This window comes from Macaca nemestrina, chromosome 1 (assembly GCF_043159975.1).
Source record: "Macaca nemestrina isolate mMacNem1 chromosome 1, mMacNem.hap1, whole genome shotgun sequence".
Taxonomy (NCBI): domain Eukaryota; kingdom Metazoa; phylum Chordata; class Mammalia; order Primates; family Cercopithecidae; genus Macaca; species Macaca nemestrina.
In genome coordinates, this window is record NC_092125.1 from 166,633,313 (window position 1) to 167,085,573 (window position 452,261).

General features: G+C 37.3%; 5 protein-coding genes across 53 annotated transcripts; 2 read left to right on the forward strand and 3 right to left on the reverse strand.

Moving 5' to 3' along the window:
* Positions 1 to 10,297: 10,297 nt before the first annotated feature.
* On the reverse strand, positions 10,298 to 74,468 carry LOC105498448 (MIER1 transcriptional regulator). 17 transcript variants are annotated; one of them, XM_011770536.3, is made up of 16 exons: positions 74,339 to 74,468; positions 73,197 to 73,297; positions 70,176 to 70,249; positions 59,174 to 59,198; positions 59,004 to 59,040; positions 53,036 to 53,181; positions 40,823 to 40,984; positions 39,751 to 39,883; positions 38,989 to 39,053; positions 34,878 to 34,950; positions 27,406 to 27,557; positions 26,634 to 26,715; positions 25,412 to 25,506; positions 21,369 to 21,496; positions 16,362 to 16,501; positions 10,298 to 13,712 (listed from the first exon to the last, which is right to left on the reverse strand). In XM_011770536.3, exons 1-16 carry the CDS (start codon positions 74,403 to 74,405, stop codon positions 13,384 to 13,386), a joined length of 1,809 nt encoding a protein of 602 aa, XP_011768838.1. In that variant the 5' UTR covers positions 74,406 to 74,468; the 3' UTR covers positions 10,298 to 13,383. The 17 variants fall into 17 exon arrangements, with proteins under 17 accessions (XP_011768838.1, XP_011768836.1, XP_011768835.1 ...); XM_011770534.3 differs by lacking the exon at positions 74,339 to 74,468 and adding an exon at positions 74,053 to 74,071 and having other exon boundaries at positions 70,176 to 70,210; XM_011770533.3 differs by lacking the exon at positions 74,339 to 74,468 and adding an exon at positions 74,053 to 74,071.
* Positions 74,469 to 74,531: 63 nt separating this feature from the next.
* Positions 74,532 to 181,150, forward strand: DNAI4 (dynein axonemal intermediate chain 4). The gene is given in 18 exon segments (XM_011770531.3): positions 74,532 to 74,684; positions 74,687 to 74,771; positions 92,939 to 93,113; positions 105,153 to 105,337; positions 107,331 to 107,443; positions 122,148 to 122,304; positions 126,499 to 126,638; positions 134,911 to 135,066; positions 149,138 to 149,332; positions 156,087 to 156,289; positions 158,958 to 159,044; positions 160,845 to 160,996; positions 162,499 to 162,656; positions 162,940 to 163,061; positions 168,792 to 168,890; positions 169,655 to 169,881; positions 171,947 to 172,103; positions 179,765 to 181,150. Coding segments are annotated over 18 exon segments (2,544 nt in total). The 5' UTR covers positions 74,532 to 74,602; the 3' UTR covers positions 179,816 to 181,150.
* Positions 181,151 to 191,381: 10,231 nt separating this feature from the next.
* Positions 191,382 to 194,875, forward strand: LOC105498449 (insulin like 5). The gene is made up of 2 exons (XM_011770552.3): positions 191,382 to 191,615; positions 194,370 to 194,875. The coding sequence occupies exons 1-2, from the start codon at positions 191,441 to 191,443 to the stop codon at positions 194,600 to 194,602; spliced, it is 408 nt and encodes a 135-aa protein (XP_011768854.1). The 5' UTR covers positions 191,382 to 191,440; the 3' UTR covers positions 194,603 to 194,875.
* An 11,398-nt stretch (positions 194,876 to 206,273) lies between these two features.
* On the reverse strand, positions 206,274 to 233,040 carry DYNLT5 (dynein light chain Tctex-type family member 5). The gene is made up of 5 exons (XM_011770554.3): positions 232,756 to 233,040; positions 230,587 to 230,708; positions 214,861 to 214,952; positions 208,910 to 209,034; positions 206,274 to 208,070 (listed from the first exon to the last, which is right to left on the reverse strand). Exons 2-5 carry the CDS (start codon positions 230,703 to 230,705, stop codon positions 207,867 to 207,869), a joined length of 540 nt encoding a protein of 179 aa, XP_011768856.2. The 5' UTR covers positions 230,706 to 230,708; positions 232,756 to 233,040; the 3' UTR covers positions 206,274 to 207,866.
* Positions 233,041 to 234,196: 1,156 nt separating this feature from the next.
* Positions 234,197 to 450,617, reverse strand: LOC105498451 (SH3GL interacting endocytic adaptor 1). 33 transcript variants are annotated; one of them, XM_071091634.1, is made up of 27 exons: positions 450,535 to 450,606; positions 449,836 to 449,958; positions 359,620 to 359,683; positions 353,030 to 353,054; positions 351,958 to 352,041; positions 346,268 to 346,324; positions 343,201 to 343,255; positions 342,315 to 342,490; positions 325,017 to 325,028; positions 318,061 to 318,072; positions 314,564 to 314,588; positions 313,588 to 313,639; positions 312,237 to 312,322; positions 308,546 to 308,638; positions 305,868 to 305,942; positions 303,236 to 303,736; positions 296,325 to 296,452; positions 295,255 to 295,381; positions 291,075 to 291,140; positions 290,083 to 290,142; positions 265,694 to 265,805; positions 255,502 to 255,657; positions 250,693 to 250,825; positions 245,739 to 245,941; positions 244,243 to 244,307; positions 243,533 to 243,697; positions 234,197 to 242,271 (listed from the first exon to the last, which is right to left on the reverse strand). In XM_071091634.1, exons 2-27 carry the CDS (start codon positions 449,843 to 449,845, stop codon positions 242,249 to 242,251), a joined length of 2,565 nt encoding a protein of 854 aa, XP_070947735.1. In that variant the 5' UTR covers positions 449,846 to 449,958; positions 450,535 to 450,606; the 3' UTR covers positions 234,197 to 242,248. The 33 variants fall into 33 exon arrangements, with proteins under 33 accessions (XP_070947735.1, XP_070947727.1, XP_070947758.1 ...); XM_071091626.1 differs by lacking the exon at positions 450,535 to 450,606 and adding an exon at positions 450,267 to 450,415; XM_071091657.1 differs by lacking the exons at positions 291,075 to 291,140; positions 351,958 to 352,041 and adding an exon at positions 350,109 to 350,180 and having other exon boundaries at positions 450,535 to 450,617.
* Between the last annotated feature and the right edge of the window lie 1,644 nt (positions 450,618 to 452,261).

Consider the following 452,261-nt stretch of genomic DNA (forward strand, 5'->3'; position numbering starts at 1 on the left):
GATTATAGGCATGTACCACCATGCCCATCTCATTTTTGTATTTTTAGTGGAGATAGGGTTTCACCATGTTGGTCAGGCTGGTTTCGAATTCCTGACCTCAGGTGATCCACCCGCCTCGGCCTCCCAAAGTGTTGGAATTACAGGCGTGAGCCACTGTGCCCAGCCAAGATCCTGCTTACTTTTCTTTTGGGTATATACTCAGAAGTGAAATTGCTGTATCATATGGTAATTCTAATTTTTTTGAGAAACCACTCGACTGTTTTCCATTATGGCTGCACCATTTTAGAATCCCACCAAGAGTGCACAAGGGTTCCAGTTTCTCCACATCCTCATCAACACTTGTTATTTTCTGTTTTTCAGATTGTAACCATACTAATGGATGTGTTGTGATAATCTCATTCTGGTTTTGATTTGTATTTTCCATTTAATGATTAGTGATGTTGAGCATCTCATATGCTTGAGTTGGTGTTGAGTTGTAAGAATTCTTTATATTCTGCATTTTAACCCCCTTGGAAATATATATCTAAGGAGATATATATTTTTTTAACAGCTTTCCTCCTGTTTTCTAAGAATTTTGTAATTTTACATCTTAAATTTAGATCTTGAATATATTTTTGATTTCTGCATATGTTATAAATACATATTTAACCCTTTTAGATATAGGGTATCTGCATATATATACAGATACATCTTTATACATCTATATCTAAACGGGTTAAATATATATATAGATATAGATACATATCTAAAGGCGCTTAATTTTTTATATATATATATATATATATATTTTTTTTTAAACACAGGGTCTCAGGCTGGAATGCAGCGGCATGATCACAGCTCACTGCAGCCTCAGTTTCCTGGGCTCAAGGAATTCTCCTACCTTAGCCTCCTGAGTAGTGGAGTGGAGGCACATACCACCACACCGCGCTAATTTTTTTTGTAGAGACGGGGTTTTGCCATTGCTGCCCAGGCTGGTCTCAAACTCCTGGACTCAAGCAGTCTGCCTGCCTGGGCCTCCCAAAATGCTAGGATTCCAGGTGTAAGGTGCTATACCCAGCCCCCTTATCAGATATATTATTTGCAAATACTTTCTCTCATTCCACAGGTTACCTTTTCACTCCTTTGATTATATCCATTGACTTTGATGCACAGCAAAGTTCTAAATTTTTATGTAATCCAGTTATTTACTTTTACTTTTGTTGCCTGTGCTTTTGGTGGCATATCCAAGATACACTGCCAAATCCAATGTGAGTTTTATAATTTTACATCTTAAATTTAGGTCTTGAATGTGTTTTGAGTTAATTTCTGTATATGTTGTAAAGTAAGGGTCCAACTTCATTCTTTTGCATGTGGATATTTCATTTTCCCAACACCATTTGTTGAAGAGATTGTCCTTAACGCATGTGTTTTAATCAACTTTAAAAAATCCTCTTAAAGTCTGATTTTTTTCTAATTTGTTGAAATTAGAATTCATCTTTGTGACAGCTTATTGTCTCACTTGGCTTCCTTGAAGCATAGGCTGTCCAGTATTGGGCAACACTGTAGAGGATGCACTGCTAAGAGGAGAAAGCACAGAGCTGGTGCCATTGTGTACCCACAGCGGGTCAGCAGTTACCAGGTAACTTCAATTCTTCTTTCCTACTGTTCTCATCACTTGGGGCCTATGTATCCATTGGTTCATCCATCCATCAAGCCAGATTGTGTTCACTGGGGCCAGCACCCATCCTCTAGTAGAGCCCTGGCATCTACAGATGAAGCTCAGAGAGGCACACTTGCCCGGTGTGGTCAGGGAGCCCACATTCAAACCCCAGTCTGACTTCAGACACCCTTGCTCTTTGCCACCATGCTAGGTTCTCGTTTCTCTTAGTCTCTCTGTAATAGACTTGGCAATACCAAACTCATCACCACTCTATACTTGTCAAATGTTATTTTTCATTCAGTGTTCACCCACTGTGGATTTAAAGCTTAAGCATGAGCTGGTGGCTGGTTTAATCTGAGAAGGCACAGCAGCCATGCCTTTCCAGCTGTGCTAAAGGTGCCCTCTTGTGGCAACACCTGCTTTTGGCAGCTAAATGATGGAAAGCAGTTTAAGAGGAAGGAAAAGCAGTATTTACTGAGGGCTGACTATGTGCTTTCACCAGGTTAGGGCTAAAATGTGCCTTTGCATATTTGGTCCTTCCAGCACTTCTCTGATGCATAAATGGTGGCTTCAGCCAGGCTAAGGAATTTGTCCAACCTCACTCACATGAGAAATGTAAACCTGGACTTTGATTCCAAAACCCTTTTCTTTCTGAGGAATACATTTCATATACCATCCCTCGTTGTTAGAGAAAGCAACAGGACGGTTTCGTCAAGAGTGCTTTATCATATCTGCGTATTTATTTTCAGATAATTTTTTTCAGTGAATATTTTTGAGGACAATGTCCACAAACGATGACAGAATTATGAAAATATAGCGGAGATATGCGTATGAATGTGTGGGAGGAGGAGTTTCATTCCACCTGGGAATGGTAGGAAAGGTTTCCTTGGAGAAATGGCGTTTGAGCTGATTCCTGAAAAACAACTAAGATTTGACTGAGAAAATACTGGCGGGACAGCCCTCCCACCTTCTAGGGCCTCTGTCCCACTCCTTGACTGGAGTGCTTCTTTCCTTATAGTACGTGCCCTCATCTCTGTGGGTCTTCCTTGACCAGGCTGTCTGAAATAGGCTCCCCTGCTCTCACCACACCATGTTCTCTTCTCTCCCTTGCTTCATCTCCATAGCACTTCAAGCTCTATGAAGACAGAGGTTGGGTCTGGTTTTTTTTTTTTTTTTTTAGCATAGCAAGGCAGAAACATGGCCTCATTTGCATTTTAGAAAGATCACACCAGCTGCAGTATTTGTATTGTATACTGTAAGTCAGAGGTTGGCAAATTCAGATGTCGCACAGGGGCCAGGCGTGAATGCAAATGAATGCAGTTAATAAATACTATAGTGAGTGGTGGGGCTTGGGGTGCATACCTTCTCAAAGGCATTGAAATAAAACAAAAAATCTGCCAGCCAGACTTAGCCCTTTGGCTACCAGCATGACTAAGTTGAACTACTACAGATCAGATTTGCGCTGTAACAGGATCACTGGGATTTCTGCGTGGATGACTGTCAGGTGGGGGTCGTGGAAGGGCAGGACTGAAGGTGAGTGCATCAGATAGAGCAGGCTGTTCTTCTAGTGAGAATGATGAGGTCCTAAAGTACAGCTGTTCCTTTTTTCAGAGAAAAGAAAAGGGATGTGAGTTATTTTAGGAATTAGAATTAATAGGTGGTAAGTCTGTTTCTTTTTTTTTTAAGTAAAGTCTCTTCTTCTTTATTTTTTCCTTTTTTGCCGAAATGTGTCTTCAGGAGACCATTTTAACTTTGGGAAATTTTTTAAATTAAGCATTTTATTTCATCGTTTTCAAGAAACCACCTTAAATACTTAATTAAAACTTGAGGCCTATATTGAAAACGGGTTCCCTGATAGTTTCCAGAACATTATTTGAAACACCTATTTCCTCAACTAAGATTTAAAAATTTAATAATCCACTAGGATGCTAAATAGACTTCGCCCATTATCACTTTGGATTGTTTTTTTCTTTTTGAGACGGAGTCTTCCTCTGTCACCCAGGCTGGAGTGCAGTGGTGCGATCTTGGCGCACTGCAACCTCTGCCTCCCGAGTTCAAGTGATTCTCTTGCCTCAGCCTCCCGAGGAGCTGGGGCTACAGGCTTGCACCACCATGTCTGGCTAATTTTTGTATTTTTAGTAGAGACAGGGTTTCATCACATTGGCCAGGCTGGTCTCGAACTCCTGACCTTAAAGTGATCCACCCACCGTGGCCTTCCAAAGTGCTGGGATTACAGACATGAGCCACTGTGCCTGGCCTGGATTTCTTGGTATCTTATTGTTTTCATCATCCATCAGAATTACGAGTTCAGCTTCTCTCTGGATCAAACTGGCAGTTCTCAGGATGCTGTGGCGCTAATAGTGACAAAGTAGACTTAAGATGGCCACATGACACTGACAGGGAAACTAATCATCTTCACCGGAGTCGTCAGGTGAATGGAACCTTTCCCTAAGGGCTCATGGCCCACCTGTGCTAGGGCTGAGAGTTCAGTGCTGCACATGGCCATCCCATGACCTAATGAACACCTCAGCATGCATGCTTGCAAACCTAAATGTTTTTAAAGCTGATTTTGATCTCCCAATACAAGAATGCTGATTGTCCTGCATTTTAGGTAAGCCAGTAAGTTTTGACTCAATTATTTTAACTTACAAAACATACTGGTGTACTTTCACTTAACCTCGATGCTTTCTGAGTATAAAAACAGGAACATTTTTGAGGTGACTAACTTCTGTTTCCAAGAGTTTTCCAAAAAGGTAATATTTGAAGTGTAGCAATGAAACAGAGTGCGTGCTATCCCACAGTAAAAATACATTTATTGAGCCATTTTTACATGCTGCACAGACATTTTTTTTAGCACCTTGTGTATCGACACAGTTTAATCCTCTTAAACAGTCCTTTAAAGTTATCTTAGTGTTGTTTTAGGGGTGAAACAAGCATGGGAAAGTTTTGTTGTTAGACAGTGGTATTTGTGAGACAGTCTTTGCTTAGAATATACATTTGCCTTCCTGTAAAGCCTGTCTTTTTCTCTGAGGTCATGGAGCTTCCTAGAACAAGCAGTAAAGTAAATGATGTTTGAGGGTGAAAGAAATGTCACAGTACATATTATTTTAAATCAAAATATATCTGAGTCCCCATCTTGCCACCTACCAGGAAATTCAGTCCCAGTTCTTTGCTGAGGTTACACAAGATCCAGGAGAATTTCCTGTGCCCAGAAGATACAAGAGGGACTCTTGTCTTCAGTCCATCGTGGTCACTGCTGAACTCCTTAGTGACCAACTCTAAGGTGTCCTTTGAAGGCAGATGGTACAACAAATTGCAGACTTTGCCCTGGTAATAGTTTCTACTACTGGAAATTCCAGTGCCTAGAGTTCAACCTGTTTTGTACTCCATGTAGTCATTCCTCTGATGTCTTTCTGGAGAATGAAGCTCACATTTCTGCCATTCTCAGAGCCTACTAACATCTTTTTTCCAACTAGGGGAATTTCTCTTTTCTAGAGTTCAGAGTTGTGGGAAAAAGCAAGGAGAAAGATTGTTTGCAAGCAACATGTTTTCCATTCTACAACACACATCTTCCCTAAACACAAAGACCTGACTTAGAAAAAAATAGGTAAACAAAATCCAGATCATTGGAAAGAATAAGTCTTACAACTTCTCAAGGTATCTCAGTTTTATTTGTAAATTGGGGAAAATAACGTTGTGAAGATTGGTTGATAATTAGTGCAGTGCTTTTAACAGCAGTCACTTAACAATGGTAGATAGTATTTGCAATAGACTTGTTTTATCTGCCTAATCGTCTTTCTCTGTGACCAGCCTATTTTCCTTTTGAGGGAATGCATCTTCCCCAACTGTTGTAGCCAAATACACCCAAAGGGTGCTGCCATCTTATGATGAAGACCTACGTGCCTACCCGCAATGACAAGCTGAGTAAAGGGTAGCTAATAGTATCCTACCTCCCTGGCCATCAGGACTGACTGGATAAGGGTTAAGCCCGTGGCTCTAGCCATGAATATATGTAAGCCATTAAGTGCCATGAAGGAAAAGGATACAGGGATCCGACGTTGTCAAAGAAGCTGAGTCTAAAGTCGTTGAACCTTGGACAAGTCATTTTTCCATTTTCAGCCTTGAATTTTCCCTTCTGTAAGACAAGAGGATTGAGTGAGAGATTGCAGAAGGACCATATCTGGGCTTTGGCAGCCTATTCTCACTCACCTGCTTCATTTACAGGCTTCCAGTTGCTCTGCAGAAGGCTCAGAGTGTGCAAAGTTCTGTTGTTGCTGCTGTACAGGTTAGAGTGCACCTGCTAATTTGTCTCTTTGCCAGTTATGTAGAAAAAGTAAAGGCAGTTGGGACCAGCTGCCAAGTGAGCACCAGCGAAAATTTGAAAGCCACTACAAGTTTGCAATTCTGAAATCCACAGGGCTCTGAAAACCCAAGCTGCTGCTTGTCTAATTTGGCCACAAAATCTGACCTGAAATTCATGTCAAGACATTTTATTGTGGCCATACTTTCAGCCATAGGTTTGTTTGAGAATGTGCTGTGGATGTTTTTTGAAATACCGCTAGTCACAAGGGTTTTGGATAAGGGACTGTAGACCTGTACTATTACTTACCTGGCCATTAGCCAGCACTCTCTAGGGACAAAATATTTTCCCTATAAGGTATCTCATTTATAATCTCAACAGACCTACATTGTATCATCCTTATTTTACAAATGGCCAGTTTAGAGGTTTAGCTTACCACAGATTATACAGTAATGGCCAGATGAAGAGGAGAAATCTTGAAATGTGGCTGGATTTGGATGAGCGGGTATGGAAAAAGGTGGTATGGTATTTTAAAAAGCTGTAAATATTTTTAATGGGAGGATTCTGAATAAAATAAGATTTTAGGCTATCCCTTGGTTGAAATGGAGGAACATGAGGTATAGTTGGAGATAAGGAAATGCAGGGCCAGGCACTGTGGGCTTTCAGCTCTTTGTTCTGGAATATTTAGAAGGACTAATAAACAATGTGGCATCAGATGTGCAAGCATGAGATGATTCCACTGCTTTCCCCATTAAACTTATAGGATATACCTTGTGAAGACTAGCATGGATATAAATGACAGTGGTTCAGAAACACTTCCTGTCACATAGATGATGAGTTGACTTTTTGACAAACTTTATGGAAGGAAATAAAGTGATACTGCTAGCATTCATGCCACAAAAATGGGACTCTGACTCTCTATGGAACCCAGTGGGCAGCTGGGACTCACGCTAGCAATGTGGTCATTGACAATCATGTAATTGTTTCTTCTCTTCTCCCCAGCCTCCCCCAAAATCAACCTGTTTTAGAGAGTGGGAGAATGTGTAGGCAATGTGGTCATTGACATCCATGTAATTGTTTCTTCTTTTCTCCCTAGCCTCCCCCAAATCAACCGGTTTTGGAGAGTGGGAGAATGTGTAGGTATAGGATTACACAAGCAATGGGAGATGCTGTTTTCCATAATTTAACCAGGTAACCCTTTGAAGAAATAAAAGTTTTCAAAAATCCCAGAGTCAGAGCTCCCCCAAAAAGCAAGTAAAATGGTACCCTCTACCAGTGATGCAGTACCTGGATGAAAACACATTTATACTACTATTCAGTGGCATGAGGGGCAGTACAAAGGGCAACTCAGGATTTATCCCCAAAGGTAGAATAGAACAATCACTGGAAAGAGTTGCCAGAGTTAGGCCCTAAGCAGAAGAGACAAATGGTTATAGGCTATGCTATAACCTATATGCTAGTATGTTCAGTGAGTAAGGGAAGAGACACTGTGCTTGGATGTGGGTGTATGATGGGGAGGAAAACAACTCGGCCCTCCCCCTCAGGAGGCTTACTGTCAGAGGGGGAAATAGTCTTGCAAAACCAAATGGCACCTGGGACAACTGCTATGAGACTTCTTTAATAAGGGGGTCTGGTCACTTTAAGTCCACCACTCAAAAACTACCATTACTTTTGGTATATGGCCTTCATTAATTTTCCTAACTATACATATACACGAAAATAGATCCCTTTGCCAAAACTGGTATCATTCTGTTCAAAGGTATCTACTACGACTCCCATCTGCTGCAATTTTGAGTTGTTTTATTTTCTAAGCTACTAGCACTAGATACAAGAATTTTGTGGCCAGGTGTGGTCACATCTGTAATCCCAACACTTTGGGAGGCTGAGGCAGGCAGATCGCTTGAACCCAGGAGTTTGAGACTAGCCCGGGCAACACAGCAAGTCCCTGTCTCTACAAAAATAAAAAAAATTAGGGCGTGGTGGCCCACACCTGTGGTCCCAGCCACTTGGGAGGCTGAGGTGGGAGGATCCCTTGAGTCAGGAAGGTTGAGGCTGCAGTGAGCAGCAGTGATCATACCACTGCACTCCAGCATGGGCAACAGAGCAAGATGCTGTCTCCGAAAAACAAAAAAAATTGCAGATGTAGTCCACATACGGTCATAGTGTGTTTTTTAAATGCAAACACTTGTCTACTAACACTAGAGGCAAATGCGCAAGACAACAGAAGAGGCCACACAGCAAAGCAGTTCACAAAGCTTATAAATCAGGCTGTTCGAAAGCTCAAAACCACCAGCCACCCAAGTAAATTTCTGTCATGTACAAATAGATGCTTAGAGGGGATTGAGTACCTTTCAAAAATAAAAAAGGATATACTTAGAATGACTGGCACCACTATTATCTCCTAAGCAGAACTAGTTTCTCATGTTCACTAAGCTACAGCACAGCTGATGACAAGAGTAGACTAAGGGACTTGAAAAGTCCCTCTTGGGAACAAGTTCTTAACCTGAATCTAGATTTTCTGGTCAAGAATTTAAAGTGGCTCAGATCAATCTGTTCTGATGCAGTTCTCTACCTGATCTTATTTCTGGAAGAAACCACCCCCAATGCAAGGCCCATATGTTTCCTTTTTTAAAGAGTTTAAGCTCAGACATGGTGGCTCACGCCTGTAATCTCAACATTTGGGGAGGCTGAGGCAGGAGGATCACTTGAGCCCAGGATTTCCAGACTGGCCTGGGCAACATAGTGAGACCTCGCCTCTACAAATAACAACATAAATTAGCTGAGCATGGTGGTGCACACCTGTAAACCCAGCCACTCAGGAGGCTGAGGTGGGAGGATTACCTGTGCCCAAGGAAGTCAAGGCTGCAGTGAGCCATGATCTTGCCACTGCACTCCAGCCTAGGCAGCAGAGACCCTGTCTCAAATAATTTTTTAGAAGTTTATATATTCATCATATTAATACAAAGTCCATTTAATTTCAGGGATCATCTAATTTTGCTAATGAGTGAAACCATTTATTTTAGAACTACCTGAACTCTACAAATATAAACTCCAGTGTGCAGAAAAACACATTTAGCCAACTCTACATTCAATCATTCCTGTTAACAACGATGAGAATACCAAAAAGTGAAATGTTCTATAACCAGGCCAAATTTGCAATAGGCCTCCTCTCTTCCAAACTTCAGAAAATCAGGAGATTCTCCACCTAATAGTAGTGCTCATGGGACAGTAAATGACAAGAAAAAGGGGATGAGTCCTAAATAATCCACAGCTGTTATGGTAGAACCAGCTCTGCAGGAAATTTTTTTTTTAAAAGACAATTTCTTAGGGAAAGTCATGCATTTCATGTTGGTTAATTCCAGCAAAGTTTGACAAAAGAAAAATCTTTAGCTAGACCTATATGGCAAAGAGGAAGGTAAATTCATTCTCTTGAGATCATGCCTATTCCTTTTTGCTGTCTCTATACTCAGCATATACTTCTACCATTAACACTCACCTGCTGCCTTCTTGAAGAATAGGGCATGCCACATCTCTGAAGCCACAAGCCAAGCATAGTACCCGCTACAAGTATAGGCCCAAATGTTTGCTGGATATTAAGAGTATATGGAAACATAATGAAAGCTTGTCATCACTGACATTTAATTGTGAAACCATCACCATCAATTTGGACAATTAGAATCCATCTCCAGTTTACGATACTCTTCACAGAATAGCCTTTAAGTGTGTTCAAATTACTTATTACTCAAGAGCAAGCAAAATGACATTTTAAGTACGTTATACATTCTATAATTCTTTATACAAACTAGTATAAAGACAAACTGAAATTAAAAATAATCATATTCAGAAAAGGAAAAACACGTCCGTATAGTTGTCAAAAGATCAGCACAATACTAAGGGTACATAACGAGTTTATGGAAAACTGCTATTAGAAAAGAAAGAGGTTAATCAGATATGCAGATACATGAAAACAGTCTATAAGTGGATGGATGGATGGATGGGTGGAAAACCCTTTAAGATTTTGCAAAGGATGAACTTGATATTAAAGGAGTTAATTTTTATGGTAAAAAGTTTTATCAGTAGAATTATGTGATACAGAAAAAGTCATTTTGAGAGAAAGTCATTTTTAGAATAAAAGGTTAAAATTTGGAAATTCGTCCTCTTCTCTGTTACATGGTTTTCCACACTGGCATTTTTCATGAATATGGATTATAGTTGGGAAAACCTTGTATCTCTGATTTGGTGTTTAGTTACACACCCCTAGGGTCATCATCACACGTGTAAATATTGCCTATGGAAATTCACCAGCCCTCTGTTATTCCAAGTGCCCACTCCTAATTGTCCATTGATAGCAAAGCAAATATTGTGACAAAACAAGTTTTATTTTGCAAAACATAATGTGATACGAACTCCACTACAAAATAAGGGAACAAATTATTTTTAAATTATATAATCCAGCAGAAGAGAAACAGTGAATGGAGGTCTAGGGACTGAAAGGATCTCTTGTGGCAAAGGGAAAGAAGACAAAAATACATCACCCAAGATGAGGTAAAGGGGACCAAGAACCACTGAAAAAGTAGTGCAATATGTCCAGGAATAAAAGAAACAGACTATATATATATATTTGCATTGTCAATAACATGCATCATTCAAACAATCTCTTAATAAAAACTTAGTGAATTAATCTAATGAAAATATTCACACAATATTATGTAGGCAAGTATGTTTAAAAAAATATTTTAATAAGCATATTCAGAATGGCAGACGGGATGGGAGAAGGGAATTATTTTACAGTGCAAAATTACTATGCATAAATTTAACATCTAATTTGAAATTTTAAATGCCTATTTAAATATTCAAATACATTTTAAAGCTCAACAAACTTGTGTTGAACTGAATTGCCGATCCTGAACTCTATTTAAAAATACATCATGAAACAGAAAATACCCATTCCAAATGAAAATGATAGTGCTTTGTTGGGGGTGGGAATGAGGTGGGGAGACTAAATCACTATTAACAGATTTCTTTTCCCAATGCAGTTTGTCAAAAATTCAAGTTCTGAAATGTACTAAATCTTAAGCAAATTAAATTCATATTACTAAAAATTTTTAAATAGTGCAATGACTTATCAAGTTATAGTGGCTGCATTAAGAACAAATTATTGTGTGAAATGCCTGTATTAACACAAAATACAATTAAATACTTCCTTACAAAAAGCTGAGCATTACGCATTATAATAGTGGAATGTCTCATTAGGTATATTTTTAAAAGATTAAGAAAAGCAACATTTCCTAAAATGTATACATGTGCCATATTTGCCAACATGCCTGAGAATTTACTTAAAACGTTTCTGTAGTAAGAGTTTGCAAGAACTTCACAATCTGCAAATAAAATGCATCTTTTTAAAAAGGTGAAAATGGCATCTCCAACACTGCAACAATTCAAAAAGCACAGCATCACTAATCTTTAAAAACATTTCTATATACCATCTTTGACAAAGAGCTAGGATACTTTGGATTCATTTAATAAAAAATGATTTAGAAAACAGATTGTGACCATCTGCTTGCTAAAGCTACTGCCATTCTGGATAAATTAAAGTTTTAAGTAAAACAAAACAAAAACAACAAAAAACTCACACTTCTCAACACTTCCACCCAAAATTCTGATTTACTTAGATATGTATGTAACAACAGTGAATGTACATTAATATGAAGTCAAGTGTTGCAAAGTGGCTTTTAACACTGTTTGGGGGAAAAAACGTTGTTCACATTGGTGAAGGGAAGCGGTCTCAACATATGTTAACAGTAATACTTCATGGGGGTAAGGCCTAAATGATAATTTCTCAGTGCAAACCTTCACTCAATTGCATCAGACAGTTGAGCCATTAAAAACAAGACCACAAAAGCTTTATTTTAAAAAGGCATTGGCTCTTGAACTGATGGCTGAAAAGTGAACTGGAAGAAGCATTTGGAGTATGCCTGTGTGAGAAAAACAAGAATAATATTTTATAAAAGTTTGGATATAGGTTGGTCTATCAGCTATATAAAACTACATTTTTTAACAAGAATTTAGCACTAAAAATAAAATGGCACTCTTACAAGGCTATGCAGACGGATAATCCTATTTGTATTCACACAGAGCAATGATTATTGTGTATCTTATTTTCACTTTGGAAAAGCATTGTCAAATCTGAAAAACTGGATTGTAACTAGAAAGTCTGAGTAGTTTTCAAACTTCACTTTCTCTTCATAAAATCAATACTGCCTGCCCACAGTTGTTCCTTGTGTGCCAATATCTAAGTATCACTTGACCCCTCCTCTGTTTATTTAATGCAGAAATGGGAAATTTTATGATGCATATAAAAATAACAGGATTCTGGTCAGCATGATATATTTAAGCACTTAAGCTGACACTAAACTTTTGTCTTGCTTCAAAAATAATTTTGAAAATTATAGCAAATGCAAAACAAACTGCAATCTAAGCATCATGCTTAATTTCAGAATTCTCAAATTACTTGCCCTTAAGTAGAAATCTGAAAAAAAAAAAAAAACAAATTTTTATAATCCTTTATGAATGCTTTTACCACCTGGATAAGAAATATGACTTAATTACTACACAAACACTTAAAAATTCATTAGAAAAACCTTAGCAAAATAAAATGAAAGCTGACAGACTCAGAATAACAATTCCTCTCATAAAAGTTTACCAACTGTACAAGTTAAGAAAATTATACAAGCTTTTGTATTAAGAAAGGACAGCTCAGTCAAGACATATGTACTGTAAAAATCTTTCAAAGGCTACAAAGAATCTGGAAAAATACAGAATGTATTTCTTCAGCCCAGATAAGAATATGGAAAGACATCATTGATGTCAACAATTTTACATATACAAACCTGACCTGGTTTATTTTTAAACTTCTATATATAAAAAAATCATGCTAGCATAATTTTCAGGATTCATAAGGGTTTCCTTAATAAAGATATTCAAATTGGTGAGAAAAAATGTCTGTTTTAAAGACAACTCAAGAGAAACTGGTATTAATTGGACTTGAGTTTTTTCCCATTCCTCCATCAAACTAAGCAAAAATTACCTTGTAGTGAAATTTTATGATTAGCATCAAATGAGAAGGTAGATATCTTTAGTTCATTCAAATTTACCAAAATTAGTAAATTTGAATGAACTAAAGATATTCAAATGAGAAGGTAGAGATATATCTTTAGTTCATTCAAATTTACTAATTTTTAAAATACCCTTAAAAGAGTCTGACAGCTTTAAAGTAAAAAAATCTGCAAAAGGCAGAATTATGAAACTTCATTTCCTAAAGTTAAGACTCAATTCAAATTTTCAAATTGCTTCAAGGAAATCAACTTTTTAAGGTAACCCATCAACCCTGAAAATTTTAGTCACACCAGAATTTACTCCAAAGAAAGTAAAATAGGTCTAAAATTTAGTCATCTGTGTTTTCAAGTTCTTCAAATTTCCCATGTGAGATTGCTTCTTGGAAAAATTCAGAAGAACCTGGACTTTCTTTTCCATTGCTGTTTACCCTTCGCCTTTTGGCAGGTCTCTCACTTTTTTCATCAAAATCATTTTCATTTCTTGCAGTCATATGGGCAAGTTTTGGGTCAGTGGTAAGGTTATCTGTTTCATAACCATTAGTATCCATATCTGCATGAAGTGGTTTCTTATTTCCACCTGTTGGTCCATTAATGTGTAACCCTTCAACTTTTACTTCCTCTTTGTTTAATATTTCACCTGGTCCATTAGATGACACTCCTAAATTGAAAGAAATATAAATGAAACCACAATTAGAAAAAAGTTAAATTTGCAAACTATTATAAAACAGCTTATTGTAAAGTTGTTATTGTTACCAAGGAAGCAAGGTATCAAATCTATATATACACAGTCTAAATTCTTGCTCTATTATTTATTAGCTATGTGGCCTTAGGCAAATTATTTACTCTTTCTGTACCTCCATTTCATTACATATATACAATAAAGATCAAAACAGATATTCCTCACAGGGTTGTTGTGAAAATTAAATAAGTTAATAAATGTAAAGAACTAAGAACAGAATTTGGCATATGTTAAAAGCGTATTAGGTATATTTGACAGCAAATAAGCACTGGATCCAGCAGTCTAAATAAGCTGAATTAATGCAAAATGCAATAAATTACTCAGATTTAACAAAAGGTTTTCAACATTCTAAACCCACGTAAAAGCAAAATGAATGCTCTTTCTCATAAAAGCTTGAGAAACTGCCATATAAAGGCAAGATGTCATGGCTTTTTTATTCTTAATGTAAATCTATAGGAACTGTTTTAATCACACATGGCTGGGTGCAGTGGCTCACGCCTGTATTCCCACCACTTTGGGAGGCCAAGGCGGGTGGATCACAAGGTCAGGAGTTCGAGACCAGCCTGGCCAACAGGGTGAAAACTTGTCTCTATTAAAAGTACAAAAATTAGCCGGGTGTGGTGGCGTGCACCTGTAGGCCCAGCTACTTGGGAGGCTGAGGCAGAAGAATGGCTTGAACCCGGGAGGCAGAGGTTGCACTGAGCCGAGATTATGTCACTGCACTCCAGCCTGAGCGACAAAACGAGACTGTTTCGAAAAGAAAAAAAAGATGACCCACTATTTACCCTAAGTAGACCCTAAATAATCTGTCATAATGTTAAAAAACTAATGCTGCACTATTCAAGCATATACTTGAAAGTGCTGAATTATTTACTTAAGTAAAATACAAATTACTTAAAAATACAAAGTCTTCTATAATAGGTGAGAAAAGTAAAAGCAAAATTATTCTAATAAAAGAAAACAAAAGTTTATTTTAGAGTTGACTGTAAAATGGAATGCAAATGTTGGTGATAAGTAAAATACAGGATGCATCACTGAATTACAATTTAATTGCTTGAAAAATATTCGGCATAAAGGATGAGCCTCAAATACTGTATTTTGATTAAAGAAAATATTCTATTTTGAACAACTCAAAAATGCACTCAAATCATGAATGCACATGGGGATTATGCATCATAATATACTGAGGAGAACAATTCTGTAGGAACAAGTCCAAAAAGCCAGCTGAGACTGTGATTAGGTCAAAAATAACTGTAAGATTTCAAAGTACTAATTAAAGCCCCATATAAAAAAGTAATAAAATATTGGGATGAAAAGTTCCTTCCTTTCTTTGAAAAAGCTGGCGGTCTTGACTATACATAATGTGAGTGGTTTTTGAGCTACAAGTAATTTGTAAGTAACTTATGAACACTTTCCTAGCCTAACAGCATGTTCTCATCAAACAGATTTTTAAAAAGGAAAAGAAAATGATTTATTTGGTGTTAATATGTTAAGAACAAACAGGAAAAGCAGTAGTAGTGCCAAGTGTCTGCCTCCCTAAGCCTATACCGTTAGTCCCAAGGTCAGAGTCTCAGCATCTTACTCTGCTTCAGAATGGATGTGACAGACATTAGATATTAAGTCAATAAACCTTGGAACAGGACATAGTTACTGGGCCCTAAGTTCTGTTTGTATGGTTTATTCTTAGAAGTAGTGAGGGAACAGAGAGGGGTTATGAAATGAACTAAGCATATACACTCCAGCAGTACCAATGTGAGACCAAAGGTCAGAAGAGGATCAAGGCTTTCACAGTGTTTCTCTTCCAGTTTCGGTCAGGAAGAAGTCAGCTCTTCACTGGTACTCTCCTATCACTAGTTTCCTCAGAGGAGCTGGGGGTGCAGCTTATTACTTTCTTCTTGGAACTCTTTTATTTAACAAGACCATTTAATCAAAGAAGAAATCAAAATAATTCTCTGGCTCTTACTATTGATCAGCACAGTGATCTCTGGTCCACTGTATATTTTAAACAGAAACACTATCTGAACCTCAAACAATTGGTATGCCTTTTTCTCTTTTTCTTGGAGAGAAAAACAAATATTTCTGTAGAATATTAATGTACAGGTTGATACTGACTTTATCTTTTCTCATTCTTCAAGGTTATTATGCTATCAAAGAGAACTTAAATATTCAAAACAGTGCACTTGTTACCTTACATCAAGGTATTTCATAATTATCTGCAGATCTCATGTGAAACTGCGGGGTTTTGACCTAAGAGTTAACATAAATACTTGTATCTAGCCATCAACCCAACTGTATAGACAGGAAAAGAGATGCTACTGAAAAAGAACACATTTCTTAGAAGAAATAGTCACTGTTGGTAGTATGCTTTATTAAAATCACTTTTTAGTGATGTCCAATCACTTTGTATTGTTAGTATATATGTATGCTGATGTTATGTATGTTTCATGTGTTATCATTTTTTACTTTCTGCTCTGGAAGTTTAATAGAAACCCAAACTGAATTTCCCAAGTCACTGAAAGAAAGTGTCTCTTATTACGAAGAAAGAGAAATGTTTCTCTGGTTGCTTACCATTTTGATTAGTAGTGCTTACAGTGCCATCTTCTTTCTCAGACTGGCTGTTACTACTATTTGATGCAGTTGGGGGAGGGGATGGTGCTCGACTAGATGCAGCGCTTTCACTTTCATCTAGAAGACGATCCATGTAATCCCTTAAAATTAATAAAACATTTTTATATTAAAAAGCTGAAAATTAAAAATTAGTTGAGGTTAAATTTAGAATGCTTTATTAACAAATATATCCTAATATTCACTTAACATTCATTCCAGTGCTTTATCTATGACACGAGGATCTGAATATTTAAATGATAAGCTCCTTTTGGTTATAGGAAAAATGCATAAAGGCTTTAAAGTAACAAATTTGAGAGACCCATAGGAAATTTTAAAGCTTGTAAAGTTGTAGGCAAGTGCTCAGAGTGGCCCAACTAGAACTAGAAGATCTCTTAACTGAAGTGATAGGGGTGATGTCTAGCAAAAGTACAAAAGAATTTCTGTACAAATACAGATTGAATTTTAAAGCTCCTAAAAGCAATACCTAAAAGACAAATTTGAGCCTTTTAAAAGGACTGATTACCTCCTAAAACCTTCCTGGATATTTTTGGTATTATATTTCTGCCAGATCTGAGCTGTAAGATGCTAACTAAATTCCTGGGATTATCTGGTGGTTTTACCCTGTCACTTTCTCATTGTATGTGAGCTCATTTCTTCTCTAAGTCATTCCTGAACTACGTAACTGTGGTTAAGTGACACAGGTGAGAAGATCTGGGATAGAGCCTTTACTCTCTCAGGTTTAGTGTATTAGCTATAAAATGTAGATAAATCATACCTCTCCTATCTAACTCACATGGTGATTGTATTATATATGTACATAAAAATGTTTCATAATCCAAAAAGTGCTACTAAACCACTAGAATAAAAGTCAGCAAACTATAATATTTATTCTCTACCTCTTACAGAAAAAGTTTGCTGATACTAGATACTGCACTAGAATTCCCCAAGGACAGGGATTTTTAGTCTATTTTGTTTATACCTGCACCACTGGTACCTAAGGTGTGCAAGGCACAGAACAGAAAGATCAATAAAATTTTAATTGTGTTACTTATCTTAAAATTCCTTCAGCGTAAGCATGATAGAAATATTAAGACAAATCTCTTAGAATTTTGTGAGCAGGGTAAATAAAAAGCAAACAGTGGAAGCTCTGAGGAATTTCCTGAAAGTGTGTGTTAATAGTCTATAATATGCTATTAATTATATTTATCTCAACCTATATGGTCATCACTGTCTCCTAGGTTATAGGGATTTAACAAATATAGGGATGTGATACCTGACTTCAAGAAACTTCTAATAGTCTGAGGTATAAAACCAATACATACTTACAATTTACATTCTATGCCTTATTTTCCTCATCTATAAATGAAGGGAATTCAATTAGATGGTCTTGAAGACCTATAAATCTATATAGAATTAAATTATATGGTCTTGAAGACTTCTTGAGCTTTATGCTATTCATCATAATTATAGAAAAATTACATAAACAAATTTGAAGCACACAGACATAAGTGTGATGAGTCCCAAAAGGACTTCAGGTGCTAAGGATAACAGAAGATGCATGATGAGGAATTGCTGGAAATAAATATGTTATGGTGGGAATGGATAAGATGAAGGAAGTTAAAAGCCAAAGCAAGGCCTGGCATGGTGGCTCACACCTGTCATCCCAGCACTTTGGCAGGCCGAGGTGGGCGGATCACCTGAGGTTGGGAGTTTGAGACCAGCCTGACCAACATGGAGAAACCCTGTCTCTACTAAAAATACAAAATTAGCCGGGTGTGGTGGCACATGCCCGTCATCCCAGCTACTCGGGAGGCAGAGGCAGTAGAATCGCTTCAACCCGGGAGGTGGAGGTTGCAGTGAGCCGAGATCATGCCACTGCAGTCCAGTAGCCTAGGCAACAGGGTGAGACTCTATCTTAAAAAAAAAAAAAAAAAAAGCCAAAGCAAAGGAAACAAGAGTTGATACCAAAATTATTTTTAATTTCTGGATATAGTCCATAATTCTGTGGAAGGATAGTAATTATTATCAATATTTCCTAAAGATTAACAGCATCCAGAATGTTCAGGAAAGGGCAGAATCAGACAAACCATCCAGAAAGCTGGAGCAGCATTCGGGTAACCAAAGTTACGCTGAGTTAATTTTTAGTTTGTGGAAAAATTTGGAAAGCTGAATATTTTACAATGAAATCTCCAATAGGGCTCCCAATTCTTCCAGTAAATAGGGACAATGTGTAGCAGAATCTTTCAAAGGCTGTTTGTAGGCAGAAAAGGGGAAGATGTGTTTCATTCTGGTGAACAAATGGAAGGTCAACAATTTAATGAAAAAATGAACAAATGACTTTCAGGATAATGTGCTCTGAATTATGGATTTTGACCTAAAAAGGAGGATGAGATAATTCACTCTAATTTCTCTCTGAACACATCAGCTTAATGTTTTATGAAGTCACTTAAAGTGCAGCTATTAACAGGCAGAGATGGTTCTGGAAGCAAATCAGAAAAATTTATCCCCATCTGGAAAGAAATGTACTATTTGGTCACTGCTTCTTATAGAAGACATAACACAGCTAAAAGGGAAGAGTCTCAGCACAAAAGTATGATTCTTTCAGTTAAATAAACTTTATTAAAAAAACCCAGTGGGGCTACAACTGAAGCCTACAAAACCATGGTATTCCTGCCTGAGGGAAAAAACACATTAGTTCACTTCATACCATTATACCAGGTGACCACTATTAAGAGATTGTTTACTTTTAACTGTGGCCACTCTACCTACAGAATATTTAACCTTAAGAGTCATCAAAGTTACAGATAAAAGTATCTTCAAAAAGTTTTCAGAAGCTACAGGGAGATCATTAGAGAAATTAGAACATTTGGTGGCACATCCCTACCTAACCTGTTGAGCTTGATATCACAGAGGACAAACTAAGCCAGCCCACACTTTGGTGATGCTTTCTGAAAGAGAAAACTGGATGAACCATGGGTCTGACCCAGCATGGCCGTTCTTATGTGGTTACTGCTGATGATTACAGACTGACTGTAGCTCATGTGTGAACATTATTTCTGAAATGGTTGAAAAAAATGAAAGATGTTACTATTGCTTTTCCCTATATAACAGCTTGAAAACCATGACTATTTTAAGATATATCTGCAGACCAGATAGCTAGCTATATCTAATTCTACATTATTATGCTTGAATACTACTAATAAAAAAAATTAACTATAAATTTAATATTAAGCAATGAGATAAAATTTGGAATACTGCTATTTATGAAATTCCACCTTAGCAATCACCAGCTTTGAATAATGGGGAATGATGTACACAGTCCATTGTCCTGTGATTTCCAAGGGTGAATCATACCCATTTATTCCCTTTCAGATTATTTTACTGTGGGCTTTAGAGCATTTGACCTTCTAAGGAAGTGACCAGCAGAGATACCTACAAATGAACTTGACAAAGAAACAGTGCAATCTAGGACTCTGAAGGGCAAGATCAAATAAGCATACAAGCACATCTTTCTTTTCTTTTTTTTTTTGGAGACGGAGTTTCGCTCTGTTGCCCAGGCTGGAGTGCAGTGGTGTGATCTCGGCTCACTGCAACCTCCGTCTCCTGGGTTCAAGCAATTCTTCTGCCTCAGTCTCCCGAGTAGCTCAGATTACAGGCGTGCACCACCACGTCTGGCTAATTTTTGTATTTTTAGTAGAGACGGGGTTTCACCATGTTTGTCAAGCTAGTGTCGAACTCATGACCTTGTGATCCACCCGCCTTGGCCTCCCAAAGTGCTGGAATTACCACAGTGAGCCATTGCACCCAGCCCAAGCACATCTTTTAAAGGTAATTATTTGGTCAGCTTTAAGAACATCTTTACTGGAGAACCTTGACTAAGTCACAGCTTTGCATTACTTTTTAATTCTGTAAACATTAGGGAATAATTAAGAATAGTATGTAAAGTTAATTCCACCATAACAATCACCATTTTAAAGCAATTCATGAGAGAGAAGGGGTTCAATACTCTTTCTATTTAAGTAACAAATTGCCAGTGGTAGTGGAATGTTTCACTCCAAAGCTAGACTGAATGAGGTGGAAGACAATAAATTCTCTTAACATGGGAATAAATTAGGCATATCAGACATTTTACATAAAGAATGGATGTAACAACCCATATCTGTCACTGGGACTAAGCTAGAGTTGCATTACTAATTCTCAAATATTACTTGTTAGAGGAAAGATTCAGGAAAGCTAGGAAAAGGAAAGTCACCATATACATATTTTTTTTCCTCTATAAAAAACTGTATGCCAGGTGCAGTGGCTCACGCCTGTAATCTCAGCACTTTAGGAGGCCGAGACAGGTGCATCATTTGAGGTCAGGACTTCAAGACAGCCTGGTCCACACAGTGAAACCCTGTCTCTAATAAAAATTCAAAAATTTGCCAGGCATCATGGCAGGCACCTGTAATCCCAGCTACTCGGGAGGCTGAGGCAGGAGAACCGCCTGAAGCCAGCAGACGGAGGCTGCAGGGAGCCGAGATTGCACCATTGCATTCCAACCTGGGCAACAGATCAAGACTATGTCTCAAAAAAAAAAAAAAAAAAGATTAAATCTGTATGTGCTTATACTGAATGGAACTGAATTTAAGAAAAACATGGTTTCACAGCTGTTCTGATCCATTTCTTCTCAACGGTGTATTAAAAACATACATTCTAAACCTTGCTTTAATGATATGCTTGTCTCATAGTATGAACTGTAGTTTACAATATTTCATAAGACACTGAAAAGTCTAAATGCCTTATTTATGAAGATATAATAGATGGTAAAGCTTAATGTATATTATAAAAGCAAGATTGTATCGCTTCTCGGCCTTCTGGTTAAGATCAAGTATATAAAAGCAAGATTATCAAAATCATAACTCAAGAAAAATCTAGAAAAGCTTAGCAAAAATGTATACATAGCTCTTAAGGAAAAAATTAACTCACGTTACACCAGGATGAAGATTATATTTCTTTTTTCCAAATCGTGTTTGCTGAGCAAAGAAATCATAACGTTCAGATTTTTTCCACATGTAATAGAATGCTACACATTCACCAACTGACCTTGTTCGGACCTATAAGAAACAATTGCTTGTTTTTAAGAATCTCCTTTTTAACAAAGTTACCTCATGATAAACATCTGAAGTTCGAAAATAAATTTGGCTAGTCCTTAACTGATATATAATCCTATATATAAAATACAACACTGTAGCATCTATGTTGAAAGCTATTCTTTCTAAACGTCTATTAAGAGAAATAATATACTGGCAACAGGTCTTCAGATATATAGCACTGTGCTTTTTAAAAGGCTACCATTATCCTAATTTACTAGAAAAATATACTCCTGTATTAAAAATGCGTGGAAGTTGGCGAGGCGTGGTGGCTCACGCCTGTAATCCCGGCACTTTGGGAGGCTGAGGGGGGTGGATCACGAGGTCAGGTGTTTAAGACCAGCCTGGCCAAGACGGTGAAACCCTGACTCTACTAAAAATACAAAAATTAGCCCGGCGTGGTGGCAGGTGCCTGTAATCCCAGGTACTCGGGAGGCTGAGGCAGGAGAATCACTTGAACCCCGGGGGGCTGGGGGTGGGGACAGAGGTTGCATTAAGCTGAGATCACGGCACTGTACTCTCACCTGAGTGACAGAATGAGACTCCGTCTCAAAAAAAAAAAAAAAAAAAAAAAAAAGCCTAGAAGTGACATTCAGGTTAAAATAAATGTTATAAACAGTTTGCTAATACTTTTACTCACAGAGTACGAGTACCTAGAGAGTGTATCTTTAAATTCCCTTTTGACAGATTCTCTTACTAGTCCCAACAGCAATCCAGACTCAGTTAATTTACTCTCTAGAAAGTCTGGGAAGATGCCACAGTGAGTTAAAAGTATAATAACGCTAATGCTTTGCTTACTAAGTTAACTCTTGTGGCTTACTTTGCTGTACCTATTTGTGCAACTGAATGGTTCCCCTCACATAATGTTAAATGCCTGTGGAATTAAATGATGCTGACAGAATCCCTTTTTGCTACTTAGCCACCAGGAGAGCTGGTGGTAGGGGTGATGTACATACATAAAATGCTGAGAATTTAGGGCTGATGTATATAAATAAAATACTGATAACTTTTTTCCTTTTTTTTTTTCTTTTTTTTTTTTGAGACAAGAGTCATGCTCTGTTGCCCAGGCTGGAGTGCAGTGGCGCCAAACCAGTAACTGCAGCCTTGTCCTCCCAGGCTCAAGCAAAACCTCCTGCCTCAGCCCCTCAATAACTGGGACCACAGGTGCAAGGCACCACACTCTGGTAATTTTTCTATTTTTTGTAGAGATGGGGTTTTGCCATGTTGCCTAGCTGTTCTTGAACTCCTGGGTTCAAGCAATCTGCCTGCCTCAACCTCCCCAAGTACTGAAATAACAGGTATGAGCCACTGCACCAGCAATACTAACAATTTAAAAGGAAATCCTGTGTGTGTATGTGTTTTGGATGCAACATACTTCTTCATCCCATAAATTTCTACTCTTGAAGTAAATATTCTATAGCACTGATTGCACCTGAAGGACAAGTGTTGATGATACCCTCCATTACCCAACATATATTTTGCTGTCTTCCTGTTTGCACTTTACAGCTCTGATTCATATTGCTCTGAGATTGACAGCAATCAGGACTTTTAAAAAAACCATCCTCTCAAGCTCTTTTTTTGTCTCCTCTAGGATCTTATTTCTAGATAGATTCAAGCTAAGTCAACTGTACTTTACTGAAAGCAAAAAGATAAAGTCATTTTGGGGCATGCAAAGTTAAGATTACGAAAAATCTTCAACAAAAGCCCTCATAATAGAACTTATGATTAAGATCTGAACTTTAATTCCAGATATAAAAACAAACCTGATATTTTCACTAGAGTACTCTTTTCCCTTTTAAAGAATTACTGTCCTCTTTTTGTTCACAAATTTAGTATATTATGTAGAGTTTGGCTGACTTCTACCTTGTAACATTTAAATGCCACTGTCCCAAATATTTATAAGAAATCAAGGTTATACTTTTAATACTTATGTTATTTGGCTCTAAGTTTCAAGTCACCTAGTAATTTCTTAGCTCCTTTAAAAAAATCATATTGGTCAGGGTTGTTGCTGCTGCTTGTTACATCAGCTATCATTCCAGGAGTCCCTTCCTTAGGTAATTCAGCATGGTTTGGTTTAGAATGTTTTAATTCAAGCAGAAGTGCTAAACAACAACAACAACAACTACAACAAACCTCATCCAAAAATGTTGTCCCTTTCAATCATGAAACAATGAACTTTTTTCTTTTTTAATCAAAAACATACATGGCCAGTCACATAATGCACCCTTTTCTTGAATGTTAACTATATTTGAGGTTATCAGATGATATGAACACAACATTAAGGGTATACAATTTTGAAACTACATTGTCTTCTAAGTTATCCTAAATGCTAAAACTAAAAATTTATCTATCAGTGTTATCTGCGGTAAACTGCCAACATTCAACAAAATAATTAAGAAAGAACTAGTTGGGAGTGGGGCTCTTCACTGCCCAGTTCCTGCTTTTTTTTTTTTTTTTTTTTTTTGAGACAGAGTCTCACTGTGTCTCCCAGGCTGGAGTGCAGTGGTGTGATCTCGGCTCACTGCAAGCTCCGCCTCCTGGGTTCACGCCATTCTCCCGCCTCAGCCTCCCAAGTAGCTGAGACTACAGGCACCCGCCACCACGCCCGGCTAGTTTTTTGTATTTTTAGTAGAGACGGGGTTTCACCATGTTAGCCAGGATAGTCTCGATCTCCTGACCTCGTGATCCACCCGCCTCGGCCTCCCAAAGTGCTGGGATTACAGGCTTGAGCCACCGCGCCCGGCCTTTTTTTTTTTTTAAAAAAAAAAACAACAACAATAAACTAGTTAATGCATGACAAAATTTAAGAAATGAACCCACAGGGTTTGTAAATAACTTTTATTAATAACAAAAAATATTAAATATGTGTCAAAAAAATCAACTGGATACAATCCAATCACACCCAGATGTATAAAAAGACAGATGTGGTAGAAGACTATTCAGAGCCTCAGATACAAGCCCAGGTACTTTCAACAAGGTCGTGGACAAGCTACGACACAAAACTTAGAAGCTATCTTTAAGGAATTACATAAACCAATACCCTTGTCATTTCTACTAACTAAAAATAATGTGATAATCATAAGCCTAGGAATTTCCTACATTTAATCCCCAAGACTTTAATTCTGCCTGTCCTAATCTGTTGTCCTAATGTGTTACTCATGGAAACAACACATTTTTCTATTCCATATAATTATATAGTTACTATTAAAAATCATACCTAATTTCAGTTATAAGAATTAAGCCCTAAAACAAATTTGTAAGTAATTATAAAGTTATTTGGAGTATAAATTACATGACTGATATTATCAACATGAAATGATAAATGATTATGTTAAATAAAATCCTCAAATTATAACTATAAGAATATAAAGCTGATTTATTGACACAGAAGCTTCTACAAAATTAAATTAAATGTTGACTAAAACTAAGTTAAATATTAAGTATTTGATTTTAGACCACTTGGGATTTAAGCAAATGTAATAAATATTTTAATTGCAAATAATGTCATGTTGAAAGTGCCTTAAAGTTTCCAAATTATTTCAAAGGCCCTCCATAAAATATTTAGTCACAGACTGTGGACAACAGCTATAAAGAATTGCATTGCACATACACACCCCAACTAGAAGATGATTAACATGCTTGTAAATGAGTGCAATTCTTAAACACCTGCAATATGATGCACTGAAAACAGTCACCAACAGGTAATTATAGGTTAGGAAGTATAGGCAGCTTTACTGTAATTACTCACTAAATACCAAAATATTGTCATATTAATGCTGAAACCTTTAACACTAGACAACATTGCAAATTAAGACACATGACCATTTGAGTTGTTCAACTAAATTTCTTTTTGCAAAAAAAGAGATTATCATTACTTACTTTATTAGCCTGAATCAAATGAAAATCCTTTCCATAGGCCTTCAGACCTTGTTCAAAATTTCTACACTCTTCCTCTGTCCAAACAGATAATTCCTCTGACAAGATGGGAGGAACAAACTGTTAAGCAATATTTCCCCAAATATTGCATAAAACAAAACTACAAATGAAAACTTAACTTTCTGGTAAAAATGAGGGAAACATTTTACTCCTGAGCTCTATTACTAATTGTTGCAAAAGATAAAGTGACAACAATTCCTTATTTAATAAGATTTTGAATGATTTGGTCCCTACCTCTCAAGCTTCAACTTGGGCCACTGTCTTCTTAAAGCTTCATGATCAAACTATCTTAGTCACCTTTCAATTCTTTAAAATTGCCACGTTCTCTCTTACTTCAGACTTTGTGCATGGTGTCTCTCCTTTGCCTGTAATTATTTCTTGCCTCCACCTCATCCCCTTTCACTGAGATAATTCTTTCCCATCCCAACACAAATATCACTTCATTCTGAATGCTTTCCCTAAAAGCACTACCCTCTCCCCCAACTAGGTTAAGTCCCATTACTACAGGTTTCAATAGCACCCTCTAATTTTCCTTGAAGAATTCATCAGCTGTTTTCCAGTTTCCCTACCTAAGCTCTAAGCACCACAAGGGGAAGGGACTTTGCTTATAGTTGCATCCTCAGAACTCAGAAGGCACTCAAATTTTTGTTAAATAAATATCTCTCATTTGTTACTTAAATATATATAAGTAGTAATCTTAGTGAAGGGGGGTAGGAGCCAGATTTAGTATAAAAAAGAAAAATCCAAATTTTAGTCACGGCTTCATTACTGATGAATTATGTTTGCTTTAGCCAAGTTACTTCAGTTCAGAGATCTCAGGCTCATCAACTTTTACCTTTAAGTAAAGGTATTATCTGTCATACTACCTAGTTCACAGGGCAATTATCAAGATCAAATAAGAAAATATTTATAAATATGCCTTGAATGCATAAGACAGTATAAATTTTTACATTTTTACTTACGTGATCGTATTTTCCCACAAAGAAGGAAGGAACAGTCTTATACCCCCATAACGACTTGTATAATACTTGGTATTTTGTAAATATTTATCAAACTCAGAAAAATCAGTATTATTAAGTTTAGGCTATTATTTACCTAGGTAAACTGAAAAGCTTACTTTTAAAATTTCTGCCAAATCATGAAAATAAATAAAAATTATACTTACCTCTAGCTGCTTTTACATTAAATCTTAATCTTCTCAATGCTTCTTCTGTATCAAAATTGCATTTAACCAATTCATATAAAGCCTAGAAAAATAAAAGGCTTGAATATGTGACAAGGACTATAAACAGTTCAATGCTACAAGAGTAAAGGTTTTTCAAAAATCCAGTGTTCTCATTCTTTTTGAGGGCAAATAACTTTAGTGACTAGAACTTCAAAGAAAAACAAATATGAATTCGATCCTGATAAATTAACTACCTTTAAATATGTACAAAGTAGGATATGTAAAAACTTGGTGGCCATAGTATCCAAGGAACTAAAAGGAATTCATTTTATATCAATGAAAATCCCTTCTTTGTGGCTTCTTGAGATTCCTATAATTTTAAACAAATCAGAAAAGAAAAACAATGATTAAAAAGGTAAAAAAGATAGGTTCATGGCAGGCTCTGGTCTTACCATGTACATAACATTATCTGAGGTGAGAATTCCAACTTGATATCCACAGATTCTTAGGGATAGCCAAAGGAATTTTAAAAAGCCTAATGAAAAGTATATACAGGCAAAATAAAACATCAGGTTTTTGTTTCGGTTTTGAGCTTCACACCAATGAAGTCAGTGTGGTAACAAGGGGTATCTTACAGGGATTATAACCTCAGATTCCCTGTTGATAATGTTATAAAAAATAGGGTGGACAGAATAACAACAATGCAAGTGACAGCATTTACATGTATAAATGTGTATGGCAAAGTTCTAATAGTTGTTTCTTATTCACATACCTGTTCGTTGTCTTTTATGTGAGATCCTTCAGGAATTGCTTCTACACCCTTCTCATCACCTGTTCTTCTAGACGCATCTTTAAGAAATATAATCACTTTATCTTCTGGTAAGTACTCAGGGTCCCATAGGAGCTGATCATCATTTTCATATACTAAATTAGTAAAAGACAGTGTTAAAAAAATTTCTAAAAACTGACAGAGTCTGTGTTAAAACATATTACTAAATAAATAACTCAGAGCCAAATGTTGAGAACTGAAGTATAGTGTGGTTCTACTGCTTGCCTGACTTCTTTCTTGGGCAACAACTATAGTTTAAGTGAATTAAACAATTTAAACAAAGAGGAGGTACCACTTTATGCCCCCTGCAGATCCAGTCTGACTTTATCTTGAGTTTACCAAATTCCAAGCTCTCTTGGTCTGAATACCATCTCTACCACTTACTATGTGTATGATGACCTTGGGCAAATTACTTCCCTTCTGTCTCATCTGTGAAAGGAGGTGACAGTAACTCTACCACATAGTTTTAAGGATTTAAAGCACTTTACAATCATTCTGGCACGTATTAAAATCCTATAATTGTAACTGTAACTACTGTTTTTGAAAAAATGTCTAGAAGAATGCTCACCAAATGTTAACACTGCTTAATTCCTGGTGGTGGGATTTGAGGTAAATTTTACTTTATATTTTCTGTAATGCTTGAGTGTATAATGTGTATAAATCACTTTCACAAAAACAAAAGTCATTACTTTTTTAAAGGTATTTAAGTTTCATCATAATTTCCATTATAAGATTAAAGCCTAAATCTAATTAAAACTCAAAAAGTAAGGAAAGGAGGATGACCTAAGACAAATCCTGTGGAATTCTAAATGATAAGAAGAAAACATGGATAAAATTCGAAAGTCACAAATAGAAGAAATACCAAGAATGTAACCTCACAGACGCTAAGGGAAGAGAGTGTTTCAAAGAAAAGCTTCAAAGACTGGTTAAATTCTGTTGAGTGATGAGGATGAAAATTGAAAAGGTTATGCCAGCTTTACTAACAAGGAGGTGAATGCTGTGAGAACTTTCTGTAGAGAGACAGAAGCCACACTGGATAAGATTGAAAATGGAAAGTGAAGAAATAAGACTGTTGAAAAGTTTAGTTATGATAGAGATAGGGGAGTAGCTAGAGAGTAGAGTTGAAAAAAGTTTTTATGTTTTTTTGGTTTGTTTTCAAAGATGAGGCAAATGTGTAAATGCCAAAGGAAGGAGCCAGCCTGAGAAACATTTTGACTTTAAGAGACCAAGAATAACAGTGTCAAAGTTTCTTTTATAATGAAAAGAAATTAACAGCTAATTAAGCATATCCTATGTACCAGGCAATGAATTTTTTTTTTTAGATGAAGTCTCGCTCTGCTGCCCAGGCTGGAGAGCAGTGGTTCGATCTCGGCTCACTGCAACCTCCGCCTCCCAGAGTAGCTGGGACTACAGGCATGTGCCACCACACCCAGCTATTTTTTGATTTTTTAGTAGAGACAGAGTTTCACGTTAGCCAGGATGGTTCTTGATCTCCTGACCCCATGATCTGGTTCTCGATCCGACCCTGTCACCTGCTCACCTCGGCCTCCCAAAGTGCTGGGATTACTACAGGTGTGAGCCACCGCGCCCAGCCGTATTATTTTCACACAAATTATCATGTCTCCTCACCCACACACACTTCAAAACCTTCTTCTATCTTTCCTTGTTTCCCAAAACACTTTTGTTTAAAGTACAGCTCAAAGGAAAATATTTAGAAAATTTTCCTTAATAAACATCATTCCTTTTCTAATCTGCTGGTACAATCCTAGTTATACCCTAAATTATAAATACAATAAAACTACCATGATAAAATGAATCTGGATATACTGCTATTGATTTCTATTCTCTGCTCAGCCTCTGTTCTCTGCAGACTAAATTATATTCTTATATAATTTATATTCTTATATAATTTATATTCTTATATAATATACTTATATTCTTGGGATCTTTAGGGTAGACAAGGCCATACAAGGAAACCCTAACTCGGAAATAATTCAGCCACCTATTCACTTAGGCACCAAATGTTTACTAAGTGCCTATGGGGCAAGGATTGACCTACTTACTAGTAAGGCTACAAAGATGAGCAAACAAAAGGTTAAAATACACTGTTGTTAGTATAAATGATAACTTACATGAATTTAGGAAAAAGTTAAGTGTAGCTTAGGAGATTTTGTAACTAAAACAGACAAAAGTCCAAAGGAGCATGCCTGGAATGTTGTTATAACTAACGAATCATGTTTATTTAACTGTCTGAATTAGGAGTGCTAACCAATGAAGAATATATAATCTGCATGGAGAATAATTAAAAAAGTCGGATGGCAGAGAGAAAAAATTTGTGTCTCTCCAAGATACTAGGTAAGGAGGTTTCCATGTATCAATGAAAAGGAGAATTCTGATCCATTCGTTAAGTAATCCCTACAATAAAGGTATCAGGATATCTTAGTTTTGTGGCACTTAAAAAAAAAAAAGTCTGTGCTCACGAAACTCCTGAGAAACATCTTGTGAAATGTTTTCCACAAGAATGCACTCATCAGCACTGTCCCTTTGACAAGTTTTATTTCTAACAGCATAGTTTACCTAATAGTGTCACGAATTTGGTTTGTAGTATAGGGTATCCTAAGTGGAGACAAATTCCGGGTATCTTGACAAAAGTTTGAGTTTGAGGAGTGCCCCTTTACCACAGCAATCCCTCCAAAGCAATCTCATTCTGCTAAGTTTAATCTATCCTCCTTACACAAACTAATATACTTAAATTCTCAAAAAGAGAAAGCTTCATAAATCACTCATTCCTGAAAAAAATTACATATGTATACTTTCTAAAATCATGTTAAAATGGAAAATATTAAGTTAGAATTTAAACCATGAAAAAATCAGAACAATTAGACAAGAGAAAGATATAAAGGCAATCCAAATTAAAAAGGAAGAAGTCAAATTATCCCTGTTTACTGATGATAAGATCTTATATTTGGAAAAACCTAAACACTCCACAAAAAAACTATTAGAACTGACAAATTCAGTAAAGCTGCAGGATACAAAAATCAACATATAAAAATCAGTAATATTTCTATATGTCACCAAGTCAATATTCTGAAAAGGAAATCAAAAGACTAATCCCATTTTAAACAGCCACAAATAAAATCAAATACCTAGAAATTAACCAAACAAGCGAAAGATCTCTATAATGACAACTATAAAATATTGACAAAAGAAATTAAAGAGGACACACACACACACAAAAAAAGGAATGATATTCCACGTTCATGGATTCAAAGAATCAGTGTTGTTAAAATGTCCATACTACCAAAAGCAATCTACAGATTCAATGCAATCCTTATCAAAATACCAATGACATTCTTCACAGAAGCAGAAAAAAAGTTCCTAAAATTTATATGGAACCATAAAAGGCCCAGAATAGCCAAAGCTATCCTAAGCAGAAAGAATAAAACTGGAGGAATCACATTACCTGACTTCAAATGATACTACAGAGCTACAGTAACTAAAACGGCATGTACTGGCATAAAAATAAGACATACAGAACAGAACACAGGACCCAGAAACAAATCATATACCTACAGTGAACTCGTTTTTGACAAAGATGCCAAGAATGTACACTGGGAAAAGACAGTCTCTTCAATAAATGTTGCTGGGAAACTGGATATCCATATGCAGAAGAATGGAACTAGACCCCTATCTTTTGTCACATTCAAAAACCAAAATAGATTAAAGACTTACATCTAAGACCTCAAACTATGAAACTGCTACAATAAAATACCGAGGAAACTCTGCAGGACACTGGACTGAGGGCAAAGATTTCCTGAATAATACCCCACGAGCACAGGCAACCAAAGTAAAAATAGACAAATAGGATCACATTAACAAGCTTTTGCACAGCAAAGGAAACAACAAAGAAACAACCTACAGAATGGGAGAAAATATTTGCAAACTACCCATCTTAGAAGGCACTAATAAATAGAATATATAAGGAGCTCAAACAACTCTATTGAACAAAAGTCTAATAATCTGATTTAAAAATGGGCAAAAGTTCTGAATAGACGTTTCTCAAAACAATACACACAGATGGCAAACAAAGTGCCCATCAACAGATGAATGCATAAAGAAAATGTGGTACTTATACACAATGGAGTACTATTCAGCCATAAAAAAGAATAAGATCCAGTCATTTGCAACAACATGAATGGAACTGAAGGTCATTATGTTAAGCAAAGAGTCAGGCATGGAAAAGACAAACATCCCATGTTCTCACTTATGTGTGGGATCTAAAAGTTGAAACAATTGAACCCATGGAGATAGAGCAGAAGGATGGCTACTAGAGGCTGGGAAGGTCGGTGTGGGAAAGGGGTGAGAGAGAGGTAGGGATCATTAATGGGTACAAAAAAATAGAATAACGCCTAGTAGTTGACAGCACAACAGGGTGACCGTAATCAATAACTTAATTGTACATTTTTAAAGAACTAAAGGACTATAACTGAATTGTCTGTAACACAAAAGATAAATGCTTGAGAGGATGCATACACCATTTGCCATGATGTGGTTATTACACATTGCATGCCTGCATCAAGACATCTCATGCACTCCATAATTATATATACCTACTATGTACTCACAAAAATTAAAAATTAAAACTAAGCATAAATAATAAGAGAATGTGATCATTCACTGTTGATATATGATAATACAAACATTAAAATAAAAAAGTATACTGCAATAAAACTATTTTCAACTATAAATTTATAATATAAATACTAAAATATAAACATAAAATAGGTGCTATTATCTTTCATTGTCAAAACTGAAAAGAAATTTAATAAAAAGAAATGTCTGACTTTCAGTTCTTCATTTATTTGCAGAAAGAAAAACCTCAATGGAGAACACTGCTAACCACTATATAAGTAAAGCATAAAACTGACATTTCAATTACAAAAATAAATACAAAAGCCAACAGATCATTTATTTTGGTACACAATTATGTGTTCACAGAACGTATCATATGTACAGAATTTCCATATGTAATAAAGTCACTCCATACTGCTAGCTTCAATGTTCCTATATATTGCAGGAATTACCTTGAGAAATAAGTGGTAGCTATTAAACATTTAAATGATGTATTAAAATATATTGCTATCACAAAAACTGTACTGGCCTGTGATGTTCCCTTGACTGCCTCTGACCTGCTGCTTGCCCTGAGATAGGTGCATACTTAGAATATAAAGTAAGTTTTTGGAGAGAATGCTAAAAAGAAATAAACAACAAAAAACTTCTATTTATGTAACTCCAAAGGGTTTCGTGTATTGTTAAGTTGAAATGTGAAGAAAACTGAAATAAAATAAATATTTCTAGTGCTGAGTGATGTCACACTGCACATGAACTCATTAAACACACACACATGGCCAGGCGCAGTGGCTTCATGCCTATAATCCCAGCACTTTGGGAAGCCTAGGGCAAATGACCTGAGGTCGGGAGTTCAAGACCAGCCTGACCAACATGGAGAAACCCTGCCTGTACCACAAATACAAAATTAGCCAGGCATGGTGGTGCATGCCTGTAATCCTAGCTACTTGGGAGGATGAGGCAGGAGAACTGCTTGAACCCGGGAGGCAAAGGTTACGGTGAGCCAAGATCGCACCATGGCACTCCAGTCTGGGCAACAAGAGCTAAACTCTGTCTCAAAAAAAAAAAAAAAAAAGGACACATACACAGCATTCTTTCTGGAACTCACATGAAGTGAATAATCTGAAAGAGCCTCTTTAAAAAAAATCTTCGGCCAGGTGCAGTGGCTCACGCCTGTAATCCCAGCACTTTGGGAGGCCAAGGCAGGTGGATCACGAGGTCAGGAGATTGAGACTATCCCAGCACTTTGGGAGGCTGATGCAGGCATATCACTAGGTGAGGAGTTTGAGACCAGCCTGGCCAACACGGCGAAACCCCATCTCTACTAAAAAACACAAAAAAACTAGCTGGGCATGGTGGCAGACATCTGTAATCCCAGCTACTCAGGAGGTTGAGGCCGGAGAAACACTTGAACCCAGGAGGTGGAGGTTGCAGTGAGCTGAGATGATGCCATTGCACTCCAGTCTGGGCAACAAGAGCAAGACTCCATCTCACAAAAAAAAACAAAAACAAAAACAAAAAACCAAAAAAAAACCCTTCAAGTATTATGTTATTGTAAGTATGACTTACTTCAGGACTTTCAAATGAAATGAAAAAAAACCAAAAAAAAATGTAAAATTTAAGTATAGAAGTTGAGGCCGGGCGCGGTGTCTCAAGCCTGTAATCCCAGCACTTTGGGAGGCCGAGACGGGCGGATCACGAGGTCAGGAGATCGAGACCATCCTGGCTAACACTGTCAAACCCCGTCTCTAGTAAAAAAATACAAAAAACTAGCCGGGCGAGGTGGCGGGCGCCTGTAGTCCCAGCTACTCGGGAGGCTGAGGCAGGAGAATGGCGTAAACCCGGGAGGCGGAGCTTGCAGTGAGCCGAGGTCCGGCCACTGCACTCCAGGCTGGGCCACAGACCGAGACTCCGTCTCAAAAAAAAAAAAAAAAAAAAAAAAAAAAAAAAAAAAAAGTTGTTGTTTTCCCAAATTATTTTTAAAACACAAACATCAAAGTACTCCATTTTTGCTTTTTTTTTTTTTTTTTTTTTTTTAGACGGAGTCTTGCTCTGTCACCCAGGCTGGAGTGCAGTGGCACAATACTGGCTTACTGCAACCTCCGCCTCCCAGGTTCAAGTGATTCTACTGCCTCAGCCTCCTGAGTAGCTGGGATGACAGGCACGCGCCATGACGATGGGCTGATTTTTGTATTTTTAGTAGAGATGGAGTTTCACCATGTTGGTCAGGCTGGTCTCGAACTCCTGACTTTGTGATCTGCCTGCATAAGCCTCCCAAAGTGCTGGGATTACAGGCGTGAGCCACTGCACCTGGCCCAAAGTACTCCATTTTAATAAGCATTCCATTTTGCTTACTGAAAGTTTTAGGAGCAAATAAGCTTTTTATGTCAGTTACTCACTCTCGTTTGTTTTTATGCCTTTCACTGATATAAAATGGACGTTTAAAAACTGAATTATAAAGGTTAGAAAAGGGTTAAAATTTAGAGCACTGAAAATACGGGGAAAAAGGTAAAAAAAAAACTGTTGAGACATTGTAAGTCACTTTTAAAACGAAAAAAAGCATTTGCTTTTTCCTTTTCTGGCTAGGCTTCTATAGACCAAACTGAAAAAATTGAGTAAACATATTCTTCTCACAGGAATAATGAAGGGTTCTCTTTCACAAACCAATGGGGTTACAATGGGGTTACTTAGTAGGCTGTCATGTTCTTATCACATTTTACACATGAAGTAACAGTTCATTACACGGAAAGCATAAATTCAGCTATGTAACTTTACTAATAACCCACCTTTTTCATTTTCTTTGTATCTACAAATGCCAACTGGAATTTCTGCTTGAAACATGGAGCCCACCATAATCTCCTATTTTAAAAATAACATAAAACATTAGTAAGATCTAGTAACAGATTTTATATCCATTTTCTAGCCTTACCATCTTAGTAAACTGTTCCTGGTTTCTCTGTCATAAAATACAAAAACAATTAACTACCTCAGAGGTACCTTTGTGAAGATGAATGACAAATAATGACTGGATGAAAATATTAGTAATAATAATGAGGTGAAATGCAACATAAACAATAAATACAAACTTTACTTCAAAATATAGAGACAAAGAAGTGAATTCTGATAACTTCATTAGTAAGATAACTGCAAAACCCGTAAAAAACAAAGTCAAATTCAGATATTTTCACAGTATCTACACTTAAGACAGTGGTCTTAAAATATGATCCCTGTATGAGCAGCATAGCATCAGTGTCACCTATGAAATTTTTGTTTTTTTGAGACAAGGTTTTGCTCTGTCACCTAGGCTGGAGTGATCATGGCTCACTGCAGCCTCAACCTCCCAGGCTCAAGCAATTCTCTCACCTCGGTCTCTGAGTAGCTAGGACTACAGGCACATGCCACCACACACAGCTAATGGAAAACTGTTAGAAATGCAAATGCTAAGGTCCCACCCCAGACCTACAGACCTACTGGAACTCTGGGGACAGGACTCAGTCATTGGTATTTTAATAAGCTCTCTAGGTGATTCTGACATACACTGAAGTCTGAAAAACAGAGCTTCAAGTTAAGAAAAATAACAAAAAGGGTTTGTATAAAGCTCAGCAGGGGCCAAATGAAAGAAACTCTAAACAAAATAGATAAAGCAGGTTATGGTTTGACTTTCATTAAAACAATACAAAATGAAAAACCTCCTCCCACAAATATAATTAAATAGGAAATCTAGTAATCAAATCTATATAGTCAAATCACAGATTAGGTGAAACTGGCTGTTCTGAAAAGCAATTGGAAACTACCACTGGTGAAATTTCACAATGCAAGGAGACCAAGATTACAGTACCCTCTTTTGTCTGATGGCTAAATGTTAAGAACACACTGACATTTTCAAAATTGGGCATGGAAGGTACAAAATCATGGTCTAGAAGTTTTGATAACTCTTAGGATTTGGAAAATCTCTCTCCTGCTATTATTACCCCACTGATGTGAGGATCTCATTTTATCCAGTACAACTTCAAAGACATGCTTTATGTAATAAAGTTATTGCTATACCTAAAAGAAAACCAATCCTTCTCATGATCAGTTTTCTAAAAGAATCAAACTTACAACAAATTTTCTCTACTCTTACAATGGAATTCTCTTTATGTCTTCTACTATAAAAAGTCCTTTATTGTCACATCTTGGGCCTCTTTTAATTTAACTCACCTATGCCTACCAAAGAACACTGTCACATTACTAACCCTGGCTGGGGTGCTTCTAAACGATCAATGCCTGGATCAATCGCAGGACAATTAAATTAGAATCTATGAATGAAGGCCCTGATAGTCAGCACCTCTAAGTTACCCAAATGATTCTAACATAAAAACAGGGTTGAGAACATCTGGATTAGTATAAAGATAGGTACTTCCTTTTTCCTGTTCAGTTCTGAACATTTCTTTTCATCTGTTAATTTGTTGTATAGTACAGGGAAGAGAAGGGAAACAGCTTTGAAGATCATTATATGTAATGTTATCATATATGTAATTTTCCTTTAATCTTTCAAGCAAGCCCCATAAGGCTGACATTGTTATCCCTATACTACATGTAAGAAGAAGATGCTCAAAAATTTGATTTTCTCAGAAACACACAATTACTAAGTTCTAGAGCTATAACTAAAATTCAGATTTGACTTCAAAACTGTTTCCCCTACCTTGTTTCTATAAAAACTCAATTTCGTAAATCTTTTTTTTTTTTTTTTTTTTTGAGACGGAGTCTCGCTCTGTCACCCAGGCTGGAGTGCAGTGGCCAGATCTCAGCTCACTGCAAGCTCTGCCTCCCGGGTTTACACCATTCTCCTGTCTCAGCCTCCGGAGTAGCTGGGACTACAGGCGCCTGCCACCTCGCCCGGCTAGTTTTTTGTATTTCTTAGTAGAGACGGGGTTTGACAGTGTTAGCCAGGATGGTCTCGATCTCCTGACCTCGTGATCCGCCCGTCTCGGCCTCCCAAAGTACTGGGATTACAGGCTTGAGCCACCGCGCCCGGCCAATTTCGTCAATCTTTAAAAAAAAAAAAAATGAATCTCTGAACCTTGACAATTATTTACAACAACAAAATCACACTGAAAGAAAACAATCTGCATTTACTCTGGCCTGCTTTATTACATAATTTTTTTTCTGAGAAAGGTGTGGTTAATTAATACCCTTTCTGAGTAAGGTATGGGTAATTAATACCCTCCAGCAATGAAGGTGTTCTACCTCTTAGCTTTTGTTCTTGCATTTAAAAAAAAGCACTGAATGCTTAATCAAATACTCTACTGAACACTCCAGATTAAAAAAACAACATATGTTGAAGATACATAAACTTGAATATGTAGTGGGACAGCAATTTAAAAGGACTCCCATGGTTTCTAGCTTTTTTCATCTTAATTTCTGCTTACTGCAGGAATCAGATTAAAAACAGGATGAAAGAACCATTGCCCAAATGGGCCACACAAATAAACTTTTGTGATTCTTGTTTTCTGTCTTGAGTTCCATCATTTGCTCAAATTAACACATACCGCACACTGGGCTAATCTTGTCTCTCAACAAAAATAACATTATTTCTTTTATATAAATGATTTGTTTTAACCAGTTCTACATAAAAAATTTTTTTGAAGACACGGGGTCTCACTAGGTTGCCCAGCCTGGTCTCAAACTCCTGGGCTGAAGTGATTCCGCCTACCTCAGCCTCCCAAGCTGGGACAACAAAGGAAAACATCATTGCAACCAGCTAATTCTACATAACATTTTGACAGATTTTCCTAAGAGCTCAGTTCTTTTACAATAACTTAAAATTCTTTAACTTAACTGTATGATTAATTATATGCTATATATTTTATAATTAAAAACTAATCTCAATATATTATCTTTAAATTCATTTCAGAAATTAAGTTGTATATAGTTATGAAGAAGCCAAATCTGTTTCTTCACACAATAAGCTTACCAGTTATAAATGTCAACATTAAATCCAATCATTTGGAGAGTTTTCCTTTTATAAAGTAATACAGAATGAAAAACTTACAAACTACTAAACAAAATTTACTTAACAAATATCAAAGCCTCCACAATTGCTTTCCATAATATTGAAAAATATATATATGATACTTTTTACAGGGCAACAAATGCCTAATTCAGCACTACTTCAGGACTAAATCAGAAATGTGGATTTTTGTTTTATTTTTTGTTTTGTTTTATAAAATGAGACAGGGGGCCAGGCATGGTGGCTCAAGCCTGTAATCCCACCACTTTGGGAGGCTGAGACAAGCAGATCACGAGGGCAGGAGATGGAGGCCATCCTGGCTAACATGGTGAAACCCCGTCTCTACTAAAAAAACACAAAAAACTAGCCGGGAGTGGTGGCGGGCGCCCATAGTCCCAGCTACTCGGGAGGCTGAGGCAGAAGAATGGCATAAACCCGGGAGGCAGAGCTTGCAGTGAGCTGAGATCCGGCCACTGCACTTCAGCCTGGGTGACAGAGCGAGATTCCGTCTCAAAAAAAAAAAAAAGAGACAGGGTCCCGCAATGCTGCCCAGGCTGGTCTCAAACTCCTGGGCTCAAGCGATCTGCCTGCCTCAGCCTCCCAAAGTGCTGGGATTACAGGCGTGAGCCACCACACCCGGCCAGAAATGTAGATTTCTAATCTTATTTTGAGTGCCAACTTCCTCAACAAAATCCAATCCTTTAAATTCATTTTATTTTATAAAAAGATAAATATATCTCTAACCTAGATGTGTTAAGGAATCTGAACATTTACCAAACATTTAAATGTCATAAAAGGGCTTACATCGATTTTATCAATATACATAGTTAGTAAAAAATAATTACACTAGGCTTTTAAAAAAATATTAATTTATCTAAATTTTGGGAAAATATTGTTCTAACTACCTTTTTCCAGTCTTCTGATGGAATGTAATCTTCATCTTCTTCAGATTCTTCTTCTACTTCACTGTCTAGAATAAATAAGACACCAATACTATAAAATGACTGCTTAAGCTGTCTACATCTACAAATTATTTTTACATCTACCATCAAATATTTGGATATGCTCAAAAATATCTAATGAATTAAGCCAAGATATTTCTAACCAAATAATTAACACCCTATCACTTAAAAAAACAAAACCAAAAAATCCATTAACTTTCTACGTAACTGTATTCTCATGAAATGATTTCCTATAAAAACTTATGGGAAAAAACCGATTTAGAATAAAGATAATATTACCTTACTACATATTTCATGACAGTTTATTTTTCTTCAAGTGTTTTTCTTCTTTTTAAACTAGAGAAATTTAGGTGTATTTATCAATATACCTAAAAAAGGCTAAGAGGCAAAGAAAGTAAAAAATGGAAACTAAGGGAAAGCCTATGAGAAATAAAAAGATGACCATGAAACAAACATTTAAAAACAGGGCAAGGAAAAAACAAATACAACTGAAGTCAAGCAGTACATGACACAATTACCGTAGTATATTCACTAACAACAGGGACCGTGCATTACTAAACTAATAACTTACAATAAAAATCCATTTACTGTTGAAAAGAATTTCAGACTAAATGAATTTAAAGACCAGTTTAAAAAATGAGGATTTTAGGTAATACCTAAAATAGTAAAAATTATATTCAAATATTATCAACCAGTAACACTTACTTGTATCAAAATATTTACATCGACGTGGGCGGATAATTTCCTGGGCATCTTGAGAAGCAACAGATTGTGATGGATCATCATTGGAAGACTGAGTTTCATCCTCCTGACCTGATGAATCCTTTATATTCTCCTCCTGAGGAATAATAAATTTAATTTCTTTAAGATGTAAAGAAAATGGTTGCAGATGAAAGGCCATAGCATATAAATTTTGTTCTAATATAAGCAGAAGACTAAAATGAATATACTAGATGTAATATCGTATTCTGGGTTGGATCCTGCAACAGGAAAAAGTACATTAGCAGAAAAACTGGTATAATTCAATCTGCAGTTACTAGCACCGTACCAAGATGTTAACCTCAGCAGAAGCGGATCATATAGGAACTTTCTATACTAGCTTTAAAAGTTTTATAAATCTAAAATTATTTCAAAATAAAGAAAAATAAACACAAACTGCCAATTAGCCTTCATTATTTAAAAGCAATAGCATTTTTTTGAAAGTTGGTATAAATGGCCAGGTGTGGTGGCTCACGCCTGTAATCCCAGCACTTTGGGAGGCCAAGGCGGTTCATGAGGTCAGGAGATCGAGACCATCCTGGCTAACGTGGTGAAACCTTGTCTCTACTAAAAATACAAAAACTTAGCCAGGCGTAGTGGTGGGCGCCTGTAGTCCCAGCTACTTGGGAGGCTGAGGCAGGAGAATGGCGTGAACCTGGGAGGCAGAGCTTGCAGTGAGCCAAGATAGCGCCACTGCACTCCAGCCTGGGTGACAGAGCGAGACTCCATCTCCAAAAAAACCACACAAACAAAAAAAGAAAGTTGGTATAAATAAATTAGAATAAGCACTGGAAAAAAAAGAAACCTGAAACGAGAAGACCAAACTGTTACCTCTCAGGAGCAGATTACAGGGGATTTCCAATTTTTATGTTATGTATTTCTGTAATATCTTAATGTTTAACACTTTTAAAATCAGGAAAAGTAAAGATTATAAAAACAAGTAATCAAAATGTATTAAGAAATTTTAACTTCAACAAGAATAAAGACTACAATCTTAAATATATGTATGTACACTTACTTTATTTTCCCCACTACAGCCACTGTTGTCATCATTATCAGCATCTTCATCATCTTCACCTTCTTCTTCCTCTTCCTCCTCTTCCTCATCTTCTTCAGGTAGTCGAACAGTACTACCATAACCATAAAGGCTGAGAAGTTCATGAATTGGCATGTCACCTTCCTAAATAAATAAAAATAAAAGTTAATTTCTGAATCAGTGATATTTCTGATTCCCAGGCTATAATCCACAAATCTGTGGAGTATTCATTCTATACTGAAGAATAAAAGCTGTATCATGAATTCTCAGATCATAAAAAAGTAAAATTGAAAATATTTCTGAAACCCATGAATATCCCAATCTTTTTAGTATTTCTATAAAATTAACCAATTCCAATTGCTGACAAGATTTTTAAGTATAATTAAAAAGTAGCCTTGGTCTAACATGGACTATTCTTTTTGCAATCAATTCAATATATGCACAATGACAGTTAACGCTATGCATGGATGCCCACTCTTAATAAGAGTACCATACTTGAGGGTGGAGAAATAGAACAACGAGAATTAGACTATAAATTAAGTTAACAAACCCAGAAAGGCAGATGAAATTCAGAGCATCCAGAGCTCAGCCCGAACACATGAAAAAACAAAACAAAACAAAACAAAAACCAGTAGTAATATACAGAAATGATAATGGACTACATTAACCATATATTCTTTTCTATGGTTATCTCCATTTACACATAAAATTATCTCATGCAATCCTTACCATCTATCATACCGACTTGTTATATTATTTCCATTTCATAGATGAGAAAACAGAGGCTGACAGCTTAAGCATTTCTTCAGAAATCACACAAGTTACAAGGAGTAGAGCCAGATTTAAACAGTCTAACTCCAAAAGCCCATATTCATATCAATACACCACGGTGCCTTGGCCAGGGACTTCCCTCAATCCCCACAAAAATCAGACCCTCTGTGGATGCAAAAGAAATGTCCATATGCAATGAAATGAGATCAGCTTTCTATACAAACTACTCACTCTAACCAGTAAACAAGAAAACAAGAAATGCACAGCATCAGGGAAACGTTAACAGAATTCTGATTATAAAAAGAAAATTTAATCCAAATCATGTGAACACATTATACACTCATGCACACCCACATACAATGCACATGGTCTGAAGCAAAACAGTCAAAAAATCATCAGTTTAGAAGCTAGAAAAAAAGGGTAATCATGAATAAGACATGGTTCATATTTCTCCAGCAGTCATGGAAAGAAAGAAATAAGTCTAGCTAGTGTGTTAAACACATTGCTACAATGGGTATGGGTAAATCAGACTGGATTAGATGACACAATTAACCTCCATCACTCAAAATCCATGTGAGAAAAAATTAATGATTATAATTTGAAAAGATTTTCTTATGAAGAACTAGGAAGAAGGCATCATCCAAAACTTCTATCTCACATTACAAATGGATATTCTGGTTATGAATGTTTGTGAATCTATTTCTGAAAGATAAATCAATTCCAAGACCCCTAATGATTTGCAGAAGCTACAACCTGAAAAAGTGGTAACTTTATCAAGGCAAGGTATTGCCACTCTAGCTAAATAAGCCGCTGGCAAACAACTGATAGCTCTTATACTGTGTTTCTCAAAGTACAACACCAACAGTGCTTTAAGTGTTCAAGTATCTGGTCCATGTACCAAGGATCTGGTACAGGACATTGGTTATTTGGGAATGTGGGAAGTCAGTCCTTAGGAACTAAAAACTTCGAAATAAGAGACAGAAGTGTAATAAGAGAAATGTAATGAAAAGGCTAGATTTATTTTTTTGAGACAGAATCTTGCTCTGTCACCCAGGCTGGAGTGCAGTGGCATGATCATGGCTCACTGCAGCCTCAACCCACTGGGTTCAAATGATCCTCCCACCTCAGCCTCCCAAGTAGCTGGGACTATACATGTGCACCACCATGCCTGGTTAATTTTTGTATTTTTCATAGAGAAGGGTTTCACTATGTTGCCCAGGCTGGTCTCAAACACTTGGGTGCAAGCGATTTGCCCACCTTGGCTTCCCAAAATGTAGGATTGGAAACGTGAGCCACCGTGCCCAGCATAAAGCTAGTTTTATACACAAGAATAACAAATAGCTGCCATAAAGTGTCTTCTATGTGTCAGGCATTTGTGATAGGTGCTTTGATTTCATTGTCTTTTTTTCTTGCAACAATGAAAGCAGTGTCAAAACACACAATTCCATTAAATCTGCACTGATAGAGACTTTATTATAATACCCAGACCTCCTAATCTCAGGTCATTTAACTTTGCTTAGGCTCACACCCTGCACCCCCAAATCAGAAGCAAGTTTAGCAACTGATCACTATTGTGAAGAAAAGCCACTGAAGTCACTAGTATGAATAAGGGCCCCAAAAAGATAAAACATAAGCGTAACAGTTTGCAACTAAAATTTACATAGGCCTTAAGAGTTCATGAAAAACTTGTTTCATTATTTGATCCTCAAAACTATCCTGTTACTACTACCTTTAATTTTTATAACTGTGTTATAACTAATCCTTTGAAACCACACAGCTAATTACACAGCCGTGCTCTATTTTGAACTCATCTTCTGACAAGATCATGGTACTTGGTTCACTCCAAAAAAAAGAGGTGTATAATCAACCAAATAAATGCCCTCAGGCTCTCTACCATTGGTCTGTCTTAAGGGCATCCGAATTACCTTGAGGGTTTACTAAAACGGGCTGCTGAGCCTCACCCAAGTTTCTGACCTAGTAAGTCTCCAGTGACGCCTGAGAACCTACAATTAAAAAAAGAAAAAAAAAAAATCTCAGGTGATGCTAATGCTGCTGGTATAAGACCACCTTGGAAACCACTAATCTCACAGGTCTGGATGAGATACCTGCAAATCACCTTATCCAATGGGAGGTAATAAAGCTTGAACATTAACTTTAATAAAGCTTATCATATGACATATGATATCCAGCTCAAATATTTGTCGAAAGGATAGGTGACATACTAACTACATGGAGAAAAAATTTTTCTTTTTTAACCATTATCAAGAATGTAGAATGTCTGACAATCATAGTTAGATTAAGGTTTTTCCCTCTTGGATATACAGATGAGAAGTGTGACTCACTTTATAAAAATTCATTTCTCAGGCCAAGCGCAGTGGCACACGCCTGTAATCCCAGCACTTTGGGAGGCTGAGGTTGGCAGAACACTTAAGGTCAGGAGTTCAAGACCAGCCTGGTCAACAAGGCAAAACCCCAACTCCACTAAAAATACAAAACAATCAGCCATAGGCATGGTGGTGCACACCTGTACTCTCAGCTACTCAGGAGGCTGAGGCAGGATAATTGCTTGAACCCAGGAAGCAGAGGTTGCAGTGAGATGAGATCATGCCACTGCACTCCAGCCTGGGTGACAGAGTGAGACTGTCTCAAGAAAAAAAAAGGAAAAAGGAAAAAGAAAAAAATTCATTTCTCAAAGAAAAATTCTCCAACACCTCCAATATTGACTAAGCAGAGAACAGAGAGTCAAAAGTGGCCTGATCACAGTGCATTTAGAGGGGGAATGCTTGAATTACAATCGTAATAGAACTGGCACAGATGGAGAAAAATCATTCAAGTCACAGCAAATGACAAATGCACAGGTACAGAAACAAAAATGAATAATCCAGTCACCCTGATTAGAGCAGACATACCATTTATAGTAACTAAAAAAAAAAAAAGTATCATTTCAGAAGGCTACACATTACTGAAAAGATCAGTTACAGATTAATGAAAGTGAGGATTACTATTTTTAACTACTTTCTCTAGTTCTATGTAATTTTTAAAGGGATCTGTTATATTCCTGACTCAATTTGAGCATACTGAATGGTTACTAACACTATGGAAGTATTTAGGGGAAATTACACACACAATAAAACACTCAACATGAACTTAGGCAGGGGAAGATTTAGTTTGCTTGCCAAGCAGACTGAGCCAAGTGGGAATCCACTGCTATCATTCACTACACATTCACCTGTATTATGATCAGAAACTAAATGAAATTAGTGGTTGTGGAAAAGAAAAAATTTAAGAGACGCAACAGGATTCAACCAGGGATTAGGAGAGATGGAGGTCCTGGTGATGCTGAATCCCTGGTTCCATATATTCCTTGTACCCAACTACACATTCATATACCTTCTAATAGTTTATTTTTACACAAGGTTATTTTTAGATGGGTTTTATCAAATGTAAACAAAATATCCTTACTTAATCAACAAAATGCTTACTTATGCTGGGCGCAGTGGCTCACACCCGTAATCCCAGTACTTTGGGAGACTGAGGGGGCAGATCACTTGAGGTCAAGAGTTCAAGACTGGACTGGCCAACATGGTGGAACCCCATCTCTATTAAAAATACAAAAACTAGCCAGGCATGGTGGTGCTGGCATGTAATCCCAGCTACTCAGGAGGCTGAGGCAACTGCTTGAACCCAGGAGGCAGAGGCTGCAGTGAGCCGAGACTGTGTCACTGCACTCCAGCCTGGGCGACACAGTAAGACCCTGTCTCAAGAAAATTTAAAAAAAAAAGAAAAAAAAAAATGCTTACTTAATAGTATTAAACTTGTAACTCAGCTGTCACCCAATATCAGGTGAGTAATATCAGCTTAGTAAGCAACAAAGAAAAAATCATCACCACCAAAAATACAACTTGAAGCATGACAGCATAAAAAGTCTCTTATTTAATCTAAGGTAAAAGTGAAAATCTTGCATCAAACTCTGGGCTACACCTACGATAAAAACCAGAATCAATTTTGCTGAGGAATCCTGTTTCAAATTGCAATAGCATGTATTTGTGTTCCTGGTTTGTGCTAACTGAAGTACTTAAAGATTTAGCAAGCATAAACAAGCATCACATAAGGATTATTTATTTCCCCTGCAAGCCTCTCCTACTCTCTTCTATTTCTGTACTTTGAAATGTTCTTTCTTCCATTCCAAACATTTATTTTCCTTGAAAGTTCACCTCCTGGACCACAGCAGCTGACATAATTGGAATCACTGTATTCTCTGGCCATATATTTGGAGTGGGCACATGACCCACGCTTGTCCATACTTTGTTTCTGGATTTTTATCAACAGCAACTTAAGAAAGAAGCACAGACTATCTCAAGAAGTAAATGTGGGAGACCTACAAACTGACAGCATCATATGAAGAAAGTTGGTCTGAAAAGAGAAGTCAGGTGAGTCAGGTGGGACATGGTGGCTCACGCCTGTAATCTTAGCACTTTGGGAGGCCAAGGTAGGCAGATCACTTGAGCTCAGGAGTTCGAGACCAGACTGGGCAACATGGTGAAACACTGTCCCTACAAAAAATACAACAAGAATTAGCTGGGTGTGGTGGTGCATGCTCATAGTCCCAGCTACTAGGGGGGCTGAGGCAGGAGGATGGCTTCATCCAGGGAGGTCGAGGCTGCAGTGAGCCGAGGCTGCAGTGAGCCAAGACTGCACTGCTGCACTCCAGCCTGAGTGACAAAGTGAGACACTGTCTCAAAAACAAAAAGAGGTAAACCATGTAGACAAGCAGAAATAGAGAAAATAAATTCTGGTGGCACTTGAGTCCCTGGGGAGCAGATATATCCCTCCTTTAATGAAATTCCATGAGACTTACATGAAATTCTTCATTTTGTCTAACCTAGTTTGAGGTTAGACTGTGTGTAATCTAGTTACAGACAGATTTCTGTCTCTGCACCCCCAAATTCCGATGCTATAAACAGTAATTATATGGTGTAACACAAATATTCTGTTATTTCCCTCTGAAAAAAAGACTTAAGGATGAATAAAACTTGGCCAAAAGTAGTACACTATTATACCAGGGCCTGTCAGCCACCTGTTCCAGAGAATTTCTCATTAGTTTATATTACCAAAGGCTACATTCTACCAGTTACTCAAGGGCTTACTTCAATTTAAATTGAAACATCACAATAAAGTGGCACAGTGTTTTAATCCCATTCACGTAAGTGTTAAAAGAGTATAAAAAGGGGAGAACAGAGTGTAAGAGAAAATTATGTGTCAAGTTGTAAATTTTCAGTTATAGGTCAGGGACTTTTTTGAATCTTATGAATGACATTAACTACTAAGATTTATTTTGTGTTTATTATGTGCCAAATATTATGTTAAGTGCTTTAGATATATTATTCTTGTAATAACATCTGAAGTTTAACAATCTTAAGTAACCTATCCTAAGTCACAAACTGAAATAAGAAGTAGAGCTGGATTGCGAACCTGGGCAGTTTAACTCACTGCTTTACACTGCCCTTCTGTACATATGCGTATATACTGCCTTCTTCAAAATCTAACATCAGGTTAAGTATACAGCATCCTGTTATAATGTGAACTAAGAGGGCTGATAATCTGTGAGAAATAAAGAAAGTGAGCATAGTACATGATAAATAAAAATACTGGAATGTAGCCAGGCACAGTGGCATGCACTTGCAGTCCTAACTACTCAGGAGGCTGAAGCGAGAGGAAGGCATGAACCCAGGAGTTTGAGGGTGCTTGAGTTATGACTGCACCACTGCACTCCAGCCAGCATGACAGAACGACACCCTGTCTCTAAAAAATTAAATTAAAAAAAAAAACAAAAACAGGAATACACACTGTATTTGCAGATTGTACTTTAAGAAATGAGTTGTTTTACACTGTAACAAAAGGAGGGGCAATCATGTCTGCATAAGCTAAAGGAAGGCTGGCTGAAGGTGGGAGAAATTGAGTTTTTAAAAGATAAACTGACCAGGCTCGGTGGCTCACGCCTATAATCCCAGCACTTTGGGAGGCCAAAGTGGGAGGACTGCTTGCACACAGGAGTTCAAGACCAGCCTGGGCAACAGAGCAAGAACCCATCTCTACAAAAAATAAAAAATTAGCCGGGCATAGTAGTGTGCCTACAGTCTCAGCTATGCAGGTGGTGAGGCAGGTGGATCGCATGAGCCTGGGAGGGTGACAGAGTAAGACCCTGTATCAAAAAGGATAAACACCATATACTATATCTCAAGTTAAGTCTGCTCTAATTTCAAGACAATAGGGTAAAGTTATCAAACACCAACATATTATAAGGTTGGAGTGGCATCCAACTCCTAGCTGCAGAAGAGGTGCTAGTTCCTAGCTCCTTCTCCCTCACATCAGGAGGTTAGTCATTAAGAAATGGCAGATGCTGACCTTCAAGACAGGGCCATTTGATGGATGGAGATAGTACTCTTCTTACACCTGTTGTACCAAAACTGACTTACCAATAAAATGCTAATGAAGATAGGAAGAAGAGGCTGATTTCCAGCCAAAAAGGCCTAAGGGACCACATCCAGACTGAACTAGAGAGATGGTTCCTAAGGTAACCAACCTCTTGGGGCTGGGGCTTGACTAGAAGATACAACCATATAGGAATGAAGGCAGTGAACTCTTCTTTATAATCCTCACACTGAGATTTCTTTTCTATCTATATAATGTGTGTATACTTCAATCTCTCACATTTTAATCTCACATTTTAATTATTCTCTAGCTCTGGAGATTCACTGGATGGAACACATCTGGTACTTTAAAAGTATATATTAAGTACTGATACTGTTATAGTGTGATTTTTATAAAATATATCTAAATACATGAAGATACTGCAATCTAGATCTTTCTTTTCCCAAATGGACTGCCACAATTGTGCCCATTTAGAGTCTCTGATTTTAAAGAGTTCATTTGGAAAACAGAGTTAAACGCAAGTGTTTCTATTTGTAGCAAACTAAAGTCCATCTATGGCCAGGTGCAACAGCTCATGCCTGTAACCCCAGCACTTTGGGAGGCTGAGATGGGCAGATCACTTGAGGCCGGGAGTTCGAGACCAGCCTGGGCAACATGGTAAAACCTTGTCTCTACTAAAAATACCAAAATTAGCACACGCCTGTAATCCTAGCTACTCGAGAGACTGAGGCAGGAGAATTGCTTGAACCCAGGAGGCAGAGACTGCAGTAAGCTGAGATCGTGCCACTGCACTGCAGCCCAGGCAACAGAGTGAGACTCTGTCTCAAAAAAACAAAAGTCTATTTACTATGAGAATGATTCTGATATTCCCTTCAAGATCCCCACAATAAATAATAACCTATATACCCAATTTTATTAAAACATGTTATCTTTTATATTGCCATAATCCATGCATACAAATGTAACAATACACATCAAAACGTCTATCATTAGTTTTCACTGAAAATTCTAGAATTCAAATTCAATGAACTTAAAACCAAATGCTATATAGTTATTGATATTTCCTGAATGAATGTCAGAGTCCTGCCACAATACATCAAAAATTCATTTCATGCAACCGAAGTGTAAGGTGAAAAACACTTTATCAATCCCTGACATAACTAATGTTTTGCTTCTATAAAAGCAAATAAATAATCAACACAACAAAATCTTATTCACTTTTTAAATAAAAACAACAAGGATTTTGTTTGGTTTATATCTAAAGAGTTAGTAACTCTAGGAAATCCAACAAATTGGCTCCAAAATATTGCTTAGCTTCAGGTTATAGATGAAAAGCATTCTGTGCTACTTAAAACAAAGCTTTAATTGTTTCTGGGAGAAGTCAGAGAAGAATCTGAGAAGGTATAAGGTTGCCTAGTTGAAAGGATGATAAAGGATTGGTTCAACTGTCTTTTTTTCCCTATCTCTATAAATAATTCTATTTTAACTTCTATTTCCTAAGGCAGAGTCACTTGAAAGCAAGTTTTAAGGCACTATATGGGGCTGGGGAAAGGAATAGGAGACAGAAACAGGAAAAGGCAATGATATAACCAAAATTTTAGCACAGCCCATTAGTAATTTTCTACTAATTAAATGTAATAAATATTTCATTTTCTGAAATAGAAAAAAATCATTCTAACTCATAACCCATTATGAAAACTGTACTTATTTTCTCTTGCTAATTAGTATTTGAGCTAATACAGAATATAAGACAAAAAGTATAAGATTTTATTACTGTACCTTTTATCCCACAGATGGCTATTCAGAAGCAAAAAATATATCTAAAGTGATAGATGCTTCTCTGAATATAGGCAAACTGAAAATAATTGTCTTCTCACTTCAGAAATACATGAAGTGACTATGATTGTTAAATCAACTGTTTCCCTTGATTCAGAATCTAGATTCTGAATCATTCAATTATAACTGTTTTTGAATCGCTTCCCAGCCTACTTTTAAAGAATAGTTCTGACTCCAAGTTCTTCAAGTGCCCTGTTTTCAGAGACACAGTTAAAACAACAGGGTAAATAGTAGTAACATTTTTACTCTGTCACCTAGGCTGGGGAGCAGTGGTGCTATCATAGCTCACTGCAGCCTCAGATTCCTGGGCCCCAGCAATCCTCCCACCTGAGCCTCATGAATTGTTGGAACTACAGGTGCTTGCCACCATGCCTAATTCATCTTTTTAAAAATTTTTTGGTAGAGATGTGGGTCTCACTATGTTGCCCAGGCTGGTCTTGAATTCCAGGCCTCAAGTAATCCTCCTGCCTTGGCCTTCCAAAGTACTGAGATTACGGGCATAAACCACTATGCCCAGCCTTTCATATGCTTTTTTTTTTTTTTTTTTTTGAGGCGGAGTCTTCACTCTGTCGCCCAGGCTGGAGTGCAGTGGCACCATCTCGGCTCACTGCAAGCTCCGCCTCCCGGGTTCGCGCCATTCTCCTGCCTCAGCCTCCGGAGTAGCTGGGACTACAGGCGCCTGCCACCGCGCCCGGCTAATTTTTTGTATTTTAGTAGAGACGGGGTTTCACCGTGTTAGCCAGGATGGTCTCGATCTACTGACCTCGTGATCCGCCCGCCTCGGCCTCCCAAAGTGCAGGGATTACAGGCGTGAGCCACCGCGCCCGGCCCTTTCATATGCTTTTTAACCCATTCTTGAAAGACTTTTGTGATAGCCAATATATAACTTTGACACATTAAATTATTCACACATTGTGGATTAAGTCAGCTGTAATCACTAAATGATCTAATCCCAAAGCCAGCTCTAATCCCACAATGGGATCACCTAACAAGATTTGAATAAACAGTAATAGAACTCCTTTCTGAGCTCTTTGAATGTATCCTTTAAAAAGTTACAAACTAAAATCATGAGACATAAGTCTTTATTACCATAAAAGTATAAGCACATTTTCCATGACATTATGTATTCTAAATCCTTAAAGACTGAAACTATGTCTTATTTCTTATGTTCTTTTTATCATGGAGTACGGGAAATCATATGCATGATAAAATTTTATTAGAACATACCAGACTGATATCCATTCATTCATACAATACTTTTGAGTGAACACTCTTGCAAGGTACCATGAAATATACTGTTGAATAACACAGTCATTTTATTTCATTTTATCTTCTCAAAACCAGTGGCGGTACAGCCAATAAAGAAACAATTATAAATTGTGTCCTAACACTAAAGAAAGCATTGAATAGGATACAGTGGTAAAAATAAATAAATAAATAAATAAATAAATAAATAAATAAATAAATAAAACAAAACAAAACAAAACTAATTAAAAGTTAATTAGGGGACAGGAAAGGCTGCTATTCTGAGGAGGCAACACCGAACCCAGAGGATAAGTAGCCGGCCTTGGGCTTCAGCTTATTCAGTGAGAATAAGCTGAAAATCCTTGAGGCAGGAAGAAACTCGCTTATTTAACAACAAAAGCAGCTAGTGTGGCTATAACATAGGTAGTATGATACATGGATGAAAAGCCATTATCATAAAGGTGGCCTTGCTGGCCTGGTTGAGGAGTTTGGGTTTTCTTTGTTTATAATAGGAAGCCAGGAGGTTGATATAAATTGATTTACGTTTTGAAAAGAAGATTATGGCTGCTGGGTGGAAATGTATCAGGAGAAAGATGGTAAAAGAGGAAATGGGGAAACCAGTTAGGAAGTTACTGCAATAGTCTAGGCTAGAAATAATGGCAACCTAGGCAGCAATGGAGCTAAAGAGTCGGCTAAGGGATATTCTTGTGGATACCAATGATAGGTTTATTTAGAAGTAAGATACTGAAAGAGAAGGAAAATGACTCATTGGTTTCTGACTTAGGCTACAGGGTAAACAGTAGTGCCACTTTTTACTGATAGAACAGGGAAAAAACAAGTAGAGAAAAAAACAACAGTCAATAGTTCTGTTTTGGACATTTATAATTTAGAGATGGCCGTTGAGATAAGCAAGCAGAAATGTCAAGGTGGATAAACAAAACTGGAGACAGTAAATAGGTTAATGCTAGAAATAGAAACTAAAGAATACTAAGCATATAGACACCATGGGAATAAATTCAATCACACAGCTTAGTGACTTTCAAATTTGGTGTACATATAATGCCAACTTACTTAATGAAGATGTGGATCTGAACCCCACCTCCAGAGATTCTGATTCATGCCGGGGGAGAGGTCTAAAAATCTGCTTCTTAAAGTAAGTACATGGCTGATTCTAATGCAGCTGACCCTCATACTACATTTTGAGAAGCACTGATCCAGACAAAGACAGGAGAGAAAAAAAGAAGGTCCAAACTGAGAATTACAAACTGCCAAAATGTAAATCTTGAGTAAGGGAAGAAGAGTCTGCAAAAGATACTGAATAGGAACAAAAAGATAAAGAAAACCAGACTGTGGTGTACTCCAGAATTCAAGTAAAAGAAGGGAGTGTTAAACTACATTGAATACTGCTGAGAAAAAGTAAGGTAGCAAGAGAAAAGTGAACATAACAATAGATATAACAAGGAAAGTTCACTGGTCACCTTGATAGGAAGAGATGGAGATAATCTAGAGCACTTTATGTAGTGAATGGAAAATGATATTTCAAGACATTTTTGGCTCTGAAGGAGAATAAGTAAAAGATATGGTAACTGGGGAAGGACAAAGGGTATATAAGAGGCTGTGCAGAATCCTTTTATAGTCTATTTTTGACCAGACCTTTTGTAGTAGAATCCTTTAATAGTCTATGTTTTACCAAAGTAACTATGTGAATTCTGTTATTTCACATAATAAAGTCATTGTTTTTAAAAGCCTTTCTTTTCAAACTTTAAATATACCACCTATGATCACACAGAATTTTTCAGTCGTTAATATATAAAACAATTTCTCTCCTAAACAGAGAATCAAAATTTCAAATCTTCCCTTTCCACAAAAAAGTCACAACTAATTCATACCCTAGCTCTACATGTTATTTACCCTTGCAAGATCTTCTATTTCAGAACTGAAGTTTGTTTCTCCTTCCATCATTTCTTCCTCTTCTAATGTTCGTTCATCATCAAAATCGTGAACCAGCATGTCAGCTGATGGATCAAATTCATGGTCATCTGATGTTGCTGAACCTCCTGGTAAGGAATATTTCAAAAAGTTTGGTAAACCAAATTAAGTGGATCTTATTAATATTAATGTATTTATTTTTATTTGAAGCTGGATGTAAGTCAAAAGTACCAAGAAAAAGCTACGCACAGCAACTATTAGATATTGCTTTTTAACAGTTACAACGGCAAAATGGGAGGAAAATGTTTACAGTTTTAAAAGTGTTTATAATGTTATAAATATGAAACAAGTTGTAAATAATAAATGGTCATATCCAATAAGAACAGGTTTTTCCTGTGGAAAAAAGTCACAATTCTTTTTTGTCTTTTTCTTCTTTGAGACAGGGTCTCGCTCTGTCTCAGGCTAGCGTGCAGTGACACAATCACAGCTCACTGCAGCCTCGACCTCCTAGAGTCAAGCGATCCTTCTACCTTTACCTCCAAAGTAGTTGGGAATACAACCACCACACCCAGCTAATTTTTAAATATTTTTTTGGTAAAAGCAGGGTCTTGCTGTGTTGCCTGGCTGGTCTTGGACTCCCAGGCTCAAGCAATCAACCTGCCTTGGCTTCCCAAAGTGCTGGGATTACAGGTGTACCTGGCCCTAAAAAACACAATTCTTAACCATTTGATTGATGTTTGATAGACCCAAAGAGTTTGAACTCCTCTGGCCCATGAGGAGACTGTAAGTCAGCCCTCGGCTTCTGTGTCTGTGGATTCAACCAACAGCAGACTGAAAATATTAAGAGAAAAAACAAACAAAAAACCTCTGTCTGCCTTCAACATGTACAGGCTTTTTTCTTGTCATTATTCCCCAAACAACACAGTGTAACTATTTACACAGTGTTTACCTATATTAGGTATTTTTTATATATATATACATACACACACACACACACACACCAGAGATTATGTAAAGCATATAAGAGAATGTGCATAGGTTACACACAAATACTACGCATTTTGTATCAGGGATTTGAGCATCCACAATTTTGGTATCCGAGGGAGGTTCACAGATACCGAGGGATGACTGTATAGTCATGTGAAATATACAGTCATCTGAATACACAGTCTAGTGAAGACACAGCTGCACTCAAATATTATTATTCTGTAAGTACTTCCTTGAAAATACATTCTAGTGGCTGGATGTAGTTGCTCATGCTTTAATCCCAGCACTTCACGAGGCCAAGACGGGAGGATCACTTGAGCCCAGGAGTTTGAGACAAGCCTGGGCAATATAACGAGACCCCATCTCTAAAAAAAATTTAAAAATTAGCTGGGTGTGGTGCTGTGCGACTGTCATCCCAGTCAGTGAGGAGGCTGAGGCAGGAGAACTGCCTGAGCCTGGGAGGTCAAGGCCACAGTGAGTCATGATCACACTACTGCACTCCAGCCCGGGAAACAGAGCAAGGGCCTGACTTTAAAAAAAAAAAAATCTAATATTTGGGTAGCTGTCCTTAATTTAGTGGATTTTGATCAGAAATAACCCAAAAGACTGAGTAGAAGAGCAAAATTTATTAAAACTGCATACAGAACTCTTATCAAAGTCATTAAAATAATCTAGTAGGTAACTGACATGTGGTTGGGGAATACTGCTGGACCCTATAGGGTCAAGCTTTGTAAATAGCATAATGCAAAGGCTGGGCATACATAGTCTGTAAAATATCCCCATGTTTTACTACTGCCAATGTGGACCTAGATTTGCAAAAGCATTGTTTACTAATAAACAAATGAGTTACTGAACACTGAAAAATTAGCAATTTTTAAAGTTTTAACTGTTGATGGTTAGACATTAATAGATGTACCTATTCTTTCATTTCACTCCAGAAAGAGAACCAATAAGTAAAGCAAAGAGACAGAGCTGACTTCTTGAAAATCTGACTATTATGAATAAAGGAGTGCCCAAGGCTTAGGGTTTTTCAGTTACAACAATTTTCAAAAGAATCATTTTTTGAGTGCTTACTATGTGCCAGACAGTATGTTCAAGCACGTCATATACATTATCTCAATTAATCTTCAAATAATCCTACGAAGTAGGTATTATCACCCCATTTAAAGAGGAAAAAAACAAAATAAAAACTCAAGGCTTAGAGATTTTAAGTAGCAAGTCTAAACTTACAAAGCCAGTAAACGGCAAAGATGAATTTGAATTCTGGGTATACTAATCCCAACACCTATGCTTTTATTGCACTCCAAGCCTCCCGTAAATTAATTTAGTATACCGCCTCAAAGAATACTCAACGAGAGTCTATGTACTAAGACAAGTGAATGCCAGCCAGGTCACATGGCGAAGCACTTAACATCATTGTGCCCTTTCAGAAGCACAATACTGATACTAGACCAGGCGCAGTGGCTCATGTCTGTAATCCCAGTACTTTAGGAGGCCAAGGCAGGAGGATTGCTTGAGCTCAGGGGTTCAAGAAAAGCCTGGGCAACACAGTGAGACCTCATCTCAAAAAAGAAAGGAAGAAAGAGAAAGGAAAAAAGAAAGGAAGAAAGGAAGAAAGGAAGAAAGGGAAGGAAAGGGAGAAGGAAGGAGGGAGGGAGGAACTGATACTAAATAGAAAACTAAAAACATAATTATATGCCAAGTCAGATACCTTCTACCAGTGTATAGTAAAAATGAATTAACGCTTATCAAAGTTTTAGAATAATTTACAAAATAAAAACTTTTAGAAAAGCGTATTATCTTAATTTTCTTCCAGAAATTAAGAAAAGCTTAGCACAGTTTCAGCAGAGCATCTTAGTACTGCTTGAGGGAATGGACACAAGGGTTTCATAGGCGTACAATTTGAGAATATAGGTGTAGTTTTCTGTCCCAATCCTTTTCTCTTCTGAGTTTTCAAAAGAAAACTCTCCTCAAACTTTTCAGTTCACTCAGGAATCTTCTGGAACACTGAGTGGTCCAGTAAATATGTATCCCTACAAATGATGCTATACTTTTCTCCCTTGTGGACAGAAAGACCCTAAAAAGTCTTCACACCATCTCTTTGTATACTATTATCCCACTCAATATAAATGTAATTGGACACAGGTAATATCAAAAATAATTATGCTTAATTCCTTGTTATACTCTATTGACTTTTTAAAAAATTCAAGTTCACGGGTACACAGCATCAAATCATGTGTTATAACTCACCTGATGTCCATTTTTTGTTATTATTTGCAAAGCCAATTATGTATGAAGACTTGCCATTTCACTCCCTTATTACATCAAATAACAAAGTGTAGGTGAACTACTTCCTGTCTCACTCCAATTCCTTTCCCTACATGCACACTACGCTTTTTTCCATAAACTTTCCATTTTCAGTTTTTCTCTTTCCTTAATCTGATCTGTTTCATCTGACTTCTTTTTGCCTTGTTCCTTAGAACCAACTAACCATCTTATTCTTGTCAATAGCTAGGTCCACCATTAGGCTGTCTCCTAGGGAAAAAAAAATCCCAATGATAAATCATTAGGGGTAATGGGTCTGGTGCTTTGTATACATTAAGTATTTTGCATCAGAGTTAGGCAAATGTCACTGCTTTGTCATGAAATCCCATGCTACTGCTGAAAAGGTACCTTATATCTTTTCAAAGGTAAATTTAGTTTGTATCATGTCTACTCATTTAACCACTTTTTAAATTATCTTCACCTCCATAATTCCCTACCTCTAACGGCTACTAGTCTGACAGGTAAAAAGCCTTACATTGTGCCTCTACTTTGGCTTACACTGGAGACTACAAACAAAGCAATTAATGTGATCATGTGACTATTATTACTAGCACTGATTGCAAAGTACAGATGCTACAAAGGATACAGCCTTTTCCCCAGGGGACCGAAAAATTTTTTACATGACTATTGCTAATTTTCTCTACCAACTTTTATAACTGGTTGTAATTAGCATTATTTATAAGAACAATAAACACTGCCCTGGGCAGAAGCCTCATATAACAAATACTGTCTAACCCAAAAGATCTATCTCAGTCTGAAAACAAGCTAAAGAAAACCGGATTTTCTGAAAATTGAACTAAACTGAAAACTGAAAACATTCAATCTGTTAAGTATTCAACAAGTAGCAAAGCGATCAAAGACTTTTTTTTTTTTTTTGAGAGAAGGAGTCTCGCTCTATAGCTCAGGCTGGAGTGGCGTGATCTCAGTTCACTGCAACCTTCACCTCCTGGGTTAAAGGATTCTCCCACCTCAGCCTCCCAAGTAGCTGGCCTACAAGCATGTGCCACCGTGCCTGGCTAATTTTTGCATTTTTAGAAGAGACAGGATTTCACCATGTTGGCCAGGCTGGTCTCAAACTCCTGACCTCAAGTGATCCACCTGCCTTGGTCTCCCAAAGTGTTGGGATTACAGGCATAAGCCACTGCGCCTGGCCAACATTTGTATTCTTCAAACTCCATTATTCTTCCAGTTCAGCCTAGGCTGATTCAAATGTAATGGAAACTGAGAAAGCCACTTACTAATACCACTTTCTTAGTAATTATTTTATGTGTGTATGTACTATCGGATGAATGCCTCAAAAATTCATCAGAAATATCTCAGTTTTATTTGCAATATCACAATACTATAAAAAACAAGTAGGACCTATTTTTTCTATGAAAACAATTTCTGTGTTTGAAAAAAAAAAACAGAAATAATTCCATGTCCTAAAAATGAATATAGTGACCTAACACTTATGTAAGATCAGATTACTCCCAATCTTAACCATCCAAGATATACATATAAAACAGAAAGTTCAAAAAAAATGGTTGAGTTTCAGAAATGCACAAAGTCTAATGCACTTTACTCTCAAGCATATTAAAAAGAGTAAGATGCTTTCAGCTGAAATCAAAAGGACAAAATCAGCGTCAACTGAGTACACTAGTCATTTAAAAAGGACATGGATGTGATCTAGTCCAACCCTCAGAGTCCAATGATTCATGTTCACAGAAAGGACCTTGCACCATGAAAACAGGCGTATCTTATGTTAAGCATTGTTAAAAGCTTTCTTCCTAAAACTTAAAACACAGAAAGATGATTGCTTCAATAATCTGGAACATTTAGTAATACAGAATACATCATATCTAAGTACTCAATACATGTGAGATGTTTTCAAATAAAACATTACTATGCCTCACTTTCTCACTCTTCTGTATTGGACTACTCTTCAACCCACATATCCCATGCAGAAGGCAGTCCCATTTCTCTTGATAGTCACGGGACACTGAGGCTAAAAGACTAGTACTTGACTCTTTCCTCACTGCTTTAACTCCAATGAATTACTACCATGTAGAAATACTGTACCCAGTGGTGCCAGACCATGGGAACCCTAAATCCAGATTTCACATATAAAATATCCTTATTTTTAAAGATCACTACAGTGGCCAAACAAACCAAAAAAAAACCACATTTGTGGCACAGATCTGATTCAAAGATCACAGGTTTGCAATCTCTAAGGAAAAAATGAATATGTGCTATATTTGAGAAAGAATACAAAAATCCCAGGTGTGGTCAGAACATAAAACTTGATCCTACTCAAATCTAAGAATGATTTCCTTATTTAGAATATTCCTTATTTACATTACATATTCACTTGTTGAATCTTTTGCTTATTTTCCCCTCCCTCTGAAATACATTAACAATTTTTTCTCAAATAAAAATATTTTGAAATTCCACATAAGCAAATATTTCTAATGATTTCTATTTATCTATTCTATTAAATATTTCTAAGCTAACGATTCCTTTTTAAAAAGTACACTTTATATATATACTACAAGTCAAACAATAATGTACAACTGTGAGAAATACATATGGCAACTCACCAAAAAAAGGAAAACCCCCCAAAATAGTCATTTTTAGGATGAAATCACAGCAGCCTCACCTGTACTTTCATGGGTAGTCAAACATTTCATCCATTTCTTTTTCCCCAGAGAAAAGAAGCATTCAGAAGAAAAGCAAGTCAGATAATAGTCTAACTCCTCTAGTCTTTATGTAACTAATAGGACAAATGTTACTCAAACAGAGATTATAAAAAATATAGAAAATACTTACCTGGACTTGAAGATTCAACAGATGGCTGAGAAGAGGAGAAAAGAGGAAAAATTAGTATTTCTGCACAATGTATCTTCACAAACATTACCAAAATTATTCAATGACTACTATGATGCCAAAAACTATGGTAAGTTTTGATGTCTGCATTTTAGTTCTAATGTCTGCATTTTCTAAGACAAACTAAAACCTCCCATATAATCCTTTCCCTTTCATTACATTTAAGCATAAAGAAAAATTCCAAACACTCCTGAATCTAGAAATAAAGACAATAATATAGAGTTCAGATTTTAAAGGCACATGTGGACTTCATAACATATGTGGTGGTTTAAGTAGTATGATTTTAGATCTTGGAATTTTCTGAAATAGATTTTCTCCTATCAACACAGAACTATGCACAAAGTTTGCTATCAAGCTGGTCTCTGACTTAAAAAAAGTGAGTGTGAGATGGGAGACAGAAATAATTTAGGACATTATCTCTAATAAAAATTAAGTTGTAACAAAGCAAAATGAAAAATTAAAATTCTAAGCACTAAACACTATATTAGGTTAACTTTACTGATAAACAATGTATTTTTAAGTTATAACAGAATTAGCAAGCATTCAAGCAAAAGCCTACAGAGTTTAGGTTATTTGATGCAAGACTACACAGATTTCCAATTATAATGCTCCTTCTACTCTACCATTCTACCTATTATAAATTTAACCACAACTTGAAAATTTGAAAATAAAACTGGTAGCAACTTATTTCAGTAATGTTACTGCTTGACAATGCACAGTTGTGTTTTAGTTCAGTTAATTCACAATTATAAACAAATCATCTACAAACGTAAGACTCCTACAAAACAAATATTAAAAACTCAAAAGATGCTTCAAATAACATGAACTAAAGCTTCACCAATTCATTCAGAAGTATCTATTTCATGCCCATAAGAAAATACAGATGGTGGCAGGCCAAAAGCACTAGCAGAGGAAAGATAGGGATCTTGCAGTATTTTCTTTCTGCTAAGTAATGGGGAAGAGAGGCAAGAAGAAAACAGAAGAATGAAATTCTCTATTTTTCAACAACGATGTGTCTAAGACAAATTCCTATAGGGTATTAAAATTGTTTTTAAAACTGTACATATTATGTAATTGTAGTAAGCATGGGATTCTATATTCCATATGGTGACTCACATTCTTTTGCAGCACACTATTTCAAAGGTCCTACTTTTTCTGTTAAATTCTTATAAGAGAATAATTCCTTCCTATAGCATTGTCTAGCAAAAATCTGACAATAACCAGTATTGCGTATTTCCAATGATACACCACTATCATTATTTTAAAGTTACTCTGCCAGAACACAGTAAACACAGTGCTACTTTTAAATCTCTTTGCTCTAATGGGAAGCTGGAGAACAGGGTGACATAGCAAGAGTAATGTAACCACAAAAAGGGTTTCCAGCTTGCTTAACATCTTTTGGGCAAAGCTACACATTTCTGGTTCAAAACGGAGTTAACGACCACACAAATTATTACATAGTAAATCAATATTTTAAAATATTAATCCACTTGTGTTTCAAGTAGTTATACTTCCCAGCTGTAGGCAAAACCTTCTCTGTAAGGCTACAAGCAATGTTAATGACCATCTTCATCTAATCCTACGCTCACTACCCACATAAAATAAGACTTACAAACATTGGAATTATTCCATTTAACAGTTTTCCGATTTAAGAAAAAAGGCTTTTTAATTACAAGTTACTTTATTGAAGAATAAGTTACATTTTTATTGATGCTAGATATTAACAATAGAGATTTTGAATTGTAAATGGTGTTCATATACTTCAGTTTGTAAAAGGCCTCATGAGTCGTGAATGCCAAAAAATACCTTACTGATTGTTGCTCTGGTGGTAAATAAAGTTCTGAAAAAGGCTGCAAATACTTTCCTATGATTAAGATACCACATGCTTGAGGACAAGTAGCATTTGTAAGCATAGCTGATACAGAGTACAACACCCAGTGTTCAAAGGTAACATTAGTGATTATGTCAGACATACTAGAATGTTTCAATGACTATGATTTAAAGGCACATCTAGATTAGCACAGGGGGAGAACTAGAGTGGTCTGCCTACAGATACATTTAGTATCCATATATATTTTAGTATTTTACTTCCAAAATAAAATTCTGTTCTATATGTTTGGGGGTAGGATTGAGCTTAGATTCTTTAAAGTTAAATATATCCCATTAAATCAAAGATGAGTTTCTAAAAAATTGGTATTTGAAAACATTTCATACTGTAAACATTACTTTGTATAGCTAATTATCAAAAGTGATGATCTTTCAAAAAAACAAGTGAGTTTAGCATCTTAATATAGGAGATTTGGGTGTGGAATAAGGGTACTTTTTATTTAGATATGAAATAAAATAGCACATCCAGCTTATATTTATATAGTGCTACACATTTTCTTTTCTTTCTTTTTTTTTTTTTTTGAGATAGAGACTTGCTGTGTCGCCCAGGCGGAAGTGCAGTGGCATGATCTTGGCTCACTGCAGCCTCCGCCTCCCAGATTCAAGCGATTCTCCTGCCTTAGCCTACCAAGTAGCTGGGATTACAAGCGTGTGCCACCATGGCTGGCTAATTTTTGTATTTTTAACAGAGACAGGGTTTCACCATGCTGGCCAGGCTGGTCTCAAACTAACCTCAAGTGATCTCCCTGTCTCGGCCTCTTAATCCCAGTGCCACACATTTTCAAAAGCATCTAGTTAGCTGATCATAATCATAAATATCGGAATAATACCTGCCCCACCTACCTCATTTTATAAATTAGTAAACCCAAGGAGATACACTGACTAGATCAAGGTTCCATGGCAGGTGGTGAAGGCAGGCCTGATGTCTAGACCCTGACTCCTCCTTCTATACCTTCTATAGTGTTCTTTTGTACCTTCTAGAGACATAACTGCTCAAATTTTTCACTCTTCACTTCTCTCCTCCTTCACTCTCACTTTTTTCTTTTTTCTTTTTTTTGAGATGGAGTCTCGCTCTGTCGCCCAGGCTGGAGTGCAGTGGCGTGATCTTGGCTCGCTGCAATCTCGGCCTTGTGGGTGCAAGCGATTGCCCTGCCTCAGCCTCCTGAGTAGCTGGGACTACAGGTGCACAACACCACACCCAGTTAATTTTTTGTATTTTAGTAGAGATGGGGTTTCACCATGTTGGCTAGGATGGTCTCGATCTCCTGACCTCGTGATCCGCCCACCTCGGCCTCCCAAAGTGCTGAGATCACAGGTGTTAGCCACCGTGCCCGGCCTCTCTTTTCTTTTTGAAATGATTTTCATCAGTTCAAAGTATGTTTAAAATGTGACTGCAAGTAGTCATCTGTCACTTCAGACTGTTATCAGTCTTTAGAAACTGTTACTATAACAATACCTTCCAGGAAAACCCCCAACATCTACCATTAATTACTACCATAAACTAGAAGGGAGAAAGGAGAGAGAAAAACAAAACAAAGGAAGGTGGGACGGCTCACACTTGTAATCCTAGCACTTTGGGAGGCTGCGGCAAGCAAATCACCCTAGGTCAGGGGTTCGAGACCAGCCTGGTCAACATGGCAAAATGCTGTCTCCACTAAAATACAGGCGCCTGTAATCCCAGCTACTTGGGAGGCTGAAGCAGAATTGCTTGAACCCAGGAGGCAGAGGTTGCAGCGAGCCCAGATCGTGCCACGGCACTCCAGCCTGGGCAACAGAGACTCCGTCTCAAAAAAACAAAAACAAAACAAAACTAAAGCTAAGTGCGTGCTTATTTATAACAATACCTATTTTTAGAAAAAATACTTTTAGGAAGGATGATTTAAAATTGGGTTTTAAAAAATATTTAAAATGCACTCATAATGTTATCAGTAGAAATAAGTTATGTCAACCACACTGGATATCATTTTGCCAACATGAACTTATCCTACTGATAAATTTAAAAACAGACACCAAGACATAGATATATAACATTCACTACCACAAAGTTGTAGCAAAAAGTTAGAAAACATTTAAAGTCCATCACTTAGCTGATTAGAAATGATACACAGTTCTTCCATACATAGTTCTCCAAACAATAGAACACTATGACTCCATTAAAAATAATGAGATATCTGTTTGTGTTGACAGAGGAATAAATGCCAAAAAAAATTAGCAGTATAAAGAAAACTGTAGGACAGCGTGTAAACTGGGCTGGAATATGGAATAATATGGAATAAATTTTTTTTTCCTCAAAAGGACATACAAGAACCTGTTAACAATAGTTACGTCTAGGGAATGGGGTAAGGGAGAAGAGGTTTTTTCATTTAATACCGTTCTGTACTGTTGAAATTTTCTAACCACTTTCATGCACTATGCATTCTTTCTTAAAATGAAAGTCACTATGGACAGACTGTCTTGTGGAATTACGAGACATTTTCATTTTCTTCCTCTAAATTTTGATTTTTAAGAAAACCAGCACTTGCTACTATTTTTTAAGCCATAATTTTGAAAAATTCAGTGTTTTGGGGGTACGTATTTATCTTATCTGAGATAGAAAACAACACTAGAGAGACAAAGACTGTATACAGAGTATGCAGGGCTAAAACAAATTAAAAACAAACTCCAGTAACTTTTATAGCAAGTTGACCCTTACGCACATATTTGTATGATTTAGTTGATAAAATTGCTAATAGTTGTAACAAATATTCAATGCCTCAGGTTTGCTGAAATAATTCTTTTACATTTTTCTAGAACATGGTGGGAAATGGTCCCATACAACAGAAAACTATAATTTGAGAGTAAAGAAATAACTAACTACAACATTACCATTATTTTCACCAAAAAATACCCTAACAACAACATAATAGAAACATGAAGGAATTACTAGAATTTTTTTATTCCCGGCAATCAAAAGCTCACTTTGAATGAGTATTACTGTCTGAACAAATTTTTCTCCTCAAACCAATTCCACCACCATTTCTTTAAGTATTGCTATCACCTTCTTAGTTGCGTAGACTCTAAGTCAGAGATTCTCAGAGCAATGGAGATGGGGATTAGAAGCCTAGAAAGAGTTATCCTGGTCCTACTTTAGGGTGAAAGATGGTTACCATGTCAAGGGCCCAATTGAGGAGAGGGCTCAATCCTCTCCTCCAATAAAATTAAGTTACTTAACTTTGTTGTTACTCTCAGGAATTCAGGGTTATAAAAAGCTTAAGAAGGTACTTAACCTAAAATTAGCTTACTACAGTAGTAATAATTCAGAAGGTAAAATGATATCATAGAAAATAAGGACCAGGAACAGTGGCACACGCCTATAATCCCAGCACAAGACAGGCAGATCACTTAAGGCCAGAAGTTCGAGACCAGTCTGATCAACATAGCGAGACCCTGTCTCCACAAAAAATAAAAAGTTAGCCGGGCGTGATGGCACATGCCTATAGTCCCAGCTACTTGAGAGGATGCGAGGGAAGGATCGATCATCTGACCCAGGAGTTTGAGGTTGTAGTGAGCTATGTGATTCCTGCCACTGCACTCCAGCCTAGACAACAAAGACCGACCCTGTCTCAAAAAGAAAGAAAGAAAAAGAAAATAAGCACTAGGAATACAGAGGGCTGGGTTCCAGTCTAAATTGTGCCATAGATGAATTGCACGACCTAGGACAAACTACGTAAACTCTCTGCTCAGTTTCATTTTCTCTATGATCAAAAGATTTAGATTTTCTTCAAGACCTAACTTTACTTTTATTATAAATTGCTCTAGAAACCTAACACTACGAAGGAGTTTGTAGCTAAATGCATGGGATATGTTTAAATTTATTTTTTAAAATCTAGGACTGTTAAGAAAAAAATCTCAATTTGCAGAAACACTTTTTTGGGGTGCTACTTTATGAATTTCATACCTACATAGTAACAGTTATTGTTCTAAGCCACAGAAAAAGGCAAACAGAACGAGCCCCAAGCAATGACTGGTACTTGAACAATTTAATCACTGCAATGAATTCTGAATAAACGTCAAGCCAGGCAGGCATTTCTAGATAGCTGATTACTTTTCATAAAGACATGCTTAAGTTTCAATGGCAGTGTTTTATTTCTGAATTATTTAGAAAATTTGTTAGTCTCACTTACCAGAATTATCTTAAAATAATTCACTTATTTCTCCCACCAAACCTTTCCCACCTATTCAAGTACCCTGACTCTTACTGCCACTGAATTAAGCTTTTTAGGACTCTCACGCAGTGGTGATCTCGACTACTTTTAAAATATTAATAGCTCTGAAGTATAAACATGAAAAAAAAATTTCATTACTAGTGTGGAGAATTATTTGAGGCTTAAATTCACTGCAGTGAAACACATTTTGCTTAGAGTAGAAATTAACGTTTTCATGAGTAACATTTAACATAATCCTTCCTTAAAAAACAAAATCCAAACACACTCAAAAAATGCTAAGCAAGGAGTCCATTTTAAAGAGAAATAATAGATAAGTGTGAAAGTGAATAAAAAGATTATATACCATCTTTGAAAGTACTAAAATACTTAAATAGGAAAAAGCAAATCCATTAATTTTTTTCTCTTTATATCACAGAAACGTGGCCTACGTGAAAAGATAGGTCTTGAATTGTGCCATGGTTTTTCCTTGAGAAGAAAGTCCCTTACGTGATTACAAACGCTAAAATAAAAGACAAATTGTTCGCTCCCAAAGGTCCCTAGTACATTCCTTATAAAACCCAAAGGATCAACTATTTCTTCCTCTTATTTTTTCTCTCATTTTCCTCTTATTTTTGCAGTTAGTAAAACTGCAACTATCCTGTAATTTCCTTCCTTTAAGTGTGAGTAGAAGAGCGTCCTTTTAGAAGGTTGGTAAATAATTTTAAGGGATAATAAGCAATGAGAAATACTGCCAAAAGGTATTAAGCAAGGGAGCATATGCCATTCATTCTAAGTACATTAAATATGGCTTTAATGTTATAACTAAAGAACCAATATATACTTCCTATTATGGACTAAGATAATCAGATCAAATATAAAAAATCAGTATATCCTATTCACATATAAAGCACTTTGTATTCAAGAATTAAACGCTTTTCTGGAAAAACATGGTCAGGTTCATGCTCTTGTAGGAAGCAACAATTTTTTTTTTTTTTTTTTTAAAGCTCAGAACCGTAATACCTACATTTTTCTCTGGAGACATACTTCAATAACCTGTTTTCCCCCTCAGATTTAACAAATATATATATACTGTTGCTTTGCACTTACTGTTACTTCACAAGCTATCCTTAAATCCTCAGATTTATTTGATCAAAAGCACAATAATTCAGCATCTGGATTATTTCATCACATGCTTTTATATTGGCTTCATAAAGAATGAATCTACTGAGAGCTCAAAGTAGAAGCCAACCAAGCATTTCTCCTTCGTCTAATTTTTTTTAAAACCACTGATCTCAAAACTCATCGTAATTATTCAAGTATTGAGGCCAGGAAAATTATAAATCAATTGTACTTTTCAGTTCTTCACCCGTCTTAGACTTTTTTGTAAGACACAGATCACGAAAGTTCTCTAACTCTTCCCCAATTCACTATATATGAAACTATCTACAAGTAACTGAAGAATATAGAAGATAAATTGTTTAAAGATATTAGGTCATTAAATAAACACTAAAAACGAAATTCCAGTTATTTCCTTCTTGAAGTTGAACCATCCATGCGTTCCTACAAAACATTCCATTCTCAAACTGATAAAATATTTAAGAAAACTAAAACATACATTAGAAAATATTAGGAAATGACTGATTAGTGAATCAAAATATCTTTTTCCTTTAATTTACAATAATGCAACCATCTTTAATTTTTAAAACAAAAAAGTTAACATAATTTCTTTTACATACTAGATTTTTAGTTCCCTTAGCAGTAAAATTTGTTTTTTAAAAACACATAAATTTTAAATTTAAGTTTTTTTAACTTAAATTTCTCTCTATAAGCTATTTTCCTTCAGTAATACCTCGCCTTAGTATGACTACACACCTTAAAGCTCAAACCATCCTGAGCAACATCATGAGAGAAGAAACCACGTTACCTATGTAGCACACTGCTGCTTATGAGATATTCACTGAAAGGGGTCCACTGAAGACACTAACTGACAAAATGTATAAATTCAGCTACACACAACTCCTTAAACATGAAGGAAAGTAACACTTAAGAATAAGAACCTCACCAGGACTAAAATCCAGGTACCGACTGTCAGTCTACTGGAACAAACACAGCCACATTTTGGGGAAACGGAAAGTACTACGTTCTCCAATTCGTGTGCCTGGAAATACAATTCTTTAACCACCAAGAGCAAAAGAAATGAAAATAAATCTAAGATCTAAATTGAGTTGTAAATTAGAGATATTGAACGTTTTAAAAAGAATATTGGCAGCAAACAGCCCTGACTGCTACAGTAAAATCTCACCCTCCTTCCTAAATCTGTTTTGGGGTGCCTGTGAAACCATGAAAATGGCAATTCAAACAAGAGAAATGCCTTATCAATCAAAATTTACAGTGCCTTATTTCAAAAGAGACATAAAATCCAGATATATCATCTCAAACTCCCAGAGATAAAGAATACCGAAATTGTTCCACGGGTAAGGAAAAAAGGAAACAAAACAAATCCCCACAAAACTTCAGATATTTTAAAGGTTTAAACTTCCAGTTACTTAAAGTTCCAGCAGCATATACTTAGTTCCGATTAATGATAAATCAACAGCAGTTGTATGCCCGCCAAATGCGGCCCAAATATGTAAAATCAAAGAAAGGGGCTTTGGGAACTTGTTTTCTATAAAACAAGCAAAAAGAAACAAGAAAAAGCTTCTCCAATGAAAGAAAAATTAGAAGAGAAAGAATAGGTAGCCTTGATTTGGAAAGGGGGGGAAGCCTGGAAAGTGAAGGTGGTGGGGGAGGTGGAAAAGCAACTCAGAGGTTGTACCTTAGGGAGAGGGCGATGGAACTGTCTGGATAAATGGGCAGACTCCCCCCAACCTGGAGGGCTGGACCGCGGCTGGCCAGGTTAATTTCTCCACGCTCATTTTACCACAATCATGAAAATTACAGAGTTAATCAAAGGCCGTCAGCCTTACGTTTTCCCCACCAACACAGACTGGATGTCAGTCGTAAACGGATGGGGGTGACGCGGAAGGGCGCAACAGCATCTCGGTTAGGAAGGGAAAAAACTTCGCAAGAGGAAGCAGCAGCTTCTCTCCTGGCCCCTAGCACCGGCCGGCGAAGTTGCGCCACAGACCCCCCTTCCCCGACGGGCGCCCCCTTCCCCGGCGGGCGCCCCCTCCCCCTCGCCCCGCACTACTACGCTGCACTACCCTTCAAACTGCCCCCGAAGTCCAAGTACGCCTCCGCTTCCTCCTAACCCCGGACCCATCCCAACTAAGTTCCAGGCGAAGCTCCCGCCCAGAGCATGGCCTGTTCCAAACAACAGGTGGGCAGTGGCGCCAGCAGGGCCGGGCCTCTCCTGGCCAGGCCCACTCCACTCCTCCCCGGCCCAGGGCCGGGGGCGCCCGGCTCCGGGACAGGGAGGGGGAGCTCGCTCCCTTACCTCCGCCATATTTGCCGTACTGCCGGGTCACATCTCCGCGGCGGCCGCAGCTGGGTCACCGCCAGAACCCGGATGTGAGACTCAGCAACGGGACTCCGGCCGCTGCCGTCTCTGCCGCTCCCGCCGCCACTGCCTCGGCGGGAACGCGCAGGAGCCGCCCGAGCGCGCCCACCACACCCCACTCCGCCCCCTCGCGGCGCCCCGGCTGGGCTGGACTGGAGGGAAAAGGCCAGCGAGCGCGCGCCGGAGCAAGGGCGCGCGCGCGGCCCCGCGGCCGGCCCTCCCCGGGAAGAGCGGAGGGGGCGGAGTCAAGGTGGGTGTGGGAGGAGGTGGGCATCCGCGCGGGGCGCTTCTCTGGCTCCAGCTGATCCGCGACTCCAGGCGGAGGGGGTGGTCTACGGATCAGAGGGGTCAAGGAACAGTGCCAAAGGAGCCACATCCAGCATTGACACAGCAGGGGAAAAATACGTAATATTTTACATGTAGGTCGTTTTTGGAATGCATTTGCTGAAAAACGGATGTTGCTGTGATGCAACAGCGGCAAGAATTGTGCTTTGAAAGCGGTTATGCCTTGACAAATATTTCTCAATCAGTAGATTCCCGACAGGAAATGTAAAATTCTATATCCCCAAATCTCGAAAGAGGTCACAGCAAAAATTAATGGAAGGGGTTGTGATAGGCAGTCTGCCATCCTCATGTCATTTGCGTGTTCTCACACACTTCTGTCATGCCAGTAGCAACAGAGTTATGTACTGGTTGAATTTTGCACAACTAGACAAAATTTAAAACACTGAAAATTGACTATTTTATGGCTATCATCTACCATAGAGGGAGAACCTACTTATTTGCAACGCCTGAAATGCCGGTAACTTGAAAGTTTATTTTAATGTATTGGCCTACAGCTGCCAATTGGCCATGATGACAATGCTGATGATGGCCAGAGCCAATGATTTCAAAGTAACTAACATGTTTCACTTCCATTATACTAAGGCAGATACTGAATAACACAAAGGTGACATTAAAACAGTCACTAACATATTTTACTAAACCAGTTTTAAAGTCTTTATTTCGAAAGACTGAGTTTTTTTCCTAATCTTCAAGGGTTCCTCTTAATGCAGTTTCAAAAGTGGCTACCAAAATCAACCATGTAAATATGAGAATTATTCATTCCCTCCAAATAATGTGAACCAATGCTACAATATATTGCATAAATGTGTACATATACAATTTTTCTTAAAGTTTATACTTAACTTATAATGCAATATAGGGGAGGCTATTAAATTATTTATATTCCCTTAAAATTCTAGACTCTATCAAGCATTTTCCTATTTCCAAAGATTCAACGTTAATTTGAAACTGCTATGTCCAATAATAATCTGTGCATGAATAAACTGCATTTACAGATATATGAAGTAGCTGCTAAGTGAAAGGACATTACCTGGTAATTTGACAGGAAAAGAGTCCACAGACAGTCTGTAAACCAATTAAACATAAACATCTGATGCACATTTTCTACTGAAAGAAAAGCAAGGGAAAGAAGAGAAAGGAAAACTTTAAGGTTCCCAAATCTACAAACAATTTTTACCATTAACTGTACTGTACAGTATTTTCATTTTATTTTTTAGAAAACTTATGTAAAAGTGTTTTTCAGGATTCCTTGGGGGAATAAGTATTTTAGCAGAGGTATATAGTTTCTAAGAGTTACCCTGTTGAATTATGTCAGTGCTTTGGACTTGAAATAAAAATGACTTTTTAAAAGTGTCAGTTCATATCCGAATAGTTTTCAATCAATACACTTAATGAAAAGAGCTGAAGGCAAAGAACAATGGATGTACATGGACCTGAGGTGGATACAGACACAATTAGGGGCCTAGAGGTACAAACTCAGGCTTTATACCATGGAGATGAAGGAGGGTTTTCCATTAAAATATGAAAGCTAATTTATGAAATTTGCCTACCAAAGGAAAATTAAAAGTGTTAAAATACAAGGTACAGGAATAACTTGCTTGCTTAAGTACACTGAATCTTTGATTCTTCAGTTAAATTACCAACAGAAATCCCAACTGTGATAAAGAGCAGGGGATCACAGTCCAGTAACCTACTGAATGAATCGTAAAATTGTCAGGAAAATGAAGTCTGAAACATTTCTGAATGGGTATCTATCTTACTGTTAAATAATTTTTTTTTTTTTTTGAGACGGAGTCTGGCTCTGTCGCCCAGGCTGGAGTGCAGTGGCGCGATCTCGGCTCATTGCAAGCTCCGCCTCCCGGGTTCACGTCATTCTCCGGCCTCAGCCTCCTGAGTAGCTGGGACTACAGGCGCCCGCCACCACGCACGGCTAATTTTGGTTTTTTGTATTTTTAGTAGAGACGGGGTTTCACCGTGTTAGCCAGGATGGTCTCAGTCTCCTGACCTTGTGATCCGCCCACCTCAACCTCCCAAAGTGCTGGGATTACAGGCGTGAGCCAATGTGCCCGGCCTAAATAATTTTTTAAGTTTATTAATATTGTGTGTCAATATTACTAGATTTAAATGGTATTATTATTATTGAGGGAAGAAAATCTCTACATTTTTCTCCTTCCCCTTTTTATAAATGTGGATTCAGTGGGTCTTTTTAGGTTCAGATATTATAAAAAAGAAACAGCTCTAATACTGCAATTCATAGGTAACACATTACCACTGAACTCAGTATACTTCCACTATTATTTTATTTTAGTGATACACTTAACTGTAAAATTTTCAGGAGCCACCTTAGGGAATGAAAAGTCTTTCTCAAAATGCTTACTTACCCTCTTCAGTATTAAATATATAAAAATTAACTATTCACTAGTCACAGAATTTTAGTGTTGGATGGGACCTTAGAGATCTTTTAGTCAAGTCTCTACTCTGTCAAAATAGTAATCTCTCATCATGCTTCTACTACCAGGCTTTTTGCCTATGTTTAAACACCTCCAGTGACTCACTATATCTCATAAAAAGGCTCCTCTTTTCAAAAAAAGTTCAAATGTTTAAAACATTCTTTTATTATGCCAGAATCTACCTCCTTGTTGTTTCCATCCATTACCCTTAGTTCTTCAGCACTTTGGATTAATTCAACAGATATCTTCTTTGTATCCAAATGCAAACAGTTAATATTTATACTTGGGTTAACAAAAAAAATATTTTTAAAGCCTATTCATACTAGAAGAGTTGAAAATAGGACATGACAGAGCTAAAGGCATGAGAAAATGCACCATTAATTGTGTCTGCTTAATTACACCTTGTTATTTATTAATGTGATATCCAAAACAGTAGTTCTGTTGAAATTGTGTATAAAATCTTTAAACTAAAAAAGTGTGGTGAATTCCAATTTTATGTGAGGTTTGTGATTAATGTCCCAAAACAAAAAACCACTATAGAAAGCCTGAATAAATGCCTCTTCAGCTCCTATTGCCCACCTAAAAGCTGCCTTATTTTCGGGCAAACTAACATTAATTTTTATGACATTAAGCTACTCAAAACTGCTATTATATTGATAAATCATTTGTAAGCAATTTACTGAATCTTCTATTCAAAATTATTAAACAATTCTATAGAGGCTATAAGGCGCACGCACACACAAACCCCTCAGTTATTATTATGCTTTTAACAAAAGCATTTAGTATCACAATCTTACTTCAACCAGTACCTTAAACGAACCAATGAACAAACTTCTTCAGCAATTTACATATACCTAAGAAATATAACCTTTTATTCAGTACCAACACCTGATTCAAATACAAGTAACATATATATATATCATATATAAACCTGTTATGCAATCCAAAAAGGTACCTCTCAAAATGCACCAAGAAAATACTGTATTTATAACAGTTTAGACTCTGGGGTTAGCTGATTGAAATAGATTAATACAACACATCCAAAACTAAAAAATTCTGTATCTAACAATTTTCAGGGTCCATGAGTCTCTTTTGAGATTAGTTTATAAACTATTTCCTGAAATTTTTATTTAAAAGCAACAGCCTACACTATGCCTTTATGATGTGGTGGTAAAATTGTATGGATAATTACTAATTTGGTTGAAAATTCCTAAATCTAAAAAACTTAGCCTATTACATTTAGAAGCCCCACATCTATAGTGACAATCAGCATCATCTTTTCATTAGTCTCATTTTTTATTATTAATGCCACTCTAAAACACTTATGTAGGCTTTTGGTTCTTCAAATAACAGTTTTGGATTTTCTTTTCGTAAGTTTTACACAGTTCTATCCAGTGGCCCCATTTTATCAGTATATTACAAACTGTATGTTTATGGTTCTTACATTGATGACATGTTATTTTTATCTCACCCAAATTCTGGAAATTTTTGGCCCATCAATTCTCAAACACTGGAACATATAAGAAGAGTAATATAATCTCACATTACTTGAGGGAGTTTGGCTTTTCCCTCCCTTAATCTCCAAGCGTACCCCTGCCTACCAGCATCACATCCGTCTTGTCTGCATTGAACCTCAACCAGTTGGTTCTTAACCACGTCCGAAACTCAGCCAGGCACTGGGAGAATCGAGCGACCACACCATCTGGATCAAAGGAAAGAGAGCCTCAGTAGCAAGGAGACAGAAACGAGATACAAGCTCACCATTTACCGTTTCACATGTTTAAAAAGATGGTCGGGAATTAGGACAAGGATCCCATGACAATTTTAGAAAAACATTTAATGAGCCTTAAGTCATGCAATTTGCAACCAATGGTAAAGGAATAAAAGCGACCCAATAAATAGGTCGCCTCATTCCACCCATGAGTGAAGAAGATTCAGTCAACTCCGGGTCATCTCGGTGAAGCGGCCTCAATAGCCAAGTCAATCTTGTAATTACGTAAGTTCTTCTGCAGAAATACAGAATTCTAGCGTTGGAGGAAGCTTTAAATAGGGAAAACTGAAGCCCAGAGAGGGATAGTGACTCGCTCAAGGTCACACAGCATGCAGGGACCACACAGGCTCCAGGCCAGGGACCTAACCACTACAAGCTGAAACAACAAGACTAAAGAGCGGCAAGCATCTGTCCCAAGGGATCCTCCCACGCGCTAGGAGGACCTCATTTCCTCACAGTAATACCCTATTCGAGTCTCTCCTCCCTCCCTGACTCCATTCGAAAAGGGCAGGTTGGCCCAGGGCGCTGCTCACCATAAAGGCTGCAGTGCAAGCGGGAGCCTCCCGGGACTGGGACACAAGTGAGGGAAATACAGGAGAAAGAGGCGGAGCCACAGCTGGGTGGTCAGCTTAGCCCCACCCCGACTGGGATCAGGGACCGAAGCGAACGGGGCGAGGCGAACTCACTCCGCAGCGGATTCCCAGCGCGCCGCCGCCACCGCGAAGGCAAAAGGGCGGCGCTGGGAGGTAGTGGGCGGTGGCGGGGAGGGAGCTGCGCATGCGCCTTCGGCCGCCGGCGGCGAGCAAGCCAGGCGCGTTCTGAGGCAGCCCCTCCCCGGAAGTTAAGGGTCTTCCGGGCGGTACACTGCTGTGGGGGAGGGGAAGGAGAGAAAGGGGACTGAGGACACCTCAGGAGCCCCTCATCCCAAACTGGAACAGAAGGGGAAAGATGGCTTGTGGAGGCTGCACTTACAGCCGCTGCCGCTGCTGCCGCCGCCACCTTCGCTGCTGCCGCCACCGCCTGAAGAAGCCCCATCCATCCGCCTGCAGCCGGGAGACTCAGAGCCTGGGAGGGGCCTGAGGCCCGGGCCGCCCGCCTCCTTCTTCTAGTCGTCGTCCGGAGCTTCCTCCTGCTCCACCAACCCTCTGCCCTCCCCTCCGCCTCCGCCCTCCTCCTCGGCCTCGTGCCGCCAGCCAACCGCGCGGCCGCTTGTTGAGCCAGAGCTCCACCGTCGCCATGACGCCCGGCAAACATTCCGGATCCTCGGCCCGAACCGCCAACGCAGGGGCTTGGAGGTACAGAGACTTCAGAGGCGGCCAGAAAAGGGGTGGTGGACCACTCCCCAGCTGGTCGCCACCATGCCAGTCTCTCCGGCAGGCAGTCACAAGCAGCAGAACTTCAGGTTGTAAGTTCCGGGTTAAAACCGTAGTCCATCCCCCTGGGTCCCGGAGGGAGCCCTTCTATTAATAGATATTTCTGGATTTGGAAAGGGCCGTACCCCAACTGGGTTCAGTCTCTAGACCTCGAAGCGCCCAGGCCACAAATGGCTCCTTTATCGACCTACCACAGTCTTTAAAAAAAATCTCTACTGGGCCGGGCGCGGTGGCCCACGCCTGTAATTCCCAGCACTTTGGGAAGCTGAGGCGGTTGGATCATCTGAGGTCAGGAGTTCGAGTCCAGGCTGGCTAACATGGTGAAACCTGGTCTCTACTAAAAATACAAAAAGTTAGCCTGGTCTGGTGGCACATGCCTGTAATCCCAGCTACTTGGGAGACTGAGGCAATTGCTTGAACCCGGGAGACGGAGGTTGCAGTGAGCCGAGTTCGTGCCATTGCTGCCTGAGCAACAGAGCGAGACTCTGTCTAAAAAATAAAATAAAATAAAATCTCTACTGCTGTGCTTGCTCTGTGAGAAAAGACTTGGTTTGTTTAGAACCATCCTTCCTCCTAGCACTTCTAGTTTGTTAAGGCCTGCAATCTCTCAAGCTTGATGCCTTCATGCTGTGCCCAGACGTTCAAGAGCCTCAGCTTCTGTGAGCCACCAGGCCAAACATTGCTGTGCTCTGTAGTAGAGGTATTTTATTGTCCTCTACTCAATACCATCTTACCTTAAAACTAATTCCTGCTTCCAGCATTCTACTGTTATGCATCAGTTGAACAAGACTGGAGAAAAGCACACAGCTATGTGGACTTGTCTTTAAATGGTTCCTTAGTACTGCCCATAATACTGTCCACTAAGTTCCTCCAAAGTTCCTTAATTACTTGTTTTCTCTTCCCCTCTCCAATCTCCTCCACCTCAGCTAATCTTTCTTCAGCGGAACTTGTTGAGAGTTCTTGGGAGAGAACCTTGCATTCTCTCTCGAATATGGTACTCACGCTTTTGTCCATCCTACCACTCCACCAAAACAGCTTCTATGCAAGTCAACAATAGCCATGCAGCCAAATACAATGGCTGATCCACAGTTTCATTCTTTGTTCAATGAAGCAGCGTTGGTCTAGTTTGTTACTTCTTGAGCTTTGAAAAGCTGTATTTGGGTTCTGAGAAACCACTCTTCCTAGTTCTTGTCTTAGTTCGTGGTTTCTCCTTTTCCAGATCCTTTGCTGGTATCTGTTCCTCACTATCATAACTAAATACAATCATGCATCGATGGTGACCCTTCTGAGAAATACCTTGTTAGGCAATTTCAGCATTTTGCAAATATCTTCTAGTGTACTTACACAAACGTAGATGATGTATGGGCTACTATACACCTAGGCTACAAGTGTATAGTAGGCTGTACACCTAGGCTGTAGTAGGCTATACATCGAGATTTGTGTAAGTACACTAAATGGTGTTTGCATAATGATGAAAATACATTTGTTGCTTCTAGGCTACCAACCTGCAGCATGTTACTGTACTGAATACTGTAGGCAATTGTAACACAATGCTAAGTATTTGTGTATGTAAACATAGAAAAGGTAATGTCTTGTGCTTGAATGTTGTGACAGCTACAACATTGTTAGGCAATAGGAATTTTTCAGCTCTGCTACCAGATCACGATTGTATATGTGGTTCATAGCTGACGATCCAGGACTGTATTGGTGTTGCTGGGTCAGTCCATAAACCTCTTCACTCTGATGTCTTTATCATCACCTATAATGATGATTCACAAATGTTCATCTCTGGCTAAGACCTCTCCCAAGAAAACAGACTTTAAGAAAAAACACCTGCACTTGTAAGTTAATGAACATCTCAAAATTCACATCTACAACTAAGTGTATAATATTTTCTCTCTTTTCTAATTAACTGCCATCTTTCTCATTTTAGTAAATGGCAAATTCCACTCTTTAATTACTCAGGTGAAAAACCTTGGGATTACCCTTGACTTCCATCTTATACCTCACTCCATAAGCAAATTTTACCATTTCTACCTGCCAAATAAATCCAGACTACCACTCCCATGTAAATCACTGTGTTACATTGTGATACCCACCTAAATAGTCTCCTTGCCAACAACCTCCAGGTAGTAATGTGGTTCTGCCCGAAACATTTCTCAAGTTTTTTCCATTTCACTCAGTAAAACTCTTTACAGGACCCCAGAGGATCTCACTATGGACTCTTCCCTTTGCCTAATTACATTCCGTGGTGTTCCACAGCACATGAGGCACACTATGTTCCCCCTTTGGAGCCTGTGCTCCAAAGTAATATAAAGTAATAATACTTCACCCTTGGAACTCTTCAATCCCTCACCTTTGCTTGAATTTTTCCATAAAATGTATTCCTGCCAGGCGCAGTGGCTTATGCATGTAATTTCACAGCTTTATGAGGCTGAAGTGGGCAAATTGCTTGAGCTTGGGAGTTCACAATCAGCCTGGGCAACATGGCAAATCCCTGTCTCTACAAAAAATTGAGCCAGGTGTGGTGGCATGTGCCTGTAGTCCCAGCTACTTGGGAGGCTGAGGTGGGAAGTTTACTTGAGACTAGGAAGGTGATGCTGTAGTGATCCATGATCACTGCCATTGTATTCCAGCCTGGTTGACAGAGTGAGATTCCATCTCAAAAAAAAAAAGTTTTTCTGCAAGTTTATAGTATACCTGCTTATTAATCCGTCTTCACCTAAGGATAGTACTCCAAAAGGGCAGAGATTTCTGTTTTGTTCACTACGGTATCCATACCCTAGAATGAAGAAGGTGCTAAATAAATATTTGCTGAATGAATATTTACTTCAGTAACTTTGGTTACTGCTTATCTTGTATGGTTTTTGTTTTCACCTTCAGGTATGGAAATTTTAAGGTAAAATGAAATTGAATTTATTAAATTGAAAAATACAAAAACTGTCCAACTCATAGTATGAAGTGTAAGAAAAATTCCTTTGGGAGTTTCTTAAATGTTGACAATTTCATAACATTATTCAGGAAAGAATGGGGTGGGAGATGGGAAGTAGTATAACCTTTATTTTTTGCAGTAGCCATGTTATCTAATTAAAACGAAGTTTCACAGACAAGTTTACAACCTTTTGGTTTGGCCTAATTTGTTATTTCTCATCTTCCTCCTTTTAGGACTTAATCCTGACCTTGGAAAGGATCTCATGAAGCAAATATTTGTCAATTTTCCACTTTCTCTTTTCCTGTGTTAGATCCTTGCCTTTAGCTTTACAATATTGGACAAGTCTACCATGGCAATAAAAACAACTGCTGATTCTTCAACCCTTCATCCTATTTCTCTGTCCAGTGCCTTTATATTCCTTACATGTTCATGTTTCCTTTTGATTTTTATTTAATGTTTTTATCTCTGCTTACATTACTCACCTGTTCTTGAATATTATCCACTTTTTCCATTAGAACCCATACCATATTAATCGTAAGTATTTTAAATTCACAGTCTTACAGTTACAAAATATCTGTCACATCCGAGTGTGGTTCTGATACTTGCTTTGTCTCGTCACACTTTTTTTTACCTTTTGATATGCCTTACAATTTTTTGTTGAGAGCTGAACATATTGTATAGGTAATGTGAACTGAGATTAAATAGGCTGGTAGTGTTTTATGTTTGTGTGGCTAGGAATTAGGCTGTGTTTACTGTTTAGTTGTAAGTGTGTAAGGCATCATTTTCCTCTACTGTCCTTGTTTCTGTCTCTTAAAATTTCCCTAGGGACTTCTTAAATAAAGTCAGCCTTGCAGTTCTTTCCATTGTAATCCCATTATTATACAGGAGCCCTGTAGATGTGGTGGTGAAACAGGATAGTGACTCCTTCACAGGTGGGAACTGAGGTGCACAGGCACTGGCAGGGGCAAACTCCACTCACTCGCTGCTCCACCCCTCAAGGGAGGTGGAGCACAGGTGCGTGAATGGAGGAGCCAGAGTGAGTGCTTTTGGGCGCCTTCAAGAGTGAACTGCATACTCGCTCCCCAGCAGTATCTAGGGGAAGGTACCCACGACCTCTGAAACCCCAGAGGAGGTGTTACAGTGCCCTTTTAGCTTTGCTGTCTACAAGTGTTAACAGCTCAGTGGAGGATCAGCATGACAGCCTTTTGCACCCACACTCAATGGCACCTAAGTTCTTGTCCAGTGTCCAGGAGGAATGAGGTTGCGTGAGAGTTGAAGCTGGTAAATGCAAGGGATTTTATTGTGATAAAAGTGGTTCTCAGTGGGAAGAGGAGCTGGAAAAGGGACGGAACAGGAAGGTAATCTTCCCCTAAAGTTCAGCCATTCCCAGCAAGATTCCTCTTCAAAGATACACCGTCAAGCTGTCCCTCTGAAGTCAAGCCACTTCTCTCTGACGTCCAACCATAGTTTCCAACGTCCAGCTGCTTCTCTTTCTGCCGGCTGAGCCTAAGGTTTTTATGGGCACAGGATAGTGGGGCAGAGTGGGCCATGGGTGATTTTGGAAAAGGCAGCATTCAAGCAGGAAAACACAGATGTATGTTCTTACTTTGGGCCATGATTCCAGGCTTGAGGGTGGGGCCCTTGCCAAGGACCTGCCCTCTTCTGCCCTGAATTTCCCTGCTTCCTATTCCTATCAGTGGGAAGATGTAGGGGGAGGGGAAGGGTTTGACAATCCTATGATTAGCTCTTAGTGTTTTAATGGGCCTTTGTCCCTGAGATGAGACCTTGACAAGTGCTTTTCAGTACATTTTTTCTTTGAGGGGGAAAAGATGGCTAATGGGGGCCAGAGTTGGGTATTTCCTTTCCCCCATGTCAGTTAGACCCTGATAAAACTCTAGTTAGGCTCTGGTAAAGTAGTTGTCCTTGAGTGCAGGTGTTTGTTAAGGAGAACATAACATTGTAGGTGTATTTTAGAATGGTTACTTCCTATCCACCTGCTAGAACCATGAGGAAATTTTTCTTTAATCTTCATCCTGAGAACTTTGTGGCCACATAGAGGTAAAGCTCATGAAAGTGTAGGGGCCCCCCAGAATATTTTCTCTCTCAAGTTAGTCTATACTCAAGTCTTCAGTAGTTAGCTAGTTGCTTTTTAATTGCTGGCTTCAGTGGCATTTTCTGCCCCCAGTAACTTGTGATTCTCTGCTTTCAACTTGTCTCCAATTTTCAAGGTAGTTGTTTGTTCTTCTTAAATAGAGGAAGAACTGTTTTATGAGTTAATGTGAGATTATTTTATTGTCCATCTATTCACTTTGAGATGGCTGTTAGACTAGAGTTATCTAGTAGTCAGTTATTCATATGAGTATGTGAACCTCAGAATTTGAGACAGGTCTCAGTTAATTTAGAAAGTTTATTGTGCCAAGGTTCAGGATGTGTGCCCGTGATACAGCCCCAGGAAGTACTGGCAACATGTGCCTAAGGTGTTCAGGGCACAGCTTAGTTTTATACATTTTAGGGAGGCATGAGACATCAATCAATATATGTACGTTGGTTCCGTCCAGAAAGGCGGGGACAACTTGAAGCAGGGAGGGGGCTTCTAGGTCACAGATAGGTGAGAGACAAATGGTTGCATTCTTTTGAGTTTCTGATAAGCCTTTCCAAAGGAAGCAATCAGAATATGCATCTATATCAGCGAGCAGAGGATGACATTGAATAGAATGGGAGGTAGGTTTGTCTTGAGAAGTTCCCAGCTTGAATTCTCCCTTAGCTTAGTAATTTTGGGACCCAAGATATTTTCCTTTTACATTTCCCCCATTTCTTTTTAAAAAATCTTTGGAGAAAACATTTTAGAAGAAAATGAGTCTCTGGTCTCGCGTTTGATCTGATCTGTCATGGCTAGGACAGTTTATTCCTAGATGGGTTAGGTCCCAAAAGCTCATTTTTAGCATGCAGTCTCATGTCCTGTGAAGAAGAAATGGGGGAAGAAGGGAGAAAAACAACAACAAACAAAAGAACAAAAGAACAATCCTGGAAAAATTGATATAGGCTATATTACTCTGAAGTCCATATATCAGTAGGTAGGTATGAAAGTGGCTTAGGTATGTAAACAGGTTGCTGTTATTTTCTTCTGAAGTTTAAGTTGTCTGGCTTCAGTTCACAGGGCTTTAAGAAAGCACAAGTTAGTTTTCAGTGACTCCAAATTAGGAAAAATAAGGCAAAAGAGAAGGAAGAAAATTGAAAACATTATTTTGAAGACTTGTAGCCAAGAAAAATTAGAATTTGGTCCAAACTGTAGAAAATAATAAACATTGAGAAAACATTAGGAAAGACTAGAATCTAACAACAGGTCTACTATAGTTTTGAAATGTAATTTTTCTCTCCAGTTTCCCATTTTTACTAAAGACAAATCATGGTACATCTGGTTTGCTTTATTATACTTGGCCTAATTTTTCTATACAGTGCAACAAGAAATTTTTTACATAAGCTTTTAAACTGGCTCTGTTGGACTTTCATAGGAGGAATCTCAGATAAGACTTTTATAAGCCGAGCCCAGCCATGGGTTTATGCAATCAAATACCTATGAGTTGGGTGAATTTCCTCTCCTCTTGAGGTTCCAGGATAAACCTGAGGCTTCCGGGCCTGTCAGAAAGTGACATTCTTCACTTAGCACAGGTCAGAAACCCTGTACAGGCACTATGTACACAAAATATGAGGCCAGCTTTTCCAAGGGCTTTATTGGTTCCATAAATCACGTTTGATTCCTTAAAGGAAAGCACACAATTTCAGTCAAAGCCTTGGTAAAATAACCAACTTCTCCAATTGTGTCCTGTTACAAATTAAAACAGATTGTTATTGCACTTGTGCAAATAACTGTATTACCATAAGTTAAGAATACTCACAAATATTTCCAAATTCTGGAGAAATCAGGTAGTAAAAAACAAATATGCTCAAAATTTTGTTCATAGGAGTATACTAAACTCTTAAAAGCTGTCAGTACCTCAAAAGAAAAGTTTCAAGACTCTAGAAAACAAAGGATAAGCAACATTTAAAGCAAGAGTTAAAATGATTGCTTTAGTCTCCTGTCAGTTCAGTTTATGGAGTTAACTACTGTTCTTCTTGATAGTCATGAACATTTCAGCTCTCCATGAGAATCCTGAAAGTTTTTTTTCCCCCTGTGTTGTAATGTCACAATCTGCAAAGTTACCAGAAACCTGCATTTAAGAACACCTGTTAGAGTTCCGTAGTTGATTATAGAACCACCTAAAAAGGACCAAAACAAGAGAACAATTGTCCATGGATGACAAAAATTTTAGGGCAACCATAATCAGAGACACAACGGACAAAGAAATGTGTTACCTCTGTGGCACACAATAATTTAACAACAATTATAACTACTGATAATGTACATAAGTTATATCAGAATTATAGGAGTTTCCCATCATTTTGGAACACATACCAATAACATTTATACAAATACAGCCCAATGAAAACCAAACATCATTTCATATTTGGCAATGCTTCCTATCTAATTTTTATACCAAATAAGCCAAATTATGTCATTTTTGGACTTTAGGGGAGCTAATATCTTAAAAGATTAATTAGTTCAGGAAAAGACAGTTTATAAATTGATTTTGGAAAGCTTATAAAGTATCAAAGGTTTAAAAGACTTGATATCATGAAATAGGATCATAGGTCATTGTAAAATAAGTCATTCATTTAACCAAAGTGATCACTCAAGGATTTCAAAAAAAAAAGGCAAAAATCTTCATTCTTTGAGAAAGGAGACATAATTTTCCAAACAAGCCCTAATTAAAACAGCATGATGTCAATTATATTTATTTTTCAAAATTTTATAAACTATGAAATTCTAATTTTGACTGTAAGATATAGCTTCTAAATGTCTTTTATAACCTTTATTAAGGAGTTGGTTAATGCTTCAAGAAAACCTTGTTAATCTGACACAGGGGCCCATATACTGGTCTTACATCAGTGTGCCTTTGACATTGATTAATTTATAGAGAAACTGAACTTACTTTCTCTCTTAAAATCATCCCTTAAAATCCCACACACCAACCTCTTTCACAATAGTCCCTGGGCCTTGAAGAGTTGAATGGCTTTAATTTCTGGCCCTGTGTCTCAGGGATGCAGTTTATTTTGATTAGCATCTTCTATGGGGCCTGGAGATAAGGCTTTAATTGCTGTCAGTGTTAAGATTTAGCAGGACTTGTCCTTTTAGACCCAAGAATCAAAACCCTGTAACTTAATGTCACAAGTACTTCAGGAGCACATACAGAAAGATACATGGATGTGATAACCTTAATTTAAAAAAAAAACTTAATCTCAGTTTTTTATTCCTATGCAAAGCAAAACAATATGAGAACTTGATCATATACAAGTTTGTTTGTTTTTTTTTTAATCTCTTATTGTGATTTACACCAATTGTTCTTGATGTGCTTGGCTTTCTGGTTTGTCCTGAAAGTCCCTCCTTCTTAAACAACCAGTCATTTTGTTTTAGGACTAAATTTATCATATGAAATTCTTTTTTTTTTTTTTTTCAGAGTCTTGCTTTGTTGCCCAGGCTCCACTTCTGGGTTCAAGCGATTCTCCTGCCTCAGTCTCCTGAGTAGCTGGATTACAGGTGCACACCACCACGCCTGGCTAATTTTTGTATTTTTAGTAGAGATGGCTTTCGCCATGTTGGCCAGGCTGGTCTCCTGGGACCTAATATCCTGGGATCCACCCACCTCAGCCTCCCAAAGTTTTGGATTACAGACTTGAGCCGCTGTGCCTGACCAAAGATTTTTTTCTCTTATAAAATTATTCTCTTTAAGCTTTCTTAACACACAAAAACCTCTTTATTTTTATAACTTTCTTTACATTTCTGTTATTTCCTGGTTCCTTTTACCTTGTTTTATGTATAACCTTTAAACTGAATTAGACAAAACTTGTTCACTGTTTTTATAAAAGGACGCACTCTTTTGTTTTTACCAAGAATGTTTTTCTACAATATAAACTTATTGGAAAATACTCAAATAATGAAATATCAATTATTGAATTTAATATAACCTTAGACTCTAAATTATGACAAGCTTGTCTACAAGTATTTATCCCATTACATTTACCTAATTATTTTGTTTATGTGACATATGAAAACTGCGATAGTCATGATTTAAAGTTATGAAACTGCCATAGCAAAATTATAACTGAGACAGTGAAAAAGATATGACCTAACTGATTCCACCTTGCTTCTAACCTCCAAGCTGTCCTTGTTCATTCCTGGGCATAGGCAAAAGTAACTTTGGGAGGTACTTTGTTAATAGTTTAGCTTTGAAACAAAGAGGATAACAGTTCTTTCCCAAAACAAATCTCCTTACTGCCTGTGGACTAGACTGCTTAAAGCCACAGGATTAGAAGTTATGGTAATCTTTCTAAATAATTCAAGATGTAGGTATTATCATTAAACCAATATTAATGTCTTATTTGTTAAAGATTACAGAGCAAAGGTCATTCTGTCTTGGGCTGGGTTTATGGTTTTATAAACCCTTTGCCAAATTTTGACACCTTATAGTATTTGTCAGGGATAAGTATGAAATTACTTGATTAATAAATGCAAACAAAATGTATGCTGGCAATTCTTAGGACATTTCTAATGTTACTTTACCACTAATTTTAAAGCTAGCTTATTTATTAAAGATTTTGCTTAAGTTACATAAACTCGAAAAAGCATTTGACTAGTCTTTTCCTTTTTAATACCTGGTTTAAGCGCTTTTATTTTTAAAGCCAATTAGAGCTCTTTTACATATTTTTAGTAGTGAAACATTGTGTACACAGCATGTAAATACATAGACGTATTAGGCATGCAGATGGAAGTACATTTCATAGATTCATAAAAACCTTTTTTTTGTTTTTTCCTATCTCAGATTTTCTGATTCTTGATAACCTGTTTCACAACCCTGGGCAGTCGTCAGCTAAATAGCCTTAAATTTGCATGTTAAAGGAAACAACTTGGGTGAAAGTCAAATAGCAAAATTTATATTATAAGATGCAGAGAGAAAAAGTTTGATGTGCTAGAAGGAAATGAAAACAGATTTAATTGCCAATTAAACATAAAATTATAGAAATTATAAAGGTCTTTTAAATACACACACACACAGAGATTCTATAGCTTTTACTTCAGAGCTTTTAGCCACGAGGTAAATACAAATTCACTGGCTTGCTAAAAGAACTTGTTTTTATCTTAATAGAAAAGTAACAGCAGATTTAGAGCAGGCAGAAAAGGAAAAAAAAAAATAGAGAAAAAGAGGACTTAGGAACTCTATAGTTTGCAGGTTGACCTTGAAAGGTGCACAAAGACCATATTATTTCCATTTTACATAAACTTTGGCAAGTAGAAGTTGTCGTGCACGTCCGTGTGAAGAGACCACCAAACAGGCTTTGTGTGAGCAATAAAACTTTTTAATCACCTGGGTGCAGGCAGGGTGAGTCCGAAAAGAGAGTCAGCGAAGGGAGATAAGGGTGGGGCCGTTTTATAGCATTTGGGTACGTAAAGGAAAATTACAGAGTGGGGTTGTTCTGTGGCGGGCAGGAGTAGGGGGTCACAAGGTGCTCAGTGGGGGAGCTTTTGAGCCAGGATGAGCCAGGAAAAGGAATTTCACAAGATAATGTCATCACTTAAGGCAAGGACGGGCCATTTTCACTTCTTTTGTGGCGGAATGTCATCATTTAAGGCGGGGCAGGGCGTTTGCACTTCTTTTGTGATTCTTCAGTTACTTCAGGCCATCTGGGCATATACGTGCAAGTCACAGGGGATTCGATGGCTTGGCTTGGGCGCAGAGGCCTGACATTCCTGCCTTCTTATATTAATAAGAAAAATAAAATAGTGTTGAAGTGTTGGGGCAGCGAAAAATTTTTTTGGGAGGTGGTATGGAGAAAGAATGGGCGATGTTTCTCAGGGCTGCTTGAAGCGGGATTTGGGGCAGCGTGGGAACCTAGAGTGGGAGAGATTAAGCTGAAGGAAGATTTTGTGATAAGGGGTGATATTGTGGGGTTGTTAGAAGAAATATTTGTCGTATTGAATGACTGGTGATGACCTGGATGGGTTTTGTACGAATTGAAAAACTAAACGGAAAACACAAGGTAAGAGAAGGAGAAAAAACAGGTATTGAAGGACTAAGAATTGGGAGGACCTAGGACATCTAATTAGAGAGTGCCCAAGGAGGTTCAGCATAGCCTTGCCAGCAAAGATTATTTATTTACTTTAAGAGGGAATTTAGAGTGGCGGTTTGGGATAGCACTAGGAGATATCAGCTGTGATGGCTTGGAGAAGCGGTGTAAACTCGAGCAGGGCATTTATGAGTAGTTGAGAACGGTGAATAGGAGTATGACTAGACAGAAGACGGTAGGGATGAAAGTTTTTTGGGATGCAGTCTAAGTTGATCTGGTGTCTGGAAGGAGACTGGGACCTAATAAAAAGGAGTGTCCACACAGGAGCTCAAATGGGCTGTAACCTATAGCATTCCGAGGACAGGCCTGAATTCTGAGAAAGGAAAGTGGTAGAAGTATTGTCTAGTCCTTTTTAAGTTGGTGACTGAGCTTGGTGAGGTGTGTTTTTAGAAGACTATAAGTGTGTTCTATCTTTCCTGAAGATTGAGGACGGTAGAGGATATAAAGGTTTCACTGAATACTAAGAGCCTGAGAAACTGCTTGGGTGATTTGACTATTAAAGGCTGGTCTGTTATCAGACTATATAGAGGTAGGAAGGCCAAACCAGGAATTATGTCTGAAATGACAACGGTGGCCTTCTCAGACCCTATGGGAAAGGCCTCTACCCATCCAGTGAAAGTGTCTACCCAGACTAAGAGATATTTTAGTTTTCTGACTTGGGGCATGTGAGTAAAGTCAATTTGCCAGTCCTGGACAGGGGCAAATCCTCCAGCTTGATGTGTAGGAAAGGGAGGGGGCCTGAACAATCCCTGAGGGGCAGTAGAATAGCAGATGGAACTCTGAGAAGTGATCTCCTTTAGGATAGATTTCCATGATGGAAAGGAAATGAGAGGTTCTAAGAGACGGGCTAGCGGCTTGTAACTTACATGGAAGAGGTTATGAAATGATGACAGAATAGAATGGGCCTGTGAGGCTGGAAGGAGATATTTTCCTTGGTCTAAGAACCATTTGCCTTGTGTGGGAAGAGATTGATAGGTGGAACTTTCAGCAGGGGAGTAGGTGGGAGCGGCCGATGTGAAGGAGGAAAACTGCCGTGAGGGATAAAAGTTGGAACGCTAGTTGCTTTTTTAGCTAACTTGTCAGCATAAGCATTGTCCTGAGCGATGGTTGGGGGAAGAAAATAGATTTTGGAAGTTATGAGAACTGTAGAGTTGAGCATAGTTTGTGATTTTTAGGGCCTCTAACAGTATTAAAGCAGTGGCAGCCGCTGCACGCAGACATGAGGGCTAGGCTAAAACAGTAAGGTCAAGTTGTTTGGACAGAACCCTGATTTTATAGCAGGTCATTCAGAAACAGGCCACAACCTATTTTTTTCAACTGCCATTCAAAGTCAGAGGTAGTCTTATGGGACTGAGCTCTCTGCCTGTAGGATCTGAGACTATCTTCAGGTAGATAGTGCTGGAATTGAATTGGAGGACACCCAGATGGCGTGTGGGGAGAAACCCTACACATTTGGCCACAGAAATCTGTATTGATTGTTGTGGTATGAGAGCAGAGCAAAAACAGTTTATGTTTTTTCCACACTCAGGTACTGTTGTAAGCATTAGGGATACAACAGGGAATAAAAGAGCCTAAAGTTCCTACCCTCACGGAACTTAGATTCCAAGGGGAAGCAATAACTGATTCACAAGATACATAAGTTAAAGATACACTATGTTAGATAGTAAAAAGTTCTAAGGAGAAAAATAAGGCAAGAAGATAATGAGGTACTTGAGAGAGAACTTTGACACTTTAGAAAGGGAAGCCAGGGAAGGCCTGAGGCACAGGGGCTGCCCCTGTTGTTCTGGTATGTGGCCATGGGGTGATTAGGGCAGGTGAGGAGAGGGTAGTTTTTCATTAAAGACCTAAAGAAAGTGAGGATGCTAAGCATGTACGTGTATGAGAAAGAGCATTTCAGGCAAAGGAAACATAAATTCAAGTCTTTGATAGGAAAATGTGCCCAGCATGAATATAAAAGATGCCACTGTGGTTGAAGCAGGGTAAACAAGGAAGAGATCACTAAAGATGAAATCAGAGGCCTAGCTGTATGCATGTAAGACTTTTAAAGTCATAGTAAGGACTTAGGCTTTTATTCTGAATGGGATGGTAAATGAAGGATTTCGAGTAGTCATATTTTATTTTTATTTTATTTTATTTTATTTTATTTTATTTTATTTTATTTTATCTTATTCTTCTATATTTGTTAGAGACAGGGTCTCACCCTGTTGCCCAGGCTGGAGTACAGTGGCGTAATCATAGCTCACTATAACCCTGAACTCCAGACCTCGAGCAATCCTCCTGCCTCAATCTTCCAAAGTACTGGGATTACAGGCATGAGTCACTGTGCCCAACCCTTATATGTGTTTTAAAAAGGTCGTTGTGGTTGTTATGTGGAGGATAAACTTCAGGGGATCCAGGTTAAGTAGGAAGATGAAGCAAAAGGCTACTGCAGTAATCCAAGAGAGATAGGATAGTGTTTGGATCAGGATGGTAGCAACAAGAGTGGTGACAAATGAATGGATTCTAGATGTATTTTGAAATTTTTTTTCACCCAAGCAACTGGAAGAGTAAAGTTGCCTTTAACAAAAATAGGGAAGAGTTTTAGAGGAGTGGATTTGTTGGATGGGGTGAGGGTGATGTGGTGGTGGTGGTGGAGGTTAATGTCAGGAACTTAGTTTTGGACATGCTGAGTTTCAGTTAGTGGTGTCTAGTAGGCAAGCAGATGTATAGAGGAGAGGTCTAGTTAGAGATATACATGTATTTGGGAATAATTTTTGCATAGATTACGTTTAAATCATGGCATTAGATGAGTTCCCAGACTATGAATGTAAATAGAAAAGAGAAGTGCAAGGATGATTGCCACAGAAAAGGGAGGAGGAAAACCAAGCAAAGAGAATGGCCTGCGATCCAAGTTAAAAAAAAGAAAAAAAAAAAAAAAAAAAAAAGAAAAGAATGAACAGCTGGGTCAAATGCTGCAGGTAAGAAAGATGAAAACACTTGAAATGACCATTATTAGAGTTAGTATTGTGGAGGTGATTGGACCTTGGTAATAATCCTTTTGATGGAATGATAAGGGCAAAAGCCTGATCAGACTTTTCAAGAGAGACTCTGTGTGTGTGTGTGTGTGTGTGTGTGTGTGTGTGTGTGTGTGTGTGTGTGTAGAGAGAGAGAAGAGGAAACAATAAATAGGAAATTTTTCCCCAGGGGTTGCTATAATTAAAGGAAACATGAATGATTGATAGCTGGAGAGACAGATGAAGTAAAGAGAAGTGTTTTTTGTTTGTTTGTTTAAGATGGTAGAAATAACAGTTTGTTTACATGCTGAAGGTAATAATCTAATAGAGAGAGAAAAACTTATGATGCAGAGAGAGAGCTGCTAGAGCAATGTCCTTGAATAGGCAGAAAAGAAATGGAATCTAGTATGCATGTAGAGGGAGTGACCTAAACTGTAATAATAGAGAATTCATTCAGAGTAACAAGAAAGAAACAGAGAATATAGGCACAGATATAGGCAAGTGCATAGATGTGACAGTGCGAGCATGTAGAAGTTACCAGATTGTTTCAGTGTTCTCATTCAGATGGCTGAGAGTGAAATTGTGAGAGGAGGTTTTCATATTTGAAGAAAGAGAAGGTATAAGATAGCCTTAAAGAGTGTAGTAAAACATGGACCGAGAAAATACAGATTGCTGGCACATTAAGGACTCTGATTTAAATAATGATCCATAATTTAAAGTGAGTCCTGTCATCACAGTTGGGTATTTTTCTTCCAGTTTCATTTAGCTGCACAGGTTGAGTTAAAATATAGTGTATTATTACAAAATTTAGGTTATAGTTAGTCTAATAGATCAGGAAGTCATTGCCATTGAAAAAATAGTTTGTTATTCACAGTTCCAAGGAAGAGGGGGCCCACCACACCACAGGGGACTACCCAGAAGTAATGAGGCAGTGTAGACAACTTTAGGATTAGCTACTTTGAATAATTTCAATGGGTTCTGGAGCACAGGAGCTGCCCCTCTTGGTATGACATTTGGCCATGGGGTGATTAGGACAGGTATAATGGCACAGAGGGTGAAAGCCCCATAATGGTGTGGATTCTTGATTGTTTGGTTTGCATTTGACAAGTGCATTCCTGGGAGGAGGACTTCTCTTAGGAAAGAGGATGGAAGGCAAGAACAGAGGCTGGAGGCCAAGACAAGGTAACTTAGGCATAGCATCAGGTTTTCCAGAATAGGGCATGTGTTTGACCCATGCATGTAGGTCAGATGTTACAGCATCAAATTTACATACACTATAAACATGGTTAATATACAGGTATAGGCTCAAAGTAAGAGGATAATTGGAAATAACCACGATTTTGGTTTTGCCAGCAAGTATGCTGAAATGAAGGGAAAGGTATGGTGAGAATGTAAGTAAAGAATGATTATAATAATTAACTATCAATTAAAATAACTAATCATAACCTCAAGAGGGAAGAGATGGCATGAGAAAGATGGTACAGGAATAAAGCATGGTAGAATCAAGGGCCTGAAGGTCATAATAGGGTCGAAGGATTGTTGAAGGATTGGAGTTTGAGAGGGTGTGCTGGAAAAATAGGAAGTGCTGATTGACCTTACTAAAGAGAAAAACCACAAGTATGACTATGGGAGTAAGTGTCTGAAGTAGCAAGGCAGGTAAAATTATTTATGTGAGAAGATTTCAAGGAGCTAAGAGGCCAGGGTATTTGAAGGATTACCTTCATGGACATTGAAATGCTCAAGAATTATGCCAGAAGTAGCTATTAGAGATAGAGCCAGTGACTTAGGATATGAAGTCTTCAGAGGATGATAGAAGAGAAAAGTAAATGCCATAAGAAAGTAGAGTACATGTGGTCATTGAAACCATGGAATTTACTCAGGGATAGTGTATATAGTGAGAAATCACATAACTAAGATTTGAGCCTAAACATAATCTGTAAAAGGGGAGCTCAAAGGAAAAGGGAATGGGAGGACCAGATTTTGTAAGGATAGTAGGGCAAAATGTTAAGAAGGAAGAGAATGAGAGAGTTGAAGGTAATGGCAAAAGAGTGAGTCAATTGATAAATTGTGGATTCAAGATTAATAGAGAAAAGAGAAATCTAAAATGTTCTGATTATTTGGTAGAAATGGAAAGGTCAGGAAATTAGAGGTCTCAAGGAGGTTGAAGAATAGGCTAAGGTATGAGAGAAATGAATCTGAGAAGTCAATTTTAAGAAGGAATGGTCAGCTGAAGAAGAAACAGTGAAGCTAGATTGTAGTTACAGAGCAAAAAGAGGAGTCATGTAGTAGGCAGTATTACTGACTAACATTTTAAGAAGTTGGACTGTGAAAGGAAGGAGAGATATAGTAATAGGTAGAGGAAGACATAGTTAAAGGAAGGATTTTTAAGTTGAGGAGATGATTGGGGCATAATTTTGTGCTCACAGGGAAAAGACAGAAAAAAATAAGATAGGAGACGTGGAATTATGGATGGAGAAGTGTCCCTGAGACACCAGTGACAGGTTTCAGAGTTCACATAAAAGGTTAGTCTTAGATAAGAATGGCAACTCTTACTGAGAAAGGAAAAAAAGAGGTAAGTGAGTTTGTGGGAGGTGGGAAAAGAATTTAAAGGAGGTGGCAAAATAATTTGAAGGAGTTTTTACATGATTGTTACTTTTTTTTTTAGAGATGTTAGGGGTTAAGTTCTTATAGACAGAAGGAGAATAGGGTAGGATACTTAAATGTAAATTGAAATAGTGCACAAATGGAATTCATTCACTCATATATTTTTAAAATATTAAAATGTCCATGGTATACTAGGCATTGTGCTGGGTGCTAGGGATATAGCAGTGAACAAGACCAAGTTCCTGCCCTAAACATGCTTACATTCTCTAGAGGGGTGAACAACAAAATGTCAAGTAACGATAAATGCTATGAAGAAAAATAAAATATGAAAACTGGATTGATCGTTATTTAAACATATTTATTCTTGTCTGATTTTTTATGATTTAAAAAGTAAACATATTATTTAAAATGTTTGGCAGCATATTTCTTTTTTATAATGTCAGGGAGGATCATCCCCATTTTATAGAAATCCATATTACAGAGTACTAGAAGGGATAAAATGATAAGGTAAGTCCTTGTCTTAAGGAATTGACAGGGTAAATCCAAAAGTGAAAAAATATTTTTTCATGGATATAAATATTTTGATTGCAACTTCTCTTCTTATTAAAAAGGGCACGGTGGCTCATGCCTATAATCCTAGCACTTTGGGAGGCTGAGGCGGGCAGATCACGAGACCAGGAGTTTGAGACAAGCCTGGCCAACATGGTGAAACCCCATCTTTACTAAAAATACAAAAATTAGCCAGGCATGGTGCTGCATGCCTGTAGTCCCAGCTACTTGGGAGGCTAAGGCAGAAGAATCACTTGAACCCAGGAGGTGGAGGTTGCATTGAGCCGAGATCACGCCACTGCACTCCAGCCAGGGTGACAGAGCGAGACTCTGTCTCAAAAAAAAAGAGAAAAGAAAAGTAGTATATAATTCAGGAAGGAACACACTATTCTTTCTCAGGCTTTATTAATCACGTTTAAATCTGCCTATGTAACTGCACTACGCACTCATGTGTGCTTACTATGTGCCAGGAACTTCCTAACCACAATACAAAAATTAATTTTTTTAATCCTCATAATAACCTATAAGTTAAGTACTATTATTATCCTCATTTTGCAGACAAAGAAACTAAGACCCAGAGAAGTCAGCATGGACTTAGGATCTGACTACCTGGGTTCAAATCTCAACCATTGTAGGAATGTTTCCCCTTAAAGCCTCTGTGACTTTATATAAAATAACATTAATAGCAACCTCTTGGAATTGTGAGGAGAAAGTGATGTAATATGTGCCAACTCTTTAGAACTATGTTTATACATAATAAGATTTCAAGTAGCTATCATTATTTCTTGTTATATGTTTAGATTGTTCACATGTTTTTAAATGAAAGTCTACTTTTTATTGTTGGTTGATTTTTCTTTTCAATCTTGAATCCTTTGCATTATATTTTAATTTCCTTATACAGGAACATTGCCACACAACCAAAGAAGTCTATTAGCTTTTTTGCTACAATGAAAGCAACTTCAGGGAAAGGATATACTGGTGCAAATCAAAGCAGAATGGCTGTGTCCAAAACCGTGCTTATTCCACCTGAATTGAAAACTGCAGACAAAACAAATCTCAGTATAAAGACAATGCAGGTAATATTCTTAGAATTCTGAGTTTATCTGAAAATGGCACCATGAAAAACTCAATTGAAATGTTAAAGATAGAAAATATGCTGCTTTCAGATAATCACTCACTTGTAATTTGGAAACAGATTTTGTTAATTTCTACCACATATTATTCCATACAACATAATACTGACACTTGGCTCTATAACTAGTTGTTGATAAGAAGAATATTAGAGTGGAATGAGAAAAGTCTATTCATGCCCTTAAGAACTATTTGCTTATGGTATTAATTATATATGTTACAATATCTTTCATTGTTGTCAGCAATATAGTCTTGAAAATATAATAAAATTATTTGTCATAAAGTCAGTTATTGTGCCTCATTAGGAGATTTATAATTAAGAATTAACTCTTTTAAACTTTTAATCAAATGATAACATATATACAGAAAAGCAAATAATATATAACTTTGAATGGGTTCAGCATTTGTTTAGATGGGACATTAAAAGAAGAGTCCATAAAAGATAAAATTCGTAAGTTGGACTTCATCAAAATTAAAACTTTTTCTCTGTCAAAGACATTGATAACAGAATACAAAGAAATGTGACACACTGGGGAAAATTATTTACAAAGTATATTTTGATAAAGTACTTATAACTAAAACGTATAAACAACCTTCAAAGCAATATTAAGACAACCCAATTTTTAAAAATTAGCAAAATGTTTGAACTAACACTTCAGCAGAATAGATAAACAGATAGCATGGGAGCACATGAAAAGATGATCAGTATTAATTAAACACCATACAACACTGCTACGTAGCTATTAGAATGGCTAAAATTAAAAGACTGATCATATCAAGTATTGACAAGTATGTGGAGGAACTAAAACTCTCACATGGCTGGTAGACATGGAAAATAGAAAACAATTATTCGTCAACTTACTAAGTGTTAACATATACCTACTATATCATCCAGCTATTCCATGTCTAGGTATTTACCAAGAGAAAAGAAAGTATATGTTTGTATAAACACTACTACATGAATGTTTATAGTACCTTTATATATAATGGTGGAAAACTAAACCCTCATTTTATTAAACAAATACGATATATTTGCACATATGTATTTCACTTACTTATGTGTATATATATACATATACATATATATGAATACACGCATATAAATATATATGCATGTGTATACAAATAAAGTATATTTCATTTATTTATATATATAAAAAATTATTTTCTCCAATGGTGAAAATATTTATTATACATGTCTATTTTCTCCAATGGTGAAAATATTTATTATACATGTATATTTTCTCCAATGGTGAAAGACTGAAAGCATCTCTCCTAAGGTCCAAGAACAAAAGAAGGATGCCTGCTTTTACCACTTCTCTTCAACATAGTAGTGGCAGTCCTAGCCAGGGCAATTGGGCAAGAAAAAGAAATAAAAGGCATCCAGGTGGGCATGGTGGCTCACGCCTTTAATCCCAGCACTTTGGGAGGCCAAGGCAGGCGGATGACTTGAGATCAGGAGTTTGAGACCCTCCTGGCCAACATGGTGAAACCCTGTCTCTACTAAAAATACAAAAAAATCAGCCACCCGTCATGGCAGGTGCCTGTAATCCCAGCTACTTGGGAGGCTGAGGCAGGAGAATCACTTGAAACTGGCAGGCAGAGGTTGCAGTGAGCAGAGATAGCACCACACTCTGTCTCAAATTAAATAAATAAAAGGCACCCAAATCGGAAAGGAAGAAGTAAAGTTCTCTCTGATGTGATCTTATGTGTAGAAAACTAAAAATTACACAGACACACACACAACTAAAAAATGAATTCTGCAAAGTTGCAGGATAGAAAATCAACAACACAAATTAGTTGCATTCCTAACAATGAATTTCCAAAAAGGAAATTAAGAAAAAGATTGCATTTACAATAGCATCAACAATAATAAAATACTTAGGGATAAATTTAACCAAGAGGCCAAAGATTTGTATACTGAAAACTACAAAACACAAAAGAAAGCAAAGAATACACCAGTAAACGGAAAAAACATTTCTTGTTCGTAGATTGGAAGGCATAACAGTGTTAGGATGTCAATACTACCTAAGTGACTTATAGATTCAATACATTCCCTACCAAAATCCCAGTGATATTTTTTCAGAAGTAGAAAAACCTATCCTAAAACGTATATGAAATATCAAGAGATGCAAATAGCCCAAACAATCTTGAATAAGAAGAACAAAGTTGGAAGTCTCATACTTCCTGATTTTAAAACTTACTACAAATCTGTAGTAATCAAAACAGGGTGGTAGTAGAATAAAGACAAACATACAGTATAGACCAATGGAATGGAATGACCCAGAAATAAAATTTCACATATATGGTCAAATGGTTTTGACAAAGAAGCCAAGACTGTACAATGGAGAAAAGACAGTTTTGTCAACAAATCTTGTTGGGACAACTGGATATCCGCATGAAAAAGAATGAAGTTGGATCCTTACCTTATACCATCTACAAAAATAAACTCAGAATGGATCAAAGACCCCAAATAAGAGCTAACTCTATAAAACTCCTAGTGGAAAACAGGGAAAAGAAATTATTTGTCAACAATTTCTTGCATATGACACCAAAAGCATATGCAGCTAAAGAAAAAATATATATATTGGGCTACATTAAAATTAGAAACTTCTGTCTATCAAAAGACGTTAACAGAGTGAAAAAACCCACAGGATGGTAGAAAATATTTGCAAATTATATATTTGATAAGGTGCTAATAACCAGAATATGTAAATAACTACAAATTAACAACAAAGAAACAGCCCAATTAAAAGAATGGGCAAAGAATTTGATTAGATATTTTTACAAAGAAGATGCACAAATAACCAACAAACACAGGAAAAGATACTCAACATCACTAAGCATTAGGAAATGCAAATCAAAATCACAGTAAGACACTACTTCATACCCATTATGACGGCTACTATTAAAATAAAAAGTGTTGGTAAGACATGGAGAAATTGAAACCCTTGCATACTGTTGGTGGATTGTGAAATGGTGTGGCCACTGTGAAAAATGGTATTGTAGGGCCAGGCATGGTGGCTCACACCTGTAATCTCAGCACTTTGAGAAGCTGAGGCAGGAAGATTACTTGACGCCAGGCTCAGCACTTCGGGAGGCTGAGGCAGGAGGATTGCTTGAGGTCAGGAGTTTGAGGCCAGCCTGAACAACATAGCAAGACCCCATCTCTATAAGAAGATGAAAAAATAAATTAACCAGGTGTGGTGGCAAGAGCCTGTAGTCACAGATGCTCAGGAGAATCACTTGAACCCAGAATTTCAAGACTACAGTGAGCTATGATCATGCTACTGCACTCTAGCCTGAATGACAGAGCTATATCCTGTCTCAAAAGAAAAAAGGAAAGAAAAACAGTATTGTGGTTCCTCCAAACCTTAAAAGTAGAATTACTATATGATTCAGGAAGGAGTATATATCAAAAGACTTAAAAGCAGAGTTTCAAACAGATATTTGTACAACCATCTTCATATCAGCATTATGCACAATAGCTAAAAGGTGAAAGCAACTAAAGTCCTCATCAACAAATGACTGGATACACAAAATGTGGTATATACACACAATGAAATATTCAACCTTAAAATGTAATGAAACATCATTAATGAAATTACAATCTACATTAGAAAAATATTCACTAATAGAAATAATGTACTATTGTGATAGTGATATGTAAATAATCAATAAAAGAAGAAATTAAAAGGAAAATCAGAAAATACTCCGAGATGATAGATAATCAAGACACAACATACCAAAGCTTATGGGATACAGCTAAAGCACTGCTTAGAGGGAAATTTATAGATATACATTTGTATTAGAAAGAAGAAAGATCTCAAATAACTTACCCTTCCAACTGAAGAAACTCGAAAAAAAAAAGAGTGAATAACACAAAATAACATGAAATAAGCAGAAGGAAGGAAATAAAAAATATTTGGGTGGACATTAATGAAATCTTGAATAGAAAAACAATAGAGAAAATCAATGAAATCGAAAGCTGGTTCTTTAAAAAGATCAACAAAATTGACAGAAAAGACATTTTTTAAAAATCCAGCATCTTTTCATGACATAAACATGCAACAAACTAGGAATAGAAGGGAATTTCCTCAATCTGATAAAGGATTTGCAAAAACCCCACAGCTTACATTATATTTAATCACAGTTGATCTCCTTATGATCAGGAACAAGACAAGTCCTTGCATTGCTATTCAACATTATCGTGGAGGTTCTAGGCATGGAAATTAGACAAGAAAAAGAAAAGGCATCCAGGTTGGAAAGTAAGAGGTAAAAACATCTCTATTTGTAGATGACATGATGTTATATATACAGACTCATAAGGAATTCACTAAAAAACGATAAGGACTTGCAAATGAGTTTTGTAAGTTTGCCGGATACATGATCAATATACAAATAAATTGTATTTCTAGACGTGTGCATAGAACCATTTGAAAATTAAGAATAATTTATTTCTCAATAGCATCAAAAACAGTAAAATACTTACAAATAAATGTAATAGAAGAAGTGCAAAATGTATGCTCTGAAAACTGTAAAACATTATTGAAAGAAATTAAATAAGATCTAATTAAATGGGAAAGTATCCCATGGTCATGATCAAAAGACCTACTATTGTTAAGATTGTTATACTCCCCAAACTGATCTGTAAACTTAACACAATTGTTATCAGAATTCCAACTGACTTCTTTCTACAAACTGACAACTGATTCTAAAATTCATACGGGGCCAGGAGCAGTGGCTCATGCCTGTAATCCCAGCACTTTGGGAAGCCAAGGTGGGTGGATGACCTGAGACCAGGAGTTCGAGACCACCCTGAACAACATGGTGAAACCCCATCTCTACTAAAAATACCAAGTTAGCCGGGTGTGGTGGCGCATGCCTGTAATCCCAGGTACTCGGGAGGTAGAGGCAGGAGAATTGCTTGAACTTGGGAGGCAGAGACAGTAGAATCGCTTAAACTTGGGAGGCAGAAGTTGCAGTGAGCCAAGATTGCACCATTGCACTCCAGCCTGGGCAACAAGAGCAAAACTGTCTCAAAAATAAAATAAAATAAAATCCATATGGGATCATAGGGGACCCAGCAGAGCCAAAATCATCCTGAAAAAGAACAAAGTAGGACGATTCACACTTCGCTGTTTCAAAATTTACGAAGCAATAGTAATCAAAATAATTTGTTGTTGGCACAAAGATAGATACGTAGATCAATGGGATACAATTGAGAGTTCAGAAATAAACCCATTTACCTAAAGTCAACTGATTTTTTATGAGTGCCGAGATCATTCACTGGGGAAAGGATATTCTGTTGAACAAATTGTGCCAGGATAACTGGATTGACACCTGGAAAAGAATGAACTTAGACCCTTACCTCATATTTTCAAGCTAATTCAAAGAGCTAAAACTGTAACACTCTTAGAAGAAAACATAGGGGTAAATTTTTATGACCTTGGATTTGGCATAGGCTTCTTATATGTGACACTCAAAGCATACGTAACAAAAGAAAAAGTAGACAAATTTGACCTTACGAAAATTTTTAAATGTTTGTATCAAAAACATATACAGAGTGAAAAGATAACCCACAGAAATAGAAAATACTTGTGAAACATGTATCTGATAAGAGCTTGTATCATATATAAAGAACTCTTATAATTCATTAATAAAGACAAATAATTGAATATTGATCATACAATCTGAATGTTCGTTTCTTAAGAAAATACATACAAATGATCAAAAAACATATGAAAATATGGTGGACATAGTTAGAGAAATCGAAATCAAGCCCACAATGATATATTCACTTTATACCCACTAAGATGGCTAGAATCAAAGAGTAACATAACAAGTGTTAGAAGTGAAGAAAGCAGAACTCTCATACACTGCTTGTGGGAATATAAATTGGCCATGTTGTAAAATAGTTTGGAAGCTCCTCAAGAGGTTAAACAGTGATACCATATGAACCAGCAATCCTCCTCCTAGGTATATACACCCAAGAGAAATAAAATATATTTCTACACAAAAAGGTATACACAAATGTTTCTAGTAGCATTATTCGTAGTAGACAAAAGGTGGAAACAACTCAAATGTCTGTCAATGGAAAAGTGGCTAAAGAAAATGTTGTATAGCCATACAATAGAATATTATTCAACCATAAAAAGGAATGAAGCACTGATGCATGAATCTTGAAAATATGCTAAGTGAGACAAGCCAGTCACAAAATACTGCACAGTATATGATTCCATTCACTATCAAACTCCCAAATAGGGAAGTCTATAGAGACATGAAGATACTCGTGGTGGCCTGGGGCTGGGAGCAGAGATGTTAGGGGACTATCTTAATATGTTTTCTGTTGTTATGATGTAACTGAATGCTCAATACTGGGTAATTTATAAAGCAAAGAAATGTATTTCTGACATTTCTCAAGGCTGAGAAGTCCAGGGTCAAGTGGACACATCTGGTGAGGATCTCCTTGCTAGTGGAGGACTCTCTGCAGGGTCCTGGGGTAGAGCAGGATATTACATGGTGGGGAGTGCTCACAAGAGATGGAGAAACTGGCTTTTATAACAGACCCCTCTCATGATAACTAATCCACTCCCTTGGTAACCTCCTGACCCATTCATCCATGAATGGATTAATCCCTTGATCCAGTCACCTCCCAAAAGTCCCACCTCTCAATACTATTGCATTAAGGACCAAGTTTCCAGCATAACTTAGAGACACATTTAAACCATAACTTTCTGCCTTTGGCCCCCAAATTCACATCCTTCTCACATGTAAAACACATTAATTCCATCCCAATCGCCCCAATGCCTTAAATCATTCCAACATCAACTCAAAAGCCCAGAGTCTTACCTGTGAGCCTGTGAAATCAAAACAAGCTATTTACTTCCAAGATACAATGGTTGGACAGACATGGGGTATACATTCCCATTCTGAAAGGGAGAATAGGCCAGAAGTCATAGGTCCCAAAAAAGTCTGAACTCAGCAGAGCAGACATTAAACCTTAAAGCTGGAGAATAGTATCTTTTGACTCCACGTACTGCCTTCTGGACACACTGGTGCAGGGATTGGGCCCCCAAGGCCTTGGGCATCCCTGACTCTATGACTTTGCTGGGGTCAGTCTACACTACAGCTTTCCCAGGCTGGCTTTGCAGGCTGATAGCTCTGCAGTTCTGGGGTCCTGTGGCAATCCTGCTCCCATGTCTCCACTAGGCATTACCCTTTAGGGGCCTTCTGCAGTAGTTTTGCCCCTGTGATAATCTCTGCATAGACTCCCAGGCCATCTGATAAATCCATTGGAATTAAGATGGATCTTAATTCCTCCACAGCTTTTGCTTTCTGTAAGCCTGCAGAATTAATGCCATGTGGATGCTGCCAAGGCTTATGATTCACATCTTCTGGAGTAGTGGGTATAGCCCCAATGGGGGTCACTTGTGCCACAGCTGGGGTGGCTGACTCCTTGCCAAAATTTGGGGACCCAAGGTAGTCCTGGGTAGTGAGCTCTTGAAGGGCACTCAGGGCCTGTCCCCTGAAACCATTCTGCCCTCCTAGATCTCTGGGCCTGTGTTGGGATGAGCCACCTAGAAAATCGTTGAAACACTTTTGGAGTCTTCTTCCACTGTCTTAATGATTCTTTCCATCTGTACTAAACTCCTTTGCAAATGGTCTCTGGGCCACACCCTTGGTTCATTACATGGCCAGGCTAAGACTTTTCCAAATCTTTCTGCTTTGCTTCCCTTTTGATTATAATTTTTTTTTTTTAAATCTCATCCCTTTGTTCTCAAATCTCACTGTAAGTAAGCAAAAGCAACCATGCAGCATCTTGAACACTTTGCTTAGATATTAATATTTCTTTTGCCAGGTATCCTAGTTTGTCATGCTTAAATTTTGGCTTCCATAAATTCTGCCAAGTTCTTTACTACTTTATAACAAAGACAGCGTTTATTCCAGTTTCTAATAAGAATTTCTCATTTCTGTCTGAGACCCCATCAGAAGTCTTTACTGTTCCTAATTCTACCAGTATTCTGTTCACAACCACTGAAGCAATTAAAAAGATTCAGACTTTCTTTAGTCTGCTCTTCTGAGCCCTCACCAGAATCACCCTTAATGCTGTTTATGGCAATGCAGCCTTTTTCTAGACTGCTTCTCCAAGTTCTTCTAGCCTCTATCCATTACTCAGTTCCAAAGCCACTTCTACATTTTCAGGTGTTTGTTATTAGTCCCACTTCTTGGTATTAATTTTTTTAGTTTGTTTTCTGTTTCTGTAAATGAATACCTGATACTGGGTACTTTATAAACAAAAGAATATTGTTTCTTATAGTTCTGGAGGCTAGGATGTCCAGGGTCAAGGAACCACATCTGGTTAGGGCCTTGTTGCTAGTGGGGACTCTACAGAGAGCTAAGGTGGTGCAGGGTATCGCATGGTGAGGGGAGTTTATGAGAGAGGGAAACTGGCCTTCGTAACAGACTTCTCTTGTGATAACTAAACCACTCCCTTGATAACCCATTTATCCATTAATCCATGAATGGATTAATCCATTTGTGAGGACAACCTTTCATTACACAGTCACCTCCCAAAGTCGAAGCTCTCAACACTGCTGCATTGGGACCACATTTCCAACACATGAACTTTTGGTGCACACACTTAAACCATAGCAGGGATCATAATGGACACAGAGTATTTTCTTGAAGTGTAAAAAGTTTCCAAAATTGGCCGGGCGCGGTGGCTCAAGCCTGTAATCCCAGCACTTTGGGAGGCCGAGACGGGCGGATCACAAGGTCAGGAGATCGAGACCATCCTGGCTAACACGGTGAAACCCCATCTCTACTAAAAAATACAAAAAACTAGCCGGGCGAAGTGGCGGGCGCCTGTGGTCCCAGCTACTCGGGAGGCTGAGGCAGGAGAATGGCGTAAACCCGGGAGGCAGAGCTTGCAGTGAGCTGAGATCCGGCCACTGCACTTCAGCCTGGGCGACAGAGCCAGACTCAGTCTCAAAAAAAAAAAAAAAAAAAAGTTTCCAAAATTAATTTTAGTGCACATATATGTGAATATATTAAAAACTATTGAATTGTACATATTAAAAGCAATTTAAAGTCCCAGCTACTCGGGAGGCTGAGGCAGGAGAATGGCGTGAACCCGGGAGGCGGAGCTTGCAATGAGCCGAGATTGTGCCACTGCACTCCAACCTGGGCGAAAGAGTGAGACTCCGTCTCAGAAAAAAAAAAAAAAGATAATTCCAGATTCAGATGACTTCAATTGTGGTATGTGTCAAACACACATAGATGAAAACAGAACACTGAAAGTGGGTATATTCCAGAACTCATTTTATGAGGCTAGCATTACCTTGATATTAAAACCTGAATACAGTATGAGAAACAAATATTATATTCCAATTTCACTTGCAAGCATAGAGAAATCCTCAATAAAATATTATTCAATAAAGTTCAGTAACAACAACAACAACAAAATGCCTAATACATCATAAGGAAGCTTGGTCTATGTCAAGAAAAAGATTGGTTTAACATTTAAAAACCCTTAGTGTAATTTACCACATTAACAGCTTAATGTGGTAAAAAAGCATGTGATCATTTCAATATAGACAAAGTATCTGATAACATTTAATATTCATGATTTTAAAAATTCTTACGAAACTGAGAATCACAAGGAACTTTAAAAATCTTATTTAGGCTACCTATAAAATCCTACAGTAGTGATCATATCAAATGGTGAAGCATTTCAAAAAAGAGCCCCCTTTAATCCAACATTCTTGGAAGTCAGTTCAAATTGGTGAGAAAATGAAATGGGATGTATAAGAATTGGAAAGGAAGAAAGAAAACATTGAATATTTGTGGATTGAATATTTACTAGCAACAAATAGTTCAACAATTAGATTTCTTTTATTTGAAAAAAAAATTTTTTAGAGATGAGTCTTGCTCTGATTGTGCAGACTGAAAGTGTGGTGGCACAATCATAGCTCACTATATCCTCAAATTCCTGGACTTGAGCAATCCTCTTGCCTTAACCTCCCATGTGGCATGGGCTACAGGTGTGTGCCACCATTCCCAGCTAATTTTCTCAAATTTTTGGTAAAGACGAGATTCTGCTGTGTTGTCCAGGCTGGTCTTGAACTCCTAGCCTCAAGCAGTCCTTCTGCCTTGACCTCCCAGAGCGCTGGGATTACAGGGATTGAGCCATTGTGCCCATCCAGAAATTAGACATTTTAAAATGGTACAATTTATAATAGCACTAAGATTTATCAAGCACTTGTGGAAAAATATAACAAAAGATGCATATACCAATATTTCTAAACCATAGAAGTTTATTGGAAGACATTAAAGAGGACCAAAACAAAAGGAGATAGACATGTGTGCATAGAAAACAATATTTTAAGATCAATTATCCTAAATTTTGATTTATAGATTCTTTGCAATTTTAATCAAAATCTCAAGTTTTAAAGTTTTTTTTTTTTCCAGAAACTTTTCAAGATAATTCTAAAATTTATATGGAAATGCTAGAGGCTAAAAATAGCCAAGATACTTGCATAAAAACTCAGTGGAAGCACTTGCTTTCCTAGATACCAGGCTTAATAAAACACATAATATTAGCGAATTAGAGAGCCTTCGCATGACCTGAATACATATAAACACTTATTTTATAATAAATGTGAACTGCAGAGTAATGGGGAAAGGACAGGATTTTCAAAAACTCTTGTTGAGACAATTGGGTATTCTTATGAAACAAAAATATATTGGCTTTCTTTCTTATCCTATATATAAAATTAATTGTGGGTATATTATATACTTAAATATGAAAAGCAACATATAGGACTTCAGGGCTGGATATGTTTTTTTAAAGGAGACATCTAAAGCACAACCCATAATGGAAAACATGATACATTTGACTACGTTAAAAAAGCTCATATTCGTCAAATATACCATAAAGAAAATGAAGCCACAGAGTGAAAGAAGACATTCGCAGCTCATACAACTGAAAGGACTCATCCGTTACCAATAATAAAAAAGTCTCAATACAATGTGTGCAAAGGACTTGAATAGGAAATTCTCCCCCTCCAAACGGAAATCAAAATGGGAATAAATATATAAAAGGAGTTCGACTGTATCAATATCACTGTTTTCTGCCTCCACATTTTGTCCCACTGGAAGGTTTTTTTGGGGCAGTAATATGCATAGAGCTGTCATCTCTTTTAACAATGTCGTCTTCTAGAGTACCCACTGAAGGACCTGATCGAGGCTGTTTTACAGTTAACTATTTTTTTTAATAAATGAAAGGAGTACACTCTAAAATAATAAAAAGTTTAGTAAGCATATAAACCAGAAGCATAATTTATTATTATCAAATATTTACTGTGCATAATTGTATTGCTATACTTTTATATGACTGGCAGTGCAGTAGGTTTGTTTATATGAGCATCACTTACAGATTCGTGAGTAATGTGTTGTGCTATGACATTATGATGACTGTGATGTCACTAGGTGATATAGGAACTTTTCAGTTCTGTTATAATGTTATGGTACCACTGTCATATATGTGATCCATTGTTGACTGAATCATTTTGTGGTGCAGAACTATAAACCAAAAGCATATAATAACTAGGGAAATGCCTATTAATGAAATGTTAAGTGAAAAATAGTGAGTTTTCTTTAAAACGTGTACATAACAATTTACATGCACCAAAATATTAACAATCTGGATGAATTATCTTTCCACCTTTCTGATTTTCCAAAAGTTAATATATATTAATTATATGTAGATAAAACACAAATAATATTTTAAGAAAGTTTTTGCATAGTTAAGAAACTTTCTAAGCATGACATTTTAAAGCATCCAATTTTTCATGTTTATCCTATTGTAGGAACATTATGCTTATCTTTTTTCTACCATATTTGTTTCTATTTTCTAGCAGTTGTTGTTTAGAAGCCCTGTCTTTTTTAGTTACTTCATTTTAAATAACCATTTTTAACAGGTGTTTGACATAAATGGAACTGATGTTACTCCTCGACCTCTTTACCATCCAGATCCACTTACTGGTACAGCAAAGCCAAATAAACTCTTGACATCACAAGAAGGATCACTTGGACCAGAATTTATATCTTCCCATAGCCTTTATCAGAATACAATAAATCCTAGTATGTTAGGGCAGTTTACAAGGTAGAGTATACTATTATATAGTTCCTTTTTTCTATCATATATATTGCCTTTTCATTTAAATTGCACATATGTATCTTAGATATCAGTTGTCTCCAGTCTCCCAATCTTTCTCTCTCTCTTTCTTTCTTTCTCTTTCTTTCTTTCTTTCTTTCTTTCTTTCTTTCTTTCTTTCTTTCTTTCTTTCTTTCTTTCTTTCTTTCTTTCTTTCTTTTTCTTTCTTTCTTTCTTCTTTTTCTTTCTTTCTCTCTCTCTCTTTCTTTCTTTCTTTTCTTTTCTTTCCCTTCCTTCCTTCCTTCTTCCTTTCCTTTCCTTCCTTTTCCTTTTCCTCTTCTTTCCTTTTTTTTTTTTTTTTGACGAGTTTCACTCTTGTTACCCAAGCTGGAGTACAGTGGTGCCATCTGGGCTCACTGGAACCTCCACCTCCTGGGTTCAAGCTATTCTCCTGCCTCAGCCTCCTGAGTAGCTGGGATTACAGGTGTCCCCCCACCATGCCTGGCTAATTTTTTGTATTTTTAATAGAGACGGGGTGTCAGCATGTTAACCAGACCGGTCTCGAACTCCTGACCTCAGGTGATCCACCCGCCTAGGCCTCCCCAAATGCTGGGATTACAGGCATGAGCCACCAAAGTTTTAATTATCATCCTAATGTTCCATCTCTACATTCCTCTCATGTTTTAAATTAAATGCAGAGTTCTTAATGTCTTAAGAGTTCCCATATACTCACAACAAAACATTTGTGGAAAATACATGTATTTCACTCAAGACTTCCTGAGCAACCAAAAGATGGGATTAAAATCACATACAATTAATTTCAAATTCCCATTAGACATTTTTCTTCAGGTTTCTTTGGCTTCTTTTGAGCTGCATTTTATGGGAAGAGGTGGCTTCCCTTTTTTCCCCTCCTCTCCCATGCAAATCTCTGTTTTCCTAGAGTTTGATTTCTCTCTTATTTTATAATACACAGCAATTATATGCTTCTCTGGAGCTTGCCTCTGAATTTGCCTACAAAAATACAGCAGTACCTGGTAAAACAAGATATTCCAATAAACTTTACATCTTGTTTTGATGGGCAGTTGAGACTATAAATAGAAACAAAAAAGAAAGTATGTAATACCATGGAGTAGTGTTAAGTTCATATGTTTAAGGAAATTATTTTTGGATTCTTCCATTGATTTCCTTCTGAATACATATATTTTAGTTAAACCTTGAGAAAGCCTTTATAAAATGAAATAAATCACATTTTTAAGATGACATTTGAGTAGTGAACAGAAACCAAGTGAAAAACGAAAGGAAGAGTATTCCAGGCTGAGGCTCTGAAGTTAGAGAGCTCCTAAGATTGAGGAACTAAAAAAAAAAGTAAAGGAAGACTAATAATGAAGATGAATGTGCTGGGTAGGTAGACTGTATTTTGGATTTTTGTACTAAGTGTACTGATAATTCACTGAAGGACTTTAAGCATGTTTAACATGTCTTTCTTCTAAAATACATTTTTGCTGGGCACGGTGGCTCACGCCTGTAATCACAGCACTTTGGGAGGCCAAGGTGGGCAGAGCACCTGAGGTCAGGAGTTCAAGACCAGACTGGCTAACATGGTGAAAACCCGTCTCTACCAGAAATACAAAAAAAATTAGCTAGACGTGGTGGCTGGCACAAGCCTGTAATCCCAGCTATTCAGGAGGCTGAGGCAGGAGGATCACTTGAACTTGGGAGGCAGAGGTTGCAGTGAGCAGAGATTGTGCTATTACACTATAGCCTGGGTGACAGAGCGAGACTCCATTTCAAAAAATAAATAAAGATATAAATAAATTTTAAGTAACTTTTTATTTAAGAAATATTAGAAACCAACTCATTTTTGAAAAATTAATGTATCTATTTTACTTACATGATCCTAGTATATTTGATTTCTCCATCTGATAATGTGTTCTAATTTGTATACTTAGTTTCCCATAAGGACATCTAAATAAATGAGTAATTTTGTTATTCATTATTAAAGATCAGTTTTAGGAAGCAGTACAGTTTCTAAGTCAAGTGTATCAACAAGTGAATCAATAGCAGAAGACCTGGAAGAACCATCCTATAAACGAGAAAGATTGACTAGTTTCACAGGTAATGAAAATATGCTTGTTTATTTCAGTAACAGTCCATTATTTAGTCAGTATGCTTATTATTGGTTGGATACTTGAGACAAAAGAAATACGATAATGATTTCCAAATGCTGGCTTGTGAAGTCGCATCAAGAGAATTACCAGGGGAATATCTGTTTTTTTAAGTTCCCTGGGTGACTTTTTTGAATCATCATCCTGAGGAACCACTGGTGCTTTGTGTTAGAGCTCAGCTTCTCCTTCCTCCTCCTCCTCCTCCTCCTCTTCTTCTTCTTCCTCCCCTTCCTCTTATTCTTCCTTCTTCTTCTTCCTCCTCCTCTTCTTCTTCTTCTTCTTCTTCTTCCTCTTTTCCTCTTCTTCCTCTTCCTCTTCCTCTCTTCTTCCTCACTTCTTCTTCCTCCTCTTCCTCTTCTTTCTCTTATTCCTCCTCCTCTTCCTCCTCTCCCCCTTCCTCTCTCTTCTCCTCCTCTCCCTCCTTCTCTTCTTCTTCTTCCTCCTCTTCCTCCTCTGCTTCCTTCTCCTCTTCCTCTTCTTCTTTTTCTTCTTTCCCTTTTTTTTTTTTTTTGAGACAGAGTCTTGTTCTGTCACCCAGGCTGGCGTGCAGTGGCACAATCTCAGCTCACTGCAACCTCTGCCTCCTGAGTTCAAGCAATTCTCCTGTCTGAGCCTCCCAAGTAGCTGGGATTGCAGGTGTCTGCCACCATGCTCAGCTAATTTTTTTGTATTTTTAATAGATACGGGGTTTCATCATGTTGGCCAGGCTGGTTTCAAACTTCTGACCTCAAATGATTTGCCAGCCTCGGCTTCCCAAAGTGCTGGGATTGCAGGTGTGAGCCACTGTGCCTGGCCTCTTCTTTCTTCTTCTTCTCAGGGTCTCACTCTGTCACCCAGACTGGAGCGCAGTCTTGGCTCACTGCAACCTCTGCTTCTCAGGCTCTAGTGATCCTCCACCTCAGCCTCCCAAGTACCTGGGAGTACAGGCATGCACCACCGTGCCTGGCTAATTTTTTGTAATTATTGTAGAGACAGGTTTTCGCTATGTTAACCAGGCTGGTCTCGAACTCCTGGGCTCAAGTGATCTGCCTGCCTCGGCCTGCCAAAGTACTGGGATTATCAGTGTGAGCCACCAAGCTCAACTTCTAATCGGAGACAAATAATTCTGATACATTTGTGATCAGTTCCATAATGACATATGTGGAATGTCATGGGAACACTTAGAAAGAAGTGATTAAATCCTTTGAGGTAAAATAAAAAAGGCTTCACAGAGAACATTATTGACTTTTGAATTAGGTTTTTAAAGAGTATTAGTTACTTGTCCAGAGAAGTAGGGGAAGTCCAATCCAGGCAGAGGGTAAAACATGAGGTAATGGAAAGGATTATGAAAATGAAGATACAAGAATGAGGAAATAATAATGGATGATCAAAAGTGCTGGGAGAAATGGTTACATACTTGAGGGGTACTTGCTTTGCAGTGCAATAAGGAATTTTTTCCTTTAAAATGATAATGAGGGACTGGTGAAGATATAAGGCTGGAAAAATGGTGCTTTATGGACTTTTCTTTTTGATGTTGGGAGATGTAACAGGAATGACTGACAACAAGTAACAGAATACCCAACTAAAAAGAACTTGAACAAACATTTACTTTTCTCACATTAAAAGAAGAGATAGCTTTTGGCTTTGATTTTTTTGGCTTAATTTTGTCAGAATTTGGATTGGCCGTTCTGCTATTCTCTTTCCTAAAGCCTTTCTTCTTTTCTTATGGTCTCAAAATATCTTCTCCAGCTCGCTCTGGGCATATTATCCACATTAAAGACAGAAAGGAGAAGGGAAGTAGCATCATCATATCTATCTCATTTTTCAGGAAGATAAAAAATTTCCCAGAAGCCTTTCCCCTTCCTTTATATTTCTGCTTTCATCTTATTGGCCAGAAGTGTCACATGATCAGCCTTAGCGTTAAGAGAGGCTGGAAAATCAAGTATTTAGCTTCCTATTAATTATATTAATAGCTATTTAGCTTTCTATTAATTATATTATTTCTATTAAAAGAAAGAGACAAGGGAAGAGAGAAAGGGTTTGGAAAAAAAACCTAACCAATCAGCAATATCTGCTGCAGGAGAGACCCTCATTCTCTCAGTTGGAGGCCAGGAAAACTGGATTATTGTCATTACCTCCCCCAGCTTTCTCTATAGATATTCTTGCCACCTTCCAATCTATTTTTCCAAATTATATTCAGAATTTTTTTTTTAGAAACACAACTAATTGCATCCTCTTTTGCTTAGAAACTAACTCTTCAAAAGATTTGCATTGCTCTTAGCATAAAGACTAAATCTTTATGAAACAATTTCTCTTGAAGCCTTTTTTGCTTGTCTACATCAAAAACAAACAAAAACAAGTAACACAAATTTACCTCCAGAAGACCTGAAAAACAATGTACATATTTATATCATCTTGGTCAATTGCTGGTGAATTTTTTTTCTTTTTCTTTTTTCTTTTAGACAGAGTCTTGCTCTGTCACCCAGGCTGGAGTTCAGTGGTGTGATCTCAACTCACTGCAACCTCTGCCTCCCGGGTTCAAGTGACTCTTCTGCCTCAGCCTCCCGAATAGCTGGGAATACAGGCACTTACCACCACTTCTGGCTAATTTTTGTATTTTTAGTAGAGACGGGGTTTCACCATATTGCACAGGCTGGTCTTGAACTCCTGGCCTGGTGATCTGCCTGCCTCGGCTTCCCAAAATGCTGGGATTACAGGCGTGAGCCACCATGCCCGGCCGTTGCTGGTGAATTGTAACTATGAAGTCAGCCTCTAAAATGAGTGACACCTAAACAATTCGAGTTCTACCCCCTGGCTTCTTTTTTAGACTAGAACAGTGTTTCCTCACTCTAGAATGCATATTAAAGTCATCTGGTATGCCTTTAAAAAATTCCCATAGTTGTGTCTCAATTCAGGTCAATCGAATTGCAATATCTGGGACTAGGGTTTAGGCCTAAGCAGTAAGTATGCTGATAAATGTTTTACTAACTACACAGGTGGCAAGGAAATCCTTATTTGCTGCATTTGCCAATTTCCATGTTATAAATCCTCTCATCACAGCAGATTTCAAGCTCCCAACATAAATTTTCTGAATGGGAAGTTACAAACAGATACTTAGTAGCACACCACCATACAGATACAATAGATATTTTAAATAACTGCAAGAGATTAGGTAGTAGTAAATTTTTGTTGTTGTTGTTTTTTGTTTTTTGAGACAAAGTCTCGCTGTCACCCAGCCTGGAGCGCAGTGGTGCGATCTCGGCTCACTACAACCTCTGTTTCCTGGGTTCAGGCCATTCTCCTGCCTCAGACTCCCAAGTAGCTGGGATTACAGGCGCCTGCCACCACACCCAGCTAATTTTTGAATTTTTAGTAGAGACAGGATTTCACGTTTTTGCTAGGCTGGTCTCAAGTGATCTGCCTGCTTTGGCCTCCCAAAGTGCTGGGATTGCAAAGTGTGAGCCACTACTTCCGGAAGGCAGTAGTAAAATTTAGTAGCATAATTAGGAAGTGATGATCCTTGAGTAATTATTATCTTTGTTTTTAATATGATTTATTTAATAATAAATTTATATAATGTAATTTTGAGTAATGTCTATGTTTAACAACTGACTCACAAAATTCCTGAAATTAGCCTGTTCTAATATACTTCTAGATAAAAATATATTTAAAATATGTTCGTAACTTCCCCCCTCCCAGACCTACTGAATAAAAAATTCTGGGTGTGGACTTCCAGTTTCTGTTCTTGTATGTAGAGTTTAGAAGTCATTACTCCCGTCTTATAACAAGAAAAAGTTAGACAAATTGGAAATTAACAGCTTTTCTTGGACTCATCAGAGAACTGTGGTGACAAGGGCAAACTGCCACCTTGAGATCTAGAGACGCAGACAATCCAGAGAAATACAGTTCCCAAGAGTTACTTACCATAAGCTGGAGGAACACATGAATGATTATTTTCATGAATTGCTGGAGGCTGAGTATTTTGCTAGTATAAGAGTGAAAAATTCATGGGGGACCAAAGTCATGGGAAAGAGAGGGCCCACACGTACATGGGCTTTCATTCTAGGAATCCAGTGGATTCTTTCAGTGAGGATCTGAGCTAAGGATCTGAGCTGAAGATAAGCTAGTGGCCCTGGTAGGGGAGGGAAAGAATATCCACATTAAAACACTCCTAGCCTCTTTTTTCTAACAAAGACTTAATCTGGGGATGGGGAGTGGGGGAAATTTGCCAGAGGGTAATTTTGAAACTATAGCCCAGTTAGGGTAAGGGAATTCTACTCTAGCACCAGCCTTTATTTCTTAACTAAGGAGGAAAAATAACAGTGCTTAAGGAATTTGATTGGGAATGTTGCAGCCAGGGAAGGGAGTAGGGGCAGGGATAAGACAACTATACCCTTGAAGTAGGAATAGATATACTTGTGAACACCATGCCTCCAAGACACAGGTTAACTAAAAGTGTGAGAGTCAATCAGATTGTAGACTATTTCCCTTCTCCCCACTTACCACCAGTGAACCTCCAGAGTGACAATACTGGATTACAGATGAAAGAATTGCAAGACATAGGCTTTCTCTAAAGCAATACAGAGAAGCCTGAAAGCCAGGAAGGGAAACAAAAACAAGAAAGGTTTTGATACCTGTAGCTACAACAACATTAAGCACAACCAAACTGCTACCCTGAATACCATCAATTCTTCTGCTGAAGGCCTTATTACCTCAGTACCTGTTACAGGATACAGCATGTCTGACTTTTAACAAAAAGTCATTAGGAGTGCTAAAGGGCAAGAAAAAAATATTTTGAAGAGATCAAGCAAGCATCAAACCCAGACTGTTATGATAAAAATGTAAAAATTATTGGACAGGGCATTTTAAATAATTATGATTAATATGTTAAGAGATCTGATGGAAAAAGTATGCAATGTGCAAGGTACGTAATGTCAGCAGAGAGTTGAAAATTATATGAAAGACTCAAAATGACATGCTAGATATCAAAAACACAGCAACATGAATGAAGAATATCTTTGATAGCCCCATTGACTTCACAGGGTTAAGGAAAGAATCAGTTAATTTGAAGATTGGTCAATAAAAACTTCCCAAACTAAAATGCAAAGAGAAAAAAGAATGAAAATAGAACAGCCATCCAAGAACTCTGGGATAATATCAAAAGGTGTAACATATGCACAATTGGAATACCAGAAGAAGAGAGAATGGGATAGAAGAAACGCTTGTAGTAATACTTGTTGAGAACATTCCAAAATTAATGTCAGACACTAAACCACAGATACAAAAAGAATACCAATCAAGATAAATATCAAAGCGAAACAAAAACACAAAACCTAGGAATATTATATTCAAATTACAGACAACAAAAGACAAAGAGAACGTCTTGAAGGAAGCCAGTAGGAAAAAACATCTTACCTGTAGCAGAACAAGGATATATTTTTTATTGTTTTCTTTTTTTCTCTTTTATTTTGTACAGACAGGTTTTTGCCATGTTGCCCAGGCTGGTCTTGAACTCCTGGGCTCAAACGATTCTCCTGCCTCAAGCCTCCCTAAGTGCTGGGATTATTATAGGCATGAGTCATCACACCTGGCTAGAAGAACAAGGATATAAATTACAATTGACTTCTCATCAGAAACCAAATAAACAAGAAAAGAGTGGAACAAAAATCTTTAAAGTGTTGATATTAAAAACTGGCATTCTATAATTCTATATCCAGAAAAATTATTCTTCAAGGGTAAAGGAGAAATGAAGATTTTCCCAGATAAACAAAATTCTGAGGTAATTTATTGCCAGCAGACCAGCTCTGAAAGAAATGTGGAAAGAACTTCAGGCAAAAGAAAAATGACATGGGTCAGAAACTTGGATCTACATAAAGAAAGGATAGATGGCATTCTGTAGACCACATCCTGGGCCATAAAGCATACTTCAACAAACCCGAAAGAATAGAAATTATACAAGGTATGTGCTCAGTTGACAATAGCAATAAGCTAGAAATCATAACAGCAAGATAGCTGGACATTTTCCAAACATTTGTAAATTAAACTACAAAAATCTAAATAACCCATGGGCCAAAGAAGTCTCAAGAGAAATTTAAAAACAAATAATTTGAACTCAATGAAAATGAAAATACAATTTATCACAATTTGGGGATGCAGAAAAAGCAATTTTTAGAGGGAAATTTATAACACCAAATGCATATGTTAGAAAAGAAGAGAGATATACAATTAATAACTTAGGTTTCCACTGTCTCTTGAGACAACTGGCTGTTCTCTGCTATCAGGCAGAGCTGCTGACAGGGTACTTTGATGGCTTCTGGTCAATCTGGTCACAGGTTGTATTCCTTGGCTAGGCAATTACGCTATTTGGTATCTGCAGTTGGGCAGGGTTGCAGTTGGGGTCTGAAGGGGGAACATTTCCAAACTAATTTTACAAGGCCAATATCACCCTGATACCAAAGCCAGACAAAGACATTACAAGAAAAAAATCATGGGCCAATATCCTTGATGAACATGGATACAAAAATCCTCAACAGAATATTAGCAAACTGAATTCCAAAACACATTGGAAAAACTCATCCACCATGATCAAGTGGGATTTGTCCCTGAGATGCAAGCATGGTTCAACATATGCAAATTAATGAATATGATACATCACAATAGAATGAAGGACAAAAACTGTGTGATCATCTCATCAGATACAGAAAAAGAAGGGAGCTCTCATACACTGTTGATGGAAATATAAATTAGTATAGCCATTATGGAAAACTGTAGGTAACTTCCTCATACTAAAAATAGAATTACCATAAGATCCAGCAATCCTGCTTCTGGGTATTTACCCAAAAGATTTGAAATCAATTTCTCTGACTGCATCCCATGTTCGTTGCAGCACTATTCACAGTAGCCAAGTTATGGAATCAATCTATGTTCATCAACATGAATGAATAAAGGAAATGTGGTATATACACACAGGGGAAAACTATTCAGCCTTAAAAAGAAGGAAATTCTGTCATTTGTGACAACATGGATGTAATGAATTAGAGAACATTATGCTAAGGGAAATAAACCAGACACAGAAAGACAAATACTACATGTTCTCATTTATATGTGGAATCTAAGACAATTGATCTCATAGAGGTGGAATGTAGAATGGTAGTTGCAGAGGCTAGAGATTTGGGAGATTGGGGAGATGATGATCAAAGGGTGAAAAATCTTAGAAGTATGTTTTTTTTTAAAAAAAGTCTATTGCATAATGTGGTAAATATAGTTAATAATAGAATAATAGAATAGTCTATTTTTACAAAATTGCAAAGAGAAATTTCAAACGTTTCTACCACAAAAATGTTGAGTATTTGAGGTGATGGATATGTTAACTAGCTTGATTTATTCTACTTTTAAACCATCACTTCATAACCCATAAATGTACACAATTATAAATTGTCACTTTACAATTTAAAAATTGTATATTCCTGTAAAATACAATATATTTAAAAATATCTTCCTTAAAAAGATATTTAAAAAATTATGTCACAGGCAAAACGAAACTAGGTTTACTTTTTTAAAAAGGAATAAAGTTTATGCAGATTGGGCCAAGTGTGGTGACTCACACCTGTAATCCCAGCACTTTGGGAAGCCAAGATGGGCAGATCACCTGAGGTCAGGAGTTCAAGACCAGCTGGGCCAACATGGTGAAACCCCGTATATACTAAGAAAACAAAAATTAGCTGGGTGTGGTGGTGCACACCTGTAATCCCAGCTACTTGGGAAGCTGAAGCAGGAGAATCACTTGAACCTGGGAGGTGGAGGTTGCAGTGAACCCAGATCGCACCAGTGAACTCTAGCCTGTTGATAAGAGCGAAATTCTATCTCAAAAAAAAGTTTATACAGATTGGAAGGCAAGAAATAAAACTGTCTATACTTACAGATGACATCATTGTCTATATAGAAAATTCCTAAGAATCTACAAAAAAAAAAAAAAAACAAATAAGAAAACTTCCTGGCACCAATAGGCATGTATCCTGCAACATTGCAGGATACAAGGTCAATATATAAAAGCAAACTGCCTTTCTGTTTGCCATCAACGAACTACTAAACTTTGAAATTAAACTACAACAACAAAAAACATTTACAGTAGCATCAGAAAATAAGAAGTATAAATCTAACAAAATATTTACAGAATCTATACACAGAAAGCTTCAAAACAGGGATGAAAAAAGTAAAAAAAATAAATAAATGAATTTCATATGCATGCATTGGAACACTCAGTATTGTAAAGATATCAGTTCTTTGTAATTCGATGTATAGATTCAATCCAATCGTAATCAAAATCCCAGCAATCATTTTGTAGATATCAGCTAATTAAGTCTATAATTTATATTGAAGAGCAGAGGATTTAACAGCCAGCTCAACTCTGGAAAAAAAAACCAGAGGACTCACATTACCTGATTTCAAGCATATTTATGGTGCTATCATAATCAAGTACACTGATAAATAAAATGGAATACAGAACTCAGAAATAGACCCACACTAATATAATTAACTGATTTTTTTACAAAAACACAAAGGCAATTCAATGAAGAAAGAATTTTCAATAAATGTTGATGGAACAATTGAACATCCACATACAAAAAAAAAAAAAAAAAAAAGTGAGAGAGAGAGCAGAGACACAGACCTTACATCTTACTCAAAAATTAACTCAAAATGGATCATGGGCCTAAATTTAAAATGCAAAAGTATGAAACTTTTTGAAAAACATCAGGAAAAAATCTGTGTGATCTTGGCTTTGGTAATGGAATTTTAGATACACCCAAAGCACAATCCATAAAAGTAGAAATTGGTAGAATTGGACTTTTAAAAAATTTTTGCTTTGTGAAAGACAATGTTAAGTGAATGATAAGACAAATCACAGGCTGGGAGAAAAGTGTTTGCAAATCAAATAGGTCATAAAGGACTTTTATCCAAAGTACATAAACAATTCATAAATTTCACAATTAAAAAACCCCAACTGTGTTACTCTGTTTTCAAGCTGCTGATAAAGACATACCCAAGACTGGGAAGAAAAAGAGGTTTAATGGACTTACGTTCCACGTGGCTAGAGAGGACTCACAATCATGGTGGAAGGCAAGGATGAGCAAGTCATGTCTCACATGGATGGCAGCATGCAAACAAGAGAGAAGTTGTGCAGGGAAACTCCCATTTTTAAAACCATCAGATCTCTTGAGATTCATTCACTATCACAAGAACAGCACAGGAAAAACCTGCTACCATAAGTCAATCACCTCCCACTGGGTTCCTCTCATGACATGGAATTGTGGGAGTTACCCACCCCCTTAATTCAATCACCTCCCACTGGGTTCTTCCCATGACATGTGGGAATTGTGGGAGTTACAATTCAAGATGAGATTTGGGCGGGGACACAGCCAAACCATATCACCAACCCAGTGAAAAATGAACGAAATGTAGGAACAGACACTTCATCAAAAAAGATATACAGATGGCATATAAGCATGTGAAATGATGCTCAGTTTCATATGTCATTAGGAAAATGCAAATTAAATATGAGATACTACTACATATGCATTTAAATGGCTAAAAAACCTGATAATACCAATTGCTGGCAAATATGTGGAGAAATAGGAACTCTCATTCCTTTGCTGGTGGGGATGTACAATGGTAGGTACATCCAGTTTGGAATATAGTTTGGCAATTTCTCATAAAACTAAACATACTCTTACCATATCATCAAGCCGTTGTGTTCCTTGGCATTTACCCAAATGAGGTGAAAATTTATTTTCACACAAAAATTTGCACTCAAATGTTTCTAGCAGCTTAATCATAAATGCAAGACTAGAAGCAATCAAGATGACTTTTAAGTGGTGAATAAACAAACAAAAGTATATCCATATAATGGAATATTATTTAGCAATAAAAAAATGAGCTATGAATCCATGCAACAAGATTGATGAATCTTAAATACTAATTGCTAAGTTAAATAAACCAGTCTGGAAAGACTGTATCCTGTCTGATTCTATTTATATGACAGTCTAGAGAAAGGCAAAACTGTAGAAACAGAAAACAGATCAATCAATGGTTGCTAGGGCCTTGAAGAGAAGGGATAGTTGAATGGGTGAAGCACAAAGAATATTTTTTAAGATGGTAAAACTACTCTGTATAGATACTGTAATGGTGAATACATAGCACCATGCCTTTACTAAAACCCATAGAATATTACTGCACAAAAAGTGAGACTTAAAATTCGGGAATTATTTTTTTAAATCACAGTTAAGAAATAGGAGGATCCGGCCGGGCGCGGTGGCTCAAGCCTGTAATCCCAGCACTTTGGGAGGCCGAGACGGGCGGATCACGAGGTCAGGAGATCGAGACCATCCTGGCTAACACGGTGAAACCCCGTCTCTACTAAAAAATACAAAAAACTAGCCGGGCGAGGTGGCGGGCGCCTGTAGTCCCAGCTACTCGGGAGGCTGAGGCAGGAGAATGGCGTAAACCCGGGAGGCAGAGCTTGCAGTGAGCTGAGATCCGGCCACTGCACTCCAGCCTGGGCGACAGAGCGAGACTCTGTCTCAAAAAAAAAAAAAAAAAAAAAAAAAAAGAAATAGGAGGATCCTACAATGGAATACAGACTGTAACAGAAGAATCAAACTGCCTTACAAATGTATAATATAACCCCCCAGAAGGAGTGGGAGGAAAGGGTATACGCCTAAATAATATTGAAAATGAGTAGAGGCTGTGAGATTAAAGACACAAGGAACTGCAAATAAACACTCTAGATTGTAGTCATTTCCCATGGGGTATGGGGTTAATAATTCTGAATCATTGTACATGCATACTGGGATTGAACATGTAAGTAATTGGAGGGCAGATGGTAGGAACTCAACATTGTTGGAGTGGGAGATTACAGAAAGCAAGAAAGGAAGCTAGAATTATCCATGTGGTATCGAACAAGTGTCAAAAACATTAAACTCATGTTTAGCTTAATAGAGATATATAGGTGAACACAGATGTATAGATATGTTTATATATACAAGTTAGTATACATACAAATATTTCTTAGCTCTGTCCACTAAGAAGGCCTAGAAGCAATGACACCCCAGAAGCAGCAGGCACTCTCAGTGCTCAGATTTTGGTTTCTAATTCCATTGTCTAATAAAAGTAACCAGGGCTCTGAAGAAATGCCCGATTCTAGAGCTGAGGCAGGGATAAAAGATGAGCCAGAGAGTAAAGAAGTGCTCAAACAAAACAAAATAGAACAAGTCTCTACAATAAACAAACAACAAAAAGGAGTATTTGAGAGGAACCTAGCAGCCAACAGAAAGAGCTCACAATGGCAAAAGGTAGAACAATTTCAACAACAAAATAAATAGTATAGAATTGGATTATAACCCAAATTATAAAATAAATACCCATGAATTCATAGTAACACAAACAAATATTGAATAAATGAAGAAGAGAGAATAGACAAATCTTTTTATACAAGAATTCCAAATTATTATATAGATATTTTTCCCTCAAGAAGGTGGATCTTAACTTCCCATTCTATGAGTATGGGATTTGCATGTTGACTTTCTTCTAAACAGTACAATATGCAAAGGAGAGAGGAGGAAAAATCACTTTAAAGCAGAGGATATTGACAGGTGGTAAAGATTAACACCATCAATGATAAGTTAGGTTGTTATCATGTATCTTTGATATGACATGATGAGAATGACACCTTACCTCTGTAGTCTTCCTCCCAGAAACCCATAACACTTGTTTAACATCAGAAAATCACAAATTGAAGGACATTCTACAAAATATGCGACCACTACTCTTCAAAACTCTCAAAGTCATCAAAAACAAGGAAATTCTGAGAAACTGTCACAGTGTAGAGAACCCTAAGGAGGCATGATGACTAAATGTAATGTGGTGTCTTGGATGAGATCCTGGAAGAGAAAAATGACAGTTAAATTTAAGGAAATCAGAATAAAATATGGACTTTATATGATAATAAAATAGCAATATTGTAGTTGTACTAAATGTACCAAAGTAATGTTAACAATAGGGAAAACTGGATATAGGGTATATAGAAACTCTAATTATTCTTACAACTCTTCTGTATACCTAAAACTATTCTAAAACACAAAGTTTACCAAATGTTTAAAAAAAGTCTAGAGGTAAGCCCAAGCAATTATTGTTAAGCCCTTGGGTGATTCTGATGCATGGTAAAGTTTGAGAACCATTGCTTTACCATAAAACCAAAAGGAGTTTTGTGCTTAGAAAAGTTTGTGGTTTTAATTGCAAGGTAGGGGCCAAACAGCATCTCATGCACAGGTTGTCTCTGGATGCTCTCAGTTAATAATAACTCACTAATAGATACCTTTGACAAGTGAGGAGAAAGGAGGAAGAATAAACTGCTTTTGTGACTCAATTATACTGTAATGTATTGGGCCCATTGAAACTAAAGTAGAGGCCAAGGAAGGCTTCATAGGTTGTTCTCTACTGGGGTCTCTGAGAATAGCCAAACAATTGCATCCCTTTTCCCTACCCTGTTCTGAATTAATTGAAAAATATGGTAAGGGTAAATATGATGAATTGGAGCCAAAATATCACATTGTGGATAAAAGTACCCTGTTAAACCCTCAAATTTGACAGACTTACCCACCCATTCATGAAAGGTTCTAGACCACTTCAGGACTCCCCTAACCCTCTCCAGGGGCTTCATGAGTAAAGGTGTGGAGAGGAGCCATGATTGTCATACTAGGCTAGAGCTCCCTCTTCTGGGAAGAACCATCAGGAGTGTAGATGTTCCCTCCATCATTGGCAGTCAAGAGGAGCAGGCAAAACAGATTGATAGAACTGTGATACTTTTCTAGGTGGAGAGAGAGGTGTACTCAAAATCTGTGGTACAGCCAGTCTAGAGTTAGGGGATCTAACCCATGAAATAGACAGATTCTATGGGTAAAGAGTGTGGTTTGGGGGTAGTTTCTGAATATATATTAAATTCGAGCAACATTTAGGAAATGGGTGATACGGAACTCCAGGCAAAAATCCTACTTGCCATCCCAGGGCTTTGTCTATGAATGGTGGTTCCTCTGCCATCAAGAAGGTTGACTAGACTATTACTTTTCCCAACCATAATAACTGAGATGTTACTATATTAGGTTCTATATGTGTAATACATCTAATATAAGATCATTTATTTTTATAATTAGCATGTCTTTGCCACAATGCTACTTTGAAGTATATATAACTAAATCGCAAAGGAAGATCTGGTGGTCTAACAGTAAGAAACCTCGGAGAATCAAGAGCCTGAAACGCTAGTCTTAAAATTGCTAGTATTCCTGTGTGGACTTTTCACTTAACCTCTGTTTTTTATTTTCTTCATTGACAAAAAGTTTGGACTACATATACCTCAAATTTTGTTCTTGTGGATAACTCATTTACTTTTTTACTTATTTTGTCTGAGTCAGATTTACTTATATAAATAAAATCTTTTACTTATTTTTAAAATGTATTACACAAATAGTAAAAATTAAAGAATATTTAAAAAAGAAGAATCACCCAAAACTAAAGAAGATTTGCAACTTAAAATTTTCTGTTTCCTGACCTTGTTTATCTGCATAATATTTTACATTCTTATTACCATAGTGCAGATCATGTTCTGGGCTGCTCTGTCATTTAACATTTTAGAACATATTTTCAAAAATTTTTATTATTAAATTACTTAGTATTTAATAGTCATAGATGGGTATACCATAATTTATTTAGCCATTAAAAATGTTCATGATTGGTTTTTGGAATTAATAACTTGTATTTTTTTTTAGATTATGAGGAAGGTGTTTTTCTCAGCTCTGAACCTTTTAAAGAGAAGACTGAGACATTCTTAAGTTTTCCTAAAGCTGTCCAAGCTTTACCTATCCCAAAGGCTCATGAATGTCTGCTGTATACCCTGTTGTTGGTAGAAAACACTGAACTCTCACTTATATACTTTCTTGTGGCTGTTACCCACATAACCAATTCCAAACTCTCCTGGCTGTGAAACTCAATTCTCAATGGGATTTTCCAAGGACCTTGGATCCAGTTCTGACTGTCCTAAAGGTTTATGGCCAATTATTTTCACTCTATTATTTGCATGGACATTGGTTCCAATCTTACTTCTATAGTCAACCAGGACTAATATAGTAGAGTCTTTACCCCTGGTGAAGATGATTAGAGATGGAATGACATCTAAATTAAAAGACAGCTAATAAGGAGAGCAAATGAAGGATAAAAGTTTGCTAAAGCTACGAATTAGAAGTTAACTTCACGGCTGAAAGAAGTGTTGCTTATTATGCCCCCTAAATATACTTGCCTCCATATTCTTGAGTAGTACCGACAGTCACTAACCCCAGTTCCCAATTAATATTGTGGGATAGTAATAATGGAATACCCTTAGAGTTATGAGTACAGGTATTAGACTGGGGTAGGCTTTTTATGTCAGCAAGGAAGGCTGTTTATGGCCTACAGGATCCAATTTGGCTTCAGAAAGGTTGAATAGACTATATCTCACAACCTGGCCTGTTCCTTGACTATACTGACCACCTGCAATATATTACCCAGTGTGGTATTTTGGTGACTAGAAGGAAAAATGCAAATTAGAAATAGCAATTAGTAAATGATTTTAATTAAGTCATGTATTTTAGATTTGCAAGTTATAAGGGCAGCACCTGAAAAAATTGTAACAAAAGAAGACCTGGAGAAGAATATAGAGATAATACTCACAGAGACAGAAACACTGAGATTTTTTGACTTGCCCACAGTCATGGTCTCTGTAGAATCTGAAGAAGCTGAGAAAGTAACGTATGTATGGTTCAGTTGTCTACATTGTTTCTGTAATTCAAATGCTAAGCCAAGGGTTCTTATCCTTGTTTCTGTGAAGGGTTCTTGGGGATTCCAGGATATACACTGGGGGGTTTGGGGGGAAATTGTATATTCCCTACAAAATTATATACAAAGTTATATAAGTGCCATGTGAACTTATATGAAAGGTAAATGTTTATGTTGTATGTAAATTTTTCTAGAGGAAGAGCCCATAGCTTTGCCATATTTTTAAATAATTAAGCGAACTTCTAAGCCAAATAACAAAATAGGCTTCCAAGTCTCTATATAGGTTTTAATTATTTTTACTTTTATACATATATAAATCATTTTCAATTTAAAAAGAAAGAACTGACACTTTTATAGTAATAGCCAAAACCACAATTACTTTTGCACTAACCTAATATTTAAAACTTAGGAAGGGAAAATATGGGTAAATAAATGAATTTACTATATTAGAGAAGTTTTCCTTTTCTCTTTATTAATGAATATAAATAGAGTTTGTTTTGGTCTCAAGTATTTTGACAGTCTGTTGTTAGGCAGATACACATTTAAGGACTGTTATGTTTTCATGAAGAATTGACCCCTTTTTCATTTTGTACTATCCCTCTTTATCCCTGATAATTGTTCTTGTTCCACTCTCCTCTGTCTAAAATTAATATAGTTACTATAAGTAGATTATTAATAGTTATTCTGATTATTTTACCTAAAGTATTATTTGAATAGGATTTATAGTACTAAAAACTCCATCAGTAAAATAATTTTAGGGTATTATTCCTTCTCAAAATATAAAATATTATAATATGGTTTGAACTATAAAACATAGTACATATTAGATCATGAATAGCATACCTTTAAAAACTCGTAAGAAGGAAGGGAAAGTTCCTCAGACAAAAAAAAAAAAAAAAATAGGAAAGAGGGAAAAAAGAAAGGGACAGATAATTGCTTTGAAATCAGAAAGGGAGAAATGTTGGGAAGAAATGTTAATATTAACACATGGATCTGGAGACCAGTGATGACTCTTGGGTTCTCCCAACCCTTACATTGAAAGGGCTGAAAGATTCTTGTGTTAAGCCAAGACTCTCAAAAGGAGCTCAATTATCTCAACTGCTCCTAGGCCAGTAGAGTCAACTCCCTGTTGTCAGAAGCAAACACTAATCTCAGGAGGAAAGCATACTACCATTTTGGCTCCTAAGATTCCCTCAGATCAGCTGGGTGTGGTGGCTCATGCCTATAATCCCAGCACTCTGGGAGGCCAAGGCAGGAGGATGGCTTGAGCCCTGGAGTTCGAGACCAGCCTGCAACATGGCGAGAGCCCCATCTCTACAATTTTTTTTTTCTTTTTTGATTAGCCAGGCATGGTGGTACATACTTATAGTCCCAGCTGCTCAGGAGGCTGAGGTAGGAGAATCACTTGACTGATCACAGGAAGTCGTGGCTGCAGTGAGCCGTGTTCACGCCATTGCGTTCCAGCCTGGTCAACCGAGAGAGACCATGTGACCATGTCTGAAAAAAAAAAAAGGAAGAAGAAGATGAAGAAGAAGAGGAGGGAGAGGAGGGAGAAGAAGGAGAGAGAGGAGAAAGAGAGGGAGAAGGAGAAGGAGAAGAATTCCCTCAGGTTGAATTTGGTATAAATCCTGAAGACTATAGATAATTATATTATCAGATATAGAATATAAAATGTGTGAAATGTTTAAACAAATAAATGACAGAGTTAAAACGTGATTAACATTAAGAAACCGTCAGGCCGGGTGCAGTAGCTCACTCCTATAATCCCAGCACTTTGGGAGGCTGAGGCAGGTGGATCACTTGAGGTCAGGACTTTGAGACCAGCCTGGCCAACATGGTGAAACCCTGTCTCTATTAAAAATACAAAAATTAGCTGGGCATGGTGGCGGGCGCCTGTAATCCCAGCTACTCAGGAGGCTGAGGCACGAGAATTGGCTTTTCCGGGAGGCGAAGGTTGCAGTGAATGGAGATCACAACACTGCACTCCAGCCTGGGCAACAGGGCAGGACTCTGTCTCAAAATAAATAAATAAACTGTCAGAAATCATGACCTGTATTTGGAAAAATATCTAAAAAGAACTTTAAAGTGGTTTATGTAATTGTTGAAAATATGCAGTAAACTGATTTAAACATTAGACATAATTGAATAGAGATTTAATGAATTAGACAGGATCTGGATAAATTATACAAAATCAAGTTTGGAGATAAAATGGGATATAAAGTGTGAAAACGAAGTTAAAAAATATGTTAACAATAGGCCACACATGGTGGCTCATGCCTGCAATCCCAGCACTTTGGGAGGCCGAGGCAGGCGGATCCCCTGAGGTCAGGTGTTCGAGGCCAACCTGGCCAACATGGTGAAACCCCGTCTCTACAAACAATACAAAAATTAGCCCAGCATGGTGGCACCCACCTGTAATCCCAGCTACTCAGAGACTGAGGCAAGAGAATCGCTTGAACCCGGGAGTCAGAGGTTGCAGTGAGCCAAGATCACGCCACTGCACTGTAGCCTGGGGGACAGAGTGAGACTCTCTCTCAAAAAAAAAAAAAAAAAAAAAAAAAAAAAAGGTGACAATAAAATAATGGTCTAACATATATGTAATCAGAGGTTCAAAAAGGGCAGAATATAAAGAATGGAGGAGAGATACCATTCAGAGAGTGGGGAAGGATTTTCCCAAACTGTTGAAAGACACCATTCCACAGAAATAGGATTAAATAAAATTAAATATTCAAAAAGAAATGTTCTCAGTGCATTGTACTGGCATTCCAGAATACCAGATAAAAAGAGAAGATTTTAAAAGTAGAAGGAAGCCAGGCACAATGGCACATACCTGCAGTCCTGGCTACTTGGGAGACTGAAGCCGGAGAATAGCTTAAGCCCAGGAGTCCAAATTCATCCTGGGCAACACAGTGAGACCACATCTCTTATTATTATTATGTATAAATAAATAAATAGATAAATAAGAGCATTGGAATTTAAAAGTAATTTCATTAAAAAATAAAAAGAGAGAACTATTTTTAAAAAACATGTCACCTACAGAGGAACAATTAAACTGACAGCATTATTAGGGATAAAGTGTACTTCGTAATGATAGAAAGGTATAGTAATCCTGAACTTGAATATTCCTAATAAAATAACATGGGCCAGGCACGGTGGCTCATGCCTGTAATCCCAGCACTTTGGGAAGACGAGGCAGGTGGATCACCTGAGGTCAGGAGTTCCTGACCAGCCTGGTCAACATGGTAAAACCTCGTGTCTACTAAAAATACAAAAATTAGCTGGGTGTGGTGGCTTGTGCCAGTAGTACCAGCTTCTCAGGAGGCTGAGTCAGGAGAATCACTTGAACCTGAGAGGCGGAGGTTGCAGTAAGCTGAGTTTGCGCCACTGCACTCCAGCCGGGGTGACAGAGCAAGACTCCGTCTCAATAAATAAATAAATAAATAAATAAATAAATAAATAAATAAAATAACCTGAAAACATATGAAGCAAAAATTGGAAATTTGATACATATCCTGTTAAAGTAGGAGATTTAAACACACCTCTCTTAATTGTTGGTAGGTCAACCAGAGAACAAATTAGTATGGATATAGAAAATTTGAATAAAAGCTTAATGGTCAGATACAGACTTCTGCACTCAACAATTAGAGAACACACTCTCTTTCAGCACACATGCAGCATTTATAAAAAATTATCTATTCATAAAGCTACGAAGCAAGGTCTCAAAAATTTCACAATAGAATCATACAAATGAAATTTTCTGGGGACAAAGTAATAAAGTTAAAAATTAGTAACATGAATCTCAACTAAAACAGACACATTTACATACACATTTGGAAGTTTAAAAGCACATTTCTAAATTCCTCATGGGTCATCAAAGAAGTAATGGAAAATTTAAAAATATTCAGAACTAAAACCTACATGGAGTTAGTACTAGCATGTTATTGATAGGTACCGAAAGTAATAGGGATGTTGGGAAATAGAGTATAAAAGAGTCCTCTGGAGGTCATTTAGTGCAGTCTTTTCCTAAGACTTTTTCTGAAATCTCACTTCACTTTTTGGTGCAAGCCACATTAATGAAAGTAATTTTAAGGAAAAGAATAATATAAAGCGATAATTTGTGTGGTGATGATTCTTAATAATGAGTTGGATACATTTTATTTTTTACAGTCAGAGGAACAAGAATTATGAAGTCCTTTGTAGAAATAGATTAGGCAATGACCTATATGTTGAAAGGATGATGCAGACTTTCAATGGAGCACCAAAGAATAAAGATGTTCAGTGTGATAAAATCATAATGGAAGATAAAGGTAATTTGTTTCATTCTGCTTGATAAACTATAATGTTCTAATATACGTTCTTTGAGTCTGTCAATCAACAAATGAATATTGAAATATATAAAGCAAAAATAAAAAAAATTTGGCCAAACCACAACAATAGTTGGACACTGTGATCTATAACTTTCAGAATTTGACATGTTAAGTAATAAATATGTAGATTTGAATGATATAATTATTCATCTTGATTTTTATGCATGCTATGTCATAGAACTTTATACTCTTTAAAAGTTTATATAAACTGATTATTTACTATGTCACAAATAATATCAGCCATAACTATTAACATTTTAAATGTGTCAGACACTATTCTATGTCCTTCACATATATTAACTGATTTAATTTTTACAGCAACCCTATGAGGTACATACTATTATGCTTCCCCATTTTATAGATGAGGAAACAAGCAAAGAGAAGTTTGCTAACTGTTCTGGTTCTAGAGCTTGTGCACTTAACTACTATACTTACCACTTCTCAATGTGTACAAATTAACAACCCTGAGCACATTGCGTAGCCAAAATCTCTAGGATGTAGCCAAAGAAGTAATTACAAGCAAAGTTATAGTCCAATTTTTTTTTTTTTTTTTTTTTTTGAGGCAGAGTCTCACCCTGTCGCCCAGGCTGGAGTGCAATGGCACAATCTCGGCTCACTGCAACCTCCGCCTCCTGGGTTCAAGCGATTCTCCCCCTCAGCCTTCCAAGCAGCTGGGATTACAGGCACCCACCATCATGCTCGGTGAATTTTTGTATTTTTGTAGAGACAGGGTTTCACCATGTTGGCCAGGATGGTCTTGAACTCCTGAACTCAGGTGATCCACCCACCTTGGCCTTCCAAAGTGCTGGGATGGCAGGCACGAGTCACTGTGCCCGGCCGGTTATATTCTTTTTTTTTTTTTTTTTTTTTTTTGAGACAAAGTTTCGCTCTTGTCACCAAGGCTGGAGTGCAATGGCGCGATCTTGGTTTGCTGCAACCTCTGCCTCTCAGGTTCAAGCAATTCTCTTGCCTCAGCCTCCCGAGTAGCTGGGATTACAGGTGCCCGCCACCATGGCCAGCTAATTTTTGTATTTTTAGTAGAGACGGGTTTCACCATGTTGAAGGCTGGTTTCGAACGCCTGACCTCAGGTGATCCGCCCATCTTGGCCTCCCAAAGTGCTGGGATTACAGGCATGAACCACCGTGCCAGCCACGGCTGGTTTTATTCTTAATTGCCTTTATTATGCAGCAAAACTATAAGCTAGTTTTTACAAAAGATTAACAGAACAAACCCCTAGCAAAAAAATTAACCATTGCTTTTAATCAAAGAATATGCATACATCTTATTGGTGAGAGCATTTACTCCCTACTCCTAATGTTTTCTTTTACGTGGAAGAACATGAATTGATATCTTTATCTCCATCTCTTTCTATTATCTCACTCACTCCTACTTAGGAGTGGAGGTGTGACTTACTTGATTGGTAAATAACCATACATTGGGATGTATGGTTATTCCCCTGCTTTCCCTCTTCTGGTAGCCTGCTGGCAGAAAGGAGTACAAATTCTGATGGGTTTCTCCATGCTATACATTTTATAGCGGGAGGACTCAACATTGTTAGGCCTGTGGTTATCAGGCTCGTTGCTGCACATCTAAACTGTATCAGCCGATCTAAACATTATCAGTAATAAAGGTAATTTTGATCTCTGTTTTATTCCTTGTCAGTTTCTTAATTGGTGCAAACTTGGATGGACCCAGAAAAGTGAATTCCTAGATGATATTTAGTAACTTTTTCTTGTCCTTAACCAATTCATATTAAGAAACCTATTCATATTTTTTCCAAATATTAATATGTAGTAAAGGGTTTAAATATTTTTAAATGGATTACTGTATGTAACTTTAGATTTCCAATTCATATTAGGAAAACTATTCATATTTTTTTCAAAAGTGAAGGGTTTAAATGTTTTAAATGGATTACTGTATGTAAGTTTATGCTAAAATATTTGAAAATAAAAAAAAGAATGATTCTTTATGGAACTCAAAGTTATCAAAACTTCCCAAGAAATAATAGAATTATACATTAACTCAAAGAAATGGGAAAATTTTACCAAAATATACCCCTTTAAAATGGCCTAGATAATGGCCGGGCGTGGTGGCTCAAGCCTGTAATCCCAGCACTTTGGGAGGCCGAGGTGGGCGGATCACAAGGTCAGGAGATCGAGACCACAGTGAAACCCCGTCTCTACTAAAAATACAAAAAATTAGCCGGGCGCGGTGGCGGGCGCCTGTAGTCCTAGCTACTCAGGAGGCTGAGGCAGGAGAATGGCGTGAACCCAGGAGGCGGAGCTTGCAGTGAGCCGAGATCGCGCCACTGCACTCCAGCCTGGGCAACAGCGTGAGACTCCGTCTCAAAAAAAATAAATAAATAAAAATAAAATAAAATAAAATGGCCTAGATAAAGGTCAAATTACTTTAGAGGTTTATTCTGTAAATGCGAGAATACTTTATAATATTCATGTGTATTAGGGTTCTTCAGAAAAACAGAACCAATAGAATATGTATGTATATATTCATATCTAGGATTTATTTCTTTATTTTTGAGACGGAGTCTTGCTCTGTCGCCAGGCTGGAGTGCAGTGGTACAATCTCGGCTCACTGCAACCTCTGCCTCCTGGTTTCAAGCGATTCTCCTGCCTCAGCCTCCCAAGTATCTGGGACTACAGGCATGCCATCACACCCAGCTAATTTTTGTATTTTTAGTAGAGACGGGGTTTCACCGTGTTGGCCAGGATGGTCTTGATCTCCTGACCTCATGATCTGCCCGCCTCGGCCACCCAAAGTGCTGGGATTACAGGCATGAGCCACTGTGCCTGGCCGATTTATAATTTATATCTATAATTTATTTATAGAGATATTTATTACAGGGCATTGGCTTACGTAATTATGGAGGCTGAGAAGTACCATGATCTGCCATATGCAAACTGGGGACACAGGAAAGCTGATATGGTAGTTTGAAGCCCTGAGAGTTGAAGAGCCAATGGTATCAATTCCAGTCTACCTCTGAACACCTGAGAACCAGGAGTACTGAGGGCAGGGGATTGATGCCCCTACTGAAGTAATCAGGCAGAGAGTGAATTCAACCTTCCTCCACCTTTTAGTTCTATTCAGCCCTCAAAGTATTGGATGATGCCCACCACATTGGGGAGAACCATCTGCTTTACTCAGTCCACGAATTCAAATGCTAATTTCTTGTGAATACACCCTCAGAGATACACCCAGATACAATGTTTAACCAGCTAGCTAGGCATCCTGTGCCCAGTCAGGTTGACATATAAAGTTAACCATCACACCATGTTATTTAAATTGCTCCAAGTTATATAAATTATTAGGATATTTACTAGTTTTTAAAACAAGGTTAACAAAACATGACAAAGAAAATACAGACTAATCTCATAGATACGTGGAAAAATTAAAAATATAGTAGTACTAAATTTGAACCCTCAAGGCATTAGGAATCCATAGTAACAACTTATTCTAGAAGTATAAAGATTATTAAATATCAGGAAACCTATGATCCATCATTACAAAATCATATTTATAGGTTTAATGTGAAACAAGAATGGTAGATGCCAAAAAGAACAGTTGATACAGTTCAGCATTCATTCCTGATGAAATTATCTGTACAGGAATGGTATGGTTCTTCTTGATAAAATATGTAAAATAAAAAGCAAAATTTTTGCTTGCAGGTGAACCACTAGAGATAATAATTGCTGTGATCCATTAAATATAAGAACCAGAAAATAGTGTCATTTATCACAGTAACTCTTCAACTTTGTTTTGGTAGTTCCAACTATTGCAGTAAGACAGCAACAGAATTAATATTTATAAGGATTCAAAAACAAATAGTCACTATTTGTAGGTGACATCAGTGTCTACTTAGCTACCTCAGGAGCATTAACTAAAAAAAAATAGTTCTAGGATAATGCAGCAAAAATGACAGAGTAGGTAATTCTGACAATGTGTCCCTCCACAGAAATGCCCCCAAAACTGAGCAAACGCTGTCAGAATTTGTTGCATTCATGGAACAAGAACACAATGTTCTTTAAAAAAAAAAATTCAAAGAATAAAAGGATCTTGATAGCTTAATAAAATGTTTGGAAGATAACAACAACAACAAAAAATTCCAAGAAGTAGAGAAGAAAAACAAAGGATGGAAAATCCAAGAGAAACAATAAAATTAGAGGACCAATCCAGGAAGTTCAATAGTAAATAATGGTTCCTAAAATAGAAAATGGAGGGGAGGAGATAATTCAGTAAAACCTCTCAGACTTGAAAGTCAAAAGTTGGAAGATTGAAGGGGAACAACAAGTGCCAGCATATTACCAATTTTAAAATGTGGGGGACAGAAAATGTCCACAAACTACCAGAGAGAAAAATAAATAGGTCAGTGTAGAGAACAAGACATCAGACTGGTTGGAAACAAGAATGTAATGGAACACTGCTGATATGCTTGGCTGCATTCCCACCCAAATCTCATCTTGAATTTTAATCCCCATAATTCCTACATGTTGTGAGAGGGAAGAGGTGGAGATAATTGAATCATGGGGGTGGTTACCCTCATGTTGTTCTTGATAGTAGTGAGTTCTTATGAGATCTGATGGTTTTATAAGGGGCTGCCCCCTTTGCTCGTCATTCAGTTTTCTCACCTGCTGCCATGTAAGACATGCCTTCCACCATGACTGGAAGTTTCCTGAAGCCTCTCTTGCCATGTGGAACTGTGAGCCAATTAAAATTCTTTATAAATTACCCAGTCTTGAGTATGTCTTCATAGCCACATGAAAAGGGGCTAATACAACTGCCTTCAAAATTTAGAAGGTAAATAATTTCCAGTCTAGATACTACATCCAACCAAACATCAAGTATGATGATAGAATAAAGGTATTTTCATATATGCAAAGTATCAAAATAATTTACCTCTCCTGTATACTTTTTTAAGAAGTCAAGGATGTGCTCCACCAAAACCAACTGTGAAACAAAAATAGAAGAAGACAGTAAAATACATTGAACAGGAGATCTGACATAGGAGTGAGGTGATAGTAGTTCCCAGAAGGATAATGACTTGATAGGCTAGGATTTCAGCTGTTCACCAAACATAGAAGGCAACCAATTTACATTAAAACATGAGATTGACATATTGATCACTATCATAACTTAGATGCTTGCTGACATTATACAATCTCTTTAACCTGAGGACAGAATACTTAGGTATATTATCGGTCTGAATTCTTTTCTGCATCTAGGTTGCATTTACCATTCTTATTTACTCTTTTTTTTTTTTTTTTTTTTTTTTTTTTTTGAGACAGAGTCTCATTCTGTCACCCAGGCTGAAGTGCCGTGGCGCAATCTCAGTTCACTGTAACCATTGCCTCCTGGGTTCAAGTGATTCTCTGCCTCACCCTCCCAAGTAGCTGGGATTACAAGCGCCTGCCATCACACCCAGCTAATTTTTATATTTGTAGTAGAGACAGGGTTTCACTATTTTGGCCAGGCTGGTCTCAAACTCCTGACCTCAAGTGATCCACTGGCCTCAGCCTCCCAAAGTGCTGGGATGAGGCATGAGCCACCACATCCTGCCGTCTTTACCATTCTTAATCCAGTTCCTGCTTTCCTTTTCAATAGGCCTTCATAGTTAAGCTGAAGCTCAATTATGTGAAATGCCATCTTTATCATTAGTGACTATATGTATACTGTCAGGGAAAACTTACTCCTCCCTTTTTGTGAACCTTTACAGAAAGACCTTCTGCTACATTAACACTTTTGGCCTCTGTCTATACATTATTTCCTCATTCTCAGGAAAAGAGAAGTGACTAATTTGATAAGAGAATTTAGAAGAAGGAATGAAGCGCAGTCATTTCTGGCTGAGTCACTTTTTGTTAAGTCTGTTCACTTGCAGAAAGCATGCAATCTGGGGTGTTCTTACACCTATGGAGGAAGTCTGTGCTTTTCTAGCTGTGACAATTATTGGTTAGTAATTCTCCCCTATATTCTGGAAGGAAGAATTAAGAAGTCCATTTAGTTGCAGACTTAAGACTACACTTTTCAATTAGACTTATCAGTGATAAAGGTAATGTTTTGATCTCCATTTCTCTGATTTTTGCATCTCTTCCAGTTTCATCCAAAATCAGGCAAGGAAAAGGTACACTTTTATTTATCTGTAAAATCTTTCTGTTGTTGTTGTTTTGAGATGGAGTCTTGCTCTGACACCCAGGCTGAAGGGCAATGACACAATCTTGGCTCACTGCAACCTCTGCCTCCCAGGTTCAAGCGATTCTCGTGCCTCAGCCTCCTAAGTAGCTGGGATTACAGGCACGTGCCACCACACCGGGCTAATTTTTGTATTTTTATTAGATATGGGGTTTCACCATGTTGGCCAGGCTGGTCTCAAACTCCTGACCTCAAGTGATCTGCCCGCCTTGGTCTCCCAAAGTAAAGATGGGGTTTCACTATTTTGGCTAGGCTTGGGATTGCAAGTGTGAGCCACCACGCCCAGCATCCATAAAATCTTAATATTTAATTAATCTGCATCTCAATTCTTTAGTGTAAACTGTCTTTCATTATTTAAAAACTTTATTATGAAATGTATACTGCAAACAGAAGAGCATATAATACATACATGTGTAGTGTAAAGAAAAAATCAACACCATGTACTCACCAGCCAGTTTAAGAAATAGAACATCCCCCGTTGATTAGAAGCCCCCTGTACACTGTCCTATCACAACCTTCTTTCTTCTAGCCACCTTTAACAGAAGTATCCACTCTCCTAACTTTTGGGTTGATCATTTCCTTTCTCTTTTTTGAGACAGTCTCGCTTTGTTGCCCAGGCTGGAGTGCAGTGGCACGATCTCAGCTCACTGCAACCACTGCCTCCCGGGTTCAAGCGATTCTCCTGCCTCAGCCTCCGGAGTAGCTGGGACTACAGGTGCCTGCCACCATGCACAGCTATTTTTAGTAGAAACAGGGTTTCACCATGTTGGCCAGGATGGTCTCGATCTCTTGACCTTGTGATCTGCCCGCCTCGGCCTCCCAGAGTGCTGGGATTACAGGCGTGAGCCACCGCGCCTGGCATAGCTTGCTCTTTTAAATGTTTTTTTCTTTTATAGCAGATGCTGTAACTGAACTGCCCATATCACCTGTGCGTTACCTCTTGCTAGCAATCTCCATCTGTCGGCACCTGCATTTCTTTGCCTTTTAACAACTATTTAAACATGTATTACACTGAGAAATGCTTTTAAAAAAGGCACAGTTTGGAATGCTTTTTTTCTGATACCAGTTAAAATAAGCTTTCTTTAATAGTATGTAATTATAAAATCGGGAAGTTGCAATCATTCATTATTACCCATCTTTTACATAACATTAGGGCATGAATTTTGAGATTTTATTTTTAACATAAAACACAATATGTGTAGCCTTCTCAGACTGGCTCCTTTTACTAAACAATATGCACTTAAGCCTCCTCTATGTTTTTACATGGCTTGACAGCTCATTTATTTTTGTCACTGAATAATATTCCATTGGATGGGTGTACCACAGTTTGCTCATATATTCACTTATTGAAGGACATCTTGACTGCTTCAAATTTTTTATAATTTCGAATAAAACAGTTGACAATATATTATGTATTAAACATAAGTAAAGGAACATCAAAGTCTTGTTATAACATATTTGCCCAGATGCATATCACCAAGGCCGCCCTATAATGACAGACCAATGAGATTATGCTGTACAAGTGTGGGGTAGAGGGGAGGGAGGTGTGATGGTCAGAAGATATTGTGAAGATAATTTGGAGTTATCCTTAAAGCACTAAAGTGTTTGTAGATACTAATAGGGTGATGACTAAGGCTTGAGGTATCCTCATGATGTATTTCTTTGTCATTTCTATCCACTTCCTGTTATATTGTAAAACAATAGTATTTTAAAAAAATAAACAGTATATTCTTATTTAATTTTTAATTTCTTTAAAGAGAGGATCTCACTATGTTGTCTAGGCTAGAGTGCAGCGGCTATTCTCAGGTGTCATCATAGCACACTACTGCCTCTAACTCCTGACCTCAAGTGATCCTCCTGCCTCAGGTGGACCAAGTAGCTGGCACAGGCAACTGCATCAGGCAACAGTAGATATTCTTATCTTAGATTTTTCTGTGACTAGTTATCTATAAAGCTAAAATGTTGGAATTTGGTTTAAAATAATTTTTACCTTTCTGTCTCTTTATCTAGGCATAATGTCCACTGCCTGGGATTTGTATGATTCTTACAATGCTATGGAACTTTTATCTTTATCAGTAAAACCATCTGTGGTTGAGTCAAGTAGTGAAACAAATGTACTTCCTAAAGATCAGGACCAAAGATTGCCAGGGAGCACTACAGAAAAAAGTGAGATTTCATTTATTTTAGTTTTTTTGAATGACTTTAACATGGCATTTTTAATACATTCTTTTTTGGCAGTTACAATGTTTTCTTTCTGATGGACCATGAAAAGTACAACTTTTACTCAGAAATAGCACTATTACTCTATCACGTGGTCTTAGACTTAACTGAAAGATTTACATTTTTCTTGGATATCTGTCAAGAATTTTCAGTTTGTCTCTTTCTCTAGTGTACCTTTCCTTTTGCTCTTAAACCCTGTTTCATACGTGTGAGTTCCATTATTTTCTATCTCCCTTTCTTTCAATTAGATTACTTATGAGAAAAAGGTATACTAGCTCTATGACAACCTAAAATGGATTTATACATTAACAACAGTGGCTCTTAATTTAGGGCTCTTTTACTTCCCCTGGGAACATTTGGATGTCTGGAGACATTCTTGTTTTTCGTGACTGAGGGCATCTACCGGGGATACTGCAGAAAATCTTTCAGTACACAGGACAGTCCCTGCAACAAAGAATTTTCAACCTAAAATGTCAGTACATGTACTGCCATGGTTGAGAAACCCTACACTATAACTTTAGCTTCTAGTATTTTAATTTTTAAGACGAAATGTTATAATTAAAATCAATACAAAGTTGTAACTTTCCAAATAAATTTCGCAATGTGGAAGAAGCTTTACTAAGACTAGTTATAAGAAGTTTGCTCAATTCCACTTCTGAATAGTTTATAGTTATCTACTTTTACTTTTCCTATTCTGAAATGTTGTATCTTTTTCTTACAAAATTGTTTTACTGCATTTAGGTGATGGTCCTTATTTTAGAATAACTAAAACCTGATACATTTTTTGAAGCTTTGGCAAATTTTTTAAATTAAATGGAAATGTTTCTACTTTCACTAATTTTGACCCAAAAACAAATGGAATATTTTCAAGTTCAGTAAATCAGTAAGTATAAGTATTTTGAAATAACAAGTTTAAAGAGAATTAATAATTTCCAGAAAACAATTATCTTATTTATAATTGACTACATTTCCTTAGGAGATCCCAAAGACCTTTCAACTTGTTCCTTTTTAAAAATCTCATTTACTAGTCTCTTTGAATCTTAACTTTCAATAAGTGGCCTATATTCATTCCATAGTTCTTTAAGTATGTTTATGGTCATGTAGACTAGAGTTACGTTTTACTGAAAGTTGTTTATAATGAAGAACAGTTAATTTTCTAAGAGAATAATGAAGGGGAAGAATAAATTATTTAGTATTAGTTATCACTAAAGAAACACTGTTTTTGTTAAGCACGAATGTCTATACAATAGGTTTACTTGTAGAAGCTATCAAAAACTGCTCAGAAAAATCCAATCTTAGACTGGAAATTACATTGGGACTTTATATTAGATCTATTTCTTCCACACCATTAAGGCCATTGACCTACAAAAATGTACAAGTGCAAAATCCCCCACAAAAAATAAATCTCAATTTGTGAATCTTTCAGAGTATTTCATGTGTGTATGGGTGTGCTTTTAAAAACCAAAAGGGATAATAAAATCATATTCAATAACTACCATAGAAAATAAAGATATACTTTTTTTTAGTATTATAGCCAGTCAAGGGAGTAGGGGAAACTAGAATTAGGATAAGAAAGTTAAAAAATGGAAAGAAATAGGGAACAAAGCTGAATAATCAGATTTATTGAAAATGTGAAAGAAATCCAGATGAAAACTAGGACTAGTTACCTCTGAGGTCCTTTTGACACTGAGATTTTTATAGTAGAAACAGAAAGGAAAAAAAATTAAATATGGTCCATATTTGATTTAAGAAATATTTTTCATTTAAACTTTGAATGTATTATACAAGTTGCATTTAACCTTCTATTTATCATACTCAAGGGGAGAAAAAGTCCAATAATAGTTACCTTTGAATGTAAGACTGTATCTCAGTTGATAGAGAAAAATGATTTTTCTTCTGAAATAGTGCTGTAGGTTTAGAAGATTGGTTAATAGAATTTTCTAGTACAGTTTTAGATTTACAGAAAAATTAAGCACATAGTACCAAAAGATCCATAAAATCCCTTCATCTCTCTACTTTCTGTGCACAGTGGCCCCTATTATTAATATTTTGCATTAATGTGGTATATTTGTTACACTTGGTGAACCAATGATGATACATTATCATTAATTAAAATCCATAGCTTACATTAAGTTCCATGCTTTGTGTTGTATAGTTCTTTGTATTTTAACAAATGCATAATGGCATGTTTCTACCATTACAGTTTTATACAGCAAAAAATTAATAGTTTCACTGTCCTAAATATCCCCTGTGGACCACCTATTCATCATTTCTCCTTTCTCTTGTACCCTTGATAGTCACTGATATTTTTATTTTTATTGTCTTTATAGTTTCGTCTTTTCCAAATTGTCATATAGTTGAAGTCATACAATATGTGTAGCCTTCTCAGACTAGCTCCTTTTACTAAACAATATGCACTTAAGCCTCCTCTATGTTTTTTCATGGCTTGACAGCTCATTTATTTTTGTCACTGAATAATATTCCATTGGATGGGTATACCACAGTTTGCTTATATATTCACTTATTGAAGGACATCTTGGCTGCTTCAAATTTTTTGTAATTTCGAATAAAACCGTTACAAACATTCATGTGCAGGTTTTTGTGTGGACGTAAGTTTTCAACTCATTTGAGTAAATATCTAGGAGCACAATTGCTGGATCACACAGTGAGACTATCCCTAGCCTTTTACGAAACTACCAACTATCTTCCAAAGTGGTTGTACTATTTTGCATTACATTAGCAATGAGTGAGCATTCCTGTTTCTCATTCTTGCCAGCATTTGGTATTGTTAGTTTTTTTGGATTGTAGCCACTCAAATATGTATGTAGTGGTAGCTCATTATTGTTTTAATTTACAACCCCCTAATGTGATATTGAGCATCTTTATATCTTTTTTGGTGAGATATCTATGTGGATGTTTTGCCCTTTTAAAAATTTGGCTGTTTGTTTTCGTATTGAGTTTTAAGGGTCCTGTGTACAATTTAGTTCTTTATCAGATACATGTACATACTTTCTCCTAGTCTGTGACTTGTCTCTTCATTATTATTAGCAGGGTTTTTCATAGATGAGAAATTTTTAATTTAAATAAAGTCTAATTTATCAATTTTTTTCTTTTTTACATTGGGTTTTTGATGCTATATCTAAAAACTTATCACCATTTTTTCCTGTATGAGAAGGGATATCCTAATCTTCTTAGGGGGAAAGTTTTCAGTTTCTCACCATGATGTATGATGTTAATTGTAGGTTTTATATAGCTGTTCCTTAGCAAGTTCAGGAAGTTCCCTTCTCTTCCTAATTTGCTGGGAGTTTTTATCATGAATGTGCAATGGATTTTTTCTGTATCTATTGATATATATATTTTTTATATATCAATAGATTATATAAAAAGCTTGTCGATGTGATGGATTACATTAATTGGATCCTGAATGTTGAACTAGCTTTGCATACCTTGAAAAAACTCCATTTGATTATGTTGTATAATTCTTTTTATACATTAGTGGATTCTATTTGCTAATATTTTATTGAGGATTTTTGCATTATTTCCTTTCTTTTTTTTTTTTTTTTTTTGAGATGGAGCCTTTCTCTGTCTCCCAGGCTGGAGTGCTGTGGCCCCGTCTCTGCTCACTGCAAGCCCTGCCTCCTGGGTTCACGCCATTCTCCTGCCTCAACCTCCCGAGTAGCTGGGAGTACAGGCACCCGCCACCATGCCCAGCTAATTTTTTTGTATTTTTTTTTAGTAGAGACGGGGTTTCACCATGTTAGCCAGGATGGTCTCGATCTCCTGCCCTCATGATCCACCCGCCTCATCTTCCCAAAGTGCTGGAATTACAGGCGTGAGCCACTGTGCCCAGCCAATTTTTGCATTATTTTCATGTGAGACATTGTTCTGTAATTTTCCTTTCTTGTAATGTCTTCATCTGGTTTTGGAGTTAGGGTAATGCTAGCCTAATAAAAAGAATTGGAAAGTACTTTCTCTTCACCAATTTTCTGGAATAGATTGTATAAAAATGATAATTTTACCTTAAGTGTTTGGTAGGATTCACCAGTGAAAGCATGATGCTTTCTATTTTGGAAAGTTATTAATTATTGACTCAGCTTCTTTAATAGATATAGGCCTATTCAGATTATCCATTTTTCCTTGAGTGAGTTTTGGTAGTTTGTGCCTTTTAAGGAATTGTTCCATTTCAAGCTAAGTTATACATTTTGTGGGCAGAAGGTCGGGTGCGGTGGCTCACACCTGTAATCCCAGCACTTTGGGAAGCTGAGGTGGGCAGATCACCTGAGGTCAGGAGTTCGAGACCAGCCTGACCAACATGGAGAAACCCCGTCTGTACTAAAAATACAAAATTAGGTGGGCGTTGTGGTTCATGCCTGTAATCCCAGCTACTCAGGAGGCTGAGGCAGGAGAATCACTTGAACCTGGGAGGCAGAGGTTGCAGGGAGCCAAGATCGTGCCATTGTACTCCAGTCTGGGCAACAAGAGTGAAACTCCATCTCAAAAAAAAGAAAAATGTGTGGGCAGAGTCTTTAACATTATTTCTTTATTATTCTCTTAGGTCCATGGAATCAGTAGTGATGACACCTTCCATTTCTCATACTGACAATTTTAAATATTCTTTCTGTTTTTCTTGGTTAGCCTGGCTAAAAATTATGGATTTTACTGATATTTTCAAAGAACTAACTTTGGGTTTTATTAATTTTCTCTAATGATTTTTTGTTTTTGAAGTCATTGGTTTCAAACTTTTCTTTTTTTTTCTGCTTGCTTTAGGTTTATGTTTATTTTCTTTCTCTAGTGTCCTAAGGTGGAAGCTTATATTGCTGATTTTAGATCTGTCTTCTTTTCCAATACATGTATTCAATGTTAAAATTTTTCTCTAAGAACTGTTTTTGCTGTACCACACAAATTTTGATAAGTTGTATTTTCCTTTTCATTTAGTTCAAAATATTTTAAAATTTCATTTGAGACTTCTTCTTCGACCTATTTGTTATTTATAAATATTTTGTTTAATCTCCAAATATTTTGGGATTGTCCAACTATCTTTCTGTTATTTAATTCTAATTTAATTCCTTTGTATTCTGAGACTATATGTGATTTCTATTCTTTTAAATTTTTCAAAACATGTTTTATGATCCAGAATATAGTCTATCTTGGTAAATGCGCCATGTGAGCGTGAGGAAAATGTTTATTTGTTGATAATGGGTTAACTATTTTATAAATGTTATTTAGATTCAGTTGATTGCTGGTGATATTCAAGTATATCTGGCCAGGTGCAGTGGCTCCCCCTGTAATCCCAGCACTTTGGGAAGCTGAGATGGGCGGATCACCTGAGGTCAGGAGTTCAAGACTGGCCTGGTCAACATGGCAAAACCCCGTCTCTACTAAAAATACAAAAATTAGCTGGGTTTGGTGGTGGGCGTCCTTAGTCCCAGCTACTTGGGCGGGTGAGGCAGGAGAATTGCTTGAACGCCGAAGGTGGAGATAGCAATGAGCCCAGATCACGCCATTGCACTCCAGCTGGGGCAACCAAGAGTGAAACTCTCAAAACAACAACAGCAACAACAACAACAACAACTAACCTATATCTTTACTGATTTTCTGTCTGGTGATCTGTTAATTACTGATATAGAGGAGTAAGTCTCCAACTATAATAATGGACTTGTCCTTTCAGCTCTATCAGAGGGCTTTACATATTTTGTAGTCTTGTTTTTTGCACCATAGACATTTAAGATTATTATGTCTTCTTGGAGAATTCACCCATGTTTCATATGTAATGCCCCGCTTTATCTCTGATAATTTACTTTGTTCTGAAGTCTGCTTCATCTGTAATTAAATGTAGCTACTCCAACTTCTTTGATTAGTGTGTAGGTAGTATATCTTTCTCCATTTCTTTAATTTTATTCTATTTATATCTTTCTATTGAAAGCAGACAACATTGTTTTAAAGTGTAGGTTTTGTTCTTATTGAGGTATGGCAAAACCAACAGATCAGGAGATGATTGCCATTGCAAAGATAGCTTATTGTTATACTCACAGATCTCAAGAGAAGGAGACATTTCATGCCATGAACTACATATATAAGTACCAGAGTTGGTCAGAAGGCAGAGAGTGATGGGGAAAACATGGGCAAGAGCCTTTATTGTGGCTACTAGGGAAAGGAATGGTGAGGCAAAGTAGGCAAGTTTAGGATTGGCTAGTTTGAGTAATTTCAGTGGGCTCTGGGGTTTAGTGCATATTCCTAGTTGTCTTGTAGCTGGCCCTGGGAGAATTAGGGCAAGGGAATAGTGACTGAGTGGGAAAGCTCTGTTAAGGAGGCAGTTGGGTTATGGTCTCTGGTTGATTGGTTTGCATATGAAAGGTATGCTATCAGGTGAATCCTTCACTATCTTTAGGAATTGGCTAATGCTAGTGGGGGCAGTTCCTGCAGGGTTAGCAAGGCCCCAGGATATCAAAGCATTAAGTACAAAGAGAATTGATACCTTTACTGTATTAAGTCTTTCAATCTGTGAACATGGAGTGTGTCTCCATTTATTTAGATCTTTGAGCTTTTTTAATTTTCATTTTTATTTATGTACTTATTTTGAGACAGAGTCTTGCTCTGCCACCCAGGTTGGAGTACAGTGGCGTGATTTTGGCTCACTTCAATCTCTGCCTCCTCCTGGGTTCAAGCCATTCTCCTTCCTCGGCTCCCGAATAGCTGGGATTACAGGTGCACACCACCACACCTGGCTAATTTTTGTATTCTTAATAGTGACGGGGTTTCACCATGTTGGCCAGGCTGGTCTTGAACTCCTGATCTCAGGTGATCTGCCTGCCTCTGCCTCCCAAAGTGCTGGAATTACAGGCGTGAGCTACTGCACCCGGCCAAGATCTTCCTTAACCTTTTTTAAATCAGCATTTTGTAGTTTTCAGCATTCAAGCCCTGTGCATGTTTTGATAGATTTACACATAAGTATTTTTTTTTTAAGCAATTGCACATAGTATTCTGTTTGTTTTGTTTGAGATAGGGTCTTGGTATGTCACTCAGGCTGGAATGCGGCAGCACAATCATGGCTCACTGCAGCCTCAACCTCCCAGGCTCATGCAATTCTCCTACCTCAGCTTCCCAAGTACCTGGGACTACAGGTGTTTACCACCACACTCAGCTAATTTTTAAATTTTTGTAGACACGAGGTCTCACTATGTTGCCCAGGCTGTTCTCGAACTCCTGAGGTCAACTGATCCTCTTGCCTTGGCCTTTCAAAGTGCTGGGGTTATAGGCATGAGCCACTGCACCCAGACAGTATTGTGTTTTTAATTTGGTGTCTGCCTGTTTATTGGTAGTATTTAGAAATACAATAGATTCTTGTATGTTTTTCTTGTATGTGGTAACCTTGCTGAATATGCACATCAGTTCTAAGAGAATTTTTGTATTCCTTGGGATTTTCAGCATACACAATCATGTCAACTGCATTTAGGGACAGTATCATTTTTTTTTCTGTCTGATCTACATGCCTTTTATTTCCTTTTTTTTACTTTATTGCTCTGCTAGAACTTCTGTCACTATATTGAATAAGAGTGGTGACAGCAGACATTCTTGCCTTTGTTCTTGATTGTAAGAAACAATTCAGTCTTTCACCATTAAGTATAATGTTACCAGTAGTTTTTTGTAGATGGTCTTTTTCAAGTGGAGGGACATCCTTGTCTCAGTCAGTTTGGGCTGCTGCAACAAAGTACCCTAGCCTTGGAAGTTTATAAATAACAGAAATTTATTTTTCGTGGTTCTAGAGGCTAGAAGTTCGAGATCAGAATGCCAGAATGGTTGGGTTCTGGTGTGGGACACTTGTTGTAAATTTGTTTAATATAGTTGCTCCCTTGTCATTCATTTTTAGGTGTGACATAAGTTGTTTGAAACTGTGTTGTACCCCCATCACCTTTAGCCTAGTTAAAACATAAAACTTTGCTATGTGATTGTGTGCCATAGAGCCCACTTGTTCCTCATCTCACAGGCCTAAAACTCAATATACCCTACAGCTGCTGACCATGATAAAACATAATGGTCAACACTAGAATCATGTAAGTTCCCTGACTCAGGCATGTTTTCTTTAAGCTCGTCAATCCATAAACCTGTGGGAAAGCCTAAGGGGTAATGCCTATGAGGCATAGTTCCGCATGTCTTCTCTCTTTCTCACTCCCTTCCTGGTGATTGAATTCTTTGCTTCCTCTGTGCTTCTCATTAGCTTCTTGTTAGGAGAATAATAACCAGTAATGTCTCTGAGACCTGTGAGTAACACATTTTTGCTGTTTTGTGCATTTTGGTTTCACTTCCTCATGGTGTCTCACCTGACCAACACACCTGAATTTATCATTCCACCTGGTCAGGGCTCTTCTAGAGAGTAGCTATCTTGGCCTATAGCTACTTGACTGAGAGAACTCAAGACCAAATTAGAAAGAAGTTATAACAATAAAAATCACAACAACCCTCTTCCATGTTGCAGATTGCTAACTTCTTGTATCCTTACATGGCAGACACAGAGCAAAAGAGCTCTCTGGGGGTAACTTTTTCAGGACACTAATCTCATTCATGAGGGCTCCACTCTCATGACTTAACTATCTCCCAAAGGTCCTACCTCCTAATCACCATTACATTGGGGGTTAGAATTTCAACACATGAGTTTATAGGGACACAATCATTCTGTCCATAATACCCTGCTTGTTTCTATTTTTCTGAGAGATTTTTTTTTCATAAATGGTTGATTTGTCAAGTGATTTTTCTGAATTGATTGATATGATCATGTGATTTATTTTCATTGGCCTAAACGTAATGGATTACTTTGATTGATTTTTTAACATTGAAGAACTCTTTCATCCTAGAATAAACTTCAATTGGTCATCATGTATAATAATTCTTTTTATATATTGCTGAATTCTGTGTTGTAATATTTTGCTAAGGATTTTTATGTTGATGTTGATGAGAGATAATATAGCTTTCTTTTTTGTACTTTGTCTCACTTTGTTATAATAGTTTCATAAAATGAATAAGCAAGTATTCTTTCCTTTTCTATTTTTGGAAGAGGTTGGGTAGAATTAGTGATAATTCTTCTTTAAGTTTCTGGTCGAATTTTAGTGAAATCATCCATCCTTGGTGATTTTTTGTGGGTGAGTTTTTTAAACTACAAATTTAATTTTCTTAATATTCAAATTATATTATTAATATTATAATATAATTTATAATAGTTTTTTTAAATAATTGGTTTATTTTATCTAAGTTGTGAGATTTATCTGACGTAGAGTTGTTTGTTATTATCACTTTGATGTCTGTAGGATCTGTAGTACCTGCTATTTTACTCCTGATTTTGGTAATTTATTTCTTCTCTCTTTTTTTCTTTGTCAGTCTGATGGAACATTGTCAATTTTGTTAATCTTGTCAAGGAACCAATTCTTTATTTCACTGACTTGTTTCTAATTTCATTTACTTCTCTTCTATTTTCTTCCTTCTCATTGCTTTAAGTTTATTTTGCTCTTTTTTTTCTTCTTTTTTCTTGAATTGGGAACTTATTGACTTGACTTTCCTTCTTTTCTAATGTATACATTTAATGCTGTAAATTTTCCTATCAGTGCTGCTTTATCTGTATTCCACAAATTTTGACATGCTGTGTTTTATTTTCATTATTACATATATTTTTTATTTCCCTTGAGACCTCCTCTTTGACACAGATTATTTAGAGCATTTTTTTTTTTTAAGATTCTAAGTGTTTGGAGATCTTCCTGTTATCTTTCCATTATTGATTTCTAGCTTGATTCCACTGTGACTGGAGAAGACACTATGATTTCTCTTCTTTTAACACACTATGATTTCTCTTCTTTTAAATTTGTCAAGGTTTGTTATATGACCTAGAATGTGTATTCTGCTGTTATTAGGTGGAATATTATATAAATGTTAGTTACATCTTTTTAGTTGATGATGTTGAGTTCATATATACCCTTGCTGATTTTCTATCTCTTTATTCCATCAAAATTTTATGTGACCATTATTTCTCTTTTCAGTTCTAATAATTTTTACTTTACATATTTTATAGCCTTGTTTTTTTTTTTTTTTTGCATAAACACTAATTATTGCTATGTCTTCTCGGTACAATCATAACATAATGTTGCTATATATCCCTGGTAATTTTCTTTGCTCTGAAGTCAACTTTATACGATGTTGATATCGCCCCTCCTGCTTTCTTTTGGTTAATGTTTGCCTGCTATATCTTTTTTTATTTGTTTACTTTCAACCTATCTACATTGTATATTTGAAATAAATTTAATGTAGACATCATATGTTTGAGTCATGTTTTTAATCCAATTTTTTTTGCCAGTCTTTATCTCTAAATTGGTATAGGTAGACCATTTGTATTTAATGTTTTATTGGCATGTTAGCCCTTAAGTCTGCTGTTCTTTTCTGCTTATTCTATCTTATCTATCTTATGTTTCTCTCTTCTTCCTGCTTTCTTGCTGCTTTCTCAAACAATTTTTTAAATTCTGCTTTAATTTACCTGTAGTGTTTTGAGTTTATGTGCAATTTTTATTATTTACTCTATGTATTCCATTATGCATACACAATAGTCCATAGATGTTGACATTTTACCAGTTCAAGTATAGAAACCTTACCTCCCTTTAGATTCCACCCCCATTTATATTTGCCTTAAATATTTCTTCTAAGTATTTAGAAAGATATTTAGATATATAAACATTTAATATTTAGACATTTAAAACTATATCAGACAATGTAATAATTTTTGCTTCAACTGTCAAACATAATTAAGAAAACTCAAAAGAATAAGAAAAGTATATCCTATTTATCCTTATTTTCTCTCTTCCCACTGTTGGTTTTTCCTTTCAGATGTTCTAAACTTCCTTTCTTATTTTCTTCCTGTTTAGAGAATTGCCTTTAGCCATTCTTTAGGGAAGACTTTATTTGTTTATTTATTTATTTATTTGAGACAAATTCTTAGTATTCCTTCATCTGAGAATACAATATCTTAATTTCCTCTTTATTCCTACAGGATAATTCACTGGGTGTAGAATTATTCCCATAGGAAAATTCACTGGGTATAGAATTCTGCATTGACCATTCTTTCCACTCAGAACCCCAAGAATGTGTACCACTTTTTTCTGGCCTCCAGGGTTTCCAGTGAGAAATCTGCTGCTATTCAAATTATTTTCCACCTAAAAATAAGGTGTCATTTCTCTCTTGCTGCTTTCTAGAATTTTTTTTTTTTTTTTTTTTTGGTCTTCTGTTTTTAGAAATTTTAGTATGGTGCATCTTGGTGTGCATTTCTTTATCTTCATTGTGATTTATTCATTTCTTGAATATATTTGTTGTCCTTTGCCAAATTTTGGAAGTTTTCAGCTATTATTTCTTTAAGTACTTTTTCAGGCCCACCCCATTTCTCCAATCCTCGGATGATAATGATTTGAATGGTACATATGTTGTTATGGTTGCAGAGGTTCTTGAGACTCTTCATTTTTTTCAGACTTTTCTGTCTGTTTTAAAGATTGGGTTATTTCCATTGTTCTCTCTTACAGTTTACTGATTTATTTTTCTTCCATTCTGCTGTAGAGCCCATCCACTGAGTTTTAAATTTTAGTTATGTTTTTCACTCCTAAAATTTCCAGTTGATTCTTCTTTTCATTTGCTAAGACTTTCTATTCATTAGCTGAGACTTTCTATCCCTTTGATGATACTTTCTATTTTTTCATTTGTTTCAGGTGTGTTCATAAATAACTTGTTGAAGGATTTTTATGATGCTTGCTTTAAACTCTTTGTCAGATAATTGTAACATTGATGTTTGTGTATAGAGACTTTTTCCATTCAAGTTAAGATTTTCTTGGTTCTTGCTATGATGAGTGACTTTCAATTGAAACCTGGACATTTGGGGTATTGTAAGAGTCTGAATCTTTTCTAAACTTCCATTTAAACAGGCTTTGTTTGACACTGTTCTGGCAGGGGAAAGTGGGAGTCACTGCCTGATTATTTCCAGGTAGGGGTAGAAGTCTATATTTGCCACTTGACCTCCAGTGACATTAGGGGAAGTGGTGTCTTCATTACCATGGGGCAGTGATAGGAGCTCCAGTTTCCATTGACAACACCATGGCTAGGAGGTATAGGAATGCTTCATTAATGCCATACATGTGGCCTACACTGACACTACACAGTGGGGGTTGTTCTCATTGCTGCTGGGGAGTGTTAAAAGTTTTGACTCTTCACTAGTCCAACTATGACTACTCCAATGGGAAGAGGGAGGTATACTTTGTTACTACTAGATAGGCTGGAATTCCAGGCTCCCCAGCTGATCTCCACTGACACTGTAGGAAGGGGACCACTATCATTATGTTTGGTAGGGATGAAAGTCCTGCCTGCCTGCTGGGCCTTCTCTGACACCATACACAGTGAAAAGTCAGGGATTTGGGATGCCTTGTTACAGCCTAGTGAGGGTGGAAGACTAGGCTCCCACTTGGCCTTTGTCACATGGGTGGAGCTACAGTTTTTTCTATGCTTGGCTGGAGTAGAATGGCTGCCATCTAAAAGCTTTCTTTCTTTCAAGGCTACACTTTTCCTGGTCCTTTGGCTAAAGAGAGGAGGCTTCTTTCGGGGACTTTTTCTTGCTTGTGCCCATTGGTGTTCCCAGGTTGCTGACTTCTTCAGCTCCATATCTGGAATATATAAGGCAAAAAGAATACCCATTCCTTCTCTTCACCTTTCAAAGACTGCTTATGTTTGTTGTTTTCTAAAATTTCCAGTGTTTTTAGTTGAATTTAGCAGGAGGAATAAGGAGAAGTACGCTCCCTCTATCTATAAAGGTAAAGAAGCAAGAGTTTCCTTCATTCTTTTTTTAAAATAAGAGTTTACTAAGTAGTGTGGTAGGCAGAACAATAGTCCCGCAAATTTGTGCACACCCCAATCCCTGGAACCTGTGAATGTGTTACCTAACATGACAAAAGAGATTTTCCGGATGTGATTACAATGGGGATCTTCAGATGGAAAGATTATTCTGGATAATCTTATTGGGCCCAATCTAATCACATGGGGTACTACAAAGTAAAAGACCTTTTCCAGCTGTGATCTGGGAGAGAGATGTGATGACAGAAGAAGGTCAGCAGGAATGTAATCAATGTTGCTGTCTTTGAAGATGAAGGAAAGATTGTGGTGTCCCCCAGAAACTGAAAAAATCAAGGAAACAAATTATCCTTTAGAACCTTCAGAAAGGAACAAAGCCCTATCAACTTCTTGGTTTTAGCTCAGTGACATCTGTTAGGCCTCTAATCTACTGAACTATAAGATAAATTTGCATTGTTTTAAGCCACTGTGATTTGTTACAGCAGCAATAGAAAACTTAATACAATAGTATAGTATTTCTATATAGCAATAATCAAATCAGACCTTTTTCTGAAGACTGATCATCTTATTTCAACTTGAATTTTAAAAGAATAAGGATAAAAATTACCTCAGGAGGTTATCATTGCCTATGTTCTGAAAAATAGTACAGTTTTTGATGGTTAAGAATTTCAGGCTGGGCGCGGTGGCTCAAGCCTGTAATCCCAGCACTTTGGGAGGCCGAGACGGGTGGATCACGAGGTCAGGAGATTGAGACCATCCTGGCTAATGCGGTGAAACCCTGTCTCTACTAAAACATACGAAAAACTAGCTGGGTGAGGTGGCGGGCGCCTGTAGTCCCAGCTACTCGGGAGGCTGAGGTAGGAGAATGGCGTAAACCCGGGAGGCGGAGCTTGCAGTGAGCTGAGATCCGGCCACTGCACTCCAGCCTGGGCGACAGAGCGAGACTCCCTCTCAAAAAAAAAAAAAAAAAGAATTCCAAAATGAGGTATGTGCATCTTTCATGTGCTTGGTACATAAGATATTCAATAAATGTCTATTAAAGTTGTTGAAAACTGGAGGAAAATAAATACAAATGATGAAATGTCATTTAAAAAATCTTTAGAATGTATGAATCATCCATTTGAATATTTTATCATTGTATCATGTTTGTATTTTGTAGATAGTGAAACTAGTTCTCTAATGGACATAGAAAACGTAATTCTGGCAAAAATCCATGAAGATGAGGAAGACCACTCAGATGCAATATTAAAATCTGACAAATTTCATCAGGACTTATTTTTTATGGAACGAGTTCTAATGGAAAATATATTTCAGCCAAAACTTGCAGCTTATCGTCAGCTTCCTGTTTTAAAAGGTATTAAAAAAATAAACATGTTTAGGCTGGGTGCAGTTGCTTATGCTTATAATCCCAGTACTTAGGGAGGTTGAGGAAGAGGATTGCTTGGGCCCAGGAGTTCAAGGTTGTAGCAAGCTATGATCATACCACTGCACTCCCGCCTGGGTGACAGAGCAAGACCTTGTCTCTTAAAAAAAGAAAAAGAAGATATTATGTTTAGACAAACTCAAATAATTTTTAAAATGTAAGGGTTTTAGTATATATTTCTAAATGTGATCTCCAGGTTGAGTTATCATTATCAGAGGACATGTTTCTAAAGCTTTCAGCCCTAAATGTGTGAGTAACACTAGAGTCCAGACTAGGATGCCCACAGAAGCAGATTGTCTCAGATTCAAAACTTCCTAAGCATCTATAGCTCTTGGTTCTCCCTTATTCCTGCATTCAATTACTTATTCATTTTTACAGTATCTCTCATATTCAACCTCTTCTTTTCCATTATCGTTGTTACTTTCTAGATTCTTACTTTTGTTACTACTCCCAAATCTATTGCAGGGGCATTCTTCCTGTTCTCATTGCTACAAATCCCATCTCATATGATAACAGAATATTTTAAAGGATTTTAGAGATTATCTTAATCAACCTTTCATCATGTATTAAAAAATACATGATTGAAGAAAATGAAGGCTATAGAAACTTTGTGAGGTTAATAGTAAGTAGAAAAGCTAGACATTCAACCATCTCAAGTTCTAGTTCTCTTTCTGCTATATCAGCGCACTTTGCTTATGTATCCTAAACCACTCAAAAAACCTTCAATGTTTTCCCATTGCCTAGAATAAATTACAAAGCTCAAAGTGTATCATTCAAAAGATATCTGCAATATGGCCACAGATTACTTTGTATTATCATATTGCTTTGGAGACTCTAAAAGTTAGCTATATTTAGACTTATCTGGTAGTCCTCAAATAGAACCTACATTTTCCTGCCTTAGTACTTCTAGTTGGAATTTGCTTGACAGTCTATCCCCACCCCATGCTTGCCTATTGTATTCCCAGCTTTCAAATATGGATTAAGGAAACTTCCTTTATGAAATTTGTCTTGATTCTTCAAGTCAAAATTAATCTATATGGTTACATTTGAAAAGAAAAAGATTACAGAATAGTATGTGTGACAAATGGTTGTAAATCTTTTTGCCTGCATGCATCTAGAAGAATATTGAAAAACTGTGTTCCTTCTCTCACATTAGGTTGATATTTAAACATTTTAATCACTTATATATATGTATTTTTCATCCTATATTTAAAGAGTTGTAAGGTTGCAATTCACATAGTACTGTGTATATTGACATTTACAAAACAAAATGTAAATGTAACAATGTAAATGTTACTGTTGGCACATCACTTCTTTCAACACATCTAAGAAATAAAAATACTCTAGCAAATGTTTTAATGAGGTAAGATTTATATACAATGAAATATATATTTTAAATTATATATAAAAATACATTTTGAAAATGTATAAACTGGAGTTACCAATACCTTAATCAAGACAGAGGACCTGTCTATTAACCCTAAGAGTTACCTTGTGCAGTTTTCCAAGTAAACCTTAACCCCACTCCCCAACCCCCACCACACACACACACAGGCATTGCTCTGATTTCCATCAATATAGATTAACTTTCCCTATTCTGGTATGTCATATAATATAAGTGGGTTCATAAAGTAAGTATTCTTTTGAGTCTGGATTCTTGCATTCAATATCAATGTTTTTGAGATTTCCTAGGTTGATGCGTGTATAAGTAGTTCATTTTTTTCCCCAAGTAATGCTGTAGTATATGAATATACCATAATGATTCCATTCACATGTTGAGGGACACTTGCATATTTTCAGTCTGGAGATATTCAGAGTAAAGCTGATATGAACATTTTTGTGTGAGCCTTTTGGTAAATGGATGTTTTAATTTTTCCTGTGAAAATACCTACAAATGGGATTATTGGATTACTGAGTAGATGTTTAACATTTTAAGAAACAGTAAAATACTTTTCCAAAGTGGTTATACCATCTTATACTCGCACAGCAATGTGTAAGAGTCTCAGTTGCTCCACATTCTTTTTAACACCTGATGTTGGCAATCCTTTTAGTGTTGTTCTAAAAACTGAGTTCTTGTTTATGTGGTTTATTTTGGTCACTTGAATATCTTCTGTTTACTGTTTGGTCAAGTCTCTTACCAATTTTAAAGTTGAGTTGACTTTTTTTTTTTTTAATTATTTTAAAATTTTTCTTCTTTTTTTTTTGAGATGGAGTTTCACTCTGTCACCCAGGCTGGAGTGTGAAGGCACAATCTTGGCTCACTGCAACCTCCACCTCCTGGGTTCCAGTGATTCCTGCCTCAGCCTCCCAAGTAGCTGGGATTACAGGTACCCACCACCATGCCCGGCTAATTTTTGTAGTTTAGTAGAGACTGGGTTTCACCATGTTGGTCAGGCTGGTCTCAAACTCCTGACCTGAGGTGATCCATCCTCTTCAGCCTCCCAACGTGCTGGGATTACAGGGCATGAGCCACCGTGCCCAGCCTGAATTGTCTTTTAAAAACTCAAGTTGTAAGAGCTTATTTTTATATACTCTGGATACAAACCTTTTGTCAGTTACATATTTTGCAAATATTTAAGTCTATGGATTGCCAATTTATTTTCTTAAAAATTTTTTGATGAACAGAAGTTTATTTTTGTGAAATCTAATCTGTCAATTTTTTCTTTTGTAATTAATTCTTTCCATGAGCTCTCTAAAAAATCTTTGCCTGCCGCAAGTTTGCAAATTTGTACGTCCCAGTTTTCTTATAGAAGCTGTATAGATTTAGCTTTTATGTTTAGGTCTACTATCTATATTGGATTGTTTGTTTATTTATTTGTTTATTTTTTGAGACAGGGTCTCACTCTGTGGCCCAGACTGGAGTGCAATGGCCCTGTCTTAGTTCACCGCAACTCCCTCCTCCCAGGCTCAAGGGATTCTCCCACCTCAGCCTCCCTAGTAGCTGGGATTACAGGCGCACACCACTACTGCCCGGCTAATTTTTGTATTTTTAGTAGAGACGGGGTTTCACCATGTTGGCCAGGCTGATCTTGAACTCCTGACCTCAAATGATCCATCCACCTCGGCCTCCCAAAGTGCTGAGATTACAGGTGTGAGCCACTGCGTCTGGCCTATTTTTATTTTTAACAAATTTATTGTGTATATTTAAGGTATACAACATGATGTTACAAGATAAATATATAGTAAAAAGGTCATTATAGTGAAGCACATTAACATATCTATCATGTTATCTATTTTGAATTAATTTTTTTATTAAGGGACTAAGTTAAGGTTTAAAGTTTTTTTTTTTTTTGAATCTCCAGTTGTTTCAGCACCGTTTTAAATAAGAGTTGTTCCCATTCTGGGATTATAGACATGAGCTACTGTTCCTGACTCCTTTTCTAGTTTCTTAAAATGGAAAATTGGATCATTGATTTCACATTTTTTTCTTGTCTAATATAGATATTTAATATTTCAAGACTTAGCATAAAGCGATTGTGGTCAAGATAGCATGCTATTGGCAAGAGAATAAATAAGAATATAGAATAGAACAGAATAGAGAACCTAGTAATAGATCTGTCAAAATATAGTCAGCTGATCTTTGACAAAAGAAGAAAGGCAATACAATAGAAAAAAGATAGTCTTTCAACAAATGGTACTAAATACGAACCTAGACATAGACTTTACACCTTTCACAAATATTAACTCAAATGGATCGTAGACCTGAACGTAAAATGCAAAACTATAAAATTCCTAGAAGATAACATAGGAGAAACACTAGATGACCTTGGGTCTTAGAATGACTTTTAAGATACAACACCAAATGCATGATCCATTGAGAGACATAATTGATAAGCTGGGCCTGATTAAAATTAAACACTTCTGCTCTGCAAAAGACACTGTCAAGAGAATAAGACGACAAGTCACATACTGAAGATAATATTTTCAGAAGACATTTCTGATAAATTGCTATTATCCAAAATATACAAAGAACTCTTAAAACCCAACAATAAGAAAAATAAACAACATGATTAAAAATGGGTAAAAGACCTGAAGAGATATCTCACTGAAGAAAATATACACATGTCAAAGTAGCATACAAAAAGATACTCAACATCATATTATTTTCTCTTCTTCTTGTTCTTGTTCTTCATCCTCCTCCTCCTCCAACCCACCCCGCCTATTTTTGAGATAGGGTCTTGCTTTGTCACCCAGGCTGGAGTACAGTGGCACAATCATGGCTCATTGTAGCCTCAGCTTCCCTGGCTCAAGCGATCCTCCTGCCTCAGCTTCTGGCTTAGCTAAGACCACAGGCATGCACCACCGCACCCAGCTAATTTTTAAAAATTTTCTGTAGAGATGAGGTCTCACTTTGTTGCCCAGGCTGATCTTGAACTCCTGAACTCAAGCTCCCCTCCCACGCTGGCCTCCCAAAGTGCTGGGATTCCAGGTGTGAGCCACTACACCTGACCTTTCAATATCAGATTTCATTAGGGAATTGCAAATTAAAACAACAATGAGGTATCACTGCACACTTATTAGAATGGGCAAGTCCAAAACACTGACAGCACTCAAAGCTAGTGGAGATGTGGAGCAACAAGAAGTCTCATTCATGCTGATGGGAATGCACAATGGTATATCCACTTTGGAATATTGTTTGGCCGTTTCTTATAAAACTAAACATACTCTTGTCTGGGTGTGGTGACTCATGCCTGTAATCCCAGCGCTTTGGGAGGCTGAGGTGGGCAGGCCACTTGAGGACAGTAGTTCGAGACCAGCCTGGCCAAAATAGTGAAACCCTGGCTCTACTAAAACATACAAAAAATTAGCCGGGTATGGTGGCAGGTGCCTGTAGTCCCTGCTACTCATTAGGCTGAGGCATGAGAATTGCTTGAACCCAGGAGGTAGAGGTTAAAGTGAGTCGAGATGGTGCCACTGCACTCCAACCAGGACAATAGAGTGAGACGCTGTCTTCAAAAACAAAACAAAACAAACAAACAAACAAAAAACCTAAGCATACTCTTACCATACGATTTAGTAATCTGTTGATTAACTAAATGAGCTGAAAACTGTGTCCACACCAAACCTGCACATGGGTATTTATAGCAGTTTTACTCATAATTGCCCCAACTTAGAAGTAACCAAGATGCCCTTCAGTAGGTGAACGGATAAATGAACTATGATACATCCAGACAATGGAATATTATTCATCACTAAGTTATCAAGTCAGAAGCAGACCTGGAGGAAATTTGAATGCATATTACTCTGCAAATGAAGCCAATTTGAAAGACCACATACTATGTGATTCCAACTGTATGACATTTTGGGAAAAGGCAAAATATGAAGACAGTAAAATGATCAGTAGTTTCCAGGGATGAGGGACCAGAGAGGGATGAACAAGAAGAACACAGAAGATTTTTAGGGCAGTGAAATTACTCTATATGGTACTACAATGGCAGATACGTGTCATTATACATTTGTCAAAGCCTGTAGAATATACAGTACCATGAGTGAACCCTAAACTTTAAAATGTAAAACTATGGGCTTTGAGTGATAATGATAGTAAACCAGAAGCAGTAACACATTCTTGAGGGGACTTCAGAGATTACTACCACTGTCAAGGACTTGAAATATGAAATATGCAGGGATGTTGATACCCACCACATTTCTCATTCAACTCACATATGTGGCATGTGTAGAAAACAGATGGATCTTGGCCAAGTGCAGTGGCTCATGTCTGTCATCACAGCACTTTGGGAGGCTAAGACAGGAGGATTGCTTGAGGCCAGGCATTCAAGACCAGCCTAGGCAATATAGTAAGACCTCCCCAACCCCCGCATCTCTAAAAAATGAAAATAAATAAATTTAAAAACTGATGGATCTTGGAGAATGACAGTGGATTATTATTATAAACTTAACCAGGTGGTGACTCCAATTGCAACTGTTGTTCCATAAGAGGTTCATTAAGGAAATTAAGACACCTCCCTTGTACCTGATGCAAATGCTTTTTTTTCCTGCAATGTCTGTTGGTAAAAACAACCAGAAGTCATTTATTTTTAGCTGGTCAGGCCAGCAATATACCTTCACTGTCCTACTTCAGGGGTATATCAATTCTTCAACCCTGTACCATAATTTAGTCTGCAGGGCTCTTTCCCTTCAACAAGATAACACACTAGCACATTAAATGGATGATATGCTGATTGAACTTAGTAAACAGGAAGTAGACTTCAGTAAGACATTTAACTGTCAGAGGGTGGGAAGTAAAACTGACAAGATTTCGGGGGACTTCTACCTCAGTGAAGTTTCTAGGTGTCATGTGTGTGTGGTGTGGGATATGTTGAGCTGTATCTTCTAAGGTGAAGGATAAGTTGTTGTACCTGGCATCTTTTACAACCAAAAAGAAGCACAATGTCTAGTGAGTCTCTTTACATTTTAGAGACAACATATTTGTCATTTGGATGTGCTACACTGGCCCATTTATTAAGTAAACAGAAAAGCTGCTGGCTTTGAGTTGGAACCCAGAACAGCAGAAGACTCTGCCACAGGTCCAGGCTGCCCTTCACGGTGCTCTGCCACTTACGCTATATGATCCAGCAGATCTGATGGTGCTTGAAGTGTCAGCCATGAGTAGATAGGCTGTTTGGAGCCTTTGGCAGGTCCCTCTAGATGTAGAGGACAATGATCTTTTTATTGGATTAAACTTTAGAACCTGAACCTGAAGAGCCTGAAGATTTTTTAGAAAGTGCAACACATGAAGAAGTAGAGGAAGAATCTAAGAAGGAGGAGGAAGAAGAAATACATGCAGAAGAATCAACAATACCCGCCAACTTGGAACGACTTTGGTCTTTTTCCTGTGACTTAACCAAAGGCCTCAATGTGAGCAGCCTTGCCTGGAATAAAACAAATCCAGTAAGTTATGAAACATTTGAACAATTCTGTTTCTACCATTGAAGGGAAATTATCAAGTTCGAATAATGAAGAATTGCTTTCCTTAGATATGGGACAAGGAATTTAAATTGACCATAACTTTGAGTTTTAGAATGCCCCTAAAACAAGTTCCAGTTTAAAAAGGGGGAAATGCAAATAGTTACAAAATAATGTTTTTCTCCTTTAATGTAGTAAACATTTAATGTATAAAACATTACCATTTTTATTTTAGGGGATCTACTTGGGACATGGCATTCTCTGAATTCATGTTAGATATGGATAAGTAAACTAGAGGATTGGTAGATTTATTTAATGTATACCAAAACTCATGTGCCCAAATTTATATTAGTCTCAAAGTAGTCATATTTGGAAGTGTATACTTAATCTAGTGACCCTACAAGTGTGCAAAATAATTTTGAGATTCCTTAAAATACTGTTACCACTGATATTAGCAAGTACTTAAACAGCACTTAGTACGTAGCAGGCACCATTGTGTTTTAACTGTACTAACACAACAACCCTATGAATTAGATACTATTATTCTTCTCATTATGTTGAAAGGAAACTGAAGCACAAAAAGCATAAGTAATTTGCCCAAAGTCACACCGCTAGTAGGTGAAACAGCCAAAATTCAAATGCAAACGTCTGGCTCCATAGTTCTTGCTCTTAACTCCTACACTGACAAAAGTCATCTTGAGGCAAATAAGATGAATTGTCAAGTTGGAGAATTATATGTTTGGTTGTAAAAAAGAGAGAATTGCAGAGTAATTAGACTAATTTTCTTCTGGGATTTATAAACTGGTTCTGAAGGTATTTCCCAGTTAACAATTCCAACAGTTTTTCAGGTAATGGCAGTATCTTTGATATAAATATATTGTTGAAGCAGTCAAAACCAATTTATTTAAATTATATTATATTTTGTATGTTTAAGAATTAGCCTTATTATTTTATTGCCACACCTTATCAGGTGCTTTGTGCAGACATGACAGTTGTCATAGTTATTAAAAAACCAAAAGTCTATAATCATTTCCATTGAAATCTAAATAACACATTATTTTAATTATGTGTATTATTTTGTAATAAAGTAAAGTACTTTTATTATGAATTTATCTTTATAAAACTATATTTGGGACTGTCTTGTCAATTAGTGGAATTAATTTTAATTAATTAATTTTTTGGAGAGATGGGGGTCTTGTTTTGTTGCCAAGGCTGGTCTTGAACTCCTGGTTTCTAGTGATCCTCCTGCCTTGGCCTCCCGAAGTGCTGGTTTTACAGGTGTGAGCTACCATGTCTGTCCTGTAAATAGGATTTAATAAATCTGTAATAAAGATATATGAAACATTTTTAGAAACTGAATATACTAGCATTTTAAAAATTAATGCATTGCTATGGAGATTAAATTAAATAATTTTGAATGAGCCTAAATGCAAACATATTACAGATGGAATCTATAATATTTATTAATTCATTGTATAAATATTTAGTGAACATTAACTCTGTGCCTAGTACACTGTTAAGGCACTAGAGACACAGTAGTAATGAAGTTATACATAGACCCTACCTGTATAATAATTTTGAATGTGCTATGATGAGGAAATAAACAGTGCTGTGGGGACACATACAAGAACCTCTTGACTGTTTCTTAGAGAAAGTAATGCCTCTGCAGAGTCTAGAAGAGATAAATAGGGATTTGTCAATATCAGGGTGAAAGGGTATAGTAGTGAAGACTGTTTTTAAGACAGAGAGAATTGTGGAGAGATATGTTGTCCCGAAAGTAAGGTGGTGATAAGAAAATGTAATATTCTAAAATTAAAGGTATTCTGGTTACAGAGCAGAGGCTGGATTTGTTCAGTTATTAAGCTTTTGCCTATTTGTATTTACATATGCATTTCTAGAAATGACCTCCTGTATAGGCAGCTCATGCTGCCTTAGCAAAATATTATAGACTGGATGTCTTAAAGAACAGCAATTTATTTTCTCATAAATCTGGAGGCTGGAAAGTCTAAGATCCAAGGGCTGCTGATTCAGTTTCTGGTGAGAGCTCTCTTCCTGGCTTGCAGTGGCTGCCTTTTCACTGTGTCCTCGCATGGCAGAGAGAGATCTATGGTGTATTTTTCTCTTTTTATAAAGTCACCAGTCCTGTCTCATTAGGACCCCATCCTTTATAATCTCATTTAACCTTAGATTCCTCCTAAAACCCCTATCTCCACATACAATCATATTGGAGGTTAGGCCTTCAACATATGAATTTTAAGGGGACACAGTTCAGTCTATGGCACCTACCTTTAACTTGTGTCCTTTATTTTACATTTGAAATAATTAGGTAGTCCTCAAAAACTCAAAATATATTATAACCTATTAACACAATCTCAGAAGACTACCTTAATATGTAAAAGAACTTGTTAGCAATTGGTTATTTTTAGGTGCTTATCTTTCAGTCTGCAAATTAGAAGCGTTACACTGATTAATTTTTTTGCTTAGGAATATGGAGGTATAGAGTAAAAACAGATGGTGTACGGGCATTTTTTCCTCTCAGTAGAAATGTCTTACTACTATTTTTAACACAGCTCATTAATATATGTCTTTATATATTTACCAATATTTTAATGCTATCTTCTCTTATTTTTAAATGTATTTTTCTGGTTTTCAGGATCTTTTGGCTGTTGGCTATGGGCACTTTGGATTTAAAGAGCAAAAAAGAGGATTGGCTTGCTGCTGGTCAATAAAGAATCCCATGGTAACCCAAACAAGAATAAGAAGCATTTTTATCTGGCTGTTGACAAAATTCTCATAAAGTATATAATTACATGTAATAAATAAAGTCTAGAAAATTTTATCAGTTAAGACTATTTTCTTTGGTTTAACTCATAGCAATTAAAATTTGTTCTTGTTGACATAGGGTAAAGAGAATTCATTTATAAATTCATTCAGTAAATATTTATTGAACATGTACTATATGCTTATATATGATGATGCAGAGTTGAACCATTATTGATTTTCACAGCTAATTATAAAGAAAAATGAATCTGTAAATGAAAATCCTTTGAAAATTATGGGGTTTTTTTGTTTGTTTGTTTGTTTTTCTTTTGAGACAGAGTCTTGCATTGTCGCCCAGGCTGGAGTGCAGTGGCGTGATCTTGACTCACTGCAACTTCCACCTCCTGGGTTCAAGCGATTCACCTGCCTCAGCCTCTCAAGTAGCTGGGACTACAGGTGTGTGCCACCACACCCAGCTAATTTTTGTATTTTTAATAGAGATGGGATTTCACAATGTTGGCCAGGATGGTCTTGATCTCTTGACCTTGTGATCCTCCTGCCTCGGCCTCCCAAAGTGCTGGGATTACAGGCGTGAGCCACTGGAGCCCAGCTGAAAATTATGTTTTTAAAATACCTGGTGGTTTCTTAATATATGAATACCTCCTTATCACCTGACTGTTATTCTCAATAGAAATAAAATAAATTTATATGACCTTCTTACTGTCATACATTTTTCAGAGAGAATGAATATAAAGAATCATAGTAGTAATTTTGCTAAACAGCCCTAGTCAATCTGTTACTTTAAAGTTTTATATTTAGTTTTGATTCACAACTGAAATGCAAAGTGGAAAACTTACAGAAGGGCCAGAAGAGCATATAAAAATGACTAAAATTTTTATAAATACCTCTAGTCTGTAATATCTGTAACAGTGTTTGAATAAACTTAGCTATATGTCATGTAAATCTGGGTTTATATAGCGTAAAAGAAAGGAAGAAGCAATTTTAAATGTGGAGGGATTGACATTGGATTCATCATCAGTAGTCTGTCTTCTTTTTTATGTAGGTGGTTAAAAACAGGAAAGGATTTAAATTAGACATTCAAACAAAACAAACTCTTCATGGGGTTGTAGAACAGAGTAACTTGTAACTTGGGGAGTTTTAGAACTTTTTCTCTTCATTCTTTAGATAATCCAAGCATCTGAAACAAATACTAGAATACAGGAATATATGCTAGATGATTAGTTTTTTGTTCCCATAAGAAGGTAGACATGTGATGGTAATACTAATCCTGCTGAAAGATTACCAAAATATTATTGTAGAAGGCTGTGCTGTACTTCCCTTCCTTCTTTCCTCCCTCCCTCCCTCCCTCCCTCCCTCCCTCCCTCCCTTCCTTCCTTCCTTCTTTCCTTCCTTCCTTCTTTTCTTTCTTTCTGAGATGGGGGTCTCGTTATGTTGCCCAGGCTGGTCCCAAACTGCTGGTCTCAAGTGATCCTCCCACCTCAGCCTCCCTAGTAGCTAGGATTCCAGGAGTGAGCCCCCATGCCCAACACTCTATTTCTTAAAGTCATTGAGTGCTGAGGATTCATACTTGTATCAAAGGAAATGACCAAGTGAAGTTTTATTCTTTTCTGTACTGGAAATGAGGAGGACAGAAGTAACTGAATGTGGGCTAACTCTGCTCACATACCCACTGCCACCAAACTAAATCTCAGCCACCATTATATTCTGTCTTACTGTAGTCTACAAAAACAAGTTGAAAATGTAATTTTTTAAAATTTAGTGGCCAGAACGTATTTATCAGAGTCCATATGGAGTTACTGCTGTGGATTTTTCAATTGGAGCACCTAACCTTTTAGCAGTTGGCTACCACAATGGCACAATTGCAATTTACAATGTACGGAGCAACAGTAATGTTCCAGTTCTGGATAGTAGGTAAGAACCTGAGAATTAGATAAATGTATAATACATGCTTTTTCAGGAGGATTTACTCTAATGTTATTTAGTTTTGAGTAAATATTTATGTCGTTACTGAGAGTGATACCATTATTTTTGAAACATTTAATAATCCCTCATGTTGTCTCTGCAGCTTGAATGGTGTGTCCTAATAGCTCCTTCAACTTCTTCTCTGCCCATCTCACTAACCAACTTCCTCTGGCTTCACAGTTTATGCTTATTCTTAAACTACTGCTTTGGTTTCACTTCTTCCAGGAAATTTTCCCATTCCTTTCTTTTGTGCAACCTGTACATACCTTTATCATAGCACTTATCATATTATATATAAAATTATGTATGTGTATATATATGTAAATCTATCTAATCTATCTATCTATCTATCTATCTATCTATCTATCTATCTATCTATCTATCTATCTATCTTACTAAGAAGGGTATAAGTTCCTTGAGAGCAAGGATTGAATCTTACATACCTTTCTTTCATCAGCATGTCGTTGAAAATTGGACATATAACAGGAGTCTAGTAAGTGTTTGATGAATAATTAATGAATAAATGAGTTATATGAGGAAAGCCAAAAGGTTAGAGGTGAAAGATATTAAAAAGACTAGGTTTTTGTAATAGACAAGATACCAATGGGGCATGTTTGTAAAAGTGTTTGAATAAACTTAGCTAGAACTAGAAATAACCATTAAAGCAGAGGCTCCTGAACTTAACTTCAAATTATTTGCAGTTTTGTAAGCATGGGCCTTTGTGCTTGTTTCTGGGAAGAGGGTCCATAATTTTCACCAAAAAATCAAAGATATGTATGATTTTTCAAATGTTCAGAACTGATTGCATTGGAGGGTTTGTATTAAAAATCAAGGTAGTCAGTACCATGAAAAAAACATCACATTAATCTGATAGGAAAAGAGAGTAATCTGAGAAGTGAGTTTAATTTTTCAGAAAAATTTTAACTCTAATCCATAGAGAGAGTTAAACCAATGGGCAATCTTGAAACATAGGAAGAAGAGTGAAATATAGAAAGAAGAATTGTTTACCTGGATAAGATTTAAATGATTAACAACTTAATTCATAAAAACATTATAAAGATGAAAATACTTATATTCAATGTGTCTAAAATAAAGTAAAAGTCAGAATTTACACAACTAAACTAAGAAAGAATTAATGAATTGAGTAAGAAAAGTAGATTCTGAAAAGAAAGAACATTTTTGCTTTTGTATTGCAGTTATGATAGCTAATATAGTTAAAGACCAGTACAATTTTTCTTTTGTAAGAAGTAGAAAAAATAACAGTGACTGTTAAGTAGAAAAGAGGTTGTCTTTTCTATTTTTAAAAATATTTAAAAGTCTATTTTTGAACAATAAAAGGATTATATAAATAGGTCGTGATCTTCTAGAAAGCTGACACTATCATTTATACTCCAAGGCCTTTAAGAAATTATTATAATGATTATATGTTTAGTATTTTTTTACTGTTTTAGTGAATCACCTCAAAAACATTTGGGACCTGTCTGGCAACTACAGTGGATAGAACAAGATCGAGGAACAACAGGAGATGACAAAAGAGAAATACTAGTTTCTATATCAGCAGATGGAAGAATCGCCAAATGGGTTATACGAAAAGGACTAGATTGTTATGGTAAAAGAAAAATCAAGTTATCTTTTTCTTGTTACGTGCTGAATTAAAATTTTCTAGTTAACCATGTGTGAAAGGTGACAAATTTTGGTTTGGCCAGTAAGAAAAAAATTGGGCTTGGTCATTGTTTTTCTAAGCAGCTAGTTCTAGTGTGTGCTAATTTCAGCCTAATTATATGCAAATTTGGCAGAACTAATATTATATTTGCAGAAGAAATACACATGATATTTGCGGTAGTCTTTCATGTGGTAAATAACAAGTTATATATGTTTTTCTTTAAATACAGATTTGATGCGATTAAAGAGAACTACAACTACCAGTAACAGAAAAGGAGGGGAAAAGGAAAAGAAAGACGAAGCTTTGATATCTCGACAGGCTCCTGGAATGTGTTTTTCTTTTCATCCCAAGGTAAATTATTTCACTCTTATTTACCACTGGATATAACAGTTTCCAAAATTGAGGTGTATTAAGTCATAAAACAAGACCAAATATTAGCCTGTTAATGAATACTGTGCCTAATATATTAGAGACAGAAAGTAGATAAATGATTGTCTGGGCTAGGGGATGCAGGTGAAAGAATAGGTGACGAGGGAGGGAAAAGTAGGGAATGACTTACTAATGATGATAGAGTTTTTTTGGGAGTGATGAAACTAAAATTGATGGTGGTGATGGTTGCAGAACTCTGTGAACAAACTAGAAACTATTGGATTATATACTTGATACGTGTGAATTATATGATGTGTGAATTATGTGATATGTGAATTATATTCCAATAAAGATTTTTTTAAATTGTGCTTTGTAAGTGAAGAAATAAGCACAGATTTAACTGCTAACCTAAGGTGGAATGGTACATTCCAGTTGGCTATGCTATGATCTTTATCTGCTTTTGCAGCTAGATAGATGAGAGGTATATATTTCTGAGGAACTATGGAAAGATTCTCTTTACAACTCTGTGCTTAACTTGAGTGCCTCTCCTTGCCCCACTTGGCCACTCTGCTGCTCTATCATACTTACAGAAACTGAATCCACTTATATATAGTCTTCTACATTTCAATTCGCATGGTGACTCTCAGGATTTGGGGATTAGAAAGACCACTTAAATTCATGTTTACCGAGAATCAAATCAGAGCACAGTTAATGAAGTCCTCCTTTTTCTTTATCTGGAGATAGTTTGTTTTTTATTTTTAATTTATATGGGTACATAGTAGGTATATATATTTATGGGGTACATGTGATGCTTTGATACAGGCGTACAATGAATAATAATCACATCATAGACTATGGGGTATCCGTCCCTTCAAGCATTTATCCTTTGTGTTACAAACAATCCAATTATACTCTTTTAGTTCTTTTAAAGTGTACAATTAAATTATTATTGACTATAGTCACTCTGTTGTGCTATCAAATACTAGATCTTATTCATTCATTCTATTTCTTTGTACCCATTAACCATCCCCACCATCCCCCTACCCCCAACTACCTTTCCCAGCCTCTAGTAACCATCCTTGTACTCTCTATCAATCTGGAGATACTTTGTAATCAGAAAATTCAGCCACTGTGATAGGCTTTTTCAGAACATGTATTCCATGTTTTCTGTTACATGTAATATGATCATCTCTTTGGTGACACCATCATCTACGTCATTATGCAAACCAAGACTTGAACTCCTCTATTCTACCCTATCATCCAAATGATACTTAAATTTTATTGTCCCATCCCTTCGAGTCCAAGCCTGCTATTGCTAATGCAGTTCAGACCTTTCTTATTTTTTACTTTAATTACTACAGCCATCTTCTAACTTCCTTCATTATCAAATTCCTGTAATTCACCTTAACTTTGACTATAGAACAGTAGTTCTCAATGTGGGCAGGGAGGGGAGAATTTTCCCAGTAGGGAACATTTGGCAATGATTGGAGATATTTGTGGTTGTTGCAGCTGTCAGGAATTGAGGTGAGGGTGGGAAAGTGCTACCGGTATCTCTGGGAAGAGACCAGAGATGTTGCTAAACATCCTTCAGTGTACAGGCAGCCACCACCCTCCCAGTGCACATCAGTCCCCAACAGAGAATTATTTAGCCCAAAATGTCAATAACGCTTGGTTGAAAAAAACCTAGTCTAGTGTCCTGAAGTGTCCTTGGCATAAGGAATTCAAGATGATCATATGGTCTGTAAATAAAAACAGTTTTGCTTCTTTCTTTCTAACCTGGTTGCCTTTATTTCTCTTCCTTGTATGATTGTACTGGTTACAACCTCCAGTACAGGGATGAGTAAAGATGATGAAAGCATGCATATCTGTATTGTTCCTGATCTTAGAGGAAAAGCATTTAGTCTTTTACTATTAGGTATGGTGTCAGATGAAGGCTTTTTGTAGACGCAGTTAATTAGATTGAGGAAGTTCCATTACATTCCTAGTTTGCTGGGTGGTTCTTATTCAGAATGGATGTTGGATTTTGTTAAATGCTTTTCCGTATGTATAAAGATGATCATATAGTTTTTCTTTTCAAGGTTGTTAATATGGTGAATTAGATTGATTAATTTTTGAATGTTTATCCCTGAAATAAACTTTATTTCATTGTGGTTTATTACCCTTTTTAATATACTAGCAAATTTGATATAGTGAAATTTTGTTTAGAATCTTTGAATCTTTGGTTAGAAGAGAGGCTGATCTATAGTTTTCTTGTGACATCTTTGACTTTGCTATCAGGGTAATCATGTCTGCACAGAATTCCTTTTAGAAATAATTTTCATAAAATTAGTATGAGTTCTTCATTATATACTTAATAGAATTAACCATCTGGGCCTGGAGTTTTCTTTGTAGGGAGATTTTTAATTTTTAACTACAAATTCAAATTTTAATATATGTAGGGTTATTATGGTTATCTATTGGTTCTTGAGTGAGCTTTGGTAATTTGTGTCTTTTAAGGAATTTGTCTATTTTATCGAAGTTGTGGAATTTATTGACATAATATCCCCCTAGCATCCTTTAATAACTGTGGAATATATAGTAATCTCACCTCTAATTTTTTTTTTTTTTTTTTTTTGAGACAGAGTCTCACTCTGTCACCTAGGCTGGAGTGCAGTGGTATGATTATAACTCACTGTAACTTTGAACTCCTGGGCTCAAGCTATCCTCCCACATCAGCCTCCTAAACAGCTAAGATTACAGCCACACACCACCATGCCTGGCTAATTTATTATTCAATTTAATTTAATTTAATTTAATTTTTTTGAGACATGGTCTCACTCTGTAGTCCGGGTTGGAGTGCAGTGGAGTGATCTTGGCTCACTGCAACCTCCATCTCCTGGGTTCAAGCGATTCTCCCACGTCAGTCTCCTGAGTAGTTGGGATTACAGGTGTGCACCACCATGCCCAGCTAATTTTTTGTATTTTTTTTTAGTAGGGATGGAGTTTCACCACAGTGGCCAGGCTGGTCTTGAACTCCTGACCTCAAGTGATCCACCTGCCTTGGCCTCCCAAAATGCTGGGATTACAGGCGTGAGCCACCGCACCTGGCCTAATTTATTTTTATTTTTATTTTTGTAGTGGTGTAATCTTGCTATGGTGCCCAAGCTGGTGTCAAACTCCTAGGCTCAAGTGATCCTCCTGCCCTGGCCTCCCAAAGTGCTGGGGTTATAGGTATAAGCCATGACATTGCCCTGTGATTCCTAATATTAGTAATTTGTGTCTTCTCTCTTTTCCTGATTAGTCTGACTTATGTTTATCAATTTTGTTGAACTCCAAGAAATGGCTTTTGACTTAATTAGTTTTCACTATTTTGTTTGTATTCTTTATCATCGATTTCCACTTTGATCCTTATTTCTTTTCTTTACTTTGGTTTAAATTTGCTCTTGTTTTCCTAATTTTTTAGAATGAAAGCAGAGGTCATTGATTTATGACTGTTTTCTTTTCTAATGTAGTTATTTGTGCTATAATTTTTTCCTAAGTACTGCTTTAGCAGCATCCCCAAAATTCTGATATGTTACATTTTCATTTTCATTCTGTTCAAATGACCAATTTTCTCCCTTGATTTCTTCTTTGATGGATGGGTTATTTAGAAGCATGTTATTTAGTTTCCAGATATTATTTCCAGATATTAAGCATGTTATTTATTTTCCAGATTTCCAAAGGCTTTTCTGTTACCAATTTCTAATTCAATCCCACCATAATTACAGAAAACACTTTTTATAAACCGAACTCTTTGAATTTATTAAGATTTGTTATAAAGCCCAGTATGTGGTCTGTATTGGTAAATATTTCCTGTATACTTGAGAAAAATATGTATTATGCTTTTCTTAGTTAGAATATTCTATAAATGTCATTCAGGTTAAATTGGCTGATAATATTGTTCAAGATTACTTCTCTTTGCTGATTTTCTTCCTACTTCTTTCAATTATTGAGAAAGAGATATTAAAGTCTCCAACCATAATTGTAGATTTGTCTATTTTTCCTTGTAATTCTATCAGTTTTGCTTTGTGTATCTTGATGCTTTCTTATTAGGTACATACATATGTTTAGCATTATTATGTCCTATTGATCAATTAACTCCTTTATCACGATGAAATGACCCTATTTATAACTTGTGATTTTTTTTTTTTACTCTGAAATCTACTTAGTATGATATTAGTGTAGCCACTCCAGCTTACTTTTAACTGGTGTTAGCCTGGTTTATCATTTTTTATGCTTTTACTTTTTACCTTTTTATCTCTTTATACTTAAATTTTTTTGTAGGTAGCATATAATTGGGTCTTGCCTTTTTATACAATCTTAAAATCACTGCCTTTTAATTATGATGCCAAGATCATTTACACTTAGTTTGATTATTAGTATGGTTAGGTTTGAGTCTAACATCTTGCTTGAAGGGGGCATCTATAAAATATCTGGCTTCCTTATCTTGAGACAGGACTCTGAAGGGCCATCTTTTCTCCATAGCTTCTTATACTTGGGACTAAGCCCTTGATTGCAACTGCGTCACGGCTCAACTGAAATATCTGCCCATTCCTGTTTCCTACATAGAAGTTGTTCCTGAGAGCACTCCCTGACACTTCTGGCATGAAATGTCAGAGTTTATTTCCTGGGAAACCCAACTTTTAACAATGACGTTGAAGATCGCTAGTGAAAAATGACCACTTATAAATGGTGTTAGAATAATAAGTATCCATATTAAAAAAGGAATTAGATTTCTATCCTATCATACACAAAAACCTTTCAGAAGAAAATGTAGGAAAATATCTCTAGGACCTTAAGTTAGGGAAAGATTTCTTAAAGCACAAAAAAATGCTAAATATAACAGAAAATGAGAACTTATGTTTATCAAAGACGGTAAAAAGAAAATAAAAAGATAAGTCATACACTGGGAGAAGATATTTATAACATGTTATAGACAAAGCAATCGATTCTAGAAAATATGAAGAACTTGTACAAATGGAAAATAACAAGACATATTATTACTAAAATGATCGGGACACAAACAGAAGAGGAAACACAAGTGGCCAATGAACATAAAGTGCTCAACCTTATTAATATTCAAATAAATAGGAATTAAAAATGGTTGATATAATTTTACATCTAATAGAATGGCAACATTTAAGATTTCTGATGTAAGCAACTGTCAAACAGAATGTGAGTCAGATAACTTTTATACAGGACTGTCTGGGAATATGTATTGGTAATACCACTTTGGGAGAAATTATACTTTATCATATAGTTTAATTTTTTCTTTTTTTTAATATCATGTAGTTCAAAAGTGTGTATCTGTCTTTTCTTTGACAAGTTGTAATGAAAGAGCACTTACTGTTTCCCTGGACTGCTAGTTCCATTGTCAGGTACCACTAAATGTTAGAAAATTTCTTATTTATTTTAAGCCAGTGTTTTTCTATGTAATTTCCAGACAGGATATTAAATGCTACCCTAATTCCAGCAAAGGACCAATTTATATTTTCTTTTGCACAGTAGTCTTTCAGGTAGTTTGATTATTATAAAATCATGACAAAAGGAAAAGACAAGACTGGTATATTCAAGATAGCGCTTTTAGTTTGGGTTCTCGAATTGATTTTAATAGATCCAGAAATATCTAATCTTCTATTTATGACGCTTACTAATGTATCACAAGCCAATGCATTTCGATGTTCTGTGTTGTAGGACACAAATATCTATTTGGCTGGCACTGAAGAAGGTCATATTCACAAATGTTCTTGTTCATATAATGAACAATACCTAAATACCTACAGAGGACATAAGGTTAGTTTAATTATAGAAGATTGGAACATTTATTTTGTATTTCTGAAAAAATAGTACCATTATACAAAGAATATGTAATATGCAATAAATTTACAACTTCAGAGTTAAAAATACCATCTTGAATTAAGTGTTTTCTTCTATGGAAACCACCAATAATGTACAGGGCATTTTATTTGAGTTCTAGATATCCTTGATTTCTTCTTGAAAGTTTTGGAAGTCACAAGTTTTGTTTCTAAAAGACTTTGCTTATGATAACATGCTGATCCTAAAGTAAAATTGTCTTTCACCCATACCTAGTCTCTATAGCTTTTTTTTTTTTTAAGAGATGGGTCTCACTGTTACCCAGGCTGACCTTGAACTTCCACTTTATCTTCCACTTGATCTTCCCACTTTAGCCTCTAAAGAAGCTGGGACTACAGGCAAACACCACTGCACCTGGCTGTACATCTTGTCATGATTGTTTCAGACACTTTTTTTTTCATTTTCTCCGTCCTTTCTTTCTTTTCTTAATACTCTTTATTTTTTCAAAGTATGCATAATATGTATTAAATTTAGTGAATATTGTAGCAACTATATTTTTATGTTTCTAAATGTAATAATTTAGGGAAGATTCAATCTATGATCTTATTCTCAGCTAAAATACTGCCCACACAATAATGAGTTGTGTGAAAATCTAGAAATCTTAGCATTTTTAATTTGCTAGTCAAGTTTAAAATAAATGATGTTAAATATTGTTTACCTATGTATTTTTTTTTTATTTCTAGGGTCCAGTGTATAAAGTGACATGGAATCCATTTTGTCATGATGTATTTTTAAGCTGTTCTGCAGATTGGGGTGTTATTATATGGCAACAGGAGAATGTCAAGCCATTTTTGAGTTTTTATCCAACTACTTCTGTTGTTTACGATGTTGCCTGGTCTCCAAAATCATCCTATATATTTGCAGCTGCAAATGAGAACAGGGTGGAGATTTGGGACCTTCATATCAGCACGTAAGTGTTACTATTTTTCTTGGGTAAATTTACAGTAGAAGCAGTTCAAAGTAAATTATAGCTGATAGCTTTGACACCAGTTAGAGGGTACTGTAGTTACTTTAAAAGAAGTAATAGTTTATAAGAGTCCTTTATGAATAAAGATAATACCAGGATGCTATATTAATGTTAATTATTTATACCGTATGTGATTTTAAAAATATTTGAATGAAAGTAGTTTACTTTGTCTGGGCACAGTGGCTCACACCTGTAATCCCAGCACTTTGGGAGGCTGAGGCAGGTGGATCGCTTGAGGTCAAGAGTTCTATACCAGCCTGGCCAACATGCTGAAACCCCGTCTCTACCAAAATATACAAACTGGCCAGGTGTGGTGGCATGCACCTGTAGTCCCAGCTACTCAGGAGCGTGAAACAGGAGAATCACTTGAACCCAAGAGGTGGAGGTTGCAGTGAGCCAAGATTGAGCCAGTGTACTCCAACCTGGGCAACATAGTGAGACTATCTCAAAAAAAAAAAAAAAAAAAAAAAGAATAAAGAAAGTAGTTTACCTTACTCATCTCCTCAAACTTTTACAGGACGATATAGGATATAATAGCTATCTTGAGTTCTTATTCATTGCCTGATTTAGAGAAACATACAGAGGCATTTTTACATTTTTAATTAAAAATTTTCTATGATAGAAAAAAGGGACAAAATAATTATTTTTGCAACATTTACTTATGCTCTTACCTTGTTTCAAAACATATTCAAAGGGGTATGAACTTAATTAAAATTTTTGATTTAACATATTACATCAAAGTTATTAGAGGATTATCTAAATTAATTTATTCTTCCTAATATGGAAACTTAATACAATGTTGGAATAAAAAGGTTAATGGTTCTACTTTTTCAATTGGAAATTATACTATATCTTTATGTTAGTTTTTAGCAAAAACAGCAAGAAAATAAATTCTTGTTTGAAAGAAATGATGTCAAATTCAATGGGTTTATTCTTCATGAGAATTTTTTTTGCTAGGAATTATAATTCAGTAATTTTAAAATTTTGTCCTGGTTTGTTCTATAAAACAGTATGAACCAAAAATCAAGGATTACCAGTATGAGGTGACTAATATATACAGTGGCGGCTTAAATAATCCCACCTCTGATTTTAATTTTTCTGGAAAACCTGTAATTCCCAGGAGAACACATTTTTAAAAGAAGTATACAAACTTGCTACTTCTCTTCTTTTGAGGACCCTAGGTAGATTGCTTTAGATAATGAAGACTAGGAAAACTTCTTGTTCAAAATGTACTTTTATGTTCTAGAGGTTCATTTGGATAAAAACATTATTCTGTTAAAAGACAGTTATTATTTAAGAAGTTGTGTTAGAGGTCTCCAGAGAAACAGAACCAATAAGATGTATGTACTTACATCTATTGTTGTCTCTGTCTCTATATATCTCTATTTTTATATCTATCTCTTGAGAGAGAGAGAGAGACATTTATTTTAAGGAGTGGATCCTATCAAATATGAAATCTGCGGTGCAAGCTGGCAGGCTGGAATTTCCGGCAGGAGTCATGTTGCAGTCTTGAGAAGAAAGGCATTCTGCAGGTAGAATTTTATTCCACTTTGGGTGGATATCAGTCTTTTCTTTTGAGACCTTCAACTAATTGGATGAAGCCTACCCACATTATGGAGGGTAATAGGCTTTATTCAAATTCTAGTGAATTAAATATTAATTGTATTTGAAAAAAAAATACCTTTAAAATAGACTGATGTTTCACCAAACAACTGGGTACCATAGCCTAGCCAAGTGGACACACAAAATTAACCATCACAAAAGTTTAAATTTATGAGTTCCCATCTTAATTGTGAAGTACTTTAATTTACCTGGTTGAAATTAGTTCATTGAAGAAATGAAGGTTTTGATTAAGGAGTGAGGAACAGTTATTTTGAGTTTGGAAACACTTAAATAGGCTTATGGTTTTTGTTACATTTAATTTAAAAAATCTCAAATTTTTCTTTGTCTATTTAAAAGACCATATTAATATAACAATTGAATTTACAAATAAAATATTTCATTACAGTTTGGACCCTCTGATTGTGAATACTGCTAACCCTGGAATCAAGTTCACAACCATTCTCTTTGCCAAACAAACAGATTGCCTTTTGGTAGGAGACAGTGATGGACAGGTTTCTGTGTATGAACTGAGAAATATGCCTACTGCTTTGGAATCTGGCCGGGTGAGACTCAAGAGTAAAAAAATTTGTGTCATTTTATTATTCTATTCAGATATACTTTTGTAGCATGCAGAGGATTTACCTTTCCTAAGTATCTTAAGTGTAATATAATAAAAGAACATAAATTCCAACAGTTGCTATCTTCTAGACATGGTACCCATTAGGGTTATTTTTTTTTCAACCTCATCTTCTTTATCTGTAAAAGAGAATGAGAATAATAATCTTGGTGAGCAAAATAATTGTAAATATTATATGGGAGAACCTAAAATTGTGCCTAGTATGTAATTGGGACTTAATAATTTTGAAAGATGGTCAAAGAAGTTTACTTCATATATTAAAAGATTGTTACATAAAATAATTGTATTTTTAGATATTTTCCAATGTTCCTCAAATGGGCATTTATTTCTGTTGGTTTAGCGTTATCCTATTCTCTTATTCCACGTTCTTCAATACCCAAGTTCTGTGTCGAACTTTGACAAACAACTCGGTGTCATTAGATGCCTATTATTTTTAAAAAGTTTTCAATTTTCAATTAAAAATTTTCATTTTTTCTCTGTTTCTTGTGTTTACATTGTTATTATAAACAATAATCTGGTAAATATTAGCACAAATATGATAAATATGTTAAAAATATTTACAAATCAATATGAAAAAACAGCAAGACTTCAATAAAAAATGGGCAATGGTCAGGAACAGGTCATTCACAAAAAATGACTAGTAGATATGTTTTAAAATCCAACCTCACTAATAATTTAAAAGATAAAATATTAAATTCAAATAGCACTCTCACATATCAGATTTACAAAGTTTATTTAAAAATAATTTTTTAATAAGACTACTCTGTACTGGCAAACATTTGATAAGTCCTCTCATACTGGTGGTTGGAATAGAAATCGGTATAACTTTTTGGAAGCAATTTGACAATCTGAATCAAGACTGTTAGAAATGTTTAGAGAAGACCGGGCACAGTGGCTCATGCCTGTAATCCCAGCACTTTGGGAGACTGAGGCGGGTGGATCACTTGAGGTCAGGAGTTCAAGACCAGCCTGGCCAACATGGTGAAACTCTGTCTCTACTAAAAATACAAAAATTAGCTGGGTGTAGTGGCGGGTGCCTGTAGTCCCAGCTACTCAGGAGGCTGAGGCACGAGAATCGTTTGAATCTGGGAGACGGAGGTTGCAGTGAGCTGAGATGGCGCCACTGCACTCCAGGCTGGGCAGCAGAGCAAACTTCTGACTCAAAAAAAAAAAAAAAAAAAAAAAAGGGAATGTTTAGAGAATACTGATTCCTTTTAACTAGCACTTCTGAGACTATCCTATAGAAATGTTTATAAATGTAATAAAATAAATTATAGCATTATTCATGAGATAAGAAAAGAAAAGGAAAAGGAAAACAGAACAACATAAATATCCAACAAGAAGGAAATGTGGCCAGGGAAATCAGATGATTGATTAGATCTGGGTCACATGTAGGAGGTAGAGTTCTGTCCCAACCATATGGACTGCAAATGTTAAATAAGTAAATCAATAAAATGCTTGTCATTTCCCCAGCCTAACATTCACAGGGCTTATTTATTTACTTACTTCAAATCTTTGCTCAAGTGTCACTTTCTCAGTTAAGTCTTTCCTGATCGTCTTATTTAAAATTGCAACCTCTACTATCTTTCACACCCCCTATTCAATACTCTTTCATGACTTATTTTTTAAATAACATTTAACACCTTTGAATATACATAAACTTACTTCTGCATTTTATATCTATTTATATATAAATTTATGTATGCATTATAACATAATTTATTTATATATTTTGTTAATTGCCTGTGTCCCACACCTAGAATGTTAACTCTATGAAAACAGTGATTTTTGTCTCTTTTGTTCTGGGTTGTATTGCCATGGTCTAGTAGTGTCTGGCTTATAGTAGTTATTCAATAAATGCTTGTTGAATAAATATGCATTGAAAAACTAGAGAAAAAAATTAACATGCTTTGTATTACAACTATTAGTTTTAGGGGTGGAGTCTTGGATAAATTTTATGTTCCAGAGGTTCATTTGCATAAAAACATTATTCTGTTAAAAGACAGTTATTATTTAAGAAGTTGTGTTAGGGGTCTCCAGAGAAACAGAACCAATAAGATGTATATTTTTCCTTTTACTTACCTGTTTTCCATACCATCTGTATTTGTTTCACAAAACGCATTGGTTTTCTTACATAATAATTTTAGTCTACTCTGAGGAATGTAATCCTAATGGCTTTTTCGTGATATTAAACATTTTTTCATTTCTCACACATTCATTGAGTGTCAGATATTTTAACAGGTACTGGGATATTTATCTCCACACTGAAACTTGCCTAAGATGCACAGCTCAATGGCCAAAAGAAATTAAAAGAAAATTCCATTCTTATTCAAATCTCTTAAAATTTTTAAGTGAATCCAAATACATAGTTTATAGTAATCTTTTTTTCTTCTTTTGTCCATAAGCCTCCAATTCTAAATGTAGCCTCAAAGCCTAAATTCATCTTTAAAAAAAAAAAAAAAAACTCTATGTTTCTCTTAGTCCATCTCACAAGAGCTCTAAGAACTTGCCCATAAACTCTGAATTTGCGGTGGTTGGAAGCGGGAATTGAGTTGTTTGAGTTGTTTTAAAATTTTTGTTATTGTGTGTTGGAGATAGTGGTGGAAGAGAAATCTGTGAGTATTGGCATGTTGATTATTTTCTTTTCATCGAATGTATATATGTATTTGTGTGTATGTATTTTATAAATATTTATATATATGTGTGTGTGTGTGTGTGTGTATATATATCCTGTCAAGTGTGACAATAATCTATCAATATAAGTTGGAATATTTTGAATACTTATTTTTCTTACTAGTTTGAGCCCCTTGGAGACATATATGTAAGTGTCTAGCGCAGTACTAGCACACAATGGGCATTCAGTGAATGCTGAATGACTATCTGAATGAACAAACACACAAGCAAAAGACATGGTTTCTAAGAAAGGGACAATAGATATTCAAGAAAGTATAATCAAGTGGCATGATCTTGGCTCGCTGCAACCTCTGCCTCCAGGGTTCAAGTGATTCTACTGCCTCAGCCTCCTCAGTAGCTGGGATTACAGGCGCCTACTACCACACCTGGCTAATTTTTGTACTTTTAGTAGAGACAGGGTTTCGCCATGGCTGGTCTCCAACTCCTGACCTCAGGTGATCTGCCCACCTCGGCTTCCCAAAGTGCTGGGATTACAGGCGTGAGCCACCATGCCCAGCCAATTTATTTCTTATTTCTAATGTTCCCTAAGGTAGCCTTTCTATTTACAAAAGATTATTCAGTTTACTTTGATTTTAAAAACTCATATTCAAATGATATAAGATTTACAAAAAATGAACAGTTCATCTTAAGTTGTTACATTTAGATTATATATTTTCTTATTCTCTTTTTAAGTCTAGCAGATTTTAATACATGCTAAGTGAGTTTTTGCGACTTAATTAAATTTTCTTAAAGATTTTAATTCTCATTTATAAATTTAATATATTGGACTTTTAAGTACTTCAATTTTCTTATGGACAAACAAGTCTCAGATACTTAAGGAATTCTTATTAATTTTGTAAATTAAAAATGTGATGAATACTATATTTTCTTAAATGTTCCAATGCTGTTTACAAATTGGTAAGATTTCAATCCATGATTGTAAGTCTAAATCAATTACCCAAATTACACATTTATATAAGAAGCAAATGTTTCTGTTAGACACTCCAATATGGCAACTTCTCATATACATAATGAATATTTAAAATATTAAAATTATATAAATTCCTTAATGCAGAAAATACTAAAGTTACCTGTTTGATTTGCTGCATCATTTTTGTGCACAATGTTTATTCTTCTCAGGGTAAAAAAGAATAACATTATAAGTAGTTTTGAAGACTATTTTCACAGCTAGCCAAGATGCATCTTGACTTAAGATTTTAGCCAGGGAATGAGGCCTGACACTGTGAACATATAAGGGGATTTACCTAACTACCTTAGCTGCCAGCCTGAGCCCTGTTTTACTGTTGATTTGTCAATGCTCCAATGCATTTGTCTCCCAGCCCATGTCTCCTAAAGTCTAGTTACACATTACCTAAGTCCTCCGTCATCTCACGGAAGTCTGCAACCCTTCCCATGTTGCTGGATCACTTGATTGACTTCAATTCATTGATTTACTGTATCATTAAATTCTAAATTATTACAGTTTTCCTGTTCAGTAGGATTACAACTTTTGTAGATGTTTAAATGCCATCTGATTAGATTAGATTATATCCTTATTTTATTTATTTATTTTTTTAAAGAAAAGGTCTCGCTCTGTTGCCCAGGCTGGAGTGCAGTGGCCTGATCTTGGCTCACTGCAGCCTCAAACTCCTGGGATCAAGCAATTGTCCCACCTCGGCCTCCCAAGTAGCTGGGACTACAGGTGCACACCACAATGCCTGGCTAATTTTTGTATATTTTGTAGAGATGGGGTTTTGCCATGTTATTCAGACTCATCTCGAACTCCTGGACTCAAGTGATTTGCCCGCCTAAGCCTCCTCAAATGCTGGGATTACAGGTGTGAGCCACCAGGCCTAGCCCAGATTTTATACATCTTTAGGGCTTTGTTCAACTCATGGGCAATGGTGTGAAAAACATGCTAATGAGAAAACAATGTTTATAGCAGCCTTGTTTGTACACTGACAAATTGAAAACAACCCAAATGATTATCAGTGGAAAACTGGTTAGATAAAATATGACATTTTCACATGTGTAACTACAATACAGAGATTTAAATGACCTATATCTTAATGTGTTAATATGACAAATTTTGAATAAATTTAAAAAACAGTGTTGAGTGATAAAAGCAAATTTCAACAAGGTAAGTACAATATGTTATATGCAAGTATTATTTTAAACACAAAAATAAAAACATATTCTTAGTAGACACATTTATAGTTGGTAAAAGTATAAAATATAGACTGGAATATAGAAGAAAAATGCTTCATTTTTGTGTTTGGATTTGAATTAGTTATGCTATCTTTTAATTTGAACAGTATGCTCTACAAGCAGAAAGCTAAGCTTAGAGAATCTGAACATTTTTGGCAAATCTGTGTGTGTGTGTGTGTGTGTGTGTGTGCGCGCGCGCGCCCATGCTATTTCAAGGCTGGTAAGAATAATTTTCTTAACAAATCAATTCCATATGTTAGTAAATAAATATAATTTTTGGATACAAGTATGTTTTTCATGTTTTTGGTCACTATATTTGAAAGGCTTTGGGTTATAGTTTTTGGGAGATTAAACAGCAACAAAAAACCATTAATTAGATTTTTTTTTTGTTACTTACAGCCAAATGTTAATGATATACCTTTTCTTTCTTAGCTTATGAGAATTATAGTCATAATAATAATTTGAAGTTCCAAAGTTGCTAATGTCAAAAACATTATTTCCTACCAAGATATCTTGTCAAGTAGCATTATGACCTATAATTTTTTCATTAATTTTAACCAAGAGTGAATCAGAGTTTTGGAAGCCTTATGATTTCATTCTATATGAAAGATGTGCACCAAATTTAGCATAAAGGCTACCCCTGGGACGTGAGGGAAAGGGAAGAACAGTTTTAGGAGGTATACAAAGGAAACTATGTTTTATCAGTGTCTTTCAGGACTAAAGTTAGTATCACTTTTTCTAATTGCTACTTTTAATATTTTTAACTTTTAATTTTTAAAATTTATTTTAATTTTTTGTACAGACAAGGACTTGTTAATGTTGCCCAGGCTGATCATAAACCCCTGGCCTCAAGTAATCCTCATATCTTTGCCTTCCAAAGCGCTGGCGTTAACAGGTGTGAGCCACCATGCCTGGCCCTCTGGAGGTTTTAAGTGACATGATTTCTGAAACTCTGGCCCCTTCCTGATGAGAGCAAGGACTAGAATATTTTTGTGGTAGGATATGGCCAAAGGTTCGCTCCAGCCCTGTCCTACTAGCTTAGGGTTCATGGTTAGTGGTAACACCAGCCTAATGTCTGGCATGAACAGGAGACTGGAATTCAAGGCTTGCAATTATAACTTTATGATGTAGCTAACTGTTGGCAGGAGTTACCACTGCATTAACATTCATGACTGGGGAAGCACCAGCTCTTCTACTGTCATGATGAGGATTGCTGGTGGTCTAAGTCTTGAGCTGTAGAGAATTATGGTATAAGCATTTGGGAGAAGTCAGTTTCAATGGTGAGTTACAGAAGCAACTCCTTTTCTGCAGGCAGCCTGTGGAGAATCCCTCCTGGATACTAATTTTACTATTATGGTTCATTATACAAGTGTTTACCATGTTTTTCTCTGTGTTCTTGCTGTTTGCATTTTTCCAAATTGAAGGAAAAATAAAAAGATAACTGAAATGTTCAAAAAAGAGTTTTAGAAACATGAATCTGTAATATATGTAAGAAATTAATGATGATAGACACTGAAGGCAGAAGAAATAAACTGTTGATTCATTTATTCAACAAGTATTAATATTTACTGAGTATTTACTATGTGATGGGGTTGGTTTTAGGAACTAAGGATACAACATTGAACAAATTTTTGTAGCTACCTCTTACATTTGCCCAAGTGAGAAACTGAAGTAGAAAGAGATGAGTTTGAGAAACATATTAAGGTTAGAATTGACGGACTTGGCAACTGATTTGGCGTGCAGGACTTTGAATGATGGGGAAGTGCCAAAGATAGCATAGTATAGGCTAAAAAATATGAACTGACTTATGTTACGTTATCTAAAGAGTTCAATGATTTTCTCAAGATTACATTTACTATGTGATAGAGAAACTCTTCTGCTTCCAGTTCCTATCTTTTCACTATACTGTCTTGCTTAAAAACTCACCTCCCATCTTTGATTTTCATCCTCTTATATATGATCATTTTACCCATTTTAGTACGAATATCAGTACCACTAAGTGAAAAATAACAAAACCCACATGGAAATTGAGAAGTTCTACTCTCTAAGTCAAGCATTAATAGATCAGGGAAGAACTTAAGATATCAGTAAGTTTAACCGGTACTTTATAAATGAGAAAGTTTAGGCTTAAGCATTAAGGCTAAATAGGAGCTGCCAAAATTTTCTTCTTACTGAATCTTTATAAAATTATTTATCAGAATTCATCAAAAGAGTCTTTCAGCCAGGCGCGGTGGCTCACACGTGTAATCCCAGCACTTTGGGAGGCCAAGGTGGGTGGATCACGAGGTCAGGAGATCGAGACCATCCTGGCTAACACAGTGAAACCCTATCTCTACTAAAAATACAAAAAGTTAGCCGGGCGCGGTGGCACGTGCCTGTAGTCCCAGCTACTTGGGAGGCTGAGGCAGGAGAATTGCTGGAACCCAGGAGGCGGAGATTACAGTGAGCCGAGATTGCGCCACTGCACTCCAGCCTGGCGACAGAGAAAGACTCTGTCTCAAAAAAAAGAGTCTTTCATGGAAAGAGTAGGTTTATACTAGGAAATAACCATTACTGTTTAAACTTACCTTTGCTTGTTTCCCTTTTACAATCTTATTGGATATGTGTATCACTAACTTATAAATTTTAAATGGCATTTTAAAGACTACTTTACCTTTTAATTTGCATTTTATTGCATTGTAATTGTGTGTCTCTTTTTTTTTTCAGGGAGATATAATAGATACTTTGCTTGGATCCAAGTCAAATCAACCAGCATAATTCATCATTCTTAATATTTTTCTTATAGTTGTTTTAAAAAAGGAATTGTTTAATATCCAATAATCTGTATTATGTACTGTACACCAGATTTTGATTTCAGAAAACAATATTTAATGTATAACTTCCACTTAATTTAAATTTAATGAACTTTTATTTCAGAGATATTTGATTAGTTTGTGATCTAAGAGTTATTCTTAAGAGTTTCAGTGGAATTTTCTTAATTTTTCTAAAGATATTACTACTATACTTCTTGATCATATTTTAAGTACATATGAGTACATGTACATTCTTATATAATGTCTAAATGAGTTAGAAAATTATTATACCTATAGAAGCGAAACTTGGAAATTATTAGAACCGCTTAAACTAAAATCTTTATAACACACAATTCTATTGACTTTTAAAGCTTCTGCTTTCCAGGCGCTGCTTTCTAGGCTGTGTTTTCCAGAGTTTATAATTACGTAGTTTTTAGTCTGATGAAAATAGTGGATTCTTGTACCTAACATTTTATCCTCTTAGAACTAAGAGACGAAGCTATAGAGCTTTGTTAGACTATTTGGCAAGCAAAATATATGACAGTAAATATCAGAATTTTGTTGTTTGGCCAGTGATTATCACATTCCCAATTCAGTAAGAAAAATTAATCTGGGACACAACAGGGTACTCTCCTCTGTTTGCCCAGAATCAGCTCTGGATTTTAAGCCCAGACTTCAGTGGACCCAGATAGAAAATAAAAAGTCTCTGATCTATAGGCCACATCAGGATGTTATTTTATGAAGAGTTCTAGAGCAAGGTTGTGAAAATCAGAGTGTAGATGGGGAGCAGTGACTCCTCCAAATATTCATTGCTAACAGGCTATTCTATGCAGTTTGTTTTAACAAATCCTGGGTTTAACTGAGACCACAGGACATTATGGGCTGTTCTATAAAGCATTCTACATGGAGAGGAGAGGATAGGGCATATGAAATTCACTAAACTCTCTGAAAAAAATAATATATATATTATAATAATATATATATACACACACATACACACACACACACACACACACACACACACATACACATATATATATATATATAAAACCAAGACTGGAATCAATACAACAGTGGGAACTACCTTTTACAAGTATCCATTGCTTCATAATCTCCATTTGTTTGGAGCCATCCTTTAAACAAAAGCAAGGCAAATTTTACATGGATTTAGAGGCTAGGTCAGGTTATAAGGATTATAAATTTTCCACTGGTATGTCATTGTGATTATCTTTGTTTTTGTCTCTCTGAAAGATTGGACTTTCCATAACACCTTGTGTAATAAAATAAAAACTTGATCTAATTGAAAAAAATGTGTTCCTTTTTATTATGTACTTTTGATCTTTACAAATTATTCATGTTTTCCCCATTGTTCTTCAAGACTCCATATAAAATAAAGCTATTCTTTTTGGATCCTGGGCAACTGATCCGAAAGCACTGAACCTATTTTATTCTACCCTTCTCACCCCTGCTTCTGCAGCCTTAAGTGATTTTCTCATAGTTATAGATCGGCATAAAATTTTTAGTCTAATATCTTTCCTCCTGGGGACTTCAGAAGGAATTATTTTGCTTGCTTTATAGACTGGCTTTGAATCTTTACTAGTAAACTCTGTTTACCACACATTTTTAAGAACTGGGTAAGAATTCTGCCCTGCCATTAGCCATCTTATGTTATCCTTACACACACACACACACACACACACACACACACACACACCCTAGTGTGCTGGTTAGGGATCTAAAGAGAGAGTGGTGACTGTGCTAACTTTGGGCTTCTATTTTGTGCTAGGTATTCATTACTTCATTTGATCATTTTCTAGCAGGCATCTCTCATATAGAACTTACATTATTGTTGTCTGATAGTAAATTGTTAGCTGCTCTTCCAGAAAAGAAAGATTGTATTCACTACTATATAATTGTGTATCATATTTAGTGTGTTCACTTGGTTCACCTCTATGTAGTTACATATAATTATAAGTGAGAAAATAGAACACTTAGTATTTGCCATTTTATCTCAGGAGGAGTCTCTCTAAAATAAAACATTGAATTTTACTGTGAATAGATTTAGTTATTAACATACTAATAATTATGCACATGAAAGTTCTTTACAGTTTGCCAAACAGTTTCACATCCATTTTCCCAGAATATCATCACAGCAATCCTATGAGACTAATGGGGCATATAGTTGTAATATTGTCATAATCTCTATTTTCCAGATGATATAATTAAGGCTTGAAGAGGTGATACAATATACCATGGACCATACAGCTTATAACTGGTCAGGCTTGAACTCAAATCCAAAGCTCTGACTAGTTCTTATTTTTCCATTATGGCACAATAAATGGTTGATGCCTTATATAGTTTGCTGAGGCCTCATACACCAAAATGCAAGTGTGTATAATCTATAATTAAGATTTTATCCGTAACTGATAATACTCATAGATTTGTTTTTGTTTTTTTTTCAATGTTCTCCTGCTGTGAGGCCTTGCCATGTGTATCCTTTCTGTTGAGAAAGGATCCTCCTCCTCTCTCCTCACTGTTCTTCAAAACATGAACTCTTTACATGGCTTTCAAATCCCAGTTCCTATCTCGTCTCCTCAGAAGAACCCTCTGTGAACTCCCTCTCATAGGACCTACCACCCAATCAAATTAAATTTGGTTCTTTTGTTAACTGTTCTCAAGTCACCATGGATTTCCCTTATAGCATTATTTCAGAAATTATTGTTGAGGGATAATATTAAGAGATATATTTTAATCTTTATTTTTCTTCATTACCTTTCCCTTCTCAAGTTAGTGGCTCTGTGTTTATAAGTTGAAGGAGACATATAAAATGACAATAAATCAAATATATCCATTTTTGTTCTATAAAAGCACAGGACTTAGAAAAGGTATTTGAGACATAGACCAAGTATCTTAAACAGAGAGAAATGTGAAGTTTCTTCAGGGATGGAAAGGGGTAGGGGGATAAGAAAAAGAGGGAGGCCTGTGGATCCTTAGAGCAGAAGAGATCCATGTCCTACTTCTAAAAACCATTGTCCAGGAAGTAGTAAGACCTGTGAGGGACCACAGGAACTCTGAAAGCCATTCCTCATGTCATGAGTGATGTGCAGCAGCAGCAGCAGCAAAGAACCGCTAGAACCGAAGAAGCCAGACAACTGAGGAGGCACCAACTCTTTGATGACAGAAAGGCCTTGGCACACACAGAGTAAGATGCTCTAGTTATGTCCAGGGAAGGGGAAGGAAACCAAGCCCAAGTTAGACTGACATTAACTTGACTGGATGTTGTTTGTTTCTGCCAGCTGAGTGGTATGGGAACTTGGAGTCAAAAACTGAACAGAGTTCTAGCAAATATATTTCTTGGATAACTGAGTTTCTAAATGAAGGTTTGCACCAACTGTGCTAAATGTTTATTTGTACAATCATTTGCTTAGTGCCTGGCTCTCTCCTAGACTGTAAGTTCTTTGAGGGTAGAAACTATGTGTTTCAATCACTGCACTATATTTACAACACCTAGAGGAGTGGCTCACAGAGTAGTAATGCAACAAGTATTTATTATTAATTTGATAAATGAATTATCAAATTAACGGGGAAATGATAGGTTCATGCTTGCCCTTTATCACAAGACGGCATAACATTTTAAATGGAATTTTCTAAAAATTCTAGCAAAATATCTTGACCATCACAGAAGAAAAAAAAAAAACATTTTAAGTGTCAAAAACATATAAAACATAAAATCAGCCTGGAAAGTTGGTTAACATAGTCATAGTTGTCTTTGGTTCTATAGCAATATAAAATCAATTTTTCCCTTCAAGACAAAAACTAACCTATGAGCCCTTTCTTTTAAAGAGTGAGAATTGCTGCTACTTTTTAAGATTGTGTTCCTGCCAGCCATTTGGGGAACAATTTATCTCTGATGTAAAGCACCTAGCAAAATGCCTGGTACATGGTATTCACTCAAATATGGCAGCTCTTATTCTGATTATCCCAGAACCACATCCCCATGTCCTGGTCTGAGAACCTCTTTGCCCTTTGCGGTTGACTGGGTCTTTGCCAAGGCTCCACTTCTCCTGCAGACTATGCTGATGATCTCATTTGTTCCTTCACACAATATTTAGGCTTTTTTTTTTTCTTGTTTGTTTAGGATTTTGTACAATGTCAAATCCACCCTCAAATCCATAGAAGATTTACTAGGCTATTAGTCTTCATTTCTTTAGGTTGACGTATCCATTTAGTGATAAAACTAAAAGGCTGACAGTTTACATTAAATGAATTCCTGGGTTAAATAGAAAGCATAATGTATCCCTTAAGTTGGAACATATAAAACATTGTTATGAATCTTATAAAAATGAACACTGCATTTTCTAAATGGATGAGACATTTATGCAACATCCAGAACAACTAATGAAAAATGTACTTTCACCATGTCTGTATTTTCCTTGAATAAGTCAACTATTAAAAGACATGGTGCCATTATACTAGGAGAACAGAGGATTCCAGAATGTTCTGGCGGTTTTAAATCAGAACTCACTGATAATAGTTTTATTGAATTTTCCAATTATTTATTGAGTCTTTATTTCTAATAGCCTACAATGACAACAAAAAAGTAAGAAAGCTGCTGCTCTGTTCATACAAAATAAAGCTTTAAATATAAATTATTGTTTTTAAGATATATTTCAAAAAACATTTTTAGTTGCTCATTTTATTTTATTTTAGGTGTATTTGTTTTGGATTTTCTCCCAGTCTTATTTAAAGTATAATTAATTGACAAATAAAAATTGTATATATTCCAATTGTACATTGTGAAATGATTACCACAATTAAATTAACTAACACATCCGTCATCACACTTAGTTACCATTTTGTTCATGTATGTGTGTATGTTTGTGTGTGGTGGAGAATACTTAAAATCTAATCTCTTTGTAAATTTCAAGTAAACAATACAGTATTAACTATAGTCATCATACTGCATATTAGATACCTAGAACCTTTTCATCTCATAAGTAAAAGTTTTTACCCTTTGACCATCTCCCCATTTCCACCATCTTCCAGCCCCTTGTAACCACTGTTCTACTCTATACTTCTATAAATTTGACTTTTTAAAAAAGATTCCACATATGTGAGATCACACAGTATTTGTCTCTCTGTGCCTGACTTCTTTAACTTAGCACAATGTCCTCCAGATTTATCCATGTTGTCAGAAGTAGCAGAATTTCCTCCTTTTCTTATGGTTGAATAATATTTATCTGCGTCTGTGTGTATCACATTTTCTTTATCCATTCATCCACCAGTGGACATTTAGGTTGATTCCATATCTCGGCTATTGTGAATAATGTTTTAATGAACGTGGGAGTGCAGATATCTCTTCAATATATTGATTTTATTTCTTTTGGATATATACCCATAAGTAGAATTGCTGGATTGCATAGTAGTTCTGTTTTTAAATTTTTGAGGACTCTCTATACTATTTTCCATATTTGCTGTACCAGTTTACATTTCTATCAGCTGTGTGCAAGGGTTCCCTTTTATCTACATCCTTACCAACATTAGTCTCTTCTCTTTTTGATAATAGCCATCTTAATAAGTGTGAGGTAATATTTTGGTACTGATTTGCATTTTCCTGATGATTAGCGATGTTTAACTTTTCATATACCTGTTGGCTATTTTATGCTTTCTTTGGAAAAAATGTCTATTCAGGTCCTTTTCCTATTTTTTATTTAGGTTATTATTATTATTATTACTATTAAGTTGTATGTCTGCTGGTCATTTTAATCTTTACTGATAGGGCATTAAAAAATCACTGTCATGAGTGGTAAAAAAGTGTAATCTATAAAATCATGCAAAAAGTTTTCCAGATAATGTTATTTCAATATCCCTTCCACACATATTCTTCATAAGTTAACCAGGTTTAAAAATTGGAGGGAAAGGAGTTTCAGATGGGGAAAAAGAGAGTATGAAACTTTAGTATCTGTAAGGTATTTGATATAACTGGACGACTTAGAGTTCGAGGGTATCTAAAACCTGAACAAGTAGAGAGAGGCCAAATCATGAAATGTCTTGCAGGCCATGTTAGAGAAATTTGGAAATTTTCTTCAGGGAAACTGTTGGAGGGTTTTAGAGATGGGCAATAATCATGAGTTTCAGAAAGATCATTCTGGCAGCAGTATAGAAAATGGATTGATGACAGGGCCAACTGAGAGGCCATTGCAGCAATGTCAATGAAACTTGAGGTCGTGGTAGAGGGGATAGAGAGCAGTGGGTGGATCATAGAGAAATTTAGAAGGTAGAACCAAAGAGACTTGGTGATTTAGTGGATGTTTGTGTATGGAAACGGTTTAGTCAATGGAGTGTGAGAGAAAATGAGGAGTTGTGAATGACTTCCAGGAAAAGCTGAACGAGTCATTGCATCTTAATGAAAACTCTGTCTAGAAGCATTAAAATTAAGTATTAGTCAATGATGAGCAGGTACTATCTGTGTCAGAAAATAACAAAAATAAATTAGTATTTGCTAATGAATTTATAGAGATATCATAATCATAATTATCATCAAATAATTATATGTAATATGCTTTATAATTTATCAGAGCTATAATTAACATTACTGCAATTGATCCTGTGATATTTTCAATGTAACAAATCAGAAAACCAAATTACAGGTTAAATGCATCCTCAAGGTCTCTTAGTTGGAAACTAGAGCACAATCCTAAAAGTCTAACATTCTAACACCAAGGTTCTGTTTGGTGGCATTCTCATCATTATAATTACCATCAATGATCAGTCTATTGAAAGTTTCCTTGTGCTAGAGACTCTGATCAGCAATATTTGCATCATTTCATCCTTACAATTAACCTAATGAAGTTTGTATTATTGTCTCTATTTTACAAATGAAGAAACTGAGATTCAGAGATTTTAAGTATGTCTTAAAATTTTAAGTATTAAGGTCACATAGCTATTAGATGGAAGAACTGATATCTGATTTCCAAAGTCCAATGCCACAAACAGTATATACAACTCATGCCAACCTACTCCAAATACCATCTATTAAGTATACTGTCATCATAGTTAATTGATAAATAGTATATAAGTGAGTGATATATTTACTGAATTCATTGTTTGGTTGTTAATTTGGGTTTTTGGTACACATTAACTGTAGGCCTTCATATAATCAATCATATGGAAAATGTGGTAATTAATTCCAATTGTTAAGGCCAAATAACTTATTTTGCTTTGATCTAGAAACTTGAATCATTATAAACATTCTCTGCATCTGTAACATGTAACTGTAAGATAATTACACTAGTTAGGATAAGCCAGGTTATGTTGTTATAACCAGCAATCTCCAAATCTCAGTGGCTTCAAATGATAAAGGTTTCTTTTTCATTCATATTACATATTCATTACAGGTCAGTGGGCAGTTCTGCTCCATGTTGTTCTGACTCAGTGATTAGGTTCCCACATCAGGAATGCTGTTGGTAACCACAGCTGGGGAGAGGGAGAGAACTGGAGGATCAGACACCAATCCTTAAATTTCAGGCAGAAGTGACGTATGTCACATCCACTCACATTTTATTTGCCAAAATATGCCATATTTTCTTGCCCAATTTTAAAGAGCAGAGAAATACAACCCTACCATGTGGTGGGACAGAGGAGAATTAGAAATAAGTCTACTCTAGAAATTCATAGCAATCTCAGATGTTAATCAATTTCACAATGGAATCATTTCCAAGATCAAATAAGTTGTGAAAACATTGAGTTAAACAAAGTTAAAGAAATTTCCTGACTATAATTCTTCTCTGGGCTCTACTATATTAGTAAGCATTATTAATATCAAAGAAAGAGACTACTATCATGGAATCCTTTTTAAAAAAAAAATATTCAAAGACCATCTGCAAAGACTCATGTTCTGAAGAAAACACTTTAAGAAACAGTACCATAAGACCTTTCTTATTAGAACTTGTTTGTGGAAAGATGAAAGGAAAGAAGAATGGAAGGAAAGGATGAAGGAAGGGAGGAAAGAAAAAGGCTACAGCAGTACAAATTTATGGATGGTTTTGAGATTAAGAGTTATACAGAAAAGTCATCCATAGTAGCTAGTCCCAACCAAAAATAACATTTTCTAATCCCTTGTTCATGACACTGTTAATTTATTATTTATTGAATCATATATTATGCTAGGTGCTGTACTTGTGTTAACTCATTCCACTTCACAATAACATTATAAAACACAGATTATTATCATCTCATAGATGGAGAAATTAAAACTTAGAGTGGAAAATTACATATTGTGTCTCCTATGTTGAAATTGTAACCCCCAAGGTGATGAAATTAGGAGAGCGGGTCTTTGGGAGGTGAATAGGTCATGAGGGCAGGACCCTCATGAATGGGATTGATGACCTTAGAGACCCGAGAGAGCCAGCTTGCCCCATCTTCTGTGTAAGGACACAGAAGTCCCAGAATCCGGACCATGCTGTCACCTTCCTTTTGGACTTCCCAGCCTCCAGAACTGTGAGAAATAAATTTCTCTTGTTATAAGCCACCCAGTCTCTGGTATTTTGTTAGAGCTACCTGAATGAAACCTGAAATAAGACACATAATAATTGCCACATAGATAGTAAACTGAGTTACAGACCAGATGAGGAAGCAAAATCACGTCCATCTCCAAATGAAAGGATTAAGTGCTCCTGTGAGATGTGCAAACAAGAAACTGTGGTTCGTCAAAAGATGGAAAGATTCCTTTTCAGTTGGTTATCCTTTCATGGACCTTGAGGTATGTGAAAAGAGTGATGTTTGGGTACCTGAGTGGAAAGCATTAAATGTCATATTGTTTGGATTGTCTTCTGGAGGTAATAGTGAGCCACTGAAGATTTGTGAGGTGGGAGTAACAATTGGACAATTATAGCAAGACTGATAATTTGAAGTGCAGGGAAGACTTTTAGCAATAACCCTCTCAATATACAAATGGGGAAAATAATGCCCCCAAATTTCAGGCTTCACATCTAGGGCTTTTATTATTGTCACGAGCCTTTTCATCTGGGTAGCTGAGTTGGCTGGCTGACTTGCCTCCATTAGGTCACAGAATGAGCTTAAGTATTGCCAGCCTTTCATCCCAAATTAAATGAGCCTTAATGAGGTATTAAGAGCTGGCAGAAGAGGGGACTACTTTGCACCTAGGGGGATCAAGTGTAGGTGATAGCAGGATCATGCCAGAGTCCGTCTGACATCCAAGGTCGGGATCATCCATTGGCTGAATATCCCTGGGGTTGTGCAGAAGCCCGGTCCATAGCCACTGACCATAGATCTACTGTAGTGCTATGTTAAAACTGGCATTGTCAAGATAGGCAGTATAAATCTCCAAAGAAGGGAAAAAGTTTGGTAATACATGGCTTAATAGTTGTTGATATTGTGGGTGTGGTAATACAGATGTCGCTCTGGAGTTGATAAAAGACACTGATTTTGACCATACAAAGATGGAGTAGCCTTGTCTGTTGACAGAACCATTTCTGTTTCTTTGGTCGCTTTCTTAGCAAATGACCCCCCTACCTCCCAGTTGAATAAGCCAGAAATCTAGGTATCATATTTGACATCTTTCTCTCCATTGCCCCGATACCCAGTCAGTACCAAGCCCTTCTATATTTTGAATACGCATATGTCCTATCCTCTCTGCCATGACCTTAAACAGGCCACCATCATATCTAAATTATTGAAACAGCTTTTTCTGTTTCTCCTTTCTCAAGTCTTGCCCTTCTTAATCCATTCTTCACACTACAGCCAAAGAAATGGAGAAAGCAAGACTCTTGGAAATGATTTTTATTTTTTAGAGCAAAAAATGCTTTCAATTAGAGAATAGATTATTTTGTTTTATTTTCCAGCTTCCCTACAGAAGAACAGTGATTTCACAAGAAGTAAAAATGATATGATCATGACCACAGACTTAGCACTTTTTTTCCAACCAGGAATCACAGACAAGGATTTCACAGAATCAACTAAACCATTATTTGTTCAACTTGCTAAAACCTGAGTCAACAGCTCTTTAAGATCTCAGACTCTGGGATTCTCAGTTTAAGTAAGACCTTTGCAAGAACTAGTGCTTTCAGAGGTTTTACCAAAAGAGAAATTTCATTATTTAGCTACTTGGGATATGGACTCAGCTTTCTATTAACATAGATATGTGTGTTGAGAAAAGTGTACCTAGGTCGTAGGTGGAAGATAACAAGATCCTAGTCAGATAAAATCTTCTGAATTTTGAAGTTATCTTTTTTAGTCTTCTGATGGTGAGAGGAGAAGCAGCTAATAATTATTAGCTGTGTTTTTTTTTTTTTTTTTTTTTTTTTTTTTTTTGATGGAGTCTCGCTCTGTCGCCCAGGCTGGAGTGCAGTGACGTGATCTCTGCTCACTGCAAGCTCTGCCTCCTGGGTTCACATCATTCTCCTGCCTCAGCCTCCCAAGTAGCTGGGACTTTAGGTGCCCACCACCACGCCTGGCTAGCTTTTTGTATTTTTAGTAGAGACGGGGTTTCACTGTGTTAGCCAGGATAGTCTCCATCTCCGGCCCTCGTGATCCGCCCGTCTTGGCCTCCCAAAGTGCTGGGATTACAGGCGTGAGCCACTGCGCGGTGGCTCACACCTGGCTTATTAGCTGTTTATTGTAACAAGTGGGATACACATTATCACATTAGCTCTATGAAGTAGTTACAATCATCAACACTATTTTACAAAGAAGGATGCTTTAAAAAACTTGCTTAAGAGTTTAGATCTGGTAAGTAACAGCCAGGTAACAGCATCTAGATCTGGTAACAGCTAGGTAACAGCAACGGCCAGGATTCAAACTCAGGACATAAGAACTTGCCTACTTAAGTGTGATATCCCATTGCTTTGACATTCATGTTAATTTCAATATTAAAAAACACCCTTGTGAGATGGGTCTTCCCATTCTAGAGATATGGTTATTGAGGTTCAAAAAGTTTTGTTGTTGTTGTGTTTTTTTTTTTTTTTTTTTTAGAGACAGGATTTCACCATCACCCAGGCTGGAGTACTGTCATGGCTCATTGTAACCTTGAACTCCTGGGCTCAAGTGTGCCATTGTGCATGGGCAATTTTTAAATTTTCTGTAGAGATGGGGGTCTTGCTATGTTGCCCAGGCTGGTCTTGAACCCCTGACCTCAAGTGATCTGCCTGTGTTGGCCTCCCAAAGTGCTGGGGTTACTGCTGTTGGCCACCAGGCTTTGCCCCTACTCAAAAAGTTTAAAACTTGCCTATGTCACTCAGTAAGTAGCAAGGCTGAGATTAAAACTCCTTCTTGGCAACTTTCAAAGTCCGTGAGTTTTCCATAATGTCTTCCAAGAGGGCATCTGTTTTTATCATCTCACAGATGCGTTGACGGTATTCAGGAGTGACTGGATAGCTGGCAATAATCATAAAACCACATTTTCAAAACTTTACTGTGTAACCCTATGTGCTTAGCAAATATTGTAAAAATGAGGTTCTGACCAATAAAATGTCAGGAAAGTTAGTATAAATTGGTCAAGAGGGTGACAGTCACTCCAGAATTTGATTTGACCATACTTACCATATCAGATTCTCGTTCAGTCCTCAGCAAAATGAAGGGCTCCATTTTCACTCTGTTTCTATTCTCTGTCCTATTTGCCATCTCAGAAGTGAGGAGCAAGGAGTCTGTGAGACTCTGTGGGGCAGAATATATACGGACAGTCATCTACATCTGTGCCAGCTCTAGGTGGAGAAGGCATCTGGAGGGGATCCCTCAAGCTCAGCAAGGTAACAGTAACTCATGTGTCTCCTTTATTTTCCTTTCACGTGTCTCTTAGTTTTTCAAGCTGTGTTTTAAACCATTATTTTATTAAGTGTTTCTCTAAGTACTGTTGAGGTATTTTTTATGTCAATTTAAGGGATTAATTATCAAAATATACTGAATTTGGCTTGGGGAGGTGATGAGCATGCTACCTTTCAGAAAATAAGGACTTCCTTTTTTAGTCCCCTGCTTGAAATCATTTGATTGCATGACCACTTCAATGAGCTCAGCATCTGTGGAAGGTACTATGGAGGCTACAGCAAAGCATGTGATTTCAAGGAGCATGTTGAAGTAGCAAGACTTTCACACATGAGTAATTATATAGTATAATAAGTTAGAATTCAGGCAGTTGTTAAATATGGATGCAAGGAAAGAAGCTGACCTTAATTGAGCACGTTTAAGTCCCAGGAAGTTACATGTGCAACATTTCATTCAGCTTTCTGATAAGGATCCTGTGAAGCAAGCAAAATTACCACCATTTATCATTTTACCAAGAAGAAAATTCTTTCTCTCAGCTAGTGAAAATGTGGCTAGGTAGCAAACTGGGTCTATCTGGCTTCAAGAGCCAAGGTCTTTACTAATTCCATACTGAGTCTCAGGTGGGAAAGAGAAGGTGGTGGGCTTTTGTAGTAAGTGACAGCATCATGGAGGTGGTGGTTGTTGACAGAGGCCCTGAAGGATTTGGGGATTATGAAAGGTGGTGGGGAAGCAGGGTGGGAATTCTAGTAGTAGGAATTGCCTGATCAGGATTTTGAAGGTAGAAATGAGCCAAATGTCTTTCAGAAACGGGGAAGTGACTGACTTCACTCTATTTCTTTATTATTCAATTCAACTAACTTAAAAGTTTGATTGAAATTCTTTCTGTTAATTATATATTAAAGTATGAGGTAGAATTTATTTAAAATCCTATTTTTAAATTTTTACTTATTTATTTGATTAGAGACAGAGTCTTGCTCGCTCACCCAGGCTGGCACAACTATACCTCACTGAAGCCTTAAATCCCTGTATTCAAGTGACCCTCCCACCTCAGCCTCCTGAGTAGGTAGGACTACAGGTGTGTGCCACCACATCTGGCTAATTTTAAAATCTTTTGTAGAGATGGGGTCTTGCAATGTTGCCCAGGCTGGTCTCAAACTCCTGGCCTCAAGCAGTCTTCCGTCTTGGCCTCCCAAAGCACTGGGATTACAGGCATAAGGCACTGGGCATGGCTGAAAATCCTATTTTAAAAATTATTTTTTTAATTGATAAAAATTATATATATTTATTGTGTACAACATATTGTTTTGAAATGTGTATACATACAATATACATGTATGTATAGCTAAATCAAGCTAATTAACATATGCATTACCTCACATACTTATGTTTTTGTGATGAGGATACTTAAAATCTACTCTTTTAGCAATTTCAGGAATACAATGCATTGTTATTAACTATAGTCACCATGTTGTACAATAGACTTCTTGAACTTATTCCTCCTAACTGAAATTCTGTACTGTTGACCATCTCTTCCCCCACCATCCCCCTTACCCTCTGATAACCATCATTCTCCGCCATACATTTTTGAGTTTGACGTTTTTAGATTCCACATATAAGTGAGATCATGTGGTGTTTGTCTTTCTGTGCTTTGCTTAAGAGTCTATTTTAATAATTGATTGTATTTGCTATGTTTTATTCTAAAAAGTTAAAAAGGAAGCATGTTGTGACCATATATATGATTGTTAAGGTTTCAGTTTAATTTAAAATGATGTTGGTAATGAAAACATTTTAGAAAATGTCCTAAACTGTTCATATTTGGGCTATTGTATTGAAAAAGCATGCATTTTCCATTTTCACTACCACTTTAATATTGAGGTTCGTATGACTAGATGCTAACAAAAATTATATGGGTTTTTAACCTTAAGAGAGTAAGCATAATTTACAGGATTTACAACAATCTCCGGAATAACCAAAGTGCATTATAAAAAATACATTTGGGATATCTCTGAAACACATAGGGCAGTGGAATGGATGTCTGTGAGGCTAGCTCTGTTGGACATCACTGAAATCATACTACTACTTATTAAATCTCAGATTTTCAGGGTGTTTTCCCATGCATTATTTATCTGATCAATTCTGGTTTACCAACCAGCATCCATTCACTTAATTTTTCATGGTGCCTGCTGGTGTGCTAAGGCACTGACAAGTCATTTGAACTAAATAAAAGTGAGAGAAGCTTATATGTGAACTTTGGAAACAACACTTAGGCAAAAACTGAATTTCACTTTTTATTTTCAGATATAGAGGTTTAAGTCTCCATTTCCTTCTTTACTGATCAAGATTGCAGGGCATACACAAGGTTGTTTTTTTGTTTATGTGTTTTTTGTTTATAGCACATAACTAATAACTTTGGAAGTTGCTGGTCATCCAGCAGAGGTAGCGAGTAGTCCTGTCCTGACCAGGACTTGAGAAGTCAAGTCCTGACCAGCTGAGAGACACTGGCTGTCACTCCTCCTCTTTGCGCTCAAGTTTCTGCCTCCGTAAAATGAGGAGAGTGGAGATGACTGTGCTCTCCCCAAAATGTCTAATCTCTCTGAAACCAGACCAACATTTAAAAAAGTTATGTGTGGGATTCTATTTCATTTCAGGGATCCAGTTCATTTCCCCAACAGTGTAATGTGGTTGCTGCCTTCTTTGTAGGAGCTGTCTAAGGATGTATTATTTTTTTCTCTTCCATACAGCTGAGATAGGAAACTCCTTCCAGCTCCCAAATAAACGTGAGTTTTCTGAGGAAAATCCAGCTCAAGACCTTCCGAAGGTGGATGCCTCAGGCGAAGACCGTCTTTGGGGTGGACAGACGCCTACTGAAGAGCTTTGGAAGTCAAAGAAGCATTCAGTGATGTCAAGACAAGATTTACAAACTTTGTGTTGCACTGATGGCTGCTCCATGACTGATTTGAGTGCTCTTTGCTAAGACAAGAGCAAATACCCAATGGGTGGCAGTGCTTTATCACATGTTTAATTACAGTGTTTTACTCCCTGGTAGAACACTAATATTGTGTTATTAAAATGATAGCTTTTGGGTAGGCAAAACTTCTTTTCTAAAAGGTATAGCTGAGTGGTTGAAACCACAGTGATCTATATTTTCTCCCTTTGCCAAGGTTAGTGAACTGTTCTTTTCAAATTCTACTAATGCTTTGAAATTTCAAATGCTGTGCAAAATTGCAATAAAAATGCTATACATCAAGCTCACTGTGCTGTTTTCTTTTTAAAAAATTGTAAACAACTTTTAAACAGTAAACAGAAAATGCTGGTGATTGGAAAATCTAAAAATATACATAAAAAATAAACATCAACTATTATCTCATCATCCAGAAATAACTATTCATTCTTAATGTTTGAGTTACTGTGTATTGTTACTGAAAACTTAAACATTGATTCATAGTGTAAACCAAAAAGTATCTGAGACAGCTCTCAATCAATTTAGAAGTTTATGTTCCCAAGGTTAAGGATGTGCACCCAGGATACAGGTCTGTGCCTTTCTCCAAAGATGACTTTGAGGGCTTCAATATTTAAAGGGGAAAGGGTGGATATTGGGAAAGAGGAATAACTGGTTTTTTTTGAGACGGAGTCTTGCTCTGTCACCAGGCTGGAGTGCAGTGGCGCAATCTCGACTCACTGCAACCTCCACCTCCCAGGTTCAAGTGATTCTCCTGCCCCAGCCTCTCAGGTAGCTGGGACTACAGGAGAGCACCACCACACCCAGCTAATTTTTGCATTTTTAGTACAGACGGGGTTTCACCATAACGGCCAGGATGGTGTAGATCTCTTGACTTCGTGATCAGCCTGCCTCTGCCTCCCAAAGTGCTGGGATTATAGGTGTGAGCCACCGCGCCTGGCCAAGGAATACTTTTTAAAAAGTGTGGGTAGGTGAGAAGCAAAGGGTTGTATTCTTTTGAGCCTTTGATCAACCATTCACATGTGATAGGGAAGTAGAGAAATAGTCACTTGTGCATCAGTCCAGCTCAGTGAATCTGCATTTTTACATAAGATAAATATAGGAGAGAGGAAGCAATCAGACATGCATTTGTCTCAGGTGAGCAGAGGGATGACTTTTAGTTCTGTTCTTTGTCCCACACCTGTAAAGATAAGCTATCAATTTACATTGTTGGAGTGAAATCTGACAGAACTGTTTTAGGGTAAAGATCTTGGGGCCCACAAAACTTTCCTAGTGGGCAAATTGTGAGGGAGATATGTAGCTTGTTCAATCTTTACAGTTATCTTAGGAATAAAATGGGAGGCAGGATTGCCTGATGTAGTTGCCAGCTTGACTTTTCCCTTTGGCTAAGTGATTTTCGAGTCCTAAGATTTATTTTCCTTTCACAACAGTCAAATATGAGAATCTAAACAAAGTGCTTTTCTCAAAGGATCTTACAGTGCTCAATACATGTTTCCTAATACTCATGTAGTCCTTCAGCGTTATATGTGAGAATAGCTGGGGGCATATATGTATTCACCAGGTCCCATAAACAGCTGAAACCCAGAGTATGTTAAGTAATAAGCTTCTTCCTGTAGTATGAGCCACCTTGGTTTTGCCTTTCTACTGCATTCTATTCTCATTCTGGAATTTGTGAAACAAAGACCCAGATAACCAAGTCATTGTTAAGCAATTGGATGTCTTCCCAGATAAAATGACAAAAGACAGAGTAAGGATATCACAAAACAATGCTTTTATTTCTAACTCTGACAGCGAACTCCCCCAGTGAGATGTAACAAGAGTTAGAATCTCTGTTCATCTAAGTGCCGCTCTTATTGATACAATAGTCCATATTGGAAATCCATCTACTAAAAACTGGGCACTTAAATTGTGTCAAGGCATTATGAATGGAATTTAAACACTTTCCTTCACACATTTGTTGCAGCAAACGTATGAGGGTGTGAAAGTACTTTGCTACCATTTTGCAGATGAGGAAACTGAGGCTCAGTAGAAGTAAGTAAATGTGCCCTAAGACACACAAGTTAGTGGATGGTGTTACTGGATCCAAACTTAGGCTGCTTAGTGATTCAAGACAGTTATGCCAATCTGTACTAGTAGTCAAAATATTCTTTACTACCAGGCACTCTGACTTTTAAAAGCAAGTCAGTTTCACTGAAGAATATCCTTGATGAAGCAGTAAAAATTACATTAATCTCAACCCTTGAGTACATGTCTTTTCAATATTCTGGGTGATGTAATGGGAAGACTGGATGAGGCATTTCTGCAGCATACTGAAGTATGATGGTTGTCTCAAGGATAAGCATTTATGTATTTAAATTGCAAACTTAAAATTTATGTAATTAAATTGTGAGCTGCTTTTTCCACGAAGCACTGTCTTTTTCTTTTTCTTTTTTTTTTAAAGAAAGAGTGAAAATTTAGTTATTCAGATTTTGGGATTTGAAATGAAATAAGATATGAAAAGTGAATGAAGTGAAACTTTCACTTCAAGGAAAACAACTGACAGTATTTGTTGCTGATGATCAAATTTAAGCTTTCGAGAAATTTTGGGAAACTCATCCCCTACCATCAGCATCAGTGATGATATTAATGAATTTGATTTTTTGACATTGTGTGTCAACGTTTGGAAGATATGCATAACTTAGCAAACCAATATTTTCCAAATGATCAATGCATGATATTATAAAATAATGAATGGGTAAAATATCCACTCAAAGAGCAAAATAAAAATTTTAATCTAACAGTACAAATGATTCATTGATATGACTTCAGATTTACATGGCAATCTAACTATAATAAATAACTGCTTGTTGAGTTTGGGGATATATCAAAAAAAAATTTTTAAACTATCTGAAAACATTATTAAAATAATCTTCCCTTTCCAAGTAAATATCTATATGAGGCGGATTTCCTTCATGTATGTCAACCAATACCACACACAGCAACAGATCAAATGCAGAAACTGGTATGAGAATCAAGCCGTCTTTACTAAGCCAGCCATTAGAGATTTACAAAAATCTGAAACAATGCAAGTCTTCTTACCATTTTTTTTTTTTTTTTTGGTGAAATATAAGTAGTTTGTTGTTGTTGTTGCTGTTTTTTGGAGATGGAGTCTCACTTGTTGCCCAGGCTGGAGTGCAGTGGCATGACCTCAGCTCACTGCAACGGGGTTCAAGTGATTCTCTTGCCTCAGCCTCCCTAGTAGCTGGGATTACATGCATGTGCCACAAGGCCTGGCTAATTTTTGTATTTTTAGCAGGGATGGCGTTTAACCATGTTGGCCAGGCTGGTCTTGAACTCCTGATCTCAAGTGATCTGCCCATGTTGGCCTCCCAAAGTGCTGGTATTGCAGGCATGAGCCATCGTGCCTGGCCAAGTTTTTATAAAATATGTTATTTGTGTTAACATGGTGGATTTATTATTTTTAAATGGATTAATAAATTTAAATTTCTCAGTTTTAAATTTCAATGCAGTAAATATTCATAGATTCAACTCACATAAACAAAAGTTCTTTGAAGTTCTTAATAATTTTTTAAGAGTGCAAAGGAGTTCTGAGACTAAAACATTTGAGGACTGCTATTCTATAATACGTATTGCCACTTTTTTTATTACATCAGTAGATATTCAGATTGTTTTCAGTATTTGCCATTACAAATAAAGATGCAATAAACAACTTTCTTCATATATCCTGATGTACTGACCCTTATTTCTGTGTCAGTACGTAGCTTACCAGGTTGCTGGGGAAAGTAGTAAATATATATTTGCATTATATTTTTGTTATGTATTTACTATAGTCTTACTTATATTTATTAGTTATTATAAATGTATTTATGTAATTTAAGTACATGGAGAAACAAAGAAGAAAAATGGAACCTCATCTCTCAATAAATCCTGTAACGACTTTTTTTGCAGGGAAAAAAAGGAGAATATATGCATAAGGTTAGGAAATGCAGTCCACAGAAGCATAAAATAAATCAAAAGCCTCGCTCTCCTTTATTTGGTTCTAAAGTAATAATATAACCCTTATTAAGAGTTTCTTATAACTTCTGCCAGAAATAAAAATCATATTTATAATGAATTCATGTGGTGTAACTGCAAATACAGCTAGGCAGGTTTATCTATCTATCTATCTATCTATCTATCTATCTATCTATCTATCTATCATCTATTTTTGTAATTTATCTAATGGATCTATCTCTATAGCATAAACTTTTAACTGTCCACCGAAAATTTCTTCTTCTCTTCCTCTTCGGCACACAGCTAAACTACATTTCTCAGCCTCCTTTGTGTTTATGTTTGGTCATGTGACTGAGTTCCAGCCTACTAAATGTGAGTAGTAGTGATATGTGCCACTTCCAAGACAAGTCCATAAAATCCCCCACCCTCTCGCTTAACTTAACAAGCAATAACTTTTGAGTTGTTTTATATTTAAGTCTATTTTTAAGGTAGTAAACCTACTCTAATACAGTATTTACTGAGTCTATCATCCTATTTTACACCAAAATGGATTACACACAGTGTCCTACATCTCATTGTTGTTGTTTTATTTAATATATCTTCATATATTTCAATAACATCTCAATATATGTACTTTAAATTTAAACATATAACAAGAGATGACCATCTAAAAATTGTGCATTAATTCATATTTCCACTAGAAATTTATGAGAGAGCCTGTATTCTCACCTGTCTATGGTGTCATTACACTTGCAAAAATTTGGTGAAATTAGGGGAAATATTAAACATAATTTTTGGATTGAATTGCATTCACTTGACCATGGAGTGATCACCTTTTGTATTTATCGACCACTTGTATTTTCTCTTGTGTAAATTAATCTGTCCATATGATTTGCCCATTTTTCTATGTATTTTTCTAATCAAATTTCAAAGCTTTTTATATTAAGAATACTAACTTTTTGACTGCTCTCCAGATAAAATATTTTCTCCTAGTCTTTTATGTTTTTACTTCATTTAGGATATCCTTTGACATACGATGTCTGTCTTTTTCTTTTACAGTTTCTGAATTTCCTGCTTTGCTTAGGAAGATCTCCCTTTCTGTGAGGTTGCACAAGAATTCTCCTAAGTTTTATTCTAATAATTTTGTGGTTTATCCTTTGAATTTATACCTAATTCATCCTACATTTGTTTTCGTATAGCATGAAGTGGTTAATTTTAATTTTCTCCAGATGGATAGCAAATTTTTCCTGCATCATTTATTAAATGAATTGTCTTTCTCCTGTAAAAATTTCACATCACTTTAGTCATATGTTGTTTCCATTATACTTTGAACTATTATAGACTGTTTATTCTGTTCACTGATCTATTTACCCTGGGTTAACCCTATCCTATTTTGACTGTGGTAGCTTTGTGGTAAATTCTAATATCTAGTAAGAAATGTTGCCCATCTCTATAGCTTTTCTATAAATAATTTTTATGACTATTATGAGATATACACTTCCATATGAATTTGTTATTCTATACTAAAAATATCTCATTGGAATTATGATTTGAATTGCATTACATGCATACAAATGTAGGAAACATTTACATTCTAGGATGTTAAGAATTTCTATTTAGAATATATTACTATAATAACATAGTTTATTTTAAATATTTAAATAATTTTATTTATATAGGTATTATACATTTTAATTTAAACTTATGCCGGAATTTTTTGCCACTATGAATGAGAAATTTCTTCCATGTTCATTTCTAATTACTTGTTGCAGTGCAAAGAAAAATCTTGATTTTTAAAACATTATCTCCAAGCACCTTGTCAAGTAATTTTATTAAATTTAATAGCTGCTTGACTAGCTCATTTTGGATTTTTGAGGTATGCAATATTATAATCTACAATGAAAAGATACTTCCATCTCTTCTTTTGCAGGATTTAAGCTGATTGTTTCATATTCTTGACTTATTACCTTACTCATTATTCAGTAATTATTTATTGAGAGAGTAATGTGCCACGCATGGTTCTAGGTAGTAAGGATACAGCTGTGAATAGAACAGAAAAAGTGCATATTCTAATGGATGGCACATGTAAACAGGAGTAATATTAGATTATAATTGATGCTGAGAAGAAAATAAACCATGGAAGGGGGATAGGAAAGCTTGGGTGGGGGGATAAAGGGAAATGAGTTTTAAGCAGGGTGGTCAGGGAAGGCCTCTCAGGGAAGGTGACCACTAAAAAAGTCTAAATCAAGCTTGTCCAATCTGTGGCCCATGGGCTGTATGCAGCCCAGGAGAGTTTTGAATACTGCCCAACACAAATTATAAACTTTCCTAAAATATTATGAGTTTTTTTGTGTTGGTTTTGTTGTTGTTGTTTTGTTTTGTTTTGTTTTTTAGCTTGTCAGCTATCAGTGTTAGTGTATTTTATGTGTGGCCCAAGACAATTCCTCTTGTTCCAATGTGGCCCAGGGAAACCAAAAGATTGGACACCCCTGATCTAAATGATAATAACGGCAGCAGACATCTCTCCCATGTTCCTAATTGTAATGGAAAAGGCGTTAGCATTCACTACTCAGTACAACATTTGTTGGTTGAAATATGAATAAATAAAACAATAAATAATGAATTTATATTATACATGTGTATATAATGTTCAGAATTATCTTAAAAGTATTATTCTATTACGTATTGCTGAAGGACTTATTTTGCTGGAAATTCTTCTAAATTTCATAAAATACACACCTAATTTTATCATATGGTATTTTTCTCTTTAGTAAATGTGAAGAGTTCTGTTGATAAGCTTTCTTATGTTGAAATGTCTCTATATTCTAAGAATAAATTCATTTGATCATAGTATAACATTCTTCTAATACTCAGAAGCATTGCATTTGTTAATATTTTGTTTAGAATTTTCATATCTGTGTTCATAAATAAAACTGATCTCTATATGTTTTGCCAATAAAGATTATTCTAGCTTTATAAAATGAAGGCATTATTTGTTCTTTAAAAATCTGGAAGAAAAAGTTGTAATAATATCTTTAGCCACGTGACTTAAAAAAATTCACTGGAGTATAATACACATACAATCAAGTACATGACTTTTAAATGAACTTGTACTTATTTGTACACAAATGAATTATTAAAATATTTCCAGTTATTAATAATGTATTCTCTTTTTTATATACCACTGCACTTTATTTGTTAATGATTTGTTTAATATACATTTTCATAAACAACATTTATGTTTTTTATAATATCATGTTAATACATTTTAAAAAAACATTTATGCTTTTTCTGTAATATATTGATATCAGGGTTAAGCTAGCTCCATAAAATGAGTTGGAAAGTGGTCCTTCTTTCTTTAATCTCAGAATGTTTAAGATTGATACTATTTCTTCTTTAAATGATTGGGCCTTAATGTACTACTTTCCCAAGTAGTCAAAGTGGTCCCCCAGTTGCATCCACCTCAGCTACCTTCTGAATTCATTTCTTTTGAATGGCATTGTAATATAGATGGTTAGGTTTTGGTCGCTTTTTTTTTTTTAAGCATAAGTTTGACAAATGGCTTTTACTTGTGCTTGTGAATTGGGATGCAAGCAAGCAATTTAACTATATATTTAAAAAAAATTATTGCACCTGTCCTACCAAAGTAAAGTTCTTGTTATATAATACATTTCCTTATAGGAAAAAATAATTATAATTATATAATTAACCAACAACATACAGTTTATTTTCCTTTAGTTTCAAAATGAAATTATGAGTCTTTAAGCTTATTTTTCATAGGAATTTAAAAACTATTTCCCAGCAACCCCTAAACAAATCGGGCTGGATATTCTGTCCTTTTAATAGTTAGATGATTCAGCCTCATCATTGTCTGTGGGAAACTTTTCTGATCACAAATGTAAAGTGAAGCTTAGTGCTTCCCGTACTGGTTATACTGGTTCCTTGCCTTGCTAGGTAGGGAAGTAGCCTGGTGGGTGGGTGGAAAACCACAAGTTTCAAGTTATATCCTGCACTAAAATTAAAAAAAAGTGTACTCAAATTGGCCAGGAAAGAAATTGAGAAGAGATTATAGGAGACTTTAATCAGATACTTAAGATATATGTCTTAATAAACCTTTAGTATGTTTATTCTATATGAACATACTAGAGGAATATGTAAATTCAAATGGGAGCTAACAGGATAAAATAGGTGGCAGTAAACAAAAATGTTCAAAGGAATCAAGAAAGTACTGAAGTGAGAATTAAGACATCTGAATGAAACAAATTTGAAAACAGGTAGACATCAGCCACGAGAAGCTAAATTTGGAGATGTATAGGACTGTATAATAAATATGGACTTGAGAAGAAATTGTCATTCAAAGAAGGCAGCAGCAGACGATTAAAGGTGATAAAAGAAAAACACGTAATCTAGGGTATTACATTAGGGTAGTGAGCAGAAATTGCAAAACTATCTGCTCAATTTTCTAGAGAAGAGTTTCTGCAGGAAAAAATTAGAGGTTGCGAGTAAGCATCTACTGTGGGTCAGATATTCTATGCATACTTTCTCTTTTAGTCGTCGTGACAGGAACATAAGTAGCAATCATAATCATCTTTACCTTTGGGGAAACTAAGGCTCAAGACACTAGCCACCTCAAACCAAAGTCACACACAGCTAGTAAGGGTGGCAGCTAAAGGAGACTTTTGTCAAACTTATGCTTAAAAAAAAAAAAAAAAAAAAGCGACCAAAACCTAACCATCTATATCACAATGCCATTCAAAAGAAATGAATTCAGAAGGTAGCTGAGGTGGATGCAACTGGGGGACCACTTTGACTACTCGGGAAAGTAATACATTAAGGCCGGGCGCGGTGGCTCACGCCTGTAATCCCAGCGCTTTGGGAGGCCGAAGCGGGTGGATCACGCGGTCAGGAGATCAAGACCATCCTGGCTAACAAGGTGAAACCCTGTCTCTACTAAAAATACAAAAAATTAGCCGGCCGTGGTGGCGGGCGCCTGTAGTCCCAGCTACTCGGGAGGCTGAGGCAGGAGAATGGCGGGAACCCGGGAGGCGGAGCTTGCAGTGAGCCGAGATCCCGCCACTGCACTCCAGCCTGGGCGACAGAGAGAGACTACGTCTCAAAAAAAAAAAGGAACACATTAGCGGGGATGAGAACTAGATTGCAGAAGGTGAAGGTGGCATAGAAAGAAGTGGCAGAGAAAATCAGAGGTAATGGGCACAGGCCACTCCTTTATAACAATTTTGGGAGCAAAATGCATAGTAAATTATGAATAACTATTTAATGTTGAGTTTTCTTAATATATTTTTGGGTAATATCTAGAAACACCAGTCAAATGATGGTCCTAACAAAGAGTGTGTTCGTTATCTAGGATGGCTACATTTACAAGCTCTAATTTCTCAACCGTTGTTTTTAAAATCATTCCCGTATACTGGGATAATTCTTAAGAGTTTTTTTTTTTTTTTTTTTTTTAATGAAGGAGTTAAACTAGCACTTAATTTCCCAACATATAATCTGTTGGACTCTGTTGGAAGAACCTCCTATTATGTATTTTCTTTAAAGCCATTTTATTAACAATGACAGCAGATGACAGCACTGACACCTCCATTCAAGATGCTAATGTATTTTTGAGAGAACCCTTACATTTTTTATGATGTCTGAAAACACAAAAGGATCATCTAGGATTTTTTTTTTAATGAAGAAAAGAAGGCATTATTTAATTTTAGTTTTGGAAAAACAGTTCCTATTAATTTTTGGGGGGTGGTTTCTGGCTGATGTTCCCAGAGTTAACTGAATTTTTAGTAATTTGCTATTAGTACTCACTATAGTTGCTGAAGATTCTGCTAATGAATATTTTATAAAGCAGGAGGATGTTAGGTCTCAATCTGGATGACTACCAAGTCTAAATCTCTCACCTTGATGCCGTAGCTCAGCTCCAGCCCCATGTTCTCAGCTGCCGGAGGCTAACCCCATCTTAATATCCCATCATTAACTTAAATTCAACAAGTGAAAAATCAAACTTCATATTTTATTCCTCAAATTCTTCCTGCTGACTTCCTTATTTTTGTTAATAGGCTCATTGAACTAGTGACCCACACTGAAACTTTCTATTGCAACCATAAGAGCTACTGTATTGAGAGCTTTCTATCAGGAATTATGATGGTTTAGCAAACATATGTATTTAATTATCACCAAAATCCTATGAGGTAGGTACCAGTATTATCATTCCTTTGCAATGAAGAAGCTATGGCTTAGTGAGATTAGTAATTTATTTGAGGTCACTTAACTTGTGCTTGGGACAGCAGGACTCAGACCTAAGTCTGCAAACGTTCAGAGCTCGAAACTTTCAACTGCCTTTTCATATCATGTTGGAGTCACTTCTGACTCCTCCTTCCCCTTGCCTACTCATGTAGACCTTGCCCCCATAGTGTCTCATACAACTATCCTCTCCTTTCCATTTCCAGTGCCACTGCCTCTTCCAGCCTCTATTACCTCTCACCTCCCCAAGAGTCTTTCTGTTCTTTTCCAACATATTCATCTTCTTAGAGTGTCCGTTCATTTATACTGTTAGCCTAATGAAAAACCTTTAATGATTACTTATTTTCTTACTCAGATACTCACAACTTCTAATCTTAGTTCTAACCACTTATCTTAATGAACACTGTGTTTTATCCAGCCCAGACTTCCTGTAATCTTCTGCCTGTTGAAATTCTAATCTCTCCTTCACAGTCTAGCTTACATTTTCTTTCCTTTCATGAAGGCTTCCACGATTCCATTAATTGGATAAAGATATTCTGGATTTTTCTTATGACAACATATTTGAGCCTATACTGTGGTCACTTGTGTACTTCTATTTTCACCCCTATATGATCCTGGTTCCTCAGGGGTTGAACTGTGTTTGCTATTATCTGTGCAGCTGGGAGTTATGTAGCACAGTGCAATGAACATAATGATAACGTTAAAAGTAAAAATGATTTTTATTGCTAGGCACTGTCAAGTTATGTGGTCAGTGTCCTCAATACGTCTTCAATCTATTAATAGTAAAGGAAACAAAACAAAAATTCAAAAGTTAGCTCGACCATGAGAATGATCAGAGGAGACAGAGAGAGCAGGAGGCAAGCAATGAATAGAGGAGGACTGAGAGAAAAGGTGAGACTTGAATGTGACCCTGAAAAGTGAAGAAAGTTGCTTAAGTGGGAGGTGGGGTGTTCTGAGGTAGGAAAGCATGAGTGAAGGCTCTGGGGCAGGGATGGGCATGGCTGGTCTGGGAAGAAGGATGGCACTGTAGGAGAAGAAAAAAATACCAGGGAAGTTCAGGGTGTTTCAAAGTAAAAGAATTCCTTCAAATTTATAATGTCATTTCTTTCAAAATTTCTCATGATAAGGTTCTGTGTGAGAATTTCTTTAAAAATTTCTCATAATAAGGTTCTGTGTGATAACTAGCTTCTCCCAAGTTAGTTGCAATGAGTGAGTTTTTACTGTGTATTCTTATACTGCTATATAGTTGCTAGAATTCATCATTGAGTATCTGAATTACAGTGCGTGGCAATATGCTGGCAAACTGCTCTCTTTTTTGTTTTTTAACTGCCATCATGTTTTGCAGTTTCGATTCTCAACACAGCCTGGGGAAGATGGTAAGAAATTATCTCGTGGATTAGAATTTAGAACTCTGAAACAGTCATTGTTACAATAGACTTTCTATATGTTAAAGAAGTTTCTTCATTTTGATTTATTCATACAAAGTTGTGATATGATTACCCCCGCTGTCGTTCCATGAAGGTAGATGTTCACAAATGTGTCATGAAAATATGAAGCTCATTTACTTATTATACTTGTAATCTAATCCAGATTGAAAACTGGTCTGTGGAGATTGACAAATATTGGTTGTGATAAATTATTACATAGACATATTCCCACTAATGCACTAACAGGAAAAAAAATAGTGGAAATTGACAAATTCATTTGGAATAATCACTTTAAAAGCCAGACAATAGCAGAAAGAAAGGGATTTTAAAAGTATCAATTTTTTACTATATGTCGTTTTTGGGGGAAAAGTAAGACACCAAAACATTTTAAAATGAAAGCATTGACTGGTGTTCCATTCGCTAAACTCTTTTTGATATGAATGACAAATTATTTTTTCCTTAAGACTACAGTATTGCTAATTTTCTCCATATGTGTGCAATTTGTCTTTGACCTTTAATAAATGTCCTCTAGGCCGTCCACTTACCATCCAAGAACAACGCCACAACATCATTTTACTTGCACACAAAGACTTGAAAGCTTCATAAAAATAAATGATCCGTGGCATAAGATACATTAACCAGCAGAATAATAAGCTATTTCAGCCTTGTAAATTTTAGCGCCCATCTATTCAAATCCTCACTGGGTCACTTTAGTATTAAACTGATACGAGTAAAATGGTAAATACACATGCTTTATTTGTTAAGGTGCCAGCTATATATTTTGTGAAAAAGTTTGTTAGCTCAGGATATTTAAAAACGATGTCTCTTTCCAATAAATGATTTTATGTGCTACAGACACATTTAGTATTAAGCATCATGTATATTTAATATCACAATGTCTACTTCAGTGCCCCAAAAAGCCTTTATTCACTTTATAGTTTCCATTACTGAAGAGCCAACATTCAGTTCTCCCATAGTTGTGTAAAGTACAGGCAAGCCACAAGAGCTTCTAGTTTTAGCTTGCAGCCCGTGGGACCACGATAATTGTTATGAAGCCATTAATTCTACCTCAGCAGTTTCAACTGTCAGGTACATGTAACAATAATTGCACTTAATGAATGCTGCTCAATTTATTAAGTACAAAATGAAAACCAGTATTCTTTTATACGCAGCACTGAGGCATATTATTTATCATTTGTGTGTACCCATGTTGAATATTCTGCTATCATTTATTGGCCAGGGTATATAGCCATAGTTTTTCTAAAGCTTTTCTTTATTAAAAACCAATGCAGGAAATTGTAACTCTCTAATTAAAGAATAATTAAAATAATTAGTACCAAAACAAATATTTAATAAGAATCTATGTCTATGGAAAACAATCCAGCAAAACCAAGACCAAGTTCCTGCTTTAGAAAAACAAGATTCTTTCTGTGCTACCCTCCCCGCCCCCAATCTTTACTAGAATATGAAAAAATTCAAAAGCTTCCAGTTGCTTGAAATATCAGCGTTGTTTCTTTCTCAAAGTTTTTGGCAGTAAAACTTTTGTATACAGACATACAGTCTGCCTCAGGATTTTCAAAAGTAAGAGCTAGATTTCTTATTTTCAGTCACTCAAGGTAAACTGCATAGACATTTGCAAGAGCGAAAAGAGAAGAATTTCTGAAAACGTAAGATGAAAAGGTATCATTTTTAGGATCCCAGAGGCATCTGTTTCCAATAAGTATGCTCTGCCTGTTCAGTTGTCCAATGTGAACAATCACAATTAGTTTATATCGTGGAATCATCAAGTCCTTGACCCGGGCTTTAATAACCTAGAAATGTAAAAAAAGGGAGGGTCTTCATTTAGCTACATTGAAACTCAAAAGTATTAACCTTTGTTATAAATATAGGGGATTTAATTTAATAGCATGATACATTGTAGATACTTTGAGTAATTGTTGTAGAACCATAACTATGATTCCCTTCAAGCATGGTCCTCTTGAGATAGAACATTCAGGGACAAAATCATAACACCAGCAATAAATCTACCTTTTCTAAGATACACGAAATAATTATAATCCAGAGCACAGAATTTAATAAATTACATTCTTTGAAAATTTATGTTAAGATGGCTTCATGTCAAAGAATGTTGGCATTGGAGTTACACTGTCTTATTCATGTCTAATTAAGGAACCATACATTTGGAGTCTCCTGTAATATAACTAATCATTAATGTTTATTAAAGAGTTTGTTATAAAAAAGAGAGTAGAGAAAACCTTGATGAAGTTCCAGCCCTGGGGTTGGTAAAAATAGAAACGTGCTTAAAGTCTGTATTTGATGGCACTCAAAGAAGCTGCCTTAGTGAAGAGAAAACAATCATTGAAATGTTGTATCTTTTATAATAAACACTTTTATAAATGGGGCAGTTTTATACACTTTTACATAATGCACGCAAATGATGCACATGATTGTTTTAGACAAAGGTTTTATGTATACACACACGTGCGCGCGCACACACACACACTCATATATGTAGAATATAACCTAATTATAAATATGCATTTTAACTGTTACTGCAAATTAATTCCCCTCATCAAAAAAGTAGAGGGTTCATTGCACTGTAGCAAATATTCTAGCCAATGTTAACACTTTGGGCAAATCACACATGTACCTCAGAAATGGTTTTAGTCATCTGTCTACAGAGCTCTGGTTCATATTCTTCTACTTGTAGATAGCTGGTTAACACATCTTTCAAAATATGATTGACAATGATCGCAGGAAAATGTTTGGGAGGACCTGAAAATACACATAAAATTTATTTCTAAAAAGTCATTTCAAATCATACCCACCCACCCCATAGGCTAATCAAAAGAGTATTGAAACATGGAGGGATTTAATCTTCTGGGCGGACTCTATTAAAAGAAACAAGTGGCTCTAATTAGATTTCCTGTCAAGTGCTCTGGGAGAAGAAGACAATATTTTCATACATTTACCTGACCATCTCAAAAGTGTGTTCAATATTGCTGGGGTTTGACCTTGAAAGTCTCTTCCTTCCCAGGCCCCATTGTTAGGGATATACTTCAAAGTCTCAACAGCTTTCTAACTGGCTCTCTGCCTCTTGTATCTCCTGCTCCAATCTATCTACCAGATCTTAAGTGATATTCCCCTTAGCGAGGTCTAAGTTGTGGTTCCCTATGGCCCCTTCTTCCGCTACCACAGTGCCCCACTTGCAGACTGCTCCAGCCTCACAGGCTTCATCTGCCTATAAAGGTGCTCCTGTGTCTTTACTCTTGCTCTTTCGTTTTCAAATGGAATACCTTTCCCCATCTTGTTCATCTGAGAAACAGCCACTCATGTTTCAAGACCATCTCAAATGTCTTCTTCTCCAGGTAGCACTCTATCTCCTGTCAGGTAAAAATGTCCCTCCTTTGGGACAATGTCCCTCCTTTCCATGCACTGGGTCCCCACTGCCATCCTGGCTCCTAATCCACTTGATGTTGGCTAAAGCATACATGTGTTTCCAGTTATATGGTAAGCAAGCTCGGATTTTATCCTCCTCAGAGTCTAATACAATGCTAAAGGCATAAGACATTTTTAATGTATGATTTCTGAATTTAAATAGAATTACAAATTTTATAGATAATAATCACTATATATGATATATGATTATATATTGTATACATATATAATAATGAATACTTTTTATTAAGCTTTTGCTGCATGTCAGGCAGTGTGATAAGCACTTTATATTACCTTATATAGTCTTCCAATAGATCTCTGAGGTGAATCTCACTGTTATCTCCATTTGGCAGGTGGGGAAACAGAGATTTAAATACATTGAGTAACCTGCCCAGAATCACACACAGAGGCAGAGCTGGACTGCACACCCAGGTTTATCTGATGCTAGAGCTTATATTCTCAACCACACTTCATCCACGTTCAGAGGAGAAGCTTCAGATGAATCTTCTTTATCCTGCATCCCAGGAATATTAGCCATATCATCACTTTGGTCATATACTAATGTCATTGCATGACATGAACATGTGCCCGGGGCCTGGCATAGAGAAGTCCAATCATTATTTGTTGAATTGATAAAGATGAAGGAATGAGATCAAGAATTCTATTCAATTCTCTTTTAATAGTTGTCAATATCTATTTATAAGTGTTTGTTTGGGATGACTGTATCTGTCAGAGTCAAAGGAAACATATGGCACCCTATAGTTAAAATAATTCCAGGAAGAAGTTCTGAGTGGGATGTAGAAAATCACAAGGGATAGTGCAGTTGCTCTCAGCCAGTGAAAGTAACGTTGTCAGCCCACCCCCAACCCCAAGATTGGGGAATAGAGGAAGAGTTTTTAATAGATCCCAGAAGGGTGGTGTGGAGAGGGTTCCCCTGGGAGCAGTTTCTGTACTTTGGTTGAGGAATGTAACCAGGCTGTGATGAACTCACAGGCAGGAGCCAGGGAAATAAACAGCTCCACCTCACACTTCTCTGCCTCTCTGCTGAGGTTTCCCACTGGCGGAACTTAACCAGAAGGTTATAGCCCTCTGACTGCAGTGCAGTTAGGTGAGCCTCTTGAGGTTCTATAAATGGTATTTTTATTTTCATGATAATATAGAAATTGTTGAATTCCATTTAAATCATGGCAGGGTAGGGGTGGAGAATGAATCTGGATAGGTAAAGTGGTTCTTAGAGATCGCCCCATCACCTCCTGCAAACCCAAGCCTAGGGCATGGTTGATTGACCCAGGGGTAACAATGCTCTGGGCCAGGACAATGAGAGTCTTTTCTTGGAATTTTTATTTTAAACTGCAAGTAGGAAAAAAGAGTCAGCCTCTTTCTGGTAGCAAAAGTTATCATGTGACTCTAAGGACCTGCTGGAGGCCATGTTTTTCATGGTGGAAAGGAGGCCAGGCCACCCAAACAGAAGAAAGTGCATACAGGGTAGTGCTGGAAAGAGGGTCATGGTGGCACTTGAGTCTGTTTCCAGTAGTTCCATTGTACAGTGCTACCAATGTCCTTTCCACACTTTGCTTGGATTAAAAAAAAAAGTCATTAACCAGATTCTGTTTTGAAAATACTTTGAAATATGGTAATAAAATATTCTTTTCTTACTTCTTTGTTACCTTTCCCCTAAACATCCAGAATCATCCATCAATGTTCAGCTTTTGACTTCTGAAATAAGCTCCTAAAACTACTTTCAGAGTCAACTGATGTGAATGGCAAAGCTTTTCTTCTTTTTTGAGATTTTTTTTCCTTAGGAGAAAAAACATGTTTTAGAAATCAAAAGGCAAAGACCTGAAGGATCCGGACAAAAAAAATTTTAAAAACAAACAAAACCTGTCCTTACAAATTAAAGATAAGGTTACTTAATGTATGTGGGCCTCCACTACCCCAAATTGGGGTAATAATAAGAATTACTACATATTTTTTTTGTTAGAATTAAATGAGACAATATATTGAATATATTTAGAACAGTACTTGTCACACAATAAAACACTCCTTAGATATGTGATCTTATTAGTGTTATTGCTGTTATTGTAGTTATTGCATGTTGAAGGAAGAATTGGGGATTTACCTTGCTGAGAAGGTAGCAAGATGAAAGAGGATGTAAGTTGGGAGACAGTGAGGCCTGCAGGGTTGGGAAGGCCCCCATGGGGTGGTGCAAAATCAATGCTGAGAGATTGACAGGGTCTAAGAAAACCTGACATAGAGACAGGGCCTAAGCACTTCATGGAAGCTGAACTCAAATAATCTCTCTCTCTCAGTATTTTGAATCTACTTTCCACTGTGCTGGCTTCATTCTCAAGGCATGCTGTCTTGATGTAGTAGCAAAGATGGCCACCAATAGTTCTAGTCTGGCCTGGTGCTCGCAGTTCGTGTTTGTAAACAACCAGGTGCCACTATACTCATAGTTTCAGAAAAAGTCTTGTGGAAAACTTATTCCATAATTAACATGAAGTTACAATGAATATCATGGAAGGTTTTTATTCTTAGTGATCTATAGTAAGGTCCTCGAGTCAGTCACATTCAGGAGTAGTAACATGATGAATGGAAAGATTTAAACATATTACATCATTTGATGTAATTACCTAGCATCCCTATGATGTATAGACTATTATCCCTATTTATAAGTGAAGAAACTGAGATTCAATGATGCTAAATACCTTGCTCAAGGAATTAGCAAAATTAGTATTCAAATTCAGATATGACAGATGCTACAGCCTGCATTTTCTTTGATATTTGTTTTAGTAATTAATGAGGAGTATGTAAATGATATTTTATTATAAGAAACACAGTTTCCTTTTCTATTCCCTTTTTTTCTTTCATGAATTTTACTCATGTTTCATCTCATTTTTTTAGCTGTAATTATTTACATAAATGCTCTCATTTAAGATGTGTTTAGATGATGCAAACCTTATCAAACAGAATGAAAAATTAATTAAACATAATAGTGCTGGTGATATTGGCTGATATTTCCTTCCACTTTTCTGGCCAGTATTACATTGTAAAGATATGATAAACTCTTTACCAAAGTCCCACTGATATAGTTTGGATATTTGTCCCCTTCAAATCTCATATTGAAATGCGATCCCCAGTGTTGGAGGTGGGGCCTGGTGGGAGGTGTTGGGGCCAGGAAGGTAGATCCCTCATGAATGGCTTGGTGCTGTCCCAGTGGTAGTAACTGAGTTCTTGCTCTATAGTTCTCCCTCTATTAGGTCACATGAGAGCTGGGTGTTTAAAACAGCCTGGCCTCTCTCTTGTTCCCTCTCTTGCCATGTGACACACCAACTCTCCTTCCCTTCTGCCATGTCTAAAAGCTTACTGAGGTCTTACCAGAAGCAGATGTTGGCACCACGCTTCCTGTATAGTCTCTAGAACCATGAGCTAAATAAACCTCTTTTCTTTATAAATTACAGTCTCAGGTATTTCTTTATAGCAATGCAAAATGGACTAATACATCCACAAAATACCTTTATTATGTTAAATAAACCCAGAAACAAGTAGAAGTGGAAATACAGTTTTGATTAAGTATTATTAAAATGGATGGTTGAATGCTTTAAAAAGTGAATTGTCAAGCATAAAATACTTTAATTATTTAAAAAATCACATAGACTATTGTAGGAAAATATGGGTGTATTTCATCTATACTAAGCTTTTTCTAAAATTACTTTTCTAATATGGTTCATACTCAGTACTTCTAAAACTGATAAGATACTTTATTTGAGAAAACAAGTTGCAAAAAATATCCTTATGTAGAAACATAGGGATTCACATTTCACCTGCCTCATCTTGTTGAAATCTGATTCAAACCCTTCCAGCATGCACAGCTCAAAGTCATAGACACCTTATGGCTAAGAACTTTTAGTTGCAAGTGAGGGAAAACCTGACCCAAACTTAGCTTGCCTAACTGAAAATTTAAAGGGTAGTCAACTGGATTTAGGACTCAAATGATGCCATCAGGATTCTGTTGTTCTCTCTGAGTTTCAAGTCAGGGCAAGATGGCAGACACTGCCAGAGCTCCTATATTCCTTCAAGTTTCAGGGCTTTATGTTCTTCTGCAACAGGCCAAACAACATTTTCTGAATTTAATCTCAAAGGCTTTGATTGGATTGACCATGGTTATATGCCATCCTAGAATCAGTCACTGCTCTATCTATAAAGCCAGTGCCAGCTTCATCAGAATGCTAGGATCAAAAGTGGTGACAATGGTGGAATTTCAAAGGAAATTTACTAAAGTTACCAGAGAAGTATAAAAGTATATTGGATGTTAGGAATATTAGCTGTCGGCCACAGGCACTGTGAAAATACCAGTAGATTGGCTAATTATGGAGCCGTGTAATCTATGTAGTCTTGGGGATTCCTGTAGAAAACTGGCTACAAGGCCGAAGGGGACATGCTGATGGTCTATAGTTTTCTTCGGGGTTAACTGGCCACACATGGAATCACCTTGGCCCATAGAGTCTTCCTTTGCCCCTTGGTAAATCTCTGTGGAATTTCTATATAGCAGTAATTATATATGAATTCAGATAATAGTGGGCAGGTACGCGTTTAGAGAAAACAAGTGGGTCTATGAGGAAACATGGGTGGGAAAAGATATTTGCCGTGGACTCCACTTGGGAGTATAGGGGCAGGTGCAAAGATCTTTGTTTTCAAAGACTCAAAACCTCAGTGGTAATGGATAAACATCTCTGTCAACAGGGGACTATGAGTCATTTACCTTTGCTTTGAGTTTTTTTTTTTTTTCCTTCACCTATTAACAACACTGATTGGTTTTGTTGGCTAAAACATCAATACTTATCTCTTTCATTTAAGTCATATCTCTCTACGTACCCAGAAATACTCAGTGAATTTGTTAAGTCAGTAGTGTGCTGTATATATCAGTGCCACCCAGTGAATTGCTTGGCATTTGGGAAACATTAGTAAAGAAAAGTAAGACAGCGGGTGTTGCTACCATTCTGCTGAGGAAGAAACTAAAGCAACATCAAATCACTCAATTCATTAAAGTCCCTTATATTGTGCTAGAATTGAAGACAATGCCAGGTTATCAAATATCATTTTTAAAAGCATCAGTCACCAGTTTAGAAGTTTAAAATAGGAGTGAGAGATAAAAGAACACACCCAACTGATAGGTGTTTTCCATCTGAACTGTAAGGCGAGAGACATCATCACGCTGACTAGGTTCATCCATGTAAGACACGGTACTCGTAGAACTAAAAACAAGGGAGAAAACGAATTTTAGTCATTATTATAACAATAACAACAAAATACAATATTGCTTTAAGCTAAAATGTTACAAAGATGAAGTTTTGTCAGAAAATTTCAAGTAAGTCCTATGTAAATATCCCAGTGGTATATGGAAAGTCTAAAACATTTTAGAAATGGAAATATTAAGATGCAAAGGAGGTATTTGGAGAAGGCCTCAATGTGATGGCTGAAGCCCAGGGCAGTTACTCAGGTCATCAAATTATCCAGAAAGTGATCCTGGGTTGATGTATGTGTATGGGGTAACAGAACATACTTCAAAATCCATTGCCAATCGTGTCTCTACCACTGATATAAAGCCTCTCCTCAAAGTAGACAAAGCTCACAAACAGGGCTGGGAGACATATGAGGAAGCTTAAAATGTTGGGAAACAACTCTATATACACATGGAGTATTATAAAGGGTTCACTATTATATGGAGTTCACAAAATCCCTTTAGTATGAAAAAGAAAAATGAGAAACTCATCTATGTGGTAAAGGAAACCACAATTCACCAAAACCATAATAAATTAATAAGCATCAATCACCCTTTTCAACATTAAAAAAGGGTTTTGCTTTCATTATCAAGGCAATATGAGCTTATCCTGGTGCTAAACAGGAGACCCAAGCAAAGAGGAGCCCCCAGTGTCTCTCTGGCACTACTTAATTCAATTTAGTTCAGAGGAAATTCAGCTGCAACTAATGACAGTCTCAGAACTCTGCACCCTCAATTTTCTCCACCTGTGAAAATGAACGTTAAGACAGATGTCATTTCAAAGGGGAGGATATAATAGCATGTGTGTGTGTATGTGTGTGTGTGTGTGTGTGTTCAGAGTGACCACTTTTCTAAGCAGGCTATGTTTTTGATTTAATTAAATAAAAAAGAGATATTTGCTCTTAATCTTTGGGGATCTTTTCTCTTGCAAGGAATTTAAAATGCTTAGTTCTACACCGTGTGGAATTAATGAACTTCTTACGAATTGATATTTTAAGAAAATCACGAGTAATCTATTTTTAAAAATCCTTTAATGCAATACAACTTACATGATAAATTAGGGTTTACCCACTCAGTGCAAGAAAATGATGGAAGAAATTCTGGCTGCTTTTTTCATGGTGGATTTCTGGATGAGTGACTTAGTCTTTATTCTTATAACACCTGCCTTCCTCAATTTACTGCTGCCCTTTGAAGTAGCAACCAACCTGTTTGGCCACACCGGCTGCAGGTGCTGTGGGCAATACCAAAGACTATTATTGCTGCTTAAAAAACCCAATGTTACATAAATCCCTTGATTCTAAGATAAGTCAGTCTGTCCCATTACTATATGTGCTACTTTTAACTTTGGAAAACATTTCCCATGAATTATCTCATTTTACTTTCACAATATCCTCTGAGGAAAGTAAAAGATTCATTATTCTACCCATTTCAGAGATAAAGGGAATGAGGCAAAGGGCTTAATGTTCATGTATAAAAGGCAGACAGATTTCAAATGTCCTGTTTACCTCTTAGTGACAAAGTCCCAAGTATGATTATAACTGACAGAATGAAAATAGGGGCAATGAAATAATTAATCACTGCAATTAAAACTTACTTGCACAAACATACAGAAGGTATTCATAAAAATTTCTTTTCTACTGGACACCATATTAAAAATTCATGGAGAAGAAGAGGTGGTGCAAAACTCAAATTAGCTGGAGTGAAAAGTCCAAGACAATAAAAGCAAGTAAGGATTTTGATAAACTGTTTTCACTATCAGTTACTGAAGATTGACAATCAGTGCACTTAATATTATTATCATTATGAAACCGGTAAATGTCAAAAGGGCAGCTTAAAAACCCAACTGGTTGAAGATTGGTGCGCACACAGAAAGTTTTGCAGATTGACTTTTTTTAAGTTATTGAAGATGAATTTGTTCAGTGCCCTTTTATTTCCACAGTAATCACGTAAACAGTGTATGCTCATTTTAAAAATTCAAAACATACAGAAAAACGTAGAGAAGAAAGTAAAATTATGCAAAATGTATTAACCCCAGTGGTTCTCTAACCCCTGTCAACATTAAGAAAATCACTTCAGACATGTGATTTTACCTAGGGGCTCATATTAGAGATGCTTTTAAATAAACTTAAAATGTATCATAGATTACTTTCCATGTCAATAAATAGCAAACCATACTTTAAATTTCAAGACAGTACTTAATATATGCACATTCTGGGTTTCATTTAACCATTTATACTCCATGCCTTTTAGGCTATTTCCAATATTCTACTATTATAAAGAAAATTTATAATGAACATTGTGTCAGGGACTCTTATTTACTTTCTAAAGTTATTCTTTCCTTCTTCCTCGGTAGCAGAATCCTACATTTGTAGGACTATTCCTCTGCAGACTAACAACAAATTCTCAGTCTCTTTTTGTGCTATTGTGGCCTATGTGGCTTATGAGTCAATGAGATGTAAGTGGAACTGTTGTGTGGAAATTCTGAGAGGTTCCTCAAAAGAACTAATGCAGCCTATAGGAGCCTGTTTTGACCCTTCTTGGTGACTGGAATGTGGATATTCCAGAGCTCAGCACTATCTTGGGTCTTGAGATGACCTTGTAGATCACAGATAAGAAAGAAGCCTCTGAACTTCCTCTCTTCAGACTTATTTTATGTAAGAGAAAAATAAATTTCTATTTTGTTTAAACTCATGTTTATTATTATATGCAGCAGTAGATCTAACTGATAGAAAGTCTAATACAGAGTTTGCTACCTGGAAGTGGGATGCTACAAGTAATCAATAAATCATACAACTTGGGGCTGGCAGTGGTGGCTCATGCCTACAATCCCAGCACTTTGGGAGGCAGAGGTGAGCAGACCACTTGAGGCCAGGAGTTCAAGACCAGCCTCGGTAACATGGCAAAACCCCATCTCTACTAAAAATATATTTTTAAAAATTAGCTGGGTATGGTGGCACACACCTGAGATCCCAGCTACTTGGGAGGCTGAGGCACAAGCACGGCTTGAACCCGGAAGGTGGAGATTGCAGTGAGCCGAGATCATGCCATTGCACGCCAGCCTAGGCAACAGAGCAAGACTCTGTTTCAAAAAACAAAACAAAACAAAAACCAGTAAAACCCATAAAACTTGGAATGAGTTTTAGAAAGGAACTAGGGCTTTGAGGAGTAAATTTTCAATATTTTGCTGGAAATCTGGTAATTATTTTTAGAAAACTATTATTTTAGGTTAGGGGGTACATGTGAAGGTTTGTTATATAGGTGAACTTGTGTCCGGGACTTTGTTTTACAGATTATTTCATCACTCAGGTATTAAGCCCAGTACCCTATAGTTATCTTTTCTGCTCCTCTCCCTCCTCCCACCCTCAACCCTCACGTAGGCCCCAGTATTTGTCGTTCCCCTCTTTGTGTTCGTGAATTCTCATCATTTATCTCCCACCGATAAGTGAAGACATGTGAAGCCTGGAAATTCTTATCCTCCAGAGGGAAAATAATTAGTCTATTGCTTTCTGTGCCTTGGAAGGCTGACTGTGCATCAGTTAAGACTACAATGTCATAAAAAATTACAGGAAAAGTTTATTTTTTAAAACCTGTGTTTACGGCGTTATAAAAAGCTGAGATCTGATACTTCCCACATTAGAATGAATGGGTTAGAAAAAGGGAGAGAGTGAAAAAGAAGAAAAAAGTTGAATAGAAAAAAATAAGATATTGATTCCTTGAGAAAAGACAAAAGGAAGAGAGAAAATATTTAAAATACTTGCGGTTATTGGCAAACAGCATTAAACCAGAATATGGGCTTGGTAAATTTTTAGAAATAAAACAGTTTTATGTTTTAAAATTGGGGAATTGCCAATATCAATTCAGAATACTGGTTTAGAAAAACCTGGGCATATTTTCTATTGATAAACAGCTTCACTCAATGAAATCTTTAAAGATTAATATGTGAGACACCCAAAAAGTAAATTTATAATTTTAATTACCAGTGCTATATACCTGGCACAATACATTTTTGGGGTATATATCACAACTTTACAAACGGATGGGTTTCAGTTGTCTATCATCAGACTTTCCCTAGTTTACAATGACAACCCTTCTAGACACGTCATCTCATTGCAAAGTGAATGCTATAGTTTTCTTTTTTAAATATAAAAAATGTTCTTGCTGTCTCTGTGTTTTACCAGCTTGTTGGCATTTATGGAGAAAAAAATTCAATTGGCAAAATGTGTCCCAGAGAGTTATAAAGTTTTAGAAAGAAAGGTAGATGAAAAGTAATGCAATAAAAGAAAGTCTGGCCAAAACCACTGGTGAGAACACTTAACAAATTAACTAATATTATTGCAGATGGAAGAGTAACAACTTGTAATTCAATGAAAAATTCAGTGAATATCTGAAACCACATGTGCTATTGCTGAAAACAGACAGCCTGCATACAGAAGTAGCTGCATGAAATTGGTCCAAAATAACAAAAATAATCCTCTTTATATGTACCTGACTGACACTGGAAATCCACCACGCTAATCCAACAGTATGCATTCTGATTATTTGCAGGAAAAAGACAAAAAAAGAAAAAGTTAAGAAGTTAGAGCCTGTAGTCCCAGCTGCTTGAGAGCCTGAGGCTGGAGAATTACTTGAAACTGGGAGGCGGAGGTTGCAGTGAGCTGAGATCACGCCACTGCACTCCAGCCTGGGCAACAGAGCAAGATTCCATCTCAAAAAACAAAAACAAAAACCAAAAAAACACCAAAGGAAAAAAAAGAAAAGAAAAGAAGTTAGAACATATTTACTGTTTAATGAAATTCATTTTTTCTTAAGAACATCTTGCAAATTTGCTTGCTGACCAGTCTTTGAATTACATAGATAAACACAAGGCATGTCTTTTTATTATGACTGCTAGAGATGGTAACAGTAATTTCAGTTAATTCTCATCAGCCACAATAGCATTTAATTAGTATTGAGAACTCATTTCCAGACATTTTCAATATTATTATTATACCTAGATGTTTTCAAGCTGCAGGAAGAGATAATATTGAATGCATATCTGGCCTTAAAAACATTAAAGTAGTATATTTAAAGGTCAGAATATCTTCTTTTCCTTCTATTTGTAACCATGAAATGCCTGGAGCCACCATATTTATAAATATAGTATCATTTAAGTGTGTCTTTTGGGGGGGCGGATAAGCTGTTACTAAAGTCATGTGCTGCCTCCCAGTGGTGATATTTCAGAGTGCACAGAGAAAAACAAGATCAGGGTACAAATTTGTACATTTGTACTTTCCATTTTTCTTCATTCTTTCAACAAATATTTATTGCCTACAACATGTCAGGCACAGTGGGAAGTATTGGTAACACAGATAAAAATAAGAGCCCTTGTGCTCAAAAAACAGAATGTAGAATATAAGATTAAATATGCATAGAAACTCCTTTACTTGGGAACTTTCCACCTAAGACTATCCGTGGATATTTTTATGAGTGTAATGCTCAAGACCAAAGCATGCCAACTTGTCCCCCAGCAGTAGATGATGTTATTTGTCTGGTAAGATAAGTTAGTTTTGCAGCTATTTAGTTTATACCAAATTTGCTGGATTTTAACGTACAGGCAGATCATATTTATTGTGCCTCACTTTATTCTGCTTTGCACACAATGTGTTTTTACAGACTGAAGGTTTGTGTCAACCTTGCATTGAGCACATCTATCAGCATCATTTTTCCAACAGCATGTGCTTACTTCATGTCTCTATGTCACATTTTGTGAATGCTCCCAATATTTTAGATTTTTCATATTATCATATCTGTTATGGAGATCTGTGATGGGTGATCTTTTATGTTATTATTGTAATTGCTTTAGGGTGCCACAAACTGTATCCATATAAAGCAGCTGACTTAATTGATAAATGTTATGTGTGTTCTGACTTCTCCACTGACCAGCCATTTCCCCATCTCTGTCTCTCTTTGGGTCTTCCTATTTCCTGTGACACAACAATATTGAAATTAGGCCAATTAATAACCCTACAGGGGTCTCTAAGTGCTCAAGTGAAAGGAAGAGTCCCACATCTCTCACTTTCAATCAAAAGCTAGAAATAACCAAGTGTGGTGAGGAAGGCATGTCAAAAGCTGAGATAGGCTGAAAGCTAGGCCTTTTGGGCGAACAACTAGCCAAGTTGTGACTACAAATAAGTAGATTTTTTGTTTGTTTGTTTGTTTGTTTTTGAGACAGAATCTCACTTCGTCACCCAGGTTGGAGTGCAGTGGTATGATCTTGGCTCACTGCATCCTCGAACTCCCAGGCTCAGGTGATCCTCCCACCTCAGTCTCCCAAGTAGCAAGGACTACAGGTGCACACCACTACACCTGGCTAATTTTGTTTTAATTTTTTTGTACAGAAGGGTTTTGCCATGTTGCCCAGGCTGGTCTCGAACTCTTGAACTCAAGTGATCCACCCACCTCAGCCTCCAAAGTGCTGGGATTACAGGTGAGAGCCACTGCACCTGACTGAAAAGTTCTTGAAGGAAATTAAAAGTGTCACTTCAGCGAACACATGAATGATAAGAAAGCAAACCAACCTTACTGCTGATATGGAGAAAGTTTTAGTGGTCTGGATAGAAGATCAAACCAGTCATAAATTCCCTTAAGCCAAAGCCCAATCCAGAGCAAGGCCCTAACTCTCTTCAATTCCATAAAGGCTAAGAAAGGTGAGGAAGCTACAGAAGAAGTTTGAAACTAGCAGAGGTTGATTCATGAAGCTTCAGGAAAGAAGCCATCTCTGTAACATAAAAGTGCAAGGTGAGGCAGCAAGTGCTGATGTAGAAGCTGCAGCCAGTTACCCAGAAGATCTAAGGTCATTGGATAAGCTAAGATCATTGATGAACAACAGATTTTCCATGTAGATTAAACAGTTTTCTTTTAGAAGATGCCACCTGGGGCTTTTATAGCTAGAGAGAGGTCAATGCCTGGCTTCAAAGCTTCAAAGGACAGACTGACTCTTTTGGTAGTGGCTAATGCAGCTTGCGCCTTTAAGTTCAAGGCAATGCTCATTTACCATCCTGAAAATCCCAGGGCCCTTGAGAATTATGTTAAATCTACTGCATTCTATAAATGAAACAAAAAAGACTAGATGACAGCACATCTGTTTTATGGCATAGTTTCTTGAATATTTTAAGCCCACTGTTGAGACCTGCTGCTCAGAAAAAAAGATTCCTTTTAAAATATTACTGCTCATTGACAATGCATCTGGTCACCCAAGAGCTCTGATGGAGATGTACAAGGAGATTAATGTTGCTTTCATGCCTGCTAACACAACATCCATTCTGCAGCCCATGGATCAAGGAGTAATTTTGACCTTCAAGTCTTATTTATTTATTTACTTATTTTTTAATTTTTAATTGATGTATCATAGTTGTATATTTTTATGGGGAACATGTGATATTTTGATCCCTGCATATACAATGTATAATGATCAAATCAGGATAACTGGGATATCCATTACTTCAAACATTTATCTTTTCTTTGTATTGGGAACATTAAAATTCCTCCAGCAATTTTTCCCTCTAACCCCCACTAACTATTTTGGAATATATAATAAATTATTGTTAACTATAATCTCTCTACTGTACTATTGAATACTAGAACTTATTCTATCTAATTATATTTTTGTATGCATTCTCCAGCTTCTTTTCACCCCACAAATCTTATGATTTAAGAAATTCATTTTGTAAGGCTATTGCTGTCATAGATGGGGATTTCTCTGATGGAGCTGAGCAAAGTAAGTTGAAAAGGATTCAGCATCCTACATGCCATTAAGAACATTCATGATTCATGGGAGGAGGTCAAAGTGTCAACATTAACAGGAGTTTGGAAGAAGTTGATTCTAGCCCTCAGGGATGACTTTGAGGGGTTCAAGTCTTCAGTGGAGGAAGTAACTGCAGATGCAGTGGAAATAGAAAGAGAACTTGAATTAGTGTTAAAGGATACAAAATTATAGCTAGATAGGAGAAATAAGTTCTAGTGTTCTTACCACTGTAGGGTAACCACAGATGAAAATAATAGATTCAAATAGCTAGAAAGAGGACATTGAATGTTCCCAATGTGAAGAAATACTAAATGTTTGAGATAATGGATATACTAATCACCCTGATCTGATTACTATACATTATATGTATGGAAAAATCACTGTGTACCCCATGAATATGTATAGTTGAAATTTTCAGTTAAAACATAACATTTAAAATGGTTGAAGAAGAAATGGCACCTGAATATACGGCAGAATTGCTACAATCTCATGGTAAACTTAAACAGATGAGGAGTTGCTTCTTACAAATGAGCAAAGAAAGTGGTTTCTTGAGATGGAATCTACTTTGGGTAAAGATGCTGTGAACACTGTTGAAATGACAACAAATAATTTAGAATATTACATACACTTAGTTGATAAAGGAGTGGCAGGGTTTAAGATGAATGGACTAATTTTGAAAGAAGTTCTACTGTGGGTAAAATGCTATCAAACGTCATCACATGCTACAGGGAAATCTCTCATGAAAGGAAGAGTCCATTGATGTGGCCAGCTTTAAAATTTATTTTATTATTTTGTTTCATTTTATTTTTATTTTATTTGAGATAGTGTCTCTTTCTGTTGCCCAGGCTGGAGTGTAGTGGTATGATCAAAGCTCGCTGCAGCCTCAGCCTCCCAGACTCAGGGATCCTCCTGCCTCAGTCTCCCAAGTACCTAGGACTACAGGCAGGCACTACAATGCCTGGCTGATTTGTTTGTAGGGAAGGGGGTGTCTCATTATGTTGCCCAGGCTGGTCTTGAACTCCTGGCTGCAGTGATCCTCTTGCCTTGGCTCCCCAAAGTGTTGGAATTATAGGTGTGAGTCACTTTGCCCAGTCTATTGTCTTATTTTAAGAAATTGCCACAGCTATCCCAACCTTCAGCAACCACCACCCTGATTAGTCAGCAGACGTCGACACTGAGGCAAGACCCTCCACCAGCAAAAAGATGACAACTTGCTGAAGGTTCAGATGATCATCAGCATTTTTAGCAATACACGATTTTTTATACTAAGGTATGTACATGTTTTCTTTAGATAAAATGCTATTGAATACTTAATAGACTACACACAGAACAGCGTAAACAATTTTTATGTGCAGTGGGAAACTAAAACATTCATGTGACTTCCTTTATTGCAAAATACACTTTATTGCAATGGTCTGGAACTAAACCTGCAATATTGCTAAAGTATGCCCGTAGTTTTTAGGTATTTTACTCACATTATTTGCTCCATTTTACAAGTAAGACAAAGGTTATAATGGAAAGAAAAGGTAATTTTCAAAAATGAAAGGGGCAGGAACATGACAAATGACATGTTCTTGTGGAACACCTTTTTTTTGAGTAGGGGTGATTCTGAAGGATAAAGAATGAACCATGCAACCTGTGAAAAGCACAGCTCTGGAGTGATTGAAGGTAATTCAGAAATGGTGATTGACAAAGCACAACAATTTTAAGTATGTGGATGGAAGACCAGAGTTAGTGTGTGAAGCCTATTGAGCTAATGCTCATCCAAGAGCAAGGGAGGTGATAGTCAAGCACAGCTGATGAACTTTTGTTGCAGCTCCTGGATGAAATGCACTGGTTCAAAGCTGTGTCATGCTGGGCAATCATCAGAGAGGTGATGCTGGGAGTGCAGGTGCCATGAATACCTCTACAAAGCTGTGGAGATCATCAAGGAGGAGTGTGACCTATTACAACAGATTTCCAACACAAATGAAACTGTTCTTTTGGGTTTTTGAAAAATAGATGCACAATGGAATGTGTCAACATGGAGGTAAAAATGTACATTAAAAAAATCTGAACAAGCATTTTTCTATTTGCTGTAAATACATCTTACGTCTCTAAGAGGAAAGCCCCTGGTCACTCTGGACTTAACACATACACAGACCTGTGAACCTAACTTATTTGTGAACAAAAGAAACTTGCTTGCTCAGGAATTGATAAAGTACAACAATTATTCATTCGATGATCACAAAATATTTATTGAGTGACTACTATATGCCAGGCACCATTTTAGGTCTTTGGGATACAATACTGAAAAAAACAAAAACAAAAACAAACTATAGTCTCTGCTCCCATGGAACTGTTACTTTAGTAAGGAAAGACAGAGAATAGACAATAAAATCCTAAATAAACAAATTATATATTATGATAAAAGGTGATACCTGCCTCAGGGAAAAGAAAAAATAGAGCAGGTTAAGGGAGTTTGGAATTGGGTGGAGGAGAAGATGTGATGTGCAATTGCAAATGAAGTGGTCAAGGTAGGCCTTCATGAACAAAGACAGGAGGTGAGGAAATGAACCACATGGATGGCTGAGGCAAAGGTATACCAGGAAGAGAGAACAGCACATGCAAAGCCTTTGAGACAGAAGGCTGCTAGTGTGTTTGAGAAAATGCATAGAGACCAGCAGCAGAGGGAGGAAGAAGAAAAGGAGTGAACGGAGATAAAGTTGCAAAGGTGTCAGGTAGCTAGATCACGTATGGCTTTGTGGGCCATTATTCTGTGAGTTCTTACTCTGATAAAGCAGACACACTCCTGTATTTTCTGAGAACTATTAACTTTCTTTGCCAAATGGCGACATCAGGTTTTACTCTCACATCCCTTGCCAACATTTGGTATTACTCTCTTTTCTCATGTTTTGCCATTTGGATGGGTGCAAAATGGTATCTTGTTTTAATTTATATTGTTTCTGCTTGAAAGTGAGTTTTAGCAACTCTTCATATTCTGCTTAGCCATTTGGGCTTTGTTTCTGAAAATTGCTGTCTTCTTTGACTATTTTAAAAATTGTTTTCCTAGCATAAGTTGTTAATGTGCAGGATTAAAAAAACGTATATGTATCTTCGGCCAGCCTATTAACTATGTCTATTGCATCCTTTGTTGAACAGAAGCACTAGATTTTATTGTGGTTATATTTACCCAAAAGTTATTTTGCTCTATGATTTGAGTTTTCATTTTGGGATCTTCTTTCAGAAATCTTTCCTTACTCCTAGAACACAAAGGTATGGGTCTGTGCTCTCTTCTCTTAGCTTTGTTAATAGATTTCCACATTTTGGTCTTCCATCTGGAGTTTATCTACGCAAAGCGTATAAGGTAAGAGGTCAGCTTCATTTTCCTCCATACAGTGAGCCAGTGTTCTGCCAACACAATCTATAATTTCCCCATTTACAGACATAAATGGGGATAAAAATATCTTCTCTATTTAACTTACATAGATATCATATGTGAAATGGCTTAATAACCTATAAAGTACAATACGATATTAGTTGTTATTGTGGTTTCATTTGGAAACGTAGCCATTTCAGTTTTCCCAAACTGTTTTCTCTTTTTGGGGGAGGCTGTGTCTCAGGCAGATCTTGTTGGGGGCTTTAGTTTAATGTAGATGGCGATACAACTTATCTCCTAACTCTGATCTTCTAATCTCTAGCCTTCTCCTTCAGGTATCAAAATGAAGAAATTGTTCTAGCAACACCATTTTCAATTGCCTATAAACAGCTCACAGTAGTATAGATTGAATGATGGAATACATTCATCACTGTTGAAATGAAGTAATGAATGCAATCATTTCCATTTTGGGCACTTTTACTGGGAAGACCTAGACAAATGTGAAAAAAGTTACCAGGCAACTCTCAGTTTCCCTGAAAAATGAACTTAACTAAATTAGAAACCTATAGTTATTCACCTTTATATGCCTAATACGTGGCACAGTAATTGGCACATAGAAGCTAATAAATCCTGAATAAATGAAGAAATACATATAGTGTGGCCTAACTGGCATGTTAGATGCCATCAGTGGTTTCACATGGGGAGCTGTGGGATCCATACAGAAAGTTCTGGTAACATGGCATCACTGTAATTTTGGTTTGAGGCAAAGGAGAGAATGTTCAGCCCCCAACCTTGTCCCTAATCTACTAGTGGAACTCCTGGCCTCACAGATAACAAGCCTGGATATCATGTCACATGATTCTGTGAAAGTAACTTGACCTCATAGCTTCTGTTTCCATTTTAAGAAAATGAGAGAAGCACATCTGTTCAAACACTGTTCAGTGTCTGCCAAAGCCTGAGCTTCCAACAAGAAAGATGTCATTGTAAAGACCTGCTGTTACTGTGGATGGGAAACAGAAGGTTCTGGTGAATGAACATAATAGTTTTATTAATGCAAATGCCACATGGATTGCCAATTTTTAGGAAATGAAAATACTCGACTAATAAACAAAAGCCCATTTTGCTGCTTGCTAATTCTGTAGCTTTGGAGCCTCAATCTGTCTAAGCTTCTGCTTTTTCATTTGTCGAATGGGGGAGATAATAACATCTATCTTTATAGAGCAGGAGTCGGCAAACATTTCTGTAAAAGTCCAAATAGCAGATATTTTTGGGTTTGCAGGCCCTACGGTTTCTTTTGTAACTAACTCAACTCTGCTGTTCCGGTGCGAAAGTGGCCAGAGACAACACATAAGTGAATAGGAATGGCTGTGTCCCAATAAACTTTATGCACACAGAGATTTGAATTTCTTATTATTCTTACATGCTGCAAAAAAACTGTTCCCCTTTTGATTTTTTTCACCTATGTAAAAACCATGTTTAGCAAAACAGATGCAGATTGGAATTGGCCCTTGGATCATAGTTTGCCAACTCCTATTATGGAGCTTCTGTGGTACATAAATAAGGTTCATGGTAAGGGCTCTATAAATCTTAGCTATTATCATCCTTATTATTATAAATTTTTTAGGTAAAAAGTAATTTGAAATTACAGATGGAGTATGATGACAACTGTGTAGTGTACTGTCTGGACTCAGACAATATGGGTCTGATATACGTATGTCCAGGTCTAACAGAAATATGCCAACACACTAACGGTTACCATGTTAGGATAATAAGATCCAGCTTAAGATGTTTCTGTTTTTTCTTTAATAAAACATAAAAATTACATTAAATTGAAAAGATAACCTAAAAACAGACCCAATCTTGAAAACAGTTCACAATAATATTTAATATAAATTTAATCTTCTTTTTGTAATTCAGAAGACATTTTAGATATTCATTCTGTCTGGGGATCACTGTGAAGCATTAGTTACAACTGTGGAAGGCTGCAGACATGGAGACCAAGACTGTAGGGCTAAATCTATGGTGATCTTATACCACATATAAGAAGCAGCTTTTCAAGGAGGTCTGCCTTTACTCTTCTTGTCTTCTTTATAAGAGTGGTTACTGTTAAAAAAATAAGTCCATAGTCTATTGAAGGAGATAGACGAGAAAGTCACCAAATATAGGTGCATATGGAAGGCAAAAGCAGTAGGAGAAGAAAGGCAGATCACCCAACCCGGTCTGGAGGTGGAGGTGGTCATAGATGAGTAATTAGACAGCACTTCCCAAAAAGGTGGAGATGAAGTGAAATTCTGATGGAAGAAGTGAAGAAAGCCAGGGGAATAGTGTAAGAAGAACATTCCAGGCAAGGAGTCGAGGTACCCCATGGGGAAGCAACATGGGGCGATGGCTGGGGGCCGGATAGAGTACTGAGGGATAATTGAGTATGACTGGAGGGGGAGGATGACTGCAAGATGGTGGGGAAGATGGTGCTATGGAAGTAGATAGGGGTCTGTGAACTTTGTATCTCATAGTCAGGATTTGGGACTGTATCCTAATCATTAAGTCAAGTTACTTGACCTGTAAACTTCAGTTATTTCATAGTAAAGTGGTGTAAATGATGCCTATCTAGTAGGATTAATGCTGGGGAGATTCAATGAGATAATGTATTTCAGTCCTGAATAAAATTCAGAATGTTTTACATTATTGAAATTTATATTTTCAAAATTGTTTTAAAGTAATTTTCAAATGAAAGTTATATGTTTTTCCATAAAACACTGCAATTTCAAAACAATGCCTGCATTTGATAGTCACTAAGCTTTCAGAATTTTTCTACTAGTTGAAGCCTCATTCATGAAGGAGAATAACTTGTACTGTCTAATTCCAGACAGTGAGGAAGCCAATGGAAAGCAAGTATTAATACAAGTTAGCGTGGGGTGGGGGAAGCCTCCTAAATAGTCTGCATTGCAAGGGGATTTGGAAGCTGATCATTTGCTATTTAAGAAAAAAAGTACAAATAGAGGATCCATTCTAAATGTTTTGTTTGAGAATCCAAAACCAAAATAGCTATCATTTAAATGTGGTTGTCAGTGAAAAATCTATCCTAATGTATTGATAAATATGATTTTTGTATTCTTGTTACTTTTAAAATGTACTTATACTTCATCAATAAGAGGTTAAAAAGAATGATCTCTAATTCTTCAAATGTAGCCATGCTCTGATTCTATAAGACAAATTTGTTTTGAAGGGGAAAAGATAAATGAAAGTCATGCAAGTAGGGATTACAATTTAATCTTTGGAGAGAGTATTTAAAAAAATATCATGGGTACATAATTTATGGCAGACTCTTACTTAAATAGTTTCTTGGAAAACGTACGTTGAATTTAAGCTAACAATTAGTTTTAAATAATTTAAAAAATAACCCATGCACTTAACTATTGGAAATAGCAGCCAGAAGAGCTTAGAAGCAAAAATCACAAAGATTAATTATTCTCCCACCCTTACTTCTGACATGTGCTGGGATTGCTAGTCTTTTATAGTCAGTTTCCCACCTGTAAAAGACATTGTATGTGTAATCCACAGACTTCCAGGGCTGGAACGTGGAGTTGTAAGTAAGCATTAACACACTCTGAGAATAGAAAGATTTTGGTTTCAGAATTCTAATTATTCCAGTTCTTCTAGTCTCTGTTCTGCAGGATACCCTAGTTCCTGCTTCCCAATATATACCCAATCTACTACATCCTCCAATCCTATAGAAACTAAGAACGAAAGTCTATGATTAATTGACTGCTACATCCATAATTTGTTTTGTTTTCTTCCCAACAGCAGTCAAAAGGAAATGCCATGAAAATATTAAAAATTGATGCATATCTTTAGGAGAAAAGATGCAACATGTAGCAAGAGCCAAAAGATCTACTTACTGCCCTTTGACCTACTAATTATTCTTCTGGGAAATGACCAAGCAGAGACATATAGTAAAAGAGAAAAAAATGGAAACAAACTTAAAATGTCCAATAATTAGAGAATGATTAAGCAACCCAGAATCATAAGTTGACAAAATATTATGCAGTCATTTAAGAGGGTATGGAAAAAACTATGAAAATACATGACAAAATTAAATAAAATAATGTTAAGTACATTGTATGTGTATGTATTGATTACAAAAGTGCAAAACCTGTGTTATAAAATATTGAGGAGAAGAACTCAAAAGACATATAAGTGAGTCTGGTTTACACTCCATGTGGTGTTTCTTTTGAGCAGAGGGTTTTTTGGGATAATCTGAAATAGCAAAAATGCTGCTAGGATTAACACATCACTCAAGCTTTCTCTCTTTTTCTTTTTAAATATGGCCCCTAAAGATGACCTGAACCTTGTACTTGCCCATTTTATCTCTTTTTATGTCCCTGAGGAAGTGTTTTTTTTCTCCTAATAAACATTACGAACCTATTTATTCCATAAATGATTTTACAATTTGAGACAGTTACTCACTCTTTGGTGCGCCCATGAATTTCCTTTCGCCAGAATTCATGATTACTTAGAGAAGAAATACTCCCTCTTTTCTTCGATGAACGAGCTGCTCTGTCTTTAGTATTGTCTGACATCATCATAACCTATGGAAGAAGACTTTTGTAAAACAGTGAAAGAAAGATCTGGAAACATTTTAGTATAACAGGGACTAACCTCAAAGTACACGGATACTTTTCCTACCATTTTTGAACAGGGAAGTGGGGTTTCCTCAAGAGCAATATATAGTATTTGTTATTATTCTGATCAGTAAAACTGGAACTATGATAACTCTGAAAATGCTTATTTATGCAATAGTATACTTAATTTACATAAGCAGATATTAATCTATAGCAAAAATGCTTAACTGATGAAGAGGGAGGTCATTGACAAAAGATATGCATGTATAGAAGAAAGATGCTATCCTACATCAGAAACCAATATTTGTATTGCCCCCCAATTTAATCATAATATAGCTTGGCTAATTAATATTTGCTGTCACTGTTACATTTTATTTTTGAGACAGGGTCTTGTTCTGTCACCCAGGTTGGAGCACAGTGGCATGATCACGGTTCACTACAGCCCCAAACACCTGAGCTCAAGTGTTCCTCCCAACTCAGCCACCTGAGTAGCTGGGACTACAGGTGTATGCCATCATGCTGGGCTAATTTTTTATTTTTCGTAGAGATAGGGTCTATGTTGCCCAGGCTGGTCTTGAACTCCTGGGATCAAGCAATCCTGCTTCAGCCTCTCAACGTGCTGGAATTACAGGCGTAAGCCACTCTACCTGGCCTATTTTATTATTTTAGAGACAGGATCTAGCTCTTGTAACCCAGGCTGGAGTGCAGTGGCATGATCATAGCTCACTGTAACTTCAAACTCCTGGGCTCAAGCGGTCCACTCACCTCAGCCTCCCTAGTAGCTAGGACTACAGGCCTGCACCACCATGCCTGGCTAATTTTTAAAATTTTTTGTAGAGACACGGTCTATGTTGCCCAGGCTGGTCTTAATCTCCTGGCCTTAAGTGATCCTCCTGCCTTGGCCTCCCAAAGTGCTGGAATTACAGTCATAAACCACTGTGCCTGACCTGCCATGGCTTTAAAAAATAATATTAGGGGTAGGGGGCTAGAAAATAAATAAATAAATAAAAATTAAAATTAACCTTGGCTTCTCAAAGATTTTCTGTTGTTTTGTTTTCTCGAGCAACATTTACATACTTTGTAAGAAGCAAATAGGACTTAACTTTTAAATAAATAATTTATTGAAAAACTCCCTCCTTCCTACTAATACTTGTTAAAGAGCTTGGTAGTAGCAAAGGACTTCCCAGAACTATAACTTCCCAGACTCTAACTATGGACTTCCCAGACTATAACTCTAATGCCTCACTGCCTACCTACAAATTTAGATATTCATTTAAATTATTTCACAATCTATAAATGTGAGAGCCCCAGTAAGGAAATACTGTGCTAGTCACCAAAGCTTAAAAATAAAAGAAAATCCACGCCTTCAAGGAGCTGGCAGTTGAGTGGGTAGGGCAGACATGAACATATCCTAAAACCCAGTGGCATCAGTGTCAGAGCAGAGGTGCTGTGTGTGGGTGTGGGAGGCAGCGTGGTGTGTGTGTGCACGTGAGTATAAGCGTCCTTGAGTGTGTACCCGTGAGTGTGCATCTCTGTGTGTGCAGGTGCCTGTGTTCGTGTGTATGAAGGTGTGTGTGTTTATGAGTGTGGGAAGATACACGGCCTGATTAGGTGGGTCATTCAGGTTTTGCTGCAAAGCCACGTAGACCCATCTCGACCTCAGCTGTTTCCAAAGCTGCCCTGCAGGCCGCCCCCTCCCCAAGAAAGGCCAGAGTTGCGACCTGGAGGTCCTCATGGGTGCGGCCAGCCACAGGAAGACCGCCCAGGGTCAGGGGATGACCTTGCTGGCCAGCTCTGCGTTGGCCACCACTCTTGAAGCCCAGCCATGCAATGGGGCAGGGGACGAGCGGTTGGGTCCGACTTTCAGTTCCCAAATTTGGGATCATTTTTTCTTATTTGTTGGGGAGAGGAGGAATAAGGTGACTGAGAGATCGGGGCCAAGTCGGGCCATTTCTCAACAAAGGGCCGATCCCTTGCCCCCTGTCCTGACGCGCTGCAGAGAGAGCGACCCTACCTGCAGCAGGGAGGCTTCGCCCGGAGCCTCCCAGACCTCCGGCTCGTTCACTGCAGACGCTGCGCGCGGCGCGGCTCCGGTCTCCCGGGCCTCACTCAGCCGGCGGCCGCCGGCGCACTCCCACTGGACTCTGAGGCCGGTCTCCAGGGTGACCTCAAACAGCGCCCTCGGCCCGCCCCGGCCGGACTTGGCCGCTGAGTGGCCCTCTGAGCTGCCCTAAGGATGTAGAGGATCTCATCTTCACTGCCCACTGGGGGTCGCCTGAGCCCCGCTGCGTCCTGGGTTGGAGGCAAGCTGGAGGGGAACTGGTTCATTCTGTAGCGAGGAGGACATTTGGGACTAAAGGCATTTGCACCCCGAGGGCCCCTCATCAAGTTCCTTTCCCTGCTGAAGTCGGGGGCAGGAGTGGGAAATGCTGCGGTTTCCTAGGACAGGAAATCCGAGGCTCAAAGACAAAGTAAAGTAGCCCCTGCCCTTTCCCCGACCCCTAATGCTGCTTTACACGTTCCCCCTCCAAGGCACAGGCGGTGGGTGATGGAGGTAATTGAGCGCTTACATTGGCCAGATACCCCAGATACCGACAAACATTGGGATTTAGTCGTCCCAATAACTCTGTCAAGAAAGGAATGTTCTCCCTTTAAAGGATTTGGAGATTCTAAAATGTTAAATAATATGCCCAGGGCCCCTGAAACTCATGGTCTTAACTCCAATATATTACAAACGGGACTGGGTTCTTTCACTTTCCTTAACACGCCTCTTCCGAGCCTGTTAATGGCTAAGAAGCTTTGAAATGGAGACTGTTTGGGATTGAGGACCTACCTGCTGGTATGAATGGGCCTTTCCTCTTCCTTAGAGACTATCCCCAGCCTAAGCCCATCGGGCCTCCCCAAACCAAAAGCAAACAAAATAAACACTATAGGGACCCTCCTGTAGTGGGCAATCATTGGAAACAGACACAAGATGCCTCCAAGCACCTAGCCAAGGGCATGGCTCTTGATGAGTGTCCTGCAGCAATTAGCATTAACTGACAGTAATACATTGGGATTCCGGTGGAGCACAGTGTTAGGATAGTGTTGGAAGAAGAGCAATAGGTTCTTTTGCCTATCCCAATCCCTACTCACGGAAAGATAAGATCAGGAAAGGGCTGCTGACTGAATATACTATGAACTAGGTAGGAACTGCTGGGTGATGGATAAACATTATCTCATTGAATCTTTTCAGCGTCTATGACATAGGGGACATTGCTCTATCTTTTTTTAAGATAAGGAAATGTAGAATCGTTGAGTAACATGCTCAAGTCGATACTTAAATCACAGAGCTGAGATTTGTCTAACTCTAAACCCTTGACCTTTGTCAGACCTTTGGCCCACCATCCCTACCCTAAACATGGAATGAAGTTTTCCAGAAATGAGGGTAAAATTTTAAGAGGCTGACAGTAAAAGAGATTTACAATTCAATTTATTTTCATATTTTTCATTTATTTTCCAGAAAAAGAAATCACATTTCAGTAACAACTTACATATAGAATTAAACTTTGTTCTGGAATGGGAGCCCTAGTTGCAGTAATGTGTCATAATAAATAATTGCATATTCAGGATTTTGTGAAATAGGTGATTGGGAAAATTATGAACAAAAAACACAAAAATTATTATTTACAAAAAGTGATATCCATACTATTTCTAACTTATAAGGCAAGTAATGTTCAGATGATCTCATGATTATCTTCAACAAGTCAATTACACACTTTCCTGTCACCATTGCCAGCAGAGAGCTTTGCTGCAATTCTGTGAAGGAGCAAGCCTTCGCTTCTGTTGTTGGTTTTCTCCTGAGCACAGCATAGAAGCAGTAAAGCTTTCATCACAGACTAAGCAGTAATGGCTGTCAGAATAAAGTATACTTTTTTGAAATAGACGTGTAGGAAAAAGGCTGGGAATCAACATTTTGACTAAATTTTAAAAGTATCTTGAGTATTTTAATCCACAATTCCTTTTATAAATATTTTATACCCAAGGTATTTTTGTGAAATTATGTACTCAGTACAAGATTAAAAAGAAATTTAGTCTATTTTTGCTACATAGATCAAAGAGAGCTCTAAATAAAGGCTACCACCAAATCAAATTACACACAGCATTTTCCTTAATTGACAGGATTTCATTACCTATAGAAACACAGCACAATCTTTCTGAGATTCCTAGTTTCTTATATTGTTCAAGTTTAAAAAAATCAATGCCTTACATGGCCACTTAGTAGGAATGAAAATTAATATCTGAGCATTTAATTCATATGATCTTTTACTATACAAGTAAAAAAACCCAAAAATTCTTTTTAATCAAAAACAATCGTGTTCAAACAACTTAAAAAGTCAGCTGTATACGTTACTGCTTGGCCTGTAGGGAGGCTCTGTTCATAAATAAGATTAATATATCATCATATCAACACTTGGCTTTTTCAAGAAAAATTATTCAGCAGCAATTTTCCAATTCCCCTTAGACAGAGAGGAGAGAGAGAGAGACATACACACAGAGAGAAAGAAAGAGAGAGAGAGAGATAAAGAGAGAGAGAATATGAATTAGATAGGAGACAACTCTTCCATGTATGTCTATTTAACAAAGCAAGAACTAAATTCTGACATCAAAAGTCAAAACAGCTATATGAATGATCATTCTAGCAACTTGAAAAGAAAAAAAAAAATCTGACTTTGGATCTTGGGACAGTGGTCCTTGTGATAGTTACTTGTTGTATGATTTAAAATACCTTAGAGCGATGGTATATGAATAATATCAAACATTTACTTTGCCAGATAAAAAGTCATAAAAGTAATATAAAACTGAATGAGTGAGATGGAATTAACATTTGTATGATATACTCATTCAATGGAACATTTTAAAATTATACATGGCTTATGATCTATCAGGCTGATTCACAAATTCTGGATGGATTAAAAACTGAACTATCTTTAGAGAAATGTAAAGTGATTCAGTTTGATTCTTTTCTATATGATAACAGACAATTTACCCAGGAAGTTTTTAAAGAAACGTTGTTAATTTGCTAAAAAAGCAACTGATTGGCAAAGTAAAGCAAAGCAAAAAAAAAAAAGCCACCACCACCACCACCAACAACAACAAAAACCTGTGAAATGCTCATTAAGAGTAGAGAATCTCGCAAAATCTGTGCTAAACAGTGCACTGCTCTTGGCTTTCCCCAAAATGTTTTAAATATAATTTCTGACAAGCGTATGTAAAAATACTGTCAACATGGATCTATCATGATTCAGTTTCCTAAAGCTGTTTAGTAAAACATTGCTGCAGATTATTCACTGGCACTAATTCCACACTGCAAATAATTGGAAGCATCTTCAACAGATGGGGTCTGATATGCTGGTCATAGGTGCAAGCCTTAAAAATAATACAAAAACAATTTAAAAAATTGTATTGTTTTGAATATTTTAGATGATAAAGTTAAATTCACTAAGAGATACTAATGAAATTGAAAATAGATAACAATTCATTTGAAATGACAGGAATTCCCTTAAAATTAAAACAAAATTCCAGAAGCATTTTTTCAAAGCATTCCTGGTTATTTTATTTACAATTATTGAAGGATATATAAACTAGTGTTAAAAGAAAACTTTTCCAAAGGTTTCTCAAGGTGTGCTTAGAAAAAAAAAGTTTTTACCTCATTCAATAACTTTCTTAAGCTTCATTAAACACTAACATTTATTATTAATGTCCAAGGAGAGAGAATTATAGTATAGGACCATTTGTTCTCAGACCACAATGAATATCTTCCAGAACACAATTTGTAAAATACTGGAATATTGGTGAGCATAGCCCAAATACTCTTTACTTCTTTCCTTTAAAACATTATGGGACATTAAAAAATATATTCGTTTTTTGCCAAAACATTTTTTTACAAGGATAAAGATGTATTTACGATAGGCAAGGTATTACTCTAGGGATAGAAGGAGGCAGTTAGAAATCAAAGGAAAAATAATTTTAGAAGTTAATCCTGGAGAATAAATTATTATACCCATGGTCAATGTCAACTATGAGGTATCTTTTCCTCACAGACATACCCATTTAGGAAAGAAATCAGATATTAAACGAGGGCCAATCAAGAGATTCACCATGGTCAACTCAACAGACTTTACATTTAACATTCCTTCATGAAAGATATTTAGATCTTAATTAGATATCAACAATGCAACTCTAGCTTGCAGAAGATGACAGAACATTGAAGCAATGACACAAGAGAAAGGCAAGTGTTTTGTTGTTGTTTGTTTGTTTTAATATTTAGAGACTTAAGCAATGTATTCCTGTTTCATTTTCCTGCCATACACTCCACTGACAAAAAGGAACATTAATGGTAGCCATATTTAATTCATAAGTGAGAGAATGGCATTTAGATACTGTTTCCACATGATAAAAAAGCCTAAAGGAGCAGGGAAAATACAATAAAGCCTTAAGAGGAAAGTGCACACAGTAAAAGGTGGTGAGGCTGGTCATTCGAATAGTCCCTTTAATCAGTGTGACTTGGATTGATTTGTACATTTATATCAACCATTTAATTTGACTCATTGTATGGATACATAATATTACATTAACTTTCAAGGCTATATTTAGAGATCACTCTTGTTTTTCTATTATTAAATATAATATCACGCTTTCATTTTTTAAAAAAATTTGCTGATCAGAAAACCATGTGGCAAAATGAGTACATTCAGACTGAATGGGATTTTGCTCAAATATATAATCTTTTGGAAAAGGAAAAGCTTAAACACAGACACATACACACACACTCATCTGTTTAGTATGTATCCGCATATTTTACTGTATTGTTCAATTTAATTTACAGCCTGTGGCTATTTTGAGAAAAAATATTGGTGCGACTCTTTTAGAATGAGGATACCACATGTTTGTAAAGTCAAAAGCTTACAAAATAAATAGGTTCAACTCACAAGTTAGAGATCTGAATGTCCCTTGCAAAGAAGGAAACATTTATTAGGATTTTGTGTTTGAATAAATAACAGCTTGCAACCTCCCTTCTACTTCAAGTCTTTTAAGACACTGAAGAAAAGGACAGAAATACGAAAATGAGAAAATGCATTTCAGGCTACTTTGAGACTGAGATAGTATAACAGAGTAACTTTAAGAAAAAGATAGGAATTTTCCTAGGAAAAAAATATATATTTTTTAAGATTGTAGGCAATTAAGTGGACTGAATGAAAAATAAACTGACTAGAAAAATGTTTTTCATCTTAGAATTTAATGCTTAAAATCTGATATAATGTCAGAACTAAGAAGGACCTTAGAGATCTACTAGAGCAATGATTCTCAAATTTGGGGCACTTATCAAAATGTATATTCCCAAATCCCATCCCTAGAAGTTTATGCTGTCAATACAAATTTATCGATGCCTACTGTGTATAGCTTGTATGAACTTGATTATACATGTTACCTTATAATGCCTCAAAAGGTGGTTTATCTGAGTAAAGTAGAATCATGGAATTTCAGGGATGGAAGACATTGACATTTCATAGATCATTGTGTGTTGTTACGGTGTTTAACAATGTTTATCAGTCCCTACTATCTTCTAGGCATAGTGGTGACCAAGACAAAATCATTAATAAGTGATGATACAAAACATTAATAAGTGATGACACCAATCATACTTTGAGAAGCAGTGATTCTTTTTTTGACAATTTTGTTATTGGAATTATCCTTATTTTGGTAATGGTTTTTCATGGTGGCTTTTACCTTGGCATTCAAATGAAGTATGTACAGTGACATATAACAGATTTTTTTTTTTTGTTCAGGATGGACAAAGCAATTAAGGCATTTCCTTTGCAGTCAGAATAACTGGGTTACTTTCAGCTACAGTGTCATTTTGGGGAAATTAATTATTCTATTTAAGCCTCAGTGTCATCACTTGTAAAACAGGAATTAAAAAGAATACTTACAAGTTTTTGATTGATAAGAGGATTAAATGAGCTAATATCTGTAGTGACTGCTACGTGGTAAACACTCTGTCAGTTTTTATTGTGTATCATTCAATTACTATGATTTTTACAAGTTTGCTTATAAAGCCTCAAAAGGTGGTTTATCTGAATAAATTACAACTGTGGAACTTCAGAGTTGGAAGACACTTGACAGATCATTGCATGTTGTTATGGTGTTTAAACCACGCTTTGGGGAGCCCTGATTTAAACTGTTGGAGAAACTCCTGCATTTCTTTGAGCTGTTTTGCCTACCAGGATTCCATGTGCAATTTTATTAGAAACAAATGCCCTGCTGTTAAGAAAAGCTTGAAAACCACTGGCAATCCCAACTCCTCATTCTAAAGATGAGAAACTGAAAAGGGCAGTGACTTGTCCAATATCATACAGCAGGAGTTAGGGGTAGACCCAACTGTAGTATTATAGTTATCTGCTTTCTAAAAGAAGATTTAGAAGTGGAAATATGTGTAATTATAGCTCAAATACTTTGCTGACTAAGAATATATAAAGCGAAAAAAATTCTGTAGTTTGACTGAGGGATTCCTATTTATTAACTCAAAACCCTTTGAATTGTGGACATTCTTTCTTTTACAGGTGAAATATATTCCCAAATACCATACAGTGAATTTCCATTTTGGCTGTGGGTGTAGAGAAGAATACAACTTTAAAAATGATTAAAAATTTAATTCTTAGTAATTATAAATTTCAATTATGATAAAATTCAGACTAATTCTTAATAAAAATTTATTTTTAAAAATTTCATGAAAATATGGAATTTATTGGAAAAGAAAAACATACTTTCCATGTTGCCAAAATAAAGTAGCATCATTTATACTTTTTATCTTACTAAAGCAGAACCTTTTAAAGACCATAACGTTCAGGAAATGGTGTTCTGGTTAACTGGAACCATTTCTTTTTGTTTTAACCCCTAGTACTGAAAATAGTTTTAATACCTACTAGTTCATTTTATTCTGACTTGGGAATAAAATGAACAAATGAATCTGACTTAATGTCTTTGATAACTGGACTCTTTCATTGCCTAGGATCATTTTCAGGACATGAATTCTTATTCTACAGTACTGTGGATATAGATGTAACAGGAGATTATAATCTACAAAATTAAAAAAAGAACAACAAAATGTCAAAATACAAATCCCTGATACCAGCTTTCTGTGTTATTATTTGAGGTCTTTTCTGAGAGATGAAGGGATACATTTTCTATTGAGGTTCTGGTTATTCATAGTTCAATCATTTTGAAATTGCTGACTCCCATTCTGTTTCATAAAGACCAATTAAGGGATTACAGGATTTCTTCATAGTTTCTAATTTAGTCCCTAGAAACATTTGAATAATGTTAGAGATTACTGTAATCTATGCTTTTAATTACATTTTAAAAAATCAATAAAATTATTTTTTGGGAAAAAACCCTTGCGTTTAATTACTAATTCATTCCAGAGCTATACAAAATAAAACAAAATAAAATATAAATACAAAGACATGAGAACCAGTAATATTTACACGTTTTTTAATATGCTTTGTATTAATATTCAAATTTTTAAATGAATTGATTACTTAAAAACACATTGTTATATCCATATGCTGGACAATTCTCAGTTTTCTGCTACTTACTCTCCATTGATTTTGGTGTCATAAATTCCATGTTTCATGGAATTTAGAATTTTGCATTTTCTATTTTGGTTTCAAATTGGATACCTTTACATAAAATGAGTATATTAATTAGTTTGTTCAAAGAAACTTCAACACCAGACTGCTTTAGGGAGCCGACTGAGAGTTTGTTGAATAGTAAGAATTTTCCCAGGGTAAAACAAATCATCTGGAACATTCTTTTGGTAGCAAGCACTAATAGAGGAGTACAAAGATTAATTTAAAAAGTTGCACTGTAAACAATTGCCAGTCACAATCTCATTTTAGAAGTAAGACTTTAAAAATTTAATTTGATTCTAAAATTTAAAGGGGCTAAAGATTCTTTGTTAAATTTGAGTGGATATAAAATGAAAATTTAACGACTAATTATAAAAATAATAACTTAATAATTATAGTTATTTAATAACATAACCTATAATATAAATTGGTTTATGTTTCAATAAGTTCTAGGACTTAAAGGAAAACTAACATTTTCAGATCTGAATGAGGGAAGGTTTTACAATTGAGACTCCTGAAGAAGTTCGTCTTTCTAAATGTTCATATGGTGGGGCCAGATTGAATAATTACAGTTTTTATTATACCTTGCAACGATGAAATGACATACATTTTTGGTAACTCTCCTCTTACTTCTCCAAGAATGGCAAAGATTTACAGTTTTATACAATGAATCTTAATCATCTGAAAGGAAATTTATTACACAGTAATGTGAATAGAATTTCATTTATAAAGCTTATTTTTTTCATTCTCAAATGATATAAACAATGATTAAAATCCTTCTGGATCTAAACAGGGGACTTTTTTTTTTCCCTAAAATTCTCAGTCTCAGTGTTTTGATTTCCTGTGGAGAAAGAGGAAGACGCGAGGTATCATTCCCCCATACTGGATGAGTAAGATCATCTATTCAGAGTAATTAAGCAAAAGTTGTTAGCCAGTTCAGCTATGGAAAGTCTTGAAATCTTAAAATCACAATTTTGGTTTTAGTCTGACTGATTATTCAGCAATCCCCACATTTGCTAAACTGTAGAGAGGGGCGAGTAGTTAAGACTTCAACATCTTCTTTACTCTTGATTATAATTTAATATACTTAAACTTTAAATATGAATTGCTTTCCCTTTTTACACAAGTTATAAAAATAAGAGGCCCTGTTTACACAGTTTGCATTTTTATGAAATTTGCAGTTTGAAAAAAAAGCTTTTTAAAAAGTGGTAACTAATGCTTTTCTTTGAATATGCTGTAACCTTAGAATTTTTTTCTGAAATAGTTTCTCAATTTAACCCACTAAACATTTGAAGATAGAATTTTTATTTAGCACTAGAGTAAAACATACTAAGGATTGAAGAAAAGTAAGTTTGTTTCTTTTTCTTCTGGTTCCACTTAAGTTTCTTTAATGTGTGGCACCCCCTTTATGACAGCTATCAATATTATATTTAAATTTTATATATTGACAAAATGCAATCTACCTCTGTAAGCATTGTGCCATTCAACAATACTACTATTAAATTTACATACCACAGTTTGAATTACATCCATTTCAGGAATGGTAAAATGCTAAAACTCAAGTGTCTAACTGCTTTACTGGAATGAGAGTACAATTTACAAATACAATAATTACATTTTAAAACCATTAACAATATTACACCTAGAAGTAAATACTGTAGGACTGGTCATCATGGTATTGTGTGAGGGAAATCACAGCTGAAAGTCATTGACTTTCCACCTGATATATCCCAAGTGCAGATATTGGTTTGTTTTCATCAAACCAAAATTAAAACCTGTTTCTCATACATCAGTTCTCCATTATATGAATCCTCCAAATCCTTGCATAAGATATTATTAGTTATCTGCCAAGTATTTTCCTGCAAAACAAAACAACATGTTAACACGTTATCTGCTAGTTCAATAATGTAATTATTATATGGGTAACATTTCTATTCCTCCTTCCCTACACCTAGGAGCCAGATACTGCATACTTTAGAGGTGCAATACAAATAAAAGGTACATAATGTTTCCAAATCAATTTTCAATTTTTCAGATCGGCTAGTTGACTTTTCACATTTCCATAGATCCACAATTTGCAGAGGTTTGGGGTTTGCCCAGAATAGATTGGGAGATTTATTTCTGGATGTGAGAATGCAACTTATTTTAGAAAGGGTGCTCATATAACTTATTTTCCAACTTGGATCATTTTCGAGAGTGAAAAGGGTATAATTAATAATTACATCAGTACAACAGGCATGAAAAACCAGGATTTATCCCAGCAAATCACTGAAAAGTATAATCACTCTAGTATTAGAGAGTTCCTCTCCCCCAATTGAAAAACAAAACAAAACCCCATGGTGTGTGCCAAATAAAACTTGTCTCATGGCCACATTCAGCTTATGGGTGACCATTTTTGATCTGTGGCCTAGATTCTTTGAGTTTGTGATTAAAATGAAAAATAGATTCTCCCAGATCTCAGCTAAACCTGACAAGTCTAAACTCTATGAAGCCCTGTCAGAGAATAAAAAGTTTTCAGGTGGGAGATACATTAAAAGGCAAGGCTGGGGGCAGTGGCTCACGCCTGTAATCCCAGCACTTTGGGAGGCTGAGGTGGGCAGATCACGAGGTCAGGAGATCAAGACTATCCTGGCTAACACGGTGAACCCCTGTCTCTACTAAAATACAAAAAATTAGCCGGGCTTGGTGGTGGGCACCTGTAGTCCCAGCTACTCGGGAGGCTGAGACAGAATGGCGTGAACCTGGGAGGTGGAGCTTGCAGCTCACCAAAAAAAAAAAAAAAAAAAAAAAAGCACACAGTATTTGTCTCGTTCATCAATATAATAAAAGTAGGATTTACTCCATTAACCTCAGTATATACATCTATATAATGGGAACAACTAGTCCCACTTAAGAAACAGAGTTAGAAGTCAGAGCCTTCTGACTTCTGATTCACTGTCCTATTTCATTGTCCTATTTCTACTTCATTCAATACCTGGTTTGTTTTCTAATTGGGATGGGGGTTGGGAGTGGAAAAGAGGTGGAGGAAAAAGATGAGAAAATCACAATCTATTCCTCTTAAGGAAGAGTAGCTAAGGCAACATTATTAATGCAAATAAAAAAATCAAGATACTCATTTACCTGCAGCAAACCTTTTCTTGATGAGCGAAAATCGATACCCTGCTCCAACAAGTTCAATGTCACAGCCAGAAAGGGTGCTTCCTTCACTTGTGAACTGCACAACCAATGGAGAAGGTTTGCTTGGGCCTTCAGATAACTGAAATCTTGCCAACAAAGAACCCACCCCTAAAAAAAACAAACAAACATTATTACAAGGTAACAGTCAATGTAATATTCTGGATATAATTTTGGAGATTGCATTCAAAAATTAACATACAAAATCAGACTTCATTGACAAAATGGTGATTAAATGAAGTTTATCATTGAATATTATGAGCAACTCTATTTGCACACTGGTAAAAGTGTACTTTCGTGAGATGGTACCTCAAAATTTGAAGATGTGCTACTTGGAAGCCCTTGTATTTTCCAACCTATGATTAATATCTGAGGAGAGTGAAAAATGTCTAATCAGGGAATGTGGAATCTGACACAGGATGAAAACATGCCTCCTTAAAAGGCCTAAACGATAGTTTGATGAGTCTGTAGAAAAGGGGTAAAAGAGAATTGATTGAAGAATTATTTGCTTTTATTAATTGAAATAAGTAAATGCAAAAATGGAGTGAAATATTCTGCTTGTTTTTATTGCTACATGTTTTGGGTAATAGTTGGCAAATACCTAAAAGCCATTTTAGCTTTACATGTTAAATAAAATAAGCTTGTGATTCCATTACCTCCATTTTCTGACTTCTGAGAGATATCAGGAATCTTCCACAATATTCTCTGTTGTTCAGCATTCCTAAAAATGAATTAGGTAAAAGGTTTTTGCATATCCAAGAGTTTTTGTTTAGTGGATGCTGTTTTTTTTTTCTCCAGATAGTATTAATTTTTAAAAATAGAGCTTGAAAAGTTTCACTACAATTTTAAAATTCCCTGTCTCTCTCTCCCCTCCCAAACATACATAAATCTCTTTTTTCCCTGTCCTTATTGTAACTAGCTAGAAAACGGTAAAATGAATATTTAGAGGACAAAGTAGAGCTAAAATTTAAAAAAAAAATAAATTTGCTGAAACATACATGGGAAGATAGATGGAAGTATTAGTTAATCAATTAATTAAGGTAATTTAAATTGGGGTCATGATCTGGCTGACATCCTTTTTTTGTTTTTGTTTTTGTTTTTGAGACGGAGTCTCGTTCTCTTGCCCAGGCTGGAGTGCAGTGGCGCGATCTCAGCTCACTGCAAGCTCCGCCTCCCGGGTTTACGCCATTCTCCTGCCTCAGCCTCCCGAGTAGCTGGGACTACAGGCACCCGCCACCTCGCCCAGCTAGTTTTTTGTATTTTTTAGTAGAGACGGGGTTTCACCGTATTAGCCAGGATGGTCACGATCTTCTGACCTCGTGATCCGCCCGTCTCGGCCTCCCAAAGTGCTGGGATTACAGGCTTAAGCCACTGACATTCATTTTTAAAACAAATTCCAGTTTTTGCTTCTGACAGTCATGTGGAAAAATGAAATGCTCTTTCTAGAACAAGTCCTATATAACAGATGATATAGGCACAATGTATCTATTCAGTTTCTAGTCCCATACCTTCTCTAGTGTGCCTTTTTATAGTTCAGAGGCTACAAAATGAAACACTACATTTCTCAGAGGCCTTTGCAGTTAGGGTCCTAGTTACAAATTAGGTTTACCAATTGCATGCACGGTTTGAGATTTAGAAGACAGAAAGGAGGCAGAGGCCATTCTCCCGCAGCTTTCTTGACTGTTCTCCTCTGACCAGCAGTCTAACTCAGATGTGGGGATCTTCTAACACCAGGGGTCCACTCTAGCCTCTAATTTGTGGGTGCCAAGAAGCACTTAAGGAGGTACCAATAGGAGCTTGCTGGTCCTAGGATCAGAGTTACAGCTGTGGCTTCTTGAATGCTGTGGCTCTACCGGTGGCCTTCTAATTTCTCTCCTTCCCTGGATTGTGGCAGGCCAGTTCTGTAGAGCTCTGGGAGGCATTTTTGGAGATCCAGCCTGTTTCTTTAGCACTTCCACCATTGTGTGAGCATTGAAGTCCCTGTTGAATTAGTTTTTGCTTAAAATAGCTACCAGCGGTTTCTATTTCCTGCCCTGAACCCTAATACACAGGCCCGCTGTCATCTCCTCCTACAGGACACACAAGCTCTAAGAAGTCTATGACCCCTTGACCCAGAGGAGCCCTTTGGTGGAGAGAACAGGAGGCTTCATACCAGACTGCTGGTGGGAGCACCGCCTGGAGCTTGGTGACTCCTCCATCGATGGGGACCAGGAACTGCACATTGTTGAGGGCCACAGCGGTCGTCATTGCATCTGTATTGTATTTGTAATCTATGCGCAGGTCAGTGCTTGAAGGTTCACATCGCCAATTCACTGCCAGGTTCAGGGGCGTGGACTGAATGCCCTGGGCAGACACCTTGCCAAATGACAGGGAAGAGAATATTTAAGGCTCGACCAATAATCTGAAACAAAACCAGAAGCTATGATTTTCTCCCACAGGGATGTTCTTAGACATCAAAATGTCATAGTGTTGTTTATGCTGCTCACAAGCAACTGTGAGTGACAGGCACCGTGAAGGGTGCTGTGAGAGAGAGCTGGGTGCTTCAGGTAAACTGTTACAGACTAAAAATAGCAGCTACTAGTCTCAGTGGCACTTTGGAGTTTCCAGTACACTTCATGTCAGTTAAGGAGGTGGAATAGTACACTGGCTGGGAGCTGAGGCCAGGAAGCTAGACAGTCCCAGGTGTGAATTCTGATTCTGCTGCTCCACTTATAAGCTGAGTGATCTTGGACAAGTCCCTAAACCCCTCTGAGCTTCAGTTCTTTCCTCATCTGCTAAATGGGAATTACAACAATAATATTTACCTATAGAGTTGTCAGGAAGATTGAGGGAGATTTTTTTTTTGTGAAACACTCAGCAGGATGCCTAGCACACACTAGGAATTACATTTTGATAAATGCCACCTATTAATATTCTTACCATATTTTCTCTTCAACAACAAACCAGTGAGTTAGACTAGGGTAAGTTATTATTACTCCTTTGGGATTTCATACCTGGTTTCAAGTCCTTACTTTGGCAAATCCCAAAGGGAGTAAATGGAAGTTACTTCCAGTTTTTACTTCCTTTGGGATTCCTTTAGCTGGAAGTGCTACAGCGCTGGAATCTACTGTCGATACTAAATAGAATCAGCTGTGAGCTTGACCAGGAAAAAGCCAGGTTTGAAGAATCAACAAACATTGATCTAAAGACAATAATATTGATGTGAATTCTGGGTCCATAGCGAAAAATTTACAGTGTTACAATTTCTCGATCATTCATTATGGCGCTGAATAAGTCTCTAAGAAAGTCACCTCTCACAAGTACATGTACATGGCAGGGATCAGATGAGTGGTGTCTATGCCCTTGGATTTTTATTCATGGAGTGTGATGAGCTTTGCTGATTTTGAAGGATATAAACAACTGTCTAGGAAATGCCTGCACATATGATCACCATGGAGAAGGGTCCTGAGGGTAGATTGAACTCTGAAGGCAGGAGTGGCTGTGGCAGAAACAAGCCCCAAAATGGATTCTTTTATAAAATGACAGATACGGCTTTTGATGACAATTTAAGCTAGTTAACCATTATAGTTTTTAAACTTTGAAGATGATTGGCAGCATAATGCTTTCTGCAGGCAAACATTTATTTAGAAATCTATTAACTAAAGCAGATCAAAAGCAGAGCAGAATCCCCCTCCCCCACCCCTTTTTCTGAACTCTGTCTTCAGCAGTAGTTCTCAACCTGATTATAGTTCCTTTACCTGGGGAGGTGCTTTTTGGATATATGAAAATGTGTTTTTGATTGCCCCAATTTCTAGTGGATGCTTTTGGGCCAGAAACTAAATGTGCTGCGTTTAAGGGCAGTTCCACAAAATGCTAGTTGTGCTTCTCCACCCAATTCCTTGCATTGTTAAAAAACAACAACAAAAACACAGCTAAATAACAGCAAAAGGGATTCCTCAGAGCACACGTTAAAATAAAGCAGCAAGTCTTGGGCTGTTTACATTTCACAAATTACTTTGAAATATATTAGGCTATTAACTTCTTATAGCAAGCTATAAAATAGGTAGATATCATTATTACCCTTATTTGAAGATGAGGAAACTGAGGTTCTGGGATATTAAGTACCTATGTCAGTGGCCAGTAGAAAGCTGACTTAATTCTAGAATTCAGTATCTTGCCTACACTTTATTTATTTTAAAAAAGTAGAGACGGGGTCTCACTATGTTGCCCAGGCTAGTCTTGAACTCCTGGGCTCGAGTGATCCTCCCGTCTCAGCCTCCCAAAGTGTTAGGATTACAAGCGTGAGCCATCATGTCCAGCCCTTGCCTACACTTTAATACTTTACACAAAGTTCATACTGCAATAGGTGAATCCTGTCTAATTTCTAGATTTACTTAATAACAAACATGGAAATGAAAAAACTCTATAGGATTTAATGATTAAAAATTTTTTTTATCTGAAGTGAAGATGTACATGCAGTGTATATAACTAGCGTCCACGAAGGAAAGGAACTGCCATCTTATTTTCACACTTTGGGGATGCAAACCATACATGAAATTTAACTTCTGCCTTGAAATTTAATTTCTCATTCAGAAAAAGAATTACATTTAGAGTTTTCCTTTCTTATTTCCTTTCATTTCTTTCAAAGCATAAAGCAGTCACTAAGCATTTTAAAATATTTTGGGAAAAAGTTATATAAAATGTGTTTTCTATTATATTTTAATTTGTAAGTGATGAATTTATACCATATTACATATTTTTTCAGTATTATCCATAATGTTTGAAGAGTATATACTATTCTCACAAGGAAAAATTATATTCTTTTGCATTTTTGGAAAATATACCATTATATAGATATTTCACTTTAAATGGTTTCCTTACAACAATTTAAATAAATGTTTTCCAAAGCATAGGATGCATAGACTCCCTTGAGAAACTTACACAAAGTACAGATACTTGGATTGCATTCTAAACCAATTAAATAAAATAAAAAAATTAAATATATATATGTATCTGCTAGGTCCTAACACTCCCAAATATACATATGTTACATGTATATTTAATAATGATATCTACCTGTATTTACATATAATATATAATATATTCACATATAATATATTCACATATAATATATTATATATTATATTCACATATAATACATCATATTTATATATTTGTATATTTTATATAATATTTTAAAATATTTATAGATATATTTAAAATATTTGTATAAATAAATATATTTATAAATATAGTATATATAACTATTATAAATAAATATATATATATTTAAATATATATAATGTATATTTCTTTTTAGCATCAATTCAGAACTGGCATTTGATTGAGAAACACAGTCGAGTTTGAGATATCCTGATTTTTATTAAAGTACAACTTTCTTCATTTTAAGAGAATTAATCTGAACATACTTAATCAAAAATCATAATGCATTAAAAATATGGTAAATGAAATGAGCCAGGCACAGAAAGACCAATACCACATGATCTCACTCTTATGTAAAATATTTGAAAGTTGATCTTGGCAGGGCACAGTGGCACTTTGGGATGCCAAGGCAGGGGGTCACCTGAGGCCAGGAGTTCGAGACCAACCTGGCCAACATGGTGAAACCCTGTCTCTATCGAAAATACAAAAAGTAGCCAGGATGGTGGTGCGTGCCTGTAATCCCAGCTACTTGGTAGGCTGAGGCAGGAGAATCGCTTGGACCCAGGAGGTGGATGCTACTATAAGCCGAGATCGTGCCACTGCACTCCAGCTTGGGCAACAGAGCGAGACTTCATCTCAAAAAACTAAATAAATAAAATAAAATAAACATAAAAATAAAAGTTGATCTTATAGAATTAGAGAGTAGAATGGTGGTTACCAGAGGCTGAGGTAGTGGTGGTGGAGGTGGTTGGGGTGGGGGTTTGTTTAGGGAGATGTTGCTCAAAGGACAAAAAACTTCAGTTAGATGAGAGGAAGAAATTCAAGGATCAATTGCATAATGTGGTGACTATAGGTAATAACCATATACTGTATTATTGAAAAACGCTAAAGACAGTGAATGGAAAGTGTTCTCATCACAAAAATAACTATGTGAGGTAATGCATATGTTAGTTTAATTTAGTCATTCCACAACACATATATTCAAAATATCACGTTGTACCTAATACAGATATACAATTGTACCTGTCAATTAAAAAATAAAAAGGTTTAAAAAAATCTAGGCAGTCAGCTGGTGTTGTGGCTCACGCCTGTAATCTCAGCACTTTGGGAGGCTGATGCTGGTGGATCACCTGAGGTCAGGAGTTCCAGACCAGCATAGCCAACATGGTGAAACCCTGTCTCTACTAAAAATATAAAAAATTAGCAGGGCGTGCTGCTGCACGCCTGTAATCCTAGCTACTCAGGAGGCTGAGGCAGGAGAATCGCTTGACCACGGGAGGTGGATGTTGCAGTGAGCCGAGATTGTGCCACTGCACTCCAGCCTGTGTGACAGGGTGAGACTCTGTCTCAAAAAAAAAAAAGAAAAAAAAATCCAGTCAGTCAAGTGGCTGGGAATCAATGAGAGACTCAGGCACTATCAGGATCCCGGTATGAATAATAATTTGAGGTAAGGTCAATCCTAGACACAAAAAGAAAGTTCTCATATATTGTATGTATCAAACATTGCTTTATTATTGAACTATTTCTTAACGTTAGATTTTATTAGAATTCTTTCATAGGACTATCTTACTAGAAAAACGAAAGCAGATTGTTTACATTGAATCATTTAAAATAAGAGGTTGTAGTATAGTAATGTTCTTAACAAAATTATAATCATCTTGTTTATCAATATAAACTTATAATCTTAATTAGTATAATGTTCTGCGACTTCATTTTTTGTGGCACATTTCTCTAATTTTGTGATAAAATGTTTTACTTGTAAGCTTAAACTAATAAGAACATGTATGAATATTTTTGTCAGTAGTCCCCAAGTTGTCTTTTAAAGTTTCCATTTAGAAAAATGAGTTATAGCTTTTAAATAATGTTAAAAGAAGCATTACTTTGGTTATTTTTATTCAATAACAGGTACTTTAGACAACAAGTATGTCATGTGAAAGAGATACTGACCATGTAAATAGGCTTACCTGATATTTGAGCATGTCAACGTTATAATATGTAGCCTGGGGTTTTTGTTCAGACACTTTCTTTAGGTGAGTCATCAAATTTGGCATGTTTACCCAGAATTCCTTGGTATTGGCATCATTTTGTGTATTATCACTGTTCATTTGGGAAGAAAAATGATTGAGTAGCATCTTAAAACAAATACAAACCCTACAAGAAGCATCTTAGCAAATTGTCTTCTGATATGTAGAGCCATCTTTTGACAATTTGTAGAGATTATTATGAATCTATTAACAGTGGTGTGGTTTTCGTACAAATACAGTTCTGAGTGCTCTTGTGTTGGTAGATTAATATCCACAGGGAGGAGCTACTGTGTTGCTATCAGTCTCAGTGAGTGCTCAGTAATATTAACTAATTGCAGCGATAATTGGGTGCTTTCAAGAGTGAATTATTTATTAACTCAAACTTAATAGCCCTTTCTACTGCACCAGTTTTGTCTAAATTAGTCAGTTAATGCAATTAAGGAACTGAATACATTTATTTACTTTTGAATTACTTTGACCAGTAGTTTCTCAGAAATTATCTAGCGAAATATTTGACCAAATGTAAACATGGCCTTTATCACCAACTAAGCAGAAAACAGTGATACTAAAATTACCATGCTACCTTTTCAGCATTCATAATATTTCATCCATGAGCATTTAAATCATCAAAGATTTCACTTCACTTATAAGACGATCCTGGAGTTTAAATGACAATCATTGTAGTTATAATACAGAAGAAGAGCAGAATCTTTACAAGCTAAGAAGTTTTATATCCCTATGAGAGTCTTAGCTTTGCTCAGAGGCCTGTATACAGACCACTTACCCAATCTATCTTGCAAATGCTCATCTCAGTGATAAAAAGAATCAGGCAAGAGTGTACAAACATATAACTCATTTCCCATATAATGAGGAAGCTAAAGCCACAAGTGATTCAGTTACTTGTCACACACATTTGCTGACATTTCACTTTCAGAATATCCTATATAGTACAATAACAGTAGTTATAATTTCTTGAGCACCTATTATATGCTAGGCATTATAAACTATTTCATTAAAATCTACCCTACAAAGGAAGAATTATTGTCTTTGTTTCTAAAGATGAGCAAACTTGTTATAAAAAGAGAAAATTCGGGGTTGAGAAGAGAGAAGGCTGATACAGTGAAAAACTGAAAAGACAGGTCAAAAGCAAGTTGCTATGATTCAGTCTCCAGAACTCCTATAAATCAAGAAAGCTGAGTAAAAAACACCAGGGCCTTAAAACTGTCACTGATCTGTTAGGAAAGGGTGGCCAAGTCTCAGTGTGACCAGTGTGGTTTTGCTGTCCCTGGATATAAGGTTATTGAGGACGAGGTAAAGCTCTTTGGCCCTGGAAATGGAGGAAGGGGGTGGAAAACACATGTTGTCCTGAAGACTTTGCCCCTTGTCGGCTGAGCTAGGGATGCTGATAAGGGCTATCTGAGTGTTTTAATTGAAAAGCATCTAAGTTACCCAAGCTCTCCGAGCTGTTGCTACACAAGAGGGCAGGAGGTAAGAGTAACAGAGGGTCAGTGAAATTAAATAATTTGCTTAAGGTCATGCAGCTAATAAGAAACAGAGCCAGATTCCAGCCCATATCAGTTGTACACTTTCCCACTATGCCAAAACAGAGGTTCAGAATTAATATCTAGCATCATATCATTAATTTGTACTAAGTAGATTTGAATAATTGGGAAATCCTCAGTTACATAAAACAATTTTAAAGAAATACATTTGCTGAGTTGGCCGGGCGCGGTGGCTCAAGCCTGTAATCCCAGCACTTTGGGAGGCCGAGATGGGTGGATCACGAGGTCAGGAGATCGAGACCATCCTGGCTAACACGGTGAAACCCCATCTCTACTAAAAAATACAAAAAACTAGCCGGGCGAGGTGGCGGGCGCCTGTAGTCCCAGCTACTCAGGAGGCTGAGGCAGGAGAATGGCGTGAGCCCAGGAGGCGGAGCTTGCAGTGAGCTGAGATCTGGCCACTGCACTCCAGCCTGGGCGACAGAGCGAGACTCCGTCTCAAAAAAAAAAAAAAAAAAAAAAAAAAAAAAAAAAAAAAAAAAAAAAAAGAAATACATTTGCTGAGTTTAATAGCAAAATAAGTTGTCGTAGGTCTGTGATAATTTCTTAGAGAACCTGCTTTAAAAAATATCCAAGAAAGCTTTGCCAATCAAATGCTTACACAGGGATGGAATTCTTAAATGCTCAAGGCTTCTTGAGCATTCTTCAGTCTCGTATTTGACTTGACATTTGTTCCCGCATATGTTTTACAAGCAAAACTTTTTTCAAAAGAAAAATGTAGACGTAATCTTCAATTTGACCCCTGTCATAGGGATTGCAAACCAAAATGTCCAGGGGCCATGGTCACATATGAAGTCTTCTTCAGTAAACATTAAGGAAACAATTGGCTGGTGATAGACACTAAAGGCTGGGACTGCAATCTAGAATGATGCCTGGTCAACAACACCTTTTTAAAAACTGGGGATGGTTGTGGTGGTCGAGGTAGTGGAGTGGCACTGCATAACAAAACTAAAGAGTCTATAGATGACTAAAGGGTCACTCATCACAGCCCTGTTATAGTGATTAAATATTTAGAGTTCATAAGATCCAAATTAATGTGATATATTTTCTTTCTTTCTTTTTTTTACTTTTGCAAATAATAATTTAAGGGTCTATATAATATTTTGGTAAGCAAAACCCTTTTGAGTGATATTTGATTCTATATATAAGACCAATATGTTAATACATGTATACAACCTTTGCACATATGCGTAAGAACTTGGCAACATAACTGCCTAAAAATGCAACAAAAGCTGTAACTATGACACCAGTCATATTTACAAACAAACTGGCAAGATATTGGCACATAATTCCTAATTTCCGATGGAAGAACCTTGAAAAATAAACTGGCTCAACGTGCGCAATCAAAACACGGAGGGAAACTGAAGCAAGAATTTGAATTAAGAGACTTTTTCCATTCCCTCATGGTTTGCACAGTCTTGTATGGCAGATGGATGAATGAAGAAACACAAATAGATATGTCATTATTAACTGTAGTAAGTGCCACAAAGGAAAAGAACAGGGTACCTTTAGAGAGAATAACAAGAGGACAGAATTTATTAGGTTGGCGCAAAAGTAATTGTGATTTTTGTCATTTAAAAGTAATGGTAGAAACTGCAATTACTTTTGCACCAAGCTACTAGTTTAGGGCTGGTTGGTGGGGGTCTGGGGAGGAGAATGGGATAGTGTCAGAGGCAGAGTAGAGCTGAGACTAAAGGATGAGTTGGAGTCAGGTGAAGAAGGTTGAAATAGTATTCCAGGCAGAGGAAACGTACTAAAAGCCGTGTTGTGGGAAAGGACTCAGCCTGTTTCTGAGATTGACAGGTCTTGCTGGAGCTAAAAGGATTCTGAGGCAGGATGGTGGGAGATGAGAACGGAGAGGCAGACAAGGTAAATAACTCAAGGCCTCAAAGGCAATGGTAACACGTTTAGATTCTGGGACAAGGGTAATACGAAGCCACCAGGGAGTTGTGAACGAAGATGACCTGATTTACTCATAAAAGACCACCTGGCTGTTAAAATGTACTGGAGACGGGCAAGATTGGATTCAGGGAGAGAAGAAGGCAATTGCAGTGCTACGGGGAAAAGACAGTGGTCACTTGCACAAGGGAGGTGGCAGTAAAGAGAAAAGTGGCCACTTCAGACAGAGCGTTGTAGATGACCATCAGGACTTCATGATGGAGAAGCTGTCAGGAAGACTCCTTTCGGCTCATTCACTGCAAATAATTAACTTGTATAATTGACCATTTTAATAGCATGCATGCATGTGGGTTTGTGTGACTGTGCATATGCATAATAAAGACATCAAATTCAGGTTTAATAGCTAGAAAATGTGAAAATTATATTTATATAAACAGATTTGCATAAGTTTATTTTATGTCATACATGTAAAGTTCCATCAAAGCAATGATCATTATAATGACATTGTATTAAATATTAAACCTGTATTTGATGTCTTTATTATGCATCTGCACATGCACAATCACACCTACACACACAATTGATTTAAAGAGAAAGCCAGGCGCGGTGGCTCAAGGCTGCAATCCTAGCACTTTGGGAGGCTGAGGCGGGCAGATCACTTGAGGTCAGGAGTTTGAGACCAGCCTGGCCAACATGGCGAAACCCCATCTCTACTAAAAATACAAAAATTAGCCAGGCGTGGTGGTGGGCACCTGTAATCTCAGCTACTTGGGAGGCTGAGGCAGGAGAACCACTTGAACCAAGGAGGCTGAGGTTGCAGTGAGCTGAGATGGTGCCACTGCACTCCAGCCTAGGCAACAGAGTGAGACTCCATCTCAAAAATAAAATAAAATGAAATAAAATAAAAATAAAAAGATGCTCATACAATGAAAGGATTTTATTCTTGTTATTTGGCTCATTTCCCGCCATTGTCATCCACTGTCTGTTGATAATGAGTAAAACAGACAATGAATAAACTGTTGCTGATACAGATGTTCTTACTCTGTCTCTCTAACCACTTGAGATAGTCGGCCATTAAAACATGTATATGCATATGCAGTCACACACATACACAATCACCCACAACAAATTTTGATAGCTGGTAGATTCCATGTTTGAATCTACAAATATATCTGAGTGGTGGTAATTTCACTATAGTGCGACTCTCTTGCTAAGATATATCCCTCATCTAAGTACAAAGTACTAAGCCACATATATCTCTGAAAAATGTATGCAAAATCATATTTACCAGCAGAGAAGTTGGGGATTTGGCAGGACGTGTTCTAACCTGCTGAAATTTACCACCCGAAAAGTCAGAGCAGCTGGGGATGGGTTGTTGGCAAAGTGTCTGGTGATGCCAGCAGGAAATGACAACACCATTTCTCCAGTAATCTTAACGATACATCTGGCATATCAAAACACAGAGAGGAAAGAGAGAGAAAACCGATGTCAATACACTGAATCAAACTGAATCAAAACAGCTGTGAAAAACAATTTATGAGGCAATGTTAAACAGCAGAAGAGGTGCAGAACAGATAAAAGGTATTTTCTTACAATTCCATTAAAAAATACTTTAACTTCCATTTTAGGTTCAGGGGTACATGTGCAGGTTTGTTATATAGGTAAACACATGACTTGGGGATTTGGTGTACAGATTATTTTGTCACCTGGGTGCTAAGCATAGTACTTGCCAGGTTTTTTTTTTTTGCGAACCTTTCTCTTTTCCCAGCCTCCTCCCTCAAGCAGGCCCCAGTTTCTGTCGTTCCCCTCTTTCTGTCCACGTGTTCTCATTATTTAGCTCCCACTTATAAGTAAGAACATGAGGTGTTCGTTTTTCTGTTCCTGTGTTGGTTTGGGAAGGATAATGGCCTTCAGTTCCATCCATGTTCCTGCAAAGGACATGATCTCATTCTTTTTTATGGCTGTGTAGTGTTCCATGGTGTACATATAACACATTTTCTTTATCTAGTCTACCACTGGTGGCCATTTAGGTTGATTCTGTGTCTTAGCTATTGTGAATAGTTCTGCAATGAACATACCAATGCATGTGTCTTGATGATAGAATGATTTATATTTCTTTGGGAATATAACCAGTAATAGGATCTTTGGGTCGAAGGGTAGTTCTGTTTTTAGCCCTTTGAGGAATCACCACACTACTTTCTACTATGGTTGAATTAATTTACACTCTCACCAGCAGTGTATCATTTCTAACTTATCTGAGAACTAAATGGTCAACACTTATTTTACAAAGTGACTATTTTGTTTTATATGTTTTGAAATGTAAGAAGAAAAGCACGGCTTTTCTCTTTCTGTAGAAGTCTATAGCTTCGCCTCATGAATAGAATCCTCTGCTCTGGTGGTTCTCCCTCACTTTGATTTCTGAATCTTTGGCAGCATATTTCAAGATAGTAAACTGTACAATGTCATCACATTATTTCTTGGGACTTGTCCTAGTTCTTCGAGTAACATGAGTAATGCCTTTAGCATGTTCTTTTATGTACTCATGAGGTAAAGTTTTTGCCTGCATGTAACTAGTTCTTCGTTCCATTAATTTGTCTATTTGGTAAAAATTGTAAAATCAGTCAGATAAGTTAACACAATGGGATGATAGTGTGGAAGGAAAAATAATTCTTTGTTTTTTAAAAAAAGACTTTATGAAGATATAATTGATATATAATAAACTGAACTTATTTATAGTGTAAAACTCCATGAGATTATATGATGTAAAATCATCATACAATTAAGAAAATGAACATTTCCATCATCCCTGAAAGCTTCCTTATGCTTTTTTGTAATCCCTTTTTGTAATCTCTCCCACTGCTTCCTTTCCCTGTCCCTAGGCAAGAGTTAATATGCTTCCGGTCACTATACCTTCTTTTGCAATTTCTAGAATTTTATATAACAGAATTGTAAGGTGTGTGATTTTTTGTTTCTTTCACTCCACATAATTATTTTGAGATTTGTCCATGTAGTTGTGTGCACTAATAGTTCATTTCGTTTCGTGGCTGTGTAGTGTATGGATATACCACAGTTTTAAAAAATACGTTCACCTACTGAAGAACATTTGGGTTCTTTCCAGTTTTTGCCAATTACAAATAAAGGTGCAATGGATACATGTGTACAGGTATGAGTATGAATATACCCTGTCATTTCTCTTTGTCAGTACATAGGAGGAGAGTCACTAGCTCACACAACAGGTGTGGGCTCTCAAGTTCATTGCCTCTGCGTTCCAATTCACCCTTTACTAACTGCGCTGAGAAAATTAATGGACTTTTGTTATATTTTCTCTTTGCCTGCAGGAACCATGCTTAGTTTTGTCAGTAGAGGGCGCTAGAGAGACACTGCAGGAGAAAGGGGTTTTCCTTCTCCCTTCCAGCGTGCTTGCAAATGCACGCTCTTGCAATGCACAAGGCTTATGTAGTGCCAGGCTGTTGCAGAGCAAGAGGTTGTGTGTGGTTCCTGCAGTGCATGTAGTGTCCCCAGAGTGTGAGTTTTGCAAGTCATTTAGCTCTGTTTTCTAAAGTGGAAAATACAGCTGTGCATGAGGGTTTTAGTTATTCCACACTCTCACCAACACTTGGTAGAATTGAGAATTTAAATCTTAGCCATTCTCATAGATGAGTAGTGGTATCTTCTTGTTGTTTTAATTTGCATTTGCATAATGGTTAAGGATCATAAGCATCTTTTATGTGCTTGCCATCAGTTATCTTCTTTGGCAAAGTGTCTGCTTAAACTGTCTGCCAAGTTTTTAAATAGAGTTGTTTGTTCTCTTATTGAATGTTAAGGTTTCTTTACACATTCTGGGCATTTCAGTTGTCAGATATATAATTTGCAGCCCAGTCTGTGGCTTGTTTTGTTTTTTCTTTCTCTTAAAAACACATTTGAAGAGCAGAAGTTTCTAATTCATCAATTTATTCTTTTATGGGTTATATCTAATCCAGTCATTCTTTTGATGTCTTATTTAAGAAGTCTTTGCCAAACCCAAGGTCACGAAAATTTCATTTATATTTTCTTTTTCCTTTCTGAGACAAGGTCTTTCTCTGTCACCCAGACTAGAGTGCAGGGTGCAAGCATAGCTCACTGCAGCCTCAAACTCCTGGCCTCAAGCAATCCTCCTACCTTGGCCTCCCAAAGTGCTGGAATTACAGGCATGAGCCACTGCAACTGGCTCACTTATATTTTCTTCTAGAAGTTTAAAAAAAATCTTTGATTTTACATTTAGCTTCATTACCCATTTTCACCTATTTGAGTCTTACAATGTATATAATGTCAAGTATGGATCTCAGTTCATTTTGTGTGTCTGTGGATATAAATATCCAGTTGTTTCAGCCATTTTCTGAAGAATATTTTTTTCTTCAGAGAAGATTAAAACCATTTTCTGAGAAGACTGTCCTTTCTCCACCGAATTACTTTGAAAATTTTGTTGAAATCTAATTGTCCTTATCTGTGTGAGTCTATTTCTGGATTCACGATTCATTCTGTTCTATAGATCTATTTGGTCTATTTTTTAAGCCAATATCGCACTGTCTTGATTACACTAGCTTTAAAATACTTATGAAATCAAGTGATGTTCTCTAACTTTGTTCCTTTTCATAGTTGTTTGGGCTATGGTAGGCCCTTTGAATTTCCACATGAGATTTATAATCACTGCGTCAATGTCTAAATAAAATCAATTCATTGCCTCTCCGTTCCAATTCACCCTTTACTAACTGCGCTGAGAAAATTAATGGACCTTTTGTTATGTTTTCTCTTTGCCTGCAGGAACCATGCTTAGTTTTGTCAGTAGAGGGCGCTAGAGAGACACTGCAGGAGAAAGGGGTTTTCCTTCTCCCTTCCAGCCTGCTTGCAAATGCTTGCTCTTGCCAATGCACAAGGCTTATGTAGTGCCAGGCTGTTGCAGAGCAAGAGGTTGTGTGTGGTTCCTGCAGTGCATGTAGTGTCCCCAGAGTGTGCGTTTTGCAAGTCATTTAGCTCTGCCAGTGCCTGGTAGCACAGACAGCTTCCCTGTCATCTGACTTATGGAATACAACTGGCTGGGCTGCCACAATGCTCAGATCTTGCAATGCAGATGGATTCTTTTCCAGCCTTCTGCCATGTTCATGCTTTCTCCACTGCCATCTTCTGCAGTGCATGGTGGCGGCAGCACCCACCGACCTTAGCTTCCCCTGGCACTTCCCTCGGCCAGTTTTGTAGTAGAATGCCTCAGTGAAACACCTCCCCATGAGCAGCTGGAAGTCAGCTGGGCTCTCCTTATGCTAGGCCTGAAAACTCTCAAAGAAGTAAGCTGGAGCAATCATAGGGCGCAACTCCTCTCTTAGGGATCACTGCCTTCGCCTGAGGTCCAGTGTCTTGCAAGTCATTGTTTTATATATTTTGCTCATTTTTAAGCTGTTTGAGGTAGAAGGGTAAACTGGTCTGTTATTCTACCTTGGCTAAAGCAGAAATTTCACGAAGCTCATTCTTCTTTGGGAAACAGTAAATACTTAAAGTGAGTGAGCTTCTTTATGATTTCCTCCAATGTCTCCACAGTTGACTCTTATAGTACTTCACCTCTAAGTTCAGGTATGTACTTTCTAGGGAAATTGAGGTTAATAAATGAAAACTTTGCTCACATTGTAGCATGGGGTCTCCACATTGTCCCATAGTCACCTTGTATATTGTGTAACTCTAATTGATGAAACACACCTGGTTCAGGTGAGGAGCTCTCTGGCATACATTCAAAATAGCTTAAATGAGGAACTGCTATAGCCTTGTATGTTTAAGGCTGGGTTTGGGGCAGAGACGGGGAGCAGATGAGCTTCTTAAAGATGCCATGTGAGCCTCCCTCACTCAGGTGTTAAATCCATAACTTTGTAGTGCTCTGAATGAGATTTTTGGTTTCTGGAAGTCTGCATCTCCATCTTTCCTGGAGAACACTGCTGACCTCCCAGTTTGGGAGCAAGCTGCTGCCTTCCTTCTCTACCTTTTAGATCCATTAACCCTGTTTGTATACTAGTGCCAAATTGGTTCTGAGCCTTGACTTCCCCTCAAGCTGAGTCTACTCTTGATATTTGTCCATATGTAGACATGGAGAATATTGTTTGGCAGCTATTAGAAAACTATTAGAGCACTTATAAAATTAGATTTCAGCACCTACCATCACTCAGTATATTGTTATTAGCAGTGGTGGCTCAATTGTTTTTTAACTGGTAGGGAATTTTCTTAGTTTTCTTTCCAGGTTGCTCAAAATGAGATCTAAACGGTGTCTTGGTAGGAGATAAAGTTTCTGTTTTGAAAGCAAGTCAGACAGGGGAGGAGGTGGCATTTATGACAGGCATCTGCCTATTCACTCCTAACTATGCAAGTTGTTATTATTATTTTTTCCAGTGGGGTGTTAATTTAAAAATGAGCAAAATAGCCTCTGCTTTCAAAGGGCTTAGTGTCGGGTAGAAGGTGGGAGAGGTAGTCCACGTAGCGCTGTGTAAGAAGTACTGAAGCCTCAATTACGTTTCGGCATCACAATTGTCAGAGCCAGAACTTTTGCTGACTTAATAACCCATCCAGTGTCTAAATTGACCTGAAATGTTCTATAAACAAATGGAATATTTTCTATACTCACTAAATAATTTTATTTTTAACTTAAGGATTGTTCCTACCAGTATGCAAGGTGGCTACATTTCATGTGAGTTTGGATGTGGAAATAATGTGAGATGGAAATATGAATAGATGCTTACTTCATGAATAAAATAAGAAATCATGTGAATCCTCATAAATGAAATATTTGTCAAAAAATGGCAAAACTTCAAAGTCAACCAGCCAAGTGACTTATACACTGGATTTTCCCTAGTGCCATGGGCAGCACCCATTCGCTGGTCACAGAAACACTGGCCAGTTTTGTTCAGGGAATGTGTGAGGTCATCAGAGATGCATCTCTCTCATAAAATGTGATTTATATGTACTGCTCACTAAACTCCCAGATCTCTTTCTCAGTGTACATCTTTGTAGATGTAGCTTCTCTTCTTTTCTTTACAATTCCCTTTCTTTGGCTTATGTACTGCTTTTCATATTATGAGACTAAGTTCAAAAGAAGGCCTTTCCAAAACATTTCTTAATATCCTTTCCATTTAGCCTTCCTTGGTTTTTCCTTTCTCTGGGTTTGCTTGGAGTGGGTACAAATCTTTTTCTAGAAAACTGCGTTGCAGTTTTGTGCACATCTTATTTACTATTGTGAAGGCAAGTTCTGTGTCATAGGTTCTGGGAAGGCAATGGTGCATAACGCAGAACTCAGAGTAAGAACTCAGTGTTTAAAATATAAATTTATACATTTACATATTTATGTATAGGGTGCCTACACAATAAACCAGGCACAATGTAATGTGCTAGAATTGGCAGTGACAAATTGGACAAATGGTCCTTGTGCAAACCTCTAGTTTAAACAGGAAGACATATACTGAATAAATAATTAAAATGTGACGATAAAAGAAGGATAAGAGACAGCTGAGAAACCTAAGCTTTTCCAGGGAATTAGAGAGTTAATCTCTGACCCTTATTTTTAAGCACCAAGGTTCTTTAAATAGAAACTAACAGTGGGAGATGTGTTTCCCCAATCAATAGCAAAGGTCAAGGAATTCGCTGCCAGTGAGCTACTGAGAAAGTCTTACATGTCAGAATACCTGTTACAGGTGCTCCGAATATTTAGAGTATAACTATATTTAAATGGGTTACATATCATAGTATATAATAATTAAGATAGTAGATTTCTGTTCCCAGTGGATGGTCTGAGAACAAATGGCTTTGATGCAGGATGACAGGGAACTATAGACAAAATCAAATCCAAATGCCTTTGCTGCATCATTTCTCTCTTTGGTACCTTGGTTGGCATTATTTCCACCTGGTGATAGAACTTGAGTTGTTTCCTTGAAAGTGAATAATAAAGGAAGAGCAATTAACATGGTGCTGAAGATGCAATTAAATATATGAGTGTCACTTCATGATTCATTTATGTTTATAAGTTACTCATTTATAAGTTTCTGATTTCAAAATTTTAATGAAATATATTGGATCTCCCACCTACCAGCATACAGGACATCCTACAACTATTTGTGGCAATAAAATTGAAAACAGATATACATCCACAAGTCAAAGGCTCAGTTAATTTAGAAGGGTCACTAATATTAATTTGGCTCAAGTGCCATGTCATTGGAATGCCAAGGCTGCAGACACCAGGCTTACAGGTGCAGACCACCCTACACACCTGTCATAGTGTATTGGGAAACTGAACCAGGGTGAAAACTCTGGCTTATATTGTGACAGGCTGACAGGGGATAGGCTGCTATACCATTTACTGGAATTAAGAAATATGTTATTAAGGGCTTCTTGACTCCCATTGCACCATAGTTACATGTGTTCTATGGTGCACTTTTTATTATATTTATGCACAAGTCCTATTTTGCATATGAGCTGTCTTTATTACCAATATGTCTCCTGTCTAGCACAATGGCAGGTACATAGTAGCCATTTTGTAAATGTTAGGAGAGTAATTCAATTTAACTTGTTCAGCAAATATGCCTTGTCCTGTTTAGCTGAGGACACAACAGTGAACCAAACAGGCAAAATCCAGCTCTCATGTTTACATTCTAGTAAGGAAGAAGACAAATAATGGACAACAACAACAAAAAAGATGTTAAGAGAGAAGGGCTATGGAGACAGAGAATGTGAGGTAAAGAGGAAGAAAATGTTGACGGGGTGGGGAGCTCTGCTATTATTTTATACAGAATGGACAGGGAAGGTCTCTTTGATAAATTTACTGAAGAATCATGAAGGGAATGAGGGGACAAGTCACTCAGAACCTAGGAGAAGAACCTAGGAGAGAAAGCATCTGAAGGCAGAAAGTGCAGCAAATGAAAACTCCTGAGGTGCGGATGGGTTGGGGTGATGGAAGAGAGACGCCAGGAGGCCATGTGGCTAGACTGGAGTGAATATGGAGGTGAGGGTTGGAGGCATGGTCAGGGATAAGGAAAGGAGTGATGGAGATGGGATCAGAGAAACAGCCACTGGGGTGAGGCTGGGGGAGTCTCCAAGGGCAGATCATGGAGGGTCTCGTAAGAGTATTATGAAGCATTTTGTTTTTACTTTGAACAAGATAGGAGGATTTTGAGCAGAAGAGTGACATGTATGTTGAGACTTTGTAGGGGTGCAAAAGTGGAAGAAGGGAGACCAATTAGGTCTCCCTGAATAAATTAGTGGATGAACGAATGAAAGCCAATTAGGAAGCAGACAAAGATGAATTCATTCTTGTGGATCCCCAGTGGTTTTCACTTAGGTATACACTTTCACTCCACACTCCTGACTACTCTAATTTTTAAAAAGGGCATTTCTGGCCAGGCACAGTGGCTCACACCTGTAATCCTAGCTCTTTGGGAGGCCAAGGTGGGCAGATCGTTTGAGCCCTGGAGTTCAAGACCAGCCTGGGCAACATGACAAACCCTGTCTCTACAAAAAATACAAAAATTAGCCAGGTGTGGTGGCGTGTGCCTATAGTCCCAGCTACTCAGAAGGTTGAAGTGGGAGAATTGCCTGAGACTGGGAGGTTGAGGCTGCAGTGAGCTGTGATTGTGCCATTGTGTTTCAGCCTCGGTGACAAAGTGAGACTCCATCTCAAAAAATAAATAAAAACATAGAAGGGTGTTTCTGTCTGCTTTTCTCAATTCAGGCCAACCTGATTTTCTAAGGTATGGTCAGTAGTCAGTGGTAAGTATTTCTTAGAACTGGAATAACAGAAAATTATGCAAATCCTTTATCCAAAGAAGATTCTACAGAACAAATATGTATGAATAAAGCATATCTACAGCTAACGCTCATGGTGTCTACTTGCTTTAACAGTTCAGACGTATGCTCTATAAGAGGTAGCTTGTAATTTCTATTGATACAGGGATGTGGCAAATGGCCTTTCTGTTTTGAGGATGAAAGAGAAAAGACATGGAAAATCCAGAGTCCACAGTGTTTGTTTCTCTATAATATTCTGGGCATAGAATGAAACCTAGATGTTTAAAGAGACATGAAGTTGATAGATCCTAGCGGCTGGCTAGTACACTTAAAGGTGGAGTGACTAATTATATTAGTTTTCCAGTATAATATTGTTAGATTTCGAGTTTTAGATTTCTATATACACATTGACTTTTTCTTCTCCGGTTTTTAAAATTGTATTTATTTTTCTGAAACAGGGTGTTGCTCTGTCACCCAGACTGGAGTGCAGTGGTGTGATCATGGCTCACTGCTGCCTCTGCCTCCCAGGCTCAAGTGACCCTTCCACCTCAACTTTCCAAGTAACTGGGACTGCAGGTGTGCACCAGCACACTCAGACAATTTTTGTATTTTTTGCAGAGCCAGGATCTCCCTATGTTGCCAGGGGTGGTCTCGAACCCTTGGCCTCAGCAATCCTTCTGCCTTAGCCTCCCAAAGTGCTGGGATTACATGTGTGAGCCACCATGTCTGGTCTCCAGTTCTTATGTCATAGATATTAAGTTTTTCCAAGCCCTAGTCTTTGTAAGTAAAAAAACTAAGAGCAGTTCTTTCCTCACCTAGGCGTTCCCTTTATTGATCATATTCAGACCTGGAATTATATTAATGACACTATTGAAACTAAGTCTGACTTAGTTGTTTAGTTTTCGGTGTAGATCACTAATTACTTTTAATCTTTTTTTGGATTACAAATCCCTTTGTTAAGTGATAAATGTTAAAGACCCTTTCTATAGAATAATGCACATGTGCACACACAAAAAATACACAATATAATTTGAGGGAAACCATCGATTTTCTGAATCCTATCTATGGAATTCCTTAGCAAGAGGTCAAATATTTAATTATATAAATGTATGCATTCAGATCAAGTCCATTGTCAGTATGTACATGTATAAGTGAAATCAGGCTCATGTAAATAGAAGGTGGTGAACTCTCCCTAGAATTTTTACTTTGCTCTGATTATAGTTTTTTTCTTTCTCTTTCATTTTTGGCCAGTTTTTCCTTACTTAGTAAGGGTCACAGAAAATTTGTTCCCGTGATACTTTGAGTGTTTTGGGAAGGTGTTTTTTCTTTCATGTTCTCATTCCAGTGAACCATCATTTTAATTTATACGTGGGTGATTCCCATCCAGGAAAGATTAAGACAATAAAAGACATGATCTGTACTTTTACTCTTGTGAGACAATAAATTTCCTCATTGTTGACAGACTGGGTTAGAGTTTTCTGTTACTTGCAACCAAAGCAGAATCAAAGATTTCTAGGTTTCTAGAGTAAGTTATCTAGAACCAAAACGGAATCAAAGGTTTCTAGAGTAAATTCTCTTGATACATTTTAAAAAGCATGAAATCCATATTCCTAATGACATTTTCACCTCTATTGTAGCTGTGCCACCTACTATTGCTAACTGAATTATTTTTTGCATGGACCAAGTATCAGGCTTACTTGCTTGGATCAGCTCCTTTGAAGTAGGCATTGACTGTTTCTGTAAATGCTGCTGCAACAGGGAGAGTGTCCTGGGCTCCCATGGTTAGGGGGCTGGGTCCCCTGGAAGAACCTGCATGAAATGAAAAGTTTTCATTTATTATGAAATTAAGAGACACTTTAGTATATGTGAAATTAAAAGCCCATTAAAGGATTAAGGAATAAAATCTACCCCTTAATGTTAAAAAAATGTTCTAAGAACCATAACTCTGTATATTCAACATAGAGCTCAAGTATTTAAAAGGAAATATTTGGCTAGTTTACAGACAAACACACTTGAAATTAATTCAATTACGTATTTTGGCACAGAAAAGAAAATCCAAGCAGAACAAAGTCACAGGGGTTTTCAAATGTTTTGCATAAAACATAAGGCAGTATTTGCATGACAGTTTGTACAGCAGGTGGTTAATAAAGACAATTATTAGTTTCCTATTTGAGCATTCAGTTCAATCAATTGCCCATACTAAGAACTTTTTTCATTTCTTCATTTTGAAGAGCAGCCAAGTGGTATCACATTACCCATTTTTTTTCCTGGATTATTTCCATTTCAAAAAGCCCAGTTACTCTCAGACCAAGTAAGCTCAAGTTTACATGTCCAAAAACATACACAACCGAAATATACACATTGACTTAGCACAAGACATAAATGCACTAATTCACACTATTAAAAATAACGCCAGCTCTCATATCTGTTGAACACCTGCTATACACAGGTGTTCATGCAGACATGGGCAAGGCATGTCTGTACGAACATGGGTGCCTTGCATGAATAATCTCATTCAAATTCCACATTGGCCTTGTGGGATAGGTATGATTATTCCCATTTTATAGCAGAGGAAACGGAAGCTCCATGTAAGTGACTTGCCTAAGATAATATAGTTAGTTAAATGGCAAAACAAAAATTCAAACCTAGGTGTATCTCCCTATGGAACTCACGTTTTTCCCACCATACCATGCAGTGTTCTAAATGAAACATTTTTCTGTATCATTTTACTGTAACCTGTAGCTTCTGAAAGCATCAACATTTAAGATTATTGTTTTTGTTATTGATCTGTGGGCATGGTATTGAGCAGTAAAGTTTTGGTAATTATTACATAAAGTATTTAATTATGTCACATACGCACTGCTTCCCCTTCCTGCCAAACAAAATGCATTTACTCCTCCCCACTCCCAGCATGGACTATATACTTTAGTGTTAGGCTTGTTTTCTTTCACCTTCAATAACTTTTGTCCTCTTCTCCAGGTCTGAAAACAATCTACCATTCGTACACCTCCCTCCTCAATAAAGCTTTCCTTGATCACTCTAGTTCATGCTAGCCTCTTTTCTGTCTCCTCTTGGCTTTCAATATCTTGGACTTGGCAATTGACAATTAATTTTTTTTTTTTTTTTTTTTTTTTTTTTTGAGACGGAGTCTCGCTCTGTCGCCCGGGCTGGAGTGCAGTGGCCGGATCTCAGCTCACTGCAAGCTCCGCCTCCCGGGTTTACGCCATTCTCCTGCCTCAGCCTCCCGAATAGCTGGGACTACAGGCGCCCGCCACCTCGCCCGGCTAGTTTTTTATATTTTTTTAGTAGAGACGGGGTTTCACCGTGTTAGCCAGGATGGTCTCGATCTCCTGACCTCGTGATCCGCCCGCCTCGGCCTCCCAGAGTGCTGGGATTACAGGCTTGAGCCACCGCGCCCGGCCGACAATTAATTTAACAAACAGTTATCTAATATCTAATATCTACTATGTATCAGGTATTATGGTAGGTGTTGGGGATTCAAAAACACATGGTCTTTGCCCTCAATGAGTTACAGTTCAATGTACTGATGTCATCAGCAGCAGCATTGTGATCATCAACATCATCAACAGTCACTAATCTTAATTACCTCCATTAACATTATTTGTTGCACACTTACTGTTTTATATATATTACCTATGTAAATGTATGAAGTAAGTACTGTCTTCATTTTACAGTTTGATGGAACCAAGGCTCAAAGAGTTTATACAACTTGTTCAGTCCTGCACAGCTGGTATGCATAAAGTTTAAGATTGGCACTGGGGTATGTATGAGTTCAAAGCTTAGACTCTGAGGACATTATTATTTTGCCTTCTTAGTACGCAATTATGTACCAAGTGGGCAATTACAGACTCACTGGGTGAGTCTGAAGTTGGAGTATGCATGGCTAAGTCTTTGCTGCCCATGGAGCCCTACATTTTAAAAGGGAGTTACAATGGCATTAGCTTCTTTAATGAGACCTTGACAGTCCCTAAAACCCAGCCTGGATGATATTGGCCTTCCACTAAATACGTGTTGAATTATCCACGGTTGGGTCTCAGAAAAGTAAGGTTTAAGCACATTTATAAACAATAAAGGCACAATAAACACAGGCCATTATTTTGTAATGGTGTTGTTCAGTTTAGTTGCTCTTAGTTGTTAGTTCAAATGTTTATTGAGCGACTACCAGTTTCTGGAGAAGAATGGCTTCTCTAACTGTTGGTTAAAACTAGGCCACAGTGGTAAGAGGGCTGGACTGTTACCACTCTATCAGGGTCATTGCTACTACGTGATTGAAACTTAGCGTTTGGTGAGGAGGATAGATAAATCTACAATCAAATGGAGTGATTTGATAAATTCTTTAAAAAAATGAGCAAAGCTCTATGAAAGCACTTAATGATGCTTGTATAGGTCAGGGAAGGTTTCATTAAGATGATATTGGAGCTGAAGTCTGAGGAAGAAAATGATCTTACAAAGAGTAGAAGGAAGGAGGTCTACCTTGTATCTACGTGTGGAGCTGAGCAGACACATTTAAGAAACCACAGCAAGTGTGGTACTGTTTGTGTGTGTATGTGAGTGTGGTGGATATTGAAGGGTGACATGTGGAAGCAGATGAGGCTTGGGGAGTTAGCAATTAGGTCATGAAGAGTTTTATATAAACATTTAGGAAAATTTGTCGTTATAGCCATTAAAATCCTAATTCCTTTTTGATAATCTAATACAAATCTAAGAATACTTTTCAGAGCAAATCACACACATATATATCATATTTATTATTTAAAGTAGCATTATAAATTTCCTGAGGTTCTTGGGGTTCTGGAACTTGGGTTAGAACACCCTGAATGGAAGATGGGAGGCCTCTGAAGTATTTGAAACAATGGACGTCAGTTTAGAGCACGCTAGCTATGTAAATGTATGAAGTAAGTATTGTCTTCATTTTACAGTTTGATGGAACCAAGGCTCAAAGTGTGGTGCATAGTTTAGTGAAGGAGACGATAATGTAGATGAGGAGATTTCTTAGGAAAAAAGATAAAAATGAGGAGAGAAGCAGATGCTAGTATATAAAGGGAATGTCATCATCATAATATTTTTCAATTCTGCAAAGCATTTAATAGTCTTCTAGGATAGTCTTATGAATAAAATAGTAAAAGTTGTATGGATCATAGTCTTGCCAAGCGAATTGACAATTAGATAAATCACAGTATCCAATGAGCATGAATCAGTAGCTATACATCCATTGCGAAGGAACTGTCTAGTGGATTATCTCAGAGACTGGTCCCTAGTTTGGGCTCTTTAGTGGCTTGGATAAAACTGAATAAAGTGCTCAGAAATGGCACATTGTAGTGGCTAAGAGCATGGGATTTAGCATCAGACATACCTGGGATTGAGTCCTGTCTCTGACACTTGTTATCTAAATGATCTTTGGCAGGGATGATGTCATGATACCCACTTTGTAGGCCTGTTCTGAGGATAAAATGAGGCAAAGCATTTAGCATCGCGCTTGAACCACAGTAAGCACTCAGTAATGATTAGCTACTTTTATGATGATCATCATGGCAGGTTCATTAAAAGAGCTAAAATTTTTCTTATAATTTTGAGGTACTGAACTGGAACTTATAAGAAAAATATCAGCAGAAACAAATGTAAAATTCTTATATATCAAGGTTTAAAATTAATGAAACAATTGTGGTTTGGTGAAAACTTGCTTGGTAGAAGAATACGTGAAAAAAAGCACCTGGAGGTTTTAGTTGATCATCAATTTTCTATTGTTGAGTTCTAAACCTCTTGCCTAGCTTGGGCTATATCAAAGGACGAGTAAGAGACACATCACTAGAAATGACGGTTGTAGTGCTTTTTGTTTGCTTGTGTGCTTTGTTTTAAAGCTCACAGATGGCAATTGGAACATATATCCACAAGTCAAAGACCACACTCTTCAGTGTAATGATACACAAGGCCATCTGTGGCATGATCAAGACCCATTTCTCCTTACCTACCTCCCCCCACGTCCCCCAACAACACATCCTCTAGCTATGATAACTTCTGGGCACTATAGTCCTTATTGTAGAACTGATCAGTGATGTCAGGGAAGGAGAAACACACAAAACAACAAACATTTACAAAGAACTTTCTTATCTTTAAGGATACAAAATTTATAACCCTAATTTCTTCACATCCATATACATTGCAATTGATATGCCATTTTGTGTTTTACTTTTTCCCACTTACAATATTTTTTATTGCTATTTAGTCTACATATCATTTTCTGCAACTATTTGTTATTCTACAAACATTGTCCAAATGTTGAACCACTTCTAGATAGCAATCTAAATCCATCTTTGTTTAAATTGGTATTGTTTTCCTTTTTTAATTTCCTTAAGATGTAATGTATTCCTACAAAGTAGAATGACCAAATCAAAAGGCAGATCAATGTTTAATTGACAAGAATACCAGGTATTTTGCATAAAGATTATACTCAGTGAAAATGATATGAGTAATAAATGAATGCTTTCATTCCCCCATAGCACCTCAGAGAGTTTTTGTTTAGTAGCATTATTGGAAAACAGGGCTAAAACCAGAAAAGTGTCCAAGATAATGAGAAATTCAAGCCTTATGGCCTAAGAGGACTAAGAAGGGCATGGAAACTGTTTTCTAATAACTGAAATAATATTAACAGACAGCGACTCTGGAGACCAGAGTTCAAGGCTATAGATCTGCAAGTTAATAGCTCTGTGGTCTTGGGGAAATCTCTTAAACTTAGGTTCCCTCCATCATGAAATGAAGGCAATAGACTGCATAGTGTCTTTGTTTTAAGATCCTATGATTTTAAGTCGTCTATAGGCATTTAAAATTTTTACAGTAAGAATAACTTTCTAACAGAAAAATAAACTGCCCTGGAAACAGCATACCCTCACTGGAGATTTGGATGGCTCTGTCGTATTTACTGAGACACTACCATGTACAAGATAGTGGTGAGGACATAAATATGTAGTCTTTCAGGAAAAAAGACATAAACATATGGAAAACTAAATAACAATAATGTATGCAAACAAGAGGTTAGGTAAGATGATGGTTCAAGTGACATCACTATGGGATTATTTCACTGCAAGACTAATTACTAAATGAGTGGTATAGCAGATGCTATTAGTTGATTTAATAAAGGAAACCTGGACTCTAGAGTCATATAGACTTCGGTGTGAATCCTGGCTCTTTGGCTTACCATCTGTATGTCGAGGGACAATGTATTTAAGTCTCTCTGTAATCAGTTTCCTCATCTTTAAAATGGTATAAAGTTAGTATCAATGTTAAAGGCTCATGGTGAACATCAAACGGCATAACATTTGTGAAATACTTAACATGGTATGTACTTGAAAACATATGACTAATATTATTGTTTTTGTTGCTGTCATTTTTGTCAGGATGAACTTTACTGAGGTTGTTGAATTAGAATTGGTTCTTTGAAGTTGAGTAGGTTTCTAGGCAGAAACAAAGGGAGATACAAAACAAATAGAATTCTTCACTGAGCATGGAGTTAGCGCAGAATTCTTTCAGCTTCCTTCCGTCACTAAAATTCTATCATATAATCTGTGCATGTGTGCCTAATTTTTCACATATCACATAGGTAGCTATTATATTGATTTCAGTGGCTTGATAATAATACTTGTGTCAATAGGAGATAAAGTTGTTTGAATGCATGTTTATTTTATTCAAATAAACAAATTGATTATTTGAATAATCATAATTAATTTATTAAAATGTGAGTTCTTGTAATAATTAGACATTGTGCTAGGTGCCGAAGGATACATAGAAATGTATGAGGCATATCCTTCCCTCTATGGAGTTTATTGTATAAAGGAGGATTATAATATTAACTACAAATGAAACACTGTATGAAGTTAGAGAACAGTCTAATATTGTAATTATTGTATTATTGTTGTTAATAATAATTTACCAAGAATTCAATTGGAGGCAGTATTTATTGACATGGTTTTTTTGTCTGTCCTTCAATAACATCAAAAATCAAACACTAACGTGGCTTTATGTCCTTTGTACCCTGGAGTGTACACAGGTTAGGTATAATTATCTCTAGCCCAAAGTAACCCTGCTGGTAAGTGGTGAAGCTCAAATTCAATCTTAGGTTTTCTGGCTCTCTTAATGGTAATTGTAGCAGCAATGAAAATTTCTATCTCTTACTGCATACCAACCACTATTCCAAGGACTTTACTTATATTAATTACTAATCCTGGTAATAAGGTAAGTTTATGAGCGCTCTAAGTACCATTCTTGCCCTTGTTTTACAGATGAGAAAATGGTTTCAAGTCATTCAATAGCCTTGCCATCGTCACCTGGCAAGTAAACAATCAAAACAGAACTGTGATGCAAACCAAGCACTGCCTGACTCCGGATGCCACCATCCTCCCTACCTGGCTCAAGGAGCATAGAAGTCAGGAGAGAGTTATCTTAGGAACCTGATTATGTATTTGTGGTACCCCCAGAAGGATGAGTTGCTGCCATTAGCCTCTGGACCTCCAACAGAAAAGCATCTCCAGAGTACTGGGAAGTAATTGACATGCACGCTTTGAGGGGGTTCTGAGGAACGGAAGAGGGCACAGAGAATCGCCAGTGTGTGACTGTGTGTTTTCTGAAAGGCAGTTTTCTGTGACTCTCATTACCAAGCAAGGTCACACAGATATACACATGTAGACAGGCTGAGGCTAAAAATAATTTAAATTCTTAATAGCAGCATGACTTCTGACATCTTTAAAAGATGAGGTCCTTAATTTATGAAAGCATTTCATGGGAAGACAAATGAAAAATGAACGTGGGGAAGGAGAACAGATTGTATATGTAAGTGTTTAAAGAAGAGGAAGAGAGTTTTTAGAAGAGAAATAAAAAATTAGAAAAAAAAGAGGAAAGAGAAAAAAAGCAAAATGCACAGGTACAGAAATTGAATACAAGTATAAGGTTTTCTTTTATAAATAAAGGAGCGTTTGCCTCCTGAGTTTAATCAAGGTGCCTCCTATGCACTTCTGCCAATCATGTGCAGTGAGCAAGCCTGCATTCGGGCAGGCCAGTCTCCTCTTCCTGTGCACTTTCTCCATTTTCCATATAATCTCGTTCACTTTGCAATGTCGAAGTTTAGCACTTTCTCTCATCAAAGCCAGCTCATGAAGACAACGTATTTTCAGTTTTACATTTAGTATGAATTTATGTCAAACTAGTGGCTCCCTTGGGGGTATTGTGGCATTTTCACAAAATTAACAATAAATGGTAATATCTATTATGTAATGTATTCATACTCTGTGCAATAATTCACGTGTGTTATCTTCCTTAATTTGCACCACCATCTCACCAAGTAGGTGCTATTTCAAACAACTGTTTCTTATAGGAAAGCTAGAGTGCTTAAGTAACCTGCTCAAATTCAGATAACAAATGCCTGCAATAAGGAGTCTAGGATGGCGTCAGAGGGTGTGGGCTTCAGTCTTGACTGTGCTTCTTCAATATTTGACCTGAGATGGTCAATGATTCTAGCTTCACCTCTGTTAAATTGGGACAATAATACCAGTGCTTCCAATCTTATCCAAATGCAGGAAGGATCTGCACCACTAATGCCAGATGCCAAGACAGCTGCATATTTTACCTTCTGTTCATCTGAGGTTGGAAACAGTCACCCCGAAAACACAATCTGAAGCATGGACAGCAGGAGAGAGTGGTCTGATTTGTTTACTGACTGTCCCCATTTTGCAGGCTATCAGGCCAAACAACCGCCCACCCTACCAGATCTGCTGCAGGCAGGGGGCAAATGACCCTTATGCCCAGGGATGACAATACAGGGATATAACCAACAGATGGAGACATCAGAAAGCCTCAGAGTGCATAGAAGAGAGACAATGCTCCAGAAGATATATGAAGTAGCAAAGAGTGAAAATTAGACTAGTTTTTTTCTTTAAAAGCTGATGGTATTAGTTAGAATTAGGAAAAAGATAAATGAGACCCAACTGTATAATAATTTATAGAATATGTTATATATAATGCAGGGACAAAGAGAAAGAATGTTGGAAAGAGATTGGATTAATTCTGAATCTGGGTTTTACCCTTACTCTGTGACCCTGAAAAATTACCTGACCTCTCTGAGTTTCAGCTTCATCATATTGTAAAATGAAGAGAGTACCTTTTGCAGACATTCGGAGGATTAAATATGATGATACAGGATGTTCTATGTTCTTGTTATTTGAGGATAGTCAATAACAGAGAAGTCATTTAACAATTAAGGTACTTAAAATGGATACTAAAATTTCATAGTACATAATGACAGACAGGTTTGATTGAGATTCTAACCTGTCATAAATTAAACTTGTGAAACGATCTTTTATTAACAAAGTTTAAGCTACATTAATAATTGAGTTCTTAGAATGAATAAAAATAATTTGTGTTGATATTTTTGGGAAGGGTATATTTTTCTGATAAAATTGTATTACAGCTTTACACATCACCCAAGATTTAGGTTTGGCTTTGATTCATGATCATCAATAGAGCATTATTGCAGAATTAATTGAGAGTTTTATACATTATTCTAAGGGTCTCTCAGTTTCTCGTCTTTGTTTTGAAGTGGCTCGGATGTAAGCTTATGCTTTTCCCTCTCTTTTAGTAATTAATAGTTTTAATTTCTGTTAAATTCTAAACTGACAATGACTTTGGGTGTGATGAAAAGCTTTACATCACCAGTTTCATAGACTTCATGGAATCCTATATCCTTTCTAAGACTGGCAATTTCACTTGCAATAAATATGCACTGTATTTGCGTGGTATATCCATTGTTTATATGATCAGATGTCTACGGGAAAACTTATTGGGTTCTGCATTCATGTAATGGGTGGGGATGGACACCAGTGTTAATTTGGGAAAAAGTGTATTAGAATGAGGACTAAGTAAATAGTTTCATGTTGCTGTGGTCTTTGCTTGTCTTCAGAATCCAGTAACTGCAAGGTAACCAAGAGTGAACACTGGGACAAAGAGTTTCATTAGTTTGTGTAAATTACAGTACCTGGCACACAGTAAAAACTCAATAACTTGGCAGCCATTATCATTAGCAGTGAAGAAGAATTTGCCTCACAGTCATGACATGTAACATACTGTTTTAGGCTCTCCTCAGCACCAGATGCATTTAGTAAATGAGGAAAGCATAAAAAGAAAAGTAGAAATTCTTTCTATATAGTTCAGTAGAAAGAACTGTATCATGAGAGCTTAACTTGAAAAGGTAAGTATGCTCCTGTGACATTGTAAATCTTAGCTGAAGTGAAGTTACTTGTTTATCATAGCAAAAACTTTTCAAAAATGTTTAGGATAGATTTGGGAGAAAAGAAGTCAAAATAAAGTTATCACATACAATTTTTTAATTTTTTTCCCTTTTCTCTAAATCTTGGAATATTATGATTGTAGTTGGCTTAGATTATATAAAATATTATATAAAATATATGATATATAAAATATATATTATATGTGTGTAAATTGTGTGTGTACATGCTGCATATAAATATCTATCTCTATATAATATTTTCTTGAGTGTTTTGATACTCTTATACCATCACCTAATCTAATTGATAATAATGCTACCATGAGAACTAAAAGAACATATACTTTCTGAATTCTGGGGATTGTGCTAAATGTTCCACACGCATTTCCTTATTAAATCCTCACACTTTTAAGAAAGATGTATTGTTATCCCCATTTTACAGCTGACAAACTGAAGCTTAAAAAAGTCAAGAAGCTTCTGTAAGTGCTGCCTTGGCTTCTCCTGTCCCGAGTAGCATCAATTGACCTGCTGAGTGAGAATACAAAGGAAAAAGGGCAAACCTCAAAAGGGGAGGAACAATATTATCGAGTACTTGCTATGAGCTAGATACTGTCTTTTATGCTTTACACACAGTGCATCATTTAATTATGACTACAACCAGGTGTCCAGATAGGCATTACTACGTATTACAGATCAAGAAACTGAGTCCGAGAGGAGAGAAGCATTTACCCATGTTTTTGCAGCCAGTAAATGGTGGAGTCAGAATTCAAATCTAGATTCACTTGACTCCACACTTTTCCATATAAGAGCCCCATAGGCCTCGTCCTCACCCACGGTGGCACTGGGTGAGTTATCCTTGCTACATACTTTTCAGAATGCTGCATATTCTCCTTCATGAAAATGAGGAAAGTGTACTTAAGAAAGTCAGTTCTCCAACGAGAACACATGGACGCAGGCAGGGGAACAACACACATTGGGGCCTGTTGGGGGCGGGAGGTTGGGGAGGGATAACATTAGGAGAAATACCTAATGTAGATGACGGGTTGATGGGTGCAGCAAAACACCATGGCACATGTGTACCTGTGTAACAAACATGCATGCTGTGCTCATGTATCCCAGAACTTAAAGTATAACAGTTAAAATAAAAAAGAAATTCGAATGATTAATAAACATGCTTGGATGCCCTAAATAAATAAATAAATAAATAAATAAATAAATAAATAAGAAAGTCAGTTCTCATAGAGTAGAATTAAGAGCACGGGATTTCTGAGTATGTAAATAGGATTAGAGTTATTTCCAGTCTTCCTCCTCATAAATCTCTGCTCACTTGCCCTGGTTATATATATATTTCATGTGCATATATATTTTTTCACTTTTCAAATTCTGCTCAGTCCAGAAACATACAATCAATTGACATTTTTCTCCATGTTTGGTAGAGAATTTGTCTTCAACCTGGGTCTTTGCCTAGAGCACCTAAACTGTCATCCAAAATTAATGCCCACTTGAATTAACTTCCTAAAATGTTTGACTCAGAAAATGAGAAAATTATACTTTCTTTTTATTATTGAAGTCAGAACAAGTGTATTCAACAAAAAAACTACTATTAAATATGAACATAAGGCAGAAGACAAAGCCATAATAAAAATGAAAGAAAAGTGAATGTACACTTGTTCAAATTGATTTCCTCAGGTAGTCTAAAAACAGGATTTCCTTTGTCTTAGTATGAAGGCTCATACAGCCAAATTTTAAACACTTTCACATAGACAGCAGTGAGAGTTTGATCAAGCATCGGAAACAGCCAGCTATAGCGTGGTACTATGAAGAATACGAATAAATATATCAAAAGCTAATTTACGTAAAGCACTTGTATACAATGGCCACTGTGCTGAACACATTACATGCCTCATGTCTTCTAATCTCAAAACATCTCTTTGAGATACACTCTTTTAAATTAAACCTTAGTGAAGTTACATAACTTGCTCAAGGTAATTTGCTCTACAGTAAGTAGGGGAGGTGGGACTGAAAACCAGGTCTAACTTCCATTGTATTATTAAACCCTACCCTGTGTTAAAGATGTTCACCCCTACATCCTAGGAAGTTGTGATCCGAGATGTAGCTGCAGGCATAGCATGCCTTCTCAAAGCGGAAGTATCACCCCAAAGGGAGTAAAAATTGGTTCTTTGGGGAAGGTGAAAGAAATCTTACTTGTTAAATATATAAAGCACACAAATATACATATAGCACATGACCAGATGTACAGTACATCTGTGATATTAGAATTCGACTTGGGGAGCAATTAGGGAAAAACAAGGTCTAATAGAGGCTCTCTGGGCAAGGAAAGAGGGATAATGAAAAAAAAGTTTGAGAAGCACTAATCTCAGGCTTAAAAGGGCCAAAGATGTGAACGCCCCTGGACAACTCATCAACTCTCTTGGAAAATTAACAGTCGTCTACCAGACTGTGCAACTGCTGGTGGGAGAAACTGCCACATTCTTTGGAATCTAAGCTACAGGATTTTGACAGATGAAACGAGTAGGTTATGACTGATATGCATCTTAAAGGGACACTCAGATGCTAAAACTGTATCTGTCAAAAATTTCTTGTTGACTTTCAAGGAAATTGTTTACTTTGCAACAATTTATAAGTAAATTCTGGAAAGCTAATACAGATAAAATTCTGGAATTTTTGATGTGTCACAAAATTAAACCATCAATGCAAAGAGTATAAAGAGGTCAAAGTTATAAACATATGGTATAGAAAAGTCATCACGCCACTATGATATTAACTGTAACTGCTGATGGCCAGAAGTGATTCAGATGTGTCTGCAGATTCTGAATATGAAATAGATTTAGGCTCAGTTTCTGATGGTTATACTGAAGATAGTGGCTTGCATTTGTCTATTATTATTGTTCAGGAAATAAAATGCTTTTCTACACTTGAAAAAGTTTATTTTGCACCCAAAAACTTGTGAAAACAATGGAGCATATCCCAATGAATGGCTTCTTGGGATCAAGTAAATGCAGCACACATATTTGTGTGTGTATGTGTGTCAGTGTGTGTGTGTGCAGATACATGCAGAGAGGGTTTCATCAAAAATTTTCACCAAAACATCAAAAATGTTATTTCTACTACTCTCTAGATAGTGTGATTTTGGGGTGATATTTACTCTTTTATTTATACTTTCCCATGTTTGAATTTTTAAAAGTAATAATATGCTTAAATTAATGTCATGATCACAATAAAGCCAACTGTGAGCTATTTCTAAATTCTTTGAAGTGTCAAGTGGAATACTAGCATATGTTAAAATAAAATGATGCATAATTATACACTGTGTGATAATATAAACTACACACGCACACACGCAGACTCACATTCACATGCAAAATCTTAGAACTGAAAAACATCAAAATGATAAAAGCAGTCATCTACAGTTATTTGATTATAGATCTTTTTAAAAATACCTTTCTATTTTTCCAAGTTTTCTATAATGTGTGTTACTTTGATATTGAGGAAAAAATGTAAGTATATATTGATTATGACTTTGGAATTTTAAATATTATTGAGATTTCTACATTTCTTCTTTATTTCTTTTTTCTTTTGTCATCTTTACATTTATTTATCAAAAAGAAAAGACAATATTTAGATTAAAATATCAAATATTATAGATATTTATTATATTTATTAAAATATTTATTTATAATATATATTATATATAAATATCTCTCTATATAAATTATATGATACATATAAATATATATTATGTATAAATATTTTATATTATATATTTTATAGTATATATATTTATAGTATAAATATTTATAATATTTTATATATTATATAATATATAGTTTATATCTTATGCATAATATAAAATATATACAAAATTAAAAATATTTGATTAAAATGTGAGATAAAGGTAATGAAGATGAGTAACCAAATTAAAATAAATGGTTTGATAGTAAGAAGCAAATTATAACAAAAAAAGTTTCAGATTATACTGAAAACAATAATTCATTAAAAAGAAGAAATACATTGGTGATCCAAAGTAATGAAGAAGTTCTCTTGTTTTGTTTTGTTTTTGTTTTAATATAACTGGAATTCAGAAAAATTTTGTTTTTTATTTATTTTTTAAATTTTACTTTAAGTTCCGGGATACATGTGCAGAATGTGTAGGTTTGTTACATAGGTATACATGTGCCATGGTGGTTTGCTGCACTCATCAACCCGTCATCCAGTTTTTAAGTCCCACGTGCATTAGGTATTTGTCCTAATGCTGTCCCTCTCCTTGCCTCCCAACCCCTGACAGGCCCCGGTGTGTGTTGTTTCCCTCCCTGTGTCCATGTGTTCTGATTGTTCAACTCCCACTTATGAGAACTCTCTTTTATTTCTTGAATGGGTCCTTGCAGTTACAAATTGGATGCTGGTAATTTTGAGCACTACTGAAAGTTATTCCCCCAATGAGACTGATAAATATGATTGGAGAAGCAGGAAGAATGCAGTCTGCCACAGTTTGACTGCCTGAAAGCCTGCTATTTGAGCTGCTAGTTTCATAGTAAATGGGCTGTGTGTAAAGTCCAAAAAAGGCAAAAATCTAAGGAAAGGAGTAACTGACATTAAATAACTCATACTTCCTCTTCCTAGATTCATTTGCCACAGTGATGATTGCAACTTTTCCGAAACATCCTTGAACAATTAATATTACCCTTGGGACACTTCTCCAGAAAAACCTTTCATGTTTTCTCAGGGCATATTTCAATTCTCTGAATCAGATCTTAGGGGAAGTCATGCTGTTATTACACTGAATAGAAGACTAAGAAACACAGTTGTAAATAGCACACACTGCCTGTGTGAATGTGCGTCAGCAAGAAAAGAAGCCCCAAGGCCATATTCACTTGGGTCCTGGTGACTGGGTACAGCAGAGTCAGCAGAAGAGAAGACAAAGTCCACGACATTTTTTGTCTGCTGACAGTCCATGATGTGGCAGAAATGATTACACACACAGTGCAAAATAGTTGAAGACATAAACAGGTTAAAATCTTAAGGACAGTGACTTATGTTAATGCCTTATGTTAATGTCTCCCAGTCAATCTTTGATGTAATAAACGAAACGATTAATATGAAATTCTTAGCACATGCCTAGCACGTATCAAATATACCTTAATACTAATTATTATCTTAGGAAATGATTACTTTTGAATAGTACTTTATAGTTTGCAAAAACCTTATACAAGTAACTGTCTAAAATTTGTTTGGAGTATATGTGGTGCTGATCAAATATATCCACACCAGACACTTAAAAAGGCTTATAAATGGGAGCTTCTTCTGAGTCTTAGTAAAATCTCTTTGAATCACTAGTATACTTTCTTCATTCATTTATGTCAGAGGTTCATAAAAAGAGTATTCTGAAATGGGGTAGGCAGCCGAAGTCTGTGGACAGCTCTTCTTAAAAGACATAATAGGAACAAACTCTATTGAGGTCATCAGCCAGCAATTGCATGTTGAAGGCTCAGAACCATCCAAAGATGAAGCAGTTTCCCCCTGGAATTCTCAGCTTCTCCATTCTTTTCTCAGGAAGTTTGAAATCATTTGTCAAGTCTGCAGAAGTGCTATGATTTACAAATCCTTTAATAAAAGAGAGGGTAAAAGATTTTCTGCCACATCTCCCATCAGTGTTAACACAGAACCCCCAGGAGGACACTGCCATGCAGAACATTAGTCTCAACAAGTCAGCTTTAATAATGGGCTCTAGTGGAGGCAAAGGGTGTACAGCAACGCAGTGGCGTGATGCTTCCAAATCATTGTCTTGCTCCATACCGCACAGAAAACACTGCTTATCATCTCTGCTGACAAGGAAGGGAGACCACGTAGCAACTCACAGCAGAATCAAATTGTCATATTTTCATGTAGAAGAAGACAAGAATGCCACAACTGAAACTTCTCCAAAGCAGCCAAGAACTAAGTAAAACACAGCCATGTTACAAGCAAAGGATGCATGAAGTTGGACAACAGTTGCTTATATCTGAGTGCTTTGCATGCACTGTTCTCAGTGTTTAATTTTAATCTTGACCACAACCCTATGAAAGAGGTGCCATTATTACTCCAATTTTCAGAGGAGGAAACTAAGTCTTAGAGAGGTTAAGTAACCTGCCTAAAGTCACACATTGTGCTGAGGTTGTAACTAAGATTTAGAAGGCTTATTCCAGAACTCATGCATAAACACACATACACACACATACACACACACAGAGTTCTTTTTCTCTTTATATATGTGATATGAAATATCTATGATATGCAATATACCATGTATATTCCATATTTCATATATATCATATATGAAAACATGATATATATCATATATGAAAACATGTGATATACATCATATATGAAAACATATATATCATACTGTAGATTAGTCATATATTATATATGATACATATCATATGTAAAATGTGATATAGCTGACATACTATATATGTATACTATATCAATATGTCAATATATCAATATATCATACATATGGTATAGAATATATGTGATACATATCATATCATATATGACACATATATTCCATATCATATCATATATGATATATATATTCCATATCCTTTTCTCTATTATCTCTATGTGTGTGTGCATGTGTGTGTGTGCATATGTATGTATATGTGTACTGAGAGCAAATGGATATGTGTTAATTATTTCTAATACTAGGATAATACCAAACATAGCTTAGGTTAACATTTACATATCTCATAAGATTTTCTATTAGACTCTAACATAGCAACATGTTATAGTGCTTCAAAGTAGAGTCTATGCAGGTATAATGTTGCTCCCATTTCTTCCATCACCCTAACTACTAGAACATTTTTGCAATTCTACCATTGCCTTTGCTACAGGATGCTTTATATAGGAAGTGCCAAACTCTTCTATTTCTTCTGTTCTTCTGTTTCTTGTGAACTACTGGAAGGCAGAAGTTGTATTATTTCACTTCCATAATTCCAGCACAAGGGCTTGTAGCTAAGAAGAGCTCATGGACTGGTTGTGAAGCACTGAATGCAGAAATAAACGAGTGAATATTCTTTAACTTTTCTATTCTGTTACTCATTTTCCTGCTCTGGGGAGCTATTTAACTTACACTTCAGGTTTTAAAATTGTCCACACATAGCAACCCTTCTTTTTGGGGGGCTCAGGACTTTCTGCTATTGTTGTTAGTTCCCCATTTGATTACTCCAGTCAGATAAGAAGTCCTGTTCTAGAATCTACTTTTGCACCCAGGGAAGTGCAGCTGACATGCAGGGTTCCGTTCCTCTATGGGGAGTGAAAGGCTTCAATCTTGAGCAAAGCAAATGCTGCCCAATGTTTATCTATTTTAAACCTATTGGATTGTGTTTTCTTTTGCATGAGAGACATATTCAGAAACAACTGTTTTTTGGACCATTATGGCCATAAGAGGAAGAAACTACATTATCAGTGAGTCTGATAGACACACAAGAAGCTTCTAAGCATAGTCACCCTCAGACACCCATGAGATCACTTTAGAGACCAGGAAGAGACCAGAAATGAGAAACAAATGCATCTTGGATGCAATACCTTCTTGGTGTCTTCCTTTAATTCTTATTTAATTTGATGCAACTTCAAGGCATGGATAATTTAAAACCTTTCCTATGTATAGTACTTTATTAAACAAAAACAATGTATCTTATCTGATTTTCCTAATTATCCTGAGAGGTGGGTATTATGCTTTCCATTTTAAAGATGATAGAACAGAGACTCAGAGACATTAAATATCAAGATCGCATGGTTATTGAGTGACACAACCAAGACCTGAGTAGCATAGTGGTTAGGAACATCAGTTTTGTGACATAATAGTAACTCCCATTTAACGTATTTAACCACTGACTAGCTGTGTTATCTGTAACTCCCCTTTAACGGATTTAACCACCAACTAGCTGTGTAATCTCAGAGAAGTTACCTAAGTGCTCAGAGCTTCTGTTTACTCATCTGTAAAATGTGATTAACAATAGTACCCACTTCCTAGGACTGTTGTGTGAGTGACATGAGCTTGTGGATGTGGAGTAACTAGCTCAGAATGTAGCCCATGTTAAGCGCTCATCAGCGATACATTGCATCAGCATTACTGGCAAAAACAGCAGCACCCCAGATATGCTGAATCCAAGCAAAATGATATTTTCACCAACTAGGTCCTCCTTGCATGGTGACACGCTTGGAACAGAAGGTAACACCTGCTCTCCAGCTTTCCCATCAGTAGAATTCTCACATGAATTCTGTACATTTATGTCCTCCCTAGAAGCCTATTCCTTCCATTTTGGCCTAGGCCTCAGGCCAGAAACAGGGGACACTTTGCTGGCTTTCTGTTCTGTCACTAGCATGACAGTCCTACACTAACCATGAATAAGACAGGACAACTGCCTCAAAGAGCAGGACACCAAGTATAATCAGCATGCTGGTCAATGTCAAAATTTTCAGAACCAAGCAACTAATTTATTACGAAGAGGTAAAGTATACTACTGAAACCCTGGCAGAACTGCCTGATAGAACATTTTGCAGGTTCAGCTCAACTTTAATCTTCTTAACAGGTTTAGGCTATTAAAAAAACTCTCTGTGACCTTCAGTTATTTTAATAGAATGAATTTTTCATTTTAGATATACAATACAGTCCACATATAAAAACTCAGAATAGCTAGGGAGCGTGGTTCTAATATTTCTAATGAAGACAGTCTTGTAAAACTGCTTTTAATGTTTCTGTATTGTTTCCCCAACCTGGTCGTACTTAATGCTGTGATTTGCAGAGTGGGTACTTAAACATTTTCCTGTTATAGATTGAAAGGGGCCTTCAGTGGGGAAAGTACTATGTCCCACTTGAGAATAATGTGAATTTGGCATAGCCATTGCTTCCCAGAAAATTGGTCATATCTTCCAATTTTCCTTTCTTTAGTGACTCTCAGATGAATGAATTAGTATTCTTGTGACTGCATGTGAGAAATTTGACCTGTTCATTTCTTGCTTTATTGCTACGTCAGGGTAAGAAACGTCGAATGCTCTATGGCTATAATTGTGACTTGCCAATTACTAAGCAGGGGTATTTAATAACCTGCTTAAGATGGTCAGACATTTAAAATGCCCAAGCGTTTATTTTTTTCACAGAGATAATATAACTCCAAAGAGAAAAAATGTAGCTCCTATTATGTAAATGATTAAGGTCCTTTCAGAAACGTATTTTTCCTCTCTCAGGTCTCATCTGGATAATGAAAAGAACTTGAGTGTCTCCACCTGGGTTAGTGGACTGAGAACAGGAAGAACATGAGGACAGAGGTCTCAGTGGGGTCAAAGGCTGGTTAATAGGTACAAAATTACAACTAGGTAAGAGGACTAAATGTTAGTATTCTATAGCACTGTATGGTAAATATTGAAAACAATAATTTACTGTATATTTCCAAAAAGAGGATTTTGAATGTTCACAACCCAAAAAATGAGAAATATTTGAGATGATGGATATGCTAATTACCCTGATTTGATTATTATACATAATACACATGTATTGAAATATTACTTGGTATCCTATAAATAGGAAAATTATTAGCTGTCAACTAAAAATAAAAGGGAAAAATTAGATGTAGTATCAGGAAATTAGAGAGCTAGAAGGCTAGATTAGGGCAAAACCTTTGTGGTAAGGACTGAATGAGATTATGTAGGTACAGTAGGGTGAGGTGATGGAGCAGAGTGGCCTCTGGATAGGTGGCCAGAGTTTGAATCATTAGTCTCCTTTTTTTTTTTTTGAGATGGAGTTTCACTCTGTTGCCCAGGCTGGAGTGCAGTGACATGATCTTGGCTCACTGCAACTTCCGCCTCCTGGGTTCAAACAACTCTCCTGCCTCAGCCTCCCAAGTAGCTGGGATTATAGGCACATGCTACCACGTCCAGCTAATTTTCATACTTTTAGTACAGGTGGGGTTTCACCATGTTGGCTGTGCTGGTCTTGAACTCCTGACCTCAGGTGATCCACTCGCCTCGGTCTCCCAAAGTGCTGGAATTACAGGAGTGAGCCACTGTACCCTGCCACTCTGTCTCTTTTGACTGTGTGACCCTGTGAAAGTTACTTACATTACCTGAATCTCAGTTTCTGCATCAGTGAGTTGTGCAGGTGAAATAAGATAATAGATGGAGACTGCTTTACACATGGTAAATTCTCAGATGTTAACTACTCATATTCATTATTATTTTTATTTTATTTTTCATTTTTCAACCTCAAATCCCCCAATTTAAAACTGCAACCCTCACTATACTCTATTCTCCTTTCCTAGTTTATTTTTCCTATAGAACTCATTATCATATTCATATTATATATATTTTACTTATTTATCTTTTTATTTTTAACTTTCCACAGTAGAACATAACCTCTGCGGGGACAGGGATTTTTTCTGTTTTGTTCACTAGTGGGGAGTGCCCAGGACAGTGCTAGTATACAGTAGGCAGTCACTTAATATTTGTTGAATGAAAGAATATTGCTTCCTAAAGTCCCTGGTGTACAAAAAGGGTGACAAATTCTTAATTATGAAACAGCTGAAATGAGACTTGCCAGGGGAATGATTTCCAGGGTGTGGCCAGAGGTGTGGAGTACTGAATAAAGTGGAGAGAAAGCTTGTTGGAGCAAAAATCAAGAGGCCCTGGAGCCAGCGTGTGAGACAGGTCACACACATACACTCTATGTCACAGGATGATGCTGGGAAGTGAGGTGGCACAGGGGATGACACGCAAGCTGCCAACACCTCTAACGTAAATGCAGAGGACTGCTCTGCCGTCAACTGTTAACAGCAATAAGGAGTGGAAGAGGGTAGAATTATCAGATGGCTGCTCTCACAATCAGGAAGGCTTTGGAAGTAGCAATAGGGAGCTAAGAGAATCCAAACTCTGCCTGCTAGTCCCATGATGAACAATCCACCGAAGACTGAAGAGAGGTCTCCATGGAGAGTTCTACGGAAGTGATGGCTCCTAAGAGTCAGGATTTTGTCAGGAAACAGGTGGACAAGTTCATCTGAGAGACTGAAATGTAGAGAAGGATACTGCTAGACATGTGATATTCCTGGTGGGAATGATGGGGAAAAGACCAGTAAACAGCAGCACAGAGCAGTCTGGAGATGAGAGTGTGTGAGATGTCTAAGAGGCTACATGAGCAGACGATAGAGCTGATATTCCCACACGAGGCCACTTAAGAACTTAAGGCAGCAGACTTTTTGTTTGTTTGTTTTCTATCACCACATATGAGATGATTTTGTAGTTTAAAAATCTAACCAAGGAAAAGTGCAGCACATTTCTGGAAACACCTAGATGTTCAAACACTCTAGGGAATTGTTCAAATATCTAGCAGTCCTATCTTCTATTTAATATTTGTCATGAAAATATCTTGCCCTCCCACCTCAGAATACTTGATAGCTTCAATAGGATACAGTCTTTGATGAATTTAAAAAGTCATCACCATTTGGGCCGGGCGCGGTGGCTCACACCTCTAATCCCAGTACTTTGGGAAGACGAGGCGGTTGGATCATGAGGGCAGGAGATCGAGACAGTCCTGGCTAACACGGTGAAACCCAGTCTCTACGAAAAATACAAAAAATTAGCCGGGCGTGGTGGCGGGCTCCTGTAGTCCCGGGGAGGCTGAGGCAGGAGAATGGCCTGAACCTGGGAGGCGGAGCCCCGGGAGGCTGAGGCAGGAGAATGGCCTGAACCTGGGAGGCGGAGCTTGCAGTGAGCCGAGATCGCGCCTCTGCACTCCAGCCTGGGTGACAGAGGGAGACTCCGTCTCAAAAAAAAAAAAAAAAAAAAAAAAAAAAAAAAAAAATCACCATTTGCAATCTTTACTGAGTTTCCCAACTTAAAATAAATATAATTCTTATTATAAATTCATATTTCAGTGAAGCTGTTTCTAAAAGTAAAACATTCAGAAAAGCACTAGGACTTGTGAATTAGAACCACTAACACTTTTCTATCTCTATTATTAACTTAAATTTGGAAGTGCGAAGCACCTCATGTTATCCTCAAATAAAGTCACAGGCCACTTAGTTGATTGGTTGATCAGTAGCTCAAATATTGACTAAGTGATAATGATATCTAAAGCATTGTAAGAATAAAATGATGAATAAGACAGAATAGGGTTTTGAACACTATAAAAATACTATTTAGAAGTCAATAAATAATAGTTGAAAAGCTATTTGGAACTGATGACTATTTTGATGTGGGAATCTTTCTTCTTCTACATTCCCTGAATGAAGAATTGAAGATAATGATAATTAATATTAATAATAACAAATGCAGGTAAAACCAGAGTGCCCTAAAAGAATATGTTAGAAATCCTATTCAATAAAGCATGTTGAAGGAAAATGTTTCTGCAGTATAAAAATTTAGGCGGGGGCCCTATTTTCAAGGTAAATTAAATTGTCACCATTTCTATGTCATTTTATCATCACAGCAGAAAAATTAAAAAAAATTCTTCTAGGTTTTACTAGCTAAAAATACCCAAGTCTAATGACTGTACATGATGAAAACAAATCTCCATGTAAAAAATATAGCCTTTTTTGCTCAGAGATAGCAAGGCATCATTTTTAGCTTCTTCTAAGGCTTCCCTTGATGTGCATTTGAATATACTTTTACCTGCATAAACATTTTTTAGCGAAAGAAACAGTGACACCGACATTCTTGATACAGCTATTCACATATCCTTTCAAGTAGCCTCCTTTATACTTAAACTTGAACAAAGTCCAAGATTAAGATAATACAGTACTAGAGATTTCAATTAATTTCTATTAAAACTCTTCTCGCATGACTTCTCTTGGCCCAAGTTGAGATGCTTAAGGAATTTGGATCTCACTAATTAAAATGGCAATGTTACCAAGTTTAAATACCCAGAAATCTACTGACAAATATATTTTCATAAAATGTGATATGTTATTCTATACATTTATTAAATATTTATATTTGATTGATAATATGTATTTTTAAAACAAACAGACAACCAAAAATGTCTTTAGATTGGTTTCTTCAAAAAGGATCTCTCTCTGTCTCTCAAAATAGATCCACAATAAAGCATAAACAATAAGCTGACACATACACTAGCCAAAACAAACAACAAAAAACTGTCAGAGTTTTTTGTTGTTGTTGTCGTTGTTGTTGTTGTTGAGCTCCAGACAATTATTTGAGGGTTGGCAAAGTGCCTTGCTTAATTTCCTAGTTAAAAGAAGGTAAACTACATCATCTGATGTGACCAGATGGAACCAAAGTGCCTTTAAGTATACAGGTATTGCTTTACCTCAAGATTACCAACCTATGCAACTGGAGTTTCTTCTTTGGCAACATGCCGATTAGTAAAAAAAAAAAAAAAAAAAAATATATATATATATATATACCCGGGCACTTATTAATTTCGTTTAATTCAAAGAGAAAATTTAGGAGGTCACAAGTTGCGGACTTTGCATCTTGGTTATCACAAAATTAATGGCCCAAGGCAATGAAGGCTTTGACTTCATGTGCAGAAGATACATCCTCTCCTGAAGACTGCTTATTCACCTGTCTTCTGCCGAGGCCAGTTCAAGAAATCAGGATGTCTGTGAAATTTGAAATCAGACCATCTTTCCTAATACTACCCAAGCTTTTTCTGGATAAGTTCTACCTAAGAACTTCCATCTCTATGACTATCTTGCAAGCAAAATTCATTGTCGAGAGAAAAAAGCCACAACTATACAAACTATTTATGTATATCAGCCATTCTGGTTTTTAAAATTGCATTAAAACACACACTCAAGTTACAAAAATTCTATTTTGTTGCCATGAAACACAAAAACAAGTTCAATATTTAGATTCAATTCTAGAGTGAAATGTGTTTTGGCCAACTTTTGATCCTGGGGTAAATGTAGCTATTTAAAATCCTAGAAAGTAGGATTTTATGTGATAAATTTTTATGTGTAAGATGGCCCATAAATTAAATTAAATTACTTAACCTCTTCCCCCACCATTAGTTTAAATGGACCATTTAATCAAATGACTGGCCTGTTAAGATGATTTAGAACTTAAATAGAAAACAGAAGAATGCTTATCCTTAATGCAGAATATAACAAATGATCAAACAGTGAGGTTAGATATTTGACATTACATTTATGTATATTTTCCTTAATCTTCTAAAATGGCAAGTCCAGCAATAGTTGTCCATTTTACTGGAGTTATCTTAATTGCAATTTCAGGAGATGCAGATCAAACTTACTAATATACTCCTTTTTTTCTTTTCCCAATTTTTCTGATCTCTTATACAGCATTCCTTGTCATAAGAATGTTTTTACATATTTAGATTTTACAATAATAGATGTTGCATCTAAAATATTAATCATCCAAAACAAGTTAAATGCCAATACCAACCAAAAATGTCTTTATATTTGTTGCACTGCATTTGCAAAAGAGTTAGGAAAGAGCCCTGGTTGACAGAGTTAAGTTCCTTGGCCAAAAAAGTGTGTTTTGTTTTGTTTTGTTTTATTTTCAATTGACCTTAGTTCATTAAATAACCAATATTAACTGCAAATTAGCTTGAACTTTTTTAATGTGAAAAAATTGAAGATCATATACAAACCAAATTCATGTAGTATTTCCTTTAGTGTTGAATATTTTCTAAGTAGCCATAGCATTTTCATATGGAAAGCGAGACCAGAACTTTTGAAGAGAACTGGGACTTGGAAATGCAAATGAGGAAATAAGGATGAGGAGGAGTATAAATTAGAATCTGGTATGCTATGCACTACTTACCTTCAAAAGTCAAATAAAACTTTCCTCTGTCAAACCAAACGAGGGAAGGCTGTTCATTCTCTGTATGGCCAGGAGTTGAAGCGGGATGGGAAGGGTTAAGGAGAGGGAGAGAGAAGGACACAATGTGAGTTACAGAGCAGGTCATTAATCTCACTATAGGGAAGGGTGGAGGCACTACATGCCATTAGCGTGCAGGAAAAAGGAAAGGCTGGCAATCTACGCTTTTTTTTTTTTTTTTTTAAGTTCAGGAAACAGAAAGCAAAAGCAAAGCTATGGAGGCCTAAAGGAATGGGCATGTGTTGGTGGTCGCTTGATACTTGGTGCTTGTGTGCATGGAGCGGAAGTCTTCCTGGCCATGCAGGGGCGTCAGCATATTTTAACTGCACTAATTTGGGCAAACTGTCATCCAGCAATTGCTGTATCCATTTCATCTTCAATGCCATCCCCTTCTATGTTTCCAAAAAGATAAACTCAGAGTTATGGATTGTAGAAAACATTAGCTTAGGTTTTAAATGACAAAGCATTGCATATCAATATAAATTTCAGGGAAGATGTCACATATCTTCCATCCCCTCCCCTGGAATCACCTTAGGCATCCAGACACAAAACACCCTTTACCTATGTACCAAAGAGAAAACAAGATTACTAATGATGCTCTATTATTTTTAAATTAAAAAGCAGTGACCGGACATGTAATTCTGAGCAGTTAAATTATTCTTTCCTTTGTAAATTCACACAGCAATAGCATCTCACCTTTTTTGAACCTCTTCACTGAGAAACTGTCATGCAACCTGCTGTTTTTTAATATAGTCACTTAAAAAATTTCAGTGGCATGAGTTCCACGAGGAACAGTAAATATACAGGGTGCATCTGAGAGGCACTGGACACTCATGAGGTGAGGGGCATGTCCATGAAGTTTATAGCATTCAGATGGATAATGACTTGGATTTTTGGAATCTAGGTCTCTAGAGATCACTTGGCTAGCACCATACCTGCAGGCGTTTCACAGCGCCTTTCAAACGAGGGCAGTTTGTCATAAAAAACATCATCTTCTGACACTACGAACCAAAGAAACATAAACGAATGGAAAACAAAAACACAAATACAAATCCCAAATGAAATCAAGAAGCCCACTTTACTGACTGAAACACAGGAATCATTTTAATGGAAAAAGGAAACAAAACTGAAAACACTGGAATTATGATTATGATATAAAAAAGTGTTTTGCTTATTTTGTGATGATTCTATGAGAGGAAATTAAAATGTAAAAAAAAGCCAGGGTTTAGCATCTGTGAATTTGTCTGAAGTCAGCTCCAGGGAAGAAGTCACGCCCCATCTTCTCAGGGAGTTGCTAAAGGAACTGTCATTAAAAATTGACTTATGCAAGTGTATTTCACTCCAACACAATTCTCAAATGGTCAGACATATGTCCATCAACAAGAATCTCCTGATAGAGCACTGACAGCTCAATAGGATCACTCAGTATGCACCTTCCTCCCATGGGGAAAGTAGATGCTTTTAACATGGCCATAAAAAAGCAACAGTATAAATCCAAGGTCCCTGTATGAACTATCCCATTTCAGCCTCATCAGTATCCAAATTCAATTTGCCTTGCACCTGCCTTTGATAGTTATGGACTGTTAATTTTGAACAGCATTATCATAATTTTATCTTTGTCTATGGTATCCAGCTGTGTCTGAATGTCTTTGTAAATTGGTCACAACATCATGCATGAATTGGTGCTCTGGACTGTAACCAATTCAGCTCTTTCTAAGGTCTCCCTTCTCAGCAACTAACAAGTGCAAGTAATTGGGATTTTGACTCTATGTGATTTTTAAAAAGTACTCAATGTCACAGGTCTTATGCATACTATTACAACTTTAATAGAAAATGGAATAAAATCTGTACAAAGACCAGTAAGAAAGAAAAATGCAGAGAATGAAATGGATGAGGGTAGAAAAAATATTCCACAAAGAATAATGTTCCTTGGAAAATATTCTATTAGCTTGACTCCATATTTACAATTTAATGATAATATTCCTCATTATCTCTATTGTTATCTCTGTATCTTGAAACGTCAAGGAGCTTGGTTCTTAGAGTAACTTTAAGCAATTTCCCTATCCTCATAATATTAATAGGATTTCCCCCCAAATCATATAGTAGAGGTCCTGTGAGCTTTTACTAATGCAAAAGAACTTACTGTTTTTCATTGATTCTTTTTATTTATTTATTATTTTTAAAAACTGAGGTGAGAATCTTGCTGTGTTGCCCAGGCTTGTCCTGAATTCCTGGGGTCAAGTAATCCTCCCATCTCAGTTGGGATTACCACCAGATTACCACTGCACACCACCAAACCTGGCTCATTGATTCTAAACTGTGCACTTTTTCACATTCTAACCTGTCTGAAATAATTAATGTAATAAAAAAGCATTTTATGTTAGCTCAACCAGTAGTTTTTCTCCCCTTTCTCAGTTGTATATAAAATAATGGTACATTTTTCAATCGAGGGTGTCAATTCAGTAAAAGGCAGTTGTATAGGAGCTCTTCCTTATGCGAGTGTGACAATACACAAAAAGTCCTATTTTCAGCTGTGGCATCAGACTTGCTATTGTGTAATCACAGCTGTCATGAGACATTTCATATCCAAAGTCATTTAGGGGCATTTTCTTACATGAATTGCTGTGTAGAAGGTTTAGACTTGCTCTTAAAACTTTAGTTCTTGAATTACTTTAGATTTGCCCCAATTTTGGCTCAAGTACCATAGGAAATGTCAAAAAAAAGTATTGTGGTGGGAGGGAAATGTTGAGCTATCAACCTCAGAGAATTTGCTGCTGAAATTCTCTACCTCCCTCACACCATTTGACTACATTAAGTTGACATTCCAAGTCAGTCGTGATTAGGCCCTTTGGTGTTAAACAGCCGAAGCGCATCCTCTCCGGAGAGGAAGAGCAGTGCACAGGAAGCCTGGGGACAGTCAGTCTTGACAATATATTTACTTCAGAGAAAAGTGGCTGTCAGGTGACCCACAGCAGGTGAAAAGACAGAGCAGGAGGGTGAGGAATTCAGCAGGAAGATGGACACCAAATAAACACAACAAAATCAAACAGATTAAATCAGTATGCTCCTTAGTAATAAAGCAATGTGACTATTGTCTTACATGGCTAAATATATTTTTTAAACCCGCTCTGGTTCATCTTGAAAGAACCCATACTAGATGTGTTAAGAATCAAAGTTTCTGGCCAGGATTTGAGATTTCTGCGGCAGAGAGTATAGAAACACATTGTACAAATATGCACAAAGTTCAAATTCTCTCTTTTTTTTTTTTTTTGAGACGGAGTCTCGCTCTTACCTAGGCTAGAGCATGCAGTAGCACGATCTCGGCTCACTGCAACCTCCGCCTCCCGAGTTCAAGGGATTCTCCTGCCTCAGCCTCCCGAGTGGCTGGGACTACAGGCGCCCGCCACCACACCCGGCTAATTTTTGTATTTTTAGTAGAGATGGGGTTTCACTATGTTGGCCAGGCTGGTCGAACTCCTGACCTCGTGATTCGCCTTCCTCGGCCTCCCAAAGTGTTGGGATTACAGGCATGAGCCACTGCGCTTGGCCAGTTCAAATTCTTTGTGTGTGCTGTTTTCTCTATGAATCACAGTGCATTGAAAGAACATGTTACAGGTTTATCTGAGGTCACTTGGGGCCAGGTTTCTGAGTGACAGTTTACTCTTACTTTCCTCTCTGACCAACAAGGCAAATCACATGAAGGAGGTGAAACAACTCATCTTGAAAAAGAGTGACAGTGTGGGGAATGGCTTATAGCAATCAAGAAGTATTAAGGGGATAGAATTTTAAAAAAAGTTACAGAAACAAACAAACAAACAAAACAGAGGGAAATGAGTTACTAGGCATTGAAAGATAGGAAGCCCTAAATTGCCCCAATTGATGTTGCAGACAGGAACAAACTTGGCTACATAAATAATGTTAAATATCTGTCTGTTGCTAACTCACATGAAACTAGGTAGCTGGCTCTATTTTCACCAAACTTGAAAGGTTCTTTTGGGAGGATCTGATTAAAAATATAAAGCATGTGATGTAGTTTAAATTCCCTTTGGGGGACTTAAGAGGCACACCTTAACTTATTTCTCTGGGAAAATAGGCAGTTCTTTCTCCAGAAGGGCTTCAGACTTTGATCAAGCTACTTCTCACATAGGCAACTGTGCATTCTACTCTTCCAAGAGTAGCAGAAGGAACTTATTTAGCTTTAGTTAACCATTCTCCCAAGCAGTGTGGGATGGGCCAAGTGGTTTACACTATGGAAGAGCCGGAGGGGAGTTCCGACAACAAAGGAAGACAGTGGGGAATGGGAATCCCATGGGAAAAATGGAATGGGAAAGCCCTAGGTGGGAGACACCATGCAAAAATGAGAGAGGCAACAGGACCTTGTCTCCTGCTGGGAGGTGGAAAAAGAGAGAGACCAGCTTTGGAAAGGGGAATGATGCTCCAGGCAAAATGAAGCATTGAAACCTTGGAAAACCATCCAGCTGAACAGCCATTCTCAACTCTTCATTTTCATCACAGCATAAGGAAAGAGGCATAAAGGCATTTCCTGAAAATGCCACCAACGACTTATTTCTCTGGGAAAATTGACCACACATCACTGAAAAGCACTAGAAAAAAAAATGTCGAAAAGTTTGCTCAGGTCTCACAATGCCGATGTTTATACCATTTGTCAACATAAGGACACCCAAAAATGATGAAGAAATGAAAGCTTCAAGAAAATACAGGTTCTAAATTTTGTGATTTCTGATGTGGTACATGGTTGGAATTTAAACAAACATTTCCCCTCAAAGGAGACATTTTTATTTAAGAAATAATATCTAAATTACAAGACCTTCCTTGGCGATTTCTTCCTTATTTTTTGAATAGCTCTGTATGGAACAGCATAAGAAAATTCCTGCAAAACACAGGCGTTAATGTTCTTGTATTTGTTTATTTGCTTAGGTAAAGCACTTTGCCTCCTTTGCTGAGAAGGTGGTTTTAAAAGAAGAGTCAGGTAATAGTAGCAAAACACACAGCAAAACAATTTCAACCAGAAACACAGGGCCTTGGGGATTTCAGACAATTAAAAATAGCCAGTCAAAACCACAAACGGATTAAAAGAGAGGAGAGAATTTTTACCAACTGTGGGAGTGGTGGCTGCGCTCAAGGAATTGGTTGACGATATTGAAGAAGTGCTTTCAGCCCGCGCTAAGGGTGCTATTGGAGGAGGGCTGGAAGAATGAATGGGAGGGCTAAAAGGTCTGGACTGTAAGGAGAAGAAAAGAGATGAAAAGTTAGATACACAGGTTGCAGCATTTTTGTTCCATATTGTTAATGTCTCCCAGCCCCAGATACGACAACTTAGGTTTTTAAAGAATAGACGACACCATTTTTACACTGTAATTAATTATATCTATACGAGAGTTTGTGGAATTGAGCTGGAGAAACGATAAACCATAATATGCTAAACCTGAGCTTAGAGAAGCTGGGATCTGTGACACGGTCAGTGGGTCTGTTTCAGCACCGAACTCACATGCCCTCAGGGACTCAGCAGGTAACACAGAGTGAGAGTTCATACTCATCTAAAGCTAACAAAATACAAAAATACTGTACTGTGCTAGCTCAGCCAAATACTATGGACATCATTTGTTTGTGACTCCTGTGTGCAAATGCCAAAGAAATCTACCTCTGCCACAAGTCTCTCTTAATTGTTCACACAGAATGTTTTCTACTCCTCAGCCTTAAAACACACGGCAAGAAACTTCTGCAACAAATTCCCCAAGCCACCACTCCTTCACTGTATATTCACATAGTGTGCCTACTATGAATAAGTCATCTGCATTCTGGGATCAGAAACCAGGATTTGCCCTCTCTTGAAGTTTTCTAATATCAGACAAATATTGTGAAACAGCTCTCTTTCTAAAGGATTTAGTGCTATTGAATGTTACTATCATCATTTGCATCTAACCCACTGTAGCAGAGATGAGGGCCCAAGCATACCATGCCTGTCATTTTAGACCTTGGCTTGAAAGATGGCAGAAATTTGAGGAGGGTTGAAATGTACACTCATACCACAGTGACTGTCTTTCAGATGCCACCTGTCAAGGTTGTTTGTACAAGTTCTCTAAACGCTTAGACCTGAAGGCATTTGGAGCTTCTGTTTGTCATTCTCACTGTTTCTGAGCAAGTCAGAGCAGAAGGGAACATACCACATCTCCAACTCCAGGCTTGCCTGGTGGTAGCTTTGGCCGGGATGGAGGCCGGGGAGGGGGTGGAGGTGGAGTGGTACTGCAGCAAGGAACCAAAGGAGTGGCTGGTCGAGCAGGGGATGATGCACCTGAAAAACAAGCTGGTATTAAAAATGGCTGGAAACACAGGGGGCCAAAGCGCTGTTATCACAGTACAATGCCAGTCCCGGACACATTTATTTATTTATTTATTTATTTTTGCCTTGGCAGTTACTACACTAAACACTGTAGCATTTTGTTTTTTCTCTTTTTTTTCTTAATAAAGAAAAAAAATTACTCAGTTCCACTACGGGTGATGGCAGAAGCTCATTGCCTTTTGTTGTCATGTGACACCCAGGGAAAGGTAAATCCTTTTATTGCTCTGTGACAGAAGGTAAGGTCTTAAGACTCTTGGCTGCGTGGTAGGTGCCTTTCATTATCATCATATACACACTAAACACATAATAAATTCTCTTGCATTTTGCATGTATTTAGAATTTGTTTATGTCCAAGATGAAAATGGGGGTTAGAACTTGAAGGAAGATGAATGATTTTTTCCACTTTAGGCTTTTCTTCTTCAAATGTGATTAAGAGAATTATGCTTTTGACTGTAGTTAAACTATGAGCGCCAACTTTATTAATGTACCCAAACACTGGATGGTAAGCAAAAGACAAAATACAAGAAAATAAATTAGATGTTGCATGAATACTTTGTATTTAGAATCTTAATAACAGAAATGCACTGAATTTAGAGGATTTTATTTTGTGAAGGAGGCTGCTTGGGAATCTGTCAATGCAGAGTTTGCCCACGATGATTTTTGAAAGAGCCTCTTGGATTTACTTTTCTGGCTGTCAATGACAAGCGCATGAAACACAGAAGACACACAGAGGCTGGCATGCACATCAGTCAGCACACCAGTGGGGTCTCTGGATTCAGGAATCTGCCTAACTTCAGTCGTATGTCTGAGATACACAGGGAAACTTTACTAAAAACCTTTAAAAAGTCAAATCAATGTTCAAACCGTTCTTGTTCAGAAAAGTTCCGACTGCTCCTGAGGTTTTTGTCACTTCCGTTAGAAACACAGGTCTCAAATCATCCCAAGAAAATTCTAAGAAATCCTGCCCTGGGAAAATATCCACACTTCATCCCCCATACCTGCCACCCCCTCACCACCTCCCAAACAACACACCACAAAACTGGGCTCTCTGGAGAGTTTTTATATCAGCATCTCAGTCTCCAAATTCTCAGACTCTCAAAAGCTTTGAAGTTGAGCAGCAAAACCTATCATTTCAGAAATCTGCTGTGTTTTAAGAGAGTCCCTGGGGGATTAAACCTTGTGCCTTTTGTTTAAATAATCTGAAATCCTGAGTGTGTTTCTCTGTGTTGTTTATTCTATGTGTAATCACATTAGTGTGAAACCTACTAATTATTTCCCCCTCTCCCTCTCTATCTCCACCTTCCTCTACCACTACCACCTGTATTCTTACTTTTTTTCTCTACTGGGCCAGGGTCTATGCTAAGCACTTTACACGTATTACCTTATTCCCCTGACAAGCTTTGGAGGTAGGTACTGTTAGGCATCTATGCAGAATCTGAAGCTCAGAGATGTTCAGTAACTTGCCTAAGGTCATGTAGCTAAAACTGTGTATGTACCTCCGAAGCTCACGCCCTTAAATGCAATCTCTTATAGCTTGAGATGGACTGTGGTGGAGAGTCCCACATTTTGCATAAAGTCTGTTCTTATTTTTGCTTGGCTTGCACATCTCTCTCTCAATATAGATGTTTTTAGTCTTTGGCTAATCTTCTCTTTAAAAAAAGGTATGTTTTGACAGGCCCCACTACAAAGTTTTCTTTTGATTATTGTGTTAGTAGATTTACACCCAGGATATTTTCAGAAGACAGAAGCAACAGCATAGAGATCAATAAATCTTTAAACAGTGAAGCCTCAGAACTTTTTTTTTTTTTGGTGGTGATGGAGGAGGAGGTGTTCTATTTAGCTTTGTGAAAACCATGCCATAGGAAAGGCCCAAAATGTCTATCTGTAGGTCTGTTTCCAAGAAATAGTCTTTTGAATAATTCTAAAAAAAAGCCAACTCTTTATCCTTTTCCTACATGTTCCAGAACAAAAAAAAATTTTAAACTCCTTTCAATGATGCCTGGGAAAGTACTAAGGAGCCACCACCAAGTCAGTGTGGAATACTGAAAAACACTGGATGAAGAACCAGATGATTTGAGTTCTGGCCCTGCTGGCCTGAAACCTCAGCTTCCTTGTTTTAAGAGACATTGTTTCTACCTTACAAGGTATTTGTAACAAATAAAATTGAAAATGCTTATGAAAATGTTGACTATATAAAATGCTACACAAATAGAAAGGAGTAGATACTGGTGATGATGATTAAGATTGTGTTTTTTGATACAAATACAACTAAAAAGTTAAAAAAAAGTTGTTCATTGAAAAGTTAATTGTTTTCCTTTATGGATGCCCCATTGAAATCACTTTTTTCTGTACTGAATTGAAGTAATTGATTTGTTTTGCAGCTAGAAGGACAAGGATATTTCAGTTAAAACCCTGCTTGACCAAACCCTGAGGCTTAGCAGAGGATATTCAGGGCCTGAGGGGTATTTCACAATTGAACTAAGGCTTCACATACTTTTGTGAAATTACTCAACTGTTTCACATTTTATTAGTGTAGATGGCTATCATTTGCACATCTCTATCCTCACTCTTCAATTTTGAAATGCATTTTCATTTCCCCCTTAAAAAGTGTTTATTTCCAGAACAATGCTGGAAAATGATTTGGACAGCACCACTGTTTAAGGTTTAACTTTAAAACCCCCCAAAACACTGAGTTTTGTGAGTTAAAAAAGGTTGGCAACCATTGACATGCTCTCAATCCATTCGTTGTTCTCAAGCTGGTTTAATCAATTTCTTTGGCAACCCCCAAAGACCACGTATCTACCGCTTCCACTTTCATTTCTTTTTTTATGTGTGTGTTGGGCTGGAGCAGTGGAAGTAGCTGGAAGACATGGTCAAGGCACAGTCTGTGGAATCCAACAGATCTGGGGCCGTATCCTGGCTCTGCTACTTACTAGCTTTGTGATTACAGCTAAGTTACCTTTTTGAGCTTCAGTTTCCTAATCCACAAAATGAGGCTAATAGTTCGTGCTGTTGCTGGGAGAATCAAGTGAGTTAAAACATATGCACTTTGAAATATGTGAAGAACTAAACAACCTTTCCCAAGTTGTGTTTCTTACACCATAATTATACCATTTCTTTGAACAAACCATTAAATATGTATGTAAATGATTATATGCTATGTTTCCCTTTTTGATGACTAACACATTAAAAGCCCTGAAACATTACTAATAGAGCTTTCTGCAATGGTGAAAATATTCTAGAACTGTCTAATAAGATAGTTGCTAGCCACATATAGCCACTGAGCACTTGAATTGTGGCTGCTGTATCTAAAGAATGAACTTTTTGTATTAATGTTAAGCAACTATAATTATAATTAAAATAACCCCATGTGGCTAGGCACTACTGTATTGGACATTGCTGCTCTAAAATACTTGTGGTTAGGAAATATATTCAGTTAATTCAACCCCAGGTAGCTCAGACTAATTTGTTTATTGACTTGTGTGTTTGCATATAACATCTTTAGTTTACAAAGTTGGAAAATGTTGCACTGAACATTCTTTCTTTACTTACTCCTTTCTTTCCCTGGCCCTCAAACTTGGTGCAAGCCAACAAAACTCTTTTCCCCCCGGCCTCTGGCACACAACCCCCATGGGAGAAGAGATAGCCTTTGCCAAGAACCAGCGTCTGCATTCCAGTAAAGTGCTGTTCTGGCCAAAATAGGTATTTATAACTTTTGCCATAAGGAAATTGAAGTTATTGGAGCAAATTCTTAACTTCCAACTGCTTTTCAACAGCAGGTGCCTCTTCTGATTCACAAGGTTATCAGTACTGTCTATACTTGGTCAGTGACAGTCACCTTGCTGTAGATAACATTTTAAAAGTGAGTGCATAATGGTATACAATTAAATATGCTTCGAGAAGTGCAAGAAAGTTAGTTTCATCAGGCCTGATGTTATAAAAAGCAGGTAGTAAGAAGCATTGCTAATCTTTAAAACATGAGGCCATACCCTATTGTTTCAATCTTAAATTTATATTTCTTCCAGCTTGTAAATGTTCCATCAATAAAAGATTAAGCAGCAAATAAACTGGGACTTAATTAAGGAGATCATGCTGCAGAGTTTTATTTATTCACACGCTTCAGTAACCCAGTTCAATCTTTTACTTAGAAATCCAATCTTTTAATACCAGTAAAGTCAAGCTTTTTCCAGCTCAATTATTAAGATCAAGAGTCTTTACTGGTGACATTTTAAAATAATTTCAAATACGGGTATGGAAGCTAAACATTAAAATCACAACAAAACTCTCAAAAATTCCAGAAAGAAAACAAAAGTTCCTTTCTTCCTAATTAGATTAGTGATAAATTCAATTGGACAAATATCTTCGAGAGCTTTATGAAAGGTGTTAGATGAAACACAGTTGAATTACCAAAGCCACCTGTCCTCTCTACTCCTGATAAAGGTGTTTCCTTTGAGGACAGCATTGTGGCCTACCCTTGGAGGGAGGTGGGTATTCTTTAAATGTCCTTTCAGGAGTCTGAGAGCCTGGCTTAGGAGAGCTGCATAGAAAATAAAAGTACACACCCCTCTTTTATAATGGACAACTAACGTCTTTGGGTTTGTGGTTTGGAGGATTTACATAGTCATTCTTTATTATCTTTACAGGTAGATAAGGAGCTTTGTATCTCCCCAAAGACCTAAAAGAACAATAGAGGAATGGAGATGGATGCTGTAACCCTCTAGAATTAGAGGAGCACAGACCGAGTACATTTTGAGAGAAGACTTTAGGTGATCTTGTTGATGACACTGTGCAGTGTAGATGGGTGTCAGTAGTCAAATAAGTTTGGAATATTTATAACCAAACCTTACAAAAGTGCCTGGAGACCACACTGGTTAACAACATAGGCTCCAGATCAGAGAAACCTGAGTATGAATCCAGTTCATTGCCTCCAGCTTGTAAACTTGGGCAAATTACTTGACATCTCTGAGCCTCAGTTTTCCCATCTGTAAAATGAGAAAGATAACAGTATCTACCACATGGTGGTGTTGTATGAAATAATGCACAAAAAGCATTTAGGGCCAAAAAGCATTTAGGGCTGGGCACGGTGGCTCATGCCTATAATCCCAGCACTTTGGGAGGCTGAGGCAGGTGGGTCACTTGAGGCCAGGAGTTCAAGACTAGACTGGCCAATATGGTGAAACTCTGTCTCTACTGAAAACCCTGTCTCTACTGAAAAAAGTAGCTGGGCCTGGTGGCATGCACCTATAATCCCAACTACGCAGGAGGCTAAGGAAGGAAAATCGCTTGAACCCAGGAGGCGGAGGTTACAGTGAGCTGAGATGGTGCCACTGCACTCCAGCCTGGGCATCAGAGCAAGACCTTGTCTGAAAAAAAAAAAAAAAAGAAAAGAAAAAGAAAAGAAACAAACAAACAAACAGTGTGGTGCCCAGGACAAGAAACTGTAGTTTCTATTGTTTGCAAAATAAAGGCTCCCAAAGGTCTTATGGTAAAAATACTTGCTGATTTTGAATAGTTTTCCTTTTGGGAGGAAGAGGACCTGGAGGCATACACACCTAAAAATATAAAACACTGGTTTTGTGTGCAGTACAGGTGAACTCCTAGCCCTCTTCTTGATCACCATGGACTCTGTCACTTTAAGCACAGAAGAATTTGCAAGCACAGAGCAAGTACTGCAAGACTTCATTGAAAGAGGCAGTGATAATGACTGAATATTAGAATTTCTCTCTTACTAGATTTAAGTACCTTTCACTTTATTGCCTCTTTCACAGCAAATGAAAAACAAATACATGGCACCCCCTGAAGGCCCCTAAACTGAACCCACATGCACAGGAAGGAAAGCACTGGGGGGTGTTGTCAGACAAATTTGGGCAAGAGTGGAATAAATGATATGGGGGAAGATGCATTTGAAAATCTTGATATTGCTTTAGTATGCATGGTAGGTGTTCCCATAATTAAAACACACAAAATGAAGCTTCAAATAAGGAAAAAAAATAAAATTCAATGTCAGAATTGGCATAGAGTCCATCACCTGTCACCACACTTAGAGTTGACCTCATGGCCTGATGAGTGTGTCAACTGGTGAGAACAGAGAACAAGTTTGTCTTCAGTGACAGCTTGATGAGATTACAGATGCAATATATGTATCTCTCTTTTTTTTTTCCTTTTGCCTTTTCCTAAAATCTCCTTTTCAAACCTTACATCTTTTTAAAGAAATTAGAGGGGTTAACGTGGTTCTTCCACAACCAAAAAAGAAAAGAAAAAAATTGGAAAAAAAAAAAAAAAGAAACCCACCCGCCTCCTCCTGCCTACATACACACACAACACACTGGCCCACAAAACCTAGTGTCCTTGTGGGGGCATCCGACAAGGAAATCAGACATTTAACATGAAACCCACTCTATGTGAAATCTGTCTTCCTAGAACTTTCCTGAATTCCAAACAATGGCATGACAGCTTTGTTTTAGAAATCAAGACCTCTTAACTGCACGGTAGACGGCAGGGCACACCTAAGGGCTGAGAGTGCAAGGCAGGACACATCCACAGACTTGGACCATGACTGTGAGCATCTACCATCTGATGGACTAGGACATGCTGCAGGGCCACAGGACACCCAGACCGGGGGAGCGAGGGCTGAAGCTCTGAAGCCAGCTGCCAGGCAGGAGGAGGGTGTTGCTCACACTGCAGCAGCCATGGCCATTCCCCGGCACAAGAAGCACACTCAAGCGTAAGACATACCACTGGTGGTCCCCGTACCAGGGCCCGAGCCAGGTCCGGGGGACGAAACCACAGTCCTGTAGGTGGGTGGTGGTGGGGGAGGTGGAGTTGCTCTTTGTCCCAACCCAAAATCTTTAGGAGATGAGATTGTTTCTAAGTAATCATCTTTAATGAAGGTCTGCTCAGCGACTTTCTTCTGGACTTCTTCTAAATTGAGCGGCGATGGTACATTGCGAGGAGGCCCGGGAGGCCCTGGGGGGCCCATGGGACCTGGGGGGCCGAGAGGGCCTGGAGCTGGGGAGTCAGCTGGGTTGTCTGGTGTAGCTGGTGGGGACACCACTTTTTCCCTTGGAGTCAACTCCGGAGTAACATGTTCCGGGGACGTATCAGAAAAATGGACCCACTTTTCTTCAGCATTAACAGCAACAGACTTGGGGGACAATACTGGCCCAAAAATGCTGTCCAAGTCATTGATGGATGGTAGTTTTTCAATTTTGATCTCTGTGGCTGACTGGTCATTTCCTGTGGTTAAAGTAGTTGATTTTAAACTTTAATTGACTTATTATTTGTGTGGGGATTGAGGGAGGGAGTCAAAGACTGGAAAATACATTGCTGTGTGAGGTGCCTCAGTGGGCGTACTTCATGATGTAAAAATATCTTTATTGGATTAGGAGCCTAAGGTGAGGGGAAAGATCCCCCCTCCATAAAGTGAGCATCATATTTTTATGCTATTATTTACTCTTTTTCGCAAGCTGAGCACAAGCCAGCTACTTTGACCATCATGTAAAATGCCGTGCATGATACTGCTCTCAAAGGCTCCTCACAGGTGCACAAAGTATGATCATTTTGAGAAGTTAGTGTCAGATTCACAGAGAAGTACAGGCTCTGGGACTGCAAATTCCAAAAGCAAGGTCCCTTCTGAAAATCTGACCTACTAAAATACACATCACACAACATAAAAAGAATTGAGAAGTGAAAGCTGGCCTCATATTTTATTAAGATTGTCTACTCTCGTATATTAAATCAAGACTTTGGTGAAACTGATTATAATATTTGTTAATTTAAAAAAGTGATCACATCATATTTAGCTGTATATCCTCAACCTTAAAAAACACCAGAAACACAGTGCAAAGATTAAGAAGATATCACCACAAAGATACTTACAAACACAGATATACACACCCCACACACAATACACACATAGATTATTGAGGAGGCATTTGCTACTTATTAGAACTGTCACATATATACCTGCTTAATAGGGAAGAAAATAATTTAAAAAATTTTAAGTAATTTATTTTCTCATTAAGTCTAACCTGTCAACATCATAGGCATAACTGTGATATTTATCTATAGGATGTCATGATACCGAAAAGTCTCTGTTTTGCTAAAATATTAGCATAAGCTATTCCTTCTAATTCATAGCAATAATAAGAGAAAAAATTAAAAACGGTCTTCTACAGCTCTGTATGAAGAACTGCACTTTTAAAAAACTGAGATTATTCACATTACAAATTGTTACCTAAACAACTGGAAGGCATGAGCAGAAGTCACTTTACCTTTATATAACTTTTGGACTATATGAGCCATCTTAGTATTTCTATATTTCTAGTTTGAAAGGAATTAACTTTCAAGGTTCCAAGCTGTAGATAAATGGGGAAGCATTTTGCATGGTCCACAATATTTATAATCTTGTGCTAGTAGGTATATTTATATCTAACACAATTTGTGGAAATACAAGGGGCCAAAATGTCTTGAACCTGCAAACATCTTTACTTACGAAGCTCTGGATGACTCTCTATTGGGTTTGAGTCAATATAAATTTCATAAATGACTACATCTTGCTTTTGCTTTTGTTGATGAATGCCCTACTCTGCAGCTATCAAACTCACCAGGCTGCATAAATAGCAAAAGATGAAGCTGCAATAGAATTCCGAAGGTGATAAACAACCACATTCTAAGGGCCCAGGCACATAAAACAGCCATTACTACTTTTGACTTGCTAGTCTAGTAAGACTTGGCAGACTATAAGTTGTATGAATACATAGTATTGATTTTAATAGATGGTAAAGATATGCCTTAAGCATTATCTGTCTACAGGCATGTAGCAATTCCTTGCCGTATTTCATAGTCTTCACATATCTCTTTGCCATGGGATAATAAATACTTGAATGACTACTGGAAAAAGAATTTCCCCACCACCAGTATACTGCACACCCTAGGAACCATTTTATGTCTTCATAGACTAGATAGTTTCAGTCTTAGCAAAACTGTCTTGAAAAAATACCAATTGTGCTTTGAGATTATGAATTTGTAAATCATTAAAATGAGATCCAATGAAGTGAGGGCTTAATTAAACAATGACTTTCCATATTGAGTTTTTTTTTCTTTCATTTTACAAAATGGCCCTCATTCAACAAAATTATACCAAGGAAAAATTAATTGAGAAATTATTACTATTTTTTTTGTGTGAAACCTGGAAGTGGTGCTTTAAAATAAATCTGCATAAGAAATTCTAATAGAAGCAAAACTAAATGTCAACATTGTAATGTTTTTGTGTAGCCTACAGTTTTCAACACATCAAGGGCATGTTTATCCAGGGCCACTGCTCTGTTTGACACGTCATCCCAGAACTGAAAAAATAAAAGCGTACCTGGTCCAATTGTTAAAGGGGATCCTGTTCGGGGTGGGGTAGCTGGTACATTTTTTGGAGGCAGTGGTGGAGGTGCTGCAAAGAGATAAGAAATCAAGTATCATTGGTCATGTTCTTCCTAAGCTATACAACACACTTTAAATAAGCAGCATTTGGGCTTTCAGTTATATTCCTGCTATTGGAAATGGAATAGCAATCAATGGTCTATTTGTTTAAACTTCGAAGCCAAAGAACTGAAGCAGAACCCATTCAGATTCTTCCATTTTATGAGAACAAGAGAATGTCAAAAGAATGTTGGACATTAATAATAATATCACCATTTTATTCATTAAAATATGATTCAACACACAAACCTCAAGCGACAACTATGTCCTACCTCCTGTACTAGGAACTAGGGTCATAGGGTTGAATAAAAATAGCCTCTGGCCTCAAGGGATTTATGACTGACTGAATGAACTCATGTTAGCTGACAGTTACAGTCGAGGGTTTGATAATGGAAATAACAGGTTGGGTGGGGGCTCCTGTGAGGGGTTTTTAATCCAGTCAGGATCTTGGTGTCCGGATTGAGTTGGGAAAGATTTCTCAAAATTATATTTCTTAAATTTTAGTACATTTTTTAAAGTTAGAAGCAAACTAACTCCTTGGGTCAAGGAAGAATGAACAGATTCCTTTGACAAAAATTACAGCCAAAACAAGTATCATGGTCCCTACGAAGAGATTCACCCTTCTGAGTTGGACTTGTCAACTTTCTGTGCAAAGTTTGAAATTACTGTTTCAATGGGTTCATTTCTTCTTCCTCTTTCTTTCAGTGTATGTTTTCTTGCCACTGGCCCTATTTGGTAGATTCAAAGAGTTCACACTAATTCAATAGGCCATCCCAAAGTTTAGCTGTGAATCTGAATGCCGTCCACTCTCTCATAACCTAAACGCAGAGGGAGGCAGGTGGGCACATGGCTGGGGAGTGCTTGCTGGTGCCTTCCACTTGACTAAATTAGGAAGAAGCTTTTCATGTCATTCCTCCCTCCTCCTCCCCTTCCCGTACTTTATTTATTATTTTTAGGTAGCATCCTGTTCTTCCACACAATAAGTATGACTAACAACTCTCATCCTAAAGCCTAGGAATATGTGGTTCTTAATCTTAGTTATGAGCTTCTGAAAACTACACCTCTAGTGGATCATATTTTCCCATAGAAGTTAACAGTCAATCAGGGGCTCTGCTCCTGATTAAGGATCTCTGCCAAAAATCAAGGTCATAATCAACAAAATACGATAAAAACAAATAAAATACTATAAAAGCCTACTAAGCTAAAATAGAAAACATATGCTGCAACTACAAAATGAGCAGAATGGTACAATGCACATCAATTAAACAACAGTCTGCATGGTGCTAAGTGCAACCACAGCACTTAAGGCTCACAACTCTGAAATACCAATAGTTAAAACCAATACATCATCCCCATAAACAATTCACTTACTTTCTTGGCATTTAGGAAAGGGTTTTCTAGGGATCACTTGTATAGCTCAGGTCTGTAAAGAAAGCTTTTCAAAGAAGTTACAGCTTTTTCACTGGTTTTGTTTTGCAGGGAAAAGCATTCAAAATCATGCCACTGTGGTTCAAATATTTTAAAAATATGTTTTTCAAAGTTCAGAAGTTTTTAAAAAATTGTTGATAATGATGTTTTTCCTATCCTGTTTAATGAGAGAAACATCTTTGGAAAGGCTAGATCACATGGCTTTATAGCAATAATATTTCCAACAAACAACCTCTCAGCCTTTGATTATGAATCCCCTCGGTTAATTCTCAGGATCATGTTTAGGCACCAAGGTGCAAGCTCTGGAGATACTGAACTGGAAAAAGTATTAGTTGGTCTGTATGTGAGCCCAAAGGAGCAAAAATACCCTCTGCATCTCCCTCCTCCCAAAACGCATCTTTTTGAAATCCAGTTCTCCAAAGAGTGCCTTCCACAGGCGGCATGCTTCAGAGGCAGTATACTGAAAAGGGAATTCAATAAATCTGTAAGAAGGGTGGCTTTGCCTGATGAACCATCCATTCAGTCCAAATAGCCCAACCCATCACCGGTGAAGGGCTATCTAGATCTTCAGGACCTCCTTTCCCAGCCACCTGGGTCATGCTGGAAGAAGCCAGACTGATGGCAACTTTCACATACATTTACTCTGATCTACTGTCTCAGCTTCTGTCTACCATATAGCCTCAGTTCTCTTGTTCCCCAATTGTCACTCTTTTCTATCAATGTGTTCTTTCTGTCCCGTGTAGCCTCAGTTGTTCTATAGGATGAGCAGAGACCATATCAGACTTGTTCACCTCTGTGTTATATGATAGCTTAATGCCCGGAACGCAGTAGTTTCTTTAGCTCACTTGCTTCTTATTCTTACATATATACAATGAATAAATGAATGAATAAGCATGTGGGATTTCAGAAAAGGCTATGACTCAAGGTTAATAATTTGCTTTATTGTATTATTTTCTTCCTGTCTTCATAAGCTGCCCTGAGTTCTTTAACTTGAAAGTCTGTTAGAATAACATCTCTTCTTAATATTATTCAGTTCTAACGTTGCTTACGTAGACTTTCTAAGAGTTGCCTATGCATGTTTCACTATGCAGACAGACAGTAAAATGAGTCAGTTATTTTTCCAGACAGAGCAGACACGTAACTTACTTCCAGTGGGAAAAGGCCTTGTTAACTTTGGCGACTCCATGCTTGGATTAATTGGTTGGCCTGAACCCCATATCTCAGGCTGGTCTAAAAGAACTGGAAACAAAAAAGAAGATTTCCCAGGGAGAATTAAAAAAAATCCCCATACTTTAGAACTTAAAATTTCAATTTCAATTCGAGCTTTACAAAATTATTTTCCTCTTGTCTCAGTACTAAAACATTAATTTAGGAATGTGCTGCTCCTTATTCTTTTCAAGCAGAGAATAGAAATAGGAGTGTGGTGAGAGTGTGGGTGGGAGGAGTATCTGTGTGTGTGTGCATATAGCTACATAAAAACTTTCAGAGCAGAATCTGCATTTTCTTCCTGGGTGGTCACTTAAGGACATTCTGAGTATCAGTACATGTACTGGCTCTGTTTCAGGTACCCATTTGAAAATCCAGACATTAACCCCATGAACACTTGTTTTGTTGTAAGTTCGTTTATTTAAAGCCTCCTATGAATATGCTTCAAAACCGAAATGCCTGCATTCTATGCAGTGGTTCCTATCCTTGAAGGGTTCTACAGGGTTTTTACATAAACCTTTTACAGCATCATAAAAAGAAATTAAAAACGCTTGGTGAATATGTTAAAAGAACCAGAAAAATGAGTGCTTAGATGTTTAACATAGGGCCATTAGGTTTTGGGCCTAAGGACACTGAATTTAACATTTCTTCTCTTTCTTTCTGCTTTCTGTTCTGATTTTTAAAAATAGCTATGACAATGCAAATAGTTAGTGCTTCTCAGCCCCTATCCTGTGGCAGGGACTATGCAAGTACTCCTGTCATTCATTATGTCGTCTAGGACAGGATGAGAAGTCAGTTGGATGTGGTTTGAATCTATCCTCTGCATTGACTGTAGGACCTTGGCAAGTTGCTTAACCTCTCTGCGCTGCCTTCCTTTAGTGTAAAGTGGAGATAATAAAAGCAACCTTAGGGAGTTATGAAGAGAATTAACAGATGAAAGATATATTAATATAGTATATATAAAATGTATATAAAACACATATCACAAGGCCAGTAGCTATTACTATCTATTTGAATACTCACACCACCACCATGTGGTTGACACCAGTACCACTTGTGGGAGAGGAAACTAATGATTGGAGTGGTTTAATGAAGTGTCCATGGTAAAAACAGAAGAGCTAAGATCTGATGCAGCAGACCTAACTCTAAAATACATATTTTTTTCCCCAGACCATTTCAACTAGTGATAGAAAAATCTTTCTAGGCCAGGCACGGTGGCTCACAGCTGTAATCCCAGCACTTTGGGAGGCTGAGGTGGGAGGGTTACTTGAGTCCAGGAGTTCGAGACCAGCTGGGCAACATGGTGAGACCCAGTCTTTACAAAAAGTACAAAAATTAGTCAGATGGGGTGGCATGTGCCTGTGATCCCAGCTACTTGGGGGGCTGAGGCAGGAGGATCGCTGTGGGAGGTCGAGGCTGCATTGAGCTAAGAACTTGCCACTGTATTCCAGCCTGGGTGACAGTGAGATCCTGTCAAAAAAAAAAAGAAAAGGAAAACAGAAAGAAAAAGATAAATCGATCTAATGAAGAATGAGTAGATACGAAAGGGAAGTGTGGGTATTGAAAAAGCTAGTGTGGCTGGTGCAAAGGCAGGAACTTTACAGAAGTTCAGGGGCTGAAATCATCTAAAGAACAATTGGAACAATTGAGGCCACAATCACAGACAGGTCTAGGTAGGTATCTCCTCTCCACCACAGGCCTCAGAGGTGGTCTTCGCTCTGTTTAACATGAACGCAAACATTCTCCAAAGATATGAAGCAGCATTTTCTTCATGAATTCAATGTGGAGCACAGCTTTGATTTTTAAAGAATGATTTATATTCTTTATATAAAGTTTCCATATAGTTATGGGATTCCTTAAACGGGCAGATTTAGGTGCAACCAATCAAATCCCCTCTCCAGTAACCATACAATATGTCATTAAAAGTGAGACTGATAGTAGATGAGTTAATAAGGAAACTGATAGCCTCACTGCAAGGCCACTTTTACATAGGGATTCTAAGTTATGGGCATTTATATCACTAAAGGAGTATTTAGAAATGTTCTTTGTACATTTTCCTAACAAAATCATTGAAAATATTCAGGTGTGGCTGACTGATGGCTGTCTCCCAGAATTCATTCTCCAGTTCTTCTATAGTAACAGAATTTTAGCTGGCTACATGGCACCCAATTCTCTCCAGTGGGGTTTGGCAGGAAGTGACCTGTGTCTCTTCTAGTTTTACTCTTAGAATAGTTAGCAGTGAGTTCCAGTGGTCCTCACCCCACTTCCTCTCTTCTGAATGGGAGAGGAGGAGAGCTACAGCAGCCACCTTGGAGCCAGAAATAACAGTAACATTTTAAAGACAGCAGAGCTACTTTACCAGTCCTATATTGTTTACTTCTAGACTGTTAACATGAAAGAGTAATAAGATTTCATCTTGTTTAATTTATTGTACTTGAGGTCTCTTTGTTAATGTAGCTTATTCTACCCATTATGCTTCTAATTCTTGCCATCTTTAACACTTAAGACCTTCACCAATAGATCCTAGAAAGATAATATGTTATTATACATTTACCATGGTGCCCCTAAGTCAAATAATTTTTATAAAAACTTTCTATGTTACCAAACATAGCTACTGGAGATACATGCATTAGACGTAAACACATTTCAGGAATAGATAAGATGCATTTTATAGAGAGTTGATTTTATATCAGTAAAGTACACAGTATTTACAGCCATCCAAAAAATGGTTAATTTTAAAAAGTTAAATCTTTAACTCTAGGAATAAATATTTACTAGGTAAACTAAAAAATAATGGCAAAAATAAAGATATTCCTTCAGTAGCGTTTTATTTTTATTTTTATTTTTTTTTTGAGGTAGGGTCTTGCTCTGCTGCTCAGCTGGAGTGCAATGGTGTGATCACAGCTCCCTGCAGCCTTGACTTCCTGGGCTTAAGTGAACCACCCACCTCAGCCTCCCGAGGAACTGGGCCTACAGGCATACACCACCATGCCCAGCTAATTTAAATTTTTTTTTTGTAGAGATGGGGTCTCCATATGTTGTCCAGGCTGGTCTCGAACTCCTGGGCTCAAACAATCCTATCTCAGCATCCCAAAGTGTTGGGATTGAAGGAGCGAGCCACCACGCCTGGCCTTGTTTCTAAGTTTCTAAATGATTCAAGGTCATTCCTGGGTCTTCAGGCAGCAAACAATGACTGTTGTGAGCAATCCAACTGAAGCCTTCATTATGAGGTGGGAAAGAGCAAATGTGGTCAGGGATGCTAGATCCCAACGACAGTGGCAATGACGGGTGTATGAAGGTCTGTCTCCATTTGTGATTCTGTTGATACCTCAAATGATGATGGTCTGGTTCCCAGAGTGTTTACTCTGTGACAGGGATTTGTGTAGATTTGCAGTAATTTTTACTGACTTCTTTTGAAGAATGAGCTTGTTAGTAATGTTTCAAATCCTAAAATAATACAGATTTGCAAACTAAACTTCTGTTCTTGACAGCACACCTATATTGAAACTTTTCTTTCCTATGAAGATAATATATTTAAAATATACCTCAAAGTACATACATTTTATCTAGAAAAGCTGTACTTCAATAAAAGAAAAAACAAATCTATAATATATGGAGTTTCTTTTCCTACCTTCTGTCTTCTGTTCATCAAAAGCTGATTCTAGTGGTGGGCCAAAGAGAGGAGCAAGGGCCGTAGTGTCATCAGGAGGCTTTTTGCTAAATCACACACATTAAGGCAAAATACAGAGAAAGGGCTCAAAAATTAATACTCAAAAAGATATACAAACTTTCAAATATTTTTCTCAGTAAAACAAGTGTGTGTGTGCACTAGTGTATACAAGCCCCGTTAGGACCAGAAAGTATTTTATAAGGATGTCAGATGTATTATGGGACAAAAGAATTCATAGAAGGTGAGATCCTTAGTTCTCAGTGGAGAACTGAGGTGCTCATCCAATAGAAATAAGTTGAAGGAGGATAACTCTTTCAAAGCATCCTGATTCTCTATACCTAGAAGAGATAATACTAGAGCTGAGTTTACTGCAAAGCACCTTTCTCTAAGACCTCAAGTACCATTTATATTTGATTTCACCACATCTCTGTGTTGTAGTTAATGCAGTTTATAATTAGTGAAAGTCAAGCATAGGGATATTAGGTAAAAAGCCACCGAGAAGTTTCATCCTCTAATAGACTAGTTGTAACCTCCTAATACCCCAATACAGTAAATCTCAGAAAGAGAAGTATTATGAAATCAGGGGAAAACAGGAGGATAAGTTAAACTTGCATCCTTTCTCTTAATTACTACTCCAGACTGATTATTAAGAAAATGATGCATAATTATCTTCATTTCTTCTCCAAATCTGATTCCCCTCATTGATCCCAATGAGGTCTATATGGTATGGTAAGGGGCAAGGGGTGAAGAGGAGAGGGGAGAGGTTGGAGGAGGATAAAGATTGAAAATAATTCAGCTTTTAAATAGAAATAGCAGTCTTTTTATAAAACAATGCCCATTTGCACAATACTTACCTAACCCACAGAATACACTGTAAAATACAATGCTTTGCCAAAAATTAAAAACAGATAGGAAGATTCCTTTGGTGGGTGGCAGGTGGAATGCATCATGAGATGGCATCCAACTAAAAAGGCTTATTTTTGTAGGGCAATATAATAATATTGAAGATCAGCATTCCAGACACCAAAAGACCTCTTTAGAGAGAACTTTAGCTGTCCCATCAGGAAGGGGCCTGCACATTCTGATAGACAGTTACTTCAGATAAGTGCAGAATATTTCCCTAAAGGTCTCCCTTGGGCTGCACTTTTCAAAAATAATAACATATTTGACCATGATATGGATATACGGACTGACATATTTTGGTAGAGCCTTTGTTAATGGGAGCTGAGAGTTTAGCTCAAAGGAGATTTGCTTAATTGTTAAAAGTTCATGATGCCTTGCATAAAACACAACTAATGTCTTTCACACTCACCTTATAAGTTCTGGAGTTGGTGTGGAGCGCCTGGGTCTTGCCACTTCTTCACCTGATGCACAGGACAAAGGAACTTTTTAGACATATTTTTACCATTCCCTGATATGTCTTATAACCTACATTTGGAAACATTTAGAGATTTAAGTCCCATCAATAAGCAACTCAGTATGAAAACTTTGCAAAACAAACCTTCTCTCCTGGCAATGCAACAGCCATATATTAGGCATATGTAGTGGTGTTTTCTCTGGCATTTGTAAAACCTCATTAACTAAGGAACTTCCGTGACAAGCCATCAAATAGAAGATCTGGATAGTGCAGCACTTAGTGAAAGAGCACACCATTCTTGGAATGTCTGCTGCCTTGACTGGTTCTGCTTTCCAATGAAGAGAATACTAAGCCAGGCCATATGTGTAGGACATGAATCCAGCATTCTCTGCCTGTTCTTTTCTTAAAATGCCAAGAAAATGTTGTATCTTTAACTATGACACATGAATTTAGAATTTCCTAGGATGTGTTGTATGCAGCAGAGGAGAATTGTGCCCTATGTGAATTATAACCTATATCATATCGCTTTGGTTGACCAAAATTTTCATATCAAATAACACAAGAATGGGTAAGTTGCTTCTACTTTCAGTTCCTTCTGCCCGCCTGTTCTTCCCACCCCCAGCAACAAATACACACTTGATTAAATTCATTTCTAAAGTTAAATAATACAGCAAGAGTTGACAAATATAGACAGAAAATAGCAATGCTTTTCCAAAAACATATTTATTTTCAGAACTTAAACATTAATCACTCAGAACCCACAGGGGCCCTCTATCATTACAAGAATTCTTTGCTGTAAAAGTAAAAAATTTGTAAGTCTTAAAAATTAAGCCCAGGAATGCATAATTCATATGCATATATACTCCAAGATCCAAGGAACTGTTCTTTCTTTTAAATCATACGCTATTTCTGGTAGCTAAGATATACTTACTGGATAAGTTCCTTTTAATTGCACCCTAGAATTAGAAATAGACACTATAAGGTTTAAGACCACATATATGTTATGTACAATATGTATTATTTCTGTCATTGCAATTAAACTGAACTCAAATAAATGCAGATAGGGAAATGAAATTTTTCTCAGAACCGCATTTAAGTAGGAAATTGTAGGTATACACACAGAAATCAGTTTTTTTTATTTCATTCAAAGATTATAGAGAGGAGGGAAGGGTAAATCATAAGTCTTCAGAACAAGAAAAACCCCTTACCTGGGTAGATTTGGTAAATTAAATTCAAATATTGAATAGGCCATTAAAAAAAACCTCTTAAACTCTAGTAGATAAGAAAGTAAATCGAAGTTTAGCATATGTTTGATGCTTAAAAATTACAGAGTGTATTTAGGAGTAGTGCATGCTCCTTGTCAGGTGGGGTCCCCAGGTTGCTAATGGAAACAGTCATCAGTTTACAAATGTGATTTTAACAGGTATAGGTGGCAAGTGTAAAAGGCAAGGGAAACTTGAGCCATCTGCCATTGAATGAACTGTTTTATTCAGAAAGTCAGGGAATTCCACCCTATGCACTCATCCTCCCAATTTATTTCACTTGCCGGCCACTAGGCCCATCGATTCGTGAATTGGAAGTAATGTCTTGTGTTCAAGACATCGTGATATTATTGGAATACAAACAGCCCTGGCAGGAATAATCTGAGCACCTCATCTCCAGTTTTTATAATGCCTTAGCATAAACTTATTTAGATAGTAGAAGGATTGATTAGATAAAAAGTTTTGATTAAAAACCAGAAGTTGTGAAAAGTTCTCAGCATGGATGCCACCAGAAACGTAGACCACGAGGATGGCTGCATCGTGGGGTAGAGCATGGCTTGGGATGCCTGCCATAGGAGAATGACAGGGGCAGAGTTGAGGACAGGGAAAGCCGAAGTACACATAAGAAAGCATTCCAAAAGGTGAGACCATGAACACATTTGTTGGATGGCCACCAAACACATTTTTTTCCTCTTTTTAATTTTAGTGAAGGCTCAATTTGGTGGTCACGGATACATTTTCTTCTCTCAAAGTATAACATTAACAGCTTAGGACAAGATTTAGCGCCTCTGTAATCGACCTATAAGAAGCTTCTTTCCCTTGTTCCTAAGGCTGCATCAGCATTTTTTGTCCAATTTTGAACCCATTTATGCTAAAGGAGCAGTTTCAATCTGAACAAGGATCCATTTGATGCTTTCTCAGTCTCTCAAACTACATTTTCTGGCTTGTTTTGTCTAATAATGTGATCTGTTTTTCTCTACTAAGTGTGCCATATAGAGAATTACTACATTATTTATAAATACTTTCTAATAAATATGGCCACGTAAATCTGCCGAGGACATTATGGAAGTTTGGATACAGGTTTACTTTTGGAAAAGAAGGCTCTGTAGACAGAAATGATTAGATAACAGAAATAATTAGATAACAGATGTTTTTCTGGGTTATGAACTGTCAGATAGAATTTCATTAATAAGACCTGAAGGGAAAAAAGAGGGCCTTTAGTTCCAAGCACTCAATCACAAGATTAATAAATAGCATTGAGGGAACACAGCCCACCTAGTACTGTGAGGCCTAAAACCCAGGAGGTCCCAGAGACTGTATTGAAGACCTCTTTGTCCCTCTGTCCTACTCCTTCAAATGTTAATATCCATGAAACCAAGAAAGGTACAGAGCTCCTTTTGTAGTCATCAATTCCCAGGGGTGTCAATTCATTCCTTAGATATTCACAGTTGAAAGGCACTAAAGAAGAAGCCCCTGTAACATTTTTATTAAATAGTCTTCACGAATGAACAATCCCAAGTTAAGTGCAACCAAGACATGGCAGAAGTATTCAAGAAAACTCTATTGTTTAGAAATTAGGAAGAACAAAGCTAGTATCAATTTAGAAAGCAACAAATGTTTGAAAAATCAGCAGCAAGTCAGCAGCAACAGAAAAGAAAGTCCTGCTGTCTGCTGGATGGGCATACAGGTCTCTGATGACCTTAATGTTGCAGCATGACATATTTAGAAAAAGACTGAGGTGATGTTGACCACACAAACCACATTCAGGAAAAAAAGCCCATTGGATTCAAAAACCTCCCCTTGTCAAGTGACTGTATTTTCCCCCTTTCAATGCTTGTTTGTTGTTATATGTATGTCGTGAATAAATTTCCTCACTTTGAATAACTGAATTCACTCTTTTCATAATCTGTGATGTCACTTAACAGCTGGGTTGGAATCATCCATAGATTAGCGGTCTCTGCAGATACCGTCTTTCAATGGCATTAGCTATGTAGTTTAGCAGAGAACCACCAACTGGTCACCTGGGGCAGGGTATTTGCATCAAATAATAATTGACTAATTGGATTGGCACAGGCCTAGGGATATTTCAGAGAGGTTGTTTTCAGTTCCATTTCCTCTCTTAAGGGACTGACCAGGTAAATGAGTATCATTTCAAACATAACAAAGACCCTTCTTTTTGTTGCTTTAAATTCATGATACTCTTCAGCCGGGCGCGATGGTTCATGCCTGTAATCCCAGCACTTTGGGAGGTCAAGGCGGGTGGATCATGAGGTCAGGAGATTAAGATCATCCCGGCTAACACGATGAAACCCCGTCTCTACTAAAAATACAAAAAATTAGCTGGGTGTGGTGGTGGGTGCCTGTAATCCCAGCCACTCGGGAGGCTGAGGCAGGAGAATTGCTTGAACTCGAGAGGCGGAGGGTGCAGTGAGCAGAGATCGTGCCACTGCACTCCAGCCTGGGTGACAGAGTGAGATCCATCACAGAAAAAAAAAAAAAATTCATGATACTTTTCAACTTGAGGAAAATGACAGTTTCCATTTTGAACAATACAAATTAATATTGGTCTACCCTCCCAAATTTTGTCTTCTGTGATGAAATTTATTTAGAATTATGTGATAGCCTAGGAATAATGACTTGAAAGTGTGTCTCCCTCTCCCAAGATGGAAATTATAATGATGTATCAGCATATTCTGATCATTGTAAGTTATGTTGCAGGAACATATTTTGAATTCAGGCTTAAAAACAATGATAGCTTAAAAATGGTGTCCTTACATTCTTAATAGTTTTATTATTCTTTATTATCTCTTTGCTATCAACTTCTATGGTACTTTCTGGTGAACTAGGCCTTTTATGTACACACACACACACACACACACACACACACACACACATACACACACACATTCCATATATTTTCCAAATTTAGTACTAGGAGTTGAGATTCCCATGTATTAGTTTAGTTAGTTATGGGAAAGTGCTCTGACAATTCTAAAATATGCCCTTGGTACTTAAGAGGGTCAGGGGCTTTCAATCAGTAAACCTGTTTCATCTGCCTCACTCACACTGGGTTATCATAAATTTAATGGGAAACCAACCTGGCCACCTTGCCTTGGCAGCAATTTTCTCTATACATGTTTAAGGTAAAAATGTTGAGAGTTCTTACCGGGCTGCGCCTCTGTGATCAGCAAAAAGGAAGAGAGAACAGACACCTAGTCAGAGAATGATGGATCAGTCAAAAGTCTTGGGTAATAGAAAACTTAATAAGCAGCTAACCAAACATACACTCCAGAGAATCAGGCCAAAGGAAGACAGGCAGTCCTAGTGTTTAGGGCTTATTTAAACCACAGGAAGCATTGGAGAACCTTAAAGAGAGGATATCCGTTGTACAATACAGCTTTGCTAAGGTGGATATGTAAGTTTTAGTTATGTGTACATAAGAACAAGGCAGAAACATACAAGAAAACTTTACTAACAATGTTTAATGTCTTGCCATAGAAGTTTTTCTCTAGAAAGTTTGAGGAGGGGGTACTTAGAGAATAGAGAAGTAAACTGTTTCCCTACAGAGCAGGATGTTAGCAAATATAGACAATAATGCATTTTTCACGTAGTTAGGGTACAAAAAGAGCTTACAAAAAACCAGAGGCAGGATTTAGAGAGCACTTTTCCTTGTGTGGAATTTTTCTTTGGTGTTCTATGGAAGGTGTGCTTATAAGGATACTTTTGTGTTGAACGTTCTTGGCCTAGTGATTTGGGCGGCCTCTACCAATGTCATGTCAATGATGAGAATGTGATGGGAAAGATGAGGAGGCCCTCACAAACATAGTTGGGAATGACGAAAACTGTCCAGCAGCAACAGAACCCTGGTGGACCACATGACCTTAGAAAACACAAAATCAATGTGCAAAAATCACAAGCATTCCTATACACCAATAACAGACAAACAGAGAGACAAATCATGAGTGAACTCCCATTCACAATTGCTACAAAGAGAATAAAATACCTAGGAATCAAACTTACAATGGATGTGAAGGACCTCTTCAAGGAGAACTACAAACCACTGTTCAACAAAATAAAAGAGGACACAAACAAGTGGAAGAACATTCCATGCTCATGAATAGGAAGAATCAATATCGTGAAAATGGCCATACTGCCCAAGGTAATTTATAGATCCAATGCCATTCCCATCAAGCTACCAATGACTTTCTTCACAAAATTGGAATAAAACTACTTTAAAGTTCATATGGAACCAAAAAAGAGCCCTCATTGCCAAGACAATCATAAGTAAAAAGAACAAAGCTGGAGGCATCACACTGCCTGACTTCAAACTATACTACAAGGCTACAGTAACCAAAACAGTACAGTACTGGTACCAAAACAGAGATATAGACCAATGGAACAGAACAGAGCCCTCAGAAATAACACCACACATCTACAACCATCTAATCTTTAACAGACCTGACAAAAGCAAGCAATGGGGAAAGGATTCCCTATTTAATAAATGGTGCTGAGAAAACTGGCTAGCCATATGTAGAAAGCTGAAACTGGATCCTTTCCTTACAACTTATATAAAAATTAATTCAAGATGGATTAAAGACTTAAATGTTAGACCTAACACCATAAAAACCCTAGAAGAAAACCTAGGCAATACCATTCAGGACATAGGCATGGGCAAGGACTTCATGACTAAAACACCAAAAGCAATAGCAACAAAAACCAAAATAGATAAATGGGATCTCATTAAACTAAACAGCTTCTGCACAGGAAAAGAAACTACCATCAGAGTGAACAGCAACCTACAGAACGGGAGAAAATTTTTGCAATCTACCCATCTGACAAAGGGCTAACATCCAGAATCTACAAAGCACTTACACAAATTTACAAGAAAAAATCAAACAACCCCATCAAAAAGTGGGCAAAGGATATGAACAGACACTTCTCAAAATAAGACATTTATGCAGCCAACAGACACATGAAAAAAATGCTCATCATCACTGGTCATCACAGAAATGCAAATCAAAACCACAATGAGATACCATCTCACACCTGTTAGAATGGCAATCATTAAAAAGTCAGGAAACAACAGATGCTGGAGAGGATGTGGAGAAATATGAACACTTTTACACTGTTGGTGGGAGTGTAAATTAGTTCAACCATTGTGGAAGACAGTGTGGCAATTCCTCAAGGATCTAGAACTAGAAATATCATTTGACCCAGCGATCCCATTACTGGATATATACCCAAAGGATTATAAATCATGCGACTATAAAGACACATGCACACGTACATTTATTGCGGCACGATTCACAATAGCAAAGACTTGGAACCAACGCAAATGTCCATCAATGACAGACTGCATTAAGAAAATGTGGCACATATACACCACAGAATACTATGCAGCCATAAAAAAGGATGAGTTCATGTCCTTTGTAGGGACATGGATGAAGCTGGAAACCATTCTGAGCAAACTATCTCAAGGACAGAAAACCAAACACTGCATGTTCTCACTCGTAGGTGGGAATTGAACAATGAGAACACTTGGACACAGGGTGGGGAACATCACACACCAGGGCCTGTCGTGGGGTAGGGGGAGGGGGGAAGGATAGAATTAGGAGAAATACTTAATGTAAATGACGAGTTAATGGGTGCAGCAACCAGCATGGCACCATGTATACATATGTAACAAACCTGCACGTTGTGCAAATGTACCCTAGAACTTAAAGTATGATAAAAACAACAACAACAACAACAACAAACACAACAAGCAAAAGTATGACTTCTTCCTTTCGCTTTTCAAATCTTGATTATGGCTGCTATCAATTTATTACAACAATCTCTGATAGCTCTGCCTCTTTAGGAGCTTTCTGATGTTACACGAGTGACTAGGATGTGAGTGGGGAAAGAGCTGTTCGTCAGTTTCCCTTTCAATATATGGGCTAATGCATGGAGTCACCAGAAGCTACCTCCCAAAACCAAAATGAGGAGCACAAACACAAAGAAAGTTAGGAGTTTGTTCAAATGTAGAGGATATTCTTTCTAGAGCATAGATAGGAAGCAAAACTTGTAGCTTTTTACATCTGGGTAGGCCTCCATGGATATCTAGTCCAACTGGCTACATGCTACAGAGAGGAAGGTGAGGCTCTGAGATACACAGCTAGTAAGCAGGTAGAACCAGACAGAATTCAGATCCCCTGTTTCTCATTTTCTCATTCCTTCTATGATGCCAAGCATAGCATTGTTGAATGACTCCAAAAGCAGCGAGTCATTGTGATTAACATCCAGGAGTGGTTATTTTTCAGACAAGCTTATAAGTAGCTAGGATTCTAGACATATTATTCTAGACAATTTACTTGTAATATTACAGACTTTATTATTTGCCTTATTTTCCAGGTACTGCTACCTATTGAGTCCACCTTTCTTATAAACCTGCCTGGATGCACCTTAAATAAAATTGTAAAAAAAAAGGCCACATGAATACTTGTTTCTGGGCTTAAATTATCTTATTGACTAATCCATACTGTGTTTTGAGAAAAATTAAAACACTTTTATAAATGAAACTTTAGACTTTATTATTCTTTAGTGACCAAATTAAAAAGTTCTTTTGTGTAGAAAGAGGTATGGGAATTTCATGACAAACAACTCACTTTTAAAATATAGCAATTAGAGGACTAAAAGTGGCCCAAGATAAAATTGTGAGAAATATGCAAAATAGAATCTAGATTGCAAGCATTCAGAGGCAAAACCTTACATACAAGACACTTTATTATTAAGGCAGGTGCAAGAGTAATTGTGGTTTTTTGCCATTACTTTTAATTTAAGGTTATACAGAAAACTTTTTCAAAATAATTTCAAATATATTAATCTACCCAAATTGAGTCATATCTTAATTTCCAATGAGTTATAAACCTATATTTTAATCACAAGTTCAAGGTTTAATTTTTTTTCTAGTAAAAGACAACCTTGTAATATAGCATTTTGGAAACTCCATTTGCAAAATGCCTTCAGCAGGGAATAGCTGTTCAAATTCATGTAGTCACAGGCTGATTAAACAGAACCCAAAAGACAGAGCTAGAAGCTGTACAAAGTGCAGACCCAGAAAGCCTCAAGGTCTTTAATTAAGAGCTATCTGAAAGCTTCAAAAGGAAAATAATTCCAGAAGCAAATGGGAGGGCTTTATATATGCCAATTATCACCACTGAAGAGCAAAAATTGGCTTAGGCTATGCCAGATAAGGACAGAAAAATTATTATCAGCCAGGACGGAAGGGTCTTTGCCTGTTCAAAATTTTGCTTTACCCTTTCTCCCATCATTTCCCAAGAATGTCAAAGCCTTTAGTGTTCTATTTTTTGTTTACCAATATACAGAATTTTCTTCAAAGGCAGAAGAAAACTAATTTAGTATCTGGTCTTGATATATTCTATAAGCTGAGAGATCTACGTCCAAAGTTGCAAACCCAAATGCTTGCAGGAGTAAAAAGTGGGCGGGGGATGGGGAGGGGGTGCTGGGAGTCAGGCACATACACATTATGAGATTCTGGAAAACTGGCCACTATTCAGTGCACCCCATGTGCGCCACGTGAGAATGTGGGCTTAGTCCTGCCAGGACTTCAGAGAGATGATGAGCATCCAGATTTTTTTTTTTTTTAATTTGAAATGTTCTAGTTTTGAAATGTGGGCTGAAATTGTTTTTAACTGCACAACCAAACAAAACACCTATTCAGTTGTTCAGAATCTGCAGGAGGTTAATTCACCTCTGATTGCAGCCATTTGTATCATACATAATAAGCACTCAGTAAATTCTCTCTGCTGTTATTACTGCTTCATTTCTATGTCTGATTACTCAGAGACTTTGCAAGTGGTCTGCTTGTTTTCTGAACAAATTTCCTTCATTCCTAATTAAATACTGTGTTCACTACCTAGATTTCTCTTGGTCTTCCAATGTGGAAAACATTTTATTTTCCCTTCTACTTTTATTTTGGTGTTCAACTTAGAGATAACTCTTATTTTATATGTTGAGGCTATTTTCAAAGTGGATAAACACTGCTAATCTATGATTTTGTCACTGGAATGAAGATCGAGAATGTGGTATATTTCTAAAATTTATATAATTTTCAAAATGAATATATCTACCTAAAAGAAAATACTGCAGCCTACATCCTCAGTCTTCACACTGTTCTTATATGACATGGCAGTTCTGTTTTATTATCTTTTATATAACAGAGTTAACTTAAATTCAGTTAACTATGATACCTTCATCTTAGTCAATGTGAATAAAGTGTTTTAATATGTTTATCATTTCCAACTAACCAAACAATCTATCCCCCTTGTCACATTCATTAAATAACCCAGATTTTGAAGTTTTATGGCATCCTAATTTGCTAAATTTAGTGCTATAGGGAAACAAAGTTGAGAATGGGCAATTAACTACAAAGCACTAAACAAATATGATTTTTCTATAGCCTCATTTTAGTAAATTGAGTGATTAATGTTAGAGAATTTTCTAGGAAAGAATTAGAATATATGATCACTACATTTATTACTAAGATTCTTACGAGGATTCCTACTTGTTTTTAAATGCTTTAGGGTGAAGACAAACTATTTGGCAAGCATCAATTTGCCACGCTATTGTAGGTGTTTATCTGTATTTAAACTTCGGTCGACTACAGATTACAAGTTAAATTACAGCGACTGTCTATTATATTCAATCAGACATATTTGAGATGATCTTCTAAAATTTCATTTGGGAAGAGAAACGAAGAACCTGCTAGTCAATAAAATGACCAGGCCGAGGAATCAAGATGGACATTTCCAAAGAAAAATTAGGTGAGGGAGTGACAGGGGGAAATTCTTGCAGTTAAAATTAATGAAACTAATGAAAAAGAGAGAAGTTTTAAAGCACCATAGACAAAATTCAGGCCACACAGTCCTGTGGATATTTGAAGTGGCCAAATTTGGTTAATTCAGAAAAACATTCAGGGTCCACAAGAATAAATGAAATTGGAAACTGCCACAGAACAGGCGATGCATGGTTGATTTTGAATTACTCAGAAGCGGGCCATTTAGCTTAGTAATAATCATAATTGTAGCTCCTTATGTTATTTTTGGAAACCTAAAGAGTGGGGCTCATATTTTGAGACATTTTAATGTTTTGGTCTCATATTTTTGTCCTTCCTGTGTCTCTCTTCCGCCTCCCTCCTATCCTATGGCTTTTCTGTAAGCACAGTATCCTGTATGTGGTGGAGTGGCTGCCAGGATTTGGTCAGTGGGAAGGATAAGAGGTGAAAGCACTTACTGCACCACGCACCTAGGTGCGTTAACAACAAACCAACCACTTGGTGCTATGAACATGGAACATAATATTTTCCTATTTTCCAGCAGAGAGGTCACCTCTGTCAGCCATGCATCAGTATCCTGAGAACATGTTCCCAACAAACCAGGCAACCAAGAAGAGAACAAACTCATTTTATTTTTTGAGATCTGTTCCTTGTGTTGCTCTAAAATAAAACGATGTAGGTACATCGTATCAGACTTGTGTTGCCACTAAAAATCACCCACTGCTACTAAAAATTAACATCCAGGAGGTAATTTGCATTTTATAAAGATCCTCTTTTCCAGTCTCTGACAATTCCAGGAGGGAATATTTGGATTTACTAAAACAAAAACAAAATAAAACCCCCCAGCTTCCCTACAACTCCCCATTCCCAGGCCAGCTTCATAGGCATTCCAGATGCTACTATGTTGTACACTAATCAAAAATTAACTTAAAAAACATTTGCTTAGCTCATGATATGTATATGTAGCTTGACTAATTCCAGTGGAAACTGCAATAAATGAAACTTAGTACCAAAATATTTGATCATATGGCTGTGATTGAGGCAGAGGTGAATCTTTACAAAATTACCCCAGGGCCCTTAATAACGGGTTTGTAAAATCACTTAGCAACCAACTTCCTTTTTTTTCCCATGTGGCATAATGAGACCTGGTCATGGTTCACAAAGGTTTGTTTTTAAAGTTCAAAACCTTGTTTAGGTGTTAAACACAGTCAGTCATTAGATATGCAGATAATGAAAATAAACAGAATAAATAATGTTTGCCCCAAAAGTGGAAAGGACTTATTTCTTACCGGACTTTTCCTCTAAAAGCGTAGGCATGGGGAGGAAGAATAAAGAGAAAATGAGAGAGGTGAAATGTATTTTCAAGAAGAAACAGGACAAGACTCAGGATAACCTTACTTAAGGCAGCTCTTGAAGGCACTGCTTTTATAAATGCTTCCTGTGGGGGTCTGATATGGTCATTCCTAGGCTGCTGTCTTTAGTTCAAGCTACAGAGGGCATTGGTGTGGACTTCATCTGGGCATCTAAGCACATTCTAAGCTTGCTCCTTCCTTCCTTCCTTCCTTCCTTCCTTCCTTCCTTCCTTCCTTCCTTCCTTCCTTCCTTCCTTCCTTCCTTCCTTCCTTCCATGTTTCCTTCCTTCCTTCATTCCATGTTTCCTTCCTTCCTTCCTTCCTTCCTTCCTTCCTTCCTTCCTTCCTTCCTTCCTTCCTTCCTTCCTTCCTTCCTTCCTCCTTCCTTCCTTCCACCCTCCCTCCCTCCTTCTCTCTTTCTTTCTCTTTCTCTTTATTTATTTCTTCTTTCTCTTTCTCTCCTTCCTTCCTTCCTCCTTCCCTCCCTCTCTCTCTTTTCTTTCTTTCTTTCTTTCTTTCTTTCTTTCTTTCTTTCTTTCTTTCTTTCTTTCTTTCTTTCTTTCTTTCTTTCTTTCTTTCTTTCTTTCTTTCTCTTTCTCTTCCTTCCTTCCTTCCTTCCTTCCTTCCTTCCTTTCTTTCTTTCTTTCTTTCTTTCTTTCTTTCTTTCTTTCTTTCTTTCTTTCTTTCTTTCTTTCTTTCTTTCTTTTCTTCTTTTCTTTCTTTCTTTCTTTCTTTCTTTCTTTCTTTCTTTCTTTCTTTCTTTCTTTCTTTCTTTTCTTTCTTTCTTTCTTTTTCTTTCTTTCTTTTCTCTCTTTCCTTTCTCTTTCTTTCTTTCCTTCTTTCTTTCTTTTTCTCTCTTTCTTTCCTTCTTTCTTTCTTTTTCTCTCTTTCTCTCTTTCTTTTTCTGACAGAGTCTGTCTTGCTCTGTGCCCAGGGAGGAGTGCAGTGGCATAATCATAGCTCGCTGAAACCCTCAATTCCTGTTCTCAAGAGATTCTCCCACCTCAGCCTCCCATGTAGCTAGGACTATAAGCATGTACCACAATTTCTGGCTAATTATTTTTGTTTTTGTAAAGATAGGGTCTTGCTATATTGCCCAGGCTAGTCTTGAACTTCTGGGCTCAAGTGATCCCCCCACCTCAGCCTCCCAAAGTTCTGGGATTAGAGGCGTGAACCATCATGCCTGGCCTAATCTTTCTTTTGAATGGTTTACTTTTATCAAACGGATTTGTGGCTTGACAATAAAAAATTATGTTTCATAATATTGAGAGGAGTTGGAAAATACTACTCATGCATTGTAGCCAGGCATGGTCATGAAACGAAAACATGAGACTTTCCAGAAACTCCAGTCTCACCGGGGAACCCAGGACCTATCATCTTCTCCAAGTCACCATGGCTAGAACTGTCAGTTCTTCTTAGATCCCATCCTTGATTTCTCCCTATTCTCCACGTACAATTATGAATTCTTCTCCCTGTGAGTGGTCAATGGCCCCTCAGAATGCCCTCTTACTTCCTCAGCTCCTATCTTAATGAGGCCTTCATTATCCCTCACTGACAGCACATTCGCTTCCTAGCTGAAGGTCCTATTTCCAGCTTCATCTCCTAATCCATCCTTCACACTATCCTCGGAATCATTTTCCAAAAATAGTGAAGTGAATATATCATTCTGCCCTTAAAAAACCTCTTTACTATCCAGAAAATAGAATGCCAACTCCATTCTATGGAATTTAATGCTTTGATGAAGGGCTGCAGCTTCCCTTCCCACCCTCATCTTCCTCCGTTGACTTTCTATGAAGCCTGCACCTCGCTGCACTCTCCTGGCTCTCTTGGATGTGCCATGCACTTACACGCTTCCCTGTCTTCTTCCCATGCTACTTCTCCCTCTCCCTGAATCAAAATTACTCATTTTTCAAGGTCAGTAACATTTCTTCCATAAGACCTTTCCCAGCTTTGCCTGCCAAAATACATTGCTCCCTTCTCTGGTTTGATTGTGACTCAGTCCTTTTGTTCAAAATAATAAATAAATATTGAAGGCCTTTGTATTTGCCTGACCTTTATTAGCCTCAGGGAACAAAGGTACACATTGCTAGTACATTTCTGCAATTTTTATTTTGTTCTGTATTGTTTAGATGTCTCCACTCGATTATTAACTCACAATAATGGCTATGCACGGATTCTCTCTAGCCCCAAACATAGAGTGAGGCATTCAACACAAGTTTATAAATTCCCTTTATGGGGAGCCATTGTAACATTATACAAATGTTTGAAGTACAATGTCTTTTGAAATAAAAAAAATAAATTGTTCTTTGAAATAAGGCTGAATTATATATGGCACAAGCCATGTGTCCTCAGTTGTAATGGTTCTTTCACCAGCTCCATAAATATTTCAGTTAGCTCCTACTTAACTGTTAATTTCTCTGCCTATTAGTGACCTCAGGTGCTACCCATGTTACAAATGTTCTAAAGAAGTGGCACAGCTTTGTACAACGTTAGTGAAGATTATGTGCTCAGATGTCCAGGGCAGAATTTTCTCCTAGAGCAAAAACTAATGCTTCAGAATAGTTAAGGGCCAAGAAAAGGGCTACATCCTTGTAGTTTTCAGCCCTTGAACTAAAACTCTTATTTATAAGGTAAATTTCTCAGCCTTTTCTAAAATAAAATGCATCTTATTTAATTAAAATCAGAAGAGTAAACGTGAACACACAAATGATAAGGGTTATCCCTCCCCTCCTCCCTACACCTCTCCACTTCAGGCTACCTAATATATTAAACCATCTTGATTTAATATGCTGTTTTGCTATGGCAGCAGCTATCAACACCTAGGCTATGACCTCGACCTCTTAGCTTAAAGGTTTCCTCAGAATGTTGAAAAAAAAATAAAAACAAAGATAGGAAAAAACAAATATATATTTGATTTAAAATGAGCTAGTAGCATCAGAGTTTATTTTTAATTATGGAAAAGATAAATAAGAGAAATGGGAAAGAAAGATATCCCTCTGGGCTTACTTGTAAATAGAAATGAGTAAGTGAATTTTTTGACAAAATATAAATTTACCTAAAATATAACCATTGAATGGTTACGAAGGACAGGGATTTTTTTTTTTTTTTTGTCCAAGAGCCTAAGAAAACACAATTTCTGACTTACAAGGCTTGTTGAAAGGCAGCTTATCCCATAATCAACAGCTTTCAAGGAACTCATAGACCCCGACCCTCTGTAGCTGGAGGGTCTCTCTCTCTGGCTGTTATTACTCCAAATAACATGGTAAAATGCAAGTATTCATTCAAGTTAGGTTTGTTGCTACCTACATTTTTGCATGAGGGGTTAGAAACCAATTCAAAATTGAATTCTGTTTGAGAGTCAAAGCTAATAGAGGTGAATGAAGAAAATATAAACCAGTTTTGATGATCACTTACATTAAGGTTTTGTGCTCTGATTACATCCCTGCTTGCTGCCCAGCTTAACAAGGAATTGAGCTGTCATGAGAATTTTTGGCATCAGGCATCATAGAGTCGGATCAAGACATAAAATGTCAGGTTGAATCTGTAAGCCTTTTAAGAGTCTGCAATCATTGAACCTGAAAAATAGGATGACTGTATCCTGAATCTTTCTCTTTTTATTTTTGTTTATATGATGTATTTTAAGAGGTAGGGTCTAGTTTTATTCCCCAGGCTGAAGTGCAGTGGTGTAATCATAGCTCACTCTAACCTTGAACTCCTGGGTTCAAGCGATCCTTCCGTCTCAGCCTCCTGAGTAGCTGGGATTACAGGTGCATGCCACTGTGCCTGGCTCATTTTATTTTTATTTTATGTTTTGTAAAGACTGGGTCTCGCTATGTTGCTCAGGCTGGTCTCAAACTCCTGGGCTCAAGCAATCCTCCCAGTGTGGCTTCCCAAAGCACTGGAATTATAGGCATGAGCCACTATGCCCAGTCCAAATCTTTATATTTTAATAAATGGGATTCTATTATAAAATAATCACTTTGTCTTGGCTATTTATGACTACTTGGGTATTCACAAGAGGCAAAAGGATTATTCATTTATTAAGCCATTAACAGATATTTATTGAGCACCTAGTAAATACCAGACACTATTCTGGGGATATTAGTGAACAACAGAAAAGGCGATAAAAGCTCCAATGGGTTTACATCTGGTAGTAGAGGAAGGAGAAAGATAATCAGTAATAAACACTGTCATGCATTTTATACAGACGTTTAGGTCAACGATGGACCGCATATACGATGGTGGTCCCATAAGATTATGATAGAGTTGAAAAATTTCTACTGCCTCGTGATGTCATAGTGCGACGCGTTACCCATGCGCTTGTGGTGATGCTGGTGCAAACAAACCTCCTGTGCTGCCAGGATTATTAAGTACATAATACTTGATAATAAATGGCTGTTACTGGTATATGGATTTACTATACTATTTATTGTTATTTTTTGAGTATACTCCTTCCACTTATAAAAAACAAGTTAATTAACTGTAAAACAGCCTTGTGCAGGTCCTTCAGGAAGTATTTCAGAAGAAGGCACTGTCACCTGAGGAGGTGACAGCTCCATGTGTGTTACTGCCCCTGAAGGCCTTCCAGTGGGATAAAAGGTGGAGGCGAAAGACAGTGATGTTGCTGGTCCCGACCCTGTGTAGGTCTAGGCCAATGTTTTTGTTTGTGTCTCAGTTTTTAACTAAAAAGTTTAAGAAGTGAAAAGAAAAAATTTTAATAGAATAAAAGCTTGTAGAATAGAGTATAAAGAAAGGATTTACTTTAAATACTATAAAGAAAGAGTATAAAGTATTTTTGTACAGCTGTACAATGTTTTTGGGTTAAATGTTATAACAAAAGAGTCAATACTTTTTAAAAAGTTTAGAAGTTTACAAAGTAAAAGAGTTATAAGGCTAATTTTATAAATTTAGGGTAGCCTAATTGTACAGTGTTTACAAAGTCTACAGTAGTATCCAGTCATGTCCTAGGCCTTCACATCCACTCACTGACTCACCCAGAGCAACTATGAGCCCTGCAAACTCCATTCATGGTAAATGCCTTATACAGGTGTACCATTAAAAAAATCTTTCATACCGTATTTTTACTGTACTTTTTAATGTTTACATATGTTTAGATTCGGAGATATGATTATGTTACATTTGTCTATGGTATTCAATACAGTAATATGCCATACATATTTGCAGCCTGGGAGCACTAGGTTACACCACACAACCTAGGTGTGTGGTAGGCTGTGCCATCTAGGTTTGTCTAAGTGCATTCTGTGTTGTGCACACAATGATAAAATTGTCTAACACCAATTAAGCAACACATGACTGTGTACTAATTAAATAAGGAAAGTATTTAGTATTTGAGAAGATGACAAATGCAATTTTAAAAAGTAGTGCAAATAAAGGGGTTCAGGAATTCCAGGGCAAAGGGTTTCGTGATTTTATATAAGGTGGTCAGGGGAGGCTTCCTTGAGAAAGTGACCGAGCAAATAGTGGCAGTTCGTGAGGGAGGTCACGACACAGCTATCTAGGGGAAGAGGGCTCCCAGGGAGCCAGGGAGGAGTAGAAGGAGAGGGAAGAATGGCAGCTGTTAGTCTAGGGCTGGGGGAATCTTGACAATGAGGCTCTTGAAGACCACCATGGAGATTCTGGCTTTACTCTGCGCCAGTGCAGCTTATTGCTGTTACTTATCAGGAGTTCTGAGGCGTGGACATTTAGTAACTGTTGGTGTTGAGAAGAGGCATGGGTGAAAAAATATCAGAAAATACCTGGTTATGATATGTGCTGCCATTTGTCATTCCTCTTTGGAAACTCATTTTGATTCCCCGTGTGCCGTGTTTAAAAAATAATGAAATTAAGATGGGCTTCAAATAGGTTACAAAGTGGAAAGGCGTTTTGATTGGGCAAAACACACTGAGGTTGGTCCATCCGCCCTCTGTCTCTGTTGCCCGCATCGGGACAGGCAGCTAGGCTGGCAGCCATGGCTCTGCATCTCTTCTGTGCTGGCCGCTGTTTCAAGCTGCAGCTCCAAGGTCCATGGGCAGTTAGCGGCTGTCCTTTAGACAGATGTTAAGTTGGAAGGAAATATCACCTTCATTCTGTTTAGAAATGAAATTCTCCCCAGTCTTTGATGAAAATTTTTTTTGACATAATTAATGTGAGTGATTCATACTCTAAGATTCTTTTTCTAAAACAATAAAAAGTACATTTACTGCTGTAGACTGCTGCCACTAAAATGAAATCTCGTTCAGAGGGCAAAGGGATAGATTTTTTTTTTCTTATACTGTTACGCTTATTTATACTATTATTCACATATTTTTAGAAACTCCTTAGTAAAAAAATAAGTATAATTGTATAAGAAAGGTAATCATTGATATGTGACCTTCAAGGTTGAAGACAACTAAGTGACTGAAAACCTCAGGCTCTAGATGAGAAAACGATCTCACTGGATGTGCACTAGGACTCACAGAAAAGAACACATTAATAAACTTTTTAAAAAAACCTACACATTGTAGATGAATAAACAGGAAACAATTACTCTTGTTGTTTACCCATCAAGTAGTGGAAAAAGAAACTTGGTTAAATTGAAGAGGAAAAGATCAAAGGAACTGAGAACCATAAATTTGCTCTGTTTGTAAAATAATGCGAGTAACATAAGTTGCATTATAGCAGAGCTAGACACGGCATACATTTTATGTAACGCCCCGTGGTGCATCCGTCCACCCAGACAATCAACAAGTATTTTCTAAGTACCTGCTATGTGTCATTCACTGATGTGGGACCTACAGAAAATGCGTCCTTAGGGAAAAAGTAGACAACCTACAAACTCTGGGTGCAGGATTAGTTGTTAGAAACCCAACATTCAGTAAACGGTTCACAAAGTAGGCTTCTGTTAAAAACTTACTTTCAAAATTGATTGCTTCTTTACAGAGCACATTCTACCCTGATTATGGCCCTTAGCTAATCAAAATAGTTTTAAATTCTAAATGCTACTAACATTTAAAATTAAGGCAGACCTTAAAGATATAAAAGTTAGCCTTTTTTGATTACAATTAACATTATAATAAAAAGCATATAACTCAATAATTTGCTACTTCTACTGAGGCCATCCTAATATTTTATACGATGTGTCAATATTGTGAGTACATAGCCTTATTCAATTAAATTTTGAGTTGGTTACAGAAATTGAGTGTTTGTGATCTCCAACCATAGTGATCATGTTTCCAGAACCCTCAAATCAGGTCAGCTTGCCTGAGACAGTATAACACGATGTAGGAATTGTGTTTATGTAAGAAAAATCTAACCCTTACATTTACTCAGAATGTACAATCAACATTAATTGGAGAAATCATGACAAAGGCACTCCAGGTTGAATAGTGAATATTCATACAGCTCAAGATTTCTTTTTACCAGAGTAAGTGGGCATGAAAGGTGTGGATTTTAAATGTCAGGAAATGGAAGCTACAGAAAAATTCCTAGGAAAAAAAATTAGTAATGAAGGAATGAAAAAACAGTATCAGATACAAAACTAATTCTTCTGCATACAGTACATGATTTATTACAATGTTGAGAAGAAAAAAGAAAGTTTCCACCTGTTTTCCCATCTATCCTCCATAAGTCCTGGAAAAAACAAAAGGTGCATCTCATATGCTAACTCTAGCTGATTTTGGTCCAGCTGCCTGCAGGTCTGTCTAGAGGGGCTGGCTTCTCAGCCTGTATCTGGGATTTAGTGGCAATATCTGTTGAAGATTTGGGGATGGGGTGGCAGTTTATATGCCCCATGTTTGATACCCCTGGTCTAGACCAATCAAAATCACGTTTACCCTACGAAGCTTTCCTTGATGAGTAGAACGCAAGCTGAACTTCTGCCTTCTAATTCCCTGCATAAGAGTTCTAGGCTGAGTGCCTTGCACCAGAATGCATGCAATCTTTAGCCTCTCCTTGCACTGTGCACTGTTTCTACCAGGAGAGAATGCTGGTGTGTAGGAGACTGGAGCTCACCTCCTCCACTGATGACTCTTTGTTTTCACTGAACTCAATGGGGTTCTGAACCTTCTGCCAAAGTGAGGACAGGAAAGGGGGTGGTGTTACCAAGCAGCAGCAAATTCATGGATTTTGCTCTCTGGCAGGCTAATTTGGGGGTGGAATGGTGGGTGGGCCACATGGAACAGGCAAACAACACCAGACTGTCTCCAGTTCAAAGCTATTTCCCCCTCCTCATATTTTTTTGGTTAAATAGTTATGCGTTGCAAATCTCCAGGATGAAGATTAAACTAATTGTTCCTTCATGGCTCAATGTCAGAGTCTTTATTTCACTGTATCACTTACTTTCCAGAGGAAGGGAGAAGGCACTAGCCTACATGCCAGGGCAGGTCGGCTCCTGCTCTCACATCATTTCTCTCAACCCTTGTGACTTTGCTCAAGTCCTCCCTCACTATTTTTATTTTCCTTCTGCTTCCTACAAGTCTCTGAACTTAAGGAAAAGGAAAGCAAAGCTGAGAATGTGATTGATATTTAATGGCGCCTCTTCTGGGAGACAACACTGAACTTGGTATTCTATAATATTTTCTCCTGTCATAAGAAGGTAGACACATTTTTTCCCATTTTACAGACATGGCATCTGAAGCTCAGAGTTAAGGAACTTGCCTATAGTCACATAGATAATAAGATACATACTCAAAAGCCTGTGTTCATTCTATTTATCCTTGTCTCTTGAACTTTCTGTGCCGGTTTCTCTGTAAAATGGGCTATCAACTACCTCCCAGATGGCTTAATAGTGCTGCTGCTCATTTCATCCTTTTGATCATGACTGGGCATTTATAAAACACATAGCATTATTATAATGTGCCATTGACATAAAAAGTGCTTGCCGATTGATTAATTGATTAGGGGAACTGAAATAAGTGAGTCATATAAAAACAACATCATTCCTTAACATTGAAAACAAAAGTGCATACAATCTGGATATATAATCAGATAATTTCAATAAATGAGAAATCACGTGTCACACAGCAGCGTTTAAGCCTGACCTGCCAAGGTATCAACTCAACCTCGCTCTCCTGTCACATGGTACAATATATGAAGTGCTGTACTGTAGAAGAGAGTCTGTGTGGATGGACTCACTGGGGAGAAAGTCTATGAGGTGGGCCCTTTGTGCTGGGATCTATATCCTTCCAAAGGTTTTTTTCATGTGAGCATTCAGAAATTGTATGTAAAATAGTTTGAATGAGCTAGAGAACTTTTTTTCTAGAAAGAGAGCCAATAGCTTTCATCAAAACTAGTATAATATAGTGGTTAAGAGTTCTCAATTAGAAACTGAACTTTCTGGGTTTAAATCCCAGCAACTTCACTTACTAGCTGTGATGCCTCGAGTGAGTTAATAAATCCCTGAATGTCTCAATTTTCTCATCTGTAAAGTGGGGATAATAATAGTACTGATCTCACAGGGTTGCTGGGAGGATGAATGAATTCTTGTATGTGAAGCATCTGACACAGAATTTGTGTTCAAAGCTGCCACTACCAAATTCATGACCATGACAAGTTCTCAAAGTCATCAATGATCTTAAAGATGACTTTGGTATTCTATTGTTATTCTGATTAATAATAGCTATTATTTACTAAGCACTTCTTTTAGACCTTACATAAATTTCCTTAGAAAGTACTAAGCACCTTATATGCATTGTTTCCTTAATTCTTACAAATATCCTATGAAGTGGGCAGTATTATTAATCTTATTTTACACTCAATTAAGCCTTGACTGAGGCTTAAAGAGTTAAGTAATTTGCTCGGGGCTACATGGATAATAAATGCAAAGCCAGAATGACTTACTCTAGAGCACAATTTCTTAATCAGTAAGGAACAAAATCCTTGTAGTTAAAAGACACCTTCTCAAGATAAGCCAGAAGGGATTATTGGCTCACCAAAAACCAAAAATAAAGGAATCCATGGCAGCATAAAAGATCACATCAAGGATTAAACCATGGCATTTGTCTTCTCACCTCCACAAAAGCCATGGGAGCCACAGGTTTTAAGGTACCTGGCGAGCACAGCACATATGCAGATGTGTCAGACAGTGCTCCGGGTGGGATTTGGAAGGAATGGAGATGTCCATATCTGAGATCCTAGGAAGGGTGAGCAAGCCAGAAGACCTGGAAATGGAGGCCAGAGGAATGTGGACTGCAGAAGACCACATCTTCAATCAGGAAACTGAAGTGAAGACAGGCAAGGGCTTGAACCACAAGAAACATTTCAGCTTCTGGTTGCTGCTAGATGTTGTTTTCTCAGACTGTTCAATATTTCTGGTATCAGTTCTCAGTGCCTGCTGCGTGGAGGGTGCTCAACATATATTTGGTGAAATGATTTGAAGGGGGAGTTAGAACAAAGTCAATTATCCATGATGCACAATGAAGTGTGCCATTGTGAATGTTAGCCTTCAATAGGTCTCCCAAAGAGTACCATATGTATGCAGGGGATGTTGGTGGTACTCAAAACAATTTAGGGATGCTTCCTTCTGGAATTATCTGCAAAACCAGTTCATAGGCATCACAAAAATTAACACACTTTCCCAGCTTGATGCTTAGGGTAATTAATGGGTAATTAATTACTGGTCTTGGTTCTAAATTACTTTTGGAAATTTGAGTTATTTATTACTTTTTTTTTTTTTTTTTTGTGAGATGGAGTCTCGCTCTGTCGCCCAGGCTGGAGTGCAGTGGCCGGATCTCAGCTCACTGCAAGCTCTGCCTCCCAGGTTTACGCCATTCTCCTGCCTCAGCCTCCCGAGTAACTGGGACTACAGGCGTCCGCCACCTCGCCTGGCTAGTTTTTTGTATTTTTTTTTTTCACTATTAATGATATTCTTTAAAATGTGCTCTAGCATCTATAGCAATGAGACAATCTTTACATGTAGCTTCTATTATAAGTACTTGACATACATTAAATCATTCAACCCTCAAAATAGCCCAGTGAAGTAGGTATGGGAGTCACCCCAGTAATAGATGAAGAAACCAAGGCACTGGGTTTGCAACATACCAAACCTCATCAACTAAAAGGAGGTAGAACCCACTTGTTTGAGTAATTGGGACATCATTGGAATAAGTCTCATTTCTATTTCCCTCAAATTCTCTTAAAGGGAATTGTATGCAATTCAATTCAATTCAATTGTATGTTGAATTCTGACTTTTGTGTGTGTGTGTGTGTGTCTGTGTATGTGTGTGTGAAGGCATATTTCCTTATAATTCATTCCTGCACTGATTATTTTATTTAGCCTTCTTCAAAAAATTACTTTACTCTTTAAGAACAAAGCCATTTCTTGTATGATATAATGGAGGTTTGCTTCTACCCTAAATGTAGGGAGTGCGGTGTAAAGCAAGCAAACTACTGTTCGTGTTGCACCTGTCTCTATCTCCTCCTTTAGGGAGAGTGGTCTTTACACTGCACTAGCAGAAAGAGATGACTGTGGCAACAACCACCCTGTAAGGTAGCTGTTTGTTCCATTTCAGACAGAAAGAAACCGAGACTTTCACAGAGGTTTAAGTACCTTACCTAAGCAGTACTGCTAGCAAGAGGCTGAGGTCAGGGCTGTCACTTTTCCCACTGTACCTCAGTTCCTTCAGGGGGTATATACAAAGTTTCTATTTGTGTTTAAAGAAAATCAACCACAATTGTCCAAAATGGAGAAAACTAACTTAAAAGTAGTTCCTCTAAAAGGCGGATCAGATTTGGCTCAGAATTAAAGTCTGATACAGGCAAGAGAACTCCAAGCTGCTTTAACTGAATTCTAACCTCGAGATGTAGATACATTCTAATCCAGGACACGAAAACACAGTATGCTCTTAGGTTAGGAGGCTGAACATGGGGAAGCAGAGCATGACCCTTGAAAAAGGAGAAGTGTTTTTTAAAAAAGAATCCAGGTTAAGTAATGAAGAAACAAACAATTGCAGAGTGCCAATTACACATCATGTACTGTTATTAGGATCTTCTGCACAAAAAGTCCTTAAGGATTCTTATCATCCTTCCTTTACAGTGGCAGAAATGGGGGATCAGAACAGTTATGGGGCTTGTCTAAGGTTACACAGGCAGAAAGTGGTCGACGTGGGCTGGGACCCAGGACAATCTGAATCCATGTGACATGTGCTTTCTGTTACTACACACCTGCTTGTGATTAATCCAAAATTCTAGAACAAAATATTTAAACAGATGGCCAGAAAGCACTTGGAAAAGAAGGTGATAACCCTAGGTGCCAGCGCAAAGAAACAGGGCAAACTGAACCTATCACTCTCCCTGATAGGGTTTCCTGGCCTGGTAGATCCAGGCAAGGCCATAGACACCCCAGATCTCTCAAATGCAGTAATGTTTTGAAAAAAATGAATGAAAATATGTGCCCAGGATTAGGGCACAGTTAGGAGAATCATTGTGTGGTGAACAAAGGAGGCTGAAGGGTATTATTAGTGGATGGTTGTAAAACTGGAAGGTGGTGACATGCCACGGTTCTCTGTCCTTGGCCTGGTCCCATTCACGTATTTGTTCACTCACTCACTCACTCACTCACTCACTCACTCACTCACTCACTCACTTACAAGCATTAATTGAATGGCAATGATATACTAGGGCTTACGTCAAGAACAGGGAATTTGGGATGGACACCAAAATGTGCCACGCAGAATCTTCTTCAGAAGGGTTCCTTGCACCAGCTGCTGGAAGGGCTATTGGCAGCCTTCAATTGTCAGCACCTCAGGATCTGCCTCAACTGCAGAGTGCTACCTAACCCAAGGGCATGCCCCTTCCTAGTGTGGCCCACATCAGAGCACTGATTGATTGAGCAGTATCAAGGTTATTCATCTTAGCCAAACTCACACTAACTCTGAAGGCTCCTACTAGTTCCCGAGTTTCCCTGGGATCAGCACAGCCTGTTGTTGGTTGTGTAAAAAAGCTCAACTTCTCCCTCTGCCCACCCCACACCACAGGTATTAAGTCCAAGGTCACTCCTTAATAAACATCCTGCACACTAATCTTGGAGTTGGAGTCATTCTGCTTCATGGAAAACTCACTAGTAAAAGAAGGGGCTTTATCCTTTGTTCATCCTTTAAAGAGTACAACTATAATCAAGGACAAAAACTATTTGGTTTAATAAAAGGAAGATTTTTCTTTCAACAGTGGAACAGTCTGCCTCAAAAAACAGTGAACCTGCATAAGCAGAGGGACACTGTACTGTTGTTGGAGTGTCTCTGTTCACCCTGCTGTTAGCTAACAAGCAGCACAGTATCACTAGTATTTATAAATTAGTGATTAGAAAATTATTTTAGAACATTCTGGATTCAATAGGCACTGGAAATAATTTTAAACATATATGGGAAGAAATCCCATTTCCTAATGAACTCCCTGAAATAATTTGAGATTACTTAATTCTAACCTTAAGATGCAGATACAATATAATTCAGGACAGAGTGGCAGAAACTAACTGTCAAAGTCCACCAATGGCCATTTGTTCTTTTGTCTTTTACTAATAAAACCCTGAATGTTAGCTGGCTACATGTTTATCTAGCAAAACACTACATTTTCCAGACTCCCTTGCAGCGAATGTGTCCATGTGATTAAACTGTGGTAGTGGGATCTGGGTGGTAGTGATGCGTGCAACTTCTGAGTTAAACTCTTAAAGAAAACCTCTTTCTTTTTATTTCTTCTTTCCTCCATCCCAAGGCTGGTACATGGAAGTACTTGTGGTGGTAAGGCAGCAGTGCCGCTCTAGGAAAGGGGAAGCAATAATGCAGAAAATTCCTGGGTTTTTGAGTGACCACTGGAGTAAGACTCTTTTACCTCTGGACTGCCTATCAGCTTTGACTTTTATGTGGGAGAGAAAGAAACCACCTATTTAGTTTAAGCCATTATTATTTTGGTCTCTGTTAAAAACAGCTTAGCCAATATTCTAACTTACACAGATACCAAATCAACATCTCAAACCTGGGTGATGTTCATTCTTTGCCCTGTAAGCATGGTATCTTATCAGCAGACTGGAACGTGATAAGAATAAGGACTATTACCTTTACCTGTGAGTTAACTCCTGTATTATCCCTCTGCCTTTTTGGTGTTCTGCCCCACATTATATTTTATTTCTATATAAAAATCAAGGGCTAAGGTAAAATCTGGACTACAATTATGTTTATTTGTCTAACTATACAGTAGGATTGTTGCCAGCAATTAAAATCTTGATTTGTCTTGCTGCTGAGACTTTGTCTTGAGAAGTAATTTTCAGATAAGTTTATAGTGTATATACACATAATTATATGATTCATTCATTTCTCCCATTTCATTCATTAATTTGACTGTCCAATATATATAGCAAAACTATTCAAGTAAAAAAACGACCAATTCATGATAAAAGAGATCAAATTAGTTATAGTTCACGGATACATATTAACAAATAAATGAAAAGAATAAGTGAGGCACAACTTTATCTTAAAAACTTCAAAAGAAACATAAATCAGAAGTCCAACGTAAATCATTGTTATGAATAATTTATTATTTGACATTTCCTCATTTCTATTAATGTAATGATTTATGCTTTTGTAGTATAAAAACCATAGCTTAAATAAAACATTCTGATATATCATTAACTGGTGTAGACCCTATTTCTTTTTTAGTACCTGAAGAAAATATAGATGTATAATTGTCTGCTCTTTGGGCTGGAAACATGTAAAGTCCAAAATCATTGTCATTTTTATCATGGCACCAGCTGGATTTCAGGTTATTTCTACTTATCTGGCTCTGGAGAGGAAGTGCTACATATGACATTTATAAAATATATGTACATGATTGGGCGCGGTGGCTCATGCCTGTAATCCTGGCACTTTGGGAGGCCGAGATGGACGGATCACCTGAGGTCAGGAGTTCGAGACCAGCCTGGCCAATGTGGTGAAACATTGTCTCTACTGAAAATACAAAAAGTAGCCAGGCATGGTGGTGAATGCTTGTAATCCCATCTACTCCGGAGGCTGAGGCTGGAGAACCGCTTGAACCCGGGAGGTGGAGGTTGCAGTGAGCAGAGATTGTACCATTGCTCTCCAGCCTGAGCAACAGAACAAGACTTTGTCTAAACAACAACAACAACAACAACAACAACAACAACAACAACACTATCTATATCTATATCTATCCGTATCTACCCATGGGTTATCAAGGAGAGGGCAAGGATTCTAAAGCCAAGAATATGTTTTCAGTTACAACCTCTCTTTAAACTTATGTGCATCCAGAAACATGCTCACTCTTTCCTAAAGTAATGATAACAGCTTACTCTTCCACACCAAGTATAAAAAATTATAAATATTTAGGAATCACAGGAATAGGAGATCCAGGTTCTCACATCATAGAGAACAAAGTGGAGGTGTGGGTGCTGGGAACGGGAGCTGAGGGTCCCTTGGTCTGTGGTGTTGTTGATTTGCAGAAACAGAGTAACTCCGAGGTCACTCTCTCTGGGTGTCTCCATCTAGTTTTCACTCTGCTTCCCTTAACACTTTTTCTTCAGAATCTTAACCACACCATGTCAATATATTTCCTTAAAAACAGATGTTGAAAAGAGCTCAGAGTAAACCACCACTTTTGGTGCATCCTCAGCAATGTATCTGGCTGGAGGAATAGCTACCAGGTAACTTAGCCATGCATATTCTATTCAACAGAGGGAATCTCTTCTTTCCTGGATTCAGCTACATTCCGGCAAACATCCACTATGTTTCTGGGACTCTGCCAGCACATTTGCTTTCACATAAATTTCTTCACTTAAATCCTCTGAACTTGCCTTCTTTTACTTACCCCAGGTAGCTTCCAAAGGGCCAGTTTATTATACAGAGAATAAACTCAGAGAAGTGAATAAAATAAACTGCACAGACATGGCTATAAACTGGTTTTAGACACTTAAGGAGATTTTTAGTAAAAAATATTATTCAGTAAGTGAAAAATAATTTGAAAGATGCCACTGAAAAGTGAAAGAGTGTGCATTTAAAATACCACCATTACTAGAACTCACAGGCCAATATGTAACTATAAAATCTGCACCTTCCATTGCAGAAGGAAAAGAAAACTAATACATTTCATGCTTCCCTTTTCAAGAAGACATCTTAAAGTAGCAGGGGAGTATATGATTAAAAATTGCTTTAAATATTGTTTACTGTGGTTAGTTACTCTTAGCAATCATTTTGGTTGTCACCAACAGCAGCGATCAAGTCCGTTATAAGCATTAAACACTAAAGAAAGCATCATGATAGACATGTTTCATGCCGGTGAGGCAAAAGTTTATTCTCAAAAGACGGATGATTACAACTCATTTAGAAAGGTTAGTTGAGATGTTTCCTGAAGCATCTTGAAAATGGTTCAGCGTTTATTAACTGCCCTGTTCAAGGGGAATGCTGTACAGAGATCTCATCTCTCTGAAGAAGATGCCAAGAACATATTAGCTGCCAGTTTGAGAGCCTTCATCTGTTCCTTACAACCATTTTTAGAAAACAATGGTGGCATTTATCAAACAGAGAAAAGACTGTAAATGTTGGAACCCAGAATTCAGCAATTAAAGACATTTAGTAGCTGGGAATTGGGGAATGGAAGCGCAAATTGTGCAAAAATACCTCTTTTTTAACCCCAAGTCTTAGTTTGTCTACAGGAAAATACCTATTTGAATAATATAAATAGAACAATTACTCATATCTGAGGTACCTTAAAGATAAGATTATTTAAGTCAACTTGATAATACAATAGAATGAAGGATATAAGTCTTAAGTTCGATTTAGACCATGATTTTGATTAATTTTTGGTTTTAGAGCATAGCAATACAAAAAATAACCAGTTTCCTTCCATGTATTTTCACGTGGTGTATCATAGAAAAGGAAACTAAGATGGGTTTTTAAAAATCACTGTTAGCAAATCTGTGAACTTCATGTTGTTTCTAGTTGCTAAGTCTGCATTAGAGATAAGTCTGGATAATCTTTATTATTTTTTCTTTTTAAAATGCTTGCAGGAAAATAAGTCAAAAGAAAATGTGGTTCCATGTGTTTTTCACCATTTTGAAAAGCACAAGGACTGCAATATAAAATAAGTACAACTTTCTCAAGCTAGAATGAGCTTGTTAAGGTCTATAGAATTCATTACATGGTGACCATATGCAGGCTTCAATTTAAGGAGTTTCTGATTGACTTAATGCATACAGGCAGAACATAGCTCTGTTGAATCTCACTAAAGTTCAACACACACACACACAACACTCACCACTGGTGATGGGGAAAGTGCGATGTTGCCTATTGATGCCTTCAATTCATCTACAGTTGCAGCATTCTTAAGAATGTCTTTAGATTGCAATGGTTTAATCTTGATATTAAATTTCTTATGTGATTCTTCTTCTTCTTCCGATTCACTCGAAGAATAAAAGTGCTTTCCTTTGGTAGGTAGAACACAGTTAAAGATACATAACTCTTTCTTCTACTGGGAGGCAACCACTCTAAGACAAGAGTGTTTGCATATAGAGACAGCAAAAGTATCCTTAGATGGCAGAAAATCAAAGCAAAACATACAAAAGTAAGGGAGGAAAGGGTTAGAACTTATTCACCTTTCCTCAGAACATGATCAAGGATGGTGAATTTCACGAAGCAATGGTTCCAATATTCTACATTTTTGCAGCGGTCGACCATTTGTTGTGTCATACTCTGCACACACAGACAAGCACATGTGAGCTGACTCATCTACAGAGAGAGGAAGGCTGCTTTACAGATGATCCACGAGGAGTTTTAAATGCATCAGTGTGACATGCTTTGCCCAGGGATGAATTGTAGGGAGAGGACAGCAAGAGCTATTTTCTAGTTGCTATAAATGACAGTCATATCAGGGATTAGCAGACAGCCCAGTACCCACCATTTCCACAGTTGTTTTTTCAGCACATTTTTCTCTTTCTCCTCTCTCTTTTCTATGAATAGATTAAGGCAAAATGCCTGCTTGCTAGAGCTCAGGCTGTTCTCAGTGCTGTTTATTCATCTCTAATATTAGGGATAACAGGACTTGTGAAGATTAGGTTATTTCATTACTTTTGTAAAATCTGAATTTATTTTACTGTTTCTTGAGAGTGAATGAAAATTAGAATAAAAAAATAAAGAAAGGATATAGCCGGGTTCCTCGGGTCTGATGCTGTAGCCTTCTTCATCCAGCTCAGGTGAGTTCTATAAAACACAAGTGCATATGAAGTGATTATTATCCTAACAGTGATCAAGAAATTATTTTTTTTTCTAGAGTCTTCTATTTAAGCATATAGAAAAGTCTTTTCTTTTAGGAGATGAAGCTTCTAACTTTTGGAAGTGAATTTTGAGCAATATGTTTAGATATTTACTCAAGGACACTTGGAGAGTCCTCCTACTGTGAAAATAAACAAGGAGGAATCAACTGTCAGTGAAAGAAAGCATTCAAACAGAATTTAACATTCATTTCCTGTAAGCAAGGACTGTGCTAAGCAACATGGGTGATAAGAAATGCAGATTACTTTTCCTCAGGGAAATTGAAATGTGTTTTGGTAGGTAAAAATTAAAAAGAAAATATAAAACACAAAACACCTGTGTTAGACAGGGTTTAAAGAAGAGGAAATTAGTGAAGTTTAAAAGAATCAGAGAGGTCTTTATGGGTCTTTCAGGACAGACAGGAGAGGGCAGAGTGGGAGCTCCTTCTAGATGGTAAGAAAGAGCCTGTTCAGAGACACCAAGATGGGAGCAGACACTGGGTGACTCAGATGGGGAAACAGAGGGGAAACAGCAACGGTGACATGGCTAGAGAAGAAGCTGCACAGTGGGAGATGGGGAGATGAGACTATGGAGGCCAAGAGGCCAGGGGAAGAGTTTGGACTTGAGGTAGCTACTGCAGCTTCTCAGCTAGGGTGGGGCATACTGAAAGCAGGATCTTAAGGAGTTCTGGAAGTATGTTCCAGGATAGCCTTGGGGCAGAAGAACTGGAGAAAGAAAAACTAATTCAAAACATGTGCATCCATTCAGGCAAGATGTGCTAAGGACATGGATCGAGTTACGGTGGGATGGGATAACTCAAGGATATTTGAAAGGATGGATTGTTGGTTCTTGGTAACAGATCAGTCATAGGAGAAAAAGCAGAGGGAAGGTTAAAGAGGAATCCAAGATTTCTACCCTCAAATTGTGGGAGAGTGCTGGTACTCCAAGTTGAACTAATTCTAACAGCAGACAACTAACATTTTTTTGGAAAGAAGCAGAAAACATAAAAAGGCAGTTTGTACTGTTGGGATTAGAATGATAGCATTTGGATTCTTACTACATGGTAAGCATTGTGACCCATACTTTACCTCACTGAACCACACAACAAACATATGTGAAAAGAATTATCCCATTTATCAAGGGGGGAAATAAGATAAATCAGACACCATTTCTCAAGGAAACACACCCAGCAAATGTCAGACCTAGGTTTTGACCCCAGCTGTTTCAGACTATACCCTATGTCCTAGAGGGGAGGAAGATGAAGCATTTGTAGGTGGCCCTGTTGAAGTTGAGGTTGTAGGTCTGTCCGTGGGAGAAGGCAGAGTTGGAGAGTTAGTTTGGGAGTTAATAAAGCAGTAAAAGTGCCATAACCATGGAGAGAGAAGAGGGTCTACATACCAAGGAAAAAAATCCCATTAAACAAATTCATTTTTATTGTCTATATTTAAGATATACAACATGTTTTGATATGCATATACAAAGTAAAATGACTACTACAGTTAAATTTACATTTCTGTTACCTTCTATGGTTGCCCTTTTTATGTGTGTGTGTATGATAAGAGCACCTAAACCGTTAGCAAATGTTTAGTACTTTAGATATCTAGACTTCATCTCACCTTACTGCAAATTTGTACTCTTGGAGCTACTTCTTCCATTTCCTTTCTCTTTTTGTCCCTGCTGACTACTTTTCTACTGTTTCTATGTATTTAACTTCTTTTTCTTTTCTTTCTTTCTTTTTCTTTTTTTTTGAGACAAAGTCTCTCTGTTTCGCTCAGGCTGGAGTGCAGTGGTGCGATCTCAGCTCACTGCAACGTCCGCCTCCTGGGTTCAAGCGATTCTCCTGCATCAGCCTCCCATATTTGACTTCTTTTTAGATTCTGCATATAAGTAAGATCATACAGTTTTTTTCTTTCTGTGTCTGAAACTCACCATTTTTTTGAGCATTTATTGTGGTCTTCCTCTTTTCCTCCTTCTTCAGTTCTCAGAGGTGCTTTTTTTTTTTTTTTTTTTTTTTTTTTAAATACAAGTGTATTGAGGTCACTTACCTGCTAAAAACTGCCCCTGGCTTCTCACTGCATTTAGAATAAAAGCCAAGTGCCTCTGTGTAGCCAATAAGACCCAGCAGGGCTGGCTCCTGCCCCTCTCTCTAGCCTCGCATTTGTAATTATCTTCCACTGATCCCCTCTCAGCCACATGTTCTCTCCTTCCCAATGTTTGTGATTTGGGTGCTGCAAGCACTGTCTCATTTCAGAGACCTCATCAATGCTGTTCCCTCTGCCTGCAATTCTCTTCCCCCAAATGTTCAGCCAGTTAGCCTCTATGTATATGTTAGGCCTTTGCTCAGAGGTCACATCCTCCCTGAAGCCTTTCCTGCCAAAATCAGGTTGACTTACCTCTATTCTCAAAACTTCTAAGAAGTAGGACCAGGGCTGAAACACCCAGATTTAATATTAGAAAAGCATTTTTTGAGCAAATAGTACAGGCTAGGCAGGTTACTGAAATGTTTTGCAAATAATTAGCTCATTGAATCCTTGCAACAATGACACGCGGTCATTGACTTCTTTTTTGCTACTCGGCAAATAACTTCTCCAAGGGCACACACAGCTGATACGTGTAGGGGCTACATCAGGGGTGTCCAAACTTTTGGCTTCCCTAGGCCACACTGGAAGAAGAAAAATTATCTTGGGTCACACATAAAATACACTAACGTTAACAATAGCGGATCAGCTAAAATAAATAAATAAATCACAAAAAATCTCATAAAGTTAGACAAGCTTGCACAAGATCTTAAACTCAGTTCTGACAGACTTTATTGCTCTTAGCCCCATCCTAACTAGGCTAGGCACTTCCTAATGACATGATGAGTATTTCACTTATTTCTAAGTCCTATTATAAGAATACCTCAACTCATTTTTAAGCTGTAAAATACTTAATAAAGAGAAACAATCTTCTGATACTCACATATCTTTCCCAATCAATTTCCGCATAAAATCCATTTGGTGCCCCATTGCTTTTCTTCTGTAATAAAGTTGAAAATGAATTTAGAAGGAAAATATTTGAATAAAAACAAAGGAACAAAGAACATTGAACTCTTATCTGCATTTAGCAAGAGCTATCAAAATCCAGCACTGGAAAGACATATTAGAGCAGCTTATTAAGGAGCCACATTTATGTAACGGAATGGTAAATCTAGCTGCCGTGACACTGCATGAAAAAGCCTACGTACTTATTTCACAAAAGATTGTAGGATACTGAGGCACAGGGATATTAATGATGAACTGTTCAAATTTTATTCAATGACTGAAGAATTAGCAGCACCTTTATTATAATTGAATCCTCTAAACCTACAGGAGATATAGCCGTGTATATATGTATTTTAAATGGAAACATTTTTACATATAGCCGTGTATATATGTATTTTAAATGGAAACATTTTTACCTCCATGCTGCTATTATATACAATTAGTTACAACATATCCAAAGAGTACTCATCCAAGTCATTAAATAATCTTTTAGCATTTTAGCCCTGACTCAATTTTTTTGTAACTACTCCCTTGATAAAACATAGAGGAAGTCAGCTCCACATCAGTTCATTCAGCTCCTAGTTATTAAAAATAATTTTTTAAAGGACTTTTCTTATCAAATTTTAAAAATAGAATTTGAGGATTAATGGTGGATTTTTGTCATTCGTGTGATCTGTGCCTCCGTGAGCACGTATCATTGCAAGTTGACTGGATGTCAGTACTACTCTCTTCTGATTATCTTAAAGTTTTCTTTGTCCCCTAGTACAACCATGACACATGGCTACAAGCACTTGAGCAAAGATGTGGCATCACCCAAACAGATATTGCCAAGATTTTCTATGTCTTGTGAGCAAAGGACAAACACAAATCAGGTTGGTAATGGAGGGTTCATTCAACATTCTTATATTTAGCACATGGGACAAGGGTATGTCACTGCGCATAGCAGATCTCAGAACAACACACATCAAACGGTGATGCATGAGGCTTGGACACAGGACCTCTAATTTTGCAATAACAAATAAAGGCCACTTGAACTGCAATGTAAACAACTAATACCCAATTTGACAAATAGGTGGAGAAATAAGCTTTTTATGTGTGCACATAGGATCACTAGATAACCCAGAATCATCATCATCATTGAATAACAGTGAATGTTGACTAGGCATTCTATGGAATAGCAGGGCTTTGGCAAGGGTAAATAATGCACAAGAAATAGATAATGTGCTCATGCCCTCTGCCTTCCAATACACTACCACGGCACTAGAATTTACAATGATAAGAACTGGGCCATGCCTTGCCTCCACAGACCAGCATCCCTCTCTGTCCCACTCCTGACATAGATTATTTGTATGCAGACTACATCATTTTAATCTTCTCACATAATTGCCTTCATTGAATTAGTGCTTCGGTGGTATTTCTTCTACTTTGAACAAAGGTCTTTGTAAAACCTGTCATATCAACTCTGCCTGTGTATACCCTACAAAGCTACTGTTGAGAACTGGTCCATTACATAATGTGACACTTAATACAAATGATTCTCTCACTTGGGTGTAGACAGGGCTCCTATTTTCTCTTTATCATATTTACTTTCTCTTTTAATTCCTGCTTTACCAATCTGTTTGTATATGACTTCTTTGCAAAGTGCTCCACTCCTTCTTAGAAAGCATATATAACAAACAAGTTCAATATAGACATTTAATTTATATTGATAGGAGATCAAAAGGACTAAGCAGATTCCAGAGAAGTAAACTCATGAATTTTGTGATCTAGGATTGTTATCCAAAACCACAGATTAGATAAATTACTGAGTTCAAAATTTTCAAAGTTCTACAGTTTGCTTCCATGATAATCTCATCTTTGTAACTAAGGCCCTTAAAAACCAAGATGGCTTATATGTTCAGCTAAACAGTTTATATATATATAAACACACACACACATTTGTTTGTGTGTATGTATGTATGTGTGTACATATACATACACACATATATACATACACATGCATATATATAAATAAACATACACAGATACCTACACACACACACAGATAAATATATATATATATGTATATTTGTTTTTCTTTCTTTCCTGACAACATATATCTAATATTGTAGAAAGAAAGGTGAGTTCTAAATCTGACGATCTAGGCAGAGTGAAAATTTCCCAGTTTGCATGAAAACCAAAGGAAGACTGAGATAAAAGGGAAGCAAAACTTGTAGAATTTTTTTCTTCAAAAATAGGGACACTTTAACAACAAATACTAAAAACCAACAACAAATCATAACAATACATTATTTTTCGTAGATATTCAACACACACATGCACACACACACACACACACACACACACACACACACGGCTTTATTAGAGGAATTTGGTCTCAGTTATGCCAGTGGATTACTACAAATATCTTTGGTTTTCCAAGTGGAAATTATCAAGTTAAAGCTAAGTCAGAGCCTGGATGGAATTCTTCTGGCCTAAACCCAAGAAAAAAACAATTCTTTGTTGGTTTAACCATTGAGAAAGGTGCAACTGTAGTACTAGTAATAGTGAAGATAATGAGTCTACTGATTTTCAAATGGAAAACTTTCAAGAAGAAGAAGCAAGGAAGAATATCAGTTACGTGGGGAAACACCACTTAAAAACCAGGCTTAATAGTGAAAGAAGTATCAGTTATTTACCAACATATAAACAATGATTTTTCTCTTAGAATTGTAATTATATAGATTTTTACCTCTTCCTTTTATTTTGTATGTTTTAAAATTCAAAAATCCTACCTTTAGCATAAGTAACTTTTATAACTTGAATATGACTATTATTTAAAGATAATTGAGGCTCACAGTGATGCTAATCATGTCTTCATAGGTATTTTACTTTGGTTAGCATATATTATCTGTTTTTATATAATATGATGGGCTAAATAGATAAATATAGTGACAGTTATGTTCAATCATACACTCATCAAAGTTCTCAATTTCCATTGGGAATGCCTCTGGTTTTCAAGGTCAGTTCATGGCCAGGTAATGATCCTTGGGTGGGGCATGTTAAAGGTACATGATATACTGCCTAAATATTATCTTTTCTCCACTGAGGTAGACTTGACTCACTTTGTAATTAATTCTATAGAACAGCACTGCCCAATAGAAATATCTGTGAAGAGGGCAATGTTCTACCTGTGTGCTATCCATGATGGCAGCCACTAGCCACAAGTGGCTATGGAGTACTTGAAATGTGTCAAGTGCAACCGAGGAACTGAATTTTAATTAAATAGTCACATGTGGCTACCATAATGTACAATACAGCTATAGGTACCACAGAGTTTGGGCTAGGGTCTGCATCCCTGACTCCATGTTCTTTGGTCAAATACACTGGTTCCTACAGATCAAGTTTCTGCCAAATTCCTGATGTTATTGAGATAGTGCTTATCCTAAGAAATGACTACCCAGTTTATGTGGTGGTATTTCCATTATAGCCAAAGGCCTCTTTGTAGATAGTAGATTCTTTTTAAAATTTGAATTCCTGTCCTTTGTCGATGAAACAGGAAACACACATCTTTTAGGTGTGATTACTCTTTAAAAGTACATTCAGATGTCAGTCCATAAAGTCTGTATGGTTAATTTAAAAATTGGCCCCAGATATTCAAGAAGTAATTTGGAAATACCTAAGTGTTTTCTTAAATGGAGTAAATGAAAACTACTGTGTTTTCCAAATTTTAAATTGGGATTTTACTCACTGTTTTTAATAACCCTTTGGAAATTTTAAACTAAAATCTGTTTCCTTACCGAAACTTTTTTTCCTCCTTCACGCGCACACTCTGCTTTGCTATTGTAGGGTGGTTCGTGTGGGCTGGGCTGCTGGAATTGATTGTTTTCATGTAGAAAAAAGTGGTTAAAAGATCTGCTTGTTCTTCAAGACACATATAAAGAATTACATGGAGTCAGCAAACATACCATAGAAGAAACCATCTCTAGGCCAAATCATACGGCCTACCAATCTTGGCAGGGTTCCTTAAGCAAAGGGTGGACTTTGGGGCCCATAATGAGGCTCTATTCAGCAGGCCAGCTTGGTTAGGCCAAGAGAAGAAGGGAGGAGGAAGAAGATGTGTCCCAGGCACTAGGGACCATGTGGATCTATTTCTTATACAGCCAGCATTTAATTTACACGTAGAGAACAGGCACAAGGACACACAAGAAGAGACGGAATAAAAATGTTTGTATTTCTAACCTAAGTGGGAAAAGTTCAGTTTAGCCTGGATCAAAGCCTTCCTGCGGGTCACCAATACATACAGCACACACAGCTGACAGCTCCAAATCTGTGCCCTTTCCTGCACACCTGTTCAGGGTGATAAAAAATGACCTTTGCACAGCAAGGGCTATGACCCTGATGCTCCAAGTTTATGTGTGGAGGGAAACTGGAACTGCTTAGAAAAAAGTTAGTTTGCCCTGCACAAATTAGAGTTTGTGTCTAGGTTAGGATGCATCGTCACACTTGGACACCATGACAGACAGCTCTGCCAGTGACGGGTACATTCAGCCAGTGGGGAGCAAGGCCCACCTTCATGCATGCAGCCCTGCCACGAAGCCTCTATAGGTTAAACCTCAGAAGCATTGTCACCAGAGATGAGCTTCGTTGGATTTTGAGAAACTGGCATTAAATAAACAACAGTACATTAAAGTTTATGTTCACCAAGTAGTTTATCAACATTAGGTAGGTGCACCACCACCTGTAGTTTGTGGAACTACATTAATGAAACCACACATTTCAACACTTGACATTCAAAAGGCAATAATTTGAAAGCTATATCAGTTAAGCAAAAGTGGACTGGGTCTATAGAAACAAGGGCTGAAGAAATCAGTCTGAGTTTGAAGGAAAATCAGGTTGGTATCTCTGAGAACTGAATGCAGATAGAAACTCAGATAGCACTGGTTTCTAAGATTCAGTGACCATAGTAAACGTGGAAAGCTTGGAGAACATTTCTAAATAGTAAAACCAGCAGCTGGCTAATAATGTCCAATTACCTATAAAGCCTGTTTCTGAGGAAGTGCATTTATTTTGAATGTAGCCTTTTCCGGAACAGGTCTGTGTTATTTTCTAAGAAGTCAAAATTAACTAATTTATCTTTCCTAATAATCACGATCAGTGATATTTATGGCATTTCTAATTAAGTAACCAAGTGGGCACGACTGCTAATAAAGAACTTCATATGATTTGGAATGGTGAAGGACTTGGGGAACTCAGGCATGAAGCCCTGCCCTGGGGGGATGCATCCCCAGAATGACTGCTGGGTTCATTAATGCAGCACATACTCATCATTGCCTGCCACGTGTCAGCTGCTGTACCAGGTACCAGGGTGCACATTCTACCAGAGATTTAAACTGGTGCTGTTCAGAACACAGAGAATAGTGACGCAGCAAGGGGCCTTAGAGACAATGAGCAGGGGTTCGGAGAAAGAAAATGAGGACAAGACTGAGAGTGGCACAGGTAGAGAAGCAAGAAACAGCAATCCAGTCTGGGAGCAGCGAGGATAGGAAGCAGAGTAGCTAACAGAGTTTGCAAAGGTCAGAGGGGACCAGAGAACCCAGGGAGGGGACCAAGCCAGAAGCAAAGAAGAGACACAGAAGCAGAGAGTACCTGAGACAGAGTTAACGAGAGGGCTCTGAGCCAGAAGCAAGAGGTGAGGAGAAGCTGAGTCTTCTGGGTCTTTTTTTTCCCCTGCTGAATAGAGCCTTGATTATAGTGTTACCCAATGTCTGATCAATTTCAGTCTATTTTCTTAACATTTCATGGTGAGAACCACACGAAAGCAAAAGGCACCCCAAAGCTAAGAACCTTGAGTCAAGTGTGGAAGAAAAATTCCTGCTATAGCTGCAATTAACACCCCAGTTTAGGTATAATATTGTGAAGGGTGATTTAAGAAATTTTTTAACCATCAGGTTTATTTTAGTTCCCACTCCAGCCCAATGAGCCTAATGTAAGTCCATTTTTTTTTTTCAGTAACAGCTGTTCTTTTGAACCTTCTGAATAGGCATCTGATTTAGATTTGAAGGAAGTCATTTTAGGAGTCGGTGCAGACTCCCATAAGCGCAACTCGGATAAATCTAAGCCCATGCACCACGGACTTCTTTAAAAAGCAAGAATTCTGGCGGCCAGTAAGGAGTCACAGCTAACTGTTAGATCTAAACCCAGTGGACACTTTTTCCTCTTTCAGACTGTAAATTCAGGCTTAAGTGGTTTTCAAGACCATCTCCTACTTTTGAATTTAATATAGAAAATGTATCTGCAGCACAACTACTAAAGGGGAAAAGCTTCTTTCAATTTTCTTGGATCTCAGCTTCATTACAACTTTGTGGCCTCTGTCGGAGAAAAACATTCTCCCATAATGAACTTTTGCATCATTAAATTGGAAATGAAATAACAGTTGATGGGAGCAGCCCCTGCATGAACTGTCTGGCTTGCGACCCACCATCTGTTGGCCTGCCTGCTCTGGGGCAGGGTTTTAGGTAAATGCCATAAATAAATCTAGCTTGACCAAGACTACATTTATGTCCCATGCAATTAATATAGAAAATTACAATAGTAAGAGGTCTAAAAAGTCATTCAAGGTATTTTTTTCCATACAGGAAAAAAAAAATGGGGCTTTGAGAAATTTAAACACAGCATATATTGACACAAACTCAGTAAAAATGGTTATTTAAATACTTACAATTCCATCTCTATCTGGTGAACCTCTGTAACAAAAAGAAATTGATAGCTATTATGCTAAGGAATCATTCTTGCCACATAGACTAAAGTACAGCAGTAAGAACCATTAACCACTACCCTCCCCTTCCCCAGCATTCCTGCCCTGGTAAACCTGGCTAATGAAAACTAAATCAAAACAAATTGGTTGAGTGATATTTAAGTGTGGGGTATGTGTATGTGGGAAGGAAATTCTCATTAAAAAGCTGGAGCCCAAAGCCACAAGTGGGTAGGGTAGTGCCTTGGTTCATTTTTGAGAGGAGAGTTTATTAAAGAGACTCCACTCCTCTAGCTGGCTCCATTTAAAACTATCATGAGGCAAGTAAACCAATGTGCTGTCTCACCTGTGTATTTTTAAGAGATGGGGTCTTGCTATGTTGCCCAGGCTGGAGTGCAGGGGCTATTCACAGGCACAATCAAAAGCATACTACAGCCTTGAACTGCTGGGCTCCAGTGAACCTCTGCGTCAGCCTCCTGAGAAGCTGGGATTGCAGGAGAGAATCACTGACCCCAGCCCTTATATCTTTGCTTCTGTGAATGGTCCTGAATTGCCTCCTACATGAGAAAGCTTCTGTGGTATTTTTCAACTTTATTTTGAGAATTGGTACTTTCCTCTGTATTTCTATGTTTACTTCTCCTTCCATTATAGAAGAGCAGGAAATGGAGAACAACATTTTGCTAAATGGCTCCTTCTGATGACTAAAGCCCAGGGCAGCTATTCTATGGTGGCACCATGCTGCAGTAGTCAAGAGCAAGGGCTTTTGAGTAAGATGAAGCTGGGTGTCCAAATAGCTCTGTGACCTTGAACACTTAACCTCTCTAAGCCAGTTTAAATAAGGTAATATAGAGAGAACTTACAACAGTTCCTGACACATGGTATTCAAAACTGTGAGTTGCTTATAATTCCTTTTCTCTTCCAAGATATCTCTTCACTAGAAACACGAAACTGCCCACTTGCAGCCACACTGGACTTTAAAGTATTAGGGGTATTTTGGAAAACTGGATTAGAGGAGCAGACGGAGAAACTAGAAGGTAGCCACTGTAATTTTGTAACTTCCCATTTTAATTCAGTTTTTAAGGGGCAAAAAATACAGGGATACTTATTACGCTTGGAAAGGGACCTGCATTATTTGGAAGAAAACCTTAATAAGTGCTTAAGGTGAACTGTGATATCTTGAGGAGTTTGGTGTGGGGTTGGAATCATTCTTCAGAAGGTGCAATCAGGTAAGAGAATTATTGCTTAATGGCAGGGAGCCAGTGAGAAAAGAGAGAGAGAGAGAGAGCAATGCAGAGAGTTGGTGGGATGCCATCTAGACTCCAAGGTGTGATTCCCTTTCCCCACCAACATCCCTTCAAAATTAGCGGAATATTCTACTTGGATTATAATACACTTGACAGAGTGCATATTTTTCATAACTAGTGAGTTCTGTGTCCACAGAGATGCAAAGGTGAATCAGTGATAGAGGGGCAAGAAACAGAGAACATCCTAATATTGAAAGACCATGGGAATTGACAGAAATCTTGAGACTTTTGGACATTACTTGGATGTGGAAATTAACCAGTTTGAAAAAATTCTATTTAAAATAGAACGATAGGAAGAATCTTAGCTGACAAAAGTACTTGTGATGAGCCAGGCGATTGGTTAGGACCAAAGGATAAAAATAATGAAAACATATTCATCACAGAGAGAATGAAACAAGTGAGTAAATCCAGTAGGTTATCATGGTCATAGTAAGCCCAGGCTAGTAGGAGAGCACTGAGAATAGGTACCAATTCATACTCATCAAAGCCAATTCTCTTTTTTATATCTATATACTTAGTCTGCCTGTCTCTCTCTCTTTCTTTCTTTCTTTCTTTCTTTCTTTCTTTCTTTCTTTCTTTCTTTCTTTCTTTCTTTCTTTCTTTCTTTCTTTCTTTCTTTCTTTCTTTTTCTTTCTCTTTCTTTCTTTCTCTCTCTCTCTTTCTTTCTTTCATTCTATCTTTCTTTTTTTTTTCTTTCTTTCTTTCTTTTTTTCTCCCTCTCTCTCTCCCTTCCTCCCTCCCTCCCTCCCTCCCTCCCTCCCTCCCTCCCTCCCTCCCTCCCTCCCTCCCTTCCTTCCTTCCTTCCTTCCTTCCTTCCTTCCTTCCTTCCTTCCTTCCTTCCTTCCTTCCTTCCTTCCTTCCTTCCTCTCTCTCTCTCTTTCGAGATGGAGTTTTGCTCTTGTCACCCAGGCTGGTGTGTAATGGCACAATCTCAGCTCATTGTGATGTCTGCCTCCCAGGTTCAAGTGATTCTCCTGGCTCAGCCTTCCAAGTAGCTGAGATTATAGGCATGCGTCACTACGCCCAGCTAATTTTTATTTTTAGTAGAGAAGCGGTTTCACCATGTTGACTAGGTTGGTCTCGAACTCCTGACCTCAGATAATCCACCTACCTCAGCTTTCCAAAGTACTGGAATTACAGGTGTGAGCCATGGTGCCTGGCCAATATACTGAGTATTTCTTATTAGGACTTCAACTTACTAGGACTTAAGGTCTCTATATATGAGTATTTCTTACTAGGACTCCAACCTTACTAACGGAGCTGGGAGAGAGGTGATTGCATCAACTTTTGGGTAGGATGTGTTCAGAGGCACTGATCCATGTGGGGATGCCTTTGGGAACCGCAAGCAATAGATGCGGCAAAAGCTCGGAGATTGGCCTGGCTGTGGTGTTGCCCACTGTGGATCCAGGTACAAGGTCCTATCAGTAGGGGATCTTAAAGGGGAGGCACTTGACCTCATACTTATTGCAGCTGTTGGGATGGTCTTTCACAATTTTTAATCAGAGAAACTGTGATTGTACATAGTGGCACTGGAGTCCTATTCTGATCCTTCGTCTTCTCTACTAATGGAAATGTGGCTCATGTGTCCAATGCAGTCAGTGAGCATGGTGGCTAAGGGCACCGGCTCCAATGCCAGACTGCCTGGGATCAACCAGTGTCAATTTCCTAGCTGCAGAAGCTTGGGCAAATTACTTCACCCCTTTTTTTCTTGGTTTCTTTATCTATAAAATAGCCAGCATAACAGTATATACCCCATAGGGCTATTAGAGGATTCAGTGGACTAACAAAAGAGAAGAACCTGAAACGGTCCCTAGAACATAGTAAATGCTCATTAAATGTTTTCTAGAATAATAATTTTTATACACTATAACCCAGGATAGGGAGTGAAGAGATTTTAGCAGCCTCAGACAGTTGGGCATGTGTTCTAATTTCACTTTCTAACCCCCTGAGGTTTTATATTGTATTTTAAAATAATTTTTTTCTTTTTCATGGCAGACTTATTGTATTTGCTGACTTCTATTTTAAAAAGAATCATCTACCATGGACTTTTGGGATCTATTTTTTAAAGTTTCAGTTGCCTTTTGTAACTACTTTTTTTTTTTTTTAACCCTCCTATTTGTCTGGGTTTTAGTTCTACCCATTGATATTTTTTCTTTTTGGTGATGAAAGCACAGACACTGGATTTTAGACTAGAATATGGACTCCAAGTCTTAGTTTCTGAGTAGCCTTCAGAAAATTACTTAACCTCCTTTGGCACTGATATTTCTCTTTAAAATTGACGTATTGCTGCTAACGTTATTTAATTACTAGGAAGACTAAAAAGGATATCAGCGCAACATATGCCCTGCACAGGGCCTGCCACTTAGCACAAGCTCTCTCCCTTCCCCTACCAGCTGCTGCAATGATGATCAAATCAGGAAACTCTGGTCATAAGCCCACTGTACATCTAAGGAGGTTCAATCAGCTGAAGTTGGTTCTGGTGTCTACCCTAGCAGGTTGCTGAGCAACCCATAGTGAGTTGTAGCAGCCCTGAAAAACAGTTTGCATCAACAAGGTTTCAATGATCACAGACAAACATAAGCATTTACTAAAGCTGAAGGGACAGCAAATTGCTAGAGCGCTTTCCCAACCTCTTTGCATTTATGATTTCTTTTCCGAGAATGATATGTGATCAAATTACAGAGTTCATGAAAGCATTAGGGAGTTCATGAAAAGCAAAGGCTTATACTAAACATACTAAACAGCTTGTTCTTTGACCATTACTGATGGTGGAACCAGCTTCAGCTATTTTGCTATCACATAAGTAATTTGGGACTCTCAAATGACAAGAAGTTAACGGAGGATACTTGGGATTCTTTAAACAAATGTCTTATTAGAGTACCTCAGAGACATATTTGGCCTCTACCCATAGCTGCGAGGAATAACTCAGTTATTTTAATAACTTCAGAAATGGTGATGGAAGAGTAGTGCTTTGGCTACATGTAAATTAGTGCAGCCTGCCCTGAAGAGATTGTTCAACCTCTTCTCTCTCAAGAAAGCTTTTTCCTTTTTAACTTTCCTCGCATGCCAGAAATCTCCGGTTTGGTCAGTTACAGACATTGTCTTCCTTCAGAAATGGATTTAGTTTCTGTTAACGATGTTCTCCTGAGATCCATCGAATAGTGTCCCACACAACACCTGGCACTACGAATCCTATAATGCCTTCCCTTATGTGACTCACATAGTGTCTGGCCCTTTAGGGAAATTCGATTCCATTTAGTGTAAATTTCTTTGTTGTTGTTTACAGGTGTGGAAAATGAGGCCCAGCAAAGTAAAGGGTAATTCCCAAAGCCATGGAGTTTGGGCCGTGCTGGGACTACAGCCCAGGTCTTCTGATCTAGTGAAGGCATCAGCACATATTCTGGGTGGTTAATGATTAGAAAATGGCAAACTTCTTAAGAAACAATGTAATTTATATAATCCTCAGAAAAATATTCCTAACTTAGTTATTTAGAAAAATTTGCAGGACAACAGTAAATGTAATATCCATGAAATAAATAGTTACAAAAGAAAATGAAAAAAGAAAATATAAGAACTTAATATTTGGCATCTAGACAAAAAATAACTTCGTCCCCCCAATCCTTTACACTCTTTGGCTTAAAAAACTTTCAAGGTTTCAAGGTGGCCCACTGCCTATGGAAGTAGCCCACACACCTCAGCCTGGTACTTAAGGCCCTTCCTATCTGGTCCTGGTCTCCTTTCCAGCCTTGCCTTCCATTATCACCTTTACCTGTAACTCCCAAGTAGACAAACTGCCCCATTTGTCATGTCAATAAATGCCTACTGGACTTTTCTACCTTTCTGCTTTTGCTTTTGTTGTTCCCTTTGCATGAAATACACATCCTCATCTTCTTGAAGGCCAAACCCAAGTCTCCTCCCCTACCCTGAAGCATCACTGATCATCAATCCAAATATGAGATTTTTCACCCTCAAATTCCCATGAAATCCCATCTTAGTTGCTTGTAAGGAACTTACACATATTAATTTGTGTCAGTAATAATAAGAGTACCAGTAGCTGCCATTTGCTGAGCATTTACTAAGTATTAGGTACCATATGAGTCATTTCAAATATGTTACCTCATTAGTTGTATAAACAATACTTTAATTTGTGTAGTAGATATTTTGTCTCATGAATCATAAATTCTTAAAGGACAAAGGCTCAGGGAAATACTCAGGATCTTGTGATAAAATTTATGCATGATAAAAATATACAGAATGAAAAGCTAAAGGTGAGAATAAATGTGGCTTTCTTCATTTTCACCTATGCCCATACAACTATTGCTGTTCCCTTTTTCTAACTTTCTTTCAGAGATTCTAGCCAAATGAGGGGTATAATGGGTTCAATTCTGATGTACAGCAAACTACATCAGATCTGCATTTCTACCTGGTCACAACCATCTGCAGCTGTGCTCTCCCTATACTGGTTGTGGGATGGAGTCTCAAGTTCCTGGCCAGTGGACTTCACGTATATAAGTTACCTGCTTGGCTCCAAAAGTCTACTGAGATTTTGTGTCAGAGCCAAATACTTCTGCAGGAGAATTCAAGATGGTCAAATACGTGGAAGGAAGTTAGTGGAATGAAACTGTTATGTCATTGGACATTTTCAGGGTCTATCAGTGTCTGTGGGCAACTAATTCTCTTGGATATGATCACTTAAATATGTAAAAGCATCCCCACAGTTGTTTCTGGCTTTTGTTTCTTATTCACTGCTAAATATCCAATCATGCCTGAATTCTGTTGGTTGATTTACAATTCGGCTTGTACAAAATCTTGGCATCTCAAGTAAGAGCTTTGAGATGTTATGTAGTCTACATTTCTGTTTCTGGCTAGGTCTAATCTATCCAAACAGGTGTTTTGTTATTTCTTTAGTTCAGATCATAGGCTCAACTCTATATGTGGAAATGAATTCTTTTTATCCTTCATAAAATTAACAGTCACATTTTCCGCCTCCTGAGACTGCTGGGAAGTGTAATGATTTAAAAAGAAAAGAAAGAAACACATGATTAAAAACTGAACATGTGATGAAAAATTTTTACCTTTTTAGCATAAATCTAAGAACTGTTTATATTGAATAATTACAATTTACTCAGAAATGGGGAAAGCAAATAGTACACAATATCTGAGAAAACTTTGTGGCAATCTTATATTGACTGTGACAAGAGCATCTCTTATGCAAATAGCTTCTTCGAGGAGGCAAACTCCTAAAGTACATACGTAGAATCAGTGTCCTTTTCTTTCTTCCGTATTCCAAAGGCCTTCCTTGTACGTTTTTTCAATCCTGTGGGAAAACAGCAAAGGATCAAAAACTCAGCAACATTCAAGTGAACATATTTTGAAAGTTGTAACACACCAGTTAGACTTGAATGTTTAGAAAGCAATGAAGTTTCTGAAGTTGTATGTATAGGTATGTGTGTTTGCATATTCATATGACTCATTAATACATTTTTCAATAGTTATCTATCAAGGACTTCACACCATAAGTTCTTAGCACTATAAGCAACACAAGGATGCATGGGTATAGAAAAGATTGTAAGATTTTCTTAGACTACTGTTATTCATCACCCATATTGGGGTTCTGCCAAGAAGTCAAATCACAGATTTAGAAGAATAGCCATTTTCAGGTTAGACATATTCTTTAGACTGGGATAATGCCAAGACAGAGATCATGTGACCCATGCCAAGAGAACTGCACAGATCTGACACATCTCTGTGTCCCGTATTCCCATCTTATCTTTTACTACCTTCTCCAGTCTGTGGCTGCACTGAATTATGAACCATTCTCTGAACACACCCCAAAATTTGCACTCCTGTATTTCTTTCTTTCTTGTGTGGTCCTTACTTGTGATTGAAATGCTTTCCCTATTTTGTGGACATTTAGAATTTCACTTCATCCTTTAAGGCCCAGGACAAATGCCACTCCTTCTGTAGGGCCTCTTAATCCTGGAGGCGTAAGACACTGATTATTCTGTGTTCCCCCCAAAAATGTTGCTCTTATATGTAGGATATATCAAATGGTATCACCTATTAGTTTCTGTGTCAGTTTCCCTAGTAGACTGTGATCCTTTCTTGAACAAAGGCCAAGGCTCCCTCATTTTTAAGTCCAGATAATATTTGTGATTTAAAATGTCTTCCAGCAAGCACCATTCAAGCAGCACTAGCTAAGAAAGCCCTTTTCTTCCATCCTGACAAGCCAAGTACAGTCTTGGTTCTTTTCTACTCATCCTGTCAAAGCTGTTTGGGTTTCCCACCCGCTACATGATCCATAGTTACAGACATGCCTTCTGCGTCTGTTAGTGAGTATTATTCAAATAAATTAAATGTTTATGTATTCAAACCTTAGACTTGTTATTGGTGGTTTGGAAAGTCTTCTTGAGAAATTGGAGCTGAGAGAGTCACTGATATTTCAGATTTGTTTGGTACTGCCAGGTGGAACAAAGGGAAAAACAATGACAGAATCAGTGAGTTGATGATACGTTTTTCCAAAACATGTGAGTCAGCCCAAACCACTCAGATTATCTGAGTCATTCATTATCTGCCTCTTAGGATACTACTCAAATACAATCTTCAAAATGTCTCTGTTCCATCTAATTTTGTATTTTAATAGTCATCCATTTAAGACATTTAGGTCTTCAAAATGTCAATTTTTTAAAAACTCCTCCCACATAAAACTATTTTCCGTTACTTACCACATGATGAGCTTATAGGAAAACATATTGACATTTAAAACTACCCACCCATAATATTTAGAAACATCTTCTCCCCTTTTATTTTTTATTTTGTTTATTAAAAATTTCTTTCTCACCTCTAAATGTCTTATTCCCTTATAAGGACAAAGTATCATAGTTACATAATCATCAGTCTATCCCTACAATTTTCCTTGGGTTTCAAGTCTCCTAATTGGCTTTTCTTTGCTTCTGATTTAGCTTTGAGCTCACAATGAATGCCATATTTAGCAATCACCACTGGTTTTTACAGGCCTATAAAACCAATGCTATTATCATCTCAGGGTTTCGAGTGTGTTATTTCCTGTAACTTGACCTATGAGATAAAAAATAGCATGCCTTACCAAATATATCAGAAAATATACACACATTCCAGTACTCTTTGTATTAAATTGGTAACAGAATGGGAAATAGTAGTTTTCCATAGACCCTGTGCTGGTTTTGACCACCAAGTTTGGACAATAGCCAACATGAACTAGGTCATGAACATCATGAGTTGTCCACTTCCCAGTGAAAAAAAAAATGCACCGAATCAGGATCCAGGAGGCAAAGGGTCCATTCCCAGCATCAGTTCTAATTGCATAGCTTAATATAAGTTACATTACCTTTATGTTTCAGCCTCTCAGCCTATAACAAATCAGCCAATGATAAGAGACGAAAGAATCTGCACATCTTCACAAAATGCCATGCCTATATCTGTAGCTTTACTTTCACTGGAAATCATGTTTTTAACACATGAAATACACTTATACATAGAATGTAAATAGGAATACACCAAAGATGTGAAATTCTAGAAAAAAATGCCCTAATCAAATTGTTGAATAAGAAAAAAATGTTGGGCCAGGCTCAGTGGCTCATGCTTGTAATCCCAGCCCTTTGGGAGGCTGAGGCGGGTGAATCACTTGAGGTCAGGAGTTCGAGACCAGCCTGGCCAACATGGTGAAACCCCGTCTCTACTAAAAACACAAAAAATTAACCTGGTGTGGGAGCACACACCTGTAGTCCCAGCTACTTTGGAGGCTGAGGTGGGAGAATTGCTTGAACCTGGGAGGCAGAGGTTGCAGTGAGCCAAGATCATGCCATTGCACTCCAGCCTGGGTGACAGAGTGAGACTTAATCTCAAAAAAAAAAAGAAAAAAAAAAAAAAAGGTTGAAAATATTTTACTTCTTCAAAAGTGGAAAGGTTTAAGAAGTTTACAAAAAATATGAAGGAAACTGAAAGACTAAAGCAAATGAAGTTATGAAAGTCAGTTTTTCATACCTTAATGAATCTTTTAGAAGATCCAAGGAGAAAACAATCGCAACAACTGCGTTAAAATTGAGTGAAGAGAGGTGTGCTCATGTCTTTTGAGAATTCATCAAAAAATACTGAAACTCTTCAACAGAGAGCAACAATAGTCAAAGATCTTACAGGAATAACAAATTTAAGACACTATGTTCAATAATCTGATAAGTTTTAAAAACACTATATCCAATGATTCTCCACTTCAGGTAGTTACAATTACAGTATAATTACCTCTGGGGTGGAGCATAAATTTTTTATCAATTATTTTTTTACCAAAAATGGGAGGGCAAAAACTAAGTGTCCTTTAAGAAATGCAATGACTTTTCTCTTGCCAACATCAAAACAAAGTCATCTAAAGGGAAAGAATTTTACTGTCTTGATAATCCGGGGTTAGAATGGTTCTCTCCCAAGCTATGGAATTGAGAACACTTTCCTATGTGAATCCAAAACTGCTGTAATTCATCAGCCACACTGTGTGTCTGTCCTATGCCCCTAACTTCTCCACCGAATTCAGATTTCTTTAGCTTCTTTTGGTGTTGTGGGAAACAACCACAGACACACACACACACACACACACACACACACACACACACACACACACACACAATTAAGTATAAATGGATTTTTAAAAGGTTGAAAACTTATTTCAAACTAGGCAGCCCGGTTATAATGTTACCAGACAAATGCCATCAATATCTTACCAGATAAGATAAATAAAGCAATATACGTAGAAATAGATAATAGTGATAGTGTCAAAAATACAGAATGGGAAGAAGTTTTGTCATTAGAATACTACCAGCTACCACTGCTGAGGTCCTGCCTATTGCCCAGGCACTGGTTGCATATGTTGCCTCATTTAAATCTCTTACAAACTTTGTGAAAAAGTAGGTGGTATTTTTCCCTAAAGTAGTGAATCTGAGAGTTTGCCTAAGTTAAGTTTTATTATCTTCATCCCCAGTGAGGAAACAGGAGGCTACTCTTACTCCAGTACTCCCCAGAATGTTGGGGTTATTCAGGGCTTTGTCCTAGGGACTTCTACATCTTTTTCTGAGCGTGATTTCATCCACCAATGTGGTTTCATTCATCATATGTATGCAGAAAAATCCTGAATTTATAGGTGAGACCCAGCACAATCTCATGAACTTCTGAATACAGAGTACTTCTCATACTCAGGCTCCTACAGAGACACCAGATTTCTTCAAAAACCTTCAGACTCTGCTTATAATACATATGTAATAAAAGCTGTAAAGATATGCCCAATCATTTAGTTTCTAATTATCTTGTGAATGAAATTCCTTTTAAAATGAAATAGCTCTCCATCAACAGACAAATGGATAAGCAAAATGTGGCCTAGCCATGCAATGGAATACTATTCAGCCATAAAAAGGAATAAAGTACTGATACAGGCTACAATATGAATGAACCTTGAAAATACTATGCTAAATGAAGGGAGTCAAATGCAAAGAGCCACATATTGCATTATATCATTTATATGAAATTTCCAGAGTAGGCAAATTGATTAATACAGAAAGCCGATTGGAGGTTGAGAGAGGCTGAGTGAACGGGGAAAGGGGAGTGGCTGCTTAATGAGTACAGGTTTCCTTTTGGGGTGATATAAAGTTCTGGAACTTGATGGTGGTTATGTTGCACGACATTGAGAATGTACTAAATGCCACTGAGATTTACACTCTAAAATGGTCAAAATGGAAAATTTTATTTTGTTTGTATTTTACCATGATAAAAAAGAAATGGAATAGTTCAAGCCTGATTATTCTGTGACAAGGGAGGACAAGGAGGGGAATAAGTGGGGAAGAAAAGAAAGAAACAAGGCAGATTGGCTTAAAAGTTTGTGGCATATGTTACTGCTTTTGTTTTTGTTTTGTTTTGCCAAAAAAGTTGTCAAATATTTAGTAAAGAAATCAATACAGTCACGAATTCCTGTTCATAGTAACCTTCAGTATCAAGAAAGTAATATTTCCATGAGAATTTACAACAGGACATCCAGCTTTTCTTGCTCATGTGTCAGATGTTTGCAAAACAGCTTTTCATAAGCAAATGCATTTTTGTCATGATGCTTGCTCCTTTGATCTGTTCTCCTAAAATCACAATATTATATTAGTCCCACTAGATGGTGAACTCCATGAAGTCAGCAGCTCCATCCATGCGGGCATCTTGTTTATTTTCACCTCCCCATGTCGCATGAAAAGAACATTCTTTAAAATCATTTGTGCAATTGTATTAAAAGAGAGGCACTATTTCTCAATCCCCTTTTCAAACTGCAAATAAGGCCCCATTGGAAGCTTATGAAGGCAGTTTGTTAGGGCAAAACCTCTATTTTAAAATGAAACAGAAAAACGTGCATAAATACTGTTTCATGAAACTCTTGGCCAAATTGGATGGTGATATAAAATACATTTTTTATGTGATATGGTTTGGCTCTATGTCCCTACTCAAGTCACATCTGGAATTGTAATCCCCACATGTCAAGGGAGGGACCTGGTGGGAGGTGATTGGATCATGGGGGCAATTTCCCCCATGCTAATGAGGGAGTTCTCACGAGAGCTTATGCTTTAAGTGTGGCACATTCCCCCCCCCCCTCCCCCCCATCTACTGCCATGTAAGATGGACCTTGCTTCCCTTTCGCCTTCCACCATGATTGTAAGTTTCCTGAGGCCTCCCCAGCCATGTGGAACTGTGAGTCAATTAAACCCCCTTTTCTTTATAAATTACCCAGTCTTGGGTAGTATTTTTATAACAGTGTCAGAACGGCTAGTACATTATGATAGACTGCAGGTCAAAAACAGTTTGAACATCATTTTTTAAAAAAACTTTTAAAAAATAACTCTCTTAATTTGAAACAAAAATTAGTGTGTTTACTGGTGTTTTTTTCTGAAGCTTCCCTAAACTAACTAAAAAAAAAGCCCATGAAGTACCTTAGAATGTCCTGACTTTTAAAGTATACAGACCTGCAGGTGAAGAAGAAACTGTACAGCAGAAAAAATAAACTATCTTTATCCATTTTCTTTTCTCCTGAGTACAACTGATAGGAATTGTAGGGATTCATTAAATAAACATCAAATTTTGAATTTGAGCCACTTTTAAATTTTACACTGAAAGGAGAATTGTTTAGAGGAAGGCTTTAAAAAAAAGGAAACTTGGACTCTATACTAATTTTCGGTAAAACATCAAAGTCTGATACTCCAAAGAACCTACAGAGTTTTTGCTTGTTTAGTTTTATTTCTATTTTATTTTATTTTTAAAACATACCCGAAATATTTTTGTCCATAAAAATGATGACTGTTTCTGTAGATTGCCAAGTGGAGGTCACACTCCTGGAGCTGAGTCCCAAACAGAAGACACAGAAGTGTTTGCATTCTGTAGGCAGAAACTGAGGACCAAACTGCTGGCCTTAACCCGCGATGCTGTCTCCTAGAAGTGTAAGTGGAGAGTCCTGCCAATAACCCCTCCTTTCTCTCCTTGTCCTGTATTCCTACCACTCCATTGCTAGCTGGTAACAGAACAACATGGAGAGGTGCCAAATATAGAATGGTCACCTTCTTAACAGCATCTTAGCAGAAATGGGCTTACCACCCAAGCTAACTTAAAGGGACTGGGGTGGGAAGAGAGGTGGGGCAGGTACAAACCAGAAAAGAGTCAAAGACAAAGCCAGGTTCTAATATTGGGGCAGGCAGAACCTGCGGGAGAGGGTGTTCTGTCTTAGAAAGCACTTCTTTTTTGCCCACCTTCCTTACTCACCTCATAGTCTAGATGCACATTGCTTTCTCTAAAAGCTCTTTATGGTGGTGTTAGAACCTCCATATAAACGTACTGCCTTTAAAACTGTTGAAAAGGCACCACTTTTGGAGATCATATTCCTAGGGTGCATTTGCTCCTCCTGCCTCCCATCACTCACTGTGCTTTTAAACAGAGCTTGGACAAGACAATGACTAGGAACAAAGCCAGCTCTAGGAGTGATCTAGAGCTCTGGAGAAGAAGAGGAGCTCTAAGAAGAGGAGATATGTTGGCAATGACCGTGCTTTAGGATCAATATGTAGAACCCAGTTAATAGTGGAATGCGATCTGTTCCTCACATATCTCCCCCAGAAGCATGCAAATCACGCTTCCAAAAACTGAAGTAGGGTGACAGGGTGGAAGGGAGCAAAATATGTGACCTTACTCAGAATCCAAAGATCTGGGTTTGAAACCCAGTTTGACTGCCTTCCAGCAACATTGATAGAGAGTCTAAGAGATACTGTGGTACTTTCCATATAAGATTCGTGTTTTCACAAGATAGGAGGTTTGGAGAGACAATCTTAATTCTCTCTGTAATCACTAGGGGTGAGGGAAAGGCAACTCTTGTTTACTGAGAACCTTGCATGTGCCAGACACTGTGCCAAACACTTTAAAGCAGACCAATTCTTTCAACAACCTGAGAAGGTATTACTAACTCCCTGTCTTTGGATTAAGAAACAGACTCAAAGTGAGTAAGTTTCTCTTTCACAGTCACTAAACAAATGAGTAACAAGGCCAAGATGTTGAGCTAGGTCTGTTTGGCTCCAGAGTCAAGCAACTTCTTTCAGAGTGGTCATGATGATTATTGCAGTACCTAGTGCACAGAAGACATGTCATCAATGTTTGTTTAACAATTTCTTTAAAAGCTGCTTAGTGTTTATATAACCATTTTTTTTAAAAGCTAATGACTTTTATTGATGTTTGAAATCTACATTCCATTGGTGTCCAACTTTTTGATATTTATTTGTGTATATAGATGTATTAGGGAAGGAGGAGAAGGAGCCCCAAACTATACCAGATGCACCAATCTGAATACACAGGCCTTCGTCCAGAGAGCAGACTCAGAGTGAGGAATGTGCTGAGACCTCATTACATTTTAGGTGGGAAATGTGCACAATGATACAATAAAAACTCAATTTAGCCCAAAACATATATCATAAAAAATTAATAGACATAATGTACTGAGTACTTGTGATGTTTCAGGGAATTTATCAGGAACTTTCTTATCTCAGTCCAACACAATTTAATGAGATGGGAGCTATTGTCATATTGATTCTATATCATGGCACATGAGAAGCACCTGATGCCAGGTCGCACAGGTGATAAATAGCAGAACACATTTTAAAACACCCTCTGCCTGACTCCAGAGTTCAGGCTCCTCATGACTTTGGAATATCTTTTGTTACTCATCACAATTCATTTTATCCTCTTATTAAAAACAAAAAACCAAGAATGTGATTTTTTGTTTGAAAAACTGGAGAGAGATTTTTAGGCAAGTTAGGCTGCACATTTCTTATACACAAAGGCGGTATTTTGCAAGTTTAAATCTTTATATGCTGCCCAGTGAACATAAAGAGACCCAATAAATATTTGCTAAATGGATTATTTCTGTAATAAATATAAATTTTCAGCTTGAGTCTTCATTAACTTGGAGGGTTACTCAAAGGTGAATCACATGTAATGGAATTACTTATTTTCTGCAGGAACCCAGGCCAAATATTTGGTCTCAGTAATAAAAAACAGGCAAATTTAATTGCCCTGGGCACAATGCCACATATTGACAGCAACTCTAGACTGGCTATATCTTTTCATTATGATGCTCACTGTATTTCTGTCAGAAAAGATTAAGGCGCTTTGTGTATCAGCTTTCCCTCTAGGTTTTAAATATAGTCACTGTAATCCAATTCAGATTCTTTGTCATCAGAAATTCTTACAGAAAGACATAAAACCAGTTAAGATGGAGGCCAGTTGGTCCAATGATTTTTTTATGATATTTCTGATTTCCCATGCATAGACTGCTGCCTAGGGTAGAAGAGATGCTTCATAAAGGCAAGTGCCAGGAAGTAGAAAATGTAGAGTTCAGTGTCTAGCAGTACCTGGTGCAAGGTAGTCATTCAGTAAATGTTTACAAGCCGTTCTACATATTTGCAATTCTTTTTTTTTTTTTTTTTGAGATGGAGTCTTGCTCTGTCGCCCTGGCTAGAGTGCAGTGGCATGATCATCTTGGCTCACTGCCAGCTCCACCTCCCGGGTTCATGCCATTGTCCTGCCTCAGCCTCCCTGTTCAAAGTTGGTCAGCATGTGGTTTTGGTATGATTGCTTCACCCACATTTTTACTTGACTTAAAGGAAATACAGGTAATCTCTGTACTTAGTATGCACAAAACCTCTCTACAATACCTCATCATTCTGAGCTGAGCACTGAACCTTTTGGGAGAAATCTTAAGGACACACGCCATTAGCAATGAATTGCAAAAGGGTCTGATATAAATGACAACTTGAAGTTCAGATTTGATATATAAAAAATCATGCTGAAACACTGAAATGAGGATTTCTAGAGGGCAATTATGAACTTCAAGGTGCTAAAATTGACTTTTAAAAAAAGAAATATTTGTTCTTTTGGTAACATAGAAGAAAATGTTAAAGAAGATGGTCATGAAATAGGTTTGCTACAAAGGGACTTGGTGTTTGCTGTGCCAATATTAATGTAATGATGAAGTTGAATATAATTGGGAAGAATTTTAAGCAGGTGGTCAACTTCTGTTAAGCTATAAGAATAGTACAAAGATCCACAGGAAGTATACATAGTTGTAAAGTATGAGCTTTGAGATCAGAAAGATCTCAAACGTCATCTTCACTCCTTCCTAGGACAAGTTTCTTGACCTCTCTGAGTCTCAGTTTTCTCAGCTATCTATCATAAAAGGTTTTTGTAAGGTTTAAGTAAGTGTAAAAACCCAGTACAACACCTAAAATATATTGTGCATCACTTTATGCAGATTTTTCTGCTTTTCTGGGAATTTTGATAGTTATAAAACAACTAGAAATCAGCTCTTTTAACAGATCACATAAAAGAAACTAAATGATACAGAAGCCTCATAACTCTATTCCTTTAGAAATAAAAATATGACATCAGAATTTGAAAATAATCAAAATTTCAAAACCTCAAGCTTTTCTTGGTTAGAGCAATAATAACAAAACCAAACTCAGTCTCAAGAAATGTCACTGACTAACATCTATCATAAAAGGTAAGTGGGGATTAAAACACTCACAACAAGAAAAATAACTCTCTCATGCAGCAGGAAAATACAGCATTGATGAAGCCTTCTCTTTGTGCAAGTCTGTTACAAACTTCGATTGATCGGTTGGTCTTTCCAGTGTGATCTGAAAGTAGGTCAGTGCTCCTTCTACTTGGGTTAGGGATATCACAGAATTTGGAGTTTCCTGCCCAGCCTATTTGGGAGACACACAAGTTTTGCATGAAGGAGAATACTTTAAACACTAGGTAAATTAATTTGACCTGTTCCCTTAGAACCTTGATCTGTAAAAATGTTACTTTCTTTTTCTCTCCTTCATTTTCTCCTACTACAGTCATTTATTTTCTTCACATCCTTCTATCTCCAGTCCCTCCCTGGCCTGACAATGACTTGTAGAAAGCATTTAAATTAATGGTCCTGCTCAGATAGACTTTTTAGGCATAAAGAGAAAAATTCAATTGAATTGTAATTCACCAAACCAAATGAGGTTTAAAAAACCCTCCATTTTCCACAAGAAAATAAATTCAAAAGAAAATGAACTGGATAATACCAGAAATGCTTTTCTATATGCCCTTTCCCTTTTATATTTCATTCAGGGAATAGGGGGCCAGTCCTTCCGTAAAATCTATAAATTCTTATTACATGTATCATTTGATCGCTCAACTTAACTTATTCAAAGGTCAATTTAAAAAGGAAGCTGGTGGATGTGCGCAGTGGCTCACACCTGTAATTCCATCACTTTGGGAGGCTGAGGCAGGCAGATCACCTGAGGTCAGGGGTTCAAGAACAGCTTGGCCAAAACGGTGAAACCCCATCTCTACTAAAAATAGAAAATCAGCCAGGAGTGGGGTGCATGCCTGTAATCCCAGCTACTCAGGATGCTGAGGCAGAAGAATAGTTTGAAACTGAGAGATGGAGGTTGCAGTGAGCCAAGTTGACACCATTGCACTCCAGCCTGGGCAACAAGAGCAAAACTCCATTTTTAGGGTGGGGGGGAAGCCCGGGGGTGGAGGCTCATGCCTGTAATCCCAGCACTTTAGGAGGCCCAGGTGGGTGGATCACCTGAGGTCAGGAGTTCGAGACCAGCCTGACCAACATGGAGAAACTCTGTCTCTACTAAAAAAAAAAATACAAAATTAGCCATGCGTGGTGGTGCATGCCTGTAATCCCAGCTACTCGGGAGGCTGAGGCAGGAGAATCACTGGAATCTGGGAGCCAGAGGTTGTGGTGAGCTGAGATCATGCCATTGCACTCCAGCCTGGGCAACAAGAGTGAAACTCCATCTCAAAATGGAAAAAAAAAAAAAAAAGCTGGAACATATCCCCCATTAGAATTCTTCTGGTTTAATTCTAACCTACTATGTGGAGGCAGAGAGGTAGATAAAGTAGGAGATTACATGATACTGCCCTTTCTATACACCACAGGCTATTAGCCAACTTTATTTAATAAGGATCTATGAAGTCTACTTCTAAAAAGGAATATAAATGGTTTAAAAAGTTAAAATTATAGATATAAATATGAAGTTATTTTTGAAAAAAATTAGCCATCAGATAAACACACATAGAAATAAAAGGTTTTAAAGGAAAATAAATGTGCAGTATATGCTCTAAGTTCTTTGGAGAGGCCTTAAAGGCTACCAGGATGCATGTAGAGTGATCCTGTTTGTAAGATTTATAATAATAATGACCATTGATCTATTTATCCATCTGTCCTCCATCTATCCATCTTTTGGCTGTAAATCACAATAGGTAACAGAAATTCACTGTCGTGAAATTCATCCTGTTGGATCACATAAATCCATCAAGTTACAGTGAACACCTGATCTCCCTTAGTCTTTCCTCAAGTCAACTCTCTTGGAAAGTTAACCCTTGGCAGGCTTGCAGATTTATTAAGCCATTCCCTCAGAATTTTAGAGTAAACAATCATGTCATTATTCTCTGTCTTTACGTACAGATCTTCTATTTCAAACAGTTAAATACATATTTGTTGCTCTACTAATGATTCTCAGATCCTAGGTCCTCATATTCACCTCGCAAGAATGGAATGATAATTTTTCTCATCACTGGTCAGTATTTTCTTCACCAGTTGTCCAGTATTGGGCACGGATGTAACTCCAGAATTTCATTCAATGCTTAGAGTCATCCAAGCTCTGGAGTATTTGGCATCACTATCAGAAGATTTCTTCATCTTCTCATTCAGTGGTCAGTAGAAAAGGAACCTATTCAGTATCTGTCACGTGCCAGAGACTTTTCTAGACTAGAGATACAACATCTAATATTACCCTCTGATTATGTGTAATCAGAGACCAGATACTAAAACCCTGAAACACTCTTTCCATTAGGTCACTGTTACCCACTTTAGTTATCTACTCATCGAAGGGGCATATATGCATTATTGCGTGGTGTTTGAGGTGAAGAGTGACATGAGGTGAGGTTGCCAGGAGTCAATCATGCAAGTTTTAGAAAGTCAAGTTAAAGACCTTAGATTTTAGGCTGGGTGCAGTGGCTCATGCCTGTAATCCCAGCACTTTGGGAGGCTGAGGTGGGCACATTGCTTGAGCTCATGACTTGGAGACCAGCCTGGCCAACATGGCAAAAACCCCATCTCTACTAAAAATACAAAAAATAGCTGGGCGTAGTGGTATGCACCTGTAACCCCAACTACTTGGGAGGCTTAGGTGGGAGTATCCCTTGAGCCCAAGAAGCAGAGGTTGCAATGAGTTGAGATTGCACCACTGCACTCCATCATGGGCGACAGAGTGAGACTCTGACTCAGAAACAAAACAAAACAAAACACACAAAAACTTAAATTCTAAGTGGAATGGGCAGTCGTTGAAAGTCCTAAAGAGGTAGACAAAGTAGGACAGGAAAGTGACATCCTCTGATTTTTTTCCCTATCAGCAATGTCTATTACCTAGTGCCAGAAAACTTTAGGGCAATAGTAATTAATTTCTATAATACTCACTATGATAAGCTAAATAAATAGAGTGTTTTCTACAACACCAAAAGACAAAATTATATTGAGTATTGTTTTAGTGTTAAAAGTGCTATGCTGTATACTTGTTTAAAAGCTAGCATTTAAGTTATTATCTGTATTTGAGTTATGAAATGCAAACTCTCCCTAACTAGAATATTTAATTTACCAGAACAGCTGAATACCTGAACAGTTAACTCTTAGAAATGTTCTAGTTTTGACAGTAATAAGCCAATTCTGAGTTTTTAGCACTTCAGAGTTTTCCAGTTGTGACAATATTTACATATTTACATATACCAACGTTGACAATCTTAATTGGGATTTAAACTAATTTAGAGCCTTCTTTTTAAACCTCCATAATTCCTGAACTCAAACCCTCACAGAGTTTTGTTACATTGCCAGTCAGACATGACATCAGATTTTAGCTTTACCACTAACTGTGTAATGTCAAAAAAAAAATCATTTAATCTCTCAAGAATTCAGTTTCTATGCCTTCTTCACACGATTATCGTATTAAATGAGAAAATGGGTTTGGATATATACATAAAGTGCTACCCAAGCAAAAATTAATATCATTTATTGATATAATTATTATTACCATTTCAGTTGAGAGTTGAGAAATAGTAAACTGTCATAGTATACATCATATAAAAGTAAAGAGTCCAACCCATTTCAAATGGTAAGGTCTTTCTCTTCCTTTGTTAATACAGAAAGGGGAGGAAAATCCACATCTCTTCGCAAATCATCTAACAGTGTGCTTTCCGACTCCTTCTGTTATAGTTTGGGTGTTTGTCTTCCATATCTCATGTTGACATTTGGTCCCTCATGTTGGAAGTGGTGCCTAGTGGAAAGTGTTTGGGTCATGGGAGAGGATCCCTCATGAATGATTTGGTATCATTCTCAAAGCAGTGAATGAGTTTTCAAGCTGTTAATTTCTATGAGAGCTGGTTGTTAAAAAGAACCTGGCACCTCCTCCCCTCCTCTCTATTGCTTTCTCTCGCCATGTGACCTCTGCACACACTGGCTTCATTTCATCTTCTGCCAGGAGTGTAAGCAGCCTGAGGTCCTCACCGGAAGCAGATGCTGGTGCCATGCTTCTTGTGCAGCTTGCAGAACCGAAAGGCAAATAAACCTTCTTTTCCTTCTAAACTACCCAGTCTCAGGTATTTCCTTATAGCAACACAAGTGGACTAGGACACCTTCTGTTGAATAACATTGACTCTAAGATTCTGTAACATCTTATTTAATTTTCAGTAATCTATTAAGACAATCCAGTGTTCACATGAGGCATGTATAAACTGAAGCTGAATCCATCATCTTCCTGCCCAGCCAGTTCTTTTGCCAGGGTTCCCTCTCCAAGTAAACTGGTGCCATCATCCTCCAAGATGCTCCATCCAGAAACCTGACAAGTATCTTTGATTTTTCCTTTCCACATCCAAACCAGCAGGGAGTGCTGTTAGGTTTCTTTCTTGTATCTATCCAATCTGTTCACATGGGCTTCTCCCATCGCATGAAGCTATCACCTTTGAGACATGGCCTCCAAGATTGCCATGGAAAAGGAAGAGAATGTGAGGATGTCACCTCAGATACTTTACCACTTCAGCCAGGAAGAGACAGAATTGTGCTTATATACTGTTGGCCAGCAGGAGTTTGGCTTATGGACCATGTGGCCTCACCTACATGTGAGACACTGGAAACAAAGTCCCTGGCTGTGAAGTCACTCCCCAGCAACAGCTCTGCATATGCAGAAGAGAAGCTTGGCTCTTTGGAAGTCAACTAGCTGTTGTTTTCAAACCCTGTTATCCCTTCTCTGCAGCCCTGAGCTCTAGTCCCACATAATTAACTGGCTCTGCCATTTACTCCTGATGTTACTATGAATAAACTTATACTTCTCTCAGCCTCAGCATCCATATCCACAAAATGGATCTTATCTCACAGGTTAATTATGAAGACTAAATAAATCATGCATTCAGAAACTTAGCAAAATCAATCACTTATCACAATAAATACTTTGGTTTTTTAATTTTTATTTTTTATTCTCATAGGTTTTTGGGGAACAGGTGGTGTTTGTTTACATGAATAAATTCTTTAGTGTTGATTTCTGAGATTTTGGTGCATCCATCACCCAAGTAGTATACACTGTACCCAATTTGTAGTCCTTTATCCCTCACCCCCTCCCACCCTTTCCCACCGAGTTTCCAAAGTCCATTGCATCATTCTTACACTTTTGCATCATTGTAGCTTAGCTCCCACTAATAAGTAAGAGTATACAATGTTTGATTTTCCATTCCTGAGTTACTTTACTTAGAATAATGGTCTCCAGTTCCATCCAGGTAACTGCGAATGCCATTATTTAATTCTTTTATGTGCAATAAATATTTTTGGGAAATTGAATATGAATGTAACATTTGACCCCGGGATAATCCTTAAAATTGATGGAATTAAAAAATATATATATACTATGACTTACTGAATTACTTTTTTCCCCTAAAGCTGCTGGTTGTTCCTGTTCTTGTATGGTGACTTTTACTGAAGGATTAGAAAGAGGCGATGATGAGACACAATTAATGAGTAGCTAAATTACATAACATCAGGGAAGAGATGAATGTCTGGTTCGGTAAGATAAGCAAAACCGAATTCCAAAGAAATTCAAACAATAGGCACACAGCCACACAGAAAATTTTAGACGAGCCTGGTCTCAAACTTTCATCCCTTTACTTCAGTTTAGTATGCTTTACCAAGTTGCTTCATTAGATATGAGTGGGTATATACGTGTAATAAATAACTATATATAATCACATAGAAAAGTAAATGTTGATATCTTCACCTAGAGAGAACACAAACTCATACCTAGTTTCTGTAGTACTCTAGCATATAGAGTAGTTTTAGTTTTTTTGAGTATGGTTTTTGTATCTACTTCTACACTAAATATATCTATTTACTTTCTAAATGTCTGGAACAGTGCAGTGAACCCTATTTGGCTGAATAGCGTTACCTGAAAATCTGACTCACATTTCCAGTGACGCTAATAACTTTTTAGTTGAAATTTGGCTTAGCATTTTGATTAAATTTTCTGTTAAGTGCTCTAAAAAGACTTTCAACTGATGAGATTATAACTTCAAAGGCAGAAGGAAAGTAAAGGGTGACTTTAATAACGATGAAAAAAAAAAAAAAGCCCAGAATAAGATATCATTAGAAACAGGGTCTGTAGAAAAGCCAAGGTCCAAATGCCAAATCTGAATGAAGCTAATTTTGTAGTGCTCTCCACAAATGTATTTTGTTTTTTTCTAAAATAGTCACATTTACAAGATAAATTATATACTGAATTCAAAAGTTTGCTAGCATCCTAGTCAGGTTGGCTCAGATATTTCTCCTCTGAAACTCAGTTGAAACCAGAGGCTAGCTCTAGTCCCTTCTGTTGAGTTGCTAGCCATCTAAATACATCCACACATCTTGTTCACTTCTACCATTTGGCTTAAGTGGTGCAAACCTCTGTGATTTCAGCTGAATTCAATCTGTTAGGAAGTCACCAGAACACAGAACTCCTTAGCTGGTGTGGCATTAGGACCTGGTCTGCTATATTTCTCCAGTTTTATCTGTCACTGTAACTCTAAGCACTCCACTCTGAAACCAAACGAAAGTTATTTCTATTCCCTAAACAAGTCTGCACATTTGTGGTCTACGTATTTGCTTCTGTTTGGATGACTCTCTCTTTGGATGATCTTGTCTTCAAACTGGCCACAGAAACCTTCCCCTTCTCAAGCTGGTTCAGAAATGCCTCACTACACCTGCTGGAAGTTGGATTTCAAAATGGATGTTTTTCCCTTTCTTCCAAATTTCACTTAAGACTTCATTATAAAACTTACCGAATTTTGCCTCATATTACAGTTTACATTGTCTTTCTTCTTTTAGATTTTAAGCCAATTGAAGGCATTCGTCTTATCTCATTCATCTTGTGCCCATTGGTGATCCTAGTTCAGTGTCCTGACTGCAGATGGAACATTCACTATGCTGAGAAGAGGGCTCCAAGCCAAGCAAAGGCTCAAGTATCAAAAGTGACCTTCATCCCTGTGGGATATAAGTGACCAAACCAGGAGCTCTTAAATTAAGTCTTCTTCCATTACTGAGGAAAAACAAAAACAAAAACAAAAACCCTCGACTAAATACTTATTTGCTCATCTACACTTGTAAAAGAGCATGTGTCATAAATACCACGAACACCCTAAAAATACAGCAAAGTAAATGAAGAAGTGGAAGGAAAAGTGAGATTAAGGCATGGCGAGTCCATACAACACTGAAGAGACCCTCACACTCTCACTCAATGCCTCCTCCCTCCTGTTTTAAGGTTAATCTCCTTTTCCATACTAGAAAAACAGCAGAAAATCAGAATGAGCCAAGGGGGCAAAGTTAAACATAAGTATTAATGGGAGCTGCCAGAGGGGAAATGAAACATCATATACTTCAGAAAACCAGAGAGCTTTTATCTTCACGCCAGCAGCCCGAAGCAGAGCAACAGTGTCTGGTAGCTCTGCTGAATTATAGCACAGCATGTTAATTGATATTCTAAACAATGATCAATGTGAAAAATGCTTTTTAAATGGTTTTAAATAGTTACAAAAATGTAACTTTTCATCATCAAAATATAGGTTAAATTAGGTGTAATTGCTTTTGCTTAAGAAACGTATTAGTAAGAATATATATACATATATTACAGATTAGAAATATCATCAGATATGAGGTTGTTAAAGGATACATCTTAATCTCCCAGAAAATGAGATTCTGTAAAATAAGAAGAGCTAACTGTAAGCTAGTATTTATTAAATGCCTGCCATGTACTTTTCATGCATTATCACATGAAACTCACAGCACTACACTGTGAAGTGGGTATAATCATCTCCACTTTGCAGATGAGGAAGACCTATCTGAGAAGTCCTGCAATTTGCCAACATGGCATGGATAGAAAGTGATGAGCCTGAGTCACATTCGGGCTCATGGAAACCCAAGGCCAGTATTCTTGCCCCATTTTCACGCTGTCTGGATGGGTGGATGAGGAGTGGGCATGTGGGGTACACAATGCCTTGACTATGTACACACTGAACTCAGCTCACACACTCTTTGGTGATTCTCCTCATGCTTCCCCTTTTTTCCTCTCCCAGCACTCCTGGGAACATCTGCTCTATCTGGTCTGTTCTCTCTGGTCCACTCAGTTTTCTTGCTAGCGTTGTTATAGAGAAAGAGATTTAAATGAAGAGAGAAAACAAAAAGCAATAACAAGAACTGTCAAGGATGGCAAATGGGAACCAAATATCCCCTTTCCACCAAGTGCTTGCTTTTTAAGTAGGCTTCACCTCTAAAGCATATGAAAAGGTAAGTTGTCAGGCATCTTTGTGGAGGGTGTCCCCTGGTGGAGGGGGGTGGGGCATTACCCTAGACCTTTCAGGGAATCCCCTGTTACAGAATATATCCAGCCAAATAATCAGAGGGCAAGGGGGAAAGCAGTACTGTTTCTATCTCTGAATTGTTAGTTTTAATTTTAGTGACAGAGTACAGTGATGACTTCTGGCTTTTCTCTTCAAATACTTTCAGCCATCAATTTCCAGCCAAACCCACCCCACCACCATGGTGCAAGCACGTCTCATCAGCAATTAAGAAATAACTTTGAATGTCCACTTGAATTCTGTTATTGAGGATCAAATGTAGTAAAATTCCTATTACAACATAGTACAGTTCACAGAAACTGTGCATGGCTCCAATCCCTTTTTCATCAGGGTATGTCTTTTAAGATTCTATAAAAACATAATCATGAACATGGTATGATAAGTCTTACACCACATAGCAGTGACTCTTAATCTCTTTTTGGTCACAAACTCCAGTGAGAATCTAACAAAAGTTATAAATCCGCTCATAAAATACAGGCAAGAACATATCTACCAATCCATGTATAACATTCCCGGGAGTTTACAGGCTGCCTAAATGTACCTGCAAACCCCAATTTAAGTCCCTCACTCTGTAGGAATTCAATATATATAGTTTTTGCATTAATGTGTAAAAACAGTGAATGATAAATTATCTTGGCAGAGACAACCCAGCTATGCTGAGCATTATGATGACTCTTTGTCAGATACTAAATGAGTTGCTTAACACCTTGGAAGGAATCAGAGCCTGAGTCAGGCTTAGAATACACAGTATCTGTCCCTGGTCTCATGATGATGGATGCTGTGAATTACAGTCAATCAGTCAAGTCCTCTGTCATGTCTGCCTCATGGAGCCTTCCTATTTTTCCTCTGGCTGGTCTACTCATCCATCTGTTTCTATTACGCAGCCACAGTGCTTTTGCTGGCCCCGCAGCTTTCAAAGCTGAATAGAAGGAGAAAAAAACCCAAACCAGTTATTTAAGAAGCAGAAATAGAAATAAAGAGCTTGGTCATTACCAATGATGATAAAGGAAAAAACAGACATAGTTCCTACTGTGTGATAATTATTTCATACAATGCTAAACCCCCTCACATACCTTATCTTGTTTAATCCTTAAATCAATCCTGATGGGTAGGTATTATCCATGCACACTTTTTACATGTGGGTAGCAAGAGGTTCTGAGAGATTAACTGACTCATGTAAGATCCCATGGTGAATAAACAGCACTAATATTTAAATATATTTGAGCTTGACTACAGGCCTAGTATTTTTTCCTACTACATAATGCCTATTTTTTTAAAATCTGAGACTTAAGTTCATGCTTCCCATATTTTGAAATTATCTATGTCTGAGAGATCTCAGATCTTCCCCAGATGAAAAGATGTGCATGGAGGGAGGAATAAAGGTGACTTATACCTTCCATAACACTCAGGTGAATTCCAACATTGAGGTTAGGTGGTCTTGGCTGAACCACAAAGCAATCGAAACCTTACCTGGAGAACTGGGCCTCAGTCCGGGAGCGTTCAGACTCACACTGCCTTTTCTCTCAAGACATGGCTAATTGAACCACAGACATAATCAGTGGTATTGAGCAATAATTCCTAAACATTGTATCCGCTTTCCATTCACCCTCAGACACCAAATTAGCCTTCACCTGCATGTCCTCTGGATCAAAAATAAAAACCTTGATGAACTGTCATGACAAAAGTGCCAGCTTGTTTTGGGCTATAAAGGGGTCGTGAGTCATTGTTTGGGCTGTATTTGTTAAGGGCTCTGAGACACACTAGATAGCACAGTAGTTTTGTGACATCCAGACTGTTTGCCTCCTCTCATATACCTTTAAAACACAGTTTGCTATAATGACTGTGGCATCAATCTCCTTAATTCAAGTATCCAGGTTAAAAACAAAGCCACATCACAATTCATTAGGAAGATGACTTGGGGGTGTCACATTTCTCTTTTCTGCCTTGACAATTGCCCGTTTATACATTTTTTAATGTCTCTACTCTTTAAGGGAGGTACCTGGTGTAAGGTAAGGAGCTTTATCTGGGAATTACTGCCATAGAGCAATTGCCTGCTCACATGAAAAGCCTTTAATGTTTACTCAGAGGATGTCTCCCAAAGTCATACACAGAAGGATGAAATGGATGCTGTGTATGAAGAACTGAAAACATTTGCTATTTGTAAATAACACTAAATAAGAAGAAGACAGTGACAGAAGATGGGGCTAAAGGGTCAGGTCATGGGGGTCCCTTTGTTCCACGGAAGTGGCTTGGACTTCATTCTGAAAGTTACTGGATGCAAATGTAACGTTTTAGTGAAATATTTATGGGGTTAGATTTGTACGTATCAGGGAAGATGAAGTGAAGAGCAAAGACTAGACATAAGGAGACCAGTTTAGAGAACGTGGTGACAATTTAGTCAAAATATATGATGGGAGCCCTAAAAGAGGAAGTTGCTCTAGAAATGGAGTAGAAAAATAGTGAATTAAAGAATTATTTAGGAGATAAAGTAGGAAAAACTAAGTGAATGATTGGATATTGGGTTGAGGGAGTGGAAAAAACCCAAAATGATTCACAGTCAGAAGTAAGGGGCTACAGGTTGACCAGGGAAGGCTGAAATGTCTCTGACTGTACAAACTACCGGTGAAACCACTGCTGATCCAATGCAGTAACTCACATTTTTACATAGTGGTGATAGTTTGTGAATTGAATGTTCATTACATTACATATTTCATTATCCTAACCATCCTATGAGATAAGCATTATTTTGTCTATTTACCATTGGATGAGAAAACGGGTTGAGAGAAAGTTAAATGGACTTGGTCAAGGTCACAAAACAAAGCAATGGTAGAGTGAGGGCTCAGACACAAGTTTATACAGCTAAATGTAGAAAACAACTTCTTTTTAAGTGAAACAATATAAATTGTCCGTTTTGACTATTTTGGTATTTTCATGTTATTTGACTTGGCAGTATGCTATGTTGTTTCTCTGTGGAGGAATCTCATTGTCTGAGACAACCACGATGGAAATGCTTTTTCATTCATTATTTCGGCATCTTTCTTTTGCTGGTGCATTCTAGTGGTTTCTTGCATGGAATATTTTGCTACATTATAAGATGAAACTCAGAACTCTGGTAATAAATCCAAGGGGTGAGAAGTCAAGTAACTTCTTTGATCAGTAGAAACATGTCCTTCCTTCCCCAGCACTTTTTCTTCTTAAATATCTCATCATATTTAGCATACCTTAGAGGTATTTTTCCAGAGACAGATCCTACCTATTTCACCAGGTTATCATGAAAGTAAAATAAGATAACACATATAATGGGGATTCATAAACTATAATGTGCTGCCCAACACATTTTTCTGTGTTGTTATTCTCTGATCAGTTATGGAATAAAAGGAAAGAAGACAAAAAACTATAGTCAATATCCTCTGGACTCCTTTCCAATTCTTAGTATATTCCCTCCATTAGCACATTCCAAAGTTCATCTGAGATTGATAAAGCAGCTAGCTGTTGATTATATCTAGCTATTGAAAATGAAAAGAAAATACTCCATAGCAACTTTTGTTATTAAGATATTGGGGGAAAGTTGGAAAGTGATTGTTTAGACATAGGTCTATCAAAGATAATAATCTTAACCATACTTAGCATTGGTCTCTTTTTCTCACTAATTTATTCTTCCATTCTAGACCTTGCTTTAAGCATTTTGCTTAAAAATATTAGCCTTTCTACCCTGAACATTTATATTAAGCTTTTAATCAAGTGTCTCTCAATGTGTTTCATAGCTCTCAGTGTGTTTCCAGCACACCGTGTGGTCTGTGTGATTGGTTCTAGATTTTTATTTCTGATGCTCTATCAGAGGCAGTACAAGTTAATATTCTAATTCTAGTCCTTTAGTTTCAGTTAAAAAATTTCTTTATAATATATCAAACAATTGAGAAAGCATTGTTTGCTAATTTTTAAAATGAAAATTTAACTTGGTGGATCACTAACCACAGACACTGTCCAAATTCTGTCACTCAGAAAGTATGGGATTTGATATATAATTCTTACACAGGAAGTGATTTCTATATAAACCCTAGTACACATCTAATGTTTATTAAATAAAAATCTCTACTTGGTAAGCACCATGAAAGATTTGAAATACTTTTTTTTTTCATAAATAGCCTGAGAAACCATTATTACTTTGTCCTCAAAAACTGAACATTCTATTTCTTTCTCTTTTTCCAAGCAAATGCTTGTCAAAAAGCATTAGCTTAACATTTATCATCTATTTTAGGACTGATTCATTTAGGCTTCACCTACTTGCAGGATATATAAGGTGAACTTTCTCATATCTTTCTCCAGATATACATTTGTAAGGCAGAGAAAACAAGCACACAAACAAATCCCATTGCTTGCCACGGGTAATAACTAGAGCAGAGAACGTTATTTTCTTTCAGAGAGGCCAAAGTTTTAATTGAGGGCTTCATTTTCTAATATTTCTAAAAATTTATGTAAAACATTCTTACTAAGTTCTGGTAAACTTCTGGTATTACCATGAGCTAAATGTGCAAACTTATTACAAAAAAAGAATCTCTGTTTGTAGACATCCAGTTATTATTAGTAATTTTCAAGGTGAGCCAGGAGACAGCATGAGATATACCTTTACATTGGTATTTTGCACCTGTAGAGCTTTTGACTGCTTCGGGGCTTTTATGTACAGTATTTCATTTGTTCTCCATAACAATCATGGCAGGGAGGCAGATCTCATGACCGTTCTCTAGAAGAAGTTCCCGGGGTTCAGAAAGCCCAAATCAGAGGTTTCCAGTCATGGTCACATGTGGATGATGCAGGGAGCTTTTAAAATGTTCATATCTCCATTGTAATTCTGGGATTGAGGCCCAGGAATTTATACATTGAAAAGGTCTCCAGGTGATTCTGATGCAACTGCTTCATGGCTCAGTATTTGGGAAGCTCAGGTCATATGGGTTGAGTTTCAGGTCTCTCAAATCCTATGACAAGGTTCTTTCTGTCACCCACCCAAGCTTTGAATCTTTCAGATCTATTATTTGGACTTTAAATTTGGATCTATTTGGACTTTCAAGCTGTTCTAGTAGAAAATCCCTGGGGTCTGAGAGGCCAATATTCTGCTTTCTCCAGATCACTGATTCTCAGCTTAATGAGGTCTCCCCTATGTACACCTGAAGTTAGCAGCTCCTTGGTCTGTATGTAAAGGAATTAGGCAGATATATTTGGGACATTGCATCAGAAAGGTGGAGTCTACAGAGAAAGGGATCCATGTACTAATTTAGGGATATTGCTTTACTAGTCTGTTATTAGGAAAAGCTTTCTGAATCCGAATGAAAGTTGAACTAAATTAGTACTTTTTCAAACTGCAGGCAACAGCTCATTAATCGGTCAGGAAATCAATTTACAGGGTCTTGACAAGCATTCTAAAAATGAAATTGAATGTGGTAAAATGTAGGCCTCCTTATATACAGGAAGAATATGTATTTTGGTTTATTTCTGCTTTTTTTGTAAAGTACTTCACTTTTGATTTTTATATGTATATTTGTATTCTGGGTTCAGTGGAACATGTTTTCATTACTGTGGGGGATAAGTAAAGAAATTTTGAAAACAATGGACTAGATCATTTAGCTTTCTTCTCATTATAGATTGCTAGGATTCTATTCTTTTCTCTCTCACACACACATGCACACACTCAAAAACAAACAACCCCTCCCCAACTCTGATAAAAATAATGGACAGAGAAAATTATACATTTTCTGAAGCACTATAAAGGTTGCTTTTAGCAGAATCTTTTTACTTCTTTTGAGTAGGACTAGCATGTGTGTACTGGAAAGCCAAGCACTACAATCTGTGTTCATATGGAGAAGTCATTTTCACTGGTAGGAAAAGGGTTGAGCACTAAATCACCACAAATTTTCAAAAACAAGTCTAAATTAGTAAGGTTTTACAATATAAACTGGGTTTACTAAACACCATCCCAGAAGATCCTTCCTGTTTTTGGTATCTTACCTGTTCCAAGCTACTCTACACACTATTGGTGGAGTGAGTTTTCAAATTTGCAAACCTAATCACGTCACGCCCCCACCTAAAATCGGCACATTTTCTGGTAAAATCCACAGGCTTGCAAGGCCTAGGAGACCACTTATCATCATGACCTAACCTACCCACTGGCTTTACTGGCTGCTCTCCCTCTGACACTTCATAGTCCAGTAACATTCAACCACTTGCATCCTTTCTAACGGCGCACTGTTTCAGCCTCTCGTTTCTAAGCACACTCCTCTCTGCTCTGAATTCCCTTTCTCAACATGTTCACTCAGCAAAACTCCTACTTGAGCTTTGGGATAAAACATAATCATTGCCTTCTCTGTGAACGTTGCCTTGTTAGTATCCTCTAGGTGGAACTTTTTACTCTTTCCTTGCTACAACCATCAGAACTTATAAATGTGTTATTATGGCAACTACCATGGGTGTGACTTTTCATTGACATGACTTCCATTTCTAGGAGGGGTTCTCTGCGCTAGTTCCCCTTTGATTCTCTAGTTTCTAGCGGAATGGTAGAATAAATGAAAGCTATTCAAATTGAAAAAAGATTCGACCTTGGATAAAAATTTTTGTTTAAATGTGAGCCATAATAACACAACTTATGTAATGAATTTCGTTAAAAAATTAAATTTCTATAAACTTATTGAAATGAACCCAAAGGCACAAAGGCTGACTGTTTAACATGCTGTTCATAAGGCTGCATGTTAAATGCCACTGAACAAAGGCAAAGCAAAAACTCACTGAGCCCGAGAAAGCTGTGTCTTAAATACCCATTACAATGGAGACCAATGTGTCAAATCTTGTAAAGGTTCTATCAGCATTCATTGGACCTTGGGTTTTAATACTGCCCACCCCTCTGGGTCACAAAGATGGTATCAGGGATCATTTCTGTGAAGACTGAAGGGAAAACCCAGACTCTCTTTAGTGTTCAATTGGAGTTCATCAGGTTGAAAATAGATCCCAAGTGTCCAATTCCCTGAAAGGCAGGATCAGCCATTTAGCCACAGGAAACCCGAGGAGAGGGTAATATTCTCTATAAGACCTCAGAGTCTCCTTGGTTACAGGAGCCTAAAGTTGTTTTAATATTGTTTTAGCATTTATTTAGCCTGAACAAAAATCCTCACTCACAGTATTGTGTACATTTTCCTCACATACTCAAAATCTAGTGGGGCAGCTACTAAGGCAGCATAAATACACTTGTAGTTAAATAAGATGTGTAGCATGGAAGTCTATCTTTTCATACTGTACATTCAGACTGACAAGAGAGGAGGCGCATGAGGGTTTGGAGAGAGAGTACGGCTTTGTAAAAGGGATTCTCCTGGGAGGAGAATCAGGACACCAGGATTTTGTTTGTTTTATTTCTGCCTCTGACTTGCTGTGAATTTTTAGGCATGTCACTTAGCCCCTGTAGCCCCAGTCACCTACCAGTGGTGTAGATTTGGGCAAGTCACTAAAACCGTGTAAATCTCAATTTCTTCAAGTACAAAATTAGGCTGATTATACCTATCTTATGGGATTTTATCAGGAGTAAATGAAATAACATGATGAAATATGTTCCCCTATGCCCTAAGGCAAAGGTTCCCAAATTCATTTGATGTTTAAGTAACATTTTCATAAAACAGAAATACCTAACAGTTTCATTCATCAAGCAGTTAGGTTCGAATAACTTGAGCATTTCTGTCCTTAATAACTTAGTAGTTGTTTGAAAAAATGCACAGAAATTGAAAGAAAAATAACAACTGAATTGTATTTATAACTAACCATAATTATTTACTAATGAGGGGTATGTTGCTTGTTGAGCCCTGGGTAGAACACTGCCTTCTTCATTTCACATTCTACATTTTTTTGTACATTTTTGTACATTTTTTCTACATTTGGGGCTGTGCTTGCATTTCATCCCAGTAAACCTCTAAAACTCAGCTTTGCAAGGATATGACGTCATCTAAAGGAATGTGGCATGGTTTTATGGTTTTGATCTGTGTCCCTGCCCAAATCTGATGTTCGGTTGTAATCCCCAGTGTTGGAGATGGAGCCTGGTGGGAGGTGATTGGATCGTGGGATCGGAGTTCCTGTGAATGGTTTAGCACCATCCCTTTGGTGATGTTCTGGTGATACTGAGTTATTATGGAATCTGGTTGTTCAAAAGTGTGTAACACCTCCCCGCCACTTTTCGTCCTCCTGCTTGGCTGTGTCAAGTGCTGGCTCCCTTTCACATTCAGCCACGATTGTACATGTACTGTAGAATGTACATCCGCACGTACATTCTACATCTACATGTACATTCAGAAGATGCTGCCATGATTCCTGTACAGCCTGCAGAACCGTGGGCCAATTAAATCTCTTTTCTTTATAAACTACTCAGTCTCAGGGATTTCTTTATAGCAACATGAGAACAAACTAATACATGCGACCAGAGGTTGAAAGTGTGAAGTACCTTAAGCTCATTCAGCATCTGACAGATATCACTTCGTTTTCCTTGGAAATGTAAAGCATTCCAAAGTTAAAATTTAAATTTGGTACACAGTTTGGAAACTGTGGCTCTAATAAACAGTAGGTACTCAGGGGCTCTGAAGTAGATGAATTATCTCTTTCAGGTAAACCATTCTATGATTTGTTAGTTTTTATTGCTTTCCTTATACTACTAGTCTGGATAGAGTACATGTAAAGAAAATCAATTAAAATCACCCATTTCTGTTGTTTCTGGATTAAAAGACCCGTTTACTATCAAATCAAGTAACTAGTGTCAGCATCTAGATACTGATCATCTTTGACATTTAAGGTTGCTACTTTAATTATTGCAAAAGGGACAAATGTCTTTTTAAAAATATACACTTGCCCAAGAGAACTTACTTTTCTCCATGCCGGCCAGTTGTGTTCCCTTTCTGCTTGAACTATACAGGACTTTAAAATCTGTTCACAGTTTACCAGCTGTATATGGAACTACTTTTTCAGGAATGTTGTATTTTAATGCAAAATCACTCAATTTGTAGACTTTTTATTTATGCAAGCTAAAAACATTCAGCAAGCATATGAATCTTGCTTAGAAGAGGTGAAACTGGGAAAGGAAACAAAATGTTAATGCATAAAATCCTGTTTACGTGGCATGGACAGGGGATAGAGTACTCTAGAAAGTCCCATGCTCTGAGAAGGAGAATTAGTACATAAATGCTGACCCGGGGGCTCCATCTTGTGTCAATGGCAACTTACTGTTAATGGCTACCTTGAGTGTGCGTTGAGAAGGATTCTGAGGAAGTAAGATCCTCAGAAAATTCTGTGCGATGATCAATCAATGATGTCTGTCTTAGACTGGAGAATCAGGGCTAAGTGGAAACATACTTGCTGCATGTTTGCTGTCTCTGGCTGAAAATATATAGTACTGCAGAATACTCCCCCTACCTCTCATTTTTAAGGGGACAAAAGCACCAGATCTCACTTTTGCTTAGTTATTTGATCATTTCATATTAAAACAGAAAATAAAACAAATAGCTATAAACTAACATTCTGTCAAGTTTTAAATAAGGTGCTCAGGCTGATAGAATGTTGGATAAACAGTTTTCTGTTATAGAAAACCAGATACTGCATTTTCTCACTCATAAGTGGAAACTAAATGAAGAGAACTGATGAACACAAAGAAAGGAACAACAGACATTGGGGCCTACTTCAGGGTGGAGGTTGGGAGGAGGGAGAGAAGCAGAAAAGATAACTATTGGGTACTAGGCTTAGTACCTGGTTGATGAAATAATCTGTACGAACCCCTGTAATATGAGTTTACCTATACAGCAAACCTGCACATGTACTAAAGGAATTTTTTAAACCAGTTTTCTGTTTTAATATTGATAAGTCAAGCCAGATTAGGGAGTAAATACATCTTTGGGGACTGTCTTCAAAGTAAAAATATTATGAAATTTTAAGAATACAGCTACCTTAAGTTTGAAAATATTTGAGTAGCAGTCTTTCCTATTCTGAAGGAATAATTCCCTTTATTTGATACTTAATTGCAATAGATGCAATTGCAATCCTTGAAATGCTCATTGCAGATCTCTTTAAAAATCTTTTGAGATAATTGTAGTGTAAGAAATAACAGACCCCACATACCCTTCACCCAATTTTGTATTACAGTATTAACATCTTGTATAATTACGGTACAATATCACAATCCGGAAATTGACATTGATGCTTAGAGTGGCAGAAGACAGTCAAATGCCTAGGCTGATAGGGGCAGATTCCCAGTGGAACCCCACCTCCAAGCGGAAATCAGTTCAAAGCCTGAAAGCCAAGCTGCAAGTTAAATCCTTGGACCAGATTGAGAACTTGTCTTCCCCTTTGGTTTGGTTTCCTCTGATTTGTTTCCACCTTTCACCTATTTTACATATACCTACCCTTTCCTAATTGGTTTGTCTACACTGTTGTGCCCATCTGAGTGGTATCTTTGCTTTATGTTTTTTGCATACTCACAAACTAATCAGCACACACTCCCCATTCTGAGCCCATAAAAGGCCCCAGACCCAGCCACACAGGGGACTTTCCTGCCTTCTGGTAGGGGAACCACTCCACCCATCCTGCATTCCCTCTCCGCTGAGAGCTGTTCCATCACTCAGTAAAATTCTTTTCGGCCCTCTTCATACTTCAATGTCCGCATATCCTCATTCTTCTTGGGCATGGTACAAGAGCTCAGGAACTGCTGAATGTAGGTACAAGCTATAACATTGGTTAGCTGGGGCATGCCAGCTGGCTTGCAAAGTGACTGAGAAGAAAAATCCCGCATCGATACAATACACCCACCTTATTCAGATTTCACCAGTTTTATATGCACTTGTGTAGGTTTGGATTTTAAATGTGATTTTATAACACATGTAAATTCTTTTGCTCACTACCATAGTCAAGCTACAGAACAGTTCTATTACAAGGATTCCTCGTGCTGCCCTTAAATAGTCACAGCCACCTTCCTCCTCCCCCTCTTCAAACCACTGGAAGCTACTAATCTCTCTTCCATCTCTCTAATTTTGTCATTTCAAGAATATGAACAAATGGACTTATACAGTATGTACCATTTTGAGATTCGTCTTTTCAACACAGCACAATGCCCTTGAGATCCATCCAGTTTGTTGTGTGCATCTGTATTTCATTCCTTTTATCACTAAGCAATATTCCATAATACGGGTTCCATATTATGGCTTGTTTAATTAATCACTCTTACTGCACATTTTATGAAGAGGTTAGAAAAGCTAGTAAATGGAAATAAAAGCACAAGCTCCCTTACATGCACAAAACCTGAGAGTGGAACTCAGGAGTTCACCAATATAACTTTTATCTTTATCTGCTCATATTTTGTGAGGTTGCGGAAGGTTTGAAAGTTATCACCCTTAGCATGGTGAAAACTTGATTAATAGAAACAGCACACTGATGAGAAATAATGTGCTTTCAGCTCTAAGTAGGGACTGATGATTTCATTGTGGCCTATTCCACAGATCACAAGATACATTTTACTCCCAGTAAAAACTATGAGCCATTGGTAGTGGCTGACTAGAGGACAGTGATGAGAAGAATTCGGAGGGTGAGTTCAGGCTTACCAGAGACAGAACCCAGTTGATGCTTGATGTCCGCCATAGGCACTGGCAAAGATATTGCCACTTCTGTGCCAGCTGTTTGTTAACAGTAGTGTTAACAGAGCTAAAGAAAGGTCACACCAGCTGAAAAGTCAATGACCAGCACGAAGTGTATGAAAACAATATTTAGAAAAACAACCTGATGGCTCACGCTTGTAATCCCAGCACTTTGGGAGGCCGAGGCGGGCGGATCACGAGGTCAGGAGATCGAGATCACGGTGGAAACCCGTCTCTACTAAAATTACAAAAAATAGCCGGGTGTGGTGGCGGGCGCCAGTAGTCCCAGCTACTCTGATAGGCTGAGGCAGGGGAATGGCGTGAACCCGGGAGGCGGAGCTTGCAGTGAGCCGAGATTGCGCCACAGAATTCCAGCCTAGGCGACATAGCCAGACTCCGTCTCAAAGAAAAAGAAAAAAAAAAGAAAGAAAAAAGGAAAACAAACCTGATAAATGTATCTTTGGCATTGTTCAGGTGAGGAGCTCCCAGTAAACAGCATGTCCCTGGCAAATTTTTCTTTGTAGTGTGAAAGGATGGCTCCAGCCAGGAACTCCTTCATTACAATCTCCTGATTCCTTTTTAGTCTGAATCCACACACATGCAGGAAACATCTCATTCTGAGAGAGAAAGCACTCACCAAAGGAGTTAAAATATTTTCTTCTCCTAATATTTGAGTGTTTAGAAAGTGACAAGGAGAGTGTTAATGCATTTTCTATACATTACCTCATTAAGTCTCCCACAATCTTGTGAGGTTGGGTCCTATCATTATCCCCATGTATAGATGAGGACTGAGGACTTGAGAAATTCAGCACACCACCCAAGCTAGGAGAGGGATGCCCTCGCTGTGCGTCTCCACTGCCTGTCTTTCTCCTTGGCCTTTTCTTTCTTAGTACAAGTTAATAAACCGGAGTTTATTTTACATTCAAATCTTTATATACAAATCTCTGGTGAGTCTGGGTCGCACGACTGCTCCCACATTCCCAGAGCCTGCTCACCTCTAAGCACTGGCAAAACCAAGTACCTGGATCTCCAAGCCTAAGGACCAGACCTGGGAAATGGAGACCCAAGTGAGTTTTCTGAAACCACTTCGCTTAGTTGTGAACCAACCTTCCTAAACCACACTCTTCTTCATCACACTAACAAACCACCGAACAGACCTCATCACAAATGATAAAACTACTGAAAAAAAGTTACATTTACATGGTAAGAAAGTAAGTTAATGTTAATAACAATATGTCTAATAGTTGAATTGGAGCAATTTCCCAAGGAGACCTACGAGGAAATACAAAGAAATAATTTGGGGGACTAAATAAGTGTTAGACATTTTAGATAGGTACACACCTTTACATTTCAGTGAAAAAAAAGTTTCTATTTTTTCCTTTCACATAGCTGTTGATTCCCATTGGAATACCCTATGAACAACCTTTGTTCTCACTTCTAGATTTTATGGCTACAAAAATATTTAAAAATTTCTAAATGTATACTCACTTTCCACTTTACGTGAAGAAAGAAAAGCACACTCTTGTTACTGGGTAACCATAATAATAGTTTTATTTCATTTCTCGTAGTAGTATTCATTAAGAAACATTCAATGCTAATCAGAATATGTATTCTATTCTTTAAGAATATTATTAGATAAATATTATTTAAAATTTTGGAATCTCTTAATCTTATTTAGAAAAAGAGGAAATATAACAGATTTTTTTAAAAAGAAAAACTTGGCAAGTTACAGAGCAAATGAGGACCAGAAATGGGTCCGTTTTTATATCTTTTTTAGAGACAGGGTCCTGCTCTGTTGCCCAGGCTGGGATGCATGGAGATCATGGCCCACTGCAGCCTCCACTTCCTGGGCTCAAGAAATCCTCCCATCTCAGCCTCCTGAGTAGCTGGAATTACAGGCATGAGCTGCTGTGCCTGCTGAGCTGGGTCTCTTTTTGACCTATCAAGTGAAATTCATTGTGCCTTATAGCTCATCCCAGTATTTCATGTTTTCTAAATGACTAGAAGAGACCCTTACAAGAGAGCTATATGTCAAATCAGCCCCATGTTGTAGTAAGTGCTATGAGACAACTGATGATCAATCAGTGTGAAAGGCAAACAGAACTGTAGAACAACAGGGAGTCTTATTCATTGCTAGTAGAAATGCAAAGTGATGCAGCCACTTTAGAAGACTATCTAGCAGTTTCTTATAAAATTAAACATACTCTTACTGAATGATCCAGCAACTGTGCTCCTTGGTAATTAGTAAAATGTGTTGAAAACTCTGTCCACACAAAAACTTACACACTGATGTTTATAGCAGCTATATTTATATTTGCCCAAACTTGGAAACAACCATGATGTCCTTCAGCAGGTGAATAAATGAATAATCCATTGTACATTCAGACCATGGAATATTATTCAGTGCTAAAAAGAAATGAGCTATCAAGCCATGAAAACACATGGAATAAGCTTGAGTGTATGTTACTAATTGAAAGAAACCAATCTGAAAAGGCTACATAGGCCAGGCGCGATGGCTCACGCCTGCAATTTCAGCACTTTGGGAGGCAAAGGCGGGAGGATTGCTTGAGTCCAGGAGTTCAAGATCAGCCTGGGCAATGTGGTAAAACCCTTTCTAAAAAAAAAAAAAAAGAAAGAGAGAGAGAGAGAGAAAGAAAGAAAGAGAGAGAGAGAGAAAGAAAGAAAGAGAGAGAGAGAGAGAGAAAGAGAAGCCTACATACATACTGTATGATTCTAACTATATGACATCGTAGAAAAAGCAAAACTATGAAGAAAATAGGAAGATGAGTGGTTCCAGGGGTTAGGGTCAGGGAAGGAAGTCAGAGCACAGATCTTTCAGGACAGTGAAACTATTCTGTATGATTCTATAATGGTGAATATGTGCTGTTACACATTTGTCCAAACCTATAAAATGTGCACCACTAAGAGTCAATCCTAATGTAAACTATGAACTTTGAGGGAGAATGATCTGTCTACATAGGTTTATAAATTGTAACAAAGTTATCACTCTAATGGAGAATGCTGATAATGGGGGAGGCTATGTATGTGTAGGGGCAGGGGATATATGGGAAATCGCTGTACTTCATGCTCAATTTTGCTGTGAACTTAAAAGTTCTCTAAAAAGTCTATTAAAAAGAAAAAATACAGTAAGCAGGACTGGAAAAAGAAGGAACTTTATCAAAACAGGGATGAGAAAGAATCTGTGTTCATCACCTAGATCATTCTAACAGGCTTATGTTGAGGCTAAGAATCAGATCTTTGGCCTAAACAAGGTACAATTATCTGAGAAAATTTTATTGTTGATAATTGAATCAAGATACTTTGTAAGGAGGAATATGGCATTATTGGGGAAATGGTTTGATAAGATACTTCCAGACCAAATTCAGAATGTGTAGAAAGGCTGTAGATAGAGGGAAGGGTCAGAGACCTCTTCTCACTCCTGCAGTAAGATGGTCAATGCTCAACTGTAGAGAAAATTCAATGAACACAGAAGATGTCAAGTTTACTGTGGGTGCATGATATAAAAACATCTCCATTGCCTTAAAAAATTTACATTGATGACTAATATGGAGGTGTTGGTAAGAGTGCATTTTTTTGTTGGGGCAGTTTGTAAAGGAGGACAAGTGAGCCACTGACAACTGGGCTACAGAAAGAAAACGTATTTCTCATTTTAAGAAATTCTGATATATGCCAGGTGCAGTGGATCGGGTCTGTAATCACAGAACTTTGGGAGGTTGCAGGGGGCGGATCACTTGAGTCCAGCCTGGGCAACTAAGGACACCTCATTTCTACAAAACATTGAAAAATTAGCCAAGCGTGGTGGAGCATACCTTTTCAGATTGGCCTCTTTCACTTAGTAATATGCACTTCAGCTTCCTCTATATATTTTCCTGACTTGATAGCTCATTTCTTTTTAGCACTGAATAATATTCTATGGTCTAGATGTATAAGGTTTATTCATTTACCTACTAAGGACATCATGGTTGCTTCCAAGTTTTGGCAAGCTACTTGGAGGCTGAGGCAGAAGAATCCCTTGAGCCCAGGAAGTCAAGGTGGCAGTGAGCTAGGATCACACCACTGCACCCCAGGCTGGGCCACATCTCTGTAAAAAGTAAAAATAAAAAGCAAAATAAAATAAATTCTGATATACAGAACCCACACTTATACAACCAATAATTAGACAAAAATTATTTTCTAACATGTTGTCCAATTTCATAGAGTTTACTAAAGGACTCCCTTAATCAAACAAACAGATGTAGGTAGATTCTAATTGTTCCTAGGAATGCACAAGAAAAATATACATTAAAAAAACGCTTGTTTTTATCTCCAAAGTGAGTAGGATTATCCAGTGGACCACATACACATTTGCTTGTCCTACTAAAAATGGGAAACAATATTAAAAAATGACATTTCTCAAAATGAGTATGAAAAAATTTGAAATTTGCTAGCCTCTCTTATCCTTATGTGACTGAATGACATCATTTTGATTTTGAATTAGACATAGTGGTTGTAGGGGATGCCAAAATCCCTTTAGTACCTAGAGTCACTTGAGGTCTCAGTCTAATCCTGCCCCAAGGAATTTAACACCTCCATGGGACAACTCACACACAGGGAACAAAGAGAGAATATGCAGCATTCTATCATCATGTGACAATTGTGTGTCACTATCTATAAATGCAACACAAATTTCACAAGACAATGGATAATAGTTTTATTGAAGGGATGAGACTTAAGCCAGGCCAAAATGATGGAGTGGAATCTTGATAGTAAGAAAAAATTTGAGATTTGTATAGGCGATGGAGGGTTTAAATAGCCAGATACTTCCATGACTCCTGAATATGATTCCTTAAGAAAAAAAAAATCTTTACTTAAAGAAAATATCTTAGGAATATGCTGTCAAACACTCTCATTGTTGAGACTTCAGGGCTTGGAGGTAATTACATATAAAGAAATGTGGCATCAGGAGAGTGTTTTTCACAGGCATTTGGGTTTTTATCACAGGCATTGTTTGGAAGCTGGTTGGTGGGGAGGCATAAAGTCCCATCACAAGCTCAAGAGCCCCTGGGAAAATCCATTCTTCTGGAATTTATGGCCCAGAAAAGCCAATAGTTTGAATTTGCTTCAAGGACTCTTGCCCTTCTAGTCCAGTGTTTAGGGAATTTGTTTTATTTGTTTTTGAGAAAATAAGATAAATTGGGATTAAGAACAGAATTTCTTTTTTGTGTGTGTGCCCAAATTACTTAAGAAAACAAAGTCTAAAATAGGCACGTCTTAGCCTCTTCAGCAAACATTTAATTGATTCATTCTTTTTCCATTCAGTCATGAGAAATTTCTGAATCCTTCACCTTCTCTTTACCCCAACTCCAATAAAAAAAAAAGACTCTATCAAGAAAAAGTTACCATGTAGGTATTAGGAATCTAAGTGGAAGAAAGAATAATGATGACATATTCAGATGCTAAACAGAACACAATATATAATTTAACATTGATTAAAACAGGCCCATGTTTTACTGTTGGAGAAAATTTAAGAAAAAATAAGAGTTCTGTTTTTGTTTCTTGTGCTAAGTAGATAACTTTTGTCTTTTCTTATCACATTTCTACCAAATTTTACCTTTAAAATTCTCAAACCAAGGAGGCAGTATGTTTGCCTTACGTAAAACCTGAAATTCAAATGCTACTGCTACTAATGAAGTTTTGGATCCTTCTATGAAGATATTCAACTGAGAATATATTGCTAATGGTCTGCAAAGAACAAGACACAAACTAAATGTGAAACCAAAAGGGTAGTAAGAATGAAGAATGTAAATAGGACATCATCAAGGTTAACTGCACTTAGAGCTTTACAGATCACAGGTCTGGAGTGAAATTTTAAAAAATGCAGAAAAAGACACTAACTAGAAAGAGTGAAAAATTAACTTCTTCAATTAATTATTATTTCTTTTATTTTGCTGTAAAACTCAAATTACTATAGAAAAATTTTAGACTGACTATATTAGACTATATTAGACTGACTACATCTCTGCCTTGGAACACATTGACTCAAATAGTGACAAATGTTACATATGCACAAATCTGTCTTTGATAGAACATTGAAACACTGCTGCTCTACTTTTCTTCCACAGTCCAGTGAAGTAGGGGTGGTTCTAATATATTCTTGTTTTGCAGGTAGAGATGCTGAAGGAAAATGAGGGCAAGTATTTTCCCAGAGATACTACAGTGGGTCAGGGGCAACTTGGGTGATAGGCAGCAGCAGTATTTGCCTTAATACTTTCATGTTTTTAAGGAGACAAATATATACGCAGCTATTCCATTTTCTTTAGTTAGTGATCATAAAAGATGATCTGGCAATCTCCTGAATCAAAGAATAAAACATGGCTCCATTGGAAGTTTAATAAGTGAAATTATTACAAAGAAGATCTAAATAACAAACAGATCATATTTCCATAAATACTTCAGCAGATTTCGTTTTTGAGTTCAAGAGCTAATATTGTAATTCAGATGAAGTAATACCCCAATGATTTTGTTGTTGTTGCTCTTCTTGTTATTGTCTTGTTTAATGAAAAGAAGATCAAAAAGCAAAAAGTGCAAGTAATAGAGGTTCCAGGTAAAGGTTAAAGGAAGTAGATGCTTTTATTGAGAGAAGATTTAGTATTACCAAGTTTTACAAGGGATTTTTCCTTTCTTTCTCCTCCCTTCCCTTTCTGGCCTTCATCGTCCTTCTCTTTGTGAAGATGATTGACAGAGGATCAAACAAGAAAAAGTGGGCTTATTTAAGGTAGAGGCAATGTGGTTAATTAAATAGGATCTTTGTTCCACTATCAGATGGATGACTCCCCAGAATTTGTTAAGGTAATGCCAGCTAGAATTAGCAGTATCCTAGAATGTTCACATAAGTACTGGGAGTCTAGGAACCTAGTTATACAGGATTAAGCAATAATAAGCCTAATTCCAATCTGTTATGAACAGAGGTTTTCAACATAACAAGAGGCCCAAAAGAAGTCATATAAACACTGCAGGGATTGGGTAAGAAAGTTGATTTATTTCATCTGAATAATACAATCTGAAATAAGAAGCTCAGTGGATGGTTCAATAACAGAAAAGAATCAGTGAACCAGAAGTTAAAATAATAGAAATTACCAAATCTGAAAATAGAGAAAATACACCAAGAAAAAAAATGAACAGAGCCTTAAGGACATGTGGGACTATAACAAAAAAGTTATCATTTGGAGTCTCAGAAGGAGAGAAGAAAGAAGGCATAGCTGAAAAAGTAGCTGAATAAATAAAGGCTTAAAATTTTCTACATTTGTCAATAGACACAAACTCACAGATTCAAGAAACTGAGCAAACTCTAAAGAGGATAAACCCAAAGAAATGATACATGTCATGATTGAACTTCTGAAAATTAAATACAGAGAATAAATTCTTAAAAGAAAACAGAAAAAAATGACACCTTAATTGTAGGAAAGAAACACTTCTAATTGACAGTGGATTTCTTATCAGACACTATGGAGACCAGAGAAAAGCGGGACAGTATTTTTTAAGTGGCAAGAAAAGCTAAACAACAACAAAAAACTACTATCAACTCAGAATTTAGTACCCAGTGAGTACATCCCGAAGAAATGAATGAAAATCAAGACATTCTTTGATGAAAGAAAACTAACAATTTATCACCAGCAGACCTGCTCTAAAAAAATAGCTAAAGCGGACTCTTTAAATAGAAGGAAAAAATAAAAGAAGAAAATGTAGAACATTAGGAAGGAAGAAAATAGCACAGTAAACAAAAATATGGGTAAATATAATGGGCTTTCCATCTTCTCTTGAGCTTTATAAATTATTTGTAGTGGTTTACGCAAAAATTATAATACTTTCTGATGTGGTGCTAAAAGTATATAAAGGAAATATTTAAAACAATTGTATTACAAATTGGGAAGGATTAAAGGGCATAAAGGGAAGTAAGGTTTTATACTTTACTCAAATTGGTAAAATGATGACACCAGTATACAGTAATAAGTTATGTATATATGATGTAATATCTAGAGCAGCCACTAGAAATGCTATACAATGAGATACACTTAAAAACATCATATAATTCTTAAAAAGATGTTCGAGTAACCTTCAGGAAGGCAGGAAAAAGAAAACAGAAATGAGGAAACAGAAAACTAACAAAAATTGCCATAGTTAAATTCTAATCAATTACATTAAGTGTAAGAGGCCTAAATATACCAACTAAACGATAAAGATTGGCCAAGGGGATTTGAAAATATGACCCATCTATATAATGTATACAAGAAACTCACTTCAAATATAATGACCTAGGCAAATTGAAGGTAAAAGATGGGAAAATATATTATGAAGACATTGATCATAGGAAAACAGGAGTAACTTAGTATCAGATAATGTAGACATCAGAACAAGAAAAACTGCTGGAAGCATAAAGCAAAATTATATAATGATAAAAGACACATTAGCAATTCTTAATGTTTAGGCACTAAACGATAGAGTTGCAGAATATGTGAAACAAAAATTGATAGAACTGAAAGAAGAAAAAGACAAATCCACAACTGTAGTTGGAGACCTTAAGACCTCTTTCTCAACAATTGGTAAATCAATTAGACAGAAAATCACTAAGTTATTTTAGCAGAGCACTTGGAGACAGTATTAGACTTGGAACTTCTCTAACATAAACTCTTTCATAAGCATGGAACTTGGTATTCACTGGATTCCTTAGAAAACTCCAAAGCTCTTGGCCTGGCACAGTGGCTCATGCTTGTAATCCCAGCACTTTGGGAGGCTGAGGCAGGTGAATCACCTGAGGTCAGGAGCTCAAGACCAGCCTCGCCAACAGGACGAAACCCTGTTTCTACTGATAAAAAATAAAACAAAACAAAAACCACAAAAATTAGCCAGGTGTAAAAAAAAAAAAAAAAAAAAGCCACAAAAAAACTCCAAAGCTCTTTTTAATCTTTCTCAAAATGGCACCGCCCATAGTGGGGGGGCTTAAAGAGTCACCCTGCTTTCTCACGGACTTTAAAATCTGAAGATCCAAAGTTAGCATAACTTGATATCCTAGACCTATTCCATGCAGAGGAAATGTTCTGACGTGTCATAGCACAAAAGGCCTAATAGACATTAAACTGAAGGCAGATACAAAGACAGTGGATCAAAGTCTCAGGAATACAGAGTTCAGCACAAAACAAAGGTAAGATTATAGAAGACTGTCAAAAACAATAAAACAGAACAAAACAAACAAAAACATGGCTAAGAATGCCAGAAGCACCACAGAGAAGGGCACATATGAAATGATCAATAGGGAAAGGCCTCCGGGCAAGGTAGAAAACCATTCTGTGACTGGAGGTAAAGGCACAGAGCAGGAAATAGACCCAGAGGGAAGAAATAATTATGATGATGGAAGAAAACGCACATGTGATTGGAACATAGTTCAAGGAAGACTTCCAGGTAGAGATGAATTCAGTTCAAGGGAAAGAGTAAGAATTTACAATGCTTGTTCTTTCTTTTTGTTTTGAGGGAGAGAGGTGTTATACCTAGCTGCCAGTCTACAGTTGTGTGAAACATTTGAGAAGGTCATGAAGAAAGGTCAACACAGCAATAGTGTCAGGAAAACACTAAGCACCAGGAAAGAAATCCCCATATATTCATCTATCATATTTGCTGAATAATACCCAGGAGCACAGAAATTTGCCTACAGGGAAGAAGGTTTTACTTAATTCATATACCTACCACTACCTTAAAGCTGTTCTCTGTTAATTAAACGTAATGCATTAACCTGTTAAAATTGTTGTCATGTTTCGGATATTCCTAGATATATACCAATATGGGAATCCTTGAAAATTACAACCTGGTAAGGAAGCTAACATGGTACTGTGTGGACCTAAGTGATTCTAGTTCATGAAAAAAGAAGAAAAAACCCAACTTGTGAACATTTAGATCTGTTTAAATGTACTTGTTTACATTTGGTGTTACTGAGCTTCCTGGAGCTAGAGAAATTTTAACAGGGGCTAGAGGAATTTTAACAGGGGCTACAGAAGAGATATTTGCACTGTTAGCCAATGGAATGGATGACCTCTGAAGTCCTTTCCAACTTAAAGATTCAGAGATTTGTTTGTCTTTAAGGAACATAAAGCTATTTATCTAGGTGTTGGGGAATCCAAACAGCATCTGATAAGCGTTTATTATCTTCAAGGGCTATGGCTGATGCTTAATTTAAACTTTATTTCTTTGTAGCATCTATACTAGATACAGGTATTGAAGATACGGAGATTATTGAGATACAATTCATAAATTCAAGAAGCTTACAGTCTAATTGGAAGTAGACACCAAACCAACAATTTCATTTTAATCAGACAAGTCTCTGGTGTCATTTCAAAGATAAATAAAAACAGCAACAACAACAAAACAGGACTCTAAAGATTCTACTTACTAATTTATCTCAAATGCATTTCTTGGGATCACTGGTTTCCTCTTGGAGCTAGACTCTTCAGCAAAAATGTCCCAAGTTTAACCAAGTACAACTTTTAAGTCACCGTAGAGATGAAACATTAACCTTTATGAACCAAAGTTAAAGCCATGCAACAAAAATTTATTGAGCAGCTATTATGTATTGACTACTGTACTAGGAGAGATGACATCGAAGATGAATAACATTCCTCCCTTCATGGGGTTCGTAGCCAGTGATGTAGACAGGAGCAAGCTACGTGAACAAATGCAACACCAAGTGACTAAGGAGTATGCAGAAGAAAGACACTACTAATTGGGATGTAGGAGGGAAATAGATGGGGAATAGGAAGCCTTAACCAAGGATGTAAAATGAAGCACAGCTGAGGCTGCATAAGAGTTTCCTCTTGAGTTTACCTAATGAAAGGGTATTTGGGCTTAGAGGATTGTGCTTGAATGTTTAATCATGAACTGAGGAACTTGTATTTTTATTTATGAAAATACAAATTAGGATCATGAATTTCTGCAAAGGTGAAACCAGCCTTTAAGCAAATAGTTAATACCAGTAGTTGACAAGCATGAGAGTGCATAAGAGCAAACTAAGGAAGTTAGTGCAATGCAGTTATTGGGGCCTACACCCCAAAAATCAGTAGGATGGGGTGAATCTGAATTTAAAATAAGCAGTTAAAAATTTTCTAGTGCTAACATTTCATAGACTACACTTTGAGAATATTTTAGATGTATCCCAACTTTCTTACTACAAGGAAAAGAGCTAATGGCTCATCTTTTGTACAATTCCATCTTTCAGTCTCACCAAAACCACTTAAACTTTTCTGACTTACTATTATAGCTGAATTTTCTATGTGTATAGCATAGACATATCTCCCTTTCTCCTTGATAAATACTTTGTAGGTGGTATCTAAAAAGCCATGTGTAATTCAGATATTTATCAATCAATTGATGTCAAACACATCAGAGATTTGATATATTTGAAAATGTTATAAATATGTGTGAAATAAAATCATCTAATTTTTGTATAAATCCAAATTTAAGTTGTTTGCTTTAAAAGCAACATATGCCTGTAGATTATATATATATATTTATATATGTGTTTTTATATGTATTTTATATTTTTATATATATATATTTTTTCTAGCATAGAGCAACTTGTTGCCACTCTGTTAAACAAAGATCTAAGGATTTAAGAATGAGAATCTGGGGCTAATTTATCTTAACAAAATCCTAAATTATTCAAGGCGGATCATCTTTCTGAAGTACCATGTACTTTGATATACTTATAGGCATATTTGTCTCACATTCTCCTTGAAAAATAGTTTTTAGGCAGCATCTAAAAAGCCATGTGTAATTCAGATATTTACGAATCAATTATTTCTAATGTAATTATGATGTTTATTTCATGCACAGATGACTCTGATTACTTCCTACATCTTTGACTGGAAACTGTTAACTCTTTTTCCACTAATATAAATTGGCAAAACACTTTACAAAAAAAAATCATCTTCAGCCACTGAAGTGCACTTTCCTCCCACTTAATCAAAAACTTAGAGCTAAATGGCTTCCCTCAGATCATCCAGAGAGCAATGACTCTCCATTCATATTTGTGGTGTTAAGACCTGACCTGTTTTCATACAAAGTCTCCCTGGAAGGGATGCTGATAGTAAGGTTCTTCTACCTTCATTCACCAGTTCATCTGGCTACTTCCTCTGAGAACAAATACTTCTGAGCAAATATTTTCATTTTCAGAAGCAATGTTATGCAAATAATGTTTTATATTATCTATCCCATTACTATTCTAGTTCACTTAGTCTCATTCAGAATTATGAGCCCTTTTAAAATCAAGATGACCTTTTCCCAAATTTCCAGATAACCCACAACCAACCTCTTTCCCAGCTCTAAAGCGTGGCTGAATGGAAAGTACATTGAGGAGACTATGGAAGACATGGATTCTGACTGATCCTGTTACCGCCACTAACTAAGCAGTCACTTCTTTTTCTGAGGTAAGATACTTAGAATCCATTCTCTTTGTCCCAGAGATATAGTTCAGTGTCTCTCCTTTTCTTTTTGTATAATTTTCCTGATGCCAAAGTAGTTGATTACCTAGCTTTGTTTCTACTAAGACACCAACTGTGGGCCGTGCTATAGCTCTTCAAGGTACACATTGTTCACCAGGCTGCGTTTCATCGTTACAAGCACCCCACACACAGAGTGGAAGAGCCCACGTGGACAGCCAGATTATGCACAGACAACGGATAATTTGTGAAGCGAATTCTAATTAGTGTCCCTTGTGCTTCTTCATTTGTCGAAGTAAAATTTAGTAAAAGTCTCCAGTCCTCTTTTATAATGGTGAATTGTTAAATAAATCAAGACCTAACTCACATTTGATGTCATGTATCATAAACGCAATCACTCTTCAGTGTTCAGCAGGGACCACAAAATAAAACTATTAATTTGGAGTTTTCTCATGAATCATGTATAATAACTCACTTTGAGCTGAGCTGAGGATGTACCAGGCAAAGCATTTTAAACTTAAGAGAAGGTATGAACTTCAACACATGAATTATTTTTATAGAAATGGATTTAATCATAAATAGTTCTTATTTATTCTTTAAGGCAATATTGGCAGAACCTATTAGGAAATACCTTGTTAAGAGTTATTATGCACAATTAAATGTAATACAAACTATATTTTTTATTAATAACTATAACAATACTAAGATTGAGTTCCTACTATTTACAAGGCACTATTCTATGGGTTTTGTGGAGACATCATAAATACTTTCATTAACAGCATGAGCTAGGGATATTATTACCCTTATTTATACACAAGAAAAGAAAGGTTGAGAACATGCTTGAGTTTGCATAACTAGTAACTGTTCAAGCTAGAATTTAAAAATATACAGTCTGAATGCAGAGTTTGGACTCTTGAACCACTGTACTATGCTGCCTTAAATGAACTAGTTGGCAATTTAAACAGATAGGGTTTATTGGTCTAAAACAGTGAGGTTTAATTATACACTCTCATGTCTTAGAATGTTTCAATAGAGTGAGGTCTTGAGTTTTTGACCACTAAGAAGATAAGTAATTGTGACAAGAAAAAAGTTACAAAATTTCTCCAAATTTTCCGTACATTTTCTTAAGCTCTTGGTATATATGATGGCTTTTCTATAGAGTGCACAGATCCAAACAAATGAAGAAATTAATATGCTTTAGCATAAAACTTAGAAACAGCTGATTCTTAGTTACAATAGCTCATTTTAAAAGTGATGTATGTTTGCTGTTGTGATTTTATACTGTATGAATAAAGTTATATATTCTGCTAGCAAAACTAGAAATTATTTCAGCATTGCATCTGCTTCATAAAAAGTGCTATGTAGTCGTGCATGAATCAAAACATTTATTGAGTACCTACTATGTACCAGATATTGAAGATAAAAATAGTTAAGAATTCTTGTATAATTAAGAAAAACAAATATATAAAGAAATATCTACAATAAATTGTTATATTGGATGTTTTTATTAGTTTATTGATTACAAAGACACTACACTGAATGTTAAAGACATAGTAACAAACAAAATTATTGCTGTATAGGGAAAGATATATGATGTACAAATAAATAATATGTCATGTTGGATGTAGAGAAGTATTATGAACAGGAAAAAGCAGATTCAGGTAGATAGGGAGTTTTGAGGTAGTGATCGCTATCTTCGGTGGTATGCTCAAGAAAGACCTTTAAGGTGATATCTGAGCAGAGACTATGTAGTTACTATGTAGTTATCAGGGGAAGAGGGTTTCAGGCAAGGATAAGAGTAAGTGCAAAGACCCTAAGACAAGAAAATGCTTAAAGGTACAGGAAACAGCAAAACCCTCATGTGGTTGGAGAGAGGTAGAAGTGGAAATTGGAGTTGTAGTGGGGCCTTAGGTTATATAGGGCCTTGCAGACATACTGGTTAGGAGTCTGGGTCTTTTTCTGAGTGTGATGGAAGCCATTCAAGCATATTAAAAAGATGTGACATGATCTGCCTTAAATTTTAAAAGGATCACCCTGCTTGTCATGCAGGTAATACATAGAAGTGGGGCTAAAATGGGAACAGAGAAGATAATTAGGAGGCTATTAAAATAAACAGCTGTGAGTATATTGTGCCTTAGACCAGGGTGAAAGATTTGGAGAAGGTGAGGAGTGATTATATCTGAGATACATTCTGACAGTAGAGAACATAGAATAGTTGGTGATTGAAAGTGGAATATGAAAAATGGAGAGAAATCAGGAATAAATAGAAAAAAATGTTTGGTTAGAGCAACTGAAATGACAAAGTTGGCATTTGCTAAGATGGGGAAGAGGAGACAATGACCAGTTGTTTTTGGGTGGGATGTTGCCCAGAAAGGTTTTGTGACAACAAATGATGGTTGAGGAAAGTCTTCGTTAGGTATTATAAAGTTAGGAAAGGTGATCCAAGCAGCATGGACAAGGATTATTTCCATTAGTATAGGCACCAGGAGCCAAGGCAAGGGTGGACAAAAAAGTAAGAATATTGTGAGAATTACAAGCAGTCTGTTAGAAGTGAAACAGAACATGTTAAGATTGAACCCTAGTAATGTGGCCTAATGAACTTGGACAATATTCTACAGGTGCCTCGCTACATGCACAGAATTTAGGAAACATGGTCCAGATGCACAGCATTAAAAAACTTTTTCGTTTCAAGTCTGCCCTCTGCCACAATCTCATATGGATCTCTTTTTCTATCCTAGGAAATATCTATGTCTATTGTCTTAGGAAACTTTATAAAAACTTAATAGGCATTCCCGTGTCTACCATCTTATGCCTGTCATCTCAAACCTTAATGGTGTCTCTACAGACACTTAACATGAAGGTCTGGGACAGTGAGAGATTGGTGAGGCTGAGTACATATAACTTTGGGAAGCAGCATGTTGGGTACTGACATGGTAGGATAAGCAGTTACTTCTCTCCACCTTAGCCTCTTAAAAGAAAATTAAAATAAATAGTAACAATAACAAGACTTGGCTACTCCTCTCAGTAAATGTGTGTGTAATTTTACAGGCCCAAGAATAAATAGAAGTGAAACCACTCTTCTGGATACTTAAAGAGGAAAACACATGGTTGCAGATGTGTCTCTGAATCATCAGTCTCATCTGACTTGTAGATGTACCCCCTAATTCTCTCTGCTTGCTGTTCCGGATATTTGCTTCACTACAAACAAATACCATGTACTTTGGGAGGCAGAGGCAGGCGGATCATCTGAGATTGGGAGTTCAAAACCAGCCGAACCAACATGGAGATACCCCATCTCTACTAAAAATACAAAATTAGTTGGGTGTGGTGGCACATGCCTGTAATCTCAGCTACTCAGGAGACTGAGGCAGGAGAATCCCTTGAATCTGGGAGGTGGAGGTTGTGGTGAGCCAAGATCTCACCGTTGCACTCCAGTCTGGGCCACAAGAGTGAAACTCCATCTCAAACAAAAACAAAAACAAAAACAAAAAACTCTTGAACCAGTGAGTCCGTTTGTACATTTAAGGGCATGGGGATATGTACCGTTTGAAGCTGGGCTCAGTCAGGACTTTGAGTTTCTAACTGAGTCAGTTAATGTCTTTGCCTCAATACCAGCTTGAGAAAAAAGTGGATAAAAACAATTTCTTTACATATCTTGTAGGAGGGATGGGCTATGTGAAATTTCCCTTTATGAAATGCTTCACAAATGGCTAAGCAGGTTAAATATGTAAGGTATTTCATAATATAATTCAAGCTTGTGAGTTAGCATTTCTTATGATTTGATTTTCCTGAGCAGCTTATAAACTCCTCATGGATAGGACCTAATCTTTTCACCCCAGTTCCTACACCCATTGCTCATTAGCCCCACTTGGGAACCTTTTTAAAGTCACAAATTTTCAGTGCTGCAGATATCCTGACTCAGAATCTCCAGGGATGGGCTCAGGAATAGGAGCTCCCCTGTGACTCTGGTGATTGGGGAACTATTATTACATGACATTGGATATTTTCTACCCCCAATAATGCCCAGTACCAGTAGTAATAGGAATGTATTTCTAAAAATGGAAAAAAATTAAAATAAAAATATCTTTGCAAGAGGTAAATTTTTTTAAAAGGTACATCAACTTATAAATAACAATGAGATATTTTGGTTAGAATAGGTTTTAATAGAGCAATGATTCATAGAAACCAACCTTGATGCTAAAGTTAAACATCTGGTCTTGAATCCTGACTTCATGTAGAAAGGGAAAGTGATAAAGAAGGGAAGAAAGAAAAATTTCAAAATATAACTATGGTTGAGACTGCTGTCATTGTCCTATTCCTCCTCCTCTTCTTTTTGGGTGTGCAACACACAAACATACACACACACACACACACACACACAGAGGACTGCGTTAGTATCACTCTTCTAAACTAATAATTAGCGTATCTATTCCAATTATTAACTATTTGAGCACCTCCTATGTTCAAAGCCCCATTTTACAAAGAAAAACAAATCCCTGGAATCGTGCTTACAAGAGAGAAATAGGATAAATACACTTGTCACTATAATACAAATAAATGAAGGTAACACCCATCATAGTCCCATGGACCTCTTTCCTCTTTGTCCTTCACTTACATGCAACGAGGCCCCGATGTGGTCAGAATAAGAAGCCAGGAAGGATGAAATTAATCAGTTAAGCATCAGGGTTAGATTAGATTAAAAGCAGAGACTGCTTATCAAACCAAGATACAAGCAAATTAAAAGAAATTGTTCAGGGTCAGTCTGTAAACAAACATTCGTTTAAGGAGTTTATATGAAGTAGACCAGATTAATCAAGGAGACCTAAGAATTCATGCTGTAAGCACATGCCATGAACTGAGTTGGAAAGGAAGTCCAGAAGAGAGACCAAGAAGGGCCTTCATGGAGGAACAGATACTTTAAATGAACCTCGAATAATGGGCAAGGCATTTAACAGGCAGAGGTAAGAAAAGGACGATCTCAGTAGCAACTTGCACTTCATCTGGGGCAAAATTCCTTGCCAGCATTTAGCAGGCAGGTAGTTATTCAAGACACTGGGTTCCAATGCACTGAAAGTTGCCTTTTTCAAAAACGAAACAGAACAAAATCAAAAACACCCTGAAGCATCCTCAGCTCTCACTGCTGCAGCTGCATGCCAAGCACCAGGCATGACCCAGCTGAAGCTGCCACCCTGAGCAGGCAGCAGCTCTGCTTGGGAAGGAGGTGGGAGGGAAAATAAGACAATAATTCCCCTTGTCTGATTTGTAATCACTGAAGACTAATCCCCAGATCCACAACTTCAGATGACACATGGCTAATCTGAAAGCATATTCTTTCAAGAGGAGTCTGGCTTGTGGCCAGTACCACTCTTATCTACTCTGAGAGGAGGGATCAGGAAAAAGAGAAGAGCAAAAGGAGAAGGAGAAGAAAAGAAACAAACTGCAAATCTTTCTAGAAAATTTAAACAGACAGATTTCTGGAGCAAAAATATAGAAGGGGTTGATCTGGGAGGTCTTCAGATATGTATTAATATTAAAGGTTGAGGTAATAAGAAAAATGGCTATCAATTCCTTGAGTGTTCACATGTGCATTGGTTTTATTACCTCTTTAAATCCTTGCCATGACCCAGTACTATCATCTCTATTTTGTAGATGAGGACACTGAGGCTTACAAAGGTAAATAACTTGAAGTGTTTCACAAAGCTTTTATGTGGTGGAGCCAGACTTTGAACCCCAGCTGCTGACTCCAGAAGCCCATGCTCCCAGCCCCACATTACAATGTTCAACTATTTGGGCTCAGCAACCAGAAGCTACATGGTTACAGTTATTTCAGTTCACAGGACAGGGAAAGATTTTCCTATTTTTTCCTCCTCTTCAGTGATTTTAACTTGATAGTACATTAGAACCTCCTTTTCAAGAAGAAAAATGCGAATACTAACACGGTACCTCCTTCTTTGTTAGCAACTTTAAAATAATATTTATCTTTAGGACCACAGAAGGAACCCTGCCAAGTCCCTTCTGCATCTTATTAATGTGAATTCTCATTTTCTGACATCTTGCTGCAATATATAAATAAATATTGGTTTACTTTGGATCTCTCCACCTTCACTCTCAGTGCAGTGCAATGTGTTCCTAGGAAAAAGGGTCCTGCAGACTAGACATTTTGCACGTGGCTCCTAGTGTACTGATGAAACTGCTACTGAAGCCTGGATCTGTTGGAGCCTGAGTCACTGATAACAAAGGCAAATGCTGCCTCTACTTGTCTTTCCAAGACACTCACATGACAGGTGGTTTCTATTTAAGCTTTAAACATACACACAGCACACATTTTATTTACTTTGAAGTGTGTCAGATTCTAACTGTGAATGGAAAATAAAACCCTTGATATGAAATTACCACAAACTATGCATGCACCAGGCATGAATAATTTAGGGTATACAGCGTTAGAAGTAAAGAGGCTTTAGAAGTCTGACTGGACCACTCTCATTTTTCTGTTGGTGAAAACTGAACCCCAGTGGGCCGGCATGACTTTCATGAAGACCCACAATGAGTCACATAGAGAATGTCAATACACATGGGTTTGATAGGTTGTATATTTGCTAAATTTAAATTTGTACCCAGAGTGCTTAGGTTCAATTTTGAGGTTTTTAAAATGGCTACTTTCCAAAACCACAGCAGTTAGAGAGGATTTGGGGATGCATCTACAAGTAAACGTAAGATCCAAGTTGGATCTAAATGTAAGGCTAAGTAAATTTAAGAGTGAAAAGTTGGCCAAATGAAATGGGGTCTTGCAGATGCACATTATCGATGGTAGTTAGGACCTTAATTTATTCTTTCTCCAGCAGTCTTATTGGAAATCCACACAGTACCTAATATAAACCCTCCCATCCTCTTTGCAACGTTTTCTAAATTCCTGGAAGACCCTTCACTGTTATCTCCATGAGCACATATATATGCAAGCCTTCTAAGCAGGACAAAATTATACACCATGTGATCAGGGCTATGGAGATGATGTGCCTTCTACAAGCAACTTTATAAACTGCTCAAAAGACGTCTTAAAAAGTTCTATTGCTCTCAAGTCATATGCTTGCCCACATTTTGACAAAGTATAAGGTTAAATCTATTTTGTAATGGAAGAACATTTAAAAATAATCAACTAGCACCATGGTTTCGTAAAAGAAAATAATAGTTTAACACTCCGAAATATCAGAGAGACATACTCTCTAAATAAATGTCTTGAGCAAGCGCAGTTGGCAATCTGACGTCAACTATATACACACATATACGTGTGTGTGCATGCACAGACATGCACGGAGACTACGTTGTCTTAATTTTTACCATTTTACTATACATTCAAGCAATCCACAGACAGGCATGTGGAAACAACAGGTATAAGAAAGGGGGAGCCAGTGAACGTTCTGAGAAGGGGAAGCAACACGAATAGATTTGCTTAAGAAAGATATGTTTGGTGACAAAGGCAGTGAATTAAGGAGAGTGAAGGAACAGGCTGATACCTCCTATGTTCTGCATATAAAGCATATTCTCCTTTCCTTTAATGGATTAAAAACAATCTAATTGTTCTCATAGATGTATACCACATGTGCCTAATTAAACAATGAGAATGTATATAACAGAATTATACTAGGTGATGAATAAAACATGGTAAAGAGTTGGAGATAAGCACCAATAAGTAGGGAGGATGAAGAGGGTGGGGACACCACGACAGAGAATGGTTAACCATTTGCCAAACCAGTTTACTCTCCTTCCTGGATACATAGTTAAGTTACTTTTCCAAGAGGCCTTTGCAATTAAGTGTGCCATGCAACACAGTGGAACTTGAGTGGAAGTGATATGGGGTTCTCCCAAGCTGAGAGAGTAGAGAAATAGATATGCCTCTTTCCACTCCCTATCCCCTTCTGCCGGCTGATTGCAGAGGACTCTGATATCTTAGAGATACAGGGATGAAAAGAACCTGGGTCTCTGAATGACTGCGTGGGAGGCTCCTCACCTACGAGGAATACGTACATTGAATTCTTATGTGAATGAGGAAACAAACAAATGTGCTAATGTGAAGCCACTGTGAGGTTTGGGGCTGTTTGATGGACCAGCCAGCAATACCCTAAAAATACTGTATCCAATTATCATGCCTAAGCTTAAAAATAAACCAGCTTTATTTTTGTTTTTAAATTTAACTTTTACTTTAAATTCAGGGGTACACGTGCAGCTTTGTTACACAGGTAAACTTGTGCCATGGGGGTTTGTTGTACAGATTATTTTTCACCACCTGGGTATTAAGCCTAGTACTCATTAGTTATTTTTCATGGTCCTCTGTCTCCTCCAACCCTCTCCTCAGTGATAGGCCCCAGTGCACATTGTTCCCCTCTGTGTGTCTATGTGTTCTCATTTAGCTTCCACTTATAATTGAGAGCACATGGTATCTGATTTTCTGTTCCTGCATTAGTTTGCTAAGGATAATGGCCTCTAGCTCCATTCAGGTTCCTGCGAAGGACATGATCTCTTTCTTTTTTACGGCTGCATAGTATTCCATGGTGTATACGTACCATGTTTTCTTCATCCAGTCTACCACTGATGGGCATTTAGGTTGATTCCATGTCTTTGCTATTGTGAATAGTGCTGTAATGAACATATGAGTGCATGTGTCATTATGATAGAATAATCTATATTCCTTTGGGTATATACTCAGTAATGGGATTGCTGGGTTAAATCGTATTTCTGTTTTTAAGTCTTTGAGAAAAGACTGTCTTCCACAATGGTTGAACTAATTTACACTCCCACAAACAGTTTAAGCATTCCTTTTTCTCTGCAACCTTTTTCTCTGCAACCTCACTAACATCTGTTAGTGAAAAAGCATTCCTTTTTCTCTGCAACCTCACTAACATCTGTTATTTTTAGACTTTTTAATAATAGACATTCTGACTGATAAACCAGCTTTATTAAGATATAATTCATATCCTATAAATGTATAATTCATGATTTTTAGTATATTCACAGACTTGTGCAACCATCACCACTATGTAATTCTGAAGCATTTTTAATCACTCCACAAGGAAACCCTACACCCATTGGAAATCTCTCCCCAGTTTCCCCCAACCCTCCCAGTTCCAGGCAACCATTAGTCTACTTTCTGTCTTGATAGATTTGCCTATTCTGGACATTTGCTATAAATGGAATAATGCAATATATCTTTTGTGACTAGGTCCTTTCACTTGACACAATATTTTCAAGGCTTATCCTGTTATGATATGTATCAGTACTTCATTCCTTTTCATTGCTGAATAATATTTCATCTTATATGTATATCGCATTGTACTTGTCTTTCGTTAGTCTATGACTCATGTCAAATTTTTATTCTCTCTGTTGTAGGCCCTTGAAAATATCCTAGCACCACACTGAAGAGGAGATCCTTTTATGTAGGGGATGCATAATCAGTCTTGTGGGTTACATTTTACCAAAAATTATGAACTTAAAATCACTCAGAAAGCTTGAAACTACTATCATAAGTTGATGATACACAAAATCCCTAAGAGTGGAAAAAAAAAAAAAAAAAAAGGAAAGTGAATGTTTTCAAGCGTTTGAATTCAAGACTTAAGGACAAAATAATGCATTGCAGCTAAACAGCCTGGGAGCAGCCTCCATAAGGACATATTTCGGGGAGGAACCCAAGAAACTAAACTAAATGTCAACACAAAGCAATTAGGTAGAAATTAGGTATTGCTGGGTCAGGAAAAAAAGTTCATTAAAGGAATCAAGTCTCAGTGTTTTTCTAAAGATAAATCCCAGCTATGCTAAAAATCATTAAATCTTAATGACAGAGTCAATTTGTTGGTGGTGTTTACAAACGAAATACTAGCATATTTCTGTCACCCGGGAGTTTAGAACTGTGATTGTCTTTCCATTTTAGGGAAGTCAAATCTCTGAGATTTACAAGATAGGAGAAAAACACTGCAAGGTAGAAAAATGGTCTTTCTGTATTTCTCTCTCTTTAGGTCATAAGGAGGACATGCACAGAGAAAGGATCCACTCTGCAGGCATTCATTTGACAGGCGATTATCATGCACCTCTTGCTTGTTGGGCACTATGGTGGTGCTGGGAGTACAGAGACAGAGAGACATTGGCTTGATAATTACAACAGAATGTAGTGAATCCTGTAAGCGAGTCATGGAAAAATAAGCAGGTTGAAGAAAATGACTAACTCTGGCTAAGCTGTTTGTTCCAAAGGAAAATATTTTGTGCTGTGACTTTAGGGGTAAGTACATTTGTCACCTGAGAAGAAGGGCAAGGAAATTCTAGACAGTGGGAATGGAATTCACAAAGACTTGGAGTCATGAAAGGGCATATGGTGGGTTTAGGAAAAGGAACGTTATGCAAGGAAGAATCATGGGGAATGTAGAAATAGGTCAAAAACTAGTTTGGGGTCAGTTTATAAAGATACTTGAATGGCAAGCTTATGAGTTTAGATTGTGTTCTGTAGCCAGCAGAGAACCTGCAGATTATTTTTAAGAGTTACATGACTGAATAATTTTAAAATTTTTACTCTTTAAACAAACATGAAGGAGAATAATATAAAAATTACCATATGTACATCAACCACTCACTTGTCAAGATGAATGATTTTTAAAGCAAATCTTTCACCTCATGTCATTTCTAGATATGTACATATGAATTTGTTCTTATCCAACCACAATCCATTTTCTAAGCTAACTAAATTAAAAATATTTTATCGGCATCATTTAATTAGGTCTACATTGAAATGTCGCATATCTTTTTAATAGTATGTTTGCTCAAATTGGGACCCCAATCACTGTCTCATGTTGCACTAGGTTGTAGTGATTCTTAGAGATCTTAATTTAGAGCACTTTCTCTTCCCCCCACCCTCTTAACATTGTCTTACTGGAGAAACCTGGTGTAATGTCCTAGGACTATTTCATATACTCCATTTGTCTGTTTGCTTCCTTGGTGGTTTCATTTAACGTTTTCTTCTATCTTTTTTGTTTCCTATAACTGGTAGTTCACTCTCAAAGGCCTAATCCGATTCAACTTTAATTTGTTAAATGCAGGAATACTTCACAGGTGGTGCTGTGTACTTTATATTGCATCCCATTGGGAGGCACTTATCTGGTTGACTTACCCACAGTTACACTAAGACTTATCATCAGATTTGTTTCCAAGAGGACAATTTTACAAATGCTGTATGAAATGTGGACTATGATGAAGCTACTTTGGTAGCAGGGAGATCAGGAATTACAGTCTTACAGGGGAGATGAAGTGGATATGACCTGAGACAGGAATAGCAGAGAAACAGGATGACAGACCCAAGCAATAATTCTCAAATTGAATTACTGGAAGACTGGAAATTTACTACAAGTTTAAATGGAGGATGGAGTCATGGTGGGTGAGCAAATGATGAGGACAAAAAGACTATAAGCTCCATGACAGTAGGGAACTACATATGTTTTGCTCAATACTAAATCCTTAGTGCTTAGCACAGTGCTTGGTATACAGTAGGCACTCAGCAAACATTTGCTAAATACATATATAATGAATGATTTGATGGATAGATGGCACTGAAACTTCTAAAATAGAAAACTATTGGGTATCACACTATTAACAAAGATCAAATAGTTGGGGAGAGAATGTGAAACTTCCTTCAAATTTAATTTACCTGCAAGATATTTGTCTATTGACTATTAGTGCCTCAGGAAAATGCTTAACATTGTAAAGTATTTCACACAGTTCACAGCCCAGGAATGTGCAGAAAGACCCAAATGAATCTGAGTGTACTCTTTGGAATGCATACCTGGATTATAGGAATGGAGGAATCAACTTTGCTTTCCCTCTACACCCCCCTTCCAAACCAAACAGGGGAAGTTTCCAAAAGTTCCTACGATGATAATAACGGCAGAATTTATGCATGCACACTGATGGCATTTCACATAGTGAAATTAAGACCATTAAAAATAATAATAGAACAATACCAAAAAATGTTTTATTGAAAAGATCAATAAAACCTATATGCCTCTAGCCAGGCCAACTAAGAAAAAAAGAGAGATGTCACAAATTACTAACATCAAAAATGAAAGAGAGGACATTACTACAGATTCTGTGGACATTAAAAGGATAATTAAGGAATATGATAAACTTCTCTATGCCCACCATTTGATAACCTAAATCAAATGAACCGATTCCTTGAAAGGCATAATCTGTCAAAACTCACATAAAAAGAAACAGACAATTTGAATAAGTCTTTATCTATTATAGAAATTGAATCAATAGTTTATAACTTTTAAAACAGAAAGCACCAGGCCTGGATGGATGCATTGATTAGTCTTACCAAATATTTAGAAAAGAAATTTTTCTAATTTTCTATAACATTTTCCAAAAAATTGAAGAAGGGATATTTACTAACTCATTCATGAGGCCAAAACCAAAAATATTACAAGAAAAGAAAACTACAGACCAATATATCTCGTAAACATAGATATAAAAATTCTCAATAAAGTATTAGCAAATCAAATCCAACAATGTATAAAAAAATTATATACCACAACCAAGTGGGAATTACACCAGATTGGCAATGCTGGTTCAACATTTGAAATATGTTAAATAAATGTAAAACTAAAATAATCCATTACATCAACAGGCTAAAGAAAAAAATCACATTCTTAAATTAGTAGATGCAGAAAAAGCAGCTGAAAAAATCCAACACCCATTTTTGATTTTAAAAAATCTCAGTAAACCAGGAATAGAGGAGAACCACCTCAATTTGATAAAGACTAGCTACAAAAAACCTACAGCTAATAAAGCATTATGCTTAGTGGGGAGAAACTCAAAGCTCTTCTACTAAGATCAGAAACAAAGCAAGGATGTTCTCTATCACTACTCCCTTTCAAAACAAATAAAGGAAATAAAAGAGATACACATTGAAAAGGAAGAAATAAAACTCATTCTCTCTGGGTACTCCATTCTCAAGTTTCACCATTTGGAGACTGTAGCCTCAGGCTTGTGTCCTTCCAGGTATAAACTCGGGAGAAGAGATCAAGTACCTCATCCCATACAATTCTCATAATTCACTCTCATTTAACCAATTTGAATAATACCTGCATTCCTGAGGCAACTGCTGATGTCCTTTTATTTTTTTCATAAGCATCATCATTTATTATTCTGATTGGCCAGGCCTGTGCCACATGCTCTGTGCTATATGGGGTAGCAGCCAGTTCCCAAGAGAAATTTTGGATACTATTACTAAAAAATAGTAAACACTCCCTCAATATCTAGTTTATTGAGAGTTATTAACATGAAGGGATGTTGAATTTTATTGAAGGCCTTTTCTGCATCTATTGAGATAATCATGTGGTTTTTGTCATTGGTTCTGCTTATGTGATGGATTGCACTTATTGATTTGCATAGGTTGAACCAACCTTGCATCCCAGGGATGAAGCCTTCTTGATCATGGTGGATATCTCAAAATAATAAGAGCTATTTATGACAAACCAATAGCTGATATCATACTGAATGGGCAAAAGGTGGATGCATTCCTGTTGAAAACTGGCAAAGGACAAGGACGTCCTCTCTCACCACTCCTATTCAACACAGTATTGGAAGTTCTAGCCAGGGCAATCAGGCAAGAGAAAGAAATAAAGGGTATTCACATAGGAAGAAAATAAGTCAAATTGTTTTTGTTTGCAGATGACATGATTCTATGTTTAGAAAACCCCATCATCTCAGCCCAAAACCTCCTTAAGCTGGCAAGCAACTTCAGCAAAGTCTCAGGATACAAAATCAATGCGCAAAAATCACAAGCATTACTATACACCAACAATAGAAAGCTGAGAGCCAACTCATGAATGAACTCCCATTCACAATTGCTACAAACAGAATAAAAAAACCTAGGAATATAGGAAACAAGGGACGTGAAGGACCTCTTCAAGGAGAACTACAAACCATTGCTTAAGGGAATCAGAGAGGACACAAACAAATGGAAAAACATTCCATGCTCATGGATAGGAAGAATCAATATTGTGAAAATGGCCATACTACCCAAAGTAATTTATACATTCAATGCCATTCCCATCAAACTACCACTGACGTTCTTCACAGAATTAGAAAAAACTACTTTAAATTTCATATAGAACCAAAAAAGAGTCCGTATAGCCAAGACAATCCTAGGCAAAAGGAACAAAGCTGGAGGCATCATGCTACCTGACTTAAAACTATACTACAAGACTACAGTAACCAAAACAGCATGGTGTTCGTACCAAAGCAGACATATAGACCAAGTGAACAGAACAGAGACCTCAGAAATAACACCACACATCTACAACCATCTGATCTTCGACAAACATGACAAAAACAAGCAACGGGGAAATAATTCCCTATTTAATAAATGGTGTTGGGAAAACTGGCTAGCCATATGCAGAAAACTGAAACTGGACCCCTTCCTTACACCTTATACAAAAATTAACTCAAGGTGGATTAAAAACTTAAATGTAAAACCTAAAACCATAAAAACCCTGGAAGAAAACCTAGGCAATACTATTCAGAACATAGGCATGGGCAAAGATTTCATGATGAAAATGCCAAAAGCCATTGCAACAAAAATGAAAATTGAAAAACAGGATCTAATTAAACTAAAGATCTCCTGCACAGCAAAATAAATTATCATCAGTGTGAACAGGCAACCTACAGAATGGGAGAACATTTTTGCAATCTACGCATCTGACAAAGGTCTAATATTCAGAATCTATGAGGAACTTAAACAAATTTACAAGAAAAAACAACCCCATCAAAAAGTGGGCGAAGGATGTGTCTTCTCAAAAGAAGACATTTATGTAGCCAACAAACATATGAGAAAAAGTTCATCATCAATGGTCATTAGAGAAATGCAAATCAAAACCATAATGAGATACCATCTCATGCCAGTCAGAATGGCGATTATTAAAACGTCAAGAAACAATAGATGCTGGTGAGGCTGTGGAGAAATAGGAACATGGAACCAACCCAAATGCTCATCAATGATAGACTGGATAAAGAAAATGTCATACATATACTCCACGGAATACTATGCAACCATGAAAAAGAATGAGATCATGTCCTTTGGAGGGACATGGATGAAGCTGGAAGCCATCATCCTAAGCAAACTAACACAGGAACAGAAAACAAAACACTGCATGTTCACACTCATAAGTGAGAGTTGAACAATGAGAACACACGGACACAGGGAGGGGAACATCACACACGGGGCCCTGTTAAGGGGTAGGGGGCAAGGGGAGGGAGAGCATTAGGACAAATACCTAATGCATGTGGGGCTGCAAACCCAGATGACAGGTTAATGGGTGCAGCAAATCACCATGACACATATATACCTATGTAACAAAACTGCACTTTCTGCACGTGTATCCCAGAACTTAAAGTAGAATAAATAAACAAAAAAGAGTAAATGCATCTGAGGAAGGCAAAAACAATAAAACATTCTATGTTTTATACTATATTTTAATACCTATCATGTTTTCATTATTATCCCCACATGACAGATGAAAAACTAGACCCATCGATTGGTATGGTTAGGACTACAGTTCAGGTCAACACACTCTTAAATGTGTTGTTTAATGTGGGGACTATCTATTGTCTCCAATTAAACTGTAAGTTTCTTAAATGGTGTTATTCCATTGGACTAGATTCTGCTGCATACGAGGATTAATATTCATTACTCAAAAATTAATAGAAAGAACTCTTCCCACAGAAAAAGTGCGTTTTTGTCTTGATGGATAAAATAAAAGGTTTTGGAGGCAAATATATAAAAATTCCCTTTTTCAAATTAGTAGTTGTTATTCCTAATGTCTCTGAAACAAAAATGATGGATGGAATAAGAATCAGTGCCTAGGAAAGCTGATGGCCCCTACAGACAACTCTTGCTCATTATTTACATCGATCTTTAAAAGATCTTATGATGCAAATAGCAAATCAACTGACAGACTGTGTTGAGATGGGTTCTTACCAGTAAGGAAACCACCCTGGTATTCCTCTAAAAACAGGATTTACAGTTTCTGGTTGTTCCAGCATATTCTAGCGGAATGATTAATTTCTCCCAATAAAAGTAAGACATTAAGTGAATTTATCTTTCATTCAGTGTAATGGCTAGTTTGGGTTGAATCTAACTGAAGCCATAAGAATCTAAAATATTTTACTTGAAATAAAATTTACTATTAAATGGGCTGGTAAATGAGAATGAGATGACTGCTTACAATTTACACTACACTTGATTTCAGTATTTCCTGCTCTCTGCTTTCTTCTAGAAATAAAACATGGTAGCACTAATAATGTTTTTCTTGAAAACCTACACTTTCTATTCTACAAGAGTGAAGACAATTCTTATTGTACTCACCACCCAGTGCCAATACATAGTCTAGCACAGGGAAGTGAACAAAAGTGTGTTGAATGAACGTGTAAGCAAATGATTTATTTTAACTTAGAGAAGCGAGAGTCTTCTAGCTTTTGGATTCTACCGTAACCAGCTTTTTCTGGAAATCTAAGCCCAAATTTCAGCAAGTCTTTCCCAACATAACCTCCAATTTTAGAAATCTCTCTCTCTTCAGAGGTACTTTCTGTCCATACCTCTCTCACTTGGAATTTATTTACTGCCTCATCATTTTCATGCATAGTTCTATTGTCCCCAATTAAACTGTAAGTTTCTTGATGCCAGAAACCTTGGTTTATCCTTTTTATGTCCCTTACCCCTTAATACAACTCTAACATAATTAAGTTTGAATTTCTATTCATTTCTGATAATGACGACAGTTTTTGTAAAGACATCTCAAAAGTAACATGGTAAGATGTTTCAAACATAAAATAAATGAAAATCAGGCCATCAAAAATAAGAGCCCATGTAAATGAAAGAGAAGGGATAAATTATTTCAGAGTTAGTTACAGTATTATACTTGGACAATAAATTTGGTTACAAGTTTTCTAGCACTAAACTGAAAAGGGAGACACCCAAATTACATGTCAGATGACAATGCATTGGCAGAAATGTTTTTCCCCTGACATGGAACTCAAGTAGAAATTTACTGGGGGAATCACTGAAGCATAAAGCAAACTGGCAGTGGAGTCAGGTGGTCCTGGTTTTATGTCTACCATCTGCCCCCTTCCAGATTGCATGACTTTGGGCAAGGCACTTAAACTCTCCAGACCTCAGTTTTTCTTCATTTGGAAAATGAGGACTGATCATTATAAGCACCACAGGGTTATTGTAAGAAGTGTTACTATTATGCTAGTTACATAACAAAAATACTCACTAGTACTATTGCATACTTACTATACGCCAGACACGAAGTTGAGGGCTCTAGGTGTAAAATCTCATTTCCCTCTAATTTCCTCCTTGGGAAGGAGGGGACTGAAGTAACTACCCTAAAAGCCCACAGATAGCAGATTGTGTGATTCTTGGTGACCCCTAGATCCAAGTTAATTTCTTTACCTTTGTGTGGACTGGTGAACACCTCCTACCATATTATTTGTAGAAAAAGAATAACTGACGCAGCATGATTTCCTGCTTGTATTGTCTGCTCAGGATTACAGGGCATCTTTGGGCTGTATGTGGACCAGTGTAAAGAGGAAATGACAGATGACATAGACACTCTAAGTATCTCAAGAATCACCTGAAATATGTATTTTTCCATGCCTGCTTTGCCTGCTTTGCTTGTGTACATTTGTTTAGATAGGTCAGGTCAAACCACAGCTTCCTCTGACTCGATGTCGCTGAATTTTCCCTGGTTACTGCATACAGTAACATATTGCCTGTCTAATCTCATCTGGTCACTCTGTACTCCAAGGAGATCTTAGTTCCAGATGAGGCGTAAGTCGTGAGAGCACTTTACCATGTTAGTGAATTACAGAAGGGTCAATGGACTGAGTCTGAGGAGAGCTGAGTTCAAGTCCAGGTATGCCACTCCTTAGCCATGGGACATAGGGAAGGCCATTCTGAAATCACCATTGGTAGAGTGAGTCAGCTGAACTAGTTTAGTCATTTCCAAATTGCTTCTTTAGAGATCTGTCTCAGAGACTATTACAGCAGGGTAAGGGGGAGATTAAGATGTTTTCAACTCCTAACTTCAACCTAAGCTGCTCCAATTTTATCAGTTTTTGTTTATTGAATGTTGACTTTAATTTGGTTTAAGAAAGGGCTTCTGATCTGTTGAACTATATGATTGCTAACAGTCTGGGTTTAACAATCTCTGGACACACATCTATTCACTGGCTGCCCTAGACAGGATCTCTGCGTTACAATTTGCCCCTAACAGTAAGGGATAGTAGCTTTCTAAGAGTTAAGGAAGAGACATTCATTTTTCTCTTTGCTAGCTTCTGAAAAGAAGTCAAGTATTTCAAATGATATTCTTTCTCTTCAACATCACAGGAAGACATTGGTTAGAAGGGAGATCAGATGAACTGGGAAATTATTTACTGCTTCCAGCAAATTAGTTGGGTGGAGGAGGGGGTGGGGGAACAAACTCTTTCTCCCCTTTAGCACTGCTGGGAGGAAGTAAACAAAACATTCCATCCGATGTGATTCAGAATTTCCCAGCTGCTAAGCCAATCAGCCTGCTGGAGAACTCTAAACCACTAGCACTTTCCCAAAACATCATCAAAGCACAGTCTTCTCTCGTGAAGAGACAGGAGCCGAGTGGACCGAGAGCCAGGGTCACAGTCAGGAGATCTGGTAGTTGTGTCTCTTCCCCTTCACCTTGGTGGAATCGGGCAAGTCACTCTCTTCTCTGGTCTTGGTGACCAAATCTGTTAAAGGAAGGCTCTGGACTAGATTTGTGTCTTGAAAGTTTCTTCTTGCTGCAACATGGCATGTTTCTCCAAATAACCCCGGAGTCAGCCAGATGGACAGCTCCAAGTCCTCTGGCTTATGTAACACTTCGCAGTATTAAAGTAGAAGGACCTCCAGTGCCCGCTGTGAGACACACTGACCCTCCCCTATTACCCCAAGGTTTACTGGGTGGGTTATACTCCTCTTAGGCATCTCTTGTTCAGATTGCCTATTTATACCAAATTCTTGATGTTTTGGTTTTCTTCTTGCAGCTGATTTTTTTCTCTTTCTACTTCATACTAATGTTTCCAATAATTCAGGACAATGCCCCTGCCTCCCTGTTTTTTCTTCAATTTCTTATAAATACCACGTGTAAGAGAGTGTGGGTAACAGATTTTAACAACAGCAACAATAAATAGGGAATAACAAAGGATTACATTACAGCAAGTCAGATAACATTTTAAACATTTCTATTCTTAAAAATCACAGGCCATTATTATCACAGAGAACCCTTCACCTTCCAAATCGCCTCGCCCCTCTGTGCATCACCCTGTTGCAGAACCTTGCTCATGCTCCTCCTTCCTGTGTCCCCTCCTGGGCAATTCCTAAATACTTAAAATTTTCCAATTCCTTTTGTAGAGCAATTCAACTTTTTCTTTCCCCTTGATTTTCCTTGGCTCTGCCCCGGGGCTAGTTTTCCACATCTAAGAAGGCCCAAAGTATTTTTGCTAAAGAAAAAACCAAAATAAATAAACAAATTGAGCAAGAAGTTTTGGTCCTAAGCATATTCAGCTGCTGGTGGTAACATATTTTGCCACCCCTCCTTGGTGAATGGAAGGGAACCTATCCAATTAGTCCTCTTTGTCTTTTCTCAGCTTGGTGCTTCCATTGCAGTCTCTATCCCAGTCTTTACTGTTCATATACTCCCTCTTTTGCATCCCCCAGAATTCTTCCCTGCTATCATTTTAATCCCTTCTAAAATTCTATCAGATACAGGATTTCCCCCCTTTAGAGAGAAGAATTTTATCTCCCTGAAACCCTCATCTAGCAAATCTTCTTCTTTTAAAATTTCCTCTAATATCTATTGCATTTGGAAAAATGAAATGAAAAATTAAAACTAGCTGTTGTGCAGAGTCTAGATTAGAAGTTGCCACTCTCCAAAACTGCAAAGGCAGGGACCGTTTCTACCCTGTCTGTCATATACTCTGGCACTCTACTGGGTGCTTAGCACATAGGAGGTGCTCACTAATATATGTCAGTGAATGAAAGCCAGATTTTTTTTTTTTTTTGGCTGAAAGAAACTCCCACAGCTATTTAAACTGATACAGAAGAAATCTTGGATTTGGGAAGTCAGGAGCTGTTAGCATGTATGACTACTGCTATCTGTGACTCAAGATTTTATCAGGAACGGGCAACCAAAGGCAAAATGATGAAAACTGGAAGCAAACTTTAAGCCTGGTGCATTTTAACTGATCTTGTTTGAGGACTTTATTGTAACTTTTCTATAATGCTGAATGTAGAAATGAGTACTAATAAAACGTGTGTCTGTTTCAGACATTGGCCTCCCCTTACAATATTTCATTTGAATAAAAGGCCTCTGTGATCTAAAGCAGTAAGAATGTCATTTGAAGACTATGACATGGTGATATGTGAGGCGCAAGAGAGTCCGGCAGGTGGGACTGAGTGTCTTCCTCACTTGTGCCATGAACATAGTATTTTACTTTGCATCCTACCACAAGCACCCTGTTTTAGCAAGCTTCTATAAAGCAGGTACTATTCATGAGACAATTAACGTCTTAATTCTGTTCAGTTAAATATGAAAGTGCTCTGTAGACTCTATTTTCGATTGAATACTTATTAGTACCCTTTTAAACATATCTCCTCATTTTCTCAAGTTCTGCTATGTTCTATGGATCACAATCTCTGACTTCCCACACATTTTTTGACAGAGAGTAGATTTTTTACCATGCTTATTGACCAAACTGAGGAAAGGGAACAAGGCGTAGTGGAAAGATTGTAAACAAGTCATTTAATATCATAGTCTATATATGTGCATATCAAAAGTAGCATAAAGTTAAGCATGCGAGAGTCAAGCTGACTGAGTTCCAGTCTCAATAGTGCCACTACCAAACAAAGTGAATGTCACTGGGCAATTTAATTGATCTTTCTGTCTTTCAGTTTTTGTCATCTGTAAAAGGAGAAAAATCATATTTCTGTGACTTGTTTTGAGGCTTCAATGACATAATGCCTGTTTGGTAGCCAGAACAGTGTCTGGCACATAGTAGGCACTCCATTAATGTTAGCTATTATGAGTTAATAATAGTTGCAATACTATATAATCTTTCAGGGGTGTTTGGGAGATTAGAGAAAATATGTGTAAATAGAGGTGCTACTTCAAAAAAGAAGGCATGTAAAAATATAAACATGTTAACACTTACAATGGGCTTACTCTGTGCTAAGTGCACTTTTCTTTATATTCACGCTTAACATTCACAAAGGCCAAGAGAGGTAGATGCTATTCTTATCCTCATTTCACAGAAAAGGAAACCAAAGCATAAAGCTTAAGAACTTGCCTAAGGTCACGCAGTTAGTGGCATAACTGAGATTTAAGCTGGGTAGTTGGGCTTCAGAGTCTGTGTTTTTGTCCACCATGTTGTCCTCCTGTTTTTTTAAGTAACATTTATTAGTAAATGTTTGTTAGTAAATGAGGAAAAAGTTTCACTCAATGTGTCTCTTGTTATAGGAATTTATATCAAGAAATAAATTCTCTTAACATACTTTTAAAAGTAGTTTTTGGCAGTTCAGTGGGTCTCCCAGGAATGTTATTAAGAAACCTGGTTGTTTTTTAATTGCTTATGGGAAAATTTATCCATAATTGCTTACTGCAAAATTTATCTAGTGTCTAAACAGAGGAAACACGTCGTACAATGCTGGCAAAAATCAATCATGAGATTTCAAGGGCTGGATCAATAAAGTGTTGGGCATCAGAGTTCCCTCTCTTTAGGGATAAACTACAAGGATAGAGTGCGGAACTAATGAGGGTGGGCCTGAAAAACGTACAGTATTTCAATTAAGTCAACAACAAAATCAACTGGGTACTTATTTCTGCCCTACATTGTAATTATGCGTCAATGATTAGCTTCCCGGTAGAAAGCTGCAGTGAAGGTTATTTTTTTCACAGCCAAACCAAACAAATTAGAGGTCAGGGAGGAAAAATTCAACGACACAAAGAGAAGGGTTTGAGCCTCCAGACCTCTCTGCTGCAGATCTGTGATGAGATGGTGCATTGCTCTTCTTGAAATAAAGCTCCTTTGCTGGGGAGTGAATGTGAGTAGACATATACACTATGTTGGTCATTTGCCAACTTAGTACCTATTCTCTCTCCCCTCAGCTATGACAAATTTCCTCTTTCCAACATAATTTGGACATATTTCAGATATTCATTCCTCTTAATATTTATGTGTTTAAAGGAACATTGACCCCCTCTTCCCTGGCTCCAGCTAGTGGACTCTGATTATCTTCATTAAGCTAAGCCAATCGCAGTCATCCATCCCCCTGGCTAAATAACTGGGTTGGAAACAGACCAGCGACATGAGGTGTGAGATGTTTCCTTGGGGCTTCTGGGAAATGTGTCTGGGTTCTAAACAGAGACACCAGAGACATTTCTTTTCTGCCTCTGGACATTGTTTTATCTGAAAGTGATGTCCCTCACAGTCACAGCCATTTCTGAAGGCAGAGGATGGCAGAGTAGAGAAACGAAAGCCCAGGTCTTTAATGACATTGTGGAGCCATGTACTCTACTGCTCCTCAAGCTTGCTTTTGACTCTGTCTGCTCTTTCAGTTGCATAAAATAACAAATGTCCTCCTTGCCTAAGGCAGTTTGAGTTACAGTTTTCTCTTCCTCGAAGCACTAAACATTCTAAGTCATAGCATTCATGCATGTGCTTAAGTAGGCGTGTGTCGGTATTTGTATTTATAAGATAGGTTAAGCCAGGCTACTTATAGGAAAAGTCATAGCTCCATAAGTCAGGATAAAGCAGGAATTCAGGATCTGCTCAAATATCTGAAAAATGGCAAACCTGTCAGCTTACTACCCAAAGTATGAACCAATAGCATCAGCCTCCCCTATAGTCCTGTTAGAAATTCAGAATCACACACCCCACCCCTGACTTTCTGCATCAGAATATACATTAAACAAGATTGGTACATGTTTTCTGCACACACAGAAGTTGAAGAAGCATTTTCCAAGGATGCTTGAGCCCTGGAAGGGAAGCAGGAGAAAGGGGCCCAGCAGTACACGGTTCCTAAGGATCTCCTGAGGAGCTCTCAAGTTTGCTTAGCATCTTTCTCCTTTCCCTCACCACCAGATGAAAGGAAGGGCCTGGAAGTCATTTACACCTGCTAGCCCCTCTTTGGGTTCCCTCCTCTTAAAATTTTTCTCTTTGATTCTTCGAAACCAAATTACAACTCCTGCATGGTAGGATTCTAGAATTATTAATCTGGAACCCAAGTGACAAAGAATGCCTCTCTCTGATAAAATGGATGCTGTAGAAGTTTTTTTTTTTTTTTTTCCCTAAACAAAAAGAACTACACACCCACAAAACCAGACATTATTTGTGAATTCAACTTGAAGAGAGAAAAGACCAACTGAAGGCTAAGCTAACCCACAACTGCCCATTTAGCACAGTGAGGTTATTAGACTATATAATATAGTCTAATTCTGTGACTTGTTTTGAGGCTTCAATAAGATAATGCCTGTTTGGTAGCCAGAACAGTGTCTGGCACATACTAGGTGCCCAATTAATTATTAATTAATGATATTTGCAAAACCACATAATCTTTCGGGGTTGTTTAGTATTATATATTTTCAGTATTATATACTATATAATACAATATATAGTCTAATATACTCACTGTGCTAGATGGGCAGTTGTTGGTTAGCTTAGTCTTCAGATTACATAGCCAGGCAGGACTGGCTGCAAAGTCTGTGGGGCTTGGTGCAAAATGAAAATGCAGGGCTCCTTGCTCAGAAATTATTACAAATTTTAAGAAAGTGATGGAAGAGTACTAAACCAAGTGTAGGACCCCTCTAAGCCTGGGCCCTTATGTGCAGATTACAGACCCATGAAGCCAGCCCAGCTCTCAGGGTAAAATGAGCAGGACAGAGATAAATGCCATTGTCTCCAATTTTGGAAAACCTGGAATCAAGAGAAATTGTCATTGGAACAGGTCTATAACTGCTTCATGGTGAATAAGAATCTGTGATAAAACCACTCATACTATATATCATTTATTCATTCACGCCTACCACATGGAAGGCATACTGATAGTTTCCCAGAAGCAAGTTTTTTAAAAAAAGTATTTCCCATTCCCCATCCTCACAGAGCTCATGTTTCAGGAGGCAAACTGACATGCAAACAGGCCTATCATATAAGGTATCTGATTGTTACAATGGAAGAATTCAATAAGTATTAAGTATTTAAAATGGAATCACAAATCCACAAAGTGTAAATGTCTTCTTTAGATTAGAACATTTCCATTTCTAACAAAAGTTAATTTCAGGTTTGGCACAATTCAGAAATTAGGCCAAGAAATAGACTGTTTTTGGTAACAAAAGGCGAGTTTCTTGTTGGGACATTATTTTGCCTAATGGAAATTTTGCCTAGCCTGTGCTTACCTATTTCTCTCCACATGAAATCTGATCATTATTCCTCCTTTTCGTTACCTACTCCTTCTTACACATTTATCCCAATCTGGTTGCCAGAGGTGTGCAGACCAAATGAAGCGACCCAGTTCCCTGATGTATTTGGAGAATGCTTGGTATATTCTGTCTGAGAGACCCAAACGTGTGTAGGAGAGGATAGAGAGATCTGAATTTAATGTCAGGCTCAAGTTAAAGGGAAGAAAACAGGCAGCTTACTTTAGACCTTCCAAAGCCCAGCAATACTGAGCAATTTTCACATTTTCAAGCACCAAATCCAGTTAACTTTTTGCAGAAAATTCTGATTCAGGCTGCATTTGATTAGAGCACTTGATTTATTAGCAATGCCTGCTCTGAGTGTGGAATGGGAAAATTTCAAAAGCCTTGTGTCACAATCATTTGTACAAAAATCTAAAGCTATTTCACTGATTCAGAAATAGAGTTCACCCTTGACATTTGGACAAGAATTCCTAAATTATAATTACTACTCTAGAGAATAACAGACCTGTTCAGATGTGAATGCTGGGCACTCAGCTAGATATATTCTCTAACTGACCCTACCTAAACCTCTGCATTCCTAAGTGGATGATTCATAGTCACATCTCAGGACACCTACAAATTACTCCTTGTTGTGATTCTAAAGTGCATTGTACAAATACAAAAAATCTGAATGTTAAACTTGTAAATATCAAGGTACTACTATAATTGTTGTCAAGCAAGAACTCAGAAAACATAATTTAACCAGGCTGACATTCTCTTAAATAACTGGCATTCACTAACCAAGAGCTGCGCTTTTCTAAGCGAAAAGCTTTCAAGTAGAGCAAAAATATTAAGGTTGAATAACCAACAGGGGGACAGTTTGGGATGTTTTGTTTTACAGATCATTTTTGCCATGATGGGTTCACTCACCCTTTAAAGAATACTTTCTGATCTCCACGCTCATTTGAACAGGGTCCAGTTGGCGTCAGAAGTAGGGCACCTTGCACAAATCATCCCATGACTTGTAAGTGGGGGTGGGGGATTCTGGAGCCTTGGTTTTTGAGGGTACCAGTGACACATATCCAAGGCCATGCTTTGCAAGAAAGCCGGGCACACAGCCTGCCCTCCTCCAGCTCCATTGCAAGCCTGGAAGCAAGCCTGCACACGCTTTTGTGAATTTGAACCTACATCAAGTTGAGCCAACTCAATCAGTGGGGAAATACAAATGCCCACTTCATTTTCATTCAGTTGATCAGAGGCTTGCAGTGAAGAGCTGCCTAGGACAGCTTGCCAGAGAAGCTCCAGGAAGTAGGGCTTCCTTAAAGAAGGCACATCCTGCCGTTAGCCTTGTGGCATTTCAGAGGGCCCGAGAATTCAAAGGAAAAAGGGAGAGTTCCAGCTAGGGTGAGGCTGTTATCACTGAGGGCCAAAACACAAGAGCAGACCTATTTATAAGCAGCCAGGAGAGCATCTTACCAGGGATTATGAATAAGCAAGAGCTGAATCTAAAGAACTGTCCATTCCTAATAAGATGATTATATTATGCTCCATTGACCAGAGAGGCTGACTTAGGAGCTATTTTTGTTTGTTTGTTTGTTTTAGTCTTGGCATTACTCTTGTGAAATACTCAATATTTTCCTGTATTTTGCAGTGATGTGAGAGGCAGCATAGTATAATGCTAATGATTACACATCTGTAGCCAGAATCGCTGGGTTCAAATCCTGGCTTAACCATGTTCTAGCTTTCTTACCTTAAGCAAGTCACTTAACCTCTCTGAATCTCAGTTTTCACATCAATAAATTGGGGATAATTTAGCACTTACATCACACTGTTGTAAGTATAATGAGTAAAGTACGGATAAAGGACTTGGAACTGGGCCTGATACATAGGTAGTGCTTTTTTCTCCTCCACCCTGTAAGAGATATGGCCATAGCTAAGATTCATCCAGTTCAACACCTTCTTATAGTTTCATTGATTTTGATCTTCCTTAAATGGATGAAAACAAAGCAATTCCCTGAAATTAAAAGACCGTATAGCTGCTAAATTGATGCCATTGGGTTTAGAAAATTCTGAAGTGAATTGGGCTAAATTAGTCAAAGAAACCTTTGTGGAAGGGAGTCATTTGTTAATTCAATCAACATTTACTAAGCTGTTATTATGAGCCTGGGATTGTACTAGTGTTTGGGATACATCCCTCTTGATGAACAAGAGGGACAGCACTCTTTTCTGTACTTGGGCTGGGTCTTGAAAGATTTGGAAGAATTAGATGAACAGAGTTGCAGAAAACAGTACTGGTAAATGTTCAGATATAAGATAAACATGGTGGACATGGGAGAACAGAAAGTTTATTTTGGGTGGGTTCTGTTTATTGAAACCCAGAGAACTTGATAACACAAGTGATGGAGAAGGAAAAATGGAGGTTTCAGATGCGAGCAAGAAGTGAGCACTATGTATATGAAGAGGGCACACATGAAGAACTAGGAGGCAAGTTGGGTAGAGTCTGGGAATATGTGCAGCCTGAAATCTATTTCAGGATTCCGGGAGTATCATAATATTCAGATTTACAGTGGTGGTGACAGAAACAGGGAAGAAAAATACAGAGAGGCATTCTGAATAGAGCACTGATAGTACTTGGTGACTGAACTTATGAGATAAAGGAGAAAGAAGAATGAAAGATGATTTAATGTTCTCCTAACTAGTTGAGATGATTTAAACATTAACCTGGCTCCAGATAGAGAATCTCTAAGGTTACTCAGTTGAAAGATAATCACTTTTATAGACGCATTGTATAGATGAGTGCCTTATCAAAACAATATGTCAAAAAATCGGTAGCAAAGTTGGAACGGTATTTCCAATTTGTGACTCTTTCTACTAATACTCTACTACAGATTGAGTATTCCTTATCCAAAATGCTTGGGACCCAGAAGTGTTTTAGATTCTGAATTTTTTCAGATTTTTGAATATTTGCATATGCCTTATGAGGTATCCTGGGGATGAGACCCAAGTCTAAACACAAAATCCATTTATGTTTTGTATACATACCTTATAAACATAGCCTGAAGGTAATTTTATACACATTTTAAATAATCTTATCCATGAAACAAAGTTTTCATTGCATTTTGATTGTGGCCTATTATACGAGGTTAGGTGTGGACTTTTCCACTTATGGTATCATGTTACTGCTCAAAAATTTTCACATTTTGCAGCATTTTGGATTTCAGATCTTCTAGGATTAGGGATGCTCAACGTGTTATACCAAGGGAAAGGTTACAGTAGCATGGATAACATATAGGCAGACTCAAAATTGCATTATTTGCATTGGCTAAGGGCTTATTCTGTCTGAACCTTGGAGAAAGCATCTAATCTCAAAAGATTGTAAAAAGCAAAGAAAAAGATCCTTAACTCAGTAGAGCTCAGTGGTGTTGGGTTCCTTCCTGTCTATACTTGATCTCAACCTCATTTAGACTCTGTGGAGCATCTTGTTCTGAAATTGTATTGACTTGTGGGTGGAGGAAACACACATTAAGCAACTACCATAAGATAATTCTTGGAGCTGTATTAGATTCCTTAGAGGATTTGCTCAGTGGTAATGGAACAAAGTATGTTTGGTTGGTACAGAAGACAGGATAATGTAAGCTGTAATGTGATTCAGTGAGAGAGTCGCAGACAACTGCAGCATAAAACAAGCAGCAATGAGTAAATGAGGCCTGTCCAGACACATCCTGCTGGACACTCAGAAAGTGACCACTGGCAACGGTGTTTCTAAACTTGGATGCCAACTCAAGAGTGCCAGAATGTCAGAGCTCGAAGGGAACGCCAACATCATTGTGACAAACCTATCATTTTACAGATGAAGTCACTGAGGCCAAGAGAGGGTAGTGTAGGAAGGAGGATGCACAGCAAAGTGAAGGGAGCAGCACTATGCGGTGATGAAGAGCATAGGTATTGAGGTATTGAAATCCTGTAGATCTTAGTCAAATTATTTCACTTCCTTGGCCTCATTTTTTTCTTTTTTCTTTTTTTTTTTAGACTGGAGTCTTGCTCTGTCGCACAGGCTGGAGTGTAGTGGTGCGATCTTGGCTCACTGCAACCTCCACCTCCCAGGTTCAAGCAATTCTCCAGCCTCAGCCTCCCGAGTAGCTGGGACTACAGGTGCTCACCACCACACCCGGCTATTTTTGTATTTTTAGTAGAGGCGGGGTTTCACCATGTTGGCCAGGTTGGTCTCAAACTTCTGACCTCAAGTGATCCACCCACCTTAGCCTCCCAAAGTGCTGGGATTATAGGCGTGAACCACCATGCCTGGCCGTTGGCCTCATTTTTGATGACTTTATTTTTAAGATGAAAAAAAAAAATGCCATCTATAACAAGAGGCAGTGAGCATAAATTAAATGCTTCATGAAATGTTTCATATGCAACTGGCTTTGAGGGTCATTTTGAATTCTTCTTTACTGTCTCTGCTCCCTGCATGCACATAAAGTTATCATCTATTCCCCAGTGCCTGACTGTTGTGGTGCAAGTGAACAGGAAGCCACCATTTCCCCAGCTTTCTGCCTACCCTCTGAAGACTGCAAGACTCAGGTCAGCCGTGACCCAAACATGGAGCTATCACCCCAGCATTGTGCATAAGGGCAGCTGGGAGTTGGAGAGATGGGAATTCCAAGAGTTAAGACAAAAACAAAACTTGGCTGATGTGTTGGTCTCTGAGGTCCCAATGGCAGTCAGCCAGCTCACTTTGCTGTGGACAAGGGGAGCTTGAAAATGAGGGAATGAGAAACACCTTAATGGGAAAACTTATTTGCTTTTTCTTCCTGAAGGAAGGGTTTTCCTTTATAGTGATTGAAGTAATTTTCTCTCTCACCCAAATAATGGGACTTCCTGATGTAAATTACCTCTTATCATGGAAATGTAAACAACAAAAAAGAAGATTAATTAGGTGAGCAATTATTATGTGCCAACCACTAAGCTATGTACTTTACATATGGTAACTTATTTATTCCTCAAAATAAACTGCATGAGATAGGTATTGATTTTAAAGCTGAGAAAAGAGAAAGTAGAGGCATAGAGAAGAGAAGTAAATTAGCCAAGATAGTGGAGCAGTAAGTGAAATTGGGTTAAGGTGTAAACTCAAGCAGCCTAGCTCAAAAGGCTGCTGTCTTATCGATGCTTTGCTGCTCCGTAAACTTGCCTGTCTGAGGGAAGAACGAAGGCAGAGACCACAGAACAGGAGGAACCCAGGAAGAAGCAGCAGCACTATGCCAACCAGGCAAGAGAGCAGAAGGAAAGAGGGAGCAGTGTGATGGCGCAAATGAGCACACAGTGCAGAAAAGAAAGGTGAGGTGGAAGCACCAAGGGTAGCATAACCCTAGAAACTGTGTTGTTAAATGAATTTTCTGAAGTCTGTAAAGACTCTTTAAGATACATAACAAATAGCCAACAAAGTGGGCAGGTCCAAGAACTCAGAGGACGTGATGAGAAGTGGACAAGCGGCTCCGCATGAAGTCTCCCCTCATGACAAGGGACAAGAACCTCTCCAACTCAGCTTTCTTAACAAGCCCATCATGACGTCTGGTGGTAAACGCAATGCTTCAGCGATCACACCAGCTAGGACTCAGTGGTCCCATCCTGCTCTGCTACTCCCTACCCGTGCATGTGATCTTGAGCCTCAGTTTCCTCATCTATCAAATGGGATTAAGACTACTCCTCATAGCAGAATGGTGAGAGATAGGTGATCCACCATTTATATAGCCCCTCACTCAGAGCCTGGTACACTGATAAGTTGTCCAGAATAATTAATAATGAATGTTATTACTACTAACCTTGGGTCATCTTCTATGAGTTAATTTCATCTCAGAATCTACAATCTTGGACTTTTGCATACGTTGGAGTCAGGTGCCTTATATATGGCACTCACCTATGAAATTGGTTTTCATGCTCTGACTAAAGAACTTATGATGATAACAAGAAACACAACATGCAAGTAAAAAGGCAACACCTAAGAGCAGTATTTGTATTTACTGCAGAGCAAACAGCATAAATACTCTATTTCAGGTCTATAAGTAACTTGGAGAGGACTGGCATGTTTTTACATATTTCTAAAATGTATGTCTTATTATAGTTATTGAGAGTTGAGCATCTGTTAAGAATATTAAAATCAAAAGAAGTGTTAAACTTTAACTACAATGAAAGTATTAATATAAAATTGGGAACTATAACCTTTTCCAAACCACAAAGTCATAATGACTATATTTTTTATATTAAACAAAAGTCAACTGATGATTTAATTGCCTTTGAAATGCTAAAAAATTTAAATTCTATTACAACTGAAAGTAGGAGATGTGCCTAATAGATTGTTAAGCAAAAGGTGGAAATAGATATTGCATTCTAACATAGGAGAATTGCTTTAAGTGCTGAAAACAGCATTGCAAATTTCCCTGAAACATCCAACATCATTCATTAAAGTTTGCTTTAACATACAATGCCACAGAAAACTAAAATATGAGAAACTACAAACCAATCTGATTTAAAATAACCAGAACAAAGACATCCTTAATAATAGTTTTGTTAGCTCTATCATCATTTCCTGATGTACCATTAATATGGTGAGTTATAAACTCTCTGAGCCTCAGTTTTCTCATCTATGTAATAAGGACAGTAGGTAAGCATGCTATAATAATCTTAGTTATTATCACTATCAATTGCTGTGGTGCGGAGAATGCCATTGTTCTGCCCCATATGGGAATACAGTAAGTTTAAATCCTCAAAGGCAAAAATTAAGAGACAATATTTCTTAGTGTTTCACAATATAACTTTGAGAATCAGATAGATCAGTGTTCAAGTCTGTGGTCATACCACCTTGAACATGCCTGATCTCGTTAGATGAATTCAAGTCCTAAATATTTAGGCAAGTCATAAACTCTCTGAACTTCAGTTTTCTCATCTGTGTAATAGAAATAATTATCTTAGTACCAACCTTATGAAATTCTTGTGAATGTTAAATGAGATAAATGTTTATAGATATTTTAGGAACAACTTCCGGCATGTTGCAGGAGCTCAAGAAATGATAGCTATTTTTATGTTAGTAAATCTGAACATGACTCGAATATTTCCTCCTCTTGTGGGAGGGGCAGTGGTAACAGCTGTATATACTTGTTAAGAGAAATTATGGAACGCTTCTTGGATAACGTTATTCTCAGTCTTTTTTTATTATGCAATATCCAGAGATCTAGGGCTGTTCTGGGGTAGCTGGGTTTTGGTAAGTTACAGGGCAACTATCTTTTGGTAAGGTCTAATTAGAGAATGGGAAGAAAAGGAAAGGAGAACTAAAGCCAGTTATGAGAAACTTTAATAGAAGAGGTGATTCAGGGCTATTGGCTATTAAGAGCTCTTCCTCTCACCAATCTACTAGGAAAATCAAGGGTTCGCCATACATAGGTTTACGTAACACATATGCACTGACAATATAAAAAATAAAAAATAAACCATAATTTCACAGCCTTTGGTGTGGAGAAACGATGAAGTCTGAGGATTAGATTTATGGCCTACCAGTGGTGAACAAGAAAGACTTTCTCAAGAATAATGAGAAGGAATATCTCCCAGGCTCATAATTCAGCCAGAGCAGGTGCTTATAGAGCAGAGTAGGTATAGCAATGAGCTCTTAAAAAGAACTCAAAGATACTGGGAGGGACTCTTCTTTTCTTTTGGAAAATTCCCTAAAAGATTCCTGCTTCCTTCTGGAACAACGGAGCAACAGGGCAGTTGTGATGTTAGGTTTGGATGACACCTATTTAGGAGATGGAGCAGTAAGATCAGAGGTCTTCTAAAGATTCTGGGGAGTCAGTGTATGGATGGAAACCAAAATATGAGTGTGTAGCCCTAGAAACTGCTCAGATACCTGGTCAAAAACTAGGTAAGCTGGCAGGGGTCGGGAAGCACAGATGTAGGGCACATCTAGGCAAGTGACCAAGAATATCGTAAAAAGACATTTTGGTATTATCTTATAGCAAGTTCTGGGGAAGTTTACTGAATCAAGGATATGCACAAGCATGGGGGTGCTGATAATATTAACAATGCCAACCACACTATAATAATAAGGATAACATGAGCAACTGACTGTAAAAGTAACAGGAAGTATGTTTGACTCTACACACACATAGTGTCATTTAATGCTTGCCACTTTGACTCACTCTCACTTACAAGGTTAGGTCCTTATTTAAAAAGCTCTTCAAGAATCCCATTCAATGCTTCCTTCACATAACTTTGCTCACTTATAATCATATAATTATCTGTGTTATTTTAACGTCATTGTCACTAAACTGTAAGCTCCACAATGTCTGTTTCATGAGGTTTGCTCACTATGTACATCTAGTACCTAGCACAATATTTGAAACCTCAATAAATACTTGCTGACAAGCTTGTAATTTGTGATAGTTTAAAAGGAAAAAAAGAAAAAAGAGAAAGGAGGAAGCAAGGAAGACAGGAGGAAGAGAAGGGAAGGGAAAGGAAGGGAAGGGAAGGAAGGAAGGAAGGAAGGAAGGAAGGAAGGAAGGAAGGAAGGAAGGAAGGAAGGAAGGAAGGAAGGAAGGAGCTTGAAGCTCAGGCTTGCCCAGGGGCGCATAGCCAGCAAGTCTCAGAGTCAGGATCTGAATCCAAGTAATTTTTAACTTTCAAGCCTGTGCATTTAGCTGCTATATTATGTAAGAAATTATAAAAGAAAACCAGAGGCCTGTTCCTGTCCCAAAGGAAACTAGACCAGGAGCAATTCCCACTTACAGGAAGCCTTGCATATATTTTCCTCTTGGGTAAAAATGCAATTTAGGGCATAGTAAGTTTTGGCACCTGCAGGTAGGAAGAGAGGGCTATAGAATTGGAGAAGCGCACAGGTGAATCTAGTTAAGGCAGACTGTAGGTATCTCAGTAGATGACATTCAGAGAGAACACAAAAGGTTTTAATGGAAACATTTGGAGAGAAAAATGAAGCATGGAGAGGTCAACCTCTGTCAACAGTAAGATCTCTTAAGTATTTCTGTCTTTCTGATCTGGCCTAGAGAGAAAAAGCCTCAGTGATGAAAGCCAGACTAATAAACTAACTGATTCAGTATCAGAACAGCTATCAAATAATTGAAGTGCTTCAAAGATATTTAAAGATAAATACATTAAAAAAGTGCACGATACCCTTGGATCTCCAATATCTTCATCTTTTTCAGTTGTCAGCATGTCTTTGAAAAAGCCTAATGCCAGAACTATTTGGGTTAGAGTTTATTCAATAGCTAAATTAAACCTTCACTTTGAGCCTACAGACCTCAATAGTGATGGTGCCAATGAGTGGCTTGGGGAAGGGCACCACCATCCCTTCCAATCTCCATCAGCTTTCCCGCAAATAAACATAAAATTTAAATAAAATCAGAATATTTATTACTCAAACACAGATTCAAGATAATCATTCTTCCACTTCCTCAAAAAAAAAAAAAAAAAGCTATAATGCCATCTGAAGCTACTAAAGTCCATCTGACAACACAAGTAATTGTCTAAAGATGCAAGAAAAAGCATGACCTTCTCCTTCACCCTCTCCAGTGGCTTTTCCTTGCTTCAGAATCCATTCCAGATCCACCTCCACTGCTCACAAAGCCCTGCCTGATGTGAATCTCCTGTTCTTCTCTCCTGCCTCTGTTCCCTTCCTCACTGGTCTCCGGCCATGCAGGCTTCCCTCTTATCCTTGAGTTCACAAAGGCCCAGGCACATCACCCTGCTGTTTTCACTCCTGAAATGCTGTTCCAGAGCTTCACAGGTCACAAGGTATAGGGGTCTCAGTTCAAGTGCCCCTTCTCAGAAAAACCTTCCCTTACCACCGAAAGTAGCCTTTACCACCACCCCTCCCATTCTCCACCACATGATTCTATTTTGCCTCTTTCACTGATTTTAACGTAATCTGAGATGATCTTGTTCATTCATTTGGTTTGTTAATCTTGTGTCCTCATACTTGAACTCAGGTTCCATGACAGCAAGGTCTGTATGTGTCTTGCTCACCTGTGTCTCACACCTAGATGCCTGGCTAGCTCATCGCCTTGCACTGTCACTACAACACTTCCTATGTGTCTTAGTCAAAAGTTGATCAAGAGTGTGACGAGCTCTGTTCTTCATTGTGCCAACTTGAACTGGGCTGCCATGAAGACAGAAGATAGCAGGAAACTCAAGAGAAGAAATCCAGATGAAATCATTTGATCTGGCATTTAGAAGGAGAGGATTAGACTTTGCTGAAATTGTATACAGAACTATATTTGGGTTTGTAACTAGTACAAGATAGATGTCAGTTGAACACCCTTTAAACTGCATTTTAAGTTGTCCCACTATGTATCCATTATTGGTAACAATATTTTTATTCAGTTTAACAAAATTCCATATAGCCATCCCCATTTAAATAAATCATTAAATTTGGAAAGGTGCTTATCTTCTGGTATCTAAAAATGAAAAACAATCATTTGTAGACATGGAAATTTAAGGATATTGGGGAAAGGGGTTGTCTGTAGCAGGGATTCATCATAGAGTTTTAAAATGAGTTGGTGCCTTCAAAATATCTAACCCAACTCTTCAGTTGAAACCAGAATTTTCAAGATACTAAAACTAATAATGCTCTAATACTACATTATACTTACATAAAAAATTTTACAGCTTTCAAAATACTTTCACATATATTTTAATGCTTCAATATTCAACCCAGTAGGATTCAGGAACACTCATATAATTTACCAGTCTATAGATGGGAAAGCAGAGAGGTGATGACTTAACCCAATAGACATAGTCAGGACTTGCAGAAAGGACATGCCAAATTGGTTCTTACCCACCTAGGAAATTCTTGGCCTTATCCTCATAACCAATAAAGAAAGGTGCCAGGAGATATCAGAATTTTTCTAATTAAAATCAATTTCTCTTTACTACCTTGCTTTCTTTCCCCAATTTTAGAGACTTGTCTAAAGTCACTCAACTGGTTGGGGCAATGCCAGGACTAGAATTCAATGCAGAATTCTCACCACCTCATCAGGATAACTTATTAGATAAGAGCCAAGAAGTCATACCATACCATGAGACTCCTTAATCTGAGCAATTTGTCCTCAATATACAAATCAAGCCTAAATATTTGATGACAGAGGAATAGTGAAACAAATTATGATGCTGATGAGATCACCAAGGGTTAAGCAACTTCAGGTTGTCTGTCTCCAAAGCTCATGTTCTTCACTCAACAAACTGTAGTAGTGGTTGGTTCTTTCATAACAATGAGATTATTTGGGAATTTAATTTTCTTCTACATATCTTCTTATTTTGCAAGTTTCCTGCAATGAAACCTGGCCTCTTAAAATCAGAGGGAATGATGAAAGGAGTCAGGCAGACATGTGTGAGATACTATATTAACTGCACACTCCTGGAACCAGAATGTGGCTCTCAGCCAGTGTGATCCTACATGGCAGATGGGTGCTTTGGGAAGAGCAGAGGAAGCACGATCCAGGGTATTGCCTGGCATCCAGGAACTTTACTGGGACCTTTGATGTGCACATGACAATAACGTTTAATAAGCTTTTACTATGGACCAAATCATCTTCTAAATGTTTTGCATATTTTAACTCATTTAATTCTCATAATAACCATATGCTAGGTGACTTGACTCTTTCACCAAAAGTTTGTGATCCCTACACAGGATTCATTGATTAAAACTGGGTATTTATTGAGCATTTACACACATGCCACACATTGGGAATCCTAAAGTGAGTAAAATATGATCTCCACTGTGGCATAGTCCTTGGTTTTTAGCAAGGAACAAAGCAGGTATAAGAATGTGCTATGCCTAAAAGAGAATAGTAACTAAGATTTATTGGGAGCTTAACATTTTGTCTTAAGACTGCACTGTTAACCCTTGCCTGAGTTACCGGCCTGCCAGCCTGCCCTACAAATTTTGGACTTGCCACGCCAGTCCCCACAACCATGTGAGACAATTCCTTATTTAAAAACTCCTCTCTCTCTTTCTCTCTGTATGTATGTACACACACACACACACACACACACACACAAAATATTTGTTCAGTTCTGTCTCTCTGGAGAACTCCAAGTGCTACAAGTGCACTTTCTGATTTAATTTTTTCAACCTTACATGATTAAATTACCCATGAGAAAGACTGTTATCATCATATCCACTTTCCTGAGGAGGAAACGTGTTCACTAGCTCCCTAGGGTCACACACACAGGTTTAAGCTGGATCAGTCTGACTCCAAAGCCAGAGCTCTCATTTTCAACCTGCTGCATATGTGAAGGCTTCACTGAAGGCAGGCAGTCTTTAGTTAGTGCTTGAAAAGTCAGAACAGACTGTTTCCATATAGAGAAGGAAAGGAATGGCAAGTTCAAGGGCAAGAGAATGGCAAGGAGCTCTGTCTGGCTGGGCCAGTGAGCGATAAGGCTGAAGGCAGCCTATGAGTGAAAGCTTTGCACAGCACACTAAAGCATTTTGACTTCATCTTAGAAGCGTGGGAAACAAGCAAAGGCAAATGAGGAAATTGATGTCTTTGGTGGCTGTGAGGATTCATTGGAAGGTGGAAGAAGCAAGGTCTGATCAGATGTGTTAGCAGGGGATGAAAGAGAGAGAACAAAGTCAAGAGCTATTCAGGAAAGACAATCTACAGTTCTTGAGGACCTACTGATGTAGGACAGGAAGGAAGGAGGAATCAGGAATGAATCCAAGCAGTGACTCTAGCTTGGCTACCCGGTAGACATAGTTCTTCAAATTAGGGCACAAGGAGGCTAAGGGAAACTTAATGGTTACAGTCAATAGCACAGGAGTAGGGTTCTATCTACAATCAGGCTTGGAGACCATTTCCTGCCATTGTTACCAGAGCTGCTGCTGTGAGCAATTTTTGACATGTCATTTTTGGTGATTCACTAAGGGCATTTGTAAAGGTGGGTGCACAGGTAGATCACCTATATTCTAGTGGGTTTTGTATGTTTGTCTGTTTGTGTTTGAGACAGACTATCCCTCTGTGGCCCAGGCTGGAGTGCAGTGATGTGATCACAGCTCACTGCAACCTCCACTTCCAAGGTTCAAGTGATTCTCCCGCCTGAGCCTCCTGATTAGCTGGGAGTACGGGTGCGCACCACCATGCCCAGCTAATTTTTTTGTATTTTTGGTAGAGGCAGGGTTTTGCCATGTTGGCCAGCCTGGTCTGTAACTCCTGGCTTCAAGTAATCCACTTGCCTCGGCCTCCCTAAGGGCTGAAATTACAGGTATGAGCCACCTCGCCCAGCCTATATTCTAGTTTTATTCCCTGTATTTCAACTTTGGGAAACTGCTTGTGGTAAGGAATGCAAGGTAATATCATCTCATGTGCCCATTCCAATCAATTCACAGGAATTTCCTGGAATATGATGTTGAGATAGATACTACAGCTAGGGGAAAGATGGCTGTGATTGATTAGTGATGCTGTACATGTTCAAGAAAGGGGTGGCCGACCACATGGACGTTGAGAATAAAGGATGATGGAGTATGCTTGTAACTTCATGGTATGGTGAAGAGGAGAAAGAAATCTGTAAGGCCTATCTTCAGGAAGGTACAGTAATAATCTACATAAAAAACAAAACAGCAAGCAGTAATATCTAGCCTCCAGAGGCTAAGAAATCCACAAGTAACACCCAATAGAACAATGGAAACTTCTATTTTATTATTAGTTATCATTGCCAATCTCCTACTGTGCCTAATTTATAAATTAAACTTTATAATGGGTATATAGGTTGAGAGAAAACTGAGAAAAAAACCGGCATCTGTAGTACACTCTCAGATGTATATTTATTACTTCATTTGCTCTTCATAATGACTCTATGAGGTAGGTAGCCAGCATTATTCTCCCTTTACAAATGGGGAAGCTGAGGCCAACCATTCCAGAACTCACTCAAGGTCACCAGTCACAGAGGCGGTATAGTCCCTCTTCAAGTCCTGGCCCTTCCCCCTACACTGTACTGGCTCACTGAGAAAATCAAGGGAGAGAGCTATAAATGGTCACATTGTATGTGTACTCAGTAGAACGATGACCCTGGGGACACATTCATTTGTGTCTTTTGGCAGTCATCCAGCCAGCCTCAGCACCTTTGAACGTGAAAGACACCGTGGGCTCCAAGTCTTTGTCTATTCACAGTTTTGGAATCATTACTAAAATAAACTTTGACTTGTCCTCTTACAGAGAGAATAAAAATCCTTAGGTAAGCCTTTTCATTTGGCCTTGGTTTCTGCAACTATAAAATGAGGTTGAACCCATTTGGTTAATCTTCAAATGATGGTACACATTATCATGTTTTCATGATAACAGCCACAGTTTTCATAAAATATCAGTGAACACTGAGCTGTCCTTCTCAGGGGGAAAAAAGGGCTTTTGTTGGTGGTGGGAACCAGGCTTTTTGATAAAATGTGTGGTAGAAGGTAAGTTGTGAAAGTTTAGAGTCTACTGGACTAGTGACATCACATCGTGACCCTCTTCCTCAGAAAACTGTAGAAAAACAGGGAGAGCTACTGAAAAGAGCCCACTGGGATAAAACCCTTCTGTGTGAGGTGGCCTTCTTCAAGTTGATGACTGTTCTGAAAGATCATGACCTGATAATAAAATTAACTCGCTTAGTTCTGAAGAAGGCTTTTGAAACATCAAGTCAGACTTAAGCAATCTACTGTTTACTTGCCAGTCAGAGACCTAGGTCAAACACTTTAGATATGAGTAAGATTTTCCAGTTACGCCATTATACAAATAAACAGCACTTAACTAGGAGTCAAGCCTGGCTGATATGTGCTGGTTCTGCCACTAGTAAGGTGGTCACCTTGAGCGTCACTTAACCTTGGTGGGCCCTAGTTTCCTTCTGTTTAAAATAAGGATAGTAATGCAAAAGTTCCTCCTTATCCAAGGTTCCATTTTCTGTGGGTTCAGTTACCCACAGTCAACTGTGGTCTGAAAATATTAAAGGAAAAAATTTAGAAATAACCAATTCATAAGTTTTAAATTGCATGCCATTGTGAGTAGCGTAATGAAATCTCGTGCCATCCTACTCCATCCTGTCTGGAACATGAATCAGTCCTTTGTCCAGTGTATCCATGCTGTCTACACTACCTGCTCTTAGTCACTTAGTAGTCATCTCAGTCATCACATTGTTGCATATCACAGTGCTTGTGTTCAAGGTCAATGGCAGCCTAACACTACATCAGAATGCATACGTCATTCACTCCATTTCATCTCATCATGTAGGCACTGTAACATCTCACATCATCAGAAGAGAGGTGCGTACTGTATAACAAAATATTTCGAGACAGACAGCACATTCACATAACTTTTATTATAGCAGGCTGTTATACCTGTTCTAAATTTTATTATTAGATATTGTTGCCAATCTCCTACTGTGCCTAATTTACAAATTAACTTTATCATAGGTAAAGTTAATTTTACCTATGATAAAGGTAAAATTATCATAGGTAAAATTGATACCTATTGATTGATACCTGTGAAGGTGTATATATATATAATCATATATATAAATCAACTTTATCTCATATATATGTATAGGAAAAAGCATAGTGTATATAGGGCTTGGTGATATCTGTAGTTTCAGGCATCTACTGGGGGTCTTGGAACAAATCCTCTGTAGGTAAGGGAGGATTACTGTACTTATTCTTTCTACCACACAGAGGCATTGCAAGAATAAAATATGTACATGCAAATGTGATATCATATAATAGACTCTATGCTTCTGAAGATGGGTTACATTGTTGCCTTGTGTTTTGCTGTCATTTTCATTGTGCCTAGTACAACAACTGAGATATCAGAAACACTCCAGATGTATCTGTTTGATGAATAAAGCATTTTTAAAACTTTTAAGCATGTGCAAATGTCGCATAATCTTTGACAATGCCCTAAGTGAGCAGAATATTTTCCTCCTTATATTGTTTGTAAAGAGAAGAAACATAGGTAACTCCACACAGGCTTTCAAAAATCCTAAAACACTAGTCTTGACACATAACAGAAGTGGATATGAACCAAAAATAAAAATGAAAGTTTTTGGTATACACCAAAAAACATGTGAGTAGATGTGTAATTTTGATCCTGAAATGACCCTTTCGTGGCATTTACATCTTTTCTGTGAAAATGTTCAAGCCTATAGCAGTTGCTGAGCTCTCAGCTGCAACTTTGGGTTTGGAATGGTGAGCTAAGGCAAGGACATGATATTCATTCATTTATTAAATGTGTGAGAAGCATGAGCCCAAGGGGCACTGTCATAAAACATTCACAGAACCAGTATCTGAATGCTAGACTTCTGAATGCTCACCTGTCACTTGATCCATGGATCACATAGGCTCATGCTGACTGACTTCTGTAAAAGGAATGCCACATGGGCAGACATTTTAATCTGTTTTGTTCACTACTGAGCTTATAGCACCTAGAACAATGCCTAGTGTGCATTCGATACAGAATATTTGATGAATAAACAAACAGTTCTAGACTAGGAGTTGCAGAAGAGGGTTGCCATACATGCACTTTTTGTGTTCCAGTACAGGAAAGAGGCAAAACTAAATTGTGGATGCAAAATAAAAATAGAGAAAAATTAAACTAATAAAAGGCAGATAGTAACGCATTTGAATGATTTGTGTGTCGGGGATGAATATATTTTGAGATGAGAGGAAAAGCAGTCAATCATTAGAATTCAAACTTTGGAGCGAGTAGATGTGAGGAATCCCAATCATTCAGCAAATGCCAGAGACTGTTAAAGCTGGAAGTTCTAGAGGTATGGTAGATCAATTATCTCATTTTGTTTGCAAGGAAACAGAGTCCAGGAATGTAAAGTAACTTTCTCATGGCATACAGCCAAGCAGTCACAACACTTAGACTCAAACTCAAGTCTGACTTCTGGGTTCATGTTCTTTTTACCAAAAAGTCCAACTGCATAAAATCAGCTAACACATTGAGCGCCTAAGATTAACAAATTCTTTAATCAGGAGTAATTTGCATCTGAAAAATCTCATATACCATGACATCGTCACTGTACACACAAAAACATAGAACAACGTTGCACTCATTTACATTCATTCATTTATTTAAAAACACTTTCCCAGATTCCAAGTCAAACCTGCTAGCTTTGTAAGCCACCATTTTCAGGCTTGGTCATAAACCAGAGAAAAGGAATGAGAACCCAGGAAGGGAAAGGTGGGATGGAAGAATGAGAAAAGTAGAGAAAGGAAAGGCAGAAATGCAAGGAAGGCAAAGGAAGAGAGAAAAGAAAAAAAGCATCAGGATATTGACAAAACTGACTCTGGGAATTCTTTGAATGGTGGTGCTACAATGTGCCTTTTTTCATTACGAAATCATTTCCTAGGAACTCATCACCAAAACAATTCAAGCTCAAGTACGTATTTTAAAATGAACTATTTCCTTTTTTTTTGCATTTCAATATATATTATCTGTTTCTCACAATTTATCACTGCAGAATATTGTCTTATTTCCTAATTGTTTCATGTTTATTGATTTTATTTCTCCAGTGAGAATACATATTTGAGCATTTTTTTCTTACGTCCATCATAATGCCCAAAATAATACCTAATAATGAATAGTATACAGTTATCTGAGTCATTTGTATCTAGTTTTGTTCACTTATTCAATTAATAAACATGTTAAGTATTTATAGTGTGCCAAGAGCTAAGGATACAGAGGTGAATATGGTAGACCAGATTTCTGCCCTCGTGGAGCTTACCTCTGAGTGAGAGATTCAGCCCATGCATTGAAAGCAACCACAGGCCATAAACACAGCTCTGAGGAGAGAGAGCGGGCTGAGATGGACTCAGTAGCCCAGGATATATGTTTGAGATGACAAGGATGATAGCAAAGGCTGCCTGAGGAGGTGGCAGTTTTGCTGGGACCACAAGAGAATTGGTAACTCCATGACCTGCAAAATGAGTGTTTTAGGCAAGGAAAAAGCCCTGAGGCATGAAAGTGTTTATTCTGAACACCAGAAGGCAAGCAGTATGGCTTTCAGTGTGAGTGAAGTATTTGATGAGCTTGAAAAGGCACAGCAGGCCAGAGCATGCAGGGTCTTGTAGCCTATGGATTTTAAGAGAAATGGGGAGATATAGAAGTTTTCTTAAACAAGGCAGGCGTGTGATGTAAAGTATTTAATTCTAGATGCCTAATATCTTTCTAATATCAGATCTTTCTAATACCTTGCAGATGTAGTTAACCAATACACAAGTTCCAAGAATAGAGGCCCATCGCTTCCCAAGTCTAAATGCACTTCTCCAATCTCTCCCCCATGGAAAGCTTGCCATTGTGTGCCCATACCTACATTTGGTAGTTAGCATACAAACCTATGAGACCCAACACCTCTGCCTCACCCCACTTTTTCCTGCTTTTACTATGCTCCTGCTTTTTCTATTCTACCTATGACCTCTTTCTTATTCAGTTAATTTCTCCAAATGGGACTTATTCAGACACGTGAGCCCAAATTCCTTATAATCCCTTATCACTTTTCTCTCTTCTAACTCCTTTAGAGTTATCTCAGTAAATTCTCTCTCCCACTTTTAATCCAGTCTCTGAGTTTACATCATGACTTTACTCATAATTTAAAAGCAGTTCATATGATAAAATTGAATTGGGAAAAGGTAAGCTACAAGTATGAAAGTAAAATTGAGCATAATTGAAAAATCCAGTGTCATGAGTATCTAAAACTTCTGAAAATACTTAAAGTATTTGATGGTATTCTAAAAATACCTTCAAATTTTCTCTCCAGCTCTTCATTGCCCTCCAGTTAAAGCTTCTTTCCTTCAAACAGCAACATTCAAAATTAAAAACACATTTAATGCCATAATTTTCTTCTATTTAATTACTATGAGAACCATACTGTTCTTTACACATTTTATAGCAAATATTTGGGATGTTAACTAGATATTGGGTTAATAGCCTTTGATGGACTTGTGCGAGACTCTATTATTTGTATCATTATTCCTACAGGAAAACAGGTTCCAAGTAACCAACTCACAAACAAACTTTCAGGAACACAAAAATTGTGAGTTGGTAACTTCCTGTCCCTTGTGTATTTGAAACATGGATAGTGTATGTGCTACATCCAACACAAAGAATGATTCAGAGTCTTCTAGTATGGTTTATCTAATTTAACTTTTTTAAAGACTCCATATTATTTTTAGAAGTTTAATGTTGACCCCTGACACTTGGATGGGAACATATACATCTAAAGAGGTTCTTTATGACACAGAACACTGGAGAAGATGAGAAATTACACAAGTGATGGAACATATATTAGAATCTTATATCTGCATGTTTAGATTTTATAAAGTAATTTCATCATTTAAAGAAGAGAATCAGTAGGAAAATTAGAAGCATTCCCTTTAAAACTTCTTAACTAACTATAAAATGAACAGCTCCAGATTCAAGATGTCTTGCTCTTTTCTGACCAAAGAATTTTCCAAATGTTATTTAGTAAAACTCTGTTTCTAAATAGGAAAAGAAGTTCTTAGTGTTTATAAGGTTTATTGCAACAACAGAAATTCAGTTACTCTTGAATTATGCAAAATTTTTTAAATAATGATTTTTGGACATAAAAAGCATTAATAAGAAATTAAAGAGTATGGTTCTGTGAATATTCATATTTAAAACAGAGAGACACAGAATATGCAACCAAAGGCACTATGGCCTATTTTTCAATTAGGTTAACATGCCCAACCTGAGGCAAAGCGAAACTAAGAGATTCCTAGAGGGTCAAAAACATGAGCTTTGTGGTTAAATGGATGTAGGTTCAAATTCTACTCCACCATTTTTTTGCCTCAATGCATTATTTTTACTTTTGAAATGTAGAAAAAGACTGAAAAAAGCATTGTATACACAATATACTTATTTTCAGGTTTTTACGAGTAGTAAATATAATAAAATATATTTAAAAATATAAAATATTTATATATTAAAAATATAAAATATATAAAATAAATATAATAAAATATATTACCCTGAATATTATAATTAAACCCAGTAATCCCTTCAAAGTATATGCTTGTTAATTTTTTAAATTATCATATAAAATGAAACCACTGGCACCTAGAAACTTATCTTTCTAGTATAGCACCTAAGAGCCTGAATATGGAACTGAAAATGCAAAACACTTTCAGTTGGGCCTACGTGAACAAGGAAAGTACTTTCTAGACATCCTCACACATAGACAGATAGCCCAAGAAACTCTGACTTAGTTCCAGTTGTCTTAGAAAGGATAGCTAAAGAATGCCGCTTTCAAACTTTAATAATAATATATCAAAAAAATAGTCCTTGAATAGTTACCCTAACCACATAGACTTCATTGCAAGTTTAGCCAGCATGTACACTCCTTAGTTAATAATTCCCTTTGCTCATCATCTTTCCCTTCATGATCATGTGGCTTTCTTTAGAAAGGAAACAACTCAATGCCAACCACTGTCAAAAGATAAGTATGCAGGAAGCAACAAATCAAGTCCCTCAAAAATATGTTTTTTAATTAAAATACGTTAAATGAACCATGGAGCCACAAACTACTAATCACCGGCTTGTGGTCCCTGGGGAATTATTTCGTTGACTTCCATGATATTAGGATCACTGAGGAGGTAGTAACATTTATCATCTATGATAAGATGGATTTCCAATAGACATTGAATGAAAGGAGCCTATATCCTGGTCACACAAACAAAACGTAGTTTACTATAACCCATTCTGCTGAATATTTGTTTACTCTTGCTTTACACAAAGTAGAGAAGTGCCTTTGAAAAGTTGCCATGGCCATGCTTTTTCTGAGTAGCAGACTAAAACACTTTAGCAATATAGAAATGTACATACTCATGAGTGCAAATATATGTTTTCTTCCTTTCCAGAAATGTGTTTGTGTGGATGACTCTATGTGTGTGTGTGAGACACACTACTTGAGAAGAAATATGATTTTAACTAGATGTTTGGTGGCACATTCTCCGAGTCTACTGATGTTTCAACAAAAAGCTGCAATGGCAATTTCGGGGTGCCTTTGATGAGGTTCCTTATCTTTCCAACGTTATTGTGGTAGATGTACAGAGCCTGGCAATCTCTAGAGATGAGTTAAGTGGAAATAATAATTATATACCACACCTTCAGAATAAGAGCAATTCAGAGGTGAAATTCTGCCATGCAATACTGGAAACATGAATGTATATTGCCAAAAAGACTGTCAACTAAGTTGGAAGGCAACTGATAGAAAATTGATTTTTGGTTAAGCTCCTATTTGCCTTTCTAAGGTCACTGAACTATTAAGATAATAAGGCTTAAAAACATTTAAGTAGGAACTATGGGTAGAAATGAATGTTAATTTCATTTAGCTATTTAAGCCAGTGGGAACACCTGTCCAATTTCTCTTGCAAAAGATCTGGTGAAAGACAACTGTATCCATAGTATAACCTCTAATTCATACCAGTGCTAAGATAACATCCTTCATTAGATAAATTTGGCAAACCCAGAGCAATAGTGTTAATTCAGCTCCAGAACAAGTCTTTGTTGCAGTTCTCATTTTGGTTTAGGCAGCCTGGATAAGCTTATCACAGGGCTTTGAACTGGCATTCTTGGATGGCACAATAGACCATATTACCGGGAGAATCATTAATGAGCATCAAAAAACGTTACAACCTTCAAAGAAGATACTTTAGTGCCATGGTTTGCAAGGCAAGAAGTAAAAGAAAGAGCATCCAATTCTCTGTGCAAGACCGAAATCTAATCAGAATGTGTGCAGATGCATTTTTAAGAAATGCTATATGAAATTGAGCTGGAGAAATACAGTACCTCTACAGGCAAGATTTTTTTCTGAAGAAGATAATCCACATGAATTTTTAATTGAAAAGTGCATAAATAATACTCTTTCTGTTTGTCTTGCCTTGCTATTCAAAGATTAAATCCATTTTGATTTAATGAAAATGACTTAATCTGAGAGTGTTAGCAATCTCAATTTATATAGGCCTGGATTTGAAGGACTAGCTTGAGAACCTTTTGCAAACAAGACTCAGCTCCATGACAAAATCATACCCAACCTCTCTTTTAAGGCTATCTTCTAAAATCTGTGGGTTTTGACTCTAGAATTCTTCACTCCCCCAAATCACATTGACAATGTTTGACATGATGACAGGGAGAGCAAAAAGAATTCATTTCTGCCAAATAAGTACAGGCTACACTGCTGTTTTTAAGAAACCATCCTCTTCTTATTCCATTTTGGTAAATTTCTAAGCAATAGTTAAAATCCGTAGGACAAACCTTGGCTTAAGAGGTGGCCTCTCTGCCATTTTCATGGCTGATTTGAGACCCATTATGCACTCAATTCTGCATTGTGAAATCCAGGCTGGGGACAAATTTCTGCCTGTCATCTTAGGAAAGGCCAGGAGTTTTGCACCATCCTATAGTGTGAAAACAGAAAATCAAAGCCTGCATAGAGCTGCTTGCTTCTTTCCTGATCAGCTTGCTGCTTTTTTGAGACAATCTTGGCTGTCACAGTTTCAGGTTGGGAAGGGTAATTTAGTAGAATACAATATAGTTTAAATAGCATCTCCCCAGGGAAAGTTCCTCCTTACACTCAATATTGAATATACAAAAAGATCATCAGCAAATAATCATTTGATGCTTGGCTAAAAACCACTGGACAGGGAAAGCATTTAGGGAGCATAAAATTCTTTTATAACCTAATAAGACCCCAAATCAGGAGGCAAGAGGCCCGGGTATTTTCCTTATATTTTTCATTCTGTTGCAATTACATTCTCATACAACTACAGTTTATGGACCAAATTTGCTGCCCTCCTATCCCAATAATATGATGTAAACTGCAGAGATAAAAATACCTTGTAAGAATTTTTATAATTTTTAAACAGTTCACTGAAAATGTCTGTGTGGATAACACTGTTCATGACCTCTCCTGTCTAATGTCAATTTCAGAAAACAAGTTTCCATTGTAAATGTTTAATCAGTGTAGTCCCAGGAACCCAGAACAGAAAACCTTATCTTCTTGCCCAACTTATTTGCTTGCAAGCTCTTTCCTAGCTCCATCTCAGCTCCCTGCAAACACTTTAGGCTTTTCTCTCTCAAAGGAGCTGGGAGCTCTGTAGGTTCTGAGCTAAGCAGCAGCCCTGTGGTTTGATTCCATTAGTCTGAGCCCAGATCCACTGCAAGCAAACTGCAGCATTTCTGCTTGCAAAACCTTGGCAACCAGGTTCTAGAACCGCCACATACACTGGCTGCACATATTCTTTAACGCTGTTCCGCCCAAACCTTGCTTGAAGCCAGTCAACCACAGCCGAAAGCATCCTACCTTCCATCATGGTGGCAGAATTGCATTCCTTAATTTCCAAGGAGTCTGAAAAAACACAGGAGGATACGATTCCAGGTCCCAGCTAAGTCCTCACCACGCCGCTGCTGAGGTCTATTGCGTCCGCTGCCGAAGCCAAAGGAGATAAGTGTTAACCCAAAAGACAGGCCATGGATGCTGCTGGTGCTGCTTCACCTACAGGCAGGCTACCAGGAAGATGCTGAGAGAAAGGGAGAGGAACGGCAAGCCGGCCGAGCTGCACCGCCTGCGCTGCCTCGGCCAATCCCTTCAGCTTTGGACCGCGTCACATGGTAGCCAGCCTGCATCTCCTGACACAATACCCCCGGAGAGCACACAGAACCTATTTCCCGTCCCCATTCCCCTCCACCCCCATCGCCTCCCGTTTGTCACCAAATACACAGCCCCTTCCCCACCTGGTGACGCACTTCCCCCGCCCCTCCTCGTCGTCTCCTTAAGCTTGCAGCAGCGGCTGGGTGCCCGAGATTAATTCCAAGGGCTGCCACCTTAACAGGGGACTCTGGCGTGAAAGGAGCACCTAAGTGGCTTGCTGCGGAGGGGGTTCTTTTCTTTTTCTTTCTTTCTTTTCTTTTTTTTTTTTTTTTTTAAGAAAAACTTAACAATTCCGTGCAGCCTGAAATCTTAGCAATACATTTTTAAGCTCCCATTCCGGTGTCCTTTTACCCTGAAGGAATTCCAAATGTCAGTGTCGGTGGCCTCCGTGCACATCTGTGCGCCTCTCTCTCTCTCTCCGTCTCTCTTTCTCCCCTCCCACCCTTCATTCAAGAGAGAAAAATCAATCCGACTGACGTCACATCATAAACAATTATCCCCAAAAGGATGATGCAGAAGAAATTTCACCCCAGCTGCCTTCGTGAGAGCCAGGGAATTAATTGCGCATGACATGCCGAAGGGCTGGGAACTGTCATTAAAACAAAGAAACAAAAGAACCCACCCGAGTGGGGCTCTGGAATCAAACTGGCAACGCTTGAGATCATTTCTGGGGCGGGAGGCTGGAAAGGGGAGCAGGCAGGGAGCGGAAGCCTGAGCCCGACCAAAGACAGCTGTGCACGCCGGCTCCCTCCCACTCCAACCTGGGCACGCCGTCCGGGCTACAGACGGGACCCTGCGGGGCGCCCTTCGACGACCGAGTTCGAGTCCCGCCGCCACCGCGTCCTCCCTGCCAAGCGCACACGGGAGCTGCCTCGCTTCCCCAGGTGGGGAGCTTTTCTCGCAACCGACTGGGAGTGCAGCTGCCAACTGCAGTCTCTGTAGGAAACAAACTTTCTCGTAAATGACACGTTTCTCCGCAACGCGCCTCCTGCATCTGGAGTTGCCTTCAAGCCCATTCATTCACCCAAGTGGAAACCTGGAGGGAGGCAGTTGTGCCTGGTTGTGGCGGAGCCCAGGGTTTTGAAGCTTCCAGGGATGGGATCTGGGTGCTGTGCAGCTGCCTAAGTGGGAAGTTATGTCACTGGGCCCGGTTGGGTTGATTCTGTCACCTGACTGCTCTCCAGAGAACCTGGAGCCTTCCAGAAGGGCTCAGGCCTGGGGAATCTACGACCCTTGGTTCCCTTCAAGAAAGCTCAGACAGCTAAGGAAGAAAAGGACGGGGCAGCCTATGAGAGGAAGAAGGAAGAGAAAAAGGAAAGGAGATGGGAGGAAAGGCAAAGCCTTCTTTAGAACTCAGGAAAGACAACATCAGAAGTGCGTGTTTCTCCCTGTACAATCTCACAGCATGACCAGGAGAAAAGTTGTTACAGTAGAGAGCAATTGTGAGCATCAAATGAAAATGTACTCAAAATAACTGTAAGAAGATGCATGGCATGATCAGGGTTGAGCCTGTAATGTATTATTAATCATTTATATTAGCAATATACTCATAAACTTTTTCTATTGCTCAGGCCTGGACATGGCCTAGCTCTTTCGACCAAAGCAAATATGACGTCCTGGTGACTGACTGATGTAGCATATTCATAGTTAAAAAACAGAACACAGCTCCTTAGCAACTTAGAAGTTTTGAAAAACCCATTGTTCTCCCTAAGGACACATATTTCAGTGGCCTCTAAATTTCAAAATGAAAATCTCCGGGGAGATACAAATACTTGTGACTTTTTCCTTATGTCTCTAAGACAGTTAAATTTTAAAAGGGGAGTGAATTCTTAAGTAAAACCTGCCTTGAGTACAACTTACACTGCTCTGAAAACGACAGGGGTATTATCGCAAAAAGGATTAATTAGTGTGTGTGTGTGTGTGTGTGTGCGTGTGTGTGTGTTTAGCAATTTTTTTGTAATGATTAAGAACATTGATAGGTATTGGTGTCAAATAGATGGGCACCAAGGTTTGTTTCTGCCACGTAATGAGCTCTGTGACTCTGAGCAATTTATGTAATTCTCTGTGCCTCACAGTTT

Coding starts and splice junctions, on each gene's coding strand:
- LOC105498448 (XM_011770536.3), bottom strand. CDS start 74,405: ATGGATGGGGCTTCTTCAGGCGGTGGCGGCAGCAGCGAAGGTGGCGGC. Junction 73,298..74,338: donor CGGCAGCAGCGGCAGCGGCT/GTAAGTGCAGCC, acceptor CCTTTGATCCAG/ATGGTGTGGTCGCTCGATTC. Junction 13,713..16,361: donor AAGCACTACTAATCAAAATG/GTAAGCAACCAG, acceptor CTTTCAATTTAG/GAGTGTCATCTAATGGACCA.
- DYNLT5 (XM_011770554.3), bottom strand. CDS start 230,705: ATGATGATGTCAGACAATACTAAAGACAGAGCAGCTCGTTCATCGAAG. Junction 209,035..214,860: donor GGAAAACACCTATCAGTTGG/GTGTGTTCTTTT, acceptor GTGTATTTTCAG/GTCCTCCCAAACATTTTCCT. Junction 208,071..208,909: donor TGACTAAAACCATTTCTGAG/GTACATGTGTGA, acceptor TTACATTTCTAG/GTTATTAAAGCCCGGGTCAA.
- LOC105498451 (XM_071091634.1), bottom strand. Junction 346,325..351,957: donor TCTCGTTAACTCTGTCTCAG/GTACTCTCTGCT, acceptor ACTTTATTACAG/AAGAAAAGCAATGGGGCACC. Junction 295,382..296,324: donor AGCCTGGAGTTGGAGATGTG/GTATGTTCCCTT, acceptor TTCTCCTTACAG/TCCAGACCTTTTAGCCCTCC.
- LOC105498449 (XM_011770552.3), top strand. CDS start 191,441: ATGAAGGGCTCCATTTTCACTCTGTTTCTATTCTCTGTCCTATTTGCC. Junction 191,616..194,369: donor GATCCCTCAAGCTCAGCAAG/GTAACAGTAACT, acceptor TCTTCCATACAG/CTGAGATAGGAAACTCCTTC.